At 45.6% G+C, this 448,276-nt stretch overlaps 128 protein-coding genes across 129 annotated transcripts; 67 read left to right on the top strand and 61 right to left on the bottom strand.

The window, feature by feature from the left end:
- Positions 1-714: 714 nt before the first annotated feature.
- Positions 715-5,409, top strand: DFL_006676 (uncharacterized protein; the record flags this gene model as incomplete). Its single annotated transcript, XM_067636140.1, has 7 exons — positions 715-800; positions 871-892; positions 1,831-1,877; positions 1,963-2,120; positions 2,477-4,063; positions 4,127-4,841; positions 4,899-5,409. 7 exons carry the CDS (start codon positions 715-717, stop codon positions 5,407-5,409), a joined length of 3,126 nt encoding a protein of 1,041 aa, XP_067487787.1.
- Positions 5,410-11,591: 6,182 nt separating this feature from the next.
- Positions 11,592-13,134, top strand: DFL_006675 (uncharacterized protein; the record flags this gene model as incomplete). Its single annotated transcript, XM_067636139.1, has 3 exons — positions 11,592-11,739; positions 12,223-12,332; positions 12,415-13,134. 3 exons carry the CDS (start codon positions 11,592-11,594, stop codon positions 13,132-13,134), a joined length of 978 nt encoding a protein of 325 aa, XP_067487786.1.
- Positions 13,135-15,893: 2,759 nt separating this feature from the next.
- Positions 15,894-18,273, top strand: DFL_006674 (60S ribosomal eL15 domain-containing protein; the record flags this gene model as incomplete). Its single annotated transcript, XM_067636138.1, has 5 exons — positions 15,894-16,687; positions 17,191-17,272; positions 17,368-17,467; positions 17,695-17,968; positions 18,033-18,273. 5 exons carry the CDS (start codon positions 15,894-15,896, stop codon positions 18,271-18,273), a joined length of 1,491 nt encoding a protein of 496 aa, XP_067487785.1.
- A 2,126-nt stretch (positions 18,274-20,399) lies between these two features.
- On the top strand, positions 20,400-23,946 carry DFL_006673 (uncharacterized protein; the record flags this gene model as incomplete). Its single annotated transcript, XM_067636137.1, has 5 exons — positions 20,400-20,702; positions 20,920-20,962; positions 21,033-22,715; positions 22,850-22,930; positions 22,988-23,946. 5 exons carry the CDS (start codon positions 20,400-20,402, stop codon positions 23,944-23,946), a joined length of 3,069 nt encoding a protein of 1,022 aa, XP_067487784.1.
- A 436-nt stretch (positions 23,947-24,382) lies between these two features.
- DFL_006672 (uncharacterized protein) lies at positions 24,383-25,320 on the bottom strand (the record flags this gene model as incomplete). Its single annotated transcript, XM_067636136.1, has 2 exons — positions 24,383-24,666; positions 24,732-25,320. The coding sequence occupies 2 exons, from the start codon at positions 25,318-25,320 to the stop codon at positions 24,383-24,385; spliced, it is 873 nt and encodes a 290-aa protein (XP_067487783.1).
- Positions 25,321-26,479: 1,159 nt separating this feature from the next.
- On the top strand, positions 26,480-27,544 carry DFL_006671 (uncharacterized protein; the record flags this gene model as incomplete). The annotated part of the gene is made up of 1 exon (XM_067636135.1): positions 26,480-27,544. The coding sequence occupies one exon, from the start codon at positions 26,480-26,482 to the stop codon at positions 27,542-27,544; it is 1,065 nt and encodes a 354-aa protein (XP_067487782.1).
- Positions 27,545-29,634: 2,090 nt separating this feature from the next.
- Positions 29,635-30,492, top strand: DFL_006670 (uncharacterized protein; the record flags this gene model as incomplete). The annotated part of the gene is made up of 2 exons (XM_067636134.1): positions 29,635-30,373; positions 30,440-30,492. 2 exons carry the CDS (start codon positions 29,635-29,637, stop codon positions 30,490-30,492), a joined length of 792 nt encoding a protein of 263 aa, XP_067487781.1.
- A 1,131-nt stretch (positions 30,493-31,623) lies between these two features.
- DFL_006669 (uncharacterized protein) lies at positions 31,624-32,203 on the top strand (the record flags this gene model as incomplete). Its single annotated transcript, XM_067636132.1, has 2 exons — positions 31,624-31,822; positions 31,953-32,203. 2 exons carry the CDS (start codon positions 31,624-31,626, stop codon positions 32,201-32,203), a joined length of 450 nt encoding a protein of 149 aa, XP_067487780.1.
- Positions 32,204-34,271: 2,068 nt separating this feature from the next.
- On the top strand, positions 34,272-35,205 carry DFL_006668 (uncharacterized protein; the record flags this gene model as incomplete). The annotated part of the gene is made up of 3 exons (XM_067636131.1): positions 34,272-34,746; positions 34,816-34,952; positions 35,029-35,205. The coding sequence occupies 3 exons, from the start codon at positions 34,272-34,274 to the stop codon at positions 35,203-35,205; spliced, it is 789 nt and encodes a 262-aa protein (XP_067487779.1).
- A 273-nt stretch (positions 35,206-35,478) lies between these two features.
- On the bottom strand, positions 35,479-35,929 carry DFL_006667 (uncharacterized protein; the record flags this gene model as incomplete). The annotated part of the gene is made up of 3 exons (XM_067636130.1): positions 35,479-35,597; positions 35,683-35,810; positions 35,898-35,929. The coding sequence occupies 3 exons, from the start codon at positions 35,927-35,929 to the stop codon at positions 35,479-35,481; spliced, it is 279 nt and encodes a 92-aa protein (XP_067487778.1).
- A 351-nt stretch (positions 35,930-36,280) lies between these two features.
- Positions 36,281-40,598, bottom strand: DFL_006666 (uncharacterized protein; the record flags this gene model as incomplete). The annotated part of the gene is made up of 4 exons (XM_067636129.1): positions 36,281-37,153; positions 37,231-38,888; positions 38,945-40,088; positions 40,146-40,598. 4 exons carry the CDS (start codon positions 40,596-40,598, stop codon positions 36,281-36,283), a joined length of 4,128 nt encoding a protein of 1,375 aa, XP_067487777.1.
- Positions 40,599-43,172: 2,574 nt separating this feature from the next.
- On the bottom strand, positions 43,173-44,220 carry DFL_006665 (uncharacterized protein; the record flags this gene model as incomplete). The annotated part of the gene is made up of 2 exons (XM_067636128.1): positions 43,173-43,607; positions 43,663-44,220. The coding sequence occupies 2 exons, from the start codon at positions 44,218-44,220 to the stop codon at positions 43,173-43,175; spliced, it is 993 nt and encodes a 330-aa protein (XP_067487776.1).
- Positions 44,221-45,252: 1,032 nt separating this feature from the next.
- Positions 45,253-48,407, top strand: DFL_006664 (uncharacterized protein; the record flags this gene model as incomplete). The annotated part of the gene is made up of 7 exons (XM_067636127.1): positions 45,253-45,338; positions 45,486-45,729; positions 45,788-45,841; positions 45,907-46,206; positions 46,268-46,439; positions 46,507-47,935; positions 48,005-48,407. 7 exons carry the CDS (start codon positions 45,253-45,255, stop codon positions 48,405-48,407), a joined length of 2,688 nt encoding a protein of 895 aa, XP_067487775.1.
- A 603-nt stretch (positions 48,408-49,010) lies between these two features.
- On the top strand, positions 49,011-49,641 carry DFL_006663 (uncharacterized protein; the record flags this gene model as incomplete). Its single annotated transcript, XM_067636126.1, has 3 exons — positions 49,011-49,214; positions 49,303-49,413; positions 49,483-49,641. 3 exons carry the CDS (start codon positions 49,011-49,013, stop codon positions 49,639-49,641), a joined length of 474 nt encoding a protein of 157 aa, XP_067487774.1.
- A 1,126-nt stretch (positions 49,642-50,767) lies between these two features.
- Positions 50,768-51,647, top strand: DFL_006662 (uncharacterized protein; the record flags this gene model as incomplete). Its single annotated transcript, XM_067636125.1, has 4 exons — positions 50,768-50,822; positions 50,934-51,194; positions 51,266-51,359; positions 51,422-51,647. 4 exons carry the CDS (start codon positions 50,768-50,770, stop codon positions 51,645-51,647), a joined length of 636 nt encoding a protein of 211 aa, XP_067487773.1.
- Positions 51,648-51,911: 264 nt separating this feature from the next.
- Positions 51,912-52,203, top strand: DFL_006661 (uncharacterized protein; the record flags this gene model as incomplete). Its single annotated transcript, XM_067636124.1, has 2 exons — positions 51,912-51,937; positions 52,008-52,203. The coding sequence occupies 2 exons, from the start codon at positions 51,912-51,914 to the stop codon at positions 52,201-52,203; spliced, it is 222 nt and encodes a 73-aa protein (XP_067487772.1).
- A 471-nt stretch (positions 52,204-52,674) lies between these two features.
- DFL_006660 (uncharacterized protein) lies at positions 52,675-53,821 on the top strand (the record flags this gene model as incomplete). The annotated part of the gene is made up of 3 exons (XM_067636123.1): positions 52,675-52,734; positions 52,794-53,157; positions 53,211-53,821. 3 exons carry the CDS (start codon positions 52,675-52,677, stop codon positions 53,819-53,821), a joined length of 1,035 nt encoding a protein of 344 aa, XP_067487771.1.
- A 546-nt stretch (positions 53,822-54,367) lies between these two features.
- On the bottom strand, positions 54,368-56,269 carry DFL_006659 (uncharacterized protein; the record flags this gene model as incomplete). Its single annotated transcript, XM_067636121.1, has 4 exons — positions 54,368-54,636; positions 54,745-55,212; positions 55,276-55,614; positions 55,675-56,269. The coding sequence occupies 4 exons, from the start codon at positions 56,267-56,269 to the stop codon at positions 54,368-54,370; spliced, it is 1,671 nt and encodes a 556-aa protein (XP_067487770.1).
- Positions 56,270-56,761: 492 nt separating this feature from the next.
- Positions 56,762-58,942, bottom strand: DFL_006658 (uncharacterized protein; the record flags this gene model as incomplete). The annotated part of the gene is made up of 13 exons (XM_067636120.1): positions 56,762-56,801; positions 56,919-57,001; positions 57,111-57,148; positions 57,240-57,538; positions 57,620-57,760; positions 57,827-57,851; positions 57,932-58,016; positions 58,098-58,164; positions 58,233-58,258; positions 58,350-58,420; positions 58,549-58,586; positions 58,710-58,777; positions 58,904-58,942. The coding sequence occupies 13 exons, from the start codon at positions 58,940-58,942 to the stop codon at positions 56,762-56,764; spliced, it is 1,020 nt and encodes a 339-aa protein (XP_067487769.1).
- A 2,417-nt stretch (positions 58,943-61,359) lies between these two features.
- Positions 61,360-62,254, bottom strand: DFL_006657 (uncharacterized protein; the record flags this gene model as incomplete). The annotated part of the gene is made up of 2 exons (XM_067636119.1): positions 61,360-61,922; positions 61,993-62,254. 2 exons carry the CDS (start codon positions 62,252-62,254, stop codon positions 61,360-61,362), a joined length of 825 nt encoding a protein of 274 aa, XP_067487768.1.
- Positions 62,255-65,471: 3,217 nt separating this feature from the next.
- DFL_006656 (uncharacterized protein) lies at positions 65,472-69,466 on the top strand (the record flags this gene model as incomplete). The annotated part of the gene is made up of 3 exons (XM_067636118.1): positions 65,472-66,003; positions 66,084-66,191; positions 66,597-69,466. The coding sequence occupies 3 exons, from the start codon at positions 65,472-65,474 to the stop codon at positions 69,464-69,466; spliced, it is 3,510 nt and encodes a 1,169-aa protein (XP_067487767.1).
- Positions 69,467-70,000: 534 nt separating this feature from the next.
- Positions 70,001-72,262, top strand: DFL_006655 (uncharacterized protein; the record flags this gene model as incomplete). Its single annotated transcript, XM_067636117.1, has 1 exon — positions 70,001-72,262. One exon carries the CDS (start codon positions 70,001-70,003, stop codon positions 72,260-72,262), a length of 2,262 nt encoding a protein of 753 aa, XP_067487766.1.
- Positions 72,263-72,669: 407 nt separating this feature from the next.
- On the bottom strand, positions 72,670-74,266 carry DFL_006654 (uncharacterized protein; the record flags this gene model as incomplete). The annotated part of the gene is made up of 4 exons (XM_067636116.1): positions 72,670-72,829; positions 72,895-73,404; positions 73,469-73,756; positions 73,833-74,266. The coding sequence occupies 4 exons, from the start codon at positions 74,264-74,266 to the stop codon at positions 72,670-72,672; spliced, it is 1,392 nt and encodes a 463-aa protein (XP_067487765.1).
- A 4,048-nt stretch (positions 74,267-78,314) lies between these two features.
- On the top strand, positions 78,315-78,884 carry DFL_006653 (uncharacterized protein; the record flags this gene model as incomplete). Its single annotated transcript, XM_067636115.1, has 3 exons — positions 78,315-78,375; positions 78,473-78,678; positions 78,780-78,884. The coding sequence occupies 3 exons, from the start codon at positions 78,315-78,317 to the stop codon at positions 78,882-78,884; spliced, it is 372 nt and encodes a 123-aa protein (XP_067487764.1).
- A 1,777-nt stretch (positions 78,885-80,661) lies between these two features.
- Positions 80,662-81,165, top strand: DFL_006652 (uncharacterized protein; the record flags this gene model as incomplete). The annotated part of the gene is made up of 1 exon (XM_067636114.1): positions 80,662-81,165. One exon carries the CDS (start codon positions 80,662-80,664, stop codon positions 81,163-81,165), a length of 504 nt encoding a protein of 167 aa, XP_067487763.1.
- A 576-nt stretch (positions 81,166-81,741) lies between these two features.
- Positions 81,742-82,398, bottom strand: DFL_006651 (uncharacterized protein; the record flags this gene model as incomplete). The annotated part of the gene is made up of 1 exon (XM_067636113.1): positions 81,742-82,398. The coding sequence occupies one exon, from the start codon at positions 82,396-82,398 to the stop codon at positions 81,742-81,744; it is 657 nt and encodes a 218-aa protein (XP_067487762.1).
- Positions 82,399-83,805: 1,407 nt separating this feature from the next.
- DFL_006650 (uncharacterized protein) lies at positions 83,806-84,729 on the top strand (the record flags this gene model as incomplete). Its single annotated transcript, XM_067636112.1, has 1 exon — positions 83,806-84,729. One exon carries the CDS (start codon positions 83,806-83,808, stop codon positions 84,727-84,729), a length of 924 nt encoding a protein of 307 aa, XP_067487761.1.
- Positions 84,730-84,808: 79 nt separating this feature from the next.
- Positions 84,809-86,338, bottom strand: DFL_006649 (uncharacterized protein; the record flags this gene model as incomplete). Its single annotated transcript, XM_067636110.1, has 3 exons — positions 84,809-84,988; positions 85,051-86,093; positions 86,170-86,338. 3 exons carry the CDS (start codon positions 86,336-86,338, stop codon positions 84,809-84,811), a joined length of 1,392 nt encoding a protein of 463 aa, XP_067487760.1.
- A 922-nt stretch (positions 86,339-87,260) lies between these two features.
- Positions 87,261-90,898, top strand: DFL_006648 (uncharacterized protein; the record flags this gene model as incomplete). Its single annotated transcript, XM_067636109.1, has 7 exons — positions 87,261-87,342; positions 87,438-88,049; positions 88,114-89,037; positions 89,091-89,562; positions 89,618-90,099; positions 90,154-90,262; positions 90,319-90,898. 7 exons carry the CDS (start codon positions 87,261-87,263, stop codon positions 90,896-90,898), a joined length of 3,261 nt encoding a protein of 1,086 aa, XP_067487759.1.
- An 815-nt stretch (positions 90,899-91,713) lies between these two features.
- On the top strand, positions 91,714-93,579 carry DFL_006647 (uncharacterized protein; the record flags this gene model as incomplete). The annotated part of the gene is made up of 3 exons (XM_067636108.1): positions 91,714-91,982; positions 92,178-93,381; positions 93,454-93,579. The coding sequence occupies 3 exons, from the start codon at positions 91,714-91,716 to the stop codon at positions 93,577-93,579; spliced, it is 1,599 nt and encodes a 532-aa protein (XP_067487758.1).
- Positions 93,580-95,411: 1,832 nt separating this feature from the next.
- Positions 95,412-98,690, top strand: DFL_006646 (uncharacterized protein; the record flags this gene model as incomplete). Its single annotated transcript, XM_067636107.1, has 5 exons — positions 95,412-95,528; positions 97,192-97,264; positions 97,326-97,906; positions 97,969-98,510; positions 98,576-98,690. 5 exons carry the CDS (start codon positions 95,412-95,414, stop codon positions 98,688-98,690), a joined length of 1,428 nt encoding a protein of 475 aa, XP_067487757.1.
- Positions 98,691-99,358: 668 nt separating this feature from the next.
- Positions 99,359-100,045, bottom strand: DFL_006645 (uncharacterized protein; the record flags this gene model as incomplete). The annotated part of the gene is made up of 1 exon (XM_067636106.1): positions 99,359-100,045. One exon carries the CDS (start codon positions 100,043-100,045, stop codon positions 99,359-99,361), a length of 687 nt encoding a protein of 228 aa, XP_067487756.1.
- A 1,231-nt stretch (positions 100,046-101,276) lies between these two features.
- Positions 101,277-103,572, top strand: DFL_006644 (uncharacterized protein; the record flags this gene model as incomplete). Its single annotated transcript, XM_067636105.1, has 4 exons — positions 101,277-101,759; positions 101,816-102,452; positions 102,512-103,202; positions 103,272-103,572. 4 exons carry the CDS (start codon positions 101,277-101,279, stop codon positions 103,570-103,572), a joined length of 2,112 nt encoding a protein of 703 aa, XP_067487755.1.
- Positions 103,573-104,852: 1,280 nt separating this feature from the next.
- On the bottom strand, positions 104,853-105,436 carry DFL_006643 (uncharacterized protein; the record flags this gene model as incomplete). Its single annotated transcript, XM_067636104.1, has 2 exons — positions 104,853-105,265; positions 105,382-105,436. The coding sequence occupies 2 exons, from the start codon at positions 105,434-105,436 to the stop codon at positions 104,853-104,855; spliced, it is 468 nt and encodes a 155-aa protein (XP_067487754.1).
- Positions 105,437-107,802: 2,366 nt separating this feature from the next.
- DFL_006642 (uncharacterized protein) lies at positions 107,803-109,521 on the bottom strand (the record flags this gene model as incomplete). Its single annotated transcript, XM_067636103.1, has 4 exons — positions 107,803-108,169; positions 108,236-108,605; positions 108,670-109,430; positions 109,487-109,521. The coding sequence occupies 4 exons, from the start codon at positions 109,519-109,521 to the stop codon at positions 107,803-107,805; spliced, it is 1,533 nt and encodes a 510-aa protein (XP_067487753.1).
- Positions 109,522-110,954: 1,433 nt separating this feature from the next.
- On the bottom strand, positions 110,955-112,091 carry DFL_006641 (uncharacterized protein; the record flags this gene model as incomplete). The annotated part of the gene is made up of 3 exons (XM_067636102.1): positions 110,955-111,093; positions 111,187-111,475; positions 111,563-112,091. The coding sequence occupies 3 exons, from the start codon at positions 112,089-112,091 to the stop codon at positions 110,955-110,957; spliced, it is 957 nt and encodes a 318-aa protein (XP_067487752.1).
- A 2,923-nt stretch (positions 112,092-115,014) lies between these two features.
- DFL_006640 (uncharacterized protein) lies at positions 115,015-116,606 on the top strand (the record flags this gene model as incomplete). The annotated part of the gene is made up of 5 exons (XM_067636101.1): positions 115,015-115,711; positions 115,790-116,109; positions 116,166-116,261; positions 116,319-116,420; positions 116,484-116,606. The coding sequence occupies 5 exons, from the start codon at positions 115,015-115,017 to the stop codon at positions 116,604-116,606; spliced, it is 1,338 nt and encodes a 445-aa protein (XP_067487751.1).
- Positions 116,607-119,554: 2,948 nt separating this feature from the next.
- DFL_006639 (uncharacterized protein) lies at positions 119,555-132,648 on the bottom strand (the record flags this gene model as incomplete). The annotated part of the gene is made up of 9 exons (XM_067636099.1): positions 119,555-119,649; positions 119,720-119,949; positions 120,011-124,010; positions 124,084-124,615; positions 124,694-128,493; positions 128,552-128,671; positions 128,729-132,152; positions 132,217-132,531; positions 132,604-132,648. 9 exons carry the CDS (start codon positions 132,646-132,648, stop codon positions 119,555-119,557), a joined length of 12,561 nt encoding a protein of 4,186 aa, XP_067487750.1.
- A 3,152-nt stretch (positions 132,649-135,800) lies between these two features.
- On the top strand, positions 135,801-138,844 carry DFL_006638 (uncharacterized protein; the record flags this gene model as incomplete). The annotated part of the gene is made up of 3 exons (XM_067636098.1): positions 135,801-135,980; positions 136,410-138,725; positions 138,779-138,844. 3 exons carry the CDS (start codon positions 135,801-135,803, stop codon positions 138,842-138,844), a joined length of 2,562 nt encoding a protein of 853 aa, XP_067487749.1.
- Positions 138,845-141,375: 2,531 nt separating this feature from the next.
- Positions 141,376-142,950, bottom strand: DFL_006637 (uncharacterized protein; the record flags this gene model as incomplete). Its single annotated transcript, XM_067636097.1, has 1 exon — positions 141,376-142,950. One exon carries the CDS (start codon positions 142,948-142,950, stop codon positions 141,376-141,378), a length of 1,575 nt encoding a protein of 524 aa, XP_067487748.1.
- Positions 142,951-147,012: 4,062 nt separating this feature from the next.
- Positions 147,013-147,879, top strand: DFL_006636 (uncharacterized protein; the record flags this gene model as incomplete). Its single annotated transcript, XM_067636096.1, has 1 exon — positions 147,013-147,879. The coding sequence occupies one exon, from the start codon at positions 147,013-147,015 to the stop codon at positions 147,877-147,879; it is 867 nt and encodes a 288-aa protein (XP_067487747.1).
- Positions 147,880-147,886: 7 nt separating this feature from the next.
- On the bottom strand, positions 147,887-148,889 carry DFL_006635 (uncharacterized protein; the record flags this gene model as incomplete). The annotated part of the gene is made up of 2 exons (XM_067636095.1): positions 147,887-148,489; positions 148,596-148,889. 2 exons carry the CDS (start codon positions 148,887-148,889, stop codon positions 147,887-147,889), a joined length of 897 nt encoding a protein of 298 aa, XP_067487746.1.
- A 731-nt stretch (positions 148,890-149,620) lies between these two features.
- DFL_006634 (uncharacterized protein) lies at positions 149,621-151,625 on the bottom strand (the record flags this gene model as incomplete). Its single annotated transcript, XM_067636094.1, has 5 exons — positions 149,621-150,683; positions 150,752-150,943; positions 151,013-151,327; positions 151,500-151,526; positions 151,615-151,625. 5 exons carry the CDS (start codon positions 151,623-151,625, stop codon positions 149,621-149,623), a joined length of 1,608 nt encoding a protein of 535 aa, XP_067487745.1.
- A 3,009-nt stretch (positions 151,626-154,634) lies between these two features.
- DFL_006633 (uncharacterized protein) lies at positions 154,635-157,219 on the top strand (the record flags this gene model as incomplete). The annotated part of the gene is made up of 5 exons (XM_067636093.1): positions 154,635-154,754; positions 154,821-155,358; positions 155,419-155,562; positions 155,621-156,127; positions 156,699-157,219. 5 exons carry the CDS (start codon positions 154,635-154,637, stop codon positions 157,217-157,219), a joined length of 1,830 nt encoding a protein of 609 aa, XP_067487744.1.
- A 638-nt stretch (positions 157,220-157,857) lies between these two features.
- DFL_006632 (uncharacterized protein) lies at positions 157,858-165,147 on the top strand (the record flags this gene model as incomplete). The annotated part of the gene is made up of 5 exons (XM_067636092.1): positions 157,858-158,331; positions 158,388-158,522; positions 158,575-163,158; positions 163,225-163,371; positions 163,432-165,147. 5 exons carry the CDS (start codon positions 157,858-157,860, stop codon positions 165,145-165,147), a joined length of 7,056 nt encoding a protein of 2,351 aa, XP_067487743.1.
- Positions 165,148-166,700: 1,553 nt separating this feature from the next.
- Positions 166,701-169,155, top strand: DFL_006631 (uncharacterized protein; the record flags this gene model as incomplete). Its single annotated transcript, XM_067636091.1, has 4 exons — positions 166,701-166,707; positions 166,884-166,968; positions 167,030-167,971; positions 168,030-169,155. The coding sequence occupies 4 exons, from the start codon at positions 166,701-166,703 to the stop codon at positions 169,153-169,155; spliced, it is 2,160 nt and encodes a 719-aa protein (XP_067487742.1).
- Positions 169,156-169,642: 487 nt separating this feature from the next.
- Positions 169,643-171,255, bottom strand: DFL_006630 (uncharacterized protein; the record flags this gene model as incomplete). Its single annotated transcript, XM_067636090.1, has 2 exons — positions 169,643-170,331; positions 170,409-171,255. 2 exons carry the CDS (start codon positions 171,253-171,255, stop codon positions 169,643-169,645), a joined length of 1,536 nt encoding a protein of 511 aa, XP_067487741.1.
- A 764-nt stretch (positions 171,256-172,019) lies between these two features.
- Positions 172,020-175,089, top strand: DFL_006629 (uncharacterized protein; the record flags this gene model as incomplete). Its single annotated transcript, XM_067636088.1, has 6 exons — positions 172,020-172,113; positions 172,170-173,491; positions 173,568-173,993; positions 174,065-174,175; positions 174,310-174,903; positions 174,976-175,089. The coding sequence occupies 6 exons, from the start codon at positions 172,020-172,022 to the stop codon at positions 175,087-175,089; spliced, it is 2,661 nt and encodes an 886-aa protein (XP_067487740.1).
- A 793-nt stretch (positions 175,090-175,882) lies between these two features.
- DFL_006628 (uncharacterized protein) lies at positions 175,883-176,932 on the bottom strand (the record flags this gene model as incomplete). Its single annotated transcript, XM_067636087.1, has 1 exon — positions 175,883-176,932. The coding sequence occupies one exon, from the start codon at positions 176,930-176,932 to the stop codon at positions 175,883-175,885; it is 1,050 nt and encodes a 349-aa protein (XP_067487739.1).
- Positions 176,933-179,361: 2,429 nt separating this feature from the next.
- Positions 179,362-181,381, top strand: DFL_006627 (uncharacterized protein; the record flags this gene model as incomplete). The annotated part of the gene is made up of 5 exons (XM_067636086.1): positions 179,362-179,397; positions 179,548-179,906; positions 180,013-180,435; positions 180,505-180,883; positions 180,953-181,381. 5 exons carry the CDS (start codon positions 179,362-179,364, stop codon positions 181,379-181,381), a joined length of 1,626 nt encoding a protein of 541 aa, XP_067487738.1.
- Positions 181,382-183,271: 1,890 nt separating this feature from the next.
- On the bottom strand, positions 183,272-183,642 carry DFL_006626 (uncharacterized protein; the record flags this gene model as incomplete). Its single annotated transcript, XM_067636085.1, has 3 exons — positions 183,272-183,326; positions 183,406-183,493; positions 183,573-183,642. 3 exons carry the CDS (start codon positions 183,640-183,642, stop codon positions 183,272-183,274), a joined length of 213 nt encoding a protein of 70 aa, XP_067487737.1.
- Positions 183,643-188,158: 4,516 nt separating this feature from the next.
- Positions 188,159-191,660, bottom strand: DFL_006625 (uncharacterized protein; the record flags this gene model as incomplete). The annotated part of the gene is made up of 3 exons (XM_067636084.1): positions 188,159-189,002; positions 189,061-191,549; positions 191,613-191,660. 3 exons carry the CDS (start codon positions 191,658-191,660, stop codon positions 188,159-188,161), a joined length of 3,381 nt encoding a protein of 1,126 aa, XP_067487736.1.
- A 1,134-nt stretch (positions 191,661-192,794) lies between these two features.
- Positions 192,795-194,103, bottom strand: DFL_006624 (uncharacterized protein; the record flags this gene model as incomplete). Its single annotated transcript, XM_067636083.1, has 3 exons — positions 192,795-193,506; positions 193,580-193,983; positions 194,053-194,103. The coding sequence occupies 3 exons, from the start codon at positions 194,101-194,103 to the stop codon at positions 192,795-192,797; spliced, it is 1,167 nt and encodes a 388-aa protein (XP_067487735.1).
- A 1,691-nt stretch (positions 194,104-195,794) lies between these two features.
- Positions 195,795-197,831, bottom strand: DFL_006623 (uncharacterized protein; the record flags this gene model as incomplete). The annotated part of the gene is made up of 12 exons (XM_067636082.1): positions 195,795-195,834; positions 195,895-196,314; positions 196,388-196,516; positions 196,577-196,588; positions 196,679-196,716; positions 196,781-196,803; positions 196,869-196,889; positions 196,955-197,072; positions 197,127-197,149; positions 197,260-197,351; positions 197,519-197,553; positions 197,679-197,831. The coding sequence occupies 12 exons, from the start codon at positions 197,829-197,831 to the stop codon at positions 195,795-195,797; spliced, it is 1,104 nt and encodes a 367-aa protein (XP_067487734.1).
- A 1,133-nt stretch (positions 197,832-198,964) lies between these two features.
- Positions 198,965-200,510, bottom strand: DFL_006622 (uncharacterized protein; the record flags this gene model as incomplete). Its single annotated transcript, XM_067636081.1, has 6 exons — positions 198,965-199,340; positions 199,424-199,806; positions 199,872-200,101; positions 200,176-200,257; positions 200,325-200,366; positions 200,439-200,510. The coding sequence occupies 6 exons, from the start codon at positions 200,508-200,510 to the stop codon at positions 198,965-198,967; spliced, it is 1,185 nt and encodes a 394-aa protein (XP_067487733.1).
- Positions 200,511-201,506: 996 nt separating this feature from the next.
- DFL_006621 (uncharacterized protein) lies at positions 201,507-202,154 on the bottom strand (the record flags this gene model as incomplete). The annotated part of the gene is made up of 2 exons (XM_067636080.1): positions 201,507-201,865; positions 201,971-202,154. 2 exons carry the CDS (start codon positions 202,152-202,154, stop codon positions 201,507-201,509), a joined length of 543 nt encoding a protein of 180 aa, XP_067487732.1.
- A 1,023-nt stretch (positions 202,155-203,177) lies between these two features.
- On the bottom strand, positions 203,178-203,534 carry DFL_006620 (uncharacterized protein; the record flags this gene model as incomplete). The annotated part of the gene is made up of 2 exons (XM_067636079.1): positions 203,178-203,288; positions 203,355-203,534. The coding sequence occupies 2 exons, from the start codon at positions 203,532-203,534 to the stop codon at positions 203,178-203,180; spliced, it is 291 nt and encodes a 96-aa protein (XP_067487731.1).
- Positions 203,535-204,019: 485 nt separating this feature from the next.
- Positions 204,020-205,293, top strand: DFL_006619 (uncharacterized protein; the record flags this gene model as incomplete). The annotated part of the gene is made up of 4 exons (XM_067636076.1): positions 204,020-204,090; positions 204,165-204,984; positions 205,054-205,088; positions 205,155-205,293. 4 exons carry the CDS (start codon positions 204,020-204,022, stop codon positions 205,291-205,293), a joined length of 1,065 nt encoding a protein of 354 aa, XP_067487730.1.
- Positions 205,294-207,066: 1,773 nt separating this feature from the next.
- Positions 207,067-208,378, bottom strand: DFL_006618 (uncharacterized protein; the record flags this gene model as incomplete). The annotated part of the gene is made up of 4 exons (XM_067636075.1): positions 207,067-207,148; positions 207,215-207,902; positions 207,971-208,014; positions 208,116-208,378. The coding sequence occupies 4 exons, from the start codon at positions 208,376-208,378 to the stop codon at positions 207,067-207,069; spliced, it is 1,077 nt and encodes a 358-aa protein (XP_067487729.1).
- Positions 208,379-208,960: 582 nt separating this feature from the next.
- Positions 208,961-210,074, top strand: DFL_006617 (40S ribosomal protein eS6; the record flags this gene model as incomplete). Its single annotated transcript, XM_067636074.1, has 3 exons — positions 208,961-208,977; positions 209,314-209,920; positions 209,976-210,074. 3 exons carry the CDS (start codon positions 208,961-208,963, stop codon positions 210,072-210,074), a joined length of 723 nt encoding a protein of 240 aa, XP_067487728.1.
- A 605-nt stretch (positions 210,075-210,679) lies between these two features.
- On the bottom strand, positions 210,680-212,006 carry DFL_006616 (uncharacterized protein; the record flags this gene model as incomplete). The annotated part of the gene is made up of 4 exons (XM_067636073.1): positions 210,680-211,074; positions 211,138-211,750; positions 211,833-211,940; positions 211,998-212,006. 4 exons carry the CDS (start codon positions 212,004-212,006, stop codon positions 210,680-210,682), a joined length of 1,125 nt encoding a protein of 374 aa, XP_067487727.1.
- A 1,416-nt stretch (positions 212,007-213,422) lies between these two features.
- DFL_006615 (uncharacterized protein) lies at positions 213,423-213,739 on the bottom strand (the record flags this gene model as incomplete). Its single annotated transcript, XM_067636072.1, has 2 exons — positions 213,423-213,485; positions 213,554-213,739. 2 exons carry the CDS (start codon positions 213,737-213,739, stop codon positions 213,423-213,425), a joined length of 249 nt encoding a protein of 82 aa, XP_067487726.1.
- A 4,293-nt stretch (positions 213,740-218,032) lies between these two features.
- DFL_006614 (uncharacterized protein) lies at positions 218,033-223,077 on the bottom strand (the record flags this gene model as incomplete). Its single annotated transcript, XM_067636071.1, has 4 exons — positions 218,033-222,535; positions 222,655-222,793; positions 222,872-222,961; positions 223,046-223,077. 4 exons carry the CDS (start codon positions 223,075-223,077, stop codon positions 218,033-218,035), a joined length of 4,764 nt encoding a protein of 1,587 aa, XP_067487725.1.
- Positions 223,078-224,397: 1,320 nt separating this feature from the next.
- On the bottom strand, positions 224,398-224,841 carry DFL_006613 (uncharacterized protein; the record flags this gene model as incomplete). Its single annotated transcript, XM_067636070.1, has 1 exon — positions 224,398-224,841. One exon carries the CDS (start codon positions 224,839-224,841, stop codon positions 224,398-224,400), a length of 444 nt encoding a protein of 147 aa, XP_067487724.1.
- Positions 224,842-225,932: 1,091 nt separating this feature from the next.
- Positions 225,933-227,973, top strand: DFL_006612 (uncharacterized protein; the record flags this gene model as incomplete). 2 transcript variants are annotated; one of them, XM_067636069.1, is made up of 3 exons in its annotated part: positions 226,048-226,305; positions 226,374-226,605; positions 226,742-227,973. In XM_067636069.1, the coding sequence occupies 3 exons, from the start codon at positions 226,048-226,050 to the stop codon at positions 227,971-227,973; spliced, it is 1,722 nt and encodes a 573-aa protein (XP_067487723.1). The 2 variants fall into 2 exon arrangements, with proteins under 2 accessions (XP_067487722.1, XP_067487723.1); XM_067636068.1 differs by having other exon boundaries at positions 225,933-226,605.
- Positions 227,974-228,661: 688 nt separating this feature from the next.
- Positions 228,662-229,376, top strand: DFL_006611 (uncharacterized protein; the record flags this gene model as incomplete). The annotated part of the gene is made up of 3 exons (XM_067636067.1): positions 228,662-228,664; positions 228,722-229,093; positions 229,173-229,376. The coding sequence occupies 3 exons, from the start codon at positions 228,662-228,664 to the stop codon at positions 229,374-229,376; spliced, it is 579 nt and encodes a 192-aa protein (XP_067487721.1).
- A 489-nt stretch (positions 229,377-229,865) lies between these two features.
- Positions 229,866-233,630, top strand: DFL_006610 (uncharacterized protein; the record flags this gene model as incomplete). Its single annotated transcript, XM_067636066.1, has 2 exons — positions 229,866-232,665; positions 232,732-233,630. 2 exons carry the CDS (start codon positions 229,866-229,868, stop codon positions 233,628-233,630), a joined length of 3,699 nt encoding a protein of 1,232 aa, XP_067487720.1.
- Positions 233,631-234,276: 646 nt separating this feature from the next.
- DFL_006609 (uncharacterized protein) lies at positions 234,277-235,553 on the top strand (the record flags this gene model as incomplete). The annotated part of the gene is made up of 3 exons (XM_067636064.1): positions 234,277-234,570; positions 234,652-234,812; positions 234,878-235,553. 3 exons carry the CDS (start codon positions 234,277-234,279, stop codon positions 235,551-235,553), a joined length of 1,131 nt encoding a protein of 376 aa, XP_067487719.1.
- Positions 235,554-237,342: 1,789 nt separating this feature from the next.
- Positions 237,343-238,663, top strand: DFL_006608 (uncharacterized protein; the record flags this gene model as incomplete). The annotated part of the gene is made up of 2 exons (XM_067636063.1): positions 237,343-237,398; positions 237,472-238,663. The coding sequence occupies 2 exons, from the start codon at positions 237,343-237,345 to the stop codon at positions 238,661-238,663; spliced, it is 1,248 nt and encodes a 415-aa protein (XP_067487718.1).
- Positions 238,664-238,721: 58 nt separating this feature from the next.
- On the bottom strand, positions 238,722-239,828 carry DFL_006607 (uncharacterized protein; the record flags this gene model as incomplete). The annotated part of the gene is made up of 1 exon (XM_067636062.1): positions 238,722-239,828. One exon carries the CDS (start codon positions 239,826-239,828, stop codon positions 238,722-238,724), a length of 1,107 nt encoding a protein of 368 aa, XP_067487717.1.
- Positions 239,829-240,919: 1,091 nt separating this feature from the next.
- DFL_006606 (uncharacterized protein) lies at positions 240,920-241,468 on the bottom strand (the record flags this gene model as incomplete). Its single annotated transcript, XM_067636061.1, has 1 exon — positions 240,920-241,468. The coding sequence occupies one exon, from the start codon at positions 241,466-241,468 to the stop codon at positions 240,920-240,922; it is 549 nt and encodes a 182-aa protein (XP_067487716.1).
- A 1,290-nt stretch (positions 241,469-242,758) lies between these two features.
- Positions 242,759-243,688, bottom strand: DFL_006605 (uncharacterized protein; the record flags this gene model as incomplete). Its single annotated transcript, XM_067636060.1, has 2 exons — positions 242,759-243,389; positions 243,576-243,688. The coding sequence occupies 2 exons, from the start codon at positions 243,686-243,688 to the stop codon at positions 242,759-242,761; spliced, it is 744 nt and encodes a 247-aa protein (XP_067487715.1).
- Positions 243,689-246,505: 2,817 nt separating this feature from the next.
- Positions 246,506-248,462, top strand: DFL_006604 (uncharacterized protein; the record flags this gene model as incomplete). The annotated part of the gene is made up of 4 exons (XM_067636059.1): positions 246,506-246,715; positions 246,767-247,306; positions 247,369-248,083; positions 248,164-248,462. The coding sequence occupies 4 exons, from the start codon at positions 246,506-246,508 to the stop codon at positions 248,460-248,462; spliced, it is 1,764 nt and encodes a 587-aa protein (XP_067487714.1).
- A 3,124-nt stretch (positions 248,463-251,586) lies between these two features.
- Positions 251,587-252,624, top strand: DFL_006603 (uncharacterized protein; the record flags this gene model as incomplete). The annotated part of the gene is made up of 3 exons (XM_067636058.1): positions 251,587-251,760; positions 251,815-251,842; positions 251,918-252,624. 3 exons carry the CDS (start codon positions 251,587-251,589, stop codon positions 252,622-252,624), a joined length of 909 nt encoding a protein of 302 aa, XP_067487713.1.
- Positions 252,625-255,769: 3,145 nt separating this feature from the next.
- On the top strand, positions 255,770-262,290 carry DFL_006602 (uncharacterized protein; the record flags this gene model as incomplete). Its single annotated transcript, XM_067636057.1, has 4 exons — positions 255,770-257,622; positions 257,673-260,052; positions 260,107-261,541; positions 261,611-262,290. 4 exons carry the CDS (start codon positions 255,770-255,772, stop codon positions 262,288-262,290), a joined length of 6,348 nt encoding a protein of 2,115 aa, XP_067487712.1.
- Positions 262,291-263,930: 1,640 nt separating this feature from the next.
- DFL_006601 (uncharacterized protein) lies at positions 263,931-265,565 on the top strand (the record flags this gene model as incomplete). Its single annotated transcript, XM_067636056.1, has 3 exons — positions 263,931-264,346; positions 264,434-264,945; positions 265,012-265,565. 3 exons carry the CDS (start codon positions 263,931-263,933, stop codon positions 265,563-265,565), a joined length of 1,482 nt encoding a protein of 493 aa, XP_067487711.1.
- Positions 265,566-265,996: 431 nt separating this feature from the next.
- Positions 265,997-266,506, bottom strand: DFL_006600 (uncharacterized protein; the record flags this gene model as incomplete). The annotated part of the gene is made up of 1 exon (XM_067636055.1): positions 265,997-266,506. The coding sequence occupies one exon, from the start codon at positions 266,504-266,506 to the stop codon at positions 265,997-265,999; it is 510 nt and encodes a 169-aa protein (XP_067487710.1).
- A 5,043-nt stretch (positions 266,507-271,549) lies between these two features.
- DFL_006599 (uncharacterized protein) lies at positions 271,550-272,428 on the bottom strand (the record flags this gene model as incomplete). Its single annotated transcript, XM_067636052.1, has 2 exons — positions 271,550-272,318; positions 272,394-272,428. 2 exons carry the CDS (start codon positions 272,426-272,428, stop codon positions 271,550-271,552), a joined length of 804 nt encoding a protein of 267 aa, XP_067487709.1.
- A 3,553-nt stretch (positions 272,429-275,981) lies between these two features.
- DFL_006598 (uncharacterized protein) lies at positions 275,982-276,425 on the bottom strand (the record flags this gene model as incomplete). The annotated part of the gene is made up of 1 exon (XM_067636051.1): positions 275,982-276,425. The coding sequence occupies one exon, from the start codon at positions 276,423-276,425 to the stop codon at positions 275,982-275,984; it is 444 nt and encodes a 147-aa protein (XP_067487708.1).
- Positions 276,426-276,488: 63 nt separating this feature from the next.
- Positions 276,489-277,478, bottom strand: DFL_006597 (uncharacterized protein; the record flags this gene model as incomplete). Its single annotated transcript, XM_067636050.1, has 2 exons — positions 276,489-277,325; positions 277,398-277,478. The coding sequence occupies 2 exons, from the start codon at positions 277,476-277,478 to the stop codon at positions 276,489-276,491; spliced, it is 918 nt and encodes a 305-aa protein (XP_067487707.1).
- Positions 277,479-282,706: 5,228 nt separating this feature from the next.
- DFL_006596 (uncharacterized protein) lies at positions 282,707-283,851 on the top strand (the record flags this gene model as incomplete). Its single annotated transcript, XM_067636049.1, has 3 exons — positions 282,707-282,805; positions 282,906-283,041; positions 283,109-283,851. The coding sequence occupies 3 exons, from the start codon at positions 282,707-282,709 to the stop codon at positions 283,849-283,851; spliced, it is 978 nt and encodes a 325-aa protein (XP_067487706.1).
- A 273-nt stretch (positions 283,852-284,124) lies between these two features.
- Positions 284,125-284,673, bottom strand: DFL_006595 (uncharacterized protein; the record flags this gene model as incomplete). Its single annotated transcript, XM_067636048.1, has 1 exon — positions 284,125-284,673. One exon carries the CDS (start codon positions 284,671-284,673, stop codon positions 284,125-284,127), a length of 549 nt encoding a protein of 182 aa, XP_067487705.1.
- Positions 284,674-285,359: 686 nt separating this feature from the next.
- On the bottom strand, positions 285,360-286,131 carry DFL_006594 (uncharacterized protein; the record flags this gene model as incomplete). Its single annotated transcript, XM_067636047.1, has 2 exons — positions 285,360-285,755; positions 285,814-286,131. The coding sequence occupies 2 exons, from the start codon at positions 286,129-286,131 to the stop codon at positions 285,360-285,362; spliced, it is 714 nt and encodes a 237-aa protein (XP_067487704.1).
- Positions 286,132-286,649: 518 nt separating this feature from the next.
- On the bottom strand, positions 286,650-287,284 carry DFL_006593 (uncharacterized protein; the record flags this gene model as incomplete). The annotated part of the gene is made up of 3 exons (XM_067636046.1): positions 286,650-286,663; positions 286,728-287,067; positions 287,156-287,284. 3 exons carry the CDS (start codon positions 287,282-287,284, stop codon positions 286,650-286,652), a joined length of 483 nt encoding a protein of 160 aa, XP_067487703.1.
- A 664-nt stretch (positions 287,285-287,948) lies between these two features.
- DFL_006592 (uncharacterized protein) lies at positions 287,949-289,709 on the bottom strand (the record flags this gene model as incomplete). The annotated part of the gene is made up of 4 exons (XM_067636045.1): positions 287,949-288,317; positions 288,378-289,074; positions 289,144-289,466; positions 289,575-289,709. The coding sequence occupies 4 exons, from the start codon at positions 289,707-289,709 to the stop codon at positions 287,949-287,951; spliced, it is 1,524 nt and encodes a 507-aa protein (XP_067487702.1).
- An 829-nt stretch (positions 289,710-290,538) lies between these two features.
- Positions 290,539-292,621, top strand: DFL_006591 (uncharacterized protein; the record flags this gene model as incomplete). Its single annotated transcript, XM_067636044.1, has 5 exons — positions 290,539-290,715; positions 290,883-291,181; positions 291,249-292,101; positions 292,191-292,543; positions 292,603-292,621. The coding sequence occupies 5 exons, from the start codon at positions 290,539-290,541 to the stop codon at positions 292,619-292,621; spliced, it is 1,701 nt and encodes a 566-aa protein (XP_067487701.1).
- Positions 292,622-293,760: 1,139 nt separating this feature from the next.
- On the top strand, positions 293,761-295,124 carry DFL_006590 (uncharacterized protein; the record flags this gene model as incomplete). Its single annotated transcript, XM_067636043.1, has 4 exons — positions 293,761-293,810; positions 293,949-294,473; positions 294,589-294,594; positions 294,668-295,124. 4 exons carry the CDS (start codon positions 293,761-293,763, stop codon positions 295,122-295,124), a joined length of 1,038 nt encoding a protein of 345 aa, XP_067487700.1.
- Positions 295,125-296,533: 1,409 nt separating this feature from the next.
- DFL_006589 (uncharacterized protein) lies at positions 296,534-297,589 on the top strand (the record flags this gene model as incomplete). Its single annotated transcript, XM_067636041.1, has 1 exon — positions 296,534-297,589. One exon carries the CDS (start codon positions 296,534-296,536, stop codon positions 297,587-297,589), a length of 1,056 nt encoding a protein of 351 aa, XP_067487699.1.
- A 4,397-nt stretch (positions 297,590-301,986) lies between these two features.
- On the top strand, positions 301,987-303,300 carry DFL_006588 (uncharacterized protein; the record flags this gene model as incomplete). Its single annotated transcript, XM_067636040.1, has 1 exon — positions 301,987-303,300. One exon carries the CDS (start codon positions 301,987-301,989, stop codon positions 303,298-303,300), a length of 1,314 nt encoding a protein of 437 aa, XP_067487698.1.
- Positions 303,301-303,653: 353 nt separating this feature from the next.
- On the bottom strand, positions 303,654-305,564 carry DFL_006587 (uncharacterized protein; the record flags this gene model as incomplete). The annotated part of the gene is made up of 6 exons (XM_067636039.1): positions 303,654-303,899; positions 303,970-304,430; positions 304,507-304,653; positions 304,717-304,953; positions 305,024-305,128; positions 305,192-305,564. The coding sequence occupies 6 exons, from the start codon at positions 305,562-305,564 to the stop codon at positions 303,654-303,656; spliced, it is 1,569 nt and encodes a 522-aa protein (XP_067487697.1).
- A 1,789-nt stretch (positions 305,565-307,353) lies between these two features.
- DFL_006586 (uncharacterized protein) lies at positions 307,354-309,167 on the bottom strand (the record flags this gene model as incomplete). Its single annotated transcript, XM_067636038.1, has 2 exons — positions 307,354-308,357; positions 308,414-309,167. 2 exons carry the CDS (start codon positions 309,165-309,167, stop codon positions 307,354-307,356), a joined length of 1,758 nt encoding a protein of 585 aa, XP_067487696.1.
- An 898-nt stretch (positions 309,168-310,065) lies between these two features.
- DFL_006585 (uncharacterized protein) lies at positions 310,066-310,784 on the top strand (the record flags this gene model as incomplete). The annotated part of the gene is made up of 2 exons (XM_067636037.1): positions 310,066-310,468; positions 310,570-310,784. The coding sequence occupies 2 exons, from the start codon at positions 310,066-310,068 to the stop codon at positions 310,782-310,784; spliced, it is 618 nt and encodes a 205-aa protein (XP_067487695.1).
- A 466-nt stretch (positions 310,785-311,250) lies between these two features.
- On the top strand, positions 311,251-311,709 carry DFL_006584 (uncharacterized protein; the record flags this gene model as incomplete). The annotated part of the gene is made up of 1 exon (XM_067636036.1): positions 311,251-311,709. The coding sequence occupies one exon, from the start codon at positions 311,251-311,253 to the stop codon at positions 311,707-311,709; it is 459 nt and encodes a 152-aa protein (XP_067487694.1).
- A 1,708-nt stretch (positions 311,710-313,417) lies between these two features.
- Positions 313,418-321,198, bottom strand: DFL_006583 (uncharacterized protein; the record flags this gene model as incomplete). The annotated part of the gene is made up of 11 exons (XM_067636035.1): positions 313,418-314,272; positions 314,336-314,656; positions 314,737-317,274; positions 317,349-318,360; positions 318,422-318,581; positions 318,635-319,286; positions 319,343-319,499; positions 319,684-320,117; positions 320,298-320,566; positions 320,767-320,896; positions 320,995-321,198. 11 exons carry the CDS (start codon positions 321,196-321,198, stop codon positions 313,418-313,420), a joined length of 6,732 nt encoding a protein of 2,243 aa, XP_067487693.1.
- Positions 321,199-322,738: 1,540 nt separating this feature from the next.
- DFL_006582 (uncharacterized protein) lies at positions 322,739-324,429 on the top strand (the record flags this gene model as incomplete). The annotated part of the gene is made up of 3 exons (XM_067636034.1): positions 322,739-323,246; positions 323,376-323,445; positions 323,502-324,429. 3 exons carry the CDS (start codon positions 322,739-322,741, stop codon positions 324,427-324,429), a joined length of 1,506 nt encoding a protein of 501 aa, XP_067487692.1.
- Positions 324,430-325,439: 1,010 nt separating this feature from the next.
- DFL_006581 (uncharacterized protein) lies at positions 325,440-327,924 on the bottom strand (the record flags this gene model as incomplete). The annotated part of the gene is made up of 7 exons (XM_067636033.1): positions 325,440-325,529; positions 325,599-326,049; positions 326,113-326,354; positions 326,430-326,633; positions 326,775-327,019; positions 327,239-327,669; positions 327,794-327,924. The coding sequence occupies 7 exons, from the start codon at positions 327,922-327,924 to the stop codon at positions 325,440-325,442; spliced, it is 1,794 nt and encodes a 597-aa protein (XP_067487691.1).
- Positions 327,925-330,319: 2,395 nt separating this feature from the next.
- Positions 330,320-332,342, top strand: DFL_006580 (uncharacterized protein; the record flags this gene model as incomplete). Its single annotated transcript, XM_067636032.1, has 4 exons — positions 330,320-331,082; positions 331,141-331,299; positions 331,362-331,826; positions 331,903-332,342. The coding sequence occupies 4 exons, from the start codon at positions 330,320-330,322 to the stop codon at positions 332,340-332,342; spliced, it is 1,827 nt and encodes a 608-aa protein (XP_067487690.1).
- Positions 332,343-346,830: 14,488 nt separating this feature from the next.
- DFL_006579 (uncharacterized protein) lies at positions 346,831-347,526 on the top strand (the record flags this gene model as incomplete). Its single annotated transcript, XM_067636030.1, has 1 exon — positions 346,831-347,526. One exon carries the CDS (start codon positions 346,831-346,833, stop codon positions 347,524-347,526), a length of 696 nt encoding a protein of 231 aa, XP_067487689.1.
- A 2,602-nt stretch (positions 347,527-350,128) lies between these two features.
- On the top strand, positions 350,129-352,416 carry DFL_006578 (uncharacterized protein; the record flags this gene model as incomplete). Its single annotated transcript, XM_067636029.1, has 8 exons — positions 350,129-350,503; positions 350,581-350,650; positions 350,746-351,029; positions 351,096-351,103; positions 351,181-351,715; positions 351,771-351,948; positions 352,005-352,148; positions 352,217-352,416. 8 exons carry the CDS (start codon positions 350,129-350,131, stop codon positions 352,414-352,416), a joined length of 1,794 nt encoding a protein of 597 aa, XP_067487688.1.
- A 251-nt stretch (positions 352,417-352,667) lies between these two features.
- Positions 352,668-353,450, bottom strand: DFL_006577 (uncharacterized protein; the record flags this gene model as incomplete). Its single annotated transcript, XM_067636028.1, has 1 exon — positions 352,668-353,450. One exon carries the CDS (start codon positions 353,448-353,450, stop codon positions 352,668-352,670), a length of 783 nt encoding a protein of 260 aa, XP_067487687.1.
- Positions 353,451-356,028: 2,578 nt separating this feature from the next.
- Positions 356,029-356,534, bottom strand: DFL_006576 (uncharacterized protein; the record flags this gene model as incomplete). The annotated part of the gene is made up of 3 exons (XM_067636027.1): positions 356,029-356,141; positions 356,215-356,233; positions 356,358-356,534. The coding sequence occupies 3 exons, from the start codon at positions 356,532-356,534 to the stop codon at positions 356,029-356,031; spliced, it is 309 nt and encodes a 102-aa protein (XP_067487686.1).
- Positions 356,535-358,742: 2,208 nt separating this feature from the next.
- Positions 358,743-361,449, top strand: DFL_006575 (uncharacterized protein; the record flags this gene model as incomplete). The annotated part of the gene is made up of 12 exons (XM_067636026.1): positions 358,743-358,790; positions 359,038-359,081; positions 359,331-359,368; positions 359,626-359,708; positions 359,932-359,957; positions 360,074-360,146; positions 360,219-360,271; positions 360,330-360,386; positions 360,458-360,598; positions 360,659-360,995; positions 361,059-361,141; positions 361,212-361,449. 12 exons carry the CDS (start codon positions 358,743-358,745, stop codon positions 361,447-361,449), a joined length of 1,221 nt encoding a protein of 406 aa, XP_067487685.1.
- A 1,198-nt stretch (positions 361,450-362,647) lies between these two features.
- Positions 362,648-363,941, top strand: DFL_006574 (uncharacterized protein; the record flags this gene model as incomplete). The annotated part of the gene is made up of 2 exons (XM_067636025.1): positions 362,648-363,291; positions 363,368-363,941. 2 exons carry the CDS (start codon positions 362,648-362,650, stop codon positions 363,939-363,941), a joined length of 1,218 nt encoding a protein of 405 aa, XP_067487684.1.
- A 573-nt stretch (positions 363,942-364,514) lies between these two features.
- Positions 364,515-365,466, bottom strand: DFL_006573 (uncharacterized protein; the record flags this gene model as incomplete). The annotated part of the gene is made up of 4 exons (XM_067636024.1): positions 364,515-364,634; positions 364,740-364,976; positions 365,056-365,278; positions 365,423-365,466. The coding sequence occupies 4 exons, from the start codon at positions 365,464-365,466 to the stop codon at positions 364,515-364,517; spliced, it is 624 nt and encodes a 207-aa protein (XP_067487683.1).
- Positions 365,467-369,228: 3,762 nt separating this feature from the next.
- DFL_006572 (40S ribosomal protein eS8) lies at positions 369,229-370,388 on the top strand (the record flags this gene model as incomplete). The annotated part of the gene is made up of 3 exons (XM_067636023.1): positions 369,229-369,260; positions 369,596-369,608; positions 369,768-370,388. 3 exons carry the CDS (start codon positions 369,229-369,231, stop codon positions 370,386-370,388), a joined length of 666 nt encoding a protein of 221 aa, XP_067487682.1.
- A 3,755-nt stretch (positions 370,389-374,143) lies between these two features.
- DFL_006571 (uncharacterized protein) lies at positions 374,144-377,308 on the top strand (the record flags this gene model as incomplete). Its single annotated transcript, XM_067636022.1, has 6 exons — positions 374,144-374,581; positions 374,647-374,990; positions 375,093-375,238; positions 375,331-375,985; positions 376,090-376,232; positions 376,293-377,308. The coding sequence occupies 6 exons, from the start codon at positions 374,144-374,146 to the stop codon at positions 377,306-377,308; spliced, it is 2,742 nt and encodes a 913-aa protein (XP_067487681.1).
- A 3,921-nt stretch (positions 377,309-381,229) lies between these two features.
- Positions 381,230-382,090, bottom strand: DFL_006570 (uncharacterized protein; the record flags this gene model as incomplete). The annotated part of the gene is made up of 1 exon (XM_067636021.1): positions 381,230-382,090. The coding sequence occupies one exon, from the start codon at positions 382,088-382,090 to the stop codon at positions 381,230-381,232; it is 861 nt and encodes a 286-aa protein (XP_067487680.1).
- A 3,550-nt stretch (positions 382,091-385,640) lies between these two features.
- DFL_006569 (uncharacterized protein) lies at positions 385,641-387,449 on the bottom strand (the record flags this gene model as incomplete). Its single annotated transcript, XM_067636019.1, has 5 exons — positions 385,641-386,904; positions 387,084-387,108; positions 387,173-387,194; positions 387,264-387,310; positions 387,428-387,449. The coding sequence occupies 5 exons, from the start codon at positions 387,447-387,449 to the stop codon at positions 385,641-385,643; spliced, it is 1,380 nt and encodes a 459-aa protein (XP_067487679.1).
- Positions 387,450-387,803: 354 nt separating this feature from the next.
- Positions 387,804-389,006, top strand: DFL_006568 (uncharacterized protein; the record flags this gene model as incomplete). The annotated part of the gene is made up of 2 exons (XM_067636018.1): positions 387,804-388,361; positions 388,422-389,006. The coding sequence occupies 2 exons, from the start codon at positions 387,804-387,806 to the stop codon at positions 389,004-389,006; spliced, it is 1,143 nt and encodes a 380-aa protein (XP_067487678.1).
- Positions 389,007-389,164: 158 nt separating this feature from the next.
- Positions 389,165-391,032, bottom strand: DFL_006567 (uncharacterized protein; the record flags this gene model as incomplete). The annotated part of the gene is made up of 5 exons (XM_067636017.1): positions 389,165-389,284; positions 389,357-390,136; positions 390,193-390,651; positions 390,707-390,836; positions 390,917-391,032. The coding sequence occupies 5 exons, from the start codon at positions 391,030-391,032 to the stop codon at positions 389,165-389,167; spliced, it is 1,605 nt and encodes a 534-aa protein (XP_067487677.1).
- A 1,081-nt stretch (positions 391,033-392,113) lies between these two features.
- Positions 392,114-393,114, top strand: DFL_006566 (uncharacterized protein; the record flags this gene model as incomplete). Its single annotated transcript, XM_067636016.1, has 3 exons — positions 392,114-392,928; positions 392,990-393,021; positions 393,098-393,114. The coding sequence occupies 3 exons, from the start codon at positions 392,114-392,116 to the stop codon at positions 393,112-393,114; spliced, it is 864 nt and encodes a 287-aa protein (XP_067487676.1).
- Positions 393,115-393,256: 142 nt separating this feature from the next.
- DFL_006565 (uncharacterized protein) lies at positions 393,257-394,048 on the top strand (the record flags this gene model as incomplete). The annotated part of the gene is made up of 1 exon (XM_067636015.1): positions 393,257-394,048. The coding sequence occupies one exon, from the start codon at positions 393,257-393,259 to the stop codon at positions 394,046-394,048; it is 792 nt and encodes a 263-aa protein (XP_067487675.1).
- Positions 394,049-394,142: 94 nt separating this feature from the next.
- DFL_006564 (uncharacterized protein) lies at positions 394,143-394,778 on the bottom strand (the record flags this gene model as incomplete). Its single annotated transcript, XM_067636014.1, has 1 exon — positions 394,143-394,778. One exon carries the CDS (start codon positions 394,776-394,778, stop codon positions 394,143-394,145), a length of 636 nt encoding a protein of 211 aa, XP_067487674.1.
- A 432-nt stretch (positions 394,779-395,210) lies between these two features.
- Positions 395,211-395,803, bottom strand: DFL_006563 (uncharacterized protein; the record flags this gene model as incomplete). Its single annotated transcript, XM_067636013.1, has 2 exons — positions 395,211-395,596; positions 395,659-395,803. 2 exons carry the CDS (start codon positions 395,801-395,803, stop codon positions 395,211-395,213), a joined length of 531 nt encoding a protein of 176 aa, XP_067487673.1.
- Positions 395,804-396,961: 1,158 nt separating this feature from the next.
- On the bottom strand, positions 396,962-398,976 carry DFL_006562 (uncharacterized protein; the record flags this gene model as incomplete). Its single annotated transcript, XM_067636012.1, has 2 exons — positions 396,962-397,681; positions 397,756-398,976. The coding sequence occupies 2 exons, from the start codon at positions 398,974-398,976 to the stop codon at positions 396,962-396,964; spliced, it is 1,941 nt and encodes a 646-aa protein (XP_067487672.1).
- Positions 398,977-400,963: 1,987 nt separating this feature from the next.
- Positions 400,964-401,263, bottom strand: DFL_006561 (uncharacterized protein; the record flags this gene model as incomplete). Its single annotated transcript, XM_067636011.1, has 2 exons — positions 400,964-401,134; positions 401,234-401,263. 2 exons carry the CDS (start codon positions 401,261-401,263, stop codon positions 400,964-400,966), a joined length of 201 nt encoding a protein of 66 aa, XP_067487671.1.
- A 426-nt stretch (positions 401,264-401,689) lies between these two features.
- DFL_006560 (uncharacterized protein) lies at positions 401,690-402,272 on the top strand (the record flags this gene model as incomplete). The annotated part of the gene is made up of 3 exons (XM_067636010.1): positions 401,690-401,735; positions 401,800-401,849; positions 401,910-402,272. 3 exons carry the CDS (start codon positions 401,690-401,692, stop codon positions 402,270-402,272), a joined length of 459 nt encoding a protein of 152 aa, XP_067487670.1.
- Positions 402,273-408,485: 6,213 nt separating this feature from the next.
- Positions 408,486-411,137, top strand: DFL_006559 (uncharacterized protein; the record flags this gene model as incomplete). The annotated part of the gene is made up of 9 exons (XM_067636008.1): positions 408,486-408,555; positions 408,620-408,635; positions 408,707-408,855; positions 408,923-408,999; positions 409,061-409,157; positions 409,217-409,664; positions 409,732-410,125; positions 410,547-410,660; positions 410,790-411,137. 9 exons carry the CDS (start codon positions 408,486-408,488, stop codon positions 411,135-411,137), a joined length of 1,713 nt encoding a protein of 570 aa, XP_067487669.1.
- Positions 411,138-412,482: 1,345 nt separating this feature from the next.
- Positions 412,483-415,191, bottom strand: DFL_006558 (uncharacterized protein; the record flags this gene model as incomplete). The annotated part of the gene is made up of 3 exons (XM_067636007.1): positions 412,483-414,012; positions 414,072-414,585; positions 414,659-415,191. The coding sequence occupies 3 exons, from the start codon at positions 415,189-415,191 to the stop codon at positions 412,483-412,485; spliced, it is 2,577 nt and encodes an 858-aa protein (XP_067487668.1).
- A 1,059-nt stretch (positions 415,192-416,250) lies between these two features.
- Positions 416,251-418,056, top strand: DFL_006557 (uncharacterized protein; the record flags this gene model as incomplete). Its single annotated transcript, XM_067636006.1, has 2 exons — positions 416,251-416,597; positions 416,682-418,056. 2 exons carry the CDS (start codon positions 416,251-416,253, stop codon positions 418,054-418,056), a joined length of 1,722 nt encoding a protein of 573 aa, XP_067487667.1.
- Positions 418,057-419,775: 1,719 nt separating this feature from the next.
- DFL_006556 (uncharacterized protein) lies at positions 419,776-422,925 on the top strand (the record flags this gene model as incomplete). The annotated part of the gene is made up of 6 exons (XM_067636005.1): positions 419,776-420,007; positions 420,078-420,245; positions 420,310-420,441; positions 420,493-421,107; positions 421,371-421,489; positions 422,458-422,925. The coding sequence occupies 6 exons, from the start codon at positions 419,776-419,778 to the stop codon at positions 422,923-422,925; spliced, it is 1,734 nt and encodes a 577-aa protein (XP_067487666.1).
- Positions 422,926-422,995: 70 nt separating this feature from the next.
- DFL_006555 (uncharacterized protein) lies at positions 422,996-429,005 on the bottom strand (the record flags this gene model as incomplete). Its single annotated transcript, XM_067636004.1, has 10 exons — positions 422,996-423,380; positions 423,454-423,565; positions 423,636-425,801; positions 425,899-425,982; positions 426,074-427,792; positions 427,861-427,914; positions 427,993-428,004; positions 428,093-428,221; positions 428,290-428,536; positions 428,628-429,005. 10 exons carry the CDS (start codon positions 429,003-429,005, stop codon positions 422,996-422,998), a joined length of 5,286 nt encoding a protein of 1,761 aa, XP_067487665.1.
- A 1,976-nt stretch (positions 429,006-430,981) lies between these two features.
- Positions 430,982-431,589, top strand: DFL_006554 (uncharacterized protein; the record flags this gene model as incomplete). Its single annotated transcript, XM_067636003.1, has 3 exons — positions 430,982-431,143; positions 431,211-431,394; positions 431,468-431,589. The coding sequence occupies 3 exons, from the start codon at positions 430,982-430,984 to the stop codon at positions 431,587-431,589; spliced, it is 468 nt and encodes a 155-aa protein (XP_067487664.1).
- A 1,936-nt stretch (positions 431,590-433,525) lies between these two features.
- On the top strand, positions 433,526-434,777 carry DFL_006553 (uncharacterized protein; the record flags this gene model as incomplete). The annotated part of the gene is made up of 5 exons (XM_067636002.1): positions 433,526-433,620; positions 433,688-433,775; positions 433,850-434,035; positions 434,109-434,648; positions 434,724-434,777. 5 exons carry the CDS (start codon positions 433,526-433,528, stop codon positions 434,775-434,777), a joined length of 963 nt encoding a protein of 320 aa, XP_067487663.1.
- A 1,904-nt stretch (positions 434,778-436,681) lies between these two features.
- On the top strand, positions 436,682-438,488 carry DFL_006552 (uncharacterized protein; the record flags this gene model as incomplete). Its single annotated transcript, XM_067636001.1, has 7 exons — positions 436,682-436,712; positions 436,911-437,086; positions 437,150-437,538; positions 437,625-437,698; positions 437,771-437,830; positions 437,896-438,030; positions 438,085-438,488. 7 exons carry the CDS (start codon positions 436,682-436,684, stop codon positions 438,486-438,488), a joined length of 1,269 nt encoding a protein of 422 aa, XP_067487662.1.
- Positions 438,489-442,249: 3,761 nt separating this feature from the next.
- DFL_006551 (uncharacterized protein) lies at positions 442,250-443,158 on the top strand (the record flags this gene model as incomplete). Its single annotated transcript, XM_067636000.1, has 2 exons — positions 442,250-442,308; positions 442,399-443,158. The coding sequence occupies 2 exons, from the start codon at positions 442,250-442,252 to the stop codon at positions 443,156-443,158; spliced, it is 819 nt and encodes a 272-aa protein (XP_067487661.1).
- A 767-nt stretch (positions 443,159-443,925) lies between these two features.
- Positions 443,926-444,330, bottom strand: DFL_006550 (uncharacterized protein; the record flags this gene model as incomplete). The annotated part of the gene is made up of 1 exon (XM_067635999.1): positions 443,926-444,330. The coding sequence occupies one exon, from the start codon at positions 444,328-444,330 to the stop codon at positions 443,926-443,928; it is 405 nt and encodes a 134-aa protein (XP_067487660.1).
- Positions 444,331-445,048: 718 nt separating this feature from the next.
- Positions 445,049-447,534, bottom strand: DFL_006549 (uncharacterized protein; the record flags this gene model as incomplete). Its single annotated transcript, XM_067635997.1, has 7 exons — positions 445,049-445,777; positions 445,833-446,615; positions 446,676-446,728; positions 446,789-446,862; positions 447,143-447,164; positions 447,392-447,412; positions 447,489-447,534. 7 exons carry the CDS (start codon positions 447,532-447,534, stop codon positions 445,049-445,051), a joined length of 1,728 nt encoding a protein of 575 aa, XP_067487659.1.
- Positions 447,535-448,276: the final 742 nt, after the last annotated feature.

The following is a 448,276-nucleotide window of genomic DNA, read 5'->3' as shown; positions in this document are numbered from 1 at the left end:
CCTCTTGGATTCGATCTCCGAAATCCAAGATATTTTACTTGATTTATATCTCAACTCGGAACTTTACTCTGATGAGGTGCGGAACACTCCAATGCATTGGCATTAAGCTCGTCATTGCCCAACGGCCCAGAGACTTTTCCTGCATTCGAGAATGGACCTGAACGATCAAACGCATTGGCATGCGGACAAGGACAAGCAAGTTAGCAGTGGTTGCATAGCGTCCGCCGTTCGTCTGGGGTTCCCCACAGCTAAACTCAATTGTCGAGGGGGTTTGGTGTGATAATAGGCGAAGAAAAAGGAAAAACTGTGCTTCCTTTTTTTCCTGAAAATGTTCCCTGCACCGAAAAGTCGAAAAGGTTCTCCAGCACAGTTAACTAACGAATCAGATGGGCAGGAGAGATTTCTCTTCCCCGCTAACGGAATGGTGTCGAGAAAAAAGTGGACAACTGATCACGATACACATATCTTCTCCAAACCTTTTTCCGTCTCGTTCGTTCGAGGCACTGCGAGGAGCCTGGTATTTTTCTCGGATCAAACGAGTCCAAATGTCCTGCCTCAAACGTAACCATGGTCTTATATAGAACACAGCGGCATCTTTCATGTATAGGTAGGTACATACATGCTACATGTAGGTGCAGGTGCAGACATGCTAAACTGACCCGTCAGAAATAGGACGTTTTTAGTTGCAGCTTTTTTAGTCTCTTGTCTTTGATTATGCTTTCTGCACACCATTACGACTTTCTACGATATAACGAATCTCCCACACTTGTCTGCTCTCGTCGTTCGATCACCTTGACCAGGTTCGTGGCCTATTTTGGCTGTCGCCTTGACCCCAAAATGTCTCGTCAGAGCTTAATACTTATTCAACAGAACTTCTCCTGTCGCATCTCTCGTTAGAATCCTTCGGCTTCAGCTTCCCTTGGGATCTAGGTTTTTTTTTTTTTTAATTTAAAATTTCTTTTATTTGATATTTTTTTTTATTCTCCGGCCGATACACAACTGCTCCAGAGCATACTACCACACACCATACACACATACTACCTACTACTTACACCGACGAACCTCCTTTTGCGGCGCAGAACAATTGCTTAGATTAGAAACACCTTGATTTGATCTCTCTCTCTCTTTTTTGTCCTTCTGGAATTTGTCGTTTTGGATATCATCTTGCCAGCAGTGCAGTACGGGGTATTGTTCAGGAATTGGCCAAGAATAGGCATAGAAACTGTTTGAATCTTCTCCTGTCTCTGGACAATACTTACTTGCGAGGTCAGCTACAATTCATTTTGAACTATCTCGTAGTCGACATTTACCCCAATCCCTTTCCCACTACTCCCCTCTATTTAAAAAGAAAAGGGAAGGGCAAGGAAGGAAACGAAATAAAAGAAGAAAAGAAAGTCGCCACTGCAAAGGCGGTTCATCTCCCCGTCCATTGCATTGCATTCATTCTATTTCCATCTTTTTGATTCAATCGCGCATGGGCCTGCCTCTTCCCTAGGCTGAGACAGGGCCAACAACTTGACTCTATTGGCAGCCAGTCGTCAGTTCTCACAGGGAAACTTAAGTTAGACCAACTTAAAATCCTCCCACCTTCTCAATATCGCCTGATAGCTAGCTGCTTGGACGACCTCTCTTCTTTCCCCGCAAAATAGTCGGCTTTCCCGGATCACACCCGACTTCACTTCATCGCCAGTGGACTCGCCCCTTAGAAGATCTGGACCTAGACCTTCGGGTTCCTGACGAACAACGCGGCGCTGAGTCCTGAGTTGGCCCCTCGTGCTTGCTTGGTATTTTCTCCCTCCTGGCCAAAGTTCGCTTTCCGAATTCATTCAGGGCAAGCTTACTCGAACTCCTTGTTTCCACGAACGAGACTCCCGACGGTAAGTTCTTATCGTATCTTCGGCCTAGGACGCCGGTTGTTTTCGTTTCCACACATCGCCAACTCACAGTCGTCCTTTTCTATAGGGGATACTCTTTCTACTCTTTCTCGCCCCCACAACATAACACCAGCGCGAGACTTAACTGTGCTGCGCAGGTGTCGGCTGCCGCCAAGCAAAAAAGTGGTGTTAGCAAAGCAAGCAAGCACTGTCTTTTAGTCCTAGTCCTCACAGTCAGTCAGTCCGGTTAGTCAGTCCAGGTTTGCCGTCACACGTTGGGTTTCATACAGAGAGCAAGAGAGTGGAGCAACCGCTACGACTGGCAGGGCCTTTGATCTCTGGTTAAAGAACCGCTTGCCCTGGGGAAAACCTCTGAAATATTAAACTAGACAGGGAGATTTCTTCGATCTTCCTGAGCATACTTTCATATGAGTAAACTGGCAAGTGCATACATACATTTATACATATCCACATTCACACCGGTATCCCCAGACCGCCATTGTATTCAGTTCCGGGGATACTAGTTTGGTGACTATTCTTTTCAAAACTAACAGTTGGTCCGCTTGGCCTTTTTTAGTCTGGATTTTCTGGTCACCTTCCAGATCTAACTCGGCAGCAGCATCACGATTACCTCCAAGAGGTCGTCGCTCGCCAACCTCTGGAAAAGACCTTTTCGCCTCCCAACAACACCTTGTTCTCTCAACGTGGCGTAAATCCTCTGCCAATTGTGACAAACTCGGTTCCTTCGGACGATAGGATGTCAGAATCCCAATCGACAAATACCCCGCGTTTGAGCGAAGTCTCCAGTGTGGATTCTCCAAAGGACCTTCCTGACCCAATTGCACCTGTGCAGGCCAATACAAAGGTCGTCAACGCAAGGATGCCTGGAGTCAAACCCTTTAACTCCAACACCTTCACTAGCTCCCTTGATCCGATGGCATACGCATCAGAAGATATGTATCGTAAGACACCCGAATCGGATGCGCTGGCTTCGTCGGATGAAGAGCAGGACCAATCGGCATCATACTTCCCACCGGGCCTTAAAAATCCAAAACTAGAGAGCATTTCCACAATGTCTTCCAGACGTCCTTCGTATGCGGCCGAGTTTTCCAACCGTAACCGAGCCCTGAATACCCAAAATGGCCACGAACCCTTACTGCCGGAATCTAACCCATCAAGCCCGTTGGCTGATCTCTCCGGTTGGCCAGCCTCCAAGAATCCCCAGGAGAGGAAGGCTTCTATCAATCTAACTTGGAGCGCTGGATCGATATGGAATCAAGGATCTTCTTCCCGGAAAAATCCACAAAAAGGTCTCGTTGGTTCAATCCTCACTAGCACCGGTCCCGGGTCACTATATTCGAACACAGACGCTCTCCAATCCCCAACTTCCTTGCTCCCTGGTAGTTCCAGCGATCTCTCAATTCCGATCCCTCCGAATCCTCAACCACGGAATTATAGATCCATGTCATTTTCCGTAGGTCAACGTGAGTTGGAAGATCAAGCTAGGCCTAGACTATCTCCACCTGCCCATCATACTCTTTCAAGATTATCCGGATTACACCATCGGCCCTCTCGCCCAAGCCTGCTCTCTGAGGAGCATCACGCCAATGGTAGCCCTCTTAGAAGTGTCTTCGAGGCGCCAGATCATATTGAAGAGAAATATGAGGGATCTCCAATCGAAGCATTAGGTTCCACCCAACCTGGATATGCTAGTCACTCGCGACAGTATGATTCCGTCAGATTCAGAAACCGTACTATTTCTACCGCTTCAAGCTCAGCTCGAACCATTACAGCTACAGCTGCTTCGGGTCGAACTAGTGACACGAACCCTACAGACCGATCTGATGATTTTGAGAACGCACTAGCCGATGATGACGAAGTTGACGCTTTGGCTTCTTCCGGGTTCTTTGGACATAACCGCGGATTCGAATCATCAAATTTGGGTAGACGATTCAGCGAGGCACCTCGTAGCACGAATTTCCTAGAAAACCAACGGCTAGAGCTCCTCAAGAAGCAGCATTGGCAAAACGTGGGAGTTCCATTTGGAGGCGAAGAAGATCTTGGGAGCCAGAGCCGTCGGCATTCCTTTGCTGGGCCCCTCTCAAAAGTTCCTGGAGAAGAATATAGCATTTCCCAGAGCAGTCAGACTTTGGATCAATACGCCAATACCAGCCCGACCCAACCTGAAGGTATGTCCGACATTCTCAGATCGTTTTATTACGGTCGTATGCTAACACCGGCGTTTTAAACAGTAATCAATTTCGATAATTATCTCATGGGCGAGCAGCAGCTCCATGGCCATGGACTCAACCCTAACTTGGTTCTTAGATCAGGATTTGCCCCCAATGAAATACCTCCTTTGAGTATTTCTCCAGAACAACAGCGAATTATGAATGGGCCTGCTGGCATCTACCAACCAGCATACCCTCCACTTACACAAATGGCTCCACGGAACAATCAATTGTTGTATCTTGTCTCATTCAAAGCTTGCCGTGCAGACGTCTTCTTCGTTCAGGAAGGGACGGGTCTCAGAGTCAAGAATGGTGATCTTGTCATCGTCGAAGCTGACAGAGGGACGGACTTGGGTACCGTTACCGGAGAAAACGTCACCTGGAACCAAGCTAAAACGCTTAAGGAGGAAGCCGCAGCCCGCCACTACGAGTGGTTGATGATGTTCTCCAATCGTCGACCGGGTGGGGCTGCCCCTCCGAATACAACTTCTGGACCTACGCCAACCCTCGTGAACGGTCAGAGTATGGGGGGTGACCCAGCTTTGAACCCCGGACAAAACCCGGATCCTTCTGCAACTGAACTTAAGCCAAAGATGATCAAACGTTTGGCTCAAGTGCATGAAATCCAAACTTTACGCGACAAGGAAGCAAACGAGGCCAAAGCCAAGAGGGTCTGCCAGCAAAAGGTCTTAGAACACCGACTTCCAATGGAGATTTTGGATGCCGAGTTCCAAATGTAAGTTGCAGTTGTAATATGCTACATCAGAACCAACGCTGACACGTATCGAAACAGGGACTGGAAAAAACTGACCTTCTACTATTATGCGGATACTTATATCAATTTCAATTCGCTTGTTACCGATCTATTCAAAATCTACAAAACTCGTATTTGGATGTCGGCTATGAATCCGGCATCTTTTGCTCACGCCAACGGGGGTGCTATCGGCTCGCGTATCAATACTGGTCCTCCAATACTCCAAGGAGTCATCAGTGACCACCTTTCAGATGTTGCTCTCCAACAACACTACGGAAACCTCGGCATTCCGGCTCCTCAGTATGCCTATCCCCCTTCCATCCCACGCGCTCTTGTTCCTCCTGGAACGCAGCAAATCTACGCTCAGCAGCAAATGCCACTCCCACAGGCCATTGCCCTGTATCCGATCCGCCAGGCCACACATGGCGTTGTCCCTCACCAAGACTTCAGTCACCTCCCACAGCAACAACAAAACAATGGGTATTATATGAATAGCCAGAATGGTGGCACTAGCCCTCACGGACAAGGGCTTGAATTCCGTCAAGGTTAATGAATAGGAGACCCCTCCACGTTTTTCTACGAACGATTTCCAGACTAAAAATGCGAACGACTAAACAACGACTTTTCTCCTAATTTAGTTGGGAATTCACCCAACAACAAAAGCGGTCATTTACACATACACATTAGAAGAAGGTATTGGGGAGTTTAAGTTCTCTTTCTTTTGATTCTAATTCTTTTGATATGTCTCGGGTTCTCATGATTTATTCATTTCATGGTGGCATTGCCGAATGCAAATTTTATTTATATTTATTTTTTGGCGTCACGCCTGGTCATTCGTACTATCCGTTCTGTCTTTATCATAATTCTAATATTCCTGTTCATGCTGCTTTGCTATTCTTTGCTTTCAATGCTTTTTGCAGACTCTCTCTTCGGAGTCTCGTCTCTTGGACAAGGTTTAACATCCCGACTTTCCCAGGTCTTGCATTTTGTTATCGTTGGATTATTTTGTTTTTATCTGCCTTGTTTGATGCATCCATTGTAGACACGGGATTTTTAAAAATTTGCTGATTACACTGGATAGCCGGACCGGGATACAACTTTCACTGCTCGATTTGTTTTCGTCTTTTTGAAATCTATCTTCGTGTACAGACTGGTTTTTTTTATATATTTTATTTTATTTTATTTTATTTTTTTGATAACAGCGCCATCCTTCATTCTGATTATACATAGTTATTTTGAGTCATTCTTTTTTCTCTTTAAAAAAAATGAGATTTTCGAAGTCAGAGTAGGGATAGAGATATTTAAGAAAGGGCATCGGTATTTATCGTTTTTTCTCTGCTAAGTTGATTGCTTATTGTTTTACTATGCAATTGCATGCATGCATCCCTTGATATTCAAAATTTGCAAGCTGGTTATCTTCAACGTCTTTTGAATATATTCTTTACTCTGGCATCTGTGCTCCCAAAAATTTGATGTTAAATTTCTTGATGTTTTTAAGTATCAATTCTAGTTTTGATACTACACTCTTATCTATAGCTATCTATCTATCACTGTCATTATCGATAAAGTGATCTTGTTTATCAAAAGTTTTAGAATCTAAGGGTTCAATTGTGTGAAGGATTCGTTTTATAAATATGCACCTACGTACCTACGGTATAGCAAATGTCTAGCGATGCTTATGACATCTGTGCATTGATGCAAGTCGATTCTTACCTAATCCACTCGACCCACAGTACTAACCGTGCATCAACAGAAAATAAGAAACCCCTAAGACTAAAAACCATGGCCCCACTTCGAAAGCTTTCGCGCGTTTTGTCCTTCTCAAAAAATATGCAGGTTGTGACTCGTCATGTGCCCCTTTTGCATCCCGTCATGCGAACCTGGTTGGTCCACCGGGAATCTCATGTTGGTCAAGCCTACGAAAAACCCCACATTTTCTCTTTCGAATAAGTGTTTTTGCTGCAATGCACCTAGCCATGCACGAGATAGTAGACAGGTTTAGGTTGCACCATTTTGCGTTTGGTCCCACAGTTAATGGTTTTAGTTGCACCGCATTTTTTTTCTGTTCGAAGGGAAAAGAATAAAAAAATATATAAAAAATGGGGGGAAATGGAAAGTGAGGGGTGAAGGAGAAGTTCTTGAGTTTTTTTTTTTTTGTTTTTTTTTTCGCTCGGATTTGGATGCGGGGTCGGGGTGTCGGGTCGATGATGCCGGTAAGTGCCGTATTATGAGAATTTACCTACGCGTTCGGCTTTTGATACTGCAGACGTTGGAAATTATTCTAGCATATGGAGAAATTGGTAGCCCGCTAAATAGCTTTTCTGTTGGATAGAAGCGCTGATGCATTCCATTGCGCACCGACTTTTTATAAAAACTTCACAAGACGATCTTGAGTATTGAGGGAATTCTCGGATAATGGAAAATTGGAGCTACCAGCCCTTGCAGGAACTAAAGGCCCCATATCCTCGGAGATTCGGGTTCCGCGGAGGAACACGTACATGCATCTACGCATGTGTGGCTTTATGATTTCGTAACAAACCTCATATTCAAATTTGTTGGATCGGCTATTAAGTTCTATGGTTTGTAAGTCGATACCACGGGAAGGGTTTCTTTCCATTTGACAGAGATCCTAAATGATATGTAAATGCGTGGATCAAGGTACGATCAGCTAGGCGATCAATTCCTGGGATGCATGTTGATAGGGGGGGCGGACTGGGGTGATCCTTGTAAATTAGATAAACGATATGTCTTGTCTATGAACTTTTTTAAGATCTGTTGGAATTCAGTGAGAATCGTTGGACTGCTCGTGGACCAACGATCCTCGATCTAATAGCTTAGCTTATTTGTGAGGTAAGGGAGGTTGAAAGAAACGATTTAGTCATGGGCTTATACGTTTGAGAGTCGATATAATGATAAGATCCTTGAATTGGCAAATCCTTGGCTTGTAGGCTATGTTGTACTAGTCTAGCAGAGCCCTTGCGTCTCGGAACTCCATTTTCTAAAAGCGATAGTACTATAGTTGGAATTGTGAATTTAAAGACACGATCGTGAACTATATATATATATATAGCCTTGGTAAACATAGACATACAAAAACCGCACTAAGTGAAGTGTATACAAGCTGTAAACACGAATGGAATGACAGAAGGCCTCATGAAGCAAATTAAAGCAGCCAGACTTAGTTAATCAAATATGGAATCGCAAGGTCATAGAATCAAGGCTCAGAGTACTACTATTAACTAAGCAGGAAATGCCACAGTCGTGGCCATAACGGTGGCCTCCGTTTCAGTATGTCCTGTTACAGCTGAATTTTCAGCTCTTGCATGTCGAAGAAATTTGGAAAGCTTGGTTTTGGCCACTGCAGTGCTTCAGAGGGTGATAGAGACTTTGGGGATGTCTGAGGACGTCCTAAAACCGATTTCGGATCTCATTAGTCCTCTAACATATTTTGTGGTGACGGTTATATTTTCCGTTCGGATGCTTACCATAACATAATACTCCCACCGCTCAAAAAAGTACAGACCGAACCGTGGGATACCCCCCAGCTTCCTCCAATAGACATTCCATTCTGCCAATCAATTCGGGGGTATCCGGGAGGACTTTTCCTTTCAATATCAATCTCGACTCGAAGTATATCGCGTCGTGAGAATCTATAGAAGTTGATAGCAGGTACGCTGAAATCCTGCTACACGGAACTCTCAGGGTACTTGCCTGAGAGAATTCTAGCCATCCATGCAGTATTCGACGCACTCACGCATAGTAAGATTGACTCTGGCGTTAGGATCGTTGTCAGGTGACTGGATAAGATTAGCAAGGAAGCATGCGTTTCGAGCATAAAACTCTTCGAGGTTCTTGTGGCCTAGTGGGTCGCAGAGGAATTGGCGTTGGGCGTCAAGTGTGGGGTGGTGCTCTCTCAATTGCTTGATAGAAGGCATGCGCGCTTGTCTTCTATCAACCCTTGCCATTCTCTATTTAGATAATTAATTTCATATCCTGAATCCTGGCAAATTTAAGCCCCGAAGTTGTGAGGAAATGCCATGCTTACGATAGACCCATTTCAAGCCGGAAATTTATAGCTTTTCCCTCGCGCTCACCATCTCAATGTATGGTTTTACTATCTCTAGACAACGGTAGTATCGAGAGGTATACACCGCCGAGATTTCGGGACGGGTATAGTTACTGATAGAATCAATGAAATCTATCAAATATATTTAGGCCCGTGGAGATAAAACGGAGTTTATCATTTAAATAGATTTGTTTTAGGAGAAATATAATAGCCAGTAGGCGCATAAAAGTACATCTATCATTGTAGAACCGGCCATGGAAAAACTCCATCCTTTGATACTTGAAGCTTGCTCATATATTACATCGGCGAAATAGGCATCGTCATTATATCACATAATCTGTTATCTGGAGATAGATTAAATACATATATAAATGTTAGTATATTAAGGTTCTAAAAACTATAGTTACACAAACTTCTGTAGTTTGCTACTATGCTTGTCGAGATCTGCATATAAGGCTGAGATAATCTTCACAGCTGAAACACAAGTTTCTTGCATGGAGGGCATCTGATTCGCTCAGTTCGATTCTGTTTGTGGGATAGAATTTCAAATATGCAATAAGATGTAGACCTCTATGCTGGAACGGCATGCATAGACATCGACGTCGTTGGAATAATTACTTGATTCGTAATTTCAACTAATGAATAAAATGCAATTGTCAGTTGCTAACTTTTTATGTGCGGGCGCACGAGAGAGATTGTTCTATCTGATTGGCTCGCCCTAATAGCCATGAGGCTCTAAGAATTTTGGGGTATCAGCCGCAGAAGTTGAATGCGGCTCAAGAATTCAACTTCAGGATAACTAGCAACCATATCAAGCCGTCGGTCTGAATCTAAAATTTATTTTATAACAGGGTATTGACCGAAATGAATTAGCATCAGACCTTCGCATTCTGGCTGTTCAGGAATCTGCGACATATACATGCACCATACGTATGATGTAATTTTTGGTTTTGAATATTTCAACAGTCAAAAATTATTAAGTATTTGGGCTAGTATATATTTTTGTAATATAAGGAACGCCGTTTCTACAGCTTGCTCGAGTAGTCAAGGTTTTTTTAGGACCTCGATCAAGGTATATTATCTTCAGGTCTCGTCTCTAGGTGTCGACCCGTTAATAAAGCGTCCAGCCTCTTTTGGTTGTGGCGGTGCGTTGTCGTTGTGGTCAATTTTTGTGCAACTGTAAACTGCAGAGCCGGATACAGTGCGGTGACGGCTGTGTTCACGACCTCTCCAACAACATCATAATCCCTTATGCCCGGTGCCTCATCATGCTAACACAACATCATCATACCAGCATTGCAGCCGTGGCGGCGCCATTGCACAATCGCACAAAATTCAATTAATTCCGACTGTGACTTCGGTATTGACCGATCGATCTTGACATACGTCAAATTGACGGGTTTCCCCTAGGCCTTCAGCTAGACCCGACATCTTGAGATTTCTGCAAACCTCGAGCTCCCACGAAAAATTCACAGTGGAAGAGTACAGAATGGTCTGATGCTCGATCGGGCACGTTTCCCAAAGAGGCCACATGATCTCATCGGCGCGATGACGATTGGTCCAAACGGCGACGTCGGCTTTTTTAGAACAAGGTTCCCGTTGGATCAGACCTGGGGTGAAGCGAAAGATCGATCAGGTGGCTTGATACCTCGAGAACTCAAGGCAATCAGATCGATATTTGTGGAGAGAGAAAAATTTTCTGTGAGAATTTTGTTTCTCTCGAGTTTTGCAGCATGCAGCAGGATAAATGCATGATGTGAGTTATGTTGATCTAGAGCCAGGCCATGGGAACCAACTTTATCCATTTCAACCTGCAATCTTTACCAACGGAAGTCCGGCAGCCACAATTAATATTTACCGACAGAGCCGACGCCAAGAAAGCAGGATCATGAAGTCGGAAGCCGGAAAGATGATTCAATATTCACAGGCGACGACACCATATACTTTCCATGAAGTGGAATTTCTATGAAGGCGCCGATTTTCCGAGCAAAGCTTAGTTTGTGCAATTGCAGTCTACCGCCCAATGCTATAATGCACCAATCTGTCTTAAGATTAGGTGTTAATGCTTGCCGCCTGGCGGCTCACTCGAGTCTCTGCTTCTTCTCCTTTCCCATGATGCCCCTGCAAAAGACACGGCAACAGACATGATCAAGAGCGAGACTCCGTCTCTCAGCGCCCGCAGATCTAAAGTTCGACAACGATTACCGAGATCGGATGCCACAATTACGACACAACAGCCTAGATTTTGAGCCATGTAATTTCATTGCCGAGGGACCTCGAGGTAGCTAATGAATTTGGAAAATATCTCCACTGTGGCGGATGTGGATGTTAGAAGCTTTCTACTGTGCAACGCACTATTCCGACTTGACACGAAATCTCCTTCTGGGGTAGGGAAAAGACCGTCCCCATTTGAAGCAAAAGAAATGGGGAGTTTTGGTTATATATTTTGGAGGGGAGGACCCTGCTTTGGTCAGAGTGAAGACTTTATTCCTTAAGCCCACCAAGTTTATTACTCAAGACATCAAGTGATATCAAGTGTGTACCAACCGCTAGGCTAATAATTCGCTCCAGACGACTGCCGTTTCTCAATCCCCGTTAGTCGGGCTTCTCCAGTGCTGCCGGCATAATAGCGCTATTATACCTACTCTTGGCCAGTTGAGCACAGCATGGATGTCATCGGGCCACTTTTGCCTCGAAATAGGAGGAGAAAGCAGGCGGACAAGAATGTTACCTTGAGTGCAAGTGCCTCCGTGCCCTCCTCACGCGACGATGGAGTGCTTCGGCCGGCTACGACGACCCCTCTTTCTCTCCCAGGTAAGATACCCACTTTGCTTCGCCATCAAGTTAAACCAACCGACGTCAGAGTTTGCTCTGCTTGCTGCGCGACAAGGAGCTTGCATTTTTTCAAGCATCCTGTTGGTTGGTTGAAAAGAATGTTAACGTTAGAGCTGTCCACATGCTTTAAGTACCCCGGGCACTTTGCGAACGTTAGCTCGGTCGCAACCTCTTCTCCGCACCATACCCCTGTAGACATCCCCAGATGGGGAGTTTCCTACAAACCCTGTTCCACCGCAGAGACGAGCGAATTATATATATAATGGTACAGTGGAAGCATGGACCGAAACTTTGACATTTTTGGAAACGGTTGCATACACTTTCTTGTCTGTGGCTATCTTGCTACCTATTCATTATTATCTACGAAAGAAATTGCGCTTCCTGTTCAAAGCATTTTCGTTGGAAATTAGTTACAATTGTCATTGGAATTGTCGAAACCTGATCTAATTTTACCATTGGCAGTCCTCAACCTTGAATTTCCAGAAGACCTTTTCGACAACCTCACTCCTATCACCTTTGACTGCACGACACAGGCTTGTTCCGAACGCAGCATCATGGACGAATTTCCAAGTGTAAGATACCATCTATGTGCCTTCCCCATTAAGTCGTTTTCGGCATGTAAGTACTAACGAAGTATTTTTTCAAAATGAATAGCCACCGACACAACACAGCCTATATGACGATGAACGTTCAAGAGCTGAAAGAAAACGACAAAAGAAACAAGCCAAATCGCAGAAATCTGCGAAACCCGAAAGATATCACCACACACCTGCGTTCGCCGCAAAATCCTTTGCCTTGACTGCGACGCCAGAGATCTACAAAACAGATCAAACCCATAAACTCTCAAGACCGGTGCTGGACCAAGCGAAAACCCGACGGAGCCGAACACCCAAAGTTGTTCAACCCTTCGATGATAGGTCATCCGGCGAGTATGATCGAAGCCCTTTAATGAACGGTACCACAGAAAATGGTAGACGCACACCCACTTGGGGAACATGGGGGCGAGAGGGTCCAAAGACATCACCAAACCGGTTTATGGCGGCGAGCCCCCACTATGAACTATTTTCAAGTGCAATCCTGAATCAAAATACGCCTGGAACAACAACCGGACGAGGGGTTATCACTCCAGAATCGTTTACACGGGGACGTCCAGATTGGTCTGAAATGGACGAAAAGGTCACCGACAAATGTTTACGAAGATCTGGCTCTCTCTATTCTACAAAGTCCTCAAAATCACAACGAACTGGAACCCAATCGACTAAATTTACCACCGTTCTCAAGGGAAACACTGTCTTGAGGGTACCACGAGCTGGAGACGCCGAATCCATATATCAAGGCCGAGGATGTGTGCCATGGCGAATCCGTGCAATGTAGTTTGTACGGTGTGAATACGCCTCTTTCTTTTTTGCCGATTTTCTATGAATTTCGGATATTACGGAGCGGCTTGTTGATTTTTCCTTTCACTCACCTGGCTCACCAATAATGCAATACCCAAATGTACCTATCGGCGTTCGCTTTTCCCCCCTTTACGATTTTCAGAGGATATTCATATCAGCCATTTCAGGCACGCATTTTTTCTTTGTCTCTTGGTACGAATTGCATTTACAGCGCATATCGCCGCAGGGATTTGGGGCGTTCGATATTGTCAGTTTACTTTTTCGCATTTCATATTGGATATTGCGCTTTTTGCGGAACGGTCACACGGCGTTTTTTGGGGTTTTGTTTTGCCTTTTCCTTATCAACATATTTCAACCCTCCAATGTGAATGAAAAACTGAGGCTGGTTTTACAAACTTTTATGCTTTTTCTTCTTTACGACTATTTTTCTAGGTTATTTGCTTTTTCCTTACCATTTATTTTCTGGGTCTTGACGGTGCAGTGGTGCGGACGCGGGATAAGTCCCATAGATGGATTGTAATATATTGTGAATTCGACTAAACGGCCGACACGATGGTCGTACGAGCTAGTTTTCCGTCTTTCGGAGGATATTTTGACTTTAATGAATTAAATGGAACGCCAGGGGAACAAATATATCGATGTATCATTTTTTTTTCTTTTATATATAGGTCCTGGGAAATAAATGCGGAGTCTAGTGGAAATAATGCTCGTTAAGGAACGGGTAGATATGTAACCTATCAATAGCTATACTGTTAACGTATTATACTTCCGAATGAGATATGTATACTGGAATTAACTATGCCGCTACCCTCTGAGTGGAGTTTTAAGCTTTCTCGGATAGAGGAATAAAGAATAAGCGCTGGTATTTGAGCCGTATAGTTGCTCGGAAATTTATTATAACCTCTGCAAGTTATATACGCACCAGCTTGGAGATTTCACGGATCGTGGACTAGTTAATGAGATGCAATGATGATGGCCACACGACATAATGCATGGCGTCTGATTGCCAGGGCTATGGAAGAGGTTAGATAAACGGTAGGGCTGGTCGAAAATCTTCTATTAACATATAGCTAGAGGCTGTTTAAGATTAATATACCTGGTTCTGAGCGCGAGGCCGACCAGTTCTAAGGGACATTTAATAGATATAGCTTAAAACCTAGAGGCATGTCGGTGGATATTGCATGCGGATCCACGTTCACCAACTAAATACTTCTATAGCTAGCCGTAGATATTTCTCATGGAGATATATGAATGTCTAGATACCGTCGATTTCTATGGAAGGCAGGCTTCGCTGGCTTATAGAAACAGGAATAGCTTATTCTAATTGTGGCGTAAACTAGACTAGACATATATTTCTATAGGCTAGATATACTCGGATAAGTTACACTACCATCGGAATAGGTTATTCCGGCTCATGGGATAGATTGTCCTTTCAATTTGAACTGTATAATTTGAGCTTTATGCCATAAAATCTAGCATATGTCATATGAATATTGTTTTGGCCGAAGTTATGCCAAAAAATCTTTTCAAAAAACCACTCACTAACCACAGTAGAGCCTGTTATATAAACAAGTATGTAAGTTCATATTCAGAAGGTAGCAGGAGAGAATTCTAGAAGGTGTCTAGCCGCTAGACATACATACATGTTGACACCTCAACTATGGCAGAGCTTTATAGATATAATGACTCTAAGAGGAGTCCTCTTAGAGTCTAGACCCACGCGTGTATGTTTAATCGACCACTTTTGAATATTGGTATATCGCTCATCTACAAAATTCTGGGTTGTACGATTGTACCCGATAGCGTATGGCGTTTCCTCCCTTTGTGACATCTGGGTACGACACTAGCGTGCACCATATGGAGCTCAGAGAGTCCTTTGGGACTCTTCTATCAATTATACAGAAGACACTGGTCCAGAATTAGAGACGCCTTAATTAGTTTGGAGGATGCCTTAACGCTGATTTTCTGTCCTATAAGAATTTACACCATAAAATTTCTCCTCGGTAGGGTTTTAATCCATTTATACTTCCCAGGCTAGAGTACTTCGCTCTTGAGACTTCCTTCATACCTCTCCATAAAAACATGTCAGGAGGTATATATAGCTTTTGTTAAACGGTCGTACTGCTTAGAATACAATAAACTGTTATGGAACTTTGTATTGACTGTAATGCAATCCGTAAGTTTATAAATCCGGAAGTTGGGTTTTAGTTCACAGTAGCACTTGGTTTACGAGATAAGTTTTCAGGCATGACTGGCGTCGTCTAAAGACAACGAATTAATTTGCGAAAACCTAAAACGTGAAACGGAGCTCTTCAGTACGCAAATATCCGAGCTATTTACCTAAACATTGCCAGGTTTCCATGAACTTAAAAAACGACTCGGATCCTTGTGGTCGTGAAAATAGAGTTTAAATCAACAAATTTCTATAATGAGGTTCGGCCAGGGCTCTTATTGTTTGCGGTAAGCTAACAATCCGGTATGATCCGATTCCGGGGTCGGGAATATGCATATGCAGATGGCTGACCCGGTTCCTGGCGATTTTCTTGACATCATGACTCTTTGGAGGACAAAGCGGCTGAGACTTTTATTGACTTATAAAAGTATTGAAGTTTACATAGACTGAAAGGATTTATATCTGTTTTAGAATTTTATACCAGCCACAGATTATATCCATCCTATAACACTAAATTTAGGACACAAAATTCCAACATATACAACACTCCCCAACAACCACAAATGACACTACCAATAGTCATAACCAGAATCATCTCATCATCTCCTTTAATAACAAGACTCTCGTCTACATTCCTCGGTCTCCAAAGAATGGGCGCATTCAGAAGAGGCTACAGTACCTTTTCAAAACCACTGTTATCATCCAGACGTTCAATCCTCTTCTTCCTCATCGGTCCTCCGATACTGTATCTCACGACAACATTCACCCGTCTACTGTATCAATATCCTACAACAGATATTGACCGGTCACATCCAGTTTATAAATCCAAGGATGACGTGAGGTTTAAACAGTTATATGGACATTGGTTTACAGCGCGAGTACCCTACAAGTCGCTTATTCAATCGTCTTCAACTGGGAAAATTGGGGATGAAACGGTAGTAAAACACAGGAAGACGCCAATAGAGGTCTGGACTTCGGCATTGTTCTGCACACCTACATTAGGCCTTGAAGCAATCGGTATCGGCCTTTTCACTGGGAACGGGTTTGCAACCGGCGATAGAGGTGAAGAAAGAGTCTACGTCGGCCAAGGACTCGCACATGGAATCTTCAACGTCAAATCAATCGAAGGAGAATCAACCCCACCAGTAACACTAACAGAACAGAAAGACGGAGTAAACAGAAAGCTCCTGGGGAGGGCAATAGTTGCATATGATCTTCCGGATTATGCAACACACCTTTGGGAAATTGCTGCGAAGTATGGAGCTCCTTGGAGGCATATCAGTGGCGGGAGACATTGTTTTGAGGTTATTGAGGAGGAAGGGAAAGGAAAAGAGGGAGAGGTTTTAGTGAGGTTTGGGTGTGTGACCGATATGGAAAGGGTTAATAGGTTGCATAGAGAGGGGGAGAGGATGGGAAGGGGATGCCGTGGTTGTATGTTTGGTTGCATGAAGTTTATGCAAGGTGGTTGGTGGATGGGGCGGTGAAGAGGTTGAGGAGGGGTCGGTGATACCTTATATCTGGTCTGACAGGTCTTATACATGGAATAGAGGTTAATACGAAGGTTACGCGTACGATATTTTAGAGGATTGGAGTCGGAATGGTGTTTGTATTTGTATTATATCTCATCTCAATGGCAGCCCGGAGAGGCACCCCCACACCATCGACCAGAGTTCAGAAGCTGTGTTGCTGTGTTGTCGTAATTGAATGTTTGACATCTTATATATTTCCATTTTGGGGAAATACCAAAATAGGATTAATAGGCGAGGGTTTGGAGCCCTCTCCACCAAATCTTGGTGGACAGAATTTGTTCCTCACAGAAAGTCTCTTCCTCTGCTTTGAAGGTTTTTTGCTAGCTTGAAGTCATCATCACGACAACCTACCGACATCTCCGACCTCACGACTCGACAACCCCTCCCTTCGACATCCCGAATATACGACCAAGGTTCGTTTGCTCTTGATCAATTGGAGGATGCTGGAGAAACTGGGTAGTGATGATGATGGGAAGGCTAATTGTTTGGTTTTGTTGGGATTGTGTAGATGGGTGCCCTTAAATACATTGAAGAACTTCAGAAGAAGAAGCAGTCTGATGTACTGCAATTCCTTCTCCGTGTTCGATGCTGGCACTACAGAAACCTAGGTATTGCTTTCCTATGATAAAGCATTTTCTTTCGGGACGTGTCTCTTCGAGTCCAATGAGATAGATGGGGGAGGTTATGAAACTTTTGTTGGAGACCAGTTTCTTCGCGGAGTCAATGTCGCTCTCGTTTTTTTTCTTCTAAGGACTTGAAGGGGATATCGTCGTCGAACGTTTTTTAAAATAAAGCAACAGATATACTGACGGGTTATGGATTCCTTCAACAACAGCGGTCATCCATCGTGCTTCTCGACCATCTCGCCCAGACAAGGCTCGCCGTCTCGGATACAAGGCTAAGCAGGGATATGTCATCTACCGTATCCGTGTTCGCCGTGGAGGTCGCAAGAGGCCAGTTCCAAAGGGTGCTACTTATGGCAAGCCCACCAACCAGGGTGTGAACCAATTGAAGTACCAGCGATCGCTCAGGTCGACCGCTGAGGAGCGTGTTGGCCGACGATGCGCCAACTTGCGCGTTCTCAACTCTTACTGGATCAACCAGGATTCGTATGTGCCACATAATATTGTATTGAAAAAAAAGAGATGAAGACTAATGGAGGTGTGTGAATAGGACCTACAAGTACTACGAAGTCATCCTTGTCGACCCCCAGCACAAGGCGATCCGCCGCGATGCCCGCATCAACTGGATCGTCAACCCAGTCCACAAGCACCGCGAGAGCCGTGGTCTCACCGCTACCGGCAAGAAGAGCAGAGGTATCAACAAGGGCCACAGATACAACAACACCAAGGCTGGCAGGAGAAAGACCTGGAAGCGCCAAAACACCCTCTCTCTCTGGAGATACAGACATTAGATTGCTGGGTGACTTGTTTGTGGTGGTGGTGTTTAATGTTTATTCCTTGCTTCGAGCCATTAATTCACTTTTTTTCTACTTTTATCATTTACTCTCCGTGTGTGCCTATGGCTTTCATGACTCTTTTGTTTATATGGGAAATGGGGGTTTGCTTCTTCCATTGATATCATGTGGGTTGTCGACGACTTGTTTCATAGCTACATATAGCTGAAGCTTGCTCTGTCAATACATGCTATACTAAGTTCGAGGGAGGGATGTTGTGATGACAACAATATTATCCTCTCCTTGATATCGCTATCATTCCGGTCGGTTCTTCATATTCGAACGGTATCTTCGTAACATACCTTGCTGAAATACTTACAAAAGTATGATACGCAAGGGACTCGCAGGGTAGCGGGATAAAGCCAAGACTTTCTTTCCGCTGAAACAAGCCCGTGAGAATTAATTCAAGCCGGACGTAACCTTGGAGGGTCCTGGCCTAACTGCATATCCCTATATCCCGAAGCAGTGTGTCTAAAGATGGGATGTTTACTCATCCGTTATCAACTTGTAGAGAATGTAACCTTCGAATCCAAGGGCGGCCTGATGATGCCGTTCATTTGGAAATTCTTTCTGTTTGTTCCCCCATAAAAGTTTCGCCAAGGCCAGGACCCTGGCTGGTACGAGGTCTTGAGTGGGTACCTGTACATACACCCTTCCCCGTGGACGACCTCTCAAGTCCCAATACACATTCATACGACGTCCATACATAGTACATGCGACGTTCTCCCTGTAGGTTAGCGAGTTAGTACCTACCCAGAAAAGAGGAAGTACTGGGGGGTCACGTTAGCATTGCATTCGGGACCGTTGACTGTACCGGTCGAGTCGTCACAGCGCAGTGACCGTCCTCACGGGTATGCCATTTGGTGGTGATCATGTCAGGTCAAACAAAACAGCTCTGCCAAAGTACGACTGTTTCTTAGTACGTCCCAACCACCTGCTTCACTTCAGTGCGGCTATTAATTTGAATTTGCGACTCTCTTCTTTCTAACGACCGCTGCGACTGTTGATTCGACTGTGGGTACAATAGTCGTTATATCCCCTGAGCATGCATGTGCATGTGCAATTGCTATAACTCTCGGTCTTCTCTTATTTCTCCTCCTCCTCCTCTTACTCAAGAATTATATTCTGGCACGGTCGTCTTCTCCCCTAGCTCCGAGCCATTATCCAATTACTTCTTCGTTGGTTTATTGCAATTTTAATCGAGAGCGGTCGAGCTTTGAAGGCTTCGGAGCTTCGATCCAGGGGTACAGTTTGGACAGACAATATACTTGCTGCTGCACTACCAGCTGTTTGGGGCTAAGTACTGTCACCCATCTCGAATCACAACCGAACAACCTGAACTTCAATAGCATTCGCATTTCAACATTCCCCGTTTATAAATACACTATTGGCATCTCTGTCTTGGAAAGAATCCTCAAACTTCTTGCCGAAAATTAAAGGAGGATTCCCTTTTTAAAACTAAAATCTTTCCCCGACGAAAACGATAAACGGCTGTTCTCGCATGCCTTGGAGGTTTCGGCTTATAACTCGTCTCGTTTCGTCTCTAGACTAATTATCCCCTTCCGGTTGCAGCGTTAATTATTTAACAAAACCGCAGCATTTTTTGCTCCCTCCCGAAGGCGAACGTGCTGCTTTGATTTCTTAGCTGCCTGCTTTGATATTTTTGTGGCTTGCGGCTGTAGAGCTGCAGCTGGTGGGGATCTTTTTTTATTTTATTTTATTTTTATAGTTAATACAGATTACACGGGTTACCCAGGTCTTGGTGTAGTTACATTTACATATATATTCCACCAAGGGTCCACTTCAACTTCGAACTTCTCGGAACTTCATTTGCATTTCAAACTACGAAACCATCTTGGAACCACTTTTTTTGAAACGACAAAGCTTCTTTTTTCGATCTTATTAGCATCGATTGCGATACTTCTCATCGTCATAGATAATAGACAATTCACCTTTTACAAACTTCGCTTCCGACAGTCTCAACCTCGACTATTTCACACCCCTTGTCATACCCCCCTCACAAGGAAAAAAAAAAACTTATAAACACCGAACAGGTAAGGCAAGGTAAAAAAAAGAGAGTGATAATGCCTAGCTGGCCAACCAAACTCTTCGCCCCTTCCACTTCATCATCCCAAACCCCTCCGGAACGAAGCACGACACCACCCAGATTATATTCCATATTCCCACAGTTGGACGAGTCCGTGCCGACGTTATACGGCCATCAGAGATCAAAAAGTCATGTGCCGCCTGGGAGTACCGGTGCCAGCGGGGGTTTAACAAGTGGGAGCGGAAGTGGGAAGGGTAGTATTCCGCAGGGAGGGGATAAAGTTGATATCACGCCTTTCGGGGTGGTTAGGAGGGCGGGGAATGGATCGGTGCCTGAGATGGTGGGTTTTCATCTTCTGCTTTACGTTGTTTTGAAAGTTTGTTGTTGGGATGGAGTTTTCCCTGGTGAGGAGAATCGAGAGGGCTGATATCGTTGGGAATGTCTTTTAGAAAGTAGGGCCATGCATGACCTGTGCTTCGACCGTGCGCTGGCCGACCCATTTGACGGTTTTTAGGTGTACGGTGTGTTTGGGGATTAATGATCTCGTACCGTTTCAGAAGACGGTCAAGACCGATAAAAAGGGCAAGGGGAAGCAGAATAGTAAGCTCTTGTGCTACGATGTTTTGAGACATGATGATGTGAAATTTGTTGTGCTAATACAAATCAACAGCGACACCGGCTCCTCCACCACCGCCAATTACTGTGGAACGGACTCAGGCGATTATCAGTAATTGTATTGAGTCGTTTCTAAGAGCTCGAAAGGCAATGGTGGAAGGGAAGACACCCCGTGGTACCCCAACTTCTTCAGCGGCCTCGAATGGACCTAGGAAGGTTCCAAGACCTAGCGGGAATACGCACTTGATGACACCAGCGCCCTATCCAGCGTTTGAAGATGCGAGGCTAGATCATAATCGCCGGCCTAGCGATGTCTCAAATGCGCCAAGTCATTTGAGGCAACTATCTGTCAGCGTTCCAGAAAGGCCTGGAGCACCCGGTATGAAGAGGAGTGTTAGTTCTGATGCATCACCGGGTGGTGTATTTCCGAAGAAGCCAGAAATGGCATACTCTTCTAGACGGCTGGAACAGCGAGCTTTGACCGAGAGGATGTTCCGTCCGTTGGAGGAGTACATTATACGTTCTTTCTCTAGTTGGGTGACGATCGAGACCTCTTTTCTCAAAATGGGGCCGGACGAACTTGCGGATCTGTCAAAGCTTTCTGGATCGCCTGATAGGAGCTCCTCGACGATGGACAGGGCTATGCGGAGACAGCGAGAAAAGTTGCGATTGCAGAGTCCCTGGGTTGATTGGAAACAGGTGGCGGATTTCTATGACGCGATATCTACGGCTGGGGATCACATCGCAGCTGAGATGTTTCATTTGGAAGAAGCGAGTTCTAGGAACCTTCGTGACGAAGTGAATGGAAGGGATGAACGGCCTTTTACACGAGAGGAAGCGGAGGAACTAGAGTCGGATATCGATGAAGCTAGGGATCATCTTGAGCGAGTGCTACTCAAGGCAGTCGAGCATTTGTTGAAACGTCCAGGGAAACCGCTGCAAACACCCGAGGATTCTAGAACGCTGTTAGTGATCATGGTCTGTCCGCTTTTGCACCCTTCCAGTGCGGGGGAATTGGCCTCGTCGAGGTCGAGGGCGATGCGGATGAGAAATTGGACACGAACACGGAATAAACCACAATCCAAGGCGGCATCTGCGAATGGAGGTCCTGGTCAGCATTCTGGCATCATCAAGAGGATATTGGGTCTACTATCGAACCTTCCGAACGAGACGCATCATTTTCTTGTGTCATGGTTTTCACGACTTCGGGAATCGGATTTTAGAAAACTGGTGGATTTTGCGGGGAGTTTTATTACTTGTAGACTTACGAAGCAGTTTGGGAAGCATATGACGCAGGAGGCGACGCAGAGGGTCAGAGGGGTAGTGTATGCGGACGATTGGCAGATTAAAGCTGCTTCGAAGGTTTTGTCGTTGCTTGCGGCTGCGAATACCTCGGTGGCGCTGAAGAAGCGGGATGTGGATGGCCATCTGGAGAATTGGTTTAATGCGAACGCCGAGGTGTTAGCATTCGATTCCATCGGAGAGGGTCATCTTGCCCGCCAACAGGCTTTAGTCCGAGGCCACATCATCCCCACCAGCGACTTTTACAACAGCATGCTCGACTATGCCGATTTGATCGCAGACTACGACCAATGGGAAGCCAAATCCGGAAAGTTCAGTTTCTGCCAATACCCGTTCCTCTTGTCGATGGGCTCTAAGATCCAGATTTTGGAGTATGATGCCAAGCGACAGATGGAGGTTAAGGCACGCGAAGCGTTTTTCAATAGTATCGGATTACGTAGGACGTTTAGCCAATACCTTTTGTTACGGGTTCGACGGGACTGCCTTGTTGAGGATAGTTTGAAGAGGATTAGCGAGAGTGTCGGTGGAGCCGGGGGGATATTAAGAAGGGGTTGAAGATTGAGTTTGAAGGGGAAGATGGGATCGATATCGGGGGGTTGAGGAAGGAGTGGTTTTTGTTGTTGATTAGGGATATTTTTGATCCTAGGCATGGTGAGTAACTCGGCCAATTTCCTTTCGAAGGGATGGGGCTAATTAAGATTTGTTTAGGGATGTTTGTATACGATGAGGACTCGAGGTATTGTTATTTCAACCCGCATACTTTCGAGGCTACGGAACAATATTTCCTTGTCGGCGTACTGCTTGGGATGGCGATTTACAATTCTACGATTCTGGATGTTGCGCTGCCGCCGGTTGTGTTTAAGAAGCTACTGAGTCCGAATTCGCCTGTTAGCACGCCTAGCAAGTTTTCGACGCCATCGCCGACTGCTCGATTACCGTTCACTTCGGCACTTGAGGATCTTGCGTTATTCCGCCCGGCGTTGGCGAACGGGTTACGGCAGATGCTGGAATTTGAAGGAGATGTGGAGTCAACGTTTTGTCGAGATTTTGTGGTTGAAGTTGATCGATACGGCCAAATCACGCAGGTTCCATTGGTACCCGGTGGGGAGAATAAACCGGTTACGAACGAAAATAAAAGGGAATTTGTGGATCTTTACGCGCAGTACCTGCTTGATACCTCGGTGGCACGACAATTCGAACCGTTCAAGAGAGGGTTCTGGACGGTATGCGGAGGGAATGCGTTAAACCTTTTCCAACCGGATGAGATCGAACTCCTTGTTCGAGGGTCCGATGAACCGTTGGATGTAACCGCATTACGTGCGGTGGCGACCTATGAGAATTGGTCTACATCTTCACCGCACGAGGTCAATCTCGTCAGATGGTTCTGGGAAACATTTGAAAGTGCCACTCCTGCGATGCAGAGGCAGCTGTTGGGATTTATTACGGGGAGCGATAGGATTCCAGCTATGGGGATTGCGAATATGGTGTTGAAGATTGTGTACGGTGGACCGGCGAGCGTACGTGGGAGGAAGAAAGGGGTGGAGAGGTATCCTATCGCTAGGACTTGTTTCAATAGTATTACGCTCTGGGGGTGGGGGGATAAAGAGACATTGGAGAGGGTGCTGTGGAGGGCTGTGAGGGAGAGTGAAGGGTTTGGGCTGAAATGATTTTATCGCGTCGTACCCGGACCTGGTCGGTGATTTTATTTTCATTTGTTTGAATGGTTTATTCGATAGCCTGGATGCATTTTCTTTCCTTCTTCTTGGCTTTGGTTTTTGAAGTTAACTTGGGTTGTTTTTGGGGAGCAGATTGGATTGGATGTGGTGGTTAGCGTTCCTGCTTTACATTGTGGTTGTGCATTTGATATAGCAGAGATACCCTTTTAGTTATGCATTACTGCATTTGCTGTTTTGCATTGCATTCTATTTTACGGTTTTTTTACCTAGACTGGATATTGGTATCCTTGACGTCGATATTTCTTATCGTATTAGTATATATATACAGTCTGATATAGCGAATGGTACCCATTTTACGCCTGAATAGTTATGATCATAATATACAATTCTCCCCACCCTCCCTCTTATTTATTTTTTAAAAAAAGGGTCAAGGAGCAGCATCGATACCATGAGGCCCACTGGTCTTAGCATCGTTACCCTTCAACTTTGCCAAATTTGCTTCAAACCTTTCAAATTCCCGTTGGGCAATTTCTTCCTCTTGATCCAGAACTTGAGTTACGCCTTTGACTTCTTCGATGTAGTGCATTAACATCGATTCGATGCCGTTTTTCAAGGTTACGGTTGAAGAATCGCAGGTTCGGCAGGCGCCGCGGAGTTTTAGGAGGACTTGGCCGGAGTCTGTGAAGCCGCGGTATTCAATGTCGCCGCCGTCTATGGTTAAATCTTTTTGTTAGCATTTTTCCTTCTTCTTCTTGCGGGGTGGGAAGGAAGGTTACCTTCTTGAATAGCCGGCCGTATCCTAGTATCCAATAATTCTTTAATCATACTAACAACCTCGCTATCCCCCTCCCGCGCCTTAGTATCTTCATTTTCCAACACCTCCCCTTGCACGACGGGTTGTCCGTTATTTAAATATTCGGTTATTAAAGCAAACACCTCCGGTTTTAGTAAATGCCATAAGGAATCCGGGGCTTTTGTAACGGTAATAAAATCCGGACCGTAGAATACCGATGTTACACCGTCGAGTTGGAATAGCGAGCGAGCCAATAGGGAGTTTGTGGCTTGACGGCCTGAGGTGTATTCTACGCTTGAGGCGTTCGGAGGGAGGACGGGGAGACCGGGGATGAATTTTAGGGCGTCGGGGTTGGGGGTGGGTTCGGTTTGGATGAAGAGGGTGCGGCGGAAGGTGGTGATGAGGGGTTTGGAAGGGTGGCGGGGGAGGGAGGGGCGTTTTAGCGGGGTTATCGGAGGGGATGATGGGGTTGTGAAGAGGCGCTTTGGAGTGTGGCGGATTGATATTGATGATATTGTGGTGCGGCGGGAGAGGTGCCGGAGGAGAGGGTTTGAAAGGGATCTGGAAGCCATCGTGAGCGCTCTTTCGGTGGTCTTTTTGAAGGTTGGGAGGTTTAGCTGTTGTGGGATATCGACATGGTTGGAACTTGAGGTTTTGGAATTTTGAAGATTGATAAGCCGATTTGGAGACTGGCCGAGACCCGTTTTGCTAGGGAAGAATGGGTCTTGGCGTGGAGAAATGACCACAAAAACAACACTCTGTGCTTCATGTCTGCGGGCTGTGAAGCATGTATCATCGCATAGTAGTTACGTAGTAAGTCATGGCTTATTCGAATTCTTGTTTAGCAATCAAAGACATCGTTTTACAGTGATAATTTGAAGCATCATTCTAGTGATTAGAATAGCTGCGCTATATAATAACGAAATCCAAGGGATGGTCAGGGCCGCAGTCTGTCGAGTATTGGTCTCGTTCCCACCCATCCCTGTAAAGAGTAAATTTAGGAAGGAGCATCTCTGGTGTGAGGAAGGGATTACTGTCAAATTCTGCTATACTAAGCACGTGGGTAGCGAGGAAGGTGGTTACGAGCTTACTATGTACCTTTGGATTCGATAATAGCTTGAGCGGTTTTGAGGCTATTGTTCTTTCACCTTTTGGCTCCTCCAAATTCAATTCAACTTCAATCATCTAACATCGGCCGTCAGCCCTATAGGTAACTGCCCAGGAGGAGACATAACATGTCCGGTATCCCCTAGCTCATCTGCTGGAAATTGAAGCCGCAGCTGGATACCTCGAGGACACATCGGAAGAAATTGGTTTCGATACGGAAGCTGCGACAAACCCTTATCCCTTAGCTTCAAGCCTCGGGCGGAGACTATTAAGGGCTTAGTCTTAGAAGAAACGACGATTATGACAAACCCCGAAGGTAAAAAATACATTTTATCGACAAAAACCGGTGAAATCGCTTGCGCGCAATTGCGTGAAGAAGCTGGGGAAGATCTAGAGTCATTCCGACGTGGTTGTTTTGCGCTCACTCACCACGGCCCCTACCTCGAACCTTTTATCGGGGTATCGATTTTCATATATTTTACTAGGATTGATTTGAGACTACTTTTGGATATGATATATTACATCTACGATGTTCTAATATTCCCTGTGTTGTGGATGTTGGAAGCTAAGACCGAGTTAATTAGGCGATGCAGTAGTGCCAACCGCTCAACATCATCAATCACGATGAGTTCCTCGCGAGATCCAGCGCGAGAACCTCTTCTCCCGCTGCATGGTTCCTCGCGAGCCACTTACGATAAAGGTTCAACTTCCGCCTCAGCTTCACGACCTCCTCTTTCTTCGGTACCTCCGCCCGAAACCCCCGTCTCGATCACCATAAGATTCGCTTCATCCTCCCTACCCGATCTCTCCCTTACAATACAAGCGCCATATTCTACAAATATATCCACCCTCAAACGGCTAATACGAACTTCGCTACCCATCGAAACCGGCCGTCGTAGATTGCGGCTCATCTACGGTGGGAAAGTTCTCGGCGATAAAGCCAATATCGGACAGGCGCTGGGAGCGTCTAGGTTATCATCAACAGGTACCGGCTTTCCGAGGAAAGAGAGAAAAGCACCCCCGCCACCTCCGAAACGTCCATCTAGGAAAGGGAAGGAAGTAATCCGACCGGATCCTGAAGATGACGACTTTGCGAACGCAAAAGATGCCAAGACGGCTGCACCTACAACAACTGGAGTATATGTCCACTGCAGCATCGGAGACGAACTCACAGACAAAGACCTAGCGGAAGAAGCAGAAACTGAATCGCAGGCGACTCACCATCCTTCTACCCTTCCTGCACCTCAGGGATTCGACCGACTTCTCAACGCGGGGTTTACGGAGTCCGATATTGCGGCATTAAGGAGCCAGTTCCACGGTACCCTACTCAATAATAGTAATAACGCCTCATCTATCGATGGCGCTGCGGATTCGAACGTCAGCAGTGGCCTTGGATTCTCACTTCTTGACGAGGAATCGCGACGGCATGCTCTAGCGTTAGAAGAAAGGTGGATCGATGAATCCGCGACGAATGAAGCGGAGACAGGGGATGCGGCGGTGAATACCGAGAGTGGAGGGTTAGAGGATACGCTCATCGGGGTCATGTGGGGGTTCTTCTGGCCGCTTTGTATCGTATGGATGTTGAGGGAGGAAGGAACTCTGGGGAATTCGAAGAGGCAGTTGGCGGTTATTGCCGGGTTGTTGATGAATTGTGTATTTGGGTTACTGAAGCTGGGTAGCGCGAGCTGAGGGAGCCGTTTCACGTCCGAGGATGAGGAAGCTCGTTTGGCGGTATAGAATCGTGAGGGTTTGGGTTGTACTATAAGATTTTTTTATTTTCTGAGGCGTTTGGATATTGGATATTAGCGTTCGGACGGGGCGCATTCATTCACATGATGGTATCTAAGCATTAATTATTAAGCTTGGAGATTCCGATGTGGAATCTTCGTATTATATTGGCAAAGCTGCATGTCTCGATGGGCCGAAATCCCATGGAATCGAGCCTACCAAAACTCCTCGCCTGGTCACTCGAAATAACCTTCCAGCCAACAGTATAGGAACCAAATCCCGATGTAGGATGATTGGTTAATCTCTTCTTCTGCCCTTTAATTACCTCAATTCGTTCAGGGATTTTACCGATATACGTTCTCACGGATTCTGCGGGATTTCCCGTGAGATCTGACCAAGTTCCAAATTACATTATAAGAAGAACTGACCGAGGAGGTCAACCGGGGGGTATGAAAGAATTCCGGTTTGGAGTGTTTCATCGGACGGCCTTTTGCGGCAAAGTTTCTCGTAGGCGACGCCTTGTCATACCCGAATCGACCATTTAGCCGCGATCGGTTACACAGGATCGAAACCCCGATACGTCTCGTGTATGATGGGGCACGTGCGAGTATTCTCGGGGATGCCAAAAGAGCAGGGTTTTTAGTTTTGATTGAGGCTAAGAATGTTTGTTTGGGGAGTATGCCATCCCTTCGATGTACATTGTTGTTAGACTTATACGTCAAAGTATTGTGATAACGGGTCTCATTCACGCCGCCGTCAGGTCATTTTAGATGATAAACTACTCGAGAACTATAAAATATCGACGATGAATCTGTTTCCACCATTCTGTAACATAGATTACTTGGTAAAACAGGAGCGTAATTTACAATATTTTTGAAATTTCAATACGAATTCGAGTTTGGGGAACTACTTCAGCATGTTCTCTAAACGTCCAAATTCTTTGGGATATTGTATGCCCATAACCGTTCCAAACCGCCTTTTAAATTTACATACAATCTTAACCACACAAATTCCCCCACAAGTATCGCTAATATCGCTTGAGAAAATAGTGCGGAGGCGATGGCGCCCCAACCATCCTATGGACCAAAACCATCTGCGAATCTGGCGCTTGGTGCACGAAACCTAACACCTATATCCACCAGCGCATCCCACTCTCTTACTCACTGACGGCTACGAGCACGAGTTCTACAGCTACGGCTGTTATTGCTCACAACGACTACTTGGCCGTTGCAGACAAAGTATGGAAAGTGTGATGGGATTTTGCATGTGGTATGTACTATTTCTTAATTAGTTTGATTGATATATAAGTAAGTGAATAGCTGATTGGTCGGTTGATTTGGGACATGTGTTTGGGGTCCGACGAGTTGTCAGCCTCCCGCGACTTGTTCGGTTTTGAATCCGTATTATTGGCAGTGCTCGTAAATGGTTTGGAGGGTAGTGTGAGATGGCGTCTTGTTGATTACTTGGAAAGAAAAATATCGGTGTAGCCTTGTTTTTGCGTTATAGCTATCGCCACTCAATAGCAGCCATTATGTAAGCTCGCGGGGATATGGAAGTTGGGAACGGTAAATGATGACTTCGTCGTAAATCTACAGTTTTTATATATTTAAAATTGATTTATTTTGGGGCTTCTCTGATATCATAGTAGTATAGGGACATCATGTTCCAAGTTAAATATCAAAGAATATAGTCCCGAGACTATGCCTTTAAGTGGTACGAGAATAATATGAAAATAAATGTGTTGAATTTGTGGGATTTTAATACCTCATTTCTGATTGGACGAAAGGGTCTTGGCGGCGTCATTCTTAGCGGTGTCGGATTTGTCAGTCAGAAGTCCTCATCCCGACATTCTCCCGCCCTTTCCAACTTCAACCTTCCATTCGCATAGCTGTTCCTACTTGTGGCGATATACCTTTGCTTGCGCTTTAGCCTCTCGCTCATTCTTTAACCGTACGGAGGAGTATACCTTATTAGAGAGATAGAACAACTACATACACTCTTCTCCATCAGCACTTTTGGTCTCCTCGGACTCAATCCGAAAATCCTCAACAATGTCTCTCCCTCGAACATTGATATCGACAGGCCGACGGATGCTGGCGCCCTCTGTCAAACCCCGTTATAGCCCGAGTTCACCATATCTATCGCCTTCAATCTGTGCAACATGCCTTCGGAGGTCTCTTCAAACAGCTACTCCATACCGGCCGGAAACACTGGCCATGCCGGGTATGGATCCGGCACCTCCTCGTAATAAGGACGCCCCCGGCAGCGAGCTCACAAGAAGAAGCTTGGACGCGAAGCGCCCTCCGTTTACTACACTACCTGTAGAACATGGCCGGTCCGCTCCTCAGGCTCCTGCGACACCTCCGGCATCCACCTCGGCTACGGCAACTGGGTCCCTGGTATCCAAATCGGCGTCTACTCCGCCTCCTCCTCCTCCTCAAACCACTACCGCTACTGCTACGACCCCTGCTACGGCTCCAGCACCTCGTAAACTCCGACCACGGAAGGCAGCGATGACGCTAACGCCACTTGCTGTTGATCACGTTCGATCATTGACTCAGCAAACCCCTCCCAAGTTGATCAGAGTCGGCGTGAAGAATAAGGGTTGCAGTGGCCTGGCGTATCATCTGGACTATATTGAATCTCCCGGAAAGTTCGACGAAGTGGTAGAACAGGAAGGAGTGAAAGTATATATCGATAGCAAGGCGCTGTTCAGTATCATTGGTAGCGAGATGGATTGGGTAGAAGACCGGCTGAGTGCGCGGTTTGTGTTCAAGAATCCAAATATAAGTTAGTATTGCATCTCGTGGTTATTTAATTACAATAGAACGTTTCACTGACTCGAGTCACCTACAGAGGAGGAATGTGGTTGTGGAGAATCTTTCATGGTTCATAGACAAAAAAGCTGAATAATTCCCCAATCGTCCGAGACCAAAGACTATAGAGGGACGTTCCCACAAAAAAGAGTCTCGGATTACAGCTGTAGAATCTTTTTACGCTTCAGTGCAGCGAAGGTATGGGTATTTTTCGACGAACTGGCATTCTTGTAATATACTCCCCGACTTTAATTCTGTCATCTCAGCCTTTCATTGTTTCTTTTTTATATTTCTTTACATTGGCGTCCTTCAGTCTGTTTTCCTTTCTCTCGGTAATAAATGCCGTTATGCCCTAGATTCTAATCCTGCATCATTTGTTGAATCAAGCATTAGAATTCGAATTTACAGGATTTTACATCCCATGTTCCCCCCGCCTCGTGAATCAGGATATTGAACCCCCAAGATGCAGCAAACCCCATGACTGCCGACTGCCAACTGGACCATGCAATCTTCTATCGCCACAGCGCCAAGAGCGCCAGGGTTATTTTATTCTGAACTGGATATTCAGTCTTTTACTTATATCCTGGACACCGAAAACGGCGCTCTGCATAAGCGGGCTAAATCCGAATGGCCAGACTTTAAAAGCGAGAGATAAGAGTAGCCAAGGCCCGTCCGTCTTTCATGTTACTTCAAACAATTGAAGAGCGGGGCACGATGCATTTTAGGCCCGACAAACACTCCAGCTAGTTGGAAGTGTACGTATACGTCGAATCACGTGGCTCTATCGCCCCTTCTTTTCGACAACCAACGGGCAAAATCTATTAGCCCAGAACCGTTTTCCCATTCTAGCATGACATTGCCACCTTTCAATCTTCGTCCGCGAACCCGCGACGACACTCCCCAGTAACTCCAAAAAATAACCCTCCCACCAGAACTTATATATATCCCGCGCTCAACCGCTAAAACCCACAAACACCCAATCTAATCCCCACGCCACTTGCGTTGCACAACGTTGTTGATAGAATTCACACCCCGCATATTGGCGGGGATCCGGGTATACTGTTATACCGTTGCGGGGGTACCCTAAACAGCGAGAGAAAAAAGGGTCCTGATAGAGCTCCCCCCTCGCTCGCCTCTTCTAGAGCTCTGTTTTCTGGCGGGCAGCAAAGGCGATCTTATATCCCCCCATCCCAGCTATATATCCCTTTTCAACGACCCGCGGATATGTCGAATTACCAACTCTCCATCGTCATTTACGGCCCGGGTACGGACCCGAACAATCGGTCACATTGGGCTCTTGCGCTGCATCGAGAAGGGGAGATTCATGGGGATCTATTCCAAGTGCTGTTAGTAGATCGGGATAGACTCTGGTATCAATTCGATAAGAGGACCGGGGTTGAAATACTGGATAAAAGTTCGGAAGGTTGGTGTTCAAATATCTACCCCTTCCCCCCCTTCCCTTTCCCTCCCAATGCTTTCGTTACGGCTAATGGGGAAGAGTTTTCTCTATGATCGAAAGAAAGCCCTTGCTAACGTGGGAAAATTTAAAACAGGCTGTGTTACTGTAGCGACGATATCGGTAGGACACCGGAGACACGCGAAACGGATCATGTCCACGGAACCGGTACCTATGGATGGGCTAAAACGATGCCAGGACTGGGTTGCCGATTGTATCGTCACGTTAGAGATCGAGGAAATCGTCGAAGCGGGAACGTCACATTTCGTGCAAAAACTTATCGGGTTACCCGCGAGCAGTGTAGCGGAAGAAGTAGGACCCGATAGATGGAGGCAGACGGAGAGATGATAAGTCTGGGTAGCGGGATGGACGATTATGGGATTTTTTCTTTTTGGATATACATATATTTGTTTTAAGTGTTTTAAGTCTGTACGTATACGAGTTGAGCATTATATCCCCGGGGCAATGATTATATTCTCGTCCATAAATCATACTAACGATATGGTACTTCCATCATTGCGATATCATATTTATCTTGTTGCCCTTTTAGAATTTTCTCTTTACAATATAGCTAGAAATTCATATGAGCGCCTCTATACTCGATCAGTGCACTATGGGCGCCAAAAATCCTTCCGTTCCTACACTATTTTTTTTTTTTTTGTGGGCTGATCTAAACCTCTAGTCCAAAAATACCCCTCGCGAGCTCGTTTTGTGTCTTAGGCTTTCCCAGAAGCATTGATAGTTTTCCTGCATAAGAATCTCAAGCTAAGCTATGCATGTCGTGAGCTCGAAGCCCACAGTACCCCTCTAAAACTGAAATGATTGCGCCATACTGTACCACGTGTCCTAGGACAAGTGGATCCACGTGTGCCCACACGTGCACACGTGAGAGGAGTTTGGTATGCGTCTACACGAACACGTCTAAGCGAGATGTATGACGTCGGGATAGTTAACGGTTTTCGATTAGATGTTTTCCAATAGCCTCTAAAGTGGCTTTTTTTTACTTCTTGGGATATTTGGGCTTTTGTCTTGTTGATTTATAGCATTAGATGGGTAATCATGAGCATGAGAGTTACTAAATTGAAGGTTTTATTGGCATCCCCTTTAAAAGTATGATTTATGCGTATAAATTCTAGATCCACTGGTGGAGAGCATGCTTAAGCACTTTTACAACGGTTATGGTTAATGCGGTAGCACCATAAGCTTCCAAATTGGCCAGTGGAGAGGATCTCTACAATGCTAGTCTCTAAGTTTAATCCTAGCTTAGTCGGGGGATGTCAGCGTAATTCGAGTACTTGGAAATGGCGTTGACAACAATCTAAACGTTGCCGACATTATTCCTCGACTGCATTGAATATCTAATTCCTGGCGTCGGGACCCCAGATATTAAAGGCTGTAAAGGCACGCGATTCTGAATAATGACCGCGAATCTGCCCACCACTAGAGACTAAACAGCTCTAAATTGCGACAATTAGAATGGCTCCAATTGAAGTCGCTTCTCCCTAATATATAGCACCCTAATTCCCACTTTATCAACGTACGTTTTTTTTTAACACTTTTGTACAGTCGACGTCGACTATGCTGCCATATCCTTGATAAATGATTTAATTAGAATCTGGTATTTTACTAATATCTTTGGGTTTTCTCTGGATATACGAACCCCCAAACCCGGAATCTTCTCATCTTGGCCTTAAGGTTAAAAAAAAAAAAAATCTAAAATCCTCCACGACAGGAGCGTAACCAACGCTACCCCTCATCAAAGCAATTCGTATATATTGTACAATTGTTAACGTATCGAGCTAATTCCACCCCAAATTTATAAGCCAACTAAACAACAAATAGTCAAGTAGCTCCCCCCTACGGTCCTGATCAATTTCACGTGCAAATTTTGCACCATATTCGGTGGTGTGGACGAATTGAATCGAATCCTGCAGCTGAGAGCAGAGATGCTGCAGACATTTTCTGCGTTGAGCAACAGCTTTTCCAACGCGGTCTTACCGCCTTTGGAAGAAATATTTCCCGATTTGTATTTCTACCGATGTGCGATGAGATGAGGGTTTTGCCTAACTTGTGGAGCTGGTGGGTCCTGTATATATAGGTATATATACCGCGAAATGTAGATCGATCGATCGATGGAAGCGGAAGTAAAGCCAATTGTGCAATATGTAATGCATTAAAAGTTGCCTGAAAATTAAAGTCCGGAGATGATCTTATATTCATTCTAATAATAGCTCTTTCGATTTCATTAGCATCGATTTCCCAAGCGAGATACCGTATCATCCCATCTGAACTTAGGATTGCTCTTCCGCAAACTTAACTCTATACTTTGAGATTCTCCTTCTTACAAAGTTGCTTTAAATGTCGTTCGAATTCTAGTATATCCTAGGCTGTTAGAGTACAAGCAAGATATCTAGATATGGCGAACTCGGAAGGTCAATACATCCTCTACGCTCTCAAAGGAGTAAATCGTCTCCTCTACGCTCGTGTCACGAAGATGAAAGACGATAACCACATCGACATCGAACTCAGAAACAACGGACGGGTCACTTTAATAGCGACCAATGATTCCAATCGAGTCCAAGTCCTTCCAAATAGTCTCAGACCAGCTGCACAGAGAGCTTTAGAGTGTGATGATGTTGAGCGAATACTAAAAGTGCTTGAAACGGTACTTGGCGTCGAAGCTACCGTTGTGAGTGCAGCAGCACCAGGGTTGGTTGGAGGAGCGGCACTTATGAGTGGGCTCACTGCAATTGGTGGGTCCGCTGTTGGTGGAATTTTAGTCACCGCCGGAGTACCTGCTGCCCTTGCAGGGAATACGTTGAGGAAGATCATCAAGCGTCATGAAAACAATACGGCCTCTAATAATGCTGCTGTAGTAGGCATGATGGCTGGTTAGTTTGATACCCACCTACTCACTTGATTTTCACGGGGCTATTTTCTAATTATATTTTGGATTAAAGGAGGAGTTATCGGCGGCGTTGCAACCGTAAGATCTGTCGCCGTTGCAGGGTCAGTGGTAGGCCTAAGTGGCCCAGGAATTACTTCCGGTCTGGCAGGTCTGGGAGGTGGCGCGTTATCTGCTGGCGGTTTGGGGATGGTAGGAGGATTAATGGCATGTTCTGGAATTTTTGCGGTTCCCGTCATAGGCTTCGGGTACATGGCTTGGGGTCTAGTCGCATCAGCCAACGAGGCCGACCTACAAAGAAAGTATAATGCATTCTGTCAACGGTGGCACAATCAGAACTACCAAGGTCCTCCTTAGGATGTCAATAGAGAAAGCTCGTGAGCCTAGCGGAATCCGAAGGTTAGAGAAGAAGAAGAAGCAACGTTATGGGATATATGTTCCCTAGGAATTTTTTGGAATGGATTATCACAAATTATAACTCGCAAATGTACCCCCCAAAGATTCGATATGCAATGAAGTCGAGATGATATCCATTTCTCAAAAAAGAAAGAAGACAAATTGATGAATCGCTAATCGGCAAAGGCCCATAAATAGCCTTATGTATATACAAGTATACAGATTTCACTCCCAAGGGACAAGAGCGCCTAAATACTCCTCCCTCTATTCATGGTGTCTGGGAAAAACGAGTAGGGTATCAGGCGTATCATCTGGAATCACTTCATGGCCTAAGGCCCGTGTTCCCAGAACCCTTAGTATCCCTCAAAATGTCCTCCTTCTTCGGCGGTAGCGCTGCTTCGGCGAAATCATCGGACTTGATGGCTTTTATCGTGTATACATCTATCATCCCCCAAAAAACCGTCGTTAGTCTCACTAATCCAATTGAACTCCATCCCGGGTCTTCGGGAAGACAGAAGCCACTCACAAATGCTGATAACGAATCCCATCAACGCCACCCCAGTAAGGGCATTTTTAACCAGGTAGGGACTCCGGGCACGGATGAGCGATTGTCCTTGTCGGTAGTCCGGGTTATAGTACGACGAACGTTTGATACTGCTCCGGTTGTGCGCCGATAGTTAGTATGGTGTAACTTTCGTTCAGATTTCTTCCATCCGAGTACGGAAGGAGTGGGGAACGTACATTGGCATCGCTAACCGCCGTGTGGGATACATTGTGTCGGATTTGGAGACCGCAAGGTCGTACGGACGTTTGTGAGATGTGTGTTTGGTGAGGTTGTTGAAAGTGGGATGATATGATTTGAAGGTTGAACTTTTGATGGCAGGGATCCTGACTAAGCGAGAGGCTTCGGCGGCTTCACCAATTTACAACTTCAACGGAACAATAATTATAATTAACAACCGCCAAAAAAATATATCATTGAATGCTTAGTAGTCAAAAAGCTAGCTCTAGAATGGTATGTAAAGATCCACAAACGATCCTATCGCAAGATAGAGACACTAGCTATACGAAGAACCAAAGCCGCTAAATCTCAAATCCAAATCCTATCATGCATGTCGAGAGATCTAAACAGCCAAAGCCCCATCCTCACCCATCAATTCCTCAAAGTCTCCAACTCTTTCAACTCCTAATGGATCTTGGTCCGTATCTGCGATTGCGGCTTGTAATCTTTGGGCCCCCTTAATCTGTCCAAGATATGCCATTGGCAGAGTAAATCTCACTTTAACCATGTCCTCCTGTCGTCGGCCCTTCGGCTTCTTTGGCCACCTCTCCTCCTTCCTGTCCTGGTGGATATTACCACGGTTGACGAGACTATCCCTCCAAGCCAGTACACTCTCATATCGTTCTCGTTGTTTGATGTAATTGTACTGCGGAGTCTCCGCGGTCTTCCTGTGGCCGCCGTGTTTGATCTTGGAAAGATCATAAACACGGGCCGAAGTTGTGAAGTTCAAGAATTCCGTCAACAGATCCCGTCCTTCGGTAGCAAGATCCTCATCGCGGGCCTGGTCTTCCGCCAAACCCTTGTTCGTAGGAACCAACGGCTCATACAACCAGGAGTTTGCAAGTGTGACGTCGGAGTCCCTGGCTTTTCTTGCATCCTCCATATGGAACCGAGCAGCACCCTGTGATATCTCAACTTCTTTCTTCAACGCTAGCACCTCACGTGCAGTTGCAACGGCGCGTTCTCTACCCGCCTTGTCGTTTTCATCTACCGGACGAGCTTCACTTGCGATCTTCTTCCACTTCGCGAGTTCCGTCTCGAGGTTCTGCAATTCTTCTGTAAGGCCGTCGAGCGAGTCGACCAGTTCCTTCTCACGCGTGCCACAATCCCCAAGGTTTCGCTCAAGTTCTTCGATCTTTTCGGCCTGCTTGCCAAGGATCTGGAGTCTAGATTCAAGATGCTCGATGCGGACGGCTGCTTCTTCAAGAGATTGCTCCTAGAAAATACCAAAAGTAATTAGCGTCCACCCAGCGTCCACTCTGAAAAATCTGAAAAATAGGAGGTTTCCCTTACCCGTAATTTGATTTGTGTAGCTCTCGAGTGAGCATCCTCCTTCAACCGTCTGACCTCTTCCTCGATGTCAACCGCGGTCGACTTCTTACTCTTCAGCTCCTTAGCCCTGAGCACCCATGGCGGTGGACCCCTCTCAAACTCCACTGTCATATCCAAGTCCCCGGCTACAGCGACCAAATCTCCAAGGGCATTGGTAAGGATATTCAATTCCTTACCGCAACTCTGGAAAAGATCCGAATCTATCAGAGCTAGTAGCTTCTCCGTAGACCTGTACATGACGCTTTGAACTTCGTTGAACATGAATGGGTCCTCTCGCCCGGCTGCGAAGAGGAGGTTGTAAAGATCAGCGCCAGAACCTCGTGCGTAATCCGCAAGTTTCTTGCACATCTCTTCACATCGCTCAAAGGACGAATGGGTATCAGGCCGCAACGTCAGAGACCTTGCCTTTAATTCCTCTAGAGGCCTCATTACCTTCGTGACAATGACCTTGGCGCTCCGGCAGTTGGCGATGAGATTCTCGGCCTTCCGTGCAAAGTGCAAGGACATGTCAGCTTCATCGTTAGTTGGCGGCAACTTTTCCAAGATGATCTGCTTCTGGAAATTGAAGCAGGATGCAGATGATTCCAGGTAACTGAGCATCATTAAAACTTTCATGTGGACACTTTCAGCATAACCCTCAAGATCATTAGTAAGGTGAACCTCGGCGAGATGGGTCATCAGCGCCAATGTTCGTGAAAGCTCATCAGCAACTTGTTTCTCCTTCAACTCATCCCTTCTAACGGCATCAATCCACATGTTCAAGGTTCGCTCTACAGGCTCTAGTTCCAGGTATGTGCCACGGAATTTCTCGAATTGGCTAGCCGATGAGCTTGTAATGCAGTTGACAAATCTGTCACACATTGCGTTTACCCAAGTCAGCTTGTCGCAAATATCAGAGGCTGTGAGAGCTCTGTCTTCTTGGTTAGGCTCGAACTCGACGTTCAAGGCATCTTTGATGTGTGATTGCAGAAGATGAGCTTTGAAGGAAACTCGCTTGAACCGAAGGAGTGCTTGGATCGATTGCTTCTCAGAATCAAAGGACTCTGCCAAGTAGAGCTGTACCATCTCAAGGTGCTCTGAAGCCTCATGCGCCTCCATTTTGCGGAGCTCCAGTTCAATTGTCTTGACCTGCGCCTTCGAAGCAGACATCTGCAGCTTGAGATTAAGATCCATAACTGCCTTCGATCTACTCGAAATCTCTTCTGCAGTCGACGCATTTTGTTGATGTGAAGCACGCATATCTTCCAAGTCACTCTGGAGAGTCAATACGAGCTCCTTGAATCTTGCTATCGTGTGGACGTTGTCGAGGAACATCTCGTCTTGTTGGAGGATGCGCTTCTTCTGGTCAGATATCAAGAGATCTTTATAATCCAACTCCTCTTGCATTTGCTTCTCCGTCTCGACGTGGTTGACTTCCAACTCATCTGCCAATTCCTTGAGGTTTTCGAGGTCTTCGATTGTCGCCTTGAGTTCTTCGACTTGTTCGCTATAGCTCAAGTTCCTCTCGGTGAGTTCTTCCAGCATTTCCTCGGCTCCTAAGGCATTATCTAGTTGAGTGCGGAGATCCTCAATGATGATTTCTGCTTGTGATAGCTTGTCGCGAACGCCCTCATATTGTTCTGTATTAAGTACCGTTAGCTATAGACGTTAAATAAGAGGTTGCAGTTTCACAAACCTTTGAACTGAGCGAGGTCATTATTATCCTCCTCGAGGGATTTGATAGAATCTCGGAGTTCTGCCTCTTGTTGCATGGTAACATCCCTCAAACGAAGCAGGGCCTCCTTCAATCGTTCGTTCTGCCTCTCCATCTGCAGCCAGCCGGCGCTCGTTTTCTCTTCTGGTGACATGCCCTTGCTTAACTCCGCATTTTCCTCACGAAGCACCTCCACCTCTAGTTCGAGCTCTTCAAGCTTAGCTTTATAAGCGGATACTTCAGTTTTAAGAACCTCAAAGTTCTCTTCCGCCATTTCTCTGTCAAGAGTCGCCATCTCAACGATCATTTCATTCTCCTGCTTTTGGTTTTCGAGCTCCTCTCTTTGCGTTTCAAGATCCTTTATTTGCTTTCGCAGGTCTGCAATTTCGGCTTGTTGTGGATGCATTTTTGTTTGAAGTTTCTGAATGATGACTTCGTATTTGTCCCTTTCGGCTTCGATTCTCGACATGGCCTGTAGTTTATCTCTATCCTCCACTCGCTTCTTCTCCAAGAGCCTGATTTTTGATTTGAGATCCTCGATCTCCTTAGTAAGAGCAGAGCTTGACTTTGAGGTCATTCCTGGCAGCGGTTGTGGTGACACGGACTCCCTCATGGTAGGTAGGCCCGACTTTTTGGTTTCCACGGGAGACGACACAGGTGGTGGAGCGCTGGCCGGCTCGCCGGACATACTTAACCTCGAACCACGTCTGTTAAGCGTCGGGGTAGTTGTCTCGGGCGAAGACTTGCCACTCGAACTACTAGTTATGCTCGCTCTTTTACTCATAGTTGCGGCCGCGGTTCGCAAAGGAGGGCGACTGGGTGCTCCCGACTTAGAACCGGTAGAGGAAACCGAGGGTGTTCGTGCGGGTGGCCCACTTGTTGGAGAAACAAGGGACGCCCGACGGGTACCTGTATTCGCTGCTGATGACGATGACGCAGCTGGCGGTGCTGTCGATGTCGTTGGGAGAGCAGGTGGACCCATCATGCTACCACGGGTCCCGATTGTCGAGGACGGACGGACCGGAGCCATTGAAGATGCCCTACCACCAACCGGCGTAGGCGTCCTTGAATTCGGTCCCGATGATATTGCACTTGAAACAGCTCGGGGAGCAAGCTTGGTCGGTGACTACCATAGTTATTAGTGAATTTAAGATACTAGGAAGATAATAATGGAGCGACTTACAGCAACACCACCCATTCTCGGTGGTCCCCCTGGTCCAGGTGCCGCCTTTGGAGGAGGACTTAAAATTGCACTACTCTTCCGTCCATGAGCCGGTGACGGCGAAATAATAGGAGGAGGAGGTCCAGCCAGCGACTGCCTCGGTGCCGGCGCCCCAAACGTCTGAGAAGCCTTCCTAGTCAACCCAATCGAGGGCGCCGGCGTCGAGCTACCACCTCCACCATGCGGATCCGGCAGAATCTTCAAATTCTGCGGCCTGATAAACAGCCCGTACTTTGGCCCTTTACATTCAAAATAAGCTATACCCCCAACCGTTCCGTCGTTCTTCCCCGTCGGCCGGTCCAATGCCACGCCAACCCATTCTCCAGGCGCAAACTCAGTGGTGCCGATAAAGGCAACATAGCCAATCTGGCCCTCACTACTCTTAACGTAACTTCCTATAGCGAGTCCAGACATGTTGCTGTTGTTGGTGTCGTCTAGGTGCTCCTAGCTCCGTTCTACCCTGTTCACAACTGTCTGAGGATTGCCATATCGTGGAAGGATTGATACCTTGGATTCGAAGGAAGGCGCCATCGAGTGGCTGATATAAGTGAAGGTGGTATCGATCTAGTGGCCGTGGAATTGATGCGACAGATACGCGTGGCTCGTGGTATTTGATGGGTTGGATGGTTGAAGCCAGTGGTTTCTGCAGGGGCAGCTTGAAGTTCAAGGAGATTTGGTGGAGGGGCTTCAATATGCCAAGACTTGCCAGCTTGGAAGCACCAACGCACTCGAGCCAACCGACTTGAAGTTCTCATTCTCACTATCTAGGGTATTTTCAATCACCCTACCTAGCTATTAGTTAAAATTGCACTTCGAGGATCCTTCAATTAATAAGCCCCGTTAATTATATTAAAATCTGTGAGTCTTACAGCAGCGTCTTTGGAAATGCTACCGTGTTAGCTTTGAATTCGAATTGATGGATCCTATGGCTATATCATGACATGCCGAAGACTTACCAGTTAATATATTTTATTCGATTTCATTCTAGCATATAGTTTATTTTCTTTCAAATTTATTGTAATCGATTAATATCCTAAACCGCTGTCGTGTCTTTCCCGTATATAATGGCAGCGGGCCTCGACGCGATCCTATATCGAAAGCAGCCTTCAAGGCTAGACACAATCCTCGCCCATCCTCACAGGTATATAGCACAAACCCTCTACAGTCTCCAGCCACCTGTAGCCCTTCCAATTCCAGATAGAACTGGAACCTCCGATTCAAACAAACTCAAAGTTGTTTGCATATCAGACACGCATAACAATCAATTCCAAGATATACCATATGGTGATATCTTAGTCCACGCCGGCGACCTCACAGAAAGGGGTACTATCGACGAACTCCAAAACGCTATTGACTGGCTCGTCAGTCTTCCTCACAAATATAAAGTCGTGATCGCGGGGAATCACGACTATTGTCTTGATCCGAACAATAAGTCTTCATCAGAGGATACCGTAAACTAGAAAAGTCTACTATATCTTCAAGATTCTAGCATCGTCTTGAATATTCCAGGGAAATCTAGAGCGGTCAAGATATACGGTAATCCATCGTCACCAAAGCATGGTACTTCAACATTTCAGTACCCTCGATCTGAAGATTTCTGGAAAAACAAGGTTCCCGAAGATGTGGATATCCTCATTACACATGCACCCCCACGATATCATCTAGATAATAGTGCGGGGTGTGCCTCACTCATCCAAGAAATTTGGAGAGTGCGTCCGAAACTACATGTTTTTGGACATATACATTCTGGTCGTGGGACCAAGGCTCTGGAATACGATCAGTTTCAAGGATGTTATGAGGGGCTATCTGAGAAAAAAAACGTAGTCTTGAATATCTTGATAATGCTTTGGTATCTGGCTATTAAGTCTCTTTACTCGATATGTGGAGTTGCTCCTAAGAGGGGGGAAACAATTCTTGTTAATGCTACAATGGTTAGAGGGCGTAAGAATGACCCTATTGCTTCAGGCTCAACATCTGTGGTTGTATATTTGTAGGATTAAGAAGAAACGTTTAACGGCGGTATTGCTGTGGCTCCGGTAGATCTAATCCTCATAGCCGCGGTTCAAGACCTCACTATCGGAGCCTAAAACGACTCGTCGGGTAACAGTTTAACCATCGAGAGCTCCTCGTCGGGGAACCGGCCTCTATCGACATTTGCTTCCGCTTGGGTTCATTCGAAGAATATACATATTGTATCCTAGGCCAAAGCTCGCCGGAAGCGCTTCGACCGATGAGCCCCTTCTCGCCAAAGTCCTGTATCAAGTTCCATATAGACAAATTTCAACGTTAGTTAGTTACTACCTTCCCAAAAAAAAAAAATCGATAATTAGAATATTAAGGATTTTACGTACACGGTACACCCACCAGCGGCACCCTCTTCCGCTTACCGTTTGATAGGAATTCCTCGCTCGAATATAAATCTCTCGTCGGAAATACCTATATGGTACACTATTCCCGTTATAATCATAACTATGAAGAGAGTTGACAGGGAAGTCCTAATATTTAAAGGCTGAATGGAGCACTTCATAGGCACGGCTCTTAATAAAGAGCCTTCTTCTACCATGTTCACCGGGAGCTGGTGCGGTGCCAAGCTGGTTCGATCTTTCGTTATCCGTCAGGAGAAGAGATATGCTCCAATGATTAAATCTAGAAGCATAGCGTTTGACAAACAACGCGAACCTTTCTGGCTAGAAGGGGGGCATTCTCGAGTCCTCTAAATTTGTGGTTAATATTAATGTCGTGTCTTAAGGAAAATGGTAGCAGACGCTAGGTCTAGAAATATACGAGCTTATTGTGTGGGAAGCTAGTATATCGAATATATTTATGATAAAAATCTTAAGTATGTTAGGAATTTGAAGTGCCCTGATCGAGTTTATATAGAGGGCGTATATACAGTTGGAGTTTCAAGTATTCAACGTTGAAACGCTGGAGAATTTGAAGCAAATTGTTGCATTTTCTGTGTTGCACAGCCCTCTCGACCTCTCGAAACTAATCCAGAGACTTGACCTTCTGTGCTAGTTCAACCTTGACTTTATTCGTCGCATCTGCCGTAGATACCTTCGAAACCCCCTTCGCTTTCGTTTGCCTTTTCGATACCGGATTCAGATGCATGTAAAGCGCGACAAATCCCCAAACCATATGAAACCTATCTTCAGCCTTCATAAGATCATATTCTGGAGAAAGAATGACTTTAACCTCCTCTAACTCTTTTAGAGACTTCCCAGAATTATGAGATTTGATATATTTATCCGGAATGACAGTTGTTGAAAAGTGAACATACTGCCCGTGCAGAGTTATGCAGAAGCATTCTTGGTCGCCCTCGACACTGGTAGGATCGTTTTCGAAGTTGAAGGCTACTTGAGCGACCAGGGAAAGAACTTCGCCAGCAAGGTGGTCCTCAGCTGAGCCAGGTCCCAGATGTGTCTATTTCCCGTGAATCAGTATATATATTAAGATGTTCGAATTGTTGATAAAATACGGTATAGAAGGCTGCCTTTATGGGCCACCGAGTGAATGCCCTCAGAATCCCTCCCTTAATAACCTCGATATATTGGCCGCAGTCTGTTCTCTGAAAGCAACTTTTCCCTAGCGGTACTCGGAATCCTCTTCGATGCGTGCAGTGCACTTTGTACCCAATAGTCCGATCTATTTTATTCAAACACCTCGAAACCTCACTGAAGAAATCCGGTAGTATCTGCCATTCACTCCGTGGCATACCATCATTATGTGCCTCTTTCGGATTTTTATATCCTCGAGAACTTTTTGCCGCTGTATTCTCAATTGTGCTAGAAAACATAGGATTGCTCCGTCTGTGTATTTTATACAGACAGTATTCGAATAATTTGCGGAAGGGTTCGTCGTCGGAAGCGAGGAAGAGGTTTTCGACAGTGTTTTCCATTATGTCATCGATTTTTCCAGCATATTCATCGACTTTCGGGTCGGCATTTGGGAATAAGGACGATACATCGTTGGCGTATTCGTATTTAATATTGACTCCCTGCCTTTGGAGGTCTTTGGCCTGGATTCGAGGTGCCATGGCTTTGTGTTGCCCTTGGCGTCGACAGTAAACGACAAGATGGTTAATGGTTGAAGGAACAAATTCGAAGCAAGAATGTTGTCAAGAGCTAACAAGAACTATGTTGATGGATGTATTATGGTAGGCGCCGAGATTGTGTTCAAGGTTGTTCCGGTTGCTAATATTGAGCTTGCAAGGTCGACGTTATATAAGTACTTCAGTATATACCAGTTCTATCCCAGGCTTTTGGACTTTATATATCTGACTAAAGCGATTACGCTGCTGGCTTCGCGATTCCCGGTCTTCCATGGCCGTCCGTGTATTGGCGGCCTAGCAAGAGAAATTGACAGAAGAGAGCTGGATAAACAGGCTCTGACCGACCTTTAATACGTATTAATACCATTCCCACAGCGGGACCTTGGCATCTGTCAACCAGTCTCAGATTATTACCCAGTTAATCATCTGGGAATACCGATCCCCCGCAATGCGATCCACAGATCAAGATGTTCAACCGCATGCATGGGGTGGGCTGGAGCCAAGACGCTATCACACTTAACAGTTCAAGACAACCGAGAACCTCGATCATGCCTGCTGACGACGAGGCCTTAGCCATTTTCGGGTGCGCTCCAGCTGCAGACAAGCTTCCCACCCCGTCCCATGCAGCCTGCGGGTGTGGGTGGGACAATCTGTACCTTTGGCTGCGAATTCTGAGAAAGGTACCTAAGAGCACTGTCTGTGATGCCCCTCAGCCCTGGGCAGTTTTGGACGAGGCGTTCAACTTTCGAACCCGTTTATAATCGCGCGGCGCCCCCAAACTCCCGGCACCTACAGGAATAGTAGGATAATTGGACAGTCAAACATTTCGATCTCCTACCGATAAACTTGGCAAAACTTCGTTTCTGGCGTACACATACATCACGATAACCCTTGATACTGGGTACCTACAGCCATTCGCTTCCTTCTGTACCACTGTACACCTATTCCCAGACCCGTCCTAATCTCGTATCAGCTGCGTTGAAAGGGTGGCGGGGAACGTGGTCGGCTGTCTTAGTAATGCAGGCTGCCGAATTTAATCGCCAGGATACTCTTGGTCTTCATCTAGTGAGGACGCCAGCTAGTGAAATCGGATATACTTGCGAGTAAGCCTTTTTGCCATTACTCTCCGTCTTTCGAAGCTTCGATACCCAAACGTCGACCGTGTGCAGCTTGCGGCCGCAAAGGAACCATCGATATCGTGGCAAATGTGTTCTTTTTGACAAGGGTCCTAACGATAAGGTGAATCGTAGCATTATCATTTTACACGGATTAAACGGAGGTCCCGCGAAATCGTTTCGGCATCCCGATGGCGGGAATATCTGGTTTGCGGATTTTTTGCCTACAGATATAGTCGATATTGATTCCTGGACGAACTCACGAATATGGACATACGGTTACGACGCCGATTCGGCGTTCGGGTCAACAAGTTCTTCGGCCTTAGACTTCGCGCGAAGTCTGTTATATAAAGTTAGCAGGATAAGAGATGGCTATGAGGTAAAACATCCTAATACCCTATGGTTTGATTTTTCGGTGCTAATACGAAGGTTTCTAGCAACATAAAATAATATGGGTGTGTCATTCGCTAGGCGGAATTGTCGTCAAAACGGTACGCAAATCTACGGCTTCTAATACGAAAGTATTATATGCTAATGGCTTGGTGACTTTAAACAGGCGCTCGTCGAAGCCCAAATTATCCCGCAGTACCAACCAATCCTCACCCAAACTGTCGGCGTTATATTTCTTGGAACACCGCACACGGGCAGCGCAATAGCGACAGTAGCAGATATCGGAGCAAGGATAGCCGGAGTAGTGCTTCCGGATGCTATCATGCCAAAAAATAGAACACTGATCAAAAGTCTGCGCAAAGACTCGTCTCGATTATTCGAAACAGCAGGGAGGTTTGCCAATGTCTGTGGTGATATGAAGATTTTTAATATGTATGAATCGCTGCCAATGGTTGGGGGGGCTAAGGTATGTGCATACACATATGGATTATATGCATGCTGAATACATTCTGACCGGATTTTTCTAGGTGGTGGAGCGAGAATCCGCTGTCATGAATTTGGGGAGGATCGAAACTCAGGTCATGCTCGACGGTACCAACCATCGTACAATGTGCAGATATAAAGAGCGAACAGATCAAAACTATCTAGCTATATTAGATGCGATTAAAAGATTAACAAGGTCAACAAGTACATTATTCGGTAAGTATTCTACGGGGCAGTTATTGCGTTAGACAAGCGGTTAATATAATATTCACCTTCGAAAAAGACCCCCCAGATATCCCAGCCGTCAGGGTTCAGTCTGCCCCTTCCTTTGACCCAAGCGCATCCACATCATCTTTCCACGGTCAAAGAAGTAGCCACAGTGGTCTCAACGGATATACTTCCGATGCCACCCGATCAACGGCCAGCTTCCACTCGTCGTCTGCATACTCGGCAAGTACCGCTTCACGAAATGAACGCCCCGTCACACCAGCCTCGGCAGCAACATCAGTCCCGCCGCCACGGCCTCCGGCCAAAGAACCAATGACATCGCAGTGGCCCCATTACTTTAACCAACCGGATGATCGCAGTAGATATGCACAATCAACTATTTATGACGCACCGGGGCATTCGGCCTACTCAAACAACCCCCGATCAAATGGCTTTACATCGCCCCCGGCCTATGACTCAGGTCAGCATAATAACACAGCTAAACCAGAACCACAATCGAGGGCACCTAGGGGTAGTTTTAGCGTCAGCTCGAATAGTTCTCTATATGATGCACCATATACGCCTTATAAGCCCGTATCGTCGAGTCCTACAAGCCCCGGTACACGGTCGAACACAAACTCCTTTCCCTCCACGTCGAACCCAGCCTATTCTTCCTATAAGCCACCTGCAAATAAACCCACTAGTCCTACAACCACCACCCAAACCTCGCGAGCCCCTCCTCCCCCAACCCCCAAACAACCGGACCCAGAACCAACTCTTCCACCCCCAGAGTCTCCCCACTGGATCTGCGACGGTTGTAAAAACCCCATTTATCCCTTTGAAAGTCGAATCCATTGCCTCGATTGCCCTGACTACGATCTTTGCGGCACATGTCACGAAAAGGGCAAAATTACAAAAACGCACAAGAGGAACCACAAAGAGGAGCTCATAATCAAAGCTCGACAGATAACTCAAGAGCAATCAGAATTGGTAATTCCGTCAGAGGTACACCCAGAAAGATCTCCAGGACGACAGTTTGTAAACTGGACGATCCGAGACGAGCGAAGGGTCCATCATTTATCTTGCCATAACGACCATGCAAGGTACTTAATATCAAATCTAGAGCCAGGGAACTACAGAGTATCGTTTCATTTAGAATTATTCCTGGTACCGGAATTCACCGAAGCACACATCAAGCAACTTGGAACCGACGCGCTAGGCAAATTGCGAGTAGCTGTCGGGTATATCAAATCTAAGAAAACGTTCTTCCGTGATACGTTCCCCGAGAATAAGGGCTTGGTAGGGAATATATTTGACTATGGCTGGTATGACGATTTCAACGTCAATCCTATGTCTGGCATGACACCTGTAAACTTGAAGTGTATATTCAATGTTGAAGGGAATGAGGATAGAGATGATGTTGGAATTGTGTTCCAGTGGTCGGATTTTAGACGATTTGAGAGAACAGATAAAGCTTTGATATCATTTTCTCTGGTCAGCGCGAGGTATGGACGGTCTTATTTCATTGTTCCTGATAATGCATTTACGATACTAACGAGTCGCACGATATTTAGATTTGAGGATCTCTTAGAATTCGATCCCACTTTCGGAGGCGCGGTCGATAAGGCCAAGTTAATTGACAAGTACTCCGAACCCCCGTCCCAGGAGCCTGCCAGAGGACCAAATACAGGTACCGCCGCTACTGCGGTTGCAGCAGATAGTGGTGATTCAACCTTAACACTAGACGACATTTTCAAGGCAATTCTTGAAGTAGCACAAGAAGAACGCGATAGACAGGAACAAGAAGCTTTCCAACAAGCTATCGCAGAAGAACTGGCGCGAAGAAGAAGAGCCCATATCGAAGCCCAAGAGCGAGAAGCAGCAGCTCAGTTGTTGGCAAATTGCATAGTGGCTTCGCAGGCGACGATGGAACTTACAATGCTGAATGAGTACTTGAAGTTTCTAACTAACCCGTAATGCAGGAATAAATGAATGGTCTTTTTGAGGGCTGTACTTCTAGATTTGAGGATTTCTTAGTCGTTTTTCATTCCTTTTTTGTTATTTCTTTGAGCGCTATGTTAGGGGTTGCAGGTGCATCGTGTCTTTTTACCTTTCGAAATATCTCTGTGCGTTGCATTTCGACACTAGCATAACCTGTAATTGGCTATTTTTTTCTTACTATAAAATGTTTAAATACTGTCCATAGCTTAGTACCTGTGTATACCAATGTTCTATTCTGAATTCTCCTACAATACGTGCTTGACGGTCCTAAAATCCAAGTATCTGCGTTGGTGTTTGATTTTGGTGGCGGAAAGCATTCCTCCGAAGTGCGAAGACCTCCTATTTGCCCTGCGCGCTGCGCGTCATGCCATCCAGACCAATTCTTCAGCCCTGTTCATTGTACTCCGCATATACTGTACTATCTTGTATATATCGCAGTCGGGGTAGACGCAAGTCCACGTATCTCCTGTTCCCATTCTCGTCGCTCATTTCTTCTAAAACCTTCCCCGCAGTTTACATCACAAACGAAAAGGCTTGGGAAGCCGCGTGTATTCCCTAATAAATACTTTAGTAGACGCAATGATCGGCCGAGGTCCCATCTTCCTCCTCTTCTTTGCAGTCCTCCTCCTCATCTCCTTTTCGATATTCTACAACGCCGGCAGCTTTGCAATTCCACATCCAACCCTGGCAAGTAACTTGATACCAGCAATGGCTGCGAATACGGTTGTTCATATTGTCTTGCTCCAGTTTGCGAGCGGGACTGCTCCGGATGCTGTAAAGCCGGTATGCATTCGCCCTGTGTTTACGGACATTGGCTGTTAGGAGACCAGTTACTGACTTTTTTTTCTTTCTTCCTTTTATTGGTGATCAGCTCTGTGATGCTTTCATCAAGTTGAAGGATACTTGTATCCATCCGGAAACCCAGAAGCCATACATCCTGTCCATCAAGGGCGGATTCGATAACAGCATCGAAGACCTCCAAGTACGTGGACCGGCCGCTCCATACAACCCAAACAAACTTGGATATAACTAACAATTGGTATCTAAATAGCACGGCTACACTCACGCCTTCGTTCTAGAGTTTGCAACGACGTGGGATCGTGACTATTACGTTGAGAAAGACCCTGCTCATCAGGTTTTCAAGGGGGCATTGAAGGCCGGAGGGTTGGCGAATGTTACGGTTGTTGATTTTACGGATGGAGTTTATTAAATCGACTACTCTATGTATTTTTGGTATGCTTTTTTTTTTTTTTCAAAGGTGCCAGAGGGTGTTCTCTCCCTCGGCCCTATTATGTTATTAAAGCACACGATACATTAGGACGATAATATCAGTTACGTGGGTTATATCTAGATCCATCTAGGCAAGATCCTATAAATCTAAATTCTTTACCAGCAAATTGTAATCCCATAAATAAGCTATCACTGCGAGAAGGGTCTAGAGGGAACATGTGATATCATATCGTCCAAATTCCCACAAGCCTCGAACCCCGAGAGCGAACTGTTACAACGGGGACACCACACGGTGGAAGGCCTTGTAGCATATAGAGAACAAAGTGACGTCGACCCGGGGGCTCCAGGAAATATTGAGAATCTTTTCCGGTGAAAGGTTCGTGTTCCTTCCGAGATGAAACGGTGGCTGGCCAGTCTATTCTGAATTCATGGTCTTTATAGTTAGTGCAAGCGCAGCATGGCTGTGTTGTCTGGTTCCAACCACACGCATTTGAATTATAGGCTCTTGGCTACAGTCTGAGGCAGGATAGGGAAATCTAGTTGACGGGGTAAACTTTTGGCGCAAAACAGGGGATAGAAGGGCTGCAAGGCGAATTTTATATTAGTTGAATGGGTGATTAGTGAAGCTTTTGTAGAATAAATATTTCCGAACAACAGACTTTGTTTTTTTTTTTAACGTTTTCTCGGACGCAGGTACCATGTCCATATTGCATATTTGGCTTTTGATAACTAAACTTTCAACTTCGACCTTACGGGCTGGACCCTTTCGTCAGTATTCGCGCCGGCCGTGCTTCAATTCTACAAATTCAATATCTTAATTCCAACAATCCTCAACTATGAGGTGGCAACTTATTTCCACTTCCTTCATATTAATAACTCTCCCAACTACCCTCGCAAAGCCAACCGCAAACCGAGGAAACTTCAGAATTAAACCCCGCTAGCACAAATCCAAATTACAATCGCTTCCTCGACAAATGCAAACCCCAAACTCCCACATACGGAGCCTTAAAAGCCGAAGATGACCCAACCGATCCATTTAATAAATACATCATAACGATGAAGAAGAAGAACGAAAAACGTTTCCGTGGTTGGGAATATTCGATGAAATGGGGTTTAATGCTACAGAAAAGCGAGAAAAGCGATACTCCTCTCACGCGAATAGTAAATCCGGATATACAAACCATATTCGTAGCTTCGAAACGGACTTTGGAGAGAAAATCAAGGCATTCGGCCATAATATGCGAGCTTTCAAGATGAATCCATGAGAATCAGAAGCAGACGGTCTATCTGGTTTGGAAGAGGTTGCGATTATTGAGAAGGATAGCATTGCCTGTCCGACGGTTATTGAGGAGGATTATGTTGAGGTGCACAATATGACGGCTGGGAAGTTTGAGAAGCGACAGCAAGGACAGGTACAAGTTTATATTCAAAGAACAGCACCGTGGAGTTTATCGACTCGGAATGGAGTTGTTACGAATGGAAGGAAGGTTACGGATATGAGTTGTGATTATACGTATGATCTTTTGGATACTGGTAAGTTAGAAAGTTCTCTACGCAAATAGCTACGTGGCCTTCTATATTAATTCAGCTGCGACGAAATCCAGGCACCAATATAGAACATACAAACTTTGGCTGTAGGGCTAGAAGGGAGTTTAACGCATTCCAAGGCGACGATGGTAGAGGTGCGAGGGGTCATGGGTAAACTTTTCCCTCAACCCTGAAATCTTCGATTTAGTACTAATGACCGATTGATTTCTTAGAACCCATACCGCAGGAACGGTCGGATCAATTCACTACGGAGCGGCAAAGAACGCCAACATCCTTGCCATGAAGGTCATCAATAACGCCGAATCTGGACTGTCTTCTGCCATCGTTCAAGCTATCGATCATGCTATCCGCCGCCATAATCAGCGTCGGGGGACCCTAACTTCAAGGGTTCCGTCATTAGCATGTCTCCAAGCGGACCCGGAACCGCAGAAAGTTTAAAAAGAATGATGTTGGCAGCTACTCAAGCTGGTATTTGTCCCTCCAATAGCCTCTCGTATTAACATTAGCTAATAAGAGATCCCAGGAATCTGTATCTCTATCGCTGCGGGAAACGAAAATAAAGACGCATGCACAGTTTGGCCTGGACGATATTCAAGAGAAATCCCGATTTTTACCGTGGGAGCTAGCGATATCAACGATCAAAAAGCTGGATTCTCGAATTTTGGAGCGTGCGTCGATATTCATGCGCCTGGCGTGGCTATTATGAGTACCTATAATACAGGAACAACGTAAGAAATCCATACCGACTCAAGACTAATTGTTATTACACTGCGTGCTAATCAGAAATCGATATTCTAGGTCAGCCGCATCGCTGCAAGGAACTTCTATGGCATGCCCAGCCGTTACTGGTATCATTGCGGATGAGTTGGTTAAGAATCCACGATTGAGATATAATCCTTTTGGGATGAAGAGACATTTGGTAGCAATGTCGGCAGGGGTGGCCGTTGCGGGTGCTAATGCTGGCTGGGGATTGGCGAATAATGGGACAGCATAGAAAATTTTCTTTCTAAAATACTGCCCTGTTGCCCATTAGAATATCTATGTACCTATATATAAACCTGTTCAAATACTTACACCTACCTAGGTAATTAGAATACTTATCCTGAATCGAGAGGACAAACGAAAGTTCTACGATGAAGTGAGTACTGTGTTGGAGACGTTGTAAATCCCAAAATGGAAAGGTACCACAGCGTCGATGGCTGGGTCTTGGTAGCCGACAAATCAAAAGGTGCCCTCTCGCTCTCGCGTCAACCACTTCCATCAGCCAGGATCACGACTTCATATCGCATTCACCTCGCGTCGTACCTCGAAATCATAGCTGACCGAATCCGTTGACCCCACGATTGCATATACTCGGTCGCCTACTCCTCACTCTCTATACAAGTAGCTGAGCTATAGCTCCAGGTGTCCCCGTTGACAGCGCCATCCAAGCTTGAGAGCAAGTCGACGCTCACCACTCGCCACCATGGACGGCTTCGATATGATGGATTCCGGGACCGAAGGGCCCACAGTCACAATTCGTAAGGTGCGCTTACGTCCTCCATCGTAACCAAGCAGCCGACATCCCCACTAACACCCCCATAGGCGGATTCGACCCGTGCCGACTTCGTCCTCTCCAACGTCGACCTCGCCTTCGCAAATTCCATACGCAGAATCATCCTAGCCGAAGTCCCTACACTCGCGATCGACTTGGTCGAAGTAATCAACAACTCTAGCGTCCTTCCCGACGAGCTCCTATCCCACAGATTAGGACTGATACCTCTGGAATCCTCGAATATTGACGAGAAGATGCTGTACACACGTGACTGCGACTGCGATGGCTACTGTGAAAGATGTAGTGTTGTCTTGACGCTTGTAGCTAAATGCACAGGAGACAGGAATGTGACTGTATACGCTAGAGATTTGGCGGTTGCTGCGGGTGCACAATTGGGGAATCCTGTTATAACTGGTACGGTTGAAACGGCGGCTGTTCTCAAGGATTTGTGCTGACAAATTAGACAGACGAAGCTCAGAAGGGTTCTATTATTTGCAAGCTTCGGAAAGGACAGGAACTTAACCTTAAGTGTATCGCCAAGAAGGGGATAGCAAAAGAACACGCCAAATGGCAACCGTGTGCCGCTGTCGCTTTCGAATACGACCCACATAACAAACTCAAGCATGTCGACTATTGGTACGAAACAGATGCAAAGGCCGAGTGGCCGAAATCTGCAAACGCAGGGTGGGAGGAACCACCGCAGGAGAATGAACCATTCGATTACAACGCCGTCCCGAACAAATTCTACATCGACGTTGAAACCGTAGGAAGTTTACAACCTGATGAAATTCTACGACAAGGGATTAAATACATGCAGGAGAAACTAGCGACTGTTATTGCTGGCGTTCAGAAAACTGGGGGAGAGGGGGCCGCTGCGGCTACCGGCGCAGACGTCGGTGGAATGGATGATGGATACGGTGGTGCTAGGAGTCCGGATATGGGAGATGCAAATGGATATGGAAGAAACTTCAACGATGGTTACGTTACGCCTTACGGCGGAGCTGGCGGCGGCGGAGCTGGAGCCCAAACTCCATTCGGTGGATATGGTGGTGGTGGATACTCTAACGGCTGGCCTTGATTGGTTGTGCTGGATGAGGCTCGAGCATTTTTTTGTGATATAATGTCATTACTTTTCCAGATTGAATTATATCAGTCTGCATCAGGTAGATCGGAGTTACGGGCGTTCATTCGAGATTTCGTCTATACTCTGTACAACAGAACGATTCTACAATATGAGGACACAGGAATGAATCAGTCTTCACTTGAAATCCATGACTTGCTTGTTTGCAGGTCATCTAAGGCACGCAATGACACCGGGCTTTCGAGGTTTCCTCCAAGAGGCTCACGGAGTTTTAGAACAAAAGGTTGAGAACAAGTCGCGACTAATGCAGAATGCTTTAAACTATACACTTAAACAACTACTTAGGCAGTATCAAACTCCTAGGCCTTAATTCGACATGCGCACCATCCACCGCAAACGATAAACAATATACAAACAAACAGCACAGTAAATACAATTAATCAAAATCTCGCGCAAAAACTAGCCTGGGGAGGAACTTCAAAACAAATACTCAAAACAACCCATCAAGTATACGAACACCATCATGCACTATAGCTATACACCCTACATCTCATATTCAGAGCGGTGTTTCTTGTATCGGACCATTGTGCGCTTCTTGCCCTTTCCTCCACTCTTATTACCGTTAGGGGCCGGAGCCATATTCCCTGTCATTGGAGCATATTCAGCTACACCGATAGATGGATTGGCACCGGTAGTCCACTTGACGAAGGCGTTCTTGAAGAAAACATCTCCGTACTTCCAGTACATCTTGTTTTGATCGGCTTTCATGTCGTAGACGTTTGGTTGGATCTTTCCGTATGCGTTTGCGTAGCCTACGGGGTGGTGTATGGTTTAGTATCGGTCATGTTTAAAAGCATATATCCAAGCTGGCCTGTGGTTCGATACTTGCAATTATGGAAGTCTAGGGGGGAGCGACTTACAAGAGACAACTTCTGGCATCATACCATCCCCGGTAGCGCCCGACTTGCGGCCGCGACCGTGCTTGCCACCCATATCCCTCTTATCAGCTTTCATCTTTGGGTCACCTCCCATTTTGCCCTCACCCTCGCTCGTCTCTTGCGTTCCCTCCATACCACCATCATAATGACCTTTGCCCGGGTGGCCCTTAGGTCCTCCCCGACGGAAACACATATCATCAACGAGATCGATCATAGTATCCGGGTCGATTTGAACATCAGCCTTGCCGAATGGAAGGGAGACTTTACCGCGCTTGGTGGGCACGACCCATTCCTCGCCCGAAGTCATGTTACGGGTGACTTCGACGGGGAAGGTGCAGAATGGGACACGCTTGCCCATCATGGTGGGGAAGTAGTTGCAGCTCCCGTCGTAGGCTTTGTAGATTGCCTTGGCGGTTTCCATGTCGACGTAGGTGGTGCCGGATCCTAAGTCTATCCGATGGTCAGTAGTGAGTGCGAGAGTTGGGGTGTTCAATTGTTAGGCTGGTTGCATACCGAGGTGAATATTGGCAGTTTGAGACATGTCGACCGCAGGGAATGGGTAATTGAAGCGGATCTCTGGCATGGCCGTGTCGGCTGCACCATCCCCAATCATGAGGCCTTGTTCCCAGACCTTGACCTTCCAGGATGCATCAGCGGTGACAGACCAGTCATCGCCAGCGGAAGGAATAGTTGTGAGCTCGCCCATCTTGGCGGCTTCATCCATGAACTGAAGACCGATGTACATCTTGTCATCATCGGCCTTGTGGTTGAAGTAAGTAGTGAAGTAGTCCCAGCCGCTGGAAGCTTGGAATGGAGTTTGGTAGATATGCTCCTTCTTCTCTCCAAGTTCGACTGCATAAAACATCAATGTTAGTATATATCAACCGAGATATCTGGACATGTTGTACTCACAGACGTGGATATCCTTCTTGGACAATCCAAAGACACCATGATACATGCGTTCTTTGGGCGGAGATCCACCACCCATCATGGTATAAGTATTATCCACCAACCCAACAGCAACCGGCAACTTGGCCCCACCGTTCATCTCAGGACAAGAAATAGTCGTCACAAGAGACCTGGTCCCACTAACCCCATGCCCCCTGGGTCCGGTATAATTCAGCATAAAGGGCTGCATCCCATCCAAAGGCTTATCCCCCGCCTTCAACGTATAACAATAACTACCCGCCTTCGTTCCAGCCTTCATCGCCTCCACTTCACATTTATATTTATCCGCTGGGCTATAAAGCCAAGTGGTGGAGATCGTGTTGTCAAGGATCAAGCCGTATTTTTCACCAGAGATTCCGACGTGAGCGATCCACGCCATCTTTTGACCGTCGTGATCGGTCGCGTTGTAGGTCACCGGAATTTTGCCGGGGGTGTAGTGCTCTTTTGCCATGTCCGGACGGGCTTGGACTTCCATCCGACGATGGAGGGTTGAGAGCTTCGACCCGGAGGGGGAGGCTACGACCGAGGTGGCGTAGAACGCCAATAGGACGCCTAACATCTTGGTGATATAGAGTATGGATATGAAGGGAATGGGGATAAGATATATAGATAGCCTGTCAGCGAAGATAGATATAAAGAAAGGAAGGTGTATGATATGATATATAAACTTTCTAACCAGAGAAGTTAATGATCCGAAGACCTTGCGATCTACTTTGCATCAGATCACCTTAGCAAGAGATCTAAGCGCCTCTTATGTACACAATTCTAACGCCAAAAGAAATATCAATTAAAAGAAACTACGCTCCAAGCTCGAAATGAAGGAATGAAACAAAATGCAAAAAGTGCACGCTCCATGCTGTGCCAGAAAGGTACACGTAGGTACGGGATAAGGGGAGTAACAGAAGGGAAAGGTGGATTTAGTAGCAGATACTTTCTTAAACCTTAGGATTGTTCGAAGATTGGTTTGGAAGGCGGCGCATAGACCTCTTGTGAACCGGGCATTGATTCTTAGAGGCACAGAGGTTAGGCTTGGTCGATATAGTTTAAATATTTATATGGAAGGGTCTGGTTTCCTGGCGTAGGCAACATAGCTGTTTTGGAGAAATATGGTTATTAACGCAGGAACTATATTTTGGTTTATAACAATGTTGCATAGTAGGTATCCAGGGATATAATATCAGAAACGGTCGGATCTGGGGTAAACTTACTATGGGACATACATGTGGTAGTCCTTTCGTTTAAACTCCGCCTGCGCGCTTCTGATGGCTCTTCTAGTCTCTTCGAGTGATTTCTGGTAAATTATAGAAACGAGCTGTTAGCTGGCGTTTCCGAAACAGCTCCGTTCCAAAATATCGAACGGTTGTTAGAAATAACAATGTTGGAGCGGCGGGTGTGCGTACCTTTAACACTCTGGTATAAATTTGGAGAGAAGCTCCCTCTGTGCCAGACGCAACACACGTTAGTTCAAAAATCCAACAGTTACTTTCTTGGACCTGAAACGTAAAAATTGGCACAGAGGCATAACATACCAACATATTCGATCATGTTTAACAGGTTGAACGCCCCGATGTCCCTTTCCACCTTATCCTTGGGCCAAAGGCCAACTGGCAACTTGAAGACTTTTACGGTGATTTCTTCGAACCCTGCCTCTCTTAACCAGCCCTCTATGTGTGGACCTACTACCACCGTATGACCGATTCTTTCGAAGCCTTCGGAGACGTTGCTAAGCCATGTGGTTAAGGCACAGTCCTTTGGTAGGGTTCCATCGTCGCTTCGTAGTTCAGCGGCACTTTCCGCAACTTCGATCCAGCCTCCTGGCTTCAACATCCTAGTTTTGTTTTGGATCATATGTGAGTATGGGGCCGTTCGTGTTCTGACGCTGTGCCGGTGATGTTACGTAAGTTCATACCTAAATGCTTCTCGACAAAACTGCGACCAGTCGGACACAGCCCCGTGAACTTCACGGACATGTACGAAATCGTAGGAGCCCGGTGTTTGAACCCATGGTTCGTTGAAGTCGTCGATTTCGAATTTAACGTTCGGAGGAACCCTGAGGTTGAGATTTCCACGTTAGAAATGTTTCGAACGAGGATTATGGTATGTGATTAAGCTTTACCATCGAGGCTGTATCGGAGATAAATCTATCCATGTAAATTATAATATTAGTGACCATGAAGCTAGGTTTCCATGTCTGTGTAACGTAACATTGAGTTAAGCTTACCATTTCCAATAACCACAGCGCTGGGGTGTAAATCGCCCATTTCCATGGCCCAGATCCCGGTCCCGGTACCGACATCCAGAATTTTCTAAGGCAAAACCGTCAGCATAAACGTTAAACACAACCAAGAGGCTTAGCCTTATCCGTCGGAGCTCATGGGAATAATTACCTGCGGACACTCATCTATGGGAGCCAGATATAATTTCCCTCCTAACCGTAAAGTATACACCTGATGACTGTGTCGAAAATAGGTCAGTCCCTCCTTCTCATCGTTATGTTTCGTCCGCAGCTGGATGTTTCATACACGAGGTCCATTTGGTTTTGTTGTTTCTGGCGCAGAGGGAACGGGTCAGCCGTTAGTTCTCATAAGGGGTGATTGATATACGTAGGCGTTCGGGATTTTTCAACGGTGATTACGTACTTCGTCGTTCGGCACAGGCCATTGCCCTTCTTTGTAACCATGATATCGTCTTCCATTTTCGAATTTGTAGTCTGGGGAGCATGCGAAAGGTAAAAAGTCAGTGATGTGCGCCGCTAACAATCTTGTCGCAAGATTTGGAATTTTGATAGGTAAGGTGCATGTACGTGTCCGTGGATTTGATCGTGGGAGTTGAACTTACCGGTGGCTGAGGTTGAGAGAGAAGTGGTGATACTCGCGCTTTAGTTGGTAGGGGAAGGTATGTTAGTTGCGAGCGGAAATAGTCGATATTGATGTTAAAGCTTGGCGCGGGGCTACGTATGCATATATGATATTGAAAGATGCGAGTGAAGGAGAACATACATGTCGTCGTATTCATAGAGGCCATCATAATCTTCGTCGTAGAATTCTCTTTCTGCGCCTGATTGTGGCTATAATATATTCAAATTATATGACAAGTCAGTCGACCAAAGTCAAGAATATGAACAAATTCAAGCGAAGGCCTGTATGCCAAAGGCTTTCAAGACAGTATAACTATTGGAGACATGTAGACAGACCACTATCTGAACCGGAACTATGTCGTCGTAGAGAATCATCTTGTCGGTGGGCGTAAACGCACAATATTCTTAGCCTAGCCGCCGAATATTATCGAATCTCGAATATTAATCCCAGTACTAAGAGGCCGGCGCAAATGTTCCAACAAGAATAAACCCACGTGGGCCACGAAAAAACCCGGTAGAACCAAAAGTTTGGGATCAAAATATCTGCAGGTCGAGGCAAACTCGGGACGAGAGTATTCTCCTTTATATTTCAGCTGGTAGTTTTCCTTGGGACATATTCCGACCGGAATATCTTACTTTGAACCGAACCAAGCACCACACTACATAAAATTTCAACTTGAAATTATTAGGCACGGAGAAATCCGTTTTTGAGTGCCCACAGCGGGAGGGGACGGCCAATTCTAAGCCTGTCAAAACGGTCCTCGAGACGACTTTGGTTAGACTAGGATCCACAGCAGAGCCGATTAGCGACAACTAATCACCCTCGGCGCACTGTCCTCTGCACACCACCACCGCCATTAGGAAAATATTCGAAATGAAGGTACGAATGAAAAGCAGCGGGTGTGCATGGCCGTTCGTCCACTCTGCAATTCCTCTGCAGGGATTCTGAATGTTTCAATAGCAACTCAACAAGAGCTTTTTCAGGTGATCTTCTCGTCTCCAAAATCCCTGAACCAGTCATGCAGGGCCGGGATGAAAACTCGGGATGTTGATTTCGATACCGTTGATCGCGATTGGTGGGGTTAGAAACACATGATATTCCTTCTCTTGAATTCCCCTCCGTTTTCTCTGCATGCAGCTGGTTGCGGATAATGCTTTTGTTGATGGGAACGTATGATCGAGGCACAGATGTCAATTATCGACAAGGTAATTATAATCGATTCCGTAGAGGCAGGCATGACCTAATAATCGCAACGGTGATTATAGAACGGTTTTTTGGGGAAGCTTATCAGCACTGATAGGCCGTATATACAGTGACACTCTCGTAGAGACTTGATGCTTTAATGATATATTCATTCGTCGTGAATACCACCGACGTTAACTATCAATTACTTTTCATATCTACACAATTCACCTCCCCAATCAAAGATCACAAGCCGCCACCGATACCCCTCCTGTTTCTTTGATCTTCTGCTTATCAAAGCAGCGCAAAGGCGCCTCCAAACCTAAAAATCCCTTGTCTTGGTTTACGTACGCCAAAAAAATATCCGAAAATGGAAAAGCTAGTGGCGTCGAATTCAAAGTCAATTGCAACTTACGTCGTCGATTTCGAGCCGCCTGAAAAAAGAGATGGTACGGCTGAACGCTCAATATAATGTTTTTGTGGAAAATACCAGTCACCTGTTACCTCCTTCCATCCCTGATCATGAGAGTCCGAACGCTGTTGCTGATGTCGCTTCCGGGAGTGGGTGGGCTTTTACTTTTTCCTTTCTGGTCATTGGTTTTTAATTTGCATACGTATGTGTAGAGAAAGGGGACTGTGAAAACTAAACTTAAGCATCTAAAATGGTGTTAGAATATGGCTTACCCTCGACTGTAACCGTAGACGGCTTTGGCATCACGGACCGCCTCTTCCCAGAGACATTCACTCTTCGCGAAAACGCTAGTTTCTCAATGTCCTAGAGCCCATATCGGAAACACTGTATGATGTGGTTCATATCCGGGGACTTTGTTTGGTTTCGGAAACTGGAGTGGGATGGAGTTGTGAAGAATGTGAAGAGGATGATGATAAGGCGATTATCATATCATATGTACATACATTATAGGCAGTTTAGGTATGGATTGGATGCTGATTTGATTTGATTTTCGATCGATCGTTTATAGAACCCGGTGGCTACCTAGTCTGGAATGAGACTAACCCCGGCAGCACGCAAGCTATTCCCCCATCCATTGTTAGTCTCCCTCACCATCTCCGTATCCTCCAAATTTTGACGAATTATATTTTTAACCCAGTCGGCTGACTTTTACGATCTACTAGCCGTTGTGATTCCATCCCAACCCACCTCGAAAACAACGGTTTCACAATACTCCGGAGCCTAGTGTGAATCATGCATCAACCCCACCGGCTGCTGAGGGGGTTTTATATTCATATCACCGGGAGTAGGTTTAAGTCGGAGACGGTAGAGACGCGGAGTAGGAATTATGCGAGTGGGTTGTGTCTTGTACGGCACAGGATAATGTGAAAACGAGTGGGGGGGTTTATAGAGGAGTTTTTGGGGGAGGAAAAGTAGGGTGTTTTTTGATCTTATATGAGTGGTTGAGAGGAAGGGGTCCTGGGGGGCGAGATTTGTTCGCCTCATTATATAAATAGATAGACCTGAAGGGAACGGGGATGGACAAGTTCAAGATCGATTGACGACAATAAATGTTATCTATTTATACTAACTCGAAATTTGTATTATATTAGAAGCTGCAGGCTACCTACCTGCAAAATTACTTACGTAGTGCCGTAGCTAGTCTAATTCCAATTTAGTATTATAGATAGCCTCCAAATCCTCGCCTTCGATACAATCCACCTTCTCGCCTACACACCTCTCCACCGCCACTTCCACCTCTTCCTCCCCTTTCAAAAGATCCAACCACCCTCTGTACTCCGTCTCCAACAGCTTCGCCGCAACCCTCGCAACATCAGCCCTACTAACCTCCCCTCTACTCCCCGTCTTCCCCAATAAAACCCCTTCTCCACCATCATCATCCGTCAACGTTCCAGGTCGTAAACAAATATCCGCAAACGCTTTCCCACCATCTCTAGCAGCCTTGGATCTTGCGAGTAGATACTCATCTGCGGCTACTTTGGCTTTATAGTAGTTTGCCAGAACGTTTTGGTTGACGTTGTCGGCGGAGGATTTGTCTTCGGGTGTCCACCAGGGTGGGGAGTTACGTCGGGAGGCGATGTAGGATACCAATAGGAACTTTTTGACGGAGGAGGCGGGGGAGGCAGCGGCGTCGATGTAGTATCTGCAGGCGTCGCGGTCGATGGCGAAGGTTCGTACCGGTCCGCCTTTTCCGGCCGCACCTATGATATGCAATCAAACCTGTCAGGAATACAGATATATATAGATAAATATATATTGTATTTAACATACCGGCACTCCAAACGACATAGTCCGGCTTAACCTGGTTTAATACCCTGCTCGCATCATTGGTGGATTTAACATCCTCGATGCTTTCTACGAGGACTTGAAGGTTTTCGGGATGGGATTTTGCGGCGGCGGCGGTGATGTCTGATTCGTGGTCTTTGTTTCTGACTACGGAGGTTACACGCCAGGACTTTTGGAGGAGGAGGGGGGTTAGCTTTAACGCTACTTTCCCGTGGCCACCGAGGATTAGGACGTGTGGAGTCGACATTTTTTTTTTTTTTGTTCTTCGGCTGTGTTGAAGAGTGGGATTTTGTTCGATCGATATGATATGGATTTTTCTCGAGGTCTGAGAAAAGATCTGAAGAATGGATAAATCAAGATGAGGGGTAGGAAGGTCGATTATAAAGATCTTCTAGCTCCCAATCAAATATGATATGTGATATAGCTTTTGAAAGGGAACAAAACCACGTCATAGAAATAAAAATTTATCAGCCTGGCTTCGGCTCCCCGCATTCCACAGCTTTTAGCACGCAATTCAATTGGGGTCCTGGGTCAATCCGGTGAACCAGGGCAGACGGCTGGGCCGGACGGATTACTACATACGTTCAATGGGGTATAGAAGGTGGGCAGGCGCAGGTTAACTCCTTGAGGATGAGAATGCGTGTATAACCGAACGAAATAGTTCAAATGGCTAGTAATTTTTGGTTATTGTTCTTTCGAAGCTTGTTATATAAGAAGTACTCAGATACAGCCGTAGGTATTAAAACGGGGGATGTTGAACGACCCCAGCTGCAGGCGTTTCTGTAAGCACCGGTCTTGAGCCAGCTGTGCCACGAAAGAGACATGCTTTATACAGTCCGCAGTCGGTATCGGAAAATGCATTTTAGTTCTGATCTCAATTCACTTTCTTCTCTGAACACAACGTCATCGGGAAAAATTAGTCTCGAGGCCAGGGGGAAATTATAGAAACATTTGCCTCTTTTTTTTTACGACGTCGTGATTAACCCTCAGAACCGATCCCCCGTGGTGGAGAAGCCCTCTGCACCCGATATCGATATATCGTAAAACCAAAAGCCATCTGCATGCTTCCCCCTATATAATGTCCGAGGAAGATCCAAGACTATCCGAGGACGAGCCTTATATGCGGTCATGCGGACCTTGGAACGCACCCGGGCAAAAAACCCAGTCGACAGGACACAAAGACGTATATACGTCGCAACCGCTATCATCGCGGTCGTTATCGTTATTTGGGGACTGTTGAAGATGCGCAGAACTCGAAACTTTATGGTGATTGCATTATTTCGGATTTTTGCCGTAGGATATTTTGTGGGGCTGGTGGTTTTGGCGGTTTTGGCGGTGCCTCATTTGTTTTATTTTGTTTGCTACGGTGTGACATTTTATGTTCTTGTGGTGGTCGCGAAGCTTACGATTGAAGAGATGCTTGACACATTTAATCGGGAGGAGGGCCCGTATTGGCTTCCTGTGATTGCGAATGATGTGAGTTTCATGATTGTGATGAAATGTCTTCCATCATGAAGTTCTTGACAGGACCCGGAGGAGGAGGATGAGGCTGTTATTGTCATCAGTAGCGATGTCCACTTCTATCATTGAAGACTTGAATTGTATTTACCCAGGTAGTCTTAAATAGCCTTGGTGGAGATATGTATAAGTAATTTATATCAGAAATGACAGTATTGAACAGTAGCTTGAGATCCAGAGCAAGAGTAATTTTTTAAGCATATATTTGCAGTCCGTGGGTTTGAGGTTCAACTATATATTTATTAGAACTATATGTAACGGACACGAACTCGATAAACTTATTCAAGAAACTAAAGAAAAGTTCGAAAAAGGTAAAATCGTTAAAAGAAACCCGGAATATAGAAGATTAGAAAATCAACGGGGAGGTTCGTGTTGCACGTTGATAGCTCATGACCACATTCACAACACACGATGCTCGATGGACAGCTTCAACCTCAACCTCAACTTCAAGATAGCATCTCCATCGCACTCTATATATACAGCTGGCACTCTACTCCAGATAGCTCCTCACCTCCACCAGGCAAAACCTCTGATCGGACAATTGGAGACCCGAGCCAACCAAGCACTGGTAAGAGTTTATCCCGCCGATCGCGAAGCAAAGGCCCATACAGCTGACTAACCCTTACACCATTTGATTAGATAAACCCAACGGTTGGGAAGTACCGGACGGCAGCTAGCGTCGTGAACCCCCCGATGGATACGCTTAAGCTACCTTCGAGGTGCTGAAACAACGCACCAGCATCCGCTGTGTCGCAGCTAGACAGGTCGGATCCTGGCTGGCGAGCATGCATTTTCTCGGATTCTTGCCTATTTGAATGCTAGAACCCGGTTCGAAACCCCACATCGGCTGTCCGGTTCCAACCATGCGCGATGATGAACGAAAGCCAAAAAAATAAAAATAAAAAGGTGAAGGGGACATGCATGTGGGATGACAGGACCGACACGAGACACCACAGAACTCTTTTCTGCACATCCTCCTCTGGCTAAATGCAGATGTACAGACACCTGGGAGCTGTGATACGTTTCGTTTCTGCCTCCGTCCGTGAGGAGAGCAGCAAACCTGACGAGAGACCATTTCATGCAGAGACGGTTGTCATACCGTGAGCTCATGAGCTGCAGGCATACTCCCTTCTACCTGCCTGCCTGCCTGCCTATGTATTGTATACATATATATGTACACCAACTGGCACAGGTCGATGACGGGTTGGACCGTTAGACGCATGCCGCTGACGAGAGATGCCCATATGCATTTTGCTCCAGGACAATACCTGACCCTTGGTCGCAGATATTGGGAAAAAAAAAAAAAAGGTGTGCCTGCCCTGAGTTCTTTCTGGTCTATTTTTCCGATCCTGTCCTTGGTCCCATGCCTTGCATTGCATATTTCAAGCTAACGATGTGAAGGAAGAGGAACAGAACGTGCTTGCTGGCTTGCTCTGCTCCTGCTTCTTGCTTCCTGTTCTCTGCTCTCCCATACCTGACCACCGCTGCTTGCTCTTCGTTACATCATGCTTCTTGCATGGAGGTAGAAAAGAAGAAACAGAAAAAAAAACAAAGTCCCAAGCCAATTTCCTCCCTGGCCTTCCACTTTGGACACCCCAAATAAGAAGCCAAATTCCCCGTTTTTCTCTGGAACTTGGAACAGCCTCGCCCGATCGTTAATCAGTATTTTATTATTTTTGTCCTTTGCCCACCACACGACACTTGCACTTATCGTCACCGTCCATCGCTTGGATTCCTACGCCTCTTGACCGTGTTTCTTTGCTAACCTCACCCTTCGAAAGTTTCGACTTCTGTGCTTTATCGACGCTTCCTTTTCCTATCAGCGGTTAACGGCAGATCTCTAGGTTATTTGTTTGTCTGAGAAAGAAAGGTTGCGGGCCAAGGCTTTCACACTAAGACCGATAAAAGCGATTAATATTCTGTTGCTCTTGGGCTTTTCTCGGAACATGGACCGGCCGTACCAGCCACGATTCACGAATCCCCCTCGACATCCAAATCAGTCTCCAAATCTCTCGTCGGCATCGTCACCGGCGTCGCCAGTAACATATCATCATCCGAGTCATCACGGTTCCCCGTATGCTCCTCCTGAACTGAAACATCACCATCACCGACCGACGAAATCATTCTCGTCACGAAACACGCCTCCACCTAATTCGACATACTCGTCCCATGGAGTGGGAATGGACGATAGAAGATATATGTCACAACCACATCCTCCTCCTCCACCACCACCACCGCATCACCAACCGCCACCGCATCCTTCATCTCACCCTCATCGACCGCCTATGAATAATAATAACGATAAGAGGCCGGTGTACCCAGGGGACCGCGTACCGAACCCAACTTGGAGCGAGAGTATGGATGAACGGTTCCACGACCCTCGTAGCTATCGACAGCACGAACAACCACCTCCTCACCATCCTTCTTCTCATCCTCAGCACCCCTTACATCCGCACCACCCCCCACCTCATCGTGACGGTATGCAAACGTCTACAAAAACTTCGGACGATATGAGGATCTGATTCGCTAATTCATTCATACGGGAAATTCACGCACAGATCGACCCGTTCCACCGTTCCACCGCCAAGAGAATGCTACTCCACCGCTTTCTGAGGGCAATTCTAGCGGACGAAGCATGTTGAATGCCAGCCCGCAGATGTATCGAGGTAGTACTCTCTCCCTCCCGTCCGTCTCATCATTGTAATTGCTATCGTCATCATTATTATTGTTATCAAAATGTCATGGTGCCCCGTGAAAAGAGCTTTTCTGTCCAGGCCCAAGCGGAGTCTTTTTCTCCTCTTCGGTTGCATCACCCAACCGGACGCAGTTGAGCGAAAAAAACAGACGCTAAACCTTATGCATGGTCCTGGTCTGGGCCAGCCTGCCCACGGCGCGGTCCACAAAAGAAGCAGCAAGCCTGCGTGTGCGGTTCTGTGTGTCCGTTTTGCAGCCCCTGTTGTCCCTCTCTTGGCAGAACTTTTGGTCGGCATTCGTCATTTTGCGATGGAAATCGGAAGACGCGCGAAAATTGAGTTGAATTTGGCTGACCACGTTTTCGACCCGGCCGACAGATCAATCCCACCAACGAGAACACCCGCCACGAGAGCATCCGCGAGAACACCCGCGAGAACATCACCATCCTCCGCATTTCCACCAGCCAGGCCCGCCACCACCTCCTCCTTACTCCAACGGCCCTTCTCTGCAGTCTGCCCAGCAGCAGCATCACCAGCTTCAGCAACAATTGCAGCAGAACGGGCCTCCGCCGCCGCCTGGCCACCATTCGGGGCCTCCTCAAACTGGCCCCTTCCCCCCTCAACCCCTGTTTTCTCAACCACCATCACAACCACCATCACATCCTCCACCTCCGGGACCGCATCACCACCAACGTTCAGCTTCTTACTCGGAACCTCATCACCAATCACAGGCCCAATCGCAATACCATCATCCTTCCCCGCACCTTCCACCCAATCGGCCAGCGTCAACAACTAACCGATCGATGCCGCCCCCTAGCCCGCCCCATTATTCGCGGGCGCCGCCAGGGCCCCCGTCGCATCCACAGAATTTCCCCCCTCCTCCGGCTAACGCGCCGTTCGGTGGTGGCCGAGACTTACCTTCCATATCGTCCCTCGAAATATCGCGCGAGATACCCCGGCCTTCACACATGTCTCTGTCGACTATTCTGGGAGATGGACCGCCCGGCCCGCTCGCTCGTTTGGAGTCGTTGACCCAATCCGTCTATAGAGACCCTGCTCGTACTCTGGGACCGGATCTATCGCCTTTAAAGCGACCGTATACTCCTGGCGATAGGCCGATCGGTGGACACGCAATTGAACCTTCTCGTTCGAACAGTCCGCCCATGAACAAGCCACCGCCATTCCCTGAAACCAGAACGCCGCCTTATCGGCCCGGGCCTAGTATATCGCGTCCGCGCGATCCGCACTTCTCGCCACCGACACGCCCATTGTCTCAACCCACGTTCCCACCCCAGGCAGAAGCTCAACTTCAACCTCAAGCACCACCTCCCTCCAGCCAGCCTCATCCCCACCCGCCAACCTATCATCATCACCAGGAACGAATTCCCGAAAGGGAGCCATTCCCGTCGCAACCACCTCCTCACCTTCGAGCACAGAATCACATTCGTACGAGCTCCTATCCTGGCAGCCCTTACCAGCGTCAGATCACGGAACCTCCACGTCGGGAACCTACACCTCCTCGAAGTGTTCAACCGCCTTTGCCGCGACACAATCACACCCCCAATATCTCCCCGCCAACATCTCACCATCCTCCACCTCAACCTCAACCTCACCCCTCGCCCTCATACCATCATCCTGCTCCTCCTACTTCCTCAGTCGCGTCGCTTTCTTTCAATGCCTATACTACGCAAATGCCCGAATCCCCATTCGCGATAACTCCCGGCCTGTCCAACCAACATACGATATCCAGCCTTCACCAGTATGATAACGATCGCAAAAAGCCCGTAGGCAACGCTTCTCTCGATGATCCAGCACAGATCCTCGCCGACCATTCGCACGACCCCAAACCCTGGGAACGAGAACACCTCGAACGTGAACGAAGTACCGACAATCCACCCCTCCGTGCTGAAGAAGCGCTCGTAAAGGGATTTCACGAACGAAAATACCCTGGACCATTTGCGAACGATCAAGTTTCTCAATCCCCGAAGCTTAAACGCGAGATTATCGTAATCGATGAAGGCGACTCGGCTGTCAAGAAGGATGAGGATATCGAAATGGGAGGTATCGAACTCACCCATAGCCCTATGAAGCGGGCGGACGTTATACCCGTCGAAAGGGCGGTAAAGCGGCGACGGGGGTATTATACAGCTAGTTCAAACCTACGATCCGATAGCACGTTATCGAACCTGGAGGACGCGGCTGCGGCATCACTGTCAGGAACACCGGTCAAGGGCACAACAACATTCACATCCGTCAACCCCAGCACCAGCAATAGCAACACCGGCAATAGCAACACCAATAATCTCCCTGTCATCCCACCGCCACAAGTCATCGACAACTCCGAAGTCCGCGCCGAGCTGGAAAAGCACGAACGACATCACCTCGGATCGATGGTGTACACCCCCACAGTACTTAAAAAATCCGGAGCGATAAAATCGTACAGCCATATCCCGCTGTTCATGGAACGCGAGAATTGTACTTATTTAATCCGGATCCCGTGGTATTGTTTGTCACTCGAGGAAAGGGAACGGGTGTGCAAGAAACGGTTATTGTGGGGTACGGAGGTTTATACCGATGATAGCAATATTTTGGCGGTACTGGTGCATTTGGGATATTTACCGGCGGTTAGAGATGGTGCTGAAGTTGTGGAGTATGCATCTGCACACGATGCCGTTATCGCACGACTTGCGGCGCCTAAAAGACGGGGGGCGGGGAGGTCAAAGGAGATTGCGGCGGCGGCGATGGCGGAAGGAGGTGTGCCTAAGACGAGTGCTAGTGTTCAAGGGAAGAAGGATTTGTTGGTTAAGATTGTTATATGCGGGAATTTGGGGGAGTATAGGGGTGTGGTCAAGTATGGATTGAAGAGTAGAGGGTGGGATGGAGGACACGATGGGATGGGGTTTATGGTTGAGGATGTTAAGTGGGTTGATAGTGCTATTGGGTTTGGAGATGTGAGGGGTGGGAAGGGGGTTCATGAACGGTTGAAGAAGTGGGAGGTTATGAGGAAGAAGAACGAGGCGGTGGAGACGTTGGTGACTAATACGACGGGTGCTGGGAGTGGGAATGGGAAGGAGAGGGAGGTTAGGAATTTGGGGAGCAGGTGGCTTGTCAAGGAGGTTGTTGAGAAGAAGGGGGAGGATCAGGAGAAGGGGGGGTCGAGTGGGGGTATGGATTTGGATGGGAGAGAGGAGGAGGGCGAAGTAGTGGTTAATGGTGCTACTACTGCTACTGCCACTACTACCAAGTAGATAGGTATCGGAGAGAGCAAGGTGATAGAGTCACGATTGTGTCTGTGTTTTTTATGATGGCGGCGTTTGGAGCCTACTTTTATACCTTCCTTAGATGCAATGAGAATAGCGTCCGTGTATATTATTGTGATATATCGATAGCGAATCATTCGGGATTCGTCCTCTTACATACATACATACCATATCCAGGTCTAGACCCTGGTTTTTGTCATAGGAAGGCCCTCGTTATATAATGTCCTTTCACTCTCAGAATTATACCCTCTTGTTGTTTATTGCTCTACATCGTAAGCCAAAGGTTAGATGATCCTATAAATAAAATTAATCCGACATCTTTGTACGACCGTCCGGAATAGGCAACCCGGGCTGACCCGCCGATGACGTCGGCTTGCAACATTCCCAACGCGATTTAGTTCTTTCTCTTTTAACTCCACCCCCAACTTAACTTCATGACGTCTCCGTTCACCATCTACATACTACTCCGCTACTTCTACCATTCCGTTCATGTAACAAGTACCCCCTAGATCATATACCAAAATGCCATTCGGCATCGGCGAAAGACTCAAATCCACCGGCGCATCAAAGGATGCCGCCACCCCAAAAAAACCACAGTATGACGTCGACCTTATCACGCTTCTTACGGATCCGCAAAGACAGGATTTATTACACCTTATTACTGCGGCTACAGAGGTAATGCGGACATCTCTACTTCATACCTTCGATCCTGCGCCTCCGAAGAGTAAGACGAAGGATTCTACTTCTTCTTCTCCTTCAACTCCGCCGGATAGTACTACTACCCTTCCATCGACCGAAGAAGATAATAACACCCCGACTCCGACTTCAAAACCATCGGCTTCACCAAATCCATACTCCACCGATCCAAAAGAATCAACATCCTTATCCCGCTTCCGTCACGAAGCCACAGCTTCATTCGACCGCTGGCAACAAGATCTCCTAACAAGGATCTATGATATCCTCAACCCACCAGATCTAGACTCCCGCGTCGGAACCGCAGCACACATGCAAGATGTCGTTGGAAACGACCAACCTTCACAATCACTATATGAAGAAGGAGAAGGAGAAGGAGGGGGAGAAGAACCACATCTATTGGATAATAATATAGAAAACACCCGGTTCCCCGCTATTCCAACGGGATTGATAACTTCCTTGCCTGATCCTGCGAAACCATTGATTTTGCATTCGATTTTATTATTGATCTTAGGTCTTGAAACCTACGACGCCCGGTCCAGGGCTCTCCTCAGAATCCTATCTACGTCTTTATCCCTCCCACCACTAACCCTCGTAACCCTCGAAAAATCAATAGCAGAAACCCTCGTCGCCGCCGCCAAATCCCAAGACTCCAGCATCACAATGTCAGCAGACTCCTCCCGCGACCGCCGAAAGGCGAATAACAAATGGAACCGTCGTCTCAAAATCGGGATCGCTGGCGTCGCAGGCGCAGCAGTAATAGGAATAACCGGTGGTCTAGCGGCTCCATTAGTAGCAGCTGGGATTGGAACCGTAATGTCGGGGATCGGATTAGGTGCTACTGCTGCAGCCGGGTATCTTGGGGCGTTGGCGGGGAGTGGGGCGTTAGTCGGGACGTTGTTTGGGGCTTATGGGGGCAAGATGACGGGGGAGATGATGAAGAGGTATGCGCAGGAGGTTGAGGATTTTGGGTTTGTGAAGGTTAAGCCTGGGGTGAAGGATCCCTTGGGTGATCGGGGTTCGGATGGGGATATAGGTGAAAATGAGGAGCAAGGACCGCCGTTACCTCCCCGCCCTTCGGAATCATCACCACCATTACCTCCTCGTCCGACATCATCCCCTGCTACTACTTTCGACGAAATCCAAGCCAACAACCACAATAACACACCCCCACAAACCACACCAGACACCTCCCGCCTCTCCCTCACAATCGGAATCTCCGGCTGGATCACCTCCCCAACCCACTTCATAACCCCCTGGCGTTCCCTCTCCGCCCACACAGAAGTCTACGCCCTCCGCTGGGAATCCACTGCCTTGATGGACCTCGGCAACGCCCTAACCACCATGTTAAAAACCTACGGTTTCGCATACCTCAAAATCGAGATTATCAAAAGAACAGTCCTGGCAACATTGATGATGGCGTTGTGGCCCATCGCGCTACTAAAATTCGGACAAGTCGTGGACAATCCGTTTAATATTGTAAAAACCCGCGCTGAAAAGGCCGGGAAGATTTTGGCAGATGCGTTGATCAATAGAGTTCAGGGGAACAGACCGGTAACGTTGGTGGGGTACAGTCTTGGTTCTAGGGTAATATACTCCGCGCTTGTGGAGTTGGCGGAAAGGAGAGCATTCGGAATAGTCGAGAACGTATACCTCCTCGGCTCCGCCATCCCATCCAGCGGAGACAGCTGGATCAAAGCCAGAACGGTAGTATCCGGCCGCCTCGTCAACGTCTTCAGCGAAAATGATTATATACTAGGATTCCTGTATAGAACTTCGGCAGTACAATTCGGTGTCGCTGGACTACAAAATGTGAAATGGCCGGATGGGGTGGAGAATGTGGATATGAGCGAGAGCGTGGAGGGGCATTTGAGGTATAGATACTTGGTGGGGGATATTATTGGGCATATCGGGGGGAGTGAGTTGGTGGATTGGAGGATCGTGGAGGAGGAGAAGAGGAAGGCGGAGGAGTTGAGGAGGCAGGAGGAGAAGATGGAGGAGGAGGTTAGGGAGAAGGAAGGGAAGGGGGCGGAGGCGGTGGAGGAGAAGGGGATGGTTAGGGATGTTGCGCAGATGAGGATTGCTAGTTGATTACTTGACTGGCTACAGCTTTTGATATGCATACTAGAGATAAGAAGTATACGGTAAAGGGGGGTATAGGAGTCAAATTGGATATTTGTTCGTGTGTATATTAATTTCATCGTCGTTAAAAACCCCTCCCTGTCGAAGGTTTGAAAGAAAAGTTAATGATTAAAAGCAATTCTAAGCAAAATAAACCACGTTCTTTTTTCTTCTTTTGTGCCCAAAACCCGCCATTCCCATACCCAATTCCCATTTTAAAAAGCAAAACCAGAATTTTTTAAAAAGAGCAAGGTTGAAGATGTACAGAGAAGAATAAGTATTGTTGTAAGCAAGCAAGCAAGCCAAAATAGATGACCCCAAACTGCGAAAAAAAAAAAAAAAAAAAAAAAGAAACGGAAGTCTCAAGGTAACAACGCTCAGGCACCGTACTCCTTCCCTGCGATCTTCCACCACCTCGGTTGGCAACTCCATCCGTTCAAGTCGAAGCTGTCTTTCTTCTCAAATGGACAAACACACTTGGAGTACTTGTAGAATTCATCCGGTTGCGGACATCTGCTCCATGGGACGTGCATGTATCTATACCGAAGCCCGTTAGCGCTATCACTAATTTTTATGAAAATAAATGTAGAGAAGGAACCTACCCCATATCCGCAAAATGATGAACCTCCTGAGTTCCCAAAAACAAAGCCGCAGCGATCGAATGAACCGGTGCATCCCCCCACCTTTCGTAAAAGAAACCCCCGGCGCTATCCAAATGATCGAAATAGCTACGATAAGCCTCGCTTCTCCATAAATCCAAGCTAGCAATCTCAAAGTTCGACCAAAAGTGACAGCCGTTATACTCTGGTGGTGGATCAGAACTCAACGCTTTACCCTGATCTTTATCTTCGAGTAAATACTGAAGCGACGAGTTGGAGTTAAGGTATTGTGGATTCTTTTTCATGAACTCGAGGGTTTGGGACCAGAGCGTTGGGATGGTGGATTTGTACTCGGGGAGGGTGATTGTGAAGCCGTATTTTTTGCCGGAGAGACGTAGGAATTCGAAGGGATCGTAGTCGACGTCGCAGTAGAAACCGATACCGGGTTCGACTCGCCAGTACCACTCGTACTTATCGAGAAGCTCTTGTCGCCAGAAGAATCCGGAGTTGAAGCTACACGCGTACACCTCATTAGCTTCGACTAAACTTTATTTATGGGTTCTGATATCAAGCATACCGGCACATATGTCTATAGGAAAGAGAACCACCGTAGATGACCCGGTCCTCCTGCATCTTTCTCATAGCAGCTTTCATTTTATCCTGATCGATGGATTCGGGGATGCTCCAGTGTTCCTTGGGGATTAATCCGTATTCGGTCTTTCCTGATGCTCGCTTGGTGGTTTCTCGAATAAACTCCTCGGTGAATGGGACATCGTTGAGGAAGGTCCAGGGGTAGTGGAATCGATGGTTGAACCGGTCTTCGATTTGTTTCATGGATTTAAGGGCGTCTTGAAGTTCCTGGTTTCTATTCACCAATGATTTCCCTTATATTAGTAAAATAATTCAATAACCGCAAAACTGAAGGCTATATGGGTACCTACCGAATCAACATAACAAAAGAAGCCTTCTCCTTTCCAACCTGTACCTTCGAATCCTGTGGAATAGTCCGCCCCTCTCCCACCGGACCGAACCTATCCGTACTGGCACTATCATGCTGCGCCTTCCCCTCCGTCTGCGTCTGAGTCTGACTAGGCGGCGTATAAAGCTCGCCCGAATTCCGTCCGGAGGTCCAATTCAACGGTGTCACAAAGAACCATAATAAAAACCCAACTAAAAATGCAATAACGAGAACTCTGACTATTCGTCTTCTTTCGCCGACTTTTTTACGAGCTGAAAACCTGTCCGGCCAGGATCCGGTTCCGATGCCGTTTATTCCATCCGGTAGCATGCCCTCTCGGGCGGATTTGTATTTGTCGAAGGGATTGGAGGTGAAGGAGGGGGAGATGGGAGAGCGGTCTATTGCCGGGTTGTACATCGCGACAGTTGTACCCGCCTAGGCGTCTCGTAGTATCGATGGTCAAGATGGTATGATATGTTAATGACAATGATACTGGTAATCAGGAGGTAGGCTGGGGGTTATAAAGGGGTCCAGCACCGTCGAGTGGCCATGTAAGTAAGTATGTAGAGTCGAGGAGGGGAGTAGGAAGAGAAGAGAGGAGAAGGGGAGGTCTGATAATTAATTTGATTTGATGTTGGCGTTTCAAGCAGCCTGTGCGATGATCCGCCCCCAACTAACTCAAACCTCCTTTTAGCTTCGAACAGTTGGAATTTACTTCTCGACAGCTGGAATTCGACTGACTTCAAACCTCAAAAACACATATCATGGTATAGAATGGTATACGATATAAAATACTCCTGGTTCAATTCTAGGAGACAATTGTCGACAAAATGGGCTACGGCTGAAGGGATATCAAGGAGAAGCGATTTGGGCCGGACCACTCACGACCCATGCAACAGCTCCCAAATATAGCTTGGCCCCCTGCCGTTGTAGTTGCATCGGTCATTTCGGCTAGCTTCAGCCTTGCAAGAAAGCACGCGAGCCACTGGGAGATGTGGCGGTGGCTAGTTTGGATACCACTGTCGCGAGACAAAAAGGTCAACAATGATAATACGGAACCTTCTCTCGAAGAACGCTTGCGGATGCGAAGATTGACGCGCGCTTCGTGAACCAAAGCAGTTGGGCTCGATCTTTTACCGAAATATGCCAGTCCCGCAGTTTGGACTTTGATATTGCAGATATATCGACCGGACGGCTGATATATCTGGCAGAACGGCTTTGCATTGTTATGTCACAAATAATAGGCTACCGCCGTTGGAAGATATCTAGATATATCTGGCTTGAATGCTATGCATATATCTATGAAAAGCATCACAACGTCGTGACCGGCGGCATATCTACAACCTCAAACTCGTGTTGGTCCTACATGTGGTCTTGCAATGCAACGTTGGTGCTAACTTAGGCAGAGGCAAATGTTGACATTATAGACTTCTACAATAATATCCAACTTTACCAAATTGCAATTCTCAAGAGCCTCAGTGAGGATTGCCTTCTCGAGTCCAATTGCAATTGCAATTGCAATAATGCTCAGGATCTACCAGAATCTATCCGATGAAGGCTCCTCCGACGAACAACCCCCAAAATGCACATGGGGAGTCGGCTACCGTCCAATAACCGTCGACCACGATATTTCGTTCATTCTCCATTCCCACAGCACACCCTAGCAGATCCAGACCGACGGGTCCAAGGACGCTTTGCTGTCAATACATGCGCATTGCAGCATGCATTGTGCATGACAGCACGCTCCCTCATCCCGCTTTTTTCTGTGACGGTATCTTAAGGCAACAGTACTGTACATACAAACGTACTTACATTTCTATCGCCTTTATTGCCCCCCGGGGTCTCGTCCGTTCTCTAGTCATTGTTCAGTCATCGACGAAAATGATGTTTTCCGATTCCCGTGGCATCCGTCGACGAGAAGTTCTTGATATTTAAGTTTCAACAGCCGAAAAATGCCCGCCGTTGCAACTGACGGTTATTTTGCCTGTTCCACTTCACAAAAAATAAAAGTTTTTTTTTTTTTTTTTCGTTTTACGAAAAAGAGGCAGGTGACATGGCTTCTTGGTACCTCGAAATATGCGATGAGCATCGACGACAGCTATCCTTTCGAGTCTACGCCGTCGCCAACAATCCTAGAAATATTTCTCGGAAGATACCAGGTAACAAGTACCATCTGAGACATCTCCAACATAGCGTCACCTGAATGGACCAAGCTCCAAGATAGCTCCCAAGCTAGCGAGCTTCAGCGCTTCACCCATTCCGGCGATTCGACATGTCCAAGACCACCATCTTTTCCAAGCTCGCTAGCTTGAGGGACCGGAGCTTCGAGTTTCCAATTCGTAACAGGATCTTAATCGCAAAAAAGCCTGCAAGGCTGGACCTAGCTAGCTAGCTGTGATAAAACCCGAACGGCGCTAGAAAGTTCGCAAGGAAAAAAAAACTTCGTGTCTTTGAAAAAACTGTTGGTCCAATCGGGATCCAAGACGTCAGCTCTCGAAGCCCTAGAAGTTTGATAAGATGGGCTCATGATTTAACGGTTGAAGCTCTCAATCTTGAATTCTGCGATCCTGTGACTCTGAATATCACTTTCAAACTGCCCAATTGATTGTATCAGATTGCTCTTTTGATATTCTTTCCTCGATAAGAGTAAACCTTCTTACTCATTGACTAGCCTTGAGCTCCATTCCTTGCTGGACTGTGGAGACGTCTGAACGCCCGTGCCCTCTCAAGCTGGTTCCCAGAATCATCGGTCCTGCATGAAACGTCTACTAGGTGCGTTCTCCCCCAACCGTGTGAGAAGAAGGAAAAAGAAAGTACGGTGTGGCCCCGGTGTAACTCGCATTTTACTTCTAAGCTTCCCAAGCCTGAGTTGGCCTTATGGCTCGATTTCCCCATCCCGTTCTTCTATTTCGCACAGGCAAACATAAAAAAATCATCTTTTGGGGGGCAACCTCGTCATACCTACATATACACGCCTTGTACCCTCGTGGTACCCATCCAGCACCTGTGACCCTGCGTGATTACACCGTGGTTACATACCTTGGATTATTCTCCGCACTTCTTTTTTTTAAGTGTTATCCCAGAGGCCCCATCTGCAGCAAAACCTGCGTTTTGGAAAAGAAAAGAAAAGAAAAGGTAAAAAAAAAATTAAAAGCGGAATAAGCTAACGGGGCTTGCATGCGCAACGACGTGGACAATTCATTGACAAGGGACCGACATAAAGCTTTCAAAAAAAAGAATTTGAACTAGTTGGATTCGATAAGTATCTTTTAGATGGTGATTTCGTACTTTTCAACGATAACACTGAGCTTCATGATGTTTGATTGAGCTTATTAAAGCTACATTTTTGATTCAATTGAAGTTCCCGCCACTCAATTGAATACTAGTTGTTCGTAAACTATCAACTAATCCATCCCGTCTATTCGGATTTATCCAATCCGGCCCAGTTGGTCGCCTTCGAGCTACCCATCTTGCTCCATCGTGAAGGAGGTGGGCGACTAGTCTCAGCTGCGATATTCCACTATCTCTCTTTTCGATATCTTTGCCATCCGGATATCCACGACTTACCTCTTCCTTTAATTTCTTTTTTATACGCCACCCCCCGGCTCAGAACGATCTTTTTAATCCTTCTTCGATCTCTAGCTCCATATCCACTTTACGCCTAAAATCTACCTTAGCTATAACCCTTTTCAACAATATCAACATAAACCTTGCAAATTGGCCTCCCATCATCTTTCCTGCACCCCGTATCCCCTCTTACGAGCCTAGCTAACCCTCCCAACCATTTATCGTGTCTTGCTTTTCGCAAATAACATCCCGTGTCTCTTTGTACAACTAACCCTGGCCCACATTTTTGTTTATCCTCCTCCACTAACCCCCCCTTTGGGCCAATCGGTCCTTCGCAAAAGGATTCCTCATATCGGCTATACTCGCTGTTACCTACCCCCCTTCCCTATTCTTGTTAAGATTATCCTAGGATCCTGCTTCATCAATGGGCTTATGATTGCAAGCCTCCCCCTCCACACCCTCCTTCTAGGGTTCAGACCTTTCCTTTCCCTTTCGTCCTTTGGACTATGGAGGAGGGGGATATGCCGTGTCTGTCCGAGGGGGGGTATAAATATACCTTCTCGAGGAGGAGAGGGTTAGATTCTCTCTCTTTCCTAAAAATATTCTTGTTCTTCGTAGACTAGCTTCGCAATTGACCTGTTCCTCATATATCTATCACCATTATCGGTATTATCTTGAGCTTCATTTTGCTTAGAGCTTATATATTATATTACTTTATCATCACTATCACTTCTTAAGCTCCACTTGGCTCGGAAATAGTCTTGACTGCTTTCGTGTTACGAGTGTGTAACCTTGATCTGCGTCTATAAAACTTTCTCATCCGCACACCCTTTTTAACTTCTCACATTTTCCTCATCACCATCTTCTCCAACCAAATCCCAGGAAAGATACTATAACAATGGCCTCCCGTATGATCAAAGAAGAGCGAGCAGCCCGCAACGAGCGTCTTCGTCGCGCTGGTAAGTCCAACACTACTCCCCACTAGCTACCTTAGCTAGTTCCGGCCAAAAAAAAAAAAAACCCTAGCCGAAACTTACATTATTCCCACGTTTCCAGATGAAGCCCGCAAACACCTTACCCACGAAATCACCGTCCTCGGTGAATCTCTCGACATGGACCTTCGCGACAGAATCTCGAATATCCATTCAAACGCGAATGCGTTGGAAACTCAGAGTAAGCAGTTGAAGTCGAGAACGCAGGCTATGAATAAGACTTCGAGGCAGTGGAGTGCGCTTGCTGAGAACGGGAGGGGGAGACTCAAGGTAAGAAAATTAATTCAAATTCAAGTTCAAGTTCAAAAATATGTGGACTTTTTGGGAGAATTGAGTAAAAGCTAATTATGGCGACTTTTTGGGAACAACAGGAAATCGGCGATGTCCAGAACTGGGCTGAAATGATCGAACGCGATTTATTGGTTCTTGAAGAAACCTTGAGAATCGTGAACGACGAGGATGTTGATGCTTATTAAAAAGAATCACGACGTTCTCTCTCTAAAAGTCGACTCCCTGGGAACCATCGACCATAAAACTCGATGGTAGAGACTTTACAAATGCCTTCAAAAAATAACACACAAAAATGATACCCTCTTCGTTTTCCTTTGTACAACAATTTCATTCCTCTTTTTTGTAATCGGTGTTTATTCGGCGGAAATTGGGAGGGCAATGGGGGCGGAAATAACGGTAACTGCATGCGCATGGGAATATGAAAATTTCAATTGTTGAAATAAGCTTTTTGTTCTGATAGCCTTCAAAAGAAACCCTGGTTTTAAAACAATTGTTTCATCTCGCTTCTGCGACTTCCCGCTATCTTGCATTTCGGTTTTTTTTTTTTTTTTTTTTTCTTTTCCCTCTATATATTTTCTTTTTTATCCCTCCTCGAGGTACCGGTACCCTCTCTTGCAAGCCGCTTTTTCTGTCCTTGCATATCCGCCAATCTCCAATCTCTTTTTACCGAAATCCCGATCTGCAGGAACTACGGGAACGCTAGTTGGCTGGGGGGCTTTCCAGTGGACCTGCTGGTTTGGAACAGGAGTTAAAATTTGGACCCACTGGTTTATGCAGGAGAGTATGTGGGAAAGACTAGCCGGGAGCGATGAGCTGGCGGTTGGTGGGAGGTGCGGGATGTGGTGGGTGGGGAGTGGGGAGAGTGGGAAGTTTCTTTTTTTGGTTCCCTTCACAGTTCCTTGATCTTTTTGCAGGTCTATTATATTTTCCGATTTGAACAGTTCCCCGGGTAGCGGGTCCTCAGGGGAGAGGAAAGTTAGAGTAAGCGCCGGGGGGTGGGCTTGATATCCCCCCTGGGATGTTTTATCCAGATACTCGGTAAACTACCTCCGGAATCGGGGAAATAGAAGGGAGGTACGAGGGAAAAGCGACTTTAAATTTCCTTAAAAATTAGCGTGTATGGTGTGCATGTACTTATCTCTCTAGCGTTCCTATCATAGTCATTTTTGTTACTGCTAGCTAGTCTAATTGAAAAATCATGAACCCCATTATAAGTAGAAGCCGCCTTTTTGCCGTATGATCTAGTAAGTAGGTGCCTAGCCATTCTGTTAAAGGAAGTTCTGGATGAAGTAGCTTGATAATAGCGCCCCTTGTGGCCTTGTGGCTAGTGTCAACGTTAGCCTTGGAAGGCGGATGCCGCAGATCATGTGGAGGCTTAGCGTGGTGTTTTCGTTTCGTCTCGAAAGGGGGTCGGGTACTGTAGTATCGCACTATAGATACTAGTAGACTTTAGTATTGCGCTATACGGTGGTACTATATATTAGCAACTAGTATTAAATGGCAAACCTGATATCGGTGTTTACTCTTTCCAGAACGCCTTGGTGCAAAGTCAGTACCACTATAATGTATCTGGCAGCTCGAATCCAATACATTAAATAACACCAGAACTAGATATCATAGCCTAAGCCGCATACGAGGAACAGCTCCAACAAGGGGTACTTTCCAATAATATTCTATAACTACCTGTCAAAAAATTCTTTCTCGATAACTGACCATCAATATCATTGTCCTCTTATGTATACCAACGTGGCTCACCACTCAATCGAAAAATAGTGTTGCAACTTGTTGCATATTTACCCCCGGCCAGCCAAACCAAGCCCCAAGCTTCAAGCTTCAACTTCACCTCCAACAATAAACACCTACACCTCATAACCACACCTCCCAAAGAACTCCCCCCTTCAAATTCAGGGGACCATTTACATAGCCCCCTAAGTTTACACCTCCTCGGCAGGGTCTCCAAAGATGTCATCATCAACCCATCCCCCGACCCTAACAGTATTCTACAACCACCCCACAACCACCCACAGGATCTCCATCCCGCTCCCCCCACCACCAACCCCTCAGATCTCAACCTCCCATTCAAAACACCACCATAATGACCCATCCGAATCCTCCCGACCAGAGGCACTGCACACAGCACCATCAGCTACAGCTACAAGAGCCCACCTAAAGTCCTTAAGAGATGCGGTCAAACAAGTTCAGGCAGAGATGAATACGTTTTTAACGAATAGAATGGAAGAAGAGAAGGCCGAAACGGTGGATTTGGGTGGTAGTGGGAAGGGGAAAGCAAAGAATGGGGGTGCAGCGAAGGCGGCGGAGGATATGGAGAGGGATGGAGAGGTTGAAGAGGAGATGGATGATGAGACTAAGGCTTTGGAAGCTGAAGTTGAGAAACTGAGAAGGGAGGAAGAGGAGGAGAGGATAGGGAAGGGGAAAGGAAAGAAGAGGAAGAAGGGGAAGGAGTAGTATAATGGCTATCTATGGATTAAGATGTTGAAGTTTGTATGATATATATGACGTAATGATACCCTGATATAGAACTGCTTTGCCTCTGCATATTTCCTGAAGTTTTCCTACCCTCGAGCTCTTGGGCGGTGAGTGGGAAAAGGAATTTATGGACTCGGAATTTATACATCACGGACCGAAACTTAACAGGCTGAAAGGGATATCGATTGGAGCTCCGGAGTCAAACCGATCCAGGAACAGGTTCAATGCTTCCACCAATGTATGGCTGTTTCGAATGCAAGAAAGCCATACCATCAAAACTCAAATATCAGAAAGCACGCTTGTAAATATATATATATATATTTTCCAAGGCGGTTTTGGGGGGTAGACTTCATACAAAATCCACAAAGAGACCCTGAAACACACCGGTCTTATTCGAGTACAGGCCCGTATTTACGTTTTTCTTATATTTGACTTAGTACGGTGCCTGATCGATCGAATTTGATCTTTAAGCCGACTGTCCCTGGTACAGAATACCAACGAATAAGGTTCCAAAATACACCTGAATATACCATACCACTGGTATACTGCATGGACCTATTCTAATTCTGGAGCATCTAACTGAGAATAATCCGCCTCTAAGTCCACCAAACACTCCTTCCATGCGAATCTCAGCTCTTCGCTATTGAAATGCTGGAAGACGTTTGTTCTCATGAGGTTATTGACCTCGGGTAAGTCTAGGGCGATTGCCCGTGACAAAGAGTCACTCGTAATTTTCAATTCGCACCCCTGGGGCCCTAAATACTCGTCATATATAGCACCTTGGTGCACCCCTATAAAATCTCCTATGATCATAACAATACCACCGCTGCTCCCATCAGTGCACGCAATACTGTATCCGATGGTGTCCCTACGACCGTGTCTGATGAACTTGTGGTGAATATGTGGGTTAGGTCTTGAATTGTTGACGTTGGTTTCGAATTCGCTCCCGTAACACCAATTCTTCGTCCTCAACCAGCCACACGTAGTAATTTTGACATCGTGACTCTTGAGTTCCGTGTTAAAACTCAAGATCGTAGTTTGGTATTGCCCAAGGTTTTCGTTATCAATCCATTCTCGCTTTCGGGAAATGGGGGCAACAGGTTTTCCCACAGCGAGAGGTGAAACCAACTTCAGCACTGCTATATCCTCGACCCGCGTCATTGAAGGCTTCCTGGGTGCCACAGCGACATCTTGGTCATGGTTCCACGCCATAATACTAGCGGCTACCGACCCCGGAAAGCTGCCCTCTGCCAGCTGTTACACATCAATTCTCCCCGATTTTAGTTCGAGGCTACAATATATTTCATACTGCCACTCCTCTTGACCCGGTCGTCTTATGAGCGCAGGTTAAAACCTTATCCTCGTCGATTAAAACCCCAGAAGCCCTCGATATTTGTGGGTAGATTACTGCCGCGGAGTTCGGTCCTGCGACCTTTGAAAATCACTACTAGCATTACTACCGTGTTTCGGAGCCCCCTGCAATCTTTCTTCCTCACTCTCCACACCAATTACAGAGTTCAAAGATGCTAAGCCGCGACTAATCCCATCCTTCCGAAGGATGGTGTTACTTTGGTGTAATATCTCCGTGTGACTTCCGGCCCTTAACAGCAATGCTTGGTCTTCTGGGATTTTAAGATCGGCTTGAATGGCAACAGCGCAGGTTGCGGTTCAAACACAAATCCATGATTGAAAAGTGTGAATAGATTTGTTGGCTGATGGGCTATAACATCTTCAAAGTTCCCGGATAGGTATTTGACCAGCTTTCGATAACATAGGACTGCTGTTCCGACCTGACATTTCGTTATTCTTAGTCGAAGTTGTTCAGTATCATCTCTCTCTGCTCATCCTCTCATTCTGGTATTGGCGGCGCGGGCTCTATTGTGAAATATATATAGTACGCTACTTGTTTTCGGGGCAAGGGGAAGCGAGTCTACGTCGAACTGAATACGGCAATATTGATGGGGATTTGGGACGAAGGAACAGGACTATTGATGGATCGTGCCACTCACGAATTCGGCGACCGGACTCTCCTCTCGGGAAAGCTCTTGAAGCTGAGTTACGGAGGCGCGCGTAGATATCGTATGGACTTTCGAATACATTATTGGTGTTAAGATATTAATCGTATCACGATCATGTATATATAAGTACCTAAGTATAAAGTATATAATCTATTGTTGGAGGTCGAAAAACCGCCCTGCCCCCGGAATCTACATATCAATCAACCCTAAAATAGTACTTAAGGTATACAGATTGAACGACTTCGCGAAACATTAACTTCGGAAAGGACTTAGAAATTACATGTCGCGTTTTGGTGGTCCAGACATGAAAGTTCCCACTTTGAAACTCGTGCGTTCAGCTACTTAGAGATATAGAACACTGCATCCCCGAAACCTGGATTTGAAGGTTCCGATATATGGTCCACTATTTGTTAGACAGGCGAGGATTTGCCAGCCTTTTCCTAAGCCTAACGCGCACTGTGCTGTTATAGACTCATGCGTCATTCAAGGAACGTTACTGTGTATGTGGCCGCAAGATTTCCCCAAGTTATATAAACCTATAAACTCGCCTCCAGATGCTCAAGTATCCGAGGAGCTCGAACAAGAAGTTTTATACACAATCATGAAAAGGTTCCTCAAACTCCTATGGCCATCATCGGCCCCAAACCCCGACCCAGAACCCGAAGGTTCCTGGTCCGACTTCAGCTGGGACATAAAAAATCCAACATCATCCAACACAGCATACCAACTCCCAGAATTCACCCACCCGCCACCCCCAAATAATAAACCCCTCCCTACTCTCCCCGCCGAAATCCACCTCCAAATCCTCGAACACACAGACTGGAAAGACCACCCAACTTTCTCCCTAGTTTGTAAACTCTGGCGTCACTTCCTCAAAACATCCCCCAAAATTCTCGAATCCCATTACGAAAACTACAACCCATTCTACGAAGAATTATGGCAATCTTCGATTTTAAAAAACAGACCTCGACCACATTTACATCGAGTTGTAGAACACCTAGAAACCTTCGTACGCGGCTATAGTGGGAAATTCTATCCCGGAAAAATCCAACTAAAAGACCCAAGAGACCGATGGGGCGGCCGCTGGGACTTCAGTAAAAGCACACCAATGCGGTTTGCAGAGGAATGGATAAACCCCAAATGCAGATTCATAAAACCTTTCGACTATTTTTTCTTTAAAGACGAGCCAATAGTACGATATACAGAGGGTGAAGGCGAAAAGGTCAATATCCGGGCTATTGAGACATTGTATCGCTCGGATGATAGAGATTCGGTTTGTACCAACATTTCGGGGACTCTCAAGTTCGATGTAAATATGACTGTAGGTGATTATATTAACGAACTTTCGGCATTGGTCAACTTTGAGGAGTCGTTAATCGAGCATCAGAGGCAGCTGGGCGTTACGACGTCAGGTAATAATGTGATATGGGTGAGTGTCTATTCGACGCTCATGATGGCGGTTGGATTGCGGTTTATTTTTAAAGGTGTATATTATGAAGCTGCGAAGGATTCATTTGTATATTAAGCGCTCTTAATTTCAATTTAGAAGTGGTAATATACACGCGGAGAACGTTTGAAGGCCCGAGTACTCAGTTCTACAGTGATCACGTCAACTTGCAATACTTCCTCCCGTGCCGCACCTGATACGAGCATAGCCAAGTCTCCAACACCATACTAATAAACGCCGCAATGCATATGCCACCCGAATCGCTCACAGTCGTAGCTCCCAAACTAAACTCACGATCCTCATGCGGCACATTATCCGTTATCTCGGCAAAGGTATTCTAATCCACCATTAGCACTCTCTCTCAAACCTCTGTAGAATCCAGATGTCCATAGCACTCACCACATAAACCAAACCCCCAAGTATCCCCTCCCAAAATATAATCAAAAATATAAACCAAACATTCGGAATAAAATTCCAAACCGCATGTGCCGTCAAGAGCATCAAATTCGCGAACTGCAAGATACTCGGAGGGTATAGATGCCTAACCCGAATAAATGGCGTGCTGCTCCGCGAAATAAAGACTCCGACTTGGTATATCGTATTGTACGTCGGATAAGCGTCTCGATAGTTCTTAAACGGCATTTCGTTAAGCGGGTATAGCAATGTCGGCGCTACTCCTTGATTGATCGTATACTCCGAGATATAAACCAGTAGAAGTGGGATGATATACGGTACTACCAATCCTTTCATCCGTCTAAGATTGTTTCTCAGAGACCTCCAGGCCCCCCCAATCGTCGACCCTTTCACATTGCCAGCCGTGAAAACCGATCCATTCGAATACATTGAGCTTCTCATCAATTCATCCTCTTCCTCCATAAGCCCCTGCTCCTCTTCCCCGGGCACACTCGCATACGTCCCCTTGGCACCCTCCCTCTCCACCCCAGTTGGAAGCACATCCCTCGGCAAAACCCCAAAGAAAGCCACCAGCATAACAATAGGTAGAAAACAACTTAACATCAAAGTACTCCTCACACTCAACCCTACCCAAGTCGACAACGCCAAATAAAACGCCCCTCCAATAATCCCAGCACCACCGGTTCCGCTACCCCACATCGCTAGGGAGAAATGGTCGTAAAAATGTGTCATGGATACAAATGTCATCTCTCCACCTCCGGATGATAAAGACGCTATAGCGATACCGAATAGCCTCCATGCTATTGAATCCCCAAATGCCACTACGATCATTCCACATGTCGAAAGTAAGTAGAAGCTGATGATACGGACTCGATATGATACCAGGTGTATAAAATATGGTCCCATAAGTTTCGTTAGGAACGAAGGCATAACATCGAATAGTAATACGACGCCTTTGGGGACATCAGGACCGACGAGGTCCAGTGCTGCAGATAATATGATAACGTAGAGTACATTATTTATCAAACCTAATAAAATCGTCTTTGTTAGCCATATTTCTTTCAACATAAATATCGACCTAACATAACCCCTGTGTATTCATACCGAACAGCCAAAATGCAGCACAAACTCTCGGATCGGCTCCAGCGAAAGAACCGCGGATATTGTTAAGAAGCGTTGAGAAACGAGCCTTATACACAGGCCATGAAGACGCTGCCGAGCCAGGCATCGGGAGTCTAAACGCTGGAGAGCGTGGTCGTGGCTGCGATGGCATGGAATGAGGTTATGTGTAGCAGTGATACTGATTCAGCCTTTATCTTGCGAGACCCGCAACTGCATTATATATAGTCGACAGATATGAGCCGGCAGTTAAAAAAATTTCGAAAAGCAAGATCGCAAGATCTATCCATCGAGGATCTAGATGACGATGAGCTCCACAAGGCTAACTCGATCTCTCCTTCGTGTGGTCTGGAAGGTGCCCGCGTGATGTTTTCTTGTCAGAGTGACTGCCCAACACGTCAACACAAACCCAGAGAGACGATGTTTCACTTCACCATTTTTAGACTGGTCGAGGTTTGGATGTTACGAGGCAGCACATGTCCTCACCGACTGCATCCTCGAGAACCTCTAAACTTGAACCTCTTTGTATGCTCCGAGACCATGCATGTTCTAACAAAATAGCCTTCTCTGTTCTGTAGGAAATCTTCTTAACAGTCCAGTGCGAGATAAATCGAAATTCAAGATATCATAAAATAGATTTGTCTTAGAACATTTTCAAGAATTCCATCGAGATGTTAATGATTATCATTCGCTGATGATAATACATCTAACTTGTGGTTTAATCTAAATCGTAGAAGGGCCTTTCGTAAATAAACCAAGTCGTACATTCCTTATACCTAAAAGTGTAATAATCCAGGCTAGGGCAGGTTGTATAGGTAACATCCATATGGTCGGGCTGCTAGGCGTGTTGCTGGAGCGAGCGAGTTGTGGGGACGACACTATGAGGTCAACCCGCATCGCCAGCACTGCACTCATTCAGTCCTCCCAACAGACACTCTTAAGGATCCGTCTTCCAACGTCCCCAACGTCAAACACGTAAATACCCCGACCTTGCCACCCCCTTCCGATGTCGCGGTAGACCATCTATCCATGAGAATCCCCGAATCAAGGGTACTCCCGTTCAGGCGCAAGGAGCCATGCTCACCACCTTTCACGCTCGCTCCATTCGAGAGCTAAGTCCGAAGGATAGGTCGCGTCAGGAGTGTATTCTAGCCTACGGTAAATACTTTACTCCTGTCCCTCAGTTTCTTATTCTGCTGCTGTTGGGATATACGGTTGACACGACTGACTCTAACTCCTGACTCGTTTCGCAGGTGAGAAGCTTCTCGTCGGCTTAAACAATGGCACGCTACGTATCTATCGAGTCTCAAACCCCACGACCCCGACGGAGCCAATCGACATTGAATGTCTGCGTGAGGTCGAGGGGTTTACAAAACGTCCGATAAACCAGATGGGGTGTATCAAAGAGTCTTCGATCATAGTTATTCTAGCAGATAGCTATGTATCCACCTACGACATGGCGACGTATGAGAAACTAGAAACGCTATCGAAAACTCGAGGTGCTACCTTGTTCGCGCTGACGAGTGGTGTGGAAAGAGATATTGCGGGTGTTCCGTCGGTTGTATCGAGGCTGGCGGTGGTGGTGAAGCGAAAGCTGCTGCTATATCTATGGAAGGATGGAGAGTTTCATGATTCGAATGAGATTACTTTGCTATCGCAGCCTAGGAGTCTGACTTGGGCCGCTGAAGGGAAGTTATGCGCTGGGTTGTCGAGTAGTTTTGCTATGGTGGATGTGAATACTGAGGTTGTCGAGGATATTCCTATGGCGGGTGGAGGGGGTGGTGCTGGAGGGTATCTTAGCTGGTCGACTCGCAATCCATTGGCCACAAGATTAGGCGATGATGAATTACTGCTAGTTAGAGACTGTGAGTATTCAAAATTGAGATCTCTAAAAACGCTATGGACGGTCTAACTAACATACCATTACAGCGACTTCAATGTATATATCCTCCCGAGGCGACCCTCTCGAGTCAAAACAAATACCCTGGACTCATGCCCCTGATCAACTGGGATACTCGTATCCTTTCCTTGTGTCTTTACACCCTCATCACACCTTACAAATACGTAACCCCGATACTCAGAATCTACTACAGACTATCACACTACCCGGCGCAACGCTTCTTCACACACCTCAACATAACCATGCCCTATCCCACGCTGGCAAACAATTTTATCTGGCATCTCCGACTCAAATATGGAAGATGGTATTGGTGGATTATGGAACCCAGGTTAAGGAATTGACAACAAAGGGCGAATATGACGAAGCGATCAGTATTCTAGAGCAGATTGAACAGGCACTATTCGTAGAAAAGGAGGAGCGGATCAAGGAAATCCAAATGCTCAAGGCGGAGAAACTATTCTCGATGGGTAAATTCCGGGACTCGATGGACCTCTTCGCCAAGGTAGCTGCTCCACCAGCCAGAGTTATCAGACTATACCCTCCAGCGGTTGCTGGGGAAATTTCCAACCAAATTGTCGAGGAACCGGCGGAAGAGCCACCGCAGGACAAAGCATCACAGTCTGAAGAGAATGGTTCGCCAACAGAGGAAACCAAGCAGAATGGCGAGGGTGAGGATAAATCATCGCCAACAGAGGAACAAGCGCCTGGTACTCCACCGAAAGAGAATGGGAACCACCCGTCCACTCCGGATGTAGCAGCGCCGAGATCATCATATTTTGGTATTCCGGCTAGACTGAAACTATCCTCCGCTGCTGCAGCAGATGATACAGCATCCATCAAGTCAGGGAGATCAGGGAAGGGAGACTCCGAGGCTGCGGCCCCTCCCTCTGCGACTGCCACTCCACCACCAGCGGCACAGGCCATACTCCCTCCACCCCCAACAAACAGGCTCGGTATGACTATCCGATTATCTCTCATTCCTAGCTAGGGCTAACAATCATTATAGAGGGTAAAGTGCTCAAACTGGCCGTCCAAGGCTTGGTCTCATATCTTGTTGAAATGCGCCGCAAACTTCTCAAATACGTGAAACCAGATATGGACCCGGACGCCCTTGGCGAATCAGCCATCGCACCAGGCCCCGAGACTGTCCTTGCATTCGGCGATGCCCCATCGAAGTCCGCCGCCATCGATTTTAGCGAAGTAGCAGCTTTACTCCCCCCATCTCGACATGGCGGGGAGATGAGCGTCAAAGAACAACTTGAGAATTTAATGGAAATGGCCAAATTGATCGATACGACTTTGTTAAGATCGTATATGTTCACGAATTCGAGTTTGGTGGGACCGTTAGTTCGCGTTGAAAACTTTTGTGATCCTGAAGTAGTACACGAGAAGTTGGTGGAGACGGGGAGGTTTAAAGAGTTGGTGGATTATTTAGCGAACAAGAAATTACATGACAAAGCACTAGTTCTGCTAAAGAGGTAAATAAGTTTATCTAGAGTAGAGTTTAGAGGGAAAGGCTAACATATTGTGCAGCTTCGGCGATCGAGAAGACCCAGATGACAGGGAGCCAGACCTACATGGGCCGCAAGCTACAGTCACATACCTACAAAAGCTGCATGCGGATCAACTTCCTCTGATATTTGAATATTCGACGTGGGTTTTGCACAAAGATCCGAAGCTCGGTATGGAGGTGTTCGTCGATGATACACCACAGGTGGAATCTCTACCTCGAGACAAAGTCTTGGATTTCTTGAAATCTATAGATGTAAAACTCGGTGTTCGATATGCAGAACACTTGGTTCACGAGCTCAAAGATGACTCGCCAGATTACCACAACTGGTTAATCGAGGGTTATCTTACGATAATGAAGGAACATAAAGAACCTGGAGAAGATGGCTGGCAGTGGAAACTCAGCAGTGCAGAAAGAGACGAGTATGGGCAGAAGGTGTTGAAATTCACAGAAGATAGTCACCAGTATTGGCCTGAGAAGGTCATAAAATGGTTACCTAAAGATGGTACGTTCAAAACGTAATATCTAGTTTGATTAAGTTATACTGACTGCTCTTAAGACCCAACATTCTACGAAATTCGGGCCTCAATCTTGAGCAGACTCGGTGAACACCGGCAGGCACTCGAAATATTTGTGTTTAGGATGCAGGACTTTAGCAAGGCAGAAGCGTAAGTACTAGACATCAGAATTATATTCAAAGTACCCAAATGCTAACAGTTAGCAGATACTGTAACCGCATCCATCAGCTCTCTCCACCGGCCTCTGACCCTGCTGAAACCTCAACAGAGACTGTTTACTCAATTCTTCTCTCTCTCTATCTTAACCCACCGTCAAACTATGAAGTTCAGATGCCGCCAGCGCTTGATCTATTATCCCGCCACGGCGCCCGTGTCGACCCGTTAGAATCACTAAGACTCATTCCAGAGTCGATCAAGGTCGCAGACTTAGGAAACTACTTTGAGAACCGTATCAGACATTCCAATTCTCGAGTCAATATGAACAGGGTGATGGCGCAGCTCTACAAATCCGAAGCATTTAGATGGGAGGAGTTGAACGCCGAAGCAAAGAAGAAAGCAGTAGCGATCGGGGAAGAGAGAGTATGCCCCGTGTGCCATAAACGTCTCGGCAAGAGTGTTATTAGCGTCTTTCCAGACGGACAGGTGGTACATTACGGCTGCGCGAATCGATTAGCAGGGAGGAAAGGGATGGCGGTTAAAGAAGAGCCTGTTGATCTGGGACTCCGAAGAGGATTTGGTACAGATCGGTGGAGCTCCGCATCAGGGAATACGGGAGGTTGGCGGTAATAGATCTCATGTTTTTGATTGCCTTTTTCGTTTAATTCTTTCTTCTTCTTCCAGTTTCTTGTGGGTTTAGTTCTTCATGCACTTTTGTATGATGACTGCGGGTGACATGCAGTGACTGCTTTTTGATACTAGCTTGTGTGAGCAATTCATTATACCAGGCGTCGCGGGATTTGGGCTACTTTTTTTTTTCAATTGGTTGTTCAATAGTTTCTTTTCTTCTTCGAATTTGCATTGAATATCACCTCACAGATCTATAGAATTCAAACCCTTGCTTTCTTCGCGGAGAAGAGTATAACCGTGACTCACTAGTTCCCCGTATCTAGCGCAAATGGATTAAGTAAAGAAGTACTTCTTTACCCATCAGCCATGCATATTCCAGCCACCTAGCATATGCACGACCGGCCGGGTTTACGGTCCAAACCGCTAGTCGCAGGTCGACGTGTTGTGGTACGCCAGTATTACACAGCTAGGCTGGACGATTATAAGTCGACGTACGTGACGGGCATATGAAGGATCTATTCCCCAAGCCCGAAACCACAACGGCATTTTCGCCAGGCAGTTATCTCATCTCCCCTTGATAGCTCCACTACGTATACCACTCCCATATAATATTCCATGATACAAGTACTTTACCTTCAAACCCACCTGCAAACCCGCAGATATCGATGAGAGATACCTGGCATATCCGTAACCTCTGCAATTACTGTTTTCCCCGTACGGTTCCTAAAAATACCGGTTCGAATCTACAATCCAGATCATCCCGCTTGTTCTCCAACAACAATCCCGTTCTTCGTCGCGTGCAAAGATTCTGGAAAATGGCGGCGTCGGGTTCAACGACCGCGCGCACGCCGGCGAGCCCCGGTTTACTATTCGAGCTGCCGATGGAGCTTTTCGACGAGATAGTGGTTCATTTGAGTCGTTCTGATTTGGCAAGGCTGTCGAGTTGTTGTAGGGCTGGTCGGAATTTACTGTCGAGGGATGTATTCGGGCATTTGCCTGAATCTCTGACGTTGGATAAGAGGGAAGGGGTGCTGAAGCCGTTTCCGGGATTGTCGAGTTTACGGCATTTGCATTCGTATTTTAGGTAGGTGATTTATTTTATTATTGATGATAGCGCTAGCGGAGAGCTATAAAATATACTGAGGCTTCAAATTCTTTGTCAATATCGTTCTCGTTTATTCTAATTTATAATACACCTCGAGCCTCGGGATATAAAATCACAAAGATGCATATTACAAAACCCATTCATATAAAAAGCTAACACCCATCCAAAAACCAGCTACGTAGTCCTAAAACCCCCCATCTCCTACGACTACGCCAACATCACCTCCCTCCAACTCGAAAAAATCTACGAATACGTCGAAACAATAAAATACTTCCCAAACATCGACCGTCTCTGGGTCGGCTGGGAACTCCCCTCAGACTGTGAAGAGACAGACGTAGATATCTACCGCGAAGCACTAGTTGCCGGAATCCTAAAACGTCTAGTAACCTACGAATTCTGGCCGAAACTAAACCTTTTCGGTTTGGAAAGATATAAACCCATCACGAACAGTGAATTCAGAGATAAAGAACGGGTTTCTGTTTCTTGGCATTTCGGAGGGATTAGAGTGTTTAGAGAGGCGAAGGAGCTGGTGAGGGGTGTGCCGGAGAGGTATATTAAAGCTACGAGTTGTAAGGAGGAAGGGCATGGTGGGGGGTGTAGTTGCTTTGCACCGGGGTTTCAGACGACTTATATGGAGGTTAGAAGGTTTGGGTTTGGAGAGGCGGCGGCGGTGGGGGGGAGGTGGGGGATGGGGAGGGAGGATGTGGTGCTGTTGAATACTTTGGATGTGCATACGGATACATTTGTAGGAACGCCATTTGAAGATGAGGATGAAGAGAGTGAAGGGGTTATTGGCCGTGGGAGTGAAAGTGAAGTTGAAGACGACACGAGCTCTAGCGAAGACGACGGCGACAGCAGTAACGATGAAAACGAAGACGAAGATAGAAACACCCATAACGAAAATACACCAACTACACCCTCAGAATCAATATTCAAATCCGGCCTTATATACCCATTCGTCAAAAAACTAGTCATGTCAGTCAGAACCGGAATCACAAGACAAAACATCACAGAGCTAGCTTGGCGATGTCCAAACGTCTCATATCTACGAATCGACGGTGAACTTCTAACAGACTGGAACATTGACAACGGTGGATACGCTTACCAACAAGGTGAAGTCGTCTATAGCGAACTAATGGGGTTGAAAAGTCTGGAAACGGTAATTGTACCCTGGCCGTCCATCGGCGGTGGGTCAGTGTCGGATAGAATGAATATGGATTGGAGACAAGTCGAGAAGTCGATTATATCATGGGCGGAAGTTGGAGGGTTGAAGTTATTGAGATATGTTAGTTTTGTGAATAATAGTAAGAAGCATCCGACTTCGCATTGGACGAGGACATATGGTATTGGATGGGAGGGGGATGGGAGGCGTTGTACGGTGGGTGTTACATATTTTAGTGAGAAGTATTAAAGCGTGTAATTTAATTGATTAATTTGTAATACGGTGTAGGTTAGGAATGTACCGGAGTATTTGGACTACGAGCGGGTGAGTTTGCACGGCCGTATTAGCTACATGAGGGCTACAGAGTCCTCAGAGGCTATTTATATCGTTCTCTATCTTTCCACATATATGTAGGTGGTCGTGAAAGCTAAGTTGGGTAGTGTGAAAAATCAATATACATGAAGGAGTATTGAATATTAACAATTGCCTCGTCCATTCAGTTAGTATGATATGTTCTTTACACACTCTCCGCTTGGAGTACCGTAAGCTACCTCCAGCTCGTCAAGGCTCAGCATGTAGTCTTTTGGTGGGTATCCTGTTTCAATTAGAACTACGACTAGGAGGATCGATCGTCAACCGGTCGTCAAATGTATAATGTTACCGCATAATGAATTCGTGGTAATCAACTTGAAAACATAAAGTTATATTTTTATGAATTAGTATAACATCCAGGGAGCCAACATGATCATGAAGCGGTCCTAGTTTACGAACCGTCTGCTAAGGGCCTCGGGGCGATGGTACCTCAAACAACTGATAATTATTCGCTGAGACGGCAGATTCCCACGGAGTAGAGTTAAAATAAAAAGAACTACGAGATTCTATGAATAGTTCATTTAAAAGCTTTCATAGTCTCGTGGCCAGGACTTATAGGCTTATAGCATATCGGTTGAAATGTTGCAGGAGGTGTGTTGCCGCAGTCGACTATCCCGGCCTGTGCTACCCAACTACCAACTTCCCGGTCAACACACGAGGTTTCAGGACCACATTTAGCTATCGTAGCTGCAAGCGACTTCCCTCCGAGCTCATGATCTTGCGATTGGCATTATGCATCATCTTCACCATGCGACATCTGACCTCTAGCCTCCCGGGTGGAAGTCTCGGCCATATCCATTGCCTCCGTGGCATGCTCTGGAGCTCGGCCGAACTGCAAGAACAAGAACTTAAGCTTTATGCCCCCATAGACGAAAAGAGAACGAGATCTCTAGATCTCGGGAGCTTGGCTTCGATACCTCATCCGGAAACCTTCCCGTCGGACACTTGGGCCACCTTCAGTTCGCCTGCCTCTCTATATTTATTCGCGGTCCCTGACCATTCTGTGGGGGTCAATCAATCGGATAATTTCCTCGTGGTGGACCTAGATCACCATGTGGGCAATCTGTCAACAATATTGGTCACGACTAGCGTAGAATTAAGGTTAATTCTTGATATAAGATACAATTCTAATGCATTCCGTGATTGTGTTTTATACGTGACGGCGCGGCGCATAGTTCCAAGGTGATGAATAGCGTGGGGAAGTGAAAAGGCCGCCAATGGAACAAGCTCAATTGTTCGCCACAGCCCGGCTTGAGGCAACAGATCGGCCAGTTCCCACTACCACTACCGCTTCCGGTCCGTGTCTACACCACACCAACAGCCTACGGCGAAGCCATTTGAGCTAGAAAGAATTCCGGGAGGTCCTTCTGGTATCGGCATTCTCTCGCGAGAGGAACTAATTCCTGAACCCCAGGTTGAACACCCGATGATCACGCGAACACTCTGGTTCCGTTAGTTGTTGGACTTCAAGACATACACCCCTGAGGAGACCGATAGATACACTCTGGCCGGCCATTGAATCTTGCAGCTTAAGTTCCAGCTTGTATACGTACTGTACACACCGAATACTTTATATTTCGCTACCTTCCCCTCTTCTCATATACCCCAGGTTTCTATTACTAAATAGTGCATTTGAGACCCGGCTGATCAACTAACTGCTTGCCGTTCGCTTCGATTACGTTGCATTGCAAAGAAAAGGCTGTCGAATTACAATCAGGTCATTGCATAGCCTGTGCCCGCTACCATCTAATTCTCGGTCCCCAGCTACAAGGACTCGCACGCACGACAGGAACTTCCCGAGGCTTAAATTCCCGGTAACAAGGAAGACAACCGTTAGAAACCGCATTATAAATACAGCCCTGATTTCAGACAAAATGGCGGAGGCTACAAAACCTGCTGGGCTGTTGTCAACTCCTAGTTCCAACGCGAATACCCCACGATTGGAAGCACCTGGAGTGAAATCGCCTACGCCGATATACAGTATGTCTGCAGTAAGTGATTAAACCACATTCCCCCGATCTTTCAACCTCTACTGGTTATGTGAGAGGGTGTGGATCTCCACGGGGTCATCAATTGTATCCGTTTCAGTTCAAAATTTGCAGTCGAGCCTTTCGATTATATTGCTATCTCTGGGCGCAAGACTTGATATTATTTATTCGAATTTGCCTCTTCCCCAGTTTTATGTGCATGCTACCCGTTCGCCTCTCGGATGGCGTTGGGGTAGAGCTGTGTGAGACGGAGTGGACGAAAACTCCGCAATCAGCCCACCAAGCTGTTTGAATTTATCCTATCCTTATCGCAATCCCTATTTCATGTGAAGCTTGGTTATTGGCCAAACACGGCTACCCGTGGCCGACCCATGCGGGAGAAAAAAGAGGCCAAACGAAGCACTCGGGTTGGGATTTTTTTTTTTGAGGGATTTCGCTGCCCATTTGCCGAATCGTCTTCTGGAAGGCAAGCGATGATTGATATTCCACTTCTCCGAAAGCTGCCGATCTAAGCTCTCGAGACGGGTTATCCTAGCCGATTAGGGGAAGCGTTTTGAAGTTGGGAACGAATCAGAAAAAATTTTCCCATGCGGGTCTCGCACATCGACGAAGATATTTCGGAACCTGCGTTTTGCTACATCTTTTTTGCCATTCCCTTGCGGTCATATCGGCAAGGGATTGGTTGAACGGGCCGAAACAGGGAGTTCATGGCATATAAAATTTCGGTTTCCCGAAAACTTGCGTTTCTCTTTTTTTGCTGGTGCCCATGCCGTCCGTCTCACACTTGAACACACCCCTGTTTCTCCCAGAATTTAGCCGGCATGACCTACGGCTTTCGGGCGGTATTTCAACAACACTTTCATGGGAAGGTTCCGCAAATGGGGCGTTAATGACCCCAAGACTTCGAGGCTTTTTCTGGATTTTGCATCGTCGGGACACCGCAGAGACCTGCATTTAATAGCCAAGCAAGGTCATGGGACCCGCAACCGACTGGTCTAGCTCACTGCTTTGGCGTGACAAGCATGCTACCATCGTCCTGCATTATTGCAACAAGCTTTTGATTTTTTTTAAGAGTGCAATCTGGGGCATTTTACTCTAGTTCTCCCGACAACTTACCTTACTCCGTGGAAGACCAAGTACTAGCCCTTGTTCACTCTGCGACACCCTTCCTGAAGCATATACTCGGGTGCATTGGGGAAGGCCCTGTGCGATCTCCATACGCAATCTCGAGGTCGTGTGCTGAGATATGCAGCTATCCAGAGCAGATTGGCACCATAGCTCCCTTTCCCATTACTTTACTTTTTCCGTCTTATAAATTCAGCCCTGCTTGTGCTGGCTGTCTTTTTAGCTTTGCGACATTTTTATAAGAGCTTGGGCTGTCCCTTTCGTCATAAGGCCTTAGTCTACCCTTTCGAAAGAAAGTTGAACTCTAGCTGCCTCGGTAGCCTTCATTGTTATTATATCCCTCCACTTGAACCTTCGATACTCTCTCCAGTTCTACATTGTGCCTTAGTTTTGACTCCAACTCTCCATATCTGCTCTCGAAACTCGAAAATACCCTTCCTTACGACATTGCCTTTTTCTTTCTTTCTTTTTTGCTACTACACGCATATAATACATATCCGTCATAATGCCTAGGACTAATGGGACTGTGGTTGGAACTCAGGTGGAGGATACCAGAATTTGTGTTGTGATGGTGGGTCTGCCTGCCAGAGGCAAGAGCCTGATAGCTGGAAAGAGTAAGTATTCAAACAGCAATAGTGATGCTCGAAATCGAGGTTACTGATATTTACTGCACAGTTGTCAGATATCTCCGTTGGCTGTCTGTCGACGCCCGCACCTTCAATGTGGGAACGTACCGTCGTCAGGATACACCACAACCTACCGCGGACTTTTTCGACACTAACAACAAGGAGGGTGAGCGCATGCGCCGGGTCGCGGCCGAAGCTGCAGTTAAGGACATGCTCAAGTGGTTTGCCCAAGAAAAGGGAACTGTTGCCATCCTTGACGCCACAAATTCGACCCAGGCTCGTCGGAGATGGATCGCTCAGACCGTTGGACAGTATGGCATCGAAGTCATGTTTGTAGAATCCAAGTGCGACGACGAAGACCTTATCATGAGTAACATCATGGAGGTAAAGACTACATCTCCAGACTATCGCGGCCAGGATCCCGAGCTCGCAGCCAAGGATTTCAGGAATCGGATCAGGAATTATGAGAAGATCTATGAGACGATTACGGAGACTGACTACACATACGTCAAATTGATCAACGTCGGCACGCAAGTTGTTATCAACTGCATCCAAGATTACTTGCAGAGTCGAATCGTTTATTTCTTGATGAACTTGCACATCAAGCCAAGATCAATTTGGTTGTCTAGAGTAAGTTCGCCTCAAATCTTCCCCACATTTTAGAAGGGAAACGGCTAATGTGCCCCCAACAGCACGGAGAGTCCATGTTCAACCTCGCAGGAAAAATCGGCGGAGATGCCGACCTTTCCCCGCGTGGCTTCCGCTACTCCGAAGCCCTCCCCGAAATCTGCCGCCAAGCCGGTATTGTCCCGGAGCAAAACATCACAGTATGGACTAGCACCATGAAACGTACCATTCAGACCGCCCAACACCTTCCATACAACAAACTACAATGGAAAGCCCTTGACGAGCTGGACAGCGGTACCTGCGATGGCCTCACATACGAAGAAATCGAAGAGCAATTCCCTGAAGATTTCCGTGCCCGTGATGACGATAAATACAACTATCGATACCGGGGTGGTGAGAGCTATCGCGATTTAGTGATTCGCTTAGAGCCGATTATCATGGAGATGGAGAGGCAGGAGAATGTCATGGTTGTTACACATCAGGCGGTCATTCGATGCATCTATGCGTACTTCATGAATGTCCCGCAGGATCGAAGCCCATGGATGGAAATTCCATTGCACACAGTTATCAAGTTGACGCCAAAGGCCTATGGAACTAAGGAGGAGAGGTGAGAACCCTTCGCTATGATTTACCCTGCGATTCAAACATAGTACTAACTGCTATCAATTACAGATTTAAAGCAAATATCCCAGCCGTTTCTACTTTTAGACCAAAATACTCGTCTGCCAAGCATCAAGAAACAGATTCTCCTGACGTCAACGAATTGAGTGTTAAGATGAATGTATAACATTTATCCGTCATTTCTTTTTGTCCTTTTCACTTATTTCGTCCGGCGTAAGGCCTGTTTGAGGAGTTGCAACGTTGGAAGTCTTTTTTTCTGCTTGGTTGCGACAAAAGTACTCTTTGGGGGAATAAAGGACCACTCTCTCTTCTTTTTAGATGGTACTCACCACTATACTTACTCTGTATCGGATCTTGTAATTGCATCTTTTGGAGATTCCTCTTTGAATTTGTCTATTCTTTTTTTTCTTCTTTCTTGTATGGTACACCAAAACTTTGGGTGGGCGAGGATGTTTAGGGCGTTTTTGGGCTTTCATGATCGATACCTACGGCAATGAAAAAAATTAATGCCAATGACTTGGAATTGACTTTATAGTGATCTAGTTTGTGTAACAAGGAGGAACCCGGTCGATGTTAACTTGGACTATAAATAACCACATGTATAAGTATCCCTTGTGATTACCACGTCTAGCCTTAACTAGAATTAACGACGACTCATAAGCTCAGTTTCGATAAATCCCCCCTCCCCCCAAAAAAAAAATAATAAATTCTGATATAATCAATTGTGGAATAGAGTTCCTAAAGTAATTTCCTTTCATAGGCAGGTTACAATCATCTATACATTACGAGATCCACGATTCTCGCGCTCAATGTAACAAAATTGCATCAACATCACTAATAAAAAGTCGGAATCTGATTCCTAAATATCTGCCCCCAAGCCCTCTGCTGCTGCGCCGCCACAGCCGAATCGTACTGTCCATTCGGTTTCACAATCCTACAACTCAAATCCGCAAGTTTATCCCACACACTCTGTGGGATGCTATTATAAAACTGTACTTGCGATGGTGCGTAATTATTCTTTGCCACTTGTCCCATAAATGTAGCTCGTAGTTGGGCGCCTGTAAGTTTCGCTTTTCGCTTTGTGAGGGCTGCAGCTTCGGTTTTTTGGGCGGGTTCTGGGGTTTTTGAGGTTGCGGAGGGGTTTCCGCGGGCAAAATCTAGATTTAGGATGACGGCTGTGTGGCTGGGGAGCTCGGAGGGGAATGTGGGTGTTTGGCCGGCCATTAACTGTCCGTAAGCTTGTTGTACGAGTTTTGCGACTTCGGGGTAAAATGGTTGACCGTCGCCCCCACCGGCACGGGATTCGAGTTGGAGGAGTTGGTCGTAAATTGAAGTTGGTAGGGAAGATAGGAAGTCGAGTTGGGTAGTCGGTTGGTGCATTTGTTTAGCTTCGTTGAGGATTTTGGATTTGAGGTCGGCGCCTGTGGTGGCTTTTGCGCGGCGGGAGAGGGGGGAGGAGGCGACGAGGGTTGCGGTCGAGAGGAGGGTCAGGAGGGTGATGAGGGGGGTTGTGAAATGCATTTTCAGGAGTATTATATGTGGAGTTTCCGAGATGAGGTATAAACGGTCCGGGTTAATATTGTCCGGTATTAATTAAGATGATCGTATGGTTATAAGATTAATTGAAAAAATGAATGGAAAATGAATAAAAAAATGATAGATATGAGGCCGGCCTCGTATACAATCGTGAATATAATTATAAAGAAATACTAAAATATACTACAACCAGGCCAGCCAGAAGGAAGATGATGCTTGAGAAAGTGTGGAAATTGGAAACATAGAGCAGATATTACCGAGTTTAAATAACGATATTGATAATACATCTTTTCTCGACTTAATCCCTAATAATCGTGCCCAAGAATGCACCATCTCCTAAGTTTCGGCCTCCTGAATCCCACAGTGGCGTTAATAGTTACGTTAGCCGCATAGACGTCAGATCGAGAGATATCCTGCAGCGTTTTACAATGAACCAGGCGCCTTCAGGGAATGGCTTTACCGAAGAAGGAAGGAGCTTGGATGAAGCGAGTCCACGCTAACCTCATTTTGTATATTAAGGACCTTGGTCGGGAAAGCGAGACTGCATTGTGATATCTTAGAATGAAGCTGTGGCTTTGGGTTTGGGGATTGTTATTTTTGTCCAATGAATGGATTCATATTATGCAAATTTACCATGGAGCGAGCTCTCGATATCAATTGCGGGGAGCCACGATATGCTTTTACCTCAATACCGCGAATTGCGTTGGACATGTTGTATTTTCTGAGATTTCCAAAGACGGCAATTCCAACATTTCTTTTGTTCTTGGTGCTAATTGGTTCGGATTAGAAGCATTATATTTGGCTTGAGGCTCGATAATAATACATATTCGTTGTATGCAAAGTATCTTCGGAATAAAATAAATAAGATGCATCTGATTCCCAACGAAATTACCACCGCAGTGCTGACAATCAGCTGTTATAAAATACCATTGGTTGGGGCTGCCTTCTTTGCGCTGTAGGGCCGCCGAAGCTTCCCTTTTTGGCTGTGGAGAAATGCCGAAGCACACATGACGCCAACCAAACATGTGAAAGCCAAACCACCTTCATAAAACTCCGTCCTCGACACTAACGAGCCTACCATCATCTATCTATCTATCGCGTTTCATTACTGACTTTCTTTCGCCATGATACCCGTTACTGTCGTCGCATTCGTTTGAACCACATCCATACCGTATTATCCCGTTAACCGTTATCATCTCCGAAAACTAGAAGGGCGATGGGAGTGCAATCTAAACTGCTGCCCGCCAGCAGCCAGGCGGCTCTATTCAACGTTCTAAGTTCGTCTTTAACGTTTTATTTGACACATAAAACAAAGATCTCTCGCGGGTTATATCTATTCACCTTCCTCGCCCTCGTATTCCGGGTCCGCGCAGCCATTTCCGACCAAAAGCCTGCTGTAAAACCCACACGGTCGACATCCGATAGTTCTAAGCGACAGAAGGTTGAGCTGAATAGAGAATTCTTCCGAAGTCTCTTTAGATTGTTGAAGATCGTGATCCCGGGATGGAAGAGCAAGGAAGCGAGGTTGCTGGTTAGCCATTCGGTGTTTTTGGTGTTGAGAACACTGATTAGTTTGTATGTTGCTGAACTTGATGGACGGCTTGTGTCGAATCTTGTTCGGGGTAAAGGGAAGGACTTCGTGCTTGGAATAATATGGTGGATGGTAGTCGCCATCCCGGCGACATTCACAAACTCTATGGTAAGTACCTCTCTATAGAATCGCTTTCGATGTGTGGAAGCTAATATATACCATAGTTGTCGTACCATCAATGCAAACTTGCCCTTCAATACCGGACCCGCCTCACAAACCACATCCACAACAAATATCTATCCAATATGATTTTCTACTCCGTCGGCAACCTTGACGACAGGATCAAAAACCCAGACCAGTTGATTGTAGAGGATGTTCGTAAATTCTCCAACTCGCTGGCCGAACTCTACTCCAATCTTGCCAAGCCGGTGTTGGATATGGTCATTTACAACTACCAACTTTCGCGGAACGTTGGTGGTGAAGGTCTCTTCCTCATGGCATTGCTAGTACAGATTTCTGCGAACGTTATGCGCGCGCTGACGCCTCCGTTCGGCAAATACGTCGCTGATGAGGCGAAGCTGGAGGGAGAGTTTAGACATCAACATTCTAGACTCATTGATAATGCGGAAGAGGTGGCGTTGTATTATGGCCATGAGAATGAGAAGAAGACGCTCGACAAGGGATATTTCAGGTTGATTAAGTACGTGAACCATATCCTCAGGCAGAGGTTGTACCACGGAATTATGGAAGACTATGTTATCAAGTACTTCTGGGGAGCCCTTGGTTTGGTGTTATGCAGTGTACCAGTCTTCTTCAAGATTCCTGGTGCGAAGGGTGGAAGCTTGGGAGATAGGACGGAGAGTGAGTATTTCTCTCTCTCTTTGATACAAAGAGATTACAAGCTAACGTGGTTCATTAAGGTTTCGTTACCAACCGTCGTCTCTTGCTCTCATCTTCTGACGCTTTCGGCCGTGTCATGTTCTCTTATAAGGAAATCACCGAGCTAGCGGGTTATACCTCCCGTGTATCCACGCTCTTGAACGTTATGGAAGATATCACAGATGGCCATTTCGAAAAGAACCTAGTTTCCTCGGCTTCAACCGAAGAGAACGCCGCTGTCCTTCGCGGAAGAGGCAAGGTCATCGAAGACAGCCACATCCAGTTTACAGACGTCCCAATCGTCAGTCCTAACGGTGATGTTTTAGTTAGGAAACTTTCGTTTGAGGTCAGGAGAGGAGGACATTTATTGATTGTCGGACCAAACGGATGTGGTAAGAGTAGTTTGTTCAGAATTCTGGGTGGTCTGTGGCCAGTATATGGCGGTGAAGTGCGAAAACCTCCCAGTGAAGAGATTTTCTATATCCCACAGAGACCATACTTGAGCCGTGGATCCTTGAGACAGCAAGTCATTTACCCTGATGGGCTGAAAGATATGATCGAGAAGGGAGTCACGGACGATGATCTGATGGCACTCTTGAGGATTGTGGAGATTGAATCTGTTGTTGAGAGAGAAGGCGGATGGGATGTAGAGAAGGAGTGGAGAGAGCACTTGAGCGGTGGTTTACAGCAGAGAATAGCTATGGCTAGATTGTTCTACCATGCTCCCAAATTGTGAGTATACCAATGCCTTGATATCATCAAATGACTGTGGAAAGCGGCTAACATATCGCTATTTAACAGTGCCATCTTGGATGAGTGCACAGCAGCACAAACCCTCGACATCGAACGAATCATGTACGAAACCGCCAAGCAGTTAGATATCACCCTCATCACCGTCAGCCACAGAAGGAGTTTGTGGAAGTACCACGAGAACATCTTGCAATTTGACGGTCAAGGTGGATTCGTATTCACCAAACTGGATGCCGAGAGACGATTGGAGTTGGAAGACGAGAAGGAAGATCTTGAGCTGCAGTTACGAGCTGTACCCGAATTGAGAAGACGGTTGGACGAACTCAAGGAGAGTTTTCAAACAGAAGCCTGATCGTTTGGGAGGGGAAGGAGTGTAAGATACACGTAAATTGTTCATAGACTAGCGGCTGTATTAGAGTGTAATTGTGCATCGGGCAAAGCTTTCGTGAGCAATTTCTTAGTTATACTTCCTTGTGTGTACTTATTTAATATTGTGGGGCCATGACACCAAAGCTAGTACACTTCAATTCCGTTCCGACGTAATAACAGTAGACCTAGTCTCGAAAGATACCTAGATTAGGTCGGGTTGAGCTCTGGCATTATAATAGGGTCCTAGGAGTGGCTGGCCGGTCTCGTAAACTAGACAACGGGAGTGGCCAGCTACACAGAAGGTTCAATCTCACGGTCACACAAGTAAACGGTGATCTCGACAACGCACAAAATTACGAAATACAACAATGCAACCTTGAGAAGCTTCGAGGGTTCTCACTTCAATTGCAAGGCCCACCGTATAATTTTCTTGAATCCAAATCTTGCATTATACTCTGTATGTTCGGTTTCTGCCTGTGGATAAACGAGCTCAACTTTCCGGGTGTGGTATACCTGCCACCGCACTAACCCAACTCAAAATAGCCAAAAAGAAAATTTTCTTCCACACATTTTGCAACTTTCCAAAACATCATCAGCTTCAAAAAAGTTCGTTCCAATGACCCCGTAGAGGGGCCAAAAAGAATAAAGTAATGCGTCCGCCGGGAATCGAACCCGGGGCTGATCGAGACGTCTGACTGGATCGATTCTCGGAAAGAACCAGCGATGGCAACGATCAATTTTACCACTAAACCACAAACGCTTGTATCTTGATTTGATGCAAGGCGAAACGCGGACGGTTTATATAAAGGTTTAAAATGCTCAGCGGGGGTATAGAACGACTGTTTTCAGCCCCAAACGGTTTAGGGTAAATGATGGTGCGATCTGTTGAGGTTTGCGACTCAGTGAAATGAGCTTCAAACATACGCATATGCATATGAATGGACATCGATATTGTATACCTTTCCTTATCTTACCCCTTCTCAACTCTCTCTAATAGTTAAAATAGGCTAGTATTTAGTACGAGAGGCATTGTGGGAGAAAAGGGAAGGGAAACGAAAAGGACAGAAAATTAACGGATGAAAAAGAGCACTCGTAACGTTAATCCAGCACCAGGTGAAATTAAAACTTATAACATCGATGTACCATAGGAATATACCTCCACACACGCACCAGTCGCTATAGAAGGTCAAAGTTTCATCCTGCTCGATACTGCGCTTCCATACATGCATAAACCATAAACGCCCAACAACCCCGATACCCTCTTCACCAAAATCTAACCTTACCAAAAAGCCCAACACCGCCGGGGCTTTGTATCGTATATGGTTCTGCCTGCATCTCTCCTGAGTCCTCTTTACTTGGAATCTTCTTAGCGGTAAGAGGGCTAGAAGGTAAAGGGTGGTCCATTATTTTCGCGGCATCATTAGGATGCGCGCTCTTGGATATTTCTGTGGAGGGAAGGCAAGCGAGTGTTCGTGTATTAGCGATCGAAGACAGTGTCTGTGAAACTTCGAAGAAAGTCTGAGGTTGTTCCAATGTCGCGGTAGATGGCGCGGGTTGTTGCTGGGGCGGGGCTTCCTCGATTTTGGGTGGTGAGGATATGTTTATCGCTTCGTGTTGAGCCTTTTGCTCCGCCTTTTGCTTTTGCTCGAGAATGGGGGGCTCAAAAAGATATTTTCCTGTACAAAGCCGAAGTATTAGCACGTTAAGGATATTCGATTCATGCAGCGTTTGCCAGGCGAGTTGCAACGTTGGGACGAAACAGGACGAAAACGGATGGTACGATAATACTGACCTCCTGCAATGCCCACGCCTGCAGCGACTAGCAGCCCAACTTTGCTTCTCGACATGCCGAAATTGCGGGGAGAAACCCTCCGAATTTATAATTCTTAAAAAAGTGGGGGATTTCGTGGGGTTATTGTGATATTGATATCACTGAATGGTGACCTCTTCTTCTAGGTATCTGGAGAATTTCGATACCAATGATATCGATATGCAGGCGGGAGATGACTTGAGATCAAAACAGGGTTTGGGCTCTTATTTTGTGGGGGGTCTTTGGCAACGGCGGACTTAAACCCGGGGTGGTTTAGTTCGGAAACTAGATAGCGATAGATGTAAAGATAAGATTTTAAGAGGCGAGAACCAAAAGCTAAATATCCTGGAGGAAGAAGGTTTCCGAATGGCGATTGGATAAGGCTAGGTCCGAGTTCGCGATATATTATGTTTAAAAATGCCGTGCAGTACAGAAGTTGGGAGAAAAGGGAAAAAAGAAGCGCAATTCTTTGGAGTCCTTTTTAAACTACCTTTTGCTTCCTTTTTATATACTGAGCTTATCTTGTGCCTGCGGTACTGCAGCGGGCACCCAAAAAGATACCCCGGAACGGATGGATTATGGTATTTCCCTTCTTTTCCGTTACTTTTGAGATAAATGATGGCAGAATTGTCAAAAATTGCCAAAGCTCCCCACTTCTATGCTTTCAGATTCAAGGTCTACTCGCCTATCAGTCGCAGCACGCACATCCATACATTTATCAGACGGCAAAAAACATATACGACCGTCTTTCTTAGCTCTGTCGAAGAGCAGGTGCATAGGGTAAATACAGAAAATAGAAAGAGGCTTGCTTTAGACAGTTTGAGAGTGAAAAAAAAGGCGCGGATTAACTCGATCTTCAAGGGTCACGATGGTATTCGTGGGGAGGCCAGAAGCTTGGGATTTGATTGTGAAAATATTCCAAGGATTTGGTGCCCTCTTTCCTTTCCGTCTTGTCCGGAACGGAGAAGCTAGCTAGCTGTTGCGGTCGGGAAGACTGGCAGTGGGGAACGGTAAATGAGCCTAATGCCTGTTCCCGTCTCCGCGAAAGCTGGATGCTGGAATGACTTGTTGGGTTCGTTTCGGAATCCCAGCTTGTTCAAGGCTCTTGCGCAGATATAACCTCAATAACCTTGAACAGGAACAGAAATAATAACGGAAGACTTGGAAAAAGCAGAATACGAGGGGACCAGGGTCAGCTTTAGTGTTATCGCAGGGCTAGCTTTCTATACTTTCTCGCCTGCTCAGGCGATATGTACCTGCCTCAGCTCCACATGATAGAAGCGATAAGACTGATTCGTGATCCTGCCCCATCCGATCTGATTCTACACATTTCTAAGCACCGAATCCACTTGTACTACAGAAACTAACACGATAAAAAGTGGAGTCATAGGCATCGGTCGCCTCAAAGTTGCAGCAGTCTAGGGCGTGCATCTGCAATGAGATGAGAATGGTGTGCGACGATGGGGTGCGCCTTCGACGGCCAAGAAAGTTTACTCTGTCGCAGTGGGCTTGAGATAAGGACCATTTCGAAATGCGAATAAAAAAAAAACTCAAGAAGGAAATAAATCTTCTGGTTCTGTTTTAAAAATCCCTTCTCGTGCAGGGGCTCACGATTTTTGAAGTTGGTCCGGCCGACCCACATAGATGTTTATGCATCCTGCAGACTTGTGAGACGTGATCACAAAAAGCCTGATAGCAAATACGCGGGCTGATTTATAACCCTTGTGGGCAAAAATGAGAAATTCAAAAGAGAAAGAGGTATTCAGAGACGGGAAAGCGGGAGCAGACGTAAGTAAGTACCTGTTGAGAAACGAGCTGCATCTCGGATATCAATGGAATGTGATATGCCCATGTAACACGAGCCTGAAAATATATTATGCACGCAGTAGGTGCATATGAGGCTGTCAAAACAAAGATGGTACGCGACCAGCAATACGACACCGGACCGCAAAATGTTGCACAAGCCGGGTGTCAAGCCATGTGGGGGCGTACGAAACTCGAACAGGGATACCATCCTGGACATGCACCCCAGCTCTTCTTGACACATCACGATTAACAGACGTGGACCTGGTTTTTGGATGAGATCATTCCTTAGATAAATCAGGTTTCTTACTCTATCCAGGTACTCCAAATTCAGCCTTTATATAGTAGTGTTCGATTTATTCAGAAGTAGCCCCGAGGCCAATTCTGAAATAATCTATTATATCATCTAACATCTTTATCAAATTTCAGGAAGACATCCGCATCCGCATTGCATATCTTTATAAGTTTTATATATTTATGACATCAGTACATCAAGGCAATATTATTATAATTAAGCCTTTGTATATAAGTATAAAAAGATTAAAAATCATTCGCACCGTAAGAGTTAACGTTATAAGTCTATGAAGACTTCAGCAGCTCTCACACAATTTCCTTCCTGGCCGCGTTCTCAACTTCATGGACGGTTAGGTCCGCACCGTCTTTGGCGATTCCAGTCGCATTCTCATTTTCGACGAAGGCCGCTCCCTTTTCAGCATGGCTGACACCACCAAAAAGAGTATCCATATCTTCGAGAGCCATTCCCTTAGTTTCTGGAATAAAGAACCAGATAAAGCCTGCGAGGAGAACGTTAATTCCGGCGAACATGTACATGGCCTTGAACCCAATTTTGTTTAAGATAAGTGGGAAAATCTGGTTGACGATAGCATTGCTGACGTTTTGCATCTGAGCAGACATGGCAACAGCTTGGGCACGGACATTCATAGAAAAAACTTCAGAGGTCCAAATCCTAAATTTCCAAATTAGTTTTCCGTGAAAGCCCGGATGTGAGCTCTAGAGAAAATATCCTACTTACCAGACTGCGGCTCCCCAAGAAGGTTTGTAGAAGAATGCGAACAAGAACATGAGGAAAACAATACTACTGGCGACGCCAGTGGATTTAGCCCCACCTTCCTCGGTGGGTGTACCGATATAAACGCTAGCTGAGCAGATCATACACACTGCCATACCAATAGCACCGACGAGGAGAAGGAACTTTCGACCGTATCTATCTACCGTCCATGTCGCATTGAGTGTGAAAAGAATACCAAAGGTTCCATTGAGAGCGTTGATAAGCTGGATAGTCGAGTTATCCTTGAAGACTTGCTTGTACACAATAGTCGAGTAACTGTTGAGAGACCCCTGTCCAGTGATTTGTTGACCAAAGTTCATGATAAAAGCGAGGACTATAGCTGTTGTTAGTATTACCAAAGGGAATATGAAGCGCCTTGTCGGCTACGGAACACTTACTAAGACGCTTGCGAATAGAGGGGTCTTTCCATAGTGGTAAATATCTTCCATCAAGAGTGTGTTTCTCGTATTCAATGGCTTGTTTAATCTGTTGGATTTCAGCTTCGACCTCTTCTTCGGTTTCTCTAACCTTCCTCAAAGACTCCCTCGCGGCTTCCTCATTTCCCTTTTGGATATACCAACGTGGCGTTTCCGGGCAAAAGAAGATCAGGATACAGATGATTGCCGGGAAAACAAGTTGAAAGATAACTACCATCCTCCAATCCCAGTTTCCTAGCTTTGGAACGTTCTTTGTGCAGGCATAGTTGACCCAATACGCCAGAAAACTACCAACACTGAAGAACATCTGCCAGAAACTCATGATTTTGCCCCGAACATCTGGTGGTGCGAGTTCGCCGATGTACACAGGTCCGGCAGGTAGTGCAAGTCCTTGTCCCATCCCTACAAGACATCTTCCTGCCAGGAAGGCACCAATACCATGGCCAGCGGGTGCAAATGCCTGAATAAATGTACTCCAGAGAACCACAAAAGCGCCTAGCCACATAGCAACTCGACGGCCAAAGTAGTCACTAACGGGCGCAGAGACGAACCAACCGATCACAATACCACCAACGGTGGTAGCTGTGTTCACAGCACCAATTTTATTTGGGTCGGGGTCTCCCCAGTAGTTGGCCCAGTTTTTGGAACCTTGGACTGCGTTAAAGACGGCTGCATCGTAACCGTAGAGCACCATACAACTGGCGGCTACCAAAGAGATATACCTATGTAAAACCTATGAGTTTAAGGTATATATGTTGGGGATAGAAGTCCGGCTTACCAGTTGTAAACTCTTTGCTTTGATGTGTTAGCCATGTTGGGCTTTTCTTTTAGACCTTTTGCGCCAAACAAGTTTAGTCTCGACAAGTAAAAAAGTAGTTCAAAATCGTCTTATAATAGACTTTGGGATTTGACCTATAAGCTGGGGTCTGGGGTCTGGGGAAGGTCCGGGGATATCTCGACGAAAACCAGAAGCATGAGACTCGAGGGAACCGAACAGTATTTTATGTTGATCCTATCGATATATCTGTTACATGGTGCTCCCGCTTTTGGATTGATTTTGGAACGGCATCTCGTAGCTTAGCTCACGCGCCACACTACGGTATCCTCATGGCACGATTAGTTGATTTGCCCTCTCGGCCACTCGCAAGACGGAATAATTATGGTTCACTCTTAAACTGGGGTTCACCTGCATGCCGGTCTCCCGACCCTAGCTTCGGCCACCAGCGAAATGCCAAAATCGACATTCTGCCAATAAGAACGACGAGTCATTAGACCCGAAAATTCGGCCACAAGACTATCGGCACCACACAGGGTGCCTCCACCCCAGAATCATTAATAATTCCTCCGTTGCGGGATCTCCGCGAGGAGGAGCCTCCAGCTCGCTTGTATTTAGGCAGAATGAAGTTTCCGTGGTTCAGATGCTTGGTCGGGTCCCCAGCACTTGGTTTGAATTTAGGCAAAATGTGAAGCGAGAAAGGCCAATGTGGAGAAGCTTTTCCAAGATCTTTCTTGGTTGGTTGGAGTTAAGCCGAAAAATCTTCAAGAAGTCGTACGAATCATAAGATTTTAACTAAACTGTTAGGAGGAAAGACAAATTCAAACATCTGTAGTTATTGATAATAGCTTCCTCCGGGGCGAGAAATTCCGTCAATAGGTGCTAAGAAAATGGATAGTCAAGATCAAGGAGCGCATTGATACTCAAGTGACATTACCGAGAACGCCACGAGGTTGCATGAGGATCAATGTTTCGACCGTTTCTTCGAGATGTGATCACGAAAATATAATATCATGCCACCAAGGATTGGTACTCTGGTTCCATATTGTTACAGAAGAATGAAGGATAGCCATTTTAGAAGTTTAGATGTAGATAGTAGGTTTTCATTCAAGATCAGGGACCTATTTGAATGTCTTAATACTTTTACTGTTTTCGTCGCTCGAAGCTTAGAAGAAAGGGGGAAAGGTTTATTGGGTACACTGGTTCGGATTATATCTTGAAATAAAATTTAGCCTCATACGCACTGATGGTTTTGCTCCAGACCCTAGTTTCTAAAACAGTATTTTGGGTACATCTTTGCATACATGTGAATCCAAGGTAGGGAGCTGGTACGCAAGATCTATTTAGATATTTGAATGAGGCTTGACTAGATACATAGTTAAAAATTTTTTAGGTAGAGGCGAAAGCAAACTCTAACTAGTCTCGAGGTGAAGTAAACTATTTTTGTCCGAATTTCCAATAGCCACATGAGCTAGTACGTATTATCAGTCCAACTCTTCCAGTCAGATCCCAAAACTGTCGTCTTGGTTACTGCAGCGTTGATCGAAGATAAATACAGGCGACTGGAAGTATTCGCGCCTGCCCCACTGTTTCCATACTCGTAAAACAAACTAACCAAAATTAACGTTGTTAGCGTTGAAAATAAATAGTACTGACATAACAAGTACCCGAATTCTTTTCCATGATATATCGGTAGTACTTACGGTGTAGCGCCCGCAGCAAGGGTGGTCCATCCGGCTGGGTTAATGAAGCTGGGAAGGGTAGAATATTGAAAGATGACCCTAGCGAGCACTCTCCAGGGTCTACCGAGATAACCGTTGTTGGTCAAAGTAACACCACTCTTAGCAACGATTTTGCAGTGGTCGAAGGCGTACCACGCCGGGTCAGATGAAGTTTCTCGGGAGCTGGCAGTGATTGCACCACCACCCGCTTGAACAAGCGTGCATTCTCCAAACCATGCGGAGGCATCTCCAAAAACATAGTCGACCGCACCTACAAAACGCAATTGTATTTGAGAAAAGTTACTAACTAATCTTGAATCACAGAGTACTACCGGAGAGAAGACTTTGAGCTACGCACCTTCGATTCTACAATTGGAATAATACTGAACGCCAGACTTGGCGTACAAAGTATCTTGATAACTGACAAAGGAGCAGGCATAGAACCCCTGTCTCAAACCAGTGGCAGTAACAGCCACAGCTTGCGCTCCGTAGCCATATCCATTGGTGAAATCAATATTATACGCTTTGAAATCATTGGATGTAACTTTGAGGGTGGAGCTTGCGTCTAACCCGCCGGCGGCTGGCGAGCTCAAGGTGTTAGTGACAAACACCTGGTTGTTTTGGTAATAACCAGTATCAGTTGTATACCCATACAAGGTTAGTGGACCTTTGTATTGGATATATAGCTGCTCGTTATAGGTCCCAGGTTTGATGAAGATACACGCCGTAGTGTTGCCAGAACCTAAGGCTGTTAGGGCAGCATTGATTGTCGCATAACCACCAGACCCTACAGTAAGACATCCGGCTGGAGCCGAGGTTCTTGCTACTGCTAAAACTGCAGGTACGAGAGAGGCCAAAAAAAGGGAAAGAGATTTCAAAGCATACATGATGGTCGGGTATCTTGGGCTAGATTTGTTAAGCAAATTGATCAATTAAGCTTAGTGGTGAGGACGACGAATGGTTGTTCCTGAATATCATCAAGTTTCTCACAATGGAAATCTTTGCGTTTATAAACATGAAAATAATTACGTTATCCTAGCGACCAAAAATATGAGCTTTGTCACATGAGATGGACAATCTTGAAGTTACGAGTCATTGAGCAACGCTCATATTCTTGTACAATTGTGGTCATATGATATCTTCGCGAGCTCAAGTTATATTTCTATTGGGGGAAATTCTTAACACTAGACGGAGTATTTATTCTGCATTTTCTGGAATTGTAAAGAGAGAAATCAATTAGCCGGTGGCGCGTAATAGTTTGAATTGGAATACCGCACCCTGAAGCAACAAGATTCTAGGCATGGGAGCGAAAGTCTGAAATATTAGGCGAAACATACAGGTGTTTTGCTTGGATGTCTACAAAAAGCATATTTAGATGAAACGGCAGTCGCCCTACCTTGTCAGACTAATTTAGGCGTGCAGGCCGTATATCAAGTGTTTAGGCTTAATTCAGAAGGAGAATGTACCATGGATCCACCTGCGACAAATCTGGGTCCAGGTCTTCCCACCCATGGTTTTTAACTATCGAAACCCGGATTCGTTGCCACCTATCTTTACCGTTGCTCGCTTGACATCAATCAGTGGGTACCCAAGCTTCAGAGTTTATGCAACGATTCACTTTAGCCTTAACTCGGACGGATAGCTGCCGTTGAACGTTGTTTAGAGACGGACGGAATTACCACCACAAATTAGAAACCAAGTCAAAGTCCTCCCCAGTTTTGAGAGAGAGGAAGGCAGACCTTGGAATTAGGAATCATGTATATTTTCATCTACAAGCACTCGATAGAAAGGCTATGAATGGAAAATACATTTATGGTACTCTAATCAGAACGGCAAGGGCGGCGTATAAATATCTACCCAAATAAGAGTGATTCCTTGAAATTACTAACTCAAATCGAAAGGCGTGTTAATTTTCGAGTCATCAACGGAAAATACTAGAATTTGACTCCAAAATTTGTATATAAAAGTGGACGCATGTAGGAAAGAATGATATATCGATATCTAATTCGTGCACCTAACATCTACATTTAGCTAAAGTAGGTGTACATATATATACTATATCTTAGGCCATGAGTCCTAGTCATTCTCTTTCGATTTTATGGCTTCGTCCTCAGAGGCACTAGCCACAAATTGGTCCTCTCAAAACGAGACCCAGAGACATCGAGATATCGATCCAAAGATCGACTTGGAACAGGTCTCGAACTCTTTGGGCAAAATACTAAAACAGGAAATCCAACGCAAGAATGTGTTGGTAAACTGTGTTGTCGATGGATTGCAGATGGTAACCAAATCTCGGACTGAGTCCTGAGCTCTAAGCTAAAGCAAGTTGATGGGTATGAAATTGGATTTCTTTCTTTTTCTTTTCTGTTTCTCCTGATTTTTGAATTATGTGGAGAGATTTAAACGGGCGTTATCTATTATAGACCAATGTGTGCAGGCCTAGGGCTGGTTCACGGGACAAAATATCATCGATGTGAACTCCTTTAGATCTCGAATCGACAGCTCGTAACTAACGCTTGAGGGTGCTTTGAGTTTTTGAGGGCGTCTCGAATTTCAAGCTTTCCCCAGTGTCTTGGCTGGTGCTCGGTTCCAGTGTTCCTCCAGTTAACCAAAACAGGCTGGTCGGCATAGCTTCGAGGGTTGTCTCAGGCCGCAGTTAATCGCTTCTGTGGCCAGTCTTAATTCAAGATCCTCCTCGTCCTCAACAAATTCTAGATTTATATGGTCCTATAAACAAAAAATAGAGGTCCATTGTGACCATGCCAGTACCAGATTGCTTTTACATAATCTTCACTCAGTTGTAAACTTCCACCAATTGAAGATTGATTCTCGCTCCCGATTCTGTATTATAGCAAGCGGGTTTGATTCGGCTAAATTAGGCATCTATTACTTGGGTGAAGTATTTGGCGGTGCGCATGCGTAAATACATGATATTCAGATGACAATTTCCGGCTGGGTACTAGTGAACCATGCACGGGCGTAGACAATTGGGATGCACATCTGGATCTACCTCAACATTCGTTAGGCTAAATTCAATTTCTCAATTAACCGGTGATTGGTAGTTCCGGGGTATACGAAACTTGTCGGACGGAAGCGACCTAAGGTATCGGGGTGGCAGGGTCATACCAGACTTTTGGACCCTCTCTAGCCAACAAGCTTTCGAAATTCATCAAGCAACATGTATTTGTGCCGCTAGGCTAGTCCAAACGATCCGCTTTGAGCCGCCGATGCCCTTCCCCGGTTCCTGAATCTAGGACAGCCTCAAAGCAAAGTGGGTCCTGGCGAAAGATTCAGCATGGACACGGCCTTATGGTAAAAGTTTATGCGGTATGCATATATGCAGATAATAGCAATGCGGAGATCCATAGTATATCAATAGACTGGGGGACCTTGGCATATTTTCTCCGGCTGAGACATTCCCCAGATTAATTTGCTAAGCTAGGCTACTGGTAAGTTTAATTCTGTCTACAGATAGATCTAGGTGTTCAGGAGTTATGAGACTGGTACGGACGGATATCACTTTTAGAGATGGCGATCAAGTTCGGGAATCGGCATTAAGGCCTATCATCTCCAACGCTACAGGCCTAGATGGTCAAGAGTCTCGTAGTCCCTAGCTTCAATATACTCTATACGTACGTATGTAAAATTAGTTACCTCTAAGTAGTATAGCTGAATATTCGAAAGCTAGTCGCAATGCTGTAGATATCTGGGAGTATTTATAGTTCGTCCAAGACCCTCTAAGACTATAGCCTGGGCAGCTAAATACCTAATCAGACATTTATACTGAATCTTTGTTTCAAAATAACTACGATGTTCTCCAAATTACTACTCCCAGTCATCACAGTGCTTGCTACGCTCTCTTCTATCACAGAAGCAACCGGCCGAACGCACAATGGCCACACAACAGCACCCCGTCCAACAATAAAACCATATCCGTATACCACCGGAAAACAATTCCCTGCTTCCCCTAGACGAACAAGACATTGCTTCGTTGACGCCCTCGGTAACGGCAAAGATGACAGCGATAACATCCTAGCAGCCGCAAGAAAATGTAACGATGGAGGGACTATCGCTTTAATGGATGACCTCTACATCATCGGAAAGGCTCTTGACTTGACATTCCTAAAACATGTGGACTTCGATATCCAAGGGACACTAAAGTTTGTTCCAGATGTTGCTTATTGGGAAGCGAATAGTTTTAAGTTCACGTTCCAGGGAGCTAATACTATGATATTATTTGGTGGTGAAGATATTAATATTTTTGGATCCGGGAAGGGTACAATTGACGGCTCGGGACAGACATGGTGGGACGGGTATGCGAAGAATAGTTCAATCTACCGACCCATGATGGTCGGGGTCTCTGGGATGAAGGGTGGCACTTGGAGTGGATTGAGGATGATAAATCCTCCTAATTGGTTCAATTGGATTACGGATTCAAACGATATAATCTATGATAATATTCGTTTAGATGTTTTCAGTGTCAACTCTAACAGCCCAAAGAACACTGGTAAGAGATACAGTCCCTTCCTTTATTTTCCTCGAAAACTTAGCTATAGGTATACTAACACTGTATTTCTTCCTTTAGATGGCTGGGACACCTACCGCACAGACAATGTTATCGTCCAGAACTCAATCGTCAACAATACCGACGATTGTTTCTCGTGGAAACCAAACTCTACAAACATTGTCGTCCAGAACAACCAATGTACCGGCTCCCATGGAATGTCTATTGGATCCCTCGGACAGTACGATGGCGTATACGACTTAGTTGAAAACGTTCTCATTTACAATACTACTATGAAAAACGTTGGCAGCGCCGCCCGTATCAAGGTTTATCCCGATATTAACCCCAATGTTCCGAACAACGGGATGAGCGGCGGTGGCCTTGGAATGGTGAATAATATCGTACGTAGAAACTTCGTTCGCTTTATCTTAAACGTAGATACTGATGATATTGTTAGACTTATGATGGTATGCATATCAACAGTGCCGACTGGGCTATTGAAGTAACTCAATGCTATGGCCAAAGCAATAGAACAATCTGCACAGAGTATCCGGTAAGTCGCCCTTAAGACCATCGATTTTGGATTCACCTCGCTAAGTTGTCTCTATAGTCAAAACTAGCGATTCAGGATATCTGGTTCAAGAACTTTGACGGCGTCGCGAGCAAGAAGTATGATCCTAAGGTCGCTACCTTGGTTTGCAGTAGCCCGAACGTAAGTATTCGTCGTCCAAACCATTTAAATTTTGCACTAAGTCTTACAAATCCGAGGTTTTAGGTCTGCCAATGTATCCATACCGACAATATCAACGTCAAACCACCTAGTGGAAAACCGGCACAGCATGTTTGCGCAAATCTCTATCGTGGATTCTTGAAAACATTGAACTGCGTCGACTCATAAATTAGCCATCCTAAGCTATATTGTTGCAATTGGAAGCATCCTCCGACTAGACTCCATAGCTATATGTCTATTGAAACCTTTCGAGATAAAACTATATACTAGAGCGCACATAATAATATCATGTTTGATTGATAATCAATTACGAAGAATAATCCATTCCCAGTATGAAACACATTTCATCATGCTGGAATTTTGGAGTCTCCCTAAACGACTATTTTGAACAAGCTTGTGCGATTTTCGAATCCCTTTGCAAAGCTACTATGGTCTTCATTTTACACCCTCGGCTTCATCGCGCAGTTTTGGATATGTATCCTCCTACACCTCCAGCTCCTTCAAAAACTCGCCTATCTCTTCTACTTCTGGCTTCATCTTCTTTGGTTTCGGCTTAGAGAAGAGCCGGCTACCCCCATTCCCTTGATTCACTCTAGGAATGTCCGAATTTGCTTACTTCCCTTTACCCTGTTTTTACCCTCCATTTCATCTGATTTATGCCTAACAATCCTCTCTTGTAGGGTCCTATTTTCTTCATCTAATTGTTCCGGTTCCTGCACTTGCAATTGTTGCGCTTCCCACTTGCGCTCATCGTAGTCCCTGTCCTCTTCATAATACTCATCATCCTCATACGTATCCGTTCATATAGATAGAAATCGTCATCACATGGATCAGGATAATGCAACCTCCACTTACAATACCCATACCCCCACTTTTCCAACCTCTTATTATCACACAACCCTGCATAAAGATCGAATCTGCCCTTCGTAGTCCATAACGGGTTTAATCCATTTAGAGTGGGTACGAGAAACGTTTCCGGTTCGTCCAAATACAGGGCATATGCGGCTCTTCTAACTTCTGGAATATCTCATACTTTTTCGACTAGCGCTAGAAGTCAGATTAGATTTCTTCTCCTTCTTCTTCTTCTCCTTCTTGCCCATCACTTCGCTTCCGTTGACAATATCCCACCGGTTGTGTAAATTTATCAGGACCGTACTCGTACGGATCAACCATAAACCCAGCCAACGAAAGGGGATAAAATATGAATGAACTGGTGTAAAAACCTGTCCTACCTGCATTCTGACGATAAAAGAACGCTGATTTCATTTTTCTTTCGTTCCTGATCACTTCAGCTCTTCCCTTTAACTGATCCAGACTCGTCTCAGGATTGAACCACATCGAAGGACTTTCAAGGAAATCGTATAATATCAGAAACCGACCTATAGCTCCAGAGGAAAATAAGTGAAGGGAAATAATTTCAGTTAGAGAGTCAACCTCTGATATATTACCAAAAAAAAACAAAAAAAAACCCATAAATCGAGATAGATATATGGTCTTAGGCTTCTACTTACGATCTGGTCTTTCCAAAAGGGAGTAGGGTATAGTATATCCCAATGTTTCATCCGACCAAGCTCCCCATCCAAAAAGTCTCTAGCGGCCCTAATACCCACAGCACCCCAAAACCCCCACACCTTCTCCGGATAGCCATTATACTCACGGCGGAACTTCACGAAAATTGAAGCTGCTGCAGCCCAATCAAACCTATATAAAGCTTCAATAGTTCATTCTTCCTCCTTGAGACTGGCCCAAAGATAGCTCCTGCTTCGTAGACACGGCTCACGTTGCGAATGACGTACGCTTGTCTCAACAGTCAAGAAGTCTGGCGACGAGGCAATATGTACATATACAGTACCGCTAACGGTATTTCATGTATATTCTAGACCTTCCCGGCTTAAAATCTCATACTGAACGAAATGTTCGTAAAAGTATACAATCGTTTTCCGAGACTTCACTATTTTGCGTCTATCGTCCTTTTCGAGGCTAGGGCCGTTGTAACGCGTATCGTAATCTGGTTTAATTTCTAAACTCCCAGGCTCACGATTAACCGCTTTGAAACCTCGAAATCTGGGGTCCATTGCTAAAGTATCCCCGCCAAACTCGCCAAGCTTGTTCAACGGTGAAGGATCAATGACGCATAATCCAAAAATGCAAGGGATACCTCCCGCAAATACTGCTTGCCGATTGAGTTGCGTAGTCTGTCATGATGCTTGGAAAGGTAGATTGCTTCTGCCGCACAACGTCCCAAAGCTTCCCGCAAAAACACAACGGATTCGAGGAAGGTTGGTAATGTAGAAAGACGGAATTGTAAACCTTTGATGCTCGATAGAGAGACTTAAGGCTGCGAAAGAGAGAAACGGTGTGCAAGATACCGTATACCATTAAAGTAAGAAGAATCACGGTATACCCACAGTTGAGGAGTCTGGTGACGAGACAACGGTACACAGTATACCGTCTACGCATACTACTTACAAAATCACTTGTAGCCAACCGGCGTCCAGGCACGGGGCACACATCACATATACCCCAAGGACACTCAAAACCTAGAATAGAACACCCTCAATTTTGTTCTCCAGCCCACCACTGCCTCACCCACTAGCACTATTCATTCGAAAAATTTAGGATAAAAGTAGATAAAAATTCCCATTCCCCTAACTACACAAGCCAAAGAGTCCACAAGGCAAAGTCTTTCCCAGTCACAGTCCCAGAAGATCTGCACACCCTCTGTTCCTTCTCAGAAAAACCCTTGCTTCTTTCCCTTCCATATCTATCCACCTCATGCAAGGTAAATTAAAAAAGAAAACAGAAAAGAGGACCCAGGAAAGTAATGATATCTATCCCATCCATGAAAATTAGAACGTAAAAAAAGAAGAAGAAGAAAAGGGTATGCAAACATAAAGAAGACAGTAACCATGATAAAAAAAAACAAAAAAAAAAACGTAAAAACATAAACCATTTTGTTTAATACCCCTAAGTCAATGCTATAACACTAGAAAAAAAAAAAGAAAAAATGAATAATAAAAGAAGAAATACATGAAGTTTCATGAATTCATGAAAATAATAACAACGAAAAGCACAAAAAGCCACCAGAAGTGATGGCATAGGTGGGTTCCTTAAGCCTAAGCAAATCCGAAATACTCCGCACCAGCTGTAATAGCCGTAAGCAAGTTCTTGCGCAGATTTTCGTACGTTTCATACTCAGGAAGATCAATTTCTAAAAAAGCCATCAAGTCAGTTATCAACCCCCAAAAAACCACATACCAAAATTCGAGGGGAAAACTTACGATTGAAGCAAGTATGACTACTTGGCAACCGGTCTTTATGACCATAATCCCGGTGAATATTGAACTTCGAGTATCCATTCATACCCTCAAGCTCCTTGAACCCATTGAGAGGAACCTTAGAAGTACCAGTGACAAACTGAAGAAGTTTGGCTCGCTCTTCCTTGTCGAAGGAGCGGACTGCTCGCCAGAACCACTGCACCTGTGGCGACGAGGCAGTATAATTGTGATACCTAAAAGTAATCCCAAAGTTAGCACAAAATCACTGACATAGAGGATAATAAAACCACATACTCAGTATTATTCCTCCAATCATCAACATCAATATCCGGCAGACCCGAAATCAACAACTCCAACTCCTGCTCATTAAAGATAGCTATCAACTCCGCAGGAACAATATCATGGAACCCCTGCAAGAAATGATCCATCTGCTCCTTAACACTACCCACGAGCCTAAACTGCGTCACCTTTTTCACATAATCCTCCTTATTTTCGTCCGTAACAGGGATATTAGATCCATTGGGGACCAAATCCAACACCCTCTCAACTCCAAAGTCGTCCGTGTCAACGCTAAAGGTCAGCAGTAGTACATCTTCAATGGTGTTCTTAAGCATCCATTGTAGTGATTTATGGTACTCCAAGTCCAAGTTTTCCATATCCTTCAGGCTGACGTTTTGCCCTAGAATACGCTTGTACATGGCTCTGCTGAAATGGCAGTCGAGGACACGACCTTCGTAGAGTGCTTTTCCGATGATACGGCCGATGAACTTGAAGAAGCTCAAATGTTCGGAATTGACACCGCTCATACGGTTGGGATGGAATGTAGTGCGATCGGAGGCGACGGGTAAGAAGAGCGCATAACCGGGGTTGAACATCTGTCGTGCGAGAACTTGGAACCATTCTCTCGTAACACCACCGGCATCAACACCTTCTTCACCTTGGAACCGAATGTTGAGTTTGGAGTATTTGATCTCATCTCCACGCTTGTAGTGCAACGATCTGTAAGAATCCATAAAGACCTGGTCACGTCTGACGTTAATTTGCAAAGGTCCATAGTTAAGACTCGAATCACGACCCGGAACGCGCGTATGAAGTCGCCGGTTGAAGTAATTTCGCTTGTTGTCAAAGTCAAGGACCTTGGGGTTGTGAACCAACAATGAAAACGATCCGCTCATAAGCTTGGGATTGTTGCGAACCATCTGGTTGAGGATCTTGCGGTGGGCCTCGGTGAACGTAAAGAAGAGCGATTGCATATTCGACTCGGAAACCGCAGAAAGTGGCTGAGATTGTTGACCACCAGAGGAGCGTTTATTACTGACTCCACTGTTCTTGCACACAACCATAAGAGACTCAATAAGTGGAAGTAGGATAGTGGCGACGTGGAGCATATCCTCTCGATCATGGATAACAGCCAAACACTCGCTAAGACAAGACCAAAGTGGACCGAACGACAAGTTTTCATAAAGTCGTCCCAAGATTTCCGCATCAGTAGGACGGGAATCGTCAGTCTTAGGTGCCTCGGCAGCATCACCATTTCCTTCCCCCTGTTGCTGCTGTTCCTTCTTTTTCTTGCTAGCATCGAAGAGGTAATCAAGAGCCGTCAAGGTCCTCAACAACTTGGCTTGATCAGAACTACCTTGCGAGAAATTGGCAAGTCCCTCAATTTCAGTGCCACTCTCTGACTTCTTGAGGTTATAAGCCAGCTCCGTTAGGGATTCCAAGATAGTACCACCAAGGATCTGGGCCTGTCGAATCAATTCAGCACCAAAGACTTCCTTAGCACCAGGGATAGCAGACAAATTGATCATAGTGCTCAACGTTTCGCGGAATGTCTTGCTAGTACACTCCCGACTCGTGATTATACCAACGACAAGGCAAAGGTTGTGGTCCGGAACAACGGGTGCCACCAAACCAGCTCTCTTCTTCTCAGGAACGGACTTAGCTTCATCTTTTGGCTTGTCCTTCGATTCCTCAGTAACTTGCTCAGCAGAAGTAGAAGCACCAGCAGTAGCCGACGGTCCTTCAGAAGAAGTAGCCTGAACTTCTGGAACCGGTTGAGTAGGTTGTGTTGTCGTAATCACCTGAGCAGGTTGTGATGTTTGACCCTCCGAAGTCGTTGCGGTACCCGAAGCCGCAGTATCAGTAGCAGTATCGGTAGCAGTAGCAGTAGCAGTAGTAGCAGCCCCTTCACCACCTTCAACATGTTGTCCCTCCTGCGGCTGCTGTTCCTCAGCCTTCTTCTCCCCATCCTCAGTCTTCTTATCCTCCACCTGCTTCTTCTTCTCCTTCTTCAACAACAACAAAAGCGGTCTCGTAATCTCACTTAGCAACGTAGCAAGCTGTTCCATACACCCCGAACTCTCCGTCATCAACGGCCGTTCCAAAAGAGCAAGCATAGCATTCAACGGATATCGATTCGCCTTGCTCTGTTGATTCTCCTTGCCTTTACCCTTCCGACTAACAGACCTTTTGAGCCCCGTCTGAATATCATGTTCATTCAAAAAGAACCCGCTGATATGATCATTGTAGTTAACGAGAGATGTAATAGCCCCAAGACACTGTTGCGCAACCATCAACGGAGACATTTCACTGTTCGTCTGCGGTAACGGAATCGTCGGCGCCTTCTTAAGTGCCGACTGTGGCGTCTTGGTGGATGATGAATTGATCTGTTTGGCCCGAAGCGATAGCTGCGCAAAGCTCCTTTCGACGGCGTTCATATCGGTACTGCCATCCTGCAAGATAGACAAAAGTAATCCCAAAACTTCGTTTCGAGTAACCTTGTTCTCGCAAATATTGACCAGGATCTCATGAAGTGACATTTTGGTACTTCCTTGCTGCGGAATAAACATGAGCCGTAGCAAAGTTGCAACTCCAGCCTTATCAAGCATTTGCGGCGTCTGCTTTCGAGCCTTCTTCTCAGGAACAAGTCGCGGCTGAACCTCTTCAGGTCGCGAACGCACAACACGAGTGATATCTCCGATTTGCTGGATCCGAGATCTGTCTCGTAGTGCATTCGCCTCAGCCACAATATTCTCCGGGAAGTGAGCAAGCATTTCGTCGTTTTGCTCCATGATAACTTCCTGGCGCAGAGTAGGATCGAGAGTAGCCAAGAAACTTGCAACATCTATGTCAGCGGGGCCTCGGATTTGCCCACCAGTAGTAGTTCGGGCATCACGTTCTCGTCGTCGCTGTTCAGCCTGTTGTTGCTGAATAATCTCTTGTCGAATATCTTCGGGCAAAGCATCCAAGAACTCGGGACTAATCTCATTTGTTTGGTCTCCGGTATTCGAAGCCTGCTGTTGTTGTTCGCGAATGTGATTAGTAAGAACCTCCTCTCGGACTTCTTCCGGCAGTGCCTCCAAGAATTCAGGATCAATTCCCATTCCCGTAATATCAACCTCCCGGCCACGGATATAAGTAACGGCTCTCTGTGGTGGTTGCTCCGACGGTCCTGCCTCCGAAGATCCAGGCTCCTGTGCTTGCGACGATTCAACACCCTCCATAGCTCCACCATCAGCGGCAGAACCCTCAGCGTTGGCACTGGAAGAAGCAGCCGCGGCGGCGGCAGCGGCAGCTTCGGCAGCTCTTGTAGCCTCCTCTGCAGCTCTAGCCTCCTCTTCCTCTTTACGTTTCCTCTCCTCTTCCTCCTTTCGTAACCTCTCTTCCTCTTCGGCCTTCTCCCTCGCAATCCTAGTCTCCTCTTCCCTTCTCTTCCTAGCTTCTTCCTCTTCTTTCCTCTTCTGTTCCTCTTTTTCTTTTCTTAATCTTTCTTCTTCAATAGCAGGTGGCACAAGCTGACTCAACACCGAATTAATAACCCGTCCAGCAATCTCCTGCCCTCCAGCGCCCCACCCAAGTCTCATCTCGTCAAGCCATCGTTGAATAGTAGAATAAGGCGTAAAAGCAACCGCACTAAGAGGATCTGCCCGTTGCTCACGTGATCTTGGATCCTGATGTCCTGGTCGTCGAATATTAAGCAACGCCTCGATCTCAGGTGGGAACATACCACCAGAACCAGGTCCGGCTTGAATATGGAACTGTAAAGTACCACCACCGGCAGCCATAGTAGCTGGCAAATTCTGCGCGCGACCAACAAGATTCATGAGTGAAGTCAACCAAGAAACAGCACCTGGACCCCCAATAGCAGGGGCGTCAAATGGGTCAAAGGCATTGATCCATTCACCACCGTGTCCGTGACGATGAAGAGCTGTTCGAGGATGTGTGGTGTGAGCAGCCGGCTGGAGAAGTGGATTTTGCATGTTCTCTTCAGTCGGTCGACCTCCGCCTCCAGTGACTAAACCATTAACTTTTCAATCAGTAAATCCCGTAAATATTAAAAAAACCAAAATCAACCACTGGAAACTTACGAATAATATCTCGAGAAGTACCACCAAGCGTATACCACCCATTCTGAGGATTCGGATGTCTAGCCCGAGTCATCAAAGGCGCATCTCCATAATCATCCGTCCACTCCCAGGGAATACCCATATCGTCTTCATCATCCTCCCCTTCTTCGTCTTGTGGAACAGCATCATCTTCATCCAACTCCTCCTCTTCTTCCTCGTCTTCATCATCTTCTTCTGGATCTTCAATAAACACTTCTTCGCGATCCTCCATCATTTCTTCAGCAAGATCGCCATCACCGGCAATGACGCGATTAACGTGGTCGAGGAGTCCTTCCTGATCCTGTGGTAACACCCCAACAAGATCGTCGGCATCGCCGTTGTCGCTAGCTTCCCAATCGTCTTCATCTTGATATTCAATCGCGCGTTGTACCTCATGAGCAAGCTCGTCATCACCGATATCGTCATCGTCGTCATCTTCATCGTCATCATCGTCCATATCCTCATCTTCATCCTCGCTATCCGATGCATGACCTTCATCGACGACGATTTCCATCTATAAACGTAAACCCCAAGTATCAGTATCACCGAAACCACATCCATAAAAAGTCTTCAAACCCCAAAGAACACCTACCTCCATACGTTCCCTAACCCCTTCCTCATCAAGCGAATCCTCCTCATCGCTAGCCTGACTATCCTCTTCTTCCTCTTCATACTCCTCCATCTCATCAATATACATCTCATCATCTTCATCCCCATATTCATCCTCCTCATCCTCCATCTCTCCACCTTCCAACATCCCCAACGCCGAGTTTTGGAACAAATTAGGTGTCTCCTCCCTAGTATCATCAACACCAGCAATCTCGCTCAAATTATCCACAGAAAGCTCATCATCCCCCGCACCACCGAGATATTGTTGCTCCGCTCCCAAGATATTAATATCCTCCTCTCCAAGATCTAATGCAGTCTTAGAAAGTAGCTTCAGAGGTCGCAAGATGTACTTAATCACCCTACGTGCGCTTGGGAAATTAAGATCAATCTCGCTCAACGAATTTGTCAACGCGTTCACAAAGTTCTTCTCAAACATGAACTTCGCAAGTTGCTTCTGCGACTTCTCAAGGAGATGGTTGTTCTGCGAGGCGTTTGGTCGGGATGCCAGCATTCGGTATAGTAGGTCGGAAAGGTTGAGCATGCGGGCGTATTTAGCATCTAGGTGTTCAGAAGAAGCACCGGCATCCTTGAACGCCTTGATCGAAGCATCAAGAACATGCTTACGGACAAAAATCAAATCTGGCTCTTCATCCACATTAGCTGTCTCGCCGGTATGAGCACACAACGAAACGACAACTGAGATAGCCCAGTTAGAAGTCATAGTCCTCTTCTTGAATACCGTATCGTCAGGCTGAGACAAAGTGCCAACAGGAATCAAATCCGTAAGAAGGTAGTTCAGAATTCCCGTGCGCGGTTTCGAAGGCGTAATCGGATCTCGAGCATTAGCTCGTCGTGAGAAATTGATGAATTCGAGCTTGCTGCGGTTGTAAGACGCCAAAATCTCCGTAAGGGCTTGTAACAAGAAACACCTGTACAGATAGTTTGGATGATCCGCCCCGTTGAACTCCACCTTCTCAGTTTTGGCTGGTTTATCAGATGGCGTAGCAGGGGCGCCAGATGCCGACGAACTATTCTCCTCGGTGGTCATTTCGACGTCGCCACCGGTCTCTTTCTTGCCTTCAATCGCACCAGCAGCTGCAGATTTCTCATCCGTCGTAGTCGTAGGAGCGATACCTTCATTGACATCCGCATCCTTGATAGCCAAAAGCTCGCAGAGCAAGTAATGAACAACCCCATCCGGCTTCTCCACACCTGGTGGCTTCAAATCGGTAACCCCTTTCGGTTTTTCCGGAATAGGAGCTTCAGCATTCGCCTTGCCCTTATCAACCTCCTTGCCCTTCTCAGTATCTCCGGAGGGTCCAGCAGAGGTAGTTTCCGAAGGTCCCGCCTCCCCTTCTCCACTTTCATCCTTCTGTTCCTCATCAGCATCTTTCGTCTCATCCCTTCCATCCAACTCCTTCAACACAATCTGCTGATGCCTCACACTCGGTTGATAATTCATCAACTTGCAAAGCTCATTCGTAGCCTCCACAAACACTTCAGGATTCCTGAGCACCAAATGTGAACACTGCCTGCAAAAAGTCGAAGGATCAATATGTCTACTACCCCGTTGACCCCGATTCTTGAAGAAAGTCTTGATCTCGCTCGCCATAAATGCCTTGACCGTTTCATCGTCCTCGATGATATGGCGAACGATAAGCATGATGCAGCTTCGGATTTTTGATGTGTCGCTACCGGCCATACCCTTGAACATGTGGAATAGTCGATTAATGTTCTGGTACTCTCCCATCTTCAGCGCAATCTCCCGTTTCCTGGTCAAGAGCACCAAAAGTCGAACGATAGCAAGCGCGGTAGCCTCATCCTTCCCAACACATGGTACAGCACTCATAATCGAATTAAAGATCGAAATCTGCTGATCTAGCGGTACGACAAAGCCAGGTTGAATCGGCGGCCGTTGAGATCCTTCGTCAGAATCTGGCGGCACGAAATCAATCTGCTGCGGTTGCGAAGACTCGATCAAAAACTTCTCAAGAACCAATAGAATCCTTCCGATCCACGGGCACGGCTCGTTCTGGTAGATCTTAATGTATGACGTAACAATTGGAAGTTGGTCTTTATATTCTTCCAAGCCGGCATTGAAGAACGTAGCGTTCTGGAGAACCAGACCTAGGAAGTGAGCAACGGCGGCAATAGTCTTACCCTGTGGACGGATATCGTCGTCAAATTGAAGCGACATGAGAGACTGGAAGATCGTTGTGACAGCCTCTCTGCGGAGTTCCTCATTGCCCTTCGTATACGCGCTGGTCACAAGATTGGCAAGTTCAAAAGTCACTTCATGTTGCATTGTAAGAATCTCAAGAGCACGGTCAACAAGACCGCTACTAATAACCCGTCGCTTGTCTTCAAGGTCTTCAATCGTAACCACGAATTGAGAGGGTTCTTCCTCCTCTTTGCCTTTACCCTTGTCATCAGCCGAAGTCAAGGGTGGCAAGGGTGGCGCGGGTGGTGCTGGAGGACCGGAAAATCCAGATGCTGTAGATGACTCGCCTTGTGGTGTAACAACAGGAACCGCAACAGGAAGATCGTCAATGTTCATTGCCATCAACCCACCATCTTGGCCGTTATCCACCGTAAGCGGCGCAGGATTCAACAGATCAGCCAAGGAAGTCCTGGCAGGAGTAGTGCCGACTGGTGGAGCAGCGGATGCAGAACTTTCACTAGTAGAAGTTCGTGTTTGCACTGGCTGTGGAACAATGGGAACGGTCACAGGCGGTAAACTCTGAGGTTGGGCTGCTGTGCTACTCGTGCTAGCAACAGGCAATGTGGTTGCGCCCGCAGTTGCATTCAACTGTTCTGCAAACGCAGTTTCATTCCCACTTAGGACAGGTACCACCGGAACGCTAGGGTCAGACTGAGTAGCAGAACCTTCCGCGGTAGCAGCAGGAGCTACAGCATTGGCATTCTCCCCAGCAGGTTGGCCCTGTCCAGTAGTAGCAGGATCATCTGTCGGCCCATCAACATCCGTATCTGCTTCAGAATCAGAACTAGAATCGTCGTCACTAGCGCGTCTTCTCAGCCCCGAAGCACCAGCTCTGCCAGACTCCTCGGGATGGTTGATAAGATAATCCGTCGCGCTCTGAACGTTATTGTGCGAACGGCGCAGAGCGTGAAGCGAAGCCTCGAGGCTGAACCCCATGTCCCTAAGTTGTTGAATATGATCTTCATTCGGTTCAAAGGATCTCCAAGAAATCATGGTTGGATGCTTGCCCTTATCGCGTCTTTGGAAAGCACCACCCTCGCCCTCAGCTTTGAGAACGGTACCGAGAATCTCCACAACAGCTTTGACAATAGTCGGGAAAACCTTCTCAATCGACGGGGAGTTCCACATAGCCTCAACGACAGGGAGGATCAAATACCTCAACTCAACCAAAAACTGGTGAGCATTGAAGTAGTCTGGTCGATCCCTATCTCTGTCTCGTGAAAAGTGGAGGTGGCCGGTCTGTGGAGACTCGAGTAGAGCCTTAGAGTTGACGAGCTGAGAGAAGAGCGAAAGGATAACCTTGATACCACCGAAGCAGTGAGCCAATCTATTGCGTGCGCTCGCGTCGGAAGTATCCACCGCAATCTCCTGAACGTCCTTCCAGAAAGTCTGAAGGATATCGGCAACTGTCTTCAAACCGTCGTTCTGCTTGAACGTAATCAAAATAATGCAAATGACTTGTGAGCCACCATTTCGATCGCCTCCCTCTAGCAAAAGCGAAGAGATAGCAGACAAGGCAATTATTAGGTAGCTATACCGGTCCGTGACAGAATCCCAAAGTTCTACAGAAACTAATTAGCCGCCCTATTCAAGCACCACTACAGCAGTTGGCAAACTTACCAACTCGTTTCCAAGTCAAATGCTGGAACATGACATCAGAGATGCTATCCGCAATCTTGAAGGCGTGCTTCTTGTGGGTTTGATCCGACCCACGTCTGGTAACCAAAACCCTCGCAAGTCCTATACCCTCATTAATAAAATTTCTCCAGAATACTGTACACAAAAAGAGAAACATACCTTGAAAGAATGGCGTAATGCTGCTCGGGATCTGACTGATCAAAAAGCGAATGGTCTTCACATTTTGGAACCATGGGGTTTTGCCTTCACTCTCGCTGACAGCCTTTTTAGCCGCTTCCTTTTCGTCTCGTTTCTCTTGAGCGGTCTTTTGTGGTAGCTCCTGGCCATCAGGTCCAATGAGGTCATCGTCCGGGCTGAATCCGAGTCCATCCTTGAACTTCGTAGCTTCCTTCCAAGTATCAGGAAGATTCCTTTGAAGAAGAATTTCTTCCCAAACGCAAGCTCGGTGCAAAGCGCCCAAGCTGGGGACGAGGGTCTCGTAATATGTACGTTGGGCAACGGGTTGGAATAGTTGACTTGTGGTTCGGCTATTGTACAAGGTTTGGGAGTAAAGCTCCGAGAGAAGAGTGGTAAGAGCGTGTGCCGTAACAAGATCCTTGATGAGGTCAGTTCCCTTCGTCTTGACGAGTTGTGCGGCTTCATCAAGAGGTTGTTTTCCAGAGCCTTCCGACTCGCCGCTCGGAGGGGACGTGAGTGGTCGGAAAAATGCCTCCTTGGATTCGTGCTTCAACAAAGGCTCGAGATCCTTGATCGCCTTCTCGGTATTGCCGAGCAGCGTTGGGATGGTAGTTCCAGGCGAAGCCTCTCCACAAAGGTGCATGACCCTTGTCATAGCGAGAGAGACTGCTCGAGAGGCGAAGTCGAAGGGGAGAGACGGCAAGAAGTAAATAGCAATTAATTTGTCGAATCCGCCACGCTTGACAAAGTCACGGGTGTGAGACTGATGTGACAGGAACCCTTCAAGGAAACGGGACATGACATCGATATACATCGAGATAGAAATTTCCGGATACTGAACGTCAGAATCTTCTTCTTCCTTCAGCTCGGACATCAAGACCTTTTCGATTGGCGAATCGTCGACAGGCTCTTCGACCACAGCAGGCTGTGCAGTTTCTTCTGTAGCCGTAGTTGGTGCAAGATCCGCATTTCTAGTGCGAGGAGGTATATCGTCATCTTCGCCCATCTCAACGTCGCTCTCATCCGAATCACTATCATCGGTATTTGTGACGGGGACATTGACGGATTTCCTGTGGACACCGTTAAGAGCTCGTCGGCCTCCAGAAACCACGTACTCGCCATTCTCTTCGATAAAGACCTTGGCACCAGCACCTTCCTTTGCCGCAAATCGGTGACCAAGTTCAATGATCTTCCCAACCATCTTGACGATGACCTTCATGATTTCCTCCTTCAAAGATGGGTGATGTCGGATTAATTCATCAAACTGGCTACCGAGCGCAGTTGAAATGTCGGAGTCAGACATACACTTGACATGCTCAGCACTCTCAAAGATCTCAAAGAACTTCTCCAAAGCATCGGAAGACTTGAAGAGGTTGAGACCAGAGTTGTTGAGACAGATAGCACCGAAAGCCAAGGGAATGGTATTCATGACGTCGAGGGCTGGTAGAATCGTGGCGGCCGGGTTCTCGACTAGTAAACTTACTGCAAGTTTCTCTGTCTGCTGGCTGTCGGAAGTCGATGCCGCAGCTGCTGGCTCACCCGTGGTGGCGGTCTGGGAGGTCGCCTCGAGCTGATCCGCATCTATTATTTGTGTATCTTGGGAATTCCCAGCTTCTTCGCCTGCGGTTGTCGGGGCACGTTCGAGGGTGGGGGAAGCAGCAGCGGTCTCCTCCAGGAATTGTTCGATGGGTCGTCCGGTAACCGCAGCAAACAAACAATGACTGAGTTTAGCCTCGTGAATGATCGGGTAGCTAGTAGGCTCGTTGTGAATAAATGTCGTCAGGATATTAACGGCAGATGACCAGACAGAGCTTCCAAACATCTTCCCATTCGCGATGACTGACTTCAACGCCTCCAAAAGCTTCGGCGAATCGATCAAGTTTCGAAGCAGGCGCTCAGAAGTGTTCCCGGTTTGACTCAACATGTGATGGGTGAATTTGAATGCCATCTTAAGGATGTACGCGTGGTACCACCCAGTTTCAAAGTCGGTGGACGGAGACCTGTAGGCCTCAGGGAAAGATCCGCCAGGAACTTTGGACTCAACAAGTGCAGTCGTAACCTGCCAACTAACCAACTCCACCATCGCATCCAAACCATTGGCATTCGCAAAGTTCCCAAACGCTGGTGGGATCCCGTAGACAAGACCATCGAGAAACTGTAAGGCTTTCGGAATGTAAGAGATGCCCTTGTATGTTCGTAGGTTCAAAACCGAAACGAGACAGCTGATGAGTCCAGCGCCAACGAGAAGACCTCCGGATACTTGCTGACTGGGCAAACTACTAGTTAAGTCGAAAAGCGATTTGCGCCATTCCTCATCTTCCCGATTGGGCTTGAGATCGTTTCCTTTCCCTTCGTCGCCAAGTTCGGTGATTGCTTTCCGTAGGAGCGTCAGGAGGATACCGTGACTGACGTTGAGACCCAGAGCAACATTTACATCTCCATTTCTGGTTTTACACTTGGCCAAAGCCTCCAACCCCGAGAAAGCGAACGTTTGCAGCCACTTTTCGACATTTCGTCCGCGATTCGGAGAGACCAAGTCGGCTAGTTGGAAGACAAGTTGAAATCGTCGAGGTTCATCGTTGTCGGGCCCCAAAACTCGTGACTGAAAGTTGCTCTCGCTGAGAACATATGCCAAGTTGGTGACCGCGAGAATTCGAATTCCCAGTATTAGTCGTCTCGCCTCAGCTGATTCCGAGAAAGCCTTTGCGACGCGGATACGTTGCAGTAGCTCGTAATGGTATTCGGTTGGGATCTTGGGGAGCTCGGTTTTTAGGATATCGATAATGCTTGTGGATTGGATAACCGAGGCAGGGATATCAAGAGTCTGAACACCGGTAGGAGTAGGTTTCGGTTCACCAACGCCCGCAATTGCTTCCTCAAAAGACAATTCGGCCTTCGCATTGTGCTCCTTGCTCAAACCGCTAGCCTTACGAGGGGTTGGGTTTGGTGTTTTGCCTTTCTCGAGAGTTGGTGGTTTTGGCGGGGGGGTCGGATGAACGTAGTAGGTGAAGCTAACGGATCCATAGACGGCCCATGAATCGGAAGACGAGCCATCTTTGGGTGCTGGCGTTTTGCCCTTTCCAACCGAAAGACCGGGTTCCGAGGTATCCGTGGCCAACTTGTGTAAATCATTCGCGACGATAAGCGGTTTTAGGGGAGCCTTGGCTGGTGTGGATGTCGACTGTGTGGTGGTTGCCGGAGCGCTGCCTACGAACCCGGAAGCGATTTTTGTAACCTTGTCGAGGCTGATGTTGTAATGGTTTGTGAGAAGGGCATTGTTGGCAGCGGTTGATAGAGCTCCGGTACGCGATCTAGAGCTGTGATATCGTTGGGCGAGCTTCTGACCAAGACGGAGAACACTGACGAGCAGTGGCAACGAGACGGTGTTCAAGAGGTCATTCAGAAACTATATTATAATATCGTTCTTAGCTAAAGTTTATGCAGAGTTGTTGGAGAGGTTGGTATCTTACACTGCTGCTGGCGTATAAACTTCTGTTACCGCACTCCTCGATTAGTAGACGGCTGAAGTCGATGATGTCGATGAGGAGGGCTTCGTCGCCGGCTTCGAAAGGTATTAGCTGCGGACCAGCCTTCAGATTGTATTTTGTGACGAGTTCCTCGAGAACCTCATCGAAACGATTCAGCAGAGCAATCCAGTGATAAAGATCTCCCCGTGGGAAAGGCCATGTCGAGGGGAAGGAAGCGAGGTACTCCGAGAGTTCCCCGCGTCGTTCTTTATCGCATAGTTCAATCGCTCGCGTCGAGAAATCGCGGACGAACGGCGACTAGACAATAAAAGCCCCAATATCAGCATCTACACCAAAGTATCAAGATCCGGAGAAGAGGGAAAGTCGTACCAGCGTCTGCTCGTGCTTTTGCGAGGGTGTCTTTTTGATTCGCATTTTGTGAAACAACCAAGTCCGTGCTTGGGTTGTGACACCTACGTACGATTATATCCCCTCCAACTTCGACAACTGGAGCCTCGCCTTGCTAGCACCGCAAGGCCTGGATGTGTATGGTTTTTGGTGGATGCTGAATAATCGAGAAGATTGTAGGAGTTTAGGAGGGGTAAACAGGTGCTAGACACGCTAACAAAAAAATATATACGTCCAGCACCGCTGTTTTCCTAGAGAAATTGTTGGTGACAGGTTTTTTCTTTTTTTTTTTCCTCTCCGTGTATAAAAGTTCGAAGACAGAAAAAAAGGAGAATTTTTTTCGTTTTTTATCGACGGAGAGAGAGTGATGAGTCGTGATGATGTCAGCTTTTCAAGCTAAGGAATCGTGCAGTTTTCCCGAGCTTTGAAGCCAAACAAAATGATGATGATGGAAACGGAAAGAAAGAGAAAAAGAATGGTCGCAGGATATGAACGATGGTTAAGCTGAAGCTAAGTAGATTAGTAAATTTAAGGCTAGTAGAAAAGAGAGGGAGAGGAGAGAAGCGGTTTGAGAGAAAGCAGATTGGGAAACACGATGAAGGGTGCAGCCTCGTGTGATGCAATCTACTTCAAGGGAAGCTTAAGAGCTCGAAAATTTAGCGGGGAAAAAGGTTTTGTGATCCTGCAAGGGTTTGGATTTACGCGTATCGTATCAGCGGGGTTGTAGATAAATAGATAAAGTGGGGTAGAATATGATATAACGTAGATGGAGGTCGGAAGAGGTGGTTGTGATTGTGAGTATGATCGGGATGGGTGATGTTGGGGTGATGTTGATGTAAGGAGAGAGGAATCGAGGTCTGTGGAGTTGTTTGACAGTGCCTGTAGTTGTATTTGGCTGGATTTGGACGTGATGTGATGTGATGGCTGGAGTGTTGATCTTTGTCTGTCTGTCCGATTCTATTCTAGATCCTACCGTGCTCTCTGACTCTATTGCATCTTGGCCCTTACCTGCACTTATCTTTACAGAGCGTATCGGATATAACGTAGTAGGATCATGATATTCCGGTTACATAACCTAGATGTACTGCTAACAAAAGTGAAGCAGTCATAACTTCAACAGGGCATAATCGGGTCAACCGACAGACCGCTATTCAATCGATAGACACCATCAACGGACAAATTTATAATTATTATAGTACTACATGCAACCGCAGGTTATCGGCTTCTACAAGAATAATAAAAAAAATCGGGTTATATCTGGATAATGTCGGGCAGGCTCGGTTCGTTGTACGTTATCGATAACACTGTTTCGATACACAACTAAAACAGTATATGTAATATCCACACATCATGTATATTCTTATTCCACACTTCTCTAGATAGAAGAATTAATGTATTTTTGATTTTGAACCAAAAGAGATTCATAGGCTCCTGTTGTATACATCTATCCGTTATATAATGTAGAGTACTGTTGGCTGAGTAGTTGGGTCGGTTATATGGACCGTCTACCACGATAGCTATCAATGCCTTATAGTCACAAGCTGTTGGCATCCAACAAATTGTTATATTTGTATTTTAATACAACCTAAGGTAAGTATACGAATTACATTAAGATCTCCGATCGAAGCTGTAATAGCACAGTAACTGTTCTCTGATCCGAAGTCCTGTATGCTATATATAGCAGTCCCACGCCGGAAACCTCCTAGAATTGAGAAAATCCTTCTGGTCAATACGTCATAAGAGTACATCGATGATTAAGGAATACAGAAAGAGGAAGAATATAAGAGGCTCATCACGTGCATTCCGATGTTGCGAGTACCTCAATTCAGGGTGGCTAAAAATACGCATATGCATTCCCGGCGTCTACATATACATACATAGTATAACGGATAGGGCCCCGTATGGACTCCCGCCTGCAAGTCCCCATTACATCCAAATTGCTCCACTCCTCCTTGCATACAGCATTTTACACCGGCTAGCAATTGTATGTAAAGTCAAGGTTAGTGAAAAAAAAGGATGGTATTTTTGACCATCTTGAAAAATGTTCCCCCAACCGGCCGTTTGTAGTTTGTAGGGCAGAAAGGCAGGCTCCGCCTGAAACTGAAACGAAGCGAGAGTGACTGGCAACCAATCATTGAAGACCCAGCCACCCAACCGTCGTATACAGACTATCCCCAGGTTTTTCGTTTCTGATGTGTCGGGCAGTTAATATGGCTAAACAAACCCCTGATTAGAAAGAGAAAGATCCATCGATGGTTGATTGAGCGAAGGGAGAGGCTGTTCCAGGTAAATTGGCAGGCTCGTGCCTGCTATGCCAGGGCGTCCGCTAGCGTGAGAGTCCAGAAGAACACGGGAAGGGAAGCGTGACATTGACATCAAATGGTCATTTTGCAGCCCCTTAAAATGTTTTGACGAAATAAAAGAAACATCGTCACCCTTTGCTCTTCTTCGAATCTTCTTCTCCTGTGTAGATGTTTATTTTTTTTGTGGAATAAAACTGTCAAGAATTGGAATTGGCAGCTCGATATTTCCTCCCCTTCATTTCTTTTGATTTTGCTATTCGTACAGGGAATAGTGTAGTAGACCTTGACGGTCTGACTAAAAAGCTCAAGTATTTGATCCCATTCTTTCTTCATTCATCAATCGACCGCAGCACACCCGTCCCTCGACTCGGTTGGTTTAGTTAGTGAGAAAGTGGTTAGTACAGTTATCTGTTGGTTAGCTGTCTGTCTGTTGGTGGAGGTCACAATTGCTGTTGTCACTGCTCTCTAACCTGAGAGTGAGTGTCTCTCCGCCAGCTGTCGGTCTTCCTCTCTCTCTCTCCTATTTCAATCTCTCTCATCCCTCCGTCTCCCTCAAATGCAACATTGACTGCTGCACGTTTATAATTATAATAGTTATTATAATTATAAGCGCCCCGTCCAGCTAACTAACTTCTTCTCTTTCTTCCATTCAGCCAGTTAATAGGTAGCAGTGGAGTTTTGCTGGGGCACAGCTCTTAGCCTGGTCCGGCACGCGAAGAAATAACAGCTGCATTGAGTGCAGCAGCTTCAACCAAGTCAGGAGTAATTTAAAAGAAGAAGGTTCATCGATTGGCCTCCTCCCAGTTCACACATCCACCAGCGAAATATACTCTCAATCTACCCCCCTCTTCTCATCGACAGAGAGGCAAGAACACCATGGCTGCCGAACCTGCTCCTCTTCCTTCTCCTGCTCCTGAAAAGCTTGTCGACTCCAATCTCAAGGACATCGATCTTGGTCTTACCGAAAAGCCAGCTCTTAACGTCAAGGTCACCGAGAAAACATCCACCGAAAAGACCGTCGACGTCGACGATTCTTCAGATGAAGAGACCAATGGCGTAAGTTTTATCTCTTTTCTTCCTCTAGTATAAACGTGGCTGCGGTTGGTCGGGTGCTTCCTGTCCCTGTTCATGTACCCGCTTCCCGTACCTGTACTTGTTCCTGTACCTGTACCTGTACCTGTTCCTGTTCCTGTTCCTGTTCCAATTATATCTTCTGCGAAGTTTGTCTAGCTTCCCTGAAGCAGTCGATTGAACCCCGAACGAGGTCGAGGTCGCCTGCCACACATTGCCCTTGGTCCTGCCGCCCACATGGTGGATGTATGCAGATATGCATACATACAGAGGTGGACAGACCTCATCTCGATCTTATCCCTTCTCCCGACGACCCAATAATAATAATAATAATGGCATCTTGCATTTCTGTCATGATCAACTTGGCTCTTTCTCTTTCACACCAGGTAAACTGACATCTCCAACCCCTGCTAGGACTCTTTCCACTCGCCTGCCGCTTCCCAGCTGGCATCACCTACTGAAATGAAGCGTGAACTTACCCCTTCCGTCAAATCCACCGTGCACAATGACGATAGTTCCTCGACACCGGCTCTAGAATCCTCTGCATCAAGTGAAATCTCCCCCAAGGGCTCCCCCATCCAAGCTCCCGCCAAAGACGACCCGGACCGTCGTCCTTCAAATACCATCTCTACCACTTCTATGGACGATATCGACTTAGCTGGGGAAGCTGCCCCTGTTGCTGCTAGTACTGCTTCCATAAAGTCACGTTCTTCGGTCTCTTCTCAATCTGGACCTCCAAAGACCACTCTTACTCCTCCTCCTACCGTCGCCTCTAAATTTTCCTTACCGTGGGGGTCGTCATCATCCTCGTCAAACCCACCTCCCGTCCCTGCCAAGGATACAACTACTGCAGCTGCAACTCCAGCTCCAGCTCCCCGAAGAGGTCCATTCAGCTGGCTTTCCCGGTCAAGCACTAGCTCCGTTCCTTCGACCACCTCGCCTCCGGGAACCACAGCCACAACTGGCTTCTTCTCCAGCAGAAGAAACACAACATCTTCTGCAACCACCACAGCTTCTTCAATCACAACACCGACACAGAATGGCCCTTCTCTCCCCACTCTCAACGCTCCAACCATCCAAACGTTCCTAGCAAAACCATCCGGACAGGATTTGACACAGCAAAGAATGGAAACCACAAAGGATAACCTCTCTCATGCTGACGCCAACCTCCAAGAGGAGGCCGTCAAGGGCATCAATTCTCTCCGAATCAGCTTCCAAAAGATTAAGGAAGGCGAAGAAGCTAGCATCATCGATGTCCCCGCCGGTGATCAATCAGAGGGTGCTCCATCCCGCCCGGGTACTTCTGGAACCGGTCGCGAGACAATCGGAGAGGAAGAAATTGACTGGGAATTCTGGTCCTCGGTCGTCGAAGATTACTATGCTGTCGCTGCCAAGTCCTCGAATCTCCTCACCGAAAAGGTTCAAGCAGGAATTCCTGCCACAATCCGTGGCACTGTCTGGCAATCCATTGCTCGTTCCAAGACAGAATCCATCGAAGCCATCTACCGCGAATTCAATGCTCTTCCGGGGACACACATGACCACCATTCCAATCCACCGACCGCCATCCATGGTTCCTGGCGATCCGACACCACCTGCACCCGTCGATTGCAAGACCGTCACCCAACTCGAGAAAGAAATCAAGAAGGACATGGGTCAGCGCACTAGCTTTGCAAACTACAAGGGATTCCGCCAAGAAGGTCTCATGGGTCTCATGAAGGCGTATGCCATCTACGATCCCGAAGTCGGCTATGTCCAAGGCATGGCCTTCCTTGGTGCTCCATTGCTCCTCAACATGACCGAAGAAGAGGCTTTCTCCCTTCTTGTCGAGTTGATGAGAACATACTCCCTCAGAGATATGTTCACACCCGGAATGAAGGGTCTTCATCTTAGACTCTACCAGTACGACCGTTTGCTCGAGGATCTTTGCCCTGCTTTGTCGGTCCACTTGAACAGGAGGAAGGCACAGTCCAGTTTGTACGCCACACAATGGTTTTTGACATTGTTTGCGTACAAGTTCCCCCTTCAACTTGTCCTCCGAGTGTACGACTTGGCAATCACCGAGGGTATCGAAGGTGCCGTTTTGAAGTTCGGTATCGCCTTGATGAAGAAGAATGAAGCCGCCCTTCGACAGATAGACAATTTGGAGGCTCTGCTGCCGTTCTTGAGGGAGAAACTCTTTGATGCGTATATCGACAAGAACCCAAGCGCCAACAGCTTGAAGGAAGCCGGTTTCTTTGGAAACGGTGGCGAAAAGGAAATTTATAAAGCCAACGAGTTGGTCCGAGATGCCTGCGATATCGTTGTCACGCCGGAGATGCTTCACAAGTATACTGTCGACTGGGTCGAGATGGATAAGCGTGAGATGGAGGAGATGCTCGAGAAGGAGACGTTGAAGAACCAGAACATCCTTCTCAACGCGAAGGTCAAGCAGCTCAGCAAGGAGATTGAGAGCTTGACTGAAGAACACGTCGCCGTTGCTACCGATCTCGTGCACAAGAAGATGCAGAACTCGCAATTGTTGGATGAGAACGAGGGGCTGAAGGTCGAAGTTGATGAGCTGAAGGTTGTTGTCGATAAGCAGCCGAAGGAAATTGAATTGAAGATGAAGGATGAGATGGAGAAGGTTATGAAGAGGAATTTGGAGATTCACAATGAGAACCAGTCGTTGGAGGATCAAATGCGTGAGATGGAAATGGAGTTGGTTGGAACGAAGATGAGTTTAGCAGAGGTAGTTCCCCTTTTAATTCGCTTTTGATAACTTGACACTAACATGCGGTATAGATCACGGAAGCCCACGAACTCCTCAAGACCCGCTGGAATGAGCTCCGCAAGGCGCTAGGTGATTAGCAATTACTGAGCCCTGCCACCCCAACCGGCGGAAAACACGCCGTTCCTACCAATGCCAACCAAAAGAGCGGTGCTACAACGCCGATTTCAGCCACTTCTTCATCGTTTTCGCCGATTTCCTTAATTCCCGAGAAAGACGGGTTTGCATTCTTGAGTGCCGCTAGGTCTCGTAGCCCCGGCCCTTCGCCCACTACGCCTAGTTCTGCTAAGCAAGAGAATCTACAACCTGAGAAGAAGAAGTGGGGGTGGTGGGGCTGATGAGGGAGCCCTTATTTTTACTTGTTTGCAATTGTGACCCCACTTTTTTTGATCGTTCAGGAATTTCTGTCTTCCTCCTTCCTCTTTTTTGACTCTCTGATCAGTTATTCAGCGCGCGGGTTACTTGTATGCTCCCTTGTCGAGATGTTTTTGCTATTGCGCACCACGGATGCCCTTCCTTTTTTTATCAATATCCTATAGTGGATATTGATTTTAACCAATACGACAGGCGGTAGCGATGAGCCTGGGTTTTGGTTTTGTCGACTCTTTTTTATCAAAGCCTTTCTCTTGTTACAATATACGGGCTTTTGTACCATCACATACACGTGCGGACACTCTTACCTTACCCTTCATTGGTAATGTTATTGGGAAATTCAAAAAAATAACCAAAAAAAAAAGACTAGTCAGCGAGTTTAAGACGCTGTGGTTTTTCGGCTTTCGGTTCTATTGTTTTTCTTAGCTAGCTAGCTAGACTGGACCTCCTTTCCTCCTCAGCCCAGTTTTTGTCTGTTATACTCGTTTTTCTGTTAAGGCTGAATAGGTTTCTTTCCTTCATCTGGTTTTTTATGGATTCACGAATTAATGATGGGAAAGGGTTGGTTCGTGAGTGTGTATAGTCTTATATCTAGTTTATTTAAATAGAGTATTCGAGGCGCAGGCATATTACTTTTTTACCGAGTTTATATCAATTCGACGTCTGTTTTTTAAATCGCGATTGACTCGAAATCATGCATGAAGCTCCTTCCAAGAGCTTATAGTCGCTTGCATCATGATGCGTATGTCGAAGCGCACGGGCGTACCCGTCCCGAAACAGCTCTCGATCAATATCCCTGTCGGCGGCTGACCAAGGGGACTGCTCTGTTGCACTTTTGGGTGGACAACGCAGTTTCTTCTCGAAGTCGGTATTTTGAAGGATTTTTTTATATTGATCGGCTATTGACAAGCGGTTATCATTGTTGTTATGACTATTATTCTACATTTTTCATCCACTGAATCTTTCGTAGTAGGCAATCTGCGGAATATTATGCATAAATACAGTATTAAATATCCCTCGAAGGAATCTTCACACTACCACAGTGGACATCCACCGTACCCCCCTAAATACAACCCCAAGCATATGGACGACATCCTCAACGACCCACAAAGCTACTACCAACCCCAACGTTAGCCTCCCCCACAACAATCGACCAACTAATCTCCCCAACATTCACCTTCCAAACCCCTCCTCTCCTTCCAATCTCCATCTTCGAAGGATATTCAGAAGGACATACTTTATGGAGCCACGGACTGTTCGGAATCAACTACGACGATATCTTAACCAGCTGTTTGAGCCGACTTGTTAGCAAAATATCGCACCTTTACTTCGGGTCGTTCATCCATCTAATAAATTACCCGTTGAGCGGAATCCCGTGGGAATTAAAGATGAAGGCAAGATTGATATCGACGATATCAATCCAGAGGCTCTTGCACAACTTCGAGCCGGGAAGAAGTCTTTTGAAGAAAAAGGAATTAAAAATCCGGATGTACGGATCGTGATGATACAAGTTGGAGGATCGCAATTTGCCATCTACCGAGGCTTTGAGGATGCGGCAAGCGACGAATATCATCTGGTCGATTCATCGAATGGGGACACATAAGAACGCGAGGATTGCACAACCCGATTTGTTTGAATCCTTTGGAGTCGCAGATGCGATAGGGGGTGATGAGAAGCAGAGGGAAGGAGAGGGGTAAGAAGGAGAGGAGGGAGAGGATGAGGGTTTTGGGAGTTGAGGTTTTGGGGTTTGAGGGGATGGAGGGGTGGGATAAGGTTTGAGAAGGGAGTGGTTCAAGAGGGTTTTTGAGGAGTAGGGTGTTTTTGGTATTGGAATTGCCATGATGGTTTATGCGAGTATACGGCTGGCTTTTGGGTACCTTATAATAGGTACTTGGTGTTTCTTTTTCTTTGGGTTATTGGGAAAGTTGATCGAGTTTTCACTCAGGCATGCATGTTATGACCTTGGGGTGCCTTTGTGCTCAGTACTTGTTTTCTCTTTTCTTTGGGTCATTGGGGTTATTGGTATTATTTTTAGATTAGTGGAGGTACCATGGGACTCTGCTTTGTCCACTAGGAATCTATATATATTGTGTTCCGAGGAAGCCAGATACTCGCTATAGAATTATATAAGTACATGTGACATTTTGTGACGATGGGTATGTATGTACAATGCAAATGATGGTAGATTATATCGCAATATAAAACCAGTCTTCGTAGTATACTTTGAGCTCAATGCTGGTCAATCTTTTTCTCCATGTGAAGGTTCTCCTTGAGTACCCTCGGAGGGTTTCCTAGGTTTGATAGAAGAAAATAGGTCCCTCATTTGTGATTTTAATACGGCAAAGGGGTCTTTAGGCTGTGAATTTGCTTCGTGAAGTTCTTCTTCTAGTTGATGAAAATCTCCTGGTGTTTTTGGTGGCGGGTGTGTGCGGTGAAAATTTATGCGGGGTTCGTTTTGATTGTTGGTGGAAGTTGTAGGGTCGTTTGCTGGAGGAGTTGGAATGAATTGGAGTTTTTGCTTGTAGGTTCCTGTGTGTTTCGCGGCTGCAAGGTTCTGCAGGACTGCGTCGAGGTTTTGGACGGTGGAGAGGCTGAAGGGGGGTTGGTTTGCGGTGGGATCGGGTTTGGATTCGATTCTTCGGATTGGGAGTGGTGGGGAGGATGATTTGTGGATTGGGGGTTTTGTGGGGGTTGTTTCTGTAGACTGGGGCCCTGGGGTTGATTCCGAGGTTGGTTCTGGTTCTGGTCCGGTGGTTTCGGAGAGGGCGTGAAAGTTATCCCATGGCGCTGGGTGTGAAGGGGGAAGAGGCTTCGGGGGGGCTTTCCAGAGTTCTGGTCCAAATACTACTGGTTCTGGAGTAGAATATGCTTCTTTTGCGTCTTTGAGGGAGTCTAGGATTTCACCGACGGGGGCGTCCATTTCCTCAGGTTCTCCATTATTTGATTTTGAGAGTAGTTCAGAGGGTACGTATTTCCAGGGAGAGCTGCCATAGTAGACAGGACGGCTAGCGTTTGGATCTGTTTTTAATGTGGTCGGGAAGGAGGTGGCGGATTCTGTTGTCCCGGATTTCTTTTTGAGTATGCGGTTGAGGAGAATTAATCCTGCTGCCCTTTGTTTTAGGGAGTCTCGGGTTCTAAAAAGTCTTGATCCTACTGGCGATGTAGTACTACGGAGTAGGAGGGATCTTTTGGCCGTTTCTTGAGATGTGGTTGATGATTCCGGTGATGATGAGGTATTATCCGTGATATCGATGTCCCAGCTTTTGGAGGAAGCTGTCGATATTCTCCGACGTGCGTTCCGATAGACTTTTCGCAGGTATGGTGGGATTTTGAGGATTTCTTGTGCTGAAAGATCTTGTCTTATAGTTGATCCATCTGCAGCCGTCTCGTAGTCTTTTGTAGAATCGGGTTGTTCTTCATTTGAAGATACTTCGGTTGCATCGCTGTTTTCTAGATCTGTCGTGGTTATCACACCCCCTTTAGCCTTGAATTCCATTTCCGCCTGTTTAACACCACGGTGTAATATCAAAAACATAATATCCCCACAAATATCCGTAAACCAATCGATATCTTCAGATATCACCGAAGATGCAGAAAGGTCAGCCCCCATAGCATGCGGTGAGATATGCCTAGTCAGCACGCGCGCGCCTAAAACGGTAGATACCCTTCTAACAGCGGCTTTGAGATCAGGATCATCGAATGCTATGTCACCAATATGTCGTCCTAGGTTATCTAGATGTTGGGTTCCTCTGTGGAATTCTTCTTCTGAGGTCACGGGGATCCGGCTGGTGGCCCAACTTTGGAGGGTTATCATGTGTTTTCTATAGGGACGTGGGTCCGGTGGTAAGAGACGGAATTCTCGGCGACAGTAAAGTTGGAGTCTGAATGCCAGTATGAGGCGGAAGAGGGGGTGGCTGTCGATGAATTTGTAGAAGTTCTACTATTTTTTAAGATTCCAGTTTGTTAGAATATCGTCATCTGTATTCGCAGAGTATAGGATGTGTATAGTTTATACCGTTGAACACCCCGGTGGCAAGCTGCCCAGTAAGTATTTATTAAGTATCAATGTCGTGATATTCTGCACAAACATATCACCATGAGCTTTATACTCTGCTTGTCGACTGGCCACAGTCCGTTGTGGAGCTGACCACACGCCTTCCGTTTCCCAATATCGGGCATCAAAGTCATTTTGCAATATCGCAGCAAAATGCGAAGGCTTCATCCGTCCTAGAAGATAGGATGAAGGCAAACTCCTCTCCGGAGAAAACAACGGTGAATTGGCCGCAATTTCAACCAGTTTTGGTCGGATATCTGGGTACAGCTGTCTAGAACGTAGTAGATAGCCATTGAGAGCTGATAGATCATGGTCAGCTCCTAATGGTCGTAGCGTATGAAGTTGACTCGAGGATAGAGTTAGATAACGAGGCCGGCCCAATGCATTGCGCATGCATCGGGAGGGTCTTGGCCTGCCGCTGCTGCATCGTACTGCTTGCATATGGTGGGCTGGTATGGCCCACCGTCACCGTACGCGATTACCTGCGCACGGTGAAGTTGAAGAGCCCGCGGAACCTGGCTTCTCGATGGTTCGGACTTTGGCTTGTCGTGTAGTTGGGATATTAATGTTGCATGTCGCAGCGTGTGGTTTTGCATTGTTGCGAACGTTTCGATAGGTTGCAAAATACAACAAACTCTGGCATGGGTTGGTCAGCCCAAAGTGTCTTGCCCAAGCCAAAGGTAGATCCACGCCTCGATCTTTGTCTCCGAAGCCGGATAGTGGGAGCTATATAAATTGGCTCTGATATCTTTATCCGGGATCTCCAGGTACTGGCAAAATTTGATATGGCCGGATTCCGGCAAACGGATATATACCCAAAAGAGGGAGCCGAAGTCCGTCAACTACGGTTGAATAGTGTAGCTGGTTATCACATCGGATTTTGATTAGACTCTCTGAGTTCGTCGAAACTTTCCGATAACTTGGGTTCGAATCCCAATTCGACCTTTTGTCTTTTGCTCCCATCGATTTTTTTTTTTGCTTCCCAAAATAGACTTTTGATTGGCCAGACAAACTAGGCAGAACTTAGGATGCCAAGAAATAATGATGGTGTCGTTGAGAATGTCAATGTGCGTATACGACCACGTACCGTCGAGAAAATCCATTCAAAGGCCCAATTTGGGCATCTCGATAAGCTGTGACGAGGAATCTAACTAATACACCTTGTAGATTATATTTTTGGGTAATATTGGGTTTTAAGGCTTGTCAGATTTGGCTGTTCGAATGTTCTTGATGATTGATATTCAAGTTCAATTGCGTGGTACTCTCCATGTCTAATAATAAATACAACAGGTCTATGTGTTGGCAGGAGCCTTTCTCCTTCCCACGACACAGACGCGCATGTTAGTGGGGATATGATTCAGCCTAGGTTTAGTCTCCATATAGGTGAGGCGCAATCAGGATAATGGCAATTGGGTACTCTGACTTGGCTTCATAAATGTGTTAGGGATTGATGCTGCATGCGCATAGCCAGGCGGGGTAAACGGCATGTATTCAATCAGCCTTGTAGTTAACATGATACCTTAATGGGCCCACAACCTATTCTATAGATCCCCATATTCTTGCTTATTTGTTGTCGAAAAAATATATGACCCGAACGCGTTCACGCGGCCATCCATCAAAATTTTCGAAGAAACTAGGAGGTTGCTCCCAGGAAGTGATATCGACCCCGATGCCCTCGGGTTAACTCGGCTTCACAAAATAGTTATCAGGGTCGAAGCCGGTGACCTCGTTGAGGAGCTGAAGGGATATTCTAGGTTCGAACTTATCAACAAAGGAGACAATGAAAGGCAGAACCCTCTTATATGGGCGGTTGAGAAGGGTTGATGCTAGGGCGGCTGAAATTTTGCTTAAGCATGGCGCAGATGTTACAGCCTTTTCCACTCCCGGCTACAGTGCTTATGCCTTGTATTGACGCTGGACAGCATTGACATTTGCCTGCAATACTGCGAAGTTTCATACATCATCTCTTTCTCACCGGGGAGGAATCAAACAGCTCTACTACATAACTTTTGGGCTCGGTGACCTTCCATGCCTCGGATTGATGAAGCTGTAGAGGATCAGAGCATTCAACTTGCCTCGCGATTGATAAATACTGGTGCAAATGTCACTTTAGGATCGGTAGACGGGGTTAGTCCACTCACATATGTGGCGGTGGATTACCCGAGAACAAGATTTCTTTTGGGTTCTGGGGCAGATGTTAATAGCGCCTGCAGCTGCCACGGTACTACGGTGCTCATGGTGGCGATTGACAACTGCGCGCACAAATCACTATTTGTGCTTTTGAGCGAACCAAGGGATTTCGATTTCGCATTTAAAGACTCTAAGGGCTGGAACATTCTCCATTTTTTGGCATGGGCTGGACGTTGTGAGGCACTCAATCTATTCAAAACTCTTGACGTTGCTAGTATTGACGTAGATAGTGGTATTTGGGATCGTGGATAGCAAAATATCCATGGGGAAACGCCGATGGAACTTGCGATTCTGAGGTCCGAGAACAAAATACATATGCACCGTATCCCCTACTGAATGGGTTAACTCTTTTTACCGAACTATTGGATCAACAAGGATATCATTGTTGGACGAGATATCAAGTAGCACAACAGAGGAGGAAGTAGGGAAAGAGGCTCCAATATACCACGAATGATGAGGAATTACACGATGCCTTGTCTCGTATACAGACATGGTCGCAAGATGCTGCAGAAACTTCGATTTGATATTTGGCAATTGCTTGCCTAAGTATGTTATTTATACTCATATATATCATATAACATTTTCTACATATACATGTCCATATTCCAGTGTCAAGGTTGTACTAATATTCAAACCCGACGCTGTATATATTTCCCAAGGGGATTGATATTCGTGCTGGGGTATGCCATTTTAGTATCAAGCGCTGTTTAATCCGGACTGCAGACCAAACTGCAGTTCACCATCCCATTTCAACACCAAGATTCTCCGAACCGGGAACATTTTGTGGGCACAGAAACACTCAAGGCCTTTTGTTTCTTTCGTTCGTACCCTTGCATATAGAGCACAGGTTCTTTGTACACCGAACCTAGGAGCACCGATTCGTTTCCAAGTCGAGGTGGAACACTTGAGGCTTGAGCACTTGCGCTCCAGTGGGTCTAATATACCACACAATCAACACATATTTGGCCGTGTCTGAGCGCGAGACCGCGATATTAGAGAGTTTTGATTAGGCCTTCAGTTTTGCAAGAAATGTTAGAGAAGGTCAGAAAAGAGTTCTCAAAGCCGCAAGCTGAGACTTCCAAACAACCACAATCCCTATCGCTTGAGCCCAAGTCCGTGGATGATTCTTTTTCCACGGGTACCGATTCTCGGCCCACCTCGAAAACTGGAATCTCGACTTCACCGCTCTCAAACCTTCCAATCGACATATTCCCCTTAATTACGAGATATCTTCTGCTTTCAGACCTAATATCCTTATCTCTGACAACAAAATCTCTTCGACACATTTGCCCATGCCCAAGGGTCCATGAGTTCGATTCGGATACAAAATCTGAAGCAAAATGTTTCTCTCGTATTCATCTTCGTTTCCTTCCTCCCGCCCTAGGCCCTCTTTCAGAAGAGAAAAGCTTTTGGAATTCCATCTTCTCTCGGACTAGTTCTTTTAAATGCCCATACTGTTATCACCCGCTCTGCTCTCCAAATTGTACTTCAGCCCTCTTTTTAGACACGCCAACCGGTATATTCTTCCCACGTTCTCTCTATAACATCCCTAGAGCCACTTTTATGTATTCCCCGGAGTACTTATCCACAAATCCTCATGGAAACACTCCATCAACTTACAAAATTCTCTCAATGGAAGGCGGATACAACACTCACCGCTCTGCCGAACCATTTACATACTCTACAATATGGTGTACCCACCACCGCTGTCCCCGGGGCCTCTTAATCCCGGACTCAAAACGCAACCGTCGAAGCCCCGGCGCCAAATTATTTTTGGAAGAGTATATGCAACAATGGGGAGAGCTCCGGTTTTTGTTACGAATTAATTCGCCGTATTCGACAACAACGTGGTCAATATGGGCACAAGATCTTGCGGGTTATGAGTTGACTATAGAACCGATTAGAGGAGGGGCAGTGTATGGTACGAGACCGGTTTATGAGTATGCGTTTTATGAAACTATTTGTAAACATTGTTGGTTGGTTTGTAAGGATATTAGGATAGGGAGTACGGTGTTTGAGAGGGTTTGTAGGTGTGGTGGGCATACTAGTGATCTTGGATTGGGAGGGTGTAAAGAATGTGGGTTGATTAGTGTGAAATTTGAGGTTGTGGAGGCTTTTGGTGGTGATGATAGGAAATTGGCAGTTGCGACGGAGTGGAAAGAAGGGGTAGGGAACAGATTGGTGCCAATTAATCCAGAAAAGAGGGAGAAGCAACTGGAGATTGTGAGAGGGAGGATGTTGATTGAGGTGGCGAAGAAGGGGAGGGTTGGTATTATGGATTTACCAGCAGGGGTATTGAAGAGGATTATGAAGTTTGTGGCATTGCAGAGCGAAGAGTCCGAAGCGCCGCCGTTTGAGATGTTAATGGCATGTTACTGGTTCGCCAGGGTGTGGTATGAGCTGGACTTTGATGGATGTTGTCGACAATTTGAACTCTTGGAGACGGCTATGAAAGAGAAGAGGGGGAGAGAAAAAGGAACTAATGCCTGTAACAAATGAAATATATTCAAGTGGGGCCATGGCTTGGAGAACGAGATCGCGAGGTCCTTTGATGATTAGATCGATGGTGTCGTTCGCTCTCGTCCTTGCGGCTGCGCCGGTCACTTCGATGGTGACGGCTCCCACTCTTATGACGTCGAGCACTTTCCCCGGAATCCTCGACACCACCATGATCGGATATTTTTTCCTTTTCAAGGTCTCTCCTGCGCCTTGTCCTTGATGCATGTTCTTCACTTTCATCTCTATGCCGTCGATGCCGCCTGTCTCTAGAATCCCTCCGATCCCTGCTTCTCCTTCGCTCTCGCCTGTCATCTTTTCGCCCTTCTTTTACCCTCCTTAATTTCCCAGCGCACTTTTCGCACACGCAGACTTTAACTAATGCATTCTTTTTCACCCCTTTCTCCACATATCCAAAATTCATTTCGAAGGTTTCCAGCCCAACATCTTCGCCCTCTTCGCTCTTGTTGTTGGCCCTTGTATCATCGAGCCTAAACTCGTCTATGGATTCCTTGGTTGGGGCTGCAGCATGTCGAGGACATGTTAACGAGGCGCATGTGAATTGCCCTAGACCTTGCAGGATTTCTTGCTTTGTTCGCCAACGTAATGCAACCTAAATTATTATATTTTTGTTTAGTAAATTGCTCCGAGTCAGTGGTACGGCATGGCCACGGTGTATAATATTATAATAAAAAAAAGAATTATACATTTGTACATACCTGCCCTTCTCGCCATCTCGATAAGTCGATTAAAGCGAATTCACGGAATAAAGTTTCGTAATATTTTTTTGCTATTTCTTTCGCTGGGTCGTTGTTACCACTATCGTTCGCATCATCGCGGAGGAACTCGAATTCTTGTTCTAACAGATCGCGTTCGGTTTTGCCCTTTGAGACGGTAGGCACGGACCCGCCGTAGAAGTCTACATATTGTAGACATTTTTGGATATGACGGGCGTAGGCGGAATTGCGCGGCGCGCGGGCGAGGGTGTCGCGGAGCTTTGATGTGGTTGACATTGGAAGGGTTCAGTTGGTGGTCGCGCGTATTCGCTTGTTGGCTGGGCTTAGTAGGTCGTTCAGGCTGGGCCATGATGTCGATATACTGCAAAATATTTGCTAATTTATCAACATCCTGCACGGCTAACAATACTAAAACTTCAGGCAGAAGCAGGTAATTGGTGTATGTGCAGTAGGTATGTATACTAAAATCTTTTCCATCGATCATGAAAATATTAAAATGGTAACATTCCAGCTATTAGGCCAGGAAATATTTAATAAAGAATTACACCATCGTCCCTCAGAGACTTTTCTATAAGCTGAAATTGCATTCATTGGCCTCGTATGGGACATTTAGATGCTGAACCAGTATACTGACTAAAGAAATAAAAAAACCAAAAAAACATTTGAACGCTTGCTAATTGCATGTAGAAGGATATATAAGAACTGACAGGCAAAAATCGATCGGTATCGGACAGAGAGCTAAAAGGGACAAAAACAGGAAGTGAGAAGAGTCATATCTCGTAAACCAGATTGCAATTGTGGAATTGGGAATTACCGTAGGGGAAAGGGTGCGTCTTCTGGGTCGGCTGTCAGATAAAAGTCGGTCTTAAATCGGGCTCGACCGCAATAAAGCCGTTTTAAAGGGCCTTTAAGACGTCTTCGAGACTCAAGAGAGTTCTGAAAAACGCACCAAACTCCCTACGGTAATTAATTCCGTATATGCATTCAGTGGAGGCGCATTTTTGGGCCTACATATAGGCCTTAATGTTCCCCCGAAGCAACGAAGCATCTTCAAGGTCCCCATAATGATGTTCGGTTTCAACAGCCTTTACCAAAGCTGCATGCCCCTCACTTCTGGGTGTGATATTGAAGTGATAAGTGGTCGGGTGAGTCACTAATCCAGGTGTAGCGCCTACCACCCGTTCAATTGGCATGCCGGTCTTTGGATCAACAGGCTTCTTGATCTCAAATACTGCCAAACACTGGGCGAGAGTAATAAATACACTTGCATCTGCTAGGCGGCGTCCCGGGCATACACGTCTGCCGAATCCGAAGCAGAAAGTATAAGGATCTCTCTCTGGGTTGGGCCCAAGGAATCTTTCGGGTTTGAACAGATGTGGTTCGCTATATGTGTTCGGATCTTGAGAGAACCATGCAATAGATGGCACCACCATTGTACCCTTCGGGATTCTGTATCCACGGAATTCGTCTTCTTCGTCGCTCGTGTGAGGCACACACAGCGGCGCAATGGGGATCCATCTCATTGTTTCCTTTACTACAGCTTCAACATATGGTAGGTTCGGACGATCCTGCAAGTTAGGTAGCCTTGAAGCGAATCCTCCAGTAACACGATCTATCTCTTCTCTTGCCCTGATCTGAATATCAGGGAACAATGTCATAGCAAGGAAAAAAAACCCTACTGATGCAACTGTCGTATCTGCCCCGCCACCATATAGCGAAGCAGCGCTATTTTTTATCAATTCGACTTCTGCTTCGTCGGGGTTTGTGTCTAGAAGTTTTGAGATATAGGATGTTTTGTATCTGCGGTGGTTTTCGGTGAAGGCGTATGGAATGTTCATGCAGTCTTGGTACGTTTGGGTGTATTCGCGGGCGATTTTCTTGAACCCGGCTCCGGGCATCCAGTCTGGGAGGAATCGAAGCCATGGGATCATGTCAACGATCCAAGCACCTGCGACAATGGCCTCGCCGAATTCGGCCATGAACTTGTTGGCGAGGGTAACGAGGGGATCGCGGTCTTTGGGATTGACATTGTAACCAAATAAAATTTCTAGAATAACAGAGGCCGCTTGGCTGCGTGATACGTTAGTTTGTGTATACCACGATAAGTGCTAGTGTTAACTAGAAGGTTCGGAGCGTACATTTGCAGATTTTCTAGAAGATTATCTGGATTTTCCAACGTCTGTAAAACGAAGCGTCGGGTTTGAAGCTCGATTAGGTCATGGAATTGCTTTATCGATGCCGTTGATCCTATTTGGCCAGCGGCTAGCTTCCGTGTCTGGCGGTGATATCTATCGTAGCTTAATATGCCCATTTCGTGCTCATAGCCACACCTACGTTGAGCATAACGGACGTTAACTACGTATTCAAGCCAAGGTAAAGTTACGGTCTGGGAACCCTACATTTTCGGAAATACCATGGACGGCCTCGAAGAAAACTTCACCGATCTCTTGTCCAATAGCTCTATTGCCATATCTATGTCGTGTAGTAAAATAATTGTCTGCCCAAAAACAGTCACAGAGCTAATGGGACCATAAATGTCCTTATGCTTAGCCCAATGTTCCCATTCTGGTTGTCCCTTGGGCGGAAGATCGGCTACGTTCCCAAGAATCGGCACACCCTTCGGACCTGGCGGCAGCGGTAATTTCTTCGCGGAAAAGAATGCCTTTCGGACGACATAGACGACGGCGCAAAGGACGCTGCCGTACAATACGACACTAGGCGCGATCGGCCCGCCGATTGGGAGAATAAATTGCGACCGCATTTCAGTGAGAGGGGTAGTACACGAGTTTACAAAACGTCTTGGATGGACTGGATCCGACAGTTTGGCTTTTGGGGCGGATGGTTTACATTTACGAATCTATGGGATTTCTTACGCTTAAGAAGTACCTTTGGAAATTGACGCCTGCTATGGCTCTGGCCGAATCCGCAAGCTTGTATGATTAGCATGGTCCTTCTTATTGGATTAAGGGTCCTTGGGTGGAGAAAGGTTCGAAATACTTACGTGGCTTGCATTTTATTTCGCCATTATAGCTGGGGTATACTGGTTATCGAGCAGTTACCCCGCTGCTGATTCAAGATTGTATGAGGTTAAAGCATAGTGTGGGAATTAGCAAGAATAATTACATCCTGCGGACAATCCTGCCGCGCTGGGTAATTAGGCTCCACCGCGATACGCGGGGCGAGCCGCTTATTACCAGTTTGTACACGTGTACGGCGGGGAAGACCGGAAGGTTGGATGAAAATAAAAATCAAGGAAATCTACTTATTTCCTCTATCTGGAATTCGAAGCTACGGCTAGCAGCTAAGCTTCTGCAATTGAACAATTCCCCAAAAGAACAGTGAATGTTGAAAAGTTACGGGAACATTGGGGGCTATCGCGCTTCCTCAAGCTTCCTTGGAAGTTGTCGAACCGGAGCTGTTCCCAGTCCCGAAGTTTCGCATGCACACTATTCCCGTTTTAGAAAAGGTTTCTTTACTATCCCTAAACCACGTTAGCCTGGCTGATCTGAGCATGGGAAACCTTTGTCACGATGTGATCTGGTATGCATCATTGGGTGACAGTTGCGAATCCAGCCCCGCTCTGAGGGACAGTGGCCCTGATGTCATTTTCAATTCAGGCCATGGCTTGCTTATCTGATATTTTGATTGTTCCAAAATGTATCCCTCGGTCCTATGATGGTTCAATTTTTGGGGTTCGATTATCTATGGTGTTGTTGTTGCATTTCGTTGCGGCACTCCCATTGTCGTTCTGAGGCCGCGCGCCATAGCGTTGGGGCGCCGGTGCAACCCAGAAGTTCTTGAAATGCTAAAATAGGCGCAGGAGCTAGCTTAATTGGCGTGCATTTTGTTGGGCGCCAGTACCAAGGTCGTGATCTCCATGGTGTTTCTGTGATGCAATACGAGCGTTTGTTTGAAAAAAATTGCTTTGGATTGGATGCATGTTAGGAAACATCGTGGCAGATGCATTGGCCATGCAGACCAGTCGACTATTAACACGACTCCTAGTATCTCTTCTGTTGGGCGAATATTCGAATCGGCTAATATATTTTTCCAGCATGATGCAAAGCCCGAGTATAGTCGGCATGCGCGCGTATACGTGGACGCATTAGAATATTGATCTCTCATCTAGGATTTAAACTGATTTCGAATTTTCATTTCGTGCGCTAGAAACTGCAGACCCGTCTGCATAGCCAGACGCTACGCCCGTCGACGTCACATAGCTCAACTTTGTTGAATTTAATGCGTGGTATGACGGATGCGCAGGAATCTCGGGAAAAATTGAAGCCAGCACCCGATTATAGTCGAGCCCTCAGGTATTCACAGAATCCCCACCTTTCTAAATTCTATTGGGGATTCTGCGTACGGCTAGACGGATTATATTATCGTCGGATCCCTATTCAAAATATCTAGAAGCACTTTTTTATTTATTATTCTTGACAGCTTATTTTTGGGCATAAATGGTATACATCCCTAAGAGTCTTTGACCCGCCATTAGCTAAATTTGCGAGCAAGCTCAAGCTCGTGCTCACAAGCGACCGATTTGATGAGGTTCCTCCGCTGGAAACTCATAGTTTTAGCCGGACATTTTTGAGCGTCTTTCTATAAGCTGAAGTTAGTACAATGAGTTTCGCTCTCGGAAGATAACTTCGTCGTGGTGATTTCCATGTATTGATTCTCTACACTTTGTCAAGATGTTGAGGATTAGGGACAAAGGATATAAATAGCCTCGAAATTGCTGGCGTATGTCGAGATAGTTAGTTACGATGTACCTCGTAAAAAAAAAGTTAACGACAATTTGGAGAAATAATCAAAGGAGTTGGCCTTCGAACCTTCTATTAATCGCAAATATCAAATCGTATCCCGACTTCTGAAGTGGATGATTGTCTTGTCTGACGAGCTCCGAACTACCGAAATAGTAATTTAAATACCCCTTGCAGAATTTCATCAGCTTCCCGTTGCACAAGCCCGCGTTGCCCAATGGATGCTTGCATTTGCATCGCTGGGTTGGATCTAATGCTGTCATCTTTCCCCTTGGTGTAAGATTACTCAACATCTAAAGAGGCTGGGGCTGCACAAAATAATTTGCATTGTCAAACTTCCATTCCAGACTTCGATGCTAAATTCCCATGCGACGATGGAATATATACTAATGCCCCCAAACTACAAGCTGGGCGAGTGATTAGTGAACATTTCTATATGTATAACATTGAAGCTCTTATATAAAGAGCGAACGGAGAAATTTCAAGCTCGCCCCACTATCTCCGCAATCTTGCCTATCGATACTATGGATACAGCGGGAAGTGGTATGAGCTCTTCGGCTCCATATATTCGCCCTGCATTCCCCTTTCAGATTGAAGGTCGCAGAGCGCGAGTATAATTACAAAGGATCAATGCATGAAGATGCCGTTAATTAGTACTCTTTCCGCTTAACTACATCTTCTCGATGCATGTCCTGGTGAATGAGCTCGCAAACTAGGTTTCTTGCATCACGGCTCCGCCCGAACCTGTACCATCGACGATTTCCCGACCGATATGTCGGTGGAACTCCAACGGGAAAAGCCTCGATTGGTTAATATAAGGTGACCCGCATCTAGGCAGAGCCTCTCTGCAGAATTTCTATTATTACAAAACCTTAGGCTGGACCGAGCTAGCGGGCTGACGTAGCCCTAATGATGAAACCCAGGCCGCAAAGTAACTGCAGCCGAATAAACAGGTGTGTAGCATTGGCGCGGGACAGGGGAATTCTCATGTCACGAACCTAGCAACTCATTTGCATTCTGACAGGCAGAGCCCAGTCACTGTTCGAATAAATATGATTGCGAAGTTTCCAAGTATGGATATCTTACTCCAGGCGGTAAAAAGGAGTCGACTATATAGTGGCATCGATGTCCCTATTTCTAGACAACCCTTTTTTTACAACATCGACAACGCAGGGTCTCAATTCTCTAATTGATCCTTAAGGAGAGGCATAGTCGAACTTCATTGACAGTCTCCATTCTAGAATTGTCAAGAGAATTCAATATGAAGTTGCTACGGCTTGCAGCCGTGCTGCTCTGTGCCTATGGCACTCATTCCCTTCCAACCAACACTGGGCTAATCGAACGCCAGTCAGGCTCGAAGCTTGTCACTGCCCACTTCATGGTATGGTTCCATTCGTCGAAAACTGTATCGAAAACTTTGAATATTCTAATAAAAATTCGCTTTTAGTTGGGTATTTCTGGCAGCTACACCGCCGCCAATTGGCAAGAGGATATCAATGCCGCCAAAGCAATTGGAATCGATGCTTTTGCATTAAATATCGCTCGAGTAGCCGTTGATGCTTTCACACCCACCCAGTTGGCTCTTGCTTATAGCCAGGCCCAAAGTCTGGACTTCAAGTTGTATATCTCGTTCGACTTTGCTTGGTTTGCGCCAGACAGCAGCTCTGTGTCGGAAATCGTCGGAATCTTGCAGACTTATGCTGCTCACCCAGCTGCCCTCAAGCATAACGACAAGGCTGTTGTTACTACTTTCATTGGTGACGACTTTGGCAACAACTGGAATACTGTCCGAAGCCAAGTTTCTACACCCTTGGAGATCCTTCCAAATTGGCAACCACCAAATGTTCAGAACAATGATGCTGTCGATGGTGCTTTCTCTTGGGTCGCTTGGCCAAACAGCAACAACAATCCTATCGCTGGCCCCATGACTACTGCTTCAGATACTGCTTATCTGTCTGCTTTGGCCGGAAAGGTTTACATGGCTCGTAAGTTCACAATCATTTCATCTGTGAACTCAAGTATTTCAAACTAATGCCTATCTATAGCCGTCTCTCCATGGTTCTTTACTCACTTTGACTTCAGCTCTTGGCAGAAGAACTGGATATTTGCCAGTGATGACCTTTATGTGACTCGTTGGAACCAGATTTTGTCCATTGCCCCACCACTCATCCAGATCGTTACTTGGAACGGTGGGTTTGTCTATAAAAATATTCTGGGAGAAAATTGTCTAACTCTGATGTTTTGTAGATTTTGGCGAATCTTCTTACATTGGACCATACAACTCTGGGCACAGTGATGATGGCTCTAGTCAATGGGCTTCTGGATTCCCTCACGATGCCTGGCGTACTTTGAGCAAGCCGTTCATCACTGCTTACAAGGCTGGCGCTAACAGCCCCACTGTCACCGAGGAAAAGCTCGTCTACTGGTACCGCCCACACCCCAAGGGACTCACTTGCTCTGATCCCCTTGCCAAACCTACTGGCTGGGACTTCGCTCAGGACAAGATCTTTGTCGCCACATTGCTCACATCGCCTGCTCAGTTGATTGTTACATCCGGAGGCAATTCTGAGGTAACTATCAATGTTGGCGCCGGTATCGTTCTCTCATCCGTCGACATGGCCACCGGTGTTCAACACTTCAAGCTTCGCCGTAACAACTGCGACATTATCTCCGGTAACGGTGGTATCCAGGTCGCCTCCACTTGCGACCGCTACAACTTCAACGCTTACGTGGGCGAATTCTCACCATCATCCGGTACGTGCACGACTACTACTACTACTACTCGCTCCACAACCACCACAACCCTCTCCACTGCTACTACCACCCGAAGCACCACCGCAAGCCCAACCCCCACTCCGGTCGGCGTCTGTAACCACGGCGAAGGCGATGGGAATTTCATGGGCCTCTGTGATTTCTCGTGCTACTTCGGATACTGCCCATCTGGAGTCTGCCGATGCACTTCCTGGGGAGCACCAAATACCCCACCACCAGAGACTGGTCAGAACGGAGTTCCATTGCCTGGGCTGGGAGATGGGTACTTGGGACTTTGCGACTTTGCTTGTAATCACGGCTACTGTCCTCCAACTGCTTGTATGCTGGTGTAGAACACCAGTAATGAGTATGTTGCGTGAGACTGTGTCATAATATACACGATGTGATGATAATGGAATGCATAAAGGGGAAAAGTAATAGTTCTGTTTTTAATGATATTTAGATATACCAAGCTCTAGTTCTTCGCATGCGGGTGGAAAGGGAATTTTTGTTTGCGGTGGATTGCTAATCGGCTGTTCTCTGGAATTGTTTTCTGTTCTTTGAGGTTCTTCAGATCTTTGTACCCCTCCTACTGGTAGTTCTACGAGTTTTTCCACGACGAGCTCTACTACCACCACCACTACCACCACCACTACCACCACCACTACCACTGCTACTACCACGGTAGCAACTACAAATTCTACCAGTCAGGCAACTACTAGTAGCTCTAGGACTACTGTTACTTCAACGGAGACTATGACTACTTCCTTGTCCTTCCTTCCGTCCGTATCTACGACGAAGAAGACCACCACCACGTCGCAGAAGGCAACCACTTCGCAGAAGACTACTATTTCGATAAGGACTACGACTAGTTCAAAGACGACTACCACTAGCTCGAAGAAGACTACTACTCGTCTAACTACCACCAAAACAGTGGCTACAACGACTCGTCAGCCGACGAATTCAACGACTCGCAAGACAACCACAAAGACTACTATGAAGACGAAGTCTCCAATTCCTTGCAAGCCGAAGACTACTACGAAGACGAAGTCTCCAACTCCTTGCAAGTCGAAGCCAAAGCCTACTCCTAAGTAGCACCCGGCAACAGACTCTCATTCGACATTTTCCTCGGGGTTTTAATTTCTTCCAGAAGCATCTTTCCTCCACTGTTAGCAAAATATTCTCTTCTCTTCTTAACCCTCGTGTGTATAGCTGGAGCTGGCTCATGATCAAATCATATTGGTTTAAGTATTGCATTGGTTTCGGCATTCACAGCATGCATACATAGGTGGATATAGCATTTTCAGGTCTTAGTTTTTGTAATACAATATCAGAAGTTATACCACTAGAAGTCTGTCCTGTCTCATGAAACAAGTAATTAAGCTCGATAATTAGGATATGCAATTAACGATTAAAATTTCAAAAGAACTTGTTATCGTTTAAATTTGATATTAACGAAAAGATCTCGTAAACTGGATGTATGCTTAGTCTCGACGCCAGATGTATGCTCCAAGGCTTATGTTTGGTTAACAAATTCTAACAAAACTTTGCGTTTTGTTGGTGAGAGGCATACCACGTGACCCATGCGTACTGCCACGCTTTTCGCCCATGCTATTTCGCGTAAAGTGGAATTTGTTGTTGCTCGATGCACGTCTTCCCATTCCCAAACAAACATTTGACCTTCCCGTCTACACCAAGGAACCTACCACAATATCGACCCAAATGAAGCGCAAATGAACTATTGGAGAGCTCTGGGGTATGTCCCGGACAGCGAAGGTGAAGACGATTGCGATATATTACTTTCCCCGCTGAGAATAGTCGAAGCGACTGCAGAAGCAGGTACCCGACTTTCGGGCGATATAACGAATGAAGGGACGAAAGAAGGAGAAAAGCGGGATGAGCTGAACATTTTTGATTTACCGCCATCCAGCATAGAGAATGAAGGGCCGTCTGAAGGACAAAGGAGAGGGAGGGGAAGGCCTCCTAAAGGAGGAAGAGGGGCGAAACGGCTGAGTGTCGGTGGGAGCCAGAGACCGAAGAAGCAGGCGAGGATTGAGGAACCGGCTGCTGGAACGGTCGATAAGACAGATGTTCCTAGCACTCCGACAAGCCGAATTGGTGTTATGGGAGAAGTGCCGTCGTCGTATCTATCCTCTGGGAGTAGATCCATTTTGAATCTGTTCTCAACTAGAGAGGATGGAAATACGGTATGTGGATAGAGAGATGGTATCCTTGTTTAAATTTACACTAATGTGAGTTGCAGACCCTCGATATCAATCTTGGAGCAACTAGTCCGAGCCGAGTCGATATATCTGTGATTAATGCACCGGTTTCCAATCTTTATAACATCCTAAAGCGAGTTGACGAGGATGGGATTGAAGAGGTGGATCTGATTGATGTATGTGATTACTGTTTAATGACTTTGGTGGCATATGCTGATGGTGGTTTAGGAACATGGTCCCGATTCAGATATTGAAGATGCCGTCGTGCAGCCTATTATACCGGCAGTGATCCCTCCCAGTTCTCCTCCCATACCGTCTCGGATACTCCCTGCAGAGTCGGCCATTAACTCTCCAGCGTTACCTTCACGAAACCTCCTTATTGAATCAAACGCAAATTCTCCTGCACCACCTACACCCAAGTCTATATCCTCCAATCTTGAAGTACGGATACCATTTTCTCACACCGGTCTCACAGATCCTGCTACACGGATCAATCTTGACTCGACTACCACAAACTCCGACGAGCCCATCATCCCGCCAGATGACTTCACCTCTGGTGTTGCACGTAATCTCCGGACTAGGAAGCCTATCCAGATGAATCCTTACCAACTCGAATTAGAACGATATAATTCCGACTGGAAATCAAGAGGCTTGAAACCCGTTAGATATATCTACAACGATCCTATACTGCCGTCGAATAAGAAGGTCACCGAAAAGGATTCTCGAGAGGATGAATGGATTATACCGGAAGGTGATGACGAGGAGACTCATGCTGCGACCTTGAAACAAACGCAGAGTTTCCAATCTGGGGGCCGGGATTCTATGGATGCTGAAGGCTGGCGGGGCGGAGATGATGATGGGGAACTCCTGGCGCTGGACGAACTCTTTAGACGATCTTCTAAGGATAGACCCTCCAGTCCGGGCGAGAAAAGGACAGCTAAGGGGGGTAAAAGACGGAAAACAGGTCACCATTCAGGTCTGAGTGCGAAATCTAGGAGGGTTATAGAGCCGGCGAAAGAAACTTTAGTGCGAGGCAACCTACCTATCGTATCTGAAGAAACAGGCTTGCCCCAGGAGCGAGATCCCGTGTCCTCTGTCCGCCCTCCCAAAACGCCGGTTGCGGGGGCCAGGAAACTTCGCGATAAATTTGATATATTTAATTTGAGCTCTTCGGGCTCAGACTCTGAGTCGATAGCTGACAAGCCACCTGTATCAATATCAAGGAGGCAGATAATTCTTGACTCTGATGAGAGTGATGAAGGGGATACGACACCTCGAGGCGGTTCACCAACTCGGCGCAGGCTGTCGGTCTCAAGTTCATCTCCCTCTGGAGATGAAGAGGAGTCCCCGAATGACCCTGGGGCCCGAGAGCATGAAATCCAAATGTACCAGCGGAAAGTCCGTGGTGTTTTGCCGGCGTCCTGGATTCGATTTAATCAGTCGAAAGGACAAGAGAACAAAAAGCCTGCAAATGCACACCACTCGCCAGAGGCGCGACCGATGGTCAAAGGGATGGCGCAAATGAGAATTAGGACTCGGAACAGCCCGCCTCCTGGTTCTATGGCTAACCCATTGAACTTAAGTTCGTCTGAAAATTCTGATGACGACAATGAAGTTAAGATAGCGGACCAGCATCCGAGAGAATCTCCCATCGCCTCATCTGCACAACCGTTTGCTTCGCAGTCGAGATCAAGCACCTATTCTGAGAGGTCACATGCCTTCGAGGACAATGGTTTCGACAGAATGCTTAATCGATCTCGAGTACCGAATTCTGGGACTGGGAATAAGAAAAACCCCTCCAAGTCGCGAAACTTACGACAACCTAAACTGTCAAAAGGATCATTTAATCCCTCCTTCAATGGTGGGATACGCAGAAATCCACCCGCCCCTTCAAAGCCTCGACAGAAATCCGTCGCTCTCAGTGTCGTCGATGCATGCAAGCTCTATAGGAAAACCAAAAGCGCAAACCCTCCACAATTCATGCGTGTCGCAGAAAGACTTGCGAAGAAGCGAAGAAATCTAGGGCGTCATCTGCCAGATCGAAAAGTAGTTCAGATCGACTGCTTCTTTGAGGACGAAACTGATGGGGAGGATACGCTGATGCGGTGGAAGAAGACAAAAGCTAAAAATGATACTTCTCTTCCTTCATCTTCCCACACATGGAAAACTGCATTACCGAGCGTCAGGTCCCACCAAGCTCAATCAAGCTTTAGCACCCTTCCATCGACCCACGAGCGTAAACCCGCGTATTTACAGACCAAACTTGTATCGTATCGTCTTGAACAGGAATCGGCGCCGCGACTAAATCAAAAACCAAGGCTCAAATCCCACGTCATGGTAAAGCCGATTGCATTACTTCCACCACCAATGCATAAACGTCGGAGACGCCTAGATGATATTCTTCAGAATCTGACTTCTAAGTCAACAATTGAGTATCCCATCGAGGGTGACGATGTTCGAGGATCGAATTCCCCAATCCCGCAACCGCGTAAGCGGATGCCTCATATTCCTCAACCGCGCTCATTTTCGGCGAATCTAGCTCTACGAAATGATGGATACGTTGTTAACGGTGATCTTAAACGGTTGAAGAATGGAAACCCGGTGTTACCACAACAGCGCCGTAGGCAGCTAAAGAAAGTTAATGCGCCGAAAAGAATAGACAGAAATCTGCTGCCAACTGCGTTTCAGCCACCCGAGAGGCAGCTACGCGAACTGCCTGAGTCGATGGAAGTTGATGCTAGTGACGGGAAAACACTCTCGTTTGAAAAAATGAAATCGATTGGAACTACCTACTCTATCAATTTCGACATCAAACCCCCAGAATATGAAAAGACTCTATTCCACGAGTCAACCTTCCTAGGTAGCGGGGCACTAGCTAGAGCGCTGCAAACCAACAGTGGGAGGACCTACAGGTCTGGAGTTAAGGTTCGCAATGCCGAAGTCCTTGGGCAATTGTTTGAATGGGGGGTTTACGAAGAAGTTGTCGCCGAGCAACTAGAGACTGGTCTTTCCTCTGTCCTTGGTACAGCGGAGCAACTTCTCAGCCTAAATGATTCCCTTGGGTCGGAGGTCATTGCGACGGTTTTAGGAATGAGAAAGTTCTTTAGATACGTGGTCGATTACTTATCTACGGGTATTTTCTTTTCGGATTTTATTGACATCGGGATATTCGCTGCGCGGTTTCTTGATATCTTTTCGGATTTTGTCTCAAAAGTTGGGTCGCTCAGAGCCGTTTCAGCTGGGGGTCTCTCAGCAATATTCCAGATGCAAATGTATGCTTATACTTCTATTTGGACTTACCAAATCTCCTGCCTCGTGGATACAGACGATGCGGCTTGCGATAAACTGAAATTGCAGGATTTCTGTAATGAAGTCTCAGAATGCTTGATATCTGTTCTGGGTTCTTACGGAACGCTCAAGCTGCAAGAAGGACTCTTATCATCCTTTCAACATATTTGCACCGCAAACAAGCTGAACGAAGAAGCGATTTGCCTGGAGTCCTGGATCATTGCATACCAAATCTCTCTCTCAACGAAAATTGAGATGCCCCTACGCAAACCTTCATTCTGGGAGCATGTTAACGCGTCTATATGCCCGAATGCCGTCGGTACTTTGAGGGATATCGAAGTTCTTGACTCCCTGTGGAGGGAAATTTTCCGCCTGCTTACTCTGTCAGCAACTGATGCTAAGGGCAAAATAACAGCCCTGGGCGGCGATGATACCAGACCGGACGATTGGGGGTTCATCAAAGAGTTGATGGTTCAATCCTTGACAATTTATAACTCCTCGGGCTTGGAACGCCGGATCAAAGCCAAGAATTATATCAAAGCCCTTTTCGCTAGATGTTTAATCTTGCTTAGGGACTGGAAGTGGGGGCGACCGGATGCTATTATCATACCGCTGTATGACTCCTTTGGGAAAAGATTGCAGAATTTGACGGATGAGAACAACCCTAATGATCCCAGCTTTCTGGAGCATTTAGATGAACCATCTTTCTCGTTTACGCCGTTTGAGATGTGTTTTTCTATATTTCTGAAAATCGTAGCCCTAGGAACCAAGCGGATGCAGTTACAAAAAGCGAAGGGCCTCAGTGACCTTGTGATCCGGATTATACCAAACCACGGAAGGGTGTTTCTGAAGGAAGATAACGACAACTGGGCAGATGTGGATCTGCTGGCCAATCATCATTACTTACTTACCGCTTTATATTACGGTGCGAGTCCTGACACCAAAAAAAGGATTGTTGGAATCGTGAGGCGACTTGTTGATCCCGAGAAATCTCACTCAAAGGTCTGCGCCCTCAACTTACGAGCGTGGGCGAATATTTTGGTTTGCGAACTGGCGGACGGTAAGAGAGAAGACATCCTGAAAGAGTTGATGAAGTGGCATGCTGGGATTATCCAAACCACAGTCCGGCTGCACAGGGAGAACGACTCTAGGCTTGAAGAAGAAAGGAAGAAATTGTTCGATCCAAACCTGATATCGAAACTCGAAAGAGATGCTCTAGACAATAAACAAAATGTCGAGAGCGTGCTATCTAGCGCAATGGATTTGTTGAAGATGATATTCAAAAAAGACATTTGCGACTTTTATTCTGCAGAGTTTGTGCTAGGAGCAGATTCTTTGAAGACTATCTATGCGATGGCAGGTGGTTTGCCGCAGGGCTTGTTGTCTAATGCGGTTCAAATTCTCTCTTTTCACATTAAAGTGTGCCGAAATTTTGGGTTTTCGTCCGCAAAGGACGATAGCCAGGAGAGTTGGGCTGGGTTTGATGCTATTGAGAGTGAGGGGGTTAGGAAGAAAGCTGCGAAGGTGAGTTTTGATGGCTTTTTAACCTACGGGATCTTGTAGTTATTCTAACAAATTATGTGACTTTAGAAACTGCTAGATGAAATGTATGATCCGATGTTCAGACTCCTCAACACCTATTTTGCGGGCCGAGGGAAAAACCTGGACAACATTCTTGGACCTTGCATTCAAACTTGGGTTGAACTGGGGTCTTTTTTGGTGGAATGCGGTCTCAAGGTTTGTATCGTCTCCAACCTGTTGATCTCATATGGTACACTAATGATAACTGGGTTACAGACGTGGGATGACTATTTCAACCGCTATCAAAAATCGTGGTTCTCTATGATTGACACGGACACAAAGAAGGTATACTCGGTCGTCTACGTGACAAACATCATAAGGATCGATCCGGGTGTCTATGATACACACAAGACACAAATACTCGAGTTATGGGCTCAATCTCTTGTGGAACGCGATTCACTATTAAAATTCCAACATGAGCTCACGGCAGTCTTGTTCAATCACGACCTTGGGAACGGTTTATTTTCGAATATGCCGTTTGAGGTCGATCGAGAAACCGAGCAGTATCACATCCCAGCGGACAAGTTCAAGAAGAGGCGTTTATCTTTGTTAGGGATGTTGATGGATAATATGCAGCGGGAGATGGTGAGGGTGTCTGATGCAAGGGATCAGACCAAAGCGAGGATGGTAAAAGCGGAGTACGTTTCGATACTACAGGGGCTTATGAAGGCTATGAGGGACAATTACATGGCAATCCACGCGCCGATGCATGCCACCCACAAAATTCCTAACATTACCACCCTGCAGCGAAAACTAGATGACACGGCGACCAGCGACTATGTTACCTTTTGTCAGCAGGTTGTAGAGTATCTACAGCAATACACGACTGACATCTGCGCTATCGACAAGTTCTTCGTTAATTCGGTGATTTTCCCGTTGCCGAAGAATGATCCGACATATGTTACATCCAAGTTGAAGGGGTACTTCTTACCTTTGCATATGGAGCGAAGGGGGTGGTTTGTTCAGCTCGTCCAATTTTGGAATAATACCGTGGGGAGGGTAGCAGTTGACAAACAGCAGGAGTACTTCGTAGAGCAGATTCTAGGAGTGTTTGATATCGGAGAGAGGTATATGGTTGAACAGGGTGGAGGAGGCCGAACGTCAAGAGAATTTTGTGTTATAGCTATTTTTGGGGCTTATGTTAGAAGGTGCATGGAAGGGATTGGGAATCTCGTCGTTGCGATACCGGTCTTGGGAGTTCTGGAGCAAGTTGCTAAGAGGTTGGTGTTGGAATTCGATGGTGTGGAAGACACGAGAGAGGTTGATGGGCGGATCTCCGGACTACTAGTGGCGATTTTGGAGCCAGTAAGAGTGGCGATCGAGGCAGCTGTCAGTTTGAGCGAGAAGGTGTTGAATGAGCCTCTAGCGCTGCATGTGGTCGATATTCTTGCGAGGATAGTTGGAGCTTGCGATTATATGGTTAATCTGCTACATCTGAGGGTTAACCATGTCTCTGAAGAGCTACCGCAGGACCTGCTGCAAATTGCGGTGAGGGGACTATCGAGGATTAAAGCCTGCTTGATGGGGCGAGCAATGCCTGAACAGTTGGATCTGGTGATGTTTGAACCGGATCTGCCGTTTCAAGCGGAAAGAAGGAGGTTTGATACTGAATACGGTGTCGAGATGGAGAAATGGAGGGTGGAAGGAAGGGAGTTGTTTGTTAAGAGGGCTGCTGTGAGGAAGAAGGTTGAGTGGGATCATCTTATTCCTGGACTAGGACTGGTGGAATGGAAGAGAAAGTTGGTGGAGAGGATTGAGAAGGTTATGGAGTCGGTTGGTGTGGGTGTTTGTGAAGGGATTGTTAGGGAAGTTGAAGGAAATGTGGTGGAGGCTCGGAGGCCCATTTGTAAATGGGCCGATGTACTTCTAGGAATTGAGGAAAGGGAAGGGGGGTTTGAGGTGGAAGTTGAATGCTTTGATATGGATGATTAGCCTGTATCGCTCTATATACCTAGGTACTTCAGTATATATGATGTATTTTATTATGGGGAGGCCTTTTTGCCTAAAAACTTTGTCTCCTACCCAGACCTAGTCCTCAAGACTCTCGCCGTTTGGTACTTTACCAAATTTTAGAAACAAGATGGGGCTGGCCCACTCGAGCACCCCGAGACCACTTCCTTCCATAGCTACTGAGTTTTTAGGAGATTTAAACTCGATATCCTAAATATTAATGTTTATAGAACTTGTGGCACTAAGACTAGCTTATAAATACCTACTTTGCAAAATCTCATCGATATATCGACATAACGGCTACAGAGCAACTGCTCCAACCTGCCGGAATATAACCGGAATCAGTTGACAGCACCAAGTATCCGGCATAGCTTGAATCGTACATGGATATAACATGGCCACTTTTAACACGGTTTCCGCGTTGTGTCGTATTTTGACCCATGCCTGCAACCGGAACCAATGGTTGGGTTGTAAAAAATAGTCCGGGGTAGTTCGCCGAAGCTAACCGGATTCAATCCGGAGCCAATGAGATGATGCATGATTCGGGGCTGGGAGGCTCCACAATTGAACTAGCTTGCAGGATTTCACATGTCATTGTCCTCGATCGATATCCCCACGTTCAATTTTCTAGTGTGGAGGCGCATTCACATGCTTTGTTATGAGGTAACTCCAGGCGCGAAAGACAGGGCTGCTGCAACCAGCAGAGCTCCAAAAAGAACAGACGAAATCGCGCAGAATTGAAAGACCCTGGACACAGATACCAGCTCGTGATCCAAAAGATATCGATTCTGTTATTAATCCTTGGTCATTCTCTAGGGCTGTCGGAGTTCTTCCGGATGTATAGATGTCATGAATCGAGGCGTGAGGTTGAGTGCCTCATGATCGACACTGAAACACATAATGCCATAGTATACCAGAGTGTTTTGATTCCACCAGCTCATCGCGCTGTTCACTTCTAACTATTCCTTCATTTATCACCATCTCCTTAACATCTCCATCCCCTCCCTTCTTCATCCTCTCTATTTCTCTTCACCACATCATTTTTCTTTATTTATTTCTTCTCTCTAACGATTCTCCTAACGTCTATATACCCCCTTTCTATCCCCGATTTTAATGCGCTTCTGCTTAACTTAAGCTTTTATGTGTGCTTAGATGTGGTTGCATTGTGCAGGCGTTTTTCGTTAGCATTGCTTACTAGTACTACCACGACTACGATATTCTCTCCATTACCCCTCTATATTACATATCGACTCACGTCTCCGTCTCTTTTTTCTCTCTCGGCGCTATTCTCATCAACTTCCTTCTCAACCGCTTCATCCGATATTTATTCGTTCCCTCCTTTCAACATTTTTGTATAATTCAAGGTTCATATATTTCGTGTTGAACTTATTGCGGTCCTTAGCTGGTTACACGGATCTCAAGCTACTCGACATTCTCGGCACAACGTCCAGCCTAGGATCCGAGTCGTTTCCTAATTTGGTTATACGTCCTCCGTCAACATCAGACCTATATCTGGGAGACGGTTGTGATTCAGGATGATTGGTATGTTCTGTTGCCTTCTTTCACTCTTTCACTCCTGCTGCCTCCTTCCATCAACACCGACGTCGATATCGACATCGACATCGCCTTTACCTTCGGGAACACCAGGCCGACTATCTCTAGCTTCCTCATGTTACCTACGTGTATCTGTGCAGCAGCTAACGTGCCTTCAATTGTAGACCATGTTCTTGGACGGCCGTCCAACAAATACAGGAAGTTCGAGGTGTTCTGCGTGGTTGTCTTCTGGACGGGCATCCTAGGAGCGTAAGTCTCTACCTTTCTGTGAACCGTCATGCTTGATCAAATACTAATTTTATCTACTCAGAGGCAATAAGCATGGCCCACCATTTCTGCGTAAATACTTCAGGGCTCTGTCAATTCGCCTTACTCCGTGGCAGACTGTAGTCAGCACGATGTTGTGTCTCTATGTTTCTCAGAACTTCAGCAAGATCATGGGCCTCGAGTCCCCAGAGCCACTTGCAAATCTCTACACGAGGGCATACTTCCGTGCCACCTGGGTCACGACTGCACTGGATGCCGGTTTTTGGACAGCAATGCCGATTAGGTGGAAATGGCTTAGAGATCTTTGTGGACCTCTCTTCTCGATCTTTTATCTCTTTGCCACCCGTCTGGCTGACGAAAAGCAGCGAAATTGTCGTGCTACCATCACGACTGAGCATTTGCGAGTCAGCTGGAACAAAATGCGCAATCCGTATCTCATGGCAGCCCAGAAGCTAGTCTCCCCGCCTCTCGGTGTCACCCCTCGCCATATCAAAATTGCCCGACCGAAAGAGTCTCCGAACAAAGAGCCCATTAATGCTGTGCTCTACTTTAACGGTTCCCGTGCAGATCTCTACCGTTGCTCCAAAGTTGTGCTTGACTTCCCTGGTGGTGGGTTTGTGGCTATGTCTCCCCGCTGCCATGACGATAAGCTCTGTGCATGGGCTAGGAAGCTGCCATATCCCATCATCTCCGTCGACTACAAGAAAGCGCCAGAGTATCCGTATCCGTACGCGCTTAACGAGTGCTACGATGTCTATCATTCGATCGTTTATACCAATGGCAAGTGTGTTGGGTTGAGCGGAGAGAAGAAGCCGAGGGTTGTGCTTGTAGGGGATTCGGCTGGTGGCAACTTCACGGTCGGAGTTACTCTGATGATTTTGAATACGGTGGGCACGAATGCGAGGTATAGGCAACAGGAGTTTAAGAGCCTTCCTTTGCCTGATGGGTTGGTGCTCATATATCCAAGTTTGGATATGAATATCGGGTAAGTTAATCTCCCAATATTTAGAAAAAGCAATGATTAACTTGAGAACGGCGGTTAGATCTTGGATGTCTGAGGAGCAAATGTCACTTATTCGTGACCGCCAAACTCGCAAGACCAATCGGTCTTATATTCGTCGCAAGTCGGAGTATTTCGAACAGACATCCGGTATCCATGGTATTATCACGGAGGACTCTGATTCTGAGAATGCGAACTCCATTTCCAAGTCCACTGCTACTATTAAGCCTACTTCGAACCCACCCAATGTAGCCGCTAGTCCCTCTGAGGAGGCCAAATCGGCCGTGACCGGCCCAGCCGCCGAATCTACGGGACGTAAAGTCGTTCAGACACGCCTAGCGACCACCAGCCGGATCAGCTACTTTAATGACCGTATTCTGACACCTGAGATGATGCGAGCGATGGTTATCCTATATGTTGGGCCCGATAATCGGCCCGACTTTACGACCGATTTCTTGCTTTCGCCTGTTGTTGCACCAGTCTCCTTGCTTGAGATGTTCCCCAAGTGCTACTTTTTGACAGGCGAGCGTGATCCTTTAGTCGATGATACAGTTATCTTTGCTGGGAGATTGCGACGTGCGAAGTTTGACTTGTGGAAGCGACGTAAGGAGTTAGGATTAGAGAGGGGATCTTTCGATGAGAAGAAGCACCTTGAAGTATCGTTGATTCCAGGGATTTCACATGGGTTCTTACAAATGTGTTCTATCTTCCCACCCGCCTGGGCACAGATTGATAAATGTGCCAAGTGGATTACTGATCTTTTGGAGAATGAAGAGATCGATGATGGCGGGTTAGCGGTTCCAGGAGAGGGCTTTCCGGGAAGCATTGATTTTGGGGAATCGAAGAGTAGGACAGGAAGTATGAGTGAGGATGAGAGGCCATTGGAGATTGGAATGGCGTCGTTGCTGAAGAAAGAGAAGAAAGCGAAGGCGGAGAAGGGAGCTGCTTCGGATGCCACCTTGAGGAATGGGGGTATGGGGTATACCAACGGAAACGGTGCATACCGCATAGACCCTACTAATGGCAGTAACGTCGTAGCTCTAAGAAGGATGATCAGCGAGGACCATCGGAGCAAGAGTCAGAGGAGCTTGGCTAGTGACGAAGATCTTGTCGGGAGGAGGATGGAAGGACTTACGAGCACCCTTGGAGGCGCGGTCAATGGGACTTAGTGCTCCTGAATTGGAATTGGAGCCTCCGATGGGCTGTTATTAAATACGTGCTTTTTCGAATCTAGCGATTGCGAGGAGGCATATTATGAACATTACAAAATAACGGGTATACTTAGCGGGTCCTTTTTTTTTTGTCTTTCATATCTGTTTCATTTTTTCTCTTCTGCTCTGCTCTGCGGGAGCTTATGCATTACTGAAGGTGAAGAAATTATACAAGTCCAAGTCGAGCCAGCGGCTTAGCTAGGTCCTCACGCGGATCCTCAGGAAGGCCATTTCTTTTTGATACACTTTTAGCCTAGCGACTCCCAAAATCCAATTAAATGGAGATGGTATCGCTTAACAGTGCTCCGGCTCACACTACTATTCAATTAGAATGTTCTCTCTCCCCCGTTTCTTTTCAGTGACTCTGATGATGGTCTATATTCTTTCGTAAGTTGGCTTGGTCTCCAACCGAGGCCAGGTCCTCAATACATCTATCTATTAAAAATTACTGCGTAATCATCCTCCAACGCTGTCGCACTTGAACTACATTAAACGTCTCTTTCCCCGGTGGCGGAGACCGTGGTATGCTTTCATCCATCGTTATCATCGCATCGAACTTCTGTACCATCCTATCAGTCATGCGTCTTATATCCCAAACTCGTCTTTCTAAAACCGGAAATTGATATCCCCATTCCTTTAACCTCAAGTCATCCCATATCGCCGCATAATAATCCGAATCCTCAGAGTTCGGATTACTCAATTCCAACCCTTGCCATGCAATCAACGCCGCCTCAGGCCCCCGTTTTATATAATACTTATGATAAGCCCCATTTCTTTGTGGTCTACAAAGACGTTTTCTAGAACTCGGTGTTCTGGGGTCTGAGAATGAGTTCGAAACTAGATATGTATCCTCTCTTTTTATTTTCGAAATGTCTGAGAGGGTGTTTATTGCTGTTAGACGGAATTCGTCGAAGATGCGGTCGGGGAAGAAGAGGCAGTTGTAGAGACGGTTGGTGTTTTCGGTGGTGTTTCCGTGGATTACTGAGTCTGTGGCGGTGCGGACGAGGGTTGAGAGGGGGGTGAATATGGGGGTTAGGGTGTTTAGATCTGGGGTGGGGGATTGGAGGAAGGGGAGGGAGGAGTGGGGGAATGAGGTGAGGAGGAAGGCGGAGAAGTGGAATTTTTGGTAGAAGTCTGGGTTTTATAGAATGGTTAGTTAATGTGGGTCTCTTCGTGATATAGAATCTTCTTAGGGCTTGGTATTAACTTACATTTGGCCTTGCGAAGCTCGTTATTGCCATATGGTCTCCCGTCTGGATAGGGCCGCCCCTCCCAAAGATAGTTACTCGAGAATTGTTCGAGTAGCTCTTTGTTATTTGGTTGAAAATGTTTAAAGATAGGTCTCATCTGCTCTCGTAGATGCATAGCCACTATCTGTATATGCTTTACCCTCCAAAACCCCCAATGCGCTAATAGCGCATGTAGACTATCGTCGTAGGTATACCATGGCGTATCGCCAAACCCTCCATCCGTTTCAGAGGTGTATATTACGACCAATATCCAAAGCCTGTAGAATGCGCGCACAATACGGCTCCTTTCTTCCAATGTAACTGACCTTTCTCCCTTACACCTGTCGTATTTGCGATTTCCGCTTGCATCTCTATCTCTGAATAACCTTGGATACCTCTCCGTCTTCATAAAATGCTCGCAATGCTGTAATATAGCTCGATGATTATCCACCAATCGTTTCTTCGTTTCCTCTCCTCGATCAATAAATTCTTGTCGATAGGTTCTCGATTCGTAATCTGCCCGCCATAACGATTTTTCGGCGTCAACGTACGAACTGACGATTTTTCGAAATTTTTGCCATTTTATGAGGTTGGTAGCTGTTGGACCGCTTAGAATGTCGGAATAACAAGCGAGGAAGAAGGATTCCTTTTCGTAGATTAGTGCGTCGGCGTAGAGGGGTTCTGTGGAGACCAGGGATTCGTAGTGGTTGTAGGTTGTTGCGAAGCCATGGGAGACTGAGGTTAGAGCTTGGAGGGATAGATAGTCTGGAATGTTTAAAAGGATCAAGAGTTTTACGTCGACGGGGAGGGATTCCAATGTCGCCCGCATTGTTGCGAGATATTAAGTCGATCGATGGTAGATTAGCATACGGTTATCTCGGGAACTAAAAGGGTATTAATATTGCGAGCATACGGGCTGTGCAACTGGAAGGGGAAAAGCTACGGCCTATGGCTGGTGATTAACTCGGGCTTTTATAGAAATATATTAATTGCGCGCAAGGTTCAACGACGCTTGGATTTCTGGTTATCTGTTGGCGCCATAAGTGCACCTGTTCCGTTCTGAGGCGGGTACGTGCGCCGCACCGGCTGAAATGGTGGTTTTCTATCACGTTGCATCGCAATTGTTCAGGGAATGGTAGGACTGCCATGGGTGTTCACGATTTAGGATCTTGGGCTTTTCTTGTGCTCTTGTGCGCCAATTGCGAATGAGCTGTACAGGACGAACTCTGCATATTGCCCTGTCTTGTGTTAGTATGCAACCTCTAAAGGGTATCGTCAGAGCAGATTTCGAACCAATTGATGTTACAGATTACGATATAAATATTATATCGGATCATAAAAATTCAGGTACGTAGCAGTTAACGTTATCGACTTTGAGATTCGAGTGTGGGTACACACACGGCGCAGCTGCTTTGTGGTCGGAAATACAACAAATTCAACGTCATTCGTGACGAGATAGATCCGGATCCTACTTCCCCCCTGCTTGCACGATCGTAGCTAAAATATTATGGCGTACTTTTAAACGGCTTGGCACCATTTATACAGCAAATCTACACAAATTAAAACACTAAAAACCAAACTACGTATCCTAAAATGCAATATTGTCAGATATACTGCTGTATTTGCGGGGCGCCAATCCTCGATCCGGATGGAAGACGTGACCGTTGGCTTACCGAAGCGAGATATGGTAAGTTCCGTCGAGAATCTTGGAACCAGATTCAAAGCACTGATGTTGGAAACAAGTGATCCCTGAGACCTATCTTGAGTTTCCAGGGGAAAGTGGGAGATATTTCCCATCTAATATACCATTTTTAAGCCCTGAAGCACGGGTAGTCGCTGAAGATGGGTTTTCATTCGCTCATATTTTGGATTCTTCGTCCGGTCGATATATTCAACATGGGCTCCAGATTTTCCCCAACCGCGACGAATTCGGGGGCTACCCAATACACGAAGGTTGCTGGAGGATCCTCAACGCCCTCCTTGAGGTCTCAGATGTATTACTACACGACAGAATGTCAACATTTTACAAGATTCTGGATAATACCTCTTACCTCACATTTGGATGCAAACTCCTGTGGCCGCATCGATATCACGGATTATCGGACGAAAGATCTCAACCGGCAATGTGGATTCCTACACCGGAATTGAAGTACGTTGAATCGGACCCTTGGGTGATGAATGACATTCCCACTCTACTAAAAACCTCTTGGATAAAGCGACAAGATCGACAATTCCTATTTGTGCCACGCATATTACCACTTCCAGTTGAACTTGTACAGCGCATTTACTCCTATTTGGATTGGTCAGATATGGCAAATTTACTCCTACTCAAAACTGCAGTAAACATCAAGGTTCCGACTAGCTACTGGAGGTCATTGCTTCTGCCTGGGGCCGAGTTTGGTTATTTATATCTCGACGAGACCCAAAAAATCAATCAGGGCCTCTCTTCGTTTCAGAAGTTTTGTATAGCCAGGATGCAGCAGGTTAAGGAGTCGGACGTTATAAAAAATCGTCGCAGAATCTGGAAGATTTGTAACGCCCTTGCGGATCAGATCATTGATATATCCAGCTGCGACTCACAAGGACTAGACCCTGTCGACCCGGTCAGTGGCTTTGATACTATCCCGGATACTTCTCCACCAACACCAAGTTGTTGGGTTCAATCTGAGGGATATACTTACCATGGTACGGAAGCGAACAGTCGCACATTCCTGGGTTCCAAGGCCATCTACCAAGGCGAAATAGATGTGGATTCGATTGAAGCCTTAATTCTATCCTACACCGGATCCGGTAGCATGTCATTTTTGTCGGGTATCACCGTACTACCAAGTGGGAAGCAGATTGGGTATATCACGGATAGAACACGTCTTGTTCCTTGGGTAGAAAAAACTGTTCTGTCAGTTGCAGTCTCAACATATGGAATTGTAGACATTTCTCTTTCTCATGCAGTTGATGAACCAAATTGGATGCTTGTGGAAAAAGATTTTCGAGAGAGGCAGGTTGCAGTGAGGTACAGGCTTCTTGGAAATACTGTTGACGGGGTAAAAATTCGAGGTAGATGGGATGTGAGTATTTCCCAATATCATTATAGCTATTCTAGAAGTATGCATAGTCAAAAACTAAGGAAACATCTATCTGCAGGCCTCAAAAATGATCGAAATACGCCTTAGCACGTCACAAATTTTGGACGACCAGTCTCTAACTAGTGAGGCTGAAACATTTTTACAAAAACATGCATGGACGCCTGGAATTCCACCTTTACAGTTGGATATAAACACCCAATCGTACTCAGGAGCTCCTTACACATGGTCCGGTGCCCCCAGATATTGCCCTTTGCAATTTGTTCTATTTCCTTCCTCCTCACTTTTGACTTTGATTACCGGTTGGTCATCTAGTAATCGGATATCTGCACTCACGTTTCATTTTAAGGGTCATTCACCGGTTACTTTGGGAGAGCCCCAGGGGACGCCCTCGGACTTTCTTATCAATGGGGAAGCAGGAGAAGAAATAGCATCAATGCACGCACTTTTACACAAAGACCATCGCGATTCTCTTTGTGGTATAGTGGTAATACCCCTTTAACACCGTACTAATACTCAAATATGCTAATAATGAGCTTTTGCCCGATGATATTGTAGCTTGAAACGAACACAGGGCGAAAGGCACTCTTTGGAATAGAAAAGCTCAACAACTGCTATAGTCGTCCTCTTTTCTCGCCACAAGGCCCAAGGTTGAAGGGGTTATACGGCGTTAGTAGACGGGTGAGAGCCTCATTCTCTTATTTGACCTTCTTAAGATCTTTCGGCTTGAATTCACACGTGGGGGCGAAAGTACCGGGTGCCAGTGTTGAACTTTGACTAACAGATAGAGCTTTGGAGCATAGTTTCGGTTGGATACATGTGATCTCTCTTCTATAGGTGTAATAACTTACCCACGTACCAATGGCGAGATAGAAGTCACTCCTCCTCCACTTAACTGGGGTAGTTTGGGGGTTGAAAATGCAATATTTGTGGACCATACCAGCAGCGAACACATCCGAATTCAAAACCAAACCCAGTATGGTGATTACCACTATTTGCGTCGCTCACTCCACGTCGGTCCTATTAAACAATTTGCAAATACTGCGACCCTGAAAGACTGTCGTCGAATCATATTTTACAAAAAATCGTACCATGGCAAGTCGAGAATTGTGGGAATGAAACTTTATTACAAACAAGACGTGAGGGAATGTGGGAACCCTAGAATACTTGGACGTATCTCAGATGGGATTCAGGAATCAAGGGTTCTAGAACTGCCCGAAGATGGCAGCTCGTTTATTCGCCGTCTTCTAGTTCATGTCCGAGAGCCACCATCAGAACCTATTCGAGGGAATACTTATATGTGCGGTTTGACGGTACAGCTATCGGATGGTGAATCAATGCTTTGGGGATCGAACAATATTCAAACTGCTCCGAAGTATTTGCCATTAAAACGGGAGGTGGGTTTTGGTATTTCTTAATGCCGCTTGGAGTTTGGTTTAATGGAAGCTGACTTGTCTGCTCACGTATAGTCTACTCTACGCTGGGACTATAATGAAAGGTTCGATATTATTAGTGTCATCGAGGAAAAGGAGAGGATCAGGAGTGGACGATTACTACAGGCAGTTCAACTGGATAGCTTATGATCTTATGATCCGACAGATCATAGGGCTAGTTAATGCACCAATGTTGCTCGTGGATTCGCCTAGATTGGCCAATATTAGATTAGGCTAATGTCGACTCTAGGTCTTAAATACATGTATTTGAAATCATGTTGATAGTAGAGTTGACTCTCTTTCAAGTCTAGTCAAATTCTGCTTCCAGGGTAAATTTTCGTTTGGCTTTCTGCGGCGATTTATATTTAAGGCCATGGTCTACAGGATCAACCCGGTTCCAACAGGTATAGCGTGAGGAAATAAAATGTACTCCAATTTCGCGGCATAGTTTGTCCCTTCCCATTTACGATAGTGCTTGATCCTGGAATGATTCAAGCGATTGTGATACCGCGCAAGCCATAGACTGTCCTGGGAATATTGCCCTAAAGCATCGTTATAAAATACCACAGATTCGATGAGTGCTTGGTAATTATAATATACCGAGCGATAGCTCGCACAGGCGTGGCAGAGGGATTTCAAACTGCGTGCGGTAGGGAGAATGCTTAGTATGGCAAACTTTATATCGATAGGCAAGGACTCTAGAGTCGTCATTTCGGTAGGATTTAGCTTCGTTTGAAGGAAATATTCCAATCGGATCTATTCTAAATACCTTGCTTTATATGTGAATGTTCGTCTCCAGATATGTGTCCGCGAATATACAGGTGGTTCATAATTAGGCCGGACTATTACGCCTTCATAAGTGCCGGCCTTGCTAGGTGTTCCTCGCTCGCGCTCGCTAAACAAATGAGTCTTCGTTGACCCTTCCAAAGACATCTTCGGGGTCCTATGCAGGCACAATTCCCCTCAGATCCTTCACTCTCGCGCTCTTGGTTTCTACGCATTCTGGTCGGATTTTCGGCAGGTACCTGTCTTCGGACCTTAAAATACCGTCCTTGATACCTCTTTCCCAACCAATCCAATCATAATACCAAACTTCCTCAACACCCTGCTTTTCAAGATAAGCCAGAGATTTTTCGTATCCGAAAGCTACTTGCGCGGTTCCATGACTGTCGTCGCTGAGTACAAACCTGATGCCTTCTTCTTTCATTAATTGTAGGATGTCTGGTCCGGGGTAAGGGTACTCCCATCCTTTTCGTGTTGCTGCAGAATTTATTTCCACCATGCCACCGTACTCGCTAATGAACTTTACGTTTCGAACGATCTTCTCCCAAACGTTTTTCATAGTTCTAAAATCAACTTTGTAATTTTTGCATTTTAACCGAATTAGATCGAAATGTCCGATAACAGGTGGCTTTAGGGCCGTAAGCATTATGTACTGCGTATCGAAGTATACTTCGAACAGCCTTTCCTCGCCCTTTGCCTCTGTGATTTGGATTGCGGGGAATCGTTCAATTCTTGTACCCTTGTTATAGACTTCTGCGATATCGGCGCCCGTGTCGACAGCTTCAACGGCCGAGATAGCTCTCTGGAAAAGTTCCTCTGAAAAGTCAATGGGGATTTCGTCAATATGATGAACTGATCCAACGAACATGTCGAAATGATATGTTTTTTGAAGCTGTTTGATTTCCACCAGCATTGAGGGACGGATGTAGTCCACCTCAAACCCGATAAGAAGAGTAATTTCTTCTTTGTATTTGTCGCGAAGCGCAACTGCGGTTTCATAGAACTCCGCGAAACTATCCGTTAGATCTTGAGGTGTGAGCCCTAGTTCTACTTCTTCTGGGTAGAAATCACGCGGGTCGGAGCGCGGCATGTGTTCTGTGAGACAGAAGATTCGGAGATTCTTGGAGATTGCTTGGAGGATGCATGATTCGAGAGAGTCTTTAGCGTGGGCGCAGAATTGGCCAGAGTGGGAATGGTGGGAGAATGGCATATTTATAGAATATATGATCCTGATTGATCTCAGGCAGAGACGGCAGGGTGAGGATATCGGCACCAGGCTAGAGTATGCGCTCTAAAAGAGGTCCGCTTTGAAGGCTGTGTGGAGTTTATAGATTTAGGACCTGGGAAAACGTGTTGAGAGACAAAAATACCACAGAGCCGATAAGAAGGTTTAACCTGTTGGCGTCAATGGCTAAGTTGAAAGAGTAGATAACGGAGATATCCACTACAATAATTAAAACGTTATCTGAGGGGTACGAAATCTTCGGTGGGGTTACCAAAGAGGGGCGATGAGTTTTCAGAAGGTAGTTAATGTTTCTCGCCCGCCATCCCCATGGACGTGGGGCCCACCGATCTCAAAATGGATCGATATCCGCCAGTTGCGGAGCCCACATGTTCAAGGACGCAAGGATGGCTCAAATTAATGATAAGGTTTGGAAGGTTTGGGTTGGCCGACTTTTAAGTGGCCGACATGGTCATCCAGCCGGGCCACTTGGACCGCCATCCTACAACAGCTAGCTAGGAAGAATTACAGGGGTATATATCGGGATTGCGCGCGGTGTGCATATGGTTCCGATTCTAGCACAGGATCCATGGCGGAGGTTGCTATATATATAGGTGAGCTCCATCCCACAAAGCTAGCAGCGAGGAACATCTATGTGACCACGGCTCTTTAGATTTCGTTCCTAGCATCAAATATCCGACCAGCCTTACTCTCAGAATATCGAGGCTCAACGTTTTAGGACTCCTGCCTCAAGTTCCCGACGTAATAACTAGCCCAGAAATATTTACAATTTTTCTATCTAGGTATGACTAGTCTTCCACCTCTTCACAAAACTAATATCAAAACGAAATTTTGAGTTTGTATATATAATTATACGTCGATAATTAGAGCCAGCCTAAGGTATATAGATTGAGGAGTGTAATCGGGTGCCGGCTTACCTGAACATAATTTTCTTAGTGTGAAATTGCTATTGCTGACTAGATTTTCACATTTTCAAAGCAGAAATATTTGCAATGGAATATCAAGCAACCCCGCAATTGATTACTTTGCATCAAAACCCATCGATTTCATATCATATCACGAAAAATCAAAGTTGATGATATCGGTGATCCGAATAGGGGGTAGCGAAATGACTGACATCGATAACTACAAAAAGGTGCCTAATTTGAGCATCATTATCTAGGATGAAGTCATTCCTCTGTAGAATTTAATTAGAGCAGCTCAAGGGAATTGGTTATAGATAACTCAGCCGGCAACAGTTGTGACAACTGTTAACACTGCGCATTTGCAAGGAGATATATCTATATTGATTGTCCTATGCATCTATTAAAAGATGAGCCTTGAATATCTGGAGGATTGTTTCTAAAAGGAGGACTGTTTCTAAAAGGATTGATGTTCCTGCTTTGAATATTACGTCTATATATTGGTTGGAGTATATGTCAGAGTAGTTTAAAAGACTGACTGTCCTAGGCTAGCTTATGATAGTTTTTTAAGTAGGTCAAAAACACAACAGTTGAGATGTCCCCTGCCAAGTACTTCTAATCCATGCTACAAGTTACTATTATTATTATTATTATTATTATTTTCCTGGGAGGAGTTTGAAGCTCTATAGCTAAGGGGCCTATAGGCATTGTATGGATCTAGGAGCTGCACACCAATCCAGTATAAACCTGCCTCAATCACATTTATAAACTATCTAATCACATATACTTAAATTAATAAGCCTTCTAGGAATACCATAACAACATTATGCTCATAATCATGAGACTTGAGTGCTCTTAAGCCTCATGTAGCTATACTGCAGCCTCGACACCTCGTAACTGTCCGTCCTGCCAAGGCACACTTTTCCAACACATGTCTACGGAAACTGGCTTTTAGGCCTGAAATTGACTAACATCAGGATCCAATCAAAACGTTGCGACTTCAGTGAGCGAACTTGTATAGTTGTGCTCCATTTGACAAAACTTTCACTAGAAAAATTAGGATAATGTTCATTTGAGGATCTGATGAGAATCGCTCCTTGAACAAAGTTCGTGAGATGTATTCGATTACCCTGCATAACTAGTGGGCAACGTTACTCTAGACTCGCACTTGCGTGAGTTACGCACCGTGTAGGCACAAAGCGATTCGTTAGAGCCAATTGCAGGCAAACATGTTACACTGGCGCAAGGCTTTGGGATTTTTATATTCGGGCATCCTTTTTAGAAAAAACTATTTAATAGGGTGTGATCACCCCGCCTATCGAAAGTTTCATTATCTTTCAACATCCACCCCAATATCTCCGATTCTCCTGAAAGCTGAGAATTACGCGTTCGATATAACTTGGGACGATGTTTTCTACATAAAACACGATTCATTTTGTGATTGAAAGGTTATTCGGAGGATACTTTACGATGCCTAGATTAGAGCTGCTAGACATGCCCCTCGAGGTAGTCACTAATATATTTCAATTTGTAGGTGGTATCCAAAATCAAGTGAATATTGCACTTGAGTGTAAATCGCGCTTTTGAGTGGCGCAGAATGCTTCCTGTAATCAATATGGCGATTTGATTACAGATCCCTAATGTTAATCCAACTAACTAGCAACTATGAATCCCTATTAGTTACCTGGGAAAGATCAAAAGAACTTGGCCCTCACTTCCTCCACTATCCTTAATATTGTGGCTCCTACTTTATACCGCACGGTGCGGCTATACTACGACGAGTCCGGAAAGGATGGCAAGATGAGCGGACTACCACGACTCGAGGATATTGAACACCTCGTATCCTCGCCACGATATCCTTTGGGATATGCAAAGCGTCTTTCTATTGAAAGAAAAGAATCTTACCTGCTGAGCGCGTCAAATTCAAAACGAAGACCATGGATTTCTAAAAAGGAGCAGACGGAACTTACCGAAACTGCGGATAAGGCGATCGAGTTGATATTGAGGCGTTTTGATAAAGGGCAATTGGAGAGTATTAAGTTTGTAAAAAGACCGGGGTTTTATATGTAGCACTTTTTAGGACTACAATATACCCCAACGAACCCAAGATGTATAAGAATATTTCATATTGACATAAGTTCACAGATTTGGCCACCAAACGACTTATAAGACGCTCAAGCTTATCTACGAAGACCAAAAGAAGCTCCGAAGTTTGGATCTTGGGGAGTTTAAACCGGGAGGCCATCGATCGACAATCCCAAATCACATCTTAACACCCGGATCACTTACGCTCGAATCTTTAGAAATCTGTGAAATTGATGAACGGGTGACTTGTTTGACCACTTTTATCAAAGTTCTACACCAAAACTCACCAACATTACGAAAACTGCGGATAGGTGATCCGACACACCCGAAGAAACCGCGGCTTACTGCGAGTTCATGGGCTCGTCGCCCACGATCCAAGACTAAACTACCATTCACAAGAATCAACTTTCCAGTACTTGAACAAATCTCCATAGTACACGACCATTTTGCTGAGAGATTTTGGGCCACATTTCAGGATATAGTGTACTGCGGGGAAAGTTTATCCCACATGAGAATTTCGTGCTTTACTGACCCCTATGTACTGATCCAAAGACTGGTTTCAAAAGGCGCAGAGGGGATCAAATCTATTCAAATCAATAACTGCCGCCGTCGTAACCATAGCGCCTTTCAATTACCCGTGCATAATCAATTACCGCAAATAAAATCGTTGGAGACGTTGCAATTACAAATGTGCACACATGAAGAAGGGGAATTCCAGGCAGCATATATCGGCCGCTCAACAATTAAGAGGCTGTGGCTACAGTGTTCCGCGAATTGTGATCCGAAGACATGTCGTTCTATGGCTGGTTTATTGGACTATACCAAGCCAGTATCACTTTCATCAGATAAGTGGACCAGGCTAGAAGAGCTCGCAATTGGGGCACCACAGTGGAAAAATTCCGGACCTGCCGCAGTCGAAAGCTGGTTAGAGGTACCGAGCTGCCTAGTGCATTTTAATTTGGTGTAAGAATGCTAACTCTGCAGTTTTAAATACCCTTAGCTTCCAATGCTTAGATCCCTCAAGATTTTACGGCTACTGCAATGGCAGACCGGTACACAGCAGCAAAAGAACCTACAAACGGTTGAGCGATTACAGCCACGGGTTGAAACTTACGTTAAAATATTGTACTGTTGGTCCTCTCTCGTCTACGAAAAACTCCCAAATCTTAGAATCATTGTTGTGGATACGGATATCAGTAGCGGCTGCCCTGGGACAGCTATCCAGGCACCGCTATATTTCGTTGTTTATCGCTTTGAGGATCCTGTACAAGCGGATGGGACTGGCCAACTATACGTTTTCAATGAAAATTATGAAACTGCTTTGAAAGTTTGCAGAGAAATCAATTGCTCTACTTATCTGCTCCAGTTCGGCCCTCCAGTTCCTGAGGGGTTCTGGGATGACCAATATTCTTCTCATCTGCAAAGTTAATTTTTTTGAGAATCTTGACGGCTTAGTTGGGAATTTTCCCAAATTAAATACGGCGCTACAGTTTAGCTATTTAATTATCATTCTAAGAGCGATAAATTGGCGCCTAGGCTCTATTGTTAGTGCCATTGTGGGCTCCTTATTATTACAAAGCTTGGTTAAACGTACGATGCTGCCAGATTTCGGAATCTTGTACCTCCAGTTCTCGCGCAAAATGCTACTCATCCAAAGGGCTGGTAGCAAGAATAGATCAATGTTATGGTATGTTGCTTTGAGTCTGGAAGACCGCTTTCATTCTTCTCTAACAGCTAGCGACTCATCAATATCATTTCACAAACTCCAATTAATGCTGCAAGTTAACAAAGAGTCGGAACATTTCAAACTGGTCATGGCCAACTCGGATCTATGGCTAGCTAGCTTTGTAGTCCTAAAACTATGATCGCGACACCAAAATAGCGTAAATTCAGTCTCAAATATTAAGAGTATTATTATAACTGCATACAAAATCTTTTCGTGACAGTATTGTGGTATTGTTCAAGACTATCCCGATTTGCTAGCCTTGGACCTTTGCGTTCTATTTTAGTCAAGGATGTCCAGTATCGAATTTCAGATTCTCTAGCCTCTCCGATAAAAACCAAAGCGTTGTTGGGGTTCTTCCATTATTGGTAGGGACTGTTCTTCAACTCCAGGCTGAGGTACCTCTTCGATTCTAGGTTCAAGTGGAAGACCTTCGGACGAGGGCTTGTATACTTGCGGTTTCGGTGCCAGTTTTCTTCGTTTGAAGTATACAATAAGGGCAACGGTGATTAATAGTATACCTCCAAGAGTGCGCGACTATGGCGCCTATGTTGGGAGAACTTCGGCCTGGCGTGGGAGAACCTAGTTCTGGCGCGTTGGATTCAATAGGAGAGGGGGCATTGAGGAACTCACAGCGAACAACTCTGCTAACTCCGGAGTATCAAAACCGTCGAGGGGTTGCACCTCCAAATTCACTATTTCAATTTAAATCTCCGTTAATAACTAGAGAAAGGCAAAAGACGAACGTGGAAGCTCAAAAATCAATATAATTTAGGATGGGCAACTTTCCACCAACGGCTTTATAGACATCTTCAGGTACCCTATAGGCTGCCTTGTTGCTCAGGTGACGACACTTCAAGTCTTGTCCATATGAACGAAGGGAGTGAGAGGGCGTAGATATCGCTATAGGCCCCGGAGCCGAAACCGCCATATACAATGACCTGCGTGCTACTATTGTCTGCAGAGGTTACTGGGATGGCACAGAAGTGAGAGCGACCGTTTGGCATAGGCCCACTAGTACGCTGTCGATGCCAACTATTTGATTTAGTGTCGCGGGTATATGGTGTCCATGTCGAGCTGTGTGTCATTCAAACGGCCTCCAAAGGTCAAACTCAGAAGCCTACCTTGTGGAGTGCGATATGGAATAGCAGTACCAGATACATCGAAAACACCTGGTTCGGTCGTACCATTCATCCAGCTCATTGTGGCAGCATCGTAGGTTAATAGCTGGCGGTTAGGGACCCGTGTAGATCCGTCATCAGGCTGAACAGATCCACCGTATATGTGTCCTTTTCTTTTCACCGGATCGAATACTTTTCGAAATGAAGATGCTAGCCCGCTCTGCTTGGGAAACTGTGTGTCTGCTTCTTCCCATGGCGCGAAAGATTGGTTTTGTTTATTATAATTGCCTATCTAAGATTTTCCACGAAAGCCAAATGAGCGAACAGAGGAGTCATGTATAACCCTCTTTTAACAGTGGGAACTCCTTGAGCATAGATAATAGAAGAAGGAAAAGCATCGAACCAAAAGGCGGGGATTTGAACATTTGGGATGTTGACAGGAATTATGCTCGTTGGAAGGACACTACTAACGGATCTAGTTTGGTCCAAGGAGAAGGAATTTGAAAGATCTATCACGCGGATCCAGGGACCTATTATTAAAATGTATTTGTTAGCAAAGCACTTGCACCTAGTATCAATTAATATGATCATATCAGGGGGATCGAATACAAATTTGAAGCCGTGCGATTGACACCGGGAGAAACATATACACGGGCGAATCCTGGGGTTATATAAAGTTTATCGTCAAGAAGAAGAGCTAGAAGAACCGGTGTCCAATTATGATATTAATACTTTCAACTCTCCATATATGGGTTATTTCGTAGATCGTGACTTGCTTTGGTGCCCGTTAATCGCGCGAAAGTTGTCGAAGGGGTCTAATGTATAGGGAGACTCTGACTCCGACATTGCGCCTAGTATTTTTTTTTTGGTATATCTGGATATAATATATGGCTGGAGCCCAGGCGCCCGGCTTTGAAGCTTTGTAAATTTATCTAGCCCTGTACCGAATTTATTATAATTCTCGGGAATGAAAAATCGCCCAAATCATGTCGGCATAAATCTAAGTAGTGTTAGTAGTATATAATGACTCGACGGAAACCTAGCGTGGGGTACTAACCAAACTTATAGTTTCCCGAGACCAAAATATTTGGGGTCCTATATTCTGTCGGTTATATTATATTTGCAACTCTGTAGTATTAGTGAATCAGGAGGTGCATGCGGGATCAATCTTGATCAGGATCCGGGTTGTGCTGTCAAGTTAGTGGGTCTGGAGAACGCGAAAAACTAAGGCGCCAAGGTTGTGTCGTGAAGCGCACGAAGATACCTGACGTTCTTGGAGTCCTATGTTGTTGATTCTTGTCCAGACGTATAAAACCTTGCCAGAGAAGCTGACAGCTTCATGGTTTCCATTGTACTCGAAGCTGTTAACATGTTTTCTATAGGAAACTCGAGTTCCGTAGCCCACTTATGTATTGCTACACAAGGCTGAAAGCTATCGCTCCGGCAAAACATACTCGAGAAAGTGGCGACAGCTGAACGATTGCACAAATAAATAGCGAGGATGGGGATACGGGTAAAGTTGTAAAATTAACAGGTTTCATCTCCGTTTGTCTATCATTTGCTGGATATCTTCAACTGGTCTGAAGGACTCCGTTCAACGTCGAACATGGCCATATGTTTACATACATTTGCAGAATCCGAGATTCGGATGTATCGAATAATGCGGGAGTATAATCGAAACCTCGTAAGTGAATTTAACACACTACAGCTGTAGTAATTGAGATAAATATCGATATGAGAACGTGTGATCATACTAAGAATCTTCCTTCATGGAGGCAATGATATTTTTGAGAATAGAATATATTGTACTTGTCGAATATAGTTTTGCCACAAAGAAATTTCGGAGAGGCCTGGTTGTGATCAAGTGCAGTTTTTTTTTTCAGTGTTAAAACTCAGGGATTAGGCGGCCAAGGAAAGTATTGATTAATGATAGGGCATTGCATGCACAGGGGGAAGGTAAAGGGCTGTGGGGCGTCGTTGTTTGCATGCAGGGGTAACCTATTTTCAGGCCAGCGTTACACAAAACTGTCGTTCAGTACAAGGTGAGACCGACGAAACATATGTGAACATATTGTTATATTATAGCTATATGAACGCTAAATAGATACGAATAACTTGATTCGATCTGGCGATAGGTGCCAAGAAGTTGCTCGAATTTAATTCACTTAAAGAAACCTCTGTCATGCGTGGGATTAAATAAAAAATTTAAAAGGGTTCAATGTTGAATAGTCCTCTGGAAGCCTCAAATTTGAGCCATCGGATGCTAAGCCATAATCGATATTATATGCTCTAGAAATATTAAGGATGTTGACCCATATGTGCAATTGTACATACAGTTGCAATGATCTTAAGGATTGTACACCAAATCTAAACTTCGCCGTGCCGTCAACGAACATTACTCGAATTAAGAATTAAAAAATGCAGCCACAGTTAAACAGTATCTAAGTTGTATTAATTCTAATTGACAGCACGATGTTTTACCAAATGCGCAAATGCGGTGGACAGAAAAGCGAAGCGTGCACATCGCCTTTTACTTCTTTGGAAACACGCTGGTAAACGTCGAGATGGATATTGACACTCCATATTCGTAGCGCTCGATTGATTTTCAAAGTCATTATAAACTCGTTCATTTTGAGGTTGACAAAGGGATAGATATATCATAGCCAAGCATGGCGTCCGGACGACTCCTCCAGCTACCTGTCGAGGTTATTCAAAGGGTATTCCCATATGTAAGTTTCCAAACCTTTCCAAACAGCCATACGTATTGAGAAACTTAATTAATAGCACAAATATATAAGTAATTCTAAATCTAAATCTCCCCGTGAAAGACCTCAGAAACCTCGCGTGCTGCAGCTCTGTAATGTTCAAGATTACGATTCCAATATTATACCGTAGTCTTTGTGTCTATTTTGTCAAGCCCGCAGATTATATAATAGAGGCATCGAGTTTGGAGAAGATAATGGATATCTCAGATTCAACGTTTAAAAAGCTCCAAGTTCTGAAGTTGGGATCTCTAGATCCACGAGGGTTGAGAGGATGTGTCTCCGATATGGATGATGTGGTTTTGCGGTTAATAATTAAAATTTTTTGGGAATGGACAGTTGAGGATGATAAAGTGAGTCAAGGACATATATATACGTACAAAATTTAGGGATGTTGCTACTTTTGTGCGGTTGCAATTGAACACCCTCAGTAGTTCTAAAGCTAAATTATGGTTTGCATAGGTTCGAGAATCACATTTCATCTCGCACTCTAGCTCTCATCCTCGAACGGCAATCAAATTTGAATAAACTTGAAATTGGGGATCTACTGTGAAAGATGTGAGGAATAATGATCGTGCGAAAAACGATGGTGGGAAGTGGTGTGGTTCGTAGAGCTCTTCCAGCGCCCTTAGGCGAGCTTTTGCACATTACAGCACCAACAGGTCCCAAGATCCTTCAACAATGCACTTTTACCCTGAGGGGGCTGTAATTTGGTGATTCACAGCACTACAATACGCCCCGTCCTCCAAATTGGGAAGACACTCTCGAAGATTTTGAGATCCAACCGAGCGTTGTCCGTGGAGGGCCATTTGTTAGCAGAGAGGAAAGCAAATTTGATGCGTTACAGTCTGAACTGCAGTCAAATGAGCTCAACCTCCCGTCGTTGGAACGGCTTTATATCGTCCACGATGTCCATTTTTGTGAAATTTTACGTTTCCTCAGCCGACTAATTTCCGGGTGTTAGCAACCTTAAAGATATTTAGTTCAGGTGATCCATATAGTCTAATTCGACGCCTCGTAGATACTAGATTACAAAACACAGAATCCTTGCAAATTGCCCACTGTGCAAACCCAAAGCAGCCATCAGATCCTCAACCACGGGCTCCCGTGGATTTCGTCGCTCCACGCTCTACAACTCACAAATAACACACACCACGACGATATATTCGCAAATTTTGTACATCCTCAGGGGCTCAAAAGATTTTGGTTGGATTGTGCACCCGCCGACTGCGACCCAACGGAATGTCAGGTTATATCAAAGCTTTTCGACTATAATAATTCAATAAATCAGATTTCTCCTATACAAAAAAACTGGCCACTACTCGAGAAGCTTGCAATTGCGCATCCCGGATGGTACGAGGTTAATTTATACTCTCTAAATAAAAGAAGTCCTTTCAAAACTGCGGAAACCGATTCTTTAACAGCCCCCCAAATCTAAACTCCTTGGGTTAGGTGCCTCCTGGGAAGCTATGGGTAGGGTGTCAGCTAGATGAGCGTGACCCCATGAAATGCCCTTCCACGTCCGCTCTTCTTAGGTATACCAAGTTCGCGGAGAATGTGGTCCTCAGCAGTACTAACTGGTAGCTCCTCGAGGAGCTTGCCATTCCAAACTAAGGACCACTAATCAGTGAGGTAAGTCCGACATCCCAAAAACGGATGAATTCCAAGGTATTTGTTAAAATATCCTATACTACCAAAACCATTAAAATCGTATAGCTCCTCTTCCTTAAATCCTTAAAAGTCCTCCGTTTTCTCGAATGGCAATCAATCCAACCAGAGGTTAGCCGCTTCGCAGCCTTTAGACATACGTACAGCCGGCGAAATGGTGACATGAAGAATATTCTGTTTAGGCCGATCGTGAAACGAGTGGATTCGGATGTGGCTTTGGATATATGTCTTAAAATGGGTGTTCAACATACCTATTAGGTTCTGGGCCTCCTTCTCCGGAGAGATACTGGGAGGATGCTTCTGCTTTTGTTAAGGATCCGCGTCAGCTTGGCCTCAGGACTGGATTCTACGGCCGGTGTTATTGGAATAGCTGGTATACTCTGACGTATGCAGTTATTCTCATCTCATCTGCATGGTCCTTCTTTTCATTTTTCCCTTTTCAATTTTCACTTTTGTTTCATTCTGGTCTTCTTTTCTTGATCTTAAGATCTTGCATTGCGCATTCATATTTCCGTACATGCTCTTCGCGAGGTTTTGGCTCTCATGCAAATCTCGCTTTATCAAGAAGCTCCGGCTTCAAATATTTTGTCACTTTTTTTCTTTCATTCCCTGTTTTTCTTCTCATTTCCATCCAAGCTAGTTATCACGCATAGCGGGGGTTTAAGCCATTGTTAACTCGAATTATAACACTACACAGAAATTTAGGGGGCTATTGAGAATCATTTTGAGATCATGCGGTTTTTATTTATTTTTCTACTTCTAGTTAATTGGCTATATAGCCATATCCACCATTTGATGGCAGTAGTGATACTAATGTCCCCGACCTCAGCCACAATATAAAAGAAGAAACTAAAAAAAATTGTATGGGAATCTAATATAAAACAGCAAAAGGAAAGAAAAAAAAAACAAAGAACCCGTGGGCTAGCTAACATTTAAGCAGGCCCAGCAGAACCCTCCTCCTCAACATTCTCAAACGAGAACGTCGGTACACCCGGGACAGCAGCCTCAGCCGCCGGTGGCAAAGCACCATCCAAAGCCTTCAACTCCCCATCCGCCTGTACCAAACTTCCTGTCTTCCCGCCGTCATCTACAACCACAATATCCATAGCCGCACTTCCAGTAGTCTTCTTCATGGCGGTCAAAACGGCCAACAAAGTCTTAACCTCATCGAACCTCAACTTTCTATCCAACACTGTTTCAGGATCTTCTTTAGCACCCACAAGCTTCTGCTTCAACAATTGGATAAACGGCATAGCTTTCTTCATCTCTTGTTTTGGAATCTCAGAGTTCAGAGCCTTATCGTTGATGCTGATCTTTACGGCATCGAAGTGTTTTCGGACTAATTCGACATAGGGATCTTGCCATGCAGGGTAATTCCTCGCCACGAAGATGGAAACTTTCTTCGGTTTCTTAGGGTCAAAGAATCCCTTCTTTCCTTTGCTCATCTTCTTCAATTGAGCGGCTTCCATGGAGGTAATCTTCCCACTCAAGGCTCTGACGTATTCGAGAGCAGCGCCAAGAGACTTGTCAAATGGTGCTGTAGGTGTAGGGAACAACTCATTCTGGATAGTTGTTGGGTTTCCTAGGACTTCTTGCCAGATGTAGTCGGCCCAATGAGGAGCGATAGGACTAATCATCAAGGCCTGGACTTCGATCCAGCGATGGATGAGATCCTTGTGCATTCCGATTCCGGATTGGAGACATCCTTCACGGTATGTGTCTCTGGCAGATTGGAATTCGTAGTATCCGGCTTTGAGGGCCTGCTTGAAATGGGTTCTGCGATGCTGTTGTTAGCGAATATTCAAGCTATGAAAGGGGATTTCAGTGTACTTACACAGAGTAAGCCGTTCGCGCCTGCTCAATCAAATCATTCATCTCGTTTTCAAACACAACATCCCACCATTGATCCTTTGGACCATCTCTCAGCTTACCCTCCTTAGCCTCCAAAGTAACAGCTTCACACCACTCCTTCAAAGTATGGCTTCGGAGAATGGCAGCATTAGCGGTCGACTCTTCGAAGTTGGCATCTTCAATGCTGTCACCAGCATCTGCCAACGCAATTCTACTAGCGTCGGCACCGAATTTGGCAATGGTTTCTTCGAGGGTCAAGAAATTACCGGTCGACTTGGACATCTTGTTTCCGTTGAGCAAGAGATGGCCGTTGGCACGAACACCACGGGGCCAGTATGCAGGTGGGAAGAGAGCGCAATGGATGTACAGGAAGAAAGTGAAATGGTTTGGAATCAAATCCTTGCCAGAGCATCGGAAGTCGAGTGGGTAGAAGTACTCGAATTCACGTCTCATGGTTTCCAAATGTTCCTTCGAGATTCCGGAGGCCAGAACTTCGTCGGAGAGCTCACGACGGGTGAAGACATAATCCCAGACCTCGTCTGTCATTTGTTCGACAGAAATTGGCAAGAGACCGGCCTTCTTTCCGTCGAGGGACGAGTGGAGGAAGTGGCAGATTGTGTAGTAGGCCATGTATATGGTACTGTCACTGAGGGATTCGACGAGGAACTGTGGATCCCATGGAAGACGGGATCCCAATCCAAAGCTTCTGGCGCATGCCCACTGATTCAACCATCCCAAAACTGATTTGAAGGCGTTGAGGGTTTCGTGTTGGTAAGTTTCGACTGTGTGCTCGAGGTGGTCCTCAACTTGCTTGCGCCAATGCTCTTCACCGTAGTCAAGGTACCACTGATCCAAGAGAGCGACGACGCACTCATCTCCAGATCGGGAGATAACCTTGCCTTCGGGCTCGTTGTAGACGAAGGCCAACCCCTCGTTCATCAACTTCTCGCGAACCAATGGTTTGGCTTTTTGAACCTCCATGTCCTTATAGTCTCCAATCAACATGATGCCCTGGTAGAAACCTTCCTTGTAGGCGAGTTCCTTTGCCTTGGCTAGAGCATCCTTGTCCTTTGGCGAAGCAATCTTGAGCTCCTTGATCAGGAATGGGGCAGACATATCACCATAACTCGGAGTCTTGATAATCGGGACGATTTCAAGTTCCGCCCATTCCTTCTGAATCTTGTAGTATTCTGGCTTCTTGGCGAGATCAGTGATAGTCGCATAATCGTCTGGAGAGTCGGAGGGAACGCAAGTAACAACACCAGTACCCTTTGTCGCCAGAACTGTTTCCATAGGAAGAATCCTAACACCCTCCTTGTGTACGGAAAGTGGAGCATTCACCAAAGTTCCGATCAAGGCACTTCCCTGGAAGCTTGCAAGTTGGGGGAACTTGCCATCTTCCTCGAATATGCGCTGGAAGGCCATATTCCTAGCGGCACGTGGTGTGCAGAGGTATGCTTCCTTGTCATTGACCTTGAAGATACCGTAGTCGATTTTAGGCCCAACGAAGCAGCAGGTTTGGCCATACATAGTCTCCGGACGCAGGGTCGCTGCGACCATATAGACTTTCACGCCCTCAAGCTCGTTTGTTGAAGCAATGAGCTCTTTGACATCGTTACCCCATTCCAAAACCTCAAGCTTGATACCAGTGTACTCCTGAGGATTCAAGGCTTCACCTTCACTCCTGTCGTGGTCCATACATGGCTGCTTGTCCTTCGGCGAGTAAATTGTGTATCGTTCACCGTACTTGATCTTCTTCAATTCCTTCAAGCGGTTCATCTGCCACCTGACAAACGCATCGTAGTAAGGATTTGCGTCTGTGGTCAAAAAGCTTCGCCTCCAGTCAATCCTGGCTCCGAAAGAGTTGCAGTGCTCTTGGCAAAGTGGTGGGAAATAAGTCAACCAGTAGTACGGATCGGCGAACTTGGGGATCTCCTCTTTGGGAACACCGATCGCTTTCATAATCTGGAATTGGTATTTCAAGTTGACTTTCTTTGCTGCGGCTTTTCCCTTCTTAGCGGCGAACTTTGTCGGGTCTTCCTTCTCTTTGCCAGCGGCAGGTGGAGGTGGTGGTAGGTTCTCGGTTTGGTCTTCAGCCAATTCTGCATCCGCACCACTGAAGTCCTCACCAAACTGCTCGATTTCTCGAACAATCTTGTCTGCCGACGCCTTGATTGGCATACCGGTACAATGAAATCCAAGAGGGAACAGAGCTCGTTTGCCTTCCATCCTGGCGAATCCTGTGCTGAACTCAATCTTGGACAAGGTGAACGAATGTCCAGCGTGAAGAACACCGTTCATGTAAGGGTAAGCCATAGTACCGAAGAACTTGGGGTGTTTCGAGCGGAGGGTATCCGGATCAGTGGTAGAGTCTTCAGCGAGGGTTGGAGCATTGATCTCGAAGATTTTGGCTTCCTGCCATTTCTTCTGGTAGCGCTTCTCGATTTCGATGAGAGAATCTCGCTTTTCGGTCTATATTTGTTTAAAAAGAGTTAGATTGAAGCTAATATGTGTAGAATTGTCATCGAAGCTTACATTTTCAAGCTTGATTGTGTTCTTCGAGGCATCTTCGACGGACGCCATGCTGGGCAATTAAGGCCGCGAGATCGCAGACGGTAATACGTAAGAGAAAGTACAAGATCAACTGTAATTGAAGTTACGGTATGATATAAATCACAGAGGAAACCCAGGGAGTAAAGTATCCCACCAAACAAGAGAAGCTTGGTAGAAGAAGGTGGAGATGGGATGAGATGCTGGTGAAGGATCGAGCAATGCAAGGGAGGGGCAGCGAGGGGCACAAAAATATCTTCTGGTCGGTTTGACTCAACGCAAACCCCACAGCTATTTTGGGTTATTTAACCGCAGCTCATCGGCTAAACTTGCCTAACCGCTGTAACCGCGCGTCAGGAGGAGGTCCTTCCAAAGCCAACTCTCGATTTTCCTCCGGCCTCCAAAGATCTATTTATATCTATTTATATCATGATATGGCTATAGGGCTAGCTGTTATTAATTACTTCAATTAATATCGCTAAAAAGTCCATGTCAAAACACTAACTATTTTTAATTTGATATACACTTTTACTCATATACCTCGTCTCTTTTGCCTTTTCAGATCGTCCGACGGTTCTGATTCCTGATCTCTGTCACCCTTATTCCATAAATTTTCAAGGCTCCATCTACCGTTAATTCCCCTTCGAAAACTTTATTTTCCAACTCTGGTTTATTTTTTACTTCAATATTATTATTGAGTTTGGGATCCCTATCAATAATGAAGACATGGTTGGCCGTGCCCACGTAAACTTTATGAAGATTCGGCGAAAGCTTTCCTTCTAAAAGGCTGCTCAATATCTTCTGGCATAGCTTCTCTCTGAATGTAGTATCATTTTCGGATGGTGCGCCAGTGCTCCTAAATATTTTTAATTTTGGGAAAACTGACTGGTCGAAAATGCAATCAGGCTGCAAGCATATTAGCCAGTGTTCCTAATAAAAATTGCCCGAGTGTATTTCAAGTTATAAGGCCTTAGATTCGCAATATTACGAGAAAAGACATACCATAAAATCTGCCCATATCGACTCCTTCATCTCAATGACCAATTCTTCCAGATTAGATAACGAGTTTCCAATGTATTCAACATCCTCTTCGTCCGCATGCAAAGCCCAACTCTTTGTCTTCAGCTTCCGCAACGACTTATAGTGACCCTTTTTCAATCCTTCAACTCAATCCCAAGTTCCCTTGGGACTGGGCACCCCTCCGATTGTTAACCTTTCAAATCCAGCCGTCGTCTCGAAAAAATGACCCAGTTCCTTGTTCGACGCAGGAGTACCACCATAACCTGGATAAGAAAAGTATCTCTGCCAACCCACCGCTGAATGCGAATCGTAATTAGAAAAACCAATCGAATTACTCTCCTTATACTTTCGCAGAGCAACATCCTCCAAAACTTTCTTTTGCTGAAAGGTTCTGACCAGGTCGTACGAATACGATGAATATCCACCACATTTCCAGATCTTCAAATTCTTTAAATGTATCTTCTTTTCCCCGGCCCATCCAGTCTTCTTGCATATCCCTGCGCATTTATTACACCCCTCCCAGGCCGCAAATCCAATAGCCATCTTTGGTTGTCGATCGTTGCTCTCAAAACCTCTACCCTGCGGTTTCCAGTTCGCAGCGTATAATTCTTCCAATGTATCCTGGCAGCTAGAAAGGAGGCTGAAGACCCGGTGGTACCGTCCGGAAACATCGTAGCAATCGTATTTGAAGTATAGGAGGTGTGGAAAGTTGAAGATGCTGCAATCGTCATATCCAAGGCAGGGGTCGAAGGTTAAGGTTAACTTCGTAAGTCTCGTTTGCGGACTAGTTAGAGCCGCCAATATTTGTTTATCGACTTCAACACGATGGAAAACTCGACCGTAGCTATGCCTATTGAATCTATGTTATAACACCACAAAGTTAGCGATCTGAGGACACCAATTGTAGCGGGTAATTTCAATGAACTACTCACCTGAACGATTCCAACTGCCCTGGCTTCAAACTGTTAATAAGCTCAGCAACCTTCTCATTAAAAATCGTCGGCGCCATATCAGTGTCTTCAAGGGGTCCATATATCCGCTCCACTTCCTCCTTACTCCCAATCTTTTCCACATCTTCATATTCCTTACCATCAGGAAAGCTCACACGGATATCGCTTGGGCCCCATCTGCTGATCTTAGTGGAGTGCATGACTTCAATGTGACGTGTATTCCGTAGCTGTTGCTTCGTAATCTTATCCAATTGGCTTTGGATTCTCCAACCACTGCTAGCGCAAGGGATTCCGAATGTTAGGAATTGGGAGAAGTATGGGCGGACGACATTCGAGAATAGTTTGTTTACAAGAGCGAGGTTTGCAAGGTCTAGGGTTGAACCAAGCTTTAAGTTTTCAAAATGAATTTATTAGCTTTGTTTAATAAGAAAATGTAGAGAGATAAACGGTCTCACAAAGAACACCACCTGCTCCAGCAGTTCAAGGGGGAAGTCCATCAGCTCCATGCTTATGCGCTTGCAATGGGTCAGTAGGTCTTATTGTCGGGTTTATTGTGAATTATATATTCTCTGCGTTGGAATCCAAAATACAACAACCGGGCAGGTTCCGAACTTTCGACAATCCTATACAATCCTAGGAGATAGGATTCAATTGATCGAGTTTATAGGGAAATTTTGAAAGAAGAAGAACTTATCACTAAGTAAATTAATAAAGATACTTGCCATTAGTCTAGAGACAAGACTTGCTATACTTATATCAAATTTCTATTTCAGTGTGTTCCAGACCAATTGAAAATTCCCGTTGTCGTATCCACTCCGAACCGACAATTTGTACAAGAAGCCCCAATTAGGCGAAATAAGGCCAATCCAATACATATTAGCTTCGCGTCAAGAGTACGAAAAGTACTATCTTGATTCAATTCAAACGCCCAGATTTGTACCTTTACGATACATGAATCATTTTTTTTGCGGTATAGCCATAATAGTAACAAAGGCTCCTTGCATTCTCTCATCCTCCAAAGAGGTCGGACGGGTCCTCCTTACTCCAACTTCTGCCCGCCACCCTCGACTCTCTCCCAGGCCCACCGGCCCCAAATCTGCATTTCAAACTCCAATCCTCTAATACCCAGTCGTAATTCCCCAGCGCCAGTCTCTCCACCAACATCGGCTTAGAGTCCCAAACATCTGGTTTGCGCTCTGTAGGATGTTCGATTCTGCCGTGAATTCGACTTTATGACTATATTTTTCTTTATGTCTGCTGTAACCGGAGAGGAGTATAACTCGTCTGGAGAGCGGTACCGGCTCGACACCCTCTTTTCATCGCGCTTCGTCGGTATTACACCCAGTTTTTAGACGGGTCAATATTCGAGAACGGGAAACATTCCACTCGTTTCTTAGCTTTATCCCATTGTGCGAATAAAGGATCATCGAGAAATTTAGATGTAGAAATATCTGTCCGATCTAACCACAACCACGCAGGACCCTTCTCTTGAAGATACCGCTAGTGTGTGATATTTCCGCTTTCAAGTGAATCGACTGTAACGACTATCGGAATCCCCATGTTGAGGTATTCAGTCCATTGTTTCTTCTTGGGTTAGTTGAATACCGTTGGCGACGAAAGTCGTCGGTTGTGGCGAGGATTTTGTGCCAGAGTGGAAGGGATTGACTGGCTGCGTCTTGATCATTCAGGATGTCGAGGTAGGAGAGGATTTGGAGATGCAATTCTGCGGGGAGGGACGTCCCGACCGTTCATGGGTAAAGATTCCTAGACTTTGGGCCTAGCCAGAAGGAGTCCGCTCCGATTTATGTCATCAACATGCGACACTGTAGACAGCCAGTTATGCGCTTTTGGTCCCAGCCCGTGTGGCCAAGCCGCAACACCATGATGCAATCCGAGAGAATTAATAGTTCACCGTTGCGTCGTCTAGAAACGGACTAATTGATCGATTGAGAATATGATATTAAAGAAACTTGACTAATAGAAAACACCACCGCCTCCACGCACGCTAGAACATTCGAATTAACTAAATAGATTAAGCACGCTACACCAACTTCAAAGGAAAAGGATTAAATTGACTATGGTAAGGATGGCGGCTTCTTGGTCCTGAGACCACTACGTGGAGATAATATAATTGAAAATAACGAGATTCATGAACCCGAAAAAATCCACCAGAGGCCGATAAAGGGCCATCATCAAGCTAGAGCGCTGCCTCTGGTTTCCGCGCCACATATCGGTACCTACGTTTCATTAGCCACACCATTCCTACTTCTTGAGAAGTTGATGACGGAAATACTCACAAGTTAAAGTACGTATGGATCGCCTTATTCTTCATATCCTTCCTCACCTGCGCCAATAGCACATCAATCTCCGGTACCGACATCCCATGCACTGTCGTAAAAAAGAACAAACTAAGCGCCTCCAACCCCTCAATAAAAGCTGCCATCTGATATCCACCAACTTCCTTCATATGGGGGTCCTTCGCCCACGGCGAATTTGGCAATTTGAAAATTTCTCGGGTGATTTCGGTGAATCCGGCGTCGCGGAGGTAGTCTGAGAAGTTTGGTGTATCGTCTAATGGTGCACCGATGCCACGGGCGCCGCCGGTGAAGAGTCTTCCCCATTGTGCTAGAGGGGAATCTTCAGCGAGAGATCCGTCGTCGGAGCGGAGTGTCGAGTCGGGCTCGAGAAGTTCAATGTAGCCACCGGGCTTGACGGCTCTGTAGAAACAGATGGCATCTTATCAACACTTATGATCCCGGTGAAACCCTATATCTTTGGGTGGTTCCTTACGAATATGCCTGCTTGAGTAACTTCGGCCAATCTTTGATCGAGCCAACCATGTAGCGGATGTATACAAGGTCGAAGCTGTTTGGCTGGTGTGTCCATTCCTTCTCAACATCATCTACTTCGAATGTGAGACTGCAAAATATAACTTTTTAGCTGCTGATTCGTAACTCAGGTTTGGTAGTCGGAACATACTTTGGAGGAACCCTATCATCGGAGAAAAGTCAGTATTGCGCGATCGATTCCATGCCAACTAGTTAACTGATCTTGAAAAGAAAGGTATTATAAGAAACATACCATCTTGGCTGGATAGGACTTAAGTCATTTCCAACAACCTATAATAAATCGATATCAGTAAACTATACATCAAATACCCGCTGAAAATGAGAAGCAGCATACATGCGCCATGGGATATTCATCCGCTATCGAGACATAAATTTCAATTAATACATTCCTGATGCACGCAAAGCTTCAACACAATACTAACCCATTTCAACAGCCCATATACCTATAGAACGATATAGTTTAGTTTTTTGGCACCATATACAGACGTTTAGTAAGAGGGATACTCACCGGTTCCGGTCCCGACATCAAGAATCCTTTGGGGGTTGTCGAGCGGCGCAGAATGCAGCTTTCCGTTCTGGATAAGGCACATAACATGGTGATTCAAATCTAGTCGGTCATTCTCGGCCTATACCACCATTAGTCTTCGCTTTTACTCTCACGCAATAAAGAGCATATATACCTCGTCGTTTGGCAAAAAGTAGTCTGAATGAACCCCAAATTGTTGAAATTAGCAACCCTGAATTCTGTGTTGCAACCACCAAATGCAACAAATTCCGATCCATCTCGTCTGGAATAAGTGTTGGAAGACATACTTGTATCAGTCATTGACAGGGAATGATACCGTCTGCCATTTTCAAAACGATATTGCATGACCGAACTCGATAAACTGGTAGTATAACTCCCTCTGATCGCTCATGAAAGGATTTGTAATCATTGAACCCCAGTCAGCCCTCTTATTATTATTTTTTTTGTATTAAGATGGTTTGCCCTTGCATATATCCAAGGTCGAGCATTCCAAACGGATTGTTGCACAACATAGGGGAGGGCTGGAAGGCAGAGGGGGGTACAAACACTTCAGATTCACTGTACGCAGACTCGGTGTAGGTCTATCATGGTTGTTAGCAGGGTAATTCTTTTTTTTTTCTAGTATAAAAAATTATAGTGATTATATTTTATTCTTCTCAAAGGAAAGGCGTTCGAGGGGAGATCCTATAATCGAATGGAGTAGTACCTCTGCCTCGAGTTCGGGGTGTAATGTTGTAGTAACATCGCCTTGGACGGTAACATCTAGACCGGCTGGCGGGGAAGAGGGACCTGCGCTTTTCGGCGAAGCAGCTTTGGGGGAAGCGGTCTTCGGCGGTGATGTTGGAGCTGTAGTCGCCATGGCTATAGACTTTTTTCTGGGGCAAGAAAAGGATAAGTGTATTAGTTGAAGGGAAAGTTAGGAGATTTCGTGCATTCTGGTTTGAAAAGGAACTTATCCAACGCTATCTCTTTAACTTGGGGCCGGCTCATTTCCCCTCCAAACACAATTGTGGCCGGTCATTCCCCACGCTTACGCCCTTAACGCCCACATGGCAAAATTGACTTCTGCCAGCACAGACTCCCGCACTTGCACTTACGAGGCACAGGAGTTACCGATCCACAAAATTGGTGGCCCAGAAGGGTGGTATTTGGGTTAGCGCCAAAGAAAAAAGCGGGAGGTGGATTGGACGGATAGAATGCCCATTGGCTCACTCGGATGTGTGGCTGGGATTGGCATTGTTGAATGTGGGTGATATAAGGTCAAGCTGGCGTGGACTCGCTTGCAGCGGTTAGACCAAGGAAAAAAACTGATAGGATGAATTCATTGAACGGTGGGGATTGCATACGTTATCGATAGGATTTGCAATGCAGATATTGGGAGCTCTTCCTTGCATCGCTTCGCAGGATAATATTCTGTTCCGATTGGAGCAGTTGGCAAACTAGACAGATGCGCCTATTATCTATCATAATTCCGTGTGTGCCGAGCTTCACAAAAGCCATTGCGCAAGAAATTTGGACGGATTAGATTCAATTGGTTAGGCCTATTCCATGGTATTCCATAGGATCGCGATATCAGAACTCTACTGTGCGCATAGCCGCGAATGGCTGGCTTGTGTGACCTCAAAATGCGTGCGGTGGCGCAATGTCAAGAAATTTGGGGGCATTATGTGTCAATTGCAAGCACAATGGCCCAAACTCGAAAGAAAGTAGTTTAAAGTGATTATAGACAAGTACATATGAATATACTAGAATTTGTAGATATACCGCAAAAGTTGCGCCGTTGATTGAAATGTTTTAAGCAGTCTCATGATCAAATCTCGACTCGAGGCTACATTTCCGGATTCCAGGACCCACATTTATGGATATTACTACCCAAGCAACCAGGGACACACCTAGACATGCAGTCGATAGAGTCGAGTCGAGTCGATACCTCCACTGAAAACTCAGGTCCGCGAAGTTTTCGTCCCTTTCTTTGGCTGTGCATCTTTCTTCTCACCATTCGATTTTTTTCTCGCTGTTCGGTAATGTTTCCCGCTTCCCATTCTCATTTGTTTTGTGCTTCTCATTCCCATCTGTTTTGTGCTCCCCATTCCCATCCTCATTTGTTTTGTGCTTCTCATTTGTTTTGTGCTTCTCGTTCTCATTTGCTTTGCGCTTCTCATCCTCCTTTTCTTGCAGGCGCCCCAAACTCATCCCAACTTGAACATCGACCATAACCCTCTCATTACTAAAATTCAACAAATCCTCATCAAACACAATCCTTCCCTTCTGAAAAATTACCAAAATACTCGACCCCCCAAATTCAAACCTCCCAATCTCTTGTCCCTTACGAATATTACCTCCAATTTCCATTGTCTCTTCGTAGAAACTATATAACGCAGATCACACGATTATCAGTCCTTTTCATAAATTAAATCGTCAAACAAACCGCTATAATATAAGAACACTTACTTAACAGTACCCACATCCGAAGCCCCAACCGCCACAAACATCACATCTCCATACTTCTCAGTCTCCAAACAAACCGCACATCTCGCATTCGACGTCAATACGTCAATATGCGATCTTAAATTCAATGGATCAACGTTGTAATACTCCCCACTAGATTGTTTGTACCATTTCACTGTTCCGGTGACAGGGGAGTGATAACGGTGATAATCCTGTGGGCTTAGGCGGAACGAAGCAATTGGGCCGTCTGCGAAGGATTTTGCGATGGAGGGATCACCGAGGAGATTGAAGATTGAGAAGTGTTGACCTTTGATCCAGAGTTTTCGAGCGAGATGGACTGAGGGGTAGACTACTACGCGGGAGTCGGAGGGTACGACGGCGTAAGACTAATATATCAAAAAAGTTAGATTACAAAAGACAATCATGGTGCTTTCGGGAAGAATCATCTTACATCATCATTCTCCTCGTGTATCGGACGAGATCCACGGGCGTGCTCTCGAACAAAAAAGTCCTCGAAAGTCGCATACTCTGTAATATCACTTGGGCTAAAATCTTTCATATCGATATGGTAGAAATCAATAAACGGTTGGATCTTGGACTTTGATCGAGGAGATCGCTCCCGTTTCCCTGCCTTGATGGAGTTGTCGTGGAGGTAGAGTCTCATCAATTTGGTGCGGTCGACTATGTTTCAGGAAATTTATAACGTTAGGGGTTTCAATTTCGTACAATAGGATATGGAGTGGCATTCAACGTACACCATTCAATTAGAGGATTGAAAAGTAGAATCAATCTGATTTTTTTCAAAATGGGCTGTTGTTCGCGTTTGACTGTTCTAGTCTATAGTCAGAGTTGTAGTATATTAGCTATCATATACCCTTAAAAGCAATTGGGATAAAAACCATACCTTTCGATCCACCGTAGGCCATCCTACTTCGCGATTTTGAATCTATACCATATCAATATTGTCAGAATTACGACCCATATCGTTCCCGGATTCATTAGTTACTCGAATACGTACCAACTTGCACCAACCCAAAACCTCATCCAAAGCTCTCGAAACATAACCAATGACGAACGCAAAGAGCCCCATTGTAAACCAACGAAAAGCAGCGCCTCTCTGGGGCCTTTGAGTAAATTGAAAATTTCGAATAATTGCAAGATCTGTGTTATTGTTATGTCAAGCTGTAGAATAGACTTCTAGAATCCTTGGTGTTGACCATTTCAATGCAACGGGTTGGGCTATCAATTTATAATATTTATGCGTTCATTATGGCTATCCAATACCAACAGCTTACGTTTACACAGGTGAGACAATAGCACTGTTGAGATTGTCTCATCAGTAATTATAGCCTTTCATCTTGTGCCATTGTGTGATATTGACGTAACTTCCCGGTTCACGGCTTCGACCGCGTTGAACTAACGAACAACACGGACTCGATGTCATGCCGGTATAATCCGTGTTAATACTTTTATTTCATGGGTGATCTAATTGTAGGTTTAAAAGCTAATCGAAGCTGGGTGGACCCGAAAGGGGCCATGATCGGCTTATCGGAATTAGCCCTGCTCTAAATCCGAGACGCCTACGATCTGGACTGTCGTCGAAGATTTCTAATGAAATTGGCCGTGAGAGATTAGTGACACTTTGTGGTATTTTGGAGAGGCTTGCGTTGTGGGCGAAACCTCGAACGGTTAATGCCAATCTCGTCACGGTTAATGCATTCTCGTCACCCAAATGTCAGCTAATATCATTGTTTGGAATTTCTATCGATCGATAACAAAACGAGTTAGATGTTAATAGCCCACGGCCTGTATGTTGATTAATGGTTCATATCAATACTTAAATTAGAAGAGTGTTACATATCTTGATGTCGTTGGCTTTCGAATTCTCGAAACCGATCTTAAGTACGTTAGAGCGAGAAGGATTAATGGAACGGAATGCACCCATTTATGCTCGATGTATAACATTGTCATTCTCCCTTGATGCAAACACTAAAATCAGAATTCAATCTGCCGAAACAATCGATGCTTACCTACACTGGTTTCTTTCTGTATACCCATGCAGTGTAGTGTGTATAATTAAAGACTCTTAACATACATGAGAACCTCGGTTCTCCTTGTCACTGCCCTCATCGCTCTCGTCACCCTTTCCACTTTCTCCATCTTCTTCGTACTCTTCATATTCTTCTATGTCATATTCAGACTGCTCATAGATGTAGTCATCGTCGTCTTCATCGTCACTCTCTTCCTCATACTCACTCCCAGCATGCCAGCTCCTATTCTCGTTCCTAATAGCTCCATATCCGTAGATTTCTCTCTCCCTCTTCCTGACGACAAGCCTGTTGAGGATGTCAGCGGCACTAAGCTGTGATTGTCTGAGTTGGGCAACACGAGCTTCGATGTCCTCGAGACGGCAAACTCGATTAGAGAGCTCTCCAATCTCGTTGACTAGAAGGTCATAAAGTTGTTCATTAGCAAACCCATAGCTACCGTAGATAGTAAGGGTGGTTATACGTTATATATAAAATAAAGAAGGAAGGGGAAGGAACCCACTCATGCCATTGACATAACGGCAAAAGCTGATGATATGAAACATCGAGGCGAAGATGCCACTCATGACAACGAGAAATGAAATGGCAATGAGAAAGTAAGTCATGAAGATCGAAGCAGCCTCAACGACTTCTAACATCTTGAAGGGGTAACAGCAGAGAACGGCACAATCGATTTCGCAGACCATTGTAGATTGCTTTTTTGATGATGACTAATCGATAGAAAGGGGTTTTTGTGACAAATATGTTGGTGGATATTAAAAAGTTATGATGGTGGCAAGGATAGTGTGAAAGGGAGAATTGTTTAGAGAATAGAGATGGTGTAATCGATAAATCAAATGGGTAGTAAAGGAGAAGGTCGATAATCTGAAAGAGAATGAACGTGAACTGGAGGTAATGAATGTGGTGAAGGAGAAGAACAAAAATATTTACGTTTCGCATACGAAGTGCTGAGCATAAGGGTCATGTCGACACGGTGCATCTTGGTATTCACATACGAGATCTACACCATGACATCTACAATATATCCACGTCTAAAATCTGGCAAAATAACCAGCATATTCCGCAAAGACGGTAGGAACCACCAGCATAGAAAAGCTATGACACTAGGGATATGGATATTTCATTGCTATACTTGATTGAAGGGCTCGCCCATCTTGGGGCCATTTGACACCAAATATCATGGACCTAATATTACATGATCGATCATACCCCTGTTGAAGACAAAATGCCATCAAATCTACTTCGGTATCTCGAATATATTGCAAAGAGTATCTGGCGATAAATTATAAACCGAGGCTCCTTTTGCTAAAGCTTGCAGTCTAGGGATACATAGTAAAGCAACTCCTCCTGTGTGACTCCAACCTTAAATATTAATATCCATATAGGTGGAGCCCTCGAAGATGATAATATAAAGATGGCATATCGCCCGTCTATTATATTTCTTAGAGCATCGTAATATCGTACAGTACTATATTTACAGTAGAGAGACTGAACCAATTCGGTTTTCGTAAACCAGTCTCCGTAGCTAGTCCCCCCTTTATCCCATTCGGGGATACAATATCAATCGTCGTTGGAAGTGCATCCCATATCTCCAATGGATATATCCAAACCTCGAGTCATGCCCCTAATCGCTAGTAGCAAGACCTCTATATCTTCCCACCACCTCACGAAGGGATATAATCAGATAATAATGGTTATCAGACCAGTAATCACCGCGACTCCGGCGCACTCTTCCCCTCCGTCGCCTTCCCCCTCTCCAAATTACCCCCAAAAGTACCTCCTCTAACCCCATCAATCTTCCTCCACATCCACTCCCTCAACTATACCCCCCATATTAGCATTTCCAACTATCATAAATCCAATTCTTAAATATAAAAACAACATACCGGCCCAAAAGGATGTTCCATCGGCCAATCCATAACCAAAACCATATAAGCCGGTAATACCGTAATAGTCAATAACTGTAAGGTCCCCGTAAACCTCATCCAACTAGCAGGATGTTGCCCTCGTATTCGGACCCTTCGTTTGTACTTTCTTTCGAGACGGTATCGGTCGCTTGGACTCATTTTGGAAAGATCTGGAGGCCAGGAACGGCGGAGGATGGGGTGGTTGTAGGATGTTGTTGAAGAGGATGGCATGGCTCGTAGTATTGATTTATCCATGGCTTTGGACTCCTTCCTTCTTTTTGTTTTAAACCCCGCGGAAGATGAGGCTCTTGGAGGTTATCGCGACAGATTGATCATGAATTGAAGATGTCGTCGAAGAGACGACGAAAACGATGCAGCTAACCACATTCCGGTTAGTCCACCGCCAAGCAAAGACTGCGGGCCAATGCCGCCGGCCGAAAACAGAAATACAACAACCCAAAAATTTCGGTTCCGAAAACTTCAACCCTCTTTTTCTTCGCTTTCCTTCATGATACCCCTCAACGAGCCAACATCGTCCGAAGAGGATCCTTCTCTTCGCTCAAAACCCGGTTGATTTTTACACCACATCTCGGCGGTCGCAAGATAAAGGGATTTTCATTTCTCCTATCAAATTTTTTTACAAAATGGCGACGAATAGTATCAAGCTGTTGACTGGGAACAGTCACCCTGAGCTGGCCAGTTTGGTGGCGCAGAGGTATACTCCTCCAAACCCCCCACTATATAACTCCCTTAAAAGAAGTATCATACTAACTACAAATATGGTACCAGACTCGGCATCGAGCTCACCAAAATCATGGTCCTCCAATACTCCAACCAAGAAACTTCCGTCACAATCGGTGAATCCGTCCGCGACGAAGACGTCTTCATCCTCCAATCCACCGCTCCCGGCGAAATCAACGACGGCCTAATGGAACTCTTGATCATGATAAACGCCTGCAAAACCGCCTCAGCCCGCCGAATCACCGCCGTAATCCCAAACTTCCCCTACGCTCGCCAAGATAAAAAGGATAAATCCCGTGCCCCGATATCCGCGAAGCTAGTGGCAAACATGTTACAAACCGCCGGTTGTAATCATGTCATCACGATGGATTTACACGCTAGTCAGATTCAGGGTTTTTTTAACGTTCCCGTGGATAATTTATATGCTGAACCTTCGGTTCTTCATTACATTCGCGAAAACTTTGATGTTCAGAATGCGGTTATCGTCTCCCCCGACGCCGGTGGCGCAAAACGTGCGACTGGAATTGCGGACCGTTTGGATCTCCCATTCGCCTTGATTCACAAGGAACGTACCCGTCCTAATGAAGTTTCACGAATGACCCTCGTCGGTGACGTCAAGGATAAGACAGCAATTCTAGTCGATGATATGGCTGATACCTGCGGTACTCTGGTTAAAGCCGCTGACACACTTATTGACAACGGAGCGGCGTGTGTGGTTGCCATTGTTACACATGGAATTTTGAGCGGGAAAGCGATTGAGAGTATCAATGGTAGTAAGCTTACGAAGGTGGTGGTGACGAATACGGTGCCGCATGAGGAGAAGAAGAGGATGTGTCCGAAGTTGGATACTATTGATATTTCGCCGACAGTATGTTTGCCTTTCCTTTCATACAATCTTGAGATAAAATATGGAGAGAAAGTTACTAACTGGAAATAGCTGGCGGAGGCATGCAGACGAACACATAACGGCGAGTCCGTCTCTTTCTTATTTAACCATACGCCTTCGTAGACCGGATAGTATGTGACTACGGAGACAAGAAAGGGTTCAATTACGCCGCTGGAACTTCCGGAGGTTATTCTAGAAGAAACGGAAGACGAAGAAGACCATCCGGAAGGAAAAGAGGAGGAAGAGACGGACGGCAACGGAAAGGGGAGTAAAGAAGGAGAGAGAAGTTAGGTAATTTCTTTTTTTTTATAATTCATTGGATAGTTTGTAAGAAACTATGGATTGGGTTTAATTGGCGAATGGGGTTTTACTACTACGACACATAAGGTGCTTAGCCAGTTCTTTCGTGGAACTTTTTTGTCTATAGGATGAGGCCATCTCCGGAGACTAAAATTGAGATGAGAGATTCAATGAAGCGGCGCCGGCCTCCATAAGTCGTAGAGTTGTAATAATGTCAATCTTGAATTAATGCTGTAGTTTATAGGCTGCCGATTTGTCTGATTAACACAGCGACTCTCACTGTAACCTGGAAATCATTATATACCTAGTTACTTGATATATGATTGTACAGACAGTGAATGAGATACAGATGTGAGGTTTTATCATTACTTTGCAACGACATTTCTGTCGGAAAGGCCCCGATTTGTTTGAGAGAAGGCTTATGGGGGATCCGGATTATCGATGATTTCCAAAGATCTAGAATGTGAATCGGTGAATTTAAATTGTTTACAAAGTCGCATAAGCTGCCTTCTACCGGTTTCTTTAATTTCAATATCGCATATACCAGACTATCATTTTCCAAGTCGTATTCACCAAAACTATCACAACAGATATATAGATCCGTACATGTTCACAAGACTAACAACTAGACAAGAATCCCCAGCCATTTAGACCATATCCCAATGATCCCGAATACCTTTATTTTCCACTTCCACCGGATCCTTCTAACCTCAAGAAAGTCATGGCCATACACACATCTCCCAATCCATCCATCCCCACGTATTTTACCACCAAAATCCACCTTTAAATAGCACAACCCTCCCATCTCGAAATTCAAAGATCGTCTCCATACACTACACTCCTACCGTCTACCGGACAATCATTAATCTTCTCCAATGATAAAGCCAAAGTCCCTTATCTTGCCAAAGCTAGAGGGGTATAAAAGCCCGCCCTTTCCCCCCTTTCCTTTCCTCTTCTCTTCCCTTCCTCATAGAATAATTAAAGCCAAAGAAATCCCTTCAAGTGCTCTGAACGATTCAAAGCCTTCATTAATTCATTCGAAGTGATCCTTATCTCATTTCTCCAAGTATAAAGCTTTAAGATTCTATAAAAGTCTTTCACGCTCGTTACATAACGTTCGTTACCTCTTACATTTGAACATTACGCTCGTTTTTATTCGTTCATTTGTGTGCTCATTCATTACTATTAACTCCGAATACTATCTATTCGTCGAGTGTACTTTCTCTCTACTTTTATTTCAGGAAAACACTTTCTTTGAAAGAAAGGAAAGAAAGATTCCTCCGGTCACCTGCAGACTCTCCACTCTCTTCTCGAAGCTTACTTCCGTAGGGAAGAAGCAGGCAATCTTTTCTCATGATCGCTCATTTCAAAGGTCACCTCATCTTCCTCCCTCCCCATGACTGAATCCGGGGAACCAGGCTTTGGAGAAAATGCCGAAAAAGTCATTATTCAAGCGGGAAAAATGGGGAAGGAACATGAAAAGATGAATGGAAGGGTTTATGATGCAGGGAAGTTGGAGAGGTGTTTGGTTGAGGTTGTTGGCGTTAAAAAGGAGTTTGTGAGAGGCTACGTTAGGTGGAAGAGGAATGGGGCGCTTGGAGGAGGTTAGAAATTGGAGAAGATGAGTTTTGGACCAAGATACCCTTGTTTTGTGTTTTGTATTATAGATTGGAAATACCCAAATTGACGACTTCATACTTCATTAATTACGTTACATTGCCCACCGTAGATACGTAAATCGTAGACATGAATTCATAAGTATAATTAAGAGTTCATAACCACCTCTGTCATATCCCTCACATAATTCACCATCGACACAAAAGGACCCGAGAAGTCCATATCGTACCTGCCACCATTAACTTCTCTCCTCTATACCTCAATTTCAACTAAGGAAAGAAAGGAGGGTGCATACCAATAATTAACCGCCACGCAAACCCCCTCATCTTCATCAGCCCTCTGAGCAACCTGATGATACCATAAAGCCGGTAAATACAGCATTTCCCCAGCCTTAACCTCCACTTTTATCGGTGTTGATAGTTTCGTCCATTTCCAAGGGTCCGTGTCGGAAATATCTTCGACTGGAGTCGAACGCTCTGATTCTGGGAGGGAAAAGTATTCGTCGAGGGATATGGACGGCCAGGTTATCATTCCATCTTCTTCTCCCTCTCCTCCTTCTCCTTCTTGGTTTAACGAGGATACGGGATCAGGAACAATGTCGAATACATTCCCCCTCTTAACATAAGTCCCACTCCTAACTCTCCTCTCCCTAACACCAGCAACCCCAATCGGACTAACCAAATAAAACACCTTGGTCCCCAATATCACGCCGTATAAATTCTGATAAGGGTCTTTATGTAAAGAACTTACGCTGTGATGATTTCCTATCCAGATATTTATTGCGTCCGGTAATTGTTGAGAAAGGGATATTGATGCCCAGGGTATTGTGGGTGGGATATCTTGTGATAATGGGAGATATTCGGAGGTGAGGTTTGAGTCTTGGGATTGGGCGTAAAGGACTGTGGAGGGGGAAGGGTGGGTGGTGGCGGATTGCAGCAGGGAGAGGAAGGTGATGAAGGGGTGAGGGGTCGTGTGGGGTTTCACTGAAATATTGACCGTCTGTTAGATATATATATTTGAAGTGGAGGGGGGTAGGAGGAGGAGGATATACCGAAGTACTCAGCTCCTTCATGTGTGACAATAGAATCTGCGTTGCTGTGGTATTTTGTGGTTCGAATCGCTTATTAGCCGCCTCTCTTTCCTCCATTCTTCAATTGCAATTAAACGCAGACAAAATATTATATATAAATACTAACCCCTTCGGCGTCTCAGCAACCATAACCTCCATTTCCCCCATTTTTGAAGACAAATAAGATGGTGTCCATTTGTTGGTTGTATATGCTGGCCAATCGGTCATGGCGTTACGGATTATGACGGGACGGTTACGAGAGATAATTTGGTGGAATTCGAGAGGGGTTGGTGGGGAATTAAGATATTCTATGGATGTTGGGGGGTGATTTAGGGAGGCGTAGGATTCGAGGAGGGTGCGGAGGGCTTTCGCGGACTTTGTTTTGTCCATTTTGTTTTTATTCTATGGTATATATGGTAGTAGTGGTAGGTAGTACTGGGTGAAGTTGAGGTTGAAGGAATGGGATAGTGGGGAGAGTTCAGATGATCATGGTGTTATTTTGTATCGACATCCTCTCGATAGTTTAATATATTATATCATATGACAATACCTAAGAGGATAGGATACAGATGGATGCATTATATATATACTATCGACTGTTTCCTCGTATCGCAATCGAAATTGTGAGGGTGCACTAGCCTCGAGTTCGGCGTCTGAATGCCAAGAGTCGATGTGTTGCCGTGTTGTTCCTCTATATGTTTGTCAGCTACATAGTTACCTAAAACGGGAGAGTACCCTAAGCCCTTTCCGAAAGACGCAGTCACTTTGCCTTGTCAACGCAGTTCCCAACCCAGCAAAAGTTTGTCAAACCTCGAAATTTTAGTGGCAGAGAGCTTCAATTCTGAAATTGAACCATACGACAATATCGACACGACTTATCGACCATCATCACCGACAACCCTCACGACACAGCCCTTCCTCCTCCTTACTCACCCCGTCGTATCCAGTTCTATACACAACCTTTAGCCCAACATGAAGCTGAATATTGCGTACGTTACTTATTACTTTCTTTTCTGTTGTGTGTGTAGTGCTGCTTGGATTGGATTCGGTCGGGAAGTTTGATGGTCGGCTTTTTTGGTGAGATGGCTGGTTGAGATAGATGGGATTATTGGGAGATTGTGGGATTGATTATAATATGGATTGGGTGGATATCACGATCGGGAATCGAAGACGACAATTGGGAGGACGGTACTCTATCAAAAATCAAGAGATGGGAATGGGGATATCTCAACCGGCCATCGAGTCAAAGACCTGACGACTAGAGAATTAGCATTCGAAGGAAACAGGATAGAAAAAACTAACCAAACCCTGATTTTGTAAAACAGATACCCAGCCAACGGCTCCCAAAAGCTCATCGAAATCGACGATGACCGCCGCCTCCGCGTCTTCATGGAAAAGCGTATGGGCCAAGAAGTCCCCGGCGACAGCGTCGGCGACGAATTCAAGGGCTACATCTTCAAAATCACCGGAGGAAACGACAAGCAGGGTTTCCCCATGAAGCAAGGTATCATGCACCCAACCCGTGTCCGCCTCCTCCTCTCAAAGGGCCACTCTTGCTACCGCCCCCGTCGTACCGGTGAACGCAAGCGTAAATCCGTCAGAGGTTGTATCGTCGGTTCCGACCTTGCAGTCATGTCCTTGACTATCGTTAAGCAAGGTGATGCTGAGATCCCCGGGTTGACCGATGTTACCCATCCTAAGCGTCTCGGTCCAAAGAGAGCGTCCAAGATCCGTAAGTTCTACGGATTGACCAAGGATGATGATGTCCGCAAGTTCGTCATCCATCGTGAGGTTCAGCCAAAGGGTGAAGGAAAGAAGCCATACTCCAAGGCTCCTAAGATTCAGCGTCTCGTTACTCCTCAGACTCTGCAGAGGAAGCGTCACAGAATCGCTCTCAAGAGAAGACGCTCGGAGGCTCAGAAGGAGGCTGCCGTAAGTACTTCATTCCCCTTGCATATATATCTTTATGATACTAATGGTATAACAGAGCGAATACGCCGCCCTCCTCACCAAGCGCGTCCAGGAAGAGAAGGCCAAGAAGGCCGATATCCGCAAGAGAAGAGCCAGCTCGATGAGAAAAGAATAAAGAAAGCAAAAATACCTAAAACCTTTTTTGTTTCCTCGTTTTTTTCTCTCTTCGTCAACCTTTTCTCCTTCTCCCCCTTTTTATCACCCTTCCGACGGGACCTATACCCCCTCTCCCATCGAAAATCCGCGTGTTACATATTCCATCACTCACGCAAAATTACACTATTAGTACCTCCTGCTACTATTACTACATCTACATCTACTACTACTACCACTACTACGAACCCACCTTCTTCCTTTTTGTGTCAAGTCTTCTTATAGGGCATATACGGTGTTTTTATTACGTGTTTCCCGGTCTCCCTCCAAAACCTCACCTTCAAAACCTCTGTTACGTTCCTACTGTGTTATATATGGGAAATGCTTTTTTACTTTTTTTTCTTTACTCTCTTAATGAATGACCACCAAACAAAAAAAACACACGAAGAAGCTCTTTTGAATAATAAGACTACCCAAAAAGTTCTTGCCATGTGATTGAGTATTCTGGTTTGATTGTGGTATTGGTGTCTCTGTGCCAGTACGTACGGGTAGTTAGTAGTTGTAACCTAAGATGGCCACGATAAAATAGTACTTAAACGGATACAGATAATAGAGGGAATATAACGCCTACAATCTCTCATGCATCTCCCTCCACCTCCCCCCTCTCATAGGATCAACCTCCAACAACTTCTCCAACCATCCCTTCATATCCTGTCTAACCCCCTCTCTATCAATCTCTTCCACTTCATTATCACCAAGCTGTCGAAGTAACCCACCGACAAAGATCATTTCCTCGAGTAATAACCTACACTCCGGTTCTTCGTCTAATAATTCCCTCATCCATTCCAAAGTTCTCCGTAGGGTTTCGAACTTTTGGGAGTTGGTGAGGGGAAATACTAGGTCTGGTTGTGAGGAGGAAGGAGGGGAGGGGGAGCAGGAGGAGAGGAGGAGCCAGTGATTGTAGAGTTGGATGCTTTGGTCGTAGGGGTCTGTGTAGACTGCTGTTTGCATTTCTCCCAGTTCTTATTCACAAAAAGAATGCATTAGTATATAGAGAATATAAAATAGGGGATGAAAGGACATACCACCATCCAAAAAAGTCCTTCTTTCTTCGACGGTAGCCCCACGTTCAAGTAATAGTCGAGGGATGAGTTTACTCCTATTATGCCACGCCGAGAAATTCGATAAATTCTTCCCGTACATTGCTGTCGTGTAGGCGAATTCTTGTTCTACTAGACTTTCTTCTTCTCCTCCTTCCCCATTCCCTCCTTCCTTACCACCCGTTTCTTTCTTAATAATATTGCGTAAACTCTCGATGTTTTGGACAATATACCGCCTATACCCCCACCCATGAAAATTCCTAGAATCGCTAGAAAGCATTTTCTCAACTAGTTTCATTTCCGATTTCCATAATTTTAGAGATATTGGGAGAGGTAAATGGGCAGAAGAGGTTTGGAGGATGAAGAGACGGTAATTCCAGATCCAATAGCATTTTGGGAAGTTTTTGAGAAGGGGGATTAGGAATTGTAGTTCGGAGGAGAGGAGGGCGAGTTTATCGTTTTCGGGTGATGGGGAGGAGGAGAGGAGGTGCAAGATTATTCGACGGCGGAAGTTCCATATTGTGTTAAATTCCGGGTTTTTTTCTAGGAGGGTTGAGGTGGTGGATAAGGAACTTTGAGAATAAGTGTTTGTGGATTTCTGGGCTGGGGGTGGTTAGTTAACTACTGGCTGTTCTATATACCGTATAATAGGTATGGAAAGGTAGAGGGGTGAAGCATACGAGAGCTTGGACTTGGGAGACTAGTGTATTATAAGCCTCGATTTTGAGGAGATCGGCTTCGAGGGCTTGGGGTGTTCGGGGGGTCGTGGAGGAACGGGGGATGCCGTGCTAAATAATATTAGTTAGTAAAGTGTCTATAGATAGTAGGGGATATTAAGAGCTTACGCTAGTCATTTTTGAAGTTGGAGATGTTATGTTAGTGGGATGACGAGTATCGTCGGCTTATTTGGGGAAAGTTGGTGGGTTTGACGCCAAGACTTTTCACGACAAGGATATCTTGGGGGATAAATTTCGCGAAACTTTTTTCTCTCTTCTCTCGTTCACATCCTTCTTCACACATCTTTCTTCATCGCGAACGGCCATTCCACTCCACATACCTCCGTAGAAACTGCTAATCGTAAGTCATTGCTACCAATCTTCCTATTCCTTCGAGATACTATAAATTATTTTATTATGATGAACGAATTTCACACCCACATAACCTGAACAGAGGTAATACTCTGAGATGACGTTACGGGAAATTAAAAAGATCAAGCTCAACAGTCTGATATTTACACCTTTTGTTGCCTACCTACGTACCCAAATAGTTGCATTGATATTGAGAGAAGTGGTGCTGACGTCTGTGGGTAAAGACAATTAGGTGCTTTTGAGGTTCGATGCGAGGATGGATGTAACTGGCGGATGGGAGGGAGGTCTAGGGACTGTTTATGGATGGGACACTATGTAGATGGATGTTAATGTATATTCATGCTATACTATGCTTAGCCTCGAGTCAAGGCGCTCTTGAGGCGGAGCACTATGCTATGCTCTATCTGTATTAAATATGATGATGCAATTTTGAAGTCCGAAATACGACCCCTTTGAGCACAGTATATGGATTCCCGATGATCTCGTAGAATACCCCGGCCGGTATATATCTTGTTTTCGATGGTCCCAAAGATGATATCGTAGAAGGATATTTCCTCGGAGGGCACCCGATGTAGAAATCTCGGTATTTTACTGGTTGCAACGGATGTTTCTGAGGGGGGCTGAGGGAACGTAGTGGCAGGAGTACCATATATCTTCCTCGTTGACCGATCTGTGACGATGTTGGGATGATTTCCTTTGGTGGAAAGGTCATAGTGGTTAATATAGTGCCGTTTTGGTGATGTCGCTGAGATCGATCGTAGATCTGTCGGTAGACAAGAGATGCCGGAGAAAATCCGTCCAAGCGATTCAAGCCGCAGCAAAGTTCTCCCTGCAACCAAAGTGGATAAATGGTTATGAATACCGGCTCTCCGATAGAGATTTCAAGAATGGCGAGGCCGAGTTAATGTATCGGGCTTTGAAAGATGGAATACGTCCTTTCTCTCGTGGATTCGTCCCAGGTCGTCGACTCCCTAGCCCTCGACTGCCGTACCAGACCACAACCTCTACTCACTGTTACCAGTAAGTGGATCGTGAACGTCTGTGATGTCCTCTAGTAAACCGGGTCCACCAGGCCGTGGCGTTCGATTCCGTTCATGCCCGTAGCATCCAGCCTCGAGTATCGATTCCCAAAATCCTTCCTTCAAACAATCCACACCTCCACATCTCTCTATCCTCCCTTCTTCAAGCCTTAACAGCAACCATCCCACCCATTCCTCCGGCTCCAGTGTTCTTATCCAAATCCTCCTAAACAAAAACCAACCCCGTTAGCCGAATCTCCATTAGTGAAGAGAAAGAGGAGTAAGAGTACTTACGACTTCAAAGATAACTCTAATCATCAAACTACAACCGGGACAAACAGCGATATCCTCGCCTTCTCGTAGGTCTCCGATAGCGATTTCGAAACGGTCGCCGCAGGGACATGGGTAATGGAAGATTTGGAGGGTGGGGTCGTAGGTCATGTCTTCGATTTCGATTTCGTCGTAGATTGATTCCTCCATTTTGGCAGATTCCTCGCTGAGTGAGAGTGGTTAGAGAGGAGGATTATGGTGGTTGTGGGGTTTGTGGAGATGGCGAGGGTTTGTGGGGTGGTTTATGGTGGGGTTTGATGGCAGGTTGAAAATTTGTGAAGCTATTCGAGGATCTTTGTGCGACAGTGGGTGGCAAGAGATGGCAACACATGGTAGTTAAAAATGCAACATTCTGCCGTCCAACGACAGCTTTAAACACCACACCCTCAAGAACTCTTATAACACAAGACATATCGATATCTAAGTTATAGCGTTACGAACCCTGATTTTTTTTTTTTCCTTTTATTTTATTTGGGTAGTTTCAAAGCAATCAAGCATAAATTATTTTATTTCTGTCGAGATTACTTATACATATGCTGTCTCGTGCGCAGACTTCGAACTTTGCACTTATGTCCATAGATACATAGGTATTGCAATGTAATGTGTACGTCGACGTTGTAGGGACGAACGTAGCTTGAAACTTTGTTGTCTATTGTTGGGAGACTCCGGAAGGGTCTGGTTTCCAGTGTAAGTTAACGGAAAGAGCTTCGTGAGCTTCGTCTATTGGCTTCCAACCCGTTAGCCGGCCCAACCGCAAAAATCCAGTTAGGTGATCATCTCCTCTTTTGACTCCTATCTGCTTACTTCTAGCTACTTAGTCTCGGGGCCAGACGCCAGCCCACCGATCAAACTTGCTACTAGTATTCGACTGTTGCTAGCATCTCAATTGTCACCCTGCCCACCGCTAGTATACCTAAGCTTGGAACTCGAGACGAACAGCTCACAGACATTACATTTAAACCTAAATCTACATGGATCTACATCATAGTATTGCATATAATGAACAATTAAGATGTTAGAGATCTTAAGTACGGCTGAGATAACTAATAAATGGCTCCTAGATGGCCGAGAAAGCTTGGGCTTCACCGCCACCGCCTGAAGTAATTGTCACTCTATCGCGGCGTCGCACCCGTTCATTTGTGTCCAGCTACGGTCCCTAAGGCTCTTGTACAGGCATATTGCCATAAGGGCCTCCAGCTAGATTTAAAAGTTCCTTGAATTTTTCTGGCACCTCGCCTAGGCCTTCGTACGGCGGGAACTTGAACAGCCTGCTGAGCTTCTTTAACATATTTTTCTATTTTTGCTTTTAGAAGCTTATATTCCGGGTCGTTAGATGAACTGAATTTGGCAACGCCGCTATGATCAGCGTCTCGTAACAGTATGTCGTCTGGAGCTTCATTCACATTTGATAAAGCAGATGATCGAGGAACCATAAGTTTTGTTTCACCAGCCCGCTTCCAGACTCCATTGATTTTCTGACATGACGATATGGTGAGCGTCTAGTAAGGAAATAGCCCACTAAAGATACTAGGTTACCTAGTACCTTCACCGTTTCTGTTTCCCTTGTTTCTAAAATCGTAACAATCCGAAATCTAGTGAGCTTTTCCCGCACAAAACTACGGAAATGTTCACGTAGAAGGCGTAGATATGTTGATTCGGGACGAAGGTCGTGGATAAGATCCCAGTTTGGTTGACTTCTCACCATGTATTTCCATTCTTCAACTCGGATACCACTATTTGGAACTCCAAAGAAAAATGCCGCCCTCGTATTTCGGATAATATCAAGGTAAGTTGGATCCACCGATCCTGCGGAAACAGCTCTGCATGTAGCCTGCGGGAACATCAGATATTAATACCATCTCCAGCTGTAACTATAGAAGGGTGTGACCAGATATATGAATATAGCTACCTACCTCCTTCACTACCAAACCGCCCAAACTATGCCCAAAGAACATGATCTTCTTTCTCTGGCTCTGAAAAACAGCTATTAGGTCAGAATAGAGTTGCACCTCAAGATCTAGCTTGAGCACACCACTTCGTCTTACATTCTTGTCGATTGCTCTAGCCCCAGCAACAACCCCCAGGAAAGTCTGAGCGAAATCTGATATTCCCCCTACCGATGTACTCTTTATTAACACTGAATTATAGCCGTAAATGAAAACTCGAAATCGATCCCTGAAATCTTCTTTGATCAGAAAGTCTTCGATCCACATGGTAGTCTTTCCGGATGCTTTCCAAGAGCCGTAAGCATGACCCGAAAGGCCGGTAACGAAAATGAGGCTATCTTTTATCCCTAAGTTAATCCTAGCTTGACGGTATGCCAAACGCATCACATCAATTCTTTAAAATATCTGGAATGAACTTGCACTTGTGACTTACTCGACAGTTTTAGCCCCGCCCCAATCGTGAAGACAAGTAAGCCTACGAAAATGTCGATCAATAGCAACTATATGACAATTACCATCAAAATCTAAAGACAACGTCTCTTCGTCACCTTTATCGCTAAAGAGCGTTGGGAGAGGTCGATCTATGGTTATAACGGCGACTTGCGTCTTCCCCGCATCATTCGGACTGAGGGATATTAATGACTTGATGCATTGAAAAGACTCGCCCCCAGAAATGTATTCGGAAAATTTTGTCTCTGCTGTAGCCACAACCTGTTCCTTGGATACGGATACTGGTAAGTTGGATATGCGGACGGTGAGTGAAGCTACTGGAGGCATGTTGAGAAATGGAAAGTAATAAGAGATCACATCTAGATCTATATATATTACAGCGTCATAAAGAAGAAGGATAGGTCTATAAAAGCGAAATTCTAAAGCGAATAAATCGAATCAAAAATTTTTTGAAAAAAGTTGAAAGTGGATGCAGGATTTAAGGGAACCCTCAAGTCACAACGTACGCATTATAAAGCGTGCGGATAGACGCACGGATTAACCGTTATTACTAGACCCATATTTATTTCTACATTCCTTGGTTTAATTGGCGCTGGTAGCGATGTTCGAAGTACCATACAGTCTGGAGACTGCAGAGCGAATATTACCACAAGTTTGTCTCCAAAATCTGTCTTCAATAAAAAAAAAGCCACGGTTTTAGACTAACGTAGCTAACGTTTCCTAATTATTCAGGTAGAATAGCTGCGCCGGATCTTCCAATTTCCCCACGCCTGCAGTAATCCACAATCAAAGCGTTGAAAACTATGTAAAAAGCGAATTAAACTTCTCTCGATTTCACAAAATTTCAACATCATTGTTTTGGGCGGGTCTACCAGGCAATATATCTGCTTTAAGCCGACATATCGCTTTGTGCAGGCAGATTCTTGCAACAGAACAGGCAGATCTCCATCTCCCACCTTTCCTTCTCAACCGCAATTTTTTCATCGAGGCAATTGCACCTTCCGAAGTTCACAATGCAGCGCGATGGATGCTACTATCTTATGCAAAACTTATCCGCTACCCCAGCGACCTTCTGTTAGCGCGACAAAGCGGTTTACTATCTAGTTTGGAAATCGAGCAGGAAATAACCTGGCCGGATTGGGTTGCCTTCGCATCCGAGATTCTCGAAAAAATCCGTATCGAAGAATTCGAAGGACGGTTTTGGTACGGCGACCTACGACTAGACCCTCTAAACATGATCTTTCGATTCCGCCTAGGAATCCTACGAGGTTTCTTCCTTAGCTACGATAAATACGGCACCTTCTCTACAAATTTCAAATGGGTAGCTATATCCTTTTTATATATATCCTTTTTATATATATCCGTCATTTTTTCAGCGATGCAAGTAGGCCTTGCAGGAATGGAGCTTGAACAGAATGAGGATACTCAAAGGGATATGGCGATTATATCCTTTTGGTTTGCGGTGTTTTGTATGGTTTTGGTTATCCTTGTTTTAGTTTTGCTGGGGGTTATGTTTCTTGGATTGTTCGTTTGGAATTATTGGAAGACGAGGTGGGATGAAGGGAAGGCAAAGGAATTATCGTAGTCTCGGTCTTTGATGTCATGTAGAATAAGTCACTAGATTAATACACCCGATCGCTCTGCAACTTAGAGTAGCGACTGGAGTTGTAGATACTCATATAGTGCTAAGCTAGAGAATCGCTTCTAAGTTTACGCTTATATCGATCGATTAATGGCAATGTATGCGCAGGGACAAACAGTCGTTTATTGAAAATGAATGGATATGATCTATAGATACAGCACCAGGCGCGCCTATTTTATATTAAAAAACAAGTAAACCTAATCATCTGGACATATGCAAAAGAATAACGAAAAGAGGATAAAAAAAAAGAAAAGCCATTATGAAAGACTCTGAGTTTCGGGGTTATGTGATGGGTGCTATGCTAGGCTTAATGAACTATATAATGAAAAAATACCAAAATGAAAAGAACAAGATAAACGAGCGATGAATTAAAGTATATACGGAAACCCCAGACCGAAACCGAAATCAAGCCATCTCTTCTTGTCGTGGCATCGCAGGTGTAGGCATTCTCCCACCTCCATCCATCATCCCAAATCCATCGTCTAAACCTGGATATGTAACCCCAGAGCCATTCGAATTTAAACTCTTCAACCCTCTTCCACCACCCTGCGGCATATGCGGCGGCATAGGCCCAGGTGGCGGTCTTCCACCCCTCATCTGCGGCGGAGGTCTATACTTCCTTTCCTGCCCCGGAATCTGTCCAACACCTAGCGCAATATCTAAATCCGCTTCTGACATCGACGGCCGTCTATGACCACCACCAGCATTACTTCCCCCGGAATTCCTCCGACTACCGGGCGGTCCACGGGGCGGCATCCCGCCGCCATTGAAATTGTGCGAAACGGGAGGGTGTCTAAACGGTGATTGTGTCCTACTACCAGGTCTACTTCCAGGTCCATTCATATGCGGCGGCATACCCGGTGGCCCACGACTTCCAGCTCTACTTCCACTTCTAAACCCCTCACGAGGACCAGGTGACTCTGCTCTTCCACGGAATGAACCAGGTGGAGGACCCCTCCCACCGTATCCTTGCGATTCGCTCTTTACACGACGAGATGCATCCGCTTCTTTTGCTTCAAACCTGAGAGCTGAAGACGGCAGTTCAAAATCTACAGCGAAATCGAGGATTTCCATCGAATTTGAACGTTTACGGCCGTGGTGTGGTGGTGGTGGCGGGCCTCGGAAACGAGGGTCTCCGCGCATGCTAAACGCTGGTGAGGAGCTACGGGGTGGTGGAGGTCCTCTTCGTTCCGAGAATGCGGGTGATGCTGAACGAGGTGGTGGGGGGCCTCGAGGGGGACGCATGGAACGTTCGCTGAAGGCTGGGGATGCAGAGCGGGGTGGGTAACCGGGACCCATTGGGCCACCGGGAGGAGGGCGAAAGCCTGGTCTACCTCTTAATTCTGGCGTACCGCCTGGGGGTGGTGGACCCGGCATTCGTCCGCGGGGTGGCATGCCATGGGGAGGACCGGATGGGTGCATGCTGTTTGGCGGGCGAGCGGAAGGTGTCATGTTAGGGGCACCTGATTGAACTCTTCGGTCTACAACTGTTTCTTGGGAGGGCGGACGCTGGGGATATCCTTGCGATGATGAGTTTCTGGCGGGATATGGGCCTTGTTCGCCGCTTGGGATACGAGGTGTAGGTGTCGCTACTCCATTTATTGGGCCGTTTGTTCCAGAAGATAGGGATGTCCTTGATGATGTTGCGCTTGGTGATTCTGTATAGCCGCTACTAGATCTTACGCTGGAAACACCACTAGCGTAACCCGCTTTATTTGTTGGCGGTGCCGAAACCGCTGAGTTAGAAGCTGAGCCCGGTGTACTCGTTCCACTCAACGGCGAGTTTGTCGATGGGTATGGCCCTTCTTCTGGGATGTCCTTCATAGGTAACGGTGGAGATCCAGAACTTTCTCTGCCAGACGAAAGGATTGATCTATGAGCAACAGTTTGAAGTGGTGTAGGGTGTTTATCCCGCAGCTCTGGCTTCGAAGGTACTCGCTGTACTGACTTTGGAGTTTCGGGTAACGACGTTGGAGCTTGTGTATCTTCTGGAATCGATTCTGGGATTGCTGGAGATCTTCTTTCGGCCTTGGATGGGACTACTGGAATCTCTGGTAATGCTGTTGACGGTGGTGTTGAACTTGGAGGAGGAATTGAGGTAGGTGCGGCTATCGGGTTAGGGAGGGACTTCAAATCTGGCATAGGCGGCACAGGCGGTGGCTTCTGTTGTGAATTTGTCGGGCCAGGCTGTGCATTATCGAATGAAAAGTTGGTTGAGAAATCGCCCCCTAACGTGAAGGGAGCGAATGACTTGATTCTAAAGTCCAACTTATCATCCGACTCGTCCCTCTTGATATTCGGTAGCCCTTCAACGGTGTCTGTTTCTGGCGGTGCAGGTTGGCATTGCTGTGGTGACGAGGCATTGGCAAGCTCTGCGGATTGATCATCTCCATCTTGGTTGTCTCCAAAGTAGTAATCTCCAAGGAATGAATATGTCTCTGTCCTGCCTCCTCGTCCTGGCGCGAACCCAGGACTTGCCGGTGGTGCCAATCCAGGGCTTGGTTGAGGTTTCTCTACTGAGAGACTACTCGATGTCGAGAACTCCAGTGTCAATGGTTTAAATGGTGTAAACGGTTGTGATTTCTGAGGTGGTGGAGGCGGTAACTCTGCTTCTTTTGGCGGTGCGGGCGGTGCCATTTCTATCGCTACTGAAAGTTTCGCTGTCGATGAACTTGGAAATATCGAAAGTCCTCTGGAAGAAGAAGTTTTCGGTCTCTCTGGCGAATATTTTTCAAAAGACGTCGAGTCTGGTTTCTCAGGAGTACCTGGCGGATCCATCGAAAGGCTCTCAATCCTCTTCGGTAGTGGCAGCTCGTACTTGGCAGGTGTAGGCGGTGGAGCCTCTTCTGTCAATTTGGCAGGGGCCGCCGGAAGCGCATCGTCACTCAGGGGCTCTTGCGGCGGACTAATCGGGGTCTGACCGTTTACGTAACCGTTTACAGAGTACCCACTCGACTGCGACTTCCAAGTCTGGGCTGCTACGGGGTAGGTATTCTGTGGCGCAGCATTGAGAGATGCGGTTTGAGGTGGACTTATGGGGTGGCCGTAGGGGTTTGGTTTCGGGTTGGCACGTTGTTCGATTTCCCAGGCTGCTAGCGGTGGTTCTTGAGATGCTTGAGGAGGTGGTGGTGGTGGTGGTGGTGATTCCTCTTTGGCCTCCTTTTTTCTGAGTGCTCTCAGTGCAGACATTTTGCCTGAGAACTTGGCAATTGCCTCAACAGCCTTCTTGTGCTTGGCCTCAAATCTTCGCGGTGACGGTTCCTCTTGTTGCTGGTTGGGAAGAGACGCTTGGATTCGGTCGAACAAGTCTGTTTGAGAAGCTGGTTGGGGCATATGTTGTGATGGTGTCTGCGGCGTCTGCGGCGGCGGCGGCGGCGGCGGCGGCGATGCACGATACTGAACTGGGATAGCAGGAACTGGTGTGGCCGCGTTCAACTTCTCAGGCGGTATTAGCGGCAGCGGCGGCTCATCCTTGGGCCGTGGATCAGAAGACGGGTAATGGCCAAGGGCTCCTGTCGAAAAGCTTCTCTGATCGCCAGTTGGTGATATTGGTGACGGCGCCGCTTGAGCCTTCTTCCTCAATCCTTGCAAAGACTTCTTCATTTTCAGCAGCCCTCCAAATCCACGTTCGGTTACTGACTCTCGAACGGGAACATCGAGACTAGCCTCGGAAGGAGACATAGGGGGCAACGGTTTCTCGCCATGCGTTGAGTCCGTTGAAGACATCGAAGGGATAGTCCGGTTGTCCGTGTAATTTGTGGCAACGGATAGATGCGAGGTATTGTAATCGTATGGAGCGGGATTAACGATGCTTCGTGGAGCTTTGGACGGCGGAGTTGGCGGTCGGTCCGTTGTCAACAAGGAAGTTTCCGGTCTCGAATTATCTTCCGAACCCCTGACCGGTTTACGCTTAGGAATGTCAGGAGTCTGGCCTGGCAATGGTGGCAATTCCGATTCGGTGACAGTGGGTGCTCTGCGTGGACGAGTGAAGAATCCGTCATCGACGATATATTTCGTATTGGTGCTCTCCTGAGTGTTTGGAGTCTGGCCAGCAGTGCCAGCAGAGCTGTACCTGACAGGGCTGGCCAGGGAGTCCGACCGATTGGGACGGGAAACAGAAACTGCGGCGTTTGAGACATGTGGAGTGGGCACAGTTGGCTGCGTCGCGTGGGTATTCCCAATGCTAGCAGAGATGGTCTGGAGCCCCGGTTCTTCTTCTTCAGGCTCGCTGTCGTAGTCGTAGTCGTACTGGTCAATCAGGTCCCCTGTAGCCAGTTCATCTCCGTCCTCATTCGGTTTAACCGTAATTGGGAGGTTTTGTCCGTTTATAGAAGCAGCAGATGTTGCGGAAGGGGCGCCGCTGTTGCGAGGTTCTTCAGACGTTTCCGTGCTTTCGAATGTTCTATTTCCATATGCATCATATTCATCTTGGGATTCCGTCGGGAGGGTTGGCTGGTACTGTTGCTGCTGCTGCTGCTGCTGCTGCTGCGCCGCGTCGGCTTGCGCATAGAATTGCCCCTGTCCTTCACTTAATTTCGGCAGGTCCTTCTCAAGAAAACTAGTAAATTGGATTTTATCTTTTTTTGGTACATCGGGGTGTGCAAATGTCGACGTAAAAAGCGAGGTATTGCTTGCAGCCCCTATATCATCTCTATCATCCCCTCCGTCATATCTTCCTCCTGATCCTTCTAATCTTCTTTCTCCTCCTCCTCCTCCTCCTCCTCCTCCTCCTCCTCCTCCTCCTCCTCCTCCTCCTCCTCCTCTCCACCCTCCTCTCCATTCTTCTTCCTCTCTACTTTTTCTTTCTTCCTCTTCTTCACGAGCCTCGATTTCTCGACTCAATACCGGCAGCGCACGAGGCGCTTGTAGCGCTACCGGATCATCTTTTTTGGCGGCTCGGGTGCAGAACTATCGGCTATGTCCTGTGTCCCATCCGCTCCTGCCTCGGTATCTGCCGAGGGATCTTGAAAGAGCGGAATGGGGTTCCGCCGCCTGGTGCTTGAGCTAGGTGAGAGGGGGTTACCGACTTCAGTGTTTGCCGGTGTAGGGGCGGACTCTGATACAAGGGACATGCGCTTGCTTTGCTTTGCCAGTAATGCTTCAGCTGCTTTCAGCCTGGCTTCAAGGGCATCAAGCTCTGCACTTTGTTGAGTGAGCTCGAGTTTTCTGTAAGGGGGAAGAGGGGGATGTTAGTTGGCCCATCTATTATATCTTAGGCAATTGTGTCAATAAAAGCATGCATACTTCCGGTCAACCTCTTTCTCTTTTGTTAATATGACATCGTCGAGTAAGAATATGTCGTTCAGCTGTGCGGAGAAGCTCCGCGCCAGCGTCCTAATCGATGCCAGGACGGTTAGTATCACTGCATATGCCAAGGGAACTTCCGATTTCTATATGCGAGACGAATAATGCACGTACGACGTCGGTAGCTTGTCATCCGAGGACGACATTATGGAGCTGTTGTATCCAAATACCTCCTTTCGAAGGTCTTTGGGATATGGGAGGGATTTGAGAGAAAGGGAAACCACTCTCTCAATTAGAAGCTTATCAAGGGTTCTCTCTTGGTCGACCTCCTTTACTAATTAATTACAATTAGTCCGGTTTTCGCCCACACGCCTCCTCACTTTTTGCAACTGCACCTTGTCCGTGATGCAAGGTGCACAAGATTACTTTCTATGGTCGGGTTGACTCGCAGAAGGGAAAGGAGCTGCTGCCGTAGCTAGGCGAACGGACCCCTCGTTGCTCGATAATTCTCTCAGCGAAAAATGAACCAAGTTCGTCTTCCGGTTTGGGCGTGGGGCGTGGCGACGAGCCAGACTTGGGAAGCAACTACTGTACTTGTGACTTGGATTCAGGGACAAAAACTCGCAGGGAGGCGGGAGCCAATTGTTCCGCAAACAGCTGGTTCGGAGCTTGAGTGGATCTTTCCGTGACCTCGAGGTGCGTCGAAACTATTGGAGCGCAAGTCGTCGATAGGCAGATCTTTGATGCTAGCAAATTCCACAAACTTTAAGAGATGATGATAAGGAGATTAGATATTTGAGAGGAACGGGACCGACAGGTTTTAAGAGGCTCTCGGCTTGATCAAAGTCTGGGGGTGGTTTTCTGACAGTCACTCCTTTTTTTGCTAGCAGCTAGCGATTCAAATGTTTCTGAAACTTTCGGTTTTTCCTTCCCAATCTTTTGCCGGTGCCTCAAGTGACCCTGGTTTGATTTGGCTGGAAATTAGAGGCTTGGCTTGGGAGGCGAATGTGTAGCCGAACCTCTCTGATTTTTCGATTTCCGATCCAACCGGTTGTGGTTGTGGTTTCAACGTCACTTGATTTTGCATACGTGGGAAGTTGTATGAAGATGCGCCTACGGGGGGTGGCTTTTGTGAGGATGTTGTTGATAATGTCATTGACTGCCTCTCTATACATGCTTGTGTCATGCTCCACTTTGCTCGCGATATTGGTGTATTGCGTGTGGAGATCCTTTCCGCCCCTGCCGCAGCCGGGGAGCGTTCATCCGAACAGCCTGCATTATCCCATACCAGCTGAAGACTTGAGCTAACAATCCCGGTGTATGGTATGCAGTGGTGCCTCCTGAAATCATAGCTGGTCCAATTCTTCGGTCTTTGCCTTTGAAGAATGATACTCGTGATGTTTCTAAGCCCGACCTTGCTCTGTGAAGAACCGTAACATTCGTGTGGCACAGCCGAGTTCGCACACTATCGATGAATATCGATGAGACGTAGGTGTAACAGTAACCGCGGTAGACAAGAATATCATCTACATCTCTGCTGCGCCAACGGGCTCAGGTCTTTTCGAGAAAATGATTTTATGTTTGATAATATCAACGATTTCAAGCTCTTCCTCCCCTGCAGTATTTCCAGCAGCAGCTTGTCTACCTTCTGACTTTCGCTTTCTCAAAACGCCAAGTGGCTTTGGTAATGCCTTGACCTCACCGGTCAATCGTTGGTGTTTTCCAACGTAAAGCCAGACGCGTTTGACATCTTTAAGGTCCGTGGAGCCAGATGTGGCATCTGGGAAAATGAGGTTGCCAACTGTTGTGAAGTTGATGTTGGAAGGTGAGTCTTCGGGGTTGGGGAAGTTGATATCGCCTTGCAGTTCGAGGATTGCTAGGCCAGTTGGCAGGCGGAGAATTTGAGGGAGAGGATTGGTGTTTGAAGTTGCCGATAGGGGGTTCGGGAGGTGGACTGAAGTTGAAGGCATCTTGATTGTCTTTGATATGCCATGATATCCGTCTTGATAGGTTATAACAAGCTTGGATGTTCTATTGAGATGCTTTGCGGGCGGCGTCAAGGCAACACATCTGTAATACCACAGAGTCAACACCATCCGCTTTACAGTCCAGACCTTGATATTCCCAAACCTCTTATGTGTATTACTTTGGTACTTATTCGCAATATTTTACCAATCATTCAAGTACTTCCTACTGCGTCAAAAAGGTAATGCTTCTTAACACGGTATTAGCACAGATAATACGGTATCGTATATATTACAGCACTCAATATGGATTAGAGTAGTATTAAACATAAATGTTTACTCAATATTTATTTGTATTGGAACGGTATCCAAAAACACCACTTTAAACTACTTTCATGGCACAGTATGTATATCATATGTGGATTCCTTGCTTTAAAATACTTTTTCCTTGTACGATTTTGATTCGCACTCTTATACCGCAAGATACGATATTCCCGGGGCAACTCCACTGCTTCCCTGTTGCTATGACCTGCCTTATAGACGTAACTTCTATCAGATGCCTAAAAAGCAGCCCAAGATTAACAGAAGGGAGCTCGGTATCTCCATTAAAATATGAATCATAGTGTACAGCAAGTACTTGAATTATCGGTTCATCGGTTCAATCTATATTTATATATCTAATCTATAGATCTTATACCTCCCACAATATAGGTATGAATAATAGAAGAATTTATGGACATGATTTCCATGATGCGGACCGTAGATCCAAACAAAGACGTAATTCCAATTATCTCCTCAGTACCCGTCAACCAAACGTAGACCCCTTCTCTATCAGCAGCTCTCTCCCAGACAAGCTCCATCCTCTTCATCCTCCTGGTCTCTTCCCATCCCCTTCATCATAGCTACTCCACCAGACCTCCTCTCAGGAGATACCCGAAAGATATTTTCAAAGCTTCCACAAGCTCAGACCCTTCCTAACTACTATCAATCCTTTTGTACTCTTCATGTTCTTATACACTTACTTAAATAATATACACCTTTCAACCATACTCCATCCAGTCTTATAGCGCCATAGTAGAGCTCAATCATCTCTCAAAATGACTTCAAATCCCCAGAACTCGATGACGCCTCCAGCCAGGCCTGCTCTTCAAATGACTCCTCCTGCAAGACCAAATTTCCAATTGTCACCAGGGGCAAGCAGTGGATACTTTGATGGTTCTCCAGTCCGTACCGCCCCTCCGCTCCTCCGTCACAGAACTGGCAGTCGATCGGGAAGTATTCCCCATACACCAGACCGTTTCATTCCTTCTTCAGCCTCCGTTCAGTCATTCCGTATCAATACTCCTGCAAGCCGACGTCCCGAAGAAGGAAGTCGTGCTCGTAGACGTTCTGCAAGTCCCACTCCTCGTGCTCGAACTGCCCGTACTCGATCTCTTTCTTCAAATCGAGTCGGAGTTGGTCATTTGCCCGGTACTATCAATTTCTATGGTACTCGGCGTCCTACACGACCGTTATTCGGTAGCTCACCGGATAGCCAGGCGAATTCTAGCCAACAGCAACAAGGATATATTGTCAATGCTACGATGGATACTGCGGATGTTATTGTCCAGGAAGAGCATGAAATGCATGAAGAGCGTCTTGCGTTGGCTCTTGGTGTTAACCTTGATGAGAAGGTTATGTGCTTTGACTCTTCCCCTTCTCCTGAGAAACGGTCTTCTGGGCTTGGACAGTCTCCTATGAAGATGGAGCTGGGGACTTGGAGTCCGACTAGTCCGCAGATGGAAATTGCAGCTGCTCAGTTGAAGAAACGAAGGGATGAGATGAGAAGGGTTGTTTCTACGCCGTTCAGATAAGTTGAACCGCCAGTATTTGCTATTAATGCTTGGGTATTAACTTTTATGCACAGTTCTCGATGCTCCCGGCCTTAGGGACGACTTTTATTGTACGCTTTTGGCATACTCACCGGTTTCTAAGGTTCTAGCGGTTGCTCTCGGCAGCGACATATACGGCTGGACGGAGAGAGGAGGATCAAAGCCGTTTAAACCATGGGCGACAACCCAAATCACCGCTATTACATTCTCGTCAACTCCTGGAAAACTGGATATACTCGCTGTCGGCCGGGTTGATGGTGTGATCTCGCTGTGGGGGCCCGGTGAATCCATCCCTCGAGCTGAAGCTCAACACCAAGCAGCCGTTGCTTGTGTTTCGTTCAAACCGTCCGCGTCAAGACGACGCGGATTGGGTAACCGCAAGGAATGGACTCGCTGCGAGGACCTTCTGCTCGGCGATGAGTCTGGAAACATTTACTTCTATGCCATCGAGTGGGATCCCGAGCCGGGGAGCGTTGCTTGCGGGATGACTCTTGTTCGGCGGATGAAAGTTCATACTCAGCAGATTTGTGGTATCGCGTGGTCGACAGATGCTAGTCAGGTTGCAACTGGTGGAAACGATAACCAATGCATTCTCTTCGACGTTGAGACTCCGAAGGATGAAGACTCCGATTCTAGGGATGCTGACGAACCGAACCGCGAGTTGATCATTCGTCATAAATGGTCACATCTAGCGGCGGTCAAGGCGATTGCTTTCTGTCCGTGGCAGAAGAGTTTGATTGCGACTGGTGGAGGATCTAATGACCGAGGAATCCATTTTTATCATACCTTCACCGGTTCAGCGATTGCCACTATCAATGTTTCGGCTCAAGTTACAAGCCTGGTCTGGTCTCATCAACGTAAAGAGATCGCGGCCACCTTTGGATACGCCAATCCGGAACACCCTATCCGAATTGCCGTTTTCACCTGGCCGGACTGTCATAAAGTTGTTTCGATACCATGGACGGGGGATATGCGCGCCCTGTATGCTTTGCCGTACCCCGATGGACCACCGGAGTCAAAGAACGGTCGTTCATCGAATTCGGAGAATGGAGGGGCCGATCCGGCGGCTCCGGTGTCGACCGACCCGAAGTATGAAGGATGCCTTGTGGTCGCCGCCAGCGATGAAACTATTAGATTTCATGAAGTTTGGGGCGTGATCGGGACCAAGGGTAAGCCGAGGCGTCGGTGTAGTACGAGCGCTCTGGGGAGTGAGATTTTGGAGACTTTGGAGGGGATCGAGAAGGAGGGACCGTATAAGATTCGCTGATTGTTTCTCCTCTTTGTTTATTGCTCTCCTCTACAGTCTTGTCCTTTTTATATACTATATAGTAGATACGTACGTACAGTTGGAAAGTTAGATAGGTGGGTCATTGGGTTATTACCATGACCTCAGCTTGTGGATGGTCTGTGATTCTCGTCTCTTTTCCGCCTGCTCGCATGAGAGCTTCGTTCCCTTGACCCTGCTCTTATCCTTCTTATTCACATTATAACTATTATTCTTTGTCTTTCCCCTTTTCTGTTCTCTCTCTCTCTCTCTCTCTCTCTCTCTCTCTCTCTCTCTCTTCTGATGTTGGCTGCATGGATACTGCTTATAGATGCATGTTCTTCAGTGTTTCGTCCTTTTATTACTAGAGAGCGACTACAAATGCCTGTACTCATGTTCTTTCTTCTTTTTCTTCCCACTCTCTATAACATGGCCTCTATATAATAACCATTTCCAGAATATGCATGCTAAATATATGTCCCCATCTAGCGGAAGATCAGTGATATGAGTCGACTTGGATTGAGGATGGTCAGGGCATATGTGTTGTGGCGACGAATTCCAACGTTCTCTTACATGTCGCCATCCCTGCCGGGTGCCGACATTTGTCGAATCGAACTCTTCTGATATCAGATCATATCATACCCATCCCGACTGGGCGTCGTGTGGGCTTACGTTAGAGGCATCCATCTCAATGGTATGGATATGAACTTTCCATTCTATCAGAACCAATTGTTAACGAGAATGATTATAGTTCCAACCAACCCACGCTATCCGACAGCTGCCTCGGTGCTGTAGCTCGTCACGGATATCAATACCAAGAACAGCCCGTCTGGCAGCTCAAGAAGCTACCCGACCCATCTGCGCAAGAAGTTTTACATCATATTATAAACCACTATCGAGGTCATTACTATCACAAACAACTATCCCTCGTCCTTCCCCCTCGGTACTGTATACAAGATCATTCCATTTAACCACACGATGCCATGCTGGTACGGATTATACACCCCCTTCGGCGATATCTATGGATGAGTACCATGAGATGGCGGATGAAACCATGGATGAGATTTTCACGAAGCTTGAGGAACGGGCAGAGGAGGAGAAGGGGTTTGATGTTGAGTTTAGTGTGAGTATTCTTTCCTCTTTCCATTAAGCATATTCTTGAACTGTTATGGTGGAAACTAATGACTGATTTATATATTTAGGCTGGAGTACTAACACTTGATACCCCCAACGGGACATATGTAATCAATAAACAACCACCGAATAAACAGATATGGCTGAGCAGTCCTGTCAGTGGACCGAAAAGGTATGATTGGGTTGAAGAGGAGGGGGAGTGGGTGTATTCGAGGGATAAGAGTACACTTAGTAGTCTTTTGGCTGAGGAGGTTGGGATTGAGTGGGATTGAATATTATACTCTCGACTTAACTATAGTTACTCAATAACTATAGTCTTTGGTAGAGAGCGCGAGGTGAAGCTGTATATTAGTATATGAATTGTAGATATTGGAGATTGTATATAATAAGACCCTGCTATGGCCGTGAAGTCGGTAAGATATCATGACGTTAAGAAATGGCCTTCGGGAACAAAAGCTTGTGCGAAAAACACCAAACGAAAAAACTGTTTGGTCGACCAAGAAAAAAAGCGGCCCAGCCAATTGCAAACCACCAGTCAGTTCAGTTACCTTTCAATTCGCGGCATTGAAACTTCTCCCCGCCGCGCTAGTAGCTCTAATATCGACCTCATCGAGAAAAAGACGTCGCGTATGAAGGCTTTTAGATCGTGGAATACACGATAGAGGCTTCAGCTGGTCGGGCGATACCTCTACCACTCCCCCGTCGTCGCGTCCAACTGACAATCAAAAAGTCGGTCCATCACACTCTTAACAAACGGCGCAATGCCGTCCACCGCCACTTTCTCCGCCCCTACAAGTCCTACCTCCTACGACCACCTCGAAAAACTCCTCCTCTGCGCAGAAGTAGTACAATATGGCGAAACGGGTCAGTCGTTTAATGCCATCTCCAGCGCTCTCAAGGAGAACCCATTGCTCACTTCTTCACCGAATTACGATCCTGGACGGTTATCGGGCGATACGTTACGGGAGAGGTGGAGGGATTTAGTAAGGGATGAAGGGTTTGGAGGGAATACTTTTACGGATGGCGAAACGGGGGGTAGCACGGCAGTGACGTCGGCGTCGACTGCTGCTGCTACGACTCCACGGCCTAGAGGGAGTAGAGTCGCTATGAGGAATGGAATGATTACCAGTAGTGCTGCTACACCTGCTGTACCGCCTCCGCCTCCACCACCGCATCCGGCGGCGAGTACCGGAGCCAGCGTACCGATTGGAGAGAAGGCGGTTAGGGACCTTGCCAGACGGATGTGGGAGAGTTATCAGAATATGATGAAGGAACAGATTCAGGCTGATGAAAGGTCAATTGCTCAGTTGTTAGATGAGATTGGGAATTTGGAGAATGAGAGGGCAAGAGAGATTGAGGAGATGGAAGCTGAGGAGGAGAGGAAGAAGGAGGCTGCGAGGGTTTTGGCGGCGGAACAGGAGGCTGCTGCTGCTAAGGAAGCTGCCGCCAAAGAGGCCGCTTCTAAAGAAACTGCTGCGAAGGAAGCTGCTGCTGCCGCTGCCGCTAAGGAGGCTGTTGTTGTGAAGGAAGTTGTTAAAGAGACGCCGGAGTCGGTCTCACCGGTGGTTGTGGAGGGAGAGAAGCTGGGTGAACCCTTCGTGGAGGCTTCCGGGCAGCAGCAACAGAAGAGTCAGCATACTATGCTACGGACCACACCTCCATCGCCTAGTAAAGCTAGTCTGAAGAATATTCTGTCTGACGAACCAGCTCAGAGTGTACCGTTGGAACGACAGACGTCGTCGGACCGTGTAGGATATGATCCTATCCGTGACGGTTCCCGTCCTCCTATGGTACCTGAAACTCCACAACAGCTTCCACCGCAACAGCGATACCCCCCTATACAACCTACGGAGCCCGCTCAGGGTGGTTATCAGATATACGAGAAGCCACCGGCGTCTATAAGACGTTTGAGTGGGTCTGGACCGCGCCCACAACCACCACCGGAGTTTGGACCTCATATCCCCGGTGGCTCTCCGGGTCGGCCACCGCTCACTCCTACGGGACCAAGGATTGGAACATTCCCTCAGTCGGCACAGAGGACGGATATGGCACCTTCACCGGTGTATCCTAGGCATGATCATGAAGCAAGCTATTCGAACGGCCATCAAAGTCCGATAGGTCCTCTTAATATGGGACCCAGACCGGCAGAAGAGGCTCGAACACCCCGTCAAGCTCACCTGCCGCCTTCATTCTCACCGACTACGCCTTCATATCCTCCACCCCATTCCTCACCCCCAAGACCTCACTTTGTACAACCCCTTCCTTCGATCCATCAATTATCACCTCAGAGGACACCTGTTCAACCACCAGTTTATCCTACCCCTATGCAGAGATTACCATCATCTGAATATCTTCCACACCATTCACCAGTTTCGGAACATCAGCCGTTACACTCGCCTATAGGGTATAATAATACCGTCCCTCATAGTCCGTTTGGACTGCCACATCCTTCCCAGTCTCCTCGAACACCTGGGTTTCCACAATCAATGCCACCGCCTCAATATAGTCCTACACACTCGCATTATCAAAACCAGTACCCTCATGCGCAGCAGCAATCGCCCACACAAACGGGGTTTACGCCTTTACAACCGGCGTTTTCACCACAGCCGAGGGACTACCCTCCTGCTACTCCTGCTGCTGCTACCGAAGATAATAGATTACCGCCTATTAATACACCGGCGCAATTACCGCCTCTTCAGTTTGTTACTCCGAAACGGGATGAACAGCCCGGACGTCCACCGTCACCGGTTCGGCCACGGCCTGAGGAGATTTCGCCGGTGTTGGCGCCAGATAATGCTTCTGCGGGTGTTCCTGAGTTCCCGTTGGACAAGGGGAGGAAGAAGAAGGGTACGAGGGGGAAGAACTCTAAAGTTGAAGATAAAGATGAAGTCGAGGAGGCTACGAAGTTGATAAGAGGGGGTAGACAGGAGTCCGTGGAGGCCGGTGAAGAGAAGTCTACGAAGTCCCCAAGAGGGAAAACCAGTAGAGCGGTTAGTAAAACCCGTGGAACGGCTGCGTCTACACGACCTCGTCGCGGTCAGAGCGTCAGTAGCGTTGGTAGCCGGACCGCTGATCCTGATGAGATGGATGTGGATGAACGGACCACGAAGGAAGAATCTGTGGCACCGGAACCTGTTGACTCCAAATCGAAGAAAACTTCACAAAAGAAAAAGACAGAACCAACAACAACGGGAGACGAAAGTGAAGTCGCTACGACTAATATATCTACAAAACGTAATATCAGAAGACATCACCACCAACATTCTGCATCCACGGAACCGGAACTTATGGATACAACTAATGTTGTCGAAACCCCTCGTGATGATGCGGCTACACCTGCAGCTGATCCAGCGACACCTCGACCTCCTTTCCACCTTGATATGTCGGTTAATGCGACGCCGACATCGAGTACTCCCGCGGTTAAAAAGTTTGCGCAGAGGGCCAATCCTTTGTTGAATAATGTTTCTGCACATCGGTATGCGAATTTGTTTATGAAACCGGTGGATGAAAGGTTGGCGCCAGGGTATAGTCGGATTGTTTATAAGCCGCAAGATATCAAAAGTATTCCCTCCCTCCTATTCTATCCTTTTCTTAAAAGTATCCGCTAACAGAAATTGTGGTAACTAGGCATCAGAGCATTAATCAAAGCCGGAGCATCCCAAAATTCAACAGGAACACCAACCTTAACCCCCACGCCCACAGCCGACAACCCCTCAATGTCATTCGGCACAACCCCGTCAACACCCACAACATCAGTAGTAAACGCTCCCATGAACGCCAAAGGCGCAATCACAAACTCCTCGCAACTAGAAAAGGAGATATGGAGAATGTTCGCCAATGCTGTGATGTATAATAAAAGTAGTAGTCAAGTTGCACAGGAAGCCAGAGAGATGGCGAGGGATATTGGGATTGCTATTGATAATTTTAGAAGTGCGGAGAGGATTGGGGAGAGGAAGGCTGCTGAGGCTGCGAAGGAGAAAGAAAAGGAGAGGGAGAGGGAGAAGAGGGGGAGGGGTAGGAGGGGCAGTTTGATTAAAAGTGAGGTTTTTGGGGAGGATGAGAGCGAGAGGGGGGATGGGGATGGGGGCGAGGAGGATGAGGTTGAAGTTGAGGTGCAGAGTAAAGGGAAAAAGGCGGGGAGGACAGCGAGGGGGAAGAGGGGGAAGCAGGATAAGGATGGGGATGTGGAGATGGAGGATAAAGTTGATGATGAGGAAGAGGAAGAGGAGGAAGAGGAAGAGGAAGGTGATAAATCAGCAGATGAAAAAAGTGAAGAAGAGGAGGAAGAGGAAGAAGGGAATGGTGGTGAGGAAGAGCAGGAGGAAGAGGAAGAGGAGGAAGAGGAAGAGCAGAAACCTATCAAGAAAGGTAAAGCTGCTGTTTCTAAAACAAAACCTAAGACTACTAGAGCTGCCGCAGCAACTGCGAAAGGAGGCGGGAGGAAAGGAATTGTTCAAGAGGAAGTTGAAGATGAACCGAAAGGGAGGGGTAGAGGGGCGGGGAGAGCGAGGGCTGCAAAACGTTGAGTCTTGTCTTTTTTTTTGTGAATTTGAAGTTGGTATTTGGCATTTTTTATATATTTGATCCATGGTAATTTGGGGTTTATTTCTTCTCTTTTCTTTCTTTTCATCGAAAGGGTTTTCGTCACCGGCGGTTATGGTGTTTTTGATATTAGAGCTACGAAAGTACACGTATGTACTTACTCATACTGAAAAATATGGAACTCGATGAAGTTGAGTTGGGCGACGTTGAAATATTAGTCAGCCGGATATCTCCAAGAATTGATTGTGAGATCAATCGAGATCCAAAAGTATATATAACTCTCTTAACCTACTAACGCTAACTTCCACAGCTTTTGAAATCGATGGACCAATTGGATTCCCTTGGAAAAAGCTTAGAACAACTGCCGGCGCGAAAATGCGAACCGGTTTTTCTGATTAGTGCTCCCAGCCTCCCGGTCGCTGCAAGATGACATAAACGTCAGGTCATGACGGTTCCCGGAAGGGGTAGGATGTCTCCTTCCTCTTTCTTCTCTGTTATAGCATGGGATATTGAAATTCCCTGGGGGTGATTTTGTATACATACATCCCTCTTTCCCCGGATTTTTTCTTCCCCATAGTTTTTTATCAGCATAGTTATAATTCCTAATCAACCCTCTTTTCGCTTGTCGCCATGACCCGCTTGCTTCCGCTCCTCCTCCCGCTCTATGCACTTATCACATCCGTTATCGCAGATGATGATAACACACCAGGATGTGGAAAGGACGTATCATCAACATCAATCGGAACGACTCAAAAGTTGTCGATAATAAGTTCTAATACCAATCGTACTTTTTATGTACATTTACCGCAGGGGTATGATAGTGATGAAGATTATCCCGTGATTTTGGGATTTCATGGCGCGCCGGGGATTGGGATCCATTTTGAGGCGGATACGATGTTTAGTGCATCTAGGTGGGGGGGTGGGGTACGTATTTTTTTTCTTCCTTCTTTGCTTTTGCTTTTAGGTGGCGTTTTGAGGGTTGGAGACTGACATGATATTTGGTAGAAAATATTGGTATACCCGGATGCGCTTGGTGGTGTTTGGGCTACAGGGATGGAAGGGAATATAACGACGCCATTGGAGCAAGATCTTAAGTTTATGACGGACTTGCTTGGTTACCTGAGGAATAATTACTGTGTCGATAATGAGAAGATTTATGCTACTGGGTATTACTCCTCCCTCGTCTCCCAATTAACCATAACCTTTTAACAATGCACGTATATACATATAGAATCTCCAACGGTGGCGGCTTCCTAAACCGCATAGCCTGCGACCCCACCGTCGGCGCTAACTTCGCAGCCTTCGCACCAGACGCAGGAGCCTACACCGGTTTCCAACCCAGCGGAAACGCAACCTGCACCCCCTACAAAACACCCATCCCCATCATCTCCTTCCACGGCACAAACGACACCACGATCCCCTATTCCGGCCGTAACGATTCAATCCCCACCCCACCAATAGAATACTGGCTCCAAGGCTGGGCCGAACGCAACAAATGCACGAATATGACACAAACCGTATACAATCAAACAGCGATACATTATAGTTGGGATTGCGATGGGATAAAGGGAGTTGTGCAGCATTTTAAGGTAGAAGGGATGGGACATGTTTGGCCGAGTACGGAAGAGAATTTTAGTCAGTTGCTCTCGGGGGGTGAGCCGACGGTCGTGCAGGCGAACAGGTTGATTTTAGATTTTTTTGGGAGGTGGGAGGTGGAGGATCGGGGGACTGGGGCGGGGGAGACGGCAGGAGGGCCGAGTGCGACGGAGACTACGGGGACGACGACGGAGACGGGAGCTGCGGCTACTACTACGGCGGCTGGGGGCGGGAGTGCGGCGGGGAGGGTTGAGGTTGGGATGTGGAGTTTTGGAGTGGCGGTTGGAGTGGCTTTGGCGGTGTGGGCGTAGGTGATTTTACGGCTGGTATCCGTAGCACATCCTATATCATATCACATTAGGAAATATGGCATAGGTGTAGAATAGAGTATATACATGTTTAGATCTTGCGTTCGTTCAGCTGCTTTTTTTTAGTTTGGTCATATTATATAGTAGATAGAGCCCCCTCTGGCTGTTTATCGTCGAATGTATACCATGTTACCGTTTACAGTTTATAGTAAGACTTTAGGAGTGTATCTGGGGAAAGAGTTAGATGTATGACAAGTCGGAAATTTTGAACTATGATCGTTTAGCCTTGAAATGAAACGATGAAAATTCTAGCCGATAGAATTGATATATATGGCTGACTGGCACCTTCGAATGAATGATCCATTCACTTTAAATTTACTAAATGCTGACTTCATGGAAAGTATTGAGCTATCATAGTTATACGTATCGCGGATTACAAAAGGAGCCATAAAAACTCTGGTCACTTGCACAAGGAAAGTATAAATATATGCAGGATCGCGGTGCCGCATTGATGTAGGAAATGTGGGTTAAATGGATATATTTTTCCACAAGAAGGATACGTTGGTTTTTTATTATTACTTGATTGCTACAGGATCTTTAAGAAATGTTAACGAAGGAGTGCCGTAATGGGACGACAAGGTTAGAAGCTTGGAACGACTCTACTTTAACTGAAACCAAGGTGATGGTTATGTTTTCCTAACCAGAGTCGGTGATTCGTTTATAGACGACACCTAGGTACTACGCACATATGTGTTGGCACCCATAATCACCAGCTTGCTTTCAATTGGACAATTACCGGTCTCCTACACTTCATCTTTCGAGTCTAAAGTTCGCTTAATGCTTTTATTACAAATTGGTCCTAACTCGACGCATAATGAAATCATCGATACCCTCGTAACTCGTTCCAGACCCGGCCGGTTAATGTTCATCATGTGTTGTCTGTGGTATTTTGTATATCAGCTATAAACGGCGACTCGACGCAATGCACACCGACGCGACGCCTACACACGGGATGGGCATGTTAGGTAATCCCCGGATTTTGTCCCATCAATCTGTTTTATGGGGGAAAGGGATTCAGGGCACGTGTCGCTGTGCTGTTGGTTTCTGCGAGTTGATGTTAATATAATATTTGGTTTTCAGCTGTTGGCTATGCATGGAATTCTCGAGGGGCTCGTTAAACAAGGTGAACGAGTTCCCTCAGCTCCAGGCTTCTAATCGCCGGGCTTATGGGTCCTTCCCGTAAGTTCCACGTTATCAGTTAAGATATCATTGATATCAACAGTTTCCTTTTCGCCTTTTTCAGCCTTACAGACACAATTGGCAAGGTGGCGGTTGCTCTCAAGTTAACTTTTTGGTCGGCGTTTATATTCGGCTATCCCACCCTGGCTTACTTTTACGTTTGGTTGACTGCTAAGTGCCCAGAGCTACGGGATTGGTAGCTGCTGCAGATTGTGCATTGGAGTACGGGTAGTAAACGGGGCTTGGAGGGTTCTTGTCTTATAATCATCGGCCCGACACGACTCTATCTTTCGGCGCGCAGCCTAGACTCCACAGAACTTGGGAGTTCCGTCTTACAGGGGTGCATTGATAACGACATTTTGTCTATCTGCTCCGTGCGATTGTGGTCAGCCTTTCTTATTTCTATCTGCGAATTCTCGTCTTTCATTCCTTTGTTTTCAAAAATTTCTGGATTTCTTTAGTATTCGTTTCGTCGGATACATCGCCATTACGTAATACCTGGCCTCGGAACATACAATTACAAAACACTATAAATAAAAATAAAATAAAAATAATGAAGATCCTCTTCATCCGCCACGGAGAAACCACCGATAACCTTCGGCACGTTTAGTATGTTTCTATTTCTGCGTCCATTCTATTTTCTTTAAAAAAAAGATTCATCCTAACATGTTATTATATACAGCGCCGGTGTAACCGACTCCTCCCTGACCTCCCACGGCGTCCTCCAAACCGCCCGTCTAGCCACCCACATCGGCAGCACAATCCCACCTCTAACCCATATCTTCTCCTCCCCACTATCACGAGCCAAAAAGACCGCAGAAGCGATATACGAAGAGCAGAAGAAGGTTAGAGTATCCCAATCACGAAATAAACCTTCCTCCTCTGCAAAAGAATCAGAAGAAGAAAAGGATAATACCTCGGATCTCCCGGAAACAGCGGCATCGTCATCAACTTCCATATTATCCGAAAATGAAGGGACTGCGGAGTATGATAACGAAGAGGAGGAGGCTGGAGAATCAATATACTTCAAGATTGACGCCGATCTTATAGAGCAGGATTTTGGAAGCTACGAGGGGGAGACATTTCTTACTACTACGCCGAAGAAGAATTTGAAGAAAAGGAAGAGGAGTGATAGTGTTGGATCTGGGGTTGGGAGTGGTACTAGTTCCGCTGCGGGTGGGAGTGGAGGTGATCCGAAGAAGAAGAGGAGGAGTGGTGATGGTGATTTGTCGAATACTACCGGGACGATAGGGACGACGGACGTGGAAATGACGGCTGGTGAGGAGGGCCCTCTTACTGGAGCTGTTGATACTCCTTTAGCGGCGGCAGCAGTTCCACTTTCGGAGGAAGAAGAAGAGGAAGAAGAATTCAGGGAAATGGAAACCCCAGCCTCCATAAAAGCACGAGCGGACTCCTTCATCCGTCGATGCGTGATCCCCCTCCTCCCAGGCACCCCGACCCTCCTCCCCCCGTCCCTCACATCCCAAAACCCACCCACAAATAATACCCAAGAACCTCCGCCTGAAAACTCTTCGCCCGTGGTAGCTATAATCTCCCACGGCATGCTCCTCTCCTGGCTTTGGAAATCATTCGTGGCGTTATTCCCGCCGAGTTCCGTACTTGCGACTACACCTGTTGTGCAAAAGGGGTGGTATCAGGGGAAACATCCGGGATGGGGGAATACGGGGTATTTGGTGGTTGAGGTGTTACCGAAGGGGGTTGTGAGTAAAGATGGAATGACGGTGGTGATTGAAGGTGTCAACGAGAAGGCACATTTGGTAGGGTTGAAGAGGACCGGTGGGGGGGTGGGGAGTGAGAAGTGGGATCAGAGGCAGACCAAGTTGGATGGGTTTTTGGGGAAGAAGGAGGAGTAGATATATATAATTTATGTTACAAATAAAAAGGCATCATGATGAGATGTCTAAATGATAATTAAATAAGAAGAGTTTCCATCCTATCTACTATTTTTCCTTCGTGACGCTGAAGGCGCTGGATATTGTAATCATCACCCGGCAGCCTACGGTGAACCTTTTTCCAGGGACCATAATGAATCCCTTCGAGGTCCCACCATCTACACTCTCTTTTGCCTTTGTAATAAGACTTATTTCCTTTGGTGTCGTAATAAACCGTATTCCACGGAGCTGTAACAACAGCAGCGAACCCAAAGGATCTAACATAACTATACCCAGGATCCAACGTACCCGCATCTCTCTTATTCAAATGCTCGATCAACACTCCATCCACCGCAGCCTTCGCAGCCTCACGAACAGTTGCATTCACGGACGGCTTCGAAGCCAAATTCGCCGGCCAGACAATCTTGAGTTCAGATCCGCAGGGGACGTCTCCGTACCTCATGTGTCTCAGGAAGGAACCGGGTCCTCCGCTATATAACAAACTACAAAAGCACTGACACTCGCAGTGACATGTTGTCATGCGAAGTGTTCTGATCAAACAATCTCCCGTGGCGTATTCGCCCACGGTCATGGGACGTATAGGGTCTTGGGATATAAGTTTGCGATACCTTGATATTTCCCTATTTTCCATTGGGTTTACGACCATGCTATTCGAATTTTCGAAGCTCACGATCCTGGCTTCGGGGCCGACGCCATGGTTGATCAGCGGTTCATCGAGAAATGGACATTTGGAAATATTATATTTCGTTGATTGGATACCAGGATAGGGCTGTTCATTGTTGTCGCGGTGGCCGAAGAGGTAGTAGTAACTGGCGATCTTTCCGGTATCACAGTTATATTCGCAGCCCAGCCTTGTGGCCGCGGGTTCATGGCCGTATGGGGATTTAAATTGGTCTGTAAATAGTCGGGATTCGGAGCTATCCGGGTTGTCAGTGTCGTCGAAGAATTTGTGGATTCCTATATTATACGGTGGGAGGAAGTTGTAACGACTTCTTTGGAAGTCCGGCGCATTAAGGATGCTCTGCCAGCGCTGGCAGGTCAGGGATATGGAAATTTGATCGGAGATCGATGGGAGGTATTTGAGGATTTGGATGTGTAGTTCGGTGGGGAGGTCGTGGATGTGCATTGCCAATGTATCTGTTATTAGCTATAAAACTTTAGTTTTGCCGTTATATCTGTTATAATGTGAGGAAGTAAAAGTGTAGGCTCTGGGAGCCAAGCAGCAGAACTGCTGCCCCGTCAGCTATACGTAGAGAGGATGTCCGGAATAAAACGTGTAGGCGGAGAGAGACCGAGAATAGTATATATATAAATGACAAGATAACGATGCGTACTTGGAAATATAAGTGTGTAAAGGTTCGAACAAAGGAAATTGGTTGAACAAAGGAAATTCGTTATACAAAGGGGAATTTGGTTATACAAAGGGAATTTGGTGATACAAAGGAAACTTGGTTGAGAACGTCGGTAGGAAAACGATTTATGGAACGAGAATGCCAAGATGCGTTAGCTCAAAAATGCAACAGAACACGTGAACTCGATCAACCCTCTCTGACCTAACTTTAGTTTTGCTGTTATTAGGTACCATAGCTATAAAACTCAGTTTCGCTGTGAGGCCGAGGAGGAAATTGTAGACGGGAATGTTTATGATAGAGAATTGAAGTTGAGGATCCGATGTTTCATTATAAAATATAAATCGTCCGATTTAAACCTATAGTAGGTCTTATTCTATATACAACTGCCCGCTCTACGCAGCTGGTTAAATTAAATCGGACCTCTGTTGTCAAATTAAACGTTGTGTGGGAAACGACCTCGTTACGACGATTATATTATTATCGGCACGCCCGCGGGTATACCGACATCCATGCCTAGGTGCTCAGGGTATTATTCGAACAACAGGGCTTTGGACCGGTCGACCGGATTGGTATTTCAAAGAATTAATTGTTCCTAGGAGTATGAGGTAATCGTATACTTTATAAAAGTCATATCAAGTTGGAAAAGGGTATATGTTGAGATATGTGCCTGTTATAAACCGAAGGTACTCTAGTAAGCTGGCTGATATAACACGATAGACTCCGAGGCTAGGTATCTCCAATACAAATATCAATCATGAAATACACACAGCCCCCACCGTACTAGCCTTAATCTAATCAAACGCAGCAGCATCACCAGCAAAATGATTACCCTCTCCGTCAATCTCCTTCGGACTAAACTTTCCCGTCAAAACCCACGCCTCATAGGAACCGCTATTATTTCCATGGTTGTGAATTCTCCGCGGGGGACTAATCCGGAAGGATCATCTATATTTTCTTTGATGGTGAACTTGAGGATTGGTGGGGTGGAATTGCAGGTACGATCTGGGATTGTGTCGATTGTAAGGGTTGCAGGTGATCCGGGGTATAGAATCGGTTCCTTCAAGAACGGACAATCCGGTGGGATTGATGTTTCGGTTCTTGGATCTTCACCATATTCGGACCGGGGAGGATATTTGTAAGTTATTGATTTGGTGGTAGAGGAAAGGTTTGTGGATGTTTCGAAGATTAAAGATTCGCCGGCGGATTGGCAAAGGAGTTTGTGGATTCCGATGCCGTTTGAGTAAAATGTGTAGCGCGTTTTGCGGAGGGAGGTGTGGGCTTGGAGGGTTTCGGACCAGGAAGGGTGGGTTTGGCTGGCGGGGATCTGGTCTTCAAGGGGGAGGAATTGGAGGATTTGGATTTGGAGCTCGGCGGGGAGGGAGAGGATGTGACATTTTGAGGGTGTCGTGGCCATTTTTCGGTAGATTTCGAGAAGTATATCTCGGTTGAATATATAATCTTCTGGATGAAATGTGGAACGGAAGTTTGTAATATCTCTCGAACGGGTGAGTGAGTATTACGGGTATTCGAATGAATGCCAGTACTCGAATTGACGTCTGAACGGACGAGTGATGAAGGAAAGATCTTAAGAAAGAAAGAAAGAAAGAAAGAATTCAGAAGGCCACCCGGTATCCTTCCTTCTTATACTACGCGTCCCAGGTCACAGTCGACTACATTGGGATCTAAGAAGGAATTGATTCAAGATCGTCATGTTCTGTAGCTGAGAGAGTTTTTATCTGGATTTATCTACCCGCGTAAACCCAAGACGGTTATTTATTATATATATATGTGGATGGTCGTCGTGACATGACACGTGCTTAAGCGGCCGTGGTATTGTCTCAAATACAATTTTGAACGCATTTTTGAGTTGGTTTTGAAGTTCAACCGTTGCAGTCATATAGATGTCTTCGGATTAGGTTTGACTGATATCCTGTCGAGTTTGGTGAATGCCATCATTTTCTACGCAAGATACACACCATGGTACGTACTAATTCGAGATTGCCCGTACACGATTAGGCAATCGCATTGGAACAAGAAATATTTTCCGGATTTTTGAAAATGCATGCGTATGGGAAGTTGTGGTGCCCACGTGATCCATATTACAATCGTACCACAAGTTACTTATATATAGGTCTAAATTTGAAGAGATTCCTCGAGATATATCAAAGTTGGGTAACTTGGGATATATTATTCGGATAGATAGGAGTATCGTTCACACGATGGGATCCGAGGGCCGTGCGTACTTACGTAAATACTTAATTTAATCAAAAGAAACGACTGCACTTTACGTCACTTGTGAACAGGTATTTTTTATTAAGAATTATTTCATTATTTTGATTTCCTTTTTCCTCATTCTGTTCTGCTGTGCAAGGCAAGAACTTTCATTATCATTAACATTGAATCATAGGAGTTTGGGGGCATGACGAGGAAACATGCATGAACAGAAAGGTATTCAGAGTGTGGGAAGCAGTGCAATGCAGTTTATGCTCGAGAACGAAAAGGCTAGAAAGTAAAGGGAAAATGTTTGGTTCTCCGTTGAATAGAAGAGAAGAAAAACGACCGGTAAGAAATGAAATTGAGGGAAAGAGGAAGAAGGATGCAAAGGATTCTCGTTGGAAGTTCAAGTTTTTTTTGTCCCTTGTGTGTTAAACCGTTGAACTTTTCCCTTTCCCTTCATTAATAGTGAAAATGAAAGTTTAGTAATTTAAAGCAAACCAACAGCCATCAAAACGGCCATTACCAATCCTCCCATCTCAACCGGAACCTTGACATTAGCAGCAGCGGCAGGAGAGCTAGTACTCGTGGTAGCTCCGGTCTCAGTTTCAGTCCCAGTAGCCCCTTCGGTTCCCTCGGTTCCCTCACCAGAGGTAGTAGCGGTAGCGTTCCCAATGATCCCAGTGGTACTAACGAAAGTAGTAACCGTCGAATTATTAATAGTCAACGTATAAACACTCTCAATCGTAGAAATGGTAGCTTCAGGAACAACGCTAGTAACCCCGTCGGAGACAACAGTGGTACCAGAGGAGACGAGGTAAAGCGAGTTTGTACCAGTGGTGACAACGGTGTTGTCGATGGTACTGGTGATGAGAGTGGTACCTGAGAGGGCGGCCGAAGCTTCAGAGGAGACGGAAGCGGCGGCGGAAGTCAAGGAGGCGATGTCAGAGGAGATGGAGTCGATGGCTGAGGAGGCGGAGCCGGCAACCGAAGTGATGGGATCGAGACCGGTGGGGACGGGGAGGGTTGTGGAGACTTCTGTGGTCAGGATGGAGGTGATGCCGTCGACGACGGTGGTGTAGGGGATGGCGACGACGACAACGCTGTCGGTCGCGGTGATGCTGTTATATTGGTGAAATTGTTAGTGAAGTTCTTTAAATTTCGTTCAACCTGCTACAATGCAAGGTGTAGCCAATGCATCCAATGGAATCAACGTAGCAAACCAACCAACAACGCCACGCCATTGGAGCTTGAAGCTAAGAATCGATCTCGGCAAGGGAGGGAGGGAAGGAAGGAAAAATACATACGCCGTGATTTGAACGACCGGATTGGCATCGGTGGTAGCCTGAGCCGTAACACGACCGGTTCCAGCAAGGAGGACGAGAGGAGCATAAGTGACGAGTTTCTTGAAGCCAGCCATTTTTTCAGCTTCCAACTCTCGGATTGAATTCCGGAGAAAGAAGGTATGGTTTTATTCGAAGAAGCTAGAAGAGCGAATGGAGTGAAGCAATTTGATGGGGGTGGTGATGATGGCTGTTGGTAGTTATCGACCACAGCAATGGCAAGCAAGCTAAAGTCGGGATGGGAAAGAGAGGGAAAAGAGGCGATGGAATTATTTTTATTTGATTAATGCTGTTGGTAGTAAAAGAAGATGTGATGACGCCTGAAATATTGGAGATAAAGATTGAGTCTGCTGGCAATAACCCTCTTCTGCTCTTCTTTCCTCGCAAGAGGCAGTACCTTTTTCTTTAAATACTTTTTTCTTTTCAATTAGCTACATGCATAGCCTCGAATTCAAAGAAAGAAACGAAAGAAAAGCAGGATATGCACGGGCGGACTCGGGCGATTGGACGCCCATTGGATGGCAAAGCCGTACACGTAAACAGCGTATCTCCGACGACATGTCAGTCAGCTCAAGATCAAGAAGCTGGGAGGCTGGGTGGGGCGGTTACATACAGCAAACCCATTCATCACTCTCTAGCTTCAGGGAAAGAGAACAGCGGGGTCCTTGTTGGTCAGTGTTAGTGTTCCTGTGCCTTGATTTCACACTTTACCCTCGCTCCTAATCGAACACGATAAGATAACTCGCATGTCCATCAGACCGGTCGTCCAATGATACTCACCACCTTTTGAATCAAAACTACTCAATGAAGTTACATCATCGGCTGGGTGTGTTTGTCGGCTGGTAGAACCAGATACCCGAATACCCCTGATCCTGGTTCTTCCCTTCCATGCAAGAAGAGACAAGACCCCACGCTAGTTCTATCGAACAGGTGAAAAGTGACGACGGCCACTTGAATTTTTTTTTACAATTTGTATGGATTGTGTGGCTAGAAGAGGAAGTCGTGGAGAGGCGATTGGATGGTATTATATCATTCGCCATCGTGCATTATAGTTTGACCGTTCTGTGCGAAAGAGGAGGATGACGCTCACCACACCCACACATAATCAATGTTTGAAGGGATCGCGAAGTTGAATGTCGAAAGGAGGTGACGTGATCGATACTCTTAGTATTTCACAATCCCAAAAGAAAGAAAAGAAAACCGTTTGACATCCGGATCTCGGAATCCGCGTTTGCATTTGCCTCTTTCGTTCCATTCCTTTCGTGAGAGAGACAAGACGGAGGATAGGTCCAGGATGTAAGCTTGTTTGTCGGCCAAGTAGCCTAACATGTCATAATTTAGCTGCATTGCATCCAAATTCCGAGTTTCGAAGCAATATTGATATTAATACTAATCAACGGGGAGACGTCGACGTTCGATCTAACAATATCGATACTTGTGAAGGAGAATTAATATCCAATTTGATCATAAGATCATAAAATTTATACCGAACTATAGATAACTTTAAATATGGAGTTACCGATTATGCGTCTACGGGGGTGACAAAATAATCTTCCATTTCAACACAATAACACAAGTTAAATTACAGGTACCAGTTACCTCGTTGTCATCTTGCCACCAGCAGCAATAATCGCGCGTAGCCGGTCTGGCATAGACTCCACCTATTGATTAATTGATGCCTGATCAAGGTTATGCTATGCCTCCAGTGCCAAGCTGCCTTACATCATCGTTATCCCAGCAAGGTGACTGTCTAACGTGTGCCATAATAGCCTGCCAAGCATTTTCAATAGATGCCAAATCGGGAGACTGGCTATAGTTCTAGTAATAACATAAGTTATAGTTATCATGACAAGATGTAGTCTAAACACACTCAAGTAGAAAGGATGCAGGTCTTTATAACAAGCTTCTCAAAAATTAAAAGTCTTGCATCCTGCCTCAACCAAACTCATGCGACTCAGGATAGTGTTAGTTTGGCTCATGGTTGGAATGTGCCATCTACCACCGGAACCTCTGGGCTTCTTATACCGCGTTGGTAAAGTAGGCATATGCACGCCAGACCGGTCACTTTCTTTCCACAAAAACCAATTGGTGGGTCAAATGTGACAGGTTGGATATGCGAGATGTGTTTTCCTCTGGCCGGGAGAATTTGAATTGCTCCTTTATGTTCGAGTTCGTGTTGGTGATGTGTTAGCTGGGGTTGGAACGATCGATTGGGAAGTGCTTGCCATGTTTCTGGACGACAGGTGTTGGATTTCGGGTGACAACGCAAAATATTCGCTCCGAAAAGTATTCTTTGGAGATGAGGTCGCGAAGACGGAGTATTTCTCATAGGCGTGATATCTATACAGTTTGATATGAAGGGCTCATAATCTGCTCGAAGTGGTTTATAAGTTTTAAGGTTATTATTCCAGATATCGCTATCGAGAGAGCGTCGGCATGACTATAATCTTTGGATTCGCAGATGGGAATACGCCTAGGCGAGGTGCGCGTGCAGAGAACTCCTGTGGGATAGTAACCAAAGTTAAAGTACGTCATTTCCGCGAATGTATAACGGAATGGCTGCTATCGAAGGGGTGTATTTGTTTGCAGAACAGTCTCGTAACCAGGAGGTCGGGCACGTGTAATGAACTACTCTTTTTTTTTTTTTTTTTTTTCCATTGTGGCCCAGCTATATAGGCCGCCTCCCCGTCCCTTCTTCCCCGCCATCAACCAATCCCTTTCAAACCACATCACCAGAAACAAATTGCTCCAACGGAGAGCTTACCAGGGCTTCGCCATCGAAATACTCGTCTTAACTCATCCTGCCGCTAAGTAGACGGTCCCTTCCGTGTATTTCTAGATACCCGCCCTGAAATATCAATGATACTAACGTGGTCAGCTCTTTTACCGTCACCATGTCCCGATTTCCTGACGCTTTGGAGGACGTTGTTTGGGGTGGCTCCACCCCATCACGCGGCCGCCAACCTACCCCTTTCCCAGGTGGTCCTTCTACTCCTAACCGCAGAAGAAACAGTGCCCCTGCTTTTAGTCCCCCTTCTCACGGAAATACTCTCCATGTTTACCCCTTTGACAGTGCCCAAGCCGTTGTTGTCAACAACTTGAGTGTCTTCGACAGGGTTGCTAGGGATTAGGAGTCCCTTGAAGCTCTTGTCCAGGAGATTCAAGCTGCTGGAGTACTGATCCACGTTGACTTTTTCAATGATACCAATGCCTTCGTTCTTCGCATTGTTGTCCCTACCAGGCAATTCGAGGGTTCTCCCCCTCTCACCCGAGGAGTTTTATCCGAGAATCTTGAGCTCGGAAGGCTAACGCTGCTGGTCACCGATGGTAACCTTCGCGAAGGTTCTGGATACTTTTCCGTTCGTTCCAGACCTGAAATGGTTGCCTTGGAACGTCGATTGGCTAGAGTTGAGGTCCCGGAGGTTATGGTTGTGGGAGTTGTTAACCTTTCGGAACCTATTCTTTTGGCTGATGCTAGGCTTGAACGTGGAGTTGTTGCGTTTAGTAGCTTGGATAGGGTGGGTCAAAGGGCTGTTAGACGTTGGTGTGAGAGGTATGGGTCTAGAAGACCTAATCGACGTTCTGATAATATTGAGGTCCCGCAGACTGCGCCGCTTGCGAGGTCTAGAGAGACCAACGGGCTTTTGAGGGAGATTGGAGTGCTTCGGAGGAGTGCTCAGGGGAATGCTATTATTGTGAGTACTTCCCTCGATATGTTTTGTAAGTTGAGAAGTTTTAGCTAATATGGTAAAAACAGGAATGGATTCTTACCCGCGAAATCCGACGCTTCCGCGCCTATATCGAAGGACACCCATTATACGACCAAGCCACCAACCTCCTCCAGCGTTTCCAACAACTCTTCAACGAAGCTGCCACGGAAACAACCACCCACAACAACATCCGCGCCAGTTCAAACCAAGAAGTCGTGGGCAGTCGCGTCTGGGTCCGTTTTGATATCGACGGGGTCGTCGAGCGTCAAACCCATACTTTTACACGAAACCGAGCTAGAGCTCGAAACGACGCCGCTACCATCGGCGTCTTCGATCCGCACCAGGATGTTCGTAACCGACTTACCCGTATCGATTGGCAACTCGCACAAGAGCTATTCTTCCGTGCCTTTCCAGCTTTAACTGTTACTACCATCAACCGTACCGATTCTTCCGGACAAATGACTACGGTCACTACGATCAATAATGCGCAAACCCCAGCTTCAAGAACCGCTGGTCATCTCGCGCAGTTCGGACTTAGCTCTCCACCGAGTCCTGCCCCGGATGCTACATTATCACCAACTCAAGTCTCATTCTTCGCAGACACTGATTGTAGAAGCTCCCAGACTCCATCTGAATACGCAGCATACCACGCCCGTCACGCAAGCGTCACCCGTCAATGGGCCGAAGCAACCCGTGCTTCTTGTCATGAAGAACGTGAGGCTTCACCGGGTCTTAGCCATTATGATGATCAAAACCGCGTTGGTAGGGATGAGTGGCATGTTATTGGTGGCGGTGGGCCGGCCGCTATTCTTGCGGGCCATCCTGGTGGTATTGATGGACAGTATTTGAGAAGTTTGGGGTTTCCGATGACGAGAGGGGGGAGTTGAAGAGGAGGTTGACGGCTGCGAGTTATAGAAGTCCGCAGCAGAGGGAGAGTGAGAGTAAGAGGGTTAGGAGGTTTCCGACGCCTGAGCCTTATGATGCGGATAGAAGGGTTTTGGAGGAGATTAGGTTGCCTGAGCAGGATGAGGAGGATGAGAGGGGAGAGGAGTTGGAATTTAGTGAGGATGAGGAGTCAGAAGAAGAGGGTGAGGATGGAATGGATTTGAACGATGGGGAGGATAGAATGTTTGGGGAGTGAAGGTTGGCCTTCTTTTGTATTTGAGCTTCATGTTGACTTTTTTTTTTCTTTTTATTGATACGGTCTACGCTTGACGTCCTTTTTTCGGTTTTTTTTTATTTTTATTTTCATTCATTTTCAGGACGTGCATGGTCGACACTTTTAACTAATTTGGTGTCGTGTCTCATCAGACATGGAATATGCTTCCCTCATGATTCGAAGCATTTTTACCCCCTTTCTTTCTTTCTTCTTTTTTGCCTGTGAGAGGAAATACTCATGTTTTAGTATTCCTCCCTCTCTTTCTTTCTTCTTGTACTGCTCCACTCACTCACTCAACCACCGCCCCAGATATGAACCGTACGTGTATGTAGCTCGGTGTTTACTATATACTAGGTCTCCCATGGCTGAGACTTAAATTACGATTACCCCCTTTAAATTTTTATCTCTTTTTCTTTCAGAGTGGTCAAGTAGGTGCTAGAAATGTCTAATGTTAAAAAAAGTTGATGTGAGGAAGAGAAAAATGGATCTCGGAAACGTGATAAGTTCGAGAATAAACATGCGTAAAGAAGGTGTAGACTAAGATATTTATGGTTAAAATAGGCGAGCGGGATGGTATGGATTTGGGAGGTTGTGCCGGTGGTGGGGAAGGTTTGTAAGCTTATAAGATTTTGGCTTTAAACAAAGAAAGACGACTTTGCTTTACCTATAGGATTCTATATACACGGCGTTTTCAATTTTTTGGTGGCTTTATTTCTCATCCTTTAGAAGAGGGAAAAGGAAAAAGAAGTATACGTTGTGTATTGTTTTTTTTAAAGGTATTTAAGCTTAAAGGTAAGATTCGGCGGCATGGGATTCCCATGGAGTTTAGCAGGTGGAAAGATAGAAATGTTCTAAGGATATCTGGTGGCGAAGCACTGATGGAAAGAAGAGAACCATTCGGGTTTATTGATACATACCTCGGAGGCCGCGGTTGAAAACAAGGAAATGTATTTTTGAATAGTCATTATTATGATGTTTAGATGTTGATATTGATATCATGCATGATGGTTTCGGAGTCAACGCAACGGGTGTGTGGTATTTTTTACGATATCCCTTAGATGGTCTCGATCCGGATGTTTGAGTCTTCGGTTGCTATATATATTTGAAGACTTAATTTTGGCAAGTAGAAGTTGTACCTACTTGCCAAACCAGTTATGCCTATAGCTTAAAGCTCCAAGAATTAACATCGCGTTCCCACCCTGGATACTGAAGATATTGAAGGAGATCTCCAAAGGACAAGGAGAAGCCAAGCTCCAATTATAAACACCCATGACTCTCATAACGAGGTTCTGGATAAATTATGCGCCACAGGGATCCATTATTTACGAATCTGGTCTTTTGAATTTATGTAAAAATGGCGTTTTAAGCTTCTATCCTACCCGGTAGGGCAGAGATCTTCCCAAAATTATCAAAAGAAATGCTGAGTCAAAGCGATCAGAGGTTTCAGTTGCTCGTATGCTTGCTTTGTCAGATTTTGAGGGCAAGGCAGAACCAGGACCTGGTTCACCATTACGTTTAAACGCTATCTCCGAGGATGATGGGCGTTGCCGACACCAGAATCCCTCGATAGGTACTAGAATAAGTCATCGCCTATGACACCTTTGTCTATGAGTGCTTGTTTCTTGTCTTTGATCCTATTCATGCTAGTATCCAACAGTCGATAGACAATTGATGTTTTAAACCGATACTGACTCAGATCACTACCGCCTATCCTCACAAGACCCAATAACCCGGGTCGAACTCCGAAATCCAAGATTGACCGTAGCCGTGGTGCCGCCCGTCGAAATAAACTTTTTCGAAAATAAAGTGAAATTCCGCATGAAAGGGCGGGAGGATGAAAGGTTACCTTTCCTCGCCTGTCGACACGTCAAGATGTGTTGGCAGTCTTCCTTCTCAAAGTCGCCAAGGTTGGAGGTTGAAATTGAGATAATGGGGAACTTTGATCCGAACTTCGTTTCCCTGCATCGTTAGGATTTGACGGGGGCGCAAGTGATATGTACAAGGTAGTTCGTATTTGGGAGCGCGATCGGTCTATGCGTATAGATGGATGGAATACTGTGAAGCGTTTTGAGTGCGTTTTCGGATCGGGAATCCTGAATTGGGGAACACAAAGATGGCTTTATTGGCACCGCCTGTTCTTAAGCATAATACCAAAAAGAAACGAAACAAAAAAAGAAAGATGTTATAGGTGGATAGCATTTGATTGGTTTATTTGGAATATTCTCAGCGCATAAGTGGGGTTTCCCCGAATTTTTGCAGAGAAATATACCTGTACTACTTGGAGTAAGTATATTTGGGAAGAATGTTGTTTCTTGGTATGGCGGACCAAGCGGCTCTTGGCTCTCTGATCTCGCTTGCGGCTTCTGGTAGACGAGATATCCGAGTTTATGACAGACTTAAACTTTCGTGTAGTAGTGGGTTTGAAGCGAATGAGGATTATGTATGGCATACGACGGAAATTTCCATTACGTTAGCGTGATCATTTTATTGGTAGGATGTGTTTTCTTTTGAAAGGTCTGTATAGTAGGAAAGGCGGACGTTGTTTAAGTCTGGTAGGTCGGTTATGGCTGAGGGAGGGAAACAGCTCTGTGCCAACACCGGTAGACTGGTCCAAGGATATTGGCAGTCGTTAGGACTTCAGTTATTCGCGTTTAGTAGCTCGAAACTGGATGAGGTTTCCACAAAAGTATTTTTTGGAAAGGAGAGGTATTTTGGATTATACATTTTCCAATGGTGCCCCGGGTGGAATTAGTAAACGTTTATTGTGCGTGGCTTTTGATAGATTTGGTTGAACAATTGGTTAGGCACCGGGTGATAGTATTGCCGGTGAAAGTTGAAGCTAACATTGATTGATAATATGATCGTAGACTAGTAGACTAGTATGGGGGAGTGGCCAGGTAGCGGGGAAGAGGAGGATAAATACCCCCCTCCGACCACTTTCTCCCCTTCTTTCTTTTCTTTCTTTCTTACTATCATCAGCACCAGCCATTCTCTTGCCGCTTACACCCCACCGATCTCTACGATCATTCCACATTCATTTTGAATTTTTACTCTTTGAAGACATTCCTTTAAAAAAAAAAAGAACCAAGCATTTTTTTAGGTCAAGATGAAGATTTCTACTCTCATGTGGGTTGCCGTTGCTGGCGTCGCTGCTGTCGATGCTACCAACTGTAGCAAGGCGTGTACTGATCACTGGAGCGCCAAGTTGAAAAAGTGCAATAATGACCTTGCGTCGACTAAGACTCACTGGTCTAAGAAGTTGACCGACTGTAATGCTAAGGTCAAGTCGACCGAGAGCCACTGGTCTAAGAAGTTGACCGACTGTAATGCTAAGATCAAGTGGACTGAGAACCACTGGAAGAGTAAGAAACTCCTCCATATATTACATTCTATATCTCCAAAGATTTGAATACTAAGCTATTTTTGACTATCCACAGGCAAGAAGGTCCAGATCGTTAAGGAGTACTTCACCGTCACCACTGCTGGTGGAGCCAAGACCGTTACTCAGCCAGCTGCTGCCGCTAAGACCGTTACCGTCACCGAGCCAGCTGCTGACGCTAAGACCGTTACCGTCACCGAGCCAGCTGCTGCCGCTAAGACCGTTACCGTCACCCAGCCAGCTGCTGACGCTAAGACCGTCACTGTCACCAAGGAATGCACTGCCACGAACCCACCAAAGCCTGACGACAAGGAGGACGGCGGCGACAAGGAGGAGGGCGACAAGGACGATGGTAATCCAGGTGGCAAAGACGGTGACGACAAAAAGACTGAGGACGGTGATGACAAGCCAAAGCCTGACGACAAGGAGGACGGCGGCGACAAGGAGGAGGGCGACAAGGACGATGGTAATCCAGGTGGCAAAGACGGTGATGACAAAAAGACTGAGGACGGTGATGACAAGCCAAAGCCTGACGACAAGGAGGACGGCGGCGACAAGGAGGACAAGGACGATGGTACTCCAGGTGACAAAGACGGTGATGACAAAAAGACTGAGGACGGTGATGACAAGCCAAAGCCTGACGACAAGGAGGACGGCGGCGACAAGGAGGACAAGGACAATGGTAATCCAGGTGGCAAGGACGCTGAGGAAGATGATGGCGATGCTGGATACTACAGACGTCGTGCCATCCGATTCCGATCTTAAACGTCTGAAATCGCTTTGTACATCTACTCTGCCTAACAGCAGGGTTTATAAAGGGAATGCTTGGTTTGGAGGGGTATATTACTTCTTGTCACTCTTTTATATTTACACTGTTTTGTCGGCGCGAAAGCCTTCCTGTTTTCTTCTTGAGAAGAATACCGGACGGTGGAGCGATTTCTTCACTCTCTTTAACGACTTGATGAACACACCGCCCCCTTTTTTTACAGTCCGATTTACGATATGATGGATGATTGATGATGTTTATGACCTTATGAAAGCCTCTTTTTGGTTGTTTTCCTAGTTTGGATTTGGGATTCTGGGATTTTCTGGGATTTATTGTATGTAGCATTTTAAAAATGGATGGCTAAAAAATGCACACAGTTTTTTTTTGAACGAATTATTTTATTCTACTTGTTGGCTAAGCATAAATCGCATGTGAGCTACATATATGGAGGAGTGATCCCGAGGGCCTCGATCATTCTCTTCCCCCTCCAGCAGTAGCCTTGTAGTTCAGACGGTATTTGTGGTATTTTGGGGTATATTGCGTTGTGGACTCGAAAAACGAGCAGGGATTGGCAGTGTAACGTCGAGACCACGACGGAAACATTGATAAACGGGACGGATGGAACTTCATCTTCTGGCACCACCGTACTCTAAATGTCAAATTTATTTTATTTTTTTACTATAGTATTGGGGCAGATATGATAAAAGGCAATTAGGGTTATTCTACGCAAATTCCATTTTATAGGTTTTCGGCTTTGGCTTCCATTCGAGCTTCTAGAGAAAAGTTCCAAGCAGCTTGGCGGGAATAATTGGTGATTGTATGCGCACAGAAAAAGAAGATGTGAATTATTCGTATTCACGAGATGTCGAATTCTTTCCGGATAAATTGTTACGAGAGGAGGGGCAAACCTGCACGAGAATGTTTGTTTTTACTAGTTTTCATATTCAAGCGCCGAATTATTCCTTTCTAAAGCTACATTCTGCTGCTAAAAAGATGCATGAAAAAAGAGAGGAAGGGAATAGGAAATAGGAATATTGGCAGAGGGTTTTTTTTTTTAACCCCTGATGTTCCTTTTTCTTTGCCATTCTGTCCCTCTTTTGGGCCTGGAATTTTTTTTGTGCCCCTCGTTCTTTCGCTAAGGATGTAGCAAGGTCGACCCCTAATCTTAAAAAGATAAGGGAAGGGTTTTCTTCTTCTTCTGGTTGGGGACGGAATGCCAGGGGAAGAGAGAAAAGAGAAATTTCGCGTAGATCAATGGCCAAAGGGCATGTTTGGTCCGTAACAGATTTACATGGAAATTGCGTGTGCAGTGCAGTTCGACCAGACGAGCGAGTTCGCTAGCCTCGAAGTTCAAGTTCGCTAGTGATAGGGTATAATGGGGTAAAGTCTTTGATATCAGCCAGAAAGGGAGGAAGTCGTATATATGTATATTACCACTAGTCCGTCTGCGGTTGCATTCTCGGATGCAGTGCTGCCTTTGTAGACGTTATATTATGGTTAGTGTGTATGGTTATTTCTGAAACGTGAAGGTGTATGGGAGCATCGATCAATTGACTGAGAGTGAGACCATGGTCCTTCGATCCTGGTGTGAGCCTGAGGTTTTGGAGCTGGAGATAATTTGGGCGAGAGAGGTTTATCTCGCTAAGGAACCTTAGCTAAGCACGAGGTTTGGATATATCCCCACCGAGCGAGCCGTTAGAAGAGTCTTTGGGGTAGTTGATGAAGTAGATATGATCAATTCAATTGATCGAGCCAATTGCCGTATATTGCAATCTATAGACATTGATGCGACGGCTTCACTACTACCGTAATAGAATATACTACAATCGAAGGGGGTTTTTATACTGTCGAGAGGGGGCTACCGTTGGAAGGGTAATAACTCCCCGCTCCCTTTTTTTTCGCCTGTCGGGAACTGTCAGGGTGGTTTCCCGCCGCGCGCGACAACCCTGCTCGTACCTACTTCTATACACATCTGCCTGTCTGTCTGTCTGTCTTGCTGTCCATCTGCACCTGTCCGTGTCTATCGAAGACTTTTATATTCCATACATACTATACATATACTACTACTGCACTACGACGACGACATACACAAACCCTGACACATACGGACCGCGACATCGGGCGGTCGGTTCCAGCATCATTCGGGTCGGTACCACCTAATTCGTCCTCCTGACTCCTGACGTCTCAGGACAGGACGGGACCAGAAAAGACAGCATCAGTACCAGTATACCATAGGCATTGGTCGTGGTACACAGTACTGGTACTAGTGGTGGTCGATGCTCAGGCAGAGAGGTACCCAGCCGTGGACTATACTTACTTTGAATTGGACCGGGCTCCGGGGCCATTGCATTCGCCATCAGCTAGCTAATTCAGCAGGATAGGGATATGATAATGTTCCAACAGCTCTTTTGAAATCCCTTAAAGTCGTATCGCATCCTGTACATATTCAATTCGCTACCTCCTATCTCTATCTCTCCGATACCTCGAATTCACGCACAGCAAGGATAGCACTAGTACAATTACGGTACAGGATATCATCGATTCGAATTGGACCCAATATTAACATCTCGACCCATCTACCGCACTACCTCTCTACCTCCCTACCTTACTACCTCCCTATCAATCGCTGTCTCCCCGCCTCGACCTCGGAGGCTTTCTATGGACGATAGTTATATCCCGATTAATATCTCTGATTTGCTTGGTTGTTTGTCGAGAACTTCTCGAACGTTACTAGTTAATTTAATTTACGACGGCCCATTTCCCATCTCCTACACAGCACAGTCTGTTACTCCCTACTCCACCACCACCACTTCTTCCTACCCCAATACTAAACGTACTAGTACTCGAAGGGCCATGCCTGTTCGCTGCTACTGCTACTGCTCCTGCCTGGATTCTCTGTAGAATATTCCATTGGCCTTTCTTTTCTTTTCTTTTTCTTCTCATTTTCCCGTTTTTGATACCTTTTTTTTTTGGGTTTTCCTAACTAGCGCCTGGTCTGTTCCGTCTGTCCCTCCAGTCTGTCTGTGCTTAATTCACGTTCAAACGACCTTTCGACGGCGGTGGTGTTTTCGACATACAAACACCACACTAAACGCACGCACACACCACGCACCGACGACGACGACGACCTCCTAATCAGTCGCAATGCCGTGGACTCCACTCCCAAAGATAGCTTTCGCCCAGGTCACGCATCCTTACGAAGCCATTGACAAGTCTCATGATCTCTACCTCCAAGTCGGCGACGAAGTCTATATTTTCGAATCTTGCAACAATGGCGAGTGGTTTCGTGGTTACCTGGTCGCAGCACCCAGCCTGCTCTCCGGCCTGACCAGTAGGAAAGGTCAGACTCTCGAAGCAAGAGTATTCTCCGGTGTTTTCCCCAGTTCGTGTGTCAAAATCCTGGAATTTGTTGGGGAGGCCATACCCCAAGCTATCGAGGATAGTGACGAAGAATACGACGAAGAAGAAGAGGAAGAGGAATCCGAAGAATACGACCAAACCGATACCGCCGAGGAGGAAGATTCCGCCGAGGAAATTGCGATACATCTGGAAGGTGGGAAAAACCACATTACCGTGAACGCGCAGATAGGACCTGGCGACGATGCGAAATCCGTCAGCGAGTTCTCTTCTTCACATATCGACGGTCAGACTGAGTCTGATATGCGACATTTCAACGATGACGTCGATGGCGATACGGAAACCGAAGCTTCTTACTCCGTTCGAGGTGCCGGACTCCACCCTCCGGCCCATCATAGATCTGCTGGCAAGGTCAATGGGTTGAAGCCTCGGAATGGTAGTAATCGGAGAGGTAAAGCTGTCGTGAAATCGAAACCTCCAAGGCGACGGAGCAAGCTCCCCGCGCCGGTGCCCATGCTCAAAATTGGAGACGAAACTGCGACCATGGCTGGCGAACCCCTGGTGGACGAAATTGCGTCTTGTCTGAGGGAATGGCATTCCTCTAGCTTTCACGAACTACTCTTATCGCGGGATTATACTACCGTTAGCAACCTATCGACACTCATTGGGCAGCTCGATATAGTACGACGGCAGCTTACACACCGAGTTTTGACGGCGACGGAACTGGCGGTTACCCGTGAGAAGACCGTGTGGGATATGGTCAAGGGTAACAAGATGTTGAATCGCGAAATCGTCGTTCGGGATCCCGCGACTGGTGGTATACTCACAGGGCTCGATTCTGCAATTTCAGTCACAGCACTCCAAGCTCAAATGGCCCTGTTGGATGCGCCTCCGGTGGAGAAAGCTGAAGGCGTCACCATTCATCATCTATACTTCGATATGAAGGCTTTTGCAGGAGTATCCTCGGACCCAACTGTCGTAATGTTCTACCTTGCGACCCGACAGCAGAGAATCAGCGAAAATTACATTGTGGAACTTACCCAACAGGGCGTACCCGTCGATCCTAGTCAACTTCACAAGATGCAGACTCTGTTCACCGATATATCCGCTAAGGATATCGCTGATGAAGTTTACCTCGTCGCCCGTGTGTACTCATCTTCGACACATTACGTTACATCGCCTGCGGTATCTCGGGATGGGAATTACGGAACCATGAGGAACGGATATAACACCGTTGGCAAAGCACCCACAGGTCCAAACGATAAACCCACCCGCTTCAGCACCATGTTCGCGAACCAGAAACCCGGTGCCGGGTCACCGAATTCCAAACCTTCGTCCAATGGATCGCCTCAGCTTCATACCATGCAAGAGAACAAGAGCACGCCATTGATACTAGAACACGGCGGCAAAAGGTTTGTCATGAACGTGAGCTTGGGTGTTGGCGTTTTGGACGTCACACGGTTCCTACTGGCACCGGATGTAGCGACAGAACATGTTATGAGGATATTTGTCCCCACGTCTAAGGAGCTACACGATCACCATCAGTTTGGAACCATCAAAGGCTTCCAGGCTAGTAACCAGAAGATCTTGGACTGGGACGGATTGGTTAGGGATATCATCGAGAGTAGAACCGATCGATTGTGAGTAACATCCAATTGTCTTCGAGTAAATCGAGCTAACCTCTGTATAGTGAATCATCCCCTAAGGCGGACCGTATTGTTGTCAACCTACGTTCCTTCGTTTCCCCTGATCCGGATATCCTCATCAAATCCCTACCTACACTCTTACAAGACATCACCGTTTCTCAAAAAATCGGCTTCTCTGGCGCTCCTATAAAACCCCGATCCGATATCTACATTACCGTTAAATTCCCGATAATACCCCGCCACGGAGTCCTTGTTCATCCAAAAACGGGATCCTTCCCTTTCCCCAATATCAAAACATTACAGGTTGCACTCGAGGTGCGGACGCAGGATGGAGCCGTGGTCAGCGACTGTATCTCGCCGGCATCGAATCAACCGTGTGTTACTACTTGGGTCTCTTGTTTGGCGCACGCTCATGAAGCATGGAATGAAACTGTCAAGTTGGTTATCCCGGATAGCTTGGTTAAGGAATCGCATCTCTTCATACGATTATCAGCCTCGCCGTCTGAATCCGGAGGACTCCCATTCGCTCTTGCTTGGATGCCGTTGTGGAATAGTTTAACTTTTATGACGGATGGAGAACACAGTCCCGTATTCTACAAGTACGACGAACTCACCTCGCAGCCGTTATCACAACCTGGAAGTGAATATGGAGGGTATCTGAGCTATCGATGGGATAATGGCACCAATGCGACGAATTTCTCGATGATTCGAATCAATTCTTACCTCTGCAGTACACGGTTTTCTCAAGATGAAACGCTGCTCAGTCTTTTACATTGGAAAAATAACAAATCTGAAGATGAACTTATTGCGGTTCTGAGGAAGTTTGTGTATATCCCAGAGATTGAGATTGTTAAATTGCTGAAACGGGTTTTTGATGCGTTATTTGGGTTACTGGTTGAGAGGGCTGGAAGAGATGAGTTTGAGGATCTAGTCTTTGCGGCGTTAGTAACTGTGTTGAATATTGTCTACGACAGACGGTTCAATCTAGAACCGATTGTTGATGATTACGCCTTTAATCACTTCGGGTACCCCTTCGCAACATTGTGTTTGATTCGAGGATTTTCGAGACTTTTGTCGAACCCGACGGATGCGGAGACGAGCAAACGGTTGCGAGCTACCTTCAAAGTTGCCCGCCATGTATTCCGGTTCATTAGTATCGCCAGGACGCAGCAGCAGGCAAAGGAAGCAGCGATCGGGATTACGAACTCCGGGCTTTTCGGAAGGGATATTAAGGGTATCTTTAAGATGCTGGAAGCGTTGATGGAGAATCCGGCGCCGATACTGATTGGGAGCCAAACGCTTGCCGTGCAACATTTCCACACCTGGTTACCGGAGCTGACGGAGATGCTTTCCCCTTCTGAAATATTGCATATCGCGATTGACTTTGTGGATAGCTGTGGCGGGGTTAAGGGCAAGTTGGTGCTTTATAAGCTTGTTTTGATTATTAACTTTAGCAAGTTGGCACAGTTTTCGCATCCAGAAGCGCGTAGGGCAATCGCAGTGAATACGGTTAGATGGTTGGATCCTTGCTGGGGGGTTACGGACGACGTTAGTGGGCAATATAGGGAACAAGTACGACTTTGCTGTTCGGTGTTGAGCACACAGATTGACGATTTAAGTGAGGAGATTGCGGACTATGTGCCCAAGCTCATTGAATCGTATTTGGCTATTCGCAGCTCCGGAGTTAGGGAGCGGGAGACGTTTAGCTTGCTATTCCCGAAGAGTTATCCGTTCCCCAGCAGGAGTATACCCGGTCGGCCGATGTTCGATGAAGCGTTGCTGGAGTTGAGCGCTGTTCTTGCTGCTGTGACTATGCGACCTAGCGGGTTGCTTGATCTAGCGGAGGAAGAGATGGCGGTTTCTTTGGCGAATACGCTTGCGGTGCATAATAGTATACTGAGTGGGGAGGCGTTCCCGAAGAGTTGGTTGAGTGTGCATGTTTATCATCATCGGTGGACGGTGTTACACTTGAAGGCTATATCCAATGTTCTTATCGAAAGCTTTTTGCCGGAACCAGATGATGCTGAGAAGTTTAATATGGAGCTTTGGTTGGCGTTCTTTGAGACGTTGTTGAAGCTTGTTAGTTCGGATGCGTTGACTTTGGAAACGTTCCCGGAGCAGAAGAGACGGACGGTGTGGAAGGTTGCGGGTGATGTGAGAGAACATGGGGCGGAGTTGTTGAGGAGGACGTGGGAGGCGATTGGGTGGGAGACTACACCGGATGAACGGGCGAAGTTTGGATTGGAGAGGGTTGGGGGTTATCAAGTTCAGTATGTGCCTGGATTGGTGGGGCCGATTGTGGAACTTTGTTTGGGAGCGCATGAAGGGTTGAGGAAGATGGCGGTGGAGGTTATGCAGAGTATGGTGATTAGTGAGTGGACTTTAAGTCAGAATTTGGCGGCGGTTCAGGCGGAGATTATTGATGTGAGTTGGTTGAGATATATCTTGTTAAGGTAGGCTGAGCTAACTGGAGATTAGGCTCTTGACCGACTGTTCAAATCGAAGCGTGTTACGGAGACGCTGGTACAAAAGCAGTTCCTTTCGGATCTGTCTTTCTTGTTCGAACCACTTTCGAAGGACCCGGAAGATCCACTATTCCAAGCGATCCAGGAGCTCCTTGGGACAGTTAATGTTTTCCTGGATCTCTTATCTGCGGTTCACGCGGCGCCTCTGGGAGAAGCTTCGGATATCATCAATACCCTGAGGTTGATGGAGTTTTTGAAGGATATGCAGAAAGAGGAGCTTTTCATCAAATACGTCCACCAGCTAGTCGACACCCAGATCAAAGCTAGAAACCCTGTTGAAGCTGGGTTGAGTTTGCAGTTCCATAGTGATCTGTATACCTGGGATACAGATACCCTCCTACCACCCATCGTAGTCAACGACCGAGTCCGTTTTGGAGAGGAGACCATGTTTGAACGAAAAGAAGGATTGTCATTGAAGATGATCAGCTTCTTCGAAGAAGGAAGAAGTTGGGATTCTGCGATTGATGTATACCAGGAATTATCGAAGCAGTACGAGCACGTTGTGTTTGACTTCGGCAAGTTGGCTAAAGCGCATCGGGCGATTGCAAGACTGCAGGAGAATATCTTGAGGGGAGATCGGTATTCTATTCGACATTTCTTGGTGGTATACCATGGAATGGGATTCCCTGTTGGACTTAGAGAACGGTCGCTTGTGGTTCAAGGTAATAACTTTGAAGGCAGAGTGGAGTTCGAAGAGAGGATGAAACAGGCTTGGCCGACGGCGGTGTTATTGGGAGATGGTGAAGGGCCTACATCGGTTGAAGGACAGTTTATGAGTATTCAAGAGGTCACACCGATGATTGATGTTGGCCATCCGATCAACCTGCGAACAAGGGTTCCGTCGCATGTCAAAGACTTTTTACAGACAAGTAGGCCGCATACCTTTGCTGAAGTGAGAGAGCGGGCAGTTGAGGATGCGGTGAACGGGTGGAATGGTGATGTGGAAGCGCAGATGGAGAAGGTGGTTTATGTCTGCGAGGATCAGTTCCCGACGATCTTGAAGAGGAGTGAGGTTTCGAGTACCAGCAAAGTTTATTCTGGTATCGTACAAGTTTCGGCGGAAGATATTGTTAGAAGGACGAAGGAGATTGTAGGACTTGAATGGAGGGTTGGGAATGAAGAGTGGGGTGGACAGGGTAGAGAGATGGTCGTTCAGGCTTTCACTGCTATTTTGGCGAAGGCGATGGAAGGGGCTGTAGGCAGGTGTAAGAGGGTCTTGGAGGTCGAGCAGAGGAAGATTATGGAGGGAGTTGAAGGGAGGGAAGATCCGAAGAAGATTGAGGCGCTCAGGGTGGCGGTTTTGGATCATGTTGGGGTTTTGAAGAGGTGTTTGAGTTTGCATAGCAGGGTTGTAGGAAGCGGAGGGGCTCATGAGACTTTGATGAGAGGTATGCTTGATGCTTTTGTGACTTTTAATTTGTCTCGAAGAGAGATGCTGATGGGTTGGATGGACATAGCTTTCGAACGTAACTTTGAGTCTGAGCTCAAGATTCTGACTCCACTCCCTGGACTTGACAATATGGGCATGCTATCTCCTCCTCCAACAACCACGAACCGTGAGCCGATGTTCTCACCAATGTCGGATGCGCCACCACTCACCATCACCTCATCGATGATCCAACAAGCGCCGTCAGCACCGGATCTCTACCGCACAATGTCGATTGGCACACACAAGGAGCCATCACTACATTCCGCCCCCGAGACTCGAGAACACTCCAAACGCGAACGACTAAGTCTGATATTCTCGGGTAAATCACAAGACAATCTAAGTAACCACCACCACCATGAATCGAAGGACTCACAAAGCGGGTTTGCGGCGGTACAAAAGAGCAACGAAAAGGAACGGGTGCCGTTTAATGTCCGCCATGAGAGGAGTAGAAGTCGCTCGAAGGGGCGGGCTGGGTCTGTTGGTAGTGGCAGACGACCGAGTACTACTAGTTCTGCGGGGGCGCAAAAGGTGGCTAATACTCATGGATCTGGATCTGGATCTAGTGGTGAGGGGAAGAAGGATAATGTTGTGGATCGGATGAATAGTACGGTTCGTAGGCGGTTGAGTACATTGGGGATCGGGAGGAAGGGAAGCAAGACTAATGTGAAGGAGAGGAGTCAGAGTCATGCAGGGATCATTGAGGAGTGAGAGGGGTGAGGAAGGGTTCAACGCAAGATTGCCCTGTGGTATTTTTGCAATTCCTTGAGTTTTGGTTCTGGTTTTCTTAATATCGATATCTTCCAGTGGTTATGATATCGCCTTCCCTTTCCTCGACAAAAGATTTGTTTTTGGTTTAGTCTTTGTATATTCTTTTTGTATCATTTCCTTTCCTTTATTTCTTTCCCTAAGCGGTTTGTAGCCTTTTTTTTCTTAATCTTTCCTTTTTTGTTTTTGTCATTGTGTCTGCGCCTCTTACCATTGAATCTGTTGGTTTCGTTTCATTTGTTATAACAAAATATACCATCACTAGCAGGACGTCTTTTTTCTCCTTTTTCTAGCTAGTTCTTTTTCTTAATTTTTCTCTCTTCTTCTTTGTCTTATTTATTTATACTCCCTTTGTACAATGTTTTAGTAGCCGCCTTTTTATTCTGTCGTTTAGCCTGTGGTTTTTTTCCATGTGTATATTTTTCGGACTTTCGATCGTTGGTTTACTAAGTAGGCTTTAATAATGATGTCTTCTTCTTGAATAGTGTGGATCCTTTTTTGATCGTGGGTTAAGTTCGGGCTTCGGAGAATGTGAAAATACCCTCTTGGCCTGGCTATGAAGGAGACTCTAGGTTGAGACTATGGGGAATTATATCGATAGATCTCGTTACTTCTAGATTAAAGCTTAAGGGAAGCCTGTGGGTGATCGATATAGAGTGGTGTTAACATTATTTCCCCTCGTCGTAGTCTTGCGCCTGCTCTGGATGCTTTATGGTATGAAACGTATATCTACCGATGCCGGCTTTGAAGAGAGATCGTCCGCTCTAGCACCGAGACTAGATTGTCACCATATTTCGTACGGTATTTAAGGTAGTGATAATGCTCCGCATACGGTAAGAATGGATATATATATATATATCGTAAATCGTCCCTACTGTGGATCGTATGCTTGCATGCAGACTTTAAAGCGATAAATTGGGCTCCAGGATAAGGGATATAGACAGTTCGAATGGCGACCTCGACGGTTGATGAATATAGAATGATGGAGATCTCGAGGAAGATGGAAATGGATTTTATGTATACTTCTGAGGTCATATATCAGGCTCAGAGCTGGATTCGAGGTTAGCTGGATTCGAGGTTAGCCAAAGTCATGGATTGTTTTTTTTTTTTTTTTTTGATATCTCTTTAGCTGAGCTCAAGAGTGGTAGCTATATACACTGCACTTGAGCTTACCCCCTTTCCTCCTCCTGCTGCTCCTCCTACCCCTCCTCCTCTAACATCACCACTTTCTTTTTTGTATCTTCAATCATCACTCTTGAGATATTCATCACCATACCCACTAACTTTCAACAATTTAAAGCTTACTAATTAACCATGTCAGAGCCAAAGAGAGACCCGTTTGAATTTTTGAACCCGTTCCGTAAGGTGCAGGAGAAAGTCACTGGTGAGTGCGCCTACGATGTGCCTTTTTGATAAACGGAAGAAATATTTCTTTAAATCACTTAAACCACCTCCCCAAAATACACCATCACCTATAATTTACCAAACCTAAATACTTCATTACTTACATACGTATCCAACCTACAGATACCGTCCGTTCAACAGGCCGAAGCCCAGTTAGCACTGTAGTTTCGGTCTCCACGATGATACCCCCAAAAAATCCAGCTGCGCCATCTAAACCAGCTACCACAACGGCACCTCGAGGCGGAAAGCAACAGCAATCTGTCATTGAGCAACCAAAATCTCCACCAGGTCATCAACACGATTACACACCACGGACTAAACGAAAGGGCGGGGAAGAGTCACCGCTTTTTCGAAAATCCTTGATTGGACTTCGTCCGTATAGTCCTACTCCTACCTGTGGAGTGCCTGATGATATGAAAATTCCGCACGGATTGGAAAATCCAGTTACGAAGAAGGAGAAGGGAGCTGATTGGTTGAAGGAGGAGGGCGTGGAGAAGATGGAGGAGTGTGAGGAGAGGGGGGATGAGGTTATGACCGATGATGAGGATGGGGATTGGGAGGATGAGGAAGGTGGGAAAGTTAAGTTTGAACCGAGGTAAGTTTGTTTTATCACGAAGTCGGGATGCTTATCTTTCTTGATCCAATTTAGACAGAAGCTAATGATGATTTTGCTGACTGTTAGTGCTGAAGTCCTTGCTACACCAATCATCCGTCTTGTTTTGGATAATACAGACGCATCCAATCATGACGAAAAAGTCAACTTCCACGTCCATAAAGGACTTCTCAAGAAATCATCCTTCTTCTGGGCCTGCCTTGGTCCTAGTACCGAAGAACTCATTCTCGACGATAGGCTCAAGCCTTACGCTGTCGATACTATCATTCAATTTCTTTACACTGGTGAAATTGATTTTAGCCATAAGTTCGGTACTGTCGGGGACCTTGAAGAAGATTTCGACAAGATTACAACGGTTGAGTGGACTTGCTGCTACCTTGGAGTCTCAGCTTGTCGAGATAAAGCTTTTCAGAAGATTGAGACTGCTTATAGGGCCTTTGAATTTGGGTTTAATCAGGGTGCCGCTCAGATGAGGATCAAGATGACTAAATGGATTTATGGACTTGATGAGGGATATGTTGAAGCTGGTGGATGGGTTCATCGGATGCGAAGAAGGGTTCTGGCTGGCTGGTGTCGTGATAGTATGGTTTTTCCCTTGTCTGCATTTCAATATATTAACACTTCTGATTCTATATATGAAATTGTAGTTTCTTCGATCCATAACGACCAGAAACTTCTAGAAGCTTTCGAAAATATTCTCTCGGAGTATCCTACATTCGCCTTCGACCTCGAAGAGTTCCTTACCGAGCGTGCCAGAGAGGAACGGAAGATGAAGAGTAGACTCGATGCCTTCAAACGAGCTGAAAAGTCCGGAACGGAACGATTCGAAAGACAACGTGCCCTCATGTTCCCCGGAACCATCTCCCATCCAAGCAAGCTTCAACTCCCGACTCTTCGACCGAAGAAAGTTGCCCCCCAATTGCCTACCGTTCCTTCTGGCCGATCATCAACCGCTAATACCGCTGCATTTGCTTTGTCGGCTGATGCTCCGAGCTTTGTACCCACTGCCCCAAAGGCACTTGATAGTGAGGCTCTCGGGAACACGACTCCTGTTCATACGCGATCTGTCGATAGTGTCACGCCTAGCAAGTCTGATCTTGAGCCGAAACCCGAGGGACCTCCATTGAGGAAACGAGCCTCTAGAGTTGCTAACCTTGAGCAGGTTTCACAGTTCCTCGGTTCGAAGTCGGCGCGACAATAATTGACATGATCCTAATCATTTACTATTCCTTTCAGGTGCTTCTTGTAATTTTTTTATATTTTTCTTAAAAAAAGGAAAGGGTGAGGGGTGGATGAGCACGCGGCCGACACGTCTATGGTGGAAGGATATGTGGGGCTTTCCCTATGGAGTGAGATGGAAGTGAATGGATTTTGCGTATCGGCGTTATGGAATTCGCCGGTTTTCTTTGTACTATAACTTTCTATCCGCTAGGGTTGCTATTTGACCTCCCAGCGCAGCTTTTAAGACTCGATAATAACGAAACCAATGCAAGAAATCAGAAATTTACCTCCCACCTGTCCCTCTAGAACCCTCCAGCATTTTCCACGCTGGTGAAAAGCAAAAACAACATCGAAAGAAAATCACTATCTACATGTCGAGTCTTCGAATATATAGTTGTAAAATTGGGTTAATTAAGCCTTACTAGCAGCGGCATCCCTCTTCTCTTGAAGCCTCCGAATATGGTCATTGATGAATTGATCTGCCAAAACCTTCGTCGGCACATACCTAGCCCCCTGTATCTCTCCCAAACAATTCTCACTGCCGCACTCACACTTAAACGCCTGCGCCATATCCCACTCGGTACTCAAATAATTGAAAGTAATAGGTTCCCCTTCCTGAATGTCCCTCACACTCCTGACTTCCCCCTTATCAGTATCAAATACAACATTGGGATTACAAGAATGGTTTGCGTAGAGTAAATCGGAGTTTAGTTCTATATGATCGGTTTCGGAGACTTGGACGGAACTATACGCTTTTTCGGAGGCTGGGGTTGCGGCGGAGAAGTCGGCAACCACGGTGTTTGAGGGAACGGGGTTTGAAGCTGTGGCGTATTTGGAGAAGGAGCCTTCTTTGTAGGTTTTTATGGTTATGAAGTCGGGATGGGAGGGTTGAACCCAGTGGGGGACTTGTTCGATGGTCATTTTGTGCGTTGTTTTTGTGGGATGGCGGATTAGGAAGTTGGATGGATTGGCTTCTTTTGATCTGTGGCTGTCTTTGAACTGGATACGAGACAAGGAAGTCTTTGAAACTTCTCGATGTGACGAGACGGTTTGGAGTTCGATTGATTAGTATTTAAATTGGTAAACTTGAGCTCTTGAGAAGGAGGGGATTTTCCGTCCGATATCTGGGTTAGAAGAGCTAGCTCTTATATAAACTTCCAAGAGCCGTCCTAATTACCCCAATTGCGCATCCCTCCGCTATAAGCGTCTTTTTCCCCACGTCATGGCATTTACATTTGCATTCCTCAGGAACGGATTTTTTTCTTTCTTTCTTTCTTGCACCGGGTCCGGCTAGTTCCTTCTTGGTCATGGATTAGCATGACCTTTACTCGCTTTCGTTTTCCACAAAACCTCGGTTATAGAGGGCCGAATGCAATGAAATGACATCAGTTATGCTTTCGATTGGGGGACAAAGTCGAGTTAGCGGGTAGGTATGTTCGGTAGATGAGCTCCTCATCGTTCCTTTTTTTAATGTTTTTTTTGAATCCTTCGTCATATGTTAAATAAAAGGGAATAACCGGTGCGCCGGGTGTGGGGAAATCCGAAGAAATGCAATTGACAATTGATATTGTTTTGGCACCGCCGCCGCCGCTACTACTGCTGGTTTTTCCCTTGCTTGCCGGTTTTGCATTTGTCTTCGAGCATATGTCAGGTGGGTGACGATGGCGTGTTTTAGAACACCCCGGCACTCCCCGGCACTCCCCGGCACTCCAGATTCGCGGACAGACGGATATCTAGTACGTGAGGTGAGAATGGAGGGGCTAATGGAGAATAGGAATTATATGTGAGGTGGATTTATCCTGTGTCAAAATTTTTTTCCATCTTCCCGCTTGCGCTCGTGCAGACCGACGACGTAAGGGTCAATTTGGAGCTAAAAGCTTAAAATTGGTCAATTGGCAACGCAGCTTTTAAATTGTCTTGGGAGCGGATTTTGGTAACCGAATATGCATATGACGAACCTAGGTACGAGCTTAGGTACGAGCCTGGATACGAGCCTAGGTACGAGGGACTCGGGGATTCGGCACGGCGGCGAAAGTTATGAAATTTGATCATGATATTGATCTATACTTTTTTTGATAAAAAAAAAAAAAAGTACAGATTGACCTCTTCGTGGAAGCTGGCTCGCGAGACCAGCACCGATATCGATTGATAGTGGAATGTAAACGTAAGAGCGGGACGGCACGCTACATCATTATGAAATTCCTTACGAAGAGGTGCAGCTTGCAGAGTGCATATATCGCTCATGTGATTTTATTCGATCTGAACGCCTATGCCGTGTAGGTGTGTTTGAGATATAATTTCCCATTGGATTGATTAATTAAATTGGGAGCAGAGAATAGCTATATCTTGACTCGGGATATTTCAGATTTTGTCGGCAAAAAGGTTTCTCGTGCAGTTTGCATTGCATTGCATTGGAAAGCCTGGGTAATATTATTTTAATTTTGATTGTATTGATCGAGGTCAGGGCGGGCAGGATATAATTATCGATCGCGATCGCGCGAGGCGTTAGAATGTGGGAACGGAGACAACGCAGAGGTTGCGAAATACCACATTTGTGCTTGTGGAGTCGACTTCATAGCTCTAGCGCCTCAGCTCAGTGAAAGACTTTGTTAATTGGTATTGAGTGATAGAATGGAGACGGGATGCGGTGGGAATACTTATTCATTTTAATCTAAGAAAATCATTGATGAAGTCTTCAACTATGGTTGATTTGGTGGTTGGAATTGGTGATATATGATATCATGATGAAAGATCTGACTGCTGCAGATTGCATTGGTGATTCTTCAGCCCCGGCATAATATGGTTCGATTCCCCGCACTGTAGTACTGCAGATTTGGGGGCTTAGCTGCAAGCTCTCGAACCAGTTTGGAATGTACTCTTGCTGCCGGCTTCTGCATACATTTTGCTGTAATTGATTTGTGGGGTTTTGGATTTGCAACTAGATCCTTAGCCATTGGGTAAATAATTTGAGAGATGTCTGCTATATGGGAATGACAAGATGTGAATGATTCCTGCAGTACATATGCTTCATATCGATAGAGTACTTTCTGGGGCTGATAATAGACTACGCCAATATAGTTCTGGCTCTTCGATAAGGGTCGCTATCGGAATCGAGGATGTAGGGACACCCCTCTTGCGGTACTTCCATTTTTCCATGACTAACATGTTTATGTCAACATTAATAGTCTATACTTTTGAGACGGGAATCTCTTTCAGCGAAGATCTCGCACCCAGCTAGATTCAAGGTTACCGTGAAATGGCTGACGTGTCTGTTCGAGTCGGTGGATGCAGATGCCCAGATATATCCCCCGCTATCTGGACAGATATAGAGTCTTATGTCCCTGATACCCACTCCCATGCTCACAGCTACATAATGCAGTTACGCATACGCCTCAATATTCCTTACTTTAACTCTCTGTGGAGACTTTGTGGGCCGTCTCTCAACTGCCTCCGACCAAGGAAGTTGACCAAGGAAGGTGGAAGAGCCCACTTTATACCCAGCCGCCGTGCTAGCCCTCAGATGCCGCTAATTAAATCAACTGATCATGACATCGACAATATGAAGCGGCAGGATATGCAACTGCTCGAACCGTCATTATCTCCGGCAGATACGTTCGATGCATCATGCATCTTGTTATTTCACAGACACGGCATATTGCATTTCCAACAGGGTATTCCTTGGACTTTCTTTAACGAAAATGATTTTGAAACTCGAGAAAGAGTTGATGCATGTACATACTCGCCTACTCTCTCCTTTTGCATCCTTAATTTTAAACGGGGAACTTTTACTACACTTATTGAAAAATAACCTTCAGCATCTGTAAAACCTGTAACAAAGCTAGGATCTAATTTTGAAGTAGATAAAAAACTATTTGACCTACATTGAGAGTAATTTTCGATACCACGTAAAACAGCAAACTATTCGTATGTTTTCGTACCTGATAATTGCATGTACTAGCCACCTTTTCTGGAGCCCACCTCAGGTTTCAAGCTCTTAGGCCTAACAACGTTAACTTGGAACTAAAACCCCATTTTTCTCCAACCTCCAAAGCCAAGTACGAACTAGTTAACTGCAAGAGAAGCTTACCAAGTACCTACACTAGAAGGACATGATATTGTGAGGAAGTGAACATGTAGGCTCTGGGAGCCAAGCAGCAATCTAGCTGCCCCATCAGCTATACGCAGGAAGTATGCAGAGAATAGGATGTGTAGGCATAGAAAGACCTGAGAGACTGAGAATAATAATATATATATATATAACAAGACAAAGACGCAATCTTAGAATAACAAAGGGAAAGCTATTGGACAAAGGAAAGATTTGTGGAAAGAACGTCAGTAACATAATTTATAGAACAAGAATGCCAAGATGCGTTAAGAACAAAAATGCAACAAAACACAGCGACCACCTATTTCCACCACAATACTTTACCAGCTTCCTAAAAGCGCTTAAAGTTCACATATGCATCTTTGACCTACTGGTAACGACTTGCATATTTTCGAAACGCTAATATATGGAAAGTTTATCGAGCCGTTGAGTGGATCTAGATTATCTTTGTACAACAGGGTATATTTCCGGCCTTCCGTGTACACATTGGCGATATAGAGAAGGTATAGGCAAGCCTTTTAAGGATTATTGATATTTTTTATTGACATGTGAGTTCTTTTTATTCCGTGTGCATATGTGGGGCTTCACAACAGTTGAAGTTGTGATATTGGGGTAGGAGATGCTTTATTCCCTGTGGTTTCATTGGACCGCCAATTCTTCCCTTGTTTGAAAGGTTTAGAGCTGTCGTCGACATCTTGTGTAGTTGCTAATTTGAGTTCATAGCTATGCACTTCAACTTATGAGTAATCAGATTCTGAAATGTCCCGGCAGGAAGATCAGGTTGGCCACACATCTAACCCCCCAATTTCCCCATGAACCGCCGACCTACCTAGACCTCTCACACGGACGGCGCCTAGCTACACAGAAATATTTTCACAACTTCCAAAAAGTGCTCCTCAGAGTATCTGCAAAATAGAACTTCTGCCTTGCCGCTTACCACCGGCAAACTTGTTATTTTTGAAAACAGCAAAAAATATAAATGAAATACTAAACAAATGGCAAGTTTCGGCGGTCGTTGAAAAAAAAGTAAAGGCTCTTCGTCTTTCTCTTCAAAAACGTGAGCTGTGAGATTGTTTCGCTTAAAAATCACCGTAAGAATCAATTTACAGTCCGTGTAGCGGCTGGTGAAGAGGCTTACTGGTAGGCATTGCAGGAGTTTGGTATGTTATTGAGAGGTCACTAGCCATATGAAACTCTCTTTATCAAGAAATAGATGGTAGGAGTTTTTGAGGATTTAAAGTTTACACGCTCATTTTTATAAAAAAAATACTTTAGAGTTTTTTTTGTTGGGTGGACGCGTGATATCATGGAAAGCGGGGAGATTTTGAAGAAAAGGTTGCAGATTATGAGAGAGCATAAGGGAAAATTCAAGATTAGGTTTCAAGATCGGTTGAGATTCGAATGATATGTTCATGTGTATTGATTGAAAGTTTTCTGCATACAAAATTTACGCTTTTTTTCCCCTTACTCTGGTCATAGAATCATGTGCTTTATGTCTCATGCTTGTTTTGTCGTAAAAAACTTGGAAACGAAGTCAACAGTGTAGTAAGAGGAAAGAAAACAGGAACTCCCGCGCGTGTGCCGGATCTAGTGCGGAATACAAAATGTCAAATGAAAGGATGAAAGGAAAAGAAACAAGAACGCCGAGACTAGTAACTGTGCCGCCAGATGATTATGTACAGTGATAGGAAAGAAGTTTATTCACAGAAGATGAAGAATGCCGTCTACCTAGGGAAATCGAACGCCAAAATTTGTCCCCAAGATAGTAAAAGAAATTAAGGAAATGTTGTCTAAGAGGTGAAGGAAAAAGAGAGATAGAAGGAAAATTTCGTGGAAGCCTAGGTGTTGACTCTGGAAACTTAGGCAACGGAAGTAGGAGAAACGGAGCGGCCGGAACGGGGAGAGTTGACTCTCTTTTCCTTGTTTAAGGCTAGAGTCTCAGCGATAGTGGCCTGGGTGGAGTTCTCGAAGCTGTAGACCCTAGGCTGTGGTGGAGGAGGAGGTGGGGGTCTTCTCTGTTGAAAGAACGCTTGCTGCTCGGGAGTAAGGCCGAAAAGAGAGAGACCGGACGGCGGGATAGCACCAAGTGTCGAAAGGACACGACCGGCACTAAGAGGCTGTGGTGGTGTTCGTGGGTTGCTGCTTTTTTGGTCATAGATAGTTGGAATCGAGGTCAAGGATAGCGAGTGGCTATGACCATGGCCCGAGGTGGGATGGTAGTTGCTCGTAGTCGATGAAGGGACGACATGAGTTACCAAAGACGGTTGGCACATCGACGAAGTCGAGATGGGCATATATAAACCTGGTGAAGTGATTGCTGGCTGGCTAGGCGGCTGGTAGCCAGAATTTGCCTCCAAGGGTGGTTGCTGAAGTGAAGAGAGCATGTTGTAGGCATCATGGCCTCCCGGTTGAGGAGCAGACATCGGCCTTTGCTGGACAGTAGCAAAGGGCGAAGCTGGTTGGCTCTGCGCATATGGAGACGGAGCATACTGAGATGGAGTATACTGAGTCTGCGGAGTATAAGGAAGCTGAGCATATTGCTGAGGAATATACTGCCCAGCTGCACTCGAAGGTGCGAGAGCAGGTAGTTGAGTTTGGCATGTGCTACCCAGTAGCTCAAGGCCGTCGCTGTCGATGGGATGAAAATTATTATATGTAGCTTTATAATCACGGCGTCTTCGACGGCCACCGGTATTCACGAACCTAGGAAAGTTTGGAAAGAAAGGAATGACTGGCATAGCTAAAGATATATCCTCTTCTAGAGAGTCTATGTAGATGTCCTCAGAATAGTCGGCTGGATAGAAGGAAGCGGCGGAAGCGGGGTATATAGGATCCAGGTCGTAGGTAGTTTTAGGAACCTGAGTATCAAGATTGGAAAAAAACAAGTTGGTGGGAACGTCAGTTGCTTTTGTAGAGACAAGTTGGACACTTTCTTTTCAAGGCTATCTGCTTTTTGTGCTAAATGTTGACGAGGTTGGTCCGTGCTTTGGGAAAACTTTACTTGGTTGATACAAAGTTCGGCAATGTTTCTACTATTTAGTGAGTGGTGAGCAGGTTTTTTTTTTTTTGGAACTCCCCGAGGAATATCAAAGGCTCTATATACGTAGGAAGGTATTGATGCTCAGACTTGCAGCCATCACAGACCAGAGCCCTGCTTAGAAGCTGCAGGGTTGTTGAGGGTCTGGCGGATTCCGGTGAAGCCCAAACAAGTTGCTGGTATGTAACGTAGACAAGCTGTTCGGTATAACTTGCTTGAGTATAGACTGATATGCAGACAAAGTTTAACGGAATTGATGTTTGTGGTGCTTATTTCTTGTTATGCTCTTTTCTTTTTGCATCTATCCTTTGTATCAGGAGACGTCCCTGGGGGGCTTACAACGATCAAGGGTGCAATTTTAAGTATTGCATTTGACGTGGGAGCAGAATATACCTAGAAGGAAGCCCTATCGTATAAGACGTCTTCCTGTATGCCCCTACTCTATGGAGCGCATTTCAATTGGTGTGTGCCGTGCATTCGAATTCAGGACTGCAGCTGGGAAGTCGGGAGACCAATGTTTGAGGTTGACTGGGCCGAGTGGTGTTGAGTGTGTGGTGCGGCCGCTCTAAGTCCAGAACACCACAGCTCCCCACAAAGCCCTGTAAAGCCCTGCAAGACCTTTTAGATAAAATTTTGACGGGGAAAAGGAACGAAGCCCCTTCCTCTAGCCCCATGGCCCACAATATGAGGCCAAAAATATATCTTGTCCAAATAATTTTACTTAGGGCAATAGTCTTTCGTAATGCTATAAGAAATAGTTGTTCTTGTGGATCCATGAGTTCCGAACTGATTCGTTTGTGGCCCCACCCCAGTGCTTATAGATAGTTTCGTCGCCCTGTCGAGTGGGACCCCTATCTTCCGGATGGCGGTCAAATTCAATGCGGCAGTTTCCCAGCTAGTGAAATTCCTAAGTTGACCAATTGGCCAAGTACGCCAATGCGAATTTATCGATATAACGGTAGACGACATTATCGAACGGGATTCCTATGAATCGAATCGATCGTCAATGCAATGCAATACTTACGCGGCAAAGTCAGTATTCTCATTCTTTTTACCTAAATCCTCGTTTTCTAGAATATCAATCTGCGGTGGCCAGACAGAGTCCCTGGCCCATGTTACTCGTTAATGAAGTAGCTGCGACTCAGCCCAGGCAGAGATCGTTCCAGCTTTTGCTACGCTCGATGCGGAAGGTATCTGGTAGACGACCGTTTGTATCGTAACCTTAAGGAAATTTGGAGGCAAACATACCCAAGGTTTAGTTTAGTTTAACCCATCGGCTTTCGCGGCGAAAAGAAAGATTCTTGTAATTGCCTCGCGCGACAACTCGGAATCTCCAATGGCATGATGCGTTCCCTCACTTCAACGTCATCCTTCATCTAGCCTGATCCAACATCCGGAGTCATGAGTGTTTTCCTCACGACGATTTTCTTGTCGAAGAATGAAGACACCAGCGTGCAGGGAACAAGCCAAACACAAACGAGAGTCACAACCGAACCTGGATAAATTAAGATATCAACCGCGTCAAGATCATGCCGGACTGTCACACTCCTTGTAAAGGATTAGATGTAGCACTATCGAAATCCTGTATTGACAGAAACACTCTCTGTGAAGTTCCTAGAAGATCTTAACCCCAAAGACGGCGAAATCAACTAGAACTGACCGATTTTAGTAATTTTCTAGAAGACTTCTCCCGCCAGCCACAGGCACCGATTTTGAAACGCGGAGCAGGGTCCCCAAATCCAACATTTCTCAACGCAATTGCCCAAAATGGCACAGCTGAACGTCCCCACTTTATGGATCTGCATGCAAATACACGTAACGCAATATATCAACAAAAGCTCGCCCCTTTTCACAGCGAGGAGTTAGTTAGAGTCAATCGTACTTAGCCGTCCGCTATTACAGCTGCATCCAGGCTCGCCTTTTCGGACGACACCCTGGTCAGGGTTCTTCGCCATTTCATCGCGGAAATTGGGGTATGCATCAATGTTAGTCGGCATAAATACTGACATCGAGCTCCTGGTATCTTAAATCGGTCTAGAAAGGATAGCATGCCCCTGTTGCCCGAAGCTTTCTAGAAGGTATCAGGAAGGAAATCCTGGTCGATCGATTGATTGCCAAACTGAAGCAGCAAAGCAAGATGCGGCGCTCCCCATGACCGCGTCGATATGGATGGATGATCCTGCCTGTGTCAAGGATACCAATACACATATGCATCCCGGAGATGATTTTGAGCCCTAGAGCTATTCATTGAACCAAACTTTTGCACCCTTGAAGTTGATACCTCTTCTAATGTTCTCTTGCATGACTATAGTCATGTCAGAACTGTCAACAGGGCGGTGCTATCTTCGCTTAGAGAGTTCTAGAGTCCTTCTAGAAGTTTGCCCTTTTCGATTGCTATGCATCTAAACTTGTCCAATCGTTGGTTGAATCATGCTTTGCATTGACCAGATAGACTCCTACGGCAAGGGTGCCCTAACCTCGACAGTGACACGAACTTTAGTCTATGCTCATGAACTAACGATAAGATCTCTGCAGACGGGATTGTATGCATACTTTCTAGAAGTGGATATGCGTCTGACGCTTACCTCGAACGGGGCTTGGGTATATGCATGACGAACAACGGATAGGCGATCGAAGCTCGATTCAGCGATCTTTTTATAGAGAAATTGAACTGCGAGGATGACGAAGAGCCATCTATTTTAGATCTGGAAACAGTATTTCGACCTAAATCGTCAATTACAGAACCTCTGGTACAGCTCTAACTAGTTGTAGAAAGGTGTCGGTCTAGCTAGTCTAGACGTCTCGCTGTGTTGCTACGATACGATAATTGAACGAACACAACAAGCACACAACGCATAGCTTCCAACGCTTCACCAATGAAATGTCGAATTTATTTATTCGAGAAACGAGACGGTTGCTGGTCCACATATTGAGTGTGTATAATTTTGGAAAGAAACTAAATCTTTAATAGGAAGTCAACGTCGTTTCTATCATTGTCAAACTCCCTGAACCTTTATGGAGGCCTAGGAGAAACAATTTACAGACTTCGAATCTGGCTCCATAATACTATGCACCCAGTGAATGATATACAATCTCTAGAACGTAGTAGTAATTCATAAACTTAATTGGTACTTCTCGGTGCCGATACGTACATACGGCGAGTACTTAATTTCTCGCTCCAGTTGGTACTAACTATGAATGAAATATTCCACAGAAGGAGACCCTTAACCGGTCTTGTTCCCTTTCCATTATGATCAATTAAAGGAAGTTTCTCCCATTACAAGATCACCAGCGCATTGGACATTGATAATGAGACCTCGGGGGCCGACTTTGATATTCAAAATAGTCGGCTCCGATGGGTCTTCAGATTTGATCAACTCCGTTTCTGTGTCTACCTGCTCATCATTCTTTATACCACTTAGAGATATCTTCCGAATAGTTGATGTCTCCGAGTTTGTAGAACTAAGTTTGGCTATGGATGACTTGGAGTATGTCGGAGTTTGGTTGCGATAGGGTTCAGTAATGTCAGAAAGAATCTGTGGCGTTGTAGGATCCATAATTGTCTCGCCTTGCATATTGATTTCAATATTCCCATCAATATCGACGGAATTATTCGCGTCGCTTTCCACATACTGAGACGAAGGTTCCGGGAAGTGTATGTCCTCGTCCATTTGGAAAACGAAAGAGGGTGGTCCCATACCGAGATCTCCAGATTCATTTGTGAAATACCAGATCAGTGGTGGCTTAGTAATTTTCACAGGTTAACTCCTCGGTGTGTTTCTGCTGCTTCTTTTTTGGTTCTCGTCTTCATTTTTGTTGTCTTTTAAACGACGAGAACTATTTTGAAAATAGTTGTCGATTGCCACAAAGGAGGTAGCAGCCTCTATTTCTTTGTCTATATTTGTGCGAGATCGCGGCGGCGATGGGCTTTTTATAGGAGGCTGTTTCTCGAATTTGAGGCGACCATGCTTAGGAGATTCGAAACCAGAAATTCTTTCAAGATTAGATTGCATTTTGAGCCTCAAAGCTTTATTATTAAGCACGCTCTTGATCGGAGAATGTTCTGGCGACTGCAAAACAGATTTGTGACGGGATTCGTTGCCAGTATGCCTCGCCCCAGAAGTGGGTGTTACCGATGTTGAATTAGCAAGTAATTTTATTGGAGAGGTTCTTTGCGGAGATTGAGGCTTATTGGCGGCCCTTGTAGGAGACAAAAAGTTGATATTTTCGGGCCTGTCGGCTGTTGGATTCTGAGGTTCTGGATTGAGTTCTTGAGGAGGCCCTTTATGCCTTGAGGGTCGGGTAGGCGACCTTTCAGTTGTTCGACGAGGCTTGTGGATTACGATAGCTTCGTCATGCTCGTTATCCGTTATCACCAAGGCATCGAGGTCTGGGAGGCGGACAGCGGCATGGCTGTTTCGTCGCTCTGGGCTCGGCCGGGGTGGAGACCATCTATCAGCATCATCCATACGACCAAGCGAGACTCTGGCATCTATCGTCTCTTTCATACCCTTGGGCAAACTAGATGCATTGGAGGAACTTGTGGATGCTGGCTTCATGGTAATTACGCCGCCGTACTTGTTCACGACTAATTCGTCCTACACAAAAAGCGTTAGAATGGCACAAAAACAGTAGGCCTCTTTCATAGAGAGGTATAAATCTCGACATACCCTTGCTTTTTGGAGTATCTCAACCTGCTCTACCAGAATATCAGGCGGGATACTGGGGAAGTGCTTCTGCAAGGTCTCCATAGCTGCAGAACTGAAAGGTTATCCATTTTTCTGAGCCCCCAAAGCGAGGCCTACCAATGTCTATCGCAACTTGTCAGCTCAAAGTTCATACACTCCTTTCTATGGCTTGAAGAGTATCATGGGATTACCATATTGACGCTTGCACTTCTTTTTCCGCGATCCATCTTGATAGTGATATCGATAGTGATGTCTGGAGTTGTGGAGGTTGATTGTAGTTGATGTCATTTTGACCGCCTCTTTGGTCTGATGTTTATATCTGTGTTTCTGGGCCCGTTACCACGTTGTGTATTGAAAATATTTTGTTTCTTGAGACGTTAATGTTCTTGCAGATCTAGATCTGTTAATTGAAGAGATCTGGCGCTGTGTAATGTGGTCTAGATCTCGTGTGTAGCTTCGCAAAGCTCAGGCAACACAACTTTTCCAACACTTGAAGACTACCAGCTCCAAACCGAGCCGCTAACCTTAGGCTTTGCATTGCGATTTTATGGGTCAAGAAACACTAAAAAATTAAGTTCTGACAAGGTTGTGGCTAAACGGTGGCGGATGCTTGATGCCTAAACGTATCCTAGTTATTATATTAGCCAACGAGTTATACGTTAGCGATGTCTTAAGTTATCGATAAGGGGAAAAGCTTGAGCCAGCGATTAAGTGCCGTGTAAGAAATATCTTTCCGGTGTAACTAGCGAGCCCCACTGTGTTTTAGACACAGATTGTGGAGAAATATTTTTGTCTTTGAATATCGATGCGAAGAAGAACGATGAAATTCCTCTAGAGGATTAAAATTTTTTGAAGAAAGCTGGCTACCTTTCCTCGGATCCTACTGCTCCGCCTCTAAGTAGATGATAAAATGCTCTTGCGCTATGGCGAGCTCGAGATATTCGAATTGGTGGAAGCACGGGCCAGGTTATCGATGTTAAAGCTGCAGGAGTCTCCGGTTTCTAGCCACCACCGACGGGCCACGTGAAGCATCTCGTACTCGTGGTCTGATGTGCCCCACAGGTGAAGTATTTGTAAAAATTTAGCAATCGAACGCTCGAGGTCCGAAACTAGTGATCGGTTTTCGTCCGATTATCATATTCGATCGATTCAAGTATGTGGACTTATCAATTACTATATATATCGTTCCGACATATTGAGGGCTGGTAAGATGGCGAACGTGACATACCCCTTCGTCGGCGTTACGTCTTGCTTACAAAAGGGCCGAAATCCCGGCGCAATTAATCTATTTACTTCAAACAACCCCCCCGCTGCGGTATAACTGCAGGCGAAAAAACCACCAGACAAAAGCTGAGGTCGATAGTCGAGTCTTTAAGCTTTGGTAGTCCTGTTATCCGTGCATTATCGTGTACCATAAATAAATTTGAAAAATATATACCTATATATGGGAGGATCATCTGATCTAGAGCCAGGGACCGTCTCGATTGGCCTGCACAAGGCTTCCCTTGTCCTATACGGATATTAGTTATCAATATTATCGTCCGCACGCATGAATAAACCCGGTAACTTGATGCAAGGCGTAGCTCTGAGCGGGGCCCGGATACGAGGTCCTAATGGCCGTATGCACCACTTTTATAAGTTCTTTATAATTCTGATCTCGGAACAACATCTGAATATCTACTGCAGCGTTTCTATTCGCTTAATTAGCCTGTACACGTGCTCAGAGACAACAGGGAGGGCCCCTATATGTCTTTTCGTAGCTTTTGCGAGAGGTGAGACGGAATATCTCGATTGAGGCTAAATATGGTATTTCCTATTTTGGGTAGGCTTGAGAGCGGGTGATATGGCGATGCTCATTGATTGGAATGATAGTCTGATTCTTAAACGGAGTTAAAATGCGATATCAATCATCCACAACAGGAAATGGTCGATGCTAGCGTGGATACCAAGCTGTCGGCATGTGCGGAATGTACTATTACATCTTGCATGCTGAAATTTCGTGCATCATGCATGCCCTGTGCTCGGATTGCAAAGGCCAATTGATGTATATATTATCTCGAAAGCAAATATAATAGGACAAGGTTAGACATGTTAACTATAAATTGAACACGAGAATCTAAGCAATTGATCAGAAATCCCTCGCTTTCGCTTCCAGAGTTTTACTGGTTGCTTCCATGGTTGGTTAGAATATCAACCAGCCTATTCACTCGATACCATTCTGAAATATTTCACCCAAACGGACCAGTCAACACAATTTGGTGTCTCGATGTAACATTATAATACCATCCCGCATTATAGACACAAACAACTTTGTTAATCGAGATATTGGTAATATATCCTATGGAAGCGGTTCTCGAGAAGACCAAAGCTAACAGATCGCGTCTTTAGGCTAGTCGACGGAATTAATTCTAATATAAAGGGGTTATGGGACCAGTTGCTCGCAACATGGTGCCGAACACAGGAGTCATTTCGTTTGCAAGACTACCCATTGAAATTGAATTTTCAATACTTGACCAACTTCACTGGACACAATATCATACTGCTTCCCAAGTGTGCAAGTTGTGGCGTAAATATCTAAAACGCAAGGCTAAGCCGGCGTGTTATCACCGGTGGCCACAGCTCTTTCCTAAAACACCAAAACGATACGATAGCCTGATATCACAATTTCGACGCATGGATATTTCACAATCCTACCACAGTATACGAGATAATCCTTCTAATTTCATTTTTGTACATGAATTGATTTACCGGGGAGGAATTACGTTCTGTGTCCAAACAACACCAACAGGCGAAGATGCAGGATTTGGGAGGCCGCGAGATATATTTCTCCCTAGCTATCTAGCCGACTCTATGAAGAGTGATGGAGATCGACACCGCGAATGGAGGCTTTTCTTAGGTGGAATGACATTTGATGGAACATACCGCCGAATCAACAATCTTTCTTATCTCAACCATCCAGTTTTCCCAGTAGCGATGTCAACTATTGCAGTCGATTGCTTTAGATATCGGTACCCGGAAGACAAAACACTAGACTATTTTATTGGCCATTTGCGATTTATGCTTAACAAGAATATTCCATTGGTTTTGCGAGGAGTTTACACGGTGAGGGAGTTGCTAGAGCTAATACGGAGATCTGCTTTGGAAGAGGTTAAGGGGTTTTGGAGGGACCCAGCATCATTGGTCTTAGTTTTGAAGAAACCTGTATTGGCGGAAACGGGAATTGTGTATCTATCCATTGGCGTCGCACCGACACCCATTTGGAAATCTATCAAAGAGCGAGACGGGATGCACGATTGGAGAAAGTAATAAAATTTCCTTTTCTTTGAACATTTAATAATCACATTTTAGTCTCTTATAGTACCCTCAGAGTCCGAGCGTGAAAGTTAAAGCTGTCGATCCAGTCAGGTGTACATAATATATTACTAGACACCAGCCACCTTTCGTTCTGGGATCATTCGCAATCCCTGGTATATTTTGACACCAAGGAACTGACGTTGTCCGTTATCACGGACAGTGGAATTTCTTGCTAACTCCTACCTGGCCTAAGCTGAAATGCGGCCATGCATCTACTGAAAGTTAAATTTCGATCACGTCAACGACCATTCAAAAGATGTTTACAGTTGTTTGCCTGTCCATGCAGACGCATGCTACAACGAGGATGTATGCATTTACGGTACGGGCCGCTAGATTTAAGTCTTGAGATTTGTTTCATGGGTTTTGACGCCCGCACAGATCGCCTGTAGTGGAGTATATCGAGCCGACAGAACGGCTGTATCGCCCCTATATTCCTATATGTTATCGAGATCTAAGCAAAAAAAATACGATCGTATATTAATACAATGGCCACTGTTTCAGCTTCATAACAATTTCTAACGGCAATTTTGTGAGGGGTCAAACATTATACTCCTTAAGTCATATCATGATAAACATTTTGTAGTTGAGCAATGCACAGACTCCCAAATATATTAAACGTCGGCTGAATGCACCGTAATTTGTGTTGCATTGACGTCGCAGATTTCTGTTTCTTCGAGTCGGGGTGCATTAGCGCACTATTTCCACGCAAAAATACCGGCTGTTTCCCCACTATATCTCCGAGAGTTCGTTTCCTAGATGGATCGTATAGTTCCGATATTCCGTTACGAGGAGTAGCAAGAAACGCCAGGATTTTGCGCAATGCAACTTTGGTATAAGCCCTTAAACTGGTTGGCTCTGCAGCTCTGCAGTAACGTTATAAAGGCAGGCGGGCTAGGGTCAACGCGAGAGCGCTTACATTTAGTCAAGGCGACAAGAGATTTCCGTATTCCAGCTCGATCAATGCATCCCAAGTATTCCTTGTTCCTGTATGACGTGCAGCGCATTTCGTCCGTTCTTCGGCATGGATAGGCAAACCATACATGAATCAATCTGCTCGCTCGTTTGCATTCAACGTTCAACCTTGTTTGGCAGCAGGAAACCCGGGGATTGTGTACTTCTTTAACGGCTTCAACTCCCAAAAACCGAACAAACGTAAAACCCAAACCCGGCTTTTCCGTCTCACGTCTGTGTCATAGTTGATATCTAAATTCTGACGTAAACATTGGAGTTTTTTACCTCCCGTCCCGTAAGCTTAGGCAGCTGATAGCTCTTACTAGCTCCTTGGCAGCCATACTCGCTTAGACGAATGGTGTGCACGGCACGTTGGAAGTGGGGCTACCCTCCATTATCGATATCTCATTAAGCTTGGTCTAGCCAGAACAATAAGATCTTCATAGAGGGGCTTGCCAGGACTGCAGGGGGCGGGACGAAATCTCTTAATGCTCACAAGGACGCAGGCTGCAGCTCAACCTTGACTAAACCTCCATAGCTCGCTGGAGCTATGGGTACCCTTACCCTGAGTCGCAAGAGCTAAAGCTCTGGTATGTGCGCCGCCGAACCGCATGACCATATCATTCGACAAGGCTTTCTGCATTTTTGAGCTGCTGAAGAAAAAAGACTCACGGGGCTTAACAGAGGGAAAAAATGTCCCGAATCTCCTTTTTTTTTTTCGTCTGATAACTTTTTTCAGGTTTTACGGTTTTTGGACTGGGGTTGTTCCCACTTTTTGGCACAGACGCTGCAATATATAATCGTTACGATGGGAAAAATCCCCCGCGCAAGAGGGGATGTGCGACAAGGGATATTTTTTTCATTCCCCTCACAATCCTTTCAGAGCTCTGAGTCTTATGTTCATATTTTGCTTCTTGAACTCCATTTTCAACGCCGGAATTTTAGCCGATATTAATACTCCCCGGTCGACAATATATTAAACGAGAATGCGTTTCGTATCGCGGTATAATTTGTGTTTATTCCTTCTGAAGGTGGCGTCGGCGAGGAGTATAATTTTGGCGAGGGCAGAACTGCCAGCATGCATAGTATGTATAACTTGTCTCAAATCACCTGCCTTATAAACTCCAGGAAACAAAAAAAAGACGACATGACTAAGGTCCGGCCCCTTCCTTTTATCCGATGTAGGAAGACTGTCTTCCTGCTGCAGTCGGTGCGACCAGATGTCCATCAACAAATGCAACTTGCATCTGCGATAGCCAGGCCTTTTACGAATCGCTACTCCCATGTGTTTTAATCAACTGTGGATACGCAGATGTCTCGGGTATGTCGTATCTCTCCTCATGGATTACAAAGAGCGAAATTTGACAAGCATCCTTGATAAAAAAAAGGTCTTTTGAGCTATGGCCTCGAGTTCTGCAAGATAACCGGGGTCAACTCTGCCCAGCGCCTCAGTATTGGGTTCGGAAAGTCCGCGAGTGGCGGGGGTGACGGTGACGATGATGCATCTGTCTCCACCTCGAGCCCAGCAGCTCCTGTAGAGCCGACTCCTGCTCCAGAACCGGAGGCAATTTCATCCGCCGACCCGATCCCAATTGTGGCTTCTTCTATGTCGACTAGTGTTACAGAGATACCTCCAATTGTTGGGAATACGCCCACAGTTGAGCCAGCCCCTCAGACCGAAACCCCAATTCCAGCTCCAGTCGAACTTGCTACTCGAGTAGTGGTATCTATCACTACACCAACGGAAGTAGCCGAAACGACTTCCTCAGTCCCAGAGTTATCGGTTTCGTCTACGCAGGTTGAGTCCCCTGAGTCGCTTGAAGTCGAGCCCGCCAGTAGTTCTGCATCGACACCAACGGCTAGATCCAGGACGCTGTCTGGCTTGTTCACTGTGGAATCCAGCTCCAGTGTAGACGACTCTAACACCGAACTCGTCGTGATTCAAACGACAGATCCGACGCCAAAGAATACAATGCCACCAGTTACCACTGCTCCTGAAAGTACATCTGCACCGCCTACACCAACGGCCGATGAACCATCATCTGCATCCGCAAGTCCGCTACATATGTTTGGTCAGAGCAGCTTCAACTCGTTCATTTTGTGCCTTTTCGCGTTATTGTTCTTTTTTTAATATAGACACAAAAGTATACATATATGCTGGAGTTTGGTTGCTTGAGGCAAGTCTGTATGCAGTTTTCTAAAATTGGGATTGGAGTCGGTCGGTCTCTTTGGGTATTGGAGCGGCTTCTTTATGGCTTTTGAATTTACCGAACGGCGATTTACATACTTAGATACATAAATATTGTAACTTTGCCTAAAGTGTGAACATTTGATTCATTCTGTACACTCTAAGCCCTAGTACAATACACTCGGATAGGTCTATATCCTCGGAACTATGATATCACTACGCAAGTCTATTCGTCGCTGTTCTCTTCTTCATTGTCTTTTGCCTCTTTGCCTGCTGCCTCTTTGTCCCCTCCTCTTCGTAGTCCTTTTCCTCTTCGTCCCCCCTTTCAATCCATGCACAGGCGCTCTCTACTGACATCTCGATAGGGAGAAAACCGGGCGAAGAATGTTGGTCATTCATAACTCCCCTAAACGATATAAATACACCCATGCCATCCAAATAAGAGTGCTCCTTATCTCTAAAATAGCGAGCGATCACCCTAATAATCCCAATTACTAATTCGCTAACTGTTGGAGACCTCGAAAGTTTATTGATGTGCTCACGGAGGTATTCTCGAACCAGCACAAAAATCTGGGGATCGGTTAGAGATGCAAAACGAGGCTCAAATTTCACTGGCAAAGAAGATTCAGAAACCACAGCTTCGTCGGCGAACGGAATATGATTTAACCGAAGAGCCCAGGGACCGATAGGCAGTGGTGTATATTCTTCGATCCCTTCTCTTTCACTGCCGCTGTCAACCTCATCGTACTCCGGATTAAACATCATGTTTGTTATTTTTCCGACAATGGCATCGGGGAAATAGCCCCTGAGATCTGTAGATTCGGCCTTCCGCACCCGGGATCGATAAAATGCTCTCTCTTCTGGCGCAAAGTAACAGTATTTTCCAAAATCAACCACCCGTGTTTCCGGACCTCGATATAGAAAGAATGCAAGTACAGGCCCCGTAAGGATACGATGGATTTGTTTTAGAGAAACTTCTGCCTGGCCCGGTAGTTCGAAGATATTGGTGGTCACGGTTCCATCGAGCTCTCGAATTTTGTGGATAGCCCTTTTGGCGATTATAGGCGAATTATAGCGTTTTGTGACCAGTCTGGGCTGGTCAAAATAGGTACGCCAGGAATGGCATACTCTTCTGCAAACTGAGTGGCTTGGCCATTCGAGCGCGTCGAGGATGAGGTAAGATATATCCAAAGGCAGGTTAGCCCAGACGAAACCTCTAATAGTGTTTTCTAGTCCCGAAGAATGAAATTCCATTTTCAAAAAAATAGGGTACTTAATAGCACCTAAATTGAATATGTGATGTACTGGAAAGTAAAACAAAAAGCAGGAAGATGCTTTCGAACAAAGAAACAAAGGCCCAGCAGGTTGTAAATATACAAGACGTAAATTCAGCCGCAGGATAGCTGACTAACTTTGTTGCAATTTTCAAGTCCAACGCACAATTAATGCAATTATGGATCCCAAGGCTTGGCTTCTGGTTCATAGCTCAGGATCCTCGAGTGGGGATGAACCTGCTCGAATTGTTCCTCAGTGATTGGGCTGAGAGCGTGTACTACCAAGCCAAATACATTTCTGCTGTACGTGACATGGTATATCCGTATTGCGTCTTCTGGGGCATCCTTGATTATTCGATGTATATGTTCTCTTCGGCCATATTCCAATGTGACCGCTTCCACTATAATCACTGACAGGGAACCTTTCCTATCCGCTTCTTGAAGATTAATATTGTGCTTGACGAGTTCGTTGGCATACATCGCAAAACGGGCTTCTTCTGAGGGACAGGTGTGTCGGGAATCATCGGCGACGACCCGAAGACGGACGATCGAAACGCTTTCTAGCAGGGATATCTTGGCTACTTAGTACGAACTCGAGAATATTAAGGCGAGATGCTCTAGTTTAACTCACCAGAAATTTGTACCGGTTGCAGAGTATGGCTACTTCTTTAAGATATGGGAAGTCGAAGAAGACTATCTTCTCTAAGTAGGCTTCTGTCTGTGAAGGGTCGTGTAATGGGTCTCCGATTGTATCTAATGAGTCTTCTAACCAGAGAATTTCAAGATTTCGATGTTTTTGGATGCTTTGGGATGTTATGTTGCCTTTCTCTCCCTTTGGTACCAGTACTCTTAAACAGAGTCTCTCTAGAGGCTTCAATTGAGGTAAAATCTTATTAGCCGTCTTTGCATAGCAGCTGTCCACTAACTCAAGATATTTGAGTGAATGCATTTCACCAACAGCTTTCAAAAGCAAAAGATCGGCATCCTGGCAATCAAAGAGACTCAAAGTTTTGACGTTTTTAAAGTTGATAAGATCATTAAAAGATGCAGAGTGGAAGTTCCCTAGCTGGGGGAAACAAGTAAACTTGATGTGGTGAAGGTTCGGCAACTCCAGGTCTGTAAAAACGGAATTTAATCTTCTTTTAAGGTCATTGGAAAACCTCTTGGTTTTGGGGGGTGTTAAGAGCGGCTATCAATCCGTAGTCCGGGGGTAAACTGGGGTCGCCTTCAAGACATAGCGTTTTTAATGACGACGCGGAATCTCGCAAGACTTTCCATAGATTTAGAAAGTCCCGATCGCGAGAGGACTTATTGGCTCGGGATGAGTTAACCCTGGAAACACGCCCTCAAGCCCCTTTACCATTGGCGTGCTAGGCAACGACACAGTTCTAATCCCCGATTGGATCGCCAAAAGTTCTTTTGGTAGTGGAGGGGGTCGATGGAATGTAAAACCTTCCTCTTGTCCTTCTAGATGTACAATCCTATAATTTAGAATTGTTAGCTTCGTAGTAGTAGATATTATGACAGAGTATTTAGTTAGCTTACCCAAACGATAGTAATTGGTTTGGGCGGAAGCGCCGAAGCAAGAGCCGCAAAAGCATGTCAGTGTTCGCTTGGACTTGCGTGTAAAGGATAGTTTCTTCTGGGGAATACACAGAACCAAAAGGCCCTCCTCGCCTTCATCGAATTGGCCTTCAAGAACGAGGTAGAGTTCGCGGATATCTTCCAAACCCCTATTATTGGGCTGCAGCAAGCTCTCGATGGCTCTCGCGTTGAAACCAGTGGTAGAGATTGGAATATCAAGCCGCCTGTACAAAACCTTGCTAGAAACGTATTTAAATGTTTTGCACACACGGCACATGGCAACCAAAGTACGCCGTGGCAGCTATAAGACCTTTATATTAACCAATATATCACCAAGGAGGTTAAATGACATCTAAAGGGAGTGGGTTTGAGTGTGTACATGTACATACATATTCAACAACCATGCTAAGTATCTCAGGTGGCAAGAGACAGATATCAGGGCCGCTGAATCCACGGCTTGGCGCTTCCCACGATAGGATCATTTGGTCCTTGAGGTCAGGCAAAGCTCTTGATTGCATCTTGAAGAACTCAATGGGTTGCAATTGGTAAATGAAATTTAAGAGAACTATTGGCTTTTGTTTTGGAATTTTCCAGCTTTGTGTAATTATCCGGATTTGTGGAGGAAGAACGAACACATGAAGTGCCAGAGCAAAGGATAAGGATAAGACCGCTGCTCAAGGACAGTGAGGTCCCTCTTCAGTGATACCTAAAAATCGTGACCTTAGAGTAAGCTCTAAGCCAGGGATGATTTGTGGTATCCGGGGTGAGAGAATGATGAAGTAGGTTGTAATGTGCAAGTGTGAAATGTTGCATGTTGAAGAAAGGGTCTAATATTAGTATGGCGCGAATGATGAGACTTCAGGCCGTTCGAAGTCATGCTTTTAGCACATCACGTGTTTATTTGATTATGTAATTAGTCTACTCTTGGCAGTCATCTGGCCTATTTCACTGTCTACAGGCTTCGGTGATTCTAGAGGAGATACTGAACCCAATAGAGAACTCTTAGTTTTCAGCACAGGCATCGAATGCTGGCCTGGAACCCCCACAACACACAACATCAACTTAATAATAGAGGTTCTTAGGTGACTCAAAATTACAAGCCTCGTTGTAAAGGCCACTGTAGACGTAGTCTTGAGGATATAGGTATTGGCTTATCTATGACAACAAGTATGAGAATATAAATTACCCTGGCTGCCATGGCCCTTCAGGTCTTTCCGCATGCACAATATCACACTCTGGAAACCTCTCTTCCACAGTTTTAGTTTCTACCTCCATTAACACCGGGTACCATACCGTGTCCTTATCCTCGTCGTACTTCACCAAGAACTTGATGCGTACGTCGTCAGAAACGAACGATTGTGTATCGAGGGAGGGGTAATAGGGACCAATTGAAATTAATGAAAGCGCTGGTTTTTGGCCATTTAAAGAAGCAATATGCGTTTTGACCACCGTCAGAGCGTACTCCGTAAGGCCATAAGGCTTATGTATACTCGATGGAAATGCGTCGAGGATACGCAATAGCCGCGTGTTAATGGGGAGACCCAATTGCAACTATTTGCAAGTAAGCCAACAAACACTCACACGGAGGGATGTGGGGTTCGATAGACTGACATATTCAAGTTGATGAATATTACCAGTAGTAACGGAAACCTCTTCAACCTTGGGAAAGCTATTCATTTCTAATTTCGTAATTGAGCTGTCGGAAGCAGCATCAAAGGAGACCAGGGAGAACTTAGGATCTTCGAACCAGAACCGTCTTAAGGTGTCCTTGTGGTTATTCAGAATGCTAAATGACAGTTTTTCCGGAGCCGCCCCGTGAGATTTGTAGTAGGGGTATAGATAGAGTGTCTCCAGCGGCTGTAACATCGGGATAGCTTCGTTGAGTGTCTCAGAATGGCAACTGCCAAACAATTGTAAAGATCGGAGGTTAGTAAGACGGAGACTGGTTTTCATAGCAAGGAGTTTGGGTAGGATATCCTTGAGATCAATGAGGAACACCGGGTCGATGCTATTTAGGGAGAGTAGATCACCTGTTATTTCGCCGTGTTTAAAAATGCTGCTGAGATATAGTGTTTTTAAGGAGCTAACGCTATTCTCGAGAAACCGCCACAAATCAATGAAGTCTTGTGAGTTGCAAATGTTGGTTAGGCGGAATGACTCAAGTCCGCGAAAAGTGATTTTGGAATCGGTAACCCAATCACAGGTTCTCACTAACTCCGCCGGCAAGCTCAAGTGTTTAACACCTGCCAATTGGCCTACAAGAGTGTTCGGAATTGTTCTCAGCGGGTCCTCTTGGTGTGTCAAGATGCTGTGTCGATTACTGGTTAATCTAACACCGGTTATATATTCGGTCGGGATCGATCTGGATTAAACCTACTGAAACTCCCTTAGTTGTCCTAGTTTGAGACGTCGCAGGAGAAGCCTGAGATGCATCTCCATGATGGGTCGCGCGAAAGATGCCCCATCTCCAAAATCTATGCCTTCAGGAAAATCATCGTAGACGTAGTTATCCTGGATTCTCAGGTTTCTAATGTATTGAAGACCCGAGTGGTTGAGGTGTAGGAGACTCTCTATTTGATATATGAAGAACCCACTAAAGCTTGTGTTGATCGTGACAGTCCTGTACAATATTTCCGTAGCAAGGGGGTTCAGTGCCCTACATGTGAGTGCCACATTGGGCAAACCTCCAACAAGAAGCGTCTATCCCAATATGTGTATGATTAGTTCGGATATTTTGAAGCCCGCGTTCTTTGTAATTGCCCCTAGCGTCTTGCGTCAATTACTACACTGTTGAAATTTTATACTCACATATTCGAGAATATATCGGAGTATTTCAGGTGGGATGCTCAGGAGGTAGGATCGCGTTGTTGTTGTGCATTGTGGCGCGTTTTCGTGTATTGCATTCCTACTCAGGTGAAGGGTTTGAGGGGTTCGAACTTCCATGATTAGCTTGAACCTTCGCAGGGGGAAATTTTTGAGATCCTGATCACGGTATTGTTTCGTAAGAAAGGTGTTCGCACTTGAAGGGTGCTGCGGCAGTTACTTATGTCAGATGTGGTGCAACGGTCTCAGCTATGGGCAACAAGCTGTTGTGTCCACCAACTGCTTGTCGCCACTTAACTCCGTAGATCCTTGACACCGCCAATACTGATCCAAACTCTCGTCCCAAGCTTATGTTCCTGCCCAGAGATCTTCTCACTTTATAAACGTATGCAGATAGAAATATTTAGGCCAACATCTTCCCTAAGTAGAATATATTAATAATAGGATATATAACCGTGTCGCATGATGTCGAGCATCTTTGCATCGATATCCTTGACTCAAGCTAGAACTGATAAACAAAAATATCCTCAGAAACTTACAATGACTAGGATATCGCAGCAAGCAAAAGAATATACTAACCATAGACCCAGATTAATCGAGGGTAATTATTACTAGTTTTATTTTTCATCCATCCTACATGGTGATTTTAAAGCTTGCTTTGAACTGACACCGCAGGGCTACTAACGTGGGTCTAATCCGTGTGGTATTTTTCGCGTTGCGACAAGGACGTCAGTCTTGCATTGGCCCAGTCGACCTTGCCTCGAATCGAATCCACCCTGGCTACTCGAGAATCCCCTCAACATACACACTTGTAATAGAAGACCATCCAAGATAGACTTATAGTATCTCGGGTCATTTTCTCTATTCCAAACTCGCCTGTAGGCCAAAAGGACCCTCACCCAGCGCTAGACAGCCACGCGGAGTCCGGGTGGAGTGCAGTGCACCTGCAATGTCAACAAACGCCCGAATCCAATCGGCCGTACCTTTACCTACTAGTGACGATGGTGGTTCAAATATTTTTATTAAAGGGGGTTCTGGAAACGGCGCAGGCGATATCGATCTTAAACCATCGTCCTCACTTGTCCCGGTTCTACCTCCAGAGATCTTGCATTTGATCTTCCGATACGTATGTTAAACTCCCAACCACTACAAGGAGCCCAGGCATATCAGCTATTACTGTACCAGCCAGCTTTTCTCTAAGCCTCGAAGTTAACTCCAACCCCCTAAACTCGATTTCGGCTATATACTAATCGTTATTCTTGTCCCACGCTACCTTCTTGGATATATTAACAGCTAGTTCCTGTTAAGAGTACCTTATACAACCTTTGCTTGACTTCGAGACAATTTAAGGATATTGCGATTGAGTATTTATATCGTGGAGAAGTGGTGTTACATTTCGATCAAGATGCGCACCCAGAAATGGACTTCGATCATTTCCTAAATCTACCAGACGCCAAGTCGATTATCAGGAGCTTATATATTTCATCATACCCTGAAAGACCATCCCGCCAAACAGTGAAAGCAGAAATCATGGCCGTGAGGCTCAAAAATTTCCTTCTAAAACTCCAGCCGAACCAGCTGGATACATTTGTGTCAGTCTGAATCCATTCATGCAATTGTATTTTAGGAAAATTAGGATTCTAATGTTTTGTCCTGCAGGCTCAACGGTTGGGGAATAGACAATTATCTCCAGTACTTCCCAGGAGAACCGTTTTTGCGTCAACAAACGGCGATACGCAAAGTTTGTCTACCCCTAGCCTCCCTCTTTTGGTCACAAAGGGCGTCTGAGAGAGTACTTACTCCGGGAATATTTCCAAATCTTGAATCTCTATATGTCACGGATATGTGCTATCTCAGTCACATTCGAGATCTCTGGACCATCATCGAGGACAAGGGTGAATCCCTCAAATCATTGGCCATATTATGTCCATTGGGAAGTCAACTCAAAAGCTTCTTAGGGTATCCGGATATGTTCTCGAACCCATACACTTTCCTACAGATTGAAGCAGCGTTGAAAGTCCTCCGAGATCTTTACATTTACGGATTCCCTAATCTTGGTAGATTCCTGAATGATTGCGCCAGAAATTTGATTGATTATAAAATCCTCAGAACACTACGTTTGGAACATTGTCCACGGATCGAATCTCTCCTCCAGACGATCTGCAATATTGAAGAAATGCCGAATCTCAAGTCCCTCCAGCTGATTGAAACCTGCTCGCCGGAAACATTCGAAACAATATTACCGAGGCTGTCGCCTCTCGAAACTCTCTATATTATCTTCCCACGAGAGCAAAATCTACCAAAATATGATGCGATCAAGTATTACCATAGTAAGACCCTAAGAAGGGTATGGATCGAGCATAAGAATTCTAGCTACATTTTGGACAACACAGTGCGAACGATAAAATTCAAATTGCCTCCCGATAACGGTTACGACGGGTTCTTTCTCACGAGCTGGCCCCTGTTGGAAGAAGTAGCCCTAGGTATCGATTTGGTCAGGGATAATAGACCTGTGAGCCTCCTTCCGTATAACCCTAAAAACCAGAGTCCCTCGACTGTGAAAGCTTTGTTAATAATACAATGCCCTTGTCACATTTATAGATCATTCTACCAGAAAATCTGAGACTTTTGCGGATAGTAGGCACTCCGAGGTTCGCGAACGGAGCCTTATACGAACCAGCGAATGATGCCCTTGCAATCGCAAAAAAACACATCTACCATACCAATATTAGAGGCAAACAGCCCAAACTTTCCGTGATAGCATTTTTTACACTAATACCACCTCCTATATACGTAACTGCTCAGCACCCGATAATATATCTTGTGGACTATGTTAGAGAAGAGGAGGAGTTGATTCCTAGCCTAAGGTTGACCGACATCGGGGAGGTTAGATGGCTCTTTCCTGATATGAGGATCATGGAGTTCGAGAGAAGGGATAAACCTTGGGCGGATGAGTAAGTCATAAAGTTATCGCTGCCAATGGAAGTATCGCAGGTTGGCTAATAAAATACAGCGATGGATCCTTGTGGTAGAAATTAGTTGCTACATTGGCTGCCCCCACATCATGATATTACATTTTTAGCTACCTGGAGTGGCCGACATCAAGCCAAAGTAACCGATGCTTAATAATCAGTATTAATTCTTATACTCCAAAAACGTCTTCACACAATTTTTCGACCCATGGCCTCGGTAGTTGAAGGTATTCCTGGTTCCTAAATTGGCTATTTATAGTTCGGAACCTGTGCAATTGTGGGTCTTTTAAATTGCAAACCAAAAAATAGAAGCTGGAGCCGACGGAAAGGTTTCGCTATCCTGTGCAGCTGTGCACTGGCCATATTTCTCAAGAAAATCTTGACTCCATGGATCCATTCCGACTCGCTAAACAGAACCGCACTTATGAGGTCAAATATGTACAAGGCTGTTTTAAAAAGGTACCAAGTCTTGTGGCTTCCAGCGGGAACTAAATCCGATGTCGACAATTCAAGATCTAAAGGTCTCGGAACCATTCCCAAAACGTGCTTCGAATCGAATTACGTATTTGGCTTTAGCCTCGACCAATGCTCCACCCCGCTTAATAACGTGATTTATAAATTTAAAGATGGCTTTAGCTATGAATTTTGCACTTTAACACTCGATATTTTCAAACAAGCTACTACAGCAGCCTACGCAATTTAATTAATCAAGATGGCCTATCTTGCAGAATTACCCTTCGAAATAAAGATGTTGATTGTCAACGAGGCACGTCTACCTTAAGCTTCGGGTTGTCTCAGCTGAGTCATCTCCCGGTAATAATCAAAACACATCAATAAATCCACGGCTAAATACGACGGATTTGAAACAGGTCTGCCTTGTATCAAAAGCATTCAGCTCAATAGTTATCCCGATTTTGTATTCCACAATTCGGTTGAAACCACATCATAAACATGGAATCGATCTTTACCAAAAGGAGAACCTTTTCAATACCGAGCTTCCGAACCCTCACCTCAAACACATCCGTAATCTCCAGGTAATCCACCCCGATGCAGGGAGAGGGATTAGTCCATCGACGATAGAGTTTATCAATTCGACGGTCCAGCCGATGCTAAAGGAAAACCAATTACACTCTTTGTCCCTTTGTTCATCTCTTGAGGCGGGACCAGATGTATTACCGTTTCTCATACATAATAGAAACATGCGAGCTCTCAGGTTAAATGTCCCGTCGCCATGCGCCTCCAATGTAGGGTACTTCGACTATCTTGGCCTACACCATTACAACTTACGAGCCCTCGCTCTTCAATTCCTGAACATTAATCTTTCGGACAGAGAAACGGATGTCACAGCCTTAACTAGATTACTATGCAGGCTGAAAAATCTGCATAGTCTTGACCTGAAGTTTTGGGAACCTGAGCTCCGTCCAGTCAAAAAACCAGCTCTCTGGGCCGATGGGATCAAATTGCTTGATACGATATTTGGAATGAAGTCCCTCCGGGAACTATCTCTGCTTGGGAACGATATCCCAATTGGATATTGGGCTGAAGCAAATCCGAACAGGAGAGTCGGGAAAGGCCTCACTTTGTTTAGATCGGAAGTTGTAGACCGGGGTGATTCCGATCGCAAATCATGCGACAGGGACGACCTGTTCTGTTCTCACGCCTTGGACCTGTCAACTGTCAAGCGCCTTCATTTTTGTTTGGGGATCATATACTTCGACGACTCGATACCAGACCAAATTCCACGCTATGTCAGCAGAAACAATAATCTTCAAAGCCTGCTAGCAGAGTGCGAACAGTTAGAGGAATTTCGGTCTTGCAATCTGCCACAGTTTCCAAAATTCGATCCGTCAAACCATTGTTTCTTCAGAGTGAAGGACACCTTGAGACAGCTAAGAATTTGCTGTTGTGACTGGTATGGTATGGAGGATATGGAGGGGTTTCTTACGAGAGAGCAGCATGAGGAGAGGGAGAAGAGCATCATAGCGGAACTAGCCGCTCTGCAGATCCTCAAGGTACCCGTGAATTAGCCGGTGGTACGTATTCTATTTCCTCAAATTGTGAAGTTCACGACAATATACTAATATATTTGTATAACATGTTGTAAAGGTGGTATATCTCATCTAAAAGCATACAACTTGTGCATATCCTCGGGGAGCCCAGATACAACCCGGCAGATTTTGATTCTGATGAAGAAGACGATGATAATGACCTTGATGCCCTCCTAAAAGTCCCCACTAGGGTTCTATTCTTACAAGCAAAAGCCCAACAATTCGCCAAAATAACACTACCAAACTTCCTACCCTCGCTGAAAATCGTGGTCTTTAGTAAAATAAACTATTTTCGCGACCATTGTCATACGAAGAGGTTCAAGGGTGTACAAGGAGACCGAGAAGAGTATCTACCATTGGCGTACTCGGTTGAGATGGAGGATGAAAGCGACATACCTTATGGTGTGGCGGAACCACTCAGTTTTAAGGAGATGGAAGAACAATTTCCCTGGCTATATGATGGAATCTGGGAAAGCGAGTTTTGGGACGGGTCTCGGGGATATCGGTTCTGGTAGAGTTATGCCATTATAATATAATCAATCCATTACATTGTAATTAGGACATATAGATATAGTTAGTACATAGATGTGACGTAGATACCTAGGCATAGACAGGATATGTACATAGATACAGTTGGGACAGATATAGCTAGTATATACAGCGCTGGAATTCCTTGTAGTATTTAGAAACGTGTAATTGAATCACATGCCAACATATGTTTCCACTCTCTATAACTTGCATCGTATGAATCCACTTAGTGATAAGATAGTCCGTATCCTAACCTGAAATAGATTTTCCGTCGGCTTGGGTGCCCGTTTGTTGTATTTTTCGCGTTGGTGATGGCCCTTTCTTGATCTGCATGCATGATGCAAGTTAGAAATCACAATTATTCCTCTTTCAATTATCCCTTTCAGAATACTCCAGGCGAAACAGCTGATGCGGCAAGGTAAAAATCTAGCCCAACACAATTCCAAGTCTGGTTGAAATTCTATGGTTTCCGAGTAACCTGCATGATGCATTGACCTCTTTGCTATATATATGAGGGCCTCGAACAAGAGTCTCGTGCGCAGGTCCTCTCAAATTTGGGAGTCCCAGCTAGGCCAGGGCCTCATTGGGTGCCAAGATCTAGATCCTGCCACTGATTTCACCTGAAAGGTGGTGGGCGCATTGAAATCGTTCTCTGCTACCCTTGTCTGTGCGCGAGACCTGCATCGTCATTTTTACAGCTTCATCCTATGACATTGAAATGCTCCAATCCTAGCTGGCTATGACTATATACCAACAATCCCAACAACAGATCACGAGCCGTGTGTATTGGGATGGCCTAAATTGGACTAGGAAGACAAGAAATAGAAGCATCCCATTCGCCTAGAGGCAATGCCTTTTTTTCTCCCGTTGATTTGATTTTATTCTATGCTTTAAGCACGATACTCACTGCCGAGTTTTCCTCCAGTAAACAACTTTTTTTTTTTTTTCCTCAGAGAGTTTCTAATTATGCGGTGCCATCCGTTCCTCTTTTGTGCTGACCTCTTAGGAACGCGCAGCAAGGGAAACCATAAATACCAAGGAGGCTGCGAAGTATGTCTGCGAAATGGTAGTATCTTTAAACCTTTCCCCGGAATCCCAATTTCTAAATTCCTGGGCCTCGCAAGCAAAAGGACTTCGAGCTTCAAACTGTGAAGGTGGTTACACGACTTGATTGCATTCAGAATCCGATCGGCTAGCTGCTGTGACGCTGATGGAAGGAGTGCACTGTGCCGCGAACATTTCTTCCCGACGAAACTAGTACCCGCCCAAACGACGAACTTTTAAAGCTGCTCGTGCTCCCCGCCATTAGCACAGCTTCGCTTTTTTGTCACAAAGTTGCACCCAAAAACCAGGTCGTCGGAATCGTTTAACCTCAAATTTCCAACAATATCCAACAATGGGTTACGAGAATCTTCCGTTAGAAATCGAGTTCAAAGTTCTCGATGAAGTAGACTGGACGGAAACTCTCGCCTGCTCGCAAGTTTGCCACCGGTGGAAAGAATATCTTGCGAAATCAAATGCCCATAGCAGACGATATATACCCAACCAACAGCTACCGGAACCCACGAATATGAAAAAATTCAAAAGCCGGCACGATACACGGCTACTTCGCGACTTCAGTATAGCCTCTGCCGAAATCACCGTTAGCATATCGACAAACGAGGGTGAAACAGACGAAAATGTTGGAATCATATCGCAAGATATTGTTCTAAACCGCACTCCTATGGTTCTCCTTCATAGGTTTATGCATGAAGCGGAACACTCTATTGGATTCTTTATCAATGTTGGGCCTAGACCACAATATACCTCCTGGCGTCGAAATCTGATGCCACAGGGTTTCTTTCTCATCGGAAATAGGGATCTCTATTTACGTCCAAACTCGCTAGGAGGAAGCAAGGGCAGCCTCTTACTACCCGAGCCGTCCATAGATCATGAGAGCAGCTCTGAGGACTCGATTGATAGTGACGACGAGAAAGAAGAGAATTTCTTCACTGAGAAGGGCCGCTTTGCTATTCAATTGAATTCGGCATGGCATTGGGATGAGCGGATATTCAACACCCCTATGTGTGATACGGAAATCATATACGGCCGCGGATTTGAAAGCTTCAAATCTGCAAAGAGAGCCAGTCCGTACAATCCACGGATGAGGACTGAGAAGTACTTACGTCGATTGTCGGAACTGGATTTTGAACCGGATAAGCCGATTACGGTTCGTCAGCTTGTTGGGGCTATCACACAGTCGGTTACTACGATTAAGAGGTTAGAGCCGGATTTAAAGAAAAGCGGCGACGTATTCTATGTGAAGTTCGATGGTATAAGGATACAAGAGTATATGAAATATATACCGCATGGGTTCTTCGATTTTCAAACCGGGGGCAGGATTGAGCTAGAGATATACCAAGGAGTAAATTGGGTGGAAGAGGTTTCTTGTTCTTTCTGTGAAGGTAGATAATATCGATAGCATAGCTAGAGACATGTATTCTTAGATATCCTAAGCCAAAATTCCTATTCCTGCCCATACTTTGTGTAGCCTCCATACAGACTAATGATTAAGATCCAGGTGTCTGCATCTACTTTTCTTTTTCTTCCAATTTGAAGCCGAACCTGCAGCTGGTATATTTCATTAGGTAAGCTAGCTGGGGTTGTATTGCCGGCAGCCCCGCCGTGCGAACGTTAGCCCCGCAGACCTGGTTAGCCGTTCTGTTGCCCAAGCCTAGGCCTTGTCAGACGAAATTGAAAGGGCATGGTAGCTTGACTCCAACAACGAAATATCCCATGGACCTTGAATCCTCTCCTCCACAGTTGATAAATCGGCAACTATAGATTTACTAGGTAAGTATCTTGTTACAAATTGTATCTTTTGTGTATTTGATTGGTTATTTCTGATTTCAGCTCAATTGGCTGTTTCGTAGTATTTAGCAGCACCCGTTTGAAGGCTTCGATTTGTTGACTCTAAACTGACCTTTCAGAAACTTGTGTTGGGCCCCGTCGGGATATTACCCAATGCTCTGCATACCTTTTCGTAAAAAAATTAGAAATGGGCAAAGCCCAAACAAAGGCCATCCTTTTGTAACGCCTAGGTACGAGGCCAGGTAAGGCTGTCGGCTAAATAATTGCGATAGGTGAAAAACTTTTATTTTGGCTTCGGGGGACCTTAGGGGTGGCTCAGTTGGTTGAAATAGCGGTCAGCGTGATCCGAAGATTGGTTGGAGCTAGCCGAGGAGAACGGCTTTGAAGCGGCCGGTTTGGGCATCGCGATCTAAACATTCGAGGAAAAGGTCTCAAAAATCATATAAAGTATAATTAATACCCGCAAGTTCAATTGCAAGGTCTTCAGTTGGAAATACACCGACTTTAAAGTCAAGGAAGAAAATGATAAATAGAATTTAAGATCTTAATTTACATTTATATACAGATTTGGACTATTTCTAAGTGTTTGCAAAAAGATTCCAGAAAGTTGCTGGGCAACAGGGTACCTGCACTGTCAGGGCTTTAGCAAGCAACGAGTTTGATCAGGTTCATAAGAACTTAGGAGGCGGATCTAGAAGTCGAAATGTTCAGAAACTACCAATCGATATGTTAAGACCCCTCACACCATATCCGAGAGACTTCTTACCTAATCCTGTACTAGTGCTCGGTCATAGTATAATGGGAATCTCGGGACAGTATGCACGGCGATGCCCATTTCCGTCAACGCCCTCCCTCCCGCGCTAACGAGTGATGCCATGATCGTTTCGTATCAAGCCTACATTTTTGGTATATAGAAGAATAGGGGAGACAAGTCTTACAGGCCTCCACCCTTTCTTTTGAATCCTGGCCGGGGATTCCCAAGAGCTGCTAATTATCTGAATGCCTTTTTGCCAGAGTACTTCGACGACATCACCATATGTCGCCCTTCGAACTCGACAGGTACTCGGCGATGCTGTAGTTTTGTATGGCGACGTGGGTACTGTTGGCGAGGACAGACTAGAGCCAACCACTTAAATGGCGGCAATCCAGGATTATTTCCTCCAAATTTATGGGTAACCATCTCACGAGCACGCGCCGCGGCGAGACTTGGGTCGCTAAGAGCTTGACCTAGCAGGGCTGGAGGGTGGCGGGGGAGATCACATTTGTGTCAAGTAGTATCATCCCCAGCCGCCCTTGGTGCGTGGTTTGTAACTGGGCTTCCGGTTGTTTTATCCTGAAATTTGGACGTCAAATTTCCCCCTTCGCAGACCAATTGCGACGGGAAAGCACAAAGATCGTAACGGTGTTACGCTGATACGATGTTGGAATTGTAAGGCCAAGGCAGGTCTATAAGCTGCCTGGCCATGGTTTACAGGCTTGCTGATAGCCTCGACTGGCTCGCTGGGTGTTGAGTTTATCAGCGTTGGGATGACGCTGATGAGAAACAGAGAAAGATGATGGTGTTGAGGTGAAGAAGAAAGTTTGTTGCCTCATGTTGACATTAATGAATGTTAGTATTTATACAAGACCAAATTATACTGGTCTCGTAATTACACTAGATTTTTATACGAATTCTACGATGATTTACACGGGACTGGATCGCCGACAGTATCCAACACAATCTGGTTACGAGATTGCGCCTGTCAGAAATATGGTCACATGACGTTGTTATTAGCGTTATTAGCGTTGTTGTTGTATGGCTCTATCGCATGTAATCTTAACAAGAACAATCAACGAGAACACAAGATTCTGACAGCGCCGACAGGTTGTGATACCTAAAAATGCAACATATCTACAACACATTGGTTGTAAGACCACAATATATGAGCCTCTTGAACGCTTGTGTTGTCTTAAAAGCCTTGCTCTGCTAGAACTTATGAGACCAGCCTGCAGGACTACAGGAAGCTCTGTATACTCGCAGGTTCGACATTTTTCTTAGTTTTCTTAGTACTGTTAGAGGCAGTTCGGGTTCAGTCTCATCACTTCCAAAAAAAAAAAACACATATATTACGCATCATATATTACCAAAGATAATAATTCCATTATCATATGCTGCTGTTACACCAGTGGTTACTTGGAACCGTATACGTATCAATATTTTAATATCACATACTTTCTTCGAGACCCAGAAGTATTATCGATTGTATCGTCGGCGATAATGTAACGTTGCCTCTTGAATTGTGGGGCTCCTCGCGACCGAGATATCCCCTTTTTTGTCCGACCCGGCATCATAGTAGTTCCGAGTCGAAAAATTGTAGGGAAATTTTTATATTTGATACTATGTTATCCGAAGAGCGCACGCCCTATATTCGCAAAGTTTAACCGTACTAGCATAAATTCGTTAAACTCAGCCGCATGATAAGGAAGCGTACCCTCATCAACTCCCTTGTGAAACAAGTTAGCAGTATTCCATGTTACTATTGGTATAATTACTCCATGTATAGATGAATTTGTAACTAAGTACATGTATATGTCGCATTATATGATTTGTTAGGGAAAGAATGATTTCGAGAAAGAAAGGGGACGCAGTTCGATAGATTTGAAAATAGTTAAAGTAGAGCGAGATTTTCCTTTCGATATTAGGATGGAAGATCATAAGGTCGATTCTGATGCCGAATTATGGGGTTCTCCTTAGACTTCTTCTACGTGAACGCGATAGATATCAAGATAAATAAGAGGGGCAGGGATAGTATTTAACACCTCCGCAGGAACACTCGGTTTTTTGTCGCCGAGAAATTGACGATGCCTGGTGTATAAGTTATATAAGCACCAAACGAAGAGAATCGCTGCTGGTTTTATAGATATGATCCCCACTTGATCAATTAAACCTCGTCCCTATGATAACCCCGACACAAGGTTGAAAAATATTGACCCGATACATGAGAGGATCCAGATTTGGCTCCGACTTCTAGATGAGAAATAGATATAAACCTGAGTATGGAAGGCTGCCTTAACGACTTCTACAGATGGAGCAGGGACTGGTCGCTCCAGAGTCACTCCAATACTTGGGCCTTTCTATGCTTCCTCACCCACCACAAGCTTAGCTAGCTGCTATCCTCGGCTCTCGGATACATTCAGCTTGTCGACTGTCCTTATACCATTGTACCAGAAAAATACAATACTATCAAATACCTCATCAAAATGGACGCCAGCTTTACCGCGGAACTTGTTCATCCTAATCTACTGACTATTCTGCCTTGAGGCCACTAGCGCTGCTAGATCGGACCAAACCTATATATACGAACAAATTATAATTTTCGTATTAAAATAGCTTTTCTTCCTGTACCAATTTTAGTGTTACGCCAGATGCATGCATATGCAAATTATCCCCAAGATGGCTGGAAGGAACTAGTCGAAATCTGTACTCAAAACCATGTGGATTCGCAGCCTCGTCACTTTGGATATGCAGCTGGAAGCTACAACACACAGCCAGCCATGTGTTGCGCGAGCACTTTACCGACGTCAACAAACAACAGTAACAACACAAAAATCCACGTTACGCAAGGCAACGGGTCTTCTGAAAGGGCAGCCAACTGTAGCTGCCACATCACGTTGCAATATTTTCTTTCTCTTCCAAACACCAGCAAAATCGGCCACGGTTCCAAGCATAATATTGGACCCTTTTTCCTAACCTTGCGGCTTTGGGACGGATAAGCGACTGTCGTCAAGATTGCTATCACCAGACAATCCATCCAGGACCAGCTGTAGTAACGCTTCGTCCTATACAGGCGTGTATTCTTGGTGATTCCCTGAAGCGGTTTCCAAACAATACGAGGGGCATTCCTTTACCGTCATATAGTAATTATTCACTAACAAGCATACAGATCTCGTCGATACTTATACGGATCCTGCCAAGGTCTATCGAACTGGGAGTTCCTACCTGGGTTAATAATACAATCGATGACGGGCACCAGTTGGGTGACGAAGTCGAAACTGAAGTATCCGGGGCTCGAAAGCTCAATCTACGCCCAGAAGCCTACTGTGCGTAGCTTCTCGACTCCGATTCAAGGATCCCCGACTCCGGAATCGCCAGACCACAACCAAGCCTTCTCACTCGAACTTGAGGCGAGGCCTCTCGAGGAGTTCCCTTTCTTGCGACAGCCTACCCAAACTCTCGCCGAACTCGAGAAGGATGTCATTGCCAAAGGACTCCCTGGACAATGGTTTCGCAAAATCCTAGGGAAGAAGACAGACATCACGTGTTTGCCAGCGGAAATGCACGTCGAGATCCTAAAGAACGTATCCTTCATAGATCAACTTGTGTGCGAACGTGTCTGTACGACGTGGCGTACCATTGTTCGGAGAGACTGTGCTAGTTTCCGCTATACGACTATCGATGATTCGCGATTTAGTAGAATCAAGGATCCAGAGCCAAAAGAGACCTGCCGCATTAAGAAACCGCGTCTAGGGACCAAGACGGCAGCGCAGCCGCTAGTGAAAAAGCCTAAAATCCTAGTTCACCGCCTGCTTCAAGATGGGAACTTTGCTTTCCGCCAGGTCCCAGGCACTCAATGTTCTGTCGAGCTCATGTCGACGTATTTCCCGGCGCATCTAAACGAACCACCCCGGCGCTTCAAACTCGCCAATTTATCATTCCTTAACGACCCAATTGCTATCTACACTAACACTGCTTTCCACACCCGCCGCGATATCCCCTACATTATCGTCAAATTCAATGCAAAGCCATTGAGAAAGGATTTTATGTTAAAAATCGGTGGAGGATTGTCAACTGCCAACGCCACCCGTATTGTAACACCAACCCTCCCAGCCCCTTTCCCAAGCGGACCTCTCTTACCTACACTTTTCGGTCGCGCCCTCAGCTCCCCTCACGCCCGTATAGCCTTCTCCAAAGGCCTCCAGTACTATCGCCCATGGGACCTCGGGGCCTTTCTCCTAGCTGTAATGGGAAAACTCGAATCCCAACACCATTGGCACGAAGACAGCCCTTTCGAACAAAACGAACGGTGGAATGGGAAAGACGCATGGGAAAAGTGGAGAACCGGTGTTGACCACGACGGCGACTGGGATATGGACAATGGTTTCCGAAAGCCCTTGACTATTAATCAGATTGTTGTCAAAGAAAGAGAGTTGTTGGCACAGTATCAAGAAAAGGGGTTTTGGTATATGAGGGAATGGGGGGAGGACATGGACATTAGCAAAATGCATGTAGCGCTGACTCCAGTGAGCGATTGGGTGTGGGAGGTCTGTCATTGATGTTAGGATTTATATGCTGCTCGCGATTATCTGCTTCAGCAAGGCTCTATTCTGACCATCTTCTTTAAAGAGAACCCGTTTTCTAGATTCTAGTAGCTACTTAAGTAGGTAGAGAAGCTTCTATCACTTTCGTACACACTTAGTACGATTCCTCGTCTCAATAACAGGCACCCTTACTTCGAACACAAAAATGAAAACCATGACCTCGAATATTATACGTGTTGATTTATGGAAAAAATTGTTAGATCTCTGGCTAGTTACGAAGCTAGTCGATCTTCAAGCTCTATGTATATTGAGATCTTCTATCCTACAGTAGCTGGCCTTGTAGCCTAGCTTCCATCACAAAGAGCTGACTACAGCTTCGACGCATCTTTCTTCTGCAAGGTAAAATAACATCTTCCTACTGTGCCTCTTTCACCTGCCTTGTCACAGAAAACCCATCCTGTCTTTCCGATAGGTTCATCAGAGGTACTGCAAAGCTGCTTCAACGTCTGTTCATCTGCATGATTTGCGACGAAACGATGACTGTTCTTCGTGAGCCTTCCCACGATATATGCTAACTTTGGCTCGCCAGAACGGTGGAACGAGACAGTATACGTCTGGAAGGAAAAATATATATGTTAGTGCACAGGCAACTAATGTGGAACTTCTGGTTAGAAAGAGGCAAACCTCGATTAAGGCTTCTCCTTCCGGAGTCTCATCTATAGGTGGTACAGTTACTTCTGTGAACTCTGGGAGTGGTGCAGAAGCCGGATATGGTGATCCTCTGGGCCTTGGCCGCGTGGAGATACATATGGCATGCTCATACGTTGCAGAGCCTCCGTTTGCAAGAACCAGACCTGCCGACCCCCTTCCGGAACGTAACTGTCGTGTCATTTCTGTTATGGCGTGCATTGAGTAGTTGTTCCCCGCGCCTCCGAATGATGTTAGACCCCCCAACACGGTTATCGGCTTTGGAGGATTAACAACATCGAGGCCTAGGTGGTGGCCTGCAATCTTGGGAACGATTGGGAAGCAGCTATAAAGATCATAAATATCGATATCCCTCGGTAAGAGATTACTCACCCGCAGTGCTGCGTCGAGGGACTGTGTTATTGCTGGGGAAGTATGGAAGTTTGGTCTCAGCCAGACTTTAGTTTTGGACGGTGTTAGTATTAGTTCCACCAGATGGGCCTAGAAAAAGCTTCGAGGATTTTCTATACACACAGTAGGTGCTGTCCTGGGTCCCAGCGCCACCAAGGGCGTATATCCATTTAATCTTTGGTATGCCAAGCTCTTCTGCAAATTCTGTTGAAGTGAGAATCACAGCCCCAGCGAGGTTGACGCTGTTAAACGTATTCATCAATAGAGGGTCTAAAATGATTTCTATATTAGTCAAAGAAGTACTGGACCCCACCAAATAACATGAGGACTGACATGGGAAACAAATCATTCTGTTCTTTCCTCCTATAGTCCCGATTGTTTCTTCGCTAACTCTCTTTCCAAAGTTCCAGGCATATGGATGCTTCTCTGCGATTTTGGCGAACTCGCTATATATCTTTGTGGATTCTTTGTGATTGTCGTTAATAGATTGTTTTCGATAGGTACGATATCCGTTCTCATAAAGAGGATAAATATGAATGGGAGCACCGATGTCGTGTAGGCCTCCGAGATCTATATATATATCATTTGGAAATTAAAATCAAAAAATGCAAAGCTATAGATAAAGATCTTGAGGGGGTACCAGGTCCTAAATCCCTCGTTGTTGGAGACGCAACTCCAGAAATCTCTGAAGCAGATGGCGACCACCCTGGTGGTGGAAGTTTACCAGCTGCGACACACGCTCCCACTGTTATCGCGAAATTAGTATGACTACTAAATATCGACCTTATGAAGATGAATTATGCCTTACAAGAAGCAAGCGCTTCACCTCCAGTTACAACAGCAACTTTAGTATACCCTTTCGATATCCGCCTTGCGGCCTCGTCAAACAGAAGCCCGGGCTGATTCCCGCCATGAAGGCTCATGTGTTTATGGGTAGGATTTACGCCCAGCTTCTCTGCTAGAAGACCGGGAAGGTCGGGGTACGGCCATGTCCAAGTATTTACAGTGTCAATGCTGTCAATACTGGATTTCAATAATTCGGATTTGGATGAGCTGGCATCTTTAAGTGCATCCAAAATAGCCTGGTGCATCAGGTCCGCCGGTTCCTTCGCATCCTCGACTTTTGTCGACCGATTAATGACGTCGGCGACGCCGATTATGATCGGGACCGCAGCTGCCATGATAAACTATGACTATAGATAACTTAAAGATTCGCGGCATACGACAGAGAAATTGAAGAAACTATGGGGTGACTTTTTACCCCGGGTTTACATTCTGTCGCGTGAAATCTTTATGCCAAACCCGGTTTATAAACGAGATATGTTGTAGGGTTTTAAGCCGAGGCCGAATACAGTCGACAGTTACCAGGGAAGTCGCGTCTTCACATGAACTTCCCACGCAATCAACTTCCCGAGAGAGGATCTAGAATCCCATCCAAAAAGCGGGCTATTTGCGTAGGAATGGTTATGGGACACGGAAGCCAAGTTAAGCTAGTTGCACCTGGTAGGACCGGGTCAGGCGCATGCGTGAACCTGCGTGAACCCGGATATCTTTAGTCAACCTAGAAGTATCCAACGCTTTGCAACACAGATGCGAAAATCGAATCAAGATCAAGGGCTCCAATATTAAATAAGGATATGCAGCGTTAGAAACTGATTTTGAAGATTTTACTCCATCATAAGCAAATACTTATCTACTAGATTCTTATCCCTGAGCCAGTCCTGTTTGACTATTGAGCAAATATATTTCGCGAAATCAACAGCCACCTTCAGTGAAAATAATACCACAACTGTTGAATGATTTTAGCAAAAAAACTAGGGCGGCACAGCAGAGTCATCTTCCCCGCATTATAGCAAATATTACAAACATCTTATCGCTGGTATATTAAAACCCCTCGCCCCCTCCCTTCGGCAGTGATACCACATAACTGTATACATGTAAACAAAACCCCCGCCTAGAAAAAATCAGTGTCCTGGCTCGTGCGCTCAGGGGCTCCTTAGGATCTCTTATAATGTCGGCCGTTAGTTCTTCCTTGGACAAGCTGTCGATCTCAAGATTACTTGTAGAACTTCATATCCAAATACTGTCATTCCTACTAGCTGCAGAACAAATCTTTGCCATTCAATACTGTAAACTTTGGCGAGATATTATTCTCAGTGACAATCGCTCTGCGAAAGGAGATATATTTCCTACCCGAACCTCCCATCCATCCACGGCATTCTGACAGAAGCGTAAAATTTGGCTTCGTCTTCGAAGACAACGAAATCAAAAGTTTTAGATACTGCAATCCCGGCGTCATTAAACAAAACAAACAACTTGTCGTCGATGGACATATATTAGGGACATGGGCAAATATCCCAGACTGCCCGTTCCTCGACGAGCCTATTTCCTCGAATTTCGGTGAGTCGGACACCGGCAATGCCGCGGAGCCAGACGCCGAAGTATCTGATTCAGACGACTCTGTCAACTCTTGGGAACCTTGGCAATCTTTAGCTAGACTCAAAGATCCGAAGAAAATGCTACTAGCTATGGTTGGAATATAAGAGAGAACTTGGAAATGGATAGGGCGTGAAATGGAAGTCAAATTACCTAACAACCCGACGATTAGAGGCCTAGTTGGCTTCTTTCTGCATGAGACCGATCTACACTCTGATCTTGAAGAGTCGACTGCAATATCAAGCCGTCGAAACAACGGGAGGTGTTGTTTTGGTTGGATAGAGATCCGAAGGGACATTAGTGTAAGAAAGATCATTGGGAAATTGTTGCTGTGGTATTTAATAGGCACTATAGGGTTAGCATTACGTCGAAACAGGAACTTCATGAGATGCTTCATGCCGGGCGAAATCATGAAGTGGACGAATAAGAGAAACGGAAAGAGATAAATGAGTCTTTGCGGGCGCTAGTGCTGAAATAACAGCAAAGGGAGAGGATGTAGATTCGTTAATATACACTGACCTCAAGACTAGCCAGTTAGGTTCCTCCAGTCATGAACCTTGTAATGAGCCAAACCAATAAAACCATAACCCCCACCGGCGCAATGCCTAAGCCCAAACTCATCCATCCTCTCCTAACTTCCCACCACATCCCAAACTGAAACGACATCATCGTGACGCAAAGACCCGTAAAGAAAACCGCTTTCGGGTATGGGAAAAGCATCAAAGCAGTCCCTTTCATCCTACTAACGTCAAACGCAAAGTAAAACATCAATATCCAAGCTAACGTGACGACAACGCCAACATAGTCGTAAAGTAAGTTTCCGAGCTCGCTAACACGAGTTTGCATACTTAAGAGTCCTGCAGCAAGACTGAGTGGCAAAAATATTGTAGCCAATATTGCTAGTTTCCTGATGTGGAGTGACTCCTGGCGTTGGCGGGTGTCTGAGCGGCTTTGGTAACCGTTTTCCTGGAGAGCCCGGATGGAGACAACTGTACTCATCATGCCCTCTATTTCTGATTCGAGATTAGACAGTAGTCGGCGAAGCCTAATACCTTTTATTTGGGATATAGTAGGAGCAGTGCTACTACTGCTAGAGCTGAAATCTTGATGGGGTCGTAGCTTCTTCTTCAAGTACGAAGCATAATGTGAAATATTTGATAAAACCGCTTCAAGTTGGTAGAGATGCGAGCTATTTCGCTCGTGATCTTTATCATACAGGGCCAAATCTTCTTTAGTAGCCTGGAAGTTTAGGTCGTCGATATATCTCATGAGTTGGGCTGCTATAAGTCTTAGTAGGTCTAGAAGGCAAGCCATCCGTATTATTTTTGCGATTTGGTGATCTTTTAAATTCATTATTCCTCGTTGGTCCCAGCAGAGGCGAGTTGCGGAGGTGGAAGATACGATTAGCTCTTGGAAAACGGTTCTGAAAGAGAGACATGGCTTTGCGAAGTCACCGACTATTACCCTATGGAGCTTGTCGTTCTCCCATAGAATGGGACTTACGGTCCAGTCACCAAACTGGTCGAAGATATACAAATCTTTTTCAAAATTAGTTTTTATATTTAAAAAGTATCGGAGAAGAAGTTTAAAATACCTGCTGAAATCCTACCATCTTCAGTGTCTGATATCCGACAAAGCGAGATGCTATGCTTCGAATACCATAAATTGGCTCCATCATTGGCGTTTCCAACCCCCTTTCTCCAGAGCCTCTTACTTAACTGGGCCCTATCCAGATATGGAAATAATGTCAACCCTCTCATTGTCCAAAGTTGTATCTTCCCCCCAGCGGTAGGATCCTCGCCTTTAGCCAGAGTTTTCGATTCCCTCTCTTCATTCTTTTCAAATTTCTCTACCAAGGGATAAGAAGACGCAAGGAAGTATCCTTTCAAACGGCTCAGCCATCCTATTGAAGACCCTTTAAAATCGTCTATAAACTTCGAGAGGCGGGTAGGGTTATTATATTGAACGTAAAAATCAATCCTGTTAGAGGTACCGATTTCGGATAGTTGGCCTGCTTTCCAACGTGGATGTGAAATCGAATTGTTGAAAGTATGAAATCGGCGGTCGAGCTCGGATGGACATGAGAATCTAGATTTGAGAAGTCGGTAATCTTCTAAAGTTGGGTCTTCGGACAATATCATGTAGTAAATACAACCGGGTGGGACTAGAGTATTTCGGTCGTAGATAAATACACGTGTTTGGTCGGCATCTAGTGTAGAGCATTTGCCATCCCTATCAAACCAGATGACATAGGAGCGCGAGTGAAGGGTTGCAGGTGTGACCCGGGATAGTTCAATATGGTTTGACCGTGGCGGGGGCTGTGCGTATGTATGTGCCCGTATCGACATTATCGACTTCTGACTAATCCACTTGGTCTATAATTGAAGGAATTATTTGTCGATTTCTCTTTACTTGAGGTTTAAGCTAGGATTGTAATACTTTTTTGGGTCCGAGACTACGGGATAAATTATATTAATTAAGACAAAGTAGAATTGTCAAAGAGTTTTTGTCGTAAACTAAGTGAAGAAATTCATATCCGTCCATCCATCTAACCAGTCTGCGGCGACAGGATCTAGCTATATTTACAAAATTGTGGAAGGACTGGTTAGGCTACCCTTTGGGTCACACCGAAATGCCGAGAAGTCACGTAATCATCATTCCTATTCGACGCCTGTTTCAGGCCATGACAGCCACAATGCAAGGATTGATATTAGTATCATAGACGAGAACACCTTGATATGCCATATCAATTTGTGTGATAGCTAAGAGAGACGGCGTATCCGGAAGTTTCTGGTTCATGTAGGTCTTTTTACGAACGCGAGCGCGGGGACCTATATACATATATATTGGACCGCAAGAAATCAGGGCGTACGTAATTTAGCTGAGCTCGGTGTGGAGATAAGTTACTAATGTCGACTCTATACCACGCGAGGCTGACCAACACAGATGTTAACCACACCACTTCGATGTGATAATATCTATAACGGGCTAGATAAACCTAAAACAGGAAACAGACTGAAGCTCGACCAGAATTCGGCTGCGCCCCCTGTCGACTCATGGTGCTCGCCCTCAACACATGGGCGTACCACTTTTGGCTTTACGATATGAACGAATAACTACCAAACTACTTATAACCTTTTTCTATTGGGGACCAAGTCCCTACAATTTGATACTACGATTTCTCCTCTAAAAAAATAAAACATTCCCCAAATCTGCTTCAAATCCAAAAACGATAACTTGACCGTGATGCCCTTTATTCCAAAGATCCCATCAAGGGTAACACGGCTGATCATACCAGCCATTCACTCGCTCCACCTCCCACACGTCCAACTCCATCACAACGGAAGGCAGAACACTGGTACTTATACCGGGTTTCGCAGGCGGATCTCACAACATCAACAACCACTAGAACACCCTGAAATCGTTCAGATACCTCCCGCACAGGAAACCGAGTACGTTGATGCAGCAGTTCGTGCCGCCGCACGTGAAAATATGCACGAATCTCTTGCTGCGGGAAACAATGTCCATATCAACGAAGACGGATCGAAAGTTTATGTCTACAAACGAAGTGATGGCAAGGAAGTGTTGGTAACGGTTGCCGTCACCGGCGAAGGTGCGACAGGTGTCGGTACTGCGATAGCGACTGGTGGTGAGTTCTCTTCCCCCAATTAATGATCCTTGATGATCTTTATTCTAGTTCACCACAGTTCTCGAACTGAAGACTTCAATGCTGACCTGGAACCGGTATAGTCGCTGAAGAGGAATATATGACTCGGACTGGACTAATTACGCTAGCTTCGGCTGAGGCAGCATTGTTGTTGTTACTTTCTCTTGTGATGATATGGCTATACTCCCGGCACCGCCGTGAGAAGAAGAAGTTGCAGCAGAAGTATATCTCAGATGACCACACAGATGGAACACCAACCGAGGAACCTCAGTTTGTTGACGATATTGAAGCTGCCTAAAACACACATTGAAATTGTGTTGTCATATTTAGTGCTTCCTAATGCAGTTTAGCTTTATTACTGCTTTTGAGATTTCTTTCAGCTTGGTATTTTTGTTTCTTGTTGTGTAACGCCAATCTTGCCATGAACTTCACATCTTCACTTCTACGGAGTACTTCACATCTTCTTCATTAGTCTGTCACCACTTCTTCATCTTCATTTCCCCGACAAATGCGAGCGAACAAAAAAAAGAACGAAAAAAGCGACAGAGAAAAAAAAAGGATATACGCCTAATAACGAGTCTGATAAGAAGTTTAATGTTGCTTTCAAGCTTTGTTCAGCACATAAATGTTTCACTTTCACTCATCTCATTCGATTCATCCTGCCGCTTGCATAGTGAACCTTATAGGGAATTTGCGCCGATGGACCGAATTGCTTAGTCAGTTTGCTGCTTAAGTTTGGCCAGAAAACTGTGTTGTGAAGCTTCATGACTTTTCCTTCCAATTACGACATCAAAGACATTTCAGCCAGCGCGTTTCTTGACGAGCCACCGTTGGGACGACTTGAGGATCAGGGCGGAAACAACGAAGAATGCCCCAAGCCAGAATCGAGCGTTAAAGGGAGCCCTGAGAGAAGCACTTTACACCGTATTCAATGCGGGAATACGGCGACAATCAAGGAACTTATTACTAGTTTTGTCAAGAGTGTGCAATCCGAGATGAAAGAAGCCGAAGTACGGACCGATTTACTTCAGGAGGTAGTGTTTTCCCTGAATGAGACTGTGGAACTCGATTGGCGAAGACCGACCCCTGCTCTCATTAGTAATATCAACCGGTCAGTCGAGTGGTATAGAGAGTGGGTGGAATTCGCAACAATACCCGTAAGCAGCAGGCGGATATTTGAGTTGGCCTCCAGATATCTCTCCAGCTTACGAGACAAGCCATAATCGCAAAAATTGAGGCAGCTGATGGAATACTTGCACCCAATAACTAGCTACATTCGATCCATCGCAAAACATTGTATTTATATATATATACCTTGACTAGAAGGTCATTTAATCATGAAAATACTATCTAAAATAATATTGCTATCTCCGACTAAAACAATGGCATCACTTCGCAATCTTCCCACAGAATTACATTACCATATCCTTTTTTTTCTTGTTGACGTCGTTGATCAGATAGCCGCCACGGGTGTCTGCACGCTTTGGCGCAGCATCCTTCAAACGAGGACCTTTCTTGAGAGCAGATATCAAACCGAACCAAAATGTGCACTGGAATCCCCACAAATTCACAAACTACTTTTACTTTCTAGCGATCGCCAAATCAGCTGCATAACCCGCAACGGCACAATAGAATCTCATGGAATCCGATTTCTGAACAATGATAAAAACCATGGGAGAGATCCAAACTCTTTTGACGCTTGGGATATTTCGGGCTGCCCATTTTTGGATGAGCCACCATTTCGCAGAACAGAAAGTGGGGCTCTGACCGAACCCTGCGATTTTCATGTAGAAACGAGTACATGGTTGCCCGCTGGTTATCTCCACTGTTCCAAACTTCCAGAGTCCGCAACAATTCGATATTTCGTCAATGAGTTTATGGTGGATATACGGAATCAATTGGATTCTGGGGGCCTGTTGCCAAACATATTTCAGGAAATTACAATCTACCAGTTCGTAACGTTTCCAAAACACGACCGATCCGAGCGGATCGGGTCTCTCAATGGGTGTGTCGTGAGGCGATCGGAGAACCAGTATTTGCAATGGATCGAAGGCTTCGCTAGAGGAGTTTCTTACCGCCAAAGCTCTGAAATCGGTGATGTATGACGTCAATGTATCTCTGGGTGGAATTGGTTCGGTGCCGAAATCTAGTCATGAGATGCATCTCGCTCATGAATGCGAGGCAAAAATTGTAGTTAATCGTCTACGTCGAAGCATGTCTTGTTTTTGCTCGAAGATTCTATATATGTAGGGACGGTAGGAGGCTGCAGGAACGGCTTATCAGTGAAATTCGGTAGACTGGCATTTGCAATGCATCCCATCTTGTATCTAAATTATACTTTATCACGGCTTTGAACATTTATTTAGGTATCATCCACCGGGTTTTAGCGGTATATCAGTGGCAAATCGGTGGAATTTGACGATGCAATCATGTTCCCTTAATCCCTCTTGACTAAGTAAGGGCATCTAGAAAGCTTTCGGGACCCTTGGAGGGGATGGGACTGGACCATATGTACTCGTACCGACATCTACTGTACATGTACATGTATACCCAATTATGGTCAGTCCAAGTCAACCCCATAATTACTTTAAATCATGATTAGGATATTCGATAATCTTCAGGGGTTTTAAAGTGAAGGTTTGGAGTCGAACCTACCGTAGCTAGCTAGACTGCCGATACCACTATTTCAGCTAGACCGGAAGTACCGAGGCATCGTGTTACACAGAACTTCCCGATTTGAAATTGCAACAAACTAAAACACAAACTCTCGATTGGCCTTGTGCGGGCGAGGCTCTCTTAGTCCCTGTTGTCCAGAGATAGGTGGATGCCCCAATGAATTTGTTATGTCCGTCAATTAAATATATTATGTAATTTAAGGTATTCTGTACATAGTTATTCTGGAGATATAAAGCACCTCGACTAAGGTAAGATTTAAGCGGATTTCATCCGAAGCGTACTTCGCTCGCCGATTATCAGCGCGAGTGCATTGAGACTCGGGGCTCCCAATATCTCAAAAGTAGGCACATCTGACCGGAAAGTTTTTAAGAACCAGCCACGTAGCTCCATCGTCTGGAGAGAGTCCACTCCGTATGCCTGAACTGGCTTACTTCGATCAATACTGTCCGCATCTACCCCTTTTGCATATACAATAGAAGCTAACTTTTCTGTTAAAGCTTTTATTACCACTTCTGCGGCTTCCTCATTCGATCTTGCGGCTGTGAGCTGTGAAATAGTTTCCTTACTAGTAGTCCCTCCTGTGATAGCTCCTTCGGCGGCCTCCAGACGGCGCAATTCTTGAAACATGGGGTCTCTTCCCCAACTTGTTCCTAAAGGGTCAAGTTCCGGATTAGTATGGAGCAACTTGATACCCAGAGCTAGCGTAGCTTGATCTGGCTCAAGAGTAAGAGTAGCGTCGCAGTAGTGTTCTAACAGGGCGTGGAAATCTGAGCGTTCTATCGGTACGAACGAGTTTTGGGCAAGCATCATCCGCTTCTCGTCTTCGTTCTCTGCTGCTGCCATGTACCCATCACTATCCATCAACCCGAGTTGCAATGATACTGCTTTTAGGCCTCGCGAGATACGGTATCGGGCTAAGGCGTCCTTATATGTATTACCCGCGGCGTAGTTTCCTTGGGTTCTCGGTCCCATAATGCCTTGAATCGAGGAAAGAAGGATAAAGAAATCCAGGTCTTCGGGTAGTAGCGAATGAAGATTCCAACTTCCGGAAACTTTAGGGGCCAGAGCCTCACTCCACTCTGTGTGTGTCATATTGGCAAAGAGAGCACTCTATATATATTATCAGCCTCGGCCACTCCTTACTTATTTGCTAAAGTTCGCATAGGGACTTACTCTAAGGACCATGCTAGCTTGGATGCAGCCTCTGACTGGGGGCACGACCCCAATGAGACCTTCCAAAGTTTCTTTAACGGACTGGAGGCTAGAAATATCACATGATGGCGTGACACAATTTACACCCAAGTTTTTGAGGTCAGCAACTAGGGTGCGTGCTGTTTCAGTGCGCGGGCCTGATCGTGATAGCAAAACCAAGTGGCGCGCGCCCATTTCTACCATCCAGCGAGCGATATCGCATCCGAGTCCGCCAAGCCCGCCAGCAATCACATAAGAGGCATTTGAAACAAATAGCGGTTTTTGTTTGGGAGCTATCACTGCCTATAATTTCGGTGAAAGGAGAGTAGTTAGCAAAAAATAATCGTGCGGTTAATGATAGCAGGTGGGTTATGCTGCATTACCTTGACTCTCATCGACGGGTCTATCTCCACCACTACTTTCCCGCTCATATTTCGGCCACGAATCAATTTCAAAGCATCTGCCACCTCAGGAACGGAGAATTTATGGATTTTCAAAGGCCTAAAAATCCCCTTCTCGAAAAGACTCAATGCTTCATCAATCAGCTTCGAAACTTGCAGCGGACGCTCCCGATACATATGAGCTAGGTCGACCGTGGTGAAAGAGCAGTTTTTCTCCAATTGTGCTCCTGCTGGAACACCCTGACGACCAATTTCCACAAAGCGGCCGAAAGGCGCGATGCATTCCCAGGATCCCGTTAATTGTTCCCCAGGGAGTGAATTTAGGATGACATCAACACCGCGTCCGTTATTAAGACGGTATATTTCTGCGACGAAATTGTTATCCCGGCTGCTAAATATGTGGCTTTGTGGGATGCCGTATTCGATAGCAAGCAGCTCGCGCTTTCCAGAGTTCCCGGCTGTGGTAAAAACCGTTGCTCCGAGATGCTGAGCAGCTTGGATAGAAGCCTGACCTGTCCCACCAGAACCGCGGTGTATAAGCACGGTTTCACCCGATGTAAGTCTTGCAGTATTCTGGAGAGTATACAGCGCTGTCGCAAAATTGATTGGAATGGATGCCGCCTCGATGAATGTCAAAGAGTCTGGAATTCGAGAGAAGTTCTGAGCCTTGCTACGGAAAAGTGTCCGAACTCCATTTGTAGCAACCCCACAGACACGGTCGCCCGGTGCGAGGTGCTTGACATTGAGACCAGTGCGGGTTACAACTCCAGCAATCTCATTACCAATACTCTTCTCATTCGATGCTCCAAGGGCTGTTAGGTAGTCCTTGAAGTTAATACCAGTCGCTCTGACTTCGATTTCGATTTCATCGACATGTAGGTTTTCGGGAAATCGATCCTCTATGAAATGAATCGTATCAAAGTCTCCAGGGGAGGCTATGGTAATTCTAAGGGGACCACTGGTTTGCATATCCCATAGAATAGGGACTGGCTCAGATGGCAGCTGTACTGATTGAACTTTCTTCGTCACCTCCTTGTTCTCTTTCAATCGAGAGACTTCAATGCCTCCAGTAGCCGTCTCTCTAAAAGTCTGTGGCACATCGTAGCCGTCGGTTTCTTCTGAAAGCAAGGCTTGGATAACCTGAGAGATGGCGTTGGCACGACTTGGAGAGCCCGTGCTGGTAAGTGAGATGGTTGCAAAGCTTAACATGCTCTGCTCCTGGCGCACAACCCTTGACAAACCGTCTATTATATATGCTGAAGGAGAGTCTGAAGTTTTTACCCATAAAACGTTGCTTCTGGTGTTCAGGACCCTTTTTAAAACATTAAGGGAGTCTTCACTTAGGGTGGCTAAATAGGACTCCCTGTCAACATCCCAGAGAATTACTTTGACGCTAGCATTCGAGTTGTCGACACTTACGGCTTGCTTAATGTCAATAATTTTGCAAGCCAGATAGCCAAGATTCTTCAATTCTAACTGCAAAATGGTACCGAGTTCAGTAGCACCCGCTGAAGGGATGCTGGGAAGATAAATCTCAACGATAGGTTGACTTCCTCCATGGCTCGTGCCTGGTTCTGTTTCGCTCGATGCGCTAGGAGAGTCTGTCAGCGCGGATGGAAGCGGTTCCCAAACAGTGTTCCAGCAAACATGAAGGTCGGCTGGTGAAATTGAAGTTGAAGAGGCGTCACTTTTGCTAGAGATAATTGTCATTTCATATCCTGTGATTTCCACCTTGAGATCATTAGAGTCTTGTGGATTTGTCACGAAGATGGTATGCTCATAGCCAGAAGGCTCGCACCGAGTAGTAACTGCTAGAGAAGAAGAACTAGGGTAGTTTAAACCTGTGCTCGAGAGCCATAGCTTTTTGACTTTCGTTGGTACCATTATGGGGAGAGAACCCTGTGCATCTTCGGCAAATGCAATATTAGCAAGAGTCATTTGGAGGATCGAATCCAATGTTGCTGGATGTATAATATGTGTCCAATCCATCGCACGTAGGTTCCGCTTTCTTAGAGAGTCGGAACCAAAGCGGTCATAAACTTCAACTACACCATGTAACTGCCCGGGGACCGACGGCAAATATTGGAGTTGATTGATCCTTTGGAATGTAGGGCCAAATTGGTAGCCAGCTTTGGTAGTTTTATCGTAAAATTCGTCTAGACGAATGATATTTGAGGCTGAATAATCCGTAGATTCACGAAGTGTACCCCTGTAGCTGTTGTTTGCAATCTCTGCTCGGACCCTTCCTCTGCAATTTAATTTCCAGAGGTCGCTCTGGTATGAGAAAATGGTGAATTCGAACCACGAACCCTGTTTGTATGTATCTCCCAGGACTCGCAGGTGGGTGTGGATCTCTAAACTCAGGGGAGGGTCCGGGATTTGCATTGCTGCTATAAATTCGACATCCGCAAGATAGAAGGCCACTGGTACTATGTCTAGAGTATCTAGGGCGTACTGGTTCATTGCTTCGATTGCTATAGAAATCATACCGGCTCCAGGATATAGAAGAACACCGTCGATCTAAGTTGTATTTAGTTTGCGTGTTTAGTGGATATATCATTCAACATCCAACTTGAAAGCGAAAGAAGGCTTACTTTGTGATCTTCCAACCATGTGGATTTTGATTGATTCAAATAGTTCCTCCAGGTACCACAGAAAGGCTGCCAGTCTGGAGTAGGAGTACCGAGTAGCTCACTAGGCTTGCGGCGACGGAATCTTTCATTTTTACTACGCCGACTCTCCGCCCAGTAACTGCTAGAGTTGAACGGATACGACGGAAGGTCCACGAGAGGAGCCGTCTCTTGCGTATCGTAGTCGCTATTAAGGTATGAAATATCTGGGTTAAATCCAGAACATCGGAGACTTCCCACAGCTTGAAGAAGAGGTTCCACGGTAGTACTTCCCCGTACCAAAACCGTATCGTATTTGATAGTCTTCGATGCATGTTGGAAAGTTTTCACAATTTCTCGGAGTAGGCCTCGCAAAGCACAATGCGGCCCAATTTCCAAAATATTCGTAACTAGCATACCATTTCGGTGGCTAAGATTCAACTTTTTTCGTTCTTTCGTTTTCGCAAGGAATGCTAGTCGATCAATGCCGCCGACATTGTCGGTAAAGCGAACTGGGAGGTGAAAATTTGTCATCCAGTAATCTAGTTCTCGAAGGCGCTCGCCTGAGACATGTTCTCCATCCACATAAGAAATCATGGGTATAACATCGTCTCTTCCACCACGTGGCTCAAGGAAGCCAGCTTGCTGGAGATATTTTTTCCCGATCGGTATCATATGGGGCGAATGATAAGCGCAAGGCACTTTAACCTTACGAACGAAAATACCTCTTTCATCCAAAATTCTCTTGAGGACATCGAGCTGGTCGGCATCGCCAGTAACGGTAACGTTACTAGGGCTATTCATGCACCCGATGTAGATATCTTCATAACCTCTTGCTGCTAAATCTTTGAAGATGGGCAGAATTTCTGCTTCACCAAGCCCTACGGCCATCATTGTACCGTTACGGTTGGGGTCCCTGGCTTCTGCTGCGCCGCCCAGACCTCTATAGTATGCGATTTTTAAAGCGCTCTCTTGAGAAAGTGCGCCCTTGCAATATCTGTTATATTACTGTTAGATAAATTCATAATCCCATTGATATAAACTATCCGGAAGCTTACGCTGCTGCAATTTCTCCGGATGAATGACCAACGACGACCGAAGGCCTTATGTTAATATGCTCCAAAAGATCTACTAGGGCAATCTGAAGGGCAGTGGACAAAGGCTGGCTTATATTCGTATCGTTGACCCGAGAATTAGAGGCATCTCTACCCAACTCCTCTATGGTATGTTAGTGCTGCTGCTGTTTCCTATTCAGTGCTCCGATGTATTACCTTCGAGGTCCCAAGAGCATCCAAAACCGCGTAGATAATTTGCAGATACTTGAATGCTTCGGGAAAATACTGAATAATGCATATATTGAATTCCCATCCTTGCCCATTGAGCACCTTGACCAGTGAAAGCGAAGGCAAGACATGGCCTGGGGGAGGCCTGTGTTGGTACAGACAATGCTTTTGTCATTGAATCAGCGGTGTGTAGTTGCTGCGGATCCAATATCGTGTATCCCCTCCACGATAAGAGGCTGCGACGCTTGTCTAGTGTAAATGCCAGCTGTCGGCAAAGTGCAGAATTTCCGGTCAGGTCATCTGGGTTTGCCAAGCTCTTGAAATATTCGTTGTAAATATTCCAAATTCGTGGGACTCCATCACGGTCTGCTGCGGATAGCATGAGGAGGTATGGTCGTGAAGTTGTGGCCGAGTTAACTTTATTTGTGCTCCCGATACCGCTAACTGAACTAATTTCCCCTTCGCCATCAATCACGGGGGGCAATTTCGCAGTGTTGTGATATGCTTTGAGCCCGTGTTCAGCAAGGAAATTGTAGGCATCATCCATAACCACATGTGCATTTGTGCCTCCATAACCGAAGGAATTAATAGATGCTCTGCGCAACCTTTGGTTCGGCCAAGGTAATGGTTTGACGGGAAACTAGTTTCAATTAGCATTCTATTAGACTCCCAAATATAGAAATATCAGTTTCACACCTTGAGCCTGTAAAAAGTATGATCAATAGCCGGGTTAAGTTGAACAAGATCAGCGATAGGTGGAATCACTCCTCGCTCTAGGACTAATATGGTCTTGATGATGCCTGCTATGCCACTGGCCGCTTCCATATGCCCAATATTGGCTTTGACTGCACCTCTAAATACCCATGCGACCTTAGTACTTATTCACCATAATCTCGCAGTTATGTATTATAAATCCACTAAGCAGGAAAACTAGAACGACCAAGATTTAAGAGAATCATGCAGAAGGTTATGGGCAAAGTATAAAATAGATAGCAGCGTTATTTGCTCAAGAGGGAGAAAACAGTTTCGAGACTTACACATATAATGGCTCTTCGGAACTACGGGAAGCTCGAAAGGCAGCACCGATTGCATGCGATTCAGTAGGGTCTCCGATAGGGGTACCGGTCCCGTGGGCCTCGCAATAACGTGTTTTCTCCATCGACAGGCCGGCCTTCTTATATGTTTCTTTAATTAACGCGATCTGGGAGGCACCGCTTGGTTGAGTGATACCGGGCGTGTGGCCATCTGAATTACTTCCAGTTGCGCGAATCACAGTTCGGATCGTGTTATTGTCTTTGATGGCGTCTGAGAGTCTTTTTACCAAAACGACACCAATTCCCTCGGCACGTGCGTACCCATTTGCTCGAGAGTCGAAACTGTGGCACCTGTTATCAGAAGATAAAAACCCCATATTATCTAAGTGAATATAGAAGTCTGGTTGATGGATCAAACTAGTTCCTGCAACAAGGCCCTATTACAAAAGTTAGAAAATTATATTACTGTGTTTGCTGAGCAATGTTGTAATTTTGATATACGAGATAACTCTAAGGCTTCAGAATCGCGGCAGAGTCTGAGACACAGGCTGCAAGCAGCTTCGGCAAAAGAAAGTTCTTATACGTATCCACTGAAAGTTTAGTGACTAAAGACTTACTAAGTCCGTATCTCCATTCCTTAGGAGTTGACACGCTAGGTCCAAAGCGACTAAGCTGCTAGAGCAAGCAGTTTCTACTGACATACTTGGTCCATTTAAGTTATAGAACCAGCTCAATCTATTCGCCAAGATGGTGAACTCATCACCAGTCGCAGTATATTTCGGGGAGGCCTCTGAGTCTTTGTTATTGCCCACCTTATAATCTTGTGACAGGCAACCAACATGAACAGAAGTTTTGCTTCCATTGACGTAGTCCAATGTTAGGCCAGCTACAGAAAAAGATGTGTTAGAATAATACTTTCAAAAGTGTAGTTCCAACCTTAGACATGGTCAAAACTGGCTAAATGCCTGCCTATCTGTCGAGTTCGATATACCAACGGCAAGCAATTTAACTCTCATATGTTGTAGCAACAGGCATGTTGCTTCTGCAATCATAAAAGCAAAGGATGGGTTGCGATATTATATGTACCATTTTCAAAAGCGTGGTAGGCGATTTGGAGAAGTAGTCTTTGTTGAGGGTCCATCGCCACAGCCTCTTCTGCTGTTATTGAAAAAAACGGGGCGTCGAATGCAGAGATATCATTTTTGATGAAATAACCCTGAGAAGTTTGAGTCCATTTTCTGATTAGCAACCACCATAACTTCTCTAATTTAATAAATATATATTCTGGAAGAACTGGTCTAGTGCTGAGCTCACTTCATTGTCACCGGAGCTCGTTTCGTGAAATGCTGCAAGGTTAAATCTATCATCAGGTACATTTCCAAGGCCGATTTTCCCATCCACCAGCATTTGCCAGAAGGATTCTGGGTTAGTGACTCCAGACGGGAACTCAAAGGCAAATCCGATGATAGCCAAGGGCTCAGAATGCCTCGGTCCCGATTTGACCACGCCTTTCGCCATGGCCACGGGATGAATTTACAGGGATACCTGTGATAATTTGAATAAAAGTCGTATTGATGTATCTTGTTACTCAGGAATTGAAAAACTAGTCTTGCTAGCCTTCAAATGTGACACCTCAGAAGGACACCAAAGTCATATATATTAGCCCTTTGTTCGAAGCTTTCATGATTTAAATCCCCAAAATTCCCAAAACGGCTAATTTAAACTAAGGTACATATTGATAACCCGCGGTTGTTAGGGAGTCTTCGAGTAATCGGAAGTCCAGTTTTGATACAGACTGTATACAACTGTTGCCATACTGTAATTTGACTAACTGACTAGTTCTCATGTATACTCCGGCACCGGTCGATACAGTCTATATCGTCTCATTGAGGCTATAGTAAATCCATAGCTAGTGTCCTAGAAGCAATACTATAGCATTCAATGGTGCGATAGCTTCGTGTCAGCTATCTTTTAAAGACCCACTCTCGGCGGAACTAAGTTCCACTAGTTTCTTAGCCTTGTGTCTAGTTTCTAGAGCATTTGTAATTTCATTCAGACGTCTAGAGTCTTTAGTACTCATTTCCTTCCAGCCTTCCTAAGTCCTCCCCCAAAGCTCCGCATGAGTTTGGTAATTTAGCCATATTATTGTTAGGAATTTCTGTACGAACAAAAAGATGCAAAGTTTATCAACCCAGCCATCATCTCAACGCCGCCATAAAACGGACATATTCCCATCCGATTGCAGTTTCGTTGCGTCTGGTATCGGCTATGCCATTTTTGTCCTGGCTTAAATCACAGCGGGCCGTGTAAAGTATGTCGCCATACTATACCGAGTGAAATTTTAGCCCTTCACAAAAGCTGAAACTCGATAGTCACAGCGAAGGTAGCATGTTGGCCAGTTAGGTTGATTCATTATGTAGATAGCTCGATCGTGGGAAAATATAAATTCGTTAGCTTTTTCGAGGCTATCCATGTGCAACTCTGGGGAGAATATCGAATCCACTTGTAACCTCGGGTATCGACCAATTCAAGAAGGCCTAAGATAGATAGAATTACAATCAATGGCGCTGGCATATGTTCAAGGACCCACCAATGTAAGACACCGGACTTGAGCATCTACACACGAGACCAGACGAAACTAATCGGTTGGGAAAGGAGCCATTGCTCGAAGAGACGATTGCCAATAGGCTAGCTGCCGTAGTTGCAAAACATCCAGATCGTGTTGCCGTCTTGGCGGGCAGAGAAAAACTTACATATACACAAATTGATGAGCAAAGCGATGCAATTGCAATATCCCTTAGAAATTCGGGAATACAGCAAGCTGATAGAGTAGCTGTTTGTTTGGGGAATTTGCCCGAGTATGTTGTAGTAAGTGCTCTAAATAATATTCAACTCTTGTGGGAACTGAAATGTTTATATATTGGCAATTGGGGGTTGAACGCTCGCGAAGTGATCCGATACCATTGAAACTTCGCGAATTCGAAGTTCAGGCGCAATTAACTGATGTTATGGCTAGGTGATTTATGCATGCACCAAGTTAGGCGCAGTAGTGGTGCCTATGAGTACTGCATATACGGAAATACAACTAGTTTCCGCCATAAACCATATTACGGCTAGTTGTCTTGTGCTTAGCACAGAGGTTTCATTGCCGTATAAGACTCCAAAATCGGCCCAGGAACTTTTCGGGGGACTTATTTCAAAGGGGGACCGCAATAACAAAACCCCCTCTCTCAAACAGCTCCTTGTCATTGATAAGTCACCCTCTGCACGTCATCGGGAAACTTTTTTGGATGCGGTTTGGTTCTATAACGCCATTACAGAATACTGTGGACAAGAATTCAAGCGGAGGACGACATTACACCCTTCTGACATCATTAACATTCAATTCACATCTGGAACAACTTCCACCCCTAAGGCTGCTTGTCTTACTCACAAAAGCCTTCTAAACAATGCCATCCTGGTTGGGGATAGGTTGAAGCTTACAGAAGTCGACGTTTTGTGCTGTGCACCGCCTATTTATCATGCTTTCGCATTCTCATTGGGTGTTATATCTACGATGGCCTTCGGTAAGCTTGGTACCTATAGTTTATTGTCACAAAAATATACTCTTCGCATAGGCTGACAGTATGTAGGATGTACTTTGCTCTTACCATCTGAAAGCTTTAACCCTAAAGCTGTGATCGATTCTATTATAGAGCACAGTGCTACTGTGATTTATGGTGTGCCAACCATGTTTCTGGCGGAGCTCGAAGAGGCAAATCAACGGTTAGATTCCCCCACATTGATGGACTGCTATAGTGCTAAGCTAGTCAGTCTCACAGTTCCCTGGAAAGTTCTTCGTTCTCAAGTCTAAGGACTGGGCTTATCGGAGGGAGCATTGTCCCCCCAATCCTTCGAGCCCAATTAAAGGAAAGAATGAACTTGTCTGGGTTGTTGAATATGTACGGAATGACTGAACTATCGCCGACTGTTTGTACTACATGTTGGGATGACGAGATTGAAAAGCATCATAATACCGTTGGAGCAGTTTTGCCGCATACGGAAATCAAAATCGTCTCCCGAAACAACTACCACCAAACTCTGCGGAGAGGAGAGAGGGGTGAACTACTAATCCGAGGTTATTTACTGATGAAAGGCTACTGGGAAGACGAAAAGAAAACATCGGAAGCCTTTATCATTGAGGCAGACAGTAACTCAGATGGATTAAGTCTGGTCCGCGAACCAACACCGTGGCTACGAACTGGTGATGAAGCTGTCATTAGACCAGATGGGATGCTACAACTAACCGGTAGAATTAAGGACATTATAATTAGAGGAGGGGAGAATATTTATCCTTCAGAAATCGAGAATCTTCTGCTCCAGCATGAGCTTATCAGCAGTGTAGCTGTTGTCGGGTTACCAGACGATCGATATGGCGAGATCGTATCTGCGTTCGTTATACTACATGAAAATGTAGTTATTTCGCAATGCCATGACACGATGGCTTTCAATTTACGTGCCACGTCGGAATCATCTATCAGCACCAGGAACGAATCTCAAGGAAAAGTCCTAACGGGAGAGGACATCCGTGACATGGTCCGGGCCACTCTGGGCAGAAGCTCTGCCCCAAAATTCATATTCTGGGCATCTCAGATTCCTTTAACAGCGACCGGGAAAATAGAGAAATACAAATTAAGAGAGATTGGTCAAGCTGCGCTGAGAAAGAGAGGCGAGGGCGTAGCACCAGATAAGCAAGCTGGGCAGAGGTAGACAACATTTAATGGTGAACTTCTGCGATGATGGGTTGGTAAGGGTTGTTTCATGGCTTGGGCTATTTTTCTGTGCTTTCATTTTCTGTTATATTTGCCACATTGAATTGCAAGATATTTATCAGTATGAATACCCCAAAGTAAACAACATTGTAGCTGTACATGAAAGTGTAGCGTCGAAGGGCAAGCCTAAACAAAATACCTGTGATTATATATCAATCTCTCTCCCCCCCTCTCTCAAGTATATATAATCTATTCCCTAGTTTAATTGTGGACTCGTAGCACCGGAACTGCTCATCTAGACCTTCTGACACTCTTGCTTGGTATGCTTCTAAACATCTATGTAGCGGCCACAATTATAACTACTTTCTGGAGGCTATATCAACAAATCAATGTGGATAACTAGATGGAGAATTGCTGTTTCACCTTTTCGCCCTGTAGTATCGACCTGTGTTCTAACGCTCAATTCACAGTTTTCCACCCAGCGACTGCAATGCTGTCCAGGCCTCGTCTCTGACTTTAGTAAGGATTTGGTAAAATCATGCGAAATAGTGGATAGTTAGGTTATAATTAGCGGTACAAGTGTATCTACATGTAAATTAATGTACAATGTGGTCTATACATGATAACGCCAACATAAGCCAACCCAACGGCGCATAGTTAGAAAGTCAAACCTATCAACGTATTAGACTCCCGATACGCTGTTAATTGCGCAGTAGGGATAAGCTGATAGCCCTAAGGGCGAATGTATGGAAAGGAAAAACATTCTACAGATAGGATAGAAATTATATAATTAGATGCAAAGTCATAAGCTCTATAGAAGCTATTGCTCATTTGAACTATATTATTCACGTCTTAGTACTTCTTACGACTATTCATGTCAAGTAATACGGAAATATAATTGATCATTTCTCGAGCTCTAGTCGACTTGTCTAATCTTCAGAGATGACTATCTTGATACGGCGATTAGATATATACATTGAACATATTTTTGAGTATGTCTAACTAAGATTATAGTTTCGCGTAAAACTTTGTTAGTGCCTCCATTGTGGAGTAAAGGCCGTGAGGAACGTCCATTTTTGGCATGAATAGCTCCACCATCTAGTTATACGCCAATATCCGGGTTAGTTTGAGCCGATATGGGGTAAAGCAATGGTTTAATTTGCTCACCTGAATGACGTTCGCTTTTGAGAACTCATTTCCTGGCTTGAAGATATTACGGAACTCAGTCCGGGTCTTAACGACATAATTCTTATACTCGCCCTTCTTTGCACCAAATGCCTTAAAAAACCTCCGATATTTCCACGGTTGAATATCGTTATAACTCATTTCTGGTCCATGGATCATTCTTTCAGTGGTGTATCCATCATTATTAATAACAATAATGATTGGTTTTAGTCCGTATCGAATCATGGTAGAAACTTCATTGCCGGTAAGTTGAAAAGATCCATCACCAACAAAAAGGATGACTCGGCGGGATGGTCGGCCACTCTCTGTAATAGCGAGCGCAGCACCCTGACAGGCACCCACCGAAAAACCGATGGAGCCCCAAAGCATTTGTGTTATGGCAGTAACCCCCTTAGGGAAGCGGGTATCCATGATGCCAAAGCTTGGGGTACCGCTGTTTATAAAGAAGTTAGTTCTTAACAGCACCAGTTTCCGAAGGTATTAACGTATATACTACATTTCTGCAATCACCACATCGTCTTCTTGCAACCAATCCCCGATGTGACTCCAAAACCATTTTTGAGTGATTTCTTGGCTTGACAAAGCTGTAAATTCCATTTGTTGGTCGATATTCTGGGGTATCTTTGTTTTAACTATAACGCCCTGTGGATCCTGAGAAAAATTCCGAAAGTCGACCGAGTCGAGTAGCCTCTGTAGAACCGATTTCATTCCTACATCGAGATAAGTGGCGTAGCCGATCTACAAATACTTAGTCTTTCGGAAAATTTTCAAACTTTCTTCGTCTAAAAAAAAATAATTTAGGTTTGAGCATACCTTAATGCAATCAGGTTGAAGTTCAATTGTATGTTTGGGTTTTGTGGAGTTCGTGAATCCACCACTATTGAAATCGGTATTTAACGCACCGATAGAAAAGATAAGGTCCGCAGATTGAACTGCCTGCTGAATTTCTGGCCTTGATACATCACCGATATAAACTCCTACGAAGTGAGGGCTAGCCTCATTAATGGCCCCTCTAGACTATTTTGATTTTGAGACAGCAAGTAAGCTTTAATAGTCCACCAAAGGCCTGGCCATGGCTTCAATAGCCATCGCCTAGATTCTCGGATAACATGCGCCCGTATCGGCGCTTCGCTCCTACATTTCGCTGGGCGCACATACCATAGGAGTAAGAAAAACTGGTAGTTGTGACCTATCAATAAATTCCTGAACTTCTTTCAGGACGCGATATCGCATAGCTCCAACATCCACCAATATGATGGCATTATTAGATGCGTATAACGCTTTCATAATGGATTCAACAGCCTTTGCTTCACTATTTGTGTCATTTGGAGGCAAAGTGAGGTCTATTGGAGTATCAAGACCTTGCGCAGGAATTTTCGACAATACCATGTCTGTAGGAAGCGCTATATGACCCGATTATAATATCAGAACATGGAATCTTTGGCTTTGGAGTTTATAGGTATTGCTACTCGGGGATGCAAGGATTCCGTTAAGCTTTAGTGCTTAGGGGGCTTGTATACCGATATAGACAGGCCGAGCAGAAAGGTAGCATTCTATTACGGTATAGGTAATCTTTTAGATGCGGTTGTACCAGTTTGTAAACACGATACTAGAACACTTACCTCGTAAAACCCTATCAATTTCTTTCCCCGCGCTCTTTACATCGTCGAGAATAACAGAAACCTGTGATATATTCTTGGATATATTCCTGAAAACGGAAAAATCGCCATCAGCAAAGGTATGGTGAAGCGGTATTCCATGCCTTTCAGCCTTGGTTGAAGGTACGCCGACAATATGCACAACAGAAACACGCTCACTGTAGGAGCCAGCAATCTGGCGCCCAGCAATAGTTAGCTCGAAGGTCTTAATATAATCAACTTCCATAGTACATAGCGCGTGGGGAGTTGGGGCTAGATGACCCATCGGCCTTACAGCAGGGACTGCAGAGAGTTCTCCAACGCCAAATGTCGTGATCACGGCGGATATACCATTAATCCTTGCGTATCCATCAGCAGCATAGCCAGCATTGAGTTCACTGCAATTTCCAACCCAGCTGTTGTATAAAACTTGATATTAGTACCCGATCTCTATTTCAGTGACTGGATTGTTACATGGCACCAGCATATGTATAACACGAGCTCGATTAGTAAAGTATAGTAACTGGTGCTATGGCTTACTTAAGTCCAACAGGATCGAGGTAGTCCAGGGCGACCAGATTAAAATCACCCGGGACCCCGTGGATGGATCTGATGCCTAACTGGTACAGCCGCCTAAAAAGATAGTTGACAATCTCTGTTTCTTCTGGCATTTTATTACTTAAGCTTGGTACCAATGCGGCCGAATTCGAATAATTTAGATCAAATTCTGAGTGTACTATGCTGACAACTGCCAGAATCCGATCGAACTTTTAAGAGCTTAAGGAACAAAATTTTTATAAGATTTCTTGATCGAGGATCGAACCACGTTACGTAAAACGTAGTGACGTATAGTTTATGTATATAAAATGTTTGGTTCAATACACAACCAAGGGCTTATACTACGATGGACTGTATATAGGCCTGTAGGTATACCGGTATACTATCTTAACGGTATACGCTCAGCTTATATATGGAAATGTAGCTGGTACATAGCCGGATCCTGTTGTATGACTATTCTATTCTCAATACCAGTTGGCGGAATTAGCTAGCTTGATTCATTCAGGTACACACATGTATCCGTTACCCAAATACATGTTTCCGAGTTTCTCTATCAGACTAATGGAGTCTTCATTTGCAGACTATTTTTTAACTTTCCCTTACACTTTTCGGAAGATTCTATTTAGGCAGGTTCAATCGGTATATACTCGCCATCAACGTGGTATGCAATGTATGCAATATATGCATCGCTAGTTTGGTGGCCAGTGTGCATCGCATCGCGTCGCTGACCTAGAGTAAGCTTGGTTTGTAGCTATCTACTTTATCTGGCCAAGGCTAGTCCCTGAGAGCTAAATCGTCTTAGCAAATGTTTCAGGTGCCCTTATCGCACCGAGCCGAGCCGAGCCGACCTCAACAAATCTCGAAGCTTGGCAACCAGCACAATACTGCACGGCACATGTGCACAGATCTGACCTATTGCGGCACATCTATATTACCGCAAATCTACACCACGACACGGGTTTACCAGGTATACCGCCGCATAGTTATATCGTCATACATCTATATTACGCCACAGCAGATAATAGGATAGGCAAGTAGTACCTTAAAGACATGTCGACTCCAGGTCCAGACTGACCGCGCCCTGGTTAGTCTAGTCACAAATTTAGTAGCCTATTTGCGATATTTGGTCGCAGGTTGAACAGCAAGCTCCTTAGTCCTTTCCATTTGATAAACATAACGGCGTAAGCATACCTAACTTAGACTTCAGTGCGCCGTGGGACAACTCCGCTGGCTCTAGTGTATATGCCTATCCTTGGCCTTCGAAGCTATAGCTTTAGCCGGAGGCTTTTAGTATCGCTGATTTGAAGCTAGGAGTTAGGGCGATCCGCCCATGAGCGGAAAAGTTACTACCACGAACCGGCCAGGGTGGGGCAGCTCAATAATTCTCTGTATTCACGAACACCGTTGTACATCCGATCCGTTAGCTAGACTTGCATAGCTAGCCCCTTTTGCTCTAGCTTCCAAATTAGTGAATTTAATTTAGCCATGATCATATGAATTAAGGTTCGAGTGTTTGCGCACTAATTTTATAGAAATATGCAGTCTCGGCACTAGAGCCTGTGCTGCAGAAACGTGTACTGATACACCACGAGTGAACTTAATACCCACGGAAGGAGAAGCATATATTCATGCTAGAAACGTAAACAGAATGCTATAGCGAAGCCAGTTACGCCATCAATATCGAGGCATTGGCTTCGTAACGAGCAGCTAAGGATAATAGAGCTTAGCTAGGCACATCTGCGGCTTGTCTAAATCAAAACACAACCCGTACTCGCAATGTTGAGGACACTCTTCGTTGAGGTTTATGATTTTATTAGTATGCTGATCCGTTTGTATTGTATATCCCTAGCATCGAGAACCCAGAAGTAGTTCTTACGACTGTTTACCGAACTGAGACGTCTCATTGGTTGTGATCCCGGCCGGTATTATTCAGTCAACTGTTCTGAATTAGTACCGTTGCTGCACCTGCATATTTCATAGCTGGTATGCTTATGCAATACTCACGTACTGACGTCTCTATACTATCCTTTGGATATTGGCAACGTCTTTGTAATTTAATATATGTATACAGCTTACGAGTAGGTATAGAGCGTCCTTCCACTACGGAAATATGGGAATACCTCCGACTTTCCAAGCTTAAATATCATATTATCTACGTTCCACACATTTACAAAGCGATCGAACTTAGAACCGCTACGACGCAAATAAGACCTATGCGACAAGGAGAAAACTAGTTGCTCTTGCGCCTAGTATTCCAAATTTAGAACCGAAACTTTGCTTCTAGTCCGGTTCAAGACAGAGATAATAAGAATTCAAAAATTACCCCAAGCCGCTACAATAGGGTATACTTTGAGATTCTTTCTGGTCAGATCAAATATCGATATATCAAACATAGACCCTTAACTGATGAAGTCTTCTCTACATAGAGATAGTGCTCTTGCGGTTGCAAGTCAAGCTTCCGCTATACGTGGCAAACCTTTGGCTGCGCTGAATTAGCGTCCGAGTTCCATGGAAGAAGTCTCCAACGATCGTCTCCATTTCTGGGGAGGTATTGATGGCTTCTACAGCGATGATGCGGCTTCCACTGCTCATAGAAACTCTGTCTCGAGTCGTATTCTTGCAAGTAGCCCTAGTGAAACACCTGGGAATTACACATCACCGCGTTTCCGGGAGACCCTGAGCCCAATGATGACCGATTTCCCGCTCGGAAATTTCATCGGTGACACATTTCAAGATAATGTACTGTTATACTCCCCTTCGTCGCAAATACCAAATTCACCTTTGCACTTTGCATTTTTGGAACGCTCCGATAGTTCTAGCAGTTTGGACCAAGTGGTTCATGGTATCCCCATGGGAAATATTCACCGTCAATCAGCTGAGGAGTCACTCTGGGATCAGTTGCAAAAAGTCAAGACCAAGTCAACTTTCTTGTGCGACTGGATGGATGCAGTTCTGGAATTTGATATGGATCCAGCCCTACATGGTTATTCTAAGCACCATACCAGTCAATATCCCGAGATGGAGTTCAATCGTCAAGCAATTATGGTAGATAACCCCGATATTTATGACCACGTTCATGTCCCTTTACATCCTATTAATTCTGTCACGAGTAAGGAACCAACTATCGGTCAACATGATACCGAAGCAAAGAGCCTGCAAGAAACCGATAATCAAAACCACCGTGGTAGCGGAGGCAGCGAACGAAAGCAAATAAAACGGAAAACGGCTCCAAATAGGGGTGATGATGGGGCAGTTTCTACGACAAAGAAACGTATGTCTCCAACGATGATATTTATTCCCATCAAATCGATCCTCTAATTTTTTCTCAGCGAGATATATCTCGATGCGGGACATCAAGGAAACGCTCGGATTCAGCCACTCCGATGGAAGAAGCGATAATGAGAATGACGAAAATACCTGCAGAGATGGTGCGGGTTGGCAAAGAATGTATAGCAATTGGCGGAAGGATATCGCTAGTATGGCAGTTGGTACGTTCTATATCAACTCCTCGACGATAATATCATTCTAACGCATTGCTTTCATGAGCTAGCATTTGTATCTCTGGAGGCATTTACCAAGAGTGCGAAATATAAAGATTCCGAAGTTGACAGCAATAACCGGCGTCTAAATGTCATACACGGCACTTTCAAATGGCGTGGTTGGAACGAGATGTCAGAGAGCGAGCAGAAGGGTTTCCTTAAATCTGCTTTCCGGCTTCCTTGGTTTGGAGTCACACATTCGTCTGCAAAAATCGACGAATGGATAAAAAATGGCTTTTCATCGACTGTGGGAGAAAACAACAATGTTAACGCCATTGTTGACGCTGCCAAGACAGTCATTCTCGACGTCTTCAAAAAGAGAAAAGACGGAATGAAATCCGCCTATATAGAAGCATATATTGATGGCATCATAGAAATGGACGCCAACGGTATGATTTCAGCCAGACTCAGAAAATATGAAGAAGGATGTAGAGAAGGCAATAAGTTCGATCAAGGGATGAAACCCCACCAAAATAGTAGGTGTATTTCGGCGGCCCCATTGCAGAGAACATGTTAACAACGGCTAACTTGGAATCCTTTGAACATGTGTAGCCCCCACGAACTCTACAAACCCCACTCCAAAAGGTCAAGACTTACCCGTCCGTTACCTTCGATTTTACCCTGATGATGATCCCGACTTTACCTCTAACTCCCTCGACGCCGCTTATCCATACGAGCCAGATCTGAACTTATTCGCGTCCCTAGGCCGCCTGAATACTCACTCCGCAAGGATAGCAGACATTCAGTTAGCCATGGTGGCACTGGACACTAATTCTCCTCTTCGTAGAATTCTTGGGACTCTAAAAAGTGACGATGGGACGACGAAACTCCGAATGCCAATTTCAAGCGATCGGGAGCTACAAGCGTGGCTAATGGCTAACATTGGATCAAGAACACCATTTGATATATATTGTATTTTTCAGCGAAACCCTGCCACGAATGGCGGAAGGGCGGACTCTCCACCTCCTAGACACTCTCGATATTTGAACTAAACCCGGAATAAAGAACCATGACGCCGTGCAAGGTGGTGTCTTAAGTCTAAACGTCTGATGTCTGGGACATTTTACGGTTTGTCTCGAGGTAAAGATGAAGTAAAGTTTTAATTGATCTTGAGGCTAGTTTTAATTAGTATGATAGTAGGTGCGCATATACATGCAGCCACTCTACCCGGTTCGGAGAATTAACTTTGTGGTCTTTCCCTTCCCTTCCGAACGCGAACATCTTTTCTGTCCTTTCTTCTGTATCCATTATTATAATATACCCTCATTGTTCCTACTTTCTGTATATTGCGAGAAATTTGAGTCTCTTAATTCTATGGGATTACGATCTAGTGGTGCCAAATTGCATGATAGCGGCCAATCGTCATGCAACAGATGGAAACTCCGTGTTCTCCCCAGTGAACTGTAGGCAAGGCGGTTGTATAAGAGCCAATTAGTTAGAGACTTTTATTCTTCTAGTTACATAAATACACGCAAGTAATATTCCCCAATGGCAACAACCATTTCCAATACACCCTTTCGATCGCAGCTAGTTCGCTCACTAACCTGCAGGACAGAAACGACGAGCGCCATCGAACGCCATCCACTATTCCTTCCCAAAACTGGCCTCCCAAATGGCCCGACGAATGACTTTCAAAGCAGCATTTAGCTTTTCTGGCGACCTTCTACCAGGTACAGTATGTCCTTCGTCATGGATGTAAGAGTACCGCGTATTTGGAACACAGACCGCCGCAACAGCAGTCCCAATATAGGAACCCAAAGGGTCGTTATGGGCCCACACATGAGCAGTTGGTATGCGTATTCGCGATTCTAAAGGTTTGTCCACTCGGACCCATTCGTTCTCTTGAAGGTTATCAAAACTGTATGCATACCCTGCCGCCAGAAATATGGCGCACTTGAATCCACTTGAGTAGTTTCCTTCTTGATAGCTGCCCGATGCCGCTTTATTAGCGAGTAAGAGGCTTGCAGCAAGAGAAGCCCCTTGAGAGAAAGCAAGAACTCCGTCAAAAGGGCCCTCTACTTGAATATAACGCCTCAGGTCTAATATCGCTTGTTGCAGACTTAGCGTATCGGAAGGGTCAAAGTAAGAAAAGTAATCGTCGTCGTCCGAGAATAGTGGCCCAAGTTCTATGAAGTCCAGATGTTATCCGTTAAAACTTTAACTTATCAAAAACCATAATTAACTTTTTCCCCAAGGTGAAAGATATTGATTACCTAACGCTTTTGGCCACGGTATGGTCCCTTCCACAAAATTGTATGTGTGCTCATCTCCAAGTTCAGCCCGCATCCCAGCTGCTCGTCATCATTTCAGGACTGGTCTTCACCTCGAACTATGAGACATTCGGGATAAACATACCGGTTTGGGTCTCAAAAACCTATTCATATTTAGCTAACGGTTTTTTCTTCTAGTCCCTGCGGTAGGAATAAGCTCGATTGTGATATCGATATATCCTAATACCTTATTGTTCGTCCCCATTCCATGGAGACACAAGAAATGCATGGCTATATCCGTGATCCTGCTAAGCACAAACTCAAAATTTTGCAATTTCAAGAGCTGTACGTCGTAGTAGATTGATTGAACAGTATTTCAGTCCCTCTAATGTCGAAACTAAAAAGTCATTTAGAAGCGCTAACTCAGATGAGTGGATGGGATGCTAGTACTTTGAATTTCAACTTTTTAGAAGATCTACGATACACTAGATAGCCATAAATACAAGTTCATAATCCTACCATCGAGAAATTTGGTAATAGTAGATCAGTACCAAGAACCAGAAAAGTCACCGGAAAATTGCGGCGCGGGCGTTTGAGGCTGCATGCTAGGTCCGGAGCAGACTTTTCACAACCGAGCGGTGTTATTGTGAACTCTAGAGTGTTAGCTAGCTCGAGCTTGCCCCACTAGCAGACTTGTGAAGTCTATTCCAAGGCAGAAATCTGAATCCAAGATGCCATCTTACCAGTCTCCTCGAGTTTGGCTATAACAGAACCGTGATATAGCAAATCAGTTGTTTTTAGCAAGGCCTAGCGTATTTGGTTTGCTGAACCTAATAACTGCGCGAACTATGTACGCTGCGAATACCGGCCGAATCCCATATCTCTCTTGAATTTATGAGGTCACAGGCGAATTCGCCAAAAGTCAGCTTGTGTTTAGGTTAGTAGGTTTTTACATTCTCGAAATATTCGCATATGCGAATTGTATAACTATAGTTCCCAAACTTAGGTATATATCGAGATATAGGTTGAGTGAAAGGGTTCTCTCAGTTATAGCATAAATATCTGTCGCTTTACCGCAACAGTTTATCAAGAAACAAACGATCACAAAATATCGTGCTTTCAAACTCTGCACTATGCCACATCGATTCCCGCCTATTGCCCCAGCGATGCTCACTCCAGAGCAAAAGCCAGTTCACGATCTATTAACTGATCGGATTTCACTTTATTTCCAAGATACGTAAGTTACACGAATGGTGAGATCTATTTTATACGCTCTATCAATGTCAATGAAAACTTATAAGTTTCATCGATTCAGATTCACGACTCACAATGATACGGGGGCCCTTGTCGGTTTATTCACTCATTTTCTTTACCTTCCGCTACCAGTAGTAACCGGGTATGCAACAAATTATAAAGCGATTGGAGAAATCCCAAACTTCCCTCTACAGTGCCGTGAGATCGCGATCCTAGCCGTTGGAGAACAGTTTGGAGCTTCATATGAGCTCTACAGCCATGCCCGAATTGCGAAGAAAGTCGGCGTATCAGATGCACAAATTCAACATATCTTAGACGGCAGGCCACCTCCACAAAGTAGCGAACAAGAGCTTCTCTCATGGGAAATAGCACGAGAGTTAATCGGGGCTGGAGGTACCTTTAAAAAGGGACAACTATCAGAAATTTTGTGGAAGAGGGGCGAGGAGGCATTCGGTAAGGAAGGTCTGGGCGCTCTCATTCATTACATCGGTTTCTATGCATACACGTGCATAATTTTGAATGCCGGTGCAACCTTGGTGCCTGAAGGTGAAATTATATGGCCTATACCTAGTAATTAACCATATTTATGTAAAAATACACTAGCTTAGGACTTACTCTCGAGATCTCCCCACAAAATGAATGTTTAAGCCGAATATATTAATAAAGTAATGAATTGAGCAAATAATCTCTAGTGCAGGTCTTGATATGCGGGACAATTTTCATACCAAAATTGATACCCTCGGGTAGCCTTCCTCGAGATCTGCCACTTATTTCTGTTTCTACGGGCGCTACTAACTTCGAGGTAGCTGCCTCCAATTCTGGCCACCGAAACCGATATAATTACACAATTGAGTTCATGGATCATTTCGCAAGGTAATAAACCTTTAGTTCCCAGCCTCAATCTTTTCATGACGCTCAACGAAGTGCTACTAGATAGGGCTAACTGAAGTCATAATTTATAGCCGAGACCAGTGATGTTACTCTTTTGTTGCGCAAGTAGAGTTTCGAGCTAGTTTAGAAAGCTGCAGATCAGGATTCGCAACTTGGAGACTCCGATGCCCTATACAAGTGGAACCTTTATTAACTCGGTTAGCACATGTGTCTCCATGTAGGACTTAAGTCGTTCGAAGCTACTCTAGTACTTTCATCCCTAGCTAGTTACAGAGGGTTTGCATTTGGAGTCGTAAATGAGTATCATTCACTTAGATATCCTAGTGTCAATTTAAGTTCGCCGAGATCCGAACTCCGAGCCTACATCATAAAATAGCCATTATAACCTGGATATTTATCCTGACACTAATAAATCGAGACCTTTCAAGGCATTACCTAGATTACAAGAAAATTTAACAAATCGCCAAAATCTAGTCACTAAACACTGGGCTCACAGCTGACGACCACTTGATCAATTAGCATCATGCATAGCTTAGCTGGCTTTATCTTATATGTAGCGTTGTCAGCAGCTCGAAGGCTGTCATATGTATTACCCGTTCCGGCTTAGGCATACCCAGCTCCAACGGGCTAGTAACACAATCAAACTTGCTAATCGAGCACCGAATTTAATCCAGCGCCGAAGCTGCATCCCCACCGCGCATGTGAGAAGTTGGTAACCTCCTACCTGCCATCCCGGCCTGATGCAGGAATTTGCGGGGGCAATATTCGCATCTGCGGTACTTATACACGTAGGTGCGGGTTCTATTAGCTGAGGCCTTACCAGGAGAAATAGTGCAGATACATATGGAAGGTTTCAAACATTTCTAGATCTCTCGATCAATGCACATGTAATGTAATATTTCACAGTTCTTCTAAGATTAGCAAAATATATTAATACTTGCGTGATAATACCATACGTTTATTTATCTCGCAACTACAGATATAATAGAATACATATACATTAACTTTTAAAATTTAAGCGAATCTTGTATGTTTGTTACTCGTTAATTTCGAGGGGCTCAATGGAAAAGAGATGTTTAAGTACCTGCTCTTCCAAAGTCATGGACCCGGAGAATTCCATTTACATGATACATAAAGCCCCTATCAAATCTAAATATACGGACCCTGATGGGGAAAGCTATTGTGCCGGAATCCTGTAGCGCTCTGTATTATCGACCGAGAAGCTAGCTCCGTTAGAGGACCTCTGAATTATAGATTTGGACGCAAATTATCTCGTTGTTCATATATGTTCAGTCTATCGTATGTTGATGGGTAACTACCCTATTAGATCTGTTACGGAATAAGAAAGGTGTCGAAAAGGTCCTCGAAGTTGTGGGGCCGACCCATAGTTATTAGATATATATAATAAACTAAAGATCCAAGTATTCAAGCTATCCCTCCTCCTGACGCTCTGGCACTATACCGTCGACATACGTTCCGAATCAATTCAAGCAAAAACCCACGAAAGACCCAACAAGGTGGAAGCCTTAATGATCCCTGGCCAACAAGATGGCATTTTCAAGCTAGATAATACTAGCAATTCAACTTCGGCAGATACAAAAGTATCCTCGCTTCTATCACTCAAAGGGCGCACAGTTATTGTTACGGGAGGTGGAGGAGGCAGCTACCACTATCCATATTATACGCCACTCAGCATTAAGTTTACTAATTACCACTCTGAACGATACAGGCATTGGCTTTGGGGTTGTTGAGGTCTTCGCTGAAGCCGGGACCAATGTAGCGTTGTGGTACAATTCAAATACATCCGCTGTGGAAAAAGCAGCAGAGGTTTCTAAGACCTATGGCATCATATGTTCGTTGGTGTTTCCAAAGCTATGCGATCGAGACCAGCTACTGATATAGACCAGGTAAGGCATACAAAGTAAAGATAACGGCAGAAGCCGCGGTCAAAGAAGCAACCGATATAGCTGTGAGGGAATTGAACGAACGTTTAGACATTTTCGTAGCGAACTCTGGAATTCCATGGTTATACGGCCCATCCTTGACGCCGATACGTCGTTTTATCACAATATGCTGGATATTAATTTACATAGTGTGTTCTACGCTGCTAAAGTAGCTGGAAACTATTTCAGACGACAGAAAATAGAAGGAACCGCTGTAGACGGAAACAAAATATTAACTTCGATCGAGGATCGTTTATCATCACTACAAGTATTGCAGGTGTGAGTACATTGCTGCCGGCGGCCATGACACCGTCCTCCATGACGAAAGCGGCCTTGATCCATATAGCAAAATGCTTGGCTATCGAACAGGCTCAATTCGCTCGTTCAATGTCATCAGTCCTGCATATATCGGAACTGATATGACTGGCCAAGTTCTGGATAGCCTAAGGGCAACCTGGGCCGGCCAAACACCGATGGGGTAAGTGAAAATAAACTCGGATGTAATTGAATTGTGACTCCCGTACATTTGACCTATGAGGAAGGCAGCTGCTGATAGGATATTATAAATTTATAGCCGCGAAGGTACTGTTGCGGAGTGCAAAGCCGCATTCCTTTATATGGCCAGCGATGCTTCCAGCTACACAACTAGATCAAACCTCATGGTTGATGGTGGAGTAAGTAACTTCTAACTAACTTTAAGGAAATGATCATACTGATGCATCCATAATATAGTATATTTGCGTTTAAATCAGATCGTTAATTGGGCTGCATAGCTATTAGTGAGGCCGAGGACTTCGAGGCCATCTACAGGGTAGGGCCAGCGCAGCGCCGCAGTACAGCCGTTGAGCTAGTAGTTCAGGCTTTGAGATACTGCTTCCGTAAGAGTTTTAGGATTATAAATACGAACCAATCGCCATAGGACGGCCACATAAACCCTATATTTTAGTATTGTGTAACCTTAAGGGCCCAGATTAGAGGCTATCGCTGCGATACATCTTTCGAAAAGGACAGTTTTGTGTTGTGAAGTTCTCCGAAGATCCTGTCATAGTCGCAGTTGTCATTCCTTAAGCAATTTCCTTGGAAGTAATACTTCCGAGCCGATCTGCCTTGAACCTCACAGCGGAAACATTGTGACTGGGTTGAGATCAAGCTGTGTAAACCTCTAGCGGTTCTCTCTGAAGAACATCGTGATTTGCGCATTGATTGCGAGTCTAATATTATGTGGCTCCAGCTTTGGCAAACTTCATCCGCACGTATTTGGTCCTCGACTGAGAGGTATGAGATTATTTGGGCATGCAACTCGGGTGGGAGGCGTGGAATAGGGGAGGCCATTGCTTTAGATGGTGAAGGTATTGCGGAAGATGCAGTTGGATACGTTGAAAGAACTAGATTCCCTGGCTCCTTCGTTTGTGATGTCTGCATCCAGGGCCTTGGCCGATTGTTTGTGTTATTTTTTTGTAGTTGGAATTTATAGTCTTTCTCTCAGTTCAAAGTCTCCAAGTCTGGCCCGACTTAATGTCGCCAATGGCAAATAGAACAAAGAATTTCGGTCCTGCACCGCAAATTGAACCTCAATTTTTAAGGTTGAGTATTTGGCCACTAGCACTGCACGTATATACATATGTATATATAGACTTAATTAAGTCTGCACATTTGGCTATCGATTGCGATCTTTCGTCAACGTTTGTATTGGTAAACCTTCACACGATTTCGTTAAATTCATGCGCAAAGCTGCAAGTTATCTCCACACACACACCATCTACCCATCTACATACCTTCCTACTCGGACGCAAGAATGTATTATTCCACCTCAAAATTTCGAGATCGTGAACGGAACAATCAAGTCGTGCGCATATACAGACGTGCGAATTACATCAACACAACCAAGAACTAGATAATGCTTCGTCCAATAATTACCACGCTCATATTGGAAATTCAATCGGAAATCCTCGGCCACGTCCACCCTCCCAGACCAAATCTCAATCAGTCAAACCTGCAAACTCTGGCAGACCATTACAAACCATGTCAAAGACAAAGATACGCTACAGTTTCTGACGAGGTCGGCCTACACCGGCTCCTGAAATATGACACTCCGTGGACCAAAAGCTTTTCATGCACCTTCCAAGATGGGGTAAAAACATCTTATTTGTCCGTCAGACGTTGAAATGGACGCCGAATATCTCATTTCTTAGCAACCGATAGTGCCCAAATTTAAGTTAGGAGCTTTTATACCAATCAGCCTCCGAGGGCGATGGTAAATCAGAATCAGACGTGGAAGATTGGCAAAATATTCTGATCAGTCTGGAGATTTCGGTGCCAAATTTCTCTTCCGGTAGAATATATGAAGTTGTCGCATTTATTGTTGCAAAGACTACAGTGAAAGAGCCCGTTCAATATATTGTAAAGAAGATTCAAAGAGCATGAAAATATGGGATATAGATACTAGTGTCGAGCATGAATTGATATTTTTCTCGATCTAGGATAGGGATGCAAATCCAGAGGGTCCCAAGGATGGTCATATTGATATCAACTTAGTGCTGGGGTGTACTATTCCATTGGTGTCTGGGAAGGATAGGTCTTGGGCGGAATACGCCAGATCCCCAACCGACCTTCCTGTCGTTTCGCGATCGGCAAATGTTTTATAATATTACTGTCAGAGTGTCCTGAATTTGATTTTGCGGACGATTCTCTCATATTCCCCGCTCAAGGCTTCCGTTCCTTCTTAAATTAAATTTATTAACTTATTGAACTGATCGTAAATTAGTCTAAAATTTAACTAAATATTATATGCTCAAAACTCATTACCCTCGTTATGTCTAGAGTTCGGTATTTACATAAACCTTGCCCCCAAAGTAAAAAAATAAAGTCATTATCACCAAAAACCCTTAATAAGTGCCTATATCCGGCCAATGTCCCTCTGTGTCTAGATGTGTCAATTAATTAGTTTGTCCGACCGGATCCCCGCCCTGATAAATGGCATCTTGGGTAGAGAATACCGTCAAGCAGTTGTCCCTGAAAAATCTTCAGGGCGGTCGGCCAAAATTCAAAGCATCCAAGTTCGGGAGTATATTATTCTTCAGAGTTCAATGCGATGGCCGCTTCGTGGTATTTCGTATTATAGAACAATACTACACTGAAATGCTACAAGTGTAGGCGTAGTGTAGATGTCTGTTGACAACCTTAGTCGTACAAGCTACTAGAGCATGAACAGTATTCGCCATAGCATGTTGGGCAGACTGAATCATCTCTGTAGTCGCTCTTCCAAATAGACTTTTTGAGAGAAGACTTGGATGATCGGCGAGTCCTTGGTGTTCGACCCGCGCGAGATGGAGATGAGGATCGAAAGAGGGATATGAATTTCGAGATTGATGACATAGTAACGGTATGAAAGTTGATAGATTAGGATTTCAACTATTTTGGTATTGAATACTCGAGTTGGTGTATCGAAAATTAAAACTAAGGTATTACTATATTCAAATAGTTTGTTGTAGGGAAGCGCCAGCGCTTTTCTGTAGGCCAGCTACTTGGATAAATTTAAAGGTTGAGAGTGCTTTGATGGTGATTACAAATTAAGTGGGATCTCCCATGATTCTTATACAATTCTTCCATGTCTTACCAATATAAATATGATGCTCAATCCCCTAACATTCGCTAATCGATCTTCCCGGGGTATCGGATGTGTCATCAATGCATTAACATTGATTCTTATCGCGGGAAACCTGAAATAGAGAATACAAGAAAGGTCGCATTCCAAACGTCTAGTCTAGCTTTGGAGAGTTACCCTAATAGGGAACTCAGGCGTTCGCATAGTCCTCCTTTGGCGACCGGAATTCTCAACCTTCTAGAATGTCTGTGGTATTTGGGGTATTTGTATGTGGGTAACCAACATTATTCCCAAACAGGCAGTCGGTCGGGGTCTCGAAGTCGAATAGTCTCAATGTCACACAGTTTTCATGTTGTGTTCTCAGCTCAGCTCAGACTAACTCCAGATAAATTGTGGTTCAAATTTGAGACGTCCGTTAGAATTATTCCTTTGAGAGAAAGCTTCGAGAAGGTTTCGGTGTAAGACAAGAAATCTTTCTGGGCACACTACGAGCCTCTTTTAGTAGTTAGGCGCTGGTGGGACACTACATTTGAAGGGTTCGATTTACCTTCTTACGCGCAAATTGGTGAAGGATAATTGTAGGTACAGTACAACACTGTTAGTCTAACATTTTTATGTTAAGGTCCCTCCCTAGACCATGAAAATGACTGTAAAGTTCATGTGAATGATATCCTAGTTCTTAACGCCTTTGACCTGGTAGCTGGCTTCGAGACTACCTTTGACCACATTATATATTTTGTATGTCAAAAGTGCTGGTAACAATCTAGTGGACTTTATAGCTCCGATTTCCGCAATCCCCATATACTCCATCAGCCTCCATAAACTCCACAAATTATGTTCCACCGGACACTCCCCATACCCTCACTAAATGGACCCTCCTTATTTAACTATCCCGTAATCTCATTGCAAAATGCAGAATAACGTTGCTGATATGTCAGGCTTTTATCTTTCTTCGAAACACCCATTGATTTCAATAAAGACGTCCGCTCATTAGTTTTTTGGCCATTCGTGGTTCTGTGAGGCTCCAATTTTGTTTGAAGAAGTTTATTTCGTGGATTAAATGGATTTAATTGTCTACCGTTTGGCCCACTTGGCTAATTCGGTTTACGCGCGCCCTTAGATCTATCTCGAAGCGGACTCATGGCTGCGTCTACCTCGCTTTTGAGGAAACCCCCTATTATTCCCCCATATGGGATCATACCCGGACGTGGTCGGACCAGTGGCCGATAAGCCGATAGGTTTAGCTGAATATGATTTTGGGTGCCCGGGTTCTGCTGGGCAAGATTCTGCTGTCAGCTTGGTTGGTTGGCCGGGGCTAGGATCAGCTGGGCCTTGACATTCTCCAGTTCTTCTTTTAGTTGATTAAACTGCTCTCGGCTGGCCTACGCACCATCATTGCTGCTTTTATTAATCACACCTGCATTGGTGGCCATTCCATTTCCTAAAGGTCTTGTGACATCAGCAACAGGAGCCATAAACTTGACTTTTGTGGCATGAATAGTTTTTAAGAGATCTCATGCATAGTCTACCGCAGTTAATGTAGCATATAGCTGCCATATGTCATTCTTACGATCATTTAAGTAATTGCAAATACTATGGATTACTATGTAAGGGAAATTATTCATCAATCTTGCAGCCTCTATTTTGAAATAAGAGGAACTTTATTGATTTCGGAGTTTGTCACAATACATAACAGGCGATAAGTTGCTTGATTTGTCGTTTGAGGAACTCTAGACGTTGCTCGAAGTCACGAGCTCTCATCAGAAGATGAGGTGAGAGCCACATTAGTTGTGGCAATAAGGCTATAATAGACCCTTAACATATTATCATCTCGTCGGGGACGAGTTATTACCTTTATCGAATTATATTGAAAGCAGTCCCCTCTACTTTGATGATGGTAATTGGATGGAAATAATTTGTCTTTCTTTTATCTTGGAAATTAATGGTTTTTTAGGGTCTGCTAATTTAATGCCTCTAAGATTGCATTTTCAATATACTCATCCATTTTTCTATCCCCACAGTCTTGGTCTGATATAAGCCGCTTGACCGCAATTAAAAGTATCTTGGGAGGTTTGTTGAGGCATGATTCAACAATAAACTTTCCATCGGTCTTCCATTTTCCCCTATCGTATTGAATAACACCACCGACACTTAAAAGCTATTAGCACCAAAAGAATTCGAAGCCAATTCCTTACGACCACAGAGCTAAGCCCACCATGGCTCCCCTCTCGCGCACCAACCACAAACATCCCCAAGCCGAATATCTTTTCCGCGTTATTTCCTGTGGTTTAGGGACTCCACCACCAACTCCAACCAACAACCTAAATCTAATATTTGGAAACGCACCAAGCATGTTGGTCACCATATTCACAGCATCATTGGTTCCATAAACTCCTAGTCCAATCAAGATAATGACAACATTGCGCACTCCCATTCGGCTGAAAAGATAATTGTTATCACCATTGCCTTTAGGGTCGAGGTCTTCATATTGTTCGTTAAGGAAGGGCTTTGCTATATTTAATTCCGATTTGAGAATGGCAGCCCAGCCGACTGTGAAGTCTGTGTAGTCTAGTTTTCTGATTAATGTGAAGAGTTATGAATTGGGGGTTTAATGTACTCTTTGATTGGTAGGCTAGTGTCTGGCATCGAGACTATTTAATTTAGGAGAGAGAAAATACCTTTTTTCATGAGGAATTTTGCAGTAATTAAGCTTAATGAGCAACTTTTAAAATTAAAGTTTGTAGTTGCACTTGGTCTCGGATCAGTTGTCCTGCTCTATTGTGAGTCGATGATTGCTTTCTTGAGGTGTTTACGATAGTAGTGTCTGAGTGTATATATATATATATAAAGACCTGTCAATTTAGTGTGTCGGGCACGAAACAAGAAAGGCCTCACTATTTAAATATTCAACAGGGTCGCTGTAGTTCTCGATATAAGGGTTCTCATCAACTATATCGTATAAAGAAATTGGAACCTGGGGACCAGCACACGCAACCGGGCGCCTTCGCGAAATCGAGGAGTATCTGGAATGACAAACCCCGTTAATTGCGCCAACATGGCAGAATATTTCTGGTCTCGCTGGAGCCAACCTCCACGGAGCATTTACACACTTCGTGTAGAGACAAGCCATCATTTTTTTGTGCGATTTCGATGGTCGTATCTTGCAGTACCTAGGTATATACCTTAAAATCCGGTCTTTTATAGCTAGATTTGGCCAACCATTGCTAGCCATTCATACACCCTTGTCTCGTGCCCAGACCCTCGAATTTGCCCATGCATGCAGTATCACGCCGGCCTTGCGTTTGCATAATGATGCATATACAAAATTGTGCAGCAGTAGAATGCCCAATCGACAACCCCAACATTCACCGAAATTTGTATTGTTGCGTCTAGCTTGAAAATGGGTTGAAAGTGTATCACTGTTGCATTAATTGTTGAATATGAATTGTATTCGCCTTCTTCAAGCTTCAATTCGTAGAGCAACGTTGTAGCCTTAAGCCTTCTACCGACTCAGCCCGCACCTAGTAACTAGGTTGATACGATAAGTATACGCAAAGGAAGCGAATATGGAATCGTAGCTATCATGCCGTACCATGAATCGACCACCATCAACACAAAAGATTGGCTGCAACTTTCCGTTGCCAAAGTTGCCATAGCGCCGGGACTCCGTCGGAATACCAGTCTGCATAAAGTCCAACTAGGCTCGAAGTTTTTAGTTTCTACGGCAACTTGGACAGAGTCCTAGCAAATTTATAGGATCTATGGGATGGAAGACGACAATTATCGGAGCCGAATGCATGCAATGTGGTAAAGCCACAGTTCTCGGGTTTAGTAACTTTGAGTTCTTACCATAACAAGTCAGATATCCGTTTACGAGATCAAGCTTTGCGCCTAGTACGTATCCATAGAACCAAATATTAGTTGCGTGGAACCGTCCCATGGCATCTCTATGAGTTTGAGCGTGGGAAATTTTAAAAGACTTAGTATATATGTAAATTTTCTCATATTCTTCAGATCATTCAAGAGGGCTAGGAATTAATCGCTACTTGATAAATCTCCCCGACACTCTTTGATGAAACAAAGAAAAAGAGAGATTTGAAAGAAATCCGTCAATTCCGATAGAGTGTATGGACCATTGGACGTTTCAGTTTAAAACTTGTGGTAGATCGACTGCTTCGACGTTAGTTGTTCATAACGGTCCCCGAGAGTGCCTTAGCTTCAATAGAACCAATTTATGAAGACAAATCGTGGCCGAGTGTGTCTTCCCGCAACCAGTTACAAGAATCATGGATACCGTACGGGTTTTTGGCAGGTTTCCAGGCCAGCTCAGAGGGCCTAAGTAGATTTATAACCCTATTTTAGTTGGACTAAGCCGCTCAAGTCACCTACAAGAGACTTGAAGTCAGCTCCTAAGTTTGCGAAATTCCCCTACGGTAACTTCTGTGAAGCCCGGTTACAATTTAGAGATGACGTGAAGTTGGGTATATGCATAAATAACACATTAAAATCGAATGATCTTCGGGTGGGCTGCGCAGGAGACAACGAATTGATACAACCGTCCAAGATGCTATACAACGACGGGCCTTTTCGAACGTCTCAATACTGGCGCCCAAGCGCTCTTAGTGAGCGATATTTTGGTATCTAGAAGTTGATACGCACCTTCACACAAGACTTGGCCGATCGGTTTGCTAGATCTAGATCTATCGGGAACATCCCTGTGAGTTTTGGTCAGGTCTCAAACTGGGGTGCGGTGCCGAACGAATAGTTGTAATAATATCACAGCTGACCATTGACAACTGAGGCTCGCCGCCACAGGCTATCGTTTGATCTCGGGGCTATCGTTACACGAGAATCGACTCTTATCTGGTGAAGTGATGATCATTGTCCAGTACTTCCAACACAACACAAAAGGAGAGTATTAACTTTTACTCTTATGTTGTGTGTTGCGAAAATATTGCAACACGGACAACGCAATTTCTGGTCTCGTCTGGATTCCGAGGCCAGTCTGTGTTAACAACGTCTCAGTGGTCTGGAGTGTTGGAGCTTGGACAGGACAGAGGCGTTTGAGGAACGAAAACAAAAACTACAAGATAGAAGGAAAATCTTGAAAAAGAAAAAAGAAAAAAAAAAACTAAAACTAAAACTGCACAAACATTAGAAAAGCCTAGGACAATTTGTGATGTTACTCTCGCTGTTTTTCAGGTAATTAATCTTATTTCTTCCCATTGGTTGAAGTATGAAAGACTACTTTTCCGCCAAATTTCGGGCCTGCATTCGAAGCCCAAAGGCAATGCACGGATAACCACGGATGCACCCCGGCTGCCGAGTTTTCAGTTAGCTAAGCGATAACCTCGCCTAAGCTGTGCACGTTTCTTTGACATCTGACCCCGATGTCGGCTTGATCAATTGATATGACCATCCGGATCTGATAAGCGTCATCGACCTCCTCGTCGCAGATACATTTCCATCAACTTGTTTGCGCGGTTGACTTCAGCTACTTTGACCTCAAGGCCGGCTGTCCTCAAGCTTCATTAAGATCCCGAGTCGGTAGCTCCCCATCAACATTCCGCGCGCCAATATGGCTTCCGAAGACGCTGTTCGCACCCGAATCCTCAACCACATGAACAAGGACCATGTCTACGACTCAAAACTATATTTAATTCATCGCCTCTCCTATCCCAAAACTCTTTTGCTACCATCAAATTCTGCAAACGTCCGACTCTCTGACATCCAAACCACCCATCTAACGATCACTATCGACGATGTCTCCAAGGAAATCCCGTTCGACCCACCTATGGCCTCCCTCTCCGATTCACGTGTCCGTCTGGTCGGGATGACAAAGCAGGCAGAAGCAGCGTTAGGAGTGGACCGTGATATGATTTCTATTAAACCTGTTTATCTCCCACCACGCGGCGTCAGAGAATGGACCCTCTTGTTCACCATGCTATCATGCTTTTATCTCCTCTTCAACCCTTCTACATTACAACCTAATGGACTTCTCTACTCAACTATTCTCCGGGATTACCCATGGATTGCGGATGCAATGTATAAACAAGTCTGGTGGGGGTATTGGGTATTGGTCACTTTCCACGTCGGAGAGACTTTGTGGTTCTGCTTTGGGGTCCTGGCCAAATTCTGGGAAGTCCCTGGGGTTGATGCTGGGACGGCAGCGCTATGGACTATTGATGTGGCTATTCATGGGTTTTACGCATTGAATAAGTGGAAGAGGATGGTCAAGAGACAGGTCAAGAAGAATGGGAAGAAGGACCATTGATTACCTCGATAATGGCACTCGAAGCGAGCTCTAGATTTATATTGCATTGGTTTAGCTAGCTGAATCTTACATCCTCAAACTCATTTTAATTTGCCCTTTTCCACTAATCCTAGCCATTTATTGCTCAACACATTTATCCCTTTGACCTTTGTTGTGCTGCTTCTTTCAGAAATTTCAATATTCCCACGAAAAAGCCAGATAAGCCCCGCTGGAGTCCTGGGTAAGTTCCGACCTGGGTTTTTCGAAGTATTTAAGTCATTGAAGCGACGACGGCCGGGTGTCATGGGACATAGGCTGTGTGGCATATGTATTTCCAATACAACCGGGTTTCTATTTGGAATAGAGGGATTGATGTCCTTCGAATCCTGCAGCTACGGGCCCGCGGCCTAATTTCGACGATATTGGTCCGTATCATACGTCAAAACACTCAAGGACCCCTCAACATATCTGACTAATCTAACGACGGTCTCGACTACGAAAACGCCTTGGATTATCCCGACAGAACTTTTTTCCGCGGGGGAGGAGCTGGAAGGCATGATAATGACCGGATAAATCGAAAGAGTGGTGGTACACAGTAAATGAACATTCCATTATGGCCAGAATTTGGGGAGCGAACCCCACGCAGGATAGTACGATTTCAGTGGGGGCGTTGGGGGGAAAGGTTGGCCCATCCTCTCCGTACGTTCGGGTTCAACCATAGCAGCGGTAGACCTGCAGGTGGCTTATTAATATATTAAGTTTCTGGCCCCTGTTGATGTACATACTGCACAGTAGACCGCGCTTTTAGCGCGGGATATATCGATATTTAGCACTAAGCTTAGGTCCAATTCCGGCGATGGATTCAGTCGATCGATATAGCATCGATTTAGCAATCAGGGCTAAATACTAGCTTCTCGATATATTAGCGATTGCGTTCTCAAGGTTAACGACGTCGTAGCTAACTAGCTGGCAATCAAATTCCCGGGGTGTATAAACCATATATTGTGGATCGACTTAGCTTCGTATACCGTATTTCAGCCGCTGGACGAAATGTCCATATTTCGTGAGGTCGACCTGAACAATTGAAATAATGCCTATTCTATATTGATCTAGAAGTATGCTTCGAATCCAACAAAGGCGTCTGAGGACCCTGCAGATTGGTATCTCGGATCCCATCCGAGCACGCGACCAACTTTCAAAAAAAACAACTTCCCTACAATTTGCAGCTGCCCATGCATACGTAAGTTCCGAGTTTGCCTAAAAATCCAGGCTCATCGACATACATGAAGTAGTTATGCGCATCCAGCGTGGGGCTAGAAGTTAGTTGGTTTTCGGCACGGCAGCGGCCACCACCAACACTAACTACCTGCTCCGTCGAAACTCAAACATAAAACTTGGATATCATGATTTCCTCCCCGTATATTTCGCAATATCCCCAGATTGTGGCATGATTGAAAGGTTTCTCAGAAAGCTCGTCATCCCTAGTTTGCCGAATATTTGATAATGGAAATCTCTATTCTTCCTTCAAACGCCGTTTCAACAAACCAAGTCTAATATTCTCCAGAATTCTCCAGCACCAGACCAGTTCTACAATTTCGAAACCCCCATGCGTGCGGTTCCCATCGTATGCGGGAGCTAGGATGCTAGCGAGGCTCCAAAGGCTCCAATGACAGGGGCCCCATGCACTAAATCTGTGGCGCTTGCTTGGCACCCAAACCATCCAACCTTATCTAGCCTAGCTGACGTGATTTCATCATTGGAAGACGACATCGAACATTGGAACGCTTCAAGTTTCATTTTTTCTGATTCCCAACTGGCTCGTAAGATGCACGGTACAGGATCAGACGAGCTGAAGGGCTTGTTCCCAAACTGTGGGGACTGGAAATTAAACGCTAACATTAATGCTAGAAAAAAATTTTAAAAAGAAAATTTTTTGGTCCATGCCCCATATGATGGGACCCGCAGACGAGCTTAACCATGCTGTGCACTGTGATACAGACATTTCTTTGCAGATTTAACAAATTTAAGATCTGGAACGTCACATGTGGGGGTGCAAACCGTTCTCTGAGATAACCGATCACCTTCTCTTTGGAACTATAGACCAGCCCCTCTATTCCATGGGAGATGCCTGCTTTACCTGAACCGTTGACACCCTCAAAGCCAATTAGAATACACGTGAGACCAGAAGGATGGGAACCCTCTTAGCTAACAACTCAGCATAACAATGAGTGCAAATAAGAGGAATTGATAGGCACAACCCAGCCGCTTGGAACCTGCACACTCGGTCACTTTCCCTTGCGAATGTTTTCCTTGTTTTTCTAAGACCTGTGTGTGCAAATTTGGGCAAGCCGGCTGAGAGGCAGATGATTTGATGTTCGGGTTCCCTTTCGCAGAAAACCTAGCACGCCATTTTTTTGAGACTCTAAGTGTGGAGACCATGATTCTCCTGAAGCTTTTCGAATTTTGCTGTCCGCTGTCGTATATTTGAAAGGATGGGTCGCACCAAAAAACTGCGATCCACTGATAACTTTATTTCGTCCATATGGAATGTTTCTGTAAACTAGCTCTGGACGACATTTTTACAGCAGAGTTAGCCTCTATTGGCTAGTGTGTCTTCCCAACTATGGCGCAAAGGCGTTCAACATCAGAGGATAACAAAGACCCGACATTCACCGCCCTGACACCAACCGAGTCACCCGTCGGGACCTTTCGAAGTAATATCGAAATAACTGAATTAACGGCGAGATCGAAACGGGATCTTGAAGCTGCTAGAGAACGTATTCTACGACGACAGGCTCTCGTTCGACAGGATGCGCCACAGCTACCGTATTTAACTTTCTTCAGGAGGGGACTGAGTGATGAAGAATTGGATAGGGTTGCCACACAACCCTCGGTTTTTGATGATCCGGCGACTGCGAAGTTTTTTGAGCCGCATCCGCGATGGGAGAATTTACATCGGTTTGATCCCGAGGCCCGATGGACTTGGAGGGAAGAATTGGTGCGTCCTTTCCTATTATTTTATAAATACAAAAGATATAATCAGTATATTTGTGGCTAACATATCTTTGGGTGAAGCCATTGATTAGTAGACTTGACTGGAAAATTATGGCCTGGGCGTGCATCGCCTTCTTTGGCTTAGATTTAGGTAGATTAACGACATTGGATATTCAAATTACTTTTCATCTGGATTAGCTATTGTATCGTCAGTATCTCTAACATTCTGGCGGTTTACTAAAATAGGACGTGGCAACCTCGCTCAAGCGAATACGGATAACTTCCTACCGGATCTAAACCTAACAACAAATGACTATAACTTGGGGAATACCGTTTTCCAATTATCATTTCTAAGCGCTGAACTACCGTCCCAGATAATAAGTAAACGGGTTGGAGTTGACCGATGGCTTCCGTTCTTAATGTGCTCTTGGGCCATCGTGTCCGGGTCCCAGTTCTTTCTGGCTGGGAGGACTTCGTTTCTGATTTGCAGATGCCTGCTTGGGCTTCTACAAGGAGGATTTATACCTGAGGTTTGTATTGTAGTTGATGTACTATTTTCAAGAGACCTATTTGTTAACATTGATTCCTGGATTTAGGTTGTCTTGTAAGTTTTCCCAAATTAGCGGCTCATTTGCCGGGGATCGCATCGCGGCAACAGAAACTAATTATAATTACCTCCAGATTCTTAACCTACTTCTACAAAAATACCGAGCTCCCATTCCGCCTTGCAATATTCTGGTGCACCCGGCGCTTCACAGACATTGTCGCCCCAATCATTGCTTTCGGAATCCTACGTCTACGCGGAAAAAGCGGCCACGAGGGCTGGCGCTGGCTATTTCTCGCCGAAGGTGCAATAATGTTCTCCATCGGCATCTTCTCAGCCTTTTTCATGCCAGCCTCCCCAACCCAAACTAAATCCTGGTACCGTCCTAACGGCTGGTTCAACGAACGCGAAGAAACCATCATGGTCAACAGAATCATTCGAGACGACCCATCGAAAGGCGATATGCACAATCGACAAGGACTTACGTTAAAGTTGTTGTGGAAGTCGCTTTGTGATTTTGATATCTGGCCGATTTATGTATTTGGGATGTTGTGGGAGTTGCCATCGGGTCCGCCGGATCAGTACCTGACGTTGAATTTAAGGAATTTGGGGTTTAGTACTTTTGATTCCAATTTATTGTCGATTCCGTCGCAGTTCTTCGGGGCTATTACGGTATGTGAAAAAACTAGTTATGTGATCGCTCGAGTTTTGCTAATTCATCGTGTAGATGCTTATCTTTACGTGGCTTTCTGTTTCGTGGAACCAGAGAGCGTCGTTTGGGATCATAACGCAGCTTTGGTATTTACCGAACTTAATCGCGTTGGCTTTGTTAAAGCGACAGTCAGCGCATCACTATAATTGGTCCACTTTCGCGATTTTAACAGTTTTGCTATCGTATCCTTCTCGTAAGTATTCCCGTTTAAAAGAGTACTAAGAACGCCGGCTAACACAGCTACTATAGCTCATGCGATGCACGTTGGATGGGCCAATCGAAACTCTAATTCCGTTCGTACCAGAGCCGTCTCAGCTGCTCTTTACAACATGATGGTACAGCTTGCCCGTGTGGTATACTCCAACATCTACCGCGAAGACGACAAACCAGAATGTAAGTTATTACCTCTTTCGGTAGTTAATTTTATAACTAGCCTAAGCTAACGATTATTGTTATTATAGACCGACGAGGAAATAAACAATTAATTGCAATATGTTGCATGAATATCGTCGTCTACTGTATTGCTAAATGTTATTACCTCTGGAGAAATCGGTCGCGAGATAAAGTATGGGATTCTATGAGTATGAATGAAAAGATTCATTATTTGGAGACCACGACGGACTCAGGGAATAAGAGGAGGGATTTTCGGTTCGCGCATTGAAAGATCTAGACTAGTTAAGGGTTTCGGCGCGCGGCGTTTAAACGTTTGGAGAATTATAATATCCTTTTTTTTCATTACCAAGGGCAGGCGTTTAAGAATTTTATTTGATGTTTGTGGTTCAGTTGGGTGGATCGAATCTAGGCTTTCGTTTCTATGAATGGTAGAGATACAGAAATATTAATACTATTATCACTTCTCAACGATTTGGCTTGCATTCAGGCCTGGGCAGGAACATAGTCAATTTGAAATTATCATTTATTAACCCATATCCTATCCTTATCCACATACATCCCATGAAGTGGATCAAAACTAAGATCAAAAACCTTCGAAACCTCATGCACATTCCTTATTACAACAATTCCCATCCGGTCATACATCCCCAACCTAAGCCTCATCTCATGTTTCCCTGGTATCTTCAACGCATCAAACTTCAAAACATGTCTTCCAAGAACGTTAATAAACCCCTTCACCGAAATATCTAAATCCACTTCACCGCGTATAATATCGCTCCCCACCTCTACATCTCCCTCATCTGCTTTTACAAAACTAAACCAATCCTGTCGATATATCTGCCGATCTTTATGACCACCGTATTCATAACCTAGCTGGTTCCACATAACACATATACCCATTCTCCATTCTTTTTCTTTGATGTCATGTTCATACCGCCATCCTTGGAAATGGAAGAGTTGTTCTTTGAGTATTTTGCTATTTGTGAGATCGATTGTAGCCTCTTGACGATCTTGATCAGTTTGTAAACCCTCTGTTTCGTTTCTGATAAAGATTATTTTTGAAATTTGACCGGTGAAGATATCGATAGTGCATTCGAGACCGATGTCGCGGAAGAGGTTGTGCATTTGAGGGCAAAGGCTTGTTTGTGGGTTCATGTGGAGATAGCGGTAAGATTTTGTGGGTTGGGAAAGGAAAATGGAGGACCAGAGGTTGCAGACTTGAGAGGCGGTTAGGTGGTCTTGCCAGGGGAGGAATGAAAAGATGTGGATAAGAAGTTCAGTGGGGAAGGCGGTTATAGACATTGTGGGAGGAGCGGATATGTAGAGCGGATTTGTGTTGAAATTGCCGGAATTTGGAAATAGCGAATTTGGGATGGTTTGGAACTTGCGGGTTCGATGGGTTCATGGAATGGGCTCTCCCTGCTGGTATAGATTGGGTAACAGATATTATATAATACACCGGCTAGCAGCGATTTTGAATTTAACGGAAAGAGAGGCTCGAAACTTCGTAGAAGTGCGTTGTAGATGCTACGTATATGGTTGTCTTGCGTAGTGAGCCTCGTCAGTTCGAGGATCCAGGGGTATGCTCGCTAAGCGTCTTACGTCAGAGATATTACTGTGGTAGTTGGCTAAGGGGTGTCGACGACCGGTGGCCCAAATAGCAGTTCTCCCAGTTGACTCAGAAATTTAATACTTGTAATCGTGAGTCTCTGCATGTCCATAATTTCCCAGAGCTGCCACATGAAGTAGAGATACAAACGAAAGTTCAATTACCAGTTGCAGCCTGGTTAAGTCTTGATATTACCATTTCAACACCACCGAAAATTTCCTTCTCAGACTCCAGTACTTCCCTTCGCACCTTTGTTATGCTTTATATCATCTAATCCCAAAAGCACACAGCTGGTCCCTTGATTCGTCGGCGCCCACCCAGCGGCATCGTAGACTATTTGATTCCAGAACGACGTCCAATGCCATGGTTTCACCACTTTTCCACAAATCTCTCCGTCATCTATATCCTGCACATTGACAAAATATCTCTCGAAAGCAAATATCCCCATCCAATGTTTTCTCGGATTTCGATAAGTCCAGTTCCTTAAATGCTCTCTTTGGAGGTATATCGGTTTTATAGCTTCAGGGATGTGGACTATATCCTTACCCTTGCAAACATCCCAACATTTTGGACAACCTTGTGTTATTAACGTCGATGCCTTTGCGGCATTAGAGATACAGTTTGTTAACATATCCTTGATTGTGAAACTTTTGGCCGGAAATTCGATAGAGCCTAATTGGTGGCTACACCCTGCTGGGTAGAACCAAATATTGCACTCTGGTTCATCGTTGGATGATAAATAGCGATTATCGATCCAAACAGGATCATCGAGGAACGGGGCATCTGTAAATGTTATTGCACCTGGAATACCAGAAATTAAACAAAATTCCAATGGATTCGTATCTAAGAAAAATAGATTATCGGGATACTGATCCGATTCCCTGTGACTAACTGAAGTCACAGGGATGACTGTTATAGTCATAGAATCTGATTCTCGCATGACTTTTTTAGATTCGGGTTCAGAATGGATTATAAAGTAATAGTCTCGAAGAAGTTTGTGGATTAAACAACGTTCGTCGGGGTATGTCATCGTATAACGGAGTTTTGATTGTGTATAGCGACGTGAGAATGTGGTAGGGTCGCTGATTAGATTGTACCAGACTGGTAGGACGCTTTCGCAGGATACGTGGTCCAGATATGAGAGGTAGGAGAGGATCATGATGTGGAGTTCGACGGGGAGGGAACGGACTCCCGTGGGTGCTGGGTGCGGCATTGAGGGAGTGTGTTGTGTGATTAGTATTGATACTGGATACCTGGATGCTTCGGAATCAATTGGAACTGCGTTTATCAACTTCAATTTGTGTCGGTCGGTGGGGTATAAGAGGGTTAACGTCTGAATAGACCTTTATCTTTATATTGGGAATAATTTCATGCCCGAGGCTTGCGATTTGAGTAATTTGTTGAGGCGGAATTAACAGGCGGACGTTTTCCATGATGATCCCTGGGCTGGGCTGGGCTGAGCTGAGCGGGCTGAAGTTATAGTGCCTGGTCTCAACGAAGCTAAGGATCTTAGCACACATGCGCCACCGTAGCACTAACTAGCACAGACTTCGGGGTTATAACCCCTCGTTTGAGGGCATAACTAAAACTCTTGTGAACGATGAATTCAGATGCTAGCTATAAGCCTACTTAAGCTAGAATTATAAGAGGTATACTACATACATAAAGGTATATAAGGTTTCTTGAGAAGACTCGTACCACATAAGTCGGGCTAGTGGCCAGGGTAGAGACCTGAAATTAAGTAAATACCATAGCCAGCTGTCTCCAGGACTAACTCTTAAAACTATAACGCTCGGTTTCCTTCTCTTTTCCCTTCCCTGCATAATGATGCCGAAGTCCCTACACTGTTTCCCAAATTCCTCATACCTAGACTTCTCCCAATCCCCAGAACCCCTCTCCAGATCCGGAACCGAGTCAGCAGCCGCCGCGCGAAGTTCTTGGAATCGCGCATATTCCATCCTATAATTATATCTCGCTTTAAATCCATTTGCACAATTGGTACAAATAAACTCAAAGCATTACTTATAAATTTCGAGTATCTGGTCGAGAACGCTTCCTATCATTTGATATCCCCGCTCGTTCAATAGCGATATACGCTTCTTAGAACAGATCCCATCAAACTCCAGAAAATACAAAGGTTTCGGCTGGCCTAACGATGATCCACCGTTTAAAGTCGCAATGGCATTGAAGAGCAACGAAAAGTAATTGAATTTATAGAATTCCGGTCTTTTCTGACGGGTTGGGAAGATAGAGCGTGATAGTCATAAAATCCTAGGTGTTTTGTGGGGGATACTTTGATTTGGCGTTCTTGAGCGAGAGGACAACGGCGATAAACGGCCGTGCATTCTTGGAAATGAAAGTGACGTCTATGGATTTTCTGGAGCCTTCCATATTGAGTATTGTTAGCAATGACGAAAAATTTAAACAAAGTCGCTCATGATTGGAAAATGTACACACCCGCCAAAGGATGGCCGTTCTAAAGCAGCTGGATAAACATTTTGATAATACACCGAGGGAGCACGATGTTTCTTGAGAAGGTCGCGCCAAGCCCGGCAAACCTGGAATCAACCAGTCTTTGGCTGGATTGTCGGCCCACGGACGGTGCTCAGTCGATTCGAATTCATCGACTTATATTCAGTTATGTCGTGGCTTCTAATCTTCTTGAAATTGTTGTTGAAACAAAATCGACGAAACTTTGGAGGGGTATTATTGATGAACCGTCTGCAGTTTGGATCCTTTTGCAGTGGCGTATCCAGCCCCTCTGTTTCATTCCGCATTTGTGTTGAACGCCGCCATGAACATTGGCAGACCGCCTGGAAATCTCAACTCGATATCCTGCGAATAGCAATCGCGATAGCTTCTATGAGGCAGACACACACGGTTCGGCGAGTACTATCTGTGATGATACCACGTAAAATTCCTGAGCTTCGTTGATTTGATGAGAGACTTTGGCTCGATTTCCGGGCTCGGAAGCCGATTGGGGCCAATGAGAAGGGATCTTCGCTGTTAGCTGCATGGACGCTGATATATCGATTCATATGAATTTATAAGATTCATTCGATGGCAACGTCCGTCGAGCAAGGGCGGAGGAATCGGTAGTTAAGAGAGTTGATTCAAGGAGGAGGGCGGGAAACCCTCTATCATAAAGTACTAAGAAGTATGTAAAGTACATCGGGAATTACGTAAAGACGTTGGTAGACGTTGGTAAACGTCAGGTATCAGGCTTGGCCGTTTGACAGTTGGCGGACGAGGCGACACCGAAATTGATATGCTGCCTAGCCAGAATCGAACAGGCAGGTCGACCTCCAGCGGGAAGCGAACAAAAGACCGCAGAGCTACAGAGCTTCCAAGTTCGCGAAGTAGGTAGTTCCTTGAGTTCATGGAACTTTCGAAGGTACGGAGATAGCTCCCGTACTCCCATCCAATTATTTTCCGGGGTGTGCGGGTGGTGGGCTCTTTTTCTAGGCAAGGGCTCATTCCTCTCTGGATGTATGCGGGCTAAAATATGCAGTTGGATTCACAGTCTTCAGCGCATGCCATACGTACCAGCTAGTTTGATGTCGACAATAACATTGTCTCGTGATTTTGTATGATTTGTAGCCAGGTACCAGTGTTGAAGGGATTTGGCCTGAGAAAGGTATGATATTGGTAATCATTAAACCGGCTCATAACTGAAGGGATTAAAACTTTATCTTGCTTTTTATCATGTAAGAACAGAGGAAAACGCTCAGAAGCGGATATCCTTCCCGACCAAGAACAGCACTTCGACCTTGCAGGGCCTCGAAATCCAAGCGCAATTAATCATTCTCTGGGCTGGCTAAGGACAACACCCTTCCCCTCCGATTCTAGTTTCCATTGCCTTCCCGCTAATTAGTTGGCTTTTGGCTCTTGGGAGCAGCCGATGAGACTTTTCCAATCGATATTGGCGTCTTATCTGAAGGGTGAGCCATTCCGTATGCGGGGAAAATTCTTCCATGCAATGGTCTGATTCAATTGCAATATTCTTGCCTCCCAGTTCAGGCCAGGCTCGAAAACAGTCTCATTCTCGAGTGCTCTCGTAACTCTAGATATCCTCGGTGAGGGAGCATCTACAGAGAGAGGAAGCGGGAAAAATCACTCCGATCGGTAGGGTCGGTCATTGGATACTGGACCAATACGTGTGCTGATAACCACTGTTTGTTTGTGCCCGGGGGAGTACGTTATCCCACACATACATACCTCACTCAGGCAGGCACAGTAACCCTTCCATTCGTCTCACTACTCGGGGTTTTCCGTTGATGAGAGCAGAACCTGGTCTGTTTGAACCAACAGGTCCTAAGGATACTAGCTTAGCTAGCTGGCCGTGCAGTGACGAGAGGACTGTCTTTTATACTTATATACATACCTAGTAGCTAGTGTACTTAATTACTTCCATATCGTCGGAGCCACTGGGCACTAGTTAACTAGCAAGAGCAAGCCAGAACCTTAAATGTCCTTTTCTTCACTCGTCTCCTTTGTCCAGTTGCTCTCCGCTAACTATCGAACCATCCTCTTCCCATGTGTGCTCTTGTCCACGCTCAGGCCGTCCAGCTGTGTGAAAAGTCGTTTTTTCCTCAATATTTTGCAGTGTGTGCAGGTCCAGTGCAGGTCCAAGTGCAGGTCCGAGTACGAGTGAAGTCTCGTTAATTTCGGCTCCGACCTTCTTTTGGTCCCCCCCCTCCTTAACCAAACCATCGGGATCTTAGGCCTCGAAGTTGACGCCCAGTTTTCTTTTCCTATTTCGCCCCGCCTCTTGGTTACTAATTTTTGGAATCTGGTTTCGGTTTCCTTTCTGTGGTGACTCTTAAGGCCCTTTAAAACGGAAGGGCCAGCTCAACCAAATTGCCGGGTCGGCAACCACAACTCACATAACCATCCCAATCCCGAGACTTTGGTTCCCGCAAAATATCCTCCGCGCGCATTTTCTGGATTCTCAAGTTCAAGTCAGCTAGAGACTGTTGGCGAAGATGTCGAGTCCGGCTCCATCTATCTATCACGATGCAATTCTCGTCGATGTGAGTGTTATTCGATTCGGCTCCCGGTTCTGCTTCCTCCCTCTCTCTTCGATCACTCAATCTCTCACGACCCCTTCTCGCCTACTTCACTCACTCAGTGGTACCTGATAACGACCCATTCCGTCAGGGGAATCATTAAGAAACACCAATTTCCATCATCATTGAGCTCTCCAACGATATTATCTTTTAGCTATCTAGAACGGCTACTAATTTTTTTTCGTGTTTTTTTTTTGTTGGTGGCTTGTAGAGCGACGATACCGACTACGACCACTACTTCGATGAGGGCGGCATGTAAGGGAAAAAAAACCTCCTTCCAGGACAGACAACACTTGACATGGCCCGCTTGGGGAAAGGACAATGCCATTGTCTTATGGGGCACCTGGTAGATGGGTTCCAAACTCGCGGGACCTATATTGCCATTCTGCATTTGTGCCACACACCCGCCTAACGGTTTTTGCATGCAAGACCCTCTTCACGGGCCGGACCCGATTCTGTTGGACATGCGCTGATTGTTATTGCGTTTCCTACTTTGGTGTTTAGCACGAGTACTGCGGCTTCATTAGCGTCCCAGATCACAGGTAGGGGCTTTTATACATCCATTTATAGCCAATTGATTATATTATGTCGGCACGTATACTGCTGTCTTTTGCCTCCGTGATGATTGTGAAGGGATTCTATGACTAGGGACCCCCACATGCACGCTTGCCATGTCCTCACTGTATTCAATGGCCCCTCCATGCCTCAAATGTTTCAAATCTTGATCCAACTTTTTTTTTTTTCGTATGCGTTTCCAACTGACATGATCCTGGCATCTCGATTCGAATTGCTTTCACAGATTACAGATACGAAAATGGACGAAGATATCACGCCTATCATGGTCACTCAGGCTCAGGATCTTATTGGGCGCCAAATGATGAGGTATGATTTGTCCGGATGGTTGGGATTTTTATTTTTTTTTTGTTGTCGTTCGTTCAATTTTTTCAAAACGTTCCGTTTGGAATGTTTGGGGTTCTACCATGCACACACGCAAGCCGCCCGGCGTGACGTCGGGTTGCTCGGTTATCCTGGATGGGCGGTTTGCTATGCAATGCTTTAGTCTGATTTGATGCAGCGCTGGCTAACAAACGTGGCATTGGTACAGGCTCAACAGAACCAAGAAGAAATATTGTAGGTTTTGGATCCCAATCCTTCCTATTCGTTTTCGAGGTGTCACTGTAGACGACATGCATGCTTTAGCGAGGGAACCTCGTGATAGAGCTTTGACTAACTTGGTCAATATGCAGCCATTTGGTTTACACATTAAGGTTAAACGGGGATTTGTTTTTGGCCCCGGTTGAAATGGAGACCCCCCGGCAGGTACGTTGGGATTCAATGAGCCTCGTATGTGCATAATAAGCACCCCGTTAACTTAACGTCCGTCATGTGTAGAAGGTACTGGATCTGGGAACAGGGAATGGCAATTGGTGCATTGACATGGCACAGTGAGTTCTCGGATCTTTCTTGTTCAGGGGAAACCCTTTTAGGCTAACATCATACCAGCGCATTTCCCCAATCCGAAATCATTGGCAATGACCTGTCTCCAATCCAACCAACATAGTAAGTACTACAGTAACTGGCCCGGCACCAATTCGTTGAAAAACTGAGTTTGATCAATTGTTTTAATCCAGTGTGCCTCCCAACGTTCAATTTGAAATCGATAATTTCAATGATGAGTGGGTTCACCCCGCAAATCATTTTGACTTTATCCACGGCCGCGCACTTTATGGCAGTGTTACAAATTGGGATCAGTTATTGCGCAAAGTTCTCCAGTAAGACTCTTCTATCTTCGCTTCTTAAATGAAACCCCAACTAATGGAGGATGGCTTCAGTTCGCTAAAACCTGGTGCATGGTGGGAGTCTGTTGAAACTGTTGTTGAATTCCAATGTGATGACGGCAGTCTACCAGAAGATTCGGCTGTCAGATATTGGGTCAGCATAATGAGAATAGCTTGCGAACGGGCTGGAACTTCATTCGATGTTGCAGGCCGAGTCAAAGGTTGGTGCGAAGCAGCCGGATTCGAGGAGGTCACTCAAAAAGTTTACAAGTTACCGATCGGGCCTTGGCCAAAGGACAAATATGAGAAGGCGCTAGGAAGTTACAATCTAGCAAACATGCTCGGTGCTTGTGATGGCTTCAGTTTACATCTCTTGACTAATTTTTATGGAGCGAGTATAAATTTCTATGGTTTTTGATTATTTATGAGATGCTAATACCTTTGGCTGAAATAGATGTCTGTCGGGGAACTTGATGACTTGATGGATAGAGTCAAATCTGAGATGAAGAACAAGAAGTATCACTCCTACTTTAGAATGTAAGTTGATTTCTTGTCTAGTGATTTTGTCAGCTCCGTGTTTTTATAGCGGTTGCTAATGAAATGACAGGTACGTCTGCTATGCTCGAAAGCCCGAGGCTGCAGAGGAATCCCGTCCCTCTAGTAGAGGCTCGACGATCCGTCTTCCAGCCTATGATTTTTCTGGCGGTGAGACAGACTGTGCTTCGATTATCGAGGAACGTGAGGAAGAGGAGGAAGAATATGGCGACGATACTGAGACGGAAGAACATACGTCTCAACCGGCACAAAGCATATATCATGGACGCCGCAGGCATCGAGGGCACTAGTGTCGTTCGGAAAGATTGAACACCCTTGCTTTGCATCATACTAGCCTGCGGTCATATGTTTCTTGTTGGCGGCTTTTTCTTTCTACATATTTACCTTTCATTCGCTCCATCGGATACATTACATTGCATCTTTATCATCTTGTTCCCTTTCTTCTCTTTGTCCCCTCCCCATTTCCCTTCCTTTTAAATCTCGGTTTCTCAAGATCTCCTATGTTTCTAAAGATTTCCTTGTCTATACCACCACATGGTGCCCCTTTCCTTTGTTAAAAAAAAAAAAAAAAAAAAAATTTAGGCGGTTCTCAAAAGTAAAGGCAAGGCAATACAGTTCGATTTCATATACTTTCATGGCTTCTATTCTTCTCCTCTTCAAATCTTCTCATTTTCTTGTGCTCCATAGCTGCATAAAAGGCTTAATGCGGGCAACGCACGGCAATACCTTACTTACCCTAATCACTTATTACCGTTACACTGTTAAGCTGTGACGTAAGCTGGTGGACCTGCGTCGCCGTGTAATTAATTATAATCCAGTTAACAGTTATTCCGCGGCCAAAGTTCTCTACAACATCCTCCAAACTACTAAAATTAACCTCCAAATCTACACTAACCATTAGATAATACATTTTGAATCCCTGGCGCCAGCCAAAAGAAGTCAGACCACATCGACGCAAGGCCCACGGAATCATATCATACCATATCATGCCAGGATTCATTTAACGCTCATAGGGGCGAAATGTGTTGGAAGTCCGAGCGACTCTCTTCGCGAACAGAACGATTGAGGGGGATAAAAACAACCGGCCTCCGGACCTGAGCTCTCCTTCCTCTGTTCTCCACCATTAGTACACCTCAATCGACCGATTTCCATCACCAGAATTTGTTATCATGATCAAGAGCGAGCTTTGCTTGGTAGGTTCCTTCCTTTGGAGGCCTTTTCGAGGACTTGGGTGCTTCTTTCAGTGGCTTTTGCACTTTGGGACCGGCTGGCTGTTTGCATCGCTCCAAGGGAGTGTTGGGGCCAATCGCTAACCCGAGCCTTGCATCTAGCCGCGTAATCTAATCTGATCCGTCGATACATCTAAAGGTACGTTGCATAGTTTCGATTCAGACGTAAGCTTCGCGTCGAGCTCGAGCTTCAAAGATGAGATGGAAAGCTAGCTAATGGGACTAACTCGATTCAAGTGAACTTTTTTAACCTCATACGATGGCCGAAGAAGTCAAGCCCGTCGAACCTCCTGTTGCAGCTGCAACGGAGGTTGAGCCAACCAAGACCGAAAAGGTCGAGTCACCGACTCCTGAGCAGCCAGTCGAAACCGCTGCTGCTGCTCCAGCACCAGCTCCTAAGGTCGAGGAAACTGCTGCTGCGAACCCTACCGATGCTACTCCAACGGCTAAAGAAGTTAAGACTAAAGAAACTCCCGCCGAGGAAGCCGCTCTAGCTCTTCCTGAGCTTACTAATGCTCAATGGGGAACTATTTCTCCAAGCCTCGCTGCTATTTATCGACGCCTCCCCGAGATTCTTGATAAAAGCAAGCACAGCGAAGTCTATGGTGTCCAGCTCACCTACGTTGATGGTTCCACCGAACCAGCTTTTGGAACTCTTTTGATTCTTCAGAAGTTCCTTCGTGCTAACAGCGACAACATTGACAAGGCTGTTGATCAACTCTCTGCTACCTTGGCATGGAGGGCTGAGAAGAAACCGTTGGAGTCATTGGCTGCCGAACATGATCGTTCTGCCTATGAAGGGTTGGGATACATCCAGATTCTTCCTGAGACTGGTGAGGTCTTGACTTGGAACATCTATGGCGCTGTCACGGACTACAAGAAAACCTTTGCCAATCTTGATAGGTATGTTGTTGAAATATACTCCTTTGTTTTCGTCCTTTTTGCGAAACGGGTTTAACATGTGAGTTTGTATGTATAGCTTCCTTAGCTGGCGTGTCGCCCTCATGGAGGCAGCTATCGCTAAACTTGACCTCCCGAATGCCACGAAGCCGATCCCGGACTTCAATAAGGGAGCCGATCCTTACCAAATCATCCAAGTCCACGATTACCTCAACGTTTTCATCCTTCGCATGGATCCGGACGCCAAGGCTGCCTCCAAGGCTACGATCGCTGTCTTCCGCGACTTCTACCCGGAGATGCTCAGTCGCAAGTTCTTCGTCAACGTTCCACTCCTCATGGGATGGTTGTACAAGGCCACGACTCTTGTCTTGCCCGAGGCCACCGTTAAGAAGTTTAGAGTACTTAGCTACGGAAAAGAATTGGCTGCCGAGTTGGGAGATGCTATCCCGGAGGCTTACGGTGGGAAGGGTGTTAAGGAAATTAAAGAGCTTGGGGATCCAGTCAAGTTGTCTGTTGCTCCGGTTGTAGAGGCTGAGATTAAGACCGACGCCCCTGCTCCAACTACCACCACTCAGGAAACTACCACCGCCGCTCCAACTACGACTGCTCCAGCTGCTCCTGCTCCGGCCATGGCTCCCGCTGCTGACGCTTAGACGAGCGCCATATGCAATTACATTCATGTTTCTCACTGCTTTCCTTTCCATTCACGACTGAACGACGGAGAACGGATACTTTTACTTTACCATGACTAATTAATACGACGAAGGTGCTATATGGCGCCTGATTGCTCACCAAAGACTTGATTAAATTTTACAAATAAATGAGGAATTCTAGTTGAAGGATAAAAACTTGTTTATATCTTTAAAAAAAAATCCAGCAAAGGTATCTAACAAATGATTAAAAGAAAATTGTTCTTGTAACGATGCTAGAGCAGCATGAAGAACTAAGAGCAGATGTAGAGGCGGCCGGAGGAGCACTCCAAATGGTTATTGGAGAGGTCCAGGCCTTACTTTGGATGGAGGAAAATCACACAAACACGAAGAGACAGGTCCCGAATAGGGCACCACATCTTAACAGCTACAACTCATGCGCGTATATTTGTTGTAATACTAGAATGACGTGCCCGAAGAGACTCACACTTCAAGGAATTCAAAGTCTGCTTCTAGTCCCTTAAAATACGTGAAAATGTATTTGGTCCCAACAAGTTGGGTTCCCTGCATACTCGTTTACGAACGTTCCTTCTCGGGTTCAGGTTTAGATTCAAGAGTCGCGGCACACAATGGGGTATACGTCGTCTTAGTGCTGTTCTTGGCAGTGACAGTCTTAACGTCCTGCCCACTTTTAGGCTAAACATCATTAAAAAAAGATTAGAAAGAATTCATTAGATTAAGGGAGGTCAGGGTTGAGAAGGATAGGTTTTTCCTCCCAAATTGTGTGTTTTGTTTACGTACTGCGTAGCCAACTTTGCTGATCCTCATTGTCATTGTTTGGAGCTTCAGCTTGCAAGTGCCGCAGCCCACCTGTTTGCCCACGGTGGCCGTCTTTCCGGGGACAGTAACGGTTGGGGCAATGGTCGTCGTTACGGTGACCCACATCTTGGTGGTGCAGCCTGAAGGGCGGCACATGGGAGCATCAATCGTCTTTGCTCCGTTTGCAGTAACCCACTTGACTTTACGGCCGGGTGGGAGCTAAAAAGATGATTTATATTGTCGGCAATTGAAAATTCAACTGGAGATATACACCATTCTAGATCAAATCAAGACATACCTTGCCAATCGTTGTCGTCACCTGCTCGGTCACCAATTGGCAGTCTCCACAATCAACATGTATAGGCTTTGGGACAGTTTCGGTATACGTCGTCATGACTGGGGCGATGGTCGTCGTATGGGTGACCGTGTACGCCGTAAAGCAGAGGGCGTCTCCGACGGCAACCATATTGGTGACCCATTCCTGTGGGGGAGATACGGGAACAGCGATCGCAAGGGCAGCGCTAGGAAATCAAGGAGAGAGAATATTAACAATTTTACTTTCTTTTGTATATTTTGAATTCTCTGCAAAGTTTTTGTTTCACGCAAACGATAATTCAAGCATCAATTGGGTGTCTAAGGATTCAATTTCAAGGGACCTGGCTTACTTAGCGAAGCTCAAAAGGGCAGTAGTTTCCCAAAGGAACTTCATGGTGCCAATTGTAATAGAAAAAGGAAGTATATGGTAAATGATAGTTTATATTGAAAGGATCGATGGGCGGCGTTCAGGTCCGTAGATGGCAAAAGAAAGTATAAAGCGAAAGGCTGTGTGGAGAACGAGGGAATGAAAAATCGGTGGGGACGATGGATAGGAAAGCAGGATTGACGTTTTTTATAGAAACCCGGCGGCCAAATTTATATCCCAATACACTATGCGCCGATATCCCATATATCGGCATCCCATATCTTGATACTCAATCTGCGGAGTTTTCCAAGTTCTGTTATGAACCACTGGACTAGTCCCCCGTCGATCTGTGTTGGCGATGGCCGTAAATGGAAATGAGTTCGGCTATGAGGGCTTGATTCTTTCTTGGCGGCTAAATTTCTCCTTCTGCGTCGACCAGTTCGAGGACTGTTAACCTGGTCACCCAGATGGGTACGTCAAAGCTAGCTGGGCACAGGCGTCAACTTTCTTTTCTTGACCATAGACGCTTCGGCCGTGTGAGACAGGCTCCTTCACGACGAATCGCACCTTTTTAATACCTCCATATTCAATAACGATCTTCATACCCCATTCCGTACGTTACACTCAGATCGGTTACTAATTAACGTAGGCATGCCAAAGGGAAGGCGCAAGTCAAAATGGGAGCAAAAAAGCTTCAAAAGTCAATCCAAAGCGACGAGTTTGGAGGACTAGTGATCACAAGTCGTCGACACTGCGCAGAACCGCGAAGCGTGACTTTCTACGACGAGCAGGCTTTGAGCTACGAAAACATCCGTTGAATGGAAGCTCCGTCAAAGGCACGTTCATTTCAAGGGAAACAAAAAAAGGACTAAGGGGTTGGTCGAAGAAGCAGCGCTGGTGCGGTTGTGCATTCTGAAGAAGGACATGCTTGTAGTTCTGGATGTAGCCAAGGTTAGGAAGATCGATCGATGCAACTGAATAGATGGGTGTTTGTCTGCTTGGTGGTTGTGGTGGCTGTGGTGGCTGTGGTGGTAGCTCCAGTTTAGTAGCTCGAGCTAGCAGGAGTTCTTTGTTTTTGGATTGCGTAAGCTGTTTTCGGGGGCGTTCGAAAGATAGAAAGGAGGGGATGGCCGGTGTATTTACACAACATCTATGATTCATTGTCGCTTGACAAGTCGCATTCGGCACAGAAGCGGCAGTTTGCGAGCGCAACCAAGCAAGCGAGTCTTGTATTGCGAGAAGCTTAAGCCCTACAAATGCAATGCATATAGGACGCCACCAATCCTTGCCTGTAACGATGCCTCGGTTTGCCGCCTTGGTAGTGCGCTCGGATGCGTAAATGACACCCAACAGCTGCGCCTTGGGCTGTATCAGAGCCCTTGGATCGGGACATCCTCGCTACCTGACGCCATAACTACAACATACCCACAAGGCAAAACTAAGCAACCTCCCCACCATTCCACAACCTCAGCCCATTAGCTTTTGGGCATCTACCGATCACTTTATGTCCCTAAGACGGAAATTAAGATTGTTACTGTCCCCGGAGAGGTGGAGACTGAGACTGTCGCTTAAACGGTCACGGGGCCAGGGGTTAAGACTACTGTGACTGTTCCTGGAGATGCATGTGTGAGGGCCTATTAGCTGTTTAGTATGGGAATAGAAATGCGTTTTTGTGTAAAGGAAATGCTTATAAACTATAAATCATAAATATCCAATAAAAGGTTGTATTAATATAACCCTATTGTGAGAAAGAGGTCTGTAAGGCATGCAAAACAAAGCCTGTTAATCAACATGTATTAGAAGGCTGTGACATAACTAATACGATTGTGTGCCAGCACGCTCATGTATATAGACCGGAATGATAATGTCTCAGCACTCACCGCATACAATAGATTCCCGCACGGGATTTTACTATTAAAGTAACTAGGTTATAATTATATGTTTTATTATAGGCCTTAATCTCTATAAAGAGCGGCAGTTTTGGGACTGGCGACAGTTACCACAATTAAACATTCTTCCACCGTTCAACGCCTCATGCATCGAAATCGGCGATACCAGGAAAACAGGAGTTATGGACACAATATCGAGGCAATCAACGTATGCATCTGATTTTCACCTACTGGTGGAAAGCTTTGAAAAATCAATTCTCTCTCTTCCTCTTGTGTAGTTCTATACTAAAATGTACTATATCTCGTCTTGCCTAATTCGGGTAACATCCCCTGGGTATACCATTACACAATCCAGTAGCTTATCCACCTTTAACAAACTCTCGGCAATATACTTATACGCCGGTATATGTTAACCTAACTTCCAAATATATAACGAATCATAAGTGCGCGCACAGTTTCCTTTGAATGCTAACACCTTGAACCAGTCAACAGGGCTATATTTATGTTGAAGCGAGCTATATCTAGTGTATGAGAAGACTACTAAAACAATAAGTCTGATGATTTCTTGAGCTTACGTTCTTCAACTAGCCTATCTTACAGAACGTTTTGCATTGGTAATGAGTTGACACAGAACGGTTTTTGGGGCATAACATAATGAATGGCCTTATCGAGAGGAAATCCAGATGGGAAAAAGGATATCTGGAAGTCACTATATTGAATAAATAGAGGATTAGCGTGCAATTATCGATTATTCCCATGATACCAGGGTCTGGTGCATGGATCAATTAGGCAATCGCAGTTGGGCCGTCAAAGCAATGGACGAATGAGATGCTGCGGAAGTGACATACCATATAGGCCAGTTTCCTACGTCTGTGACACAGCCTCAGGGTCAGCATATTTTGTTTTTATAGAGGCGTGCGACTTAATCGTCTCTTCCCCTTCAAGCTTCAATCATACCTTCATCCAGGATTACTTTATCGCTAAAAATCACGATTTCGAACTCGCCGTTAACCATCAATCGATTCAAAATATGACGACATGGTTCCGATCAAGTCTTAATATCCAAAGCACACACGCCAATTCCTCCGACTTTTGGCTCCGATGGCGCCAACAATGTCGAAATTGACGGCCGTCTTTTAGGAACGTGGACATGTTCATCTTCACTAGGAGGTGGCGAGGCCCTAGCGGGCGTGCTATGGCCTGATGTAATGCTCATTTGTGCCAGAGCCTGGATGAGAGAGCTTTGTGATGCAACTGGGGAAGTTGAATGAGAAGGATTTAGGAGGCCATTCTTTTGAATTATAAGAGTTGTATCGGTTGGCCTACTATGAGAAACAGCAGTTGGTGAGAGGCCTTTCAAGGAAACACACGCCGCGGCAACCATTATAACAAATAATTAAATAAAACCTCTATAAAACTAGTTACGAATCATCGACAACTTCTTCTGTATAATAATGCCTAGGGGCATTATGAAGCCCTAGTCCAATTGGACAAGTTGCGGAGACACTGAATGAGTTTCAATGCGGGTCGCCTTTTCCGTGCTAGTCATAATCTGATTGCGGAATAAAACTGGGCTGGCGTCTCCCGCCAGAGTTACGAGAGAAAGGAGTGTAAGAGTATAAAATTATTGGTATTATCGGTGCTAAACTAGACCTAATAACAATAGGGGCTTTATTTTGTATTCAGTACTTAGGTATGGCAGGCAAGTTCTACTACTTTCTTTTGCTGTTACACTTTTAGTTTTGAAGCATAGCGAGTTTCTGGTATCTGTTTCTTTCTGGGCTGTGGTGGCTGGATAGATTTGATTCTCTCTCTCTCGCTGTCGCTGGTGCACATGTTGTCAGCTTTAGCCCTGACTTGATTTGACTGACTGACTGACCGTCTTGTAACATTTTTAATTATGGACTACAAATATAATCCCTCAATCAATCGGTATCAATCGAGCATGTATTCGTAGTGTCACCGTTGGTGATAGCTAGTTCCAGTTCTAGCTGACGAGAAAAACGCCTCGAAGTGTGGCGTTGTAGCGAGCAGAGACCATAGCCTCGCTTAGAGAAAATGGCGGGAGGGTTGTAACCCTCTTGTGGCGGTGCTGTGGCGTTGTGTTGCCAGGTTTGATGTGGGCAGGCCAAACAAAATTTGGCTAGCCGAACTGCCTCACACATATCGACATTCACCACCCTTCCGACGACGACTTCACGACTTTCACGACAACCCCCTCTAACAATCCCCGACTAACCTCCGTTTCTACACCGTCGATAACCAAGTCCTCCGATTAAGGTACGATACTTGCTCCAATTCCTGCTCGAAACTCTGCTTCTGCTTGTTGCCGTCCGGTCAGATATCGACAATCCATCGTCATCATCGACAAGAGGAAAAAAAAACTCAATCTTTGAGGATTCCAACCAAACTAACAACCACGTCTCTTTCTCACTCCAGAATATCATCAATATGGGTATCTCTCGTGACTCCCGCCACAAGCGTAATGCTACTGGTGCCAAACGCGCCCAGTTCCGCAAGAAGCGTGCCTTCGAACTCGGCCGTCAATACACCAACACCCGTATCGGAGCCAAGCGTATCCATCTCGTCCGTACCCGTGGAGGAAACACCAAGTACCGAGCCATCCGTCTCGAATCCGGTAACTTCTCCTGGGGCTCTGAGGGAATTGCTAAGAAGACCCGTGTCATCGGTGTCGTTTACCACCCGTCGAACAACGAACTCGTCCGTACCAACACCTTGACCAAGTCCGCCATTGTCCAGATCGATGCTGCCCCATTCAGACAGTGGTATGAGTCCCACTACGGCCAGACCGTCGGAAAGAAGAAGGGAGCTGCTGCTACCAAGACTGAGGAGGAGAAGGTTACCAAGAGCAAGTCTGTTGAGAGGAAATTGGCTGCTAGACAGAAGTCTGCTAAGGTCGAGAGCTCCCTCGAGTCTCAGTTCGCTGCTGGTAGACTGTATGCCTGTGTTTCGTCGAGACCGGGCCAGAGTGGCCGAGTCGACGGTTACGTTCTGGAAGGAGAGGAGTTGGCATTCTACCAGAGGGCATTGAGGAAGTAGAAGAGAAGAGGGATGATGAAAGTTGTCTGTCAAGCAAAATGGAGGCGTTATACCTGTGCTTTTACTCTTTTTTCCTACTCTTTTTTCCATCACTTTTTCATTGAGTCCGATTTGGCGGAGATTCAAAACTACTCAACCCCCCCCTTCTCTCTCTCTCAGCTTTTTTAACCCAACCATGACGAAACGGAGATCCTTTCCCCCCTCCCTCCCTCTCCCCTCATCCTCTAAGGAGTAGTTGATATTGGTGGTGGTTTAAAAATAAAAAATCGGACCAAAATTAAACTCCCTCTCAGTGCTGTTTTACCCTTTTTCCTCCCTTCGAATCACCGCCTGCCCTCCAATTTTCATTCTCTTATCATATATAATAGAAGCAGCACTCGAAGAACACCCTCCTACCTCATATCCTTCCCACGACCTGTCATATAATCATATACCACGTCTTTTCTTTGTATTCATTACTTTTTTTTCATTTTTTTTTTTTTTTTTTTTCACCGGGGCTTATCATTGTTTATATGTGGTCGGTCCTATGCAGGTTGTTTCATCGAGGGGAAAGAAGAAACTTTAAATACAATTGCTTATTTTTTCTATCGGTGAAATGAAAAGGATCTTGGAGGTTGAGGAGTGGCGAAATATTGTGATGTAAAAGAAACTGGGATAAAGGGTCGAAAGTGCGAGTAGGACAAATATTTTGCTATGATAAGGGTTTACATCGGCGTAATGATAATTGTGAACGAATTGCTAGAAAAGTAGTGCTTGTTTTTCTGAGACCCAGATCTGGTCGAATACTTCATACTTCATATAGATCTATCATGGCCACTAGTTAAAGGTTTAGATAAATACGGTGTATTAGCCGCAGCTAACTCCTTGGAGGGCCCGTCATATATTAAACAAAAATACATTCATCGAAATATTATATCAAACAACATCTCAATAGCCCAATCACAACCCTTAGTTATCCAACTAAATGGTTTCATCCCAGGGATATAAATACAAAACTGTTTTATCGCCTGATGGGTGGGGAGTTTTCGTAGAGCGACATCACGTTTGGGGGATTTTATGTATCCAGCGTCGAATTGTTGGGAGGTTGATAGAGGTGGGAAGGTGTAGTATTTTCGGGTGGAGTGGTTGATGTATTTTTTGTTGGTATTGGTATTGTCTCTGTGTAGTGATTTTGGGGTAAAGAGGAATTTTAAGAAGCCAGAAACGAATTAATCGCCACCGTAACCGTTTACTAATTGTGATATTGGCGATGGGGATAAGAACAACAGTCCATGTAAAAATGAAGACACTGAAAGCGAAAAACTGGATGAAGTCTTAGCTGTCGCAGAGGTCAGTATACACTTTCATTGAATTTACAGGTTATGGGGTCATCCTTCCGAAAATCAAAGAATTTGTGGATTTGGAGAGATGTATTTGAAGTGGAGGGAAATCGATTGGTGAAGAGGAATGAAGCGGAGTGGATTATTGAGTACCAGAGATGACAAGTTTGGCTGGCGCTGACTTAGTCTGAGAAGGAGGTTAAGTGGGAGAGGATTTCGATGTGTAGTTACGAGGGGGAGAGGCAGGAGAGAGTGGATTTGTAGAGGATTGGGAGCATGGTGAGCATATCTAGCTACGTAAGTAAAGTCTTAGTGAATTGGTAGACTTTCGAGTCTAGATGCTTGGAGTGTAGTCTCGTGGGTTTCGATTGTGGGCTTACAAAATCCAACATAAGTACGAAAAAAATTGTCAAAACTACGACAATATTAGGTTCGGGACCTTGTGAACGTTGCGTCAACTGCTCCCTTTAACAATTCTTAGGACATAGAATCCTCGATCAGCTACATGTTCAATTGTTTTGAATTTTGATCGGGCAGTTGAGTGACACAGCTGCATGTAGAGAGCAGGCTATACTTGATAGAGTTGCACGCGCAAAAGTATGCACCCTCAAGGATCTATGACATCTACGCTAGCTACATTACACGTCGATTGATCAATTGAGTGACAATAGCTATATAGCCTCAAGTCGAATAGGTATACAGCTTTGGCGAAGAAAAGTCACCCTGTTCAGCCTTCAAAGGCGGGAAAATAGATATTTCTTTTTTTCTCTTCGGCTCAATACTCCCAGATTCTGCGGATGAATTTATTTGAAAGATCGGTGCACAGCCAAATGGCTCGTCTAGGGCACCCATCGTCTACGCATACACCTGGCCAAACGGTTAGCTGATCAAACGATGTCAGTACTAATATACTATATTATAAGTTTGAGCCTTTCCGTTCCATACTGAGAGGGAATTCGCTTTAGACTGCTCTAGTATCAAGGCGTTATTAGGTTATGACTCAAGGTTAACTTGGAGGTCGTGCGATCATGAACGGGTCAGCCATTGCCTTTTCTTTTCTTCTCTTCTTCTTCTTCTGTCATATTATGGTAGGAGGCCCGAGCCCAGTCCACGAGATCGAGACAGGCTCCAGATTGTGATCTGGGTTGACACTTCGGGTGGTTGGCGCGTCGGACCGGGGTTATAGACGAGCCCAACAAAGAGAAACTGTTCTCAGAATGAAAAGCCACGGAACCGCTATCGCACTATGTCATGTTAGTTCTTTTTAAAAAAATCCGGGTGGCCTATCGAGCTATCGGTTAACAAAAAAAGAAATTTTCAAAAAATAAAAGAGCTATTTCTGATAGAACTTGCGAGAAATTTTGAAGCCCGCTAGCTTGCGCCTGTAGTTCGCAATTGGTTGGATAATCGCCTGCATGATCATGTAAAGGACAGCAAGTTAGCCATCCGCTTAAGTTGCACCTTAGTTTAAAAAAGATTTGTGATTTATAGGTGCATATGCATCCCAAGGAATTCGAAACTGCGCAGAACATGCTAGTTAAGAGGTGAAGTTCAGTCGATTCTATGAATTTTAATCGGTGTGTTGTTCGAGTATCTAAGTATTCTATGGCTGGTGCTAACTAGCAAAAAGCTTTGAGAGGGAAACGGGTCTCAAATGGTAATCTCGGAGCTCGCTATAGCCGTCAGATATGATATCAGTTCTTGATTTCGTTCGTGTTCCTTGTGAAGAGGCCGACTTTTGGCGTCGCACGTTATATCACGTTACCACACCTTATGCGGCAGGGGTAAGTGTTGGCGCATACATATATGTAGGTCCTAATTTGGTACTGCTTTCGCACCTGTAAAGCACACTGCATGCAGGGACATAACAACTATTAACTCGAAAGCATTGCAATTGAACTACTTCCGATATTCCATTGGTTATTCGTAGAAATAATTTCTACCTCCGTCATTGCTTTGGCTGTAGTCGCCGGCCTACTTTTTCATTTTCGATCCCCAACAGGGTATCTGAGCTGCTGATACGTGTATCGCTACATGCATAGACTTGATATTGCCTCTAGCTGCAGTCAATTTAGGATGACTAACTCATCTGAATGGGGTTTAAGTTACAGGCGCTAGAACAGACAAACCTGGATTTCGGATAGCTCTGTGCCATGCCTAATTAGTAGATTTGGACTCAACGTATGCAGCTATGGATTTCATGGATTTTGACATACGAGAATCTTGGAAATGAATATTAATATAAGATTAGACCTATGTGCTAGTTGTGGGTCGATATCAAACCTTCACAGATCTCAACTAGCAACTTATTCATACCCACACTATTTGTCATTGGAACTCTTATCTAGGCGGTCTCTTTTCTGCCACTCGAACTATATACTACAAGGTGGTCTCATACCCAGCTACAAGGCTGATATTTTTGAACAATTAACAGCAATGATGGCCCAGCCCAGCGTTGTTTTGACCATGGATATCAGGGGAGAAACTTTTTCGGCAACTTTAAAAGGTTCTCGAGACTCTGGGGATGGCATAATTGCGAAGGCATCCGTAGAAACTATTGATGGAACCGAGTCAGTAGCTGACAGCTGCGGGGCCTACCGTGGATCCAATAAGGGGTTTGAATTTGAGTCTAACTCCTTTCATGATCTTAGACCTGGCTGCAGGGTTTTCGAGAAGGAATCCGTTGACAGGATGCTCAGGAAAGCTGCTGTTAGTAGCCCAGATAGACACCCCAAGTTCATTCCATGCGGATTTCCTAAGCACTATCAGCTTCTTGACATCGAGGATACAAGCAAGCTTCGGAAAGACACCTATCCTGTGGTGTCTGTGCCACTTCAGACTTGGTTTAAGGAAAAAGAATGCCTAGGGCCGAAGGTAATGACCGGCTTGACTACAATATAATTTTACTAGAGCCTGGTACTAACTTTGAGATATCGAAGTTTGAAACGTCGGGGCCGCCTGCGGGTGGTGGCAAAGCAGATCTCGATTCCCTAAGCCCATCCCCAGGAGATACCGGGGAAGTAGTCGAAGCTGACGAGGGGATGTTTCAACCGGACAAGAACACCACTTCGACCTCGAGAGTAACCGAGCCACCGACGTTACAAACCTCCTTCTCACAAGGAGGCAAAGAAATGATAGAAGAAGAGGAGTCCAACAAGCTAACGCCGAGTCTCATCTTTCTAACGGAACTACCAAACCGATTCGCATGCCCCTTCGCGAAGATAAATCCAACCTCTTATAGGAGTTGTCTGGCTGTGAATCGCAGGAATGTTTCAGGAATTAGGTTCGTGGAATAATAAATATGCCCCTCGTATTCTAGACTGTTTGATAACCATGTCTAAAATGGGTCCATGAGTATTGTTAATCAAATGTGGGGTATAAATAGAGAACATCTTGAGAAACGGCACGGCCTCCAAAATCTACCCAGTTTTGACGATGGGGTGGATTCACTTAGTCATTGGGGAGAACTTTTTGCCGCGGTTCTGTCTTACTCCGAGGGAAAAGATATATACGACAAATATCCTGCACCTTGTAAGTTGTACCACGACCATTTTGGATATACGTTTCTATCTCAGCACAAATACTTCATGATGCACATACTAAAGAGGGAATCTGAATTACAGACTTCGATTTTGATGAGCTTCTACAGGATTCCAGTGACCTCCGCGGAAAGAAACAGACGAGGGTAACAACAGACAATGAGGATTTTTTGACCTTACACTTAGATGATCGCAGGTATAACCTACCCAAGATTTCTTCTGGCGATAATACATGTGCAGAGGCCAGTATAGCCAGCGGGTACCCCGGGTACTCCGCGGACATTCCAGAAGAATTTTCAACTTTGTGGGTTTTAGATTACTTGAGTGCTGTCTTAGTCTCTGTTGAGGTAGCCAGGCGTTGGCTTGAGGCCGAAAACCGATACCTTGCTTCCTATACTCCGACCCAATTGGAAGTCAATATCGGAAATTTTTTCGGGACCAGTGACCACCGTAATCAAAGGTCCCAAGTTTCCAATAGCTCGCGAGGAGCTGAGGAGTCTTCAAAAAAGTCTAGGTCAAGATTGAGTGAGAAAAAGAAACGATCTAGGAAAGTACGGTATAATGATGGCAAAGAAGATGAGGACAATGACGAAACGCCGCCAAAACGGAATTCTCAGGGCAGAAGACCCCGGTATCTAAAAAAAGTATGGCGCTGCCCATACTCCATCATACAATGCGAGAATCATAAGAAGTGCTGGGAGTCTCACGAGATTTCGAGGCAGACTGTACCGGGGATCAGGTAAGAGTTCTATTCGATTGAGGTCGGCCTTATATAGCTGGCTATGGGAAGTCAACGACCGTTAATTGTTGACAAAGTGTGTGAACTAATTATGTGGTGAATAGGGAGCACCTAAAAAGAGCCCATTTCAATGGTAATTTGCCAAACCACTTGAGCGCCGAGTTTGCGCCAAGTTGGCAAGATCTCTTTGAGCGTTGTCTACAAGAACCTTGCCATAGCAGCTGGTTAAGTCCAAGTTTTCATGCTAGTTAGTAGTTATATTGCCTGAGTTGCGATAGGTATCTATACTGATCGTGGGATGTTGTAGCATGGTATCGATATCTTGATGAATCCAACAGTTCTTCAAACCCGCCGAAATTTTACACCCCACAGCAAGCGAAAGCTCTCGTAGCTGCTGGCTATGCCTCCATCGATGACCCTGAGCTATTTAGTTGTTCAAGTGCTAATGGTGTCGACGTCTTGGAGGAAGCAGCTGCTGAAATTGACGACGTCACCGAGCCCGAACACTATTCCACAAAGCCTTTTGATGAGGGAATCGACGGCCAAAGCAATATTTCACATGTTGAAGAATCTATTTCCTTTGGGGACCTAAAGTTAGCCCCTAATATCCAAGTCCCTTTGGTTCCACACCCCTGCATGTCTAGATACGATAGTGAACAACAGGCTGAGTATAACCATAGTATCTTAGCAAGATACTGGTATACCCCTCAGGAAACAGGCCCCTGGAACAATTCTATAACTCAACCCGAGGCTGTTGGCGCTATAGAATCTAGAGCTAACAATATAACCCCCCAACCGGTGGAAAGCTCCCCTATATTTGGGGACTCTGTGGTGCGGTGCCAAACCATCCAATTGCAAAACCCAGCATTTACGTTACCGCCCAAGTTTGTTGAGACTTTCACAAATATTTCCCATAAGTCTAACGAGAATAATTTGCGAGATGGAATTCTAGCGCCAAAAGCCGATAGTATGGAAGTCGTCGTAAAGATTCGGCATCGGCAAGTTCTAGCTACAGAAGTAGGTGTGGAGGCGAGAATCTTGAAGTTTCAGAGCTTGGACGAACTACGATTGGAATTTGTCGATCGCATACAGAAACGTTTCTATGGCTCAACATTTAGCTGGGGCAACCCTCGGTGGCAGCTCCAGGAATTTAAGACAGGCGCTATTATTGCATGTATCCAAGACCTTGAGAAAGAAGTAAACGGGGGCAACAATGTGTTCTATCTGATTGACTCTAATCATGCGGTCGTTAGCAATGAATGGGACTCTGGACCATCTATATCTGGACCATTTATATCTGGGCCATCTGGATCTGGGAGTTGATTTTCATGTTAAAGATGGAATTAAATTAACATTTATGCAACGATATAAGCTATGTAGATACGTATAATTATTAATGGAAACTTGAGTACCTCAATCGACGGCAGCGACAGATATATCGAGATGACTTCATATTGGGAGGGGGTTATTAGCTACTCTTAAACTGTTAACAGTCCCATGTTACTTAGGAGGTCGAGGCCAGAAGCCCCAAAACCCAATCTATACAACCTATACAATGTATTAACCAGCTTGGACGCCTATGTCTCAACTTTCTGGGGTACTGGCACTGGTACTAGACTAGCTGGTCTCGCGTTGCATTGGACTATACCATAGCTAAGTCAAATAGCAGTATATATACAATGTTATATTACATTATAATTTTCTTCACAACTTAAGGTTATTGACGACGTCGAGATTGGTTTAAAGCAACCCTTATATTACGCTATACGCATAAGGTAACGTTGGGATAACCATGAATTCCGAGTAATTGTTCAGTGCACATGGCCATGGCCCAGACTTCGAGGCTCGTTAGACAAAATGCAACACACATGGTTTGCACGAAATCACAAACAGGCTAGGATGCATCGATGAGATTCTCAACCTTCCAGCTCACATTCAGGCAGTTAAAAACTAGCCTCTAACAATACCAGAACAAAAATATTCCTTTAGATGAAATTACTAAGATATCAACATCTTATTGCGTAATCCTAAGTGGCAAACGATATGTAGATTTTCGTGGTCGCATGGGAGATGATTGCAAGTGGGGCAGCTTAAATCTGAGTGGCATAGCTTCAGGCTTCATAAATAGACCCAGAGAATCGGGGCTAGTAGATTGGATGCTGCGTAATCTACATTCCGAAATCATTATCACCTAGCTAGCACTCAACGAATCCCAAGGCACCCAGACGGCCTGGTTCTACTCGTCTCTTAAATCCCGTGACATACGCGGAGTGAGAGAACGGGCAGACCTAGATATGTTATCTCCTAACTTGGAGAAAAAAGTGCAACTTTTTATAGAGGAGCATGGAAATGATGAAATGCTGTTGATGTCCAAATTCACAAATTTGATAACAGGCTATTGCTCCAGGAACCACTCCCAGATTCCTATATTTGATATACCCGATCCCTATGGCCACTTGCCATTATATATCGCGGCACAACATCCCAAAATTGTTAAATGTTTAATTGAATATGGTGCAGATACTAATAAGATGGGCGGATGTCTGGATAAACCCTCCCGCGACGAATTTCATAGGAAGAAGGACGCGGGCGTATTAGAATTACCATTACTATCAATTCTTTACGACCTCATATACTGGGAAGAGAGCCTTGAAGACAAGGCCGCGCAATGCATGTTACAGTCTGCTTCCACTCTTCTCCCCAGGACTGCAAATCTAGAACAAACAAGGGATCAATTTGACGCAAATCTCCTCCACTTAGCTGCACGGGTAGGAGACCTAGGCCTTTTCAAGTTCCTCTGTCTTTCAGGGCGATGGAACATCCATCTCAAAGATGAGTAAAATTACACTCCTATGCACTATTTGTTCGAAAGATGGTAGCGGCCAGGTAACAAAAAAAAGATTAACGATATCCTAGAAATTTGCAATATTATGGGGAATGAGGCAGTTAAATGATGAAGATCTTGTGGATGCGCAGAATATACGCAGTCAAAGTCCGTTTGCACTCGCAGTTCATGGATATTGGGTCAAAGCTGTCCGGTTACTTATTGGCCTTGGGGCGGACTCTCACGGCAAAAATATCTACGGCAATAATTGCTTTCATATGTTTGCCACGAATATGCGCGATGAGGAGAAACTCGGACTCGAAATAGCCCGATTCTATTTGAAGTCGGTGTCAATTGCGCAAAACGCGGGGCAAATCGGAACACGCCACTATCGATAGCTCTGCGAAATTCAGAAAAGCTTTACCTTGCCGAATTCTTTATCCAGGAATATATAGAGTGTGGACATATATCTCGGGGCAATATGGAGATATTCACAATCAACGGATCTAATATCTTGCACTGGACGGCGAAAGATTCTAGTGAGGATATGCAAAATTTTGATAAAATTACCCAGAAATAGCTTCTATGTCGAGGACATCCAGGGATTGCTCTTGCAGGCTGGTAGTTATTCAGGATATACCGATAGAGATTGCGATAGACGAGGGGAATCTTCCCGCGATCCGAAAATTTTTGACCATTAGCCTCAATATCAGGTCCTGGGGGATATCAAATGGAGAAAGTTTGTTAGGCCGGGCAGCGAGAGCTCTAAGGTCTTGTTCTACTAGGTCAGAATGGAAGGTTGGATGAAGAAATGAAAAAGTGGCATTCGCAAAGAACAAAGAGATATTCAACTATCTTTTGGAGTGTACACCCGCAACTTCGCTCGATATGTTTGAAACTGGTTGTTCGACTTGGAGGAAGCGATAGGGCGTTATCTAAAATTCCAATCAGTCGCCTTTAAATATAGCTCCCCCTTCAGAGATAGTTCTGGTTGGAGTCTAGTTGACGTACTTATCCATCTCAAACAGGAGAAATTTATCGATATCTTGCAGCTAAAGGAGAGGGGCCACCGCCGGAGGAGATTGCAAAACCTTCTCACATAGGAAAAGTTATTAATTCCTTCAGAAATCTTTACCAAAAAAAGTTAGAATATATTTCATTAAGTTTGAGACGCCCCATTTATAAGCGTCAATTTATGAAGATCATTTATATCGCAGGATTTGAGAAATCTAAGAAATATTTTCGATGTTAGGGACTGGACTAAGTTAAGTGCACTTTGGACACGTATTCGAAAAGTACGCGTCCGCCCAACTTGATGACAAGGCCTCGTCTGGAACTAGATATCTAAAATCTTGCACATCCGTTTTTGTGGATCACCCAGTACCGCCAGGGAAATCTTTTTACTTCGAGGTACAGATATCGAAGCCTGCGCGAGGCTTAGATCAAGTATATCTGGATCGGGCACACACATCGGTAAAGCAACGCCGAGCCCTTTATTAATTTATATATTTGGCGATTTACAACAGCCAAAATTACCCAAACAATTCTAACAGGAAACTTAATTCAGGGTTGAATATGATCCTTTCGGATTGAAAATAGGCTTCGAGGGGCTCACTTCGAAGCTTTCTGCAGCTTTATCACTAGACTCTAAAGGCGTGATTTCCGAGTGGACATCAGGCCGCAACTTCGAAGAAGGTACCTGTGTTCAACCTGTCATTCAAAATTCGCTGCTTCATTTAGAGGCGCAGGTGCATTTTGTTGGGTGTGGCTTAAATCCGCTTCGAAATAAAATGTTTCAATTGAAACATATAATGGGGTGATATAGAATGTCGTCGAACTACCGGCCGTTGTTCGATATTACCCCCAGTTTACTTTTGCGTGGGGCTACAGCAATCTCAGAATCAATTTTGGTGCAGAGCAATTTCAATTTGAGCTGGCTAACAACCCAGATTGGATTTGGGATGAAGGCCTCTTGGATGGCTTTGAAAGGATCAAGTTTCCGAAAGAAGTGAGTATATAAAATAGTAAATCGGCACATGTCTTCAAACAAACCACCAAAAAATTCTATTTGTTAAGAATATTATTGTTTTAAGAAGAGTAGAAGACTGCGTAGGTAAGTACATGGAAAGGAAAATCGATGAAGAATAATATCCAAGAAAACAAAATGGGAGGAAATTGAAGTATCGATATTAGGCAGCTTCGACGTCTTGTGTAGCGTAGTCTGGGGTCCGGCATCGAGACTGTTTGGCACCAGCCCCCCATTAGAGTCAACAAAAAAGAAAATACAAATCCGCTATAAAAGAACACCGTACGCTTCCTAAAGTTCTGAATTTGAGTACTCTCTAGCCCGAGGTATCCTTTCTTTGTTGGCCAATCAAACATGCCCTTGATATTATTGAAATTCCATCATGGGTAGATCCTTAAATAAGAGCTAGCAGAACCACACCGTGGTCCCGTTCAATATCCCTAATGTCGTTTCCTAATCTCGCAAGCCGATCCGTCAAGTTCTCAAGTAGTATAACCCAGATTTCCAGATACCACCCTTCCATTGGCTTTGAACCAGAGACAAATGCCTCACGAAAGTCCATATCAAAATCAACAGCACCGGATTTCCCTTTCTGGTGAAGTAACAACTTTATAGTATCCAAAAATGCGTTGGCCCAATCTCCAATACTTGATCTCTTTGGAAGTGTAATCCTTTCCCAGGCACTTGAAGAAGGCTCTTTTCCGTCTCTTTGGTAGTCGTGACCGACTTGAATGTGTATCCAGATAGCATCCGTGCCGGGCTCTCCTCCGGCGTCTTGTCCTTCGGCAGCAGCGTTGTGGTTAATTTCTATCTCGTTTCCCGGTTTAACGGCGGACTGAGACCAAATGGATGTTGAATCGCTAATACCTTTTCTGCTTGGAGCCCACCAGCCAGCTCCATTCGTAGTCGAAAAGATCGTATCATTTTTAACCATATCAGAAACGTCTATGTAACCAAATGCGTCGGTTTTATATTGATAATTTATGATGGCACCGTCTTTGACTTGACAACGACCGTTGCCTCGAGGAGAGATGTCGAAGAATCTGTGGACGACCGGGAAGTATGTATAAGGATCTCTGCCGCGGTAGTATCTTGCCGCACGGAGCATTGCATGTCTGTTCAGCATGCGGCGCCAGAGAGCACATGTTCCGTATATGCTTGTTTGGCTGTTCATATCGGTGAGGTAGGAGAAGATCTCAAATTGGATTTCTGTGGGAAGGGTGGTGATTGAGAGCCAAGGCTTTGAATAAGACATTTTGATTGCTCCCCGGATTGAGGTCTAGGTCTATTGATCTCGCGGTCGATGGTTCCTTGTATTATAGACAAAAGTGTGCTGTTTTGATATATGTTTGAAATGTGATATGATTATCAGAGAATGTTCAGTTTCAGAGTATTTAGAGATTATTTTGAGGAGGAAGAGTTTGAACGAACGTCGAGGTTTGCAAAGAGCCAGCGAAACATTATTCTTAACGCCTAGAAATTCAGGCATGTTGCCTTGCTCCATGGTGTACCGACCTTATAGCCTTTTCTCCCCTTTCTCCCCCCTTTCTCCCTTTGGCGATATCGATTTTGTAGCGTTACACAAGTTACACAAGTTGAACGGGTGTTGGAATCCACACACGTAAAAGCAGTAGAGGGGAGTTCTCCGAAATCTTTGCGGGTAGCTGCAGGTACGAATTCCATTGCAGGATTTCAATTGGTTGATTCCATACTCCCAAACTGCCCGTCGAATGCTTGCAAGAGGAAACCCAAGAGCTCAGCAGTAATAGAAGCAGCCAACTTAATACTCGGAGCTCCTGCTTCTGATGACTTATGCATATTGCCTGGATTTTGAATATCTCGGTACAACCCGGTCTGCTGATACTGAGATCGAGGTAGGACAAGACGGTCATACGCCCTGAGGTTCAACTCCACTCCGTCCAACTGTTACCCATAACCATAATGTTATTTGTTCACGCCGCTTATACTAGAACTACTATGCAGTTTGAAAGCACACGACCCTCTAAATCTCGAGGCAACAATAAACGCCAAAAGTGATTCGGAATCCGGAAGCAAGGCTGTCAGGTGTTATTCTATCAAACGCGTTTCATATTCCCGAAACATTTGAACCCGCTTCTGTGTATTGTTTTAATTTCCTGGGAAGCGAACTTCGTTCTCTAAGGCTCTTTCTTATTCTGATATGATTACGAGTTTCTATTCTTTCCATCTCAACTTTCGCAGCCTTTATCCTAATTTCTAGTTTGCTCGTTACTCTTGGCGGAGTAATGGGTTGCACAGATGTTTAGATCGCTCAGGCTACCTACTTTGCCCCAAGGCGTACAATTTCCTGCGTGCTTCTTGCGACTTTCATATGTAAGACAGACACCACTTAATTTTCGTCTGAAGTTCAGAGGCTACAAATTCCGGCTCTGAGGCCAACTCGGGCGAGTTTGTGTTTGTGTTGGAGCGTTTTGTTACCACCACCTCTATCGATGGGTGACGGGTTCACAACGTCTGGAGAGGTTTTTCGTGGCGAAGTTGCGAAACGACAATTTAAACTAGTTAGTCCGTCTTTTTGTCATACCGCGGTCTCTCTACAGGCGAGCACGTCGATGCAATTCGGGAAAGGAAAACAACGGGCGGAACCACTGATTGATCCTAGCATCGATTCCCGTCCGATACCTCCTTGACCACGGTTGAATCATATGCGAGAGATATTTTATTTCGGTGGCCCTACCGCCAACGAGGATAGATAACGTCTCGTCATACCCTCGATCCCAGGACGGGTGGTTATGCATATTTCCGATTTCCTGTCTATCGGAGAAGATTAGCTGGATAGTCATCATATCGTGTACGTGTACTGCATTCCTTCGAGGCCAGCTCTGTGTGACGTTACGGGAGGATTACCAGTTCACGGATAAAGGTTCGCCGTGGGAGGAATTCCAAAAAAAATCTTCTTCCCGGGAATTTTTTTTTTTTGAAACTTGTGCAACATGAGCTTTTCCACCCGGGGAAACCCAACTAATTGTTAGTTCTGTAGCGAAAGGTTAACTCCAAGGCAGATCATACGGGTTGTCACGAGCCTGATTCCAAACCTTTGGCTTTGAGGAACCATGGGTCAAGTTATCTTTCTGATCTATTAACTTGTATCCCAAGGGTTCGGGAGATCGGGCCTTTAATTTATCTCCGATATTGATCAGGTAGTATTTTCATTTTCATGCATGGGTTTCTCAACCGACCCTTAGTTGCTAGCTCGTTGTTGACGTTGATTTCATACCCGTAAGTAAATAACCTCATTTCTAGCACAGTTAGCGCTGCCTACGTAGTCACAGGTATAGTATTAAAACTCTCGCTAGGACAGTACCTGCCTTCGCCGTTACTGTCGTCTCGGTTCGTTTATGTCAGTAAAAGTTGAATTTAGTTCCCGGACACTTCTAGCAGAGTTTCATGCCTTCCACGCGGCTTCTTCCGCTCTTGATTTTCCACGCCGGCAGTAAGCGAGATGTTAGACCGCCTGGGTATTGTTCCCACGACAAGTATACCTATGTCACGAAGGAATAAAAAAAGGGCCGGTCGTGGCGAACCGGGGTCTCCAGATCTGGGTACGAAGCTATACACTCTGCAGAATTTACAGCAAGTTCCTCACCAATACCGGTTCCGTGTTCATTCTTTGCCAGTTCCGTGCTGTACCAGTTCGCAAGTAGCTGGTAGATACTTGTCTGTAAATCACCGCTAGCTAGGCCCGTTTACTAATCTGCAGCCTGCTCGCTAGCGCCACACTTCGGCGATAGTGCTAGCCAAATTATTAGCCCATCTTGGGACCAGCGATGAACCAGCGAGGAACCCGTCTCAACAAACCTTCTATCCGCACGTAAGTTTAAACTACACCCTACGTATCCAATTCATGTTGGTCTCTGAATTCCGCACCAGCCCGAATAAGTACATGCAGTCCGTAAGTCTTATATTACATCAGCCGGCCTGGTAACCGAGGAACCTACGAGTAACCTTGCCATGCCAGGACCCTACCGCCGGTACAAAATTAATTTCCAACGGTATTGATACATCATTTCACATTAAACGTGTCGACCTCAAGATTACATTTTTTTGATATCGATTTAGGTAGTCCCGTGGGAGAATTGAAACGTGGAAATACGAATGGATTTTAACTGTAATTCAGTGCATTTACGGTGTGATGGCCCGGTCAACCCACGCGGATCTTTCATCAAGTCAGATCAGATCTCGATCTCCACAGCGGCACAGATCGGTCCGAGTTACTAGTTGCTCAGATCTCCACGGCGATACAGATCATCCCGGGTTGTTGCATCGATATCACACAGGCGATATTTCAACTAGCAGTTCCTTCCAATGGTGAATATATTCGATGCACAAGACGGCGGAGATGGTGGAGAAGGAGAGGAATTTGCATTGCTTGATTGATCGGTACCCTAAGTTACTAAGGATGGAGGTAGGAGGGAGGTCGGGTAACGTCCCTCTGACAGGGTTTTTCGGCCCTTGGTGAGAAATGATATCGTCGGCGCTGTCCTCGAACCCACGGTGGCTGTTTCGGTAGTATAAAATATAGGCCTTGAATGAAGGAAAAGGAAATTTCAGACGAAGGGGCAATAATTCAGCGGTTGAAATGGTTCGGAAGAATAAACGGGAGCCAGGAATTGAGGAAAACGGGGTTTGAGGCGGCATAGAGAAAAGATGAATAAAAAACACAAACCGGGTAGGGAAAAAGCAGCGTGGAGTATCGAAACGTGAAATGAATACACAGCTGTAGGAAGCTACCAAAAGAGTTCACCGGGGGATAGAAACTCCAGATATTAATTTTGAGAGTCGAAAGCTTCACCCCCACCCCCCATCAAAGCCTCCAACCCCCCCTCCGCAACAATCATCCCATTAAACGAAATACTCAACGCCTGGCTCTCCCTACACCTCTCAAACTGCAATTGCTCGATAATCACCGTCCCAGTTTCATACCCCCTCTTCATAACGGCCCTCTCATTATCGAAGAGCACGATCCCTTCAACTCCCAGATCTTCAGGATAAGTCGGGTTTTCTGGGTCGAGGCCCTTAACGCGAATAATTTCTCGAAGAAGATTATCGCGCATGCGGAAGAGCAGGGAGCCGAGGGTCAGGCGGTAGAAGATATTGGTGCTGCAGCCGTCGGGATTGAGGTTTACGTCTGTGGTGAAGCTGGCGGAGCTGAGGGTTTTGCGGGTGAGACCGCTGAAGACGGAGGTGTCCCCGGCTTCTGAATCCGAATCGTTGTCCCCGTCGTCGTCGTCGTCGTCGTCGTCACCGTTGTTGGTGTCGGTAGCCATTTGATCTGAGGAATCGCTGGTTCCTTCGTTTTTCGCCTCTTCGATCGGTGGGACTGATTCCTGAAGAGCGAATCTGACATATAACTTTTTGATCTCATCCTCATCGACGAAGGCCGGGTTGACCAACATATCGTTCAAAAACGACAAATTCACCACCGGATACTCCGCAAGCTTCGTATCCGTCCCCGTCCCCACTTTCTCAATGAAATTGAATTCAGAAATGCATTGAACAACCTCAACTCCTTCCTTCTCCAACGCCACTCCTAACTCCTGAAAGATATAATCGGGAACGATCTCCTCACTAGGATACAATATATACCCCTTCCTACACCGAAAAGCAAAGGGTTTACAATTCGTAACCAACGTATGAACGACCAATGCGCCATAGAGTGCAAGATCGAAGTCTTGCTGTGGAAGCCAGGGGGCGACTATACTACGGGGTTGGGAGAGTCGGCCGCGTAAATCTTCACGCCAGGCTTTGCAGACGTGTTCGCAGTTTAGTTGGTCCCGCCAGGGGAGGTAGGAGAGGATCTGTTGGTGGAGTTCGAGGGGAAGGTCGCCGATTTCGGCGGGGTGAGTGCGGATCGGGAGGATGAAGGGGTCGTGGGTTGATGGTTCTGCGGTTGAGGTTTCCATGATCGGTAAGAGATCGGATTGTTGAGCTAGCTGGAGAGATTGTGAGATTGATGTTTCATGAATTTGATTCGGTATATAATGAAACCGAGGTGATGCTGCGGGTGAGAATAGTAAGTGGGAGTTTAAGCTTAAACTCACAGCTAGAGTTAGAACCAGAGCTGGCAAGAAAGTTCCACAGACGTCTAAAGAATACGGAATAAGAAATAAAGAGCGAAAGAAAGAAAGAGACAGACGAGGTTGAAAGTATTCTTGAACAGTTGCAGGTATATACGTAGCGTTCAGATAAAAGTGCCCCGGTATGCTCACCTCGTTAGACACTCGATAATAAGTGCTTTTAGATACTTTCTTTCAAATTCCACCCCACAAGGCTGATTGGAATTCAATACCAAAATTACTATTCAGTAACTTGCTAGCAGGCTAAGATCCGGTAGCAGGTGCGGTTAGGCGACAGCGAGGCTGATAGAACAAACAGGCAGTAGAGCATACGTCGATGTGTACCCTCCCAAGTCCAACCAAACAGTACGGTGCTATCACTGAGCCCAAGAATCGGAATCAGAACGAGGTTCCGGACCGTGAGAATCGAAGAGAGCAAAGACTTGAACGGGTGAGAGCAAGAGGGTAAAGCAGAAAAGAAAAGAAAAGAAGATAACGTTGGTCGATATCACAAACCATCTCATTGACAAGTCGTGCTGTGACGGAATGAGTCAAGCGCACGTTAAAGATGTACAGGTCCGGGAACGCGCATGGACGTTATTCCTTTGGCAGCCTCGTCTTTCCCATTCATCATGCAGCCAGCATGCAGTCCATCCAAGCGAAAAAACCGTCTCAACGGATCCTTCGCTGGACGTTTGCCGGGATTAAAAGGTGTTGATGTGTTGAATATTGCGCTTTGGGGAACCATGCCAACAACGGACTGGGACCCCTGTTGTTGATCAGCCGGGCGCCTGATTCTTTTAGCAATCAATCGACGGCATTATCAAAGAATGGCTTCGTGACGGCTGTATCATACCATACTATATCGACACCATGGACAGGGCCCATACCGCCCCTCCATCCGACGACAGGAATCCCTTCGATCTCTCCTGTGCTATAGAGCTTCTTCGGTCACTCTCTTGGTATCATCCGACTTCCACTTCCAATTCCGACTCAACCGCTGTCACTGCTGCTGCAACCAATATATCAGACAAATCGAAGCCAGCATACGCTACTGCTGCTGCTGCTTCCACTCTCTTACTTCACCGAGAAGCCCAACAATCCATCTCACGACGGAATCCTTTCCTGGATATTCTTTCCTCCGATGGCAAAACAACAAACGCCAACAATCATAAGGTTGATGACGAAATCCTAGCTCCGCCGAAGAATGCTACAACGACAGCACCAAAGCTAGGACATTCCAAAACACCATCTACGTCTTCCATCCCCAAAAAATCCAGAAAACGGTCACCGGTTAAGGAAACAGTCGCAGTTGCAGCTTTATCGGCTATACAACGAAGAACGGGGTTCCTGCAGAGTTTGAAAGAACTTGATAGGGGAATTAAAGTCCCGAAGAACCCGGCCGTTCATGTCTTTGTGGATTATTCCAATGTAATCAAAACACCCTTGTCAATATTCTTCGATGAAAGAATAAATGCTTACGAAATATAGATATCAATCGGCTTCTATGACAGCGTGAAAAAACTCCTTCTCGACACCAAAAAATCCCGTCCACCCCCCCAAATCCAACATTTGTCCTTCAAAAACCTCTCTTTAATCCTTGAACGCGGCCGTCCCGCCGCCAAAAAGGTATTGGTCGGATCAACCCGTAACAACGACCTAAAATCCGAAGCTCAGGATTTAAACTACGAAGTCAGCATTCTCCAACGGGTACCCAGGGAAAAACAAGAATCATCATCATCATCATCGAAATCCAGAGGCTACGCCTCCGAACCGGAACAATCTAGAAAAAAAACGGGAGAACAAGCGGTCGATGAAGTTTTGATCATGAAGATGTTGGAGTCTTTGGTGGATTTTGATAATACTCCCGGGACGATTGTGCTTGCTACCGGTGATGGGAATGTTACGCAGTTTTCGGAGGGGTTTTTTAAGGCCGTCGAGAGGGCACTTGAGAAAGGGTGGAATGTGGAGTTGGTGGCGTTTAAGAGGACGATCAGCAAGAGCTGGAGGAAGTTGGGGGGTTCTCAGTTTCGTATTATATTGCTGGATGGGTTTTTGGCGGATTTGGTGGCGTAGATGGGTCTGCCGATCGAGATAACCTACTGTGGTTATCTTTATACATCACGACGGTTTATGGGTATTACGAGAATTACGAATATTTTAGCACGGTGAGCGACGTTTATTTCATCAACATTCCCTTCGGCATTCCCTCTTTACCGTTTCTATATTTTTTTTTATCTTTTGTTTTTCTTGGTCGTCGGTATAGCGGTTGCATGGTTCTCATTCCTGATATGCTGGAATAGTTTGGATCGAGAGTCGAAGGTTTCGTTACAGACACCGCATTTATTTTGGGGCTGTAGGTTTGCATGTATCAGTACAAGATGAGCATTTGGTTAGAAAGCGGAGTTTATGTATTATATACTTGCCTCCTGTGGTTCCGGTTTCGATTGCTTTGCAGCTCTTCTTCTTGCTTTTTTGGTTTGGGGTTTTTGAGGTTTAACTTCGTCTTCAGCTTGTTCGGTGGGGGGTGAGATGTGGAGGTTTTTGGTATTTTCGGTGATCGATGAGTCGGAGTTTTCATCTTCGTCGGAGTTGTCATCGTCCGTCGGCTTCTTTTCGACGGCAGGGGTTTGGTCGGTTTCTGTGGGTTTGGACGGAAGTTTTTCCAAAGCAGCTTCGGGTTCGTCATCGTCGGGATCTTCTTCGTCTGGATGTTCAATCGTATCATCATCCTCCTGTTCGATTGCTTCGTCTCCCTCGTCGAAGTATTTTGTATTTTTGGCCTTTTTCTTCTGTTTCGATTTCGACGTCTTTTGAGCTTCATCACCATCCAAATCCAACGCAATATCATCCTTCCTCATCTGTCGTTTTATAATCTGCACAATCTTGATATGTTTCTTACTCTTCTCATGCATCTCCATTTGCTTCTCCGTTTTGAAAGTTTTATTACACGCCACGCATTCGAATTCTTCAATTTCCTCCTCCTCATCCTCCTCATCGTCTTCGTCGCTTTCGTCGGAATATACTATTTCGGCGGCTTTGGACCAGTCTGCTTCTTTATATTCCGCTAGTTTTGCGGCGTTTTCGAGACGTGCTTTACGGGACTGGGATTTCGAAGCCTCGCGGGATGCGGCTTCGAGTTCTGAGGTGGATTGGAAGTTTGGGAGGTAGCGGGGGTCGCGTTTACGGATGTAGAGGACGAATTGCTAGGGAACTCATTAACAAATGAAGTCGAATGCGAAGGAAGGGGTGGGAGGCTGACCTTCACGGTATCGTTAAATTCCCTGATCGCAACATCCCGAAGCTTTTTGTTTTCCTTTTCCATAAGTCTTTTCACCCGTCTATCCGGCGCATCTCGATATCTATGCCTATCCTCCCATGCGAAAGACTTCAATGTGGAAAACCCGGTCCAGGCGGTATAAAACCTCTTGACATCAGCCTGGTAATCGGATTTGGAGTTTCCGAAGGATGGGTAGTATGGAATATCCTCGTTTGCCGCCGAAGCAGCTTCTTCTTCTTCACGCGCCAAGGTGGAAAAGAGCTTCGAGGCGGTGGTGTAGAAACCTTGGGGGTTGCTGTCGGACATGTCCATGCGGGAGGAGAAGAGGGAGAATTGTTTTAGGAGTTCCGGAGTGGTGAGGGAGATGTTTGAAGGGCGGGAGGAGGTTTCATTGTCGTTGTCGTTGAGGATTTGGTCCTTGTGGGAGTCGTACCATGCGCGCTGTTTTTGTTAGCATACTATACTAAACATTTGATGTTTTTTTTACAAGACGGACCTCTTGAGGATCGCTGAGAACTTCATATGCGGCCTGTACTTCGGAGAATAACTTCGTGGCAGCTTCGACATTATTGACGTTCTTGTCGGGGTGGAGCTCTAGTGCTTTTTTACGGTAGGCTTTCTTGATTCTACCATTTTTTGTAAAGAAATCGTATTAGCGGTGTTTGGAGGTTGGAGTCGAGTATCAATATTGAGGATACGGACTAACTCATCCTGGTCGGCATTACGGTCGACGCCGAGGAGCGTGTAGAAGTCTTCTTTCATGGTGGCACCGGCGGAGGGGTTGGAGGGGGGGTGGGAGGAGGTGGATTGTTGTGCGCCCATCTGTCTGTCTGTGGTAATGCGGTGATGTGGTTGTGGTAAGTGGATGGTGGCGCTTGGTTGAGCTTAGCTATGATTCAGAGCTGTTCATTTTTTTGGCGCATGATTTTGGGGTGGTTGCCTTTTTGGGAATGCAACGGGTCAACGCTTTTTGGTTGGGATTTTGGGGGTAATACATTTATCATTCGAAGCCGGAGATGAGTTCATCAAAGATGGGACGTGATGGTGTATATACGTGCGAGGAACAGATTCATCTCTACCCTCGGTACTCTTCTTCCTCTTCCCTTCTCACCCACTCGAATAGTTTGCAATGCAGTTAGGCACGGAGATATATATATGATTATCGCCGTATACATCGTAGAAAAGCCTTTGGCAATGTCCGGCCACGCATGTGGTAAATACGGCTTTGGGCCATTGTAGTCGTGCTGGAGTACTAGGCTCTGACACGTACAAGTAAAGCCTAGTTTTACATATTCACATAAAAGTCCCTTTTTCTAAATATCAGAAGCTGATGAGTTTTTTCAACAAACTTTCTTTTGTATACGGATTTAAAATTTATAACATGCGTATGTAAATAAATTAGTCCAATTTGATCTCTATGAATCGATACGGGAGAACGTTGATACTAGGGTAATGCCGTAGTAAATGCTAATTTTCTTGTTTCTTTTTCTTTTCTTTCTTCGACTTTCGATTCAATACCAACGGCAAGAAATTTACGCTCGGTACAATCCTATCTTGATATGTAAATTAAATGATCATATGGGTATTGCGATAGATACTGCGAGGTGAGTATTTGAAGGGCGACCCGTATTTCCGAATTTTGGCGGACCCATCGATATCGATACATAGCATGTTAAATTTAGTGATGTCATCTATAGCTGCTGCTGCTCTTCTCGAAACCTACCCATTTTGGCATTGGTGTTGAATCGTCGCAGTCGGAATACTTGGCGTGGCTTGCTTACCCCATTGTGTTACGTATGCTAACCATCGAAATAAAAACTCCCTAAATAGAGTACAAACTTCGAAGCCAACCAGGTCTAGAGATAACCTCCAAAGCATACACATATTAACTACAAATTTCCCAATGCCGCCCACAATCCTCACCCTGCCAATCGAACTCCAATCCCACATCCTCACCTTCCTCCCCTGGCACGATCACTTCCTCGCCTCCTCAGTCCACCCCCTCTGGCTCTCCATCCTCCGTACCGAATCCTTCCGTCGTCGCCGTCACTACGGAAGATCCCCGCCGGATACCTTTACCAGCACCGCTTATAGAGCGCGGGATGCGTTAAATCCCGGTATGACTTACCACGGGGATGTTCCTAGAAGGTGTATAGACGATGATAGAGGTGAGAGGGAGCTGAACTCGCATGGGCTTGTGGAACTCGGGGTGTTTAGGTTGGGGTTTGAAAGAGGGGAGGGTAACCCGGCGGCATCTGTATCCGAGGTTTCGATGGTCGTTGTGGAGAAAGTTGATGGATGGTTGTATAAATATGATCGTAAGGCCTTTGATATTGCAGGGTGCGGGTTGTTGGATAGTGATTTTGTTTTTTTTGGGTTGAAAGATAAACAACCGCAAGGCGGTTTGAACGGTGAAGAGGAGGATGGGATACCATACTGGACCGTAGAATTCATGGTATCACCATGGACTCCGAACTCTGCTTACGAACCTGGGGTATTTACAAATTCGCAGGATTCGTTGGTGATAACACCGGATGTTAGGATACCGGTATTGAAGTTAAGAAGGGATATTTGGGAGTCGAAGGAAGGGACCTTACGGAACTTTATTGGAGCGCTCAAGGGACATGTTGGGATGGTGTTCTTTAGGAATCCGGGGGTGAGGAAGTGTAGATTGGATGTTGTTAATTTGAGAAGTGGATTTGAAGATCCGGGGAAGGTGTTTGTAGTAGATGCGAGGGTTTGGAAGAGGGGGGATGGGGGGGTCGGGGAGTGGGTCAAGGGCCTTTTTTGGAGGAAAAGTTGAATATTCTGGTATAGCGAGACCAATCCGTACCTGAATACGGACAGTCAAACCCCGCAGCATGCAACAGGCTAACCTCGATTTCAGACAAACAGTTACGTTAGATCTAACTATATCCCGTCTGCGAGCTCCAAAATCTCTTAACTCTCTATCATGCTTAGCAAAATCTCGAATGCATAAATTCAAGTATCGAGATGCCAAATATATCTCGCGAAACAGGTCAAAAGCTCCAAGCTTCATAAAAACATGAGCATCCTCTCCCTCCCCATCGAAATCCAACAGCAAATCCTCCACCACGTCCCCTGGCACTCCCACTTCCTCCTATCCACCGTCTGCCCCCTCTGGGCCTCCATCCTCCAAACCCCATCATTCGCCAAAACCCGTTATTTCTCAAAATCAAATGTCAGAGAAATCAGTACCGCACAACTCGATCCCGGCCTTCACGGCCTTCTCGCCACCGATGTTCTCGCCCTCGAAGTTCATCGAGATGGTGCCTGCAACACATTACTCAGGCTTTATCCAGACGAGATAAATGCAAGTCATGGAATTAGCAGCGATAAAGCTAGAAATGCAGTTCTTGCGGGACCAATGTATAGCGAATGGTGGGCTGCTGTAAACGACGAAGATCTCTTCGCAACTATTACCGATCAAAAACCGAAGAGGATAATCCACGATATCAGCAATTCGCCACTCCTCATTTCAGACGCATTGTTAAAAGACAACATAGGACGAACGCAAGAAAGCATGGGAAGGTTTCCGGATAAGTTAAATTTTACATTTAGCTGTCTTACACTTTTTAGGTTTGGGAATAGGTATCTTCCGGCTATTGAGCTTGATGATATTTATATTCCTGCGTTACAGTGGAGGCAGGAGGATGATTATAGTATCCATAAGTTTTTGGCTACGGTGAAGGAGAAGATGGTGCTGGTATTTGAAAGTGAGAGGAAGGCTGTTAGACTTTGGGTAATTTTTAGGATTTCGGATTTTATGGAGGATTGTGAGACATGGGATGTGCAGGTTCCGATTTTGGTGGAGTAACCAATAGTACTCGGTTATATAAAGACTCGGGGGGTCTTTTCCACTGTTTTATTCCCTTTATTTACCTAGGTGATTACTTAAGTAATTATCTATACTATGTTAAAATCTCCTTCAACCCCACAATCCACGGCAAATTCCCATTAAACCAAAACCTAAACTTATACTCCTGCCCTTCCTCAGGCGGTATATCCGGTTCCGGCCACACCAGTTCCTCCAAAAACTCCAAAGCAGTCTTAACGGATACCCTTACATACCCGCTCTCCTCAATCTCCACATCATCCAGCTGATCCCACGGTACCTTAATCATTCCATCTCCACAAAGTGGGATACCAAGTAAGTAGATATTATGTGCTACCTCTTGGATCTTTGACCCTGGTGAAGGGATTTGAAAAACTGGTTCTTGAAATAGTGGGAACTGGGACGTTAGACGCATTCTATAACCTCGGCCCGTGGTATCCGGTAAAGATGGGAGGATGGGAGGAGGAAGAAGGACTCGAAAGCCGTTTGCTGTGTAGACATACTCCAACCCGGGGGTTGTAAAGATCGCGTGAAGTCCGGATTCGGCTTCGGCTGTAGTAACACGAGAATACCACTGTTCCTTTAATAGTTTAGTTGATAGAATTATTGAGCCCCAGAGCTTGCAGACGTGGAGGCAGCGACAGTGGTCGGTCCAGGAGAGGTTTGTGAGGATTTGGGTTTGGAGTTCGATGGGGAGGGAGAGGAGTGGCATTGTTGAAGGGGGTTGAATCGGGGCTTTAGGAATGGATATTAGAGGGGAATTGTTAAATATGATGGTTTTGTATAAGATACTTAGTGGGATGGAGAAGGTATTGACTGTAAGGAAGGGGGTCTGTTGCATGTTGATGTCATGTGCGACGGGGACGTAAATGGGGTTAGGGAAAATGCAACAGCCTTTGCTGCGTTGCGTCACCAGTTGTGCTTACTTTGCTGGAGGTCGAACTTTAGACGTCGATCAGGCGCTGCTAATCGCCAAACCGATACGGTTTAATTATTCGGTTTCGAACAGGACTGTAACATGCTCATCTAGGCAGCGTTCACTAGATATCTAGGGCCGATCATATGATATTTATTTTTTTCAACTCCCGCGTCTAGATTTTGATGCTACCATCTCGAAGTATCTTGACTCATAAGATCCATCCTCTCAAATATACACTGGGTGCAACTCCACATTCGCACAGCTTCTCGGCAAATTCTTCGAATAATAACTATACCTCCAAAACAACTGCGGCGTAGCATGAGCCCAATCACACACCAACCAACCCCCAAAACTACTATCACCAGGTCTAACCAATCCACTCCCATTAAACCTATACCCCCCTTCCCCTTCCCCAGCATCTATCGTTACAGACTCCCATTGGTTATAACGCGTATCATAGGTACGTGATAAACCCCAAGGGAAGTCTGGAGAAAGATTGAAGATTATATTGCCGCCGGTTTTGTTGAGGAAGGCGATGCCGTTGCCGTTGGGGATTGGAGCGACGTCGAAGCAGGTGTCTGAGAGGCCGGCGCCGGTGTGGTAGGAGTAGACTGTAATTTCTTTCGGTCAGTATATTTTCTACAGAGTGGCTATGAATTCAGAGGGGGGTTACCAAAGAGGTTGTCGAATTTGGTTCGCTCGTAGGTAGGTCCGAGGAGCTTCGTCCTAAGGTGGAATTGTCTGGTGGTGTTTTTGATAGCGGAGACGGAAGTGGTAAGACACAATAGTGTCGCGAGGGTTGTGGAGAAAAACTTCATATTCGTTTAATTGATTGGTATCTATTCTAAACCGACTAGAAATATTAATGTGGATTTGAAGACTTATCGATATCGAAAAGTCTCACTTGCGAGGGCCTCCACAGCTCTTTAATATATCACTAGTTATAGCGCTAGCATGCATAAAACAACTTTTCTATCCCAATCGCGATAATATGCCCACATGCAAATTCGTAAATCAGCTTCCGGAATTGTTCTCTTTTTTTTTTTGTGCTCGCGCAGGGTGTCACGAAAGAACTTCCAAATGCTACCTACCATCTACGTCAGCCCTGAATCCCTGGTTAATTCTTGAACTAGGCTAGCCTCTTGACCGATATGCCCCATCGTTTTTAGTACCCATTTTTAGATTTCACCTGGACGGAGTTTTGATAGTGGAGAAGGAAGATGGAGTGTTTTTTTTTTTTGTCGAGGGGTGTCGATGTGAAGTGGCAGTTTTATTCTAGAGATTCGGAAAACAATGCACATCATGATATCACCCCACCACAGGCTCGCTAAGAACGGCGACGCTTTTTGCGAAAAAGGCTGGGCAGATCTACTTCACAAAAAAATTTTAAAAAATTTTAAAAAATCGAATTGTGATCCGCTATTTATCGAGACTGCAGGATGTGGAGGAGGAGGGTTGCATCGCATCTCAGGGAAGTAGCACAGAAAAGGGCAGAGCTGGTCCCTGTTATCAGCTCATCGGGCTAGCCGGTTGCCTTTAGGACCCCATTTTGAATTCGACTTTTGCTGCCTTGCGAGAGCATTCCGTTGATGGGCACTCATGATCATGCACTAGATTCAATATGCTAGTATGCATCTAAATGCTTCGTACGAACGACCCAATTTGTGATTGAAAAGAAAAGGCAGACATCTCACCGGAGAAGCCCGCTGAGAAGAACATTTACTATTAACACTAAAACGATCGTAAATCCAAAACAAAATCGCTGCAACCCTAATAACTACCGTCCTTTTTTTTTTTCGTCCGAATTGTCAAATTTTTTTGCAAGCCAGAATTTGATTCGCCAACGCCTGGCCTGTTTCAGGACCTCTTTCTTCTGATATCCAATTTACAAACTTATAACCCTTTGATAACGAACAAAAAATAACGATTAACAAGCTAATCACAATTTTCTTCGCAGAAAGATATAGACAGTTAGTTTAGTGTCCCCACATATTAAGGACGTCCCCCTCGTTGTATTCGCCAGTGACACCGTCATCCTCTACCAACCCTTCAAATCTCTCACGGAACTGCTGAACAGTCATTCCCATAGTGTTCTCGAGATCTTCAGCGTTTTCAAATTCCTCGACCTCCTGAGCGGTCAAATCATCAGTTGGTGGTTTCTTTGGTGGGATCAAAACGTTTCCAACGACTTGAATAACGCCGTCCTTTGCGATGACATCCTGGACTTTGACGGAAGACTGCGCGTTGATGAGAATGGTGATCAACCCGCCGAATCGGCTGATATCAACGCTCAAATGCTTGTTCTCAAGTAAAGTTGGGAGATCGACGTGGTAATGTCCCTTTGGAATATCCTTGGCCTTAACATCACTCTTTGATCCTGGATGGTAGTATGCGTCGGAGTACAAAGTCTCGTTGATGACGATGTGGTACTTGAGGAGGGCTTTGAGGTATTTCCTGCCCCATGGCGAGAAAAGGAAGCCATTGATCTTTGGTCCGAGCTTTTGGAAAGCAGAGTTTGGAGGGGCGAAGAAAGTTCCACCGGTATGTTCGTGGGGGATCTCAGAAGTTAGGTTGGTGAGGTGGACGGCGAGGAGGAAGGTGCTGAATTCAGACGGGAAGAAGTGGATTATTCGACCGGCTGAGGGTGGGGGGATTAGGATGGAATCTACGGCATGGATTACACCGTTGGTTGCGAACTGGGTGTGAACGATGTATGTCAGTATGCATAACTTGATTACTTTAAGCAAAGCTTGGGGATGTATGAACTTACGATATTCCCAGCAACAACATGGCTGTAGAAATTGACAGCAAGACCGCCAGAGCCGAGTCCGACGCGGATTCTTTGATTACCACCGAGTTCACCTCCGTCCAAAGCAGATGGAATGGTGTGCCCAAGGAGAAGCTTGAAGACAGGGTATGCGCCGTTGCTAATGTGATAAGTGAGGAATTTCTTGATGACATCCTTTGGAGGCTTCCAGTCCTTTGGCGCATCCTTGAACTTCCTGAACGCATGGTTTGTGGGGACGAAGAGGGTGTAGTTCGCGATTGTGCTGTTGAGAACTGCGACGATGTCTTCGTGTTCTGATACGATTGAGGCGAATTTAGAGGTATGGTTGGACTTGGAGATTAGCTGCCAGATGGTTTCGTTGGGAGGATGTGGCTTCCATGGGCCATGTGGAGGAGGTGGGTGCTTTGGCTTCTTCCCTGGTTCACCTGGTTCTCTGGGTGGCCAGTGTGGTGGTTTTTCACCCGGTTCTTTTGGATCTCTTGGTGGCCAGTGCGGTGGTTGGGGCGGTCTATCGCCGGGTTCACCTGGAGGCTTTGGTGGCCATGATGGTGGCTCTTCGCCTGGTTCACCAGGTGGTTTTGGCGGCCATGGTGGTATTTCACCTGGCGGTTTTGGAGGCCAGTATCCTCCGTCATCTGGACGTTTATGCGGACCTTCATGTGGACCTTCATGTGGTAGGCGTGGGCTTCTGCGTGGGCCTCTAGATGGGCCTCGACGCGGACCCTCGTGTGGTCCTGGATATAGTCCTTCGCGTGGCCTTCCGCGTGGTCCCCCATGAGGCCCTCCGTGTGGCCCTCCATGCCTATGATCATGATGAGGGTCTCCAGGAGAACGATAAAAGTGGAAGAAATCAGATAACTCGAATTGTTTCTCGCCATCGAGGATACTTGGTGGACCGAACCCTTTCACGGTATCCGTGTCGAATCCCGGCACACCCTGTAGGTTCCTCTCCATATAAGGTTCCCGAAGTATATACTGTGGCTGGAGCACGTCACGACGATGTTCGTCCTTCTCGTGACATGGCCTACCATCATGATGAGGTTTCTCAGGCTCAACGACCTTTTGCTTGTCATCGGAAGTAATCGGAGCCTGGTGGTGATTGTTGGAAGCGACGAGCTTGATTGTTTGTTCGTCCGGAATGACGATAAAACCGGCGGCAGCAAACGCCGCAGAGGCGATGGGCAAAAGAAGCGAGACCCTCATTTTGGTCTACGGATTATTTTGTCCCCATCAAAATTATACAAAATGGTTCGAAAGATTCGCTGTTAAGACAAGATCAAGATATTTATTATCTTATCAACGGAATAATTAAGATTTAAGTATCCTACGGCCAGCAAGGGAGGAATTTAGGGAAAGGAGGGCGGCAGATACAAGCTTGATCTTGAAAGCAAGCTGCGTCAGCTTTACGGTGGGATGGTGGAGAACCCGCGGGGCCGGCTTTGCAATTGGCAATTGCAATCCAGACACAAATGACGTGAAGGCTGAATAACACACTGAATCGGCATATCTACACACCATCTTTTCTTCGATAATAGCGAGCCTCGCGCAATAATCTTCTCAAGTCTGCAAGGCGTGTCTGCCAAGAGCCCTGTACCGGTGCGCAGCTGGCATGGAACGGACGGAAGTGGGCCCGACTTCCTGGCATTTGTTCAAGCCATCATTTGGGTTCTGCGGTTTGAACGAGAACGACTACGTAAGCTTCGCCAAGTTTTATGCCGATTGTCCGACCATATTAATTCGAGAAATTTATTACTTTTGGAGATTCATGACCACTGGAGTCGGACTTCGTATGCTGTATATTAATGTCTTGATAAGGTTAGGCAAGTGCATGCTCCCCCTCGTCGGTGGTTAAATTCTACATATAAAACTTTTTCTCTAGATGTATAAATAATATCCAATCGGCAGGGTTTTTGAATATAGAATTTATACCATGGCCAGCCTTAAGGACGGTGTTTGGGACTCAAGGGCCTGGAATATAACGATTTTATATAAAAATACTCCGACCGACTGAATTGACTGACTGATTACCGTTAATACAGCCAGCACTGTATACAGCTTATCTCGACACTTCGTCCTTCAATAGTGAGCATATCCGTGCTTGACCAATTTCAGATCGACTGAGATACGGTCTCTATTTTATAGATCCGGAACATACATACCGTCCACATCTACTGCAGTTCTAGACTACTGTTTGATCTTTCATTTCATAATAAGATTATCGGATGATGGAGTGGGTCGCTGGAAATGAGGAGCCCATCTCGACAGGATCGAGCTTACGCGGCGACGACGTCGGCTATTTCGACTTGTCTTCTCTGCAGCAGATACAGGCGGCTAGGCCGGCTGACCCTTAATTAAAATCTTGTGAACCATGAAGTTTGTTTCAACTTCTCTCGAAACAAAAGTTGGTCAAGGTTCCAACTCTTGTGAACAATTCCGGCATCCTCCCCCCAAGATCTTGAACATCGACATTTCTATGTGCCTTTAGACCCAGAATTACAACCACCTTTTCAGGCGCTCTCGATAGCATATTGATCCTTTAGGGCATACAAGGCACCTTCGAATCCTAGCTTACCCACGAGATCTCCTTGCATCTTCACATCATCGTCTCTCCAACAGTATCCCAACCAGACCCTGCAAAAATCCAACAATAACACAGATTTAACACAGCCAGCACTCTTAATCCCGTCACTTTCTCGCACAAATGACTGTCAATCGCCGTTTTCTAACTCCCTGCCTATAAGGCATACCTTTCCAACAATCACGCGAGAATCCTACGTTCTCCATATTATTCCCTATTCGACGAAATCAACCATGTTCAATTCGCCAGTTACCTTGTCAATGTTGTGTACTTGGAGGTACAAAAGTTGAAATTCAATGCCGCAAAGTAGATACACCCAGGATATCGTAACAGCCTGGACTAGTTAGCTAACTAGCCCCAACAACCAACAGTGAATAGAGCCAATAACTTTCAACAGGAACTAGTGAACCCGGAAAATGTGCACCTCGGCGTCTCGAAATGTAGCGAATAAGCATGAGCCTATATCGTAAAGGGAACCACCCAAAATAGTCGTCTGCTGCACGTGCCCTCTAATTTGAACTCATGCAGGTGGCCAACCCTAGGCCACTGCTCCAACGGTTTTCAACAGCCAATTTGCGCGAAAAAAAAGAGCACTAGAAACTTTCGGTCTCGTTATCCAACCGTTTTGCCCCACTCGATCGTGTGCATCGAAGCTTTCGGTCTGTTGATCATTAAGATAGCTGTTGGATCGGGATGATGAACCTTTTGGGCGATGGACCGAGGGCTGAAGGATCGGGAGCTCTTCGAGGGGCGATTGTGAAGTCGACGACTTTCGGGACTAGACTTGAATGTTTTATCTATTTAGCACGTTTGAGAGAAGAATGTGGTTTATCGATAGAAGAAAGGAAAAGGTAAAAGGGTCAGAGCCTAGTTGGAACGTACCAGTAGGCCTACTTTACGTCCTATACTCATGTGACCCTTCTTAAACCCGGAATCTTGAAAGTGGGGGTCGTTCTCTGGGGTGCTATGGTGTATATCTGGTTTGGCATCCCGGTCAATGGGGTGACATTGCTGTTCGGGAGCAGGATATTGTTTTGCATATTCTATCTCTTCGTTGATGCTATGATTCGATAGGTGATAGTTCCTTTCAACTAGAATACCCTTAGTTTGAAGCTATAGAATGATGCAAACTAGGCCGCCAGTAAATTATTCAAGTGCGTCATCGTATCCAGCATAGCCGTATATATACGTCCAACCATTCGGCCGACGTCGGTGTCAGGCACCAGGCCTTGTCATCGACGGTAACAAAAATCCAACAAGTTTACCTGTGTTGTGCCATCCTTACGTAGCTCACCCGAGGATATACCGTTGCGGAAAGCCTCAAACGTCTCGACTTTCATGACGCTAACCATTCCCGTATCCCTCACCACATTCAGGGCCATTGGTAAGGGCGATATGTGAACAGTTTGGGGTTGTGAGGTGTAGGTTTACTAATAGTGGAACTGAAGCGAATTTGATAGCTATTGCGGTCGCGAAGGCTGTTACTCAGAGGCAAAAGGTACTTTCTGTATTATTAGATTTGTTTTAACGAATGAGGTATAATTAAATTGATAACTAGATACTCGTCTTTGGAGGTGCATATCACAGCTCTGTGCTAGCCTTTCCAACCACCGAATCACAATCTCCGTTGAATGTACCACATGAATTCATTATCGGACCTTACAATGACATACAGTATGTCCAAAGTCTCCAGCAAGATCCCATGATCACAAGTGACCTTGCCGCAGTCCTAGTAGAACAAATGCAAGGGGCAGGAGGTTGCCATGCCGCCTCACCTGAATTCCTTCAAGCACTCAGAAAACTAACAAATTCGTCCAAAGCAATCCTGACGAGTAGACTTCACCCCAGGCGACTTTCAACCATATCACGGTATAAACCCGGATATGACGACTTTAGGAAAGTACTTAGCTGGTGGGTCTAGCTTTGGATGTTTTGGCGGGAAAGAGGAAATCACGAGGGTATTTGATGAAGGAAGGAAGGATTCACCACACGAAGTCAATGATGCCCTGCCGACTCTGGCTACAGAGGGAACCTCGCGATTGTATGAAGACTGATGCATAAGTTGGAATGCCATCCTAAGATTCCCTTTCTCTCGTAAGCGATCGATATGTATCTATGCGACAAATCTACAGCGCAGCGAACTCAGTGGACGATATTGGTGATGCGGATTCTCTCCTAGCCTACTATCCCATTATCTGGGTGACATGACATAAGCTGAAGGTGGGTACCAATTTTCTTATAAGGCGGCCAGGAAACGCTCTCACCTTGACTGATGTAGTTGTTTGATATGTAAGACATAGTACATCCTACTACGGAGGCCGATTCCTGGAGGGGCGCCTCTAGATTCCTTGTCACAGTATCTAAGTTATTCGGTATCGCATGTCGATGCTATGAATAATTATATCCATGGACCCAATTAAAACAGTCGTCGGCGATATTTCGAGGTCAACGTGGATCGACTGATATCTTAATGCGGTCTCTAAATGCCTTTCTGAATACTGACGAGGCGATAGAAAAGAAACTCGAGGTCGAAATACACAATTCACAATCCGACTAGGTACCGCCCTACAGGCGAGCATTGAAAGTGGGAGGGGATCCGTAGGCCCGAAAGAGGAATCCTTCTCGCTCCAGTAAAGTTGACCTCCTGCGGGGGCAAAGAATGTGGTGAAACGAAGGCTAGAACTAACTAGAACTTGGGTTAGGCTGTTAAGGTTGAAAAAACAATTGTTCATCAGAAAACATGCACTTCGAGCTTGGGCGAGGTTGGTATAATGTGTTACGTTGACGATGTAAATCGAATCGCATGGACTGGAGTACTTGGGTTCGATTGTTGTCGGCTCCCAGTCCAATGCCTCTAAATAAATACTAGTAAAATATAGTGCATGAATACTTATACAAATCTGGCATCCACAAGTTGGCCAAAGCTTTTTCGCATTGTTCACGTTCAAAATGTCATAAAATCAGCGGGTGTATATAGATCAACAAGATCAACATATTATTGACTGCTTCGGTTGACAGTTGGGATTCCTAATACACTCTTAAGGTTTTGTCTCATTATGCTATTACGGTAGGTCGCATTTTAGTTCCGAATCGTCGGTACAACTTCAGAAACACTTTTTGTGCGCTTCGGGTCCTACTAGCGCATTCTGTTATTCCAAGTGTTTACATACAATCTTTAGGAAAAGTCGTTAATAGATCTGTAGATATCTAGTTTGTGTAACATCAACAGAGCAACCGTCGAAGTAAGTAACTGACTAGGTTTCATATGAAGAAGGCCCGGGGAACCGGCTCATACTCCAAGTCCCGAACTAGAATTCTTCAATTCTATGACAAAAGGAAATTTAAGTGGCCGTCGAATCCCACCTCAAATTTATTTGCTTGAGACATTTGCCGGGCTATTCATAATATACTTTCCACTGCCAACTGTTCATCAAATGAATTTGAGTTTACGGGGTTCGTGTTGGCTGTTGAGCCGGGCTTGGTCAAAGCGGCATGTTCTCCTGAACAAACCCAAAATGACAGGACGGCGCCAAGATAACTTTAAACAGCTGGCCATCATGGGGCAACTATGAATTCATGAAGTGGGTTTTGACCAAAATTCTCACTTACACGCGGGTGGGGGTGAGGGATGTTGTGAGGCAAGGGGGAAAAAAGATTCAGTTACATGCTTATGTATTACAATTCGCCGCGGACAATTGCTAACGATTTACTGGTTATTTTCTTTTCCTAGGATAACGCGACGCAGAAAGCTGAAGCTGGGAGTGGTAATGAAGATCTCCAACGGTTTGGTTCTAGTGAGGCCCTATAAATGGGACAATATAGGGTTCAAACACTTGTTTTCCACCGTCGGAAAGTGATGGATTTTTATCACGATTGGAGGCTCATGTTCAACGTGTTTCGAGATTTTATAACAATAAAGTTTCCTTCAGTGAATCTTGAAGCTTAGCTACCTATGGTATGATAAGGGCCCGCTATAGCCCTATCTATTACCGTTGAGATTTCCCGGTTTCCTTGACGGCACGGAAGTCGCTGGCCTGCTTCCGCGATTTTGAACATATTACAGCTTAAGGTGGCGATTTGTGAGAGCTTGGATGTAAGACCTTTTAGCATACGAGAAAAAAGGACCCTGTGATACGAGGCACCTTTTTGTCTTTTTACTCCTGAAAAACGGAGCTCAAAAAGGCTTGAAAAGAAGCGAAACCTTTCTGCAGTCTGCGTGATTCAGATGCAGCAATGCTCTGACCATGTAAAAACTCTCGCTGCTTGAATTCTTCCTGTTTACACGAGAAGTCGGAGTATCAAGTAGAGGTAGTTCCTGCCGACGGCATGTCGGATTTAAGTGGGCGTGACGATCAAAGAGGCTGCATGTTTGCTTTTGAGATTTGGAGGGGACAAGAAAAGGAAGCGGGGATAAGTGCATATGTGGCGTGCCCCAGGTTTGCGGGGCGGGTGCCGGTTATTAGATATCAAAGCTCACGGGTGGATTTTCGAGATTTTTTGAGGTATCTTTGACAAATTTGAGAGGAAAGAAATTCAGGCTGCTGGAAACGAAAAGGGTATTGGAATTGTCCCAAGAGTGATTTTTTGTGGGGTTGAGTTACTCGAGAAATACTGCCAAACTGCTCAAATTTTGTGTTAAATGTTGCTGTTCTTTCAATGGGAATATATTCGAACTGGGAGGATTCAGAGCAAGACAACTGCATATATTACGCATGCACGGGCGCTTTGGAGGCGATAATTTTGGCAACAGAGGTTCTAGTTCTCTGTGAGACGATGTGAGCAACTGCCGGCCTCGTTTAGGTATAGGTAAGTATCGATATTCATAGCATATGAAGTCACGATGTTTTTTGTCGTTGGTGTGAAAGTTGCCGAATATTGGAGAAATAGCAATTATGAATTACAGACATAACAAGAGCTGATGTCTTGGAGGTACTTATTCTTCAACAGGAAAAGATCCGATCATATGACGATATTTTGACGATGCGAAAAAAAAAAAAGGATGTTCAGGCGGGATTTGCGATTTTGGCAAACCCCAACTCGACCCGGTCGAAGGTCGAGCCACGCGAGTCGGCTGCGATTTGGCGGATTCAGCGAGAGACCGGGTATCGGCTCTATGGCCATACAGGGTTAGGCCCCAAATCGTCATTTTGAGGGCTACGGGCAACCGCTATCGAGCTCTTCGCTTCCTTTAGTTGCGCACGGGCTTCTAGGCCTTCAAATCTTGTGACTTTGAGCCTTTCCACGACGAGAAAATTTCGGATGGTTGAAAGGCTTAGTAAAGAGAAACGTATGTGCGACCACCCCTCTCTTGCTAGAAAATTCTTTTTCTGCACGATTAATGCATGCACTCTTCGAAATTCGAAAAATGACTATGGAAGAATCCGTGAGGTATATACATACTTCCTAGGTACCTTCATACCTCGGCGGACGCCATCGGATGCCGAGATGTTGCATTTTCGATTTATAAAATCGAAGGGTTGGAGTTCGTGTTATGGCTGTCAGCCCGAGCCCTCGACGGTTGATAGAGCTAGGATATATTAACCCTACTCCTGCCGGCCGTAGCTGTCCATGGTCGTGATCATGCAGGTGCATAGAACAAAATCGAGTCTGGCGAGCCATTTACCATATCGCTCAGATCCCTTCTGCGCCTCTGCTCGATATTCTCGCGAATGGAAAATGTAAAAGGCGGGATAAATGCGTTCCACGATGTCGAGGGGACAGCCGGGTGAGAAACCTCTTCTGGGGAGCAGATGCGCAAGCTACCTCCAGAGGTACTATGTGGTGCGTAGTCTCCTCGACCAGTCGACCGGGTCCTAGCTGCAGCTCAGGTAGTAGTTTCTTTTTCTATCAACGCATGTCACTCTCGGTACATAACACCCAGAAACCTGAGGAAAAACTAAAATCATCGCTGCCTTCGAAGACCAATGAAAACAGCGGGACATGCTCCACTTTAACGGGGGCCTGGGGTACCCCAAGAAGGCACAGAAATCTCGGTCTCATCGATGAAAAAAATGTGGAGGCCCAGGCTCTGCCTTTGCATGCAGAAAATGAAAATGAAAAAAAAAAAAAAAAAAAAAACCTATTCTTCCTGGTAACTATAAAGGCGACAGCATCTGACATACCCTTGCCAGAGAGAAACGGTCGGCCTGCGCTTTTTGGTAGCTCTAGAGTTTGGGATCAATCCAGGCTCTCTGAGGTCGCAAACCATACGTACAGTGCATATTACTCGAACCGTGGGTTGCAATTGAAATACAACTGCAGGCACAGGAAGGATTGGAGTAACCAACCGCAGAGACAAATTCGACCAATCTACCTTTATCCTAACTTAATCTACCAACAGTACAGACCTCATCGACACCGTCGCCTCCCATTTGATCCAAATTTCTTTTCCTTCTGCTCCTTTGGATGGTGTTATGTTATGTTATATACATTTAGCCCAACAGCTTGAGGTAAGAAAAAGAAAAGGAAAAAAGCAACGAGTCCCGAAAGATTTGCACAAGGACAAGAGCTGGTTCATAACCGTTCAAGCTGCTATGGGTCCCTTCGAGCTATAATAACCCAAGCCTGGAAATAATACAGGCTTGCAAAAGTGCGAATTGTTTCTACCCCAAATCTGACGGCGTATAGCCCTGAGGAAAGGATAAAACCAACCTGGGGTCCCTTTCCTGTCTAGGCGGCCTCGAGTCCTCTTGCATTCAATCGCTGGTTGTTTTTATCATCATCTGCATTTGCATTTTGTATTCCGATAACAACGTCGCCCAGTCGATATCCTCCTCAGTATCTGCGGCATTGCCAGCATCGAACGGAGCATTAGTATCTACCCGCCCAACCTTCACCTGCACCACCACCACGGCATACATATTATATATCTACCTAGGTACTAGCGGGAGCTAATCGCTATACAAACCAGACGAACAATTCTTCACGACTACGAATATTCGATTTCCCAGGGAGGAATTCAATTCTTATATCCGTCGAACCCCGAAAATACCTTCGATACGCCCAATAAAATTGCTTCACCGTCCATCCCTTGGCTCACGCAATAGGAATCCACAATCCTGTGGCAATAAAACCACAAAACTTCTAGTGAAATTCCAATCGGTCGTGTTGTCTTACAGTCCGGCCAGACCTGTTTTGAGGCATCAGTTAATTCACTGCAAGGGGCGACATTCGGTTCGGCATTCTCAGCACAGATCGAGGGCGATAGCTATATCGAAAGTTCCTCGTAACAGTCTCCCAAAGCGTCAACAGCTGCAAGGCACATAACGGTTTACGGCAGACCCGAAGTTACAATTTTGTCTGAGAAGGTTAAAGCTGCAGGCATAAAACGAACCTGAAGCAAGTTGCTTGCCATACTGGACAGCACAGCACAGGACTGCACTGCGGCGAGGAAGCACCGTCATTTCAACAGCCTAGTCTGTACGTTTTACGCTATTATGCCAACCTTCTGAAATTCAAGTCACGAATCGAATATTTTACGTCTTTTTATATAATTCCGGCGGGTCGATACCACGGCACTAGCCATTCCCTGAAATATTGGCCCTGAAATTGGTTTGAATCCAGGAGGAGGTGGTGATAAGTTGCGAATTAGGGCGACGGCATATTGGAACTCTGGGAGCAAAGGGATAGGAAATTATAATTTTTATCTAAAGAACAAGCCAGGGAATCGGGTCTGCAATATTCAACCTCAGTCCGGGAATTTATCTCTAGATCTGGTCTTGAAACCTTTTGTTTGCCTGCGACTCCTCTAAATTTCCAATCTCTCGATCTCGGTCGTTCTGACTCTGACCATCAATCAATTACAATCAATTGCGGGGTGTCTTTTATTTTCTGTTTCTCTTTCAATGCCCTTGCGGGATTCTGGACTTTGATATCAATTCCATCTCATCCATCCGCACACCTTTGAAATCGAACCTCACCTTAGCGCAACAACAACCACAACACACCGATTAGTTCTTCCTCTCGTCGCATCCACCAACATCTCCTACTATTATATATACACCTTTTGCTTAACTACCGCGAAGATATAATTTTGGTCGAAGGGATAAGGCTGCCTTTCAAAGGCAGCGGAGGATTGGCTTTGTCCGTTTTGCTGGCCTACACTTGCATGTCATAATACACATCATCGACAACCATGTGGTGGATAAATTTCCAAGAAGGCTCGGTGATCCCGGGTATCATTGTGGGATGTTTCGTAGCAATCGGTGAGTTTTTGAGAGGACATGGACTTATATGATTTGAATCCAGGAAGCTAACTTTGGCATATAGGCGGTTTAATATTTGGGTATGAAGCCTATTCATTCAACTTCTATGCACTTACAGAGACACTAATCATCTAGTGTTGCGAATCCATAGATGGGATACTGGTAACATCAATGGCATACTGGCAATGGATTCGTTCATTCGAGATTATGCTACAAACGTTGATGAACACGGGAGGCCCTATATCACTGCCAGCCAATCGAGCTTAATTGTTTCGATTCTTTCGGCTGGAACAGTCATTGGTACGAACACTTATTCAACAAGGTGAAGACATAGTGTACATGTACTGACAGATACACTTTCTATCAGGATCTTTGACGGCCAACTTCTGGGCAGATTGGATCGGGCGAAGATGGGGCCTGATATTCTCATCCACATTTTTTACCGTATGTTTCTTTGTCTTACTATATTAACTCGTTATATTGCATAGTCCTAATATTCTCATAGGTTGGAGTCATTCTCCAAACTCTCTCCACTACTCTCCCTCTCTTCATAGTTGGTAGAATGATAACTGGTATCGGAGTCGGTCTTATATCTGTGATGGGTATGTATGATTACGTATATTCACTCCCCAAAGACCTATCGGTTAATCAAACCATACAGTCCCCCTATACCAAGCAGAGTCTGCACCAAAATGGATCAGAGGCTCAATCATCGGCTGCTACCAGCTCTCCATCACCATTGGATTACTTCTCACAACCATTATATCCAACGCAACACATTCTCGAACAGACGCTGGTGCCTACCGAATACCAATATCATTACAAGCTATCCTCTCCGTCACCCTAGCGGTAGGTATGTTATTTTTGCCAGAGTCGCCTCGTTTTCTTGTTAAAAGAGGTCATCCGGAGGCTGCGACTTTGGCCCTAGCCAAACTTCGAGCTTTGCCGCCAGACCATCCAACCTTGCAGGAGGAGCTTGAGGAAATTGAATTGTTCCATGACATCGAATGTGATTTGGGAAAAGCGACATGGAAAGATTGTTTTCGAGGCAACTTGGGTGCGAGGTTGTGGACTGGATGTGGGCTTCAAGCGTTGCAGCAGTTGACAGGGTTCGTAGTCGTCCCTTGTTCAGATATTCGGGATCCCCGAAGGCAGTAAACTGACCCTAGCCTCTAGCATCAACTTCATCTTTTATTACGGTACCACATACTTTAAAACTAACGGCGTATCCCGACCATTCGTCATCTCACTCATCGCTAATATTGTTAACGTTGTGGCGACGATACCTGGTCTTTATCTCGTTGAAAAAGCTGGAAGGGCACCGTTACTCTTCATTGGAGCCCTCGGAATGGGGTTTTGTCAACTTGTAATTGCCGTTGTTGGTCTGACCACTAGCACCAATGTAGCCAACAAGGTTCTCATCGGTCTGACTTGCGTCTACATCGCATTCTTCGCAATGACCTGGGGTCTAGGTGGCTGGATTGTCACGGGTGAGATCTTCCCACTTAGGGTCAGGGCAAAGAGTATGAGTATGACGGCAGCGACGAATTGGATTGTAAATTGGGCCTTGGTAAGTCTCACAACTCCCCCGGTTTGCTTTTAAATATGCCAAAAAGGTCTTTCTCCCTTCGCCTTGCAGTACCTTGTGTGTCGTTCCACGAACCTCAATATTTTGGCTTTTCTCTGCACACAAATTTAGGCATCCCACATCCGTACAGTTGCTTGTGGGCTTGTCCTTGCTCAAATCATCCAATAGGATATTTGATATCTGGGCCATTCGTTCATACACAGTCCCAAGAGGCGGCTTCCAGAAATAAGGAAGCGAAGAATATCGATGCGACGACCGAAACCGCATTACTGTCCGCGACCGGCTTGTCGTACTTGATTTCCATGCTCTGCTACCTCTCTCCTTCGTTTATGCTACCATTTAGTCATACAGTAATTTTAACAGATACAAATAACTAACATTCGTGGTCTTTGGTTGATAACAGAGTTACTCGACTCCGTACCTTGTTGATGAAAGCCCGGATTCCGCTCGACTTGGTTCTAAGATCTGTTTTATCTGGGCCGGATTCTGCTTCCTGAGCGTGTGGTTTGTTCAAAAGGTAAGAATAACGTTGCTCTCTTCGCTGCCTAATCGGTGCAATGTCGCCCGATGTTGCACAGAACAACTACTCCGAATTCGTCCAATCTCGGGTTCAAGAATTAGACTAACCCGCCATTTAATACTCTAGTACATCCACGAAACAAAAGGCATTTCCCTCGAACAAGTCGATGGAGTCTATCACGGCAGTACTGCCGCCAAAATCCGCAACCGTCTCTCCAGTGTCACTGGTTCCTCTCTCCGAAAAAGGGACACAGCACACGTCAACGAAATCATTCCACTACATGTCGTCGCAGCAGGTGGCATGCCATCATCCTATTCGAATCGCGTTCCTCTATCACCGCTATCTCCAGTCCATAGCATCATACCTTCGAGCAGTCGGGGTAGCAATGAAGCTAATCCCAGCAGTCTAGAACGGGGTATTAGTCTACCAGACAAGGAAAATAGCATCCAAAGGGTTGATACCAGCGGCTCATAGCATGCTCCCTATTCTTAAAGTTATTCCTTTTGTCAACTTTTTATCGCTCCTTGCTATTTCATTATTATTTTTACATACCGAACCTTGGAGTCTCGGTAGGATACCCCCCACGCAAACAAAATATCATGCGGGTCCGGCGTTCGCGGTGTACTTTTTTCCTTTGCAAAATTCTTCCTTTTCCAAACAAATTCTTTCTAATGGCCGCTGTCCTGATCTTTGCACGGGGAGATATCTTTCTATACTACATATGCCATAGCCATAAGAAAATGTCATTCACGACCTCGGCCTTTTTTACTTTGTTCTTCTCTTATTATGATGGCTCATCGAATATCAATAATAGTGCTGCTTAAGCCTCATATTGGTAGCTTCGGTGCTTGAAACGACGGTTCCTTTTCTTGTTCCTTCTGTTACTTTCCCCTTTTAAACTGGCCCGGTGTCGCCGTACATATCATTCTAGCATATGGCGTTGTATTCTTCTTTCTCATTCCAATACTTCAAGCTTACAATTGGTTTCAATGCGTGTCGTCAGATGGACGTACATGTACCATACTAGCTACAATACCCCTAGTCAGAAGGCTATTGTTGGTCCTAGCTTTAAGCGCTTGATCATAGCTACAACTCGAACTATAACTACAACTCCAACCTATTGTATTATAAATAAAAAGTATTTACTCAGGATGGCTTCAAACTGTACCCTTCGATACATAGCACCAGCTTTGTTCCGCTGTCAGACAAATTATTCTGGTCCAGCTGTCTCGATCGCTTTCTGTGCCTTGACAACCAAAATAGGAATATTAATACCATTCAGCATACCTTCCCGCAGGATCCTAATTAGAATAATTCCATCGATCGAAAATTCGACGGGGCGCTCGTATACAACATATTGCTGAGAGGAAAACAGGTAAAATAATTCCAAATAAGGCTAACATATACAAAATTCCAACCCAGTTATTGAAGAGGTGAGGGAGAGAGATTCTGCCTCGATTCCACCGCGCTGCACCCTGTAAGCATACAATATATAACCCAACATAATCAAAATCATTCATGGCCACAGAAAATCCAACATTCCAATTAAATGGGGCGAGGACAAAAGTGCGGGGAGGGGAGGAGGAATTGGGAAAGAAATTTCTAGGATACCCCAACCTGTTAATTTCCAATATACACATAGAGCCATGCGATAGTGCATTTGCTGTTTTAATCCCATCCCATCCCCCATCCTGCTCGTGTAAGAATCCATGTTAAGGAGGTGTTTCCAGGTTCCCCTCATTCAGCTGGATTCAACTCCACGTGTCAAAACCTCATGATTTAATCAAGTCCCCCCACCCACTTTTTTCGCCTCAATAATTTACTGGCCATGTTGCCAATTATACAAAGGTTCGTAAGGCCCCCTAAATGCACCAGTAAATCCTAGCAAATCCGAATTTTGTAATAGATTCTCCCATTCCGACCAGTTTATCGGGGTCACACTAGTAGATGATGAAGACGAGGAGGCTGTAGACCCAGCTCCTCCTGCCCCAGTTGTATTTGTTATGTTGTTTGTTGTTGTAGTTGCGGTCGTTGTTGGCGGCGACATTGATATCACTTCTGGACCCGAGGAAGATATTGTGTTTGTACTAGGAGCCGATGTAGTGCCACCTGACTGTGATGATGCAATGTTGATCCCATTGTCTAGAACGTCTCGGTTAGGACTAGCATAGGGGAAACCCTGTTGTTGCATAGTTGTAGTTGCTGGGGTACCAAGATATTGTAGAGGAGTGGGACCGAGATCGATAGTTGGACCTTGCACAGCTTCACTGCTAGTACCCTTGTGTGCCGGCGCTGGTCCCGCCATTGCGATGGCGTTGGAGCTAGCGTACATTTCTCTTAATGTTTGTACGAACACGGGTATCCTAACTTCTTGTTCGAGGACTTTTCCTGCCTTACGGATTTGGGTTTCGCGGTTTTCCCAGGCTTTCAAAGCGAGAGCTCGGATCGCGGAGTGCAGTTCGTCCTTGCGTTCGAGCCATTCGTAGTGGTGTTCGAATACTTCGTCTACTTGTGCCCATGCCTTTTCTACTTCGGGACCTTGGGGCCGTTGGCGGAGCTCGCCGAGAAGGTAGATGAATGCGTGCCATTGAAAGAAGGATTTGGTATGCCAAAGGAACTTTTGGATGGATCGGCTTGAGTGGCAGAGGTTGTCGTATTCCATGATTTTTATGGAATCGGAGAATAGACTGTCTTTTTCCTCTTGAGACATTCCAGCGCCGTTGTCTGGGCGGCGAATCGGGTGGTGGGTCATAAGTCGAAGATTGGTAAGTGCTGAGCGGCAGATTATGGATGTAAATAATTGTAGTGGGTTGATAGGGTCACAGTGACGGATATATTTTTCTTCTAGTCTACTTGTAATCTCCTCGAGCTGCTGGTCGTTATCCAGAGCTTTGTAGAAGTTTGCGAATTCGGAACTATTAGGATCTGCTTTGTCGTACATGGTCTCCATGTTAAGGCTCTGCCGGTGTATTCGGCGCCAACGGTCGACGAAGATCTGTCCGAGCTCACCACGGAGCTGTGGCCACATGTTTTCCGTGGGACCTTCTCGTTCTTTGGGGGGTTCGGTCATGCCGGGCCATATATCGGTTTCGTTGATAGAGGCTGGCCATTTCGAGTCCCATGCGTTTTCGTCCATGGCCATTGTGTATAACCCGGCGCCGGAGAGTTCGGCGGTACGGAAGTCGAGAATGAGGATTTCGCGCCAGAGACGGCGACGCATTTCGGTTTCGAAGGGTGGGAGGTTTAGTTTTGTGCCGTCGCGGTGGACGCCCATTCTTTGGGCGATGCGGACTGCTGTGCCGGTTATTACCCATAGAGATGGGTAGTCGTAGTATGAACGGAGGTCGAGCTGTAATTATCAATTAACTGTGTATGAACGAGCGAGGAAGACGAAGAATTAAAGCTTACGAGGAAGAAGACTAAAGCCTGAAGGACAATTAGATCCGTTGTTTTGAGGGCCCCGGCATTCTTGAGAGCGTGTTGAGCGGCGAAGCGGTATCTCGCCAGTAGATCGTTTCTCGACTCTTGAAAGAGACTTAGACATTGTCTACTGTCTAAAGAAGACACAGTCAAAGCGTAGATGGAGAACATTAGGGCCTCTAAGTTTCGAGGCATTTTATGGGGTTTGTCTTTATATTCCATAACCCTTACAGCTAACGACGGGTGGTGGACGACATGGTTAAGGGGGTTGATGTTCTCGAGGAAGCAGTTCCACAAGATCATGCAATGGGCGGCCGAGGGATGAAAGCCCGAGATATCATATTTGGAACCAACAGGGCCGAAAAAGAAGATACCGGTGCCCAAGTTGGGGTTGCTGGCATAGCTGTTGATGATATAATCGTCGCCTTTGTCGTCATCTGAGGAGTCCAAGATTGTCTCTTTTAGCTCTTGGAGTTCGTCCTTTAACGAGTTCCAGAGATTACTATGGTCGGCTATCGTTAGCACGCGGCTGTATTCTTACGGAATCTTTTGTAGGATTCCTTAAGGGCACGAACTTTTCGAAATATCTTGACCGTCCGGTGGATGCTAGTAAACCGCCCTTTTTCGGTGCGCAAAGTCCAAACTCACCAGACGGGCGTTCAAACTTGACCCGTTTGGTTTGCCTCTCTGGTTCTGGTTTTTCCAAGAACCCTCCCCAGGTTGTACCCTCACTTAAGCTGTCGCCTTTTTGAGACGACGGTAGTTCTACTCCGTCCAATAACTTTACATTGGATTCAACTTGTTTTAGTAGTTCTTCATATCTATTCAGGCGTTGTACCAGGTTCTCATGCTTGCTGGAGGATTTTCTCTTCTTGCGAGGCCCCGGCTCGACGTATTGGCATTCCACGTTAAGCTTGGTACAAGTGGAACAGGGTACTTGGCGGTCACACTTGACCTTTCTGTTTTTGCAAACGACGCAATTGAATGCATGTGGCTTCGGGGAGGAAGATGTGCCTGCAGATGGTGCAACATGCGGAAGTACTGCATCTTCTGGGGAGGCCTGGTCTGGTGGTGACACTAGGTTAACTGTCTCGGGAGTCCCAGTCATGGTTGATATTCTGTGTGTCGCATGCAAGGCCTGGAAGTTGTACTAGTATAATATTCAATTGACCAAATCGGGGGATTTGTGATCAATATCTTGCATGCGGAATATCGAATTTTACCTGTGAGAAGGGTTGTAGCCGCGAGCTGTGTGGTAAAAGTGAACTTCTTGCGTTGGTTTATCGGTCGTTTCGCACTTTGAGAAGGCCGAAGGCGGCCAAACCGGACACAGCTTTATCTTTATAATCTAGCCCCGCCAGTTTTAGCGTTATACCTTTTGCCAGACCCTTTTTAACAGTTCTGATGGAAATGACTCGGGTCGTAAGCCTAGCACCCGACGTTTTTCTCCCCGACACGTATCAATACGTCAGCAGGTTGCGCGCTAAATGGCCTGAGGCCAATTGCAGCTATTTGAATTCCTCCCTCTCTGTATACGAACTGGGGAAAGCCACCGGCCCTTGGCACTTGATTTCGGGCCCGACGAAGGCTTTAGGAGGGACCGAGTACACTTTGCAGGGGCCTTAATCAGCGGAGGCTCTTCACACAAACATCCTAGCAAAAGCTTAAGTCCTCATATCCGAGTGCCACATCGAGTTTCTGACCTATCAGAGCACAGAGGCAAAAAAACTGTGGGCCGGCCCTCATCTGGCCGATTGCCGATGTCCGACGGCCTATTAAATTATAGTCGGGGGATAGAAACGCCGCGTGGGTTCTGTGAGGAGAGTTATAATGTCAGTTTCCTCTGGGAAGGATCTTGATGGCTTCCTTCCCTATATATTCGTGTAGTTCTTGGTAATGTTTTGTGTTCATGTTCACCATTCAATTCGGATTTCGAAGAAGTACGTCTCAACTTAGCTTGAACTTAACTTCGTCGGTTCACGGGATTGCCCCTTTTGGCAGCTTCTTTGAGTTCTTTCTGAGACACTCTGTTTTGCAACAAAATCAACACACTTGTGACACTCCTCCTCGACTCACACAATTGACAGATAGCCTGTAGGCTAGCCTCGAGACATACTTACACAAGAGCTATAGAGTTGTACTATAGCGTACTACAAACACCGTCAAAATGGTGTCAACACACTCCGACGCCAATACTGTCACTGACCAAACTGGCGCAAATGGGTCCAAAAGATACTCTATGGAACTAAAAAATATCGACAACGGCGCGCCTGCTCAGGCAGATAATGAGAAGACGGAAGAACTTGCGCTGGAACCAGTCTATACGACAGAGGAAACACATGTATATCCTACGGGAACTGTCCTCTTCTCGATTGTTGTAGCTTTGGTCTTGGCTATCTTCCTCGTTGCTCTCGACCGTACAATCATTTCAACTGCTATTCCCCAGATCACAAATGAGTTCAATTCTCTGGGAGATGTTGGTTGGTACGGTTCTGCGTATCTTATTACTGGCTGGTATGTTTATAATATTCCCTGATCTATCGTATATATGTTTTATACTTCATTACGAATTTTGATGTGCTAATTACTTTTCAATAGTGGTTTCATGCCTCTCTCTGGAAAGATCTATACGTTCTACCCAACGAAATGGGTTTTCCTCGCTCAAATCATTTTCTTCGAAGTTGGCTCCGCTCTCTGTGGCTGGGCTCCCGACTCTACGTCTTTTATTGTCGGCAGAGCTATTGCTGGTGCCGGTAGCTCTGGTATCTTTACCGGTGCTATTGTGATGCTCACAGATGCGGTTCCTTTACATAAGCGAAGCACCTTCATGGGAGCTTTTGGTGGTGTCTTCGGTGTCTCCGGTGTCATTGGACCCATCATGGGAGGTGCATTCGCTCAACATGCTACCTGGAGATGGAGTTTCTGGATCAACCTTCCCATCGGCGCCGTCGCTTTCATCATCATTTTGCTCATCATCAAGGCTCACCCAGTTCAGAAGAAACTCACTCTTATGGAACGAATTAAGCAGCTCGACCCTATCGGCACAGCTATCTTCCTTCCTAGTATGATTTGCCTTCTCTTGGCTCTCCAGTGGGGTGGTACTGAATACGCATGGTCTTCCGGCCGAATCATCGCCCTCCTTGTCATCTTCGCTGTAACCATCATCGTCTTTATCGGCGTTCAAATTTGGAAGCAGGAGGAGGCCACGATGCCACCCCGGATTGTTTCCCAGCGCTCCATTGCCTTCGGCATGTGGTTTGCTTTCTGCGCCGGTGGCGGTATGATGTTGTTCATCTACTATCTTCCTATTTGGTTCCAAGCCATCCAGGGTGTTAATGCCACAGACTCTGGTGTTCGGCTCATTCCTACCGTCTTGTCTCTCGTGGTGGGTACCATGATTGCCGGAGGAGTTGTTCGCGCATTCGGATATTACACTCCCTTCATGATTGCTTCGTCTGTTATCATGGCCATCGGCTCTGGCCTTCTCACAACCATCACTCCATCAGCCGGCGCCGGTAAGTGGATCGGTTTTCAGGTCTTGTACGGCCTTGGTCTCGGATTCGGTATGCAACAACCTGCTATTGCCGCTCAAGCTGTTTTGGAACGAAAGGATGTCCCCATCGGAACCTCAATGGTTATGTTCTGTCAGATTCTTGGTGGTGCTATCTTCATCGCTGTCGGACAAAGTAATTTTGTGAACAAACTCGTCAAGGGTTTGGTTGCGATCAATGCTGAAGGATTTGACGCATCGAAAGTCATCCACATTGGTGCTACGCACTTGAAGGAGGCCGTTGCACCGCAGTATTTGCCACAAGTTTGGGAGGCGTATAATACGGCTATTGTCAACGTGTTTTATGTCGCGGTGGCGCTATGTTGTGCTAGTTTGATTGGATCTTTGGGGATGGAATGGGTGAGCACCAGGAAGCATGTTGATGCTCCAAAGAATAAGGAGCAAGGTGAACAGAAGGTTTAAAGGGGGCCAAAGGAGACGCGGAAGTAATGATGATCAGACTTAACAAAAAAAGGAAGAAAAGCATTGGGCGGCGCCTTGGAGTTTGTTATTGGAGGAGCCTCAAGCTCTCCTGTTTTGAGTAATTTGGTAGATAGATCAATCCCCTCTCTGTATATACTTGTTAGTGATACCTAAATATAATATCTGAGTAATGTATAATGTCTAGCACTTCAAAACTTAGACGTCTAGGCGTGAATCTGGAATATTAAGTGCCTCCAGGATTTTGATTGTACGTTTTCCAATGAATCGGCATGCTTCGTCTCCACGTTCCGTGCCTGGCAGCAGGCATTCCTTTAGCCAATTGCCAACACAAAAAATACAACGTGGGGAAAGGTATGCCGATTGGCCCGTCGAAATGCACTAGTCTGTCGCATCGAGGCCTGTCATTCCAGCTGTTGGCTCGGATAGACCAAGACGTAGAGAGTATACGCACACCGGTGGCATCCACAATCGTCTGATAATTTGAAGAGGCGGGGATGGCACTGCTGTTCATGTTGCATCATTAGCAAACCAAAGCATCTGGCTTTTTAGCTGGGTTACTTGGCATACGCTTGGGAGACTTGAAACAAAAACTTTTTTTAAAAAAAAGCCTGGTGGATAAAATGGAGGCTGTATTGCCGTTCACTCCTTTTCCTCCCTTTGGATTCCTCCTGTCCTCCGGATCTTCATTGCATTTTCACGGTATTTGCGCATTTCAACGGGAGGTTATGGGGACACAGCTTCGGTAGAGGGTTTCGGATAGCAGAACCGGTGTATATAAAACCCTGTGACTGGGGTTACGAATTGTCACGACGTAGGTACTAACTGTTTTGCTTAATTTTAATATTCGAACGATCGATACAAGGGAGAAAGAAGCGGGAAATACCGTATCTATTCGCAGCGTCTCGCAATTCAGACCACAGGAACAAAGAAAGAACGCGTCAGCAGGGAAGTTCTAGCTCAACGCCCCTGTTTACGACCACCTTGATTCTTATTGGTCAATTGGCAAGACATCTGTGCGTCTAACCGGCAAAATAACACATCGCAACACAAAAACTTGCAGAAAACGAAGGGTTTTGGAGGATTTCGTGAGGGTATGTCTCAGCTTCGAAGCTTCATCAAGATGATTACGAATACTGTGGAGAGCTTTGTGCTTGGCAGGGCCCTTGGCGGAGTATTAAGCCTTCGATCGCCCCTCTGAATTTCATGGAAGAAAAAGTCGTTTGGGGATAAACCACGGGCAGCAATTATATTTTGGCAGGCGACTTGGGAAAGCTTGAATGCGCATGCACGCCGGGCCATGGGGATATCAGTTCGGAATTTTTGCAAATTTGGCGTACGACATGGACAAGGCTGGCTAACATGACTCGGGGATTACTACAGAATAGGGACCTTTGCCCTTGCTTGCTAACGCTTGGCGACGAAGGGAGGACTTTGAATCAAGATCAATAGCTTTGGTTGTTATAGCTGGAACTGAGAGATTCTGGTGGTTAGATCCTCTGGTTTGACATTGGGGTTTTGTCTCGGCGGAGAAGCTATAATTCTGTGCTTTAGGTAAAGTAAATGGTAAACTTGGCCATTCGAGAGACGTCAATTTCTAACCCCCATTGAAAGATTGGTCTATAAAATACTGGTCGGATTCTCCACAATTACACACTTCCTCAACCACAACCTCGCCGCCAACCGAACAACAGACCAACAATGAAATATTCAACTGTAGCTTTCGCAATCGCGAGTTTTCTACCGATTACCTCGGTCCTTGCACATGGAGATGAGAGCCACGCAGCAATCCGCAAGCGAAATGAGTTTATCAGCCGTCGTTCTCTTGCTGCTTGCCGCGACAACGAGAACGCGAAAGCACTGTTCAAGCGCTCGTTCGAACGTAGAAGTGCTTTGGTAAACCAAATCCGTAAGGAGAGAGGTTTAGCAGAACGTAAGCTTGGTTTCCAAGGCCTTCTAGATTATGAATACGGGGCATCATGCTAATATTTCCTACGCTACAGGGTCTTTGGAGGACTCACATAGGATCGCCAAACGAGCTTTTGAGGATGTGTCTCAGATTGATCATAACAGCACGTTCGCAGACGTAAAGTTTGATACCGACTCCAGTGTGCTATTTTCCGGGAATACCTCTTGCCTGTTGATGCCGGAGGTTACGGAGGGCCCTTATTGTATGGAATTTCCCTTGTTCATTCTATCTACTAACGAGACCGAGCTAACATGCACGATAAATAGATGTTTCTGGAGAGTATGTTAGAGCCGATATCACAGATGGACAGGTCGGCGTACCCCTATACCTCGACATCCAAGTCATCGACACCAATACCTGCGAGCCGGTCTCCAGCGCCTACTTTGATGCGTGGCACAGTATGTAATATTCTACATTATCCTCAAAGCGGCTAACTAACTTGTCTTTAGCCAACGCCACTGGTGTTTATTCTGGTGTCGTTGCAAACGGTAACGGCGACGGCGAAAGAGACCCTACTAACCTAGACAATACCTTCTGTCGAGGCGTCCAATTCACAGACTCTGACGGCGTCATCAAATTTAAAACCATCTTCCCAGGTCATTACTCTGGCCGTACTACACACATTCACATCATGTCCCACAAGGGCGGTACAATCTACCCCAACGGCACATACTCCGGCCACGGCCGCGTTACCCACGTCGGCCAACTCTTCTTTGACGAGGATCTTAGAAGCGCAGTCGAGGCGTTGGCACCATATAACACCAATACCCAAAGCGAAATCTCTAACGAACGGGATCGAATCGCACACCAACAAGCGGAAAATGATTATGATCCGTTTGTGAAGTATGCTTATTTAGGAGATTCGGTTTCCGATGGTATCCTCGCCTGGATTACAGTTGGTATCGACCAAGATGCCGAGACTGATCCCTTTGTCGCGACCGGATTGACAGAGGATGGTGGTGTTGTCGTTGGACATCGTGGAGTTGTGGGAACTGGCGAGGAGGTTGATGAGGTTCCCAGTGGACAGCCAGAAGAACCGAGTGGACCTACGGATACAAGCTCAGGTATAGTGATTCTCTCCGTGCTAAGAAAGCTTCGCAGATCCCGGCGTGGTACTCTCAAGTCCTTGGAGAGGACTTGATGCCTTCATCTTTTTTCTCCTCTTTTATCATTTTTCTCCTCCTCCTGATATTCTTTTCCCTACCACCTATTTACTTTTTTTTTTTTCGTATTTTGTTTCCCTCTCTTTTTTCATACATACCCACCAACCTGGCAGCTGATGGTCTACCTTTAATTGGCATATTAATTCTTTTCTCTATAAATATAGGCGGCACTAGCAGCGCAACCACAGGAGCGTCAACGGAGAATGCTACAAATTCACCCACGGATTCTACCACATCGCCGACGACTACTCCAGGTAATGGCTCACAGATAGTACCATCGATGGTATTTGTGATTTTGCTGTTTATTGGAAGTACTTTTTGGATTCTTTGAAGGGTTAACCAGTTGTTTGATAGAATAAAGGGTCTTTAATGTTGTATTACTGAGTGTAATTATGTTGTGAGATTATGAATGTTAATTTGTGATTGACTGTTAATGTTACAGTGTTAAATTCAGTGGTAATTTGACCGAAGTTTTTGAAAATACGGGTTGTAGGGGTATAATTTGGGGTATAGGAATCGTCGCTGCTATGCAGGCGTCTATGTGGGACCAACCGACACTCTAAATTTAGTGTCTCTCCTGTGAAACCTCCGAAAATGCAACATGAACCACACATGCACCAGGTCATGACCACAACTCCAAGTCGCTCTTAAATTGGTCAACAGAAGATAAATAAAAGATAATGAATTTAGCTTTCATAAGATCTTCACATTGCATATCTTATACTCTACCATCTATAAATAGTATCGAGGAACGGATTCCTTATAAATCTAAAATGTAGTCTAGAAACAAAGGTACATTGGAATTTTGAGAATAGCCATTCTAGATGTCCAGCTACCTAGTAGATATTGCAATAGTCTCCGTCGTTAGAGCTCATATGTGCTGATGTCGGTTTCCGAATTTTGGATGTGCCCTGCAAGCATACTTGGAGCATCCGCATCTGAAAAATATGTCGAGAAATTGCAAAACGAACAAAGCTTATACCTAAACTTTCAGTACCAAATCACAACGAGGAGAAAACTTTGCTGGTGATTTCCAGGGGTTCATGAATGAATTGTCTAGAATTTCGAGTTTTCTTCTAGAAGCTGCTGTCGAGCACGCCACGGCTGAGGACATACTGCTGACCGTCACAGTCATACTGCCTCAGGATGACATATGACCTCACAGGACCTAAGATAGATTTAGAATTATTGATGAACTTAGCATATCTCAATACCTTAGACCCTAGTCTCAAAGTTTTCTTATATGCATAGTTGAATTGTCTATTCTTGGTCCCAACTGCCGCTTCAGGGAAGTCCACCGATGTTCTCGCCCTCTCCGACCAACCCGACCGTTCCTTCTACTGGGTTCCCAACAGCCACAATCCGGTTCCATCTAGACATTACCTTGCCCAAGGAGCAATCTTGTACGAAGTGAAATTCCACACCCGAGCGTATAACCTGACACCCGACCTCACACCTTGGAACGACACGGAAACGCTCTATACTTCTGTTATCTTGAGAGACGAGTATGACGCTGGCACTCCCGATGCCCATGCTGCCGCATATTCGAGACCTGATGTCATGTTTTTGAACAACACTAGCGAGTTCTTGAGGCACCGCAGCGACGTTCCTACCGGCGATACTTATACCTTGAAATGGCACACAAACTTCGAGGCTGGGAAGCAGGGAAGAGTTGATCATAAGTGCTCTCCAGTTATTGTTTCTATTACCTATCAGTAAACTACATATATAGTTCAATGCATGTAAATTAATTCGTGTTTCTAAATCATATATTGATAGTGCAACCGCACTACTCTATTACATCTTCAAATAAGAAAGGCTCCGCTCCAAAGTTTACTTTCCCTTTGCATTTGTTATAGGAGCCGAATGAAGGATATAGTCTACCCCTAACGTCTTCAAAAGCAGTACCTAGGTACTTGCCATTAAGGGTGTAGAATATCTTTCCTTCTTCCATAGCATAGCCACAGCCGACAGTATCTCCCTTCCCATAAGACATCAGCCCAATGCGAGTAATATAGGCATTTGTCGATACATTGTGAAACTCGAATCTTGCGTTTCGGGTCGTCTGTAGATGTCCGTGGCCCCAGAGACCATACGTCTCTCCTTCGGCCAGCCCAAAACCTGGTGGGGCTCTCATGTTGCATCCACCGGCCATAAATCCGATCGAAACCCCACTAATAGTAAATCGATAGTGAGATACTTTGGTTCTTTATGGGTATGATGAGAATGGGATATCGTTATACTTACGCATTGGAACCTGCTAAATCCTGTATAGTTATCTCGAAGTAGAATATTGGCCGGTGAGCCGCAGTTGCATGGTCTGCTCTTATTTGGATAGCTTTTGGGTCTTCCCCATAGTCTGTATTGGCCTGTGTTAAGAAATCACACCCAAGATAGTTTTAATGATATGGAAGACTTGGGGCACTTACCAAAACCATACGCATCCACAAACCCCTCAATCGTCTCAAATTCGAGGCCATTCTCAGATAAAACAAAGATGTTTGGTATGTCCTTGATAACCATCCGTGACGGCACAGCGGTTTCTCGTATTTTACGGTCGGGGTTTTCTTTCCATGTCGTGAAGCCAGGCAGCAGCAGCATCTCCTCAAGACGTCTTTCGGCATAAGCGTACTCGTAAGCCGTCCAATTACCCTCATCTGCCCATTCGATATCGGCGCCATTTTCTACAAGCTTGGTGATAAGTCTCTCATCGTATCTCTTAATTGCCCACCTTAGATTGGCCCCCCCTCCCTGACATAGCTGGGGGAACCTTTCTATTAAGAAGAAAATAACATCCTCGAGGTCCTTTTGGCGTTGAAGCGTCTTCTCTGAGTACTCTGCCATTTCCGCCTTTGATTTGGCCCAGCCCCAAATAGCGCGATCAAGAACGGTCCCAAAGTCGCTCTTTATCGTTGCGTCGGCACCGAGTTCGAGCAGGTACTTGACCGCTTCGAAATTTCCATCAAAGGCTGCAAGATGAAGGGCAGTTTCCTTTTTTATATTCGAATTCGTGAGCATTGACTGTAGTTGCTCCGGTGTCCAGTCTTGGATGAGGAACTTCATGATGTTTATCCCGCCCTTCTTATTCCGTGCCGAATTCCAAAAGTAAGTACAATTTTCTTCTCCGTATGGTTTGAGCAAGAATGATCTATCGGGTCCCTTCTTTTTCTGATATTCCTGGAACAAGATCATGAAGCATTTTTCATACCCGCTCAACGCTGCACGATGAAGGGGCGTTTCCCCATCTTTCGCTTCCTTTTCTACGTCTGCACCATAGCCTAAAAGCAGTCGCAAAATAGATTCAGAAGTCTCGAGTCCTCTATCAACCTTGTTTGCAGCTGAAGCGGCGAAATGAAGCGGAGTGAGGCCTTGGTTATTATCGTCATTCACATCTGCACCATGTTTAAGCAATAGCTCCACAACATCTTTGTCTTGCATGCCAACCGCAAAAAGCAATGGCCCTCCGCTATTAGAATCCTGGTTATTTGGGTCAGCTCCGGCTTCAAGCAGTCTCTTAGTCATTGTTTTCGAAATTTCGAGCGGGCAATTGGTATTTGGGGAAAAGTTCATCCAGTTCAAAGGCGTCATATCGTGCCTATCCTTCGCGTTGACTTTAACGTCGGGATGCGCCATCAAAGTGTCAAAAAGCGCCAGAGATTTAGACGCAACAGCACAGTGTAGTGCACTAGAGTGGTCAGTTGGCCCCAGCATTGGAATTGGTTCATTAATATCAGCCCCCAATTCGATAAACATTTTGCAAACTTCGGCCATTTCTGGGTTTGGGGGTATATTGCCGTGGAGCCAACCATCAAGCCAAAGATCGTTGATTATCAGTTCCCAGTAGGACTTTCCCCGGTACTTTTGATCAATCTTGAGACCGTGCTTGAGAAGTAATTTCATACAGGCTGTCTGTGCGAAACTGAAGTTGAAAGCCGTTCGACCCTCGCTATCGAGGATATTCGGGTCAACTTTCATGTCAAATATAAGGAATTCAAGCACCATCTGTAACCCTTCAGCAGTAAAGATGTGAATTGCTTCGAAATCGAACGTCTGAGCATAGGCTAGATCCGGAGCATAGCCTTCCCAAAACTGAAAGTACTGAGAGAGCCAATGACGGTACGCTTTCCCTTCGAAGAATTGTCGTAATTTTTCCCAGAATATATCCCATTTAGGCCCTTTACGTTCTTCCTTTGGCCATAACTCCTCCACTCGCCTTAGATGATCCAGGAGAAAGATAGATTCATACCGGAAATCTTTCTCTTCGACCTCGTATGCCGCAAAAGAGAATGCACGTCGGGCCTTAATATCTGGCCGTAGGTCTTCATCCTGGCTTTCAACCTCAGCTTCCTCTGGGCTCTGGGCAGGCGTCAACTCCTTATTCTCTGCCGCAGATTGATTTTCTTTGCCTGAAGGTGGGTTTTCTTCGCTCTCAGCCCTTGTAGAAGACCCCTTCAACGTAATATCCGGCGGGGAGTCCTCTAATGCTATATCTGGCCACTCCTCGGGTTTTTTCTCCTCATTTCCAGCTTCATCGGGAATGTCTACACCAAATCCCATATATCGTTCAATAAATTTATCGTTGCACAACGCGGTAACTAGGATGTCGATTAGAAAAGACGATAAACTTCTAGGGACGGAAAGGGGAATAATCAATCTAAAAAAAAATTAGTTAGATTGATCGCAGGATCTTACGGAGGTCAGTAGTAATGTCAAGTTGAGCATCTCGCTCACTCTGTAACTCGATGGAGACACCCCGAGCTCCGCTAATGAGGCCAGCTGTAGGTAGACCCGTATTAGATTATGATATCCCATATTAAAAGCCAACACCGATTCTGTGGTCCAGCAATGTCATAAGAATTGAACTTACGTGGAATAGGGAGAGTCACGTTGAGCTCTCCCTTCTCATTCGCGGTGATTTGAGGCCGACTTGTATCTGATTTCTCGTGCCACTTCGCCGTCCTTTCGGCTTCATTTTGTACCCAATCTCTTACCGTCTTGTGAACAACATCAATATCTCTCTGGTTATTGCTAAACTTGAAGAAATCTCGACCACATCTGGTAAGATAGTAAATTGTTTCCGCAATTTCAGGATCATCTATAGCATCGTAGCCTTGTGGCTTTTTTTCTGTTTCATCAGGGGTTTCATTCAAGGCTGGCGAATTCTTTTCCTCTGTGGCCATAACTCCTTTTTCATCCTCTGATTCCTCTTCATCTTCGGACTCATCTTCATCTTCTTCAAGTGGCTGTGCGTCCACTCCTTTGGGGAAGTCATGGTATACCTTTTTGAAATGCTCTGCTATCTCCACTGTTGTAATCCCTCCAAAGCCCCAGACAACCAACTTCAGCGCTATTAGGACAAGTTTTTGCTCCTCGTGGTTCAGATCCTCGAGTCGCTGTCGGTATAAGTCATCCATGCCTTCTGGGAGGTTCTTCAGTTTCTGGAATAATGTCAACTGAGACGGCTGCTCCAGGCTAGCGATCACAATCGCTGCATATGTAAACATCCCGTTCGCCTTGCGTTTAATAATCTTGGCCACTCGCGCCACATCTTTTTCGGACTTCACGTTGGAAGAACCAGTCGACCGATGATTCATGATGCGCTGTAGAGATTTTCGAAGAAATATCTCCATGTCAGTGGAGTTTCTCTCTTGTGTGATGTTCAGAATGGTAGCTTTCTGCGCTAGAATACAGTCTGGCGGTGGCTTTTCGGTTGCAGTTGTTCTCGGTGCAGCCTCTGCAATGCTAGCATTACTTTCTTCGTCATCCGTGAAAAGACTCTCAAGTTCTTCGCTCTCTCTGCTTGATATAATAACCCTAAAGTTATCAAGCCCTGAGAGATCAATAAGGTATGGTACTAGATCTTCATACTCGTAGTCAACGCATTCATCCATTCCATCTACCACAAGGTATATTCTCCGATCAAGGGCATTGCCAATGTTTCGTATAGTTTCTTTGAGCATGTCAACAGTAAAGGAGACGGAAGTGGTGGTGCGGTTGTCCTGCTCTCCCTCTCGATTGGATGCTTGTGCCCTTTTCTTCATCTGATCCAGGACCGATGTCAGTTTTACTACCTCTTCTGGAGTGTGTGCATGTTTATCATCGAATAGTTGGGATGCTAGACTGCTGAGAGCGCGCGAACTCTTTTGGGTATTATCATCTCCTTGCTTGAAGAAGAAATACGCCACTATAGAATCCGGGTCCAGAGATATTTTTCGAACAACCGAAGCCATAGTAACTGACTTCCCGAACCCTGGTCGTGCTTGGATATAGAAAAGGTTCGGAATTTTCATCTGTACTGTTTTTTCAGGCTCAGAACGAGCGTCGAGCAACTGGCTATGAAGATTCTCCTTTTGTACAATATCGTCATCATGAAGCTCCCATAGTTTATAGTGCAAGTCTGAAAATAACCATTGGCAGATATGGTCCGCGTATTTAGAGACTTGGTCGAAGATCGCGTTGAATTGTTGAACATGGGTTTCCGTTGGTCGCAAGTATTCTGCGCGTTTCAAACGGAACTCTTCCCGAAGTCGGGTTAATTCCACGTTCGCCTTCACAGCAGAAATGTCATTCAACTTGTCACTAATCTCTACCAAGTTATTTAGTATTAGCACCAGGGTCCAAAGATTTGGACTTATTATGAAATAGAATACATACCTCCAAGAGCTGGAAACATTATCGCACGAAGTTCGTCTCTATCTTGTTGAAGATCTTGGGAAGAATACCGCGGTTAGAAAAGTGATATAAAAGACCAACAGGACATGATTGACTTGTAACGAAAGTCCTTACTTTTCCGTAAATCTATTACACGTTTGATTGTGCACAGTCAGAAACTCGGATCCAAGGTGGTTTCTATGAACCAGAGGGGTTATATAGCCAGGTATCAAACCTTCAACAGAGTCCATAATGCGTTCTTGGAAGGCATCGTTGGCAATTTGCCTAAGGTTTGCGTACCCGGCATCTATTGCATCTATCTTTTCCTTTATTTTGGGGGAGAATGCCTCCTTTAATGCTCTCACTATATATTGAAGTTGTGTAAGCTGACACGAAATTACCGATTAAAGAATTGTATTATTTAGCTCTCACCAAACTTATTCTTTTTAAACAAAAGACGGACATGCCAGGAGAAATCCAAGATAGAAGCAATTATATCGGGTATACCCCCGATAATCTTTTGCTCTACTTCTCGGCTTCCAATCTCATGGTTTCCAACTCCATCTTTTGGGGCGTCTTGGTAACGATTCTCGTAAAGTCTGCATGTCAGAAGGATCGTAGCAATATTGTTACAAGCGCCGAAAATGAGTTCGCAATTCTCAACATCGGTTGCACCAATCTAACATAGTCTAGCGGTCAATACAATGAAAGTCAAGCCTAGATGCTCATTTTATGGGAAAGCTGAAGTGAGCCGGGGGGAAAGTACATACCTGCACAAGCGCACTTATTGCAAACCACGCGATACTAACACTCTCAGGGGCAAACTCTAAGAATGGGTCGGCCACCTCCTTGATAATCGACAATGTATTCAGAAGCTTCCCAATCAATCGCCCACTTGTCTTTTCCTTGTATGAGGCGTCAGCAGTCTTTTGAATCTTCTGGCAATCTTTGATTGTTCCGTCCAAGTGAGCATTGTCTTTCATAAAGTCGTCAATTTCTCCTTTCGATGGAGGTCGCTTTGATTCTAAGAGCGACAAGAAAAATAGTTCTTTACCCCGCGCCCAGCAAGGTGATGCTTGAATGGTCGTGCGAACTTGAACCTGGTTTGCGCTCCCATTTTTATCGCCGGATTCACCTTTAGTTTCCATTGTTTTTAGTCAATAGGTTGGGAATTCTTAATCTGTCGAAAAATTTGGCGGAGAAAATTAATTTCAGATCTCGATATCAGCTACAGAAAAAAACTCCTTCGACCCCACTTATACAAAGACTAGTTCCAAACAAAGCTTGAAGACAGGTTCGGATCTCGGAATAAACTTACATATCTAGATCCTTACATGACTTGGAAACATCTGAATTATCTCTATGGTACTCTGTATGCTGGTATCAATTGGAGAACCAAGGTTGAGAAAAAGTATGATTCTTCGGCTAGCGAGCGTGTTTCTCCTTGATATGAGTCTGAACAGCCCCACTTTACGGCTGGGCGGGTCAAAGTGTCTGCAACATTTTACGGATTCGAAAATATACATACGTACGCCAAATTTGCGAAAATGTAGCCTTGATCGAATTCTGTCAGCTTTGTGCTGACCAATGAAATATTTACTCAGGAAGCGGGGCTGATAAAGGGAGCTCGTGGGACGCAGAACATAAGAGCGCGACGAGCTGTCCAACTCGCTCCTCCTGCATATGCATATTTCGAGCAGCTGCCCACAGTATCATGATTGACACAGCCACCGGTGGCGGCAAACTCTGGCTGGAGCTGAAGACACTTGGCGAAAGACTGAATGGTCAACTAGCGACAGCCCGTCGTTGAAAACTCGATATACATTGATTAGCACGGACAAAATTAAAAACGCAACCTAACAACATAAAATCGAAACGTCAATTCAGATTTCATCGACATACGGAACTTATAATTAAAATAACTAATAAAGTTTAATATAACAAAATAATTTCAATCTCAATAAATCATTGTTATTATTATAAATAATAAATCAAAGAATCCTTTTTATTTAAATTTTTTTTCTCGAATATATTATTCAAGTTTATGCTTTGCGACGAATCACTAAGACAAACAACACTAGCAAAAAATCAACTTAGAAAATTTTACTTGGACATTTATCTCCCACACCAAACTTTTAATTTGTTTTTTAAAGCCTAAAGTCTATAAAGTTTCGATTTTGCGCTGTTAGGTTTGCTGCGTTTTTAATTTTGTCCATGCCGGTCTCCATGCCGCGCCGTAATTGATAGATATCACGACATATCGATGCCAGCCGCCAGTATATGCCGTTGCGACCCATGTACCTTAGTAGGTCCACCTGCAATCTGCAACACATCAACACGAAAGTTTCCAGGAATTGGATGAACATTAAGGTTACAACCAGAACTCCGTTATCTTCTAACTTTCTAAAGGAGGTAAGAAGAATCAGTGACATTCCAAATCCCGTATGATCGAATGTAGTTCGGGTAGATCCCAGATTGCATATTTCAGGCAACTGGTATGTATGAACTTCGACCTCCCCCAGTCGTTAATGTTAAAGCGATCCCCAACGCGGTACCTGCGAAGAAAGCTTAACCCCACCAAAGCACCTAGTAAGCCCCACAGTTCATACCAATTTATTTCATATCCGGGAATCAAGAAACACCACTGCAGACACGTTATCAATTCATGCGATAACACTCGTCACAAGAGCGTCTGGTAGCTAGGATAATCCCATGTTTAGACTACTCGGTTCTGGCCCAACTCGTCTACAAGCTTTCTTATTAGGAAGGTATTCGAAACTGAGTTGCTGATATCTCGTTTCATCGACATATTCAGTATGTCATAAGTGATTTTAGATATTAATTGAAATCACAGAGGTTTTCAAGCTTCCTCGGCATAGCGATAGGGAAGGTTACCGTCGCGAAGACTTTTGGCGCTATATAATTGGATACTTCTTCTGCTTCGCTTGCATCTTTTTTTATGACCTGTGTCGCCAAAGCAAGACTTCGCCATCTAAATCTGCTTTTGATAAGCGTTTATCAGACGAGTTTCGGTCTGTAGCATTTCATTATACTTAATTCTATTTTAAATCTTTGTACTTTTTTTTTTCCCCATCAATCAATTGATCAACGTTTTATCTTGAAGATGAAGTGCTCAACACCAATCCTTGCCCTGTTGATCGCCCCGGTGGCGTACGCAAAGGTCCGAGGTGTTACTGAGATCGAGTGTGGAGGGCAGCAGTGGAACATTGACCAGGTTCAATCTGCTTCCGATGAGAGTTTTGATCATATCCAAGCCGGAACCACTGTATGACTGGACTATCCCACATTTCTTCGGACCACACATCATTCATGGTAGCCTAACATACCTATAGGTTGGCAAAAACGACTACCCTCACAAGTTCAACAACCGTGAGGGGTTTGAATTCAGCAAGGAATGTACACACCCTCTTTATGAATTTCCCATTGTCACGGGAGGCGACTATGAAGGAGGGCCACCTAAGACAGACCGTGTCGTCATCGGATCGGTGAAGAGAGATATCGCCTACTTCTGCGGAGGTAAGTTCATATATACGTGTCTCAGGTTGTGCACTATACGTTGGGTGGATGAATCTAACCATCTACCCTGCAGCTGTCACTCATACTGGTGCGGTGGGAAACAATTTTAAAGAATGCCGCGACCAAGGCAATAAAACTCGCTCCAGAGCGGAACACCGGATCATGCGACGGGGAGTAAGACTTCCCTCCATGTGAGCTCTTGGGAAGAACGAACAGGTCGTTCAATCATTTATTATAAAGCTGTTAGATTGTCAGGTAACCCCGTGAGGGATCGACGTCACAACCCGCTTTCAGGTAGATGGCACGGCTAGTTTCGAATCTCGAATTACCCCTCTTTTGGAGGAAGCAATTACCCTTACGGGACGATAATATGGGATGGCTCGGCAAGACAGCTTCCGAGGCCATATAGCCCTTATACTGTCCTTTTCTTTTCCTGTATACCCACAACATTTTCTAGCTTTCAAGATACCCAGTTATGTACAATACCCAAACTTATGCAGCAGATAGCAATTTGAAGAGATACCCATACAACCCTGAAAATAGTCGTTTTAGACGTTGCTAGCTGAGCTCTGTATATCTCGCAAGATCAAAGAGTGGTAGACAGTCGGTGAAGGTGCCCTACTATGCAAAGTAGCCCTGTCTCTCTGCTGAACAGATCATCTCGTCGTAGCAAGCTTCGGGTGCTAGAAAATTGGTGCCTCGGTCGGTTACAATCGTAGCCAGTAAAAGAAATTTCGTGTACATACCTAGGTCTGTATAGAAATGATGAAACATCTAGATCTTTGGTACCTCACATGCTATTGTCTGCGCAGTCAATACTTAGATCCGAGGGATCTGTGTCACACTTTCAACCTACGAATCAAGCGTATAATCATATCAATTAAATCGATCTTAGGCTGGCCTCCGCAAATTACTGTGGTAACGTTCGATTACACTAAAGATTCCTTGAAAACAAGCAAGTACGTATAGATTGCGTTAGTTCGCCAAAATGTTAAACTGTACATAGTATGCAAATTAATCTATCTGAAGAGCTAAGTTCTAAGGTTCGCCAACGTTGCATAGGCACCGGCGTAATGCAAGAGAATCTCTGAAGACGCTTAGCTCAGAAGCTGCCGTCATGCTTCATAAGCAATCTGTAGGAAAGAACCAGGCTATTGGAAATCTACCATATGACTGAAGATTTCGCCTCTCCGGAATTGAAATTTAAAAAACATCCCTGTTTGTGTTAACATGCAGCTTCGCAGAGGCGACGGTCAGTGGAGATACGGGCCGATACTTGGCTTCAATCCTTGTCAGTTCACCCCTTCAGCCTATCAACTCAACACAACCGGATATTATTCCAGCAATCCGCTACACGTGGGTCATGCGGCCAGACTTTTAAAATTTGGGGCTAGAAGTGAAGACTTAAGGCGAGAGCTTGGTTGTCTTGATACTAAGCTTGCTGCCTTGGCTCAGAGAAGCGGTTGCTCCACGAAAGATATATCGATAAACCCTTCTTATCGAAGCTGACTGTAAATGGTGCCGAGTTTCTCTTTTGAGGGGGACTGAAAGTATAGTATAACATCGCTTCAGTTATAAAGTATTAGGGCTGGATATGGTGAAAAACTGGGAACGAAAGGAATATCTGGATACAAAGAACTGGTGTAGTAATAGTGATACATGACTCGCTTTGGCCTTATATATGTAACTTTTATACACCCAGGCGGACTATACACGCAATCACCGTCGGCCCGGGGGCGCTGAACTGCAGCCGTTATTCCTTCACTAGTGCCATGAGACCTATACGAACGGAGATGATCGAAGAAAATGTGAACGGAAATCTGCAGTTGTTGACCTCCTGATACAGATCCAGATTTTTCGTGAAACAATACGTAACACCCCCAGAATACGGCTATTCGGAATGTTTAATTTACTGGCATAGGTTCCTGGATCTTGCGCGCAAGTGGTGTGGAATATAAAATGCCACTCGAAACCCAAGTTCCATGTAGCTTCCTCCACATATTCTCTCCGATTCCTTCGTGCGTATAGGAAATCGTAACTAACCTGGGAGTTTTGTTGCCTGTCGAGGTTTTCCAAGAGCTACTTTTCTTTTCCGATATATCAAATTTTATATTTAAAAACTTCTTCCGATATGAAGTACATTGTAGCTGCGGCCTTGTTGGCCTCGACGGTCAGCGCTCACGGCGGTGTTACATCTTACAATATTGGCGGAACAACATACCCAGGGTAGATATTCGTGTAGTTCTTTTTGCAAAGACTGTCTTCTTAGCTTTACTAACTCAGATTTCTTTAGCTGGCAACCATACCTAGCCCCCGGTGGTCAATCGACTATCGAAAGACAATACTCATCCTACGATCCCCTCTTTATCGCAGACTTGGGTGTAAGTATCGAGCACCACCCTAAGAACAAGCCTCATGAATTCGGAGGCCGTGCTAACAAGTTTATGGTTTTTAGAAAATCAATATCATCTGTAACAACGCTGGCGTTACTGGTACTGGCCAGTCCGCTACCGTCGCCGCCGGTTCAGACATTACAGCCTACTGGTCGCAGTGGACTCACGCTGAAGGATGTGTCATGGTCTACATGGCTAAATGCCCCTCCAGTGGATGCAACGGCTGGACCGGTACTGGAACCGCTTGGGTACGCTATTAGAAAAAAAAAAGAAAAAAAATTTATATCTGAATGAGTAGAAGAACTAATATTTCTATTGAAGTTTAAAATCAACCAAGTCGGTCTCATCAGTGGCACAATGGGCGCAGGCAAATGGGGCGCCGGTCAAGTCCAGGATACCTTGAAGTGGACCGTTAAGATCCCAGCATCCCTCCCCTCAGGAGAATACCTTATCCGTCACGAACTTCTCGCTCTTCACCAAGCCAACAACCCACAGTTCTACCCTGAATGTGCTCAACTTACTGTCACTGGAGGTGGAAATGGAACTCCGGGACCTTTAGTTGACTTACAGAGGACCTATAGCGGAAGCGACCCCGATGTTAACGTCGATATCTATATTGCCTCTAGGGACAAGACATCCTACACCTGCCCCGGCCCAGCCGTCTGGAGTGGATCTGGTGGAAACACCAACCCCACTACTGCCGCCACCACTGCTGCCACCACCCGAGCTACTACCGCTGCCACCACTCCAGCTACAACACGTAATGCTCAAACTACTACTACTCCAGGGAATAATGGTGGCTGCACCGTCTCCGCCTGGGGACAATGCGGTGGTGTTGGATGGACTGGTTGTACCGTCTGTGTAAGTTTCCCTATCAGTCACAATAATATTAACTCTTCTTCTACTCGCAGCTTGCTAATTCAACCCCCACCACAGGCATCCGGAACTACCTGCAAGGTTCTTAACGACTATTACTCTCAATGTTCTTAGGTTCCCCACATGGACACACATTTTAAATGATGCCCAGTACCTCTTGGCATGACCTTGCAGCGCGCAAAAGTTGGGTCAGTAGAACGTTTAGTCGTGATGTCTGATGATAATTTTGATGTCCACGTCGCGTCGTACTACGATTCGATCCACCTGTATATATTTAAAAATTATCCTATTTACGAAGTAGCGATTCGAATAATATTATTGCAGCACTATATGAGTTGAACCGGGAACAAGACCCCCACGGTGACATGCGCCGCGTACCACGTCTAATATTAGTAGTATCAGGGCCGTATATTACATCTAGGATTGGCGAAAATCTATATCGTCATAATATGCATGTATAGTCCCTGACTAATTACATCGAATTACGCCATCGACAGCTATGCCATTGCTTCGAGAATGAATTGTTTTGGTAAGCTCTGACTCGTTGCATGTGATTAAAGTAACCCCACGTTCTAGGCCGGTCTGTTTTAATAAATTTCGACTTGTTAACAGTAATTATAAGCATGTGTGTGTATGTTAGTAGCTTGTGTTGGATCTAATCTTGCTTTTAATACTGTGTAGGATCCTAGGACCAATAAAACGGCAGAAGGCGATCGGACTGCTCTGTGTAACAGTATTAATATCGGCGCAATCTACTAAACGGATGTTTTAAGTTGATTAGGAACATGTGATATTATAGCGACATGTGCCAGAAATATTAACTTGCCTGTGTGTGTTGCACCTGTTGTATAAAATATCCCTCACAAAAGAGCCAAGGGTGAGCTGAGATGTACCCCGCAACAATTCTGTGTCAAGACGCGAACGCCGTGCCCTAAAATGGAGATGAGATGATATACGCCCGTGGGACGCCAGCGACTAAGACATTTTCAACGCAAAGCAGATAATTCAAGACAAACGACCAAAGCCTATTTTATTAGTCAATTCCCCACGCAGTTTACATGTGAACTTCTCCGAAGAAAGGCCCTTCTTCGATGTTTCGCGCACAGGGAGAGGAACAACCGAAAAGGCGGGCGAACTCCTCCAATAGCGGCGTTTAGAGACGACTGACTGCCAAGCAAACTTGATGTTCGGCGTACATTTCGCCATGGAGAGTCAATTCAATCCAATGCTTTCTGTCTTTCCGGCTGGTTGTGTATGTAATGCAATCCGTATATGTAAGTATATATATGTAGGTAAGAAGTACCTGCATCGATTCCCTCGCTTTACATTCTAACATGCAAAAAAGTGTTTTCCGAGAAGCAGTCGGCGGGTTAAAGGAAGGCATGGGGATTTCGTCAAGCGAATATGGTCTCTATCATCAGATATGCACGCCGGTCTTAGTGGAAAGGATCCGTGGTTTTGTGGAGTTGGAAAAAAGGTCGGCTTGCCCGGTGGCCTGAGCGAGTTAGGGAGAACCTGGTCAAGAGCTGGGACCTTTCACACACACCTTTGACTGTCATTACATACATCCAGAACGAAAGGGCATGGCATCCCTCGCCAAATCTGGTCTGAACAAAAAAAGGTCGGGTCCGAGCGCGATATGGGGTTCGGTCCATTTTAGCCGCTCTTGTTAAAAAGGTTATGGAATTCTGCCACGGAAATATGCAAGATGGAATTGATCTCCACAGGTTGTAGAACCTGAACGATTCTTTAACTTTTCAACTATCTGGAGTGTTCCCTTTTCCATAAAACCTCTTACCCTGCTTACCAAACCTTTCGACCTCGCATAGAATCTGGGACGTTTGCAGGTACCGACCGGGGGGGGTTTTTTTTTCCGGCGAGATTTCTCGGCCCCTAATATCAACGGAATACCACTTCGACGCAGACAAACGACAATTTTAAATTATATAGTGGGTTTAAATATCAAAGGCAGAATGGTTTTGATAGCGGTACCAGGTTTCATATAGTAGTAGAGCAACATGGCTTCGCCGACGAAGGTCTTGTCGACAGGTCAGACAATACAAGACCTCATCCTTCTAGGTCAACTTCGGAATTTAAATCGCAAGTCACGTCGTCCTGCCGGATGGGTACCTCCAGCTCTGAATGATCCCAACTATGTCCCTCCCGTACGACTGAAAGGGGCGCATCTTTATTCGGGCACGGCTTTCCTGGCGATAAGTTTTTTGATGATATCTTGGAAAATTATAGCGACGCAACAAACTAGAACGTCAAAATCGAAGTTGCTTTTCTTGGAGGACTGGTTGTTGCTTTGCGCGCTGGCTGGACAGATTACTTATGTTGCGTTAGCATGGGCGGGACAAGAGTATCAGGTTGGCTGGCATATCTATGATCTCCGATATAACAGCTTGCTCCAATTATATAAGGTATATAACGAAGCCGAGTTTAGTGAAAGCTGTGATGGATACTAATCACATAACCTCAAATAGTACGCTGGGATATCCAACATAATTTTGATATGGGTCTACTGTACAAGCAGAGCATCTCTTCTCATCTCCATCCGCAGGATGTATTCTCCCATAAGAACCCGTCTAAAATTCCTCATCGACTTCCTCGCCGTCGGAAAGTTCTTTACGTTAGTCATTTGCATATTCGCCTTCATCTTTCAAGTTCCACAGCATCCCGAAGCGCCGTTTAATCTCGTCTCTGCCCTCAATAATGGTGTTAATATCTTAGCTGCAGATATTAAATTAATGGCCGCGCAGTCAGCTTTTGATACTGTCATCATGCTGTCACCGTTACCTCTGCTCTGGAAGCTAAAGAATCTTCCGAAACGAAGGAGGTGGCAGACTTTGGCCCTTTGTGGGTTTGGTATTTTGTGAGTTTTTATGGATGTCGGAGCAATATACCCGGATAAATGTACAGCTTGGGCTAACAGTTGGATATCGTCATGCTGATACTTAGAACGATGTTTGTGGGATATGCCCGTCTTGGAATTGTCATTCACATGCAAGACATTATTTGGGACGATTTTCCATGTAAGCCACTCAAGAGTTTTTTTTTAAAAAAAGCTTCTAGGATACGGCAGGGGATCTGACTGATATCACCAGGGCATTTACCTATCGTTGGAATTTCAAACAATGTCGAAATGTTCGTGGTTATGATAACGGGTAAGCTTAAATAATACCCTTAAAAACAGTAATCCCAGAAACTAACAAAAAAAAAAACCAAACAGCTTGCGTACCAACTGCAAACCTCTTTTTCAAATGGGCCTACAACAAGCCCAGAATACCCGCCGCTTGCGCCACTCGACCCCGCGAGTCCCGTCGAAGGACGATCCGAAAACACAGGAGAAAGAAAGACATGGATAGTACGATCGACTCTATTCAGACTGAGGATACCTATGATACTGACTGGATGAAAGGCGACACCATCCAGTCTGGCCAGTTCTGTCAACCCATCGAAAACCCAAAGAACCTCGCAAAGATTACTACGATCGAAGAAACACCGACTATCTTAGAACCAGCTTTATCGAAACCGGGTTCTTCGTTGTCTATCGATAAAGACCGCGATCTGCTTCCACCGCCGACGGGATCGAGTATTGGTAATTCGGGGTATTTATATCGCGGAGAAGCTTCTAGGTCATCGAGGAAGAGTATTATCAGCTTGAGGGAAACGGAGACAGGTGATGTTGAAGAAGAGGAAGATAATTTTTATGAAATGCTCATCCCTAGTGATGCTTTCTTCCCATTTGGAACAGGACTACGTCCTCGGCCACCGGTACAGTTATCTAATTCTAGAGAAACCTATGAGTTACGGGAGGTATAATTATCTTCTCGGCAATAATTTTTGATGGTACTTGGTTTAGGTGGCAATGTGTTTTATTTTATCTCTCCCTTGGGCATCAACATTTAGAAAAGCCGCTCGGAAGGTTTGGAGTTTTTGATTTTTGGTGATTCTTTTGCGGGCGCATTGGCGCCTATCCACGGAATGGAAGCTTCTGTAGATACTATACATACATATACCCTTATATCGTTATATTACGAGAAACGAATTCCAATATATTGTTAATCAACAAGTATGCAAGACGCCCATGATTTACGTAAGAAGGTTACAACGAGCCAAGATGTGTAAAAACGTCAATGCGTCTGCTCTGTACGGGCACAGAAACATCAAGATACCACACGCCTGAGCTCCTGGGTATAACGTCGGGGTACCGCGTAGAAGTTCTCTCAAGTAGGTATTGAATTCGAGATCGGTTTCTAAAATCGGCTGGGAACTGTTTTGGGGGTTGAAAAAAGTGTTTAGGACGGTCCTGCGTTTGGGGAAACCTAGAGATCTAAACTGGTTGTAATTTCGAAACGGCTTGACTTCTATTGTGGCAAGAAGGCGTGGTTGAGTACCCGACACTGCCATGAGGCAAGCATAGGAGGTGGCAACCATGGTACCAGTCCAATATTACCGCTGATATACCAATCGAATCACACGTGTTGACCGTGTTGCCACAGTTCATGGAGCTCAGGCGGTCGGTTTTTCATATTGCCTTGGCCAGGCCTTGAGTGCTTTGAGCTTGGCTTTTTCGCCCAGATATTAATCATTTACCCATCGCACTTGCTAGCACGCCCAGCGCCTAGGATTCCCTGATCGTATCCTTCTTGAGCATTAGACGGAAATACTTCCGATTTTTGTGGTAGATTGTGTAGTAATCACGAGTGGTGAGAACGAGTGCAAAGAATGCTCTAGTGTCGTAGAGGACGGTACGGAGGAGAATGTATTTGACGTCTATAGGCTTGATAGAGTCGGCATTAGGTACGTGGACGTGGGGCTGGTGGGATTGATGTCGATATGGCTTGTCTTTGAAAGGAATTGAGAGATTAATTGCGATGCTAAACTAGTGCCTAGATAATCTCCGCTGAATGTTTATATACAACAAGCATCGATATCTTTATATCGGGGGCAGTTGTGGTTGTAGATTGTTTAAACTTCCACGCGCGAATAGGATTTGTGTGCACATTGTAAGGATCCATATGGCTGGGCCAGTTCGCTGCCGCGATCTTAGATCTTAATTAGTACCAGGTCAGCTCGGTACGAATATATATATGCATACTTCGCACTTATATATAGGTGAATCGTGCGTGCGAAGAGAGTTGACTCTAATTCGCTAAATGCCAGTCTGCGAATTGCTAACTTAGGTCTTTCTCACTCCGACTCAACCGTTCCGCTCTTGCCGTTCGAATGTATAAACTTAGGTCATAACTTTCCTATTGTAAGTTCAACAGAACATATTTGGGTAGTCTGGCCTACTCGATAAGACTGAATTGAACCATGGGTTGGATATATTGAATTAGTTTGGAGAGAGGTATTGAATGCAATGTTCGAAGTGTCGGAAACTGACAACATAAAAGGAACCTTAGCTCGAGACGAACGTTGACAAGGTCCAACACAGAGCTTAACCAGTCGTTCGAGGCATTCCCTCAAAATAGAACGATGATTCAATGCGACTTTGGAGGCGTAAAGTCGTATCAGCAGCAGTGAGATAGTTCATCCTGGAGTTTACACAGTACAGCCGAGAGGCGACGGTCTGACATGATACTTCACATGGAATTTCGTGAAATTAAGGTACTGTTCAATATCAATTGTGGAGGTCCAAGAGATGTTTGATCACAGAAGGGCTTCTGGCTGAGTAATTTGCAAGATTCAATCCGTTCTGCGTAAAAGGTGAGGTTGAAGTCCCATTGGTTGTCGAATCCATGATTACTTAAGTTACGGAGAGACCTAGGAAATGGATCCAGGCGGAAACCTTCGTAATTTAACGGATATGCAGGATGGCGAAAGCTTGGTGAGCTTATCCCCCGTTACTACCGGGTCGTCATCTCGAAACTTAAATGAATGAGGGAAGGTCCATCCATCTCCACTGTCCAGGACCCATTGCATCGAGACAAAGATCTTGGGGTGAGATGGGGAATGGGTAGACAGATGCTGCAAATGAAGCATCATTGAGCGGGAAAGAAATGTTTCCCCAACGGCTGAGAAACATGGGAGGAAGTATCGATCCTGCCCTTCCTATCCAGCCACCAAGATGAACAATTTGTTGAGGGTCCCTGACTAAACCATTTGCAAACAGATGTAAAGCTGTTCTCGTATATCATGATATCAATACCACCTGTCGACCACGTTAAAAAGTCCAGATCTATCTTCTAGTGTGAACAAAAAGCCCTGAATCTTCCCACCGGCCGTTGGAATCTAGCAAGATTGGTAATTCGATTGTTTAAAAAACAAGAATCAAAAGAGCAGGGTTTCTCGTCGGGAAGTAACATCGGACGGGATCATTGATTTTTCTCGCAACGTTTACACAATAAACATTTTTGTTTTGCGACGAGCCTTTCGCGGGTATGCATATGCCCCAGAACCCAGTAAGGGCGGCCTTCGATAGTGGAGTTACCCCCAAGGACGTCGAACATTGGCGGAAAGTTTTGGCAGAGAAAAGAACCACTGGCGGGTCAGCTAATGCATGTTTTTGTTCTGCATGTAAGTCAAGAAAGAACTCGCTTCGATTCGACAAGACATGACTAAGAAGCATGGGAAAAAAAGCCAAATCCCGGCTCCTGTGCGACGAATGTAACCTCAATATAAAAAAATATGCTCGGGCGAGCAAACCGATAAGACAAGACAAGACAGTTTTTTTTTTTACAAGACACAGCCCGGATAGAGTAGAATAAACCCTAACTCAGAGTACGGTAACGTGAGGGGAAGACCGTTTTCCCACCAGCTTGGACCGGTGCCGTCACATTGATTCAGTTCGGCCGATGTGGCGAAAGGTACCTCGTGACCTCGGCGAAAACTGGTGGCCTGCGAGGTATCACTAATCGTTCAAAAACAAAAATAGTATCACCCATACATCACAGATGGAAATGATTCCGGATGCTACTTCAACCATGCCCAACAAAGGTAGAATGCGGTCGCGCTAATGTTGGAATTACTGTGCCGAATCCGAAGGCTCGAGTTCCACCGCCCGCAGTATGCTCGCAGCGCACCACAGTTGCGGGAAGAAAATTAACTTGTATGACGATAATGTTCATGTTCATGTTGCCTCCTTCCCTGCCTGGCCGGAGAAGCACGATACCATCGCTTTTTGTTCTCGTACAGTCTGTCGCATTTGGTTGCATTGGACAATTAATCCCCTCGTTCTGGGCCCGTATGTTCTTAAGAAGTATATTGTATAAAGGAAGCTACCCCTCGCTGTACATTTCCCTTCTGTCTTCTCCTCTTTTCCCCAAAAGCATCCAAGATATCAAAATAGCTTTAGTCACTCGCTGCTTCTTTGTGAAGCAAAACAAGTCCACTCGTTTTATAACGTCGACAACACACACTCCAAATAAAATCCAACCACATTCCCAACACATAATTCCCTCTCCCACACCACCTTCGTTTCAGAACTCCACTGCTTAAAGTTTCCGACTCAAAAAGAAAGAGAATTTTCTCTCCGTCGATAATAAATACATCACCGTCACCCTCTCCAACCAATCTAAGAATCAGCCATCTTCATACGTAAAGATATATCTATCTATCTACCGGTTCAGTCATTCACAATGAAGTTCACGATTGTTGCTCTCGCCACGGCTGCTGCCGTCAATGCTCAACTTGTCTTGTATGCCCTCCCTTCCCTTTTTTATCTACTCGAGTAGTCATTATAGCAATGTTTACTACGATAGATGATGAGATACTAACATCTACATAGTAACGAGACCACCGGAACCTTCCAGTGTCTAGGTGATGCTGCTGGCAAGAACTTCTGTGCCGGAAACTCTCTCTCCACCAACATCATCATCCGCTGCAACGGCGAACGAGGACAGCCAGGAAACTGCAACAACAACCTCGCTGGTGTCCCACCAATTGGTGTCAAGTCCTCGGCCCTTTGCTGGCAGACCTCTGAAACCTCCGGTGATGCTGGCTGCTCCTTCGAGGGTATAGTCCATGCTGATGACGGAACAACTTTTCCAATTCCTTCTTCATCTTCCTCATCTTCTACCGTCGAGCCAACTTATGGAGCTTCTTCCACTTCATCTGCTGAGCCAACTTACGGAGCTTCTTCCACTTCACCTGCTGAACCAACTTATGGAGCTTCCTCCACCTCATCTGCTGAGCCAACCTACGGAGATCCTACCTCTGTTGAGCCAACCTACGCACCAACCACCAGCGTTGAGCCCACCAGCTCTATCTATCCTACCCTTTCTTGGACAAATACTACGTCCGTCTACTACCCACCTGGAACTACTCTCGTCACCGTCACCGGTACCCATACTATCACCAGCTGCGACACTACTACCACCGTCCCAGTTCCTACAAACACATATGTCCCACCACCAACCAACCATACCTCCACTTACACCACTGGCCTCCCAGCTCCAACTCAATTTCCAAGCGGCGCCGGTGCTCTCCTTGCTAAGGACAGCCTCGTCCTTGGATTTGTCGCTTTGGTCGGCTTCATGTTCTTGTAAATTGCTTTTACAAGTTAACGAATCGTTGCCTGTTAATGACCGACATGATGAATAAATATAATCAATCTCCTCGGAACCCCATTTTGGATATTGCTTGATTTTCAGCTTCTCCTACCCCTGTTTCCTTTCTTTTCGACCCTCCCCCCCCTTTTTTTTTTTTTTTTTGCGTTAAAGCAACTTAGTGCCCACTCAGTACGTTGGTATCCTTTGGTGTTTTTGTTGGCCTCTTCATAGGTTTTCTCACTACACACCGCTTAATTCTTTTATCACGATATACGGTTGACGACCTTGCGCTCCTTTACATTATCACTCTTACTACTACAACGGTTGAATTTTTCTCCTTTTGGCCTGTAATTTTTAATTTCTTAGTAAATAGGACACAAAGCTTTGGAAATGGAAATGGAAATGGAAATGGACTCTTTCTTTTGGCAGACCTAAACCAGCAAACAAAAGTTAATAGTTAAATGCGTAAAATAACATACTCACGATAATGTCCTGTATAGCTGATACCGGTCGTGTAGTGTGATGTCACGAAATGCGAGGTAGGAACTTAAATCCGCATAACGTAGGATATCGACAGAAGATCGTGAGATCCTCTTAGATTGGCGAAAGTTAACTAATTATTTGACGAGGGAGGCGAGAGAGATTTTAATTTTTGTCTTTTTATCTACCAGATCCGGGGACGGATATCTTTTTTCATTGGTACCATGGTGGTTACGATACGTGTTCTCTCTCTAGCGGAGAAAGATAATCGAAAAAAAAGTTGATCACACCTTCACCATATCCCTATACTCCTCACCTCCCATAAACTCCCCCACCTTCCCCCTAAAAACACAAACCCAACATCTCCCCCCTTCCCCCCTCATACTCCCCCTCAAAACCTCCCCCCCACAACCCTTCTCCCCTTCCTTCTTCTTCCCATTGTTAACACAAGTCTTATACTGAACATCATACCCACCCTTCTCCAACTCCTTAACAAAACAAACATTACACTTTGAAACAGTATGAAGTATTAGCCGCGATGACGTTAAAGCGGCTGGAAGGTTCAAAGAAGTGATCTGGGAGGCGGAGAGAGGGGTTGTGTGTTCGCAGATGGAGTGTTGGATGTGGAGGGAGGGGAAGGGGGGGTTACGGTGATGGAGGAGGGTGGGGGTTGGGGTTGACCAGGGCATTTCGGATATTTCCTCCCCTTAAGCTTGTTACGGGTGGTTAGTACTGGTTAGGATTGATATAGTGAGATCGTAGATTTGTAAATATTATAAATGATCTTCCTCGCGGGTACTATGTTTCAAAACACGAGGGAAGGTGGAGAATGTGGAGATGGAGTGGTGGTCTACGATGATATCGATGGAGTGGATTTAGAAATGCGGTTTTCCTAGAGGAGTACTTGGGTTATGTGAATATGGTGGAATAGGATATCTTCCGCGTGTGCATCTTGACGGTGTAATTTGTATCAAACTTGGGGATATCTCTAAATTTGTTTCAATGGTGTATAGATGATAACTGGTCTCGAGTTAATCTCCTAGCTACACTAATATATGGCACATTACTTTACCATGCATTACGATTGGCTTATGTATTTACATATGGCAATGCTTTTGCTTAACGATCGGAAAGGTTGAATAGAAAGAAACTGGGTAGTATAAAAATGCTAGTAATACAGTCGCATAAAAGAAAGAAGGAGATATGCTATAAGAAAACGAAAGTTCGCGATCATTCCTGTAAGACTTGATCGCTTTACCCTTTTAAAGGGTGACTTTTTGTTTTATAGAAGGAAAATGCCCTGTACGCAATGCAACATGCAATTCATAGAATCGTAACGCCAATTTCGTCGAAAAAAGAAACCTCCTTGTTAACAATGGCCTCGTTAACCCCCTCCAACAATGGTGACTAGATAGCATTCGCACTCTCCTTGGTAGTCTTCGTATCCATCGACCCATTCCGATCCGTATTCTCGATATGCGCGGCATCCTCTCTAAGCCCCGCATTAACAACCGCCTTCTCCGACTCCGACTCCGCTGCCTCCCTCCTACTCGCATACCCCCTCGGAATCCAACTACTACTCTTCCATGGGTTTGTTTCTTTATCGCAGTACATCTCATCCACCTGCTCCAATGTTAAATTCGAGCTTTCATAATAAAAGAAAAAAACCATAAGAACACCGATCAAATTACACCCAGCAAACACATATCCATACCGATACCCAATCGATGAAGTAATATACGGCGTAAAAAACGCGAGTAAGAAATTCCAAGACCAATTCCCCGCCGTAGCGAATGAAGCACTGTGAGATCGAACTCGTATGGGGAAGATCTCGCCGATGGCAACCCAGACTCCGGGTCCCCAAGTTGATGCGAAACCGAAGATGAACATACAGGCGCTGAGGATTAGGATTGAACCGACGGTTGAACTGTTAGGGTCGGCCTGGGAGCCTACGGCGGCGAAAACTATAAGCCAGGCGCATTGCCAGAGGCCGCCGATTATGAGGGGTTTGCGACGGCCGTATCGTTCGATGAACCAGAGGCCTGGGAAGGTGGAGGCGACGTTGACGCCGCCGAGGATGATTTGGGTGACGTAGGGGTTTGTGAGGCCGACGGATTGGAAGATTGTGGTGCCGTACTGGGTTTTACTTGTTAGCTGCGTTTGTTGGTAGCGGGGTAGGGGGAAAACCCACGTAGAAGAAGTAATTGGCACCGGTCAACTGCTGGAACATCTGTAGTCCAAATCCGAGAAGAGTTCGGTACATGATCTTATCCTTCGGATCAAAGCTACTAAAGAACGACTTCTTCGCAAAACTCTTTTCCTCATGGATGGCCGACGACATCTCCTGATACTGCGATTCGATCAAGGCATTATTATTCTTATTCTTCTTCCCCGCAATCCATTTCAAAGCCTTCATGCAATCCTCTTTCTTCCCCTGAGAAAGAAGATATCTAGGAGTTTCCGGCAAGATAAACATCCCACCCATCAACACCAAAGCCCACAGATACCCAATAATCAAAGCCCCCCTCCAAGACCACGCAGTATCATCGACATGACTAGTTCCCAGATTAACACAATAAGAAGTCAAAATACCCATCGTAACGAACAGCTGGTATGTAGCCACCAAAGCTCCACGGATTTGTTTAGGTACCGTTTCGGATACATAAACGGGTACTAATACCGATAACCCACCGACGGAGAGACCGCAGATGAACCGTCCGATCATGACTTGATACCATGCATGGAAAGAGGCGACTTGAATGGTGTTTCCGATTAGGAAGACGCCGCAGAGAATGATCATTGCCATGCGACGGCCGAGACGGTTGGAGATTGGAGCAGCAATTAAAGCGCCGATTAGACATCCAATGGAGAGGAGACCGACGATGAGACCTTCACGGACGTTGTTGAAGCCGTAGGGTACGCCGTTTTTTTCTTCTTCGTCGGGTTTGTATTGGGCGAAGCGACGGAGGAAGTCCTGACTTGTAATTAGCCGTTGGTCATCATAGAAAGACCTTTCGATGGGTTTTAAGCTTACTCGCATGATCAGAAACCCGGAGATCTGACCGGTATCAGCTCCGAATAAGAAGCCTGGAAGAATTAGTAAACTCTGTTTGGTCCAGGGTTCGGTGAATAGGCGCATCGACATACCTCCCATACTAGCGGTCAACCCAATGGTTAATACCGGGCCCGAAGCCACGGCTCTGATATCGCTGAATCTTTGACTGTGGAAGAGACCCATTGTGGTCGTGATGGATATAAGTCGCGTCCCTCAATTGTTACGTTATATGAGGAATCGAATCGAAGGGGTGGTGGAAAGGAAAGGAAATTTGTTGTTTGTGTGGTAAAAAGTTGTATATATCTCTCGTCGGTTGTAACAGAGTTTAACCTGGAAAAGAGACGGCCGCAATTAAGTTAGATATCAAATTACAATCAATGCAATTAAAGACTTTATAGAGAGCAAACCGCGATTAAGCATGATGATGACAAGAAATATAAGCTTACCGAAGACGACTGTCTATCACTGCTACCGTCCGACGGGTAACTGCGTCACTTTTCGTCCCAGATAGAAGGGGGAAAGGGACCGGTGTAGAGGAAAGGCGGGAGGACAAAGTTAGGATTGACAGTTACACATCAAGGCTGTGGTCAGAAACGTTTCGGAAACAAAAAAAAAAGAAAAATTGACAGGTTCCTAGAACTGTAGATGAGGGCACGGGTAGGTGGATGGGGGGATTTATATCATCATATGCTTACGGTTATATGCATTCCAGATATCTTTTTTATTATTTTATCCCGGAGAGAAGGGTTAATATATAACAAGTTAGCTATGACGCTATTGGAGCTTCCTTACGTTCGAAGGGATTCAAAAAGCCTGGTTTCAGCGGATCATATATCATAATCAAGGGCAGATGATTAAATGATTCAGATGCCAAGGGCCTTTGCGTACAAGGAATCTACGACAATCCGGGGTTCCCTTTATCCACTTTGTCATTGACCGTTATAACTGCTGGTTCCTCTTCTCACTTACTATTCTTCTTTTTACTCTGCTGACTTAGTAAATTAGGGTTTGGAAGGGTGTTTTTCTTTTTGGCCGCAGAAAGAATTAGTCGCCCGTTTGCGACGTCATAGCGGCGACATCGCTTGAGAGAAGAAGGACTCTATGCGAAAAACGGATACGCAGGAATTCTCGGCCAATCCAGAAACGGGACTGCCGAACATTCCTTTTTTCAAATCAGATATCATGGGATTTCTTTAAAAAATTTTGATCCTGGGGAAGTTCGAAGGTTTTCTCTTTCTTAGTATAAGAAATTCTTGGCAAGGGTTGACTCGGCCGCTATGAAGTTCTGGAACCACTAGAAAAGTTCGATGCTGTATGTATGTATGATCGCGTGAACAGTCGATTTGGGAACATCAATGGATTCGTAATGCTTTGAAACCTCGGGATTATAGAACTTCCAGAATCCGACCCAGAGAAATTGAGATTTCTATCGAGATTTCGAATCTAGTTTGAACCTGGAAGGTTTGATAAAAAAAAAAGTTGTGAGGACATGACGTCATCTTGTGTTGGAAGAGAGCTCGTACGCCGACAGATGAACTTAACGAAAAAGCTTAGAGACAGTACTAGTAAAATCTTCTAGC

The sequence above is a fragment of the Arthrobotrys flagrans genome (genome assembly GCF_004000055.1).
Source record: "Arthrobotrys flagrans strain CBS H-5679 chromosome Unknown unitig_8, whole genome shotgun sequence".
Classification (NCBI taxonomy): domain Eukaryota; kingdom Fungi; phylum Ascomycota; class Orbiliomycetes; order Orbiliales; family Orbiliaceae; genus Arthrobotrys; species Arthrobotrys flagrans.
The sequence above is the reverse complement of the archived record's forward strand: the minus strand, read 5'-3'. Positions and strand labels throughout refer to the sequence as shown.